Source organism: Choloepus didactylus, chromosome 1 (genome assembly GCF_015220235.1).
Source record: "Choloepus didactylus isolate mChoDid1 chromosome 1, mChoDid1.pri, whole genome shotgun sequence".
In the NCBI taxonomy this organism is placed as follows: Eukaryota; Metazoa; Chordata; class Mammalia; order Pilosa; family Megalonychidae; genus Choloepus; species Choloepus didactylus.
In genome coordinates this window covers 78,975,987-79,443,324 of record NC_051307.1, presented here as the reverse complement: position 1 = coordinate 79,443,324, position 467,338 = coordinate 78,975,987, and the positions used below count along the sequence as shown (strand labels likewise).

The 467,338-nt window shown below is 37.6% G+C and overlaps 6 protein-coding genes across 16 annotated transcripts; 4 read left to right on the top strand and 2 right to left on the bottom strand.

The window, feature by feature from the left end:
- The first annotated feature begins 24,773 nt into the window (after positions 1 to 24,773).
- LOC119536518 (actin-related protein 2/3 complex subunit 5) lies at positions 24,774 to 26,586 on the top strand. Its single transcript, XM_037839397.1, has one exon. It carries the CDS (start codon positions 24,828 to 24,830, stop codon positions 25,281 to 25,283), a length of 456 nt encoding a protein of 151 aa, XP_037695325.1. The 5' UTR covers positions 24,774 to 24,827; the 3' UTR covers positions 25,284 to 26,586.
- A 10,271-nt stretch (positions 26,587 to 36,857) lies between these two features.
- On the bottom strand, positions 36,858 to 101,513 carry ATP6V1A (ATPase H+ transporting V1 subunit A). Of its 3 annotated transcripts, none has more exons than XM_037835604.1 (15): positions 101,429 to 101,513; positions 81,816 to 81,910; positions 78,606 to 78,734; positions 77,588 to 77,802; positions 77,196 to 77,333; positions 75,670 to 75,821; positions 71,958 to 72,120; positions 71,354 to 71,462; positions 70,513 to 70,635; positions 70,305 to 70,419; positions 69,665 to 69,728; positions 67,994 to 68,197; positions 48,692 to 48,786; positions 40,273 to 40,444; positions 36,858 to 39,225 (listed from the first exon to the last, which is right to left on the bottom strand). In XM_037835604.1, the coding sequence occupies exons 2-15, from the start codon at positions 81,898 to 81,900 to the stop codon at positions 39,133 to 39,135; spliced, it is 1,857 nt and encodes a 618-aa protein (XP_037691532.1). In that variant the 5' UTR covers positions 81,901 to 81,910; positions 101,429 to 101,513; the 3' UTR covers positions 36,858 to 39,132. The 3 variants fall into 3 exon arrangements, with proteins under 3 accessions (XP_037691532.1, XP_037691551.1, XP_037691543.1); XM_037835623.1 differs by having other exon boundaries at positions 101,447 to 101,510; XM_037835615.1 differs by having other exon boundaries at positions 101,443 to 101,505.
- A 788-nt stretch (positions 101,514 to 102,301) lies between these two features.
- NAA50 (N-alpha-acetyltransferase 50, NatE catalytic subunit) lies at positions 102,302 to 136,357 on the top strand. 2 transcript variants are annotated; one of them, XM_037835594.1, is made up of 5 exons: positions 102,302 to 102,614; positions 126,949 to 127,082; positions 127,533 to 127,652; positions 128,108 to 128,174; positions 129,265 to 136,357. In XM_037835594.1, the coding sequence occupies exons 1-5, from the start codon at positions 102,607 to 102,609 to the stop codon at positions 129,440 to 129,442; spliced, it is 507 nt and encodes a 168-aa protein (XP_037691522.1). In that variant the 5' UTR covers positions 102,302 to 102,606; the 3' UTR covers positions 129,443 to 136,357. The 2 variants fall into 2 exon arrangements, with proteins under 2 accessions (XP_037691522.1, XP_037691513.1); XM_037835585.1 differs by having other exon boundaries at positions 126,946 to 127,082.
- Positions 136,358 to 148,841: 12,484 nt separating this feature from the next.
- On the top strand, positions 148,842 to 197,086 carry USF3 (upstream transcription factor family member 3). Of its 4 annotated transcripts, XM_037835579.1 has the most exons (8): positions 148,842 to 149,103; positions 150,553 to 150,633; positions 174,992 to 175,107; positions 177,325 to 177,389; positions 178,457 to 178,485; positions 181,024 to 181,106; positions 185,962 to 186,058; positions 188,859 to 197,086. In XM_037835579.1, exons 4-8 carry the CDS (start codon positions 177,343 to 177,345, stop codon positions 195,308 to 195,310), a joined length of 6,708 nt encoding a protein of 2,235 aa, XP_037691507.1. In that variant the 5' UTR covers positions 148,842 to 149,103; positions 150,553 to 150,633; positions 174,992 to 175,107; positions 177,325 to 177,342; the 3' UTR covers positions 195,311 to 197,086. The 4 variants fall into 4 exon arrangements, with proteins under 4 accessions (XP_037691507.1, XP_037691505.1, XP_037691506.1 ...); XM_037835577.1 differs by lacking the exon at positions 150,553 to 150,633; XM_037835578.1 differs by lacking the exon at positions 150,553 to 150,633 and having other exon boundaries at positions 174,992 to 175,116.
- Positions 197,087 to 211,780: 14,694 nt separating this feature from the next.
- On the bottom strand, positions 211,781 to 346,567 carry SIDT1 (SID1 transmembrane family member 1). 2 transcript variants are annotated; one of them, XM_037839207.1, is made up of 26 exons: positions 345,658 to 346,567; positions 294,975 to 295,096; positions 294,276 to 294,446; positions 265,972 to 266,017; positions 262,436 to 262,537; positions 260,682 to 260,759; positions 259,008 to 259,113; positions 257,774 to 257,845; positions 257,264 to 257,357; positions 249,534 to 249,577; positions 242,478 to 242,549; positions 241,054 to 241,199; positions 240,254 to 240,327; positions 238,299 to 238,365; positions 236,796 to 236,869; positions 235,680 to 235,803; positions 235,356 to 235,473; positions 226,955 to 227,091; positions 225,750 to 225,858; positions 223,126 to 223,140; positions 222,015 to 222,091; positions 220,276 to 220,322; positions 217,740 to 217,845; positions 217,539 to 217,649; positions 215,253 to 215,366; positions 211,781 to 213,905 (listed from the first exon to the last, which is right to left on the bottom strand). In XM_037839207.1, the coding sequence occupies exons 1-26, from the start codon at positions 345,877 to 345,879 to the stop codon at positions 213,843 to 213,845; spliced, it is 2,511 nt and encodes an 836-aa protein (XP_037695135.1). In that variant the 5' UTR covers positions 345,880 to 346,567; the 3' UTR covers positions 211,781 to 213,842. The 2 variants fall into 2 exon arrangements, with proteins under 2 accessions (XP_037695135.1, XP_037695209.1); XM_037839281.1 differs by lacking the exon at positions 223,126 to 223,140.
- Positions 346,568 to 364,813: 18,246 nt separating this feature from the next.
- On the top strand, positions 364,814 to 466,159 carry SPICE1 (spindle and centriole associated protein 1). 4 transcript variants are annotated; one of them, XM_037835574.1, is made up of 18 exons: positions 364,814 to 364,912; positions 369,173 to 369,271; positions 376,685 to 376,732; positions 379,507 to 379,650; positions 383,451 to 383,553; positions 418,774 to 418,880; positions 421,881 to 421,996; positions 430,256 to 430,398; positions 430,597 to 430,734; positions 431,099 to 431,361; positions 433,783 to 433,914; positions 446,081 to 446,231; positions 447,592 to 447,816; positions 457,864 to 458,342; positions 460,468 to 460,651; positions 462,934 to 463,036; positions 464,230 to 464,317; positions 465,432 to 466,159. In XM_037835574.1, the coding sequence occupies exons 2-18, from the start codon at positions 369,173 to 369,175 to the stop codon at positions 465,483 to 465,485; spliced, it is 2,577 nt and encodes an 858-aa protein (XP_037691502.1). In that variant the 5' UTR covers positions 364,814 to 364,912; the 3' UTR covers positions 465,486 to 466,159. The 4 variants fall into 4 exon arrangements, with proteins under 4 accessions (XP_037691502.1, XP_037691503.1, XP_037691501.1 ...); XM_037835575.1 differs by having other exon boundaries at positions 364,856 to 364,968; XM_037835573.1 differs by lacking the exon at positions 364,814 to 364,912 and adding an exon at positions 364,945 to 365,122.
- The last annotated feature ends 1,179 nt before the right edge of the window (positions 466,160 to 467,338 follow it).

Below are 467,338 nucleotides of genomic sequence, written 5' to 3'. Positions count from 1 at the left end.
TATATAAAACAGTTGGCACATCCTCTAGCACAGAGACACTTTTCAGTATATATCTGGTTCGTTCTGTATGGTAATGAAAGAAATGCGTATTTTAAATGAGAACATTTTTGTATCTCAATTGTGTGGGAATATAAATTGTAACTTGATAAATCCTTTTCTGGGAATCTATCCTAAAGAAAGAATCCTTTATTCACCAAGATGTTCTCTGCAACATTTTTTATACTTCCAAAAACAATGAAAATGGTATTAAGTAAACTATGGCATATTTTCTCAGTGGAAACTTATGAGGCCATTGTGTGTTTATGATAGATTTCTGAAAAGCCTACTATCTGTAAGACACAATACTTAGTTTGGGCAGAATTAATAACTTAAACTTCTGAAACGTAAAATAGAGACATGGAGATAGGCAAGCATATAGAATATGGAACTGCAATTATTATAGGGATAAGCTTGAATGCATGATAATGTATTTCTTTTGAATCAGGTAAAAAAGTGGAACAATATAACCTGCAACATGACTTACTTTTTGTCCCTACCACCACTGTACAGAAACAAAAAGATTAATTCATTAAATATACATTGGTCCCCTCCTCTGGGCCCAGCACTGTTATGATAGCTGAGGATTCATAAATAAATACAATAGATAAAGTTCCCAGCCCCCATGGCATTTGTATTCTAAAGTGAGGAGCTAGAGAATAGGTTAAATATACATAAGGTGGTAATGGCTGTGAAGACAAATTAGGGAAGGAAAAAAAAAAAGATTTTAAATAAGGTCTTGGAAAGCTTGACTGAGAAGATGAATTTGAATAAAAGCAAGAAGAAGGAAGGGAATAAGTCACAGGTATATCTGGACAAGAGTGTTCAAGACAGAGGGATGAGTGAGCCCAAGGCCTCTGTGGTCAGGGAGGCACAGCAAGGGAGGCTGATGTGGGCAGAAGCAAGTAAGCAAGGGGAAGAGCAGAGAAGATAAGGTGAGAGAGGCAAGGCAGATGGGGATAGGTCAGAGCCCACTGGGTCTTTTATGTATTGTCAAGATTCTGACCTTTCTTCTGAGTGAGATGGGAGTCATCGGAGGGTTCTGAGAAGAGTGATATTGTCTGACTTAACTTTATAAAAGAATCACTCTAACTGCTATAACCTCCTGACTGGTCTCCTTATTTCTGTCCTTGCCCCTTAATGACCTTACATCCAGAGAAGAGGGGCTCCTGCCTTGAACCTTACTTTAGAAGGCTCTACTCTGGCTCTTCCCCAGCCACATTCCTCCCTTTGAAGACCACACACCAAGTAGCTAGAACCCAGTAATTCCCTGTCCAAACTGCCCCAAGTTCACTTCCAGGGACCCCAAAGCCCTCCTCCGTGGGTTTGTTATTCCAAGAGTGCTTGACATCACTGATGTACACATAGGTCTGAGGGGTTACCAAGAGGTGGCTGTTTATAATAGGTGTACATGTAGCGTGGACATGTAGAGTGAGTGTCCATATGCATGCACACAAAGCCCCTTGCAGTGTGTTAGGGTGCCAGAGATGTAAAGAGAAGAAGGCAGTTTGCAGGCCAGTGGCCAGGGGTTAACTATCTCCATATCACTCCTTTCCTGGCATGGAAATCTAAGGAGTCCAAGAATTCCAAGAATTCTAACTTCAAACTGACCTTTCAGGTATTTGTAGAGATAGGAAAGTAGAAGATATTTAAATTATTAGTGATTCATAATTTTAAAAAATTTACACAAATATTAGCATCCATTTGTTCTCTTGTCCTAAGCCCCACAAATATTAGGGGCAGGGTTGTTAAGAGGCAAGGGCAGAAGCACAGAGACCAATTAGAAAGCTACTTCGATAACTCAGGTGAGAGATTATGACTACTTGGACAAGGGCAGCAGTGATAACAGTGGTAAGAAATGGTCAGGTCCTGGATATGTAGTATTTTGAAGGAAGAATCAAATGGATTTTCTGATAGATTGGTTGTGGAGTACGAGAGAGAAAAGTTAAGGATGACTTTAAAGTTATTGACCTGAATAATTGAAAGGATGAAGTAGCTATTTACTAAGATAAGAAAAGCTAAGAGAACCTGTTTGGGGAGCTAGATAAGGAGTTTGGTTTTAAACATGCTAAGTTTGAAAAACCAATTAGATATCCAAGTGGAAATGTGGGGTAGGAAATCATACATGTAAGCCTGAAGTTCGGGGAATATAAATTTTGGGAATATCAGAATATCAGTGGTTTTTAGAGCCCTGAAATTGGATGAGATCACCACATGAGTGAGCGTAGATTGTGAAAACATCTATGACTTGTCATTGTAACACTATAAGGTTTAGAGTTTGGGAAGATGAAAAGGAAGCTTTAAGGACACTGAAAAGGAAAGGTCAATGAGGTAGAAGGCTTCAACCTTGAAGCCAAATAAAGTATTTTAAGAAGGATGGAATAATCAAAGGAGTCAAAATTATTAAGAGATCAAGTAAGATAGGAACTGAGAACAGAGTTCTGTATTGATCTTGACGAAAGCATTGTTGGTGGAGGAATGGATTTGAGAGAGAAGGGAAAGAAAAGAGCATGTATTAAGCAACTATTTGGAAGAGTGTTGCCTTAAATGGGGAAGTGAAATAGGATGGTAGTTAGAGGGAATTGTAGGGACAAGAGAGGGTTTTTGTTTTCATTGTTTTTGCTTGCTTGCTTTTAATTTAAGAACAACAGCATGTGTGAATACAGATGGGAATGAGCCAATAGAGAGGTAAAATTACTGAAGTGGGAGCCATAGGGAGAACTGCTGTAGGGAAGTCCTTGAATGGGTAAAGGGGTAGAATCTAGTGTGCAAATGAATGGGCTGGCCATGGATAGTAACATGGACTGTTCATCCTTAGTATCAGGAAAGAAGGCAGAATAGATCTGCATGGATGCAGGTAAGTGAATAGGTGTGGTGAGGAGAGTTTGTAGAAGATTTCTTCTGGTTGCTTCCACTATCTTAGAGAAAAGCAGCCCTGGACAGCCAAGAGCTGGCCTGGCACTATAGGTGAGGCTTCAGTATTGCTGGGAACTGGCCTGGCACTCACAGGCTACTGTGTTCTTCTGTTGAACATAAACAATTTCACAGAACACCAATATCAGACAAGGGTACTTTGTGACCGTAATGGAGCAAGACAAAACAAAACCATTCCATAATCATCTCTGAACACAGACAAAAATGTGGACATGGCTCAAAGTACAAAAATGACCAAATATCCCCCATCCATATCCTAATATTAGTGACTACTGCTTCTTCCCCAATCACAGCCTTAGCTTCACTTCATTCCTCCCACTTTTTACATATAATGTGTTCATACCCAATCACAGAATTACTGGACTTTCTTGACAACATCTAATCCAGAACAAAGCCTCTTGAATCTTCATTTCTTGAATCTTCCACAAAATCACCTAACACAATACTGAATCCTACAGTTAGTCCTTTCTAACATCCTTTTACTGAGATGCCCCCAGGGTTCCCGATGGTGCATTTTTACCCTCATTGCAACAAGTCAAAATAACCAACATTTTTCAACTACAGGTGTGTTTGCTGGTGATCTTTGGCTGAAGGGTATGGATATTTTTCCATGAAATAGGACATAAGGCTGAAAGTGAATATGGAGGACAAGTTGTTGGACATTTGAAGAAGGAGGAGAAATTATGAAATACTTACTTAGAAGCACAGGAAAATGAAGTAATCTATTAGGAAAACAGTAGGATTACTGGACACACTAGAGCCTAATTGAAATGAATGGTCATGTATTTAAAGTGAAATCTCACTAATATACAAAGGGATCCTAGAAATCAGTATGGAAAAGCACACAGTTCAAGTAAAAAATATTTATTTCTGACACGTACAAGTAAAAAAGTATGTGTCAGAAAGTTCACAGAAAAAGAAAATATGAAAAGATGCTTGATTTCACTCAAAATAAAATAGAAATTAAAACCACACTGAAATACCATTTTTTTACCTATTTGATTGCAAACTTTGATAACACATTCTGTTGACAGGATTGGGGGGGATACAGGCACTCTCGTGGTGGGAGTATAAATTGATACAGCACTTTCACAATAGGTATCAAAATTACAAAATGTACATACTCTTGGAGCAATTCCACTTCTGGGATTTTTCCTACAGATTTAATTGCACATGTGCAAAATAATGTGCGAAGTTATTCATTTAAGAATTGTTTTTATTAGCAAAAATTGCAAAGAATTTAAGTGTTCACCAATGGAAAACTAGTTAAACAAATTAAGTTTCTCCATACATTAGAATTCTATGCAGTATTTTAAAAGAACGAGGAACAGTGATGTCAGTGAAAATGGCAGAGTAGGGAGCTCTAAAAGTTCATCTCTCCACAAAAGCAATGAATAACCTGATAAACTCTGTCAGAATCAACTTATTCAGAATTCTGGAATCCAATCAAAAGCTTACAATAACCCTAACAACATTTAATCAAGGATAAAGCTGCTGAGTCTCAGTAAGAGAGCTTTGTGTGATTTTAACTTACCCCAGTACCATCCTTCCCACTCCTCATTGGCAGTCTGAAGATAATAGCCCACATTCCTAGAGGTAATTGTGCCAGAGGGAGCAGTACAGCCATTAATCTTAAAGAATTGTAGTTGTTTGTTTTGACCTGTGTGGTGGATCCCGGGACTTCCCTTAATTTCTCCTAACTCAGAACTCTTCCAGGGCTCAGCTGCCTTCCCAGAGGGCATTTCTCAGAAACATATGAAGGCAAGTGTATTACGACTGCCAAATGAGGTAAAGAATAAACAATTGGAATAAACAATACAAAAACTGAAAAGTGAGAGGAAAGGCTAGGGGTGAGATGCTTTGGGGAGTAAGATCTTTGAAAATCTCCTACATGTTCTTGAGAATCTAGGTGGCCACATGCATACCCAGGGCTGGAAGTATGTTCAGAAAATACCTGAAAATACCTCTGGCTGACCTTGAGTGTCTGTGCAAGTGGAAGTGAAGGTCAAGGCAAAGTTGTAAACTGCTATTGAGTGTTGAAGGTGTGCCACAATACTTTCAATGCATTGCAGACCCAATTTTCAAAGAGTAAGAGGGGTGTGTATGTGTGTGTGTGTGTGTGTATTTCCAGCAATTTAAAAAAATCTCTGCCAAATCACTAGCTGACCCCCAGGCTAACGACACAGGGACTTCAGTGGCCACACTGAAAAAAAAAATAAACTTGAAGTGACATCATCAATATGGTGATACAAGACATCCCCTGAAAAAGCCTCCTCAGAGATTCAATGAATAAAAGGACAAATCTCAATTGCTTAGAACTCTGGAGGAGAGTTGAGATTGGAGAAGCACTCCACAAATGGAAAAGAAAAGTATCAGGTAGGAAATTTCCATCCCAGACCCGCCAGTTCGTTCTCCTCCACCTCACCTCACAGCTTGGGAGTACACAGAAGCTGTTGCCTGGGTCCCACCACAGACTATAGAGTCACTCACAGCAGTGAGTTAGAACCCCACTCATATCCAGTTCCAGGGACACAAGTCCACAGAGACTCAGGGCAGAACACAAGCAGCTGAGAAGTATTGCATGCTGCATACAAAAGGGTCCCCAGGGGAGAAATAAAGAGACCCTGGTAGAACTGTTGGCAAAAGGTGTGCTCATTCAATCCAGTTTCTGTTGATTGGACCACCTAAATGCAAAACAGACATTTCTGGAGGGACCCACCTTTCTGGACTGACCCCAACTGGCTCCCTTGGGCAGGATACCTTCATGGGGAAGAAACCAGAGGCAGAGAAGTCTCACAGAAAAAAAAGGGGGATGTGTTAAACTGAACTATGGTAAACAGGATGGTTCCCAGAACTGAAAAGTATATGGAAAGGGAGGCACAGAGTGAAGGAGAGAATTTAAACAAATCATAGGAGCTGGGGAGAAAATTCTGAACAGAAACAAACAACAGATAAAGATTCTCAGAGAAAGAACAGATGAAAGGAAGCTTTCTCCTGGAAAAAGTACAACCCTGAAAATTGTGCTGCATATCCAGGGCAAAAATCAGATAAATAAGACCCAAGAAAATCTGAACAATTAGACACGGACTATTCTAAAGATCTAGAATAAGTTGGACCAAGCATCAAAAAGAGCTTTAATACAAAGTCAATGAGAAATAAAACCCTAGACAAGAGGAAGAAGCTGACCTTCAGAGCTAACTCACGATAATTAGATGCTAACACATCAGGAAAAAATTACAAGCCATACTAAGAAACAGGAAGATATAGCTCAATCAAGAGAACAAGTTAAAATTTCAGAGGAGACACAGAATTTGAAACAACTAATCAAAGAAATTCAAACAGAAGCAGGGAGGGTGACATCAACATGGCAATGTAAATAGCTGCTGAAAACTTCTCCCCAGAGATTCAATGTAAAAAAGGACAATTCTGAATTGTTTGAAACTCTGGGGGAGGACATAGACTGGAAAAGGATCCTGCAAATGCTGAATTGAAGAAAGAGAAGAAATATCAGGTAGGAAAGTTCTGTACTGGACCAGCTGGTCCTCTCCCTGAACCCTCGCTCAGTCTCAGTGTGGGAAAGGCATAGAATTAGCAGACAGGACCCCTCCCACAAGGGACACAGACTATAAAATCTCTCACAACAGTGAGACATACCCCCACTGTTTGAAGACATAGGGAACAGGGGAAGACATTTCAAGGCCCAGATCACTGAGGGACAAAGAGACTGAGAAAATGTGGACAGAGACTGTGTTTCCAGCTATGGATCTGAAGGGAAAAGGGGCAGAAAGAATAATAGAGGAAATAATCAATGAAAATTTTGCAACTCTTATGAAAGACACAAAACTACAAGTCCAAGAAGTACAGCATACCCCAAACAGAATTGATCCAAATAAACCTACTCCAAGACACTTAATAATCAGATTTTCAAATGTCAAGACAAAGAGAATTCTGAAAGCAGCAAGAGAAAAGCAATTCATCACATACAAGGGAAGCTTGATATGACAAAATGTGCCAGTTTGAATGTATTATGTCCCCCAGAAAAAGCCATATTCTTTGATGCAGTCTTGTGGGGCAGACATAATAGTGGGGATTAAGTTGGAATGTTTGGATTGGGTTGTTTGCATGGAGATGCACCCCACCCAACTGTGGACGATAACTGATGGGATATTTCCGTGGAGGCATGGCCCCACCCATTGAGGGTGGGCCTTGATCAGTGGAGCCATATAAACGTGCTGACTCAGAGATGGAACTCAGTGCAGCTGTGAGTGACGTTTTGAAGAGGAGCAAGCTTGCTAGAGAGGAATGTCCTGGGAGAAAGCCATTTTGAAACCAGAATTTTGGAGCAGATGCCAGCCACGTGCCTTCCCAGCTAACAGAGGTTTCCCAGACGCCATTTGCCATCCTCCAGTGAAGGTACCTGATTGCTGAGGTGTTACCTTGGATGCTTTGTGGCCTTAAGACTGTAACTGTGTAGCGAAATAAACCCCTGTTTTATAAAAGCCTAACAATCTCTGGTGTTTTGCATTCTGCAGCATTAGCAAACTAGAACACAAAGTGTGGATCTCTCAGCAGAAACCATGGAGGCAAGAAGGAAGTGGTATGATATTTCAAGATACTAAAAGAGAAAAATGGCCAACCAAGAATCCTATATCCAGCGAAACTGTCCTTCAAAAATGAGGGAGAGTTTAAAATATTTACAGATAAACAGACACTGAGAGAGTTCATGAACAGGAGACCTCCTTTACAAGAAATACTAAAGGAAGTGCTACAGACAGATAGGAAAAGACAGGAGAGAGAGGCTTGGAGAAAAGTGTAGAAATGAAGATATCAGGAGATAAAAAGAGGGTAGAGATCAGGCATTGTTACTGAAGGGGTATAGAATGTTCAAGAGTATTGATTGTATAGACCCAGAAATGGATAGCACAGTACTGTGAGATTGTAGCACAGTATTGTAAGTACACTGAACAAAGATGAGTGTCAGTCCAGTTGAAAGAGGAAGGTTAAGAGTATTTATGACACAAGAAGGAAAAACAGAAGATAGAGACTGGGACTGTATAACTTAGTGAAATCTAGAGTGGTCAATGATTGTGATTAAATGTACAAATATAAGAATGTTTTTACATGAGGGAGCACAAATGAAAGTCAACTTTGCAAAATGTTGAAAATGGGATAGTATTGGGGAAAAAATAATCAATGCAAACTAGAGTCTATAGTTAACAGTAACATTGTAATATATGCTTCCATTAATTGTAACAAAGACAATATACTAAAGCTAAATGTCTATAAGAGGGTGATACAAAGGAGGACTATGGAATTCTTGGTATTTGTGGTATTGTCTGACATTATTATTGGATTTTATCTTACTTTCATTTTATTTTATTATTTTTTGTCATCATTTTTTTTCTTGTTTTCTTTTTTCTCCTCTTTCTCTTTCTTTCAGAATAAATGAAAATGTCCTCATATAGATTGTGGTAGTGAATGCATAACTATGTGATTATACTGGGTACCATTGATTGTTTACTTAGGAGGGAATGTATGGTGTGTGAATAAAAGTGTTTCAAAAATAAACAGAAATATACAAGTGCTGGAAAAAATGTGGAGAGAGGGATGTACCCATTCATTGTTGGTGGGGAAGAAGAATGGTGCAGCCCATTGGGATGGCAGTGTGGTGGTTCCACAGGAAGCTAACTATAGGGTTACTATATGGTCCTGCATCCCTGTTATTGGGTATATACTTGGAAGAACTGAGAACAGGCACATGAATGGACATTTGCACAGTGGGGTTTATGGTGTCATTATTCACCATTTGCAGTAGATGGAGGTGACCTAAAGGTACATTGACCAATGAACAGAATGGCAAACTGTGGTGTATACATACAGTGGAATACTGAGCAGTTACAAGAAGGTATGAGATTGTAAGGTATGCAAACAGGTGAATGGAACTTGAGGACAGTATGTCCAGTGAAATAAACCAGAAATGAAAAGACAAACATTATAATGCCTTCTAATATGGATTAAACCAGAAATGAAAAGACAAACATTATAATGCCTTCTAATATGGATTAACTATAATGTGCACACTCTGAGAGTTGAATCTGAGAAGCATAGCTTATCACAGGAAGGCTTATGGTAAAGATTCCTAGATTGTAAGCTCTTATAGCAGTTACATCTATTCCTGAGTTGTAATGGCTATTTCTAAATTTTGAGATGCTGAGCTGTTTGTGTATAACCTGGTCAGTCCCTGAAACTTTGGGTATCTGGGTGATGTGATACCTGAGACTCAGAGCCAGAGTTTGACAGTTATGAATGTCAGCATTACCCCATACAGCAAATGTTAAAGAAGCTGAAAAAGAGATAAGATTTCAATTAGAGATATGAACAAAATGGACTTGGCTAGGACTAAGGCAAATCAGACTAAGGGGTAAAGGATGGCATTGAGGGTATTTCAAAACCTCAACTTCTCTGTGAGAGCAAAGGAAGAGATGTTTATTCAGTGCAAAATCTATGTTTTCTGTAGCATACTATATAATTAAACTTGTATAGACAGTTTACTCAAGCACCATAATTACATGGAACTTTGAATAGGCAGTGAGATCTGGTTGGTTTGTACATGTTAGTGTGAAGCCCCAATATATCCCAGAGTAATTTGGGCAGAGAATAAAAATGTATTTGAAAAGCACCCTTGAGGGATTCAAAAAATGTGGAAATATTAAACTTCCCCACCTGGGGAATTACTGATATTCTCACAAGCATTGGGACTACCAATTTTGAAGGCTGAGCCTTTGATCTTGGGACTTGCCCTTATGAAGCTTGTTACTGCAAAGGAGATGCTAAGCCTGCTTATAATTGTGCCCGAGTTACCCTCAGTGAAACTCTTTTGTTGCTGAGATGTGGCCTCTCTATCTAAGCCAACTCTGCAGGTAAACTCACTGATCTCCCCTTACATGAGACATGAGTACCAGAGGAGTAAATCTCCCTTACAATGCAGGATATGACTCCTCAGGATGAACCTGGACCCAGCATTGTGGGATTGAGAAAGCCTTCTTAACCAAAAGGGTAAAGAGAAATGAAACAAAACAAAGTTTCAGTGGCTGAGAGATTTCAAATGGCATCGAGAGGACAATGGAAGTTATTCTTATGCATACAATAGATACCTCTTTTTAGTTTTTAGTATACTGGAGTAGCTAGAAGTAAATACCTGAAACTGTTGAACTCCAACCCAGTAGCCTTGATTCTTGAAGGACGATTGTACAACTATATAGCTTACACTGTGTGACCATGTGATTGTGAAAACCTTGTGGCTCCCACTCCCTGTGTATGGACAGAAGAGTAGAAAAACAGGGAGTAAATGAATAATAGGGAGGGATGGGGATGGGATGTTGTGGGTGTTCTTTTTTACTGTAATTCTTATTCTTATCTTTGTGGTAATGCAAATGTTCAAAAATTGTGGTGATGAATGCACAAGTATATAATGGTATTGTGAACAATTATACACTTTGGATGATTGTATGGTATGTGAATAGCTCAATAAAATTAAATTTTTAAAAAAGGAAAAAAAATGTTCAAACAAATCTAAATCAATTCAAGGCAAAGATGGAAAATATAGATAAAGAACTAAAGGACATTAAGCAGACAGCATGTAAGCATAAAGAATTTGAAAGTTAAAAAGAAACATAACAGAATTTATGGGGATGAAAAACACAATAGTGGAAATTGAAAGTACAATATAGGCATACTACAGCAGATTTGAACAGAAGATTTTTTCACATAAGAAAGAATCAGTGAACTAGAAGACATGACAGTCAAAATCAGTCAGTGAGAAGAATAGATGAAGAATATAATAGAAAACAATTAAGCAGTATCTCAGGGATTTGAATGACAGTGCAAAGCACGCAAACATATATATCATGGCTGTCCCAGGAGAAGAGAAGGGAAAAGGGGTAGAAAGAATACTTGAGGAAATAATGACTGAAAATTTCCCAACTCTTATGAAAAACATAAATATACATGTCCAAGAAGTGCAAAGTACTCAAACAGAATAAACCCTAATAGATCTAGTCCAAAACACACACTAATCAGAATGCCAAATGACAAAGATAAAGAGAGAATTCTGAAAGCAGCAAGAGAAAAGTGATTTACCACATACAAGAGATCCTCAATAAGACTAGTGCCTAATTATGCAAAAACATAAAGTGGTAAAGTGGGACAGAAACAACATAAAGGGGGAAACAGGTATATGTGAGCAGAGAACATGTATGCTATTGAAGCTATGTTGATGTCTTTTCAAATTAGTAGGTTATAGATTCAGGTTATGCAATATTAATCCCAGGGTGACCACAAAGAAAGTATTTTTAAAATATATAGAAAGAGAAATGAGAAAGGGACAAGTCAGATACATTACAAAAGATGAACTATACAGGAAAGGAGGCTGCAATAAAGGAAAAGAGGAACAACAAGGGAAAGATACGACATATAAAAACCAAACCAAAGAAAAAAATGGCTGAAATAAGTAATGCCTTTAGAGTAATAATACCAAATATAACTATATGTTGTTTCCAAGAGACTCAACTTAAACCCAAAGACCCAAATAAGTTGAAAGTGAAAGACTGGAAAAAGATATTCCATGCAAATAGTAACCAAAAAAGATCTGAGGTAGTTATAGACAAAATAGACTTTAAATGCAAAGCTGTTTTAAGAAACAAAGAAAGACACTCTATATTAATAGAAGGATATAACAATCATAAATACTTATGCACTTAACCACAGTGCCCCAAATGCATGAGGAAAACACTGGTAAAACTGGAGGGAGAAATAGACATCTCTACAATAATTGTTGGATACTTCAGTACACCACTCTCATCAATAGATAGAACCTCTAGACAGAAGATGAATAAGGAAACAGAAAACTTGAATAATATGATAGATGAGCTAAACCTAACAGACGTATGCAGAACATTCCATCCCCAAACAGCAGGATATACATTCTTCTCAAGAGCACATGGATCATTTTCCAGGATAGACCACATGTTAAGTCACAAAACAAGTCTCAATAAATTTTAAGAGTGAAATTATACAAACCATCTTCTATGACCTTAATGGACTGAAACTGGAAATCAATCACAAGCAGAGAACTGGAAAATTCACAAATACATCAAAGCTAAATATGACACTAAAAAACAATCAGTGGTTCAAAGAAGAAATTGCAAAGGAAATCAGTAAATATCTTGAATGAAAGTGAGAACAGAACATATCAATACTTCTGGGATGCAGCAAAGACAGTGCTGTGTGGGGAATTTATAGCTGTAAATACCTGTATTAAAAAGAAGAAAGAGGTCTGGGGCAGCTGCTAGATAGCCAGGAACTCTGTGGAATGGATGCAGCAGAGGAATAGGAGATTGGACACACAGCACACAACAGTCTCCAGCATGTGAACCAGCTGAAATCAGCAAAATCTGTAAGTTCTCATGGCCAGGGTGCCCGCAACCCTCCCTGCCAGGCACAACAGACTGTTTTGCGTCTAGTCACCCAGGGAAGGAGGGGCTGTTGGTGCTGGGAACAGGAGAGAGAGGTTTGGAGAAGAGTGTAGAAATGAAGATTATCAGGAAGGTTAAAAAGAGAGTGAGGAAAAAATAAGACATGACATATAAAATCCAAAAGACAAAATGGTAGAAGAAAGTACTACCCTTACAGTAATAACACTAAATGTTGAAGGATTAAACTCTCCAATAAAAAGAAACAGAGTTGCAGAATGGATTAAAAAAACAGGACCCATCTATATGCTGTCTACAAGAAACTCATTTTAGACACAAGGACAAAAATAGGCTGAAAGTGAAAGGTTGGAAAAAGATATTTCATGCAAACAGCAACCAGAAAAAAGTAAGAGTAGCTATATTAATATCAGACAAATTAGACTCAAAGGTAAAACAATTAAAAGAGACAAAGAAGGACACTATATATTAATAAAAGGGTCAATTAATCAAGAAAACATAACAATCATGAATATTTATGCACCAAGCCAGAGTGCCCCAAAATTCATGATGCAAACACTGAGAATACTGAAAGGAGACGTAGATAACTCTACAATAATAGTTGGAGAGTTCAATACACCACTCTCATCAATGGATAGAACATCTAGACAGACGATCAATAAGGAAATGAAGATGTTGAATTGTATGATAAATGAACTAGACTTGACAGACATTTGTAGAACACTACATCCAACAGCAGCAGGATATACTTTTTTCTCAAGTGCTCATGGAACATTCTATAGGATAGACCACATGTTGGGTCATAAAGCAAGTCTCAACAAATTTAAAAATATTGATATTATAAAAAACACTTTCTCAGATCATAATGGAATGAAATTGGATATAAATAACAGGTAGAAGACTGTAAAATTCAAAAATATATGGAGAGTAAATAACATTCTCTTAGAAAATCAGTAGGTAAAGGAAGAAATTACAACAGAAATTAGTAAATACTTTGAGGCAAATAACAGTGAAAACACAACATATCAAAACTTATGGGATGCAGCAAAGGTGGTGCTGAGAGGGAAATTTATTGCCCTAAATGCCTGTATTAACAGAGAAGAGAGAGTAAAAATTGAGGAATTAACTGGTCATCTGGCAGAACTAGAGAAAGAACAGCAAACAAACCCCAAAGCAAACAGAAGGAAAGAAATAAAATTAGAGCAGAAATAAATGAAATTGAGAATAGGAAAACAAAACAAGAAGTTGGTTCTTTGAGAAAATCAACAAAATTGATGGATCCCTAGCTAGGCTAACAAACAAACAAAAAAGAGACAGTGAGAGAGAGAGAGAGAGAGAGAGAGAGAGAGAGAGAGAGAGAGAGAGAGAGAGAGGATACAAATAAATTCAATCAGAAATGGGAAAGGAAACAGCTACTAACCCTGCAGAAATAAAGGAGATAATGAAAAGATACTATGAGCAACTATATGCAAATAAATTAGATAACTTAGATGAAATGGAAAACTTTCTAGAAAAGCATAAACAACCAACATTGACCCAGAAAGAAATAGATGACCTCAACAAACCAATCACAAGTAAAGAAATTGAGGAAGTTATCAAAAAGCTCCCAAAAAGAAAAGCCCAGGACCAGATGGCTTCACATGTGAATTCTACCAAGCTTTCAAGAAAGAATTAGTACCAATCCGCTCAAACTCTCCAAAAAAAGTTGAAGAGGAGGGAAAACTACCCAACTCATTCGATGAAGCCAACATCACCCTAATACCAAAATCAGACAAAGACACTACAGAGAAAGAAAATTATAGATCAATCTTTTTAATGAATATAGACGCAAAAATCCTCAACAAAAATACTCACAAATTGAACCCAGCAGCACATTAAAATAATTAAATACCACAGACAGGTGAGGTTTATTCCTGGTATGCAAGGCTGGTTCAACACAAGAAAATCAATAAAGGTAATACACCACATCAATAAGTCAAAGCAGAGAACCACATGATCATCTCAACTGATGCAGAAAAGGCATGTGACAAAATTCAACATCCTTTCTTGATGAAAACACGTCAAAGTATAGGAATAGAAGGGAATTTTCTCAATATAATAACAGCAATATAAGAAACACCCACAACTAACATCATACTCTATGGAGAGAGACTGAAAGCTTTCCCTCTAAGATCAGGAACAAGACAGGGATGCCCACTGTCACCATTGTTATTCAACATTGTGCTGGAAGTTCTAGTTAGAGCAATTAGGGAAGAAAAAGAAATAAAAGGCATCCAAATTGAGAGGAAGAAGTAAAATTTTCACTCTTTGCAGATGACATGATGCTATATGTAGAAAATCCAGAAAAATCTACAGGAAAGCTATTAGAACTAATCAATGAATACAGCAAAGTGGCAGGTTATAAGATCAACATGCAAAAATCTGTAGTGTTCTTATACACAAATAATGTGCAACAACAGGAGGAAATCAAGAAAAAAAATTCCATTTACAATAGCAACCAAAAGAATCGAGTGTTTAAGAATAAACTTAACGAAGGCCACAAAGGACCTATGCAAAGAAAGTTGCAAGAAACTGCTAAAAGAAATTGAGCAGGAGCTAAAAAAATGAAAGAACATAATGTGTTCATGGATTGGAAGACTAAATATAATTAAGATGTCAATTCTACCTAGACTAATTTATAGATTCAATGCAATACCAATTAAAATCCTAACAACTTACTTTGCAAAAATAGAAAAACCAATAACCGAATTCATTTGGAAAGGGAAGGTGCCCCAAATAGCCAAAAATATCTTGAGAAAGAGGAACAAAGTAGGAGGTCTCACACTACCAGACTTTGAAGCGTATTACAAAGCTACAGGGGTCAAAAGAGCATGGTACTAAACTCCAATGCAGTAGCCTTGACTCTTGAAGATGATTGGATAACAATGTAGATTACAAGGGGTGACAGTGTGATTGTGAAAACCTTGTGGATCACACTCCACTTATCTAGTATATGGATGGATGAGTAGAAAAATGGGGACAAAAACTAAATGAAAAATAGGGTGGATTGGGGGATGATTTGGGTGTTCTTTTTAACTTTCATTTTTTATTCTTATTCTGATTCTTTCTGGTGTAAGGAAAATGTTCAAAAATAGATTAGGGTGATGAATGCATGACTATATGATGTTACTGTGAACAGTTGATTGTACACCATGGATAATTGTATGGTATGTGAATATACTTCAATAAAATGGAATTTTTTTTAAAAAAGAGCATGTTACTGGCAAAAGAATAGATATACTGGACAATGGAATCGAGTTGAGTGTTCAGAATAGACTTGTGCATCTACAGACAATTGATCTTTGACAAGGCAGTCAAGCCAAAGCAACTGGGACAGAGCAGCCTCTTCAATAAATTGTGTTTGAAGAACTGGATATCCATTTCCAAAAGAATGAAAGAAGACCCCTATCTCACACCTTATACAAAAATTAACTTGAAATGGATCAAAGTCCTAAACATTACTACTAAGACCATAAGACTCTTAGAAGAAAATGTAGGGAAATTTCTTAAAGATCTTGTGATAGGAGGTGGTTTCCTAGCCCTTACACCCCAAGTGCGAGCAACCAAAGAACAGAGATAAATGGGATCTCCTCAAAATTAAACACTTTTGTACATCAAAGAACTTTGTCAGAAAGGTAAAAAGGCAACCTACACAATGCAAAACAATATTTGGAAACCACATGTCAGATAAAGGTTTAATATCCTGAATATATAAAGCGATCCTACAACTCAACAACAGAAAGACAAACAACCCAATTGAAAAATGGGCAAAAGACATGGACAGACACTTATCTGAAGAGGAAATACAAATGACTCAAAAACATGTGAAAAAATGCTCAACTTCACTGGCTATTAGGGAAATGCAAATCAAAACCACAATGAGATATCATCTCACACCTACCAGAATGGCCATTATTCAAAAAACAGAAAATTACAAGTGCTGGAGAGGATGTGGAGAAAGAGGCACACTTATTCACTGTTGGAGGGAATGTAGAATGATGCAGCCACTCTGGAAGACAGTGTGGCAGTTCCTCAGGAAGGTAACTATAGATTTTCTGCATGACCCAGCTATCCCATTATTAGGTGTATACTCAGAGAAACTGAAAGTTAAGACATGAACAGACGTTTGTAAACCGATGTTTATCGCAGCATTATTCACAATAGCCAAGAGATGGAAACAGCCCAAATGTCCATCAACGGACGAGTGGATAAACAAATTGTGGTATATACACATGATGGAATATTATGCAGCTGTAAGACAGAACAAACACGTGGATCATTTAATAACATGTATGAACCTTGAGGACATCACGTTGAGCAAAGTTAGCCAGAACCAAAAAGACAAATACTGTATGGTTTCACTAATATGAACTAACATTAACAAGCAAACTTGAAGAGTTAAATGCTGATAACGTAGGATACCAGGAGATAGAGGGTTGAGATCAGGCATTTGATGCTGAAGGACTACAGAATGTTCAGCAGGCTTGACTGTAGAGATCCAGAAATAGATAGCATAATATGTTGTGATGGTAGCACAATATTGTAACTACACTGAACAGAGATGTCAGTGAGTAAAGCTGAAAGAGGTGGGCTAGGGGCATGAATGACACCTGAGGTACAGATAGAAGATAAAGATTGGGATTGTTAAACTTAGCAAAAACTGGAGTGGTTAAGGATTGTGACTAAATGTACAAATATAAAACTGTTCTTGCATGTGGGAGAACAAATGAATGTTAACCATGCAGAGTGTTGGAAAGGGATGGTATTGTGTAAAAATAAAATAAAATCAAACTGGGGTCTATGGTCAACAGTAACACTGTAATATGCTTCCATTAAATGTAACAAAGGCAATATACCAAAGTTAAATATCTATGAGAGGGGATATAACGGAGGGATATGGGATTCTTGCTAGTGGTATTGTCTGACCCTACTATTGTATTGTATGATATTTTATTTTATTTTCATTATCTTTTTTATTATTCATTAAAAAAACTTTTTTTCATAGTAATCATTATGGTCAAGTGCTGACTGTGGTGATAAATGCACAACTCTGTGATGATACCATCAACAACTGATGGTACATAGTGGATAATTATATGGTTTGTGAATATAGCTCTATAACATTGTATGGAAAATAAATTCAGGAATAAAAGTGCTGGAGAAAACATGAAGAGAAGGATGTACATATTTACTGTCAGTTAGAAGGTACAATGGTATAGCCTTTCTGGAGGACAGTGGGGTGGTTCCACACAAAACTAAGGAGGTGGGTGCCATAAAGTCCTGCAACCACAGTAGGAGACATTTACTTGGAGGATCTGAGAGCAGGGACATGAATGAACATTTGCACACTAGTGTTTATGGAGAGAGTATGCATGGTCTGCAATGGCTGGAGGTGGCCTAAGAGTACACTGACTGAGGAACAGAATGGTGAACTGTTGTGTTTGCATACAATGGAATACTGAGCAATTGCAAGAAGGAGTGAAGCTGTGAGACATGCAACAAGGTGCATGGAACCTGTAGGCAGCATTTTGAGTGAAGTACGCCAGAAACAACGTCAAACACTATAATGCCTCACCAATATGGACTAACTACAATGTGTAAACTCAAAATTGAATCTTAGAGCACAGCCTAACAGGATAATGATAATTGTATTGGTCCCTAGATTGTAAGCTCTTACAGCAGTCAAATCTATTCCTGAATTATAATGGCTATTACCAAACTCTGAGATGCTGATCCCTTTGTGTATAAACTGATTGGTCCCTAGAACATGGGGTATCTGTGTGACACTTGAAACTCAGAGCTAGAACTTGGCAGATATGAATGTCAGTATTAGCGCATACAGCAACTGTTAAAAAAGCTGGAAAAGAGTCCAGACTTCAACTAGAGATATGAATGAAGCAGAAGTAGTTAGGACTAGGGCAAATTGGGCCAAACGGTAAAGCACAATACTGACTGTGTTTTAAAACCTCAAATTCCATTTTCATAATTTCTAACTCTTTATTGATATTCTCTATTTGGTGAGACATTGTTCTCAGAGTTTCCTTTAATTATTTGTCTATGGTTTCCTTTAGCTCTTTCAGCATATTTTAAATAGTTTATTTAAGATCTTTGTCTATAAGTCCAACATCTTGGCTTCCTCAGGGATAGTTTCCATTTAATGTTTTTCTCAGTATGTGGGCTACAATTTCTTGTTTCTTTGCATGCCACATATTTTTTTTTGTTGAAGATTAGACATTTTGAATTCCATAATGTGTCAACTCTAGAAATCAGAATCTTCCTCCACCCCAGGATTTGATGTTGCTGCTTTGTAGTTATTATTATCTGTTTAGTGAATTTTTCTCAGTTAATTTTGTAAAGTGTATATTTAAAATTTTTTTCAATTAGAGAAGTTGTAAGTTTACAGAAAAATCATGTAAAAATACAGCATTCCCTACGCTCCCTTATTGTTGACACTTTGCATTAGTGTAGTACCTTTGTTACAACCGATGAAAGAATATTGAAATAGTACTATTACTAGTCCCATAGTTTACATTATGTGTATTTTTCCCATATACCACCCTATTATTAACACCTTGTATTAGTGCCCTACATTTGGTATAATATATGAAAGAACATTCTTATGCTTGTACTATTAGCCATAGTCCATTGACTACAATAGGGCTCACCTTGTTATACGGTCTTATTTTTTATCTTTTAATTTTTATTCCTGTAGCTTATATATGACCTAAACTTTCCCCCTTTAACCACATTCACAAATGTAATTCAGTGCTGTTAATTACACTCAAAATGTGCTACCATCACCACTATCCATTTCCAAATCTTTACAATCAATCTAAGAAACTCTGTAAAAATTAAGCATCAACTCCACATTCTATACCTTTAATCTATCCCCCTGGTAACCTATATTCTAGATTCTAACTCTATGAGTTTGCTTATTATAATTCCTTCATATCAGTGAGATCATAAAATATTTGTCCTTTTGTGTCTGACTCATTTTACTTAGCATAATTTCCTCAAGGTTCGTCCATATTACTGCATGCAACAGGACTATATTCCTTTTTGTGGCTGAACAATATTTTTTTTGTGTGTGTATACATATGTATATGTGATATATATATATATTTATATATATGTATATGTTATATATATATATATCACATTTTGCTTTCCATTCATCAGTTGATGGACACTTGTGTTGCTTCCATCTTTTGGCAATTGTGAATAATGCCACTATGAACATCAGTGTGTAAATATCTGTACTTAATTAGCATATATACTTAGCAAATACCACTCTAAATCCTTATCTTTTTTTTTCTAGTCCTGCTCTCCCATAAATATTTGTTCATGTATCTAATCTTGTTCCTTCCTGAAATCTCCCAAAACATACAGTAAGGGAAGTGGTGGATAGATAAGGAGAACAGGAAAGGAGGCAAGAGAACAGAAAGTTTGTGAACTTGAAAGCAGCCAAAAAGTGGTAACTTATCTATAAAATTGAGAAAGTCAACTCTAAACTGACAATGTGAAGAAACTTATACCACCGAATCTTCAATAGGCAAAGAAATTGACAGCACCAAATACCTCTGACATTGGTCATGAATGAGGGGTGGAGGCAGTAGAATCAGTAACAAAGAGAAGGAAGACTAGGGTCAAAGCTGAGAAACAAATAGATCCTCAAATCATTTCTTCAACTGCAGGCTGCTAGGCAACTTCTCCCCCCTCCCCACCCCAGAAAGGAATGTGGATAGTTGTTCTCTATTAAGGTAAAACACAGGTCTGGATTAGGGGCCAACCATGCATAATTGAATGCAGAGATTCCCATCCCTCTTCCTCCACGCTATTCCCAGAACACCAGCAGACAGAACTTAACCCTTCAGGCAGAAATCAAGAAATTTGACCAAGCTCAGTAAACAACTACCCATATCATTATAAAGTGAAACCTAAAACTGACCAATCTACCAATCAGTTTTTTTGCACACACAGTTTTTTTTAAGATTCGGTTTTAATGAGATATATTCACATACCATCAATCATCCATGGTGTACAATCAGCTGTTCACAGTACCATCATATAGTTGTGCATTCATCACCCCAATCTATTTTTGAACATTTTCCTTATACCAGAAATAAAAATAGGAATAAAAAATAAAAGTAAAAAGGAACACCCAAATCATCCCCCCAATCCTACCCTATTTTTCATCTAGTTTTTGTCCCCATTGTTCTACTCATCCATCCATACACTGGATAAAGGGAGTATGGTCCACAAGGTTTTCATAATCACACTGTCACCTCATGTAAGCTACATAGTTATATAATCGTTGCAGTTTGATAGTTTCAGGAATTTACTTCTAGCTATTCCAATACACTAAAACCTAAAAAGGGATATCTACATAGTGTATAAGAATGCTGATCCGAGTGACCTCTTGACTCTTTGAAATTCTCTCAGCCACTGAAACTTTATTCATTTGATTAATTTGATTCATTTCACTTCCCTCTTTTGGTCAAGAAGATGTTCTCAATCCCATGATACCGGGTCCAGGCTCATCCCCGGGAGTCATATCCCACGTTGCCAGGGAGATTTACACCCCTGGGAGTCAGGTCCCATGTAGGGGGAGGGCAGTGAGTTCACCTGCTGAGTTGGCTTAGCTATAAAGAGAGGGCCACATCTGAGAACAAATTGGCACTCAGGGGGAGACTCTTAGGCAGAATTATAAGCAGGTTTAGCCTCTCCTTTGCACTTACAAGCTTTATAAGGGCAAGCCCCAAGATAGAGGGCTCAGCATACCCAACCACCAGTCCTCAGTGTTTGTGAGAACATCAGCAACAATCCAGGTGAGGAAGTCCAACACTTCCGTGTTTCCCCCAGCTCCTCAGGGGGGCCCTGCACATATATTTTTTCTCTGCCCGAATTACTTTGGGATGTATCACTGTTCCACACTAATCTGTACAAACCTATCAGATCTCACTTCTTATTCAAAGTTCCATGTAATTATGGTGTTTGAATAAACTGACCATACAGTTAAATTATTTAGTGTACTACAGAAAATATGGATCCTGAACCAAATAAACATCTCTTACCTTGGTCTCACACAGAAGTTGAAGTTTTAAAACACAGTCCTTTACCCTTTGGCCTGATTTGCCTTAGTCCTAACCAGATTGGCTTCATTCATATCTGTAATTGAAGTCTAGACTCTTTTCCAGCTTTTTTAACAGTTGCTATATGTGCTAATACTGACATTCATATCTGCCAAGCTCTAGCTCTGAGTTTCAGGTGTCACACAGATACCCAAAGTTCCTGAGACTGACCAGGTTATATACAAAGGGATCAGCATCTCAGAATTTGGAGCTAGCCATTACAGTTCAGGAACAGATGTGATTGCTGTAAGAGCTTATAATTTTTGGACAATTACAATAAGCATTTCCCTGATAAGCTGTGCTCTAAGATTCAATTCTGGGTTTACACATTGTAATTAGTCCATATTGGTGAGGCATTATAATGTTTATCATTTTGTTTCTGGAGTACTTCACTCAAAGTGCTGTCTATAGTATCCATTCACCTCAGTTGCATGTCTCACAGCTTCACTCCTGGCAGTTGCTCAGTATTCCCTTGTGTGCATACACCACAGTTCACTCCTCTGTTCATCAGTTGATGTACCCTTAGGCCACCTCCACTCATTGCAAATCATGAATACTGCCTCCATAAACACCAGTGTGCAAATGTCCATTGATGTCTCTGCTCTCAGATCTTCCAAGTATATACCCCATGATGGGGTTGCAGGACTTTATGGCACCCACATACTTAGTGTCTTGTAGCATACCCACTCTTAATCTCAAGCAGTCAACCCGGATTAGTAGATGCTGAGGAAAAAATATAACATGAAAGAAAGAGAATAAAACAAGCAAACAGAAGCAACTTAGAAGAAACATATATAAGAGAACTTTTTAAAAAAATTAATATTCTGAGATGATGAGCCAATATTGCATTTATGAAACAAAAAAAATGCTATGAAAAAGGAATATTTGGAGAATCAAATAAAGTTCTTAGAAATTGAAAGCTAACAGTAAAAATAAAAATGCAATAGAAAGGTTGAAAGATAGAGTTGAGGAAATATTCCAGAATGTGAAATAAAAGAACAAGATTTGGGAAATAAGGGAGAAAAGATAAAAACATTAGGGAAGGAGTCCAGGAGACCTGATGTCCAAATAATAGGAATTTCAGAAAGACAGAAGAGAGAAACTGGAAGGAAGGAAATTACTGATGAATTAATTTAAGGAAATTTCCCAAAAGTAAAGGAAATTAGTTCCAAATTCAAAGGGCCCATTAAATGCCTAGTACAGTGGAAGAAAATAGATCCACACCAAGGTTTATCATTATAATTTCAGAACACTGGGATAATCACACTGAAGATGTTATAAACTTCCAGATAGGAAAGAAGGAAAAAAAAGGGCAAAAAAAGGTATCAATAATCAGAGTAGCTTTGGACTTCTCAGCAAAAACACTAGAAGCTGAACATAAATGAAGTGCCTTCAAAATTCTGAAAGAAAATTATTTCCAGAATGAAAATCTATACCCAGCCTGAAAATCAAGTTTGGGGACAAATAAAAAGATTTTGAGGCCTACAACATCTCAAAAATGTACCACCCTATCTGAGAAAAAAGCCACTGGAGAAACTGCTCATTGAGAAACCACTAAAGACAAAAAAGGAGGACATGAGACAGGAAATGTAACCAGGAGAGAGATGAAGGGAATCCCCAAAAGGATGCTAAAGGTAGAGCACAGAAAAACAGATATGGACTAGACATAGAAAGCAAATAGTCCAGACTGGAGCAGTGCTACTCAAGAAACTCAAAACACATTGAGGATTGTCATCTCTAAGATCCCTGTTGTAAAATTACCCTCCTTTTCACTGAGGATTCCAGCACACAAGAATTCCCCCATGGGCCCTGCTCAGATTCTTTTCTGTACTCAGCTTATGAAATTCTTATTTCTCCTGCATGCCCCAGAGTTTTCTGTTTTGGCCTATTCCTGAGAGCTGGAGGTAGCCAGGTTGGTTTAGAAACAGAAAACACAGAGCAGTTCACTCTTTTCAACCATATTGCTTCCAAACATCCAGTAACTGGTCCAGGTGCCCTAACTATAGTGGCCCTATGTCTGCTAGAACTCCACCAGGACCTTGCCCACTGACTTTTCTGAAAGAGATGCTGGTGAACTCTTGTGGAATCTGAAGCCAGATCATGACCCATGCACTCTGTTCAATTATTTTCTCCTGGAAACTTTTATCTGACAGTGGCAGTGTCACTTTTTCCTTACACAGGAAAATTTGTGCTTGTTACTCTGTTTGTTTGTTTGCTTAACTAAGGCATACATTTAGAGACACATAGATGGCCGGTAAATCTATACATTAAAACGAGGGACTGAGAAATACAAAGTCGGCATGGTGCTTATCTTTGTGGGGAGGAAGAGGGATTCAATTGGAGGGGGACACACAGAGGGCTTCTAAGTTCCTCAAATATTTTATTTCTTAATTTGAGTGGTGGGTACATATGTATTCTTTAAACTATCCACATAAATACTATTTTGTATGGATGATATGTTTTACAATATTTTTAAGTTAAAAAAAAATCAGACAATTAACAAAGCAATTTTTTAATTTAAATGTTCATTGAATGTTGGATTGATGAAAAGACTTTGGGTTTTGGCTTTAACAGTTTTTATAAGATGAAAGTGGCTGGGAAATATTTATAACCTGAGAGGAAAAATCCAATATAGAAAAAAAAAAAAAAGATTTAAAATAGGCTGAATAAAGAAAGGGGTAAAATTTCCTAGGAGAGTAGAATGAAAGCCACTGAACAGAATGAACTTCAGAGACTGGTAAAAAGCTAAGGGTATGTGTAAAGTAGAAGCTAGCAGTGCAGTGAAAAGAGAAGTGCAAGCTGATAGAGTTCCTAGGTCATTTACTAAGGGTATTGAATTTCTAGATTCACATTTCATTAAACTGTGAATCATTTAAGTCTTTCTTGAGTCAATTTCTGATATGGGATACTGTATATTACCTAATGTAGCACTAGAACATATGATGTTAAATAAATAAACATACCTGAATTTGACTGCCATCCCTCTTACTCCACTCCTATATCTGTGGCTCAATGATATTCATTAACCTCATAATTTTAACATTGTCATTTAAAGTACAAATGTTCTGCCTTTACAAAGATATAAGTAGAGAGCGGAAGAGGGAAGTGAAGGCGCCAGGCTGAGGGTTCCTGCTGAGTTGGGGTTGCTGAGGTAGCGGTCGTAGTAAGAGGAGGCCTTTGCCATCGGTCCGGATCAGGGATGTCGAAGAATACGGTGTCGTCAGCCCGGTTCCGGAAGGTGGACGTGGATGAGTACGACGAGAACAAGTTCGTGGACGAGGAAGACGGAGGCGACGGCCAGGCCGGGCCTGATGAGGGCGAGGTGGACTCCTGCCTGCGGCAAGGAAACATGACAGCTGCTCTACAAGCAGCTCTGAAAAATCCTCCTATCAACACCAAGAGTCAGGCGGTGAAGGATCGGGCAGGCAGCATTGTCCTGAAGGTGCTTATCTCTTTTAAAGCTAACGATATTGAGAAGGCAGTTCAATCTCTGGACAAGAATAGTGTGGATCTCCTAATGAAGTATATTTATAAAGGCTTTGAAAGCCCCTCTGACAATAGCAGTGCTGTGTTACTGCAATGGCATGAAAAGGCCCTTGCAGCTGGAGGAGTAGGGTCCATCGTTCGAGTCTTGACTGCAAGGAAAACAGTGTAGTCCAGCAGGAACTGGATATCTGCCATGGGAATGGGAGTTGCTGGTACAAAGACCAAAACAACCAAATGCTACCGCTGCCTTTTGAGTAGCATCTGTTTTTCTCAGCTTTGCCTTCTTGCTTCCTTTTTCATATCTGTAAAAAAGAAAATTATATATCAGCTTTTCTTTTAATGAAAATTGGGATAATAGAGAGGAAATTTTGTTTCAACAGGAGTATTTCATGCTCTCAAAAGCTATTTCAGTGATGTGAATACCCGTCTGTAAATAGTGTAGTTTACAGTCAGGTTTAATTGTGCAATTTTTAATCCCTATTAGCTGGGTTTTGTTTTGTTTTGTTTTGACTAATACTGAGAGATATGTTAAAAATTTGAGGCCAGTTTCCTAACTCATTGCTAGCCAAGCAGTGATCTGTATAAAAAATATGTTTGAGAGACTGGCAGCTATTAACATTGCAAAACTGGACCATACTTCCCCTATTTAAGCAAATGTGTTTCTGGAACTTGTGGTGGATGAACACCACTACAAAGTTACAGCTTTGTTTCTGCTAGCCTCCAGATTATCTATCCTGTGAGTTTTTAAGTATGCTTTCTTCCTTTCAACATCCAGTAATCATGGCTTCTCAATTTCTTTGTGGTTACCCAGGGTCCAGAGCAAGGAGTCTTGCTCTATATAAATGTATCTATAAAATATCAGAGCCTGTTTGGCATGAGCATAAAACTTTTGTCCCCAAAATCTAATAATATGGCCCTATTTGGGGAAACTGTAATCCAAATCAGAAAGGATATGGACACTGTGATGTAGTTCATTCCCTGGGCAGTCTCTGAATGAAATGCTATTTTCTATAGAAATACAGAAGCTGCCTTAGACATTATGAGATGTGCAATTAGTATTTAATATGCCCTATAAATGTCTTCAGTATTCTTCAGGGTAATTGGGATCTCAAAAGATTTGGTTCAGATCCAAACAAATATACATTCCATATTTTATCTCAGTGTTTTTTAAAAAAGAAAATGCCACACAGCAAAAAGTGTTTACTTTGTTGGACAAACCAAATCAGTTCTTAAGAAAATGACTGGTGCTTATAAAAAGCTATTCTTTAGTAGCTCCAAAACAAATACCCAAAAGCATTTGACCAGAAAGGAAATCAGCCTGTGTTTAGTATTTACATTGGATACCAGTTTCATAATCATTGACTTATGTGAAAACTGGTACAGAAATTGTATACTCTTTGCTGTTTTTGATAACTGCTGTTTTGTTTTGTAAAAATGATAAAGTTCAGAAAATAAAATGTCAGTGTTGAATATTTAAAAAAAAAAAAAAAAAAAAACAAAGATATAAGTAAATGTTTTCTAATAGACTGTTGATAGAGAAATTAAATTCAGAGATCACTAAACATGTTGAGACAATGTGTTTCTTTATACAGTACTCTTCCTGGAAATTAGACCTTTTTAGAAACTACAGTATCTTTTTCATTCATGGTAGGAATATCATTTAGTATAAAACTCTAGGGAGATCATTAGCACTCCAGCAGTTCCAACTCATGGGTGTGAATTCTTTCTACTGAAGGTAAGATTAGAAATTGTGTTCTTGCAATGATTAAAAATACATAAAATGTGTACCATTTTTTGTGTAGAGGATATGAATATCAATGAGCATTTTACCTTAGTAAATAAGTACAAAAGTACAAAATAAGTACAGCCACTGAAAAACAGCATCTATATATGATTCGGATTCCAGGACACAATAATGACATTGAGTCAGAAGATGTGGTCTTGAATTCTCAATTCTTTCAAAACAAAGACTGCAACTTGAAGAAACTTTCTAGAAAATGAAACAAACATGCTCAAAATGGATAGGTGTCTTTATGAGGAAAATACTACACTCTTGATACTTCATTTGAAGTCCTTTCAGTGAGAACTCCTCAGAACAAGATGCTTCTCTGCCCATTTCAACATGACTGGAAAAATCAGTCTTATTTCTGCTCAGTGAGTATTTCTGTTAAAGGAAAAATGGCACAGAGGGAGGAAATAAAAGGGTGAATTGTCTTTAGTTGCGTTCACTAGAAGCAGGGCCTGAGAAAGGGCTACCTATGAAAATGATTTATTGAGGGAGCACTGCTCAGGTGAAACTTATAAGGGAGTGAGGGAAGCAAGAAAGGAGAGAAGTAGACATGGAGGTGAGTGCAGCCAAAGTTTATCTTCAGCCTGGGGAGCTTGGGAGCATGAATATCATCATAGATTTCTCTGAACTTGAGGCAAGAGGAATGGTCTTTGATACCCTCATATTGGCTTAGGGTCATTGGAGAGGGGGTGTGCTGGTTTGGATGTATTACGTCCCCCAAAATGCCATTATCTTTGATGCAGTCTTGTGTGCGCAGGAAATGTATTGGTGTCAATTGAGTTGGAGACTTTTGATTGGATGTTTCCGTGGAGATGTGATCATTCAACTGTCGGTAAGATCTTTCATTGGATAATTTCCATGGAGGTGTGGCCCCGCCCATTCAGTATGGGCCTTGATTAGTTTACTGGAGCACTATATAAGTTCAGACAGAAGGAGTGAGCTTGCTACAGCCAAGAGGGATACTTTGAAGAATGCACAGGAGCTGAGAGAGGAGCTGCAGATGAGAGACAGTTTGAAGATGACCACTGAAAGCAGACTTTTGCTCCGGAGAAGCAAAGGGAGGACAGATGCCCCAAGAGCAACTAAGAGTGACATTTTTGAGGAACTGCAGCCTAGAGAGGAACATCCTGGAGAAAGTCATTTTGAAACCAGAACTCTGGAGCAACCACCAGCCACGTGCCTTCCCAGCTAACAGAGGTTTTCCGGACACCATTGGCCATCCTGCAGTGAAGGTATCTGATTGTTGATGACTTACCTTGGACACTTTATGGCCTTAAGACTGTAACTTTGTAATCAAATAAACCCCCTTTATAAAAGCCAATCCATTTCTGGTGTTTTGCATTCTGGCAGTATTAGCAAACTAGAACAGGGAGTTACAGAAGGCTTAAGCTTCCAGGCATTGCCTGATGTGGCAGCTCCTGTTGGTCAAGGGCAAGTCCTGCTGTGAGTTCTTAGCAGCCAAAACTCAGTTCACTAAAATATTATAAAAGGTAAAATATTTTTTATTTGTGCTCTTTTTTCTTTTATCCTAACCCCTCTCCATTTACTTTAGTTGCATGTTTTGACTCCAGAACATTTTTGGTTGTAGCCATTAACATGTTAAAAAGAAAACTGTATTTTAATATTTAGACACCTTTTTTTAAGCATCTAGGTTCCTTGTTACTGACACTAAAATAAATAAATAAAAGGTTCGATTGCTTTTCAGAAAAGTCACAGATAGCCTTCAATCTAAGTAAGTCATATAGTTGGGTGGTTAAGAGAAAAGACTGGGTAAAATAGCTGTGAATTTAAAATAGGCTCTGTTGGTCAGGTGAGACCCCTAGAGATGTCAACCCACTGCAATACATGTGTCAGTGTTGCTAGCAAAAGCACAACTCACACATACTCCGGTGGGAAGACGTTTTACTCACATAGAGAAGAGACAGAGCAAGGTCAGCTGCTCTAATGGACGTCGGCTCTCCATAGAATTACGTCAGTCTCAAACCGTAGCTGAAGCAGGGAAATGTTTAGGCATAGCACCCCTCTCTTGTGTTTGTCTGCTGTAGTGGAGGAACCCCATAGCCTCCCCACCAGGGACAGATATAGCACTGGGTGTGAGCTGGATATCATAAAACATGCCCACCAGAGTCAGACTGTCTCCAGTGAATGTTTACATATGCTCAGGACAATAGGGGAAGGAATGGACCAGCAGTCTGCTTATCGACCAGGGGTTGTGTTTTATCCTGACAGGCTGACAAAGCAGGTCCTGAGCACAGGATGCATTTGTGGGTCCCAGGGAACTGTGGCAGGCACGCTAGGGCTGTCCCCTACCACAGGCTTCAGTGTTCACTAGCTGTGTGATTTGGGGCAAGTTACTCCTATGGGCCTCATCTGCTTTCTCACCTGGAAATTAAAAAAGGAATAATAACCCCTTCTTAAAATTGTTTTGGGGATTAACGAATACATGACAGAGTTCCATTTCTAGTTCTGGTGGGCCACATAATTGGACCAATCTTCCCACTAAAAATGTTGTCTAATGATCTACTTGTAGATCTGGTTGTTAGTTACACATAGGTATTTATTCTGTGGAAATTCAAGCTGTATACAAATGATTTGTACACTTTTCTGTTTGAATGTTATCTTTCAATATAATTTTATTTAAAAAGATACCATTTTAGTTTTATGGGCTGTTCAAACAAATACCATGACATGGGTTGGGTTAAACAATGGGAATTTAATGGGTCATAGTTCTGAGGTGGAGAGAAAGCCCAAATTAAGGCATCAACAGTGTGATGCTTTCTCCCTTAAGGCTGTGGTGCTCTGGGGCTGGAGGCCAGTGAGCCCTAGCTTGTCACATGACCAGGCACATGGCCACATCTGGGTTCTAGTCTCTGCCTTTTTTTCGGGATTCTGTTCAAGTTCAACTCCTGGCTGCTCCCTCTGTGGCTTTTTCTCTCTTTGTCTGAATTTCATTCTCTTATAAAGGACTCCAGTAATAAGATTAAGACCCCCTCCTGACAGAGTTGGGCCACACCCTAACTGAGATAACCTCATCAAGAAAGCCTACTTACAATGGGTTCACACCCACAGGAATGGATTAAGATTAAAAACATGTTTTTCTCAGGTACATACAGCTCCAAACCATCACAGAAACCAAATAAACTAACATGCAGAGTATGAAGTGGATGAAGGAAGAAATTAAACCAAATTATTAACAGCCAATTAGATAAAGAATATGGAATTTGCTTTAAGACAAACAACAAGTTTCTTTAACAAATCAATGACATGGGAAAAGGGAGGTCTACTCTGGATTCAAAGAAATGTAAGAGACATAATAATCAAATTAACATCTAGATCTTGTTTGGATTATGATTTGAATTTTTAAATTTAAGAATTTAAGGACAATGCAAAAAATATGAACACCATTTGTGTATTAAATGATATTAAGCAATTATGTTTGTTAGGTATGACAATAGTTTTGTAGTTATGTAAAAAAAAAAGTCCTTAGTTTTGCAGATGGATTTTGAAATATTTAGTGGAGAAATATCAGATGTATATGTTTTATTTTAAAATAGCTCAACAAAAATAATTAAATATGACTTGTTAAATCTAGTTAACTAGCATATTGGGTTTCATTATACTCTTATCTGTACTTTGAAATTTTTCATGATAAAATTTTTAAAAGATTAAGTGCTGTGGTTACAAGGTATTTGAAATGGGGTTAGGGATAAAGGGATTTTAAGAGAGAGGTGGGGATGGTTACAAAAGCTATCATTGTGGTGATGGAACTGTTCTGCCTCTTGACTGTGGTGGTGGATACTTGAATATGTATCACATTGCACAGAACTAAACACACACACCTACACACACAAGTACAAGTAAACCAGGGGAAATTGGTGGATTGTATCAATGTCATTATCCTAGTTGTGATACTATTGTTTTGCAAGATATTACTATTGGGAGAAACTGAATAAAAGATATACATGTTATCTCTGTATTATTTCTTACAACTACATGTGAATCTACAACTATCTCAAAGTTTAATTAAAAAATTAAAATGGAATAGTAAAAATAAAATAAATTATGACATAGTCAGAAAATGTAACATTAAATGCCAATTTACAGAATGAATATAGAAGTTTTTGTAGTCAAATGGTTAAGTCTCCACCATATATTGTGGAGTGAAAAAGAAACCAGATATAGAATAATATGTATGCTATGCTTCTGAGTGGTTTAAAATATACATTTATGTGTATGGGAAAACTTCAAGAAGTATATACAAAGAAAATAATTGTGGTCACCTTTTATGAAGAATACCTTATGCTTGTCTTTAAAAAGCATTTAAAAATAATTAAATGAATACATGTATAGCACTAAAATTAAGTACTTAAAATATATCTAACAAGGGTTGGACCAGATCTCTTTTAAAAATTTTATAAATCAATATCAAGAGATTTTAATGACAATTAAGATGAAGAGGTAAACCAAGTTCACAGGCTGTAATACTCAATATTTTAAAAATTTCCCTAAAATTTCCATTATATGTATATACCACATTTTGTTTATCTGTTCATTAGTTGATGGATATATTAGGCAATTGTGGATAATGCCACTATGAACATTGATGTGCAAATATCTGTTTGAGTCCTTGTTTTTAATTCTTTGGACAGACAACTAGAAGTGGGATTGCCGGGTCACATAGTAATTCTAAAATATTATTTAACTTTCTGATGAACCACCAAACTGTCTTTCACAGCAGCTGCACTGTTTTACATTCCTACCAACAATGAACTAGTGTTCCACTTTCTTTACATCCTCTCCAGTTTTTTTCCTTTTTTAAAAATTTAATAGTTGTCATTCTAGCGGGTGTGGTTTTGATTGCATTTCCTTAATGTAACAACTTATCAAAGATGTTAAAAAACATGTAAATAAATTCAAGAAGATAAAGAAAAATATGGCTAAAGAGATAGAGATAAAGGATATTAGGAAGACATTGTGTGAGCACAAAGAATATTTTGAAAGTTTAAATAGAAAAATAACAGAAATGGGGATGAAAGGCACAATAGAAGAGATGTAAAATACAATAGAGGCATATACAGAATTGGACAGGCAGAAGAAAGAATCAGTGAGCTAAAAGACAGGACAATAGAAATCTCAGAAGAACAGATGAGACAAAAAAATAGAAAAAATTGAGCAGTGTCTCAGAGATTTGAGTAACAGCACAAAGCGCGCAAACATAGACATCATAAATGTCCCAGAAGAACAGAAGGAAAAAGGGGCATAAAGAATATTTCAGGAAATAATAGTAAAAAAATTTCCCAATTCTTATGAAAGACATAAATGTACATGTAGTATGAAGTAAGGATAACTAAAAGGGTAAAAAATGAGCCAAAAAAAAAGATTTGACATACAGAAACCAAAGGATAAAAAGCCTGAAGTTAAGTACTGCCTTTGTAGTACTTAAACTCCCCAATCAAAAGACCCAGATTGGCAGAATGGATTCTAAAAAAGCATGATCCAACTATATGTTGTTTATAAGAGACTCATCTTATACCCAAAGACAAAAACAGGTTGAAAGCGAAAGGATGAAAATAGATATCTATGCAAATACTAACAAAAAAAGAACTAGGTTAGCAATACTAATATAGGACAAAAAAGACTTTAAGTCAAAAGATGTTATAAGACTGAAAGGACACTATATATTAATAAAAGGGGAAATCCAACAAAAAGAAATAACAATCATAAATACTTATGCACTTAACCACAGTGCCCCAAAATACATGAGACCAACACTGGTAAAACTGAAGAGAGCAATAGACATCTCTACAATAATAGTTGGAGACTTCAATACACCACTCACATCAGTAGGATAGAACATCTAGACAGAGGCTCAATAAGCAAACATATAACTTGAATAATATGATCAGTGAATGAGACCTAACAGATATATACAGAACCCTTCACCCTCAAACAGCAGGACATACATTGTTCTCAAATGCTCATGGATCATTCTCCAGGATAGACCACATGTTGGTTCACAAAACAAGTCTCAGTAAATTTTAAAATAGTGAAATTATACAAAGCATTTTCCCTAACAATAAAAGAATGAAGCTGGAAATCAATAATAGGTGGAGAACTGGAAAATTCACAAATATGGAAGTTAAATAATACACTTAAATAATCAGTGGGCCAAAGAAGAAAATGCAGGGGAAATCAGGAAATATCTTGAGACAAATGAAAATGAGAACACAATATTTCAAAACTTATGGGATACAGTGAAGACAGTGCTGCAAGGGAAGTTTATAGTACTAAAAGCCTACATTAAAAAAGAAGAAGGAACTAAAAGACCTAACTGCACACCTGGAGTAATTAGAAAAAGAACAGCAAACTTATCCCAAAACAAGCAGAAGGAAAGAAATAATAAAGATTAGAGCAAAAATAAACAAAATGGAGAACCAAAAATAAACAGTAGAATTAACAAAACCAAAAGTTGCTTCTTTGAGAAGATCAACAAAATTGACAAACCCTTAGGTAGACTAAGAAAAAAAGAAGATGGAAATGAAATCAGAAATGAGAAGGGGGACATTACTATGGACACTACAGAAATAAAAAGGATCATAAAAGAATACTATGAACAACTGTATGCCAAAAAATTAGACAACCTAGAAGAAATAGACAAATTCCTAGAGACACATGAAAAACTACATCAACCTAGAAGAAATAGAAGTCCTCAACAAACCAAACACAAGTAGAGACTGAATCAGTCATCACAAACCTCCCAACAAAGAAAATCCCAGGACCTGGCTTCACAGGTGAATTTTACCCATCATTCCAAGAATTAATACCAATCCTGCTCAAACTCTTCTAAAAAACTGAAGAGGAGGGAACACTAACTAACTCATTCTTCATATGAAGCTAAAATCACTCTAATACCAAAGCCAGATAAAGATACTACAAGAAAAGAAAATTATGGACCAATTTCTCTAACAAATATAGATGCAAAAATCCTCAACAAAATACTAGCAAAATGAATCCAAGAGCACATTAAAAGAATTATACATCATGATCAAGTGGGTGTTGGAAGAAATGAATATCCATATGCAAAAAAAGAAAGAGGACCCCTATCTCACACCATATACAAAAGTTAACTGAAAATGGATCAGAGATCTAAATATAAGAACCAGGACTCCTAGAAGAAAACACAGGGAAGCATCTTCAAGACTTTCTGTTGGGTAATGGCTTTTTAGACTCTGCACCAAAAGAATGAGAAACAAAAGAAAAAAATAGATAAATGGGACTTCATCAAAATTAAAAGCTTTTCTGTATCAAAGGACTTCATCATTAAAGTAAAAAGACAAGTTACAGAATGAGAGAAAATATTTGGAAACCATATATCTGATAAGGGTTCTATACGCGGTATATAAAAAGAAATCCTACAACTCAACAATGAAAGGGAAAAACCCAATTTAAAAATGGGCCAAAAACTTGAAGAGACATTTCTCCAAAGAGGAAATACAAATAGCTAAAAAGCATATGAAAAGATGCTCAACATCATTAAGTGTAGGGAAATGCCAATTAAAACCACAAAGAGATATCATTGCATACCTCCTGGAATGGTCACTACTGAAAAAAAACAGAAAACTACAAGTGTTGGAGAAGTTTTGGAGAAACAGGAATAGTCATTCTTTTCCAGTGAGAATGTAAAAAGTTACAGACACTGGGGAAGACAGTTTGGCAGTTCCTCAGGAAACTAAGTACAGAATTATCATATGATCCGACAATCATTATAATAAGCAAACTCTAGAATATACAATCTAGACTATGAGTTATGAGGAGACAGAATGGAGTTGCTGCTTAACTTGTATAGAATTTCTGTTTAGGTTGATGATAAAAGGTTTGGAAATGGATGGTGCTGATGATAGCACATTATTGTGACTGTAATCAACAGCACTGAGCCACAGAAATGAATGTGATTAAAAGGGAAACTTTAGGATGTATATATTACTAGAATAAAAATTAAAAGAAAAAACACAGGACTGTACAACACAGTGAGCCCTATTGTAGATGAACTATAGTTAATAGTACAAGAATAAGAATGTTTTTTCATGAATTATAACAAATGCATGATACAAATACAAGGTGTTAATAATAGGGTCATATATGGGAAGAAATACACCTAATTAAATTATGGATGATAATAGTGTGATTTTAATAATCTTTCATCAATTATAACAAAGGCAACTGCTGTTAAAAAAAAAAGTACAATTATAATAAAAAAGTGTTGTCATCAATTGTAACAAATGTTCCACAGCAATGTAAGGTGTTGCTGGTGGGATGGTGTATGGGAATCCTATATTTTATGCATGACTGCTTTTATGCAGAATGATATAGTGAAAAGGGACACCAGAAATTACCAGGGGTGAATTCTGGTATTATGTAGCATGCGGCATTAGGCAAACTTAATTTCTCTGAACTTCAAATTCTTCTGTATAATGAGGGAAATGGTATAAATGATTACAATTCCTATTAGTCTAAGAATCTGCTTTACTTTCAGGAGCATCAAACCCCACATCTGCCTACTTATAATCATAATTGATGCGTGTACTCTGCTCTTGAAAAGACATCTTTGCTTCTAAACAGAGCCCCCTGATCCTTTTACATGGTATTTCCTTATTTTGCAGAACAATAGCATTTCAACTACTGATTGGATGATCTTCTTTCCTTAGTAACTAAGAAGTCTGAAGCGGTTGCTAGTAGTGCCCCACCTATCATCTCCTTGGACATGACTACCATTTTCAGTCCACAAGAGTCCAATTTCAGTGCTGGCACCTATTTCTGTCTGCAGAGGCTTTTTCTGCTGCTAGTACCTTGTCTGCCTGCATGGACCTGCTGGGCATTAAATCTCCCAGCCCCAAGAGGGAGCAGTCTTCAACTGGTGATTGATAGGTGCTGGCTGTCAATCAATGACTGATGGAAATACCCTAGTTCCCTTGCCCACCAGAAAGAGCAACTGAGATAGAGGTGTTTACTTGGTTTCAGAATTCCCCAGTAAGATTGTGCACCATAGTTCAAAGTTTTAACTTGCTTGATATTGCATTCTTTATTGGAGTCCTTCCATTCTCTGTCTCAATTGTCTACTCCCTTATTGGTGTTTCCTGGAATCATCTCCCAAATAAATTATTTGCATTCAAATACTTGTCTCAGAGTCAACCACTGGGGGAACCTAAATAAGACAAAGCCTTTAGAATAGCTTTAGTGGCATTTTGTCACATCCCACTTGGGAAAATTGGCCTCCTTCTTCATGCTCCTATGTTGTAGCAATACATTAAAACTAATTTCCTGAAGATATTATCAACAGACTAAAAATTACCCAAACATTTATAATGAATAAGCCTCCTCATGAAATAAATATTTCTCCACAAAAACTTGACATTCAACAAGTAAAGCAATACAATAGATAGAGTTTTTCACTCAATAGTACTTCTCTACTCCTTTGGAAATTTTTAAAAATGCAACATTTTAAGGAAATAAAATATGCCCCATGTAACATGTTGCTAAATTTGATCTTAAATTAATTGGCTTGCAAAATCAAGGCTCTAGTTTTTGTTTGTTTGTTTGTTTTGCCTAAAACTGAACTAAGTACCAGTAGATTTCCTTTAATTTTTAAGTGTATTTTTAGAAACCATCCACTTTTTCAATTTAAAATAATGTTCAGAATGGTATACAGAATGCTGAGACTTGGGGAGGGGAGATTCTGTGTGTGATATTTCCAAATCACAGTGGAATATGATCATAGAACATTTTTTAGGCTATAGCATATAGGGCTCCAATTCAATTTCTTGATCTCAGGTAAAAAAAAAACTATAAAGAAAGACAGAAATAAAACATTAAAAATTCATGCTGAAAACAATGAGAAGTCTAAATACAATAAGGCGGGATATTTTCCAGCAGATTTTATCACCAAAAAAAAAAAAGTTAATTTAAATTCACTTTTTATTCTTTCATAGATTTTAACAATTATACACAACTTTTAACATAAAGATAGTGAAATCTCAAGGATAAGGTAGCAATATATGAACTCTCTCATTCATTATTCAGGATGGAAGGAAATTTCCAAAGGGTACAATGTGTGAGATTTAACACTGGAAAAATACATATGAAACTTGTTTAACTGGCTCCACTTAGGACCAGGCACAGCACAATAAATATAGAACTGCATCATCTTTTTAAAAGATTGTTGTAATTTTAACACATTCTTACTAAAGAAATATGATTAGTGCCCTAATCTGAAATTCAACAACACACAGGTGGTGAAGGGACACTTAAAATGGATATATGAGCATAGTTTCTCTAGCATCTTCACATTGTTTCTCTAGCATCTTCACACTCATATCAACATTCTTAAAAGGATACATTGCAAATTTAGTACAACAAAAAAAAAACTTGTCAAACTTTCTTCATCATATCATCCATTCCAATCACAATCCTAGTTTGCTGGTAAGTATAAGGTATGAATAGAAAGTTTCTGAAATCCTTTTAATTTCCATTGGTCTCAGGGCCTCTGATAGGAGGCAACATTGGAAGCAAACTGATTAAACAGCACCATTAAGTCTACATGTCAACAAATTGTTGCATAATTTTTATCTGCCAATATTCTGAAAGATTAAAAAAAATTCATGGAAAAATACCTTTCCTGATTTGCAGGCAACTGTAAGAACATGCAATCTGCAAGGATTTATACAAAACTATAGCCAATTCTCTGTTGACTGCATCTTTCCTTAAAAGACTGACAGAAATGCATTACCTAAAAACTTAAATAATAATATATTGAGGCATTAAGTAAATACTTTATGCTATTACATTTGGGTATTTGAGTTTGTTAGACATGTTCACACACCCTCTCCTCTTCCCATCAAGGAAACAATGGGGTCCCCAGTACTTTTGGTCAGAAAGAGTTAAGGGGAAATTGTTTCTCCCACAGCTGCTCTGCAGTGTACCTTATTATACAAAAACCAAAAATCATTATTTTAAAAATATACTTAAAAGACAGGATGAAATTATCTTTTTTCTACACAACACAGATTCTGTTATCAGCAGATATAAGAATTAATTTCATACTGATCAAACAGAATGGAAACTGTTATGCTGCAATGGCTATAGATGTTTTGAGAAACTTTTGAGTGAATCAAAAACTACATGAAAGAAAATACTTCTACAACTAGTAAGCTGGTTGTTTAGAAATGCAATTTGCAAACAAACATGCAAACATGTGACACACGTCATTACTTTGTGAAAACATAATGCCACTGTGGCCCCAAGAAATACTACAGCCCAGCTGGTCCTTAAAGATGCAAACAGATTTCAATCACTACTAAAAATCTTCTCTGTGGCATTTTACTGCTGCTCACACTGCTACATGGTTTTAAGAAACTTTGGCTTCTAAGATGTCTGAGGAAAACAAAGAGGGTGTGATGTGGATCAAGTTTTCAGTGATTGTTTTAAATGTAATTTAAAAAAGATTTTCCTAGTAATGCAGTATAATAGTCCTTGATACTGAATTTTTCCTAGTGAAATAAAATATGCTCTAATAAGATGATGCTAATCTAAGTTCGATTGCTTAGTTCCATTTTAACTATTTTGGAGGGTACTGACTCATATATTATGCTGAACCCCACAATTAATTATTTTGAAAACAGTATAACTCCCAACAGTTTCCTCCAAATATTCCTGATTTATACTGGGGAAACAATGCATAATCATTCATGTTTAAAAAAAGGAAATATTTCCTGCAAAGCAGTTACTTAGCAAAATGCTAAGCTGCAAATAACCTTGACACATAGCTATTATTTCGCAGAGAAGCTGTCAAAAGGTATAGAAATCGGGCTTTCCATTCCAAATCCATTCCAAATAGAGTACATGCAGTAGTCCTGTTTATAATTTAATGGTGAAGAGGAAAGGACAAACCTAGGACAAGAGACGTCATCCTACATACAAGTTTACAGTAATGTAGCCTTTGTATATCATGTTAATACATTCACCACCAGAGATAAAGAATCAGGGAGGCCCTTCAAACACTGGAACAAAGGAATGTTTGTTTTATGTAAGACCTACCAAAAAACAGGGAAACAAATTACACATATAGGCACTAGTCTCAAAGCTGCACAAGAAAGAAGCAAAGGGTTTGAGATGAGAAATTCAGGAAAATTCACATATGAGTTTGCTGAGAAAAAGGAGGAAAGAAATCATAGTTCTAATCTTCAAGGCTACGGAATGCATTCTGCATATCTTCAAGAAGTTGTGTATAGTCTGCCTTGATCTTTGCCTCACCATCTTTCACTGGATCCTGGAAAGAGACATTACAGATTTCAACTTACTTTTAGGAAAACAATTTTCAGAACATGTAGTAAGTTACTCATATTGAATATATTTTGAGCACTAGGTTAAGTGAAGAGCACAGGTAAATCACAGTCAGGGGTCAAAATTAGCCTTAGATTCCCTTTTATTTCTTTAAGATTAGAAATGTATAAATGGAGTAATATTCCAAGCAAACAGAAAGAAAACAAAATTTCAAATTTTACGTTGTCAGCTATTAAACAACAATGTGGACAATATTGGGAAACTATTCAGTGTCACATATTAGATGCATACCACCCACTTGCATATGATACCTGGGATTTAATTTAGTCAAAAGTTCACTACTCAAGGTCTGCTGGTATCACATGGACCCAAAGGGTGTGAATATTTTAAAATTATTAATACAGCCAGTGTCTATTTATACAGGTTTATTTTCAATCTATAGTATAAACACCATATATATGTATATACACATAACATTACATACACACCTAGAATATCACTCATATCATTGTCAGTTGGAAATTAGCATATATGTCTGGATGTCAGGATTCAGAAATAATTAAATACAATTTAACTGATCAAACATGTTAAAAAGAATCTTATATGTTCAAGTTCCTACTGATGATTTCATCTATCTATTTATTATGTCTTACCTACTTCCAAAAAAGTGTGGCTACTTAAAAGCTAAAAAAACAATGTATAATAGGATAATTAAAAGAGGTAAACAGTACAGACATCATTTTAGTAGGGGTTGAGGGACAGATACTAATAGGCATTTGAGGTAAGGTAATTGGTGCTCAGGAATGAATTTAGCTCTAGATTTTCTGGCAACTATGACCAAAGGGAAAACATATCAACATTTACTTTAGATACGACATACTAGAATTTTTATCTTCTAGAGCATGGCTTTGAGGCTTGATCTGGTTTTACAGAACTTGAGCAGGTGTGCAAATGATACATGCAAGTTGTATACACTCTGTTGGAGACTCAAATAGTTGGAAAAATTAAAAGTTATAGAAGAAACAAAACATACCTTGAATTTCATGGAGGAAAGTTTATAGAGGATCTCCCCCATATGCTCACGGATAATGGACCATGTAATTTTATTGTCACTTTGGGCAGTGGTTTCAACAGCTCTACGGGCCATATCATAAAATGCAATCATGTTGGACAGCATGCCTACTGTCTTGTAGAATGGGCAGAACCTAGGTTAAATGAAGGTCAAAATAATTAACAAAAACAAAATCCAATGCAGGTTCACACTCTATATAAAACTATAAAATACCAGATGACTATTTTCTTTAGTTGAATATGTAGACCACCTAAATTTAGAAAAAAAAAAAAAATAGTGGAAAGGACTAATAACTACTAAGCTAGCGTTTTTAGACAGAGAAGTCTCATGATTTGGGATGGACGGATGGAGATACATATTCTTTTATTTACGGTAATGTGATGTTTATTTTTCTTTGTTCAAATCATTAAACAGAAGAAACAATAAAATAATATTGCTACAATCTAGCAACTAAGGTTTTGTTTTGGTACAATGCAGTTAAAGGAGTAACCCAAATGGTAAAATAAATGAGTTATGAAAACTCTTCTGATAGTGGATTATAATTTAATGAGTAACAAGGAATGAAACTGTAATCTCCTAAAGTTAACAGTAGCTCCTTTCCCCATTGTTTCCATTTTCATTTATCCATACTTTTTAATAAGACACACAGTGTGCTGGTTTGGATGTATTATGCCCCCCAAAGCGCCATGTTCTTTGATGCAATCTTGTGGGGGCAGATGTATTAGTGTTGATTAGGTTGGAATCTTTGGATTAGGTTGTTTCCATGGAGATGTGATCCACACAACTATAGGTAATATCTTTGATTAGATTATTTCCATGGAGGTATGGCCCCACCCATTCAATGTGGGTCTTGATTTAATTACTAGAGTACTTTAAAAAGAGCCACACAGGCCCAGACACTTGCTGCAGCTGAGAGACATTTTGAAGATAGCCGTTGAAAGCTGATATTTTGGAGAATTCCATTTTGAAACAACCTGGGAGCAAGCAGACACCAGCCACGTGCCTTCCCAGCTAAAAGAGGTTTTCTGGATACCAATGACTTTTCTCCAGTGAAGGTACCCTAATGCTGATGCCTTACCTTGGACACTTTATGGACTTAAGACAGTAACTTTATAACCAAATAAATCCCCTTTATAAAAGCCAATCCATTTCTGGTATTTTGTATTCCAACAGCATTAGCAAACCGGAACACACAGCATATATTCAACTTGGGTCAGACACATTCTTATTCACTTTCTGACACATTTAAACATCTTTGTAATTTCATGCATACTCCCTATCACACCCTTTCCAAAGAGTTTTCCTGTTATTTTTATGTGGGTGGTTCCTAGAGCTTCTTAAGCTCTTGACATAGTACATTTTTGAGTTTCTGTGGATATATTGTCACATTTTATGATTGTCTTAACGTTTCGGCAATCCTTCTGTTTATTCAGTCCCCTCTTCATTCTTAAATGCGGAAAAATATGATTTTAGGGAGAAAAGCTACTATATGACGAAAGGTTCAAAATCTGAAAGTGTAAAAGAAATGGGAACTTTAAACCAGCCACCACAGTAGTAAAGACAGAAATGAAAAACAAGCATCAGGCCTGAGTAGCAGGAGCTAGCTGAGATAGCTAAAAAGCACTTTGGTAGAAAGAGAAACAAGACTCTTGGGAAATGAGGAAGATCATGATTATTTAGCAAAGAGTCAAAGAGACATGGGTGGTGGTAAGAGATAGTGAGGAAAGCTTCTGAAGGAGGCCATGATCCCCAGGTTCTGGCACAATGTAAGCCACAATTTAATCTGATTATAGATGGTTGTACAAGTGGTACTCAGTAGTTGTCATTAATCGGTTCCAGGAGGCGCAACGACTACCAAAAATAATGAGTACCAAACAAATTTTTCCCATAAGGAATAATGTAAATAAATTTAATGTGTTCCCAAACCAAAGACAATGCACAATTTAAAGGCACTATGTAAAAAGATATGGTTGTATATCATTACTTTACATGATAAATAAACCTAAAAATAACTACTTAGATTGAATAAAATAAAAACTTCACTTGACCTGTCCTGAGAAGAGTCCATGGCCTAATGCGATGGTGGGAGGAGAGCAGTGAGGAGGAGAGGTCAGATGGAGTGTTGCTTGGAAGGAGAGTCCTTCTATAAAAGAATATCAGGCACTTGCACTTCAGGTGTTCTCTCTCTTTTCTGCCTTTTTTCAACTTGTCCCACAGGCTCTGACAAACTCTTTGTCACCTTCACTAAAAACTTATCGAGGGAGGAACCTAAGATGGCGGCTAGGTGAGACAGAGAAAAAAACACCTCCGTGGAAAACACTAGATAAAAAACCAGAAAGGACCCAGAACACCACTTCCAGAGTAGCAACAGCCGGACAAGTTCTGCTAAAGCCACAGGGAATGTGCGTTTGGTGAAACCAGGAGTCTGCATTCTGAAACAAGCGAGTGAAACGGCTGAGTCCCTCGGCCATGCTGCGGTGTGGGGAAACGGTGGGTTGGCATTTAAAAAAAAAAAAGGAAAAAGAAGCCCAGGAACAGCTGCAGATAAGACGGGAGCAGTCTGGACTAACGCCTCGGTGTCTGGGGTGGAGGATACCCCTTCCCACACTCACTGCTGATTGTCTCGGGTCCAGGGGAGCAAAGGGGAGACGCACAACTTGCAGCCATCTCCCCAGTGGGTGGGGCTACTCCTGCCCGGGGCCAAACACACAGCACAGAGCTGAGCCAAGAAACCCAGCCTGACAGGGAGTCTTTCCCGCAGCACCGCTCACACAACACAATATCGGCCGTGGACAGTGGCCTTGAATACACCCACGGCTGATTGTCCCGGAGCTGGGACACCGGAGCTGTGCGGAAAGGGGGAAGTTAATGTGTCCCATTCAACTATCTTTGAAGTGGGCTGGGAACGCCCCTACACAGCCCGGCGGCACAGGGCTTCCCTGGAGGCCGGCGCTCACTTGTGACGTGGCACGGCCCTCCCCTCCCCAGCAGAGGTCCTGGAAAAGCACAGCAGGGAGGGGGGAACCGCTCAGAAATCCCAGAGAACCTACGCTAATACCAAGGACTTTTGTGTCAGCGGCAGAGAACAGCCTTAAATCTCCGGGAACACCTGGGAGGTTTGATTATTAAACCTGCCCTTCCTCCCTAACCGCTCAGGCACATGCCCCTCATTGAGGGTAGACAGCAGTGACAACACACCCAAATTAAGTGCACCAATTGGACCCCAAAAGAATCAGATCCCCACACACCACAAAAGTTGGGGAGAACTGACTTGAGGGGAATAAGTGACTCACAGATGCCATGTGCCGGTTAGTTAGAGAAAGTGTATGTCACCAAGCTGCAATTCTAACAAATTAAAGATCAAGTAAAGCAAATGCCAAGAGGCCAGAAACAACAGAAAATCTTAAAGCATATGATAAAACCAGACGGCATGGCGAACCCAAACCCAAACATTCAAATCAAAAGATCCGAAGACACACAGTTCCTGGAAGAATTAATCAAAGAACTACAGACAGGCAATGAGAGCATGGCACAGGATATAAAAGACTTGACAAAGAGCATGGCACAGAATATAAAAGACATAAAGAAGACCCTAGAAGAGCATAAAGAAATATTGCAAGAGTAAATAAAAAAAATAGAAGATCTTATGGAAATTAAAGAAACTGTAGGCCAAATTAAAAAGACTCTGGATACTCACAGTACAAGATCAGAGGAAGCTGAACAACAACTCAGCCTCCTCGAGGAGCACAGAACAGAAAATGAAAGAACAAAAGAAAGAATGGGGAAAAAATTTGAAAAAATTGAAATGGATCTCAGGGATATGATAGATAAAATAAAATGTCCAAATTTAAGGCTCATTGGTGTCCCAGAAGGGGAAGAGAAGGGTAAAGGTCTAGAAAGAGTATTCAAAGAAATTGTTGGGGAAAACTTCCCAAACCTTCTACACAATATAAATACACAAAGCATAAATGCCCAGCGAACTCCAAATAGAATAAATTCAAACAAACCCACTCCAAGACATATTCTGATCAGACTGTCAAATACTGAAGAGAAGGAGCAAGTTCTGAAAGCAGCAAGAGAAAAGCAATTCACCACATACAAAGGAAACAACATAAGACTAAGTAATGACTACTCAGAGGCCACCATGGAGGCAAGAAGGCAGTGGCATGACATATTTAAAATTCTGAGAGAGAAAAATTTCCAACCAAGAATACTTTATCCAGCAAAACTCTCCTTCAAATTTGAGGGAGAGCTTAAATTTTTCACAGACAAACAAATGCTGAGAGTTTGCTAATTAAAGACCTGCCCTGCTTCAGATACTAAAGCAAGCCCTACTGACAGAGAAACAAAGAAATGAGAGAAAGATATAGAGACTTCTAACAGACATATATAGAATATTACATCCCAGGTCACGGGGACACACGTTCTTCACTAATGATCACGGATCTTTCTCCAGAATGGACTGTATGCGGGGACATAAAAACAAGCCTCAATAAAATAAAAAATAAAAAAATGAATTTGTTCAAAGCACATTCTCTGACCACAATGGAATACAAATAGAAGTCAATAACCATCAGAGACTTGGAGAATTCACAAACACCTGAAGGATAAAAATGAGGGGGAGACGAAAACATTCCCGGATAATCAAAAGCTGAGGGACTTTATCACCAGTAGATCAGTCCTAAGCAGGCTGAAAGGAAGGGACACTAAACAATTGACTGAAACCACATGAAGAAATAAAGATTTCCAGTAAAGATCACATGGTAAATATAAAGACCAATACTACTATATTGTTGGTTTATAACTCCACTATTTACTTCCTACAGGATCTAAAATACATAAGCTGTAATGATAAATCGGTGGTTTTGGACTCAATGTAAAATATGTAATTTTTGACAAGAACTACATAAAGGTGGGGAATGGAGGAGTATAGGAACACAGTTTACGTGTCCTATTGAAGTTAAGTTGGTATCAAAGAAAAACAAGATTGTTATAGATTTAAGATGTTAAATTTAAGCCCCATGGTAAACACAAAGAAAGTATCAAAGAATATGACCAAAGAGATGAAAAATAGAGTAGGGGTTCCAAGAAGTGGGGGAAGGGGCAATGGGGCGTTAAGAAATGAGAGTAGGGTTTTTGTTTGGGGTGAAGGGAAACTTTTAGAAATGGATGGTCGGAAGGTGATAGCATTGCAACATTCTAAATGTGATTAATCCCACTAATGGAATGCTAGGGAGGGGTGGAATAGGAAGATTTAGACTATATATATCTTTCCACAATTGAAAAAAAAGACAGTCTAAATAGATGACAATTAAATGCCAAGGATGATCCTCAATGGGATCTGAGGCCGGAGGAGAGGAGGCTCAAAGGGACACAGATGGGACACAAGAAAAAAAAAAAAAAAGGAAATATAGAATGTAAGCTTTATATCAATGTTGAATTTCTTGAACTTCCTAGCTGCGCTTAATGAGATTGCATAAAATAATGTTCTTGTCCATGGAAAAGGTATATGTGAATTATATTGTTTGTTCAAAGATATGTGCAGCTTGCTCTCATATGTTCAGAGGACAGAGCAATAGATGATGGATGTGAGGGAGGGAGGGAGGGAGGGAGAGAGGGAGGGAAAGAAAGAGACGGTGGTGTGACAGGATCTTAAAGGTGATGGATCAGGGTATCGGGGGAGGGGGGTCAGGGTATGATGGAGTTCTATGTATGGGGTTTGTACTGTTTTTGCAACTGTTCCTGTAAGATTGAACTTATTTCAAAATAAAATTTATTATTAAAAAAAAAACAAAAAAAAACCTTACCCAATGAGGACTGCTTCTGTCTTCTTTTAAAAATTTCTTGAAAATGTGAAATTGTTTGATCATTTAATAAATTCACATTTCTGCTTGTCAGAACTTTGTCTGGATGGTACTTCTCCACAAAGTTTTGAACTTCTGCCCATTTTGTACACATTTCTTTTATCAAGGAACTGGGGACATCCTCCCTTATCTCCTCCTCACCTGAAGAAATCTCTTCAGCCACCTCTTGTTGCTGCTCCTTCTGTAATTCCTGCAGCTCCTCAGTGCTGAGCTTTTCACGATGTTCTTCCATTAACTCCTCAACATCAGCAGCATCGACCTCCAGACCCATGGATCAGCCCAAAGACACAGTATCCTGCACAACTGTACCCTCTGTACCTGCAGGCCTAGGGTCAGCCTCAAACCCTTCGAAGTCCTCTGAGTCACAGCTTCTGGCCTCAAATTCTTCCATGCCAAACTCATTGTCCTGTAAGAGACCTCGTTCCAGGCCTTATCAATAAGGTTAAGGCAGTGCAGGATATTGAAATGTCCCTTCCAGAATTCTGTGTCAACTGGGTGTCAGAGGTGATATCAAAGCACCTCTGGAAAAGTGCCTTGGTGTACAACTTCTTGAGATTTGAAATGACCTGCTGGTCAATGAGGTGGATGAGAGGAGTAGTGTTGGAGGGGCAGGAACTTTACAGTGATGAAGCTGAGCTCCTCCAGTAAGTCATCCTCCAAGCGTGGAGGGTGGTCAGGTGCATTGTCCAAAAGTAGGAGAGCCTTCAGAGGCAAATCTTTCTCCAGCAAATATTTTTTCACTGAAAAAACACTTCATTTATCTACTCAGTGAAAAATTGCCTCGTGATCCAAGCTTTGCTGTTTGCCTCCCACATCACATGGAGTTTGCTTTTTATGACATTATGCTTCTTGAAAACTCATGGGTTTTTTTCTATGGTAGACTAATAGAGTCTTGAGCTTTAAGTCCCCACTAGCATTCATGTACCACAATAGAGTAAGCCTGTCCTTCATTGGTTTGTGGTCTGGTGTACCGATTTGTATATATTATGTCCCTCAGAAAAAGCCATGTCCTTTGATGCAATCTTATGGGGGCAGACATATTAGTGGGGGTTAAGTTGGAACATTTGGATTAGGTTGTTTCCATGGAAATGTGCCCCACAGGGTAATAACTCTGACTGGAAAATTTCCAAGGAGGTGTGGCCCTGCCCATTCAGCATGGACCTTGATTAGTTCACTGGAGCACTATATAAGCTCAGACAGAAGGAGAAAGCTTGCTACAGCCAAGAGGGACACTTTGAAGAATGCACAGAAGCTGAGAGAGTAGCTGCAGATGAGAGGCAGTTTGAAGATGGCCGTTGAAAGCAGACTCTTGATCCAGAGAAGCTGAGAGAGGAGAAACACCCCAAGAGCAGCTAAGAGTGACATTTTTGAGGAAGTGCAGCCTAGAGAGGAACATCCTGGGAGAAAGCCATTTTGAAACCAGAACTTTGGAGCAGACACCAGCCAGGTGCCATCCCAGCTAACAGAGACTTTCTGGACACCATTGGCCATCCTCCAGGGAAGGTACCCTTTGTTGACGGACACTTTATGGCCTTAAGACTGTAATTTTGTAATCAAATAAACCCCCTTTTATAAAAGCCAATCCATTTCTGGTGTTTTGCATTCTGGCAGCATTATCAAACTAGAACACCTGGTAATGCCTTCTCCTCTTTTGTGGTGTAGGTTCTACTTGGCATTTTTTTTTCCCAAAAAAGTCCAGTCTCATCACAGTTAAAAACTTGGTGGGGAACAAAATCCTCAGCCTCTATGTAGTCTTGAAATTCACCGACGAATTCATTGGCAGCCTTTTTATTAGCACTCGCTGTCTCGCCATGTCTCACAACACTATGGATGCTGGTCCTCTTTTTAAAATTATCAAACAAGCTGTGGCTGGCCTTAAAAACGTCAACACTTTCATCACTTAGTCCCGGTTTGTTTTTCCAAAGAGAGGCATGCAACACTTTTGCTTTTTCAACTTCCTTGAGTGTTTGGGAGCACTGCTTTGTTACTGCTTTAACTCCTTACGCAGTATCAGCCATTTTTATTGTTTTTTTATTCTTAATGATGGTGGAGTCCATTTTTCTAGGCATACCATATCCCCTAGCAAGATCAGTAATGCAAATACCGCCCTCATATTTGCTCAATTCAATGGGGCAAAGTAATTTTCTTTTCTGCTCAGCACTACCACTGCTCATTTTCTTAGGATCCATGATGAGAAAAAAGGTGCAACAATACACAAAATGACCACAGAAGCTAAGATAAGATAGCAAGGTGATGTGCATATGGCAAGAGCTATGGTGTGACTAATGCATGACCTTCGTTTCTGTCATAACTAGACAAATAAGCAAACCAATACAAAGGATGTACGTAAGTAGATGTCCACTATGAATACACAACATATTTTAATACACTGGGCCATAATATGTCTTTGTGAGAAAAAAAGGGAGGTGGTGGTTTAATTGTGTAGATAGTGCCTTCCTGCAAAACACCACAGAAAATCCTCAATTAAAAAAAGAAAGGAAATCAGTATATCATACCTGTCATAAGGAGTATACCCATTTTGTTGTAGGAAGTCATCTTTGATAAGTTTTGCTACCTCCAGAGTGATTTTATCTGTTTCTGCTAAAGAAGCCTAGAAGAGAAAAATACATATTTTTAGAAATTTAGTTCACAATGTAGAACTGATGGTTATAGTCTCTTCATAAGCAGAGACTATTTAATCAACACACAATCAACTTTCTTAATAAATTTACCTCATAACTGCTTTGTAATTGATGGTCTATTTTGAAACAGTCTTCACATCCTGGCTTGCTAGCTTTATTTGAATTCTTAGTCTTTGTTTCACAGAAGTCTCAATAGCCCGTACACAGTTAAAAATTTTTAACATTATGTGTTTCTTAGAATTATGTAAATGCAAAGTATAGTAAGTATGTACGTATCTATGTCTGAGTGCCAATTTATTGGTATAGCTAAATTTACAGAGTTTTACCTTTAAATATCACTGCCTCAAAAGCTTTAACTTTTGCAATCAACCTACTGGCCACGAGAGACACCCTTGTTGTTAGGATCACCAACAAGTAAAGATTTCAGTTTTTCAGGAGTTGTGAGAAAGGGACAGGTACAGTGAGTTAACTGCAGTTTTGTATTCTCTATCCATGCTAAAGGTAAGGATGAGAAGCTCTGTTCTTTCTTCTGGTTTTAATCCCTTTATCCCTATTCCCCTCTCCAACCACATGAAAATATTCAAATGTGCTTTCTGTATCTCTTTGTTTGTACAAATTCATGTGAAATGCGTATTTTATTTCGTACAAGTATTTTTCATTATGCAAAAATATTCTTGTGTTTTTGGCACTGTGTTTTTAAGATCCCTCCAAGTTGCTATGTGTCATGTAGATTGCAGCTTCCAGATCTTATATAGTTTATTCTCCAGGATGTGCATCTGCCATATCATAACCCCCAAAAAGGGCACTCAGATTTCCTTTAACTCCCTGTCACCAAAAACATGTCCCTGAAGGACCTGTTTAAAAATTTCTTTTGCAATATACATCTGGAAGAACTGCTACATCACATGGTATGCAAGCAAGTACTGTCAGGCTGCTGTCCACAATGGCAACACCAAATGACATCACCAAGGAGCACCACAGTTCTCTATTCTTTTTTTAATCATATTTTTTATTGTAGAATATAACATATATAGATAAAAGTGATAACTTTCCAAGTGCAATTTAACAAGTAGTTAGCAAATTTTGAAGATATTATAGGTTACAATTCCACAGTTTCAGTTATTTCCTTATTTTGAAATATAACATATATACAAAAAGGTAATACCTTTCAAAGTATGAGTTAACAAGTAGATACATAGGAAATTTCCAAAGTTATTATGAGTTATAGTACCAGAGTTTCAGTCATTTCCTTATTGTGAAATCTAAAATATATGCATAAACATAAGCTTTCAAATTACAATTTAACAAGTAGCTATAGAACAAATTTCAAAGGATGCTATGGGTTACAGTTCCACCATTTCAATTCTTTCCTTCTAAACATTCTAATAACCTAGCAACTAAGAAAAAGAAAATTATATAAAGATTCAGTATTCATAATCCTTTGTTAAATTCCATCTTGTCTATTGCTATCCCTTTGTCTAGTTTATTCACTTTCCCAATCTTCAGGGATGTCTAGGCAGTGACCATCCTAACCTGTTCATGTTGAAAAGGGGTGTCAACTTTATGAGCAATGGGGACACATCTAGTTGCTGGTCTTGAAGAGGCTATTCCCTCTGGGTTTCGGGACTTAGCTGGCATGGGGCACTCTGAAGGATTTAAGTTTCTGACAAATAAACTTAGTGAGTAAACTTTTATGGAATATGGTATTCCTATTAATTATACTAGTATGTAATGTGTCGATTTTTCCCATGTACCCTTCTGTTGTCAACTCTCTGTGCTTGTGTCATACCTTAGAAGTATATCATGCAAGCACCTATCTGTATTTGTGGTGCTGCCTTCAATACAGCTCTGAACCTTATAATCCCACTAACAAACAATCGTCACCCCTATCCATTACCACACCTTCGAATTTACCATCATTAACATATCGGAACATATTAGATTATCATTCTACCTCACTAGCTACTGTGTATCACTAGGTCCCCAATATTCTTACATTATAAGACACTGATTTTACATTGTTCAGACAGTTCACAGAAGTGGTAACATACAATATCTCTCCTTTTGCGTCGAGTTATTTCATTCAGAACTCTATCTTCAAGGTTCATCCATGCTGCCGTATGTTTCAGGACCTTGTTGCTTCTTACTGCTGCATAGCATTCCACATAGTACATACCACATTTTGTTTATCCACTTGTCTGTTGAAGGACACTTGGACTGTGCCCATTTCTTGGCAACTGTGAACAATGCTGCTATCAACAATGGCGTACAAATGTCTGTTTGTGTCACTGCTTTCAAACCTTCAGGGTATATACTGAGAAGTGGAACTGCCGGATCATAGGGTAAATTCAGTATCTAGTTTTCTGAGAAACCGCCAAACTCTTCCAGAGTGGCTGTACCATTACACAGTACCACCAGCAATGAATAAGAGTTCCAACTCCTCCACATCCTCTCCAGCATTTGTCGCTTGTTTGCTGGATGGCAGCCATTCTTATTGATGTGAGATGATATCTCATTGTGGTCTTTATTTGCATCTCCCTAATAGCTAGTGAAGACGAACATTGTTTCATGTGTTTTTTAGCCATTTGTATGTCCTCTTTGGAGAAATATCTTTTCATATCTTTTGCCCATTTTATAATTGGGCTGTTTGTACTATTCTCATTGAGTTATAGGATTTCTTTACATATGCAAGACATTGGTCTCTTATCAGATACATAGTTTCCAAATATTATCTCCCACTGACTTGGCTGCCTCTTCACTTTTTTGACAAATTCCTTTAAGGTACAGAAGCTTTTGGTTTTGAGGAGTTCTTATTTATCTATTTTTTTCTTCCATTGCTTATGCTTTGGGTATAAGGTCTAAGATGTGACCTCCTAATACTAGGTCTTGAAGATGTTTCCCTACATTATCTTCTAGGAGTTTTATGGTACTGTCTCTTATTTTGAGGTCTTTGATCCACTTTGAGTTAATTTTTGTATAGGGTGTGAAGTAGGGGGTCCTCTTCCACTTTTTTTATTATGGCTATCCAGTTCTCCCACCCCATTTGTTGAGGAGGCTATTCTATCAAAGTTTAGTAGATTTGGGGGCCTTATCAAAAAATCAATCGACCATATATCCGGGGGTCTATTCCCAAACTCTCAATTCAATTCCACTGATCAGTATGTCTGTCTTTATGTCAATACCATGCTGTTTTGACCACTGTAGCTTCATAGTAGGCTTCAAAGTCCAGAAGCGTAAGTCCTCCAACTTTGTTGTTCATTTTTAGGATGTTTTCGTCAATTTGAGGCCCCTTTCCCTTCCAAATAAATTTGATAACTAGCTTTTCCAAGTCTGCAAAATAGGTTGTTGGAATTTGGTTTGGGATTGTGTTGAATCTGTAGATCAGTTCAGGTAGAAATGAAATCTTAACAATATTTAGTCTTCCTATCCATGAGCATGGAATATTTTTCCACCCATTTAGGTCCTTTTTTACTTCTTTTAGTAAAATTTTGTAATTTTCTGTGTAGAGGTCTTTTATGTCCTTGGCTAAGTTTATTCCTAGGTACTTGATTTTTTTAGTTGCGATTCTGAACGGAATGTTTTTTTTTTTTTGATAGCCTCTTCAGTTAGGTCATTATTAGTGTATAGGAATATTACCAACTTACGTGCATTAATCTTATATCCCGCCACTCTGCTGAATTTGTTTATTAGTTCAAGTAGCTTTGTGGTTGAATTCACAGGATTTTTCAAATATAAGATCATATCACCTGCAAATAATGACAGTTTTATTTCTACCTTTCCAATTTGGATACTTTTTACTTCTTTATCTTGGCAAATCGCTCTGGCTAGAATTTGTAGCACAATGTTGAATAATAGAGGTGACAGTGGGCATCCTTGTCATGTTCCCGATCTTGATTTTTGTATGTTGAGCCACGCTTGCATACCAGGAATGAACTCCACTGGCTCGTGGTGTATAATTCTTTTAATGTGCCTTTGGTTCAATCTGGAAGTATTTTGTTTATGATTTTTCTGTCTATATTCATTAGGGAGATTGGCCTATAGTTTTTCTTCTTTGTAGTGACTTTATTCCTTTGTAGTTTTTAGTGTATTGGAATAGCTAGAAGGAAATACCTGAAACTGTTGAACTGCAACCCAGTAGTCTTGATTCTTGAAGGCGACTCTATAAATATGTAGCTTACATGGTGTGATGGTGTGATTGTGAAAACCTTGTAGCTCACACTTCCTTTATCTAGTATATGAATGGATGAGTAGAAAATGGGGATAAAAACTAAATGAAAAATAGGGTGGGATGGGGGCAACAAAATGATTTGGGTGTTCTTTTTTACTTTTGTTTTTTATTCTTATTTTTATTATTTTTGGTGTAAGGACAATGTTCAAAAATTGATTGGCAGATTGAGCTGAAGATGGCAGTATAGAGAGGAGTGAAAGTTTGTTAGCCCCCCTGGAACAACTAGTAAACAGCTAGGGACAACTAGAAAATAATCTGGAATAACTGCGGGGGGACAAACATGACCATCTACTCATCATATCAACCTGAATTGGGAGGAATGCCTGAGATCGCAGCACAAAATCTGTAAGTAAAAACTGTAGACCTGAGCCGGGAACCTCCTCCCGCCATGGTATGAACTGCAAAGCCTCATGGTGCCTGAGAGCAGCATTCTCCCAAACTGCAAAGCCTCGCTGTACTAGAGAGCAGCACTCTCTGAGCAAGCAAATAGAGCTCAGCTGAGCTCCAACTGGGGTTTTAATTAACAAATATTAACTGCTCAATAAAAGCTATGAATCTCCAAAAAGCAGACAGAGGCTTTTGGTGACGTCTGACCCTGGAGAGCTGGAGGACCTCTCTGGGAGGGAGGGGGAGCCCAGAGGACCAGGTTCTGTCTTTAGCCAATGGGTAAAACTGAGGGGAGCCACAGACTGACCCTGAAGGGGGATCTTTCTGTCCCTTTTTTGGCTCAGTGGAGAAGGCTTCAGCCATTTTCAATTCCCAGCACTCAGACCCAAACAATGGTGGAGATAGCAGAGTCAGAGACAATTCAAATGCAAATGACCTCTCGCCAGGGGGTATATCTTCCCTAAGAGGAAAGAGGGTGTGCCAAACTCTACTACCCGCTTTCCATTCAGAACCAGACTCCAGAGCCTGGGAGAAAACACCCACAGGCCACACCTCCTTACACCATTATGGAGCTACAGGCTGACAGGCACCACCTGCTGGGTAGAAAAGCACAGTGACTTGAGGCCTCACAGGGTACATCAATCATCTAAGACATCCTCAGGGAGACCTGAAACTACTGCCTTCTTCCAAAACCTGAGCCCATTTTGGTCTAAGAAAACCTGATCGGGGTAACCAAGGAGGCCAGATGCCTAGACAACAGAAAACTACAACCTACACTGGGAGGGGTGAAGTTATGGCCCAAAGGAACAAACTTACACTTCAACTGAAATACAGGAATTTAAACAACTAGTGCTGGATCAATTCAGAAAGTTTAGGGAAGATATGGCAAAAAAGATGAAGCGTATAATGAAAACACTGGGCGTACATAAGGTAGAAATCGAAAGTTCGAAAAAACAACTGACAGAATCTATGGAAATGAAAGGCACAACACACGAGATGAAGGACACAATGGAGACACAGAACAGCAGATCTCAAGAGACAGAGGAAAACACTCAGGAACTGGAGAACAAGGCACCTGAAAGCCTACACACAAAAGAACAGATAGAGAAAAGAATGGAAAAATATGAGCAACATCTCCAGGGACTTAAGGACAAAACAAAATGCAGGAATATACATGTCATTGGTATCCCAGAGGAGAAGAGAAGGGAAAAGCGGCAGAAGCAATAATAGAGGAAGTAATCAATGAAAATTTCCCATCTCTTATGAAAGACATAAAATTATGATCCAAGAAGTGCAGTGTACCCCAAACAGAATAGATCTGAATAGGCCTATGCCAAGACACTTAATTATCAGGTTATCAAATGTCAAAGACAAAAAGAGAATCCTGAAAGCAGCAAGAGAAAAGCGATCCATCACATACAAAGGAAGCTTGATAAGACTATGTGTGGATTTCTCAATAGAAACCATGGAGGCAAGAAGGAAGTGGGGTGATATATTTAAGATACTGAAAGAGAAAAACCACCAACCAAGAATTCTATATCCGGCAAAACTGTCCTTCAAATATGAGGGAGAGCTTAAAATATTCTCTGACAAACAGACAATGACAGAGTTTGTGAACAAGATACCTGCTCTACAGGAAATGCTAAAGAGAACACTACAGACAGAAAGGAAAAGACAGAAGTAAGAGGTTTGGAACACAATTTTGGGAGATAGTAGCACAGCAATATAAGTACACTGAACAAAGATGACTATGAGTATGGTTGAAAGAGGAAGGTTAGGACCATGTGGGACACCAGAAGGAAAGAGGAAAGATAAAGACTGGGACTGTATAACTCAGTGAAACCTAGAGTGCTCAACGACTGTGATAAAGGTACAGATATGTTTTTGCATGAGGTAGAACAAGTGAATGCAACACTGCAAGATGCTAAAAATGGGGTGGGATTGGGGGAAAAATACAATCAATGCAAACTAGGGACTACAGTTAACAGAAACATTGTATTATGGTTCCTTTAATATAACAAAGGCAATATACCAAAGCTAAATGCATATGGGGGTGGATATAGGGGAAGGGTATGGGACACTTGGCATTGGTGATGTTGTCTGACTCTTTATTTACTTTAGTTTAATGCTATCTTTCTTTTTGTTGCTCCTAGCTATCATGGTTTGCTTTGTTTTGTTTTCTTTTTTTCTTTTTCTCCTGTCTCTCTACCTTCTTTGACTCCTGTCTCTCTACCTTCTTTGACTCTTCCTCTTTGTGGAAGAAATGGAGATGTCCTTATACAGTGGTGAATACATAAATACGTGACTATACAGGGTACTATCGATTGTTTACTTAGGACAGAATGTATGGTGTATGAACAAAACCATCTTTAAAAAAATGGGTTGATGAAGAAAACTTGAGGCACTATATTGAGTGAAATAAGACAGACACATAAGGACAAATATTGCAGGGTGTCACTGATATGAACTAATTGTAATATGTAAACTCATAGACATGAAATGTAAGTTATCAGGATATATGAGCAGAATGTTCAACTAGGGTGAACTTAAATATTAGGAAATGGACAGAGGTGATGGTAGCACATTGTAAGAATAACTAACAGTGCTGAATGGTGTGTGAATGTGGTGGCAAGGGCAAGCTCAGAGTCACATATGTCACCAGAAGGAAAGTTGCAGGTTAAAACACCAGAAGGAAAGTTGCAGGTTAAAAGATGGGAATGTATAAAACAGTGAATCTTGTGGTGGACAATGTCCGTGATTAACTGCAGAAATACTAGAAATCTCTCTCACGACCTACAACAAATGTATGACATTACAACTAGAAGTTAATAATAGAGGGACATATAGGAAAAAAAATCTACCTATTGCAAACTATATACTACAGTTAGTAATATTTTAACATTCTTTCATCAACAGTAACAAATGTACTATAGCAATGCTATGAATCAGTAACGGAGGGGGAGTGGTTAGGGGTATGGGAGGATTTGAGTCTCCTTTTTTTGTGTGTCTTTATTTCTTTTCTGGAGTAATGAACATGTTCTAAAAATTGGAAAAAAAAATTAACTGTGGTGATGGATGCACAGCTGTATGATGGCACCATGGGCAAGTGACTGCACCCTTTGGATCTCTGGATAATTGTATGGTATGTGAAAAATCTCAGTAAAAAAAAAAAATGGAAAAAAATTGATTGGGGTGATGAATGTACAACCAAATGATGTTACTGTGAACAGCTGATTGGGCATTATGGATGACTATATGGGATGTGAATATATCTCAATAAAACTGAATTTTAAAAAAAAGAGAGGCGGGGTAGCTAAACTAGTATCAGGCAAAACAGACCTTAAGGCAAAAACTGTTACAAGTGAGAAAGAGGGTCCCTATAAAGGGGTCAATTCAAGAAGACATAACAAATATAAATATATATATGCACCCAACAGTCAAGCTCCAAAATATATGAATCAAATATGGACAGATCTAAAAGGAGAAAGAGATGGTTCTACATTATTAATGCAAGTTTAATACCCCATTTTCAATAATGCATAGAACATCTAGATAGAAGATCAAAAAAGAAATAGAATATTTGGACAATACTCTAAACCAGATAAACCCAACAGACATATACAGAACATGTCATCCAACAGCAGCAGACTACACATTCTTCTCAGGTGCACAGAGCTCATTCTCCAGGATAGACCATATGTTAGGCCACAAAACAAGTCAATAAATTAAAAAACACTGAAATCATACAATGTATTTTCTCTGACCACAACGGAATGAAGTCCGAAATCAAATAACAAAGGGAGAAATGGAAAATCCACAAATACATGGAAATTAAACAATGTACTCTTAAACAACCAATGGGTCACAGAAGAAATTACAAGGGAAATTAGGAAATATCTTGAGGCGAATGAAAATGAAATGAGAATACACCAAAACTTATGGGATGCAGCAAAGGTAGTGCTGAGAGGGAAATTTATAGCCCTAAATGCTTACATTAAAAAAGAAGTATAGGAGGCGGGGCAAGATGGCGGACTGGTGAGCTGTATGTTTTAGTTACTCCTCCAGGAAAGTAGGTAGAAAGCCAGGAACTGCGTGGACTGGACACCACAGAGCAATCTGACTTTGGGCATACTTCATACAACACTCATGAAAACGTGGAACTGCTGAGATCAGCAAAATCTGTAAGTTTTTGCGGCCAGGGGACCCGCGCCCCTCCCTGCCAGGCTCAGTCCCGTGGGAGGAGGGGCTGTCAGCTCCGGGAAGGAGAAGGGAGAACTGCAGTGACACCCCTTATCAGAAACTCATTCTAGTGATCCAAACTCCAACCATAGATAGACTGAGACCAGACACCAGAGAATCTGAGAACAGCCAGCCCAGCAGAGAGGAGACAGGCATAGAAAAAAAACAACACGAAAAACTCCAAAATAAAAGCGGAGGATTTTAGGAGTTCTGGTGAACACAGAAAGGGGAAGGGCAGAGCTCAGGCCCTGAGGCGCATATGCAAATCCCGAAGAAAAGCTGATCTCTCTGCCCTGTGGATCTTTCCTTAATGGCCCTGGTTGCTTTGTCTCTTAGCATTTCAATAACCCATTAGATCTCTGAGGAGGGCCCTTTTTTTTTTTTAATTCTTTTTTCTTTTTCTAAAACAATTACTCTAAGAAGCCCAATACAGAAAGCGTCAAAGACTTGCAATTTGGGCAGGTCAAGTCAAGAGCAGAACTAAGAGAGCTCTGAGACAAAAGGCAATAATCCAGTGGCTGAGAAAACGCACTAAACACCACAACTTCCCAAGAAAAGGGGGGTGTCCGCTCATAGCCACCATCTTGGTGGACAGGAAACACTCCTGCCCATCGCCAGCCCCATAGCCCAGAGCTGCCCCAGACAACCCAGTGTGACGGAAGTGCTTCAAATAACAGGCACACACCACAAAACTGGGCGTTGACATTAGCCTTCCCTGCAACCTCAGCTGATTGTCCCAGAGTTGGGAAGGTGGAGCAGTGTGAATTAACAAAGCCCCATTCAGCCATCATTTCAGCAGACTGGGAGCCTCCCTACACAGCCCAGCAGCCCAGAACTGCCCTAGGGGGATGGCACTAACCTGTGACATAGCACAGTCATCCCTCAACAGAGGACCCGGGGTGCACAGCCTGGAAGAGGGGCCCACTTGCAAGTCTCAGGAGCCATACGCCAATACCAAGGACTTGTGGGTCAGTGGCAGAGACAAACTGTGGCAGGACTGAACTGAAGGATTAGACTATTGCAGCAGCTTTAAAACTCTAGGATCACCAGGGAGATTTGATTGTTAGGGCCACGCCCCCTCCCTGACTCCCCAGAAACACGCCCCATATACAGGGCAGGAAACACCAACTACACACGCAAGCTTGGTACACCAATTCGACCCCACAAGACTCACTCCCCCACTCACCAAAAAGGCTAAGCAGGGGAGAACTGGCTTGTGGAGAACAGGTGGCTCGTGGATGCCACCTGCTGGTTAGTTAGAGAAAGTGTACTCCACGAAGCTGTAGATCTGAGAAATTAGAGATAAGGACTTCAATTGGTCTACAAATCCTAAAAGAACCCTATCAAGTTCAGCAAATGCCACGAGGCCAAAAACAACAGAAAATTATAAAGCATATGAAAAAACCAGAAGATATGGATAACCCAAGCCCAAGCACCCAAATCAAAAGACCAGAAGAGACACAGCACCTAGAGCAGCTACTCAAAGAACTAAAGAGGAACAATGAGACCATAGTACGGGATACAAAGGAAATCAAGAAGACCCTAGAAGAGCATAAAGAAGACACTGCAAGACTAAATAAAAAAATGGATGATCTTATGGAAATTAAAGAAACCATTGACCAAATTAAAAAGATTCTGGAAACTCATAGTACAAGACTAGAGGAAGCTGAACAACGAATCAGTGACCTGGAAGATGACAGAATGGAAAGTGAAAGCATAAAAGAAAGAATGGGGAAAAAAATTGAAAAAATCAAAATGGACCTCAGGGATATGATAGATAATATGAAACGTCCGAATATAAGACTCATTGGTGTTCCAGAAGGGGAAGAAAAGGGTAAAGGTCTAGGAAGAGTATTCAAAGAAATTGTTGGGGAAAACTTCCCAAATCTTCTAAACAACATAAATACACAAACCATAAATGCTCAGCGAACTCCAAATAGAATAAATCCAAATAAACCCACTCCGAGACATATACTGATCACACTGTCAAACACAGAAGAGAAGGAGCAAGTTCTGAAAGCAGCAAGAGAAAAAACAATTCACCACATACAAAGGAAACAGCATAAGACTAAGTAGTGACTACTCAGCAGCCACCATGGAGGCGAGAAGGCAGTGGCACGATATATTTAAAATTCTGAGTGAGAAAAACTTCCAGCCAAGAATACTTTATCCAGCAAAGCTCTCCTTCAAATTTGAGGGAGAGCTTAAATTTTTCACAGACAAAGAAATGCTGAGAGAATTTGCTAACAAGAGACCTGCCCTACTGGAGATACTCAAGTGAGCCCTACAGACAGAGAAAGAAAGAAAGGACAGAGAGACTTGGAGAAAGGTTCAGTACTAAAGAGATTCGGTATGGGTACAATAAAGGATATTAATAGACAGAGGGAAAAATACATATGACAAACATAAACCAAAGGATAAGATGGCTGATTCAAGAAATACCTTCACGGTTATAACGTTGAATGTAAATGGATTAAACTCCCCAATTAAAAGATATAGATTCGCAGAATGGATCAAAAAAAATGAACCATCAATATGTTGCATACAAGAGACTCATCTTAGACACAGGAACACAAAGAAACTGAAAGTGAAAGGATGGAAAAAAATATTTCATGTAAGCTACAGCCAAAACAAAGCAGGTGTAGCAATATTAATCTCAGATAAAATAGACTTCAAATGCAGGGATGTTTTGAGAGACAAAGAAGGCCACTACATACTAATAAAAGGGGCAATTCAACAAGAAGAAATAACAATCGCAAATGTCTATGCACCCAATCAAGGTGCCACAAAATACATGAGAGAAACACTGGCAAAACTAAAGGAAGCAATTGATGTTTCCACAATAATTGTGGGAGACTTCAACACATCACTCTCTCCTATAGATAGATCAACCAGACAGAAGACCAATAAGGATATTGAAAACCTAAACAATCTGATAAATGAATTAGATTTAACAGACATATACAGGACATTACATCCCAAATCACCAGGATACACATACTTTTCTAGTGCTCACGGAACTTTCTCCAGAATAGATCATATGCTGGGACATAAAATAAGCCTCAATAAATTTAAAAAGATTGAAATTATTCAAAGCACATTCTCTGACCACAATGGAATACAATTAGAACTCAATAACCATCAGAGACTTAGAAAATTCACAAATACCTGGAGGTTAAACAACACACTCCTAAACAATCAGTGGGTTAAAGAAGAAATAGCAAGAGAAATTGCTAAATATATAGAGACGAATGAAAATGAGAACACAACATACCAAAACCTATGGGATGCAGCAAAAGCAGTGCTAAGGGGGAAATTTATACCACTAAACGCATATATTAAAAAGGAAGAAAGAGCCAAAATCAAAGAACTAATGGATCAACTGAAGAAGGTAGAAAATGAACAGCAAACCAATCCTAAACCAAGCAGAAGAAAAGAAATAACAAGGATTAAAGCAGAAATAAATGACATAGAGAACAAAAAAACAATAGAGAGGATAAATATCACCAAAAGTCGGTTCTTTGAGAAGATCAACAAGATTGACAAGCCCCTAGCTACACTGACAAAATCAAAAAGAGAGAAGACCCATATAAACAAAATAATGAATGAAAAAGGTGACATAACGGCAGATCCTGAAGAAATTAAAAAAATTATAAGAGGATATTATGAACAACTGTATGGCAACAAACTGGATAATGTAGAAGAAATGGACAATTTCCTGGAAACATATGAACAACCTAGACTGACCAGAGAAGAAATAGAAGACCTCAACCAACCCATCACAAGCAAAGAGATCCAATCAGTCATCAAAAATCTTCCCACAAATAAATGCCCAGGGCCAGATGGCTTCACAGGGGAATTCTACCAAACTTTCCAGAAAGAACTGACACCAATCTTACTCAAACTCTTTCAAAACACTGAAGAAAATGGAACACTACCTAACTCATTTTATGAAGCTAACATCAATCTAATACCAAAACCAGGCAAAGATGCTACAAAAAAGGAAAACTACCGGCCAATCTCCCTAATGAATATAGATGCAAAAATCCTCAACAAAATACTTGCAAATCGAATCCAAAGACACATTAAAAAAATCATACACCATGACCAAGTGGGGTTCATTGCAGGCATGCAAGGAGGGTTCAACATAAGAAAATCAATCAATGTATTACAACACATTAACAAGTCAAAAGGGAAAAATCAATTGATCATCTCAATAGATGCTGAAAAAGCATTTGACAAAATCCAACATCCCTTTTTGATAAAAACACTTCAAAAGGTAGGAATTGAAGGAAACTTCCTCAACATGATAAAGAGCATATATGAAAAACCCACAGCCAGCATAGTACCCAATGGTGAGAGACTGAAAGCCTTCCCTCTAAGATCAGGAACAAGACAAGGATGCCCGCTGTCACCACTGTTATTCAACATTGTGCTGGAAGTGCTAGCCAGGGCAATCCGGAAAGACAAAGAAATAAAAGGCATCCAAACTGGAAAAGAAGAAGTAAAACTCTCATTGTTTGCAGATGATATGATCTTATATCTAGAAAACCCTGAGAAATCGACGATACAGCTACTAGAGCTAATAAACAAATTTAGCAAAGTAGCGGAATACAAGATTAATGCACATAAGTCAGCAATGTCTCTATATGCTAGAAATGAACAAACTGAAGAGACACTCAAGAAAAAGATACCATTTTCAATAGCAACTAAAAAAATCAAGTACCTAGGAATAAATTTAACCAAAGATGTAAAAGACCTATACAAAGAAAACTACATCACTCTACTAAAAGAAATAGAAGGGGACCTTAAAAGATGGAAAAATATTCCATGTTCATGGATAGGAAGGCTAAATGTCATTAAGATGTCAATTCTACCCAAACTCATCTACAGATTCAATGCAATCCCAATCAAAATTCCAACAACCTACTTTGCAGACTTGGAAAAGCTAGTTATCAAATTTATTTGGAAAGGGAAGATGCCTCGAATTGCTAAAGACACTCTAAAAAAGAAAAACGAAGTGGGAGGACCTACACTTCCTGACTCTGAAGCTTATTATAAAGCCACAGTTGCCAAAACAGCATGGTACTGGCACAAAGATAGACATATAGATCAATGGAATCGAATTGAGAATTCAGAGATAGACCCTCAGATCTATGGCCGACTCATCTTTGATAAGGCCCCCAAAGTCACTGAACTGAGCCATAATGGTCTTTTCAACAAATGGGGCTGGGAGAGTTGGATATCCATATCCAAAAGAATGAAAGAGGACCCCTACCTCACCCCCTACACAAAAATTAACTCAAAATGGACCAAAGATCTCAATATAAAAGAAAGTACCATAAAACTCCTAGAAGATAATGTAGGAAAACATCTTCAAGATCTTGTATTAGGCGGCCACTTCCTAGACTTTACACCCAAAGCACAAGCAACAAAAGAGAAAATAGATAAATGGGAACTCCTCAAGCTTAGAAGTTTCTGCACCTCAAAGGAATTTCTCAAAAAGGTAAAGAGGCAGCCAACTCAATGGGAAAAAATTTTTGGAAACCATGTATCTGACAAAAGACTGATATCTTGCATATATAAAGAAATCCTACAACTCAATGACAACAGTACAGACAGCCCAATTATAAAATGGGCAAAAGATATGAAAAGACAGTTCTCTAAAGAGGAAATACAAATGGCCAAGAAACACATGAAAAAATGTTCAGCTTCACTAGCTATTAGAGAGATGCAAACTAAGACCACAATGAGATACCATCTAACACCGGTTAGAATGGCTGCCATCAAACAAACAGGAAACTACAAATGCTGGAGGGGATGTGGAGAAATTGGAACTCTTATTCATTGTTGGTGGGACTGTATAATGGTTCAGCCACTCTGGAAGTCAGTCTGGCAGTTCCTTAGAAAACTAGATATAGAGTTACCATTCGATCCAGTGATTGCACTTCTCGGTATATACCCGGAAGGTCGGAAAGCAGTGACACGAACAGATATCTGCACGCCAATGTTCATAGCAGCATTATTCACAATTGCCAAGAGATGGAAACAACCCAAATGTCCTTCAACAGATGAGTGGATAAATAAAATGTGGTATATACACACGATGGAATACTACGCGTCAGTAAGAAGGAACGATCTGGTGAAACATATGACAACATGGATGAACCTTGAAGACATAATGCTGAGCGAAATAAGCCAGGCACAAAAAGAGAAATATTATATGCTACCACTAATGTGAACTTTGAAAAATGTAAAACAAATGCTTTATAATGTAGAATGTAGGGGAACTAGCAATAGAGAGCAATTAAGGAAGGGGGAACAATAATCCAAGAAGAACAGATAAGCTATTTAACGTTCTGGGGATGCCCAGGAATGACTATGGTCTGTTAATTTCTGATGGATATAGTAGGAACAAGTTCACAGAAATGTTGGTATAATAGGTAACTTTCTTGGGGTAAAGTAGGAACATGTTGGAAGTTAAGCAGTTATCTTAGGTTAGTTGTCTTTTTCTTACTCCCTTGTTATGGTCTCTTTGAAATGTTGTTTATTGTATGTTTGTTTTCTTTTTAACTTTTTTTTCATACAGTTGATTTAAAAAAGAAGGGAAAGTTAAAAAAAAAAAAAAAAAGAAAAACAAGGAAAAAAAAAGATGTAGTGCCCCCTTCAGGAGCCTGTGGAGAATGCAGGGGTATTCGCCTACCCCACCTCGATGGTTGCTAACATGACCACAGACATAGGGAACTGGTGGTTTGATGGGTTTAGCCCTCTACCATAAGTTTTACCCTTGGGAAGACGGTTGCTGCAAAGGAGAGGCTAGGCCTCCCTATGGTTGTGCCTAAGAGCCTCCTCCCGAATGCCTCTTTGTTGCTCAGATGTGGCCCTCTCTCTCTGGCTAAGCCAACTTGAAAGGTGAAATCACTGCCCTCCCCCCTACGTGGGATCAGACACCTAGGGGAGTGAATCTCCCTGGCAACGTGGAATATGACTCCCAGGGAGGAATGTAGACCCGGCATCGTGGGACGGAGAACATCTTCTTGACCAAAAGGGGGATGTGAAAGGAAATGAAATAAGCTTCAGTGGCAGAGAGATTCCAAAAGGAGCCGAGAGGTCACTCTGGTGGGCACTCTTACGCACACTTTAGACAACCGTTTTTAGGTTCCAAAGAATTGGGGTAGCTGGTGGTGGATACCTGAAACTATCAAACTACAACCCAGAACCCATGAATCTCGAAGACAGTTGTATAAAAATGTAGCTTATGAGGGGTGACAACGGGATTGGGAAAGCCATAAGGACCACACTCCACTTTGTCTAGTTTATGGATGGATGAGTAGAAAAATAGGGGAAGGAAACAAACAGACAAAGGTGCCCAGTGTTCTTTTTTACTTCAATTGCTCTTTTTCACTCTAATTATTATTCTCGTTATTTTTGTGTGTGTGCTAATGAAGGTGTCAGGGATTGATTTAGGTGATGAATGTACAACTATGTAATGGCACTGTAAACAATCGAAAGTACGATTTGTTTTGTATGACTGCGTGGTATGTGAATATATCTCAATAAAATGAAGATTAAAAAAAAAAAAGAAAAAGAAGTATAGAATTATCATATAACCTGGCAATCCTACTTCAAGGTATACACCCAATAAATTTGAAAGCAGGAACTCAATCAGATATCTGCACACCAATGCTCATAGCAGCATTATTCCCAATTCCCAAAAGATGGAAGCAACTCAAATGTCCATTAACAGCCAAGGGGATAAACAAAATGTGGCATATACATGCAATGGAATATTATTCAGCCACAAATATATGAAGTTCTGATACATATGACAACATGGATGAACCCTGAAGGCAACATGATAAAATGGCAAATATTGTAGGACCTCACTGATGTGAAATAATCAGAATAAGCAAATCCATGAGTCAGAATCTATAATATAGGTTATCAGCGGACAAGGGCAGGGTAGAGAATCGGCAGTTAAGACTGAAATTATACAGAGTTTCTATTAGGGTTGATCATAAAGTTTTGGTTATGGACAGTGGCAATGGTAGCATAACAATGTGAACGTAATTAACAGCACTGAATTAAGTATTTGAATGTGGTTTAAAGGGGAAAATTTAGGATGCATATATGTTAATAGCATAAAAATTGAGAAAAAAACACATAGGACTGTTCAACACAGTGAACCCTATTGTAAAGTAAGTATTATACTTAGTACCATTATAAAAATGTTTTTTTATTTATTGTAACAAATGTACCACAGTAAGGCAGGACATTAATAATGGTGTTATACATGAACTCTGTATTTTATGCATGATTTCTCTGTTAACCTATAGCTTCTCTAATAAAAAAATCATAAGTATTGATTTTCAAATGATTTTTCTGTATTGATTGAGATTTCCTTTTTCCATTGCATTAATTACATTGGAGAATTACATTAACAGATTTTCCAGGTTGAATCATCTCTGTATTCCTCAGAGAAACTCTACTTGCTCATGATGTATTATTTGATTTTTTGAAAATACCCTTCTGGATATAATAAGCTTATATTTATTTAGAATTGTTATACCTATATTCATAAACAAAATGATCCTATAATTTTCTCTTCTTGTATTGTTTTTGTCTGATTTGGAAGCGTTTTATTTCTTGCTCCTCTTATAGGACCACAGTCCTCTATACGTAATCAGTATTTATTAGCTATCTAATAATCTTATCCTTTGTTGGAAAAAAAATAGGAGGTGACATTATAAGAAATAATAAAAAGAGGAGAACCAGAAGGGAACTCAAGAATTCTGACTAGTACTGCACACTAATTGAGAATTGAATTTGGCTAAATTTAATTACCCCATCCTTCTTTGAAACATCAAAATACAGACACAAGAATGTAACTCACTAGCTTAAGGTCACATAACTATTTGGGGGAACTAAAGGTAGAATCCAGTTCTTCTGATTCCTAGCCTTAGTGCTCCTACAAAAATGAATGCTAAAAGATTTGAATTCTACCACCTCTAATTTGCTGAGTGATGGATAGATTTCCATTTCCAGAAATAAAAATAAATCAAGTGTTTTCTCTTACCTACAATATACCCAGCACTCTGCTAAGTGCCATAAAGGATTTAAAAAAAGAAGTAGAAGAAGAAGATAAAGCCCTAACAATTTACTCATTTTAACTGACAATTCTCAAGCATAATTCCTTCCTCTGTCCATTTCTACTTTATCTCTTTTTTAACAGTAGGAGCCCTAAGCTGCCATGTGAAGACACTGCATGAAGAGAGAAATGCCCAGCCAACCCCCATCTGTTCTAGGCATCTAAGCCCATGTGAATGAAGAAACTTTCAGATGACTGCAGTCTCAACCATCACACGAATGACTGCAACTATATGAGGCCTCAAGCAAGAATCACCTAACTGAGCCATTATCCCCAGAACTGGGAACAATAAAAATTGCTTTAAGCCACTCAGTTTTGGAGTAGTTTGATTCAGCAACAGATAACCCAAACAATAATCAACAGATAACCCAAACAATAATCAAATATCTGCTGTATGGTCGAATATGACTCCCGGGGAGGAATCTAGACCCGGCATCGTGGGATGGAGAACATCTTCTTGACCAAAAGGGGGAAATGAAAGGAAATGAAATAAGCTTCAGTGGCAGAGAGATTCCAAAACAAGCCAAGAGGTCACTCTGGTGGGCACTCTTACGCACAATATAGACCATCCTTTTTAGGTTCTAATGAATTGGGGTAGCTGGTGGTAGATACCTGAAACTATCAAACTACAACCCAGAACCCATGAATCTTGAAGACGATTGTATAAAAATGTAGCTTATGAGGGGTGACAATGGCATTGGGAAAGCCATAAGTACCACCCTCCCCTTTGTCTAGTTTATGGATGGATGAGTAGAAAAATGGGGGAAGGAAACAAACAAACAAACAGACAAAGGCACCCAGTGTTCTTTTTTACTTCAACTGCTCTTTTTCACTTTAATTATTATTCTTGTTATTTTTGTGTGTGTGGTAATGAAGGTGTCAGGGATTGACTTTGGTGATGAATGTACAACTATGTAATGGTAGTGTGAACAATCAAATGTACGATTTGTTTTGTATGACTGTGTGGTATGTGAATATCTCAATAAAATGAATATAAAAAAATTAAGCTCAAAAAAAAGAAATATCTGCTATATGAATAGTCTAAAATTTACTTAGTTTTAAAAATATTTAATGAATACTTACTCATTTTGTTAGGCAAGAATCTGTTCTACCTGTCCTTATTTTACTCCAATGTAACCCATGGATCTATCCTTCATGGGATTTAAAAACTCACCTTTCCCACAAGTTGCACAATTTCTGCCAGGTCTTCTTCTTCCTGCAGAATCTCCTTAGCTTTGGTCCTCAGAGGAACAAACTCTGTGAAGTGTTTGTCATAGTACTCATCTAAGGCACGCATGTACTTGCTGTAGCTGATCAGCCAATTGACAGAGGGGAAATGCTTACGTTGTGCTAGCTTCTTATCTAAGCCCCAGAACACCTGATTAAATAAATAAATAAACAAAAAGACCACAATGAAATTTCCTTAGAAAAACAAAAACCCAGCTTATTTGTCTAAATATGCAATTCTATAATTTATTGGTCAAATTATAAACCTTTTTACAATTTATCCTGTGTAACCAAAATAAAATAAAACTCACAGAAAATGTCAATTAAAAAATTGTATACCATTCAGTTTCAGGTTGAGACAGTACCTATAGATCAAATTCAAAGTTTATCTCAATTTCCTTAACAGTGTGTCCAATCTGATAGCAAAAAGAAAACTAATTGACTCCTTTGCAGATTATTATGGCACAATATAAATAGATTAACCAGAAAATGCCTATTTAGCTAAAATAGACACTTCACTTTGATTAAAAACCTCTGAATGTTCTGATTCAATTCTACTTCGTATCATTAAGGGCTAGCCCAATAAGATCTGGCAGTCATTTTTCTGACGCCAAACATGCACATATATTTTATGCATTCCCAATTTTACCTTAACAATTAACAACTCAAAATGTTGGCATTAAATACTGCAAGTGCTTCATGCCCAGTTTTTTGCTTATACCCCAAGTAAGCAAGAAAGAAAAACAATATGCTAGATTTATTTTATATCTTGAGAGTTGTGAATCTAGCCATTTCCTTTTATCTAATATTGAAAGATACACAGGCAACAGTAACATATTTACTTATGAATATATCAGCATTCTTTGGTTTACTGCAGCTCTGAATTGAATACATTTTTTATTTACATTTCTTTTAATGGCCAAGCTGGCTAGCTGTTCACTAAAATTCATGCCTTGTTTCTGGGAAGCAGCTGCCTAGGCAGAAACTACATTTTCCAGCCTTGTTTTCATTAGGGTGTGACCAATGGAATGAGTGCAGTGATTGTGCCACTTTTGACCCCAAGATTCAAAAAGTAGATTGTGCCCTCTTCACACTGTTTCCCCTTCTGCCAGGCAGATGCAAATGATTTCCAGGCTAGGTGATAGTGGAGCTAGAAGATGAAAGGAGCCTTGGTCTCTGAATTCCTTACTGAGTGGAAAAGAGCCAGTCTCTGACAAGATCATCTGCCATGGATTGTATTGTGAGGAGAAATAAATTTCTAAGGGGTTTTGCCATTATACACTTTTGGGCATATTTGTTTCTATAACTAGGGTTACTGAACAGTATTATAATGCAGTAACACTCTAACACTAATAAAATGTTGCTCCCCTGAATGTAATTTGTCCCTTTTCCACTAACAGATACTAAGTTTATTATAAACCTCGTGTAAAGAGCTAAGAAAGAACAGTCAGTATTAAAGGCTCTTAGTGAGAAGAATGTGCCTAAAACAGACTTTTACCATTATGGACAGTCACTCTTTAGTGATTAAATTAAATACTTCAGGATGTTTTGAATAACATTAGAACAGCTGAGAGTAGGGGGAAGGCTCAGATATTGACTATTCCAAGGAAAGACATACCTGAACAATACCAAGAGTAGCAGATGTAACTGGATCAGAAAAATCACCACCAGGTGGAGAAACTCTGTATTTAAAAAAATGAAAACAAAAAATCATTAGAAATACTTATGAAAAATAACTCATATATGAAAGTCAATTTTTTAAAAAGTCAATATCTGATGAGGAACACATAAATAAATTTTAAAATGAGCTTTGGAAAGAAAAATTTATGTAAAAATCTTGAATAATCAGTATTAAATTGCAAATAGGAATGATAGCTATTGAAGTCCTTCTGGTATGAGAAATGAGACAATTATAATCAGCTTCATTATTCTAATCATACCGAAGAAATAGAAGGAAAATATCGAAAAAAAGTATGGGGCTTTATGTACTGATTATGAATCTTCACTTTGCTTTTACTATGATGCAATCTCTCTTTCACATGTCTATAATTTTCTAAGTTATTCCTAAAATATTGAGACTTGAATTTAATAAATCAATCAAGTCAATCCTGTGGAATCAGAACATGCAGAGATGATCTAAATACATGCATTTTCAAACAGTCCTTTCGGTGACTTTGGAGTCCAGTCTTGATTAAGAACCACTGCCTTAGAGGAACCTAAATATTCACTATTTAAAAGTAAACTATTTAGGTGCTTACGCTCCTACAATGCTGACACTCCCTTCTCTTTCAGGATTTCCAAGACATTTTACCCTGCCTGCTCGCTCATAGAAGGAGGCCAGACGGGCACCAAGATATGCAGGATATCCACTATCTGAAAAATGAAAAGAAATTTTAAGAGAAGTTCAAAGCCAGTCCCTCAAATCACATCAATCTTGCTTACATAATAAACAATACAATGACCTACCTGCCGGCATTTCAGCTAAACGACCGGAGATTTCTCTAAGGGCCTCAGCCCATCTGGAGGTCGAGTCAGCCATCATACTGACGTGATAGCCCATGTCTCGGAAATATTCTGACAGTGTAATTCCTAAATTGGGAAGAATATTACAAGTTATAATCCTACACAGTGCATAATCCCACTCTGATCTTTTCACCCTTAAGTTTAAGAAAACTTTAAAGTGACAAGCACATGAGGCAGACTGTTAGATATTCACTAAATTCTGTTCTCTCTCTTCTTCTGGGCACACAGGTAAACTGTTGCCTAGTCTTCTTTGCATTTTTGTATTTAAATATAGCCACATAACTGACCTCTAGCTAATGGAAAGTGAGTCAAAGTAATGTGTTCCATCATCAGGCAGAGCCACACACCCCTCCATACTCTATCTCCCTTCTGACCTACTAGGATGGAGAGAACTACCAGGAACCCTGGAGGCCACATGTTAAAAATGGCAGAGCTCTGGTCAGCCTGGGTCCCAGCCCAGAATGAGAGTAAAAAGAGCCTGCTGACCATCTGAAACAGCCCCAGATTGTTAAATGAGCAAGAAATTCACATCTATTATGTTGAGCAAGTATATGTCTGGGTTTATTTGTCGCCCTCGCCTAGCCTACCGTACGTAATATAATACACCTTTTAAATAGCAGGGAAAAACTTTTACCACCATTCTTTAACTAAGTCTGAAATTAATTTCAATTGTAGCTTTTGCCTTTATATCACATATCTATTCTTAAAAACAAGCTAATCAGCTGAGTGTTAGCTTTAAACTTAAGAACAGATGATAACTGCTTTTATTCCAATTTATACTCACCAGTATAAATAGAGGCTTCTCTAGCAGCAACAGGCATGTTGGAGGTATTGGCTACCAAAGCTGTTCTCTTCATAATCGACTCTACCTTACCATCAACTTCCATCGTGAGCTAGAAGCAAACATTATATTCAGTGATCCTCTATCTCTAAATGTAACATTTCTGTCCTTCTTATAACTTGTTCATCTTCAATTTCTTATAATCAGTTTTCCCAAAGAAATATTCCAAATCAATCCAACCTCTTCTCTTTGCCCCACAGTGCTATGAAATCTATTATTGAATGGAAAAAGAAATATTACTATAGTAACCTACTAAATCATAAAAAGTCTATGTAAAGCTCACATCTACAAATGTTTTATCTTTCTCCCAATAACTGAAAACCACCAGACCAGAAAAAGAAACTTTCTATTGTTTGACTTCAACAATTTGAATTCCTTTCCTTGAACATACAATTTAATCACAAATATAAGTAGAAAATTCCTTAAAAGATGATTTATAGCTGAAAACATTGCTTTAGACTACAGCACAAAGCTTTAGTAATTGCCAATGAAAGTTAATTAGTGGTATTTTCTCCAGAATATTATTTGAAACCTTATCTATACCAACCTCTGGGAAATCCCGGAGAACTTCAGACATCTCATTTCCTCTTTCACCACATCCCACATAGATGATGACATCACTGTTGGAATACTTGGATAGAGACTGTGATATCACTGTCTTTCCACAGCCAAAAGCCCCAGGGATAGCAGTAGTTCCTCCCTGTACACATCTAAACAGACACAACATAGCCTGGTTTACTCTAATTGCTAGTAAATACGTTAGATAAGTGACACAGAAATAAAAGTTAAAGAAAGAGAGCACTTTGAAATATTTTTACTTGTGACTATGTATACACACACACAGGCACACATACAAAGATAGATATACTGATATAGATATAATTGCTCTTCTAATTTGTACCTATAAATAGTATATGTTTTTTATTATCATTAATTATCTCTGTTATATTTAATAACTAAAAAGTAAAAGTATTCCATCAAGTACCTGGGGAAGAAGGATATGAAAGAAGACCAAATAATAAGTAAAACAGATTTCACTAATGATATTTTGAACACTTCTATAAACTACTTCATGAGAAGGCAAAGCAGGTAATTAAAGCTAAAATAAAAATATAAACAACTTTTGAACTTTTGAAAGTTGTCTCCCAAGGCAATGACTAAGTAGAAGTCCTCAAAAATTTCTATCTTGCTATAAAGGTTAATTTAAAAAGCTTTTCTAAGGCATTAAGTAGTCTCCTTTTATCCATTCAATAACTATTTACTGGGTACTTACTAGGTACTAAAAACTATGCTAGGATATGTTGGAGACACGACACTACATAAGATAACCATATTCTTTGTACTTGCAGAGCCAACATTCCAGTGGGGGAAGCTGGGGAGGATGCTGGTGACTACAGTACAAACTAGCAGTCACCTTCAAACTTTCCCTAAAAAGTGGCAATGGAGAGCGACACAACCCTAAGGACAGAGAAAAGTGAATGTCACTGCATGTGTATGGGATGGGGAGAGGGAGGGAGGAAAGATCTGGGTGGGAGAAATGGGATGCAATGCTAAGGGAAATTTCTTTGTAATATCGTGTTTAATCATAAAAATCCACAGAAACATTGCACCCTTAATAATAATAAAAGAGTTTTCATCAATATAAAACCAATATGCATTTAAAAATGTTCTCTTCTAAATCTCAGAGTGAGTTTGGTAAACTGTAAGATATATCACATTCAGCCTATGGCTCTGTAGACCTCTGACAAATCACTTGTAATATGGGATGGGGGGCACACGGTAGGGATAGTTGTGCCCCGGTTTGGAAGTTCAACAATCCAGTGAGAAAAATGCTATCATACAGAATATCCAGGGTGCTGTGGGAGAACACAGGAGGGGATGCAAAGTCTGACACTAGACTGGAACAGGATTAGAAAATGTTCCTTAAATAATTTAAGATGTGAAAGAATAGAAATTAGCCAGATAAAGGGCAAAAGCAGGGAAATAACATTCCAAGCAGAGGGAACAGCATCCCAAGGGTCCAGAGGCAAGGAAGGGTATTACTTGAGGAATTAAATGTCCTTCAGCATGCCTGAAAGCTGGAGTATAAGGAAGCAGCTGGCAGTCAAGTAGTTGGGACAATACTGGAAAGATAAGCAAAGGCGAGCTCATGGATGGCTTTGTAAGGAGTTAAGGAATATGTAACTGTTCTAAGAGCAATGAAGAGCACTTAAGAGTTTCAGGCAAAACAATATAGGATCAAAATTGTGTTTTAGATGGCTTACTCTATGGTGCGGACAGCCACTTAGAATGACATCAAAACTGAAGGCAGGAAGTCTGATTAAATATGGTTATTACAGAAAGTAGGGTGAGAGCCTTCATTAGGGTCATGGAGTAGGGATGAAAGACGTTGCTGAAAAATATTTACGGAACAGAATAAAAGCACTTGTTGAATAATTAGACATAGAAGAGTAAGAAAGATCCTTGAGAGAAGTCATGGATCCTAGATTAGGCATCCACTCAACAGATGATAGTGGCATCTGTAAAGTGTAATCTGTAAAGAAAGATGAGGAGATTTCAAGAAGTGGTGACCAAGATGATCTCAGTTTTGGAATACTGACTTTGCATCACCTGTAGGACATTTAAAAAGCTGAGGTATACTAAGAGGTAGATATGTGCTTATGGATCTCAGGAGTCATCAAAAGCAGCCGGATATTTAAGCCCTAAGAGCAGAGGAGGTCATCCACAGAGAGGGTAAGATAGAGAATGAGGAGAGAAGAGGCCCTAGAAGAGAGAGAAACCTAAAAAATACCAAAATTTAAGGGAAGTTGACCTGCAAAGGAGACTTAAAACTTGTGGACACAAAGCTAAGAGAAAGAACAAAGAAAGAGGGTGATTCAAGAAGGAAGAAGTTGAAAACAATATCCAAAGCTGTAGGGACTAAGAAAATCCTAAAAAATATTTATTGAATTTATCAGTATGGAATTGACTGATGATGTTAGTGAGAACAGTTTCGAGGAAGTGTGAAACCAAGGACAGGAGAACAGTGAATTAGTGGAGACAACTAATTTTATTCTTTTAAAAGATTTAGTTATGAAGATGAGGAGAGAAATAGTGGTAGGTAGAAAGGGAAGAAAAGCAGAGGGTAGATTTTCTTCTTTAGATGGGAGAGACAGAAGGGAGATAACTGATCAGGAAGGGACCTTGAGGAGACTGGAAGTGGGATAAACCACAGAGAGGAAAGGAAGGAAGGAATGCAAATGCATCTAAAGTAAGTCTGGTGACAGGAAAGCTGAAGGAATTTCAAATCTTATGGGCTCTAATTTCCCTGTGAAGGATCTAGCATAATCATGTTGAGAATGAGGGAGAAGCAAGCATTTGCTTCTGAAGATCTGAGGTGAGTGGAGAAGGTTTGAAATAGCTGCTATGGAGAACAGTAGAGAATAATAATTAGGGAAATGCAGAAGAATTGCTATACCGAGTGAGTCAGATACCAATTTGCACTGATTACTTGATTTTTCAGCAGCCCAGTATAGCCTTGGGAAAAGGTGATAGCTGGACTGATTCACAACTGGGATTTTTCCAGAAGGCTATGACAGAAGACAAAAGAACAAGAAAGATAAGCATACTGTCAAACGTTCTTAGAAGCTGGATAGAGAAGGATGTAGAAACAGGAGGCATCAACTGATGACAAGATAGAAGAGTCAAAGGATTGGAGCTCTTGGTGAGAGAGCTATAGTAAGAACAATTTCAGAAGCAAGTTTGAAGGGTAAAAGGTGGTGTTAAGAGTGAGATGTATATGGGTTTGGTGGTCAGGGGTTGAGGGAGTACCTGTCTCCTGGCTTTATTGTGAATTTGTGGAAAGTAAACAAGATATGGTGATTTAAAAAGAAAGGAGAAGGGTTTTAGGCAGGTGATGAAGAAAATAAAAAAAGTGAAAACAAAGAATTAAGAGATGTTAGAAATCAATTTATAGTGGTATCAATTTACTAATTCAAGAACTTTAGAAAGTTTATATTATGTGGCATAGATTTTCTTCTGGAAATTTAATTTTTTCAGATAGCTTTATAAATAATCTTTCCTTTTGCAACTTTGAAAAACTAAATTTTCTTCAATGGTCTGACTCCATAGTAAACAGTAGATAAATATATTTAATCATTGATTTCCCTAGATAAAATTCATTATAGGATAAAATATAAAACCTTTATCTGTAAAGAAATGAAAAGATAAGCACCTATAATAACGATGAGGGAAAACCATGGGACACAGCTCAAACTTACGGGAAAAGGGCATCAAGGACTCTCTGTCCAGTCAACAATGGATGATTGGCTGGCAGTTTCTCAGTGACAGGTCGAACTTGACGTACAGGCCATACTTGGACCATGGTGAATTTCTCCTTTACGCCTTCAAATTCAAGCTCCAACACAACATCCTATAAAAATATAGCAAGATTTTAAGTACAGTCAAATTTGTGAGCATTTCTTCTCTAAAATTAAGGCAACACCATTCCTATTAAAAGATTCCACTTCAGGGGTAGTACATGAATGTGAGGAGGGGGATTTTTAGTTTTTATTGTATATCTTTATATACAGTCCTAGTTTTCTTAACTAGGTGCACTTATTACTGTTTTAATGACTAAAAAAAATGTTAAAAAGTTTTTTAAAAAGGGGTGTTGCAAGCAATAGATAAAGTGTTAAACAATTTATATGAATATGCAAAGGGAAAAGTCATGAAGGATTCACAATAAGCTTTTCCTGGGATTGGTGGAGGGAAGAAGTGAAAATTTTCATAATTTACTTTCAATTCTTTGTTTATTCTAATGATCTTGTATTGCACTAATATATATATATATATATATATCTTTTAAGAATCCCAACATATTGTAAACAGCTACATATTTTGAAATATTTAAAATAAATAATTTTTTAAAGCAAAAAAGTAATGAATAGCACTCTAACATTTGTCAACACCAAGACGATTTAAACTAGCTACAAACAATCCCAAAGTCCATAACCCTATAGAAATCTATAATTTTGATAATGCATGAATCTGAATTATCTACTTCAAGAGTGGTTCCTCCAACTAACAGTAAGTTTCTAAGCTAGTAAGTAAATCTAGCTGACTGTCTAGAAGCCCAATCATAACTCCACTCTTTTATTCTCTTTCTGTTATAAAGCAAAGATGTATTCTTGTGAAATAATTCCAAAATTGTGATCATCTATCACATTTTTCTCCCTCAGATTTGTTTAATAGCAGATACATCTATCACATTTTATTGGTGAAAATTTGCTACAATGGCCTTCTTAACGAAAGATCTTTATACTCATAAGGACCATTATATATCTATTGTGTTTGATATGAGGTGACTATAAATAACATTAAAGAGCTAAATTCTAGATGGTTCATCCAAAGTAAAAATTCACAAAATCCATTTTACAATTGGTTATGTGCATACAAATTGACAAGTAAAATCAAAGTCTACTCTATGCCTAAAGAATGGGGACTTTAAATAAACGTAGCACAAATTAAGAAGGTAGGATAATGTTAAACTAGATCTCTCTCTCTCTCTCTCTCTCTCTGTCTGCTAGAAAGGAAATAATATGTACTGGCATTTTATTCTCCCAAGCCCAAGCAAAAACAATAACAACAATAAAAAGTAACTTGATTAAAAAAAAAAAAAATGATGGGAGTACTTAAAAACTACACATTAAAATTCAATTACGTAACTCATTAAAGCACTAAAACCTGGGCAAATACCAAATATAAATCGGGCCACTATGCTGGATGAAGTTGAAATAATACTTACAGAGGTATCATAGTTCCCAGGTGGAGCAATGTAAGTTACTGTTCCTCTATTTCGTGGTGGTAACATGATTTTATGTCTGATGAGCGAATTTTCATTGACAATTCCATAAATATCTCCACCAGTGATATGACTACCAACCTAGGGAACAAATGCATTTGCTGTTTAATGTTCAAATACATGTCCAGTAGACTCACCCCTTATTGCTATAATTTAAATTATTTTTCTCCCTTATCAATAAAGTGTATTGGTTCTATAATCCTGGACATAGAGAAAAATTTAAACTATGCTTCTGCAGTCTATTTTTATTAGGACTAAGAGTACAAAATAATTCACTAAACAGTTATTTCACATTCTCTCACCAACTTTAGAAATTCTTGGTTACACAGACATACCCGTAGGTTTTTGCAAGGTGTAAAATCCCATTTGATATCTCTGCTCAGAGCAGACACATTTACTCCTCTGGGGATGTAGATGCTTTGAGTCTGACTGCTGATATCTGACAAAGGTCTCTGAATACCATCAAAAATGGCTCCCATAATGCCAGGACCAAGCTCAACCGAGAGAGGTTTACCAGTGCGGAGGACAGGATCTCCAACAGACACACCAGCTAGACACAGCTGGTTGAGGAAAACTCACTGTGAAAATTTAAAGATACTTCAAAAAGGACATACCACAGAAAATGACACAAGTTAAAAACAAAGGTTTCCAAAGGTTCTCGGTTCACAGCCTTCTTAGTATTTTAGTAATTTTTTCACAGTGCCTTAGGCCCAAAGATATAGCTAACAATCCCATTAATTAAATAGTTAGGTTCAAGTAACTTAATAAGCATTTATGTCTCAACAACTGAGTCGATATTTGAAAGAATATACACAGATTGAATGAAAAATATTTTAATTTCATTCTTAAATAGTTAAACTCTTAGGAATACGATATATTTGCCTGTTGGGAACATTACAATTTTTCGTATCTCAGAATCACATTGTTCTACATTGATTTTTGAGATCTGCTTTTCAGCTTAAGAACCACCAAAAATTCAGCTTCATAAAGATATGACATCATCGACAAGAATGTAGTGCAATCTACATATGAATCAATGTTGTTACTCTGTTTATGTTTTCTTCTATAATATATCTCCCTCTAAAGAAAAATTCCAACCAAAGTTTGTGGACTACTGAAACATTAAGAGCAATGAAAGGTGAAAAGATAATACTAATTTCTTAAAAGAAGAATACTAACTTCTAGCACCTTTCTCCCTTTCTTCAATATACTCCAGTATAAATCAGAAGGTTCCTTTATGACATCCCTATTTCATGCTCCTGATATCCTTGGTTGTTGCTGCTTCTACCTTTGGCTTAAATCCCTAAATTTTGACATGTAGAAAGTGGCACAAAATCGAACCAAAAAGGATACAAGTTTCTTCATACACCTGGATAGTAGCCATGTCACCCTCCAGTCGAATAATCTCTCCAACCAACTCGCTGTGGCCCACTCTCACCAGTTCATACATGGCTGCACCTGCCATGTTACAGGCCGTAACCACTGACAAGAACAAGAGATTTTTAATGACCTAAGACTCTAGTGCTCTATGAATAATAACAAATAATTAAACATCCAATTAATCCAATAACACACCTCTCTCATATATTCATAAGAAAATAAAACACCCACTATGGAACATACATACAGCTTTGCATAAAGATTCATTTTAGTATAGGAAATACCAGATATTTCTTAGGCTCAAGATTAGTCTTTGGCACATCCTATTCAAACCACATTGCTATAATACAAAGAGTAGTGGTTTTTGGAACAATAAAAACACTAAAATTGTAACATGAGCTTGAGCTAGTGACAAAATAGTAACTAGCCACACAATTACCAGTTTGCTGATAATTAAAGTAAAGGAAGTAAAGAAAGCAAAGCAAAGCAACATCTTTATACCAATGGTTCTTAAAATTCTGCTGGGACATGGACACTTTTGATAAACAAATGATAGCTCTGCCTACAAAAACACATGAATGCTTCCACAAGATTTTTTACATAGACCATAAGGATGTTTATAATTGGTCACCACCCCTTGATGAACTCCAGATTAACATCCCCTATCTTATAAATATTGAAACAGAATTTGAACTTACTATTTGGACCATATTGTCTAGTGGGCAAAATTACTTCTATGGCAGGAAGGAAAAGTTGTCAAATTTTCAGATATGTGTAGGACTAGATCCATTTTTAGTATTTAGCCTTCTGATAAACTTGATTAGAACTACGATAGCTAATACACAAGTAGAAACTATATCATACTAATATTTAACTTGTGTTAGAACCATGAATATTCATTCCATAATTATTTACAATGAACCTACTATATAAGAATAATTAAGATGCACTGAAATACCAGATATAACTATTTTGTAAATCATATTTCATAAACCAAAAGGAATACTACTTCTCTATTATCTTATTAAGTACTAAAGAACTATATATAGGTTCTAGGAGCAGTTTACTACAAGTTTCAGAAGAATATTTCTACTTAAACTCTTTTGATAGTGTTCCTTTACCTATTCCCTAAAAGTTCTTGTATGTCTGTGCTAAAGACCCATAAGATCATTAAGGGGAAAATCATTTCTCTGATTTCTTTTTCTGGTCTTCTCAGATATTATTCATGTGATTTACAGCCATGTAGCCATGGCAAATGAGATGGAAAACAATGAAATATATAACTTTCTTATTTTCTGCCAGTGAGTTTAACTAGAATGTCAAGTTCCTAGTGGTAGAAGTTTCTGGGGGATAAATGATTAAAAAAAAAAAAAAAAAAAAAAAAAAGCAGTGGTTCCTACTATTACAAATACTACCTCTCATTTCCTAAGTCTTACTACTTTCCATCTGGAAGTCTGAGATTTAGAGGGCAAAAAGGCCCTCCCTGGACAAATTATTTAGACTGCTTTATTATTAATATTAATACAGATAATCTCTTTGTCTGGATAAATGGAAAATTAAGGCAAATATATTAAGGGGAAAAGATATATATGTAAATATGCCTTAGAGTTTCCTAAAAAGAATGTATTTTATTAATGGTTGCTTTAATGTGTATCACTATTCAATTAGCCTTAATCTAATTTCATAGTCTCCTTTAAGAGATACATACTTAAAACTTCAATCTGTACTGGTTTGCTAAATTTAGAACAGTAAAAATTTTCAATTTATGTCCCAATTACTTGCCATATAATATAAGTTTAGATATTGTTTCCTAACATCTATAGATTTTTAAAAGGCATTTGTAAATCAGTAATGTAAATAAGATGGCAGGAAAAATGTTTAATTAGAAAACTAATTTTAAAAATTACTTTGGGCAGTTTTCCATTTAAATCAAATACTAACTACAAATTATAAAACAAACTATTCATCTGGCCTCACTTTGGAGTTAACATGTTTTTAGTAGCGTTTTAGTTTAAAGGCTTTTTGGTTTTTTGCTTTTAAATTGAACTTAAACTATTTATATGACTTCCTTATCCAATATCACGTACTTTTAGAATTTCAAAAGTATTCCAATAAAAAGAAACTTGATGACTAAATTTATCAATGTGTCACTGACACATGTATAATCAAGCAAAGAGAAAGAGAACCTAGAAAGTTTTAGTTTTCTTATCCTGGTGAGCTACAGCAGCATCCTCATTAATATTAACATCTGCCAAAAAAATATTTGGTTTTATTATCCTCTCCAGAATCTAGTCATTTTTCCAGGTCTGAGTTAATCACAGCAGTAAAATTAAATATAAAATTGATGGTAGTTTAGATCATAACCTCAAAAAATTTTCTTTGACCAAGCTACCGGAGCCATCTTTCTCAGATTTTGCAGCATTGCTATATATCTCACAATAAAATATTTTCACAGAGCCACTTTCAGCTAAGTCTGCCTTGAAACAGCACATTTTGTACTTCTGGGGTGTACTCTTGGATGAAGATAAAGCAAACTGAGAAGAGTAGAAGAGCTTAAAGACCAGGGGTAAGCAAACTATGACCCACAGGCCAAATTCAGCCAGCAACTATTTTTGTAAATAAAGTTTTATTGGAACACAGCCTTACTCAATAAGTTACATATTGCCTATGGCTGCTATCACAACCTTTCAGGCTATAACTGCAGAATGGAGTAGCTGCAACAGAAACCATCTGTCCTGCAAAGACCAAAATATTTACCATTTGGTTTTTAATAATAGAAGTTTGCCAACCCCTGCTTAAGACCAAAGATGCAGAATGTGACTGCTGAGGCATGGTTAGAGACTAAAATTATTTAGAAAATGAAATAAGAGGCGTAGTCACTGACAATCTTCATTTGTATTAACACAAACTAAGGTCACAACTTTCACTGTGTTGAAAACAAGGAAAAGACTATAGCATGAGGTTTATAAAAAAACATTAGAAAAAGTGAATTTCGTGACACTACGGTTATAAACAATGGGCAGGTGTTACTCAGGGAAACTGTGAAACACATTTTGCAGTGGAAGTGTGGAATTTATATCGGTGAATAGAAACTTGTGTATTTCTAACTCCAACATGTTGAAAAGACATCCAGGTCATCAGCTGAACTTTGGAATCCTTACTATCAAGATTACTATTACTTACCAGGTCCTGAGACCCCATGCACATAACCAAATGTGCTCTCTTTGTCTTCATCAAGTATTTTGGGTAGCTTAGAGAAATCCATCATTTGGATCTACCTATGAAAAAATTTAAAAAAATAAGTAAACTTAAGTTATAACTACAAAACCCAAAACATGTCTTGGTATATTCTTGAGTCATTTTCTCCAAAGTAAAATATAATGTAATATTCCTAGTACTTGGTTTAAAATACTTCTTTCCTGGATGCTCTACAGTTATTAAAATTCAGAATTATATGTCACCATGAAATGTATTCTAGATGGAATACCAAGGACTGCTAGCAAACTATGTGAAGTCTTTCATCTGACTTGTCTAGCCCTGCAACATCTGGCCCCCCATTATCTTTCTGAACTCCTCTCCAACTATTCTCACCCTTAATCATTCTGCTTCTACACGTTGGACTTTTGCTACTTCTCAAAATACAGGTACATTCTGCCTCAGGGCCTTTGTAGCTGCTGTTTCCTATGTCTGGAATGCTCTTTTACCAGGTATCTATTCCCATACCTCCTCCCATCTTTTCTCATATGTCACTTTCTCATTGAGGCTTTTCTGCCCATTTATAATTGCAACGTAACCCATATACCTACCCCATTCCCCTGCTTTATTTGTCACCAAAACACTTTTCACCATCTAACAACTATACATTTTTCACTTTTAGAGATATATTTGTTATCCATAACCACTTATTAGAATAATAAGTTCAAGAAGGCAGGATTGTATTTCTGTTCCCACTTATCCCCAATGCCTATAACACTGTCTAATCTTCTCCCTGAAAAATTCTCAATTCTTATAGTTTGAGGAGATCTAAGAAATTCACCAAGGTGAATATTTCACAAATAACTGCAAGGCATTAAATAAAACTGGGTTTGGGGAACAGGGTCAAATAAATTTGGGAATTATTCTGAACTAGAATTTTCTATTAAAAATTTGCAATAGTAACACACCAAAGGCTCCAAAAAGTCATGCATTCAAGCAAGCTGTTTAGCTTGGTTTAACTATGTGATTGTAGAGCTTTCAAAGGAACTTTTCTCCTTTTTTTTCTTTTCTTAGTGCAACATCCTTTAACATCTCATAATGAATCACAAAACAGTTTAAGAAACTCTTTTATTAGATGTGCAATCTGAAAAACCCAAAGAATGAACTCTCCAAGTCCAAACAGAAAATTGGTAGCAGGTCCCAAAATGAAATACGCATTTTTAACTGCTGGTGCAACTTAAGTATGGATTTAATTAGGGAGATGAAATACATGTACATATGAAAGTTTAAATAATGTCCTAAAACAACCATTAAGAAAGAGTTCTAGATCAATAAGATTGAAGTACCAAATAAGATACACTTATTTACCACAAGTTCAAAGATTAGAATGTTTAGGGAAGACATCTTGAAGGCCAGGTAAAATTTGCATAAACTATGAAAAGAAAGAGCACAAGCATTCCAGGTGGGGGAAATAACAAGAACAAAAGAATGGAGATGCAGTTTTCAAGAACAGTGAACAGACTGGTCTGACTGGAATAAAAAAGTTTATATTAGGGGCAGCAGTAAGAAGTAAGGATGCAAAGGCAGATAGACTAATTTGTGGGTCTTAAACTGAATGCCAAGCTATAAGTAGTAGACAAAAGGGAATCACTGAATATTGGGGGAGAACTGTCATGAGAAGAATGGTATTTTAGGGCAATTACTTTAACAGAATAAAGGGGGAGAAAAATGCAGGCAGGTTGAGAAGTTGAAAAACTGGAAATAGTTACCATTTGAGTGTAAATGGAATTTGATTCATTAAATATTTATTGAGCTCCTACAAAGAGGAAGGCCCTGTGAATAAGGGCTGTGAATAAAACAGAGCTTTAACTACCTGTAAAAAACGACATTATAAGGCAGAATGACTTAAGTGCTAAACTGAATGCAAACAACACTTTGGGAGGAGAGGAGAACCTGATTCTGTCGTGGGAGGAGGACAAGTCTAGGCTAATTTGTAATTTGGATGAAGTATAGGGCATCGGTAGCTGGAATATAAGTTTGGGGGGTTGTTCATGAAGTTATAGAGCTAACAGCTGAGTCCAAATAGAAAGAACCCAGAAAGAGAAGAAAACCAAGCACTGAATTTTGGAGATTAATTTGGGTAGGTTTGAGCGGAGTTCTCCAGTCTTTTTAGGGCCATTGAAGGATCTCTATGGAACCATCCTACTCTATGGAACATGATTTGTAAATTCACTAGTCAAGATATCAATGAATTGGGGAGGGGGGTGATGTAACACTGAAGTAATTAAGAATGGAGTTCTGTATTGATACATTTAATGCTATCAGAAGGGGGATGGTGGACAGAGCTAAAAGTGACTTTAAAACTGTCAAGAGTGGAAAAGATTAAAAACATACGGAGATATGGAAGACTTACAAATGAAGAGAATGTGATAAGAGGAGCAAGAAAAGTATCAAGAACATAGAGATAGTATCAGTGATGAGGTCAAGACTATCATCAGGTTTGTAGTTTGCTGATAAAGATGAAGGTGGGAGAGGGGGAAAATTGTGCCATCAAGGTGTCATCTGGTATAAGTAACTGAAAATAATTGAATTGGAATTATTAAAAAGGAAAAAATAAACTAGACACTGCAGAAATCAGTGTCGCAATAGGGGACACAAGGATTTTGGGGTCCTCAGGAAGAAAATCCAATTGGAAGAAAGGCAGTTGAGGGAAAGGTAAAGAAAAGGCTAATAATAAAGGGAAATTGGTTTTACTGCAACGTTCAGATTCCTGAAGAAGCAACAGGGGCCACCGAGTAAGAACAGGTCTGGGACTGCATGAGACTGGAATAGAAGGAAACAACAAACTTTTCTATAATCTACTTAGATAATAGCAGGCAAAAAAGGAAACAAAGTTTAAAGATATATTAGCTGGAAAATGAGTTGGGCAAAGTCTTGAAAGAAGAGATGAACAAGCATTGAGGTCCAGTTTCAATCTTCAGAAAATCAAAGGTTTTCAATGACAGAAGAGAACTAGACAATCATACAGTCTAACTTCCTTCCCAAGCATGAATAGTTCCTCCATAGCATTCATGATACATGGTCATCTGACTATTAAAGTGGAAATAGCATGAGATCACAAGTCAAAAGACTTGGACTCACATTCAAATGACATGCTGAAGGAAATCGTGGACAAATCAGAATCTCTTAATATTTTCATTTGAAAAAATAGGAATAATGCTACCACCTACTGTACAGGGTTGTTGTGATTAAATTACAAATTTATTAAACCATTCCTTGTGAAATGTACAGTGCTTGCAAAAAATTTTATTAGTAATACTACTATTTAAACAGGGCCTCAATTTGGGGGGAAAAAAAACAAAAACCATTCTTTTTCAGAAATCTTCTCTTACAGCGTGTTCATATAGAATCCAAATCTACTTTTACCCTCTGACCCTGTTTCTTCCAACCACTGTATCCACAGTTTTAAGTATGTTCCCTATCCAAACAAATTGTTTCTCAAAGGAGAAAAAGCTTATCCTTTTCTCCTTCACTCCAAGTGAATTCTTCACCCCCGAGGCTACCCTCCTCTGGAAATATTTTGCAATATCAATGTTTCTTTTAAAACACAGCAAACAAAATAAAAAAAAAATAATATTCTAGATGATTAAATTCTAAAGGGTATTATTTCACCTGTTCTGGATGCTTCTTTTTATTTAGAGACAGAGACTGAGGCTTTGAGTCACAGACTGTGTTTGAATTTATGAGTTATGTCCTTGGGCAAATAAAATTCTTTAACACTTTCAAGCCTTAGTTTCATCTGTTCAAATCAATGAGGCTGTTGTGAAGTAGCTAACACTATGCCTAGAAGAAAAGTAATGTCACTGATGACTACTAATTTTACTGTTAATGCAAGCTAAGACTAATTTCTTAGAAATTGCTAAAGTATTCTTATCTTCTTGTCACTTGAACCAAATCTAGTCACTGGCTAGGTTTTTTTCCTAGCTATTATGTTTACTTTACCATAACTATTTTCTAAAACTAAGAAGATTTTTTTAAAGCACTGTACCAGGTGCTGTATGATGGGTTAAAAATATAATTGAGAAAGTCACAATCTCTCCCCGAAAAAGCTTCCAGTCTGGTGTGATAAAAAAGACAAACGCACAGTTAAAATAGGGTGATATACGTGCTCTCACTGGAGTAGTAGAAGGTGATTTAGAAGAGTGTAAAGCAGAGACCCCTAACCTAGATTTGGGCAGGAGAGGAGCGACTTAAGAAGAGGGTAAGCTGAGACTTGAAAGATGAATGAGGAATTAGGGTATAAAGTCAGGCTTCCCCACAAGGGATTCATATCTCCTGGGTTTCGTGAAACTCTTCAAAGTGGTCTGGAGACACGAAAATGGTGTCTGTTCTGGTTTTAAATGTAAGTATTTACCAGACTTTCCTTTTATAATTGAACAATGAAAGCCTCCAAATATGTAATGTGTGAGCAATGATTAGTAGAATGAGTTTGTTCATGTTTCAGCCACCTTGTGGGTTTAACTCTCAGCTGAAGAATCCTAGCCAACCATGGGAATTTTGACCATTATAGAGTTTTAAACTTTTTAATTTGTGGGCATTTAATGTTAAGTTTATGCCCAAAACAGCAAGCCTTAGAAACACTGATACCAAAACGGTAAGAGAAGCATGAACCTAAGTGATAATTCTACAAATTTACCTAGAGATGATTTTTACCAGATCCTTAAATGTGCATTTATCTGATTAATATCATTATATAGCAAAGCAAGACACTTTTTCATAGAGAAAAGCTCTTTCATTAGGAAAATAAATTGCCGTTTGACTTTTCTTAAAGTTCTTGTATGCTAACGATTGATATGACAAACAAGAAAAAAAAAAAAAAGAGTATCAGCAGCAAAACCAAACTGTAAACAATGAAGCAAAGAAACTTCAAGGAGATGGGCTTAGTGGGGCTGTCAGTGTTGTACTAAAGACTATCTTTTTTATTTTTTTTTTAAATTAGAGAAGTTGTGGGTTTACAGACAATCATGCATAAAATACAGGGCTCCCATATACCACCCTATTATTGACACCTTGCATTGGTGTGGTACATTTCTCACAATTGATGAAATCAATATGTATAACTGTACTATTAACTATAGCCCATGGTTTAACTTAGGGTTCACTGTTTGTGTCATGCAGTTCCATGGATGTTTTTAAATTATCTTTATTCTAGCAACATACATGCAACCTAAAATTTCCTTTTAACCACATTCAAATATATAATTCACTGCTTGTGAATTACATTCACAGTGTTGTACTACCACTACCACCACCATCCATTACTAAAACTTTTCCATTGTCCCAAATAGAAACTCTGAACATTTTAAGCCTTAATTCCCTATTCTCTACCCCACATCGGCCCTGGTAACCTATATTCTAGATTCTGTCTCTATGAGTTGCTTATACTAATTCTTTCAAATCATTGAGATCATACAATATTTTTCCTTTTGGGGTCTGACTCATTTCACTCCACATGACATCTTCAAAGTTCATCCATTTTGTTGCATGTATCAGAACTTCCATTCCTTTTTTAATGGCAAAATAACACTGAATAATATTCCACTGGATGTATATACCATATTTTGTTTACCTGTTCATCGGGTGATGGATACTTGTGTTGTTTCCAAATTTTGGCAATTGTGAATAATGCCCTGCTTTTTAAAAGCCAATATTAGTAGGAGAAAAATATGATTTTGAATAATTTAGCTTCTGTACTCCATTGTGTTATAGGAGAGAAGTGGTTGTAAATACATTCCAAAACCTCCTCTTACCTCATCTTTCAGAATAAAATAAGAAAATTATAAAAATACCAGTTTTTAGAGGGTACAGTACAGGCATTCAAAACATTTATTGTCCATTTTTTATGCTTTATCGGTTTAAATTTTTATATTGGCTCCAGCAACATGGGCCTTTATACTTTCTGTTCTCCTGCCTGGAATGTTCTTTCCTCAGATCTTTCAATGGTCACTTCTTCATATCTTTCATTCTCTGCTCCTATGTCCCCATTCCAAAAAGCTCTCCCATAAAATAAAGAATATAATTTTTGATATACTTATTTATTGCCTATATCGTTCCCTAGAATGTAAGCTTCATGAGGGCAAACAAATTAGTGTCTGGCACATGATAAGCTTTCAGTGACTAGTCTTGAATGAATGAATCCTATGAAGTACATGCTAATACCATCTCTAATTTTAAAATGGGGAAATGGAGGTATGGAGAGTTTAAGTAACTCTGCCCAAGATCACAAAGTTAGTAAGGTGAGATTTGAACTTAGGCAGACTGACTCAAAAGCCTATGCTCTTCAAACACTATATTGCTTTCTAAATTAAGTAGTGTGATTTCTATTGTTTGCATCTAAATAATCTTATTAGATATAGAGGATAATATGATATTTTCTGCTTCAAGATAACAGTTGTACCAGATGATCTTAGGATCCCTCATTCCTCAAATCTGTAATTCTGTGAAGTCTCTTTCTCTACCAAATCTTTTTGTCAAAACAATTTTTTTAAGCTAGGCAAGTTAGCAAATTTGTTATGTCTTCTGCATAATCCTTCAGTCTTTCTATAGGAAACATTAAAGAAAGAAATAGTCAAAAGGGTAAGATGCCAAAGGAAAATGACCCGAAATCCTTGTGGCAGACAAGGAGATGCACCCAGATTCCCCTTCATGAAAAGAATGTTGGATGATGGGGAGTGTGGTCAGTGGCCAGTCACCAGCTGCCAGCTCCCTTCAGGGTCTGCCTCGGATGCAGGGAGCTGCCTTGCCCACATTCACACCCATCCTAGGGCAGTCTATATCTGGTGACTTAGCAAAGAGGGGTGTACAAGTCCAGCCATTTCAGTCCCATGTGGGATATTCTCACAAGCAATACTCACTTAAGATCTCCCCACCCTGGACTGACTGAGACTTTGTCAGGTTTACACCTGCACAACTCTGCTTCTGCCCCTGACTTCACCCCCACCCCCCCCACCTCCTTCCACAGCTGTTGATCCCTACTAACCATCTTCTAAACCAAACTCTTTCTCAACATCTGCTTTCAGAGAACCCAAATTGTGATACTCAAATAATGCATAAACTGAATAACCAGTATCTTGGATAACCTTAAGTGAAGACTCACAACTGAATCACAACGATTTTTGGCCTGTTTTCTATCTCAGCTACTAGGTAACTAACTGTTTTGTAAAAGGGGACAGGGGAACCCAGAATACAAAAGTGGGTTTAGAAAGCAGGCTATATAGAGAATAGGGCAATTTCCAGGCTAAGTCAAACAACTATGACATACAGATTAGATCACCCTATAACCAAAGCCTTATTTTCTATCAAGAACTTGCTCCACATGTTTCAACATAAACCTTAGATGGAAATCATCAACAGTAGTTACTGGAAAAGGGAGTACCAATTCATTGAAATCCATTTAATTTCTGAAGTACTATTTTTTCTGACAGAAGTGGAAAACGTTTCCCTAGATGCAGAAGTTTCAGGCTCCAGCCTCTTAACAGTTGAAAACTACAATAAATTTCCACAGATTGGTAAAAGGTAACAGGCCCTCTGAAGCATCACAATATGCAATTTCCACAATTCTGATACACAGGTTCCTATTGTGCTTCTCAAACTTTTTCAACAAAGTACCCCAAATGCAGAAAAATAAACACTGGAGTGAATCGATAATTCTTTCCTCACCTCTCCCCAGGAATCTGGGCAGCGAATAGTATGTTATTTTCAGCAGTCTACTGTAAGCAGGAAAATTTCTTTGTATGTTCTTGGGTATATTCTTAAACCCAAACAAATTTTGCACTCTACTCCACCACATGCAATATCTGTTTTATAAGGAAAATATAAAAGTGCTTCCCTCCCACAAATAAAAATAATTTGTCAGACAGACATATTATATTGATGTGGCCACTGAATAGGGCCAAGCATACAGGAATTTGATAAGTATGATCATACATCCATAAATTGTGCAGCTGAGAACCCATCTGACGTGGATAAGGATTCACATATGTGTTTAACAGTACAATAGCAAAAAATCAGAAATATCTTTAAAATACATTAAGAAAATGAAGTATTGATTTGAAATCCTACAGTCTTCTCTCCCCCAAAGTATATTTACTAATAATGAAATTTCTTATGTTAAACAGTCTGCAACCCCAGGTCCACAGTGTCAAGGTTTGTTCTCAGCAGGTTCTTTTCTGGGAGGATTCTCAACTTTCCTGGCTTCTAAACATTGCAATGGCTTTTGGATAGGCTTTTATCTAGCTTCTCATATAAACTGCTGTGAAGCTGACTTTACCAATTAAAAAAAAAATGCTGGTAATCATTCATGAGACTTATCCCCTTCAAAAGTGGCCAACCTGGAAGTTGTACAACTACTTAATTTTAAAAAATAAAAAGCTGTTGCTCAAAATATTTAGAAACTTCTCTTGAAACTGCCCTTTTTCATATCACCCTTTGAAAACTTAATTAGTAAGAAAATATTCTTCATTGCTTTGCCAAGAAAAATCAGGAGCAGCTAAAGTGGTCAAATATAAGTAGCGCCTATATCAGAGGCTGCTGTACATATAGTGAACATAAAAAAGTCAGTGCTAACAGCATTACAGTAAAAATACTATTGTTTTTATTATAAAATGACTTCTAAACATTCCAATATATCTGTCCTGTGTCATTTATTGCATGGATGGTATAGACAAGAACGAAGGTTCACAAAGTGGGCAAAGGCATATGAACCCAATTAAAGGAAAGCATCACCATAAATAGGTTCACCTCCAACTTGGGCATTAAAATCTCTGCAATCAAAATCTGACTTAAAAACATAAAGATAGGAAAAAGAGGAAAAAAATGCGCCTAACAAAGGTGAAAAAACACCTCAGAATCTAGATTTAAAGACTACTAATGACTATAATTAAAACTCCATAGAAATTTTCAATTCAAAGGGCAAGAAATCAGCATTTCTGCTAATCTAGTATTCTATGATTAATAATAACAACCAGGGTTTTCAAAACTGAAACTGACTATGCAGAAGCGAGACGGACTTATCACGATGGAGGTTTTTAATAGGATGATTTGCTAGGGAATTAACTTCCAGTTCCCCATGGCATGTTCTCATAATCTTCCACATTGCTCTTTAGCAGCACTTACCACTACGTAATTAAAAATCTGTGAAAGGAGTTGTTCAATGTCTCTCTCCACTGCCAGACTGCAAATGCCAGGAAATCAGGGATTACTTCTGTTTTGTTCATTGTGTGCCCCAACTGTACAGTAAAGTACCTTGACAAATATTAAGCAATTACTAAATATTACTCAGTGACATACTAGCAAGGGTATGGGGAAAGAGGCATTAGAAGTACATTGAACATGCATTTTGGCAAATGGCCAAGTTTTTAAAATTAGTATTTTTCTGAGGCCAAAACTGAAACCAAATGGTACTTTCATAGAATAATCTGAGATAAAAGAATAAAAATTTTGTTTTAAAATTTAAAATGCTATAATTGTATTAATAATTTTAGTGGTTATTTTGTTTAATATTATAAATGCTAGAACACCAAATAATTCTACAAAGCATGGGTAAAATCTAATAATTATGCTACGAAAGAAGCTGGTGAAAAAAAGATTATATACTATAGGATTCCATTTACATAAAATTCTAGATAATGAGAACAAATCTATAGTGATAGAAAACAGATCAATGGTTGCTTGGAGCTATGAGACAGGGAGAAATGGGAGGAAAGGATTACAACGAGGCAAGAGGATACTTTTGGGGATGATGGATATGTTCACTCTCTAGGTTGTAGTCACGGTTAACAGTTACATATACACATCAAAACTTAACCAAACTGTACACTTAAATATGCGCCATTTATTATCTTAATTATATCTCAATAAGACTTTTTTTTTAAAAAGCACAAGGTATTGGCAGTATGATTCCTGGAAGTAGTTAATTCTTAAACATACTACATCATATTCACTTTTACATTTGATCTTAGCCAAAAGGTCGAGAAGTGATCATCATATTTACTTTTATTTTTATTTGTCAACTAATAAAGGACTACATGGCCTATGAGGTTGATAAAAGAACCTTAACCCTGAGAGCATAGTAGGGGGAACAGTTGAAAAGCTTAAGCAATCAGGTTTTTGTTTGTTTAGAATGAATGTATGTGGCTTCTGATAAGGTTATGTGGGTACCCTCTCATCAAGTTTAGTGAATCCTGGGAATTTTTTTCTAGGCTCTTAACAGCTTGGGAGTATAGAAGTCAGATATGCTTCTGAAATACTTATTCATCTATATTTTCAGAATAGGGTCTAATGGCATCAACTTGTAATATATAGGGTAAGAATTCAGGAAAATCTTAGCCCTATCTTGAATAAACTTTTGAGCCATGAGGCAGAGAAGGGTTTCGTCTTCCAAGACTCAAGCTAAACTCTCAATATTTTTGTCATCAATGTTGTTGTCGTTCAATTGTCCTGACTGGAGCATGGAGGTGGGAAGAAGAGTTATTTTCTGTTGTTTTATATTGCTCTAATTTGAAGTAGAATTAGTTCACAGTAAGAAATAGTTATCGCTGCCTGTTTATCACTGCCTATTTACAGCTATCTTCCCCACCCTCCCTTTCACCAATAAAGTATCACTGGATGAGGATGAGATCATATATAAAACACACACCCACACACCCCACTGAACAATAGCAGGTACTATAAATCTGCATTCCACCACTTCAGATATACTAAACTGAGACCTGGGCAGATTCTGTATTTTGAGTGTCTGCTTTGGAGCACATTGAAGAGTTTGGTGTTAGTCTGTTTTCTATATTTGTGGAATATATTTTTTTCTTTCTTGAAACAAATGAAAGTGGACACCAAACAGAAACAATTTGTGAATTTTCTAACTCATCCTAATAAAGCCCCTCATGGGGCTTTATCTAAGTCTGCAGTATCTAGAAGTTATGGATTACAGAAGTCTTACTTTTCACCAAAAAAGGATATAGTTATACTTACAGTTGTCTAGGTAGCACACTCTCAATGTTCATGTTAATTGGTACTCTGATTCCCTATTTAACAATTTGAAAGCTTTTTCATAGTTTAGGTACATGAAAACAACAGCTCTCACAATTATTAACAATTTGTAACATTTTACTCTTTAAACAATATACAAACTTCAACTGATAGGATTTCAATGCATAAACTGCATAAGGAACATATCAAGTTATTTCTAGAATGCTTACTCCTTTATTTGAAAGTAGAAAAAGTCTGATGTCATCCCTTGTTCTTATACTGACATAGTTAAATGATTCGATAGAATGGTAACCTATGCTATCACATGATGGAGGATTGCACACATTGAGGGAAGCCAAAAATTTTAAAGGCATTCAACTAAAAGGCTCAAGCTAAACAACAGATTTTGGACAAACATTGAGGACAAAGCTGAACTTTGGTGCATCCCTAAACTGGGAAGCAATTTGGTAATACCTATCAAAATTCAAAACATACATCTTCTTTGATTCAGCTATCCCATTTCTAGGAATATACTGTACACGCATAAAATGTTCTATTAACAAGACATTTATTACAGTAAATGATTCATTACAGCAAACAATTGGAATGCCCATTAGTATACAGGCTAGTTAAATAAATTGTGGTAGTATGAGAGGCTTCTATGCTTAGTAATATCAAGATAGCAACATCTGGAAGGAGACTCCCTGGGTTCATATATTGAGTCCTACAAGTTACTGGCTATGTGACATTGTTTGGTATTTAACCAGCCCATGACTGGTCAATTAACCACTCCATACCTAATTTCCCTCTTTTGTTAAACGGGGTTAAAAAAAAGTATCTATCTCAAAAGGTTGTTATGAGGCTTCTCTAAGTTAAAACATTTAAAATGTTAAGAGAAGTGCTTGGATCAAGAGTAAGCTGTCAGTAAACATTAAGTATGACAATGATGGTATATCTAAACAATTGAATATTAGATTTTATTAAAAACAATGAGGCAGCTTTAACAGTATCAGCGTGGAAAGATCTTCAAGATATATTGTTAAGTGAAAAATGCAAGGTCCAGAATAATGTTAAGAAGTGCTACCTTTGTGGACAAATACATGAAAAAAATAAATAAGGATAGGGGGTGGGGGAAACACATACACACATAACTATATAAATTTTTCCCTGCATTTGTACATGTATTGCCCATTCAACTTAGTTAACAATATTGTTGAATGATTCAGTGAAAGTTAAAACAATTGGACCAAACAACTATACAATATCTCTAACTGATCAAGAGGTATGGCTAAATGAAAATGCCAAATATTTATATAGCTATTATTTATCAATTATTCTTTAGTTGTATTATTCGTTTAATCCTTTTAACACTCAGTGCAGTAGTTTTCTTATTTGAAGCTTTCTTAAAGTATGTTAATCTTGTAATCCAGCTTTTATATTCGTCAAAACCCCAAAATGAACCTTTCCTTATAAAGACCGTAAGATAATTAAGTCAGGTGACATGACATATTTGTGAAATATACCCTACGTCTATAAGGCAGAAACCACTTGTGGGGGACTTAATAATCCAAACTAAAAATAAAATATCAGCTTATAACTACCCCTCTGATAATGACTATTATTTCCCCATACATATTTAATGACAATTTTTTATTGTGTGACCAAGGATTATCACAAATATAAAATTAAGAAGTGAATCTATGGAATTATCTAGATAATTTATATGCTTTCCCCACAGATACTCAAGTAATTAAGACAAAAAGAAATTTTTCCCAGTAATTGTCACATTTGGCCATTTCAATTTATTTTTCCTTTTTCCCCCCATTCTATTTCTTTTTTTCAAAATAGAAATACTTTTGTTTTTTTTATACTTAAACACCACAAATTCGTTGTAAAAGTAAAAACATGTAATACAGAAAAGAATAAGCAAAGAAATAAAAATCACTTGAAATGCCCATCCAATTACTCCAAGACAACCACTAAACATCTGTGACTATCCAACTCATCTTGCACATATACATGCAAAAACATGTAGTTTTACAAGCATACTTTCCTGTGGTAAAGGACCCTCTTCAATGTTCACAGCCACATAAGCATATAGAAAACTCATGTGTTTTTAAATTGTTTTACAAAAATGGCATCACAGGATAAACATTTTTCTATACTTTGCTTTCTCACTTAAGATGAATCATGGAAGTCCCTTCAGGATGTATTTGGAAATCCTTTCACAGAAAGATTTGCCTCCTAGTTTTTAATGACTTCAGAACATTCCACTAAATAGCTACGCTATGATTTACATTAATAATACCCCTATTGCCAGGTATTCTCTTTGGTCCCAGGTGTTTGCTCTACAAACATTGCTGCAATCAACATTTATGTAAACACCTGTCTACCTGCTAGGGCCTTTATTTTTAAGAGATTACATGCAATGGAATTGCTTGGATGGAAGAAAATATGTATTTTCAATATTAACAGAAATTGCCTGATTGCTTACTAAAAAACCTGTAATAATTCACATCTTCACTAGCGTCTCAGGAGAAAATCTTTTTCCACACATCCCTGCTAGCAGTTGTTTACCATTTAATTTTTGCTAGTTAGAGAACTAATATTTCATTGTTAGTATACTGGTAACTAATGAGGTGACACACTTTTTCATGTTTTTGAATGTTTGAATTTTTCTTCTGTGAACTTCTAGTCATATGCTTTACCCATGTTTCTACTGGGTGGACTTTTCCTTAATTTGTAGAAGTTATTACAAATGTTAACTCTATCTGTTATATACATTTCAAACGCCCCCCCCCGATCTATTTTTTGCCCTTTATTTACTCTTGTATTGAAGAATTCTTCATTTCAATATAGTCCAATATGTCTATCTTTATCTTTACTTTTATGACTTATAGGCTTCCCATCTTGGTTTACAAGATCACGTCTATCACTTTTATATATGTATGTTATATTCTACAATAAAAAAAAAAATTCAAAAAAAAGAAAAAAACATGTTTGTACCTTTTATCACAGGAAAAAAAAAAAAGATCACCTCTATACCTAGATTGCATGTATAAAGAAAATTTAGGAGATTAATATTTTAAATATTTTAATGTTTACATTTAAGATTTGAATCCTTCTGAAATTAATTTTTGCATATGCTGCAAAATAGTGATTTAGTTTTATTTTCTTCCAGATGGACAGCTTGTATCAGTTATATTTATGAGATATATATGTCTTTTTTCCACTGAATTGAAATATTACTTGGTCATGTATTAAAATTCCTTATATACAGAAATTGCTTCTACATTTAAAATTCAGCTATACTTACATATTTGAGATTAAAAAATTTCACTACCTTTAAATAATATATGCAGTTATCTGAATAATTCAGAACATTTTAATTTGAGATATCCAGGTAATTAAGAATAACTATTTAAATGGCTTAATTCTCCACACTACATTAAAAAAAAATCTTGCTGCCCAAAGGAATGTCTGTTGATATATAAAGTATATTAAAGAATTTAAAAACATTTAAATTCCTAATGTAAAGAAAATTATTCTGATGTATTTCCTTTCAACTTTTTCCATACGTATACATAATTGCTTACACACATAGCTTTTTTATCATGCCCTGTATTCAATTTTCCAATTTCCAATTTAGTCTTTTATATTTGACTTTAATAAACACTTTTAAAAAAAATTAACCTAAGAAATAACTAGAACAAAATGTAAAATGCCTAGTTGTTTTCATTCCTCAAGCACCCCTTGAGCTATTCTGCATATGATGTACCACCCATTTTATTTTCAACAAAATGTTTAATTATTTTTTAGAAAAGAAACAAAATGTTATAAACTTTAAGTATAATTTTAAAAAATGTTTTCCACCAAAGAAACAATAGTTTCTAAAGACAGCATTAAAATTTGAATCTTGAAATGTTATTGTAGTTAGTCATAATATTCATACAAAATATAACAGTGACAAAAAATCACAGTATACAAGAATTAAAGTGCTTAAATTTAAATCTGAACACTTATGATATACCATCACTTTTTGTAAGCGGCTTATCACTTAGGCTAAACAGAGCTAACTACAAACAAATATACAGAAAGCGGTCATACAAATTAAAATAATCATTAGATAATTTTATTTATAGTAGTAACTAATTTTAAAGACAGTCGTAATAATTGTAGGTAACCACTACAAAGATATAATATATATAATATACATATAGATGAGTACACTTATATATATCAGTCTCATTTCAAAACAGGAATAAAGAAAATAGCAAAACTTTTAAAGTCTCTGCAGAAAAAGAAGTTAAATGGGAAACATTCTTATTAACCACAATTTATTCTATTATAATAGAGAACTTGACATTAAAGAGAATAGTCAATACTCTTAATAAAATCTTTACTTACAACAAATTTGTAATAATTTTTTTCAGGATTAAGGTGAAACATAAACTCATGAGAGCTATACTTCAATTATTGTTTGATTTACTGATATTTTCCAATAAATACTAATCCACGAGTCATCACTTTAAAGAGGGAAAAATTTTGTTCTAGTTCATGTTTCTATTATGTTCTGTATACTCCTAGTCTATCTCAGATGGAGATAAAAATAAGATTGGAAAAGGTTTAAATTCAAAGAAAAGGCAAAGTTTTTAGACTTTTAACACAAGCATTAACTCAAAAATGTACACACCTTTACAAAATGTGATATATTTCTATAATCCACTGTAGGGATAAAAATTTAGGAGTAGAAGAACTGCTTCCTTAAATAGTTTCTACGTATTAATTATCACCATTAGTACTGGAAAATATTTATAAAGAAATACTTTTATTTTTATTACTGCAGTTGCTAAAATATTGATCATTATGTTGATATTTTTCAGTTCCTACCAACAGATCTGTTTTAGAGTCTTTGCTAGAAGTATATCTTTTTCTTGTTCTCCCTTTTTTGAATAGCCTCATTTTAAATTTTACTCCCACCTTCATGCCCCAAACCTGATGCTCAAAAAGAGGCACTACTCATTTTTTTAGACTGTCTTGTCTTCTTAAGAAATTCAGTATTAAAAAAATAGAAGTAGTATCAGTAAAGTTAATAATAAAAAATATTAACAAAATGTGTACTAGGCACCCTATATTCACAATCTCATTTAATAGCACCTATAGAGATTTTACACAGTAGAAAACTTAACCTTAGGTTAAGTAAACTGTCCAAGGTCATACAGCTGGTAAGTGGTCAGGGCCAGAACTTGAACCCACGTCTATGAGATTGGAAAATCTATTCTTGTAAAAGTCTGCACTATATTGCTTTACTCTACACACCACCTTGTTTTAAAAATATTTTCACATAGATTACCTAGGGCTTATCTCACTTGAATTCACAATACCCTTGAGAGGTAGGTTCCTAACTATCACGCCTTAGGTCTCCAACCCCAACTTTGCTTAAAAGGGCATATAACTAAAGTGGCATGAATGAAGATTGTATGATTTTTAGTGTAATGCTGTTATACCATTTGTAGCACATTCAGAAACATTTTTTTCATTTAGTACAATTTACTCCCCTTCCCTTCCCTCCCATATTTAGATGATAACCAAACCTATTAGTAAACATATATGTTGTAAAAATAAGTACATTTGGTCACTGCATTAATAAGAAGTCCATTTGTAGCTTCTGTCTATTCTACTGACAAAGATTTGGATGCTTATTATTAGCAATTTATATTTGAAAGCTGGCACCTAGCACACAACCTTAGGAGGCACTATGATCTGCAAGAGCTAAAGTGATTTAATCTCCTAGTCTAATTGTCAGATACTCTATAGTCAATACACAATTTACTCAGTACCTATCAGGTACTTCAGCACTCTGGGCTAAAACAAAACAGTAGTAAAGACACCGTACGTGAACTCCTAGGAACTTCATGGTTTAGTGAGGAACAGCCCAGCAAACAGTAATTAAATATAATTTATTTGAAGTTAAAATAGAGAAATTGAAAATATTGCATAATAGCCTATAGTAGTGAGTGACTAGCTTTGCCCATGAGGGAAGGAAAAGCATTCTCAGTAGTGGCAGCAATTTGTAAAGGCAGTGAAATACAGGAAAAACCTCAGAGGAAGGGCAGAAGAGTTTTAGGGATCTTAACTCAAAAACCCTTAGGTGTCACTTAATACTGGATTGTGGCACAACTTAATTCCCTAATGAACATTAAAATTTCTAGATGTGACACTCTAACTGATAAAGCTAGTCTCAGAAATGCCTTCCAAGCTTTAAATCACTTTGTGTGTGTGTGTGTATGTGTGCACGCGTGTGCATGCATGCGTGTGTGTGTGTGTGTGTGTGAGAGAGAGAGAGAGAGAGAAAGAGAGAGAGAGAGAGAGAGAGAGAGAGAGAGAAGTCTGTCAAAGCTCTTTTCACCACTCATCCATAGCAGAAATTTAGTTACCAATCCTTGCTGCTAATCTCAGATATTTCATATTTTCATATTTCATCAGTGGTCTAAATTATTGCTTTCATAAATCCCCCAAAATCTGAGGAATTGTGGAATAAAACTGCAGACTCATTCAACCCCTTTGGTATTGATATTTTTTCCTTTAGTACTCTAAGCTTTAGCTGGCTTATTCTTTCCCATTTTGCTCTCACCCAGACAGGACTGGTTTGGACCTTCCAGAGCACTTAAGGAATTCTCATTTGGCTGAACGGCACCTGGGCAATGAAGCAACACTGCTTTTTTTTTTTTTTTTTTTTTTTTCTGTCCTATGGAGAACAGGGAGGCCTCACCCTGGAGCAAATTAATTGATAGAATTATATTTATATCTGCAGCAGGCATGGCCACATAAATTACCAATAGATTAATGAAACTGTCCAGTGTAGTTTATAAGTTACAAAATGCTAAACGTGTAAATCCACAAGGGACAAGGCTGGTCTTCTTCATTACTGGAGCAAAACAAGTAAAAAAGATCTTTAAGGTGATGTTTTCTGTAAGAAGCATCAATAGGCCAGTTTTTCTAGGATGAACTTAGTATAAAAATATTTTTAAAATTGTTTTTATTTCAAACTTTTAGTTAACTTTTTGTTCTCCTTAACAAAGTAAAACCAGTTAATTGTACAAAATTTGGAAGATACAGGAAAACAAAATTGAATAATTTGGTCTCATCCCAATGTTCATTCCATCCTCATTTGTCAGCTGTCTTTTGAATGGACTATTCATTTACATTGGTTTAACCAGATTTAACAGAGATCATGATTTTTCAGATTATGAAAAAGTGCAATTTAAATTAAAAATTTTAATTTATACTATCTGTGGGGCTTTTGATTTAAAAAAACTAAAGAACTTTCTCCATTTCAAGTACAAACTGAAAAACACTCTTCCCTTAAGCATAGTGTTGGGGGCAAAACATTAGCTATCGAATTTCATATGAAAAGACAGTACACTGGGTTGGGCAAAACCTTGGCAAAACAATTTCTGTATTTTCACATAACATTATTCAAAATGGGAAGAGGTCACCTGGAATTTCACAAATGGAGAAAGATAAGGAAGGAGGCAAGGGCTACTTAACTAAATTTACCACAAACTGTTCAAGAATTTGACTGGGAGTAGCATTTAGGTAGAATTTTACAGAGGAATAGCTTTATGTGACGAATGGCTATAGATAAGGAAGTCAAAAAAGCAGACAATATGAAGTCAGTAATATCCCAACTTAACCTTCGTACCTTAAATTTACGGTCAAATAAGAATCATTTAATCATATTCAGCCTGATCAGTTTCTGTAGAACTACTCTCTTTCAGGGAAATCTAGTCACTTTTCCATAGGCTAGCCTGAGCCTCTTAAACAGTCCACGACATTGCAACACAATCTTTCAACGCCTCCTCATTCAATCGGCACTGTCGCATTACCATCACCTCTGTTTTGAAGCTCGTAAATCTCGATTATTTTAACTGTCCTCCCTCCCTTTCTGCACCATAAAATCAGGTAAGAAAGGTTAAAGCCTGTTTTCAAAAACCTTTCCAGAACCACCCAAAGCATGTGAACTCTTATAGAACCCCTCCCGCGGGGATGACAAATAAAACCCTCAGAATTATTGAGAAAGCACGTTCGCAAGTCAGCTCTTCAGTGACTCCGCAGAGAGGGCCATATCAGTGACATTCCCTCCCAAGCCTATCTCACCAGAGACGTCTCTTCCTCCAGGGTTTTTTCCTACCTCCTCGCTCCCTAGCCCCGAGCTGAGGGTAAACGCGGCGCAGATTTTCTGCCAAAGAATGGGCTTTGGGTAATGAGACCCGGCGGCTGTTGCAGACCCCGGGGAGTGGCTGAAGAAATCCCACTAGCCGAAGTCCCAAGGACTCCAAGTAGGAAACCAGAATGGCCGCACCTACCCCCAACCCTGGAAAAGGTGGGCATCTCACCCCCAGGTAGTGGGGGCGGCCAAAGTAGGGAGAAGGGATCAGTAGAACTAGAGAAATAAGCGCCTTGCTGGCGTAGAGTGACAATGGAGAAAAAGACCCGGGCAGCGAAGGCCGCCAATCACACTTCCCAACCTTGCCCTCGCATCCCTTCTACAATCCCCACCAGTAGCCGGTTACCGGTCGTGTTTCACCTGCCGTGGCGCGAGGCACAGAGACCAGTTAAGACCACGGACCCAGAGGCGCTGTCACTGCGGGAGGGGAAGTCTTCAGCTGCAGAGGGGGGCGGGTCTAGGCGTCACGTGACGTAAAGCCCCGCCCTACCACCCCCATCCGCGTACGCTGCATCCCGGAGGCCTGCATTTTTTATGACTCATTGCACATTAAATTTTTTGTTTGTGATTAAAGAAAAAAAGCATAAACATTTTCACAAAGTTTGTGTCACGAACTGCAGCCTAGGAAGCACGGGTGGCAAGGGTTAAGACAGATTGCTAAGGAAGTGACGTTTATGCTGTGATCTGAGGACCGGAAATGGCGATGGAGTTCCAGCCCTATGGGGCCCACCAGCAAAATCCCAGGCCGCAAGGTTTGGACCAATACACGTTAAAGTTGAAAGCGTGTGGAGGAAAGCCAAGTTAATCGGCAGATTGATTAATTACCTTTATTTGCGTCAAAACCACCTTATTTAACTTTTTCACAGACTTATTTACATTTTAAAAGAAGCGGCTTTATAAAATCCCATTAGGGAACAGGAGCATTTGAAGGTCACTCTGGAGACTACCAACTAGGAAGAAAAGGGTCGGGGACGATTGATCTTGTTGATGTGGGAGAGAACAGGGATGGGTGGAAAAAACTGGATTTTACCGCCAGTGTCTATTACGCAAACCCCATAAGTAGTGTCGTCAGAAGTGGGGGAAAGAGAATGCTAGAAAGTACAGCCCATCAAGAAAATGGAAGTCCCAGACTGGAGGTGGAAGGGTCCGCGAAAGCGAGCAGTGCGGCTGCGCGCGCGAAGCGGCGGTCGCGCCGGCGCACAGAAGGGGTGGGGTGAAAGGTCACGGCGCCGCGGCGGGTCTGGTTGGCGGCGGCGGCGGTGGCGAGCTGGAGCGGAGCGCCCCGTGTGCACGTGTGGAGAAGCGGCGGCACCAGCACGGTGGCGGGAGACATCCCCGCCCCCTCCGGAGACACAGGGCCGCGCTTGACTCTCGCGGCCTCCGTCACCCGCTCAGCTCCCTGCCCCAGGCTAGGAGACTGGCTTGTAGGGTAGAGTGGCCCGAGCTGAGGGCGCGAAGAGCACAGGGCGGCGGCGGCGACGGCGTTGATATCGGTGGTAACGACGGCCTCAGCAGACGGGGAAGATGAAAGGGTGAGGAAGGGTAACTGGGCAGGGCCGGGCTGGCGGGGAAGAGAAGCCCGAAGCCGTGTAGAGGGAGAGAGGCTGCGAAAGAGGGGAGAGACTCCGGGAGAAGACCAGGCGGGCGCAGAGTGCCGGGCGGAGGGAGATTTCTGGGTTTCTCTGGTCACTCCGCTCACGGAGGGGGCGGAGGCGGGGTTCGGGCTGTTGGCGGGCTGAAGGGCCAGCAGAGATATGACTCGGGAAATCCCAGGGTTTGGGCCCGAAGGATGAATGTAGGTTGAACGGACAGTAGTGGCTGAGTGGGGCAGCAGGGAAAAGCTATTGGGAGGCGCCTGGGGCCTCCTACCCGGGAGTGGACGGCCTGAACCACCAGATCAGTGACCGCCCGCCACTCCAGTAGAGAAGTCTGGTTGTCTTCTTCTCCAGAGCCAGGCTTAACACTGGAAACTGCAGTCTTTGACAGTATGCAGCTTTATTCACATTTGGGAACCGTGCAGAACCTTGTGGAGGGGGAAGGAATTGGAATAAAGAGCATGGGTATGAGTATTAAGGGCTAGTGACTCAACTAGATTTGGGTTGGGTCAGAGCAGGTGGGGGAGGGAAGAAGGCGCGAGCACTGTGAGACTTGGGGTGCCAAAACGCTTAAGGAAGTGTTGTTGATCAGTAGATGGAGCTATTGCTTCAGTAGTTTACTGTTGCCCCTCAGTGCAGTGAGTGGGGTCCTTGATTGTTATTCTGATGGTTTTTTCTGGCGATTGGCAAAGTTTTTTAGTTTCCCTCATAGATAAAATTAGGGACTACTTTGATTCCACTGTTTCCAGTTGGATAAAATGTTTCCTTACTCTTAAATATAACTTAAAATAGTAATTACATAACGCTATGTTTGAAATCATTGCCTGAATTGGCAATTTTGGAGCTTGTCTTCTCTACTTTCCTTAGAGAAAGAAATGAAAGTTTATAAATATGAAAGGTTTTTTTCCTCCTATAGCAAGTCAGTTAAACAATTGTAACTGTTTTGAGTTAGTGAAGCCTTTCAAACAGCCCTTTTGAGGATGATGTGGAAGTCTTCTCAGTAATCTCAGACTGCCTAAAGCCAGGTTGTGTGTGTGTGTGTGTGTGTGTGTGTGTGTGTGTGTGTGAGATAAAAGAGGTTCCAAGAAAGTTTTTTGGTTTTAGATCTGTAACGTGTTTTCTTTCAGTGATTTTGCTTTAAATATTGGACATTATTTCCAATGTTCAATTGTACGTTTTGTTTTAAAAATCCTTAAAGTGTAGGAATTATGAAGAAATTTTCACAGTCCCTGCATCGTATCCTACTAAGTCAGTAAGGAAACAAATGGAGGGGCATAAGAAGTGTTTGCTGCGGTTGAATCATGAGCTGGGAAGTTTAGCTATATTGCATATGATCCAACATAATTTGGGGAGTTTTGTTTTGTTTTAATCTTAGTAGACTGCATTCCTTGAGTATGGTTGCCAGCTCTTAACTTGTTTCTGTATTCTCATTGCGAGGCACCCAATACGAACTTGTCTTGTTCTGTTAAAGTAATAAAAATGAGACTGAGGAGTTCCCAGTGTGAGACTGCCACAGATTTATAAAAGGAGGACTCCAAGAAATTATTCTGGGTGTTTCCAAATTCTGTGGTCTACATAACTCTAGTTTGGATATAACATTCTTTTTGATACCTAACTTGGTGATAGAGATGGGGCCACATAGTGATATTATTCAGATACTACCTTCATTTAGTAAATCTGTGAAGCAACTGTCTTTTTATTTAAAATAGATACTTACGTATAAGAGCTAGTACTAGCCTGATGGGCCAGATCCCCAGAAATGAGTAATTAGCCAAATTTAGAGAAAACCTAAGGAAACTCAGGTATTGAATCTGTACTTCATGCCAGCAACTATCTCTGAAACGAGGAGTCCTTAAAGTCTAGTTTCTATCACTTCTTACGATTGGGAGCTTAGAATTGTGTTCTTAACTGTAAATTTTTAAGATGATTTTGCAGAAACAGTTGCTTTAACTTCCCAGATGAACAAAATCACAGGTAAGATGGGACTTTTTAAAATTGTTTTGCTTCTAAGTCTGTATTTAAGGCTTGAACAAATGAAGACAATAGACTTTATGATTTCAACATCATTGAATTCAAACACTTGAATCACCAAGCACAAAGCAGTCAGTGTTATAGTCCTGTCTCTTGATTTGTGGTCAATTACTATGTGGATTTTGTGTGAAATTTTATTTGCTAAGTTTTTTATTGTCTAATGAGCTCACAGAACAATAAGTTGGATAGAAATACCTAAAATCAGAAACGATGCAGAACACTCAATTCTAAAGATATATACCTTTAGAATATTTTACGTTGTTGCCTACATTGCATATCTATCATTTGAGACTTTTTAACTTATTATTTTATTTTGTTTTCCTTCATATTTCTAACTAGTTTTCATTAATACTAGCAGTAGACTACTTCATTGTGTTAACGTACGTATTTGCCTTTTCTCCAAATTAGAGAATTTTCCCTTAATAATTACAGCATGTATTTAAAGGTCCAGTGTTTGAGATATATTACATGAATGTGGTTCCTTTGTACTGAGGTTGCTTGTTTTTATGAACAAGGGATATTGTAGCTTGAATTTGTGGATGGTAAGCTGATTATTCTTATCTGTTGCTCCTTTCTAGGGAAGGGGAAACTCAAGCAAGAAGGTATGCCATAGACAGCCATGACTGAGGTGGCAATGTAACTTGTCAATAAATAGAAAGCAGAAAAGAATCCATTTATCCTTCAATTGTAGTAAGAAGGTATAAATTAGATGAAAAGAAATATGTGACCAAGGTAAAGATGGAAAAGTAGACAGAAGACAGCAATAATATGTAGTATGTGGAACAGTGTAGTTTACTAATTAAAATATTAAAAGGGGTCATTTTGACCAAATGCTACTAGAAAATAAAATTAAAGTATAAGCTTCTTGATCAGAAATTATGTTGAATTCAGAATAACGATTATCTCTGGCAGTGTATGAACTGGGAGTGGACACAAGGGAGTGTTCTGAGATGCTTAGAAATATTCTGTGTGTTTATCTGGATGTTACACAGGGGTGTACATGTTTAAAAAAAGCTGTTGAGTTGTACACAAGATTTGTACCCTTTATTATATAACTTATACTTTCATAAAACAGTTCTTTTTTTTCTAAATGCTGTATTGCTGTTTTTGTCAGCAGAGCAAATTTTTTTTTAAAGTCAGTGAGACTAAAGTAGGAGTCAGCCACTTTTTGTAAACCTGTGATTCATGATTCTTGCTTCTATGAAACCAGTACCATGTGAGATGGTGATTTTAACAAATACTCTGTGGTGTTCCCTTTTCCTGTGTTGAGATGATTTCATATACAATACAACCTACCTGCACCACAAGTTTTTTAAGAAAATCAATGTAATGCCCTGTAATATAACAATAATATAAAGGAGAAATAAAAGGAAAGTGAATTTAATAAAATATTTCAGTAAGTAAATGATCAGCTACATAAAGCATAAGATCAGATGTTTATATTTTTCTGTAAATAGAATCATTTTATAGCTGAGAAAGTATATCAGATACCAATACAAGTGTATGCATTGGTGGCTCAAGCTGTGTTGCCAGTGGTGGCGTGAATTTTTTCCTTCCTTCACTTGCAGTCAACCCTTGGTAAAGTTCTGCACAAAACAAAGAATAATCAATATTTTCTGGGTTGGAAGAGATTTTTTTTAAAGATCTTCCAGTAGCCCAAGCATTCTTCTATCACTTCTAGATACTATTCCCTGTTTATCGAGCTTTCAAACATCCTGGCTGCTGTTATGTGAATGTTGCTCCACATGTAATTAGTAGAGTGAGAAAGTGGAACTGTTACCATCATTGTTCTAAATAATGTATTCCTGTTACTGCAATTTATGGTCAAATTAATTTTACAGTATTGCACATTAACTGTATTTTCAACTAAAGTCCCTTCCTAAGTCTTAAGCCATTATCTTTTAGAACGTGCTTTTGCCAGACCAACTAATATCTATATTAAATTTCATTTTGCTACGTCATCTGTTCTGGACTGTAGAAGTCTTTTGACTCCTAGTTTTTTCTTCCAAGTATTAACTAGGGCTTCCAATTTTGTGCCATCTGAAGAGACAGGCTTAATCAGTTATTCAAGTGATTGTCCTTAAACTTTTTTTTTTAAATACAGCCTCACAGTAACCAATACCAGTAGAAACTTCCTTTCCATTATGGAATTGGGAATTGTTGGATTATAGCTTAACAGCTACAAAATTATGTTATTGTGCTATCACCTGACCCGGCTTTCTCTTTATCTTTCCTCCTCCATCATCTCCTATTTACATTCAGTACCTAACTTATTGGCAGTGTTAGGCCTGTACTGTCCAGTGACTAGTTACAAGTGGCTATCGAGCAAGTGAATTGTGACTTGCACGACTGAGGAATTGAATTTTAAATTTTAAGAATTAAAATTTTTAAAAATTGTTTGTTAATGGAATTTTAAGTATCAGAGCTGTATTGAATAGGATAGAAAAGGCTTGTTTAAAGGCATGTTTCCCCCAGATCAGCACCACAAATACAGATAGGTACTTGCATGATATACTTCTAAAGTATGACATCAGCACAGAGAGTTGAAAACAGAAGGGTATATGGAAAAAAATCTACCTGTTGCATAGTAGGGACTATAATTAATAGAATACCTTACTAGTACCTCACAAATACTAGGGACAAATAATTTTAAAATTTAATTTTTAAAGATGCTTACTGGAAAGGATGTCGTTGAGAACCACTGTTGATTCTGATCTTGTGGCCGTGAAGGCTGTAGGAAGAAGATGATTGCCACCCCTGTCCTGGGGGGAGAGAGAAAAAGTGGGTGCCAAAGTCTCATCATTACTTCAGCTAACAAAAAAAAAAAATTTTAATGGATAGTCAAAAGTCAGTTATTGGACAGTTTTTAAGTATGGAACAACTCGGATATCTGAATCTTAACTTTTCCAACTATACATTTTATGAAATGTAAATACAGAACAAAATATTTCTGAAGAAAATGATCATCTGAATTGAGATGTGCTGTAAGTGTAATACGTACTAAATCTTGAAGACGTATGAAAAGTAAAATATTCATTAATAATTTTTATTTTGATTGCATATTCAGATTATTTCGTCTGTTCTTTTTACCTTGTTAATGTGGCTACTAGAAAATTTTGAATTACGGATGTGACTAAAATTATATTTCTCTTAAGTGGTCCTGTGCTGGACCCTGAAAAAGTGAAGTTGTGTGAAACATGATTTCTTTACAGGATCTAGTTCCCAGATGGTAAATGTTTCCAAATGTTTCAACTTGCAGGCTGACAGATAGTGAATTTATGGCTGTTTATGCCTGTTTGGGGAAGGATTCTGAGACCACTTCTGGGTTTAGGTTAAAGTGTTGTCATTCAGTCACTATCTGTAATGGATAGGGGAGGGAGAATGGAAGTATGTATTTTGCTGGGCTAATGTAACCTGTATCCTGCCTCCATCATTGCTAAAGCTGTTCTTAAGGGAATACTTCATTTCTCAAGTCCAGTGGGTTCTCATCTAATTCCCCTATGGTGCTATAGTGAAGGTTGGTTCGTAAAAATACTTGACACACATCTTTAGTTATTTCTTTTGTATAATTCCCTAGAAGTCAGTTTTTGGTTTAACTTTTGAACCAAAAGTTCAAAAACCAAAACATTTTGAAAACTCTGATGTTTGTTGCCAGTTATCCTCCAGAAGGACAGTAGCAATTTATACCACCCTGTGCATATGAGAATACCTCAGAACATTTTAAACATTTATTTCTCAGTCCAGAAAATGTACATATAAGGTGCATTTAAAGGTATGTTTGAATGTTTTTTCTCTTCTAGTTTGTATAGCTTATTATTTGTAGTGTAATTTACCTTAATAAAGGAGTATTATAATGCAGAGTAATGAACTAAAGCAACCAAGTTTTAGTTCAGTGTGCCTCTAATGATTCTTAGCAGTGGGGTCACTAATAAGTTTCTTGACCTCTGGGCTTTAGTTTATTTATCTTCTAAGAGGATGGCTTGAACCTGAACAGAAAAGGCCATAGATTCTAACTCATATCCCAGTTCTGATTCCTTGATAAAGTGTCTGCGTACCGTCTTTGATGAGTTCTCAGACAGGAAAGGAAAAAAAAGTGCCGTGATCTAATATTGGTATTTACCAGGACTGCTGTAGCATGTGTGTTATGTGTTTGCCATTCCTGGTCTCTGTCAGCTAGCACTTTCTGTGACACTAAGAAACAAGGAAAAAACTTAGGAGTCATGTTTGAATTTTTCTCTTTTAAACTGTTTTCTTCATTGTTCTTCTGACTGCCTATTGAGACCTGCTTTCCCCCACCCCTACCCCCCACAAGGCACTCTTGTTTTTTTTTTATACCTACCTAATATGTGCCCTCTACTGTTACTAGGTTGGTCTCCTTACTGTTCCCACAAAAATACTGTGCTCATTCTTGCCTATTTGCCTATATTTCTTTTTACTTGGAATACTTCTTTAAATACCATTGGTTTTTGAGGCCCACCTCATCTTTCACCCTCTGAAAATTTCCCTGATAATTTCTGTAATTATTTCTACAGAATTTGTAATATGTATTTTAGTCTTCTTACCAACCAGACTTTTAAGTACTTGAAGATCCATGTACTCTGCCATTTTAGTGTGTCTGTACACTCCTTAAGACAGTACTTAATATGTAGTAACAATAGCTAATATTTTAAGTACTTATCAAGTACCAGGAAATAGAGTCTCATTTAATCCTTGTAATAACTCTGTAAGTAAGGTATGGTATCTCTGTTCTATTAAGGAAAACAGGTTCACAGGTGAGCCAAGGAAGAAAGAGAGCTTGGTGGGCTTGGGGATTTTGAGTAGTTCTGTATGGCCAAAAAAACCCAGTGGGTTGGGAAGGGAGGAGAAAAGACTAGACTGGTGGCCATGGATAGGTGATAAATGACTTTATATACAGTGCTAGGCATTTGAATTTCATCTGGTGGGTTATGTGCATCTATTAAAAGATTTTAAGCAGTGAAACTGATCAGATTTGTGTTTTAGAAAGATTATGCTGACTCCACTGTGATGAATTTCTCTCCTTGGCCCTAGTCTTATTACCCTTTATTAGACTATTATAATTAGACTGCTAAAACCATAGGTCTAAGAACATTTTTAAAAAAGATAATTGGTGCAATAACATTTTTTTAACTATATCAAAAAATTTAAAAAATAGATAGTTGGGAAACAATTAAGAGGGAATAAAATGGGACATGAGGGAAGATCTAAAAGTAGATTTTAAATTCCATATTGGGTAAATGATGGTACTGTTCATAAAGATAGATAATATAGGTGGATGTGCTAATTTCCTATGGAAAATGATAAGTTCAGTTTTGGACATACTGAATCTGAGATTCCTGTGGTGATCACCAGTAAGCAGTTGGAAATACATGTTTGGATTCAGAGATCTGGAAGTGAAAACATTAACATATAGGTGGTAGTAAAAGAAAGGCTGTACCTGAGAAGGAGCTCTCCTAATTGGATATGTGTATTGCCATAGAAAAAAATCTCAAAGAATAATTTGATTCTTTTAGATTGTGTCTGTGTGTGTATTTAGAAGTTCTAGTACTGAACCACATAACTGCTGATATTTTTGCACCTTGGAAGCTGCGAATTTAGGTGATCCACCCTACTACTGCTTTTTTGTACGTCTGCTAACCCTCTAAAACAGTGACTTCAAATCAGGGGCAAAATCTGCATCCAGTCTGGAACATTGGGGAATGTCTGGAGACAGTTTTGGTTGTCGTGGTCTTGTGTGTGTTGGGGGGTGGGGGTGGGGTGGTTACTGGCATCTAGTGTGTAGAGGTGAGGGACGTTGCTCCTGCAATGCACATGACAGCCCCTCACAACACAGAATTATCCAGCCCAAATTGTCAGTGGTATCAAGATTGAGAAACTCCATTCTAGAATCTGGATGAGCTGAGAGTGCCTGTCAATTATACTAAGGGCCTGGAGAATCCTGGACTTACAGAAAGTAAATTATCAATTTCTTGAAATATTTGAGGTCCTACCCACTAAGTCTTTCAGTTCAGTATAGGAGGTAAGGTGTGTAAAGAAATGCTTATAGCAATACAGGGATGCTGTGCCTTGTAAGGGTACAAATAATATAGTTCAAATGTGAAAGAAATCTCAGTGGGATGATAGGTTAAGGCCTCAAGAGCGGTTAGTATTTAAGCTATACTTTGATAAATTATAAGTGGGCTTTGTTTTAAGTTGAAAGAATATACACTTTAAAGGGTCACCTTTCATATAATTTACTTCAGTGTAAGAATTTAGAACCAGATGACTGCTAGCTAAGAAAAAAATACCTACCTCTTAGGTCCCTTGAAATTTTTATTAAAGGACCATGGACTTGCTTTAATCCTTGCTCAAAGATTGAGTTTTATACAAATGTACCTTTATCAGTACACATCATGTAAGTGTTCCTGGTCAGGTATCTCTCTTAAAAAAATGTTTTAGCAACTTTGAGGAATAAAGATGACTCCTTTGAGGGATGTGGTATGACTAATTTAGCAGTGTAACGGGAATTTGAAGACATAGGCCAGAATATGGCTTTATCAGTAAATGGCTAATCTCTCATCATCTGTAAATTGAAAGGGAATAGACCCAGTGGTTTGTAAGGTCCCTTTCAGATCAAACACTGTGCCAGGGTGCACTTAATACCCATCTCTAAAGTGCTTTAGCTATACTGCATTTTCACTTGTAGAGAGTTATGCTTTACAAAGAAAGACCCACTTTTGTGGAGTCACATCTCCATCTTGTGGCCTTTCAGAATATTGCCACTAAATTTTGTTTTGACAATTACAGCATAATTGTATTACCTTTAATAGCTAGCATGTGAGTGCTTGCTGTGTGATGTTACTGTGTTAAATGCTTAATGTGCATTTTGTTTATTCACATTGCTTGCTTTATAAACCAAGGGTAAAGACCCTACTACCATATTCTAATCTCAAAGATTTTATGAGATTTGACAGAATAACAGACTAATTTTATGGTGCTGGCACAAATTTATAACTAATGGGCTCTATAGAGAAGCAGGCAAGTAGCTGTGTTTTCCAGGTCTAAGGATTTAGTATGCATTTCTGTGGACACATTTGGAATTGTTTCCTATTTATATCACAGTCTGTCTTCCATTTACATCCTTAGTCTTTAAAACTTTGATTTGAAGGTCCCTTGAGGTTTGATTGTTATGGGTTTGAAAACATGAAAAAATTGCATATCACATGAATTTTCTTGCGCTAAGAGAATAACTTAGTTTCTTTAATAACTGCTGTCTTCAGTTTTTTAAAGATAGGATTGTAAACTAGTGTCAACAGGGACCAAGCAGGTAAGAAAAATGAATAAAGCAAGAGAAGCTGACAATTTTGGCTTTATGTAAATTTAAATTATTAAATTTAAATAGTAGTGATTAACTTAATTAAAAAAACAAGCAAGCAACTATGGGTCAAATAGATGTGACCAAATGACTATTACTTTTAGGCCAGCAATTTGAGGCTTATCAGTAGAGGTCTTAAGCCACTGAAAAGATAGTTGACATTGTTAAATTATATTAAAATATTATCTGAAATTAAGCAAATAATTAGTGTAATGGTTAAAAACCCAGGTTTCTGAGTCAGACAAGAGTTGAGTTTGAGTCACAGCTCCTTTGTAGTAGCTACATCACACATACATTAAAGCTATAGTGTGATAAACTACTACTCATGGGGGGAATGATTGACATTTTACGTGACTTCTACTTGATCATATAGCATAGTTTTTTCAATGACTTATTCTTCTTCTCTGTGTCCATCTTCAGCCTCTCTTCCTCAACAGATTTCTCAGATTTAGAAATTTACACAAATGCAGTGGGAAGTTATTAATTAGGTGGCTTTAAAATGTAGATGGTTTACATAACAAGCTTAATTACAAAAGTAAAGATCCAAGGTGGGAACTGGTTATCTGGATTTTTAACTGGTAAGGCGATTCTCATTTATAGTAAGGTTTGGAATCCGGTCTTGGATTTCATAACACTGCTTTTGCAGATTTTTTCCCTGTTTTATTGATAAATCTTTCTCAGGCACATTTATGAGCTGCTACTCTTTTACCCTTAAAATTCAAGCATTCCTTACCAGTAGTTCTTTTCTTAGACCTGCTCACTACACACATTCTTGGCAATCTAATCCACTCCCGTTTTGGATTAAAGTTATGTTCCAGGAAACAACTCTGAAAGTGAATTCTTATGAATTAAATTATGTTAAAAAAAGTTTACTATCCATTTTTTCTTTTAATCTCTTCAGAGTTATCATTATCTTAAAAGTGTTTGAAACTAGTTTTGATGAAAAAATTATCTGGACGTGCTCAACATTTACACCAGAGGCAAAGACTGAAAGACGTATCCTGTGACTACTGAATTTGGGAGTGTGGCCTGGACTAGAGTGGAAGGCTCATTCTCATTCAACTTCTATTCTACCAACTGAAGTCTTGGTACAGCTGACGATTAAGTCAGTTTGTTAAAGATCTAAAGATCTTGCCTCTTTTTACTTGTTCTTTCAAACAGTAAAGAATAGATCAGGCATTAACTGCTTTCTACTATGAGTTTTAATGTAAAAAAACAACACGTTTAGAATATTTACAGATTGTGCAACCATCACCTCAATTCAGGTTTAGAACATTCCCATCAATCTCCAAAACTCTCATGTGCATCTGCAGTTAACACCTTTTCCCACCCCTCAGCCAAGCAACAAATCTGCTTTCTCTTTCTACAGATTTGCATTTTCTGGACATTATATAAATGAAATTATACAATAAATGCGATCCTTCATTAGGATTCTTTCATGTAGCATCATGTTTTTGAGGTTCATCAGTGTTATAATACATGTCATTAGTTTGATCTTTTCATTGCTGAATAGTAATTCCTTTGTATAAATGTACATTTTGTTTATTCCTTTACTAGTCTTTGGACATTGGAATTGTATTTACTTTTTTGGCTATTATAAATAATGCTGTGAATATTTGCATACATGTTTGTGCATGGACATATGCTTTACTTAAAAAAAAATTTTTTTTTAACCTGAAAGTGGGATGCTGGGTTGCATGGCAAGTATGTTTACCTTTTTAGAAACTGCAGGTGATAGACAAAATAGTGTCCTCCCCCATTAGTGCCCCCCCCCCAAGATGCCCACATTCTAATCCCCAGAACTATGATTATGTTACCTTCAATGGCAAAAGGGACTTTGCAGATTTGATGAAGACCTTGAGACAGGAAAATTACCCAGGGTTATCCAGGTAGGTCCACTGAGATCACAGGGGTCCTGAAGAGTCAGAGTGTGATAACTGAAGTGGAAACAGAAATTTGAAGTTGCTGTGCTGCTGGTTTTGAAGGTGGTGGAAAGGCCACAAAGCCAGGGAATGCAGGCAGCCTGTAGAAGCTGCAAAAGGCAAAGGAAACAGATTATCTCCTAGTCACTCTAAAACACAATCTGCTAACACCTTGATTTTACCTCTGGGAAACCTGTTTCAGGCTTATGACCTCCAGAAATATAAGATCATAAATTTGTGTTGTCTTAAGCCATAAAGTTTGTAGAAATTTGTTACAGCAGCTACGGGAAACTAATAAACTGCCAAACTGTTTACCAAAGTGACTGTGCCGTTTACATTCCCACCAGCAATATATTAGGGTTCCAGTTTCTCGACATCCCTCGTAACAGTTTATTGCCTGTCTTTCTGTTTATAGCCATTCCAGTGGTGTGAGGTGATTGTGCAGTGAGTCCACATTTCTCTAGTGACTAATGATGCTAAGCATCTTTTCACATGCTTGATAGTCATTTGTACATCATCATTGGTGAAATGTCAAATCTTTTGCCCATGGTCTGGGACTGTGGCTGTACCTAGACATTTTAAATTTAAAGATTCTTGTGTTTAGACTGGACTGCTTACCTTATTGAATTATAAGAGTTCTCTGTACATTTTGGACACAAGTCCTTTATCAGATAAATGGTTTGCAAGTATTTTCTCCCCATCTGTTGCTTGTCTTTTCATTTTCTAAAGTGTACCAAACTAATGTAAGAGGAGAAACTGGGTTTGGGTACACAGGAACTCTGTATTATCTTTGCACTTTTTCTGTAAATTGAAACTATCCTAAAATAACCTAGATGCCCTTCAATGAGTGGATAAACCATGGTACATGATGGAACACTATTAGTAATAAAAAGGAATGAACTATTGATACAAAAATCTTAATGATCTCAAAGGCATTATGCTGAATGAAAGAATTTAGATTCAAATGACTGTTATTCATTCCGTGTATGTGACATTCTTGAAAATGCGAAACTTGTAGGGTTCAGAAAATATTAGTGGTTTGCTGGCATGTTAGTAAGGTCAAACCACAAAAGGTCATAAAGGAGGTTTTGGGGGTGATGGAACCATTTCATATCTTGATAATGGTGGTGGTTACATAATTATACATGTTTGTCAAAACTCAGAGCTCTACATCAGAAATAGTAAGTTTTATTTTATGTAAACTTTAAGTAAAGTTAAAACCAAGAAGAGAGAAAATTGATCCCCTCAAAAGGCTGGAAAATAAAGGAATAATAATAGTTGGGACAAACAGAAAATAGCAAGCTGTTGGACTTGAATCAGCTAAATCAATAATTACATTAAATGTGAATGGTCTCTAAACTCCAATTGTCATATTAAAAGAAACAAAACTGAAGTATAGGCCATTGAGAGACACACTATAAATACAAGGACACAGGGAAATAAAAGGAAAAAGATACACCAGGCAACACAGATCAGAAGAAAGCTATATGTCTATTTTGATGAACAAAGTAGATTTTAAGACAAAGATAATACCAGAAATAAAAGGGACATTTTAAAATTGTAGAACAGTTAATTCATCAACAATTCTTGACAGTCCTGAATGTATTTATGTTCCTAATACAGTAACTTGAAAATACATGACGCAAACATTGACAGAACTAAAGAACAAGAAAGAACACTTCCAAAGTTGCTTAGGCCAGTGTAATCTTCATACAAAAACCTATCAAGAATATTACAAGGAAAGGTATCATTTGAGTGAAGACTTAAAAGAAGGTAAGGGTGATGTGCAGCTCTCAATAGAGGGGTCATCAACCGAGATGGGGAAAGCTGAAAGTGAAGCAGATTTTGTGGGGAAAATCAGAAACTTAGTTTTGGGTATGTTTAGTATGAAGTGTATACTAGGAATGCAGGTGAAGATAATAGTTAAGGCGTTGGATATAGGGATTTGGAGTTCAGGAGCGAGCTCTGGCTGGGGATGGAAATTTCGAAGTTGGCAGCATTTTAAAACCATGAGACTAAAGACTGAATGAGATCAGTAAGAGAATAAGTGTAGATAGAGAAGAAAGCTAAATATCAAGTCTTTCTGTGCAAAGCCCTCATGATAAAGGTCTTCCTACTTCCTGTCTACCCTGAACTCCCACATGTACACAAAAGCACACTTTATGTTTTAAGCCATCTCAAACTACCTGTAGTTCTGGGAAGTAGGCAATTCTATTATGTTTATAAGAACTCTAAAAAAATTTAGAGTCAGGATTCTTAAACCTCTGTTCTTAAATTAATTTTGTAGTAGGGACTTTGGAATTTGTTTTAAACTTTTAGTTTAGGAGTTCTAATTGAAAAGCTTTTTGGCTGTTTACAGTAAAGTGATATTCTCATTTTCTTGTCATTTTTACTTATTTCTCCATGTTTGTGGCTTTACTATAACTTGTTCTTTGATAAATTATAAGTTGATATTTGAATATATTCAGAATATCCACATCTTAAAATAATTTGTAGCTAAGTTATCAGAATTACAGAAGTGTTCCATTTCAATCAGACTTGTTAATGAGGGAAACTATTTGAAGGGAAATTTGCTGACAAAGTTACATTTAAGGGATAACTTTAAAATTCTGTTTCTAGTATATTCTGACAGGCTAATAACCAAACTGAATTAATTTCTTTGTTCTCAAACAGCTACCAAACAACATTTATAGTATCTTATTTCTCTTATAGATATATGTATATGTTACCAGACCAAGGTGGTGGGTTCTTTTGCCCAGTGTTCACAAATGACCAATTCCTGAGACACCAGGGTTTCAAAGAGAGAAAGAGTTTTATTGCTAGGCACAAAGCAAAAGATGGCTGTCTCCCCGAACTGCAGTAATTCTGGTAGGCTTATAGTGTCAAAAGATGGGCAGGTTTTAGGATAATGAGTACCATGGCTCCAGATGATGTAATTAGAAGTGATCTAATTATTGAGCCTGTGCAGATTGATTACATGCTTAGTCACAGAAAGTATGTAAGAAAATGGCAGCTTTAATATGATGGTGGGTGTGACTTTTAGTAGTATTATGAGGTATAGGTGACTTATAGGTTAAAGTCTAAGCTACTGCACATGTCAAGCAGGCCCATTTTGGTTAGATCCAGTTTCTGTTATTAAGATATCTTTGGACTTGGGGTGAGTGAGTTCTGGGCTGACCCAAGACCCTTCATTAATACATTAATAACACTAGGGACTGTCTTTAGTGATCATAAGACTTTGAAGTCGAAAAACTGGATAAATGGGTACAAGTGAAGGTTAGTCACAAGGTTTTTAAAACCACAGGGGCACAAAATAAAGGCTATAGAATCATTATCAGAGATCAGGGCAGCTGGATTACAATTCAGGTTTCAGATATTTCGTTCTGTCTGCTCTGATATACCAGAAAGTAAACAGGAATATCTGTATAATGATTCAGTAATCATAACATTTATTGTATTTTGTTTCTCTTATAAATATATGTGTGTGTATATATATGTATGTATATATGGATAGGAAAAATTGAAAGACTGTATATCAAACTTATTTCTGGTCATGATTTTACAGAATATTTTCACTTTCTAAGTCATTTCTATGGTGTTAGACTTTTTTAAAAAAAAGCAAGAGACATTAATTTTTAAGTAGGTGGGGGAAGTATTAAGCTACCTATTCCCTAGTGATTCAATATTGTGTCCTATATGTAGCATGATTTCCCCATCCTATTGGAAGCTTTTTTTAGTAGTTTAACTGTTAGCAGGCCCAGTGTAGCACTCTGCACTATAACTATCTTTCCTCCTGTAAGAAGTCAGAAAAAACCTAGTTATTATACGTCTTTGAAAAATTGTGGTTATACTTGGAGCCTTGTAATTACTTAGAAATCATTCTTAAAATTTAAAAAGTCCCATGTTCTTTCACTTATAACTTTGAAGCTTGACTTCTTGATTATTGTTATTTTTTTATTTACAACAGAACTTGATAATGTAATTTCTCAATCACTTTTAAAATATGGAAACTGGATTTCTTAAAAGTGAAATGGTTAATTTTTAAATGCTGTGCTCTAAATATAATTAATACAGGCTGTATTACATTGAAAACAAATGACTACACACAGTTTATGTCACGATATTAAGTTTAAAAAGTATAATTATAATTGAGTAGACAACAGTTAAAGCATGTCCCTATATTTTAGAGGCTAACAATATCTGCAGATAAATATATGTAAATAATAGACAGTGGGAAGTGAGCCCAGTAGATTTTAATCAGAAAAAGGTTTGGGGCAGAATGTCATTTTACATCACCCTTAAAGAAGAGAAAGCCACGGTGTGCTTTAATGAAGAGGGGAGTTGTTCTGTGAATGAGATGTAACCTAGTTAAAGAAGATATGAATGTCACACAGGAAATTTATTATAGTTGTCACATTCTTGGGAGAAGGCTGTATGTATTCAGTTTTGGAAATGAAGACCTCATGGCTAGAAATTGGAAGGGATTATAGGAAATCTGTATTTTTTAGTAAGATGTTTGCATCTTTAGAAAATCTGTGTAACTGCTCAGAAACTTAGTGTGCTCCAATTTTAAGAAGGCAACAATTTTAAGCAGTTCAAGAGTGGTGGGTCACAATAAGTAATACAAAACATGTATCAAATAAAATAATTGAGGCAAGAAGGCTAAACTACCAAATGAGTGAAGCCTTTTAAAACTGTTAAGTGTGGCAGGAAGAACACCTTATAATGTCTTTTTCACTCTTGATACAAAGTGCTTAAATAGAAGGTAGTGTTTCCACCCTTTGATTTTTGCTTCACATTTACTTAGGGAGATTGGTCTGCAAACTGGACATTATATATAGTGCTACATCTTAGAGAATTGTAGCACAAAATAAAATGTCATCATACTCACCTCTGTTCAAATACATATTGACTTCTAAAATTTCCTATTTTTTTCTTTTTCTCTGGGTCATTCTGTTTTAATGGTATATAATCAGGGTTTTGTTTTGTTATTGTTTTGTTTTTAAGAATCAGAATACATTCTATTTTCTGATTATCTAAATTTTAAAATGTCAGAGAATACTCTTTAAAATTACCTACAATTTCTGCCACATGTTTGTTGAATATCCTTTCAAACATTTTTCTGTTTTTGCAAATGTTGGGTCATTCTCTATATATACATAGTTAGAATGTACTTTTTCTACAAAACAATATATCACGACATCTTTTTGTGCTAAGAGGTATATAACGTTGAGCTTAAAGATTGTTTAATATTCAATGGTATATCATAGGTTAATTAGGGTATACTGTTTGTATTTCACTGCTATTGACTAATGCAGTTTTGATCTGAAAGTAACACCAAGTAGGACCTACATCATTTAGCTAGCTAGCTGGCATCAAGTTATTTTAAACTCTGCTGCTTTTTATTTTAATTTGGTGTTCTTTATGTTTTTATCACTCACTGTTTAAAAAAAAAAGTGAATAATATGACAACCCCTCTACTAATGGCACTAATGATGATAATAGGGAAAAAATTATAGATGCTCCTGAGATTTCTTGTCATATTTGATGAACCTTTAGTTTATGGTAGCAAAGTTGACTTGAGCTGTGAAAAATTCCTTTTATTGATAGCTCTACAGAAAAAACAACTTCGTTACTATGAGTCTGAAACATTCTAGCTTTGATCTCTTTAACCATGGAACCAATAGTTTTGATTATGGTGTGGTTTCTTAGAAATTCTACTATTGCATTCTTTGTTGTTGTTCATAATTGAGATTACATTGGTTGTTTTGAGGATCAGCACACAGACGTTATGAACAGTTTGTACACAATTCTTAATATAGGTACCGAAAATCTAAAAAGCCTTGTGGTTGTAATTTCTTATCTAAAGTTATTCCAGTGACTTCCCAGCTTAAAGTTCGGAGGCAAGTTTTTCTTAACAGGGTATCAAGTACCAGTATCTTCAAATGTTGATAAACTTAAATCGTAAGTCCCTGTAATTCATGATTTAATATCATACACACCACACGCTCACATTTCCCTTCTTTCACATTATATAACAAAGTTATTAGGAAAACTGGATGACCACAACAAAAGATGTTGCAGAGTACACACAGTTATGACAGGGAGAGCCAAGGATTAGGGCACGGTTTTAAGAAACAGTTCTACTTAAAAAAAGGGGGGGGGGGCATAGAAGTAATTTAAAGTGTTGAACACATAGTAAATGCATGCTTGTGACTCCAAATCATTTAGTATGCATTGTATTATAGGATATAAAAACTGCTGCCACCCCCCCCCACCCTATGGAATGTTACGTTGACATCCAAAACTGTCAGAGCATCCTGTAATTCAATATCCCACTATTTACTCGTTGTTCAAAAAAAAAAATCAGCAAATGATTTCCCTCTTAAAAAAAAAAAAGCATTTACACATTAAAAATGGATTGACAGAGGGACGTCATCAATATGATGACGTAAACAGCTACTGAAAAATTTTCTCCAGAGAGTCATCAAGAGAAAGGACAATTCTGAATTGTTTAAAACCCTGGAGGAGGACCCTGCAAATGCTGAATAGAAGAAAGAGAAGAAATATCAGGTAGGACTCTTCCCTCTTGGACCATCTGGTCCTCTCCCCTCCCCATCACTTGGTCTCAGTGTGGGAAAAGCACAGAATCAGAAGACAGGACCCCTTCCACCAGGGACACAGACGATAAAATCTATCACAGCAGTGAGACATACCCCACCATTTGAAAGACCGAAGGGACAGGGGAGAACATTTCAAAGCCCAGGACAGTGAGGGACAAAGAGACAGGGACTGTGTTTCCAGCTCTGGGTCCAAAATCCTTACCCCACCCTGGAGGGAAGCAGCAGTCAGCAGCTGGTTCCTTGCCTTGAGGATGGCTGGAGTACTGAGTCAGCTTAGGGAGTACTTTGCCACAGGTGGAGACCTGCATTGAGCCAGATTTTGGCTGGTAAAGTGAGGGCATAGGAATCAGGCAGTGATTCACATCAGATTCACATCTGATTTTGGGTAGCAGATGGGGGAGGGGCATCAAGAAAATCAGCTGCCTAAACAGCAAAAAATCATGAGCCACACCAGGAAACAGGAAGATATGGCCCAGTCAAAGGAACAAACTAACACCCCAACAAGATTCAGGAATTGAAACAACTAATTAAAGTTGTTCAAACAAATCTTCTAAATCAAATCAGCAAGTTGAAAGAAAATGTGACAAAAGAGATGAAGGATATAAAGAAGACACTGGGAGACCAAACAGAAGAACTCAAAAGCTTGGAAAAGTAAATGACAGAACTTATGGGAATTAAAGACACAATAGAAGAGATGAAAAACACAATAGAGACACACAACAGTAGACTTGGAGAGGCAGAAGAAAGGATTCATGAACTAGAGGACAGGACATCTGAAATCCTACACATAAAACAACAGATAGGGAGAAGAATGGAAAAATATGAGCAGGGACTCAGGAAATTGAATGACAACATGAAGCACATGAATATATGTGTTATAGGTGTCCCAGGAGGAGAAGAGACGGGAAAAGGTGCAGAAAGAATAATAGAGGAAATAATCAATTAAAATTTCCAACTGTTATGAAAGACAAAATTACAATTTCAAGAAGTGCAGTGTACCGCAAACAGAATTGATTGATCCAAACAGACCTACTCCAAGACACTTACTGATCACATTTTCAAATGTCAAAGATAATTCAGAAAGCAGCAAGAGAAAAGCAATCCATTACATTACAATTAGACTAAGTGTGGATCTCTCAGCAGAAACAATGGAGGCAGTGGTGTAATGTATTCAAAATACTGAAAGAGAAAACCAGCCAACCAAGAGTCTTATATCCGGCAAACTGTCCTTCAAAAATGAGGGAGAGTTTAAAGTATTTAGAGATAAACAGATGCTGAGAGAGTTCATGAGCAGGAGACCTCCTCTACAAGAAATACTAAAGGGAGTGCTACAGATAGATAGGAAAAGACAGGAGAGAGAGGTTTGGAGAAGAGTGTAGAAATGAAGATACCAGGAGACAGAAAGAAGGTACAGAGTGGGCATTTGATGCTGAAGTACAGAATGTTCAACAGAATTAATTGTATAGATCCAGAAATGGATAGCACAATACTGTGTGATGGTAACACAATATTATAAGTATACTGAGCAAAGATGACTGTGACTACGGTTGAAAGAGGAAGGTTAGAGGCATGTATGACACCAGAAGGAAAAATAGAATATAGAGACTGTGACCGTGTAACTTAGTGAAACCTAGCGTGGTCAATGATTGTGATTAAATGTACAAATATAAGAATGCTTTTACATGAGGGAGAACAAATGAAGGTCAACATTGCAAGGTGTTGAAAATGGGATGGTAGTGGGGAATAAAATACGACCATTGCAAACCAAAGCATATAGTTAACAGCATTGTAATACGCGTCCATTAATTGTAACAAAGGCAGTATATCAAAGCTAAATACCCGTAAGAGGGGGCTGTAAGGGAGGGATATGGGATTCTTGGCGTTGTATTGTTGCCTGACATTTTTATTGTATTCTTTTTCTTTTATTTTTTCATTGCCCCCCCCCTTCCTCCTCCTTTGCAGAAGAAATGGAAATGTCCTCATATAGATCATGGTGGTGAATGCATAACTGTGTGGTTATACCGGAAACCACTGATTGTTTCCTTAGGAGGGAATATGTGATGTGTGAATAAAAGTGCTTCAAAACTAGAGGGATACAAGTGCTGGAGAAGATATGGAGAGAGAGATATACCTATTCAGTGTTGGTGGGGACATAGAATGGTGCAGCCCATCTGGAGGGCAGTGTGGTGTTTCCACAGGAAGCTAAGTATGGGGTTGCCATATGGTCCTGGAACCGCATAATGGGTATATATACATGGAAGAACTGAGAACAGGGACAGGGACATGAATGGACATTTGCACGGTGGTGTTCATGGTGGCAGTATTCACGATTCGCAGTGGATGGAGGTGACCTAAGGGTACATTGACTGATGAACGGAATCGCGAACTGTGGTGTATATGTACAATGGAATATTGAGCAACTGCAAGAAGGAAGTTGTGAGGTATGCAACTAGGTGAATGAACCTTGAGAACAGTATGTTAAGTGAAATAAACCAGAAATGAAAAGACAAACATTGTAACGCCTCACTAATATGTACTAACCGTAATGTGCAAACTCTGAGAATTGAATCTGAGAGTATAGGTTATCAGGGAATGTCTTATGGTAAAGGTTTCTAGTGTGTAAGCCCTTACAGCAGTCACATCTATTCCTGAGTTGTTACAGTTACTTCTAAATTCTGAGATGTTTGTATCTGTTTGTATAACCTGGTCAGACCCTGGAACTTTGGGTATCTGTGTGACACCTGAGACTCAGAGCCAGAGTTTGGCAGCTATGAATGTCAGCATTACCCCATACAGCAAATGTTAAAGAGGCTGAAAAAGAGACCAGACTTCAGTTAAGAGATATGAACAAAATGGACTTGGTTAAGACTAAGGTAAATTCAACTAAAGGGTGAAGGACAATGTTGAGGGTGTTTTAAAACTTCCAACTTCTGTGTGAGACCAAAAGAAGAGATGTTATTCAGTGGAAAAATCTATGTTTTCTGTAGTGCACTATATAATTTAACTTGTATGGTCAGGTTATGTAAACACCATAATTACATAGAACTTTGAATAGGGAGTGTTATCTGGTTGGTTTGTAACAATTTGAAGCCCCAGTACACCCAGAGCAATTTGGGCAGAGAATAAAAATGTATTTGCAAAACTCCCTTGAGAGACTGGGGGAAAATGTGGAAATATTAAACTTCCCCACCTAGGGAATCACTGATATTCCCACAAGCATTGGGGACTACCGATTTAGAAGGCCAAGCCCTCAATCTCGGGGCTTGCCCTTATGAAGCTTGTTACTGCAAAGGAGAGGCTAAGCCTACTTATAATTGTACCTAAGAGTCACCCCCAGAGAACCTCTTTTGTTGCTCAGATGTGGTCTCTCTCTAAGTCAATTCTGCAGGTAAAACTTACTGCCCTCGCCCCTAGGTGGGACATGACTCCCAGGGGTGTAAATCTCCCTGGCAACATGGGACATGACTCCTGGGGATAAGTCTGAACACGGCATTGTGGGATTGAGAAAGCCTTCTGGACCAAAAGGGGGAAGACAAATGAAACAAGACGAAGTTTTTCAGTGGCTGAGAGATTTCAAATGGAGTCAATAGGACGTTCTGAAGGTTATTATTATGTGTTATATAGATATCCCTCTTTAGTTTTTACTGCATTGGAATAGTTAGAAGGAAATACCTGAAACTGTTGAACTGCAATCCAGTAGCCTTGATTCTTGAAGATGATAATATAACTATATAGCTTACACAGTGTGACCATGTGATTGTGAAAACCTTGTGGCTAACACTCCCTTTATCCAGTGTATTGACAGAGGAGTAGAAAAACGGGGACAAAAACTAAATGAATAATAGGGAGGGATGGGGGGGTGCGATATTTGGGTGTTCTTCTTTAATTTTTATTCTTATTTTTATTGGGGGAATAGTAATGGAAATGTTTAAAAATGGATTGTGGTGATGAATCCGCAGCTATATAATAGAAACACGAACAATTGATTGTACAGTTTGGATGACTATGGTATGTGAATGTATCTCAATAAAATTGAATTTTAAAAAAAGACCCCCCCAAAAAATGGGTTGAGGTGGGATTTCAGTCTCCTAAAAATGTTTCTTCTAGCGCTACCAAAAAACTTGGATTTACAAAATGATTGATAAAAATATTCCTCTGGATTATATAACTAGGAAGAACCAGGGACCACTGATAAGATATGGTATATGAGATTAATCAGACTTGGCTTCTTTCTCTCTCACTTCACCAGAGGCTGTACTCTCCTCATTTTTAGTTTCTCCAAGCCACTTACCTTGTTTTCCCTTTGCTCCCCTTTTCCCTTTTGGTTGCACTTTTTTGTCTGAAGACTTTTTTGGTTTCTTTCCTGCTGCCTTTTTTTGGCTTTCTTTCCACTTCTGCAGTAGTGGGTTTGGCTGACAGCCTAACCTCCCATACCTCCTCTTGGGCTCCTCCTTCCCCATCCCTTAGTCCAAGGTGCTCGCTCTTTTGGGCATCTTTGCAGCAGAGTGGGTGCGGGCCAGTGCTTCGGAGCGTTCATGAAGGTGGGCTGCTGGCTCCCAGCGCTGCTTGAGCTTCTGAGACATACTATTGCATTCTGATAGGTACTTTTCAAACTGGTGTGCTTGTTCAAAATGTGGATTTTCTGGCTCCATTCCCAGAGGTTCTGGTTCTAAAAGTCTGGGGTAGGGTCCAGGAATGTGAATTTTGAATACTGCCCCATGGGACTCTGATATGGGTAGTTCCTGGACCATTTTTCTCGGTGAATAGAATGTGTGTGTTTTTGCTTACTTGGATTATTTCCTTAGAGGACATTCTTGGACATATGATTACTTTGATAATGAGAGTATACTTTTTAGGCTTTTCAATACATAGTGCTAGTGTGTCCTTCAGAGATAACTATCTTTGTCTACATTCCTACCAGTATGGAATCCCATTTGCCTCTTTTTGTTTTTTTTTTTTTTTTAATTTATTTATTTATTTTTTTAATTCAGTTTTATTGAAATATATTCACAAACCATACAGTCATCCATGGTATACAATCAACTGTTCACAGTATGATCATATAGTTATGCGTTCATCACCACAATCTATTTCTGAACATTTTCCTTACATCAGAAAGAATCAGAATAAGAATAAAAAATAAAAGTGAAAAGAGAATACCCAAACCATCCCCCCATCCCACCCTATTTGTCATTTAGTTTTTACTCCCATTTTTCTACTGATTTTTTTTCAATTTTTTAACTTTGTTTATCAAAAAATTAAAAACAAACAGGCAAACAACAACCAAAAAAAACCCACAACATTTCAAACAAAGCAATGGATTAAGGAAAACAAATAACCTAAAATAACTACTTTGCTTCCAATATGTTCCTACCATACCCCAAGAAAATTAATAAACCATGTCCAAACAGAGGAGTAAGAAAAACAAATAATCTAAAATAACTACATTGCTTCCAACATGTTCCTACCATACCCCAAGAAAATTAACAACCCCTAAGAGAACAATGGAATAAGAGAAAAAAAAAACCTAAAATAACTCTGTTGCTTCCAACATGATCTTACTATATCCAAGAAAGTTTACAAACCATAATCATTCCTGAGCATTCCCATAACATTGAGATTACCCTCCATAGTTTATCTGTTCTTATTAGATTATCATTCCCCCTCCACTAATTGGTATCTCTAGGTCCCCTACATTCTACAGTATAAAACATTGTACATTTTTCACAGAATTCACATTAGTGGTAACATACAATATCTCTCTTTTTGTGCCTGGCTTATTTTGCTCAGCATTATGTCTTTTTTTTTTTTTTTTTTTTTTTAATATTCATTTTATTGAGATATATTCATATACCACGCAGTCATACAAAACAAATCGTACTTTCGATTGTTCACAGTACCATTACATAGTTGTACATTCATCACCCAAATCAATCCCTGACACCTTCATTAGCACACACACAAGAACAACAAGAATAATAATTAGAGTGAAAAGGATCATTTGCCTCTTTTTGATTATTAAAGATGTCTTTAAATTTTTCTGAACTGCAAACTAAGTGGAAAATAATATATTTATTGTAGAGTATTCTAAGATACTTAGTAATTGTTGTATACTGTATTTGTCTCTAAATGTGTACAATTATATGAAAACTGAGTAGACTTGATCAAATGGCTGACAAAATTTACATATAGATGGTAAGTTCTGAATGTTGGTTGATTTTTGTGATTATGTAAAGAAAATTAGGTTTTTTAATATGTTCGTGTTAAAATGTAATTAGCTTCATTTGTTGAGTTATTGAGTACATTTTGGTTTGTTCCAGTAGCCGGATCGAGCTAGGAGATGTGACACCACACAATATTAAACAGTTGAAGAGATTAAACCAAGTCATCTTTCCAGTCAGCTACAATGACAAATTCTACAAGGATGTACTGGAGGTTGGCGAGCTGGCGAAACTTGGTATTATATTGCTTTTTTTCTTGTCTTCATTTGCCTATTCATGTTCTTGACTCCTATTTTTTAGTATTGTAGAAGAAAAAGGTAACTAATTTAGTCTCCTTATTTTACAAGTGAGGAAATGGGGATCCAGGTTCTGAGAAAAATCTGAGAGAAATCAAGAGAAAATATTTGAATTTAAAAAGGATCTACTAAATGCTTTGTCTTACTATTTAGCATGTGCCTGTGTGTGTTTTCATTTTTTAGCTTTATTCTGAAAGGAAGCATAAACTTCCCAAGACACTGTAAGAGGTTTTGGGGACCATTATTTCCAAAAGAGGCTATCATTATTCAGAGTAGCTGATAAAATTTAATGCTGATAGCACAAGTTCTTATTTAAGGGGGAAGGTAAAGATTAAATAAAATGTGTTATTCTGTCTATTGGACTTTAAATCTTTATATTTTCCATGGCAGCCTATTTCAATGATATTGCAGTAGGTGCGGTATGCTGTAGGGTGGATCATTCACAGAATCAGAAGAGACTTTACATCATGACACTAGGATGTCTGGCACCTTACCGAAGGCTAGGAATAGGTAAAAATATTTTATTTATTTAATACTTCTTCAATGAAGCATAAATACATTGTTTGTTACTGTTCCTGACCAAATAAGTAAAACCATTTCTTTTGGGAATACTGGGAGAGGATTACTTACATTGGTTAAGGTAAAAAAAAATAACTAGTGTTTATTTCCTAACATAATTCAGTTGGAAGCCCTATATACATTTGTAATTTTTATGTCCTTTTTGCATTTTCTGGCTTTCTTCTACCTAGAAGGGCTTGTATATAAAGGTTGCTCTTCTGTTAGCAGTTTAAACATGTGTAGGTATTGGAGAGAGAGAACAGAATTTTGGAAAATAACAGTGTTTAGTGTGTACCTTATCAATTATATTAGGTACAGTAAGTACATGTATTAAGATGGCACACAGATAGAGGTATAATTTAAAGGTTGATTTTTATGAGGTTCCTTACTGTTTGTTTTATTGATAGGAACTAAAATGTTAAATCATGTCTTAAACATCTGTGAAAAAGATGGCACTTTTGACAACATCTATCTGTAAGTAAAATAATTTTTAATGTTCTTACCTAAAGCATTTAATACATTGGCAGTAGAAGTCTTGACTAGAAACTTTAAACTGTGGTCACTTATTTCATTGGGTCTTTGGAAACACCGTGGAAGTTGTTGTTTTAAGAGCTTTTTTGTTTTGTTTTGTTTTATTAATAGGTAAAGAAACTTAGATAAAACATAATTGTTTTGCTTTTTTTATGTTGTGGTGGGGGCTCCAAAGTCACAGGGATGGTACCAGGATTAAAATTCAGGTCTTCAGAATTCAAGACCATTAATATTATTTCTCTCAGACCATGCTGTTTATACTCTCTGTAATTTGTTCAAGGCTCTCAGTGACATGCTCTTTTATTTTAATAATCAAAATCAGAGCATATCTAGCTGAAAGTATATATGGATCTTGAGAAGACTCAGATTAAGAGCCAGGGCTAAGACCATAACCATAGATTGTTTTAAATACAGATATTTAAGATTATTCTCATTTTCAATTTGTTGGTGGGAGAAATTAGATTATGTAATGCTAGTCTTGGAAGTAATTGAGAAAGTTCAAATTATTTATTTTCAAAATATAGTGTTTTTTTTTTAATCAATTAGAACATATTCAGACATTCAAGACCCTAGCTTTTTATTTTTCTTCTTTACTGAATTTATTAATATGGCCTTTGAATTGTCCCTGTGGTTATTTAACCTGTTTTTAATGGTAAGAATCTCTTCTCTCCTTCCAATAAAAAATAATAGTATAAATAAGGTACTTTACCCTTTGCTGATTGCGGGAATAAACACTATTGTTGAGCTTCCTTATCTCAGCCAGCTATCTTGCTAATTTAAGGGTTAGGTTAAAAGTGTAAATTTGTCATCGAAACCTTTTCTGAAATGAGTACTTAATCTTTGTAGATTACTAGTAATACTGTGTGTGAAAAATTACAAATTTTATTTTGTAAAGAGAATCTAAGGAATATCGGCAGTATTCCAGCCAGTTTTACTAGCTGGGGGTTTCAGATTTGAGGGTATCTGTGGAGAACACTTAAAAGGAGATGAAATCATAATTTTACTTGTTTTTTCTGATACCTTTACATTTCAGGCATGTCCAGATCAGCAATGAGTCAGCAATTGACTTCTACAGGAAGTTTGGCTTTGAGATTATTGAGACAAAGAAGAACTATTATAAGAGGATAGAGCCTGCAGATGCTCATGTGTTGCAGAAAAACCTCAAAGTCCCTTCTGGCCAGAATGCAGATGTGCATAAAACAGATAACTGAACAAATTACAGATGAACTTTCTTGCACTTGCTTGTCGCCAAATAAAAGAGAGGCCCACTGATTTTTTTCCCCTTCTTTCTTTTAACGCTTCCCCCCTCTTTATTCTTGTTTCTCTTTCTTTCTTTTTTCTATCTTTCCTTCCTTTTCTCTAAAAGTTTTAATACTTTCAAGGACATTAATCATGTTTGGATTGTTTGAGTTTTCTGACTTTCGTGAGGTGGTTTCATTGAGGGAGGGAGAAGGTGTAGGTATGTTTAGTTTCACAGTTAAAGTATATGGTTCCAAAAATTGGGGTGTTAAATAATTTCAAATTTTTTAGCTAATTTTTTAAAATGTCCTGCTTTCACATTGAAGGGCAGAGCCTACAAAATATTGTATATTTCAAAAGACAAAAAGAAGCAGCAGCAATATCTTGTTCTCTAATTCATAGACAAGTTAGTGTGTTTGTGGTACTTTGGGTTTTTTAAAGACTATTTGTGGGATACTAATCCCTAAACATTGCCTTCACTCCACTGTTAGTCCTTCTGAGCACCATCTCAGGAGTTGGACCATTATTATCCTTGTAAGAAATACTTAAGCTTTGGTTGTTGTTGTTTTTGTTTTTTGTTTTTTTAATGCAGTTGTTTCCTTTCTTCTTTGCTGGTGGTTGAGGTAGATGGGGCAGTTTGGTTAGGTAGTGTTTATACTTTGGTCTCAGTATTTGAGTTAAACTGCTTTTTGCTAATGAGTGGGCTAGTTGTTAGCAGGTTTGTTTTTCCTGCTGTTGATTGTTACCAGTGGAATTAACTTTTAGAGTGTGAGCTGGTGAGATTAATTTATTTTAATATCCCAGCTAGAGATATGCCTTTAACTGACCTAAAGAGGTTTGTTGTGATTTACCTTTTTTTTTCTCCTGCCCTTTTTCTTCAGTGAACCCAATAGTAGTTTTAGTCAACATTGTTAAAAATGGAGTTTATGTCCTTATTGGTCAAGACCCCTAATTAAACCTGAAGCAGGTGTTTTCTCTTGGACATATTAAAAAGTACTTAAAAGGAAGTTTAGCTGTATTTGTGGCACAAAAAATGCATTTAATGTCAGCTAATGCAGGCTGCTAAACCTGTGGCCTCTGAGTGTTTGATTTAATAGGGAAGAATATCTAGGCAGTATTTTTGAGAACATAGCTGCGCCTTTGCTTACCTGTTGGAGAACATCCCAGATTTGATTACACTCTGTGCCTACAGTGTTGAGTTTAAGGATTTGGGGAAGAGTGGAATTGTTGAACGTATTGCTTCTATTCTTGGAAAAGTAGAAGTCTATAAGTGTTAATAATGCACATGTCACTGTGACCTCCTCTACTGACAGAACTGACTTATGCCAGAATATTTTCTGGCACGTAGACAAGTGGCTTTGATATTGATCAGTTTTTTTTTGAAAGATGGGAAACATCTGAAATTTTTGTCTTTTCCTCCCGTAGTCCCATCTTCAATATTTAAAATTTTTTAGATTGTCAATACTGATGACCTTTTACAATGTCCCATTAGATTTTAAAACTACACAAGGATTGAGTTTTCTCTTGCTTGACTTTGAAAGGAAGGTTGGTTCATAACGTTTATCCTCTTATGTAAAATTCTGGTATGAAAGTGTCATCTCTCCAGATATGCTATTTACAAAATATTTATGCACATTTTATAATCCTAAGTTCTTATTTGAGAATGTGAAAGTGTAATAGACTTAAACAGTCTTATTGAGTGCCAAGAATAATACAGAAAAGGAAGGTAGTTGATGAATGAACATATAGGGCTCCAGTCTTAAGATAGTAAAAATCTACAAAGACCACGCTGTTTCTTGAGCATCAGTTTTTTAAGCAGTCTGAATCTAGGCTTAGAAGAAAGGTTTCATGTTAAGCACCTTTAACCTTCGTGGATAAACTTCAGCTTGCTCTTGCCAAGAGAAGAGTGCTTGAGTTACAGAAGGCATTAGTTTGAAGAATTCACTCTTTTTGTAAGCTTCAGGTTATCAAAATAGATTTTGATATGTAAATGAATTTTCTGAGATGACACTGCCTCTATTTCTATAACCATTTTGCCTGGACTATCTAAACAGTCCTATGAATGTATCCCTAAATGTGGTTATTGAAAACAGAATAGCTGCCTCATGACAATTAAGTAAATGTTATTTAAGGAGGGAAAAAATTTAAATTTTGAATTGATTGTGCAGGCTCCCTGTCATTATAGTTTTCTTTTTTCCACACTTTTCAATAACTTAACCTAAATCGTAAATGTTTGTAAAGGGTTAATCGTCCTGCATCAATTCCATCCACTTAAGGAGAGAGAAAAGCTGGGCACTGATTCATATGCCTGTGAATCAGTAAAGACTGAATTGCGTGTCCCATGTTGAGTTGGTAATTTTGACATATAATAAAAATTCTCTTGTTGGAGGTATTACAATAAATAATTCTATTAACTGGAAGATCACAGAATGTGTCCATCATATTTTTCAGGATAGATAGTTTTTACTGTGTGATGAATAGGTAAAAATTATACTATATGATAATTGATTTCTGTTCTAAAGAAGAGAATCTGTAGATATATCTATGCAATATATAATTTGTCCAGATTAGTTTTCATTTGGTAAGAAAGTTCTGAAATATCCCCCAAAGCAGTTTACTTATCAATTGAAAGTCCTCCAAAAATAGAACTATTGGGAAATCTTTGTGTGTGGTGGTGGAAAAGAAAAGCTCCCTCAGTTTTTTGGAGGGAATAACTTTAAAAATACTTAAATGGCTAAGTTTACCTGGTGTGGTTAAGAATTAAACTTGTCAATTTTAACATTGCTGTTACATCTGAAATAAACTTGTGATGTTCTGCTAGTAATCTGTGATGTCTGGTAAATATCATTGTACTGACGTCTGTATTCTGGGATCAGCAGCTATATGTAGTTACTGATACTGTTAACCATACTGTTTCATTTACTTTCACATTTCTTTAAGATCTAACTCAAAACTCATTAAGATAGGCCAAGTGTAATCAAGGCCCCTTAATTCAGACCTTTTGGAATACTGCCCAATTTAGAAAAAGTTTTGATTTTCAAGTCTTTTAAAGTTAGGGAAGAGGATTTTATTTCTTTTAAATAACTTTAATTGTATGCCAGGTGTTTATTTTTATGAGACTACCCGCAGATGTTGCATTGTAAAACTTAGTACAGATATTAACTACAAATATGATCATCTAAGTTGCCTGTAAAATTTTTGTTTCATCTTGATTTTTTCTTTTGTAATATGAGGGGTAAAATAAGTATTACCTACCTCAGATTTGTTAAGATTAAATAAAACTGTACATGTAAAATAAATTCTGAAACACAGAGGATGGTACCTAGTAAGAACCCTAATGTTAAACTTTAATATCTGCAGTTCAATCCCAAAGATGGGGGAAAAAGTCCAAGAAGCTATCCTAATGCTTCTGTATTTTGAATGTAACTGTTAAAAACATCTAACAGGTTAAGTTTCTCCTGAATATTAAACAAACATGAATTTAAAATTTTGTTTTTAACAAGATTAGCTCACTAATATCTTAGTCAAAACTTTTGTAATTAGAATTTTGTTTATTCCTTTCAAGAAACATTGAGTGGTCTTTGCACTATGTCTTAAAAAAAGGGCTTAGTTGGGAAAGTTCAGGACTAGTGTGTCTCAAGTAATTTGGATTTAAAATGAATAGAGAATTTGCAGCTTTTTTAAAGCAGTGCTATACTGTATTTTGAAATTTTCTTATTTCTGGGCAGACCTGCCAGGTGACATTTAATGGATTTTATTTGTGGGCATTTTGTATTTCACAATGAAAGACAGGACTGAAGTTAGAGAAGTTTCAAGTAATTTGAAACTGGAAACAGTTTTCAATGGTATTTCATTTGGTAGTGAGGTGGAGTCAGAGCATTTCTGAGGAGTATGTCTAATCACCTAAAGGGTTTTTTCGAACAATATATTCATTTTCCTGTTTTTCCCTTTCCAGGTTACATTTAGTATGAGGATTAACATATACCAAAATAAAGTAATGACTGAGTTGATTTGGTGATTTTAGAACCTAAGAGTTTCAAAGCAATACAAATACATTTTCGCACTGAACCACTGGCGAATTTTTTGCCAGGTCTGAGTTATCACTATGTAGTACAGCACCCTAAAATTTAGCAGCTCAAAACAATAGCCATTTACTCTGTCCCACAGTTTCTAAAAGTCAGGAAACCCAAAGTTGCTGAATTGTGTGGTTCTGGCTCAGGATCTCATGACAGGCTGCAGTCAAGCTGTCAGCTAGAGTTGCATCTTCCAAAGGGTTGACCAGGGCTGGTAAAGCCACTTCCAAGATGGCTCACTTACATGGCTATTGTTGGGCCTCAGTTCCTTGCTATGTAGGTGTGTCCACAGGCTGTCTGAGTGGCACCTTGGCATCTGGCTTCCCCCAGAGCTAATAATACAAGACTGAGCAGAAACCATACTCCTGCAACTTAACTGTAGAAGTAACCTACTACTATTGCTAACATATATTGGTCCCACAGGTTAATCTGGTACAATGTGGGGAGGGCTACACAAGGTTATGAATACCAAGAGGGTGGGGGTCATTGGCAGCCATCTAGGAGACTGGCTACCATATTGCATGAAGAAAATGCTGGGTTTTGTTGACAAGGCAGGGTGCTTCATAAGATCCTGTTACATTACTCTCTAAAGAGATTAGTTTCCTAAACAAGGGTTAGAGAGCTCTGCAGTTTACAATTTGGAATGCACAAGAAATAGGAAGTGGGCCCAAAAGTTTTCCTCTTGTGGTTTGGTTTTAGGGTTGGGGCACTAATCTATCTTCCAGATTGGTGATTTTCTAGCTAGGTGATTTGGACATTCCTGGAAAGTTGGGTACTGGCATTCATAAGTAGGAACAGTAAGCCAATGGGAATATTTTAGGGAATGACTATTTCACATGACAGAGGGTCCTGAATTGGACCTTGCTTGCAGGACTGTGCCACAGGAACTTAATCTTAGTTTATAATACAGCCAAGTAACAGCATATGGGAAAAGGGCTTGACTCAAATTTTTAAAATATGTTGATGGAACATTGAGAAATGTGAAATCAGGAAGCAGTCTGTTACTGGGGTAGAAGTTCTTTTCAATTTTCTAAATTAAAATATTTGAGTTTCTTTAGGTAAGAATTTATCTAGAATCAAAGTCTGCTCTAGAAGTAGTTGGGAGCATAAAGTTAATATGAAGCAGTCATTATTTACAGCCTAAATTCTAAATCTTGAAGAATTGCGGCCCATTTTATGTTACTATATGATGAAAGCTTACATCTAACATTTGGGAAGATACCCATTTGATGGAGTATTTTGTCATTTGTGTACTTCGAGTTAGACATTCCTGATTTATTTGCCACAGCTGAATTTCATCCCAGTTTTACTCTTTATTACTATCCTCAAAAAACTAGAGCTTATCTTAGCTTGCAAAGGATTTAAGCAGTATAAATTAAAGCACATGTTAGATGGCTCTATCTTTGCAGGGTATCTGAATATGTTTTCCCTTTTTTTCTTTGTTTTTTTGTATCAGACTTCTCGATCTCATCTAGTTCATCTTTTAGAAACAGCATTGAGGATATCAAAGTTCTCTATAAAGATTTGAACACTTGTCACTGGCAGTTTCCTACCTTAAAGTACAATAAAACTGGCAGATAACACATCTAACGGCTTATACAGGTGAATTTGAATATACAACTTGAAAAAATTAGTATATACGTAATATCGGGTGCTTTTAGTAAGATGAGGGTTTTATTAATAGTTTTTTGAAAGCAGTTTTGTGACATTCTTTGTCCTTGCTACCTTTTTATGTAAGGTTATCTGCCTTTAGTAAATATAAAGTTACAAATTGTTCCTACTGTGTTGAGCACCAACTATTCTCAGCTCTAGACATATGACAGTGAGCAAGGTATAAAAGGTCCATGGCCTCTTTAAAGGTAAATCAACTTATCTTTAAGTTGAGTAAAATTCATGTCTAGGTGAAGGCCTACCTCTTTAATAAAGACTAGAGCCCACAAGGATCTTGACTTTAAACTTTGGAAGAGGAATATCTCCTCCACTGACTTGCTTTCACTTAAAGCCTTAATTCCTAAAGAAAGTGGAGACTATAAGAATGAAAGGACTCACACTCTGCCTCTTTGCTCCTGAGGAAATGGATGTGCAACCACCCAAGTCAGTGCTGTTTGTATCTTTGGGTAGTATTAGTTGATCACCCATTGCAGAAGCAGTTTTCAGAAAATTTGTAACTGATCAAAATATTTCAGATAATTGGATGATAGTGCCACAACATCCACTCATGGGAGATAGGAAACCCTGCTGATCCATCGAGGGCAAAATTGCATGAAGCAGCATGATATTCCTATGAATCATGTTGCTTGGCAGGTTCCCAAGATTTGGCCACATTTGATGAAAGCAATCAGAGATTTGAATACAAAATGTAGTGAAGTTAAAAACTGCAAAGCAAGAGTTGAACTACTTGGGAGCTATGATCTACAAAAACAGTTTATTGAAGATTCCTATTTTGGGAATGACTCCAACTTTGAGACTATACCAGCAGTGTATTAGGTACTGCAAAGTCACAGTAAAGCTGCATCCATTCGTTGCTGAAGGCCAATAATGATTAACCTCCATAGTGATGTTCTAGATTTTCTTAGTCAACAAGTGTGTTCAAAGTGTATGTTTGCTAGCTCAAGGCCACAACTTTTTCAATTGACCTATTGTTTTTTATCTTAAAAACTAATTGTAGATGGAAATCAATGTTGTGTTTGGCAGAAGAATTAATAAAAATCTTTGATCCAGACAGTTTATGGGATACCTTAAACAAATTGTATCACTTATCTTGCCCCAATTACAAAAATAGTGGAACAAATAAAATAGTACAACCATGAAATACGTTTTGTGTGTGTTGTATAACAATCATTTCTTTCCAATGTTTATCCTTAAGGCACTAATCCAATGATAGCTAGTATTCTAATATTCTTAATTATGATCTTAATAAGTAATTGAAACAGCACTTTCAGGCCCAAGTTAATATCTGAGTCCATTGAGACTGTCAAATAATCTGTCTCTTTATCCCTGGGCCTTTTTTGTTTTGTTTTTAAATTCCATTTTATTGAGATATGTTCACATATTACAAATCATCCGTGATGTACAATCAGTTGCCCACAGTACCATCATATAGTTGTGCATTCATCACCCCAATCTACTTTTTTGAACATTTTCCTTACACCAGGAAAATAAAAATAATAAAAAATAAAAAAGACCACCCAAATCATCCATCCCACCCTATTTTTCATTTAGTTTTTGTCCCCATTTTTCTACTCATCCAAACATAACACTGGATAAAGGGAGTGTGATCCACAAGGCTTTCACAATCACAGTCACCCATTATAAGCTACGTTGTTACACAATCATCTTTAAGAGGCAAGGGTTGCAGTTGGATAATTCCAGGTATTTACTTCTAGCTATTCCATTACATTAAAACCTAAAAAGGGTTATCTATGTAGTGTTTAATAAGAGTGCCCACCCAAGTGACCTCTTGACTCCATTTGAAATCTCAGCCACTGAAACTTTATTTTGTTTCATTTCGCATCCCCCTTTTGGTCAAGAATATGTTCTCAATCCCACAATGCTGGGTCCAGATTCATCCACGGGAGTCATATCCTGCGTTGCCAGGGAGATTTACACCCCTGGGAGTCAGGTCCCACATAGGGAGGAGGGCAGTGAGTTCACCTGCTGAGTTGGGTTAGCTAGAGAGAGGGGCCCACATCTGAGCAACAAAGAGGTACTTCGGGAGACCCTTAGGCACAATGCTAAGTAGATTTAGCCTCTCCTTTGCAGTAGCGAGCTTCATAAGGGCAAGCCCCAAGATAGAGGGCTTGGCATACCAACGGTTGTGAGAACATCAGCAACAATCCAGGTGAGGAAGTCCAACACCTCTTCATTTTCCCCCAGCTCCTCAGGATGGCCCTGCATATGTATTTCTAGTCTCTGCCCAAATTACTTTGGTATGTGTCACTGTTTCACATTAACCTATGCAAACCTGCCAGGTCTCACTTCCTATTCTAAGTTCCATGTAATTACGGTGTTTGGACAAACTGTATGAGTTAAATTGTTTAAGGAATATAACTTCTGCACCAAATAAACATCTCTTCCCTTGGTCTCACATGGATGTTGAAATTGTAAAACGTGGTTAGTATCATCCTTTACCCTTTGACCTGATTTGCCCTAGTCCTAACCAGATCTGCTTCATTTGTATCCTAACTGAAGTCCGGACTCATTCAACTTTTTTAACAGTTGCTGTATGCACTTACACTGACATAGCTGCAGAGCTTTAGCTCTTCAGTTGTCACACAGATACCCAAAGTTCAGGGACCGATCAGGTTATACACAAAGGGATCAGCTTCTCAGAGTTTGGAGACAGTACCTGGGCCTTTGGTTGAATTAGGTATCCCTAGTCATAGGAGTTCACAATCTTGATTGGAAGTATTTTGATTCACACATACCCAGAATGCACACTTGTATGTTACAAGGCTAGGAAAGAGAATGACTTATGGAATAAATCTTTAGCATTATTCTTAATTTTGTTTATCTAGTTTATTTCATGAGGAAGTCAGTTTTTTGCTCCCATTTGGACCACCTTGCCTCTGAAAATTCATATCCAAAAAGGACACTATGCTGTTTCATCTTCTGCTTACTTTGACAAATGTGCCTGTTTTATATGCACATATAACCCAAATGTCAAATGCATATATTGGCTTAGATGGGGAAAAAAAAGTAGTTTAAAAAGCTGAAAAGAGAATTCTGTTATGTTGAAGTCCTTAAATAATATATTGTGTTCTTTTATCACTGTTTCATTTATAGGATAATTAGATAATTTCTGGGTATTTTTAGGTAACTAATTTCAAATTCATTTGGATATATATCACTTTGAGGTAAGTAATTTCAAATTCATTTGGATGTATATCAGAAAAGGTTTTCAAAATAATCTCAGGAGTGTAAAAATACAATTGAGTTTTTTTTTAAAAAAGGATGAAAGGAAGTACAAAGGGGATAAAGTTCAGAATTTAAGCAATAGTCTAGCTTACACTTTAGAGATTTTGATTCCATCTTAGCTTGTGCCCCTAGACTCTTACAGTTTATCCCATTCTAATCTGCCTTGACTAGTACACTTCATTGCATTAGATTTGGTCGTGAGTACCCACAAGGGAGCAGGCACTGAGTATACGACAATGAAAAGGATGGGCTTAACCCTGACTTGATGCTTAACAGGGCACAGACAGAACATTTCCAATTGCCATGAAGTTCTACGTTAGGATGGGAGGGGCATAATTTACTGAATTTTGAAAAAACTATATATAAGTGAATTTGGAGTTTGATCCTCTTAAATATAGCAAAATGGATGATTGTTTAATATGGTCATTTTTACATCTAAGAATGAAAAGAAAGGAACTGCAGTGGAATTAAAAAACTCAAAGATGTTTTGGCAATATTTCAGTACAGAACCGATTGAGTTTAGTAAAAGCTAGAGACAAGGATCAGGAGTATTCTGTCAATATTCACCAGCTAGAAAACAGAAAACTAACCCATTAACAATGATAACAAACTGAGTAATTTAGCAAAGAGTTTATACAAGGTACCAAGTTCCTTTGGAACTTATAAAGGAAAATTTATTGACTGAATTAATGGAATAGGTAAATAGAGGGGTAATATACCACATTCATGGATATAAAGAATATATAGAATGTATAAAATCTGCAAAGCAGTGAAGTTAAAATTGTAACCAACAAGCCCATGAGCAAAGCTATGGTAATTAAAATTAGATCACAGCTCATACAAGTTATCTCAATCCACACAACAATCCAGTGTGGTAGGAATTTTTAGCTCCATTTTACAATTTCAGAAATAGGCTTAGAGAAGTAACTTGCAAAGTTCAGTAAGTTAAGGGGCTGAGCTGGGATTGATATACATGTCCATAAAATTTTAATTCTGTGGTATGTGAATTATATCTCAAAGCTGTTACCCATCCACCCCCAAAAGTCAAACCAAAAAAATAGATAACCTGAATAACCTTATATGTTTTAAGAAATTGAATCCATAGCTAAAATCCCCCACAAAGAAAATTCCAAGCCTAGATGGCTTCTTCAGTGAATTCTATCAAATATTTAAGGAAGAAATAATACCAATTCTACACATTCTCTTCAAGAAAATAGATGAAAGAATATTTCTTAACTCATGTTACAAGAACATAATAGTGATACCAAAACCAGACAAAGACATGACAAGAAAATTACAGACCAGTAGCCCTCAAGAATTTAGGAAAATCCTTAACAGAATATTAGCAAATCAAATCCAGCAATATATTAAAAGGCTATAAGAGCATCAATAAGATTAGTCCCAGGAGTGAAAAGTTGATCTAAAAATTGAAAAGCAATCTGTGTAATTCATCATATTTACAAATTTAAAAGAAAAAACAAGTTTATCTCAATAGAAGCAGAAAAAGTGTTTGAGGAAATACCATGTCCAATGGATAAAAACTTTGAACAATTTAGAACTGAAGGGAACAGCTGAGAAGGGCATCCATAAAAAGCCTACTGCTCCTATTGCATTTAATAGTGAAAAACTAAATGCCTTACCTCTAAGACTGGCAACAGGACAAGAATGGCTGTTTCAGCACTTCTTTTAGTTTCCCAGGCTACTCCACCAAATACCATGAAATAGGTTGGCTTAAACAATGGGAGTTTAGTTTACAGTTTTGAGGACAGGAAAACGTCCCAATCAAGGTATCAAGGCAATGCTTTCTTTCTGAAGACCAGCTGCCAGTGATCCTCGGGTTCTCTGCCACCTGACAAGGCACATGGCAGCGTTTGCTGTCCGTTCCCTTCTCTTCCTGGTTTCATTGATTTCATCTTGCTTCCATGGCTTTCTCTCTCTTTGTCTATTAATTTCATTCTCTTATAAATGACTCCAGTAAGAGGATTAAGACCTTCCAGTTTGAGGTGGGTCACACCTTAACTTAAGTAGCTTCATCAAAATGTCCTACTTATAATGGGCCCACACCCACAGGAATGGATTAAATTTATGAACATGCTTTTCTGGGGTACACACAGCTTCAAACCACCATACCACTTCTATACAATATTGTACCACAGGCCCTAGCAAGTCCAATGAGAAAAACAAAAAGTATGCAGATTATAAAGAAGTGAAATGGTTTTTATTCACCAATGACATGATCATCCAAGGAAAAAACCCTAAGATATCTGGGGAGGAAAAAAAAAAAAAAAAAGCTATTAGAACTGAAAAGTGAATGTAGCAAGGTAACAAAAAATAAACATTAATTATATTTCAGCAATAAAAATTAGAAATCTTAAATTAAAAAAATGACATTCAATAGCATCAAAAACATGAAATATTTAGAGGCAAATTTTACAAAATAAATGAATGCCTGCACACATAAAGCTATAAAATACTGCTGAAAGAAATTTTAGAAGACCCAAATAAATTATGAAGTTATAACATTTCCATGGAGCTGAAGTCCTGATAAGACGTCAGGTCTCCCCAGATCAGATTACAGAACCTGGACAAAATTCTGGCAGGCTTTTTATTGTAGAAATTGGCAAGCTAATTCTAAATCTTTATGGAAATGCAAAGGACCTACAGTAGTTAAAACAATTTTTAAAATAACAAAACTGGAGTATTCAAACAATTTTAAGAGTTACTATAAAGCTACAGTGACCAAGACATTGTCGTGTTGGAGTCAAGAGAGACAAATACATCAATGGAACAGAATAGCAATAGGAATACATCCACAACATATGTGGTCAGTTGAATTCTGTCCAAGGTACAAAGACAATTCAGTGGAAGTAGGATAGTCTTTTCAAGAAATAGTGCTGGAAAAATTGGATTTCCCTATGAAAAGCTATGAACTTCAACCCATTCTGCTACCATAAACAAAAATTAATTCAAAATGCACTATGGATCTAAATATAAAACATAAAACTTCTAGAAGAAAACAGGAGAAAAATCTGTGTAACCTTGTGTTAGGCAAAGATTTCTTAGATATGGCATCATAAGCACAATTAAAGAAATAATTGATAAATTGGACTTAATCAAAATTAAGAACTGCTCTTCAAAAGACGCTTAAGAGAATTAAAAAAAAAAAGGAACTGGGAGAAAATATTTACAAACCACATACCTGATAAAAGATTTGTATCTATAATAGATAAAGAACTCCCAAAAACGGAATAAAAATAAATAACCAAATAAAAACGGGCAGAAGATTTGAACAGACACTTCATCAAAGATTTACAAGTGGTACATGAAAAAATACTAATAAGTTATAAGTGATGTGCTAATTAAAATCACAATGAGATATCACTGTATACCTATTACGGTGTCTAAAATTTAAAAGACTGGTTTTATCGAGTGTTGACAGAGATATAAAACAATTGAAACTCTCATACACTGATGGTGAGAATATAAAATGGCATAACAACTTTGAAAAACAGTCTGGCAATTTTTTAAACAACTAAATACATACCTACCAAATGACTCAGTCATTCCAATGGGTATCCCAAGCATTTACAGGCATACTTCATTTTATTGTACTTCACAGATACTGCAATTTTTACAAATTGAAGATTTCTGGCAACCTTTCATTGAACATGTCTATCAGCACCATTTTTCTAACAACATGTGCTTACTTTGTGTCTGTATCACATTTTGGTAATTCTCACAATATTTCAAACTTTTTCATTATTATTATATCTGTTGTGATCTGTGATCAATAATTTTTTTTTTGCTTTTTTTTTATTAAATTCAGTTTTATTGAAATACATTCACACACCATACAATCATCCATGATATACAATCCACTGTCCACAGTATGATAACATAATTATGCGTTCATCACCACAATCTATCTCTGAACATTTTCCTTACATCAGAAAGAACCAGAACAAGAATAAAAAATAAAAGTGAAAAAAGAACACCCAAATCATCCCCCCATCCCACCCCATTTGTCCTTTAGTTTTTATCCCCATTCCTCCATTCATCCATACACTAGATAAAGGGGGTGTGATCCACAAGGTCTTCACAATCACACTGTCACCGCCTGTAATCTACATTATTATATAATTGTCTTCAGGAGTCCAGACTGCTGGGTTGGAGTTTGGTAGTTTCAGGTATTTACTTCTAGCTATTCCAATACATGTGATCAATAATTTTTGATGTTACTATTATAATTGTTCTGGGGTACAACAAACCATGTCCATATAAGATGATGAACTTGATAAATGCGTGTTTTCTGACTGCTCCAACAACTGGCCTTTCCCCATCTCTCTCTCTCTTCTCAGACCTCTATATTCCCTGAGACAAAAAAAAAATTGATATTAGGCCAATTAATAACCCTACAATGGCCTCTACAATGTTCATGTGAGTCACACATCTCTCACTTTAAATAAAAAACTAGAAATGATTAAGTATAATAAGGAAGGCATGCCAAAGCCTAGACAGGCCAAAAGCTAGGCCTCTTGTACCAAACAGTTTCACCAAGCTGTGAATGCAAAGGAGGAGTTTATTCTTGAAGGAAATTGAAAGTGCTACTCCAGTGAACACATGAATGATAAGAAAGCAAAACAGCTCATTGCTGATACGGAAAGAATTTTAGTGGTCTGGATAAAAACACCAAACCAACCACAACATTCCCTTAAGCCAAACCCTAATACGGAGCAAGGCCTTACCTCTCTTCAAGTCTATGAAGGCTGATAGAGTGAGGAAGCTGCAGAAAGAGTTTGAAACTAGCAGAGGTTGGTTTGTGAGGTTTAAGGAAAGCCGTCTCCATAACATAAAAGTGCAAGGTGAAGCATTAAGTGTTAATGTAGAAGAGTGCAGCAAGTTATCTGGAAGATGAAGTGTTTTAGTTTCCTGGGCTGCTCAAGCAAATACTATGCAATAATTCTGCTTAAAAAATGAGAATTTATTTGCTCACAGTTTTGAGGCTAAGTGAAACTCAGAATCAAGGCATCATCAAGGCAATGCTTTCTACCAAAGACTGTGGCATTCTGTGGCTGGTTGCTGGTGATCCTTGATCCTAAGCTTGTCACATGGCAAGGCATACAGCAGCCTCTCCTGGTCTCTCCCTTTTCTCCTGGGTTCCTTTGCATTTCAGCTTTTGGCTGCTCCCTGTGGCTTTCTCTCTGTGTTTCTGAATTTCATTCTACTTATAAGGGGCTCCAGTAATAGGAGTAAGACCAATCCTCATTGAGGTGGCCCATACCTTAACTGAAGTAACCTCATCAAAAGTTCTCACTTACAATGGGTTCATACCCACAGGCATGGATTAAGTTTAATAACATGTTTTTTGAGGTAAGTACAGCTCCAAACCACCACATCTAGCTAAGATAATTGATGGAGACAACTACAGTAAACAACAGATTTTCAGTGTATATGAAATGGTCTTCTATTGGAAAAAGATGCCATCTAGGACTTTTACAGCTTGAGAGAAGTCGGTGCCTGGTTTCAAAGCTTCAAAAGACAGGCTGATTCTTGTTAGAGGATGATGCAAATGACTTTAAGTTGAAGCCAATGCTTATTTATCATTCCAAAATCCTGGGGCCCTTAAGAATGATGCTAAATCTACTCTGCCTGTGCTCCATAAATGGAACAGCAAATCTGATGACACCATATCTATTTACAACACAGTTTCCTGAGTATTTTAAGCCCCCTGTTGTTGCTCATTGACGATGCACCTGGTCACCTAAAAGCTCTGATGGAGATACAGAATGAGATTAATTTTGTTTTCATGACTGCTAACACAACATCCATTCTATAGCTCACGGATCAAGAAGTTCTTTTGACTTTCAAGTCTCATTATTTAAGAAACACATTTTGTAAGGTATAGCTGCCACAGATAGTGATTCCTCTGATGGATCTGGGCAAAGTAAATTGAAAATCTTCTGGAAAAGATTCAGCATTCTAGGTGCCATTAAGAACATTCATGATTCATGGGAAGAAGTCAAAATATCAACATTAACAGGAGTTTGGAAGAAGTTGATTCCAACCTTCATGGATAACTTTGAGGGGTTCAAGACTTCTGTGGAGGAAGTAACTGCAGATGTGATGGAACCAGCAAGAGAACTAGAATTAGAAGTGGAGCCTGAAGAGATGACTGGATTGCTGCAATCTCATGATAAAACTTCAATGGATGAAGAGTTGCTTCTTATGGATGAGCAAAGGAAAGTGGTTTCTTAAGATGAAATGTACTCCTGGTGAAGATGCTGTGAACATTGTTGAAATGACAACAAAGGATTTAGAATATTACATAAACTTAGTTGATAAAGCAGCAGCAGTGTTTGAGAAGACTGACTTCAATTGTGAAAGAAGTTCTACTGTGGGTAAAATGCTATCAAACAGTATCTCATGCTACACAGAAAAATCTTTTGTGAAAGGAAGAGGGAATTGATGTGGCAAATTTTATTATTGTTTTACATTAAGAAATTGTCACAGCCACCCCAACCATCAGCAACCACCACCCTGATCAGTCAGCAGCCATCAACACTGAGACAAGACCCTCCACCAGCAAGAGGATTATGACTCTAAAAAAAAAAAATTAATGCTTGCTGAAGGCTCAGATGATAACAAGCTTGTTTTTTTTTGGTTTTTTTTTTTTTTTTACCCAACAAAGTAGTATTTTTAAATTAAGGGCTATAAATTATTTTTGGGGGGCATAATGCTATTGCAAACTTAATACAGTATAGTGTAAATATATAAACATAACTTTTATATGCACTGAGAAACCAAAAAGTTCATGTGACTCACTTTATTATGATACTTGCTTTACTGCTGTGGTCTGCAACCGAAGCTGCAATATCTCTGAGGTATTATGCCTGTACTTGAGAAATGAATGCAATTTCTCATACAAAGATTTGTACACTAATGTTCATAGCATCTTTATTTGTGATAAATAAAAACTAGAAACAATCCAAATGTCCAACAGAAGGTGAATGGACAACTTACGATATATTCATACAATGGAATACTCCTCAGCAACAAAAAAGAATGAATTATGATACACTCAACAACAGGAATGAATCTCAAAGGATTTTGCTAGGTGAAAGAAGTTAAGACAAAGAAAGTATATATTGTATGAGTCTATTTATATAAAATTCTTAACAATGTAAACTAATGTATAGTGACAAAAAGCAGATTAGTGGTTGCCTGGGGAACAGGAGGAGGAGGGAGAAACTAATACAGAGCATGAGGAAATTGAGAGGGCAGGATGGATATGTTCATTGGTTGATTGTGGTGATGATTTCCAAGATGGTTGCATATGTCAAAACTTATCATACTGTGTACACAATATATTCTTAAGTTTACTGTAGGTCAATCAACCTTCATAAAGCTACTTTTTTTTTTCTTTAAAGACACTTTTAAGAAAATGAAAAGGCAAGTCACAGATTATGTGAAAATATTTGGAGAAAATATATCTGAGAAAGGGTTTTTATCCAGAACATTACAACTCAATAATAATACAAGCATCCTGATTTAAAAATGGACTAAGACTTTGAACAAACACTTCACCAAAGAAGATATACAAAGGCCAATAAACATATAAAAATATGCTCAACATCACTAGTCATTTGCACTACAAAGTGCAAATTAAAACCACATTGAGACACCACTTCACACCCCCTAGCTACTAGAATGGCTAGAATTAAAAAGACTGACAATACCAGGTGTTGGCGATAATCTGGAGTATCTGAAACTGGCATATATTGCTGTTGAGAATGCAAAATGTTACAACCATTTTGGAAAAAGAGTTGCGCAGTTTCTTGATAGAAATATAGATCTAGATTTCAAGGGTCGGCCATTTGCTTGTACCGCTCCTCCTCAGAAAGGTACATTTCTAAAAACAGAACGCAAGCTTATCTTTCCGACATATGGGTTTGAGTTACAAAGCAAGTCGCAGAAGTCTGACGAGTGGGGCAAATGGAAAATCAGATGGCAAGGAAAAAGAGGAGGTGAAGACAGGAAAAGGAGAAGGAAGCGGGCAAAAGCAGCTCTTTAATTACCCAAGGCAGATCTTAAGCACCCAGGGCAGCGTGGAGCCTCTCCCTCCCCACGCGCACCTAGGGCGCAGGGGTGCAGTGCGAGCCCCTCACACACCAGACAACAAGGGGCGCCGGGAGCCGCGAGCAGAGCTTCCCCGGAAGGAGGCGCAGCCCTTGCCTCTGGGAGCGGACGAGGGGATGGAGCAGAGCCCAGAGCCGCCCCTGCATCCCAGGTCCCCTCCTCCTGCCCGGCTGTCCGCGAATCTCTGGCAGTCACTCACCGCCAAGAATAGGAAAAAGAGAGATGTCACTAAACGAAACTGGGGATGCCAAGAAGTGACTTGTAGGTCGTGCAAATAGTCTTTTAGAGCCATTTAGGGGTTTTAAGTATGTGGGTGAAAATCAGATTCACTCTGCCAGTGTGTAGAATGGACTTGGACCCAAGGCAGTTTCACTTGACCACCAAACTTGTTCTCCAGATCAGGCACTGTAAGCGTTTGCAAGGCTAGCCCGAAAATTGGACTGGGTTATCTGAGGTCTCCTCTCATACCTAGTTCAGTAAACCAGTTTTGAATGAGCAAAGCCAATTAAAGGATCCCTGGTTGGGATTTGGACTTCAGTCAGAAAATGAGGATTAAATTTAAAAGCTAATATTCTGGACTTTAATCAAACAGAAATTTCCCTTATTTTTCATTTCTAAATTTTGCTATAAAGATATTAATGTGTATTTTTAAAGGAGGGGCAAAGAAACTCTTAAATTCTGTTTTCTGAATCATCAAAACTATGTGTGGTTTTACTTTAGTAACCATGCATTGTAGTTTTTGAAAAATTATACATATGCCAGATATGGCACTTATGAGCTCTAAAATATTTTTTTTTTTTTTAACAAGAATACCTTATTTTCTGACTACATGGAAACTATTTCCTATAGATGTACTTACTAACACTATGCAATTTCATGTTTGTGTCCTTACATGACTGTTACGGCTCTGAATCCTAGGGTCTTTCTTCACTGCAGCTTTGATTTGGGTGTGTTAAGGCCATTCAAGGGCTAATTAGCTCTTCTTATGCCAAGATGTGAGTTAAAGAAAATTTCCAGATGGTTTAGTAGCGCCATAGTTTACACGGAACCTTAACTGTACCTTCCGTTTCGAGTTCTGTCAAACATAAGGTGCAGATACTGTTTAGCTTTATCGGGTAACTTTTTCTTATTGCAGGGTCTGCTTCCTCTGTACGCAGTAATTATCATCGAGCAAGTCACTGTGTGCACATTCTCCAAGTTACCGGGTCTAGCCCATAGCCATCTAAGATCTGGGACGTTTTCCAAACCTGGCTGTGGAAGCGCTGGGAAATCTTTCGTCACCACTAGGTGGAGGACTCCTGTTTCAGAAGGGGAGCGGTTATGAAATGTGGGGTGAAATCAGGAAAAGGGAGGTGTGAACACGGTTGCAAGGCCTCCCAAACGGACTTGGGGTTGGGGTACCCACACCTCCTTAGTCCAGGTCTCTAGAAATCCAAGCTTGGGGTTGTAAACCCCATCCCCCAATGCTACAAACTCCCTCCACCCACCTAACCCGCCCCCCGCTGGAAGGCCCCCAGGGCATTTTTGAACATGGTCATCTTTAGTTTTCAGGAATCTATGCGTTGTTGCAAACGAAGACAACCACAGCCTTTGAATTCCAGCGGTCAGGTAGTCAACGATCTTCCAGTGAAAAGGCAGTCCGAGATATCTCCATTTGCTCCTTTTCTTCCCCACCTCTTCTTCCAGAGGCATCAGGTATCCTGCTCTCTGAGCGAAGAAGAGAGAGCTAATTATTCCCCAAATTCTTCCATGCCCTCTTCCTCTTCAGTTTTTCCACTTCCAAACTCCTATGAAAGATGTGGATAGCAGAACAGAGAAGAAGATACAAAGAAGTTTCTTAAAACACCTTTTCCAGGATCCCCCTTAAAGGCGTCCCCTTTAAGGAATCAGGCCTACCTCTCTCCCATTCATCTACTGGCTTTCCTTCCTGCCCATCACTCTACCCTTAAGAATATTTCCTGTTACTTCAACCCAACTTGCACACCTCCGCCCCCCGGCCCTCCTCATTGGGGCGCCCGAGGCCCGTTGAGTCCTCTGTTTTCCCTCCACCTCCTCCCGCCCTCTAGTCTAGCGCAACAGCGTCCGGGATTTTGATAGGCTATCACGGCAGCCTCCCCGGAGTCGGATTGGTAGCATGAATGGCAGGGGCGGGAGGGCTGCGCACCCAGGGTAGGCTGTTCGCGTGCCGAGCAGCGGCCGCGGGAGGGGTGGGGAGGGGCGGGGGGAGGGGGGCTGGGAAAGTTGAGGCCGCGCTGCCGCCGGGTCTCCGGCCTTGAGGGCTCGGGCTCGCAGCGGCGGCTGTGGCCGCAAGAAGAGGCGGCGGGGGCGGGGGGAGAGGAGGGCCCGGGCCCGCGCTCCCCCAGCCCCGGAGGAGCAGACGGCGGCCGCGGAGGGAGAGATTCGCCTGGGCGGCCGGACACTCCTGGCATCCCCGCCTGGGATCATGACCCAGGCGGGGGTTGCTGCCGCCGCCGCGTCCGCCGCGGCCGAGACTGCGCAGCCCGCGGGTGAGTGACTACGGGAGGGGGCCGCTGACAGCCGGGGCGGGGGGCGGGGGCCGGGGCTGCGGGGGAGGCTCAGGGGGCGGCTCCGGGCTCTGCTCCACCCACCCCCTCCTTGCTCCCGGAGGCGAGAGCTGCGCAAAGTGTGCCGCCTTCTTGCGGGTGCCGGCGCGCCCACCCCCTCCTTCCCGACCTCCCGGCGCCCCGCGCTCCCTGGTGCCAGGCCCGTGGGGGGCTTGCGCTGCGCCCCGAACCCCAAGATGCGCGCCTGGCGGGAGAGGCCCCACGTTGCCCTGGGTGTATAAAGAACTGGGCAGCCAGGTTCACACCGGATGGCCTTTGCCCGCCCCCTTCACCTTTTCCTGTCTCCTTCATCCCGCTGTTCTATCGGTGCCCTCTGAATTTCCTTCGGTCCCCCTCGTTAGACTCGTGCGACTTGCTTTTTAACTCTCACCTTCTGTCGGAGAGTCGGCTTGAGTTCAGAAGCTTATCTTTCTGAAGAGCAGCGGAATGAGCGAATGGCCAAGTCTTGAAATCTAGTTCCATATTTCCTGAAGAAATGTGATTTCTAGACTCTTACTTACGTTTAACGTTTTGATTGTTCGGTTCTTCGCTAGTCATTCCCCAACCCCCACGGTTACACTGGGTTATGGTCTATGATGTTTATTAACTTTATCTGCTTAAACCTACGTGCGGAATCCAGCTATTGGCTTCCAACTCGTGGCCTCACATTTTTGCTATTAAGCATTGAGTGACCTAACACCACACAAGACAGTTGTGGCTAATTTCGGGTTGCTGGTAAAGAAAACAGTTGTTTACATATAAAGAAAGTAAGTTTTCTGGAATAAGCCCTTTGGTGAGTAAGATGGATCTTGAAGCATGTTCGCACGTTTGGTTTCTCTTAAACAAAAAACCCACTAAACCAGCTTTTGGAAGAATCAACAGGCTGTCAAATCTCCAGTCACCTTTATAACTTTTCCTTCTTCACAGGACACTTATTTAATGTAGTACAGAGTTGTTGTATAGGATACATTTGTTGTTTCCTTTTATTTGTGAAGTACTTTGAAAGTGTATGCTACAAAGTAAATAAAAATACCTTGTAATATTGCACTTCTGAAACCAGGATTAGTTTAATGCATTCAGTCACTACAGGAATGAGTTAATCGTACATTTTGCTTTAATCTAAGCAGTATGACTTTTGTATACATGGCTATTAGATTCCCTCTACATTTAAAAGAGAAGTTTTGTAAAATCTGGACATGTATGCAGCTTAGAATGTTCCTGAATATAAAAGCATTTAATTGCAGGTATTATAAGGGCAGTGTAGGTTTGAAATAATTATTTTCTGTGTTAGTTGTCTATGGGGCATCATGGAAATATAATTTGAACTTTGCAGACTGCAGTCAGTGTACCAGTCTTGTATGAGAAATTGATGGGTTATTTTTCTATTTTCAGAGCTTAGCACTGTCAACAAGGGAAAAGAAAAGCTAAGAAAACTGAGAATGTTTACTCAGGTTAGAAGATAAGCTTCAACAGGTAATCAGCTCAAAATTGTTGCTTTTAAACAGGGTCTGAAATAGAGTTTGGGTCTTAACCTGTTCTCAATTCAGACTGTACATTAGAATCACCTTGTGTGCTTTCAAATTTTAATGCCTAAGCCACTCCCCTCAGAGATTCTCTAACTTTTGATCTGGGGTAAGTTTCTGCTATAAGAAGATTTAAAAGCTCTTCAGGTGATTCTATTGAGATTTAAAAGCTCTTCAGGTGATTCTATTGAGCAACCATGTTTGAGAGCTGTGAGTCTAGAACAATTTCCATTCCACGGTTTTCTAAAAATCAGGTCTTAACTCATGTGTCCAACTTTTTGACCACTACTTTCCAACCTGAACCTTGGACCTCTGATGGCCCCGCAGATAATGAAGTTCACATCCCTGCTATTGCTAAAGACATTTCCCTTTCTCAAAATATGAACACTCCTCCTTGTGTTCCCTCTTTCCACCAATAATAGTTCTAATTCTCCTTTTATGAAGGTTTTTCTTATAGCTCACTTCAGCTGTTAGTGATTGCCTCCCTTTGAACTTTTATGCCACATATTGTTTGAAAGATGCACGTCACACTTGCATGATGTGGCTGTTTAACTTATTTTGTATTTCATTATTCTCAAACTTAAGAGCAAGAAATGTCTTATTTTTTGGCTTCTCTACAGTAGTTTCCTTTAAATTGGATTGGTTTGCTTTGTAATCCTCCTGACTCTGCCTACTACCGTAATTTCAGAGTTGAATCCATCCCAGCTGTTTATGCCTTGGGTCGTTTTCTCATAGCTTAGCTAGCATTGAATTCAAATGTGGACATCAATTTCTTCAATATCTTTTTCTGATCTATTCAGTAGGTTATTTCCTCCTGTGTAGTCCTATGTCTTACTATTTTTGTGTTAACACTTATCACACTGACACATGTCTGTGTTTATTCACCTTTCCCATCAGACTGCTAACCCCAGGGCTCCATGTTGGGCAACTCTAGGGTTTAGTATTCACGTTGTATTCTTAAATACATGGTAGAGCTAGAACCACACCAAAATACAAACAGTATTCTCTTCCTCTTTGTATTCCTAGGACCTATAATAGCATTTACCATTAGTAGGCACTTAATAAATGCTTATTGAATGAATGAATCACTGCTATCCTATATATTATGCAAAGATAACCATGTATATCCTAGCATAGGTTGTTTTGGTATTAACTGACTGCTATTAATTATCCTTATGTCCTGTACTCCTATTATGGATTTGTTAGGTGTTAGTGGAATCTAAGTAATTATGGTTGTGACAGTTCCCTTAAAATATGTAATCTTCCTTCCAATATGTACGGATATATATATATATATACCTTAAGTCTTTTACTCTGAGCTCTAAAGGTTGACTCTTGTTGTCCATGAAGTATTTGTGGATCTCTCGCTAAGAGAAAAGCTGTTAACTGTCCAATTCAATAATTTTTCTTTTTTCTCATTAAATTTTCCACATGAATACAATTGCACTACTTCAGAAGGCCAAATCTTTTAATTAGATCGGTACTGCGTGATAAGTTGCTTCTATTAAATGTGCTAATACTCTGTTTTTAATTCAGCTCATCAAGTATTTATTGAGTGCTTACCGTTTGCCTAACACTGTTAGGTGCTAAAGATAATACAGAAGTAGTAAATGGTATGAACTCTGCTCTTAAGATATTTATAGGCATTGGGAAGGTGGGAGAACACCCATATTAATGCAGTATTCATTAGATGCTAAATTAAATGTAAGCACCCAAAATCTATGACTCAGTGATCAATACCATAAACAATTAGGAAAGACCAGATATTCATTCTTTCAACATTTATTACTTCCTTATTGAGTACTATTTGTTAGGGATACAAATATGAAAGATGTGGTCATTACCATTTAGAAGCTTACAGTCTAGTGGGAAAAGTCAGTAAAATTATATAATGTATTTTGTGTTGAATACATGAAATATGTGGGATGTTATATCAGGATGTTTGGGACTAAGAAGGATTATCTAGTCTAACCTCTAGGGATCAGTGGAAGTTTCAAGGAGGATACATGGGAGATCCCAGTTGGAAAGTTAATATGAGCATTCCAGACAAGATGACAGGTATGAAGGCATGGCAATGAATGAGCGAAGGAGGCATTCCTTGATTAGGGAGTTGCAAGTAGATTGCCATCAGCAGACAGGAGTATTGTTCAAGAGTATGGTCTTTGGAGTTAGATGGATATGGTTTGCAAACTTTTATTCCTGAGAGGTCTGAGCTTTTGCTGATCTTGCCTCTATAGGGTAGCAGTAGTCTACTGGTAATTTCACTCCTAGTCTTAGTACCAAAGGTGCTCCAGGATTCCCCTAATTTTCATCTGTACTCCCCATAACTTCTCTTTTTTCTATTGTCTGGTGACATGAGGAGCCCCAAATGATGAAACCTTTAAGGGCTCCCCTGGTGAAAGCATTCTCTCCCTACTGTGATTTCTTAAACATTAGAAGCCATAGTGAAGGGGACAAAAAGAAGAAATTTGTAGTGTAATCATGAGAGGTGCCACTTCTACCTCTACTTGTAGAACTAATTTCTGTTTGGTTATAAGCATCAGAAATTGAATTTGGCTAACTTAAGCAGAAAAGGGGAATTTATGGATAGATTTTTGTAAGCCCACAGAAGTGAAGAAAAATAGAATAATGAAGCCTTGGGAAGGCCGGGCAACAGACTAACTCCCAGGATGACATGGGTCCTAATTCAGCCCCAGCCAGCTTTCCTTCTGCGAGGGAGTCTTACTTGTCAGGCCTGTCTCCATCTCAGCGGTAAGCCCGTGCTTGATGGTCCCATCAGACTTTAGGAATAGGGCAGAAAATCTCCCAAAAGGAAAAGCAGAGTATTGTTGCCAGAAAACCCAAACAATAGATATCTGCTACTGTGTTTATTGGATTTGGTAGTGCGGAGGTCTTTCAGTGAATTTGGTGTGAACTGTTTTAGAAATAAAAGCCAGGTCACAGTTGGTTGAAGAAACAATGGGAGTAGAGGAAGTAGAGACATTGAGTATAAATTACTCTTTCAAGAAATCTGATGGTTAAGGGTGGGGGTAGTGGGGGAGAGGGAGAAAGAATGAGATTACCCAGAGGCAGTTGCAAGGTCAGAAAATTATTATTTTTGCCTTATAAATGGAAAAAAATAAATGAGGATATATTATAATGGGAAACCATGAGTAGGGAAGGAGAGATTAATAACATAGGACAGAGAAGATATATAATAAAGTTACTACAAAGTGGGAGTGAAGGAATCCGGAGTAGGGTAGAGGATTTGGTGTTAGCTATAACTATTAGGGAAGGTTTCAGGGAGGAGGACAGACTTGGATTGGTCTTCACAGAGTAGGCAGGACTTGGATAAGCAGACAAAAATGGGAAGGTCATTTCAGTGGGAAAATAGTGTGGATTTAGGTAAAATCACTGATAAGGAACCCAAGGAAGAACCTGTCTGAATTGGAGAGGAGGGAAGAGTAGATGACCTGATTACCTAGATAATCCTGCACCTATGTGTTTTCTTCTATGTGGAGGGTGGAGGGTAGATGGGAGAGAACTAGCCAGTGAAGAAGGTGGTTGGTAGAGTCATGAAAGCCAGGACCCAGGAGTTACGCTTTGGTACAACAGACAGTGGACTAGAATACGTCAATTCGAGGGCAGGAGAGTAACTTGATGAAATATGGTGACTTGGAAAGATTAGTGAGACATTGGAGTATAAAATTCGTTGGAGACAAGAGAAAAGGCTGGTAACAAAAAAGACTTGTAAAAGCCAGATGTGAATAAAACAGGACCTAGACTAAGATGATAGTAACAAGAAGGAAGAGCTAAAAATTGTGAAAAGAATTTGGTGAGGAGGACAATTGAAGATTATTTTGGGTTTAGAGCCAGGTTAAAGTTTTGGTGTCATTGACAAAACGGAGAAATTTGTAATAGGTCTCTTAAGAGGCAAGACAATTTCAGAAGTTCCAAGCATACTTGTTCAGGTTTTGAAATGAAATGCTCTGAAGAGAACTTTGTCTAACCAAAAATTTGGAGAGAGAGTGAGTTGAAAGGCAGCTTTATTATAAAAAATATAATGGCTTTTACATAGACACAATTTGAAACTTTGAAGGGGAAAAAAAAAACAGCAAAGAGAGCATTGAGCTTTGGGTTTTACACAGAATGAAAGACAAGGAGTCATATTAGAAAAAGAGGATCCATAATTGAAAAAGAGGAAGAAAACCTGGGAGGAGAGAATTTCAAGAAAAGGGAGATATCAGTGGGTTCAAATCCTTCAGAGAGTAGAATGACAGAGAAAAGTCCTTTGATTTAGTGACAAATAGTCTTTGACCCTGAAGAAAGCAGTTTTGGTGACCATAGCGATCAGAAGGCATATTGCCATGGGTTTAGGAGAGATTGACCAATGAAGGAGAGGTGAGAAATTCTTTCACAGGGATAGTAAGAAGCAAATATAGAATCAGAGTCCCTCTTCACAGATGGAAAAGTTAGCTTTAGGAAGTTCTGGACCATTGAAAGGATAGATGTATAGGCAGAGACCTGTTTTGGGAAATGTAAGATCCATTTAAGGAACTTGCACCAGAAGACCTCCATCTTCTCAGTGAATCAGTGGGGAAATGGAAGAAAAGGAACTAACATGTATTAAGTTCCTGCTATGTAGCAGGCACTTAGTTAGATCCATTAAATGTATTATCATGTAAACTCATAACAGTCCTCTGAGGGATGGGTGATAATCTTCCAGTTTTAAACATGAGGATGCTGAGACTCCCAGTACTTATTTCAAAACCATATAGCTAGTAAATGTCAGGTTTGAGATTTGACCCTAGGTCTGATACCAAAGGCTATTCCCATCCTGCTGTGCCATTCATTCACTAATGTGAGGTGAATGATACCGAGAGGATCTGTATTAGTGAGGATAGTGGTTGCATCTCGGAATCACTTCAGAAGCCTAAAAAAATTCCTACTCCTCACCCTAGGCATTCATTCTTTAATTCAGCAAATATTTATTGATTATTCTCTACATGTCTGGCATGGTTCTAGGCACTTAGAATACATAGTGAATGAAACGGACTCAGATGCTTGCCTTCAAGGGTGCTACATCCAGACCTACAGAACCAGTGGATCCTGGTGATTCTGATGATTATTCAGGTTTTGGAACCATTGCTCTGGGAGTAATTGAGGACAGATGGACTGGAATTGCTGAGTTTGAATTTGTAATGGGCCCACTCTGCACAGGATTTAGTGGCACTTAGTAACAGGAGAAAATATTACTAGAAGTTGATCCTGTTCCAAGAGACTAACATAAGACAAAGGAATTGAGTTTTGAGTTAGCTGACCTTGTAGTCAGCTAATAGGAAGTTTATTAATTATAATAATAATCCTTTACACTTGTATAGTTTTATTTACATTAGTTGCAAAGGCCCACTCTTCATTCAACAAACGTTTGAGTAACACATTGTTCATACACTGTGTTAGGCCCTGGGGTTACAGGGAAAAAGTAGTCTCTGCCCTCAAGGACCTTGGACATATGCGATGTCGATTGACCTCTAAGAGAACCCTGGGAGGAGTGTGAGCTAGCCCTGTGGAGCAACTTTACATGGATATGAGGGTTGAACAAAGCAGGAGAAATAGTTGTAGATAATGGGAGCCAGGTTTCTCATTGTCAGAGAAGGAAATTACAAATGAGGAAGGGGGAAGGCTAGATTGAGCACTGTGGTGCTGAATTAGTCAAAGAGATAGGTATGAATCATGTTTTTTTTGTTCGTTTGTTTGTTTTTGTAATGTGAATACAGATAGATACAGAAATGGATATAGATGTGTGTATACATGGGTTACTAGACATACATTTATTCTCTAGCTCTGTCCACTGAGAGGACCTAGAAGCAGTGACACTCTAATAGCAATAAGCACATCCAGCATCCAGATTTGGTTTGTAAATACTATTCTCCAGTAGAAGGAGCAAGGGCTCTGCCTTAGTTTCCTAGGGCTGCCAAAACAAAGTAACACAAACTAGGTGGCTTGAAACGACAGAAATGTATTCTCTCTCAGTTCTAGAGGCTAGAAGTCCAAAGTCAAGGTGTTAGCAGTGCCACACTCCCTCTGAAACTTGTAGGGGAGAATCCTTCCTTGCCCTTTTTTAGCTTTTGGTGTTTGTCAGCAATCCTAGTCATTCTTTGGCTTGTAGATGCATCACTCCAATTTCTGCCTTTTTCTTTACATGGCCTCTTCTCCCTGCCTCTCTCCTCTTCTCCTAAAGACACTGGCCATTCTGTATTAGGATCAATTCTAATTCAGTATGATCTCATCTAAATTTGAATGCATTTGCAAAGACCCTATTTCCAGTAAGTTCACATTCACAGGTACCATGGTTTAGGACTTCAACATTTTGTTTTGGGGCACACAATTTAAACCATCACAGGCTTCTTGAAGAAATGGCTGATTCTAGGGCTGAGGCAGGTAAAACCTGAGATGAGCCATGAGCATCTTGTATAGTGCCAGAAAGTAAGGAAATGTAAAAAAAAAAAAAAAAAAAAAGCGGGGGTGGGTGGTATATAGAAAGGATACAGGAACAAACTTGAAAGAACTGCCAATGGCCAAAGCTTGAACAACCTGAACAACAAAATAAATGTCCATGAGTCCAAACTGACATAAATAACTGACTGAATAAATAAATAAATGGGGGAGGAGAGACATGTCTTCCTTACAGAAGAATTTAAAAAATTAGATACTTTCTGCTCCAAGAGATGCACATTAATTCCCTTCTCCTTCAGTGTGGGTTAAAGTTAGTACTTGCTTTCAAAGAATAGAGTATAGAAAGGAAAACAAATAAACAAACAAACCCTAATAGTCTCACAGCAGTAGTTATATAAGTACATTAACAGGAAACAAGGATGAAAATTGGTGGGAAAAGTACTGCTTTTTAAAACTCAAATCCTTTAGTATGATTTGAATTGTTTAATGTAAGCATGTTTGATTTCTATAGTGAAAAAATGTAGTTGAGTAACAAATAAAAAGAATAAGAAAATAGGGGGGAAGGATACATCCTTAGTAGTGTCATATGCAGAACAGAAACATTGAGGAAGAGTGTCATGTGCAGACAGAAACATTGAGGAATTTATGAACAACACAAAACACATGGCATCAGATTGGTGGTAAACCTTTACAGTGTGGAAAAACTGCAACCCAGTATAGGCTTAAAGGGGAACCACTAGAAAAGTGACTTTCCCAGTCACAATTCTGGTAAACCCCAAAGCTCAGAGTTTTTGAGAAGTAGGAGTGGGCTAACGGTGGTCGAAAGGTAGTAATTACCAGACATTGGTACAGCTGTATGAGGACTCCTCTAGAATAGCTAATAATAGTATTTATTCCCAGGCTGAGATATTGGAACATATCTATATAAATTGGTGGTATCTCCAACATGGGCTATAGGGCCAGAGAAATAATGAGGGTAATGCCTTAGAGAACTTGTAGTTGCCACCATGAATGTGGAGCTCCTTCATTCGGAAGGCGCTCTGCTAGTTGCTCACCTCCACCCAGTGGGTAATACTCTTGATAGCTAGAACTCCTATAATCATCATGCACATTCATGATAGGTAGAAGAGTGATTTTCATATGACTAAAGAAGTGGTTCTTAGTGGTAGATGTACGTTTAAATCACCTGGAGACACCTAGAGCGTTTTGTGTTTTGTTTTTTTTTTTTTAATTTTTATTGAAAAGGTGATTTCTACAGTGAGGCCAGAGTTGAGAAACACTATGCTAGGGAAAACAACTTTAGCCACCAATTCATTTAACCAAGAATCACTAAGTATTTAAGGAAAAGCAATACAGTGAAAGAGGACACCAACCTGAACAAACAGAGAAATCGATCTTTGAGGAAAACTAATTTAAAGTTTAGACAAAGGATAATATTTTTTATTAAAAAATGTCCTCAAAGATTCAAGAGAATCTCATTTCCATAAAATAGCAATTGAGTGCTATGAACAAGGAACAAAGAACAAGAAAGATTTTGGAAATTGAAAACATGTTTGCTGAAATAAAATCTTCAATAGCAGGCTGAATAGTAGCATAGTTGTAATAGATGAGTAAATTAATGAACTAGATGAACAAGCCAAAGAATTCTTCCAAAATGTGGTTCAAAAGGACAAAGAAGAAAATTATAAGAAGTTGAGCCATGGAATATAGATCTAGGAGAACTAACATCTTGAAATAAAATTCCAGACTATTTCAATAAATTCCTGGCAGAGATGGATGGTGGGCAGTTGGACAGAAAGAAACAAGAGTATGTTAAAGCTTTTGTAGTGGGAGAGGATGAGATTATTGATACTGTTTTTAATAGGAGGAAAATATTTACATTTTTTGAAATTAATTTTTTTTTATTAGAGAAGTTTTCGGTTTACAGAAAAATCATGCATAAAATACAGAGTTCCCCTATACCACCTATATTAATACCTTGGTGTGGTATATTTGATATAACTGATGAAAGCACATTTTCATAAGTGTACTATTAACTATAGTCCACAGTTTAACTTAGGGTCATTGTTTGTGTTGTACAATTACATAGATTTTTTAAAAATATATTATTCTAGTAACATGTATACAACCTAAAATTTCTCTTTAACCACATTTAAATGTATGATTCAGTGCTATGAATTATATTCACAGTGTTGTGCTACCATCACCGGTATCCATTACCAAAACTTTCCCATCATTACAACTAGAAACTGTACATTTTAAGCATTAACTTCCTATTCCCTACCCTTACCCTGTCCCCTGGTAACCTATATTCTAGATTCTGACTCTGTGATTTTGCATATTCTGATTATTTCAAATCAGTGAGATCATATGATATTTCTCCTTTTGTGTCTGATTTATTTCACTCAAAGTGATGTCTTCAAGGTTCATCCATGTTGTCACATGTATCAGAACTTCATTCCTTTTTATGGTTAAATAATATTTCAATGTATATGCCACATTTTGTTTATCCATTCATCTGTTGATGGACACTTGGGTTGCTTCCGTCTTTTGTCAATTGTGAATAATGCCGCTATGAACATTGATGTGCAAATATCTGTTCTAGTTCCCTGATTTCAATTCTTTTGGGTAGATACCTAGAAGTGGGATTGCCAGATCATTTGGTAATTTTATACTTAACTTTCCGAAGAACTGCCAAACTATCCTCCACAGCAGATGCAAGATTTTACATTCCAACCAACAATGAATTAGTGTTCATATTTCTCTGCATCATGTCCTACACTGGTAATTTTCAGTTTTTTAAAGAGTAGGCATTCCAGTGGGGGTGAAATGAAATTTCATTGTGGTTTTGATTTTCATTTCCCTAATGTTAAGCATCTTTCCATGTGCTTTGTGACCATTTGTGTATCCCCTTTTGAGATATGTCTTTTCAAGTCTTTAGTTCATTTTTTAATCGAGTTGTTTGTGTTTTTTTTGTTGTTGTTTTTGAGTTGTAGGAGTTCATTATATATTCTGAATATTAAACCCTTACTGGATATCTGGATATGTGGTTTCCAAATATTTTTTCCCATTGTATAGGTTTTTTTTTGTTGTTGTTGTTTTGTTTTTTTTTTACTTTCATGATAAAGTCCTTTGAGGCTCAAAAGTTTTTTGATGAGGTCCCATTTGTCTATTTTTTTTTGCTTTTGTTGCTTGTGCTTTTGGTGTAAAGTCTAAGAAATCATTGCCTAACTCCAGGCCATGAGGATTTATCCCTACATTGTCTTCTTGTGCTCTGATAGTTCTGGCTCTTATATTTAGATCTTTGATCCATTTTGAGTTGATTTTGTATTTGGTGCAAGGTAGGGGTCCACCTTCATTTTTTTTGCATATGGACATCCAGTTTTCCCAGAACCATTTTTAAATGCAATTTTGTAGAGATATGTTCACATACCATACAGTCCATCCAAATTATACAATCAGTGGCTCATAGTATCATCACATAGTTGCCAGTGCCATTTTTTAGAGACTCCTTTCCCAGTGCTCTTGACAGTTTGCCAAAATCTGTTGGCCACAAACATGATGGATGATTTCTGAACTCTCAATTCGATTCCATTTCCCTATATGTCTGTCTGTCCTTGTGACAGTACCATGCTGTTTTGTTTTACTGTGGCTTTGTAATAAGTTTTAAGATTGGGAAGTGTGAGTTTTCCAACTTCATTCTTCTTTTTCAATATGGCTTTGGACATTTGGGGCCCCTTAGACTTGCATATAAAATTTTTAAAATTCAATTTTAGTGAGATTGTTTGTATACTATACAGTCATCCAAAGTGCTCAATCAGTTGCCCACGGTACCATCACACAGCTGTGCATCCATCACAATTAATTTTTTTTCAAATTTTTAGAACATTTTCATTACTCCAGAAAAGAAATAAAAACAGAAAACTCAAATCCTCCTATACCCTTAACCCCCCTCCATTATTGACTCATAGTGTTGGTATAGTATATTTGTTACTGTATATGAAAGAATGTTAAAATACTACTAACAGTAGTATATAGTTTGCAATATGTACATATTTTTTTCCCTATATGCCCCTCTATTAGTAACTTCTAGTTATGGTATCATACATTTGTTCTACTTCATAAAAGAGATTTCTAATATTTGTACAGTTAATCACGGACATTGCCTACCACAGGATTCACTGTTTTATACATTCCCATCTTTTAACCTCCACCTTTCCTTCTGGTGACATATGTGACTCTAAGCTTCCTCTTTCCACCACATTCATACACCATTCAGCACTGTTAGTTATTCTCACCATAACATGCTACCGTCACCTCTATCCATTTCCAAACACTTCAGTTCAACTTAAACATTCTGCTCATAATAAGCAATGGCGAGGCGGGGCAAGATGGCAGACTGGTGAGCTGTAAGTTTTAGTTACTCCTCCAGGAAAGTAGGTAAAAAGCCAGGAACTGCGTGGACTGGACACCACAGAGCAATCTGTCTTTGGGCATACTTCATACAACACTCATGAAAACGTGGAACTGCTGAGATCAGCGAAATCTGTAAGTTTTTGCGGCCAGGGGACCCGCGCCCCTCCCTGCCAGGCTCAGTCCCGGGGGAGGAGGGGCTGTCAGCTCCGGGAAGGAGAAGGGAGAACTGCAGTGGCTGCTCTTATCGGAAACTCATTCTACTGATTCAAACTCCAACCATAGATAGACTGAGACCAGACACCAGAGACTCTGAGAGCAGCCAGCCCAGCAGAGAGGAGACAGGCATAGAAAAAAAACAACATGAAACACTCCAAAATAAAAGCAGAGGATTTTTGGAGTTCTGGTGAACACAGAAAGGGGAAGGGCGGAGCTCAGGCCTTGAGGCGCATATGCATATCCCGAAGCAAAGCTGATCTCTCTGCCCTGTGCACCTTTCCTTAATGGCCCTGGTTGCTTTGTCTATTAGCATTTCAATAACCCATTAGATCTCTGAGGAGGGCCGTTTTTTTTTTTTTTTTTTTTTTTTTTTAAATCCTTTTTGCTTTTTCTAAAACAATTACTCTAAGAAGCTCAATACAGAAAGCTTCAAAGAATTGCAATTTGGGCACGTCAAGTCAAGAGCAGAACTAAGAGAGCTCTGAGACAAAAGGCAATAATCCAGTGGCTGAGAAAATTCACTAAACACCACAACTTCCCAAGAAAAGGGGGGTGTCCGCTCACAGCCACCATCCTGGTGGACAGGAAACACTCCTGCCCATCGCCAGCCCCATAGCCCAGAGCTGCCCCAGACAACCCAGTGTGACGGAAGTGCTTCAAATAACAGGCACACACCACAAAACTGGGCATGGACATTAGCCTTCCCTGCAACCTCAGCTGAATGTCCCAGAGCTGGGAAGGTGGAGCAGTGTGAATTAACAAAGCCCCATTCAGCCATCATTTGAGCAGACTGGGAGCCTCCCTACACAGCCCAGCAGCCCAGAACTGCCCTGGGGGGACGGCACTCACCTGTGACATAGCACAGTCATCCCTCAACAGAGGACCCGGGGTGCACAGCCTGGAAGAGGGGCCCACTTGCAAGTCTCAGGAGCCATACGCCAATACCAAAGACTTGTGGGTCAGTGGCAGAGACAAACTGTGGCAGGACTGAACTGAAGGATTAGACTATTGCAGCAGCTTTAAAACTCTAGGATCATCAGAGAGATTTGATTGTTAGGGCCACCCCCCCTCCCCGACTACCCAGAAACACGCCCCACATACAGGGCAGGCAACACCAACTACACATGCAAGCTTGGTACACCAATTGGGCCCCACAAGACTCACTCCCCCACTCACCAAAAAGGCTAAGCAGGGGAGATCTGGCTTGTGGAGAACAGGTAGCTCGTGGACGCCACCTGCTGGTTAGTTAGAGAAAGTGTACTCCACGAAGCTGTAGATCTGATAAATTAGAGATAAGGACTTCAATAGGTCTACAAACCCTAAAAGAACCCTATCAAGTTCAGCAAATGCCACGAGGCCAAAAACAACAGAAAATTATAAAGCATATGAAAAAAACAGACGATATGGATAACCCAAGCCCAAGCACCCAAATCAAAAGACCAGAAGAGACACAGCACCTAGAGCAGCTACTCAAAGAACTAAAGATGAACAATGAGACCATAGTACGGGATATGAAGGAAATCAAGAAGACCCTAGAAGAGCATAAAGAAGACATTGCAAGACTAAATAAAAAAATGGATGATCTTATGGAAATTAAACTGTTGACCAAATTAAAAAGATTCTGGACACTCATAGTACAAGACTAGAGGAAGTTGAACAACGAATCAGTGACCTGGAAGATGACAGAATGGAAAATGAAAGCATAAAAGAAAGAATGGGGAAAAAAATTGAAAAACTCGAAATGGACCTCAGGGATATGATAGATAATATGAAACGTCTGAATATAAGACTCATTGGTGTCCCAGAAGGGGAAGAAAAGGGTAAAGGTCTAGGAAGAGTATTCAAAGAAATTGTTGGGGAAAACTTCCCAAATCTTCTAAACAACATAAATACACAAATCATAAATGCTCAGCGAACGCCAAATACAATAAATCCAAAAAAACCCACTCCGAGACATATACTGATCACACTGTCAAACATAGAAGAGAAGGAGCAAGTTCTGAAAGCAGGAAGAGAAAAGCAATTCACCACATACAAAGGAAACAGCATAAGACTAAGTAGTGACTACTCAGCAGCCACCATGGAGGCAAGAAGGCAGTGGCACGATATATTTAAAATTCTGAGTGAGAGGAATTTCCAGCCAAGAATACTTTATCCAGCAAAGCTCTCCTTCAAATTTGAGGGAGAGCTTAAATTTTTCACAGACAAAGAAATGCTGAGAGAATTTGCTAACAAGAGACCTGCCCTACTGGAGATACTAAAGGGAGCCCTACAGACAGAGAAACAAAGACAGGACAGAGAGACTTGGAGAAAGGTTCAGTACTAAAGAGATTCGGTATGGGTACAATAAAGGATATTAATAGAGAGAGGGAAAAATATGGCAAACATAATCCAAAGGATAAGATGGCCGATTCAAGAAATGCCTTCACGGTTTTAACGTTGAATGTAAATGGATTAAACTCCCCAATTAAAAGATATAGATTCGCAGAATGGATCAAAAAAAATGAACCATCAATATGTTGCATACAAGAGATTCATCTTAGACACAGGGACACAAAGAAACTGAAAGTGAAAGGATGGAAAAAAATATTTCATGCAAGCTACAGCCAAAAGAAAGCAGGTGTAGCAATATTAATCTCAGATAAAATAGACTTCAAATGCAGGGATGTTTTGAGAGACAAAGAAGGCCACTACATACTAATAAAAGGGGCAATTGAGCAAGAAGAAATAACAATCGTAAATGTCTATGCACCCAATCAAGGTGCCACAAAATACATGAGAGAAACACTGGCAAAACTAAAGGAAGCAATTGATGTTTCCACAATAATTGTGGGAGACTTCAACACATCACTCTCTCCTATAGATAGATCAACCAGACAGAAGACCAATAAGGAAATTGAAAACCTAAACAATCTGATAAATGAATTAGATTTAACAGACATCTACAGGACATTACATCCCAAATCACCAGGATACACATACTTTTCTAGTGCTCACGGAACTTTCTCCAGAATAGATCATATGCTGGGACATAAAACAAGCCTCAATAAATTTAAAAAGATTGAAATTATTCAAAGCACATTCTCTGACCACAATGGAATACAATTAGAAGTCAATAACCATCAGAGACTTAGAAAATTCACAAATACCTGGAGGTTAAACAACACACTCCTAAACAATCAGTGGGTTAAAGAAGAAATAGCAAGAGAAATTGCTAAATATATAGAGACGAATGAAAATGAGAACACAACATACCAAAACCTATGGGATGCAGCAAAAGCAGTGCTAAGGGGGAAATTTATAGCACTAAACGCATATATTAAAAAGGAAGAAAGAGCCAAAATCAAAGAACTAATGGATCAACTGAAGAAGCTAAAAAATGAACAGCAAACCAATCCTAAACCAAGTACAAGAAAAGAAATAACAAGGATTAAAGCAGAAATAAATGACATAGAGAACAAAAAAACAATAGAGAGGATAAATATCACCAAAAGTTGGTTCTTTGAGAAGATCAACAAGATTGACAAGCCCCTAGCTAGACTGACAAAATCAAAAAGAGAGAAGACCCATATAAACAAAATAATGAATGAAAAAGGTGACATAACTGCAGATCCTGAAGAAATTAAAAAAATTATAAGAGGATATTATGAACAACTGTATGGCAACAAACTGGATACTGTAGAAGAAATGGACAATTTCCTGGAAACATATGAACAACCTAGACTGACCAGAGAAGAAATAGAAGACCTCAACCAACCCATCACAAGCAAAGAGATCCAATCAGTCATCAAAAATCTTCCCACAAATAAATGCCCAGGGCCAGATGGCTTCACAGGGGAATTCTACCAAACTTTCCAGAAAGAACTGACACCAATCTTACTGAAACTCTTTCAAAACATTGAAAAAAATGGAACACTACCTAACTCATTTTATGAAGCTAACATCAATCTAATACCAAAACCAGGCAAAGATGCTACAAAAAAGGAAAACTACCGGCCAATCTCCCTAATGAATATAGATGCAAAAATCCTCAACAAAATACTTGCAAATCGAATCCAAAGACACATTAAAAAAATCATACACCATGACCAAGTGGGGTTCATTCCAGACATGCAAGGATGGTTCAACATAAGAAAAACAATCAATGTATTACAACACATTAAAAACTCGAAAGGGAAAAATCAATTGATCATCTCAATAGATGCTGAAAAAGCATTTGACAAAATCCAACATCCCTTTTTGATAAAAACACTTCAAAAGGTAGGAATTGAAGGAAACTTCCTCAAGATGATAAAGAGCATATATGAAAAACCCACAGCCAGCATAGTGCTCAATGGTGAGAGACTGAAAGCCTTCCCTCTAAGATCAGGAACAAGACAAGGATGCCCGCTGTCACCACTGTTATTCAACATTGTGCTGGAAGTGCTAGCCAGGGCAATCCGGCAAGACAAAGAAATAAAAGGCATCCAAATTGGAAAAGAAGAAGTAAAACTGTCATTGTTTGCAGATGATATGATCTTATATCTAGAAAACCCTGAGAAATCGACGATACAGCTACTAGAGCTAATAAACAAATTTAGCAAAGTAGCGGGATACAAGATTAATGCATATAAGTCAGTAATGTTTCTATATGCTAGAAATGAACAAACTGAAGAGACACTCAAGAAAAAGATACCATTTTCAATAGCAACTAAAAAAATCAAGTACCTAGGAATAAACTTAACCAAAGATGTAAAAGACCTATACAAAGAAAACTACATAACTCTACTAAAAGAAATAGAAGGGGACCTTAAAAGATGGAAAAATATTCCATGTTCATGGATAGGAAGGCTAAATGTCATTACGATGTCAATTCCACCCAAACTCATCTACAGATTCAATGCAATCCCAATCAAAATTCCAACAACCTACTTTGCAGACTTGGAAAAGCTAGTTATCAAATTTATTTGGAAAGGGAAGATGCCTCGAATTGCTAAAGACACTCTAAAAAAGAAAAACGAAGTGGGAGGACTTACACTCCCTGACTTTGAAGCTTATTATAAAGCCACAGTTGCCAAAACGGCATGGTACTGGCACAAAGATAGACATATAGATCAATGGAATCGAATTGAGAATTCAGAGATAGACCCTCAGATCTATGGCCGACTGATCTTTGATAAGGCCCCCAAAGTCACCGAACTGAGCCATAATGGTCTTTTCAACAAATGGGGCTGGGAGAGCTGGATATCCATATCCAAAAGAATGAAAGAGGACCCCTACCTCACCCCCTACACAAAAATTAACTCAAAATGGACCAAAGATCTCAATATAAAAGAAAGTACCATAAAACTCCTAGAAGATAATGTAGGAAAACATCTTCAAGACCTTGTATTAGGAGGCCACTTCCTAGACTTTACACCCAAAGCACAAGCAACAAAAGAGAAAATAGATAAATGGGAACTCCTCAAGCTTAGAAGTTTCTGCACCTCAAAGGAATTTCTCAAAAAGGTAAAGAGGCAGCCAACTCAATGGGAAAAAATTTTTGGAAACCATGTATCTGACAAAAGACTGATATCTTGCATATACAAAGAAATCCTACAACTCAATGACAATAGTACAGACAGCCCAATTATAAAATGGGCAAAAGATATGAAAAGACAGTTCTCTGAAGAGGAAATACAAATGGCCAAGAAACACATGAAAAAATGTTCAGCTTCACTAGCTATTAGAGAAATGCAAATTAAGACCACAATGAGATACCATCTAACACCGGTTAGAATGGCTGCCATTAAACAAACAGGAAACTACAAATGCTGGAGGGGATGTGGAGAAATTGGAACTCTTATTCATTGTTGGTGGGACTGTATAATGGTTCAGCCACTCTGGAAGTCAGTCTGGCAGTTCCTTAGAAAACTAGATATAGAGCTACCATTCGATCCAGCGATTGCAGTTCTCGGTATATACCCGGAAGATCGGAAAGCAGTGACACGAACAGATATCTGCACGCCAATGTTCATAGCAGCATTATTCACAATTGCCAAGAGATGGAAACAACCCAAATGTCCTTCAACAGATGAGTGGATAAATAAAATGTGGTATATACACACGATGGAATACTACGCGGCAGTAAGAAGGAACGATCTGGTGAAACATATGACAACATGGATGAACCTTGAAGACATAATGCTGAGCGAAATAAGCCAGGCACAAAAAGAGAAATATTATATGCTACCACTAATGTGAACTTTGAAAAATGTAAAACAAATGGTTTATAATGTAGAATGTAGGGGAACTAGCAGTAGAGAGCAATTAAGGAAGGGGGAACAATAATCCAAGAAGAACAGATAAGCTATTTAACGTTCTGGGGATGCCCAGAAATGACTATGGTCTGTTAATTTCTGATGGATGTAGTAGGAAGAAGTTCACTGAAATGTTGCTATATTATGTAACTTTCTTGGGGTAAAGTAGGAACATGTTGGAAGTTAAGCAGTTATCTTAGGTTAGTTGTCTTTTTCTTACTCCCTTGTTATGGTCTCTTTGAAATGTTCTTTTATTGTATGTTTGTTTTCTTTTTAACTTTTTTTTTCATACAGTTGATTTAAAAAAGAAGGGAAAGTTAAAAAAAAAAAAAAAGAAAAACAAGGAAAAAAAAAGATGTAGTGCCCCCTTGAGGAGCCTGTGGAGAATGTAGGGGTATTCGCCTACCCCACCTCCATGGTTGCTAACATGACCACAGACATAGGGGACTGGTGGTTTGATGGGTTGAGCCCTCTACCATAAGTTTTACCCTTGGGAAGACGGTTGCTGCAAAGGAGAGGCTAGGCCTCCCTGTATTTGTGCCTAAGTCTCCTCCTGAATGCCTCTTTGTTGCTCAGATGTGGCCCTCTCTCTCTGGCTAAGCCAACTTGAAAGGTGAAATCACTGCCCTCCCCCCTACGTGGGATCAGACACCCAGGGAAGTGAATCTCCCTGGCAACTTGGAATATGACTCCCGGGGAGGAATGTAGACCCGGCATCATGGGATGGAGAACATCTTCTTGACCAAAAGGGGGATGTGAAAGGAAATGAAATAAGCTTCAGTGGCAGAGAGATTCCAAAACGAGCCGAGAGATCACTCTGGTGGGCACTCTTACGCACACTTTAGACAACCTTTTTTAGGTTCTAAAGAATTGGGGTAGCTGGTGGTGGATACCTAAAACTATTAAACTACAACCCAGAACCCATGAATCTCGAAGACAGTTGTATAAAAATGTAGCTTATGAGGGGTGACAGTGGGATTGGGAATGCCATAAGGACCAGACTCCACTTTGTCTAGTTTATGGATGGATGTGTAGAAAAGTAGGGGAAGGAAACAAACAGAGAAAGGTACCCAGTGTTCTTTTTTACTTCAATTGCTCTTTTTCACTCTAATTATTATTCTTGTTATTTTTGTGTGTGTGCTAATGAAGGTGTCAGGGATTGATTTAGGTGATGAATGTACAACTATGTAATGGTACTGTAAACAATCGAAAGTACAATTTGTTTTGTATGACTGCATGGTATGTGAATATATCTCAATAAAATGATGATTAAAAAAAAAAAAAAAAAAAAAGAAAGGATGTGGGGATGGCACTACTGGAGGCTTTACAGTAGTCCAGATAAGTGATTGTGGTGATGTAGACAAGAGAGTAGAGGTCACAGGTGAGGTGACTGAAGAGTGTGCCCTGGTGCTAGGCTGTCTTGGTTGAAATTCTGGTTCTGCCAATTACTTGCTTTGTGACACTGGACAAGTTACTTAACCTCTCTGTGCCTTGATTTGCTCATACTTTAAATGACCAGAGGAATTGATGCATGTAATTTAGAACAGTCCCTGACATATGATAAACACCAAGTATATATTGGTAAATTATTATTATATGTATTATAAATACAATTAGTTATTAATTTGGTTGCTGTGGAGATATGAAGGATCATGTAGAATTGAGAGATCTTCAGAAAATAGAATTGATTACACTTGGTAATTGACCGGATTTGGGAGTTGAGGGGGAAGGGGAAATCAAGAGGGGGATGAGTTTTGGGTTTCTGGCTTGAGCATCAGCATGAATAGGGTGGCATTTACTGAGGTAAGGAAAGTTGGGGGAGCAGCAAGGTTGGCAGGGAAGATGAGTGCATTTTTGGACATGCCAGCTTTGGGATGCCTGTGTGGTACTAAATAAATTTATAAGTAAATTTATATAAATACTAATACTAAGTAAATTTGTATAAATGGGTTTGGAGCTCAGAAGAGAGATGTGGGTTGAAGACACTCATTTAAAACTAATCCACATATAAAAGTTATTGAAACCATGTGCATGGATGAGATCATTTAGGGCAGTGTGCTTGCGAGACCTGGGATCTCCTGACCCTAAGGGGTCATTGGGTGAATTACAGATGATCCATGAATTTGGATGGGGAATAACTATGTATTTATTTCCATTAATCTCTAATTAAAATTTAGTATTTCCTTCAATTGTGAATCTATTTGAACAGTAGTATTAACTGTACCCATGACTTTCATATTACATTACAGAGATTGCAGGTAACTCTGAATATCATTTATGCTTATTACTACTTTGAAATTATAGCAGTTATTGGATAAGTCACTAGATCTTAATTTTAATGCATTAATAAAAAAGCATATCTATCATCACAACTAAACTATATTTAGTTAACTGCAAAAAAAAAAAAAAAAAATAAGCAATGGCTCCCCATTCTTTAGCCTCATTCTATATCCTTGTAACCTATATTTCATGTCTATGAATTTACATATTAAATTAGTTCGTATCAGTGAGACCATACTATATTTGCCCTTTTGTGTCTGACTTATTTCACTCAATATAGTGCCCTCAAGATTTCTTCATCAACCCGTTTTTTAAATACAGTTTTGTTCACACACCATACATTCTATCCTAAGTGAACAATCAATAGTCCCTGTATAATCACATATTTATGCATTTACCACCATCACCACTATCTATATAAGGACATCTCCATTTCTTCCGCAAAGAAGGAGGAAGAGTCAAATAAGGTAGAGAGATAAAAGAAAAAGAAAAGGAAAGGAAGAAAACAGACAGCTAAAAAACAGCAAAAGGAAAGCTAGAATTAAAGTAAAATACAATAAAAGAGTCAGACAACATCACCAATGCCAACAGTCCCATACCCCTTCCTTACATCCCACTCTTAAAGGCATTTAGCTTTGGTATATTGCCTTTGTTACATTAAAGGGGAGTATAATACAATGTTTCTGTTAACTGTAGTCTCTAGTTTGCATTGATTGTATTTTTTCTCCCAATACCACCCCATTTTTAACACCTTGCAAGGTTGACATTCATTTGTTCTCCCTCATGTGAAAACATTTGTATGTTTTATCACAGTTGTTGAGCACTCTAGGTTTCACTGAGTTACACAGTCCCAGTCTTTATTTTCCTTCTTTCCTTCTGGTCTCCCACATGCCCTTAACCTTCCTCTTTCAACCATACTCACAGCCATCTTTGTTCAGTGTACTTACATTATTATGCTACCATCACCCAAAATTGTGTTCCAGACCTCTCACTCCTGTCTTTTCCTATCTGTCTGTAGTGCTCCCTTTCATATTTCCTGTAGAGCAGGTATCTTGTTCACAGACTCTCTCATTATCTGTTTGTCAGAGAATATTTTAAACTCTCCCTCATATTTGAGGGACAGTTTTGCCGGATATAGGATTCTTGGTTGGTGGTTTTTCTCTTTCAGTATCTTAAATATATCACCCCACTTCCTTTTTGCCTCCATGGTTTCTATTGAGAAATCTGCACATAGTTTTATCAAGCTTCCCTTGTATGTGATGGATCGCTTTTCTCTTGCTGCTTTCAGGATTCTCTCTTTGTCTTTGACATTTGATAATCTGATTATTAAGTGTCTTGGTGTAGGTCTATTCAGCTAGATTCTGTTTGGGATACGCTGTGCTTCTTGGATCTGTAATTTTATGAATTTTATGTCTTTCGTAAGAGATGGGAAATTTTCATTGATTATTTCCCCTACTATTGCTTCTGCCTCTTTTCCCTTCTCTTCTCCTTCTGGGACACCCATGACATGTACATTCATGCGCTTCATGTTGTCATTCAGTTCCCTGAGACGTTGTTCATATTTTTCCATTCTTTTCCCTATCTGTTCTTTTGTGTGTAGAATTTCAGGTGTCTTGTTCTCCAGTTCCTGAAAGTTTTTGTCTGCGTCTTGAGATCTGCTGTTTTATTTGTCCATTGTGTTTTTCGTCTCTTGTGTTGTACCTTTTATTTCCATAGATTCTGCCAGCTGTTTTTTCAAACTTTCAATTTCTTCTTGTTCACCCAGTGTTTTCCTTATATCCTTCATCTCTTTTGCCATATCTTCCCTGAACTTGTTGATTTTCTTTTTGAATTGATTTACATTTTTCTTTGAAAATCTTTAATTGATTGTTTCATTAAACTGAAACAATATCTCAACTGTATTTTAATTGAGGTATAAGTTTGTTCCTTTGGCTGTGCCATATCTTCATTTTTCTGAGTAATTTGTAGTTTTCTGTTGTCTAGGCATCTGGTTTCCTTGGTTACTCCAATCAGATTTTCCCAGAACGAGAATGGGGTCAGGTCTCAGATGGGGTTATATTCAGTTTCAGGTTTCCCTGAGAGTGTATCTTAGAAAAATGACAGACTTTCCTGTGAGTCCTCTAGCTTTTCCTAACCTCCCCAGCAGGTGTCACCTGTCAGCCTGATGCTCCTGAGTGGTGTAAGGAAGTGTGGGCCTCTTAGTTCTCAGCTTAGGTTGTTTCTCGTTTGATTGTTTACCCTCGGGCCCTGGGGTCTGAGTTCTGAAGGGAAGGCCAGTACTAGAGCTAGGCTCCACCTCCTTCCTCTTAGGGAAGATACACTCCCTAGGGAGTTATGTTCTGCATTTGAATTGCTCCTTTGTCTCTCTGACTCTGTTATCTCCACTCCTGTCTGGGTCAAAGCTCTGTGAACTGAAAATGGATGAGGCGCTCTCCACTGAGCCACTCAGGTTGAGAGAGAGAGATAAATGGAAAGAAAGCCCTCTTTCAGAGCCAGTCCACTGTCCCCGAGTTTCGCCTGTCGGTCAGGGAGAGCACCTGGTCTTCTGGGCTCCCTTTCCCAGGACACAGACGTTTTTCTGGCTCTTTAAGGTCAGTCGTCACTAAAAGCCTCTGTCTGCTTGTTAGGGGTTTGTTTATGTTTGTAGCTTGTATTCAGTGGTCCACATTTGTTAATTAAAACCCCAGTTGGAGCTGGGCTGAGCTATATTCGCTTGTCCCGGAACTGATGCTTTCTCTCCCAGTGAGGTCTTGCAGCTCAGCCTGCTCTGGGGGAAGGGGATTCCCAGCACGGTTGCGCAGTTTTTGCTTACAGATTTTATGCTGTGATCTCAGCCATCCCACCCAATCCAGTTTGGTGTACAATGTGTGGACAGTCACAGTTGTGCCCCAGTAGTTGTTCCAGATTATTTACTAGTTGTTCCTGGTTGTTTATTAGTGGCTCCAGGGGACTAACTAAATTCCAGTCCTCTCTCTGCTGCCATCCTGCCCCTCCCCCAATAAAGATGTGATTTTGATACAGGAGATCAGGGGACAACACTTTGAGAACCACTGGGTTCCAAAATAATTCTTTCTCACTATAAAAAAAAAATTTCTAGATTATTAATATAATATTTTGTAATTTTTCTATACGTAGTACCTTTTAAATATGTTCAAGTGAATATTTGTATTTAGATATATAAATATGGTATTAAAGGTGCCATTTCTCTATTAGTAGATTAACTAGTAAGTGGGCAAGGATTTGTGAAAATACTGTATAGTTCTTTATTCCAATAGTTCTTTTTTTATCTTCATTTTATTGAGATATATTCACATACTACACAGTCATACAAAACAAATCGTACATTCGATTGTTCACAGTACCATTACATAGTTGTACATTCATCACCTAAATCAATCCCTGACACCTTCCGTTAGTTCTTTTATTAATGTCAGGGAGGCAATTTAGTATCTGGAGGAATTGGACATGGAAGTAATTTTACATTGAATTGTATGTAATTGAAATGGTTAAAATGTGGTGTAAGATAGATATTCAAAGTGGCATTTCATAAACTGGATGATTTTGATTGACAGGTGCATTCCTCCGTCATTGCACCTGGGTGCCATGAGTGTGTTTACTTATGCTATAGGCCCCTAGTGCCATTCATTTTAAGGTTCTAGAGGTTTAGAAAATTCGAACATTTTCTTCTTGGATCTGAATTGTAACATTACATATCAGCACATTTTCAAAAATACCGGAGGAAAAAGACTGGAACTGCCATACTAAATATCATTGTGGATTGAGGGCTAGTCTGATCTTCCTGGTATACAGATAAAATAATAATCGAATGACATGCTGCATCCCAAATAATCTCTCCTGTAATGAAGTATTGGTCAGATATCTGGAATTTCACAAATGAGAGATTCCTGCCTGCTTCCAAATTTTCCTGATAAGAGTCACCTGAGGTCACTCATTAAATTTTAGTCTCATATGTTAGATACTGACTTAATGGGTCTGGGATGAGCTGAAAGTCTGTATTTTTAATAAGTACCTCTGGGTAATTCTTATCATCAGGAATATTTGGGAAACATCCTAAAAATCTAAAGCTAAGTTTCTCAAACTTTTGTACACATCCCCACCCCCACCAAATACAAATACATCACCCAAAGAGCTTGTTGAAATGCAGATTCCCAGGCCTTACCCAGGGCTGCTCATTTGTCAAGTCTGGGATGAGGTCCCTAAATCTACATTTTCAAGAACACATACAGTGCACAAGTCTAATAGCCGTGTTCTTAGTGTCACTCCTTAGTGGAAGGTCTCTAAGTTTTTTAGTCATCTCACAAGGGAGAAGGCAGGGAGGAGATTGAAGGAGAGAGAAATTTGGAACTGAGGACAGATCTTACTGTAAAACCCAGGTTGAGGGCTTCAGTTTACTTAAGGAATAACGAAAGTGCTTAAGAAAAAGGAGAGTTACCTCCTTGGAACAATCCAGGCTGTAGGAATGCCATCTTTGTGGAGACGGGGCCTGGGAAACCCATTGGAAAGTGACGTTTGAAAACAACTGCACTCATTCGCTTTCAAGTGGTGGGTGGAATTCAGGGGTCAGGGGTCAGTAAAAATCTGCTGGCATGCCATAGGTGCCAGCCCCTGTCCCAAGTGCTGCTAATAGAAACCTAGTGACTCACTGATTTTTCTCTTATGTAGTAAGAAGAAAACATAACATATAGACCACCTTCCAGCAGAAGATGATAGATTTGGATCAGAAACGGGAGGCGCTGGAAGCCAGGAATCAAAAGTGAAGAAATTCTGCAAACCCTTGGGTGAGAAAGGTGACAGTGATTTTAAAAATTGATTACATGCTCTACATTAGCATTATGTGGTTATCTACTGTGAGTACATTGTTTTCAGTCTGATTGCTGCCTTCATCAGTGTTAGGTAAGCTGTGGGAAATGGGTCTTCGTCATGTTGCCTGCATGCACTTCTGGAAGCCAGAACCCTGAAATCAGGGTGTCAGCTGGGTCATGGTCTCTCTGTAGGCTCTATGGAAGAATCTTTTTTTCCTCTTCCTAGCTCCTGGTGGCTCCTGACCATCCTTAGTATTCCCTGGTTTGAAGCTACACCACTCCAATCTCTGCCTCTGTCTTTACATAGACTTCTTCCCTCTGAGTGTATCTCTGTCTCTTTTGTGTCCTCACCTCTTCTTTTTTTTTTAAATGCAATTTTATTGCGATATATTCACATACCATACAAACCATCTGAAGTATACAATCACTGGCTCACAGTATCATCACATAATTGTGCATACAACCTCATGATCAAGTTTAGGACATTTTCATTACTTTGGAAAAGAAATAAAAAGAAAAAAGAAAACCCAAATCCTCACATTCCCCTTATCCCCCCCTATTGTTGACCTCTAGTATTGGTGTGGTACATTTGTTACTGTTGATGAAAGTGTTAAAATGTTACTGTTAACTGAAGTCCATAGTTTGAAGTAGGTATATTTCCCCCCATATTCTCCTCTATTATTAATTCCTCGTAGTAGTGTCGTACATCTGCTCTAGTTCATGAAAGAACTTTTTTATATTTGTACAGTTAATATGGACATTGTTCACCACAAGATTCACTGTTAAACAATTCCCCTGTTTTAACCTCCACCTTTCCTTCTGGTGACATCCCTGCATGCACTTCTTATTTCTCAGAACCCTTCTGCTCTTTTCCAGTGCTAAACCCTTAAGCTGAAATACTTCATTAATTTCATAGCTACCATTTATTGAATCCTTATCACATGCTAGATACTGTGCTGTTGCTGTGCCTGTATGATTCCATGCCCTTCTTGCAATAGCTCAACGATTGAGAAACTGCTATCATGACCCATTGTGTAGATGAAGTATCTGAGGTTCTGAGATATTATGTAACTTTCCCAAGATCTTACAGCTATTAAGTGGCAGAGGCAGATTTTCAACTCATGCTGACTTCAGACTCTGCTTGCTGCCTTCTTCCTGTCTCAGAGAAAACCTAGGAAACCTTACTTGTACTCCCTCTAGTATGCCAGAACAGGCACTCCCAACTTGGCATACTGTTTTTGAAAGGTTGTTAACCCCTGGAACGTAAAAAACAATAAAGTTTTTGTTATGAAATTTATGAAAATAAGAAAAAGAAATCGCCTATTATTGCTGGCCTAGCATAACTACGATTGATATTTTAATGTATTTGCTTCCAGAGTTTTTCCCTGTATATGTGTATTTCCCTCTAGTGTTTATATTCTTTAGTATCCTGATATTCAAATATAAATAGAATTTTTATGCCCAGGTTTTAATGATTCTCAAATGACAATTTGCAACTTCTAGCAGTTTGAAATTAAAGAAGCACAGCAAATGGGTGAGTGGATGAATGAATGAATGAATGAATGCTTCCATGTATGGAACATTGCATGTTTGTATACTTGTCACTTTTGTTTTTTCTGTGTTCAGACAAGGGAATCATTGTTCCAGTTTAAACTTTGTATAACACTTCAAACAGTGTATGAACATAGAACAAACTCGCCCAACTCGTTTGTTCAGTTTGTTATTTTAGAAGTTAATTTCCATTATCCTATAAATAATAGCTTCCTTTCCCAAAGGTAAAGAACCTTGGGATAACTTTATCTTTGGAAAGAAAGGTTGTACGTTGGTGGGAGATTGCTTTACCCCAGAATGAGGAGTTTACTACCTTTGAAGCCCCAATTATTGCTCAAATCTACTTCCCTTTGAAGCTTTCCTTGACTTCCAAGTCACAGTGATCTTTCTCTCCAATCTTCTCAAGCATTTTCTAGCTATACCTCACATTTGACATTCACCATGTTTTGTATCTGCTAGTTATACATTTTTGTCCTGTTTTCTTTTACCTCTTTCTCTGCTCGTAGCACCTTGTTCAGTCCTTTTTCAGTGACGTCAGTTTTAGTTTTTAGCATTTTGGCATTCAAATCAGATTATTATTGATCAATTTTTCTAAGATTGTAGAATGACTTTAAACTTCCTGGGTCTTTTCATGCTTTGTAGGTTCCTATCACTGTAACCATGCCAGAAATGACAGAGAATGAGACTCCTACAAAAAAGCAGCACCGGTATGTGTCCACAGTCCAGACATAATATAGTTTGGGAAGAAAAGTGGCAGACTTAGTCCCTCCTTTGCTAAGTAGGTAGTCCTTAGGGAACTTTCACTTCCATGCCTAGAAATTTATTACTCTACAAAAATATATGTGGAAAAATATAAAAATATTTACAGAAGGGGCACATAGTTAAAATTTACCTGAACTATTATTCTGCTAGCAGTGTTTCAAGTAGTTAAAATTACTATACTACCAAACTTATTTTCAGCAGATATTTTTGCTTGCATATAGTGTTAGTTTTTGTGGACCCTAAGCTCATGAGGTGTACTCAGTTTGTGACATTACAACCCCTTAATGCTAATATGCATGTGAGCACAATATTATTTCTGATTCTTTGTATAACTCCTCTTCTGAATTTTTAGCATTTTAGTCAATGTTTCTGCTTAGAATTGCATGGCCAAAGCTTCTAGTAATATTTAAATCACTATTCTGTTTCTTCACCAAATAGCTATTGGAGTATCGGGTGATTGTATATAAAAGGGAAAATCACTGTTTTTGTAGATTGGTTGTTTAAAAATTCTAAGAATTCAAACAACCTAAGATACACAGATGGGCTGGTGGCTGCCATGTTTTCCTCCTTGGGGATCACAAGGCTACTCTCTACTGTTTCTTATCTCTCCTACCCACCTAACCCCACCCTGCCCAGTAGGGTACCAGAAGAAATATCTGAATTGATCTACTTGGCACATCACTTTGAGAGTTTATGAGCCCCTAAATTACATTTTTCAAGTAATTGTGGTTTTCAATGGTTGATTGACTTCCCAACCTATGATTCTGGGTATATAAGAATAGAGAATTAAAGTTATTTCCAGAAATTGTGATTCCTAAACTTACACTGATGTGTCTTCAGTTAGATTTTCAGATCATAATATGTATTAAGAAAAATTTTCTTCTGATAGTCTCTTACTGATATAACAAATAAAAATTCATAAAATTTGTTTTTATGGTTCTCAAAATGTACAAATGCTAAAAATGCTCTCCCATTATTTTCATGTTCCTTATATCTACACTTTTCGTTTCAGAAAGAAAAACCGTGAGACACACAATGCAGGTAGACACACAATTTAAATTTTGTTAGCATTTTTTTGCACTCAAAATGACATTGTACTGTAGTTGATTATTGTTTTTATATTATAAGCACAGAATCATTAGCATTATTTTTAGGAAAGTGTTCCTTATCATTTTTAATTGACAGAAGCATCCCTGAGTCTCTTGAAGATGGCTTGCTTATGTTCTGATTCATAGTCTATTTAGATAACTTAAATCCAGAGATTAATATATTCATGGAGCTACGGTTTTAGGTGATTTCATCAGGTATATCTCTCATAAACAGAAGGAAGAGTATGTATCTTTGCAGTAGTTCCAGAAGGGCTGGCAGTCCAGAGAAGCAGGAAAGAGATGGCAGTAGACCATAGATTTTCAGGGTACTTGCAAATGTGAACAGTCTTAAATTGAGCTGTAGATTCCTCATTTATAGGAAGAAATGTAGAAAATAAACATTTGACTTTATTTCAAACATCAAAATTATAGACCAAAGCCAGATATATATAGGATTAATTGTGTATGTATGTACAATTTGGAACATTATATAACATTTATTTTCTATTAGGTACTACAGTTAAGCTAGAAAAATTATTTTAGAAGTTAATTTCCATTATCCTATAAATAATAGCTTCCTTTCCCAAAGGTAAAGAACCTTGGGATAACTTTATCTTTGGAAAGAAAGGTTGTACGTTGGTGGGAGATTGCTGTACCCCAGAATGAGGAGTTTACTGCCTTTGAAGCCCCATTTATTGCTATGGGTAAAGAGTCTACATGAACAAAATCTGTTCTTAGATATCTTTTATGCATCTGTTATTTGAGAATTCACAGGAAAGTTAAGCTATACATTATTGCTTTTGGTTTTTGGCCATATAAACTAAATATAATCTTTTTTGGCCGTATAAACTGAATCTTTTTATTGGAATTAACTGTCAGGTGGTGTCATAAATATGTCCTGCCAGCAACTTATTAATAGAGAAAATTGGACATCATTGGAAAGGATGCCCTTACTTCTAGATCATGAGGCAAAATATATGTTTTACAAAACAAGCCCTACTTATGCTACAGTCTGAGAGATCATCTTCTTAGAAGCATTGAAATCCTTTGTTAGAAAAGAAGGTTTTAGGAAATTTTCTAACAGAAAAGAGCCAATACTGAGGTTTACTATTTACAGTGTCTTATATAATAAGAAAATCTTTTGTACCCTTTTCCTTCTTCCAGTTTTTTAAAAATGCAATTTGATTGAGATATATTCACACATCATATAATCAATCCAAAGTATACAGTCAGGGGATTACAATATCATCATATAGTTGTGCATTCATCACCACAATCAATTTTAGAACATTTTCATTACTCCAAAATAAAGAAAAATATACAAATAAAAATAGAAAAGAACACCCGAAACATCCTATTCTCTTTATCCCCCCCACCCATTATATTTATTTGTCTTTATTACTCATCTGTTCATACATTGGATAAAGGGAGTTCAGTCACAAGGTTTTCACAATCACACAGTTACACAATAAAAGCTATATAGTTATACAGTCATCATCAAGAATCAAGTCTACTGGGTTACAATTCAACAGATTCAGGTATTTCCTTCTAGCTATTCTAATAAACTAGAAACTAAAAGGGAATAAGGAATATCTATATAATGCATAAGAATAGCCTCTAGAATGACCTCTCAACTCTATTTGTAATCTCTTAGCCACTGACTTTATTTTGGTCAAGAAGGCTTTCTCAGTCCCACGATGCCAGAGCCAAGCTCATCCCCACACGTCATGTCCCACATTGCCAGGGAGATTTACACCCCTGGGGGTCATGTCCCATGTAGGGGGGAAGATAGTGAGTTTATTTGCAGAATTGGCTGAGAGAGAAGGGCCTCACTTACAGACAAATTTTAAAGTCATAGCTCATAAGTTTGGAACATTTCTCAGTTAATTGGTAAGTTTTCAGTTGCCCAGTTTCTTATATGGAAATGGTCCTGTATAGCCAAAGTAGGCAGCCTAAACTCCGTAGAGAAAACCAAACTAATGCCTTCTCTTATCTATTTTAACTCATACTCAATAGCTGTTTCTATACAAAAAGGTCCTCTAGTCTTCCTAAAAGATGTATTATGGTTTATAAATCTACCTAGAAAGGTCTGATTTGACTATGTGCCATAAAGAGGCAGCTTTCTAACAGCTTGTTTGTAGGCTCTTGAGACTTAGATATTAAAACCTCTAGTAATTACATGAAATATAGTATAATAATGGCCTAATAGTAATAGAATATTACAGTTTGTTTATAATTTGAACTTAATAATAGGTCCCATTCTTTAAAATGATAATTTAAGAACAGCTTATGTAGATTTCTATAATACAAGACTTAAAATATGACTTTCTTAGAAACCTTATTTCCTTATTATAATTATCTGTCTTCAGTACATACTGTATGATAAGTTTCTTAGGAATTTCTTTACCTAAAATTTCTTTACCCAAGGAGAATGAGGCACTTTGACAGTAGTAGTATAAGATTTGATAAGTGTATTTTTTTCTTTATCTAGTGGAGAGGCATAGAAAGAAGAAAATCAATGCTGGGATAAACAGAATAGGAGAGCTGATCCCATGTTCCCCTGCCCTGAAACAGGTAAGCAGCACACCCATATTTGCATTCATTACTTGTGAACAGATAATCCCCTAGGTTGTTTCTATGCTTAGAGTAATTGTTTTTGCTTCCTATCATTTATAGACCCCTTAAGTCATGTTTTCTCTTGAATTACTAAGCCAGTCCCACAATTGTATATATGTTTGTGCCACTGTATTCATCAAATGCTTCTTTTATTTTTCTGCCAGCACATGTTCTTTATTACCTTTAAATTCTAGATAGTAAATTTTGGACTATTTTGAGGATCTTTATTTTATTCCCCAATCCCCACTAGTACTTAAATTCTGAGCTAGAGCATGACAGTTTTTCCCCAGTGAAGCTTTTTGTTTCTTCTGATAATGAGGATAAAATGTGCTTATTGAAAACCCAAAAAATCAAACAAACAGAAACAAAACAAAGCAAAAAAACATTAAACAAAATTGAAATGATCTGGAAAGTATAAAAAAGTTTAAAAAATACATGTGTATTCTCTCCCATTTTCCTTAGTTAATAACCACTATTTAAATGTTGGTACAGGCATTGCTTTATGACTATATCTATACATATACAGCCAGTGCCTTTTTTTTTTTTTTTTGACAAGACCAACATTTATTGAAAACTAATTCTATGCCAGGCACCTTGAATGCATTTAAGGCTAGTGGCAAGCCTATGAGGAGGGGCGAGTCTGGTCTCCCGCCCCTCCCTCTTCCCACCCCCTGCAAATTTTATTGAGATATATTCACATACTCTATAGTCCATCTGGAGTATACAAGTAGTGTCTCATAGTGTCCTCCCCTGGTTGTGAAATCATTATCACATTCTGTTTTAAACCATTTTCATTGCATAAAAAGAAAAATAACAGACATAAAAAAAAAAAAAGCCCCAAACACTCCTTACCCCTTATCCCTCCCTATTACTGACCCCTAGTATTGGTGTGGTACACTTGTTACTGTTGATGGAAAGGTATTAAGATATTACTGTTAACTATAGTCCATACCTTGCAATAGGTACTTTTTCCCCATATACCAATCTATTATTATCTCTTTGTACAGGTGTTGTACATTTGTGCTAGTTCATGAAAGAACGTATTTATATTTGTAGTGTTAATCTTAACGTCCACCTCAAGGTTCACTGTGTTATACGATCCCATATTCAAACCTCTAGCTTTCCTTCTGGTGACATACATGACTCTAAACAACCCCTTTCAACCAAATTCACTTACCGTTCAGCACTGTTACTTATAATCCCAGTAACGAGCTACTGTCACCTCTATCCATTCCCAGACATTTCATTTTAACGTCATTAAAAATTCTGTGCTTAATAGGCAACCGCTCCCCATTCTCTAGCTTCAATCTATCTCTTGGTAACCTGTATTCTACGTTTTATGACTATGGGTTTATATGTTCTGGTTAGTTCATATTAGTGTAATCATATAATATCTGTCCTTTTGTGTCTGACTTATTTCACTCAGCATTATGTCCTCAAGGTTCACCCATGTTGTTGCGTGCTTCAGGGCTTCATTCCTTCTTACTGCTGAGTTATATTCCATCATATGTATATTCCACATTTTGTTTATCCGTTCATCGGTTGAGGGACACTTGGATTGTTTCCTTCTTTTGGCAATTGTGAATAATGCTGCTATGAACATCAGTGTGCAAATGTCTGTTTGTGTCCCTGCTTTCAGATCTTCTAGGTTTATACTGAGTAGTGGGATTGCCGGGTCATAGGTCAATTCAATATTTAGCTTTCTGAGGAATTGCCAAACTGTCTTCCACAGCCAGCCAGTGCTTTTTTGAAATCTACTTTGGGAATTTTCACTCATGGTTAATAGTGGACTTTTTTTGATTATAGTCATCTTTCCTCATGTGGCTCTCTTTCCTTTCTATAGTTGTTAGATAGTCTTAATGATAGTTAAGAAGTATTCCATTAAAAGGGTATACTGTTATTTTTGGTAGCCTTTTCTTTTTAAATTAAACTTTAATCAAAATAATATATGCAAAAATTAACATATACTTAGCAAATAGCCTTAAAAAACTTAAAACAACAAAATTAGTCTCTACTTGCCTGCTTCCCAATCTCCCTTTATACACCTCCTCAGAGGCAGCCGTGCTCAACTGTTTCTTCTGTATTTCCAAATGATATACTTAAATTGGTATATCTTGATTTAACCATTTTAGGTATTATCTTTTGTCTTACTATTATACTTTCCCCCTGGCTCCCCTCTCTCTGATCCTCCCAATATAATCCTATCACAACTTTTGGTTAAATCAGCATTCATTTTTTATGTTATTAAAACTTTGTAAGTAGTGTTCACTGTTGAGCCAAATGGTGTACTCCTTTTATGTTTCATTTCATGTACAACATTTTGGTTTTCTGGAGTTAATAATTGCCTCAATGCTTTTCATTTGCTCAATTTTCTCTGTACCTGTCTTTAATTCTTCACATTTTTCCAATGATCCCTTGGTATTTTTTTTTTTTTTTTTTTTTTTACATTATGCAGGTCAAACGTACTGCATAATTTCCATTTTCCCTTTTTCCTTGAGACTTTCCTTCTGGAATTCTCTGTCCTCCTTTTTCAATCTCAACTAGTTACTCTCTTCCAACTCTTCTGCTTTCTTCTTTCAGTCTTCATAGTTTAAATTCCCAAGAGTCTTTATTTTTAATTTCTATTTTTTTCATAGTATACATTTGTTCCATGGATATAATATTGTCTCATTTCTGAAAAGTGTTACGTAGCTTTTTTTTGAAGGTTTTCTTGGCTTTTCTATGTTGTCTTGGTTTCTTCTGAGTTCTTCCCCCCACCCTCCTTTGTTTTAATTGTTTGTCTTTCTTGTTGGAGGCTTTTCTTAAGTTTGGTGCTACCTAGCTGTTTATTGATATTTGAGGCATTAAGAAGCCAGTTAGGTAGGCTTGTCTTTTGGTGGCTTTCATTGTTTAGTGAATAGCTGGTGAGCTAGTTTATTTTATTGGGGGACTCTGAAATATCAGTATTTGTAGTTTTTTTTTCCTTTTGGGGTAGAGAAGCCCAACCCCTCACCCCCAAGAGTTCTTTAGCCTCCTACCTGGGAGGGGGATGGTGGGAAGAAGAGTTCAAGCCCAGTTGTCACTCATCTAGGAGCTGGGTCAGGGAAGAGAGTGCTGGAGAGTCTCATGCATTAGTAGGTAGAGTTTTACTTTACCTCCCAGTTTATACTTTTGGAGCCTCATCTTGTCCTCTTCTGTGCTAAATATCCCCGAGACTGAAATTCCTGATTCAGATTTCACAGAAAATAAACTTTCCTCTTGATGCTGGGACAGGAGAAGGAAGTCATCCAGCTGCATAGGATGGGATGGGGATCTAGGTGCTTATTACTTCTTAATAGGAGTCTTTCAACCAGTCCCCTCAGTTTTACCCATACCTCATTCCACCTTCCGTGGTAGCTGATGCTCTGGTCCTGAACCTTTCCAGTATTTCAGAAGGCCGAATTCCCTGACTTCTCAACACTGTCTCCCCTCAGCAAGGATTTATACTTCACTTTCTTTTTACCTTCCCCTGCAGAGTGATACTTAGACTTGAATAAATGTATTCTTTAGTCTTTTTTAAAATGTACTTTATTTTTTCTTAATACAGTGGCAAATTTAAGGCTGGCACTATGTCTTCTGATATGTTTTTCTTTTCCACATCTCAGTGTGTAGTAGCTGCTCAGTAAATATTGGTGACTGCCCAGTAAAATCTTATTTTCCTATTAATGACTTTCATTCCTATGAGTTCCTCAGAAGAAAGGAAACCATAACCATTTCACTTCCTTGGTGTCCTAGTATTTGCAATGAAAGTCAGTAGTTGCTACATGTCCTTCTCTCTGTTTGGAGTAGAGAAGCAGCTGAGTAAGTAATATCAAAGGTTCTGCTTCTCTTCAGACTCTTGTTTTAAGAAACAACAATATCAATTTTCTTTTTCTACAAGATTTCTGGAAGGATACACAAATAACTTAATAGTGGTTGCCTCTGCAAAGGAGTCTGAAAATCTAAAGCAAAAAGGAATGTTACTTTTCATTATAGCCCTTTCTAAAATTTCCAATTTTTTTTTTACTCGATGCACATATTATATTTTCAGTTTTTAAAATTTTTGTAAAGAATAAAGGAACACTTTGACCTAACATACAATATTTTTGTAAAAGCCTAAGAATAACATTTAATCGAGTGACATTTCTTTCTTAACCTGTTGTTTAGAATAATTTGGAGTGGTGGTCAAAAGAGTAAAGTATAAGCTTAAAATCCAAAATCTTTACATGATTTTGAAGGCCTTTTCTGACCTTTTCTCCTCCTACTCTGCCCCGCTCACCTACTTGCTATTTCTCAAACATGTCATACTCAGGCCTGCCTCAGGGCCTTTGCCCCTGCTGATCTGCTACCTGGACCCTTTTCCAGAGAGCATGGTTCTTTTTATTTCCTTCAGGTTTTTGCTCAAGTGTCACCTTATCAAGGAGTTCTTCCCTGACCTCCCTGTACAAAAATAGATTATAGCAGAGTAACTTCCATCATCACTCTAGCTCCCATACCCCCCCCGCTTTATTTTTCTTCATAGCACTTACCACCGCTTGAAATATATCAAGAGCAGAGACTTTGTTTTGCTTACTTTTGTATCCTCAATGCCTAGAAAAGAGCCTAACACATTTTAGACTTTAAATAAATATTTAGAAAAGAAAAATGAGCAATAAAAGCTTTTGAATATAGCACCTATTTTAAATTTTGAAAAGATACATCTTGTATATATGTGATAAAACCAAAGCAAATGCAGGCAAGCCCCTCTGACTCCTTTTATTTAAGTCTCTCTGGCAAGTCTTACTCTTCAGTAAAACCTTTAAATTTTCTTTGGCAGAGCAAGAATATGATCTTGGACCAAGCCTTTAAATATATAACAGAATTGAAAAGGCAAAATGATGAACTCCTGCTTAATGGAGGAAACAATGAACAAGGTAAAGATTTTAAGACTTTGTGTTGTTTTTTACTTTTTAAGGCCTTTGTGTCATAGTGCAACTTACATTAGGATATGGAAGGTGGTTTTTTTTTTTAACTTTTTATTTTGAAATATTTTCAAACTTACAGGGGTAAGTTGCAAACATAATACAAAAATTATACAGAGAACTCCAATATACTCCCTACCCAGATACCTAGATTTACCAATTTTATTTTCTTTCCTTCCTTTCTTCCATCTTAACTACCTACTAAACCTTTGAGAGTATGTTGCATACATCATGCTCCTTTACCGTTTCATACTTCCATGTGCATTTCTTAAGAATAGTGCTTTTTCATCCAAGAACATTACTAAGACCCTGCACTCAATGGATATAGGAAGACAGTGTTGAAAATAAATACATTTTAGTTTAACTCTTTCCCCCCACCTCTTTCAGCAACTCTAATCTTGCTGGCATTCATACTTTTGATTTTAGATTCTTCTGTGTAATTCACATTTGCCTAATTCATGATGCTAATAAAACCAAATTTCCACTCTTCCAGTAGGATCTTCTAGCCATAGAAATCCCATAAGAGGATGTAGGGAAGAGTTCTGTTCAGTGTAGCTCAAAAGCAAGATTAACTATATGCCTGCACCGTGACTTGACTCTGAATTAAGTCAAAGGGCCAAAATATTGCATTCATAACTTTTTATATTGCATGTAATATGTGCATCAGTCTACCTGATCATTTAGTGATCTTTGATTTTTAGATGAAGTGACATTTTATTCTGTCAAAAGATCAAAAGAGTTCTCTCTCTCTCTTTTTTTTTTTTTAAACCAGCTTTGGAGATAAGGTTTGCTTGTAACAGTTGAAAAGCTGAAAAGAAAATTATCCCCAGCAAGTCAAGGTGGTAGCCAGTTTGAATTATCCTTTATTTGTGCCTCTAACAAGAGCAGACACTTTCCTGTGACAGTGCAGTAGGCCACCTTAAAAGGAGAGAAACAAGAACAGAATTTGCTGAGGTAGGGGTGAGATGCCTGTGTTTATTGCAGTGGGTTGGAAGGATATTGGAAAGCATGTACAGGGGTCAGTGTTCAGAATTCTTGTTTACTTTTAGTTAGGTAACATCTTGTCCTCTCACTTAGCTCAGCTGTCTTTTATGGACTGGGCCCCTTTTTTGTGATGCTGTCAGATATATAATATATCTAACCAGTTTGAGGCACCCCACAAAAGGGATGTTAAGGCAAGAATAATGTGCATACTTTTCTAATGAGGGCTCCTTTGGTTTCAGAGCACTGAGGCCCAGGCAATCAAGTTACCTTAGGGAAAAGGGAAACTATTTTAAAAGATATAAGTTGCATGGGGCTCTAGAGAAGCTGAACAGCCAGGCCAGGGATTGGGGGCAGCACCCGAGGCAGCTTAAATCTAGCTGTGTTGTCATCTCTGTCATTATCATTGTTTCTCTGGTTCTTTTTTGTGCATCTGTTCCATTTTCTTTCTCTCAGTGGCTTCCTCTGCAGCTCATCATGCACATGACAGTAGCATTAAAGCAATGGCCTTTGGATTCAGCTCTACCTGGATTTGAGTCTCAACTTCACTTACTCAGTAGCCTTTGACCAGTTATTTAACCTCTCCAAGTCTCCATTTCCCTATCTTAACTTGTAGATAATTATAGTATCTCATTGGTTGACTTTAGGAAAAATATATAATTACTCTGAGCCTGTTTCTTATCTCTGAAAATGGTGATGATGATGGGTAGTCCCCAACATCATGGCCTTTATGACAATCAAAAGAGATAATGCATATAAATGTTTCAGACTAAAAGCCTGGCACATAGTAAATGCTTGACAAATGTTAGCTGCTTTCATTATCATTATTATCACTATTAAATGAGTGAAAAGTGCTGGGCGTATGGTAAGTATGCAGTAAGTAGAAGTGATGATCATTATTGTTTAGTCCATAATGGTTGCCCATTAATTTCTAATAGCAATAGCACACCGGCATCTTTCTTCTGTGTCTCTTAATTTAATTACCTGTGAAAAATAACCTGCTAGTCTCAGGCTCATCCTTGTTTAAATGGAACTTTCATTTCAGGCTACCTCAGGGCATTAGCGTTGAGGGGTTGCTGCCTTTGGTGATGGGAGGTCAGGGGACTATGTGCCTACCAGTTATGGAAAAGCAGGTGGCGATGGATGGGACCACAGGGCATAAAATACCTCCTCCATCCTAGGCTGCCTCATTGGTAGCATCCGTGGGTAAAATAGTAGGGTGGTGATGGACACCTTTAGTGACTCTCCCAAGGAAAATGCAGTTTCCAACATTATTGCTTTCTTTAGTCTTCTACCACTTTACTTCTTATACAATCTCATTTCTTTCCATTTTTGTTTTTCCAAAGGGTAAAATAGAAATTATTTAAAAATCATTTATAGAAGAACGTATTATCACCACAAGTAATGTGAGCCGTTGCAGCATTTAAATGATATCATATTGATGTTCAGTGTTATTTTCTAAGCATGTTAACCATAATATTGATATGTCTTCCCTTGCTTCACTTTTGTGAAATTTTTTTGAATTAAGAATTTTGAGATTTCTACATTTTGAATAATTTTTCAGTTGTTAAGCTTTTGAGTTACATACTTTAAATAGGATGGGATGGGGTTTGAGATACCATTCTGACAAAAGAAGGGAGCTGAATATTCTCAGTTGAGGGATTTAGAATGCTGGAATTAGAATTCAGTGGTATAGAACACAGTTATTTCTCAAGTTATTGTATATTAATACAGATATTCACAGGTTCTATGTTTGTTTTTATTGTTATAGCTGAAGAAATTAAAAAGCTACGGAAACAACTGGAAGAAATACAAAAAGAAAATGGCCGATACATTGAATTACTGAAAGCAAATGACATATGCTTATATGATGACCCCACAATCCACTGGAAGGGAAATCTTAAAAATTCGAAGGTCTCTGTTGTTATTCCTACTGACCAGGTTCAAAAAAATATCATTGTTTATTCAAACGGGAGTCAGCCTGGTGGAAACAGCCAGGGAACAGCTGTTCAGGGGATAACCTTCAATGTCGGTCATAATTTACAAAAGCAGACCGCCAATGTGGTGCCAGTACAGAGGACTTGCAATCTTGTGACTCCTGTATCTATTTCTGGAGTTTACCCTTCTGAAAACAAGCCATGGCATCAGACCACAGTTTCTGCACTGGCTGCCAACCAGCCTGTTCCTCTTTGTCTTCCTGCTGCCATTTCTACTCAAAACATTCTTGAGCTTTCCACCTCAGAAAGCGAATCAAGTGTGCTTGGTGCCACCAGTGGCTCACTGATTGCTGTTCCATTTGGGCCTGAATCTCAACAACATCGTTCCTTTCACACATCTCTAAATGATCAAAATCCTTCTGAAAATATGAATGGGCAAGAGAGCCCCAAATTATTGCAGAAAACAGTCTCTTGTGCTACGAGCATCCCCTCCAGCTCCTCAGCAACTGCCACTAAAGTGCAGCATGGAAGCAAGCCCTGTCGGAGTAAACAGGACTGCAGAAGTGATTTGCAAAGCACTTTTGTTGTTTCAGTTGCCACCACAGTCTGCTCTCAACGTCCCAGATCTGTAGGTAATTCTTTTCCGGTGAACATTAACAAGGGTACAGACTCGACAAGTAGTTCCACAGTGGTGTCACCATCAGCCCCTGACCTAGGGAAGACTGTCACTCCTGTAAGCAGTGTTTCTGCAAATCCTTTGGACAGTGGTTGGACTCTTTCTTGTTCTTTGCCTTCTTCGAGTATTAGTGCTTCAGATTTGAAAAATATTAGTAGCCTTATCCGAATTTCCTCAGCTGGAAATACACAGACAACGTGGACTACTTTGCAATTGGCGGGAAACACCATTCAGCCCTTAAGCCAGACACCATCTACCATTGTGACCCCAGAATTAAATGAATCTGGTACCAGCCCCACTGCAACCAACCACAGTAGACATGTGGCTACAGGAATCAACTTGAATAATTCCTTTCCAGCAGATGGGCAGCCAGTTGAGCAAGTTGTTGTAACCTTGCCTTCATGTCCATCTATACCTATGCAGCCACTAATTGCCCAGCCACAAGTTAAATCTCAGCCTTCAAAAAATATCCTTCCATTGAATTCAGCAATGCAAGTGATTCAGATGGCTCAGCCGGTTGGGTCGGCTGTTAATGCAGCTTCAGCTAATCCAAATGTTATCATTCTTCAGCCACCCAGCACCACCCCATGCCCAACAGTGGTGAGAGCAGAGGTTCCCAGCCAAACAGTAGGTCAACAGATAGTGATCATACAGGCAGCTAATCAGAATCCTTTGCCACTCCTCTCTGCTCCACCTCCTGGTTCTGTGAGACTCCCTGTCAATGGAGCCAGTGCTATAATAGGGTCTAATAATTCAGTGCAAAATGTTTCAACCCCACAAACTTTTGGAGTAAAGCATCTTGTCCACATTTTACCAAGACCTTCCTCTTCATCAACATCTAATTCAACACAAACTTTTTCTGTTGCCGTGTCAAGCCAACAAGAATCTCAAACCATTTCTTTAAACGGACAGCTCTTTGCTTTGCAGCCTGTGATATCTTCATCAGGAACTACAAATCAAACCCCTATGCAAATTATTCAGCCCACCACCAGCGAAGATCCAAATACCAATGTTGCCCTGAATACATTTGGTGCTTTGGCCAGCCTCAATCAAAGCATATCACAGATGGCTGGGCAAAGCTGTGTACAATTGTCTATTAGCCAGTCTGCCAATCCTCAAACTGCTGCAAATAGTCAAATCACCACAGCTAACTGTGTTTCATTAACAACTACTGTAGCGCCTCCCGTGACAATGGATAATTCAGCCACACTACCCAGTACTTATAATCTAGTGACTACTCCCTCAGTGAACACTGTAGCTTGTTTGCCATCTAATGCGAGGTCAAAAAGGATGAGTAAGAAGCCAGGTGCCAAGAAACACTTAGTAGCTATCAAGTCAGCAGGTCCCCTGAGTCCAGCCAGAGATGTGGGGAAGTTAGACTGCCCCTGCACTGAAGGCTCAACAGAGCCATCATGTAACGATGAACTGCTGGAAAACCTCCCTGTTGTGTTACCATCTGTTGCTATGTCCCAGGCAAATAGTGTAAGTGTTTCTGGTTCACATTCTTTGGAAGTTGTGAATTCTGAATCAGTGATATCTGAGTCTGTATCCAAATCTAAGTCAGCAGAAGAGTCTAGCTCATCCTCCCAAGAGGCTGTGACAAGCAAACATTTTGCAGTTGTCCCAGCAAAATCCAAAGATTCTTCCCCCATTTTGCATCAAGAGACATCTCAGGATAAGCCACCAACTGGTTTGGCATTGTCAGATGCTGCCACATCCTGCACTTCAGCCAACGTGTTGATTCCATCTCCAAACGATCCCCACATTTTGGTTTCTCAGGTTTCCGAGTTGTCCTCTACCACACGTACTACAAATACTGACTGTGTTTCTGAGGTAGAAATCATTGCTGAACCTTGCAAGGCTGAGCAAGATTCATCAAATACAACGCAAACCACAGGTCTCTTAAAGGGGCCAAGTTTAACTGCCTTGCTATCTGATCTTGCTAAAGAGAAAGACCCTCAGAAAACATCTCTTTCAGTCCAGGTGGATGATCCTGACTTCTCTTCTGAAAAGTCTAAAATGGTTGATTCAAGTGTGCATTTGCATTCCAAACAGGAACTGTTGCTGATGAACAGCGATGGTGGAGATCCCCCACAGCATCATTCCTGCCTCCCTGATCAGGAGGTTATTAATGGTTCTTTGCTCACTAGTAGACAGGCTGACTCTCCCATGTCAACCAGCTCTGGCAGTAGCCGTAGTTTCTCAGTTGCATCCATGCTTCCTGAAACAACTAGAGAGGATGTGACCAGCAGTACAGCAACCAATACGTGTGACAGCTGTACCTTTGTAGAACAAACTGATATAGTAGCTCTTGCAGCAAGAGCTATTTTTGACCATGAGAACCTGGAGAAGGGAAGAGTTGGCATCCAGGCCGATATAAGGGAAGCTTCTTCCAAGCCTTCTGAGACATCATCTTTAGAGGGTGGCCAGCCTTTCAAAACACAGATACCTAAAGAGAATGGCACAGGACAGGCAGAAGCAATGCCGAATGAATTCAATTCTCAGGATTCAATTGAAGCAACTGTGGATAGGCCCCTGGAAAAACCTAGTTGTTCTGTAGGAATTAAAACATCGAATTCCTCTTTACAGGTTTCATCTTCTCAGCCACCAACCATCACCAGTTTAAGTGTGAATAATCTTATCCATCAGAGCAACATCAGCCATCCTCTAGTCAGCTGTGCAGGTTTATCCCAAACTTCAGAGCAAACGACTGTTCCTGCAACTGTTAATCTGACGGTTTCATCCAGCTCCTATGGCAGTCAGCCTCCTGGACCACCTTTGATGACTGAATATTCTCAAGAACAGCTAAATCCTATGACTAGTACCATACCAAATTCGCAGATTCAAGAGCCACTCTTAAAGCCAAGTCATGAAAGCCGTAAAGATTCTGCTAAGCGTGCTGTTCAAGATGATCTTTTACTTTCTTCAGCTAAACGTCAAAAGCATTGTCAGCCAGCCCCACACAGGCTTGAAAATATATCCTTGATGAGCCGAACACCAGACAGCATTTCGGATCAAACTCAAATGATGGTTGGTCAGATCCCTCCCAACTCTTCAAACTCGGTTGTGCCTGTTAGCAACCCAGCACATGGAGATGGCCTTACACGGTTATTTCCACCTACTAACAACTTTGTGGCCCCTGTACTGAGGCAGAATGAAGTTCAGTGCACTTCCCAGCCTTCAGTTGCTGAGCAGCAGCAAACCCAGGCAAGTCAGCACCTACAGGCCCTGCAACAGCATGTTTCAACTCAAGGGGTGTCTCACCTTCATAGTAACCATCTCTACTTAAAGCAGCAGCAGCAACAGCAAGCAGGGCAGTTAAGAGAGCGGCATCACCTGTATCAACTGCAGCATCATGTACCTCATGCAGAGAGCTCTGTCCACTCTCAGCCCCATAATGTCCACCAACAGAGAACTCTACAACAGGAAGTTCAGATGCAGAAAAAGAGGAATCTCATTCAGGGCGCTCAGGCCTCTCAGCTCTCCTTACAACCGAAGCACCATGGATCTGATCAATCCCGACCTAAGAGTGGTCAGCCACATCCCCACCATCAACAGCTGCAGCAACAGATGCAACAACACTTCGGAAGCTCCCAGCCAGAGAAGAGCTGTGATAACCCTTCAACAAGCCGGAACCACCATGGCCATCCTCAGAACCATCTTAACCAAGACATTATGCACCAGCAGCAGGATGTTGGAAGCAGACAGCAAGGTTCAGGGGTTTCTTCTGAGCATATATCTGGGCATAATACAATGCAGAGACTTTTGACATCAAGAGGATTAGAGCAGCAAATGGTGTCCCAACCGAGTATTGTGACCAGACCTTCAGACATGACCTGTACTCCACACAGGCCAGAGAGAAATAGAGTTTCAAGTTATTCTGCCGAGGCACTCATTGGAAAGACATCTTCCAATTCAGAGCAGAGAATGGGTATATCAATTCAGGGTTCAAGAGTTTCAGATCAGCTTGAAATGAGGAGTTATCTTGATGTTCCTAGAAATAAGAGCTTGGCCATTCATAATATGCAGGGTCGTGTGGACCATACCATTGCCTCAGATATCCGCCTTTCTGATTGTCAGACATTTAAGCCAGGTGGAGCCAGTCAGCAGCCCCAGAGTAATTTTGAAGTACAATCTTCAAGAAATAATGAAATAGGTAACCCTGTATCATCATTGAGGAGTATGCAGTCCCAGGCTTTTCGAGTTAGTCAAAACACTGGTCCACCAATTGACCGTCAAAAGAGATTACCGTATCCACCAGTTCAGAGCATTCCTACGGGAAATGCGATTCCACCAAGGGATGGTGAAAATACATGCCACCAAAGTTTCATGCAGAGTTTACTTGCCCCTCACCTCAGTGATCAAGTCATTGGGAGCCAGAGATCACTCTCAGAACTTCAGAGGAACACACAGTGTGGTCCATCCTCTACAATTGAATATAATTGTCCCCCAACTCATGAAAGCATCCATATTAGAAGAGAGAGTGAGAGTCAGAATAGAGAAAGTTGTGACATGTCCTTAGGTACAATTAATGCCAGGAACAGCACCTTGAATATTCCTTTTTCAAGTTCTTCTTCCTCAGGAGATATTCAGGGTCGAAACACAAGTCCCAATGTGTCTGTACAGAAGTCTAATCCCATGAGGATCACTGACAGTCATGGGACCAAGGGCCCCATGAATCCTCCAGTCACAACCAACATGCATGCAACTGCAAGGCCAGCCTTGCCGCATCCATCTGTGTCTCACGGAAATGCTGAGCAAGGGCCTCCTGCACGTCAGGCAAATTCTTTGGTTCCCCAGCGATCAAGGCATCCTCTGCAAGACAGCAGTGGTCCCAAAATTCGTCAACCTGAAAGGAATCGTTCTGGAAACCAAAGACACAGTAATGTCTTTGATCCAAGTCTTCCCCATCTTCCTCTGTCTACTAGTGGCAGTATGATTCTTGGACGCCAACAACCCACTACAGAGAAGAGAGGAAGTATTGTTCGTTTTATGCCTGATAGCCCACAAGTACCTAATGATAATTCAGCTCCTGACCAGCATACGCTATCACAAAATTTTGGATTTCCTTTTATTCCTGAAGGTGGCATGAATCCACCTATAAATGCTAATACTTCTTTCATTCCACAGGTTACTCAGCCCAGTGCCACTCGAACTCCAGCCCTCATCCCAGTAGATCCCCAAAATACTCTGCCCTCCTTCTATCCCCCATACTCTCCTGCTCATCCGACACTGTCCAATGATATTTCGATCCCCTATTTTTCTAATCAAATGTTCTCAAATCCTAGCACTGAGAAAGTAAACAGTGGAAGTTTAAATAACCGATTTGGATCAATTTTATCTCCTCCCAGACCTGTTGGTTTTGCTCAACCAAGTTTTCCTCTTCTCCCTGATATGCCACCGATGCACATGACCAACTCTCACTTGTCCAATTTTAATATGACATCTTTGTTTCCAGAAATAGCTACAGCTCTTCCTGATGGCTCAGCAATGTCACCCTTGCTTACAATAGCAAACTCCTCTGCCTCTGACTCTTCCAAGCAGTCCTCGAACAGACCTGCCCACAACATAAGCCATATTTTAGGTCATGATTGCAGTTCAGCTGTTTAAATACTGGTAGATTAAATGTAAATGTAATGAGTGAAACTAAAGTGTATTTGTGTGCGCATGCACACATACTTGTACCTGAAGAATGAGATTGTGGGTGTATGTCTTCGTGCTTGTATAATCAATTTTCAGTTTTATTCTGAATGTAGGGAAGCCACTTCACTGATGATGCAGATTGTCAAAAACAAAATTTTTTTAAAACTGCATGGTGTGCTTTCTTATTTCCCAAACAGACTTACATTTACAAGTTTGATTTATCTTTTATTCCTTAAATACAAATCACTTGAAAGTTTGGGGAGATCATCTTGGCATGTGCTGCATATGTAGGAAGGAACCTAGATTTTAAACTTGATTGTTGGTAATTTGTAAATTATATAGTTGAGTTGCTATCCAAAAATATAGACAAAGTGATATAACACAATGACTTATAACCAAATGCTGGTGAGTGTCGGCATCTAGAGCAGTTTCTTAAACGTGGCAGGCACTGAAGTAATGTTGAATTATATGTCCATGGTTATAGTCAGGCAGTTAGCATATAAATGAATTATGTATAATCAGCCTTTATCCCCAAGGTTTTATTCAAGTTGAGGCTCCTTTTTTGATTATAATAATTCATAACTTATTTGAATTTCGTGTCTTGTTCTTCAAATTGGGGAGCCATGTTATTCTTTAATGTGCCAAGATCCTTTAAAGCAAAGGTCTTCCTTAGACAATTAGCCTTAAAAATGAAAGCTAAAAAGTAAAGTACATGAATTTTCTCCATTTTGTACTTTCATTTTGCATCAGGCCCTAAGGATAAAAGCAGTAATACGAAGTTTTGCATGTGTTCTTTTAATGATTGTTGTTTCATCAGTTGAGTTTTGTTTTAGTATTCTGTCTTCATTCTATTTATTGAATCTTGAAATAAATTGTTTTGCATTCATTAATCATTAGGACTAATCATCAGCGAGTAGTTGTGTTTGGATGCTGCACATTCATTTGAGCCTTATTTTTAAGATATGTCTGAGCAGAGTCTTAATCTCTGTCAGTATTTTCATTTATTGATATTTATATTTAAAATATGGCATTGTACATTGCATTATTAGCCTTCATAATAGAATTATAATGAGATGAATTTTTCATTATTTTTTCTGATGGTAGAGGTGCTTTGGAAAAAGTCTTTTATACATATCCGTGTGTGTGTGTGTGTACAGAAATAGATTTTAAAGTATAAACTGGTTCTTTAAAAATAGGCCTGCCCTCTGTAAATGGAAAATTGAGAACTGAGATCTGCTGAAATATAGAAAAACTTGATGTAGGGGTTTAAAAAACTCCCACTGAAATTAATAATTAATTTAAAACCCATGCACACTCAGAGAGACACACACATGCATACTCATTGAATTTTGAAAACTTAGCAACAAAAAACTAAGAAAACAACCTCTACACTCATATTCTTAAACCCATTGCTTTTTGTTGTTGCTGTATTCTGCCAAAAATGGGATGGGGTGGGGCAGAGGAAGGGAAACATGCATGTAAATTGTTTGCTCTGTTAAATTAAACCCAAGGACCAGCATTTTTTTCTTCCTATAAAAATCTTCCTAAGTCTTGGTCAGAGCAGTTAATTCCTGTGAATACCTCTTCTAAAGACTCAGCAAAAGGGTCATCTGTGCCTCTTCAACTGTTCTAACCAAACTTTCCTATCTATCTATTCCTGCTGCCGATGAAAGCAGCCTCCTGGGGACAAAAAAAAAAAAAAAAAAAAATTGTTGTGAACAAGGAAAACTTCTGTTTTTCTCCCTTCAAAATGGCCATAGGGAGGGAAGGTAGAGCTTCGTGAATAAGTCAGTTAAAACAGCAGGTAAACAGAGTAGGTAAAACTTCTGAGGAAAAAGTGAGATTATGACTTGCTCTTTATTTCTCTTAACTGAATTTTTAAGCTTTAACATTCAAGTTTTTCTTTATACTTGAAAGGTCTGATCTGCCAATTTCAAGAAGGGCAGTTTTCAGTTTGTTTGGCTATTCATTTTCTCTCTCAAGCACACGCATATGACTGCACGGTGGCTATTGAGTTCTGAAGAACTGGAGACCCTTAGATATAATTGGATTTAAGGAGAAGCTCAATCAGCTGCCTTTTAAATTTGAATTGTTGCAATGCAAAGGCCCCAAAGCCTGATAATTTCAGATATTTTTGTTACATTAATTGTTTTTTTCTTTTCCTTTTTCTGCTCAGTTCTGTTCAGGGATAGCATGTGCATTTCTCAGAGCTTTCGTTCCAAGAATATAACACTTTGATCCTGAATGAGTCTCTACACTCAAGTAAGGCTTACCTGATCATCTGAAGGGAGGTGTGACCATCTGCAAACGATTGGGCTTCTGTTTACCTGTAGCTCTAATTATCTGATATATATGCATATATATGTCAGAGATCATTTCAAATATGGACTCGATTCTAAAAGTGTTCAGAACATAGTGCTCCTATTTGGATTTAAAAGCACAAGTAATAATATTTACCAACAGTGTTAGCTGTTTGAGAATTACAGCTACATGATTTTGGGGGAGGCAATTTTATTTTATAACATACCATGGTATCTGGATATAATTTTTGGCAAAGCAATGGCAGAAAATGTCAATTTTGGTTATAGTAACATACTTTTGGCTTGCTAATGTATGATTCTAGAAAGTAAAACCATTTCCACAAATAATTTTGTAATTTCTGGAAGTGCATAAACTTATCTCTGACTCATAAGTGAGAGTCGTTGATTAAATAATTTCTTTTAACATATTTATCACACAGAATCAGTTACAGAAGATTAATTCCTTTGAATATTTAATAGGTACCTTCTAATGAGGTGAACTTTTTCAGATTTCTGTTCATGTATAAAATTTTAATGTGTCAATCATAGATAATAGAGTTTGATGTCATTTCTTTTTTGGGTACATACAGGTTGCTTTGGGATATCTTATATATTTTGTACTATTTCAGGAAATTTATTTTTGTTTTTATTGTATGACTTTTGGGGGTACCAGAGATGGCACCCTTTTTCTAAGTAAGGTGTGAGAATTCCACAGTAATCATGCTTTATAAAATTTAACATATCAGAACTGTGAAAAGAGAAGAACAGAGAGGGGAATGTTCTTTTGTATCAGTTTCCAGTCACATATCAGAGTTATGTTGAACTGGAATGAAAATCAACTTTAAAAAATTAGCCTTCTTAGAAATACAAAATTATTTAAGTATTTAGAGATAATTTATTTGCCTTGCTCTTGCCTTCTAGCATTAGCCATTTCATAGAGAGACTAAAACATGTATTCCAAAAAATGTGGAAACACATTTTAATTGGAGTGAAGCATAGAACATATGAGAAATATGCATCTTCCTAGCTTTATCCTTTCTTGGCACGTGGTTACACAGGCTCTTACTTTCTTCTCGCTCCATGTCAGGCAGGAAGTGGGAAACCTGGTCATTTCCTTAGCAGGATGATAACTCCTTTGCCTCGAAATATTTGGGCCCACCATCCACTGGATCAGTGTGTAGAATAGTGAAACATACTCCTCAATCAGTGATTCCCAATTCCCGGCTTTGTGGATCACTGTTTCCTAGTCTCTTAAGAGGTGACACAAATTTCTTGAAACAAAATTAGTTCATAATTGATTTAACATTTCAATGTGCCATACAGCTCTGTTCCTTGTTTTGGTGGGTGTGTTTTTTTCCCATGGAGGAATAAAGAAAGGGCAAAGTCAAATGGCATTGGGTTGAAATCATTTGGAGCCTGGAAGTCACTGTTGTAATACTGTCGTTGTCTGTATATATCCTGCCCTTGCCCAGAGAGAACGCACCTATGGCTGTGTACACTCAGAGGGTAACAGTAGTAGCTAATGACCAGAAAGACTAGTGTGAAGTTAAACTGTGAGTGATGATTTTATGATACCTTTATGCAAATTAAAGGCAGAAGTTAGTTTCTTCTTGAGATGCCATTTTGGCCGAATGCTACCATTTTTCTTTCCCCGGAGTTAGACAGGAAAGAGTCCTTTTTTTTTTTACTTAACCATATTCTCTCTGCATTCTACATTTCCAGTGTGAACCTAAGAGTGATTCTACTAGAGACTGCAGGGGGACACCAAGCTTGAGATTGAGGCAGTCCAGTTATATTGGTAAGAAGCGTTGAAGACTTTCTTGGACACAGAGCTTCTAGCTCTGTCCACATGCCTCTACCCTGGTACTGCACTTTACCTGAAACTGTGCCTCTGGTCCTTAGACCAGTCATTGGAACATATCATCCACCCACTCCTCTGTTATAGCAAAGGACCAGCTGGGATGGTACATACTGTGTAATCAAACACCTCCTAGAAGACAAGTACAGCCGATGTTTCTCACTGTTGCCTTATCATTCTCTGAGCCATCTTTGATGCCAATCTTGACAAACACCAGTTAACAGGAAAACTCCTTTTAAACTCAGAACTTGTATATGATGGTCATTAAACATCCTTATTTCTAGATTTGCACAAATCCTATCTACCATAACCTTTTTTTCTTTTTCTGGCACATGGGTGTGATCAGATGCTTCATAAACATACGCCAACTTGGGTTAAAAATATTGGGCATATTATGCAAGTTGGTGTTAGTTTGGATGACTGCATAAATGGAAGATAATTTCATTTGTAATTTGACTTTTTTTTTTAACAGGTGATATTAAAATTTTTTTTCTCTCCTTCATTGTGTATACAGATATGTACCATACTATCTCATAGGAACTTAAAGTTTACTTCATCTAAATCCCTTCTTCACTTTTCTTGGTCTCTGTCCCCTCTATAACCCAAGTCTTAAAACTATTTTTCATCTGTGAGGTCACTGAGGCACTGGACTTGACTATAGTGGTAACCTTAAAGGGGAGTTGGATCGTTGATCTTCCAAGAAGAATGGGACCAGACAGTGTTGCTTAAGATGCTGCAGTTGTGTTACTGTGAAGAAAAGATTCGCTTCCACTTTCAGCAGACCGTATATATTTTCATTTTGGTAAATAAGGTGAAAAATTCTGAGGCGAACATAATTACCTTCACAAATTATTTATAGATACACTAGGTGAGAAGCTTACTGTAGGGCAGTCACCAGGAAAAAACTAATTGTAGCGCTTTCAATAGTGTAATATTTGTATCTATTGTGCCAGCAGTGTCTGCTGTGCAGTGTGTCCTATTACTGTAAATCCCCTGGTTTATAATTCTAATGGAAATTAATTTGTTTTGTAATGGAATCCAGAGCAGATATGTATAATATCAGGATTGTCCTACAGTTGTAAATAAGAATAGGTCCTGTTTATTTTGACATCTTTTTACAAATGCATTGTATTAGGGTGTGAATATTCTAAACCATGCTCTTGTTCAAAGTTTTGAAATTTTTATTGTTAAATGTAACATTTTAATGGTTGTAATAATTATTTGTATAGATCTGAATATAGTATTTTATTTAAGAAAATAAACTTTGCATTTTTGCATTGTGAATTCTGTCTTTTCTCGTCATTGCGTACACCACCTCAGACCTGATATTAACTTATCTTGCTTACCGAAGTTTTATATTCAAGTAGTCTTTCAGTTTTGCCAAAATTTCTGTAAATGATATCATGATACATTTCCCATAGGGATTGTGTTCATGATCAAAGAATCAACCTCAAATAAATCATAATCATGACCAACACTCTATTGTTAGAGCAAATTATATACCTCTACTCACTGTAAAAAACAAACCTAGAATTTAAGATCTAGGAAAGTATATAGAAATGATTTCATTTCAACTCCCCTCCCTGTGAATTTTATTTGAGTAAATGGAAGCACAGAACTTTGGGGACAAGAATTAGGGTTTTCATTATAGCTACCCACATCAGCTTGGTCAAATCTCACAAACATAAAGTTTGTGAGGGGAAAAACAAGTTGCAGAGGACCATGTACATTTTTAAATTGTTTACATAAAGTTTAAATGCTTGTAAACAAAATAGTGTATATTTGTTGTGGTAAAAAATTATAAATTAGGGAAAGGATAAACCCAAAGTTCAGGAGAATGGATATTTCTTAGGAAAGGGGGGAAGGGAATGTTATCAAGGAGGGGTACTTCAAAATCCTTGGAAAGTTCTATTAAACAGAATGAAGGATACCTAGGTGTTTATCTCATTTACATTTAAAGTTATTGTCTTATCAATATATGAAATATATCCTAATGTTAAAAAAAGTAAAATGAAGGACATTAGAGATCATTTTACCCCACACATTCCAGTATGTTAAAGCACACATACATCATTGCCCTTGTCCTAACTTGTTACAGAGTTCAGATTAAAACAGTATTCTGTCAAGTGTTTAGTGTTCTTTCTGTTTCTTTCACTTTCTACTTCCCATTCATAGCTCATGCAAGGAGTCCCACTGTACCATAAAGGGTATGCAACTCTTAAAAATGCAACTAATATGCAAAAATTCAATCCCCTTAAAATGAATTTGCAAGCTATAAAAGCTATAAACTTTATAATTTTGTTAGCCTTCCAGTTTGGTTAGGTGCTGGAGGGGAAAATGATTTTAACGACATATCTCTTTGAAAAGCTATCTGGGTGAATTTCAGTTTTGGTAGGATATAGTAGCTAATGGCAGGTCATAGGTCCCACTATGACAACTAGAATAAAAACATAAATTAGGAAAAATGCCTTGATTTGGACATTTCTGAGCCTCAAAACTGTAAGCTAATAAATGTCCATTGTTCAAGCTGAACCATTTCATGATGTCTTCTTTTTTTTTTAATATTCATTTTATTGAGATATATTCACATACCACGCAGTCATACAAAACAAATCGTACATTCGATTGTTCACAGTACCATTACATAGTTTTGTACATTCATCACCAGAATGAATCCCTGACACCCTCATTACCACACACACAAAAATAACCAGTATAATAATTAAAGTGAAAAAGAGCAACTAAAGTAAAAAAGAACACTGGGCGCCCTTGTCTGTTTGTTTGTTTGTTTGTTTCCTTCCCCCATCTTTCCACTCATCCATCCACAAACTAGACAAAGGGGAGTGTGATCCCCATGGCCTCCCCAATCCCACTGTCCCCCCTCATAAGCCACATTTTTATACAATTGTCTTCAAGATTCATGGGTTCTGGGTTGTAGTTTGATAGTTTCAGGTATCCACCACCAGCTACCCCAATTCATTAGAACCTAAAAAGGGTTGTCTATATTGTGTGTAAGAGTGCCCACCAGAGTGACCTCTCGGCTCCTTTTGGAATCTCTCTGCCACTGAAGCTTATTTCATTTCCTTTCACATCCCCCTTTTGGTCAAGAAGATGTTCTCCATCCCACAATGCCAGGTCTACATTTCTCCCTGGGAGTCACATTCCATGTTGCCAGGGAGATTCACTACCCTGGGTGTATGAGCCCACGTAGCGGGGAGGGCAGTGATTTCACCTTTCAATTGGCTTAGCTAAAGAGAGAGGGCCACATCATAATGTCTTCTTTAAGCCATCTAGAAAACAAAAACAGATTTTGGTGTTGGGAGTGGGGTTCTGCTATTGTAAATACCAAAAATGTGGAAATGGCTTTGGAACAGGGTAACTGGTAGAAGTTGGAAGAACTGTGAGGTGGTTGATAGAAAAGGCCAAGATTGCTTTGAAGAGACTGTTGGTAGAAGTATGGATGCTAAAGTTACTTCTGATGAGAGAGTGAGAGAGAGGACTTAGAAATGAGGACTGTGTTATTGGAAAGTGTTTTGAAGTGGCAGAGAACTTGGTGAAATTGAGCTCTGATGTCAGATGGAAGGCAGAATTTGAAAGAGATGAGCTTGGATATTTAGCTGAAGAGATTTCCAAGCTAAATGTAGAAAGTGCAGCCTGGTTTCTCCTTGCCGCTTATAGTAATGTGCAAGAGGAAAGGGATAAGCAGAGAACTGAACTCCTGGGCACAAATCAACCAGACACTGGTTTGGAAAATTCTGAGTTTCAGGAAAGCAAGTTCCCAGAGAATAGTGCTCCATGTGGAGGTTCAACTGAACATGGGAGCAGTCAGCAATTTCAGTGCAAGTCAGGATTGGAGGTGCAGCTATCCAGGAAGGAGATGTGGAAAGTCCTGCTGTCTGATGGTTTGGACCCTAGTGTACTATATGTGAATCTGACAAGTTTTTTTGAGAGATCTGTAAGAACGAAACCACTGCCAGCCTGGACTAAAAGGGATGGCTTGAAGGAAAAACTTCAAGGGCAGAAACAGGGAAGCTGAGGTCTGCCTTGAAGACATCTTCTCAGACCAAGAGAGCAGACCCACCTATGAGTTTGGAAAGGGTGAGTATGGCTGGCACTTGGAGGGGGCAAGCCTTCTGCCCCATTGTTCAGGAGGAGTGCTGCCACCCAGTCTTCAGAGAGGGTGAAGTATTTTCCCAAGGGATTGTGCAGAGTCTGGCCACAACTGCACTCTTATAAGAGGGTTGAACCTGTGCTCCAGGGATTGTGGAGAGTCTGGCCATCCCCCCGATGCTTGAAGAAGGTGGAGCCTTCATCCCAGTGTTTGGGGAGAGCCTGACTGCTGTGCAAATACTTGGAAAGGGTGGGTCTGCTGCTATTCCCTAGATAACCCTCAGAACTTGAAATCTAAGGGAATAAGCCCTGTGGGATTCAGAATTGTTTCGGACCTGGGACCCCTGTTTTCCTTTTAATTTCTCCCTATGGGAATGGGAATGTTTATCCTATGACTGTCCCTCCATGGTATATTGGAAGCAGAGAACTTGTTCTCTAGGTTTTACAAGTCCACAGATGGAGGGGAATTGGGCCTCATAACAGGCCACATCTATAATCAATTTTGATGAGAGACTTCGTACTTAGTATTGTTATTGAAATGACTTAAGACATTTGGGATATTGTAATGGAATGAATATTTTGCATATAGAAGGAACATGTTTTGGGGGGGGCCCAGAGGGTGGAGTGTGGTGGCTTGAAGCTGTATATACCCAGAAAAGCATGTTCTTAAAGTTAATGAATTCCTGTGAGTATGGACCCTTTGTAAGTAGGATCTTTTGTTAGGCTACTTCAATTAAGGTATGACCCACCTCATTCAAGAAGGGTCTTAATCCTCTTACTGGAGTGCTTTATAAAAGGAATGAATATAGAGAAAGAGAAAGCCATGGCAGCAAGAAGCTGAAGAAACCTGGAGAGACCAGCAGATGCCACCATGTGCCTTGCCATGTGGCAGAGGAGCCCAGGATCGCCAGCAGCTGGTCTTCAGGAAAAAAAATCACCTTGATTTGGACATTTTCTTGCCCTCAAAACTATAAGCTAAAAAATTCTCATTGTTCAAGCCAAACCACTTCATGGATTCTGCTTTAAGAAGCCTAGGAAACTACAACTGTATAGAAATGGAGAATTGCAATGGAGAATTGCAATTTATATACAAAAAATCAAATGGGAACAGAAAACAGATCAGTGGTTTCCACGGTGGATATGTGTATATGACAAGGATGACCAGTATCTCCAGTCTATTTGATGTTTTCTTGGTGTTCCCAGACAGTACATTACCAAGGAATAAGGTTATCCACTGAAATTAAATTAAATTAAATGAGACCCAAATAAATGCAGAGGTATACCATATTTACAGATTGTAAGGGTAAAAGGATCCATTCCAAGTGTAAGATAGAACAATGAATTTTAATTTAACAGCAAATGAAGAGTTCACTGAGCGGGTTTCAAATTCTGTATTGCAATAATCTTCAGGAAACTACCATTTGTTGAGTTTCAGTATAGTGACAAAAAAGAATATTCACAATTATCTGAAAAAGCTACAAAAATGCTCCTTCGTTTTCTGACTATGTATCTCTTTGAGGCTAGATTTTCTTCATATGCTGCAAGCAAAATACAAACTGCAAACAGATTGAAAGCAGAACAGATATGAGAATCCAGCTGTCTTCTATTGTGCTAAACATTAAATAGATTTGCAAACTGTAAAATAAATCCACTCTTCTCACAATTTTTTTCATTTTAAGAAATGTAATTATTTTCTTAAAATATGTTATTTGTGTTATATGAGTTTGTTATTTTTAGATGAATTAATAAATATTTTAAAGTTTTCTATTTTTATTTCTTTGTCATTGTATTCTTCATTCTTCATTTCTAATATGTTAAATATTAATAGATATAAACCACATAAATAAAAATTCTTCAGGGACCGCAATAATTTTTAAAAGTACAAAGGAGTCCTGAGAGCAAAAAATTTGAGAACCGCTATTGTAGAAGAAATAGTAGGAAATATGTCTGATCATAACCATCAAAGAAAAAATCGTTAGATTGGACCCGAAGTCACAGACTGGATATTATATATATTGGCCAACGTCAACAGGTATTTTGGCTTTTTTCTCTTCCAGTTAGAAATTAAGGAGATGATGCTAATTTTTTGCCTCAATAAGCTCAGAAGTCAGATAGGTTAGTTAATCAACTCATCTCAGTGTGCTACTTTATTTTTCACACAATAAAGTTAGCTACAGATTTTTTTGAAGATTTGAAAATCCAGCTTGTAACTAAGTTTGTGCTGTGCAGGTCTGGTTAGTGGTGGTTTCTTACATGCTTAATCACATTCAGATCTGTGGTTTGGATAGAGGCTTAAGTCACTGTGTTCGTGGAGAACTTGGTGCTTCAGTGAAATTTTCTGGAAATTTGTGATTCAGTTAGGTTAGATCCCACTTTGTGAATGCTGCTGTGTGGCGAATATGCAGATTCACAGTAATTTTTTTAAGCCCACCGGATGGCTTAGTACAGGAGAAGAAAATTGGTTAGTATTTCAGTGTTTCATATAAGTTGAATTGCTTTTATTGTCTTACTTCTGAGAACTTTAGAAACATTTATCACCCATTACCATTGTGCCCCAAATGAAGAATTATGATTTCCTAGTTCAGTGCAGGCTAGTTCATTTGTCTAAATCTGACTGGGATGAAACCACTGCCTTACTGTGGGGCAGAGGGACTGGATCCAGGACCTGAAAACTGGGACGGTTCTGCCAATGATGGGAGACAAAGATCTTGCCTGATCTTTGGGGCTGGCACAGATTAGTCTCATAGCAGCTCTGGAGGAGGTAAATACTTGAAAATAATCTGGATCCTAACAATTTTTTGAGTCTATGAATGTTTTGGGGGGAAAGAAAAAAAGCAAGCACCACATTCTTGCACTTTCTCTCCATTATTAATTTTGGTTTCGTTCAGACTGGCTCCCAGTGGAAACCTGATACTTTATGCTACATATATTTTAATTTAAAATGAATCTTTTGCTCTGCATCCCTTTGCCAAGTACAATAACTGAATTTATGAAAAGGACTTTGGTTCTTAACTTTGCAAGCTTAGAATTTGAAGCAACAGTTCTCATATGAATCCAGCTGTTCCATCTTAGGGAGCCAAAACTATCCAAAGCTGAGGTTGTATTGATTGGCTTTCTAAAGGCACAGTAGATTTCATTGTTACTTGGGGCTTATAAAACAGATGCATATCTTCTTAATTTTAAGGGGAAAAAAAAACCCTTTTTGTTAATAAGTTCAGGAGTTACATAATTGTAGGTGGTATGATTTGCAGATAGGTAACAGGTACAAATAAAAGTTGAATCTACTTTGCAACACTATCTTTCCTTTCAATCTTGTTACTTGAACTACTCATTTCTGAATACTAGTCCATGATTCTGCACTACTCACTTCACCTGTGAGCAGTAGCTTCTCTAAGTTTCATTTACTTTACCTGAGAAATGGGGATAATAATAACAGTACCTACTTCATGGGGGTGTTTTCAGGAGTCAATATGGTTGCATACATAGAACCCTTGGTAACAGTGAATGATAATAAATATTTGCTATTTTAATGATCAGTTTGGCCAGTTTTAATGTTCTAGCATCAGAGATGGGTACTGTGGCAATAGTTTTCAGTAGTAAGATCTCACTTAAAGGTCTGAGTGAGAACCTCTGTCTTTGGCTTGTCCTCTAGTAGGGAGAGGTGGTGGCGATTCCTAAGAGCCAGGGAGATGGAGCCTTTTTTGTTTCTTGAAGGATGAATTCAGATGATCCCCGCCCCAATTATCCCTCTTTCTACATCTCTGATCTCCTCTGGGATGAAAATGGGGACTTCGATTTTTCTTTGAAGAACTTGATGCTATCAGTTCAATCTCTTTTCTTTTTCTGTCTTCTCCATTTTCTTCTGGGAAGGACATGGTTATTCTCTTCCTTGGGCATGAAGGGGCAGATGGTTAGATTCCAGCAGGTTTTAAGCTTCCCTGTTAGTCCAAAGATGATATTGTCCAGCTCTATAGTTTCAGGTCAGTCGACCTCAGGGTTCTACTTTTGTTTTCAGTTTTCCTGAAAACAAACAAACAAAAGCAAACCAACAAACCCACATCAAAATTTCGCTACTCCCCTTCTGTTCCAGGCCCTCTTTCCCACCCTTTTTACAGTTCTCACTTAAATACCACTTAATTCAGATGCCCCGTGCCTTTCCTGAAGTTGAACAATTTTCTTTTCCCTCTAGCTTATTCCTTAACTTCCATTACTCAAAGAAGCAGCTATCTTCCCCTTCATGCTTCCATAAAGTCTCAGTTTACCTTTTTGTTTAAAGCCACCTTTCACATTTATAGCTTTTAGGGATGGTTCAGGCTGAAATCCCAACTGTTCCCTCCCGCTTAAACTCTCAGGAAACGGTATAGCTTAGACCTAACCTCTCACTGAGTTTCAACTTGGTCTTGCAGGTACAGTTATTACTCTTGCCTCCTGTCTGTTTTCCTTCTCCTCAATGCTTTATCCGAGTACTTATATTGTTCTAACGCCCAGAAGTCAATCTGAAATTTTCAGACATATTTGGAGTAATCTTAGTGATAAGCCTATTGCTTCAAAGTTTATACCTCCCTGAGAGCTAGCACTCATTTGCCCCCTCCTCTCCAGTACTAGAGTCTGAGCAAGATCCCCTCCAGTTATTTTACTTTCTTTGTTTGATTCTGTAGTAGAACTGGGAAGCATAAATGGAGAAAGCCTGCACCTTTCTGAAGAGGTCTCTTATGGAGACCTACAGGGCCAAATAAGTATTCTTTCTAGGAATTTGATTGTGAGAGGGATGCTGTAATGTAGCAGCAATTTAGGGCTTCACATCTGGGAATAAAAATTATTCCCAGGACTTTTTCTGTTCACACCTACTAAATGATAAAACTCTCTTTTTGATAATGATCAATCATAACTAATGATAAGATTCTCTTTTTGTAGCTCTTTGACCACTTATGAGTAGCCACTTAAAATTAACCAGTTACAATTATTGGTTTCACATCCATTGTCCCCATTGGACTATAGACCCCGAGATGGAAGAGGCTGCGTTTTGCTCATTGCTGTGCCCAGTTCTCCCCAGTGACTAGTGACTGAAGCTGTATTTCTGACTCCACTTAAGTAGAACAGAGAAGTGCTGAAGGAGAGAAGAAAGGGTAAATAAGCCCCCTAAAAAGCAGGCTGCTTTAAAAGGTGTCACATTGAGACAGATGCAGAGCAAATCTCGGGCTGAATTTGTTCTCTTCCTGGAAGGGGCCTGCCTAGTATGGGAGTTCCTTGTGAAAGGCTCAGATAAGCAATGTAATAAAAATCATAAAATGCAAATCAACTTCTTTCTCTGATGGCAATGGTATAGAACCCTTAGAGAGCTTTTGAATTACTTTGGATAATCTGCTGTTCAAAGAAATTAGTTCTAATTCAAGACTTGAAGTAAAGACGGTGGGATCATCTGTTGGGTTTCTTTTGTCCTGACTTGAAGATCTTTCACTGTTTAAATCTGTTGCTTTCTAAATCACATCTGTAGCTCTGAAACAAGAGATGGGATAACAAGACTGGATTTTGCACTTGACTGGAATGTGATATGTTAAAAGCATGGTGAACAGCTATTGTTCATCTCCATTGAAATGGTTAAGCCTTAGATGACAGGGACTTCAAAGTAACAAAGGATGTAGGTTAGAGCCAGGGAATTTTCAAAAAGTGGAGAGTTCAGAGAAAATTATGAAATCTCCTAATATAGAGAGATTTAAGAGGGCAAAGCTCCATTTTTCTAAGATTTATGGAGGAGGGTAATTCTGTATTCCACTTATTCTTCTTTGTATCCAAAAGGAAGAGCAAGAAAACCAAACGATGTAAAAAGTTTCCTTTTGGAGTTCTTAGGGTAGGCATCTCTTTTTACAGAGGAACCTCTGCAGAGCTAAAACTCCACTCCTATGGTGTTTTAGGAACTCATATGTGATGGTTGATCTTTGACTCTTCCCAAGCTTATTTGAATTCATATGTGTTAAGGCTTAAGATTTATCAGGTATTTAACTTTATTGATACTAATGCCTTAATGTTCAGGCACTAAAACTTAGCCTCACAAACATATCTTGTCTGTCCCAAACAGGGTTAAAAAAATCATGGTATGCAAAAGGACAAATATTGCACGATCTCACTGATATGAAATAATCCAAATAAGCAAATTCATAGACTCAGAAACTAGAACACAGGTTACCTGGGGCCAGGGTGGGGGTAAGGATTGGAGAGTTAATGTTTAATTGGTTTGGGGTGATGGAAAAGTTTGGTAATTGATGGTGATGAGGGTAGCACAACATTGTGAATGTTAAGTAGCAGCACTGAATTATAAATTTGAATGTGTTTAAAAGGGGGAAATTTTAGGTTGTATATATGTTACCAGAATAATAATGTTAAAAGAAAAAAAATATATATATATCTATGAGACACAAAAACTGAACTCTAATGTAAACCATGGAGTATAATTAATAGTACAATTGTAATAATATTCTTTCACCAATTGTAACAAAAGTAACACACTAATGAAAGGAGGGTTATATGGTAACTATTTTCTGAATGATTTTTCTGTAAATCCACAACTTCTCTAATAAAAAAAAAATTTTAATAAAAAAAAATCATGGTATTTAAGAGTTTTACATTGTTTTAGAAAGAGACAAATAGTATCTTTACTCATGGCACTTTTCCTTAGTTTCTCCAGAGGACATTAAAGCCACTGGCTGTTATTTCAAAACCTAACTGATCCTCCTGTCCTCCTTTGGATTTATTTTATCAACTGCAGGCTGAAACCCCTTCCTCACACAAGCTGACTATCCAGGCTCTTCCTATTTAGTGATAAGGGCAGGGAGGAAACATTTGCAAATGGCATTCTCTGAAACTTGGGAGTAAAAACTACTCCAAAGGAGGAATTGGAGGTTTTCTTTCCTTTGAGATGCCCAGGGCGGAGGCGGCAGTAACAGGGTGTGACATTCTACACAACCAGCCTTTCCGCCGGGCCCTGGCTTTGGGAGCGTGCGCCCTCTGAGTTAGAGTCACAGAGTTCAAGCCGGAGGCGGTGGAGAGCGGCAGTGAGGGGCCCGGGATGGGGTGCTGGGTCTGGGGGCTTTGGCAACTTCAAAACAGCATCTCTGACGGTGAAGACGCCTCCCCTCACCTGCGGGGCCGCCTGGAGCTGAAGGAAACGGAACACGGCGGCCCCGTGCGATTCAAAAGCTGCCGCGGGTTCCTGGTCCGGCGCCGCGCCCAGGGCTTCACGCAACCCAAGCTGTGTCCTCCCCGTGCAGCGTCACGGAGACGCGGGAGCCGGGAGCGCAGCGGGGTCACGCCGGGAATAAGTGAGCTCGTTTGGTTGCAATCTGACTCCAGAATCTTTCTCGGAGTCTGTTTCCTCTATGAAGAATGCTTACCTTTGTTCCGACCCGCCTTCCCCACGCCCTCCAAGTTTTAGGCAGAGAGAGTATATCTTAGATGAGAAACCTTTGGGTGTTATTTGATTTACCAACACATGCATTTTGCCGCCCCACAGAGCCTTCCCGTGGGTGCTCGGAATTAAGGAAGCAGCTGCCACTTTCTTTGCCTCAAGTTGCTGGCTCGGTTGATCTCCTTCGGTCATGGAAAGTCCCTTCCCCAGATAGACTAGCTTTCGACAGGCTTCTGCTGCTGCTAAAATAAAACCCTGCTAATCCCGCAACCACGCAGAGTGAACAGGTGGGGCTGCCCTTCCACATGAGTCAGAGGTGGGAAGAGGCCGTGTTTTTAAGTGCACAGTTCTGCCCCTCTGGCTACCGCGTCTCGATCCTGCTCCGGCTGAACTGCTCTTGTTACTTCTGGGCTGCTCTGCCAAGAGCCTCTTCACAGCGGCTCGGTTTTCCTTCAGCTACCCTCCAGCTGAACTCGGTTTTGAGAGTTACCCTTCCCAGCTCTTTTAAAGAGAGAAGTCTGTGAACACAGGCAAAAATAAGCACAGGCATTGTCCTACATATGAGCACTTTTTGGTTACGCCATTAAAAGATCTGGCTGCCCCCTCCCCCCCAGCACTCCTGTGAATATCACAGATGCCCTCCCCCCCAGCACTCCTGTGAATATCACAGATGCCGGTGAACACCACTCTCCAGGCCCCCAGTCATTCGATGGGCATTGTAGAAAGAATTAACAAGTACATTTAAAATTGATATTTATAAGAGCAGACTTGGTCGAGGCTTTTAGTTGTGCTGCAGAGAACAAAACTGACCGCAATGTGTTTATAACACAAGACAGACAGACATTGGAAAATGGTTAAGGGTACAGCAGCACAACCCATCCATATCTACAGCCCCATCGCCATTCATTGGCTGATTTCCCAAATAAGTTACCAAACAGGTCATTCATCTTGCAAGGTATCTACTTCAGGCCATTGGACTAGTTGGATGAACTTTGTTGTTTATGTTTGCTTAGTGTGTCTTTTTTGGACTTGGAACCACTAGTGCATTAAAATCCAAAGCATGAGGTCAAACCAGCCATAGTTAAACAGGCTCGAAATATGTTTTTTTAGATGTTAGATTAACCCAAACATGTAATGGTTGGCCTCCATATGACTCAGTGGTAGTCAACAACTTTTAAGGAATAAGATAAGACCAATTACAAATTTGGGGGCATTTTAGAAAAACAATATTGCAAAATAGTTCATTGAAAAAAAATCTTTGTGTTTTGAAAATCAGGAAAAGCTTGCCTGCCAAAATATATTTTTGAACATTAGGGAAATATTTTAGAGAAAGAATACTAATTATTTTTAAAAAGAATGCCCGATCCATCTCTTTGGTGAATTATAGGAATGTGGAGGTGAGAGGTAACTTCAGTTTCACAAGAAAATGTGTATGTGTATGTAAATATGTGTGCATGTTTTATGATTGCATCATACTCCAAGGAACATGGGTTTGGTAAAAATGGGATTTCTTAAAGGCAGTTGCTGCCAGACAGTGTGAGAATGAAACTGGGATGCTGAGCTTTTCAACACCTTACAAGGGAGAGAAGGAGTATTAGGTGCAACCAAGAGATATTACTAAAGCAGGTGCACTCTTTGCAACTAGAAAGGAAAGTAGCATGTGTTCACCTTGAGAGTTACTTGTGAATTTCAGGGACAAAAGTCTGGACCCCCTGATCTGCATCAAGTGGCAGATGAGGGGCACAGTCCTAGGGGGTCTAGAGCCATTGTTGCTCCTGGTGAGAACACGTACTTCGTCCCTGAAAGTGATGTGGGCACAGAATTGAGCTGTATGAAATGGAAGGCTGAGTAAGCACTTTTTCCTTTGCTGCATTTGTCCAAGAATCCCAGGTTCTTAAGGTGAGGCCTGTTTGCTTCATGCTTTTTACCAATCTCTTGGCACTGGTGGTCATGTCTCTTAATCTTCCAGAAAGTTTTATTTATTTATTTGCCATTTTCCCTTCCATCTTGGAGCTAACCAGAAGTCTGTGGAGTAACAGGGCCTTCCCAAGAAGGTAGAGCCTAAGTTATGGGGTCAACACACAGCAGAGAGAGGAAGAGACAAAAGACTAGGTAAGCACCCAAGCCTTTGGTCCCAATGACAGTTACCTGGTAAGAGGTATGGGTGACAAAGCCCAATCCTGAGTCCTTCTAATGGGGTCAGTAGAGTGGGTGAAACATACAGTTTTCCTTCTGAGGAGGCGACTAGCTGGTGATGCCAGAGCATCTATTGCAGTTGGGTGGGGCTGTGGGGCCACTTCTCTACACGCTGAGGAATCACGCCCTCCCTGGCCCTTGCAGAAATGAGCTTCTGCTTTGGGATGTCTGGAGTAGCAGGTGTGCAAAGCGGCCAAGTCAAGGTTTCTCAGTGGAAATCTGAGATGCTGGCCTTTTGGGGCGTGGAGGCAGCTGTAGGAAAGAGAGCAGCAGGGTTCTGCCAGACCTGGCAAATCTGAGGTGAGGGCGGGAGGGGTCCCAAGATAGTGAGTTGACTTCGATGCAACTTTTGTCCATGCCTGACTCAGAGTTGCAAACAGAAGGGACTGGGGTTTCACGGCTCTTCAGGGTTTGCCTCCGGCCATGCCATGGCTTTCCTTCTGCCTGCTTTCTTGCTGGTTTGAATCCCCCCATCCCACCCCAGCTCCTCTTCTTCCTGTGTGAATGCAAACAGATTCAGCTCTACAGAGGGTGAGTGGAGCATGTGGCAGTGTTTACTTTGCTGCAGTCATGGAATTTTTCATGTAACAGCACCAAGATGGATTGCACCCTCTCCACTTCTGAGCTGGAGGCTCAGAAGACAGGGATCTGGTCTCTCCGAACGACATCCAGGTCATCATCCAGAGTTAACAAAACCTGAAATGAGAGGGGCGGAGAAATGAAAGGAATGTACAGTCACTGTAAGTCCCAACTTTTTCTCTAAGATTCACAGGCTGAAAACTACAAGTTCCCTTACTCGTTTTCATGTCTTCTGCAGACCTCTGCAAATGCCTTGCTCTTAACAGGTACTTTTTACATTATTCATGTATTAATTAATTCAATAATATATTGAGGGTCTGTTATGTGCTGTTCTATGTGCTGGAGATACAGCTTGGAACAAAAGAAACAAAAATCCTGACCCTCATGGAGCTTACATTCGAAAAAGGCTGCAGACATGATCCAAATATATGGGTAAAATATATGGTATGGTAGATAGTAATCTGTGCTAGGGGTAAAAATTAAACTCGAGAGAGAAGATAAGCATGGGAGGGGTTTAAGTCAACATTTTTGATAGGGTGCCTAAAGAAGTCATTACTTAGAAGGGGACATTTGGGTCAAGACCCAAAGGAAATGGATTCTTGTTATGTTAGAAATTGCTATATATGAAATGTACTCTCCTCCTTCCTTTCCAGTTCCCTCCACCACCACTCTCTCCACATGGAAGCCTCAGCTCCACTTTTATTCTTTGTCTCTCTAATGAAGATGATTATCAAAAATAAAAGCCACAGGGTAATGTATAGAGTGGTTAAACTTCCCAAACTGGCCACTAGGAGGTTGTATTGCTCCACGTTTGAGGTATTTTGGCCTGTCCAGAAAGTTGGGAGCTCAGGTCTAGTAATATTGTCAATGAACCTGTGTACAGGTGCCACGGAATTTTACTATGAAGAAGTCAAAATTAGGATGCAAGAATGCTGGGAGTTAAGATTAAGGGATGTTATGAATATGCACGGCTTCTGGGAAGGTGTTTGGGAAAAGGTGGAGGTACCCATAGGGGAGATTTGGAACAGACTGGTTAGAAGGCAGCAGGGGTCTGACTGCTATCCTGAGCCACTCCAGGAATTCATAAGATATCCAGTGAAAAAGTGGGGAGGAATGTGAATACAGAATGAGAATGAATTTTAGTGAATGCCAAAAATGGTTCCTGTGGGAATTATGAGAATGTGAGTTCTAATACCAATTCAGTCCAAATGCTCTGGGCAACTTAGAGAAAATCATTTTGACACTCTGCATCTTAAAATATTGAAGGGTAAAAGGAAAGTGAAAACAAAGATCTAATCAAAGGATCCAATATAAAAAAGAAGTAAGATGCCTGCATATTGAATTACAATGAAGAATTGGACAGGGAAATTAGGCATATAGAAGAGGATGTAAGGAAGAGGAGGGAAAAAAAAAATACAGGATGTAAAGAGAGAAGAAATTAACAGAGAGATATTATAAACTCACCAAGAATGAGAAAAACAGGGCAGTAGCAGAAAGGAAGTGCCAAATGTCATGGTCGTCAAAGAAATCCAGCAGGATACACTCTCGGTTTTTCTCCCGGGATTCAGCTGGGGTTCCCTGGAGGAAGGTGAGGCAAGATGTGGGAAAGCAGGCCCACAAGTTAACTGTTAACAAGGTTGAGCATCCAAAAAGCTACAAAAATGCTATTACATGCCTGGCTCAAAAAAGTTAGCTTCCATGAAAACATAACGTCCACACAAAAACCTGTACACAAATGTTCATAGCAGCATTATTCATAATAGCCCAAAGTGGAAACAATCCAAATGTCCATCAAATGATGAATGGGTAACTAAAATCTACTATATCCATATAATGGAATATTATTCAGCAGTAAAAAAAATTAAGTACTGCTAAGATGCTACAACATGGATGAACCTAGAAAACAAATGCTAAGTGAAAGAAGTGAGACTCAAAAGAACAACTATTGTATGAGTCCACTGATATGAAATTTCCAGAAAAGGTAAATCTATAGAGACAAAAAGTAGATTAGTGGTTGGAGGGAAATGGGGAGTGACTGCTAATGCATATGGGCTTTCTTTTTGGATTGATGAAAATGTTTTAAAATTGATTATGGTGATGGTTGCACGATTCTGTGAATACAGTAAAAACTATTAAATTGTACCTTTTAAATGAGTGAATTGTGTGGTATATGAATGATAGCTCAATCAAGCTTTTATTTTAAAAAGTCTGCTCCCAGATGTGGCTCCTAAGAATACAAATAGGATGTTGTAGAGCAGGATGATGCCTTCTTCACTGTTCTCTGTGATTTTATGTCTAGTATGATGGGAGGGCTGGGGCTTTGAGTGATTAGGGAGAGAAAGACAGATGAACAGACAGAAAATGGCCTCAGTAACTCAGCAGAATGTTCACAGTGGCATTATTCACAATTGACAAAAGATGGAAGCAACCCAGGTGTCCATCAACCAATGAACAGATAAACAAAATGTGTTATATACATGCAATGGAAGATTATTCAGCTGTAAAAAGCAATTAAGTCCTGATGCATGTGACAAAATGGATGAACCTTGAAGAAATCATATTGAGTGAAATAAGCCAGACACAAAAGTACAAATGTTGTCTGATCTCACTGATTTGAAATAAATAGAATATGCAAAATCATAGAGTCAGAATCTAGAATATAGGTTACCAGGGGACGAGGTAGAGATAAGGAATGGGAAGTTAAAGCTTAAAAAGTACAGGGTTCCTATTTGGAATGACGAAACATTAAGATAATGGATGGGGGCCTGCAATTAACAGCATGTGCATATAATTAACAGCACTGAGATATGTTTCTGAATGTGGGTAAATGGGGGAAATATTAGATTGTATATGTGGTAACAGAATAAAAATTAAAAATAAAATCTGTGGGATTGCACAGTGAACCCTAAGTTAAACCACTGACTATTAAGTACTAATAAGCACAGTTATAAAAATGTGCTTTCATCAGTCATAAGAAACGTTCCACACCAATGCAAGGTACTGATAATATAGTGATATCTGGGAATCCTGTATTTTATGCATGATTGTTCTGTAAACCCACAACTTCTCTAATAAAAAAAAGTACATAAAAAAAAGATGTAGGCAAATAGGAAATGGAACAGAGCATGTCTTTTTCTTATAATAGAAATAACTTGTTTACTAAAAATTCAGGTTTTGCTTTTGTATTAAATATTAGTAATGAATAGAAACATGATTTCTGGATTAAAAACTTGAATTGTAAAATAAAAATAACTGAGCAATACCAGGGAAGTCCAGGGAAGTGTGATTATGAGTCAGGAGAGCTGAGTCTTCTTCCCACATCGTTAATATCCTAGGCTTCAGCTTTCCTATCTATAAACAGCATTATAGACAGCTGTCTCTCAGTATTTGTTTATGGATGGAATTATGATGAGAAAGGTGAAGAAGATATGTGAATCAGGGGTTTTGCACACATTAAACATCCATTGAAAACTAAGATCACAATACAACACACAATGAGGATCAAATTTACAGGGTCCATAGGTGGGGCTTACAAATTCATGAACTGCTGTCCCAGAGATGATGACAATATGCCATTTATTGAGCATTTACATGTGGACATTAAAACCATCCCTTTTAGAGAAAGCTTTCAATTTAGAAAACATAGAAAAGACAATCGACAGCAAGCACACTAAGAGAGGGAGGAAGGTAGAAAGGCCAAAAGGGCAAGATGCAGAGGGAACATCTTGGAAAAGCAAACTGTCTTCTTACCTCCCAGCTGCTGAGATTCTGGAAGAAAAAATACAGAGCAGCAGACCACACCACAGCGGTGGCAATGATGCAGAAGAGTGGGACTGGGAGGACCTTCTCTGAGCTGCGGAGCTGCAGGGTGAGAATTGGACACGGGGCAAAGCTGAATCCATGGCCTGCTGAAGGGCCAAGGCCCTGCCCAGTTCTCCTTGCCCACCCTACCTTCATGATGATGTAGAAGGCCAAGTACAGCAGCAGGTTACAGATGAAGATGCCCAGCATGTAGGAAGCAAAGTCCCTGGGTCGGCACATCAGTCCAAAGAGGGCGCTTGAGGACATTAGAGGGAATTTGTAACTTACAGCCGTGAAGGTCAATTTGTAACATAGGCTTTTTCATCGTTCTCCCTCTCCCACTTTTTTCCCATTGAAAAACCCACTTTAACATATTATAACTAACTTTTCCTTTATTACACCTTCTTCAGAATATTCATTTCTGATGACTATATAGAAGTCCCTCAAGTGGACGTACCCGAAAAATAATTATCTTTCCTTTCCAGTTGAATGAAGGGCTTTCCTTCACTCTTCAGTTATTCACTATTAAAAAGTACGCTGCAGTGAATGAATGCTTTCAGACATATTGTAATATATTTTTTGTATTTAAGATTCATTCCTCAGAATAGATTACAAGAAGAATTCTCTCAACAACTGGCTTGACACACATTACTAAATTTTTGCTAGCTATTCATGGTTTTTAACCTTTATTTTCTTCCAAATTTTTATTAATGTCTAACAAAACTACTTTATTATACAGTCCTTCCTTATTTCCTTGTATTGAGAAGCTTGTTTTTAATAAATACACATCTATACACATAAAATAATACAGCTGGATTTTGGTCCTCTCTGTTTTGATTCACTTGATCTTAGTTTCTAATTTCCAAATTGGGATTCGTACCTTGCTGTTTTGTTATTGTTTTATAATATGTCAGATTATCTGGTTAAGTTAGTTTGTACTATCCAGTATGGAAGCCACATGTGGCTGTTTAAATTTAAATTAATTAAGATTAATGAAATTTAAAATTCATCATGGCTCATTATCAACAGGCTGGTCCCTTTTTTTGTACCAGCACCCTGTCTTACAGGGTCACCTGGGTTGTCGGGTCTGCCCATAAAAGGGGGCCAGGAAAGAGTGCTGTGGTTGACCACTGCCCCAGAAACATCTCATCTTGACTTGTCCCCCCTGAAACAGAGGGAGGACTTTAAAAGCTATGGTCTTTACCCTAAGGTAATTGCTGGGTAACACCATTATGGGAAGCTTTTTCCAAAAGCGTATGACTCCCAAATGAGGTTAAGTTCTCATGATGTGATTCTGGGTTCCCCTGAAGACATGCTCCTGTCTTCATTCCTGTGTATGCATGCCCTAATGTAGCACAGGAGGAGGGAGTCATTTTCCTATCAAAGTGGAGCCCATTGACTGACAGCTGCAAATAAAAGCAGCTGAGCTGTGCTGGTTTGAATCTACCATGTACCCCAGAAAAACCATGTTCTTTCAATCCAATCTTGTGGGAGCAGACCTATTGTGGGTGGGACCTTTTAATTAGGGTGTTTCCATGGAGATGTGACCCCACCTGTTCAAGGTGGGTCCTTAATCCTTTGCTGGAGTCCTTTAAGAGAGCTCACAGAGAGAGAGAGAGAGAGAGAGAGAGAGAGAGAGAGAGAAAGAGAGAGAGAGCTTAGAGAAACTATGATGTGTAATCCAGAGTTTGCCCCTGGGAGAAGAAAGGAGGACACACAGTATTTAAGAGAAGCTAAGACAGAAGCCCAGAGACATTTTGGAGAAAGCCATGGAAACCAGAAGCTAAACCCGGGAGAGGTCCCGCAGATTCCAGCCACGTACCTTCCCATGTGACAGAGGAACCCCAGATACATGGGCCTTTCTTCAGAAGGTATCGTCCTGTTGATGCCTTAACTGGGACATTTTCATGGCCTTAGAACTGTCAATTTGTGAACTAATAAACCCGCATCATAAAAGCCAATCCATTTCTGGTATATTGCTTTTCGCCAGCTTTAGCAAACTGAAACAGGAACTTATTTACTTTTTTAAAAAGTGATCAATAAAACATTCCTCTCATTCAAATTTTTAAATTGACAATAGGTGCATAAAATAATTACAACTAGGAAAAATATACGTCTGTTATATAGTTCTGTTCTGAGGCCGTTTAAGGAAAAAAGGCCAAGGGGATGAGGAGAGAGAAGAGGAAGAAGGATGATAAAAGTGGAGTAGGAAAGAAAGAAATAGGAAAGCGACTGCTCACATACACAGACAAATACATTTAGTGAGAAAGAAATTTCTATGGAAAGAAATGCCTATAGAAGAGTCTTTTTGGAAAGTTGTACAAAAGAGTTTAAAACCATGTTGCATTTTGCAACTGTTGGCATGATCTATATGTATGTCTATAGCTAAGTATCTATATCTAAATCTATATCTATCCAAATAGATACAACAAGCTTTGTGGTTGTCTTGTTGAGCAAATGAACTCAGTGGATCAATACTTTAAGACAGGCCATTATTGGAAAAAGAGCTTCCTAGTGCTTTCTTTGCAGGAGAAAATGCACCTTTCATTCAATTCTCTAGGACAAGCACAGTCCTACCCTCTCCTTAATTTCAGATTTCTTTGTAAAAATGACAGCCAAGGAAAGCTAAAACACAGTGATAGAGATATTAATAAAGAGAAAAACCAGTTATTGTAAGACTACTTACAAGGACCAGTTAACCAGATTCCCAACGATAAGCAACACCATTCTATCCTGGGAAGGAGGAAAGAAACGTCCAATGAGAGGCTGCACATGCTGCTTTTTTTCACCTACCATAGGGGAAAACAATTGCCCTTGGTGAAAAAAATTTTCTATGGTTCTAAGACAGCTGTGCCTACTACGATGTGAACCTAATCCTCTAAAAGGACCAAATGGCAAGGCTTCTGGTGGCAAAAGGCAAGACCTCATCCCTGCAGAAGAAAACATGTCAGCAAAGCAGGACTCTGGCTGTTTTTTGCCCATGTTTAGGGGACTCGAGCAACTGGGACCTATTTCTCATGAGGAGGTTGGGGGTGGGTGCTAATTAGTTAGTAATTAAAAGAATTCTGCCCCAGGTTATATAACAGGAGGACTAGTTCCCTGGGATGTGTTACTTGGGTGGGCTCTATTGCAGCTCTCAGCACTTAATTCCTATTTCTATGGCTCCAAGAAGGCCTGGCAACAGCTGGGGCTCCTTTTGTCTCTGTAATGCTGTCTTAGCATTAAAGTCATGAGTGGTGAAGAAACTCTAGAGGAAAGCTTTATTTTTATGGGCAATTACTCTGATACAGACTTATTCACAGTTCATTCTTACTTTTTTGCATAACTACTTAAAACTTTTAGGTGCTGCCTGTCTATATTTTAATTTGCTGGGTCACTCATCTACAACTTAAAAGTTGAAATTCTCTTCGTGGATAATCTATCCGATTTGGAGAAAGTATCTTCATTTTTAAAAATGTTAATTGTCCATCATGTTTCACAGTGAGGATTGTGTTTTAACTTTCTAAATACAACTCCTAACAAGAGTTTTGATTTTCACTTGAATAAATCCCTCCAGCCTCAATTCTCTGAAATGTTAGCACTTATAGTGCCTGCCGGAGCTCTAGAGGGCTAAAAAAAATCCCACAGTACCTTTTGTGCAACCTTTCTGATTATAAACTATTAACAGGCACTTCTTGAAGTCCTGTGTGCCAGGCCCAAATAGTCTTACTAATTCTACAGACAGCGCTGTGCCATGGTTGGGGCAGTTTCAGGGGAGATGAGGAGCCTTTCCAAGGTCTCCGGCCAGCGAGCAAAGACAGACCTGGGAATAGGGCCCCCGTTCCTCTGCTCAATGTGTACCATGCTGAAAAGTATGAGGGGAAACTTTTAAAAGTGTATCTCAACCATAAGCCATAACTACAATTTAAAAAAAAAAATTCTTGCTCATTGTAAAAGTCAAACAATAGAAAAACGTACAATGTGGGAAGTGAAGCCAATGAGAGTTATCAGACGAGGTCAGGTCCTGGTTTGCCGGGACAGTCCTCCTGGTTTATGCCTGCTGACCAGGCATAATTTTTAATAGTGTCCCCTTTCACTTTCAAAAGTGTACCCGTTAGGGGAAAAAAATGCATACCTGTTTGGATGATTATTTATAGGGATGCCTGGTCTTGATCCTCTCCCACAATTGCCACTATCTGTTTTGTACATATTCATTTTTACCTCTTTACATACTAGCAAGTATTTCATTTACAAAAATGAGACTGTCTTAGTTTGTCTTTTATGAGGAAGAAGAAGGAAAAGCGGCATGCCTGCCCCCTGCTAACTGAACCGAGCCCCCTGGCCCTCTTGATTTGGGGAGCCTGGAGAGTCAGCCCCGAGCCCACTCCTCCTGCTGGTACTCTCCTTTCTGCGAGAAGGCCAAGGAACACAGGAGCATCCACCTACCATATACAGAGGCCGGCTGCACTGCTGCACACAGTCCGTGTAGAACACCATAGCGGCCCGCCGGAAAATTCCAAAATCTGCCAATGACACGATCACACAGTAAGAAGGCTTAGTCACAGACAGTACAAAATACTCTGATGCATCCCAAGCTTTGGTGGCGGCAGGAATGATAAAGTCTTCACCTCTTAAAATGGAGCTTTACTCCTAATAGGTAAGCAATACATATTTGTTTTAAAGCATAATGCCCACAGCTACCTGTCCTGTCATGGAAAGTGTGCCATATCCATGCATTACACGGCAGAAAGGCAAGCAAGGTGGACGCTAACATCAAGCACTCACAAAAATTATGGGTGGCTGGAAGACCCTTAGACTATCTCCCCTTTGTTTGCAGTTTACTCCGGTGGTGTTTCCTTTGTAGCAGAGATATTATGGGTCCCCCAACTCCACCTTAAAACATCTGCTGTCCCTAGAGGCTTGGAAATCTTAGCTTGCAAAAGTTCTAATCCATATTTCTCCATGTGGTTATACATTAGTAAGAACTGAACCAAGGAATACTGAGCTCTACCAAGTTTATTCAGAAAGCTTCAACCCATACTGAAACAATAATCAAAGGAGTGTAAGTTAAGACGGGGAAGAGAAAGACTGGGGAGATTTTTTTAAATGCATGGGGAGAATAATCTCAAATCCCTCAAAAGGATTTTGTGAAAAGTAGCAAGTGGATGTGTTACAATTGTTGTATGAACAGGGTCAGGGTCAAAGTGGGGCTGTCTTCCTGAGAGCATCCACACTGTAGACATCAGATGCAAGGCCAGGCTGCCCAAGGCAAGCATTTCAGCCAGTGGGAATCCCAGCTCTGTTGGGAATGAAAGCTGGGGAGAGAGGGAGGGGCAGCTAACGGGATGTTCTGTCCACACCCTGGCCTGGAAGAGGCACGCTGCAGACTGAGTTGGATGCACCCATGCTCTGAGCTTCTCTCTGTCCCCTTCCCACTGAGCCTGTCCAACCTGAAGGGAGAGGGGAGAAGTTCAGGGAGCTGGGCAGGCAGGACAACTGGGCAAGTCATTTGTTGAAAAAACAATCGATAGCCCTGGGAAGAGCAGCTGAACATTACCTGTGTCAGATACATCTGAATCAGTGGGAAGCAGAGTGAGAAAAAAAAAAAAAGAAAAGGTTTGTAAGAAGGTAGCCAAATGAGTAAACTGAAGAGTCATTTTATTTTTTCTTAAAGTAGATAATTTTAATTTTGTTTCCTGAGTATGAAAATAATGTTTGCTCATCAGAATACAGGATCCTTTCGGCTGTCTCAGAACATTCAGAAGTCTACTATTCTTTGAAGAATGAATCAAGACTTCTCTCTCACTGTCTACTTTTGCTTGGCACGTGCAACTCATAATCCACCGTTTCTCCTGGGTGATTCCTGCAGTCCTTTCCCAGGGCTCTGGTGGCGAGGGGAGAGGCTCGGCAGTGATCTGGGCAAGGAGTTCAGTGGTTTTCTGCCTCACTTGTGAGATGGGCCACCTTCACATGTCCACCTTTGCTTTCATGTGTAGCCTGAGGGCTGTTAGCCAAGAAAGCAAAGGCACTTATGCAATGGGCAGGGAGGTTAGCATGGCCTGAACCACTCCCCACAAATCCCACTTTCTGCCTTTGGTCTACATTTAGATACAGTCATTGTTATAATGAAATAGCAAGTTTTCTTTTGGACTCTGCTAAATCTGTAACCCCCTGGGCAGACTCCCTGAGTGCAGAAATTTAAAATATTCAGTTAAGCTATAGGCTGGCTGTCTTCAATTTGCCTCTCCAGATCCACTTGCCATGTTTCTCAATGCCACACCATGCCTGGGAGCTCACCTGTATGGACGTACTCTCCTTTCCCCTTGGATTTGGACAATGGGGAATTCAAGCAGGAGACTGAGGGATAGAGGAAGGAGAGTGAGCTCACAGTATTTATTTCCCTGGCACCCCTCCTGTGAGGTTGCTTCTGGCTGGCACTGTCTGTGAATGAAAGGTTTTTCCTTCTTTCAGGGTAACTTCCTCTTCATGACACTCCCTTTTTAAGTTTTGGTAACCACGTCTTCCCTGTCCTTTGGGCTTATGGATGCTTAAAGCTTCACTGTTTACTAACCCTGGGTTACTGCACTACTTCTTTGGTTCCTCTCTACCCTGCCCATACCTTTATAAATAGTCCCTTTGTAAATATGTCCTAAATCCTCCTTAATCTTTGCATGTGGCATTTCTTTTTCCTGTTGGGACCATGCAAAGCTATTACATGGTCATAATGCAGTATGTTAAATTCCTTTTTTTCAAAAGGTAAACTAATCTAGTATTGCAAAATTGCGTGGGGTAAAGGTGGTATAAATATATTAAAAACTATGTATTAGTTGTCATCACTATTACATATATCTGTATTCAAGTTGACTTTTCCAACTCTCAGAGAATCCAGAACAACAGTGGTACTGGTTACTTTCCTTTGAAAGCTGAGTTTGTATGATCTCACTCACCTTCAAGCCTGGAGAGTGGGGCTGGCCTAAGCGCCATACCAAATGTTTACAGAACTGGCTAATGTCGTTTCCACGGGGGCATGTGGGATTCACTGGCTACGTTAATGCTAAGGATAAGTAAACCTACTGGAGGGCCAAAATGGAAAAGTAAACAGCCAAAATGAGAACTTGTCTTATTCGGTCTAGTCTTAGAGTTTGTTTATGTAGAATCATCCTTAGACCTGGTCAGGAGGGGCCTCATATTTTAGGGGGTCTTCATACCCCACTGAGTGAGGCCATGTTCTGGAGTATTCTTCTGAGGAACTGAGAATTCTAAATTTGAACCTGGCCTTCTAAATTGTAATGAAAGTATATTATATGCACCAGGATGTTGGTTTTTAAAAAAGTAATTAATGTAATTAATAATTTTTAGTCTGCTTTAGAACTTTTAAATTTTTAGTCATATGGTATGTGGGCCTCCATTTGTACCCTTGCCTTGGGCACTGCAAAACTTAGGGGTGGACCTGTGTTTGTATACAATGATTTGTCTTAAAATATAAAAGGCTATTTACATCTGCATTCCCAGAACTTAAAATGGTTTGTGAAATTTCAATGTTCTAAAATCCTTGAACTGCTCCCATCTATGATGTCTGACCAGCAGCAAATGACAAGCTGATTTCTATAGGACGCTCAGTGCTCTCTGATAAGCTCACTGTAAGAGGGACTTCAGCAGTCGTCCTGCCTCTAATATTGGCAAGTTGATCTCACAAAGTTCCAGTCCTAGAATTTGGAAATAATATATAATTCATTCTTGATGACCATTTAGCATGGTTAGAGAAATGCTTCTTTTAAAGGCAAACTGAAAAAAACGTCTCTAGATGAATTAGTGGCATAATGATCATACCATTCTCCAAATGCACTTTCAAAAATTAGTGGATTGTCCAGTGTTTGGGACTGGGAGCTGGGAGTATGCCTCAGCTCTGGGGTGTGGCAAGTTTAGTTTTTCAGTTGAAAGTGGAACTAGTGGTAATAGCTTATTGCAAACCTGTAAGGGAGAGGAAGCTCTTAGAAAGAATATATGCTGTAAACATATTCAGTTAAGCACAGAATTCAGAGCATGTGTTCATGATGATCAGGAACATTTTCATTTAGGGTAAGTGAAGATGATGTCAGCTTTCTCAGGCAAAAAAAAAAAAAAAAAAAAAAAAAAAATCAGTGTATTTAATAGAATTTAGTAGAGAATAATAGGACTCACCTATCTTGAAACGACCCATGTAGTAGATTTGAGTACTGAGGGCCAGAGAAGCTAGAATATGGACTGCAGAGAAGATGACCCAGAACCACAAGTCATTTTTTCCAAACACCTGGGGATAAAGATGGAAGTTATTTTCACTTAGGGTGTTTCCCAGAGAACTCACTAAAATAGGCCTGTTTCTCATGTGTGCATAGAGAGTCGAAAACTGAGCTGTGTTGAGGCTTTGATTTTTCCCCTCCTCTAAACTCACAGTGATCTGGCTACACTGGGGCAGACAAAAGAATGATGACCTTCCTGAGGACTTTTGGTCAAAGTAAAATGGAAAAGGAGAGAAATAGGGGTGGCAGCCCAACAACAATGTCTCAAATTGGGGCTAATGCTTTTCAAATAACTGTGGACCACTGACATTTGTTGCCTATTCACATTTAGAAAGTTGCTTCTGTTCTTTGAAGCCAATCTCTCCAATCATCTCTATTCTAATCTCCCGAGAGTTGGGTCCTAGCTTTATATTAAAGGAGAGGGGAGTAGTTTTACAGAGACCTATTGCTTCATAGCATTATTCACAATGTGCAAAAGGTGGAAACAAGCCAAGTGTCCATAAACAGATGGAGAAACAAAATGTGGTATATATATATGATGAACTATTATTCAGCTGTAAAAAGGAATGGAGTTCTAATATGTGCTACAACATTGATGAATCTTGAAATCATTGAGTGAAATAAGACACACAAAAGGACAAATACATGATTCTACTTAAATAAAATATCTAAAATAAGCCAATTCATAGAGACAGAAAGTAGATTAGAGGTTACAGGGGCCACAGGGAGAGGGCCATGGGGAGTTATTGGTTAACAGGTACAGGGTTTCTGTTTGACGTGATAAAAATGTCTTGGTATAATGGATGGTGGCGATGGTAGCCTTATATTGTGAATGTAATTAATACCACTGAAGTGTACACTTAACAGTGATTAAAATGGGAAATTGTGAGTTATATATATATTACCAAAATAATTTTAAAATAAACTAGCTAAATAACTCAGTAAAAGTGTACCACGAATGGACCTATGGCGAGAGTGTGTCATGAACCAAGGACTGTGATGAATCCAAACTGTTCACTTGAGGTCCCAAAGACAAACAAACCCAAGAAAACCTCCCAAGGGGGCACTTTTCAGCAATGGGGCTGAAGGCCGCAGAGAGGGACGCACCACTCCGAGGACGGTGAGCGTGATGACCACAGCGAAGGAGGCGTAGGCGGAGTAGGCGCTGGCGTTGATGTCTGGGTGGCGCGTCTGGTAGAGCTTCAGCATGCAGAGGCCAGCAATCATGTACATGAAGGAGGTGTCTGGGGAGGCAGAGGGGGAGCCAAGGCAATCAGGAGTCAGGAGCAGGCCGAGGGAACGACACTTTCCAGATGTGTCTTCAGCCTCAGAGTATCCCTCCCTCATCTGCAGAGTTTTTGCTGCCCTCAGATTGCCATACCGACCTCTCACATGTCAGGCTCCCCAGGCACAGTCTCTAGGTAGACCCCACATACTCCACTTCTCATCTCCCCCAAGACAGATCTTAGTTCATGGGAGAAAATTATCTGATATGATAAATAACTGATAATCCCGGCTTGCAGGAGTCTTTGTATTTAAAAGCTTATGAACAACAACAACAGCAACAAGAAAACAATTCCTAATAGTGAAAGTTCAGTCAGTGGGATAATAAAAAGAGTCCTAGGTGGGTGTCCTCCCCATGCCCTAAGATAGAACTACACGGATTATTGCACATTTATAGCTTTATAAACTAGGGATGGGAAACAGCTAGAAATGAAATGCGGCAGAACTGCATTAAAATTATGGAAATGCAAATGAACAAACAAGACAGTAGCCCACAGTACTCAAATGTAGCCAAAAATTTTAACATTTACAAAAAAAAGTTAGTGATGATGTGGGAAATGAAAATTCTCACACAGCCAGTGGAAGTGGGAATTAACATGGTTACTAATAAAAGCAATTTGGTAGTGTTGGTAAAATCAGAAGATGCACAGACTAGGGTACTAAACTCTACTTCTAAGTATCCCATGTGTATTAATCAGCGTTCTCCAGAGAAGCAGAACCAAAAGGATACATATATCCATATAGACATATAGAGTTTATTTATTATTTATTTATTCTAGGAATTGACTTGTGACTGCATAGACTGGCAAGTCTGAATTCCGAATTCCGTAGGATAGGCTGCAAGTTGGGAACTCCGATGAAGATTTCAATGAGTTCCCCAGAAGAAGCTGGCTGGCTGAGGTGGAGATAGAAATTATACTTTCTGACTGTTGAAAGCATCAGTTCACCCTTTAAGGCCTTCATCTGATTGGATGAGACTTCTCTCACTGCTGAAGGTGAACTCCTCTGTTGATTGCAGATGTAATGAGCATGGATGCAATCAACTGACCAATGATTTAAATTTACAATATACTTTCACAGTAACAATCATGCCAGAGCTTGCTTGACAAAATAATTGAACCATAACTTTGCCAAGTTGACACATAAACTTAATTAACAATCATAGTCTGCCTATTGCCTACTTGGCACCCATATACATCTCCTTAAACCATATTTAATATCTAAATAAAAACAGTAATGGTTGTATTTTTGCCTAACATAATTCAACTGCCTTGCATACAACCAGAAATGCACTAACACTTTCCCCAGAAGAGGATGCAAGTCTTTGGCTAATATTGACTCTCAAACTTGATACCCTGTAACTAAAATGCTATTACATAAAGTTAATACAACTTATGTTACATGATAAGGGGATAAGATAGGGAAGAAAAATATATTTGCTTTATGTGTATATAGAAACATATCAATAATAAAACAAGGAAGGAATACTCATAACCATTATTGTCCTTGTTGCTGCAACTGGTCACGTGGTCCTATTTTGTATTTATAGCTACTTTCTTCCACTACCCATTCTATATTCCCTTTACCCTCAGGAAGCACCTCAGCTGGCTATGGTTCCCCTGGTGGGGTGACCCAAAACTTCATTCCTAAAGGGTCTTGGTCATTGATAGTCCTGCTTGGATTGGGTTTTCATTGACTTAATCATAGGGCATGGTAGTACTATGAGAAACTCTAAGGGATCTGCTGCATTCCATACAAACCCTTCTTTACCGCCATTGTGTAACTGCAGTACCATTTCCCCTTCACAGTCAGGATTAATCACTCCAGCCAGTACACTAATTCCCTTCTTTGCCTATTGGTGCAATATGAGGAACCCAAAGTGGCCAGGTGGCAGTCTTAACTTCCAGTTCAAAGGAATCATTGCTGTGTCTCCTGGTGGAAGTACTCCTCCTTTTGAAATTGAGGCTGTAGACCAGCAGAGCTTAAAGTTGCAGGGACAGGAAACAAAATTTTTTCTAGTGGGTCACTAGGGGTAATAGTGAGTGGTGCCACTCCTATTTTCACCCCATGATTCCTGAACCCATGAATCCTGGCTATGGGAGAAATAACATCATAGAGTGAATGTTGATTTAGAGAAATATGGCCTCCTGGAGAATGCTGTCCTAGCCCTGAAAGGTATTGCCACCCAAATGGCACCAAAATTGAGTCTTCCACAAGCCATTCCACTGTCCTATCAGTCAGCTGCTTCAGGATGAATGGGAAGATGGTAAGTCCAGTGAATTCCATGAGCATGTGTCCATTCCTGCACTTCATTTCCTGTGAAGTGGGTTCCTTAATCAGAAGAATGATGTGTGGAATGCCATGATGGTGGATAAGGCATTCTGTAAGTTAATGTTGGCAGAAGTACTGTGCATGGGGAAGGCAACTCTGTTTTCAAAGTATGTGTCTATTCCAAAAATAGCAAAAGTGCCCTTTCCATGATGGAAGTGATCCAGTGTCATCAACATGCTACAAGGTAGAAGGCAGATCACCTTGAGGAATAGTGCCATATTGAGGATTGAGCATATTGGGCACTCAGCAGTGACTGTAGCCAGTTTGGCCTTGCTGAGTGGAAGTCCATGTTGCTGAGCCCACGCATAACCTCCATCCCTACCACCATGGCCACTTTGTTTATGAGCCCACTGGACAGTGACAGGAGTGGCTGGGAAAAGAGACCAATTGGTATCCACAAAATGGGCCATCCTATCCAACTGATTATTAAAATCCTCCTCTGCTGAAGTCACACTCTGTTGATCATTTACATGGGATGCAAATACCTTCATGTTTAATGTTCACTCAGAAAGGTCTATCCACATTTCTCTCCACCAGGCCTCTTTATCACCAGTTTTCTAATCATGTTCCTTCAAGTCCCTGACTGTCCAGCCAAATCATTGTTCACAGCCCATGAATCAGTATACAAACACACCTCTGGCTATTTCTCCTTCCAAGAACAAAGAACTACCAGGTGCACTACTCAAAGTTCTGCCCACTGGGATGATTTCTCATCACTGCTGTTCTTCAGGGATTTTCCAGGAAGGGGCTGTAGTGCTGCAGTGGTTCATTTATAGATGATACCTGTATATCATGCAGAACCATCTGTAAATCAGGCTCAATTTTTCTCTTCTTCATTGTAGGGAACTCCCTAAGAGGCCAAAGCTGCAGGCTGGGAAAGGGAAGGTATTGTGGCAGGAACAGAGTCCATGGGCATTTGGGCCACTTCCTGTGTACTTTACTGTGCTTTGAGGGCCTGCTTGAGTCTGATCTACTTCCATTTAATGATGGAATGCAGCGGTGCATGATCCAACATTATGGTTTGGTGGGCCAGTCAGACAACACCCAGTTCACGATGGCTAACTCAGGTATCATAGTAACTTGATAGTCCATCATTAAGCATTCTGTCTCTACTGAGGCCCAGTAGCAGTCCAAAAGCTGTTTCTCAAAAAGAGAGACATTATCTGCAGAGTATGGCAGGGCTTTGCTCCAAATTCCAAGGGTCTATGCTATGATTCTCCTATGGAGGCCTGCCAAAGGACCCAAAGAGCATCTCTATTTGCCACTTAAACTTCCAGCACCATTGGATCTGCTGGCTCATATGGCCCAAGTGGCAGAACAGCTTACACAGAGACTGGACCCACTGCAGAGCCTCCTCTTTTCTGGTCCCCGCTCAAAACTGGCAGTGTTTTGGGCCACTTGGTAAATGAGCCAGAGCAGCATACCTAAATGAGGAATATGTTGCCTCCAAAATCCAAAGTGGCCTATTAGGTATTGTGCCTCTTTTTTGGCTGTAGGAGGAGTCAGATGCAACTGCTTATCCTTCACCTTAGAAGGGATATATTGACATACCATACACCACTGGAATACATACACCTAGAATTTCACTGAGGTGGCAGGGCTCTGAAATTTTGTTGGATTTATTTCCCACCCTCAGACGTGCAAGTAGTTGCTACTTCTTGCTCACCAGGTCCAAATGTTATAATGTCATCAGTATAACAAATCAGTATAATTTCTTGTGGAAGGGAAATGTGATCAAGGTCCCTGAGGACTATATTATGACATTGGGCTGGAGAGTTGATACACCGCTGAAGTATGACAGTGAAGGTGTATTGCTGGCCTTCTCAGCTGAAAGAAAACTGTTTGTTTGTGATGGTCTTTACTAACAGGTTTTGAGATAAAAGCATTTGTGAGCACCATAGTTGCATACCAGGTACCAAGGGATGTGCTGATTTGCTCAAGTAATGATACCACATCTAGAACAGCAGCTGTGATTGGAGTCACCATCTGGTTAAGCTTATGATAATCCACTGTCATCCTTCAAGATCCACTTTTTTTTTCCTGCACAGGCCATATAGTAGAGTTGAATGGGAATGTTGTGGGAATCACCACCTCTGCATCCTTGAAGTCCTTGATGATGGCACTAATTTCTGCAATCCCTCTAGGAAGGAGTATTACTTTTGGTTTATTGTTTTTGCTAGGTAGAGGCAGTTCTAGTGGCTTCCACTCAGCCCTTCCTACTATAATAGCCCTCACTGTACAAGTCAGGAAACCAATATGGGGTTTCTCACAGTCTCTGAATATGTCTGTAGCAGTTAGACATTCTGAAACTGGGGAAACAATCACAGAATGGGTTCAGGGACCCCCTGACCCACTGTGAGATGGACCTGAGCTAAAATTCCACTGATGGCTTGACCTCCATAAACCCCTACTCTGACAGGTGGATCACAGTGGAATTTTGGGTCTCCTGGAATTAACGTCAGTACACATATTCCCCTGATTTCTGCCTATACAAATTGGGAAAATCATGCAGTTCTATTGGAGTATAGTGTACCTCTTCATGAGTCATACTTGGTACCTCACCTTTTAGGGCCTGTTGGGACTTCAGTCTAGTTGTAGGTCTGGGAAGAAAAGAGGGGTGGTGGGTGTGGGTCATTAGAGGAACTGGCAATGTTTTGCAAACCAGTTACCTCAGGGAATTCCATTACAGTTTCATCTGGTGCAACATAGTTAATCTCTTCAGATTGAGGTGTGAGGGCTGTTTCCTCAGGAGAGGCAGTTACAGGTTTATCAGCACAGCAGGATTAATCTCTTCAGGTGTTCCTCAGGGCAGACTGGAGGTTAGGTGACTGAGTCCTCAGGGCAGACTGTTATGGGTTATCTGGAAAAGAAGACTCAGCCCATATGTCTCCATTCAATATTCAGGATTCTGTTTCATCCCAATCAATGCTCTTGCTTTAAAAGCAGACTCCTTGCTAGGATGGGAATTCAATTTACATTGTAATTCAGCCACTCATACAATGAAACTCTGGGTCTGGTTTTCAAATCTCAAATCTGCAGCTTTAAGAAATGAGTTTCTTTCAGTGCACAAATAGAAACTTTTGTGTCCTTTTTGCAGTAATGAGCATTTGGAATTTGAAGCCTTGAGCTCATCCCGGTCTTTAACAACTGTATCCAGCATATTTAGGAACAACTAGCCAACATCCTTATATTCTTTTAACTCCACAAACTCTGTTAAGGTTTGAGATACAGTATTGCTCAGAGCCTTGCCTTTAATTATCAGTAGCCAATGATGATATTTTGCATGTCTATTGCCAGTTCATGCCAGGGACTAGCAATGCCATCTTGGTCAGTGCCTTTTTATCTAATCAGGTTAGAGCACTAATTCCAAGAACCCCCAAACCAACTCAGAAATCTCATCCCTAAGATTCTGTTTCTCAAGAACCATTCCTGGTACCAAAATCTGTGTCAGTAAGATTTCTCCAGAGTAATGGAACCGACAGTATGAGATTTATTATAGGAATTGGCTCATGTTACCACAGGAATTGGCAAATCCAAATTCCTTAGTGTAGGTCCCAAGGTGGAAACTTTGATGAAGGTTTTGATGAATTCCCCAGGAGAAGCTGGCTGGCTGAGGTAGAGATAGAAATTCTTCTGACTGCTGAAACCATCAGTTTTCTCTTTAAGGCCTTCAACTGATTGGATAGACTTCTCTTATTGCTATAGGCAAGCTCCTTTGTTGACTGAAGATGTAATGAGCCATAGATGCAATCAACTGATTAATGATTTAAATCCATGAAGTGTCCTCACAGTAACAGGCCAGAGCTTGCTTGACCAAACAACCGGACACCATAACCTAGCAAAGTTGACATATGAACTTAACCATCACACCATGGAACCTCTCTTACATGTGCATAAAGAGATATAGACAAGATATTTTTTGCAGCATTGTGTGTAAATAGCAAACAATTGGCAACATCTAAATGTTGTTCGGTAGAGGAATTGATAAATGTGGCACATTTTTATTATAGGATATGGCAGTCTTTAAAAATGAATGATCAAGTTTAAATACTTAAGTATATCTTGATTCAACATTGATAATTTTTGAACACATTGTGGAATGAAGAAAGCATGTTGTAGAACATAGTGTGATGATTAATACTAATTGACTACATATGTAGTAAAAATATAAAGACAGACTAGAAGGATAAATAGCAAATGAATCATAGTTGTTGCTTCTGGGGAAAGAGGAAGAGAAATAAGTTTGGGAAACAGTTCAAAATAGGATGTCAACTTGACCACAGTGTTTTATTTCTTAAAAGGTAAGGCACATGTAAAAAAATGTTTGTTCATTCTGGGGATGAGATTATATCGTCATCTGTACTTTTCTCTGTTAAAAGTGTCTTCTAATTTAAAAAAATTAAATGTAACCAAGAATTTCTGTGATGTTCTGGGTTAATAGAGCACAGACATAGACATGACCATTAAAAAAAAAAAAAATCCTTATCCTTAGTACCTGAAATTGTTGAAGTTAACCAAGTAGACTTGATCTTTGATGACTGTATAATTATATGGCTTTTATCTTGTGATCATGTGATTGTAGAAACCTTGTGACTGATACCCTCTTTAACCCGTGTATGGTTCAATGACTAATAAAATAAAGGCATGCATGGGAAAAAAATTAACAATAAAATTAATTGAAACATATATAAAAAAGTGAACCTTACAAACATAATACTTTACAGACAAAACAATTCCCAAAGTTGATTCCATTTATATAATGTTCAAAAATAGGCAAAGCTAAACTACTGTGTATCATTTAGGGATGCATACCTTTGTAGAGCAAAAGGAGGTTGGGACCAGAAATAGATACAAAGGAGGCTTCTAGGGTGTCAGCAATGTTGTATCCTTGACAGGTGTTTGCTCTGTAACTATTTGTTAAATTATACTTTGCAAATTGCTCTATACTTATCCTTATCCTTGGGTGTGCAGGACATTGGTAATTGCCTACCCTCATCAGTTCTTCCCTTCCTCCTTTTTAATAGCATCTCCATGTTAATTCGTCTACCCCCCACCTCCCTCTCGTAAAGGCACACCCAGCCCATTTGCTTCAGGAAAGCTAACTCCATCCCTGGCTCCAGGGATGGGTCTCTTTGGTCTAAAGGTAATCCTTTGCTACCATGATTGCTCTATGATGCAGGCCTGCGTTAGCAAGCACATTGGGAATATTTCAGGAAAGGGCTTGTGACTGTTTAGTTACATGGGGGTTTCTGGGAAAGAATTTTCCTTGTTCTTAAAAAAGGGATCCTGGAAGCTAGCTTTCCTCCTTCTCTGGATATTGTGGGGTGCAGATATGAAGCCAACACCTGCTACAACTACTTTTGCCACCAAGAGGAAAGATAGGATGAGAATAAAACCAACATACAGGGTGGCACAACCAAAAGGACTACAGAGAAATGGAACCAGGGCCACGAGATTAAGCCAGCTGCAAGTCCTGTCTCCTCCTGGACTTTCAGATGGCGTGCTAATAAATGTCATTATTATTTAATACAATCTCAGTTGGGTTTTCCATTCACTTCCTCCCAGAGCAATCTATTTGCTAAATTAAGCCAAGTTACACCAAGGGACCTTTCGAGATGTCTGTTGGTGCATTCTGTCTGACGTGCTGCCCCACATTTAGCTCACTACCAGTAATGAGATCTAGCTTTGGAGTCAACATCCTAATCCAAAAGGTGTTCACAGAGGAAAGTGTTACATCATGTGGAAATGATGGTCTATGGAGAGTTGCCCTCAATTACTTCACCACACACGAAAAGCTATTTAATTCTTGTAAGCATGACTGGCATGTTTGGGAAGGTCCCAGGGTATTACTGCTATAACTCAAATCTGTATCGCTGACATACATTCTAATTACCAAATTGGAAGTTGGAGTAATTAGGGCAGACGTGGTAACAAGCACTGAGCACGCCTTCCATCATCAACGCAATGCCCATAGCATAGAAGAGACCAAAGTGTTTGGGAATCCCGTACTCCTGAAAAGGGAGAAAGGCTGGTCAGCAGAAGGATACTCATTGGTGACATATTCAGAGCATCTGGAAGCTTTTGGCCTCATGGGGTTCATTACACCCCAATATATCATCAGAGCATCAAGCCAGATGACCCTCCCCTTTGCAGACCCTGTTTGGAACCATAATCCTTCCCAGCTTCCTACCTCCAATTTACCCTGCCCTCTCCTCACCATAGCAAAGATGTCTTTGGCTTCCAGGGCCCTTCGATGGAGGATGTCCCGCCGCAAAACTATCAGCAGGAAGAGGAAGCCTAGAAGCACGTGTCCCACGTTACTAAGAATGTTGTTGAAGGCACTATAGGAATGATGGAGAAACCACGAGGGAGATAAGACAATCAAAAGGGATTCAGAAGAGGAATGAATGCACAAGTGAGCAAGTGAATGAATGAATTCAGCTTTCAGTGTTTTCCATCTTTTCGTAAGATTTCAGGACTGGAAAATCAGAAATCATCTTGAATCCAATCCCTTTATTTAAGGATGCTTAGCTTGGGATAGAATGTCTGTTTTCCTCAGGGATGCCTGCTTAGTTTTCCTAACACCCACCCCAATCCTCTCTTGTCCCCTTGGTACTGGTATGGTATGAATACAAAGATGGGCTGCTTGGCCAAGTGTTTCAGCTACCCTGTGAGGGTGAATTCTGATGGATAGGACCCATGTTATGGGTCAGTATTCAGTTCTATAGCAGAGATTTCAGGATATGTGTAAGCGAATCACCGCCAGTAGCTTTATTTTGGGAAACTGAGGCAGATTCAGTTTTGGAGTTAGATGCAAGGCTCCCACTCCTGGGCTAATGCTCATTTTACTCCTCCCTGACAAGGCCGTGTTCTAGAGGGTAGGGACTGGCCTCGGAGGAAGCACTAGCAGCTGAGGGGCCTTACCTTTCTAAGCCCAAGCATCTTTATCTAAAAATGGGGTAATAATAATAATGTCAATCCCATGAGTTTGCTTAACGGATTGAATGAGACAGTGTACTGCCAGTTCATGCCCATAGACGGGTGGCATCCCAGCTAGGGAACTGACATTTTCCTAAAAACATCACTTGTCATCTTCTGAGCAGGTTAATCTTAGCAATGTTTCCTGAGGCCCTGTTACAGAACGGAGAGAAGCATGTCCGGTCTCATCTTCTTGATTTAATTCCACTCTACTCTTCACTGGGTTAGTTTCACATAGGGTTTTTTGTTTGTTTGTTTGTTTTTGTTTTTTAGTATTTTTAAAACACTGAAATCACAGCATTAAACAGAAAGGAACATCTAAATGCCTCATGGGCAACCACAGGACCGGGCTTACCTCAGGACACCCAAGGGGCGAGCACAGAGAAAGTTGTAGTAGCAGATGTCCTGGTTTCCAGTGACATTTACCACCTGCAAAATCAAGAGTGGGAAGGGAAATGCTGAGTTTCTAAGTGCTCCGAGCCCAGTCTGAGATCATAAAGAGCAGACCCTATTTGCAGTGATGTGCTGGTGGTGATTACTGTGTAACCAGCACTCCTTCTCAGCAGGGGCTGGACCATTATCTATCTGCCACCTTTACAAAGTATAGGCACATTTACCATCTTTGAACTGAAATATTCTATGTGCCCTTCCATTATGTGGCCTCAAGGTGGAATTGAACCAAGTGTGCTTCCTTTATTATAATAAAGGGAGTACAAAAGGAGGCTAACATTGGAATTGCCTTTTAAGACTATCATGCTGTGTCCTATTTCCTAGGTTAATGCTGGGGAATATGAAGCTGTCCCATCCTCTGGGTTGAAATGTGAATGACAGGGAGGTAGCAACAAGGATATCTGTGTTCAGTTTTCCATATTTATCATCATCTCCATCATTAAGAACCTTCTCAGACCACAGCACAACTTAAGCAGCTGTATCTTCCGATATGGCCCCAAAGTATTCAGAGAATATTTAAATTATAAGCAGTAGTGCTCAAACCTTATAAAGTCCTTGACCTAATCATTTAAAAAGTATGAAATTGGCTAAATATTTTTAAGCCAGTGTTTCTCAAAATTGGCTGCACATTAGAAACAATCAGGCATTTTAAAAAATACTAATGCCTGAGTCCACTCCCAGAGCCTCTGATTTAATTGGTATGGGGAGCTGGAATTTTTAAAAGTTCTCCAGGTGATTTTAATGAGAAACAAAGTTTGCGAGTCACTGCATTAGAAATGGCTTCAGCCTCATCGTTTTCTAACTGGGCTTTCTCATGTATAACAAATTCTAAAGAAAGCCAATTAAGTGACCTGGACCCTCGGGTTCTGTAAAGGACCAAAGGGGATTCTCAAGCTGTTATTATTATTATTTGTGTGTGTTTGTTTTCTTTATCTTTGTTTTAATTTTATATTTTCTTTTTATTTTAATATTTTGTTAGTTTTGTGAAACTTTTTAATCTTACAAAAAATATTTACCTTCAATGAGATGGCACAGGCTAAATTAAATTTCAGGTTTCTTTGTTTGGTCTGGAACTCTATTAACTCAATCATTATCCCATGATGACCAGAAGCTCAGACTGGTAATAACAGATGCAGCTGATTGATACTATGACTAAATAAGTGCAAGGTAATCATTTCAGATCGGTAGACAAAACAATATAAGAGTTCCCAGGATCCTTTGTGATAAGACAATTGGGAAGTAGATTTAAATGTCAGTCAAAGATGAAGCAATGGAAAAATCTACTTGGAACCCAAATAAGAAATACATTTTTGAAATGATCCCAAATGATGCCTTTCTCTGTTAGTCACAGCAAAGCTCTTTCCCTGCAGTATGGAAGCTGGAATTCTGGGGTTTGGGCAGCACATACGGTCTGGTAGGTGATGACCAGCTGGATCACAGGCAGTGCATAAAACACAGCGATGGTGATGATGTTCCTGTGCAAGCAGAAAGAACTGGAAATAGTTACTTCCAAACTGACAATTGAAATTTTGCTCAATTTTCTTCAAAGACTGCTTCTATACTTCAACTCCACAGTTAACCCACAAAAGTAATTAGGAACTGATTATGCAGTTTCTGTTTATCCTGCCTTCTCCCCCTCTCTCACATTTGGGCATTTTGTAAATATACCAATACCTTGTCTAGAGGGAGGATAGGGAAGTAAAGAAAAAGTCCCTTTGGTTACTATTAGTTTGGTTGCAAAGGAGAACACTGAAACACTGATTGAGATGATGTCTTTAAAGGTCAATGATTGGCACCCAACAAATATTCTTTTCTTTTCTCATCATACAACCATCTGTAAAACGAGGTAAATAATACCTGCCCTGGTTTAACCAAATTATTACTGAAGGCCCATCTCTTTAGCATGCTGTTATTTAAAAATGAGCAGAGTACTAGTAATGGGTGGATAGATGATGGGGCAGGGTGCGGATCTCTTATGTATTTCTTAGTTTCAAAATTACAGTCCCACTATGAAGTTCCATGTGGTCCCCATTGTCCCTTGTTTCCCTCTAATATCCGTAGCCAAGTCAAAGGGCATCCTTTAAGAGACAAGAATGAAAGGAACTGTCAAAAGAGGATACCACTCAGCTGGGAGTTTCTGAGAGGAGGAAGGGATCCTTGCCATATAGCCCATCCTTTGGCTTGCAGGGAGGAGGCTGTGTCCATGTGTCTGATCATCACAGGTCTATTTGTCATTGGCTGGGAGCATCATCTTCTCTCAGGGTAGTTCTCAGCTACCCTGAGATGCTCCAGCCACCCAGTCCTTGAAATCGCTTGGGCCTCCCAAGAGCAAAGCCTGGGTAAGAAGGGAAATGGCCCCAGTTTACTGTGACTCATGGAAGGTAGTACTATACAATATCTTTGGGTATTGATGTTATTATTACATCACCATTCTTAGAGACGATTTATTGTGCTCCCTAAGCAGATGGGATTCTAACACTATTCTTACTTTTTACTCTGTATTTTTAAATTTTAGGGCTGGTTCCTTTTTTTTTAATATTCATTTTATTGAGATATATTCACAAACCATGCAGTCATACAAAACAAATCATACATTCGATTGTTCACAGTATCATTACATAGTTGTGCATTCATCACCAAAGTGAATCCCTGACACCTTTATTACCACATGCACAAAAATAATAATAATTAAAGTGAAAAAGAGCAATTAAAGTAAAAAAGAACACTGGGTGCCTTTGTTTGTTTATTCATTTTCCTTCCCCCATTTTTCTACTCATCCATCCATAAACTAGACAAAGGGGAGTGTGGTCCTTATGGCTTTCCCAATCCCATTGTCACCCCTCATAAGCTACATTTTTATACAATCGTCTTCAAGATTCATGGGTTCTGGGTTGCAGTTTGATAGTTTCAGGTATCTACCACCAGCTACCCCAATTCATTAGAACCTAAAAAGGGTTGTCTAAAGTGTGCATAAGAGTGCCCACCAGAGTGACCTCTCGGCTCCTTTTGGAATCTCTCTGCCACTGAAGCTTATTTCGTATCCTTTCATTTCCTCCTTTTGGTCAAGAAAATGTTCTCCATCCCACAATGCCGGCTCTACATTTCTCCCCAGGAGTCATATTCCACGTTGCCAGGGAGATTCACTCCCCTGGGTGTCTGATCCCACGTAGAGGGGAGGGGCTGGTTGCTTTTTAAGTTTGTCTTGTTTGTCCTATGGAATGTGGCCTGGATCCTCGAAACACCTGTGCTTATGCTCATTAAACACTGAAAACTTGTGACATAGGTGTGTGCCTTTTACAAAGGAAACTTTAATTTTACTTAGGGATTCACCAGTCCTTAAGGTTCTACCAGTGACGTACTCACCAAAAATAAATCTTGTATTTTTTGCTGACAATTCTTCGGTCTTTTCTGGACAGGTCTGATAGGTAGAGGAACATCTGGGATGCCAAAGAGAAAGGGAATATAAAACTGTACTCTCTTTTGCACAAGATACAAAGGAGAGCTTTACACATTTCAATTTAATCCTAGTCTAAGGATTAAAATTATTTAATGAGACTTTTCTTTTAGTTTTGCTTTTTCTCAGGATATGTTAATAAAGCCTAGTGTTTTCCTTGGCATATTAAGGATTAGCCAATATGGAAGACCTATTGGGTATCCTGAATACTTCCTACATCTCAAGAATTGATTTCCCAGTTTCAAAGCTGTCCATTATATTGTTTTTGAATGACATAGAGTTGAGCTGTGCAATTCATCTTCATATCCCTTATAGGATACACCATAATACAATAAATATATGCAGAAAGAAATGAGCTTTACTCCTGAAGGATGATATGTACAGAAACAGAGAGCTTTGCCAGATATTCCCCTCAAATTAATCTCTTCTTCCATCTGGTTAGATCTTTTACCCCTCATTGTCCACAGTAAGACTCTGAGACTGTTCTAATGCTCAGTTCTTTTCATGCTCTCATTTTCTTCATCTTTCTGACCTCCAGAGAGAAGTGTTAATTAAAAAGTTATGCAATAGTCTGTAGTTATGCTTTTTCTAAGCCTTCTGGGAAATTTAACTTCCCCTGAAGGAAAGAAAAAGAAAGGAAACTTTGCCGAAATTGTATTCTACTGCCAAACTGTTGCCCTCTCAAAGAGTTTGGGCCTGGCAGAGGTACCTTAGTTCGGATGATGTTTTTATCACTCTCAATATCTGGCATGGTGTCAAAATCGCTCTCCTCCACCGAGCTGTCGGTATCTGACTGGCATGGCTGCCCGCCGTCTGAGGAAGACATCTGCCTGCCAGGACTGGAGCCTGACTCATCTGAAATAGAGAGAGCTCACCTGCCTTCAAAAGCCAAGAGGAGCCTGTGGAACCCATTCCTCTGCAAAAAGCACAGTGTTGATCTGTTCTTGAAAATATTGTGTGGGTCAAAACTAACTTCTTATTCATGAGACTTGCTCGCTCTTTCAATTCCTCCTCAATGGACTTTTAATTTTCCTCTTTTCCTATTTTTATTTTTAACTTGCCTATCTCTAGAGCTGAATATAGGAGCATCTGTTACCTATTTCAATGCAAAAATGATATTGTGCTTATATTTGATGTTTCATATTTTAAATATGAACATAAATACATAAATGTACACATGCACATAGTTATGTATAGCGTCTACCACATATATGTGTAAGCTCACACATATACAACAGCTATACATTTCTCATGGATAACGTATTTGTACACAGAAATCCCCACATGCCGTGTCTACAATTATATAATGAAAACAACATTCTCAGGAAGAAGAATCCTTCTGTTCCCATGAATGTTTCCCAGGCAGATGGGACTTTGTGCAGTGTGATGAGCTTCCCTTCTGCTTTATTTCTTCTGTTCAGATGGTTTTTAAAAAATCCTGTTCCTACAGAGCCAGAAATAACTAGCCTGCCCTAAGCCCACATGCTTCTCAAAGTATTGGAATAATAGGGCAGGAATACAGGATTCCCAGTTCCTTTATACTGATATTCTAAGGAGCACCATTCTTAGGTGCATAAGCGCCATGAATGCACTCCTACCCTAATAAGGCAGGGATAGGGATTCTGTTTCTTTCAGGTCACTAATGAGCCCTGGGGGTTGCTGTGTGAATGGCAGGTTCAATTATGAAGTTAGCCAAAATGAAGGATTGTGGGCTATAGCCATGGTCACCTGCAGCACGGCCTTAGTCTTCTGATCACCCTTACTCCACTGAAACCTGGGAATGAAATAATTGATCAATAGACTCCCTGACATCAGACTCGCACATCTTTCATGCCCTAAATTCAGGCTGTGTATGAGGAAGTTCCCACTGGGGCCCTGGCAGTTGATGGCCACTATTGTAGAGAACACTGCTCAAGGGTGGGTAGCAGCCCCAAGAAACAGAACAATAGAACCAGAGAAAGTTAGAGCTGGAAAGAAGCATCAAGATCATCCAGCCAACTCATAAATAAAAACAATCTCATATGATGGCTGCTTTGCCCACAATCACAGTTATTAGTGGCTGGAGAGCCCCTTGTTTCCTATTCTCTGGAGAACTAGGCAATTCTTCCATGAATGACTCATAATAAGAAATACCTATTGCCCCATAATTGCTCCCTTCTGGTGTGCTGGCTGCAATGGGATGTGACACCGTCATATTTCCAGAGCCTGTTAAAAAAAAACAAAGAGGCAAACACTGTACATCCAGTTGCTAAAACGAAACAACACTAAAGTAAGCAACTTGAATCACCAGGCCACAATATTATAAGTTTATTTTTCTTTTTACTCTCATACAGGAGTCATAAAACCAGGGTATGCAGGACCAATGCAGCCTGCCACGTAGTTTTGTACAGCCCTTGAACAAAGAATGCTTGTTACACTTTGAAATAGTTGGAAAAAATCAAAGGAAGAAAAATTGTTCATGACAGGAGAAAACTGTATGAAATTCAAACTTCTGAATCCATATGTGAAGTTTTATTGGAACATAAATGTGGTCTATGGCTGCTTTCGTGCTACGATGGAAGAGTTGAGTAGTTGTGACAGACACTGGGTGGCAAAACCTATAATATTTACCATCTGGCCTTTTACAGAAAATATTTGCTGATTCCTGCTTCCAGCATTGCAGAATCATGAGACTGTAGGAAGCAGGTCCCTGAATCTGAATCGCTGTGACAAAGGCCACTGCTGAGCAGAAACATCAGAAATAAACTTCTATTATATGAAGCCAAGGTAATTTGGAGGCTGGTTTGTTACAGCATTTAGCAGTACTCTAAGTACAGGCATGAAGCCCAGACAGGAAGAAAGTTACTGTACTAACTGGAGCAATAAATGATGACAATGTAAACTAAGAGTGTGGAAGAAAGTGGATTATTTTGAGGGATATTTAGGAGGTAGAATCTGTTGTCAACTGGCTGTTGGCAGTAAGAGAAAAATAAACTCTAGGATAATGCTTCTCAAATTTTTCTAATGAAGTCCTCCTAATCCGTAGGGTAACAATCCGGGGGTGTCATCTGGAGCCACCCCACCTGAAGCATCAGGGGCAAAGATTTCCCAGTCTTCTCACTGGTTACTAGGCAGGATGATATCCCATCAAGTCTATCTTTTCCTGAAAATCCAAAAGAACTGAACAAAGAGCAGAAATAGCACAATAAGCCCATCTCTAGGTTATTTCTCTGACTCTTAGTGCCACCATATTTCTAGAAACCACATTCATCTGTGGAAATGCATTAGGACATTTTTTTCCCTTGAGCTTTATCAAGAATCTGGTATACTTCCAGGCTGGTGAGAATTTCAATAAAGGACCTTTCTCCTGAGAGATGAGATTGCTTGTATCACAACAGACAAAAAAAAGAGTCTGTGAATTAAGTGGTCAGTGTCTTAAGACTGCAGGGAAATCTAATTTCAGTGAAGAAAAACAATTGAGGATATTTTATAATGTTCTCACTATAGATATATAATTCAGTTTCTTCATTGAAAATAGAGTTTGTTATAGTTTACATTAATGCTACGTTGGGTATCACATGGAGAACTAAAAGCATAATTCATAGTTTGTCACGTAATTCATAGTTTGTCACAGTCCACTCTCTTCATCCAGCTCTCAAACTTCATTTTCATTGGCGGTGAGCAGTAAAAACATTCATAGCTTTATGAGCCCACTTTGTAGGCTTTATCATGTTTTTACCATACCCATTCATTTCCTCCATGAAGAAAAATCATTAAATCCTAAATGCAAAACATCTAACTAGATTACAAGAGAATGATTTGGATGGCTTTGGACTCAATTTCCTTCTTTCTTTTAGCAGCCTAGCTATGTGTTGGCTTGGCAGGCAGCAAGGCCTTTGCTGATGCAACATTCCTGGCAGGCAGGGCTATTCCCAGGGCCCTCGGAATACAGATCTTAGACCTTGGAATTCAGACCTTGGAGCCTGGGATGGAGACCTCACCCTTGGAATGCACACTCCCTCACTTTGTTCTTGGACTTGGAGATCTCTTGACATATTTCTTAGTATTTGGGACAATTAGGTGTCTCCTGGTCTTTCTTAGTCTAATCCACAAACACAAAACATGGCATCATTAACATCATACTTTTTTATCCAACACCAAAGCAAAGGAACAGGTTAACTGCCGACCCTTCAGTAGGTCTTTTGAGCACAATAACAGTGTCATTTGAGGATGCTGTGTACAATTTGCCTGCCTCTTCTGGACACGGGACAGATTTGACCACAGTTTTAGCAGAGTGCTTTGGTGCTGCTTCTGCTGCTGCTACTGTGACTACAACCTCAACTAGTATTACCACTACCGCTAGTACTGCTACTACTATTACTGTATTGTGATTACTACCGCTGCTGTTACTACTATTACTGCTGCTGCTACTATCTTTATTACTATTACTACTATTACTATTTTACTATTACTATACTATTATCATTACTACTACTTCAACTACTACCGGCTAACATTTGTTGAAAGCTTCCTGTGTGCCAGACATAATTCTGAGTATTTTATAAGAACTTACTTTTAATTTTTAAGCAACCCTATGAGATGGGTTCTATTATTATCATTTTAAAGATAACAAAACTGAGAAGTTGAGAAATCAAATAAATTGCTTAGAGTCACTTACAGAGTGGATGGAGCAGCTAGGATGAGAGCCTTGGCCTGTTGAGTTTTCCTTGCAAGACAATTCTGAATCTAACCAGAAAGGAAGATCTGAGTCCTCTTTTTATTTGCTTACAAAGTGGGCTCATAGAACTTTGACTGTTTTTACTGCCCACCACCAGGGATTTTCCTTTAAAATATGAATAATTGGCAGCAAGCATGATACTTTCATGCAGTGCTGAAGGTTGAGGCTTCTCTACATCTCCACTAAATGAACTCATATTTCAAAAAAGTATTTCAGTCACAACCTTTGCTTTTAGGTTGGCTGCTGCTGTTTACCACTAACTCCCTATTGGGGTTAGGGTCACACCAGCATCTTCTTTCTGCTTAGCTTATGGTGAGGAGTCTTATAGGAGCCTCTGTGTCAGTCCCAACCCTCACAACCATAGGTGATGTCAGACTTTCAGATTTCCTCCCTTGTCTTTGACGTTTTTCTTTTTCCAAACTTAAGCTCCCTATTTTTAACCATTAACTTAAGCCCCTTGCTTAAAATGTAATTAAAAATTATTAGATTTTCAGACAGTAAGTGAAGAATGACACTAAAATCATAAAGCCCAGAACTTTTGGCATTTTGGTATCACCGGGAGCGCTCTGAAATGGGAAGTGAAAGTGTGCATAGATAAGTGCTTGAGTTCAATTGTAACAGGAGGTTGAAATGATGTGTTGGAGCCAATGTTTTGTGTGTGTGTGTAATCAAAAGAAAAGAGGAACAAAAATGAAAACTAAAACAAAGATCACTGTTTGTTAGATGACAACTTCATTTAAAATAAAAAGCCAGCTTTACAAGTCTGTTAAGATTTCGAGAAATCACTGATTTCTGCACTCTGTTCTGGCCGGTAATTGAGCAAGATCTGGTTTTGATGTAGTCATTGGTCCTTTTCAATCTGAGGCAACTGCAATGCCCCTGGGTTTTAGGATGAACAAGAGCACCAAGATTTTCATGGGCAATACAATTTCCAGCACATAAAAATGTTTTAACTCTGTGGAATTTTATAGGACAATTTAATAGGAGATTGGTCAATGTGAGATAACAACACTCCATCCTTTTTGTGCATTAAGCCTTCTAAGAATGCAAGAATCAAAACATTCCTCCTGTCCCGCAAACTTCAAGTATGATCGATGGCCCCAAAAGATGAGCCACATTTATACACTTTTCAGAGCCCCCCGTCACATCATGGTAGACCTTTAGGAGTCCTCTTACTCTGCTCTGGGTAATTCTCAGATTTCTGGATACACACTGCACCCATCACAGAGGGTTCTGGACGGAGAAATCCATATGGCCACCATCAGTTGTGATGAAGGGGTCTGCTCTGACTCGTGTGGTGAGGCTGTCCTTGCCTATATCCACATGCACCCCGATCACTAGAGAATTTAGACCAGTGGGTCAGTGCTCCTTGGGTGGGTGTATTACACATGGTCATAATTCCTATCAGCTCCCCATTGACAGTATAGTATTTAGAGAGCATAATTAATTTAGACAGGATAAAAATAGTTTATAGAAAGCACCAAGATGTTCAGCCTGGGAATAAGCAAACATGTAAGTTTGTGAATGATTCCATCCTAATGAGAAAACCTGTGCTGGAACGTTTTTCACTGAGCATGTTGCCCATTGCTGGCTGTCTACTTTACCAACATAGAATAGAATATACTTTTTTTTTTTATGTTAAATGCCCTATGTGAGGAGAAAAATTTCATTTCATTTTGGGCATGTTTGGATTTTTGGGGGATTTCATATTTATAGTTGTCATGTCCCTTCTGTCTCCACAGATTCAAGAGGTTGGCGGCTGAAGAGGAAGTAAAAAATGATGTATGAACTAGCTATAATGAAGTTTCATTTTTATGCCCATTGGCAACCCATCCCAACTAATTTTATGTTCTGTTTCAAAAACTGAGGAGAAAATGAAGAAAACCATTAATCTTAGGGAGGCATGTAAAAAAAAAAAAAAAAAAAACAGAGTTGAATAAAAAGGTAAACATTACATATCCTGGAAGGGAAGATTAAATATGGAGAATGTGTCAACTTTTCCCAAATCATTTTAGGAGCTTAATATAATTCATATAAAAATATCACTTGGATTTTTGGGGAACTTTATTCTAAAATTCATCTAGAAGAAAAGCTAGGCAAGAATAGCAGAGGAAATTTAGAGAAGAAGAGTAGAGAGCCAGGGCTAAAGTTTGAGGCCCAGTGCCTTCCATCCTGATGATGGTTCATGCTTCTGGTCTCCTCCAACCTTCACGTTCGGAATGTCTCACATTAGCTTTCAGATACAGTTCTCACTTGTCTCCCTTGCTCCTGGATGGTTTATCAATGCTCTGTTCAATATACCTAAAAGAGTCTGGTTGCTAAGGCTGGTTCTTCCCGTGGGCAGAATTTCTCTTCTTCTGCTCTTGTTTGTCTCATTTCACTTCTGGCCACGTGACACTGGAGACGATGCCATTTTCCCCTAGTCTCTTGGTATCACAGTCCTTGTTTCCCCCTGTATTTCAAAACCACTGAGTGAACATTTCTATTCCTTTCTCCCTAATTAAGCTAGGGTTTTGTCCAGGTGTCCACACCTATTCCTGGCAGCTCATATGCCTAGGGTAGTGGTTCTCAACTGGGATGATTTTGCCATCCAGGGGCCATTTGGCAATGCTGGAAGATATTTTCAGTTGTCACAAGGAGGGGATGTGCTACTGATATCTAGTGGGTAGAGGGCAGGGATGCTGCTACACATCTACAATGCATAAGACCGGCCACAACAAAGAATAATCTGGCCCTAAAATGTCAACAATGTTGAGTTCGATAAACCTGGCCTTGGAAAAAGCTGACCTTACCCCCAATTCTAGAAGTAGGCCTGACTGATCTGTAGGTAAATCTATTCTCTTGCAGTGTCTGGTTTAAGAATAGGCAGGAGATTCACTGTAGGCCAATAAATCATGAGGAGAAGTTGCTGGGGGCTTCTAAAAATATCCTTCTGTCTGCACATTGTCAGGTGAGGGCGAGAGATGGAAACCATCTCACGAACAGCGCTGGGAGTAAAACAGAGATAAGAGAAGGGCAGGGAAACGGACCAGAGTAACTGGACTTGGTCAGTCCTTATGCATCCCCTTCTGGTTAAGTTCTAGGGACAGCAGCCTCTTTATTGTTTAAGCGTATTTGAGATATGTGGTGTTGTTATTGCCGTTGTTATTACTTGCAGCTACAGGAATGCCAACCAATTCTCTTTTTTGGCTACTTATTCGTTTCTGCTTGCCATCTGAGGGATCTCTCTAGTTCTTAGCTAACATTCAGAGTCTTTCTGACCTTGGATAGTCGTTTGGCTCAGGTACCAGCTCTGACCACATATGCTTCAATGTTCAGGAGGACCCGTCTGAGTATGGAATCCCTTTAGTTATTACTTCAACAGTAAAATCACTCATACAATAAAAATCACAGAGCACCCAATTGGGTCCAATCAGTTGGGCTTCCTAAGTTCAACTAGGCCTAAAATAATAGCAAAACCTGGGGAACACTGGAGGAAAAAGGATGCACTCCAGAGACAAGATAAATTCATTTGAATATTTCATGAATAAAAGGGAAAGCAGCACTTAGCATTTAAAGCTGGTAGAGTAGATGTTCTTTTAACGTCTTCTATATTGGTAGTTGAATGTTTATTAAAACAAAGTGCTTGGGTGGCTGGGAACTTAGATACATTGACATTAAGGAAGACAAAAGTCAAAGGAAGATGGGAAAAGTGAGCCCTCCAGCAAAGGGAGAAGTTTCCCTGGTGGGTCAGGGTGGAGGATGTGTTTTCTCTTTCTAAGATTCTGTGGACTCTTTTAGCTGTAGAAAACACAGCACTAAACATCTGCTACACGTGACTTAAAAATCAAGTCTTGCCTTATCATTGCTTTCCGAAATTATCACTCGATGCCAAATAGTTTATGAACACTGAGTAACTTATGGCTGATTCAGGCTTTTTAAAAATGAGGACATTGACAATTCTTTTAGGTTTTGATATAAAGACCAGGCAATTGAATTCCTTTGTTTAAACTCTCAGGGTAGAGAAAAGGGCATATTACAATGGTTGGATATTTAATTCCTCTGGATTACCCAAAGTTATTATATTCGTTATTATACTTGCTAGTCTTGAGTATTTCAATTTTCTAGATAAAACTCTATTAGAATTGACAAGTCAAATTCCTGTATTGTTCATAAATCAGCTTTCGAATAAGATAGCAATGAACAGTTATATCTTAGCAAAGATGTATCTTCAAAAAAAAGATGAATGGATGACAAATGAGCTGTGCGTAATTGCAAGGGTCACTCCAAGCAAAGATTTTTAGCATGTAGCCCAAATCTAAATAATCATAAAATTAAAATTGGTTCTGTAGAAAGTCCACTATCAGACTGTGGGATAGGAATCAAGGTAGGGTTTGGAAATTGCAAAAGGCAGAGAGACAAAAGATGTACTAAATGGGATGTTGCCACACTCTTCAACATTATTCTAAATTGAAATCAAAGGTTGTTCTTACCATCATTGGAACCAAAGCTTCCATCGGTGGATTTTCTCTGAAACCTGCAAGCAAGCATATACGACATGCTCCTAAGAGAGAGAAACTGTAGCATTTTACATCTGTTCCCTATAAACTTTGTTGCAACTTTATTTTCCAGGATCTTTTAAAAATGGGCCTTTGAATGAGGGGAAATCAGAATGCTTTACATTGCTGGTGGGAAGGTAAAATGTTCCAGCCACTTTGGAAAACAGTTTGGCAGTTCTTCAAAAAAGTTAAATATAAAATTTCCACTCCTAGGTATATGCTTTAAGTAATCAGTTAATCATCAGATATAATTCTCACACCACAAAATTCATCCTCCTAAAGTGCACCATTCAGTGGGTTTTGGTGTATTCATAAAGTTGTACAGTTATCACTGTTCTCTAATCCCAGAACATTTTCATCATCCCCCAAAGAAATCCCAAAGCCATTAGTAGTCACTCTCCATTCACCACTGCTCCCAGCTTGTGGCAACCAGTAATTTACTTTTTGTTTCTACAGATTTGCCTATTCTGGACATTTCATATAAATGGAATCATACAATACACAGTCTTTTTTGATTGGCTTCTTTCACTTAGCACAATGTTTTTAAGGTTCATCCACATCTTAGCATGCATCAGTACTTCAGTTCTTTTATGATAGTGATACTCCCTTGTAGGGATATATCACATTTTCTTTATCCATTTGTCATCTGTGAACATTTTGATTGTTTCCACTTTTTGTCTAATATGAATAGTGTTGCTATAAACATACATCTACAAATTTTTTGCACGGACATACATTTCAATTCTATTGGATATATTTCTGGGTCGTGTGGTTTCTTTGTTTAGCATTCTTCCAACTTGTTTCCATGGTGGCTGCACCATTTTACATTCTACCAGCAACATTTGAAGGTTCCAATTTCTCCACGTCCTCACCAACATTTGTTATTTTATGTTTTTTTTTTTTAAATTCTAGTCATCCTAAAGGCTGAGAAATGGTATCTCATTATGGTTTTTATTTGCATTTCCCTAATAGCTAATGAAGTCGAGCATCTTATCATTTGCTTATTGTCTACTTGCATATCTTGTTTGGAGAAACACTTATTTAAATTATTTTCCCAGTTTTTAAATGGGGTTACTTATCTTTTTATTGTTGGGTTGTAAGAATTCTTTATATGGTCTGGATACTAGACTCTTATCAGATATATGATTTGTAACTATTGTCTCCCATTTTTATTTGTATTTTCATTTTCTTGATAGTGTCCTTTCAAGCAAAAAAGTTTTAAATTTTTATGAAGTCCAATTTGTCTATTTTTTCTTTTGTTACATGTGCTTTTGGTGTCCTATTTAAGAAAGCACTGTGTAACTTAAGGTTATAAAGATTTATACTTAAGTTTTTTTTCTAAGAGTTTTATAGTTCTAGCTCTTGTATTTAGGTCTTTGACCCATTTTCAATTAATTTTTGCATATGGTATGAGATAGGTGTCCAACATCATCCTTTTTTAATGTCAAAGTTGTCTCAGCATCAGTTGCTGAAAAGAACATTCTTTCTTCATTGAATTCTTTGTACTCTTGTTGGAAAGCAATGGATCATAAATGAAAGGGTTTATTTCTGGACTTTCAATTCTGTTCTATTGATATATATGTCTTCCCTTATGCCAGTATCACATAGTCTCAATTACTGTAGCTTTGTAGTAAGTTTTGAAGTTGGGAAGTGTAGATCCACTAATTTTGTTCTATTTTTTCAATGTTGTTTTGGCTATTGTGGGTCAGTTGAATTTGCATATGAATTTTACAATCAGCTTGTCAATTTCTGCAAAAAAAGCCAGCTGGGATTTTGATAAGATTGCTTTGAATCTGTGGATCAATTTAGGGAGTACTGCCATCTGTATTAGTTTCTTATTACTGCTGTAATAAATTACCACAAAATTAGTGGCTTAAAATAATCAAGATATCAGCAGGGCTGTGTTCTTTCTGGAGGCTGTAGGGGAGAATCTTATTCCTTGCTTTTTCTAGCTTCCAGAGACTGCCTGCCTTCCTTGATTTGTGGTCCCTTTCTCCGTCTTCAGAGCAATTCACTCCAACCTCTGCTTCCATAGTCACATCTCCTTCTTCTGCCTTTGACTCTCTTGCCCCCCTCTTATAAGGAAACTTTTGATTACATTAGTCTCACTCAGAGCCTAATGTAACCTTTTGGTTACAATAGGCTTATCTCAAAATCCTTAACTTAATCACATCTGCAATGTTGCTTTTGCTATCTTAGGTAACATATTCACAGGTTTTGGGGATTAAGACAGGACATCTTTAGGCAGCCATAATTCTGTCTACCACATCATCTTTTTTTTTTTTTTCTAATGCAATTTTATTGAGATAAAGTCACATACCATACAATCATCCGAAGTGTACAATTGTTCACAGTATCATCATATAGTTGTGCATTCATCACCACAATTTTTGAACATTTTCATTACTCCAAAAAATAAAAATAAAAGCAAAAAAGAACAACCAAAACATCTCATACCCCTCTTCTCCCCCTATTATTTATTTACTTTTTGTCCCCATTTTTCTACTCATTGTCCATACACTGGATAAAGGGAGTACCATACCATCTTAATATTAAGTCTTCTAAGCCGTGAACACAGGATGCCTTTCTATTTATTTCAGTCTTCTCTAATTTCTTTCAGTGCTGTTTTGTAGTATTCAATGTAGAAGTCTTGCACTTCGTTTGTGGAATTCATTCCCAAGTATTTTATACTCTTTTATGCTATTGTAAATGGAATTTTCTTAATTTTATTTTCAGATTGTTCATTGCTAGTATATAGATACACAATTGATTTTTGTGTATTTATTTTGTATCCTGCAACCATGCAGAACTTGGAGTTTTGTTTTGGAGTGATGAAAATATTCTGATATTAGATGGTGGTGATGGTTGTGCAACTCTATGACTATACTAAAAACCACTGACTTGTATACTTTAAAAGAATAAATTTATGGTTGTGAATTTTATCACAATAAAGCTGTCATTTTAAAAACAGGTATACCATTTGATCTTATCCACAAAAAATTGAAATGTGCACTACCCTCTTCTCCCAAAATGGGCTTCCCTTTTAGACGTGAGGTTAGGACAGGTGAGAGAGGATAGGTGGGGGCCATATGTGCTAGTGCTTTTTGGTACATGCTCTTATTTACCTCAGACAGGGTGTCTAGAAGCTGCACACCCCTGACCTCAGTACATTTGGTGGAAGAACTTCTCTTCATACCTCTTTTTTTTCCTACACATGCCAAACTCACCCCTGCCTCAGGGCCTCTGCCAGGGTCACTCTGTTCTCAGATCCTTACATTGTGGCTCCTTTTGGCTATTCAGGTCTTGGTTCTGACCACATTTGCTGACCAAATCTAAAGCAACTTCACCAACTCAGTTGTTATCATATCACTGTGTTTATTCTCTTTATGTCAGTAGCTGAAATCATTTTGTTTATTAATTGCTTGTACATATCTCTCCTCTAGAATATAAGCTCCACAACTACAGGGATCGAGACAGTCTTGTTCACCACTGTATCTTCAGCTCCCAGGACAGAGTCTGGCACATAGGACATGACAAGTAAGTATTGAATGAACAAGGCATATTGTGAAGGAGACTGTATACATTCTTAGTTTTTCCCATATCCTTAATCACCTGAGAAGTTAGTATTTGTCTTGACTGTGCTAAGTGGCAAATTGAGCTCTAGTGAAGTTCTAGTGTAGTTCCTTTACAATAGTTCTAGTGACATTGACTGGTAGGAAATTATATGGGTTCATAAAAGATCATGTGTTTGTATTATGTGTTTGTATTAACAGATTGCACCCATGTCTGCCCTAGGTTTTGAGGCTGACAAAATTCTTCATTAGAGGAAATAAGCAATTATAAAACTAGGGTGAGGTGGCAATATCATAAACAAAGGAAAAAATAGTAAATAAGAATTGTGTTAGATTGATTGCAAAATGACTGCACCCATCTTGTATCCAGCTCCTCCAACCAAAAGGGGGAGTCTAAATTTCGTCTATTGAATCTGGACTGGATTTGTGATTTATTTTGGCCAGTAGAATGAGGGAGAAGTGACATTGTGCCACTTCTGAACCTTCACCTTAAGGAGGCCTTGCACTCTTCCGATCTCTCTCTTGGAGATACAGTAAGCCCAAGCTAGCCTGTTGGAAGGTGAGAGACTAAGTGGAGCTGAGGCCTTGCTAGAATAGCCAGCTCCTAGCTAACTAACCCCCAGCTGACTGTATTCTATGACCGCATCCAGCTGAGATCTGCTGAGCCCAGCTCAGTTTGGCAGAATCATCCAGCTGATTCATCAATTTGTGAGCCAACTTGAATATGTATTGCTGTATGTCGCTCAGGTTTCTGTGGTTGTTTCTGAATGTAGCATGATCATGGCAATGGATAACTAACAAGAATCAAAGGGAAAGATGAGTACTCAGGATTGGGCAGTTTGAACTCAGTATCTGGCTAGGTGGTTGAAAAGAACAACAATAAGAACCTGTATGCAGTGCTTGGCCCAGGGCCAGCACATTCACTCAATAAAAACTTGTTGAATTGACTGGGCCTGAGGGATGGGAGGGGAATGGCATCTAGGTTCAGGCCAATAGTTCATAAAGATGCTTTGATTTCTTATCTCTCTGAGGGCAGGGGGCATGTCTCTTATCAGTGTTTTTCATAGGGATCTCATAACAGGTACTACAAACCCCAAATGTATTAATTATAAGATACAGAGGATTCATTGAGCATACAGTATTATGCTGAGAGGACTGACTTCATACAGTTTTGTAGGAAACTTTGTGTTACTTCTGTTTAGTTCAATGAAGGAAGAATTCTCCTGTTAGCATTCTCTCTCAGTCTATTCTCCTATTTAGAATGCCAAATAGTTCTTATGTCTCCAGATTTCTATTTTCAGTTTCTTTATATTTGGAAAGAATCTATGCTGTGCATTTGGCTGTAGCAGAACAATCTGGCAGCTAGAAGTTTCAATGGAGCCTTATACCACAATTTTTAAAAACTGTGCTCACTTCAGTAGGCTGAATAACTTAAGGGAGATTGATATTCTGCTATTAACTTATTTTTTGTCTCTTTGTATGTTAATTATGCATACTAGTCAAATAAGGAGGTAAAATTCTGTTTTCTGAAATCTAAAATATCAGGAGTACAGACAATATCCTTCTCAGGAGAGAGGCACAAAAGAGGAACTTCTTTCTCCATGACGTTGGACTTCATCTCAGGCAAAATGGAGAGTTTCCTGGACCATTTTCCAGTTGAATCTTTGCTGGGGCACCAGGCTCTTGGTTTGGCCTTCTTGATCAGGACTACCCTCCCTCACCTGCTTTGACAACTCTAAACCCATCTTGACCAGCCTGCTTGAAACCAGGCTGCCTGGGTTTGAACCCCATCTCCTTCATTTACCAACTGTGAATACTTGGCCAAATTGCTTAACCTCTTATCTGTCAGTCAAATGGTGGTAACAGGGCTCGTTGTGGAGGACTAGATGTGGTACAGGGCTCAGCACAGTGCCTGGCTCAGAACAGGCGCTTGTAAATGCTAGTGCTTATTACAATCTGATTAATTATTTGAGCTGATAACTGGTTTATGTATACATAACCTTCCAGTTAGTGTATGTACAATTTTATACAGAACTTTTGTTTTTAACTTTTTATTTGAAAATAATTTCAGGGTAGTTGCAAAAATAAGAACATAATATAGAACATATATGTCTTTTATTTAAATTCACTTATTGTTAGCACATTATCCCTATTTGCTTTATTGCTTTCTCTCTATTTCTCATAGGAACATAGATAGATAGATAGATAGATATAGATATTTTTCTGAACCATTTTGAGAGTAAGTTGCATACATCACGGACTTTAATCTCTAAATAGTTAAAAAATAATATAGTCTCTTATGTAACCATAGTACAGTTATCAAATTTAGTAAATTTAACATTGATATGATACTCATTTAATTTACTGTCCCATATTCTAATTTTGTCAACTGACCCAATAATGTCCTTTATAGCATATTTTCCTCCAGTACAAGATCCAGTCTGAGATCAGGTATTGCCTTTAGTTGCCATAGCTCTTGAGTCTCCTTTAATCTGGAACATTTCCAAAGCCTTTCTTTGTCTTTTATGACATTTAAAAAGACAACATTCCTCATTTTGGGTTTGTATAACTTTCCCTCATGATTAGGTTCAATATATGCACTTCCAACTGGGATACTACATAAGTGATATTGTGTCCTTCTCAGGGTATCTGGAAGCACATGATGTCTATCTGTCCCTCATTGGTGATTTTAATTTTCACACCCAGTGATGTGTTGTCTGATTTCTCCGCTGCATACTTTTTCCTTTGCAATTACTAAACAATTTGTGGGGATACACTTTAAGGCCATGCAAAATATTTTGATCTTCATCAGAAATTGCCCCTAAATTTAGCATCCAATGATGAGTCTTAACTTGATCCTGTCTTACTGTGATGTTTGTAAAATGATTATTTTCTGACTCCAGCATTCCCTCTACATTTACCAGCCAGCCTTCAGTGTCCACTGCAGGCGAGAGTCCTCCTTCCTACTGCGGGAATTTGCTAATAGCCCCTTCCCCTAATGTGTGACTCTTAGTGACTATTGAATTTACTGAATGCATGTCTGGGGCATTTAGGTCCTTCCTTCCTTTCTTTGTTGATATTAACTCATGCATTTCTACTTTTTTCAAAGCCTTATAATTCTGATTTTCCTTAATTATTTTGGAACTCAAATTGTCCCAGATTTGGCCAGGGGTAGCTCCAGGTTTTTTGAAGGCAGTATCTCAACTCAAAAGCATCCCAAAAGGACATGAAAGGAGTTATTTTTTGAGTCAGAGATAGGTCTGTATCATTGAGATGATTGTATTATTGAGGCAGCCATGAGATCTTTCTACAGATGGGATTAATCTTGCCCGATAGTCTCAAAACTCTATGCTGGTTTTATTTTCTTTACAAGTTCAAGAGGAGAAAAAAACATTTTATTTCATTTTAAACCACCTGCCATTTTGTAGTTGTTTCACAGAGAGCGCAACAAAGAATGGAATTCTTGAGGTTCACGCCTGCTGAGAGAGGTGAGGAAAGGCTACGGGGCTCCAAACTTTAGGGAAGAGAACTTTCCTTGATCAACTTACAGAATGATCATCTCCTTTCTTTTTTGTTTCACAGGAAAATTGATGTTGCAACAGTAGGAAAGTGCTGGTATGGTAATATCTAAGCATATTACTCCTGTTATTTATTGTACCTACAGATTTATTTTAGGCATTGACTTTATGTTTTTACGACATGTTTAAAGCTGTTTCTAAATCTCCATGTAATGAAGAACTAATTATTTTCCACAATCGATAATATTGGCAGTGAGTATTTTCCGATCTAAAATACTCACAAGCTGCCTTTTTGTTGAGGTTTAATGGACTATGAAAATAAGTAACACTCCATCAGCACTTACTATGCACAGGGCATTCATGTAAATGCTACAGTTATACTATTCCCTGTTGTAAATTATCTCATTTTACAGCTGAGGAAACTGAAGCACAGAGAGGTTAAGTAACTTGCTCAAATTCACACAGTCAGTGGCTGAGGTATATTTGAACCCAGTCAATATGGCTCTAAATCTGTGCTCTAATCAGTATTTAGAGACAGGCAAAGAGGATTAGTGTTTCTTGAAAGTCAACCTACCTGACATAATGAACACATGCAACAAGCAGGTATCCCAAGTAGAAGGAGAAGAAGATGAAGAGACTGAAAAGAATGGATTTCACATAAATGGATTCTGAGGGAAGAGAAATAATTTTGGTTAGATTGTCCTCAGGAGAAAAGAGGACCGTGCTTGGGACCAGATAGCTTCAAGGGCCCCGCCTCCATCACATTTACTCCTAAGTCCCAAGAAATTTCCTCTAAGAGCAGTAAAGCTATTGGACGCCACCCAGACATTGTCTGCAAATGGCTGCCTTCACAGAGATGACTCCCCAGTGGAAGCTGGGAAGGGACGGCCTGTACACAACTTCATAATTGAGTTCCCTTTCTTTTTGGGAGTAATTTAGCAAAATGCTCTGACTCCCTCTTCTATCACTATTGTAATTTAATTTTCTTGCAGTCATTCACTCTGGAAGGATGACGTTAGCATTGAATTTATGATAGACTTTCTGACAGAGGAATTTCTCCACTGCTTCCTAGGGTAATACTGACCTGTAATCGAAGGAACAATGGTCACTTTAAGGTTCTTTGTTCGTTGTAGATTCCATGTCTGATTCTCCTTTTCTGGTACAAAAGAACAAGACATAAGGGGTCAGATACTAGGTTCCTGGCCTCTTATGTGAACAGTTGTTCAAAAAAATGCCCAGAATTTTATTTTAGCAAGAACTGGAGGCAAAATCTAACCTCCAAACATTCGAACCATCGAATACCCTTTTGGCTAAAAATTTTGAGTTGGTCTTTGCTTGGGTGCATTTTAGTGGCATTAATTGATTCAAATAGAACCGTAGCCTCCCTTATTGGAGAGATGGCTTGTGGACTCTTCTGATATTCATGTGATTCAGTGTGCCACAGACATCTGAAGAAAACAGTTACAAAAATAGAAAGCTATATCTTCTTTTGGTGTGCATTATCTAGCCAGTGAGATTATTTTTTTCTTATAAAGTCATCAAAGGGCTTTTAGTATACCAAGGAAAACTGTACATTGATAAACTCTACAGCTACATAATTAAGAGATTAAAGAACATAGGAGCAGAAATTCCACATAACATTAAAGGAACCTTGTCACACTCAATAGTCAACACTCTCCATGTGCATCATATATGGCTCATCAGCTGCAGGAGATCTGTGTTTTCAATCAGCAGCCTATCCCATGACAAGGTAGTTACTGGGTTAGTTACCCTTGACTGTTTGTATTGTGCTTAAGAGCTCCCACAACTCCTGTCACTGCTATGCTATGCTATGCTTTCTTACTACATTGCAAACCACAAGGTTGACAACCTGAATTGAGAACTCTGAATTTCCCTTTTCTATAATTGTGGAAATGATGACTGTTGATAAATATAAGGGCTTCCATTACTTGTATCTACCAAACCAATCTTGGAAAAGGACTTGGATTCTTGATCCACTGCATAAGATCATCACTTGAATAGTAGCAAGTATATGTTGAGGAAAAGGCCAACTGAGTGAACAAATCTTGTGTGGTCTGAGGGAGTACAAGACTTTGAAAAGATGCAATATATAAATGACAGATTGTAGTATCAATAATAATCTTCAGATCTACTGTTTTCTTCCCCTTATTTTTTCTCATACTGTCTTGCCAAGGCTCATGGGCTCTCATTCAGTGAGAACTAGACATGGCTATAAGAGGCCAATGTGAACTTTGGTTTCCTTCCCATTCCCCTCCATCAGATTTTTCTAGAGTAGCGTATCCTCCACACTTTCTTACCCTGGATGAAGAAAGATCCTCCACAGGCATAATCTTCAGGTTTTATCACAAACACCACAAAGAACTGCTCACCAGGGAAATCCTTCTTCTGCGTAGACATAACAACCTTATGAGAGGCAAGCAAGAAAGAGCTAAAAGAAGGAAGAAAGTCCATTTGGATGTGGGGAGCAAAAAGAGGAAAAAGAAGAAAAGTAAAAGTTCACTCCTGCACCCTAACTCTTAGAAAGTACTTTCACATACCCATGATCCATTCCAATGATCCATAATAAGGTAAGTGTTAGATCCATCCAGGAAATTAAGTAAATAGATACACTGGTATCACTTTAGTCTATCTTGTGTCTACTTGAATGCTTAGAACTTAATAGGCACCATTTAAATAATAGGCCAACAACCTATGTTTAATAATTAATACTTGCATTTTGTTTTTATTATTTTAAAATCTAAAGATAAATGAACTTCTTAAAAGTCATACTGTCAGCAGTTAAATAATTTCGTTTAGGAGGCAAAGACTCAAGTCAGGAGACCCAAGCTAAGTCTTGGCTTTGAACTTGTCTGCGTGTGCTTCTCTCTGTTCTCCAGTTTCCATATCTATGAATGAAGGCATGGTTGACAAGATGATCTTTAAGGTCCATTACAGTTCTACAACTATGTCTTTTTTTATTTCTCTATCATTCCCCAAGGTTCTGGTATCATTTTTAGCTCACCAAAAAAATGGCCCAAGACTGAATCATGGGACCAAAAGAAAAGTAACAATTCATGTGAAACCCATCCATGGTAGAGAGTACTGACATGTTTCATGTTTCATTAATTTAGTGTCCTGGATGATGTAAATCTGAGGTGCCCTAGTAGGATTATTTTCTGTCCATTTTTATTTTGACATTGCCTAATGGTGGGATGCTGTGGAAGAAATAAATACTAAAAAGAAGGGCAGATTTGGGGATATAATATCTGAGGTCCTAGAAAATTAAAGCCTGATAGAACTTTTTAGGTCTGATACCTTAATTATAATTAACCTCTCTTCATTCTTTGCTGGCTGTTTCAGTAAATTGGTGTCCATCTTACCAGAAAGAACAGGTCAAGTCTCAGGTACATCAGACTTGAGTAACCCACCCCAAGGCAGGAACAGGATCTCTTTTAAATATGCTGACATGATACATGTACATTTCTTGTTATAAAATTACCCACTGAAATAATAATTGAATTACAAATACCAAAAGGGAAAATTGCTGCACAAATGTGGTCCACATGCCTTTGAACCTGTCCATTTTGTCAATTCTGAGGTCCTTTTTGGTTAGTTACTGGTACAAATTATCAGAATATGTTTAATTGTCTTAAATGGTTCAGATAAACTTCACCCCACAACTGGCACCTCCCAATGGTAGCCCTGGGGCCTTACCTGTCTTAGAAATGCCAGAGAGATGTCCTGTGGCACCATGGTTTCCCAATATTCCCCAAGGGGATGGGACATCTAGCAAAGGAGCTTTGTCCCCTATCACCCGGGCTTTGATTTCAGGCTTAGCAATCCTAGTTTTAAAACCAATCAGAAAGAAAAGAGATACAAGGCACATGGTGGATGGCGATCCCTTTTGGGAGGCTGGTCAGTAGGTTAACCTGACTATAGATCATGAATTGTCACTGACAATAATGACCACCTAAAGATGTCTCACCTGTAGCTGTGATGGCAGCTTTCTTGGTCATGGACTGGTAGACACCATTAAATTCCACATTGTGGTCAAGATCATACACTGGGCACTGTAATGTACATGGATAAGAAGGAAAAGATCACTAATGTTAAATAATATCATCCGACACCAGGCATTGTCAGGGCCTTCTGCCCTGGATCACAAGGTGAGGAGTTCCTTACTGACTAAGAAGCCATGAAAAGTTTTCCCCCAGAGGCAGTCATGGAATAGTCCCCTTAAAATTTGGTGTCTTAAGATTTTAATTTTCTCTTTCTATCACTTCAGAAGCTGTGGTGTTGGGTTGGGTGTTTGATAAGATGATTTCAGGTGGGTTTCATATTCTGGATTTGAGATTTTGTTAACTAATATGCGAAGACTTTGGTGATTGCTTTCCAAGTATTTACTAAGGACTTGAGTTTGAGAATCTGTTGGCATATATTGTCTTTTCAAAATAATATTTAATATTTCATAGCCTAATTAAGTGTAATGGAAATCCCTATTTTAAGACTAGGAAATAAAGTATCATGTATCTAAAAGATGAATAATTTTAAACAAGTTGATAAGGTTTTCTTTGTTAACTAATTTTCTTTGGAATGTTTTATATACTTGTTTATTCTCTTTAAGTTTTATTTTAACTTGTATTTGTGGTTTACTTTTATCTTATTTATGAACATTCATAACAACAACAAAAATAACAAAAATATGGTGCATTGCCCTCTAAGGTCAAGGTCACATTCTGTGCTGGTTTGGATCTGTTATGTACCCCAGTAAAGACTATGTTCTTTTAATCCAATTTTGTGGTGGCAGACCTATTGTGGGTGGGACCTTTTGATTAGGTTGTTTCTATGGAGATGTGACCTCATCCATTCATAGTGGGTCTTAATCCCCTTGCTGGAGCCCCCAATGAGAGGATAAAAGGCAGAGACATTTGGAGAGAGCTGAGAGAAGCTAAGAGATGTAATCCAGCATTTGCACATGGGAGAGGTAAGAAGGACTCACAGGAGTTGAGAGAGCCATTTTTGAAACCGGAAGCTGGGAGCTCAGCAGACATCTCAATGTGTCTTCCTATGTGACAGAGGGATCTCAAATGCCAGCTGCCTTTCCTCAGAGAAGGTATCTACCTTTTGATGCCTTAACTGGGACATTTCATGGCCTTAGAACTATAAATTTGTGACCTAATGAACCCCCACTGTAAAAGCCAATCAATTCTGGTATATTGCGTTCTGGCAGCTTAGCGAACCAAAACAATTTCCATCAAAGAGAACTATGAGAAGACTGCCTTAAAGTACATAACACTTTCTCCATCCTTTATTAACGCCTTATGAGACAGAAATGGACTAATGTTAGAATGAAATTTTTAAAATATAGAACAAATGATAGGTTTCTGTGTTATTTCTCTTGTATAGCCCATGACTGGGTCTTCCTATTCTTTGTCATAATTCTTCCTTTTTCTTTCTCTCTTCTCCCTTTCCTTCCTTCCTTCTAGCTTCCTTTTTTCCTTTCTTCCCTCTATGTGTGTGTGTATGTATGTATAGTGAGGAATCAGTTATTCTTTATGTTCCCAAATCAATGTCTGCAAACATACTCTGCCCACTTGTGTGTACAGATACAGTTGTTATTATTTAGCAGTTATGGGGAAGATACATAGTAAGAGAATGATGTGGTCCCCACCCTTCTCCTTCATTTATTTATTCTGAGACAATACAATGCTCCATATTGGAAGGTTGACAAGTTATCAGGACTCACCATGATATTCTGGACTGAGACAACAGAACATGGATAAGCCATTTCAGATGCCACTTTAATAATAACTGAGTCTACATCTTTGGGAAATTTGTATAGAAAATACTAAGAATAAGAAAAAGAAAGAGAGGATATATTAATATTAATAAATGTTTTCAATCATGAACTCAAACTATTTTCACATGTATAGGGTAGGTTCCTCTAATAGTAGGCACAAAGTTCAGAGGCAAATCTCAGTAAATCTCCATTAATTCCTCCAATCATTTATCTCATTGAGCAACTGCTTTCTGCTGGGCTCTGGGCCTGGTGTTAGGAATACAGCAGTGAATAAGACAAAGCAGCCATTTCATGACAATGTTGCCTTTTCATTTCTTTCTTAATTAAAGTTTGCTACATTTTATGCCAGTTCCTACACAAGAAGAATCACCTCCCACCCCCCACCCCCAGCCAATTCCACCCTTTGAATTAGGGATATGCCAGATTTAACATGAGCCAGGATTTACTTCTCTGTGGTTATTTTGAAATATGAGCTCCACCTTGAAAAGTAGATATACCTGTTCTTCAAGAACTTTTAAGAGCCTTCTCAGAGGCCAGAATTGCACTGGACGCACCCTTCCCCTAAATCTTTGCTAAAGAATCTATTTCCTGGTTGGACTACAGGAAAAAGATATTCAGATTCCAAAACCAACTCCCATGTCTAGCCTCCTGAAATATGTTCACAATTTGGGCAGGCTGAGATATCTTTAAAAATATTTCTCAGATATGACCAGAATCATAAGAAAATTTCTACTAGAAGGAGGTCATACTATTTGACTATTTAGATTATGAATCCAGTGGAATAATTTATTAACTCTAATTTTAAACATGTTGCTAATGATGAAAAAAAGGGGATTTTGTCCAATAATTAGAAATAGGGCAGCTGTTTGAGAAGCTTGACATGAAATATATGATTAAGATTTTGAGAAAATTAACCCAAGCAAGCCCCATATGCAAGGACTCTAATAAATCTAGCACTTTAAAAGAGAGGCAAAGCATATTAAAACTTAATTTTGCATTCCAGCATCCTCTTTCTTAACCTGACTTTGAGAACCAGAGCAATAAAAATAGAATAATTTTCAATAAATCCCAAACATTCTGATGGGGGAGAAAACAATCTCAAGATTAAGGAGTGTTGCTAAGGTTGCTGTTTAGAAGTCTGTTCATGCCTTGTAACAGATGGCAAGAACCCACTTCATTTGATCTAATTTTGAAGCTTGATTCAAATACGTGGAATACAGGGTGCTTCCGAAGGTGAGTACTTTAGAATTCTCCAGGAGTGTCTTTTTTTTTTGAAAGCCGTTTCATTGAGATATATTCACATACCATACAATCCACCCAAAGTGCACATTCAATGGCTTTTAATATATTCAGAGTTGTGCGTTCATCACCACAATCAATTTTAGAATATTTTCATTATTTCCAAAAGAAAAACTCCATACCCCTTAGCAGTTGCCTCTCAATCCCTTTATCCTTCTTTAGCCCTACATAACCACCACTGATGTATTTCTGTCAAAGCAAACACTTTTTCTTTCTCAAGGTGCGTTTTTGGATCTTAAGGGCACCATACTTTGTAAGTTGAGAGCATTGCTAAGATTACTGTTAGCAATAATGAGAATCATATGTGATCCTATGTATTATAGTAGCTGATTTGTGCATGTAGTTCCTATCTACTTGCCAAAGTATTATCCATCTCATCTCTGAATTACCATAAGCCCCAAGTAATAACTGTTTTGAGCCCTGCCCTGATAAATCTACTTTTAGCAGAAAGACGCAAATGACAAGCACCCAAAACAAACAGGTGGAATTTAGGCTAAAAATCCACTTTTGGGATCCTGGTTACCTGCCAGCTTCTGCAACTTGTTTCTATTTATAGAAATGGAGGCAGACAGCAATGACACAGATTTTCTGAGAATGTACAATAGTTTGGACGAGTTTATAGGAACAGAAAACCTTTTCCTACAATTGAAGAGGCTCTAACAGATCCAAAATAGGAAATGTTTACTCGAGTATAGTAAGACTTTCATAAATGTCACAGAATTTCTATCGTTTTACTGATTTGTTCTAAGGTACATTTTACTCTAGTTTGAGGTTTATATACAAATAATTTAGGTTTTAATGTTAGATACCTTTTTAAAATAAAAAGAAGCCAGAATATATAATCATCACTGATTTTCAGCTTACAAGCATTCTACTAGAGTGCATACCACATTCTGCATATTGTATTTGTTATAACTCTGTATAGGAGCCTTAGACTCCACTCTTACTGTAGATGCGATGCAAGTTAATCCTCTACCCCCACCCCCCATTATACCTAGTAACTAATGCTTTCTAATATTTCTTGAATGATGTGGTCAATAAATGTTGAGGATGAGGGACCATGGGCCTGTGATGCACTCCTGCCACTGGGTGGCAGTATACAGGTACTGCAGAGGCTCTAACTGAAAGGGGAGATGTAACCCTTAACCGGTGCGCTGGAGCTATCACACACAGGCTTGAGAGACCTGATTGTGCGCATCTTTTCCCAATTCTGTGTTCAATGACGTTAAGTTGGCAGCCTGACACTGGCCATGATGGAGGTATTTACAACACAGACATGGGCAAACACTACAAATTGGAGAACTAGTTGTTGAATATTTACCGACACACTAGTGGTTGTAATAGCTTTACAAAAGTGTCCATATAATAAGGTAACCCCAGTTTTAGTATTTCCCAAAGCAAAAATTAAGTAGCCATTTATGACCAAAGCTCTATTAGAGCCTGCAGAAGATTTACAATAAATATTGGGACATTAACTAAGTCTGTTTTAAACTTGCTAATGGGTTGACTTTAATCTTTGCTTCAGAAGCTATGGAAAAAAAAAAAAAAAAAAAGGTAGCTAGTTAGAAAATGTCACCAGAAAAGCAACCTTAATTAGTCAGTATTTTCATGCATTTATTCTGTTTCTGATTATGGTTTAATGGAGTACACAAAAATATCTATTTTTTTCTAGTAATTTTTGTCACCATTTCTGCTCTTTCTTTATGACAGGGGAAACTTCTTTATTCTACCCATAACATTTGGCAATTAAAAGCTGTTTTATTTTTATTATATTTTCAGGTCAAATAATTATTTCCCATCTATTTAATGTTGCCCCCCATTCCAACTATAAGCTCCATGAGGGCAGAAATTGTGTCTGCTCTTCTTCATCCCTGTATCCCAGCATGTAGTACAATTTAACACTGTTTGGCACATAGTAGGCCCATGAATTTGTTGGATAAACTTCAAACCAAGAAACATCTGCAAACAAATATCAGGTCTCCCATTTCAAACCAGTTAAGGTGATAAGATTAAATGTTGTGTCCAAAATTCCAGGGCATAAGTAACATTCCCAAAATACAAATATACCTCAAGTTGGTGAAAGATTAAGAAAAACCCCACACGCTGACTCTGCCTGTCACCGTGGTTTCTTTGGGCAACACCAATGGCTAGAATGATAACAACTCTTGGAACCTGTGACTTACCTGAGGTTGAGAGGGGCTGGCTGTGAAGTGAAAGGCAGCATTTGTCCTGAGAAGGGAGGGCAGGGGGTGAGAGACAAGCTTAAGTTAGTAAGCCAAAAAAATTATTTAAAAGAAAGCCATCTTAAACTAGAAGCAAGGAAAGCCTCATCCTTTGTGAAGGGAATTCTGGTCCCATCAAACTGACAAAGTAAACTGCAAAGGGATCTGGTTGTTTCAACTCTCAAGAGTGATCAAACTGGGCAAGGGGGTTGATTTTATATCTTTATATATGCATGAAGTTGTACCTATATAAGTAAGTGCTTTTTAAACTTTTGTTTTGCCTTTGGACTCTCCTAATGTTTTGCAATTAAGCACAGGGTTTAGGCATCAGAAATGGGCTATAAGAGAGAGGAAAAGTAGGCTTGAGGTACCCTTGAATAATGTAGATAACACTTCAAAATAATCTTGATGTACCTAAGGCAAAAGATCATTTAAAAAAAAAACATGGTGAAGAGACAATCACAGTGGGATGGTTCCTAGGGATGGGACCATGCTCCTCTTGCCCCCAAATACCTCCTGAACTGCCTGCCACACTGTCTGAATGAAATTCCTCTCCAAGATTTAGCCCTTTTCAGGTAGGCATTGCCTTCCAAGGCTCTCCTTTAAAAGGCAAATACCACTCAAAGAAGAATATAATGAAGTTATTTTCTCTCCACCTAATAATTTACTTTGAATTATTTTTTTTCATTTTTATTTTCATTCCTCTGTGAGAGACAACTTTGATTCAGGCACTGAGGAAAAGAGAATTTTAGGAGTATACAGGAAGAGTACATTTTCTTGCACTCTAGAGTATGCACATGTGAAACAGCTCAAGAGGCCAGAAAACACAGACAAACTAAGCTTCCTTTATAGTTTTGCAAAGGCTCTTTTGGGGTTTTTGCTTTTTCTGGCTCTTGCCTCACCTCTGGCTGTGAAAACCATGCATGCAAGGCTGCTGTGCTCTCAGTACCTGGGCTGAGGAAAATCCCATCTCTCCAATCTGTCCTTCACTTCTGGGAAAATGAACCTGAACTACTTCTGGGATCCCTTACTGGCTGTGTTCCCTGCAGAGAGCTCTCTGCACTGTCTTTTTCTCCACTCCTAATTTCCCTTTTATGAAAATTAAACTGTTTTTATTAAAGATTACTTTAGATAGAGCATGTCAAGATCTTTAGGCAAGAAGTTTATAATTGGAGGTGCTGTTGAGATGAAAGAAAATTGAACACTATTTCTAAAGCTAATGATCAACAATTTAGGCTGTTGGCAAAACTGGGCTCAGAAATTTAGCTCACAGCAGTGTTGCAATTTTTATTAAGTTCACTTTCAGCAGAAATCATCAGCCATGTTGAGGATTAGTTCTGCTGAAGGGCAGTTGAAAACTTGAAGTCACCTAAAGAAACCAAAGTCAGTGTCAAACCCAGCTATGCATCTGCTCTAGAGACTCCATGGCCAGAATCTAGAGCCCGTGGGGCTGTGCCCGGGCCTGGGCAGTGCCCTTTCAGCTGAGTTTCCTGGGTGGGGAATGTCCTCTGCTGGTCCCAAGGCAATTCGGAGTTTTAATTCTCCTTGTTGTCAGGTCAGAGGAATGAAGCAGACACTGATTTTTCTTGGCTAACAAGAGACAATATGATACTTCCAGGAGCAGACAGTTTCTTTGGCCAGAAATTTGTTTTTATTCCCCCTACCATTTGAATGCAATGGACATGGTATGAAATTTCTGTTTTTTTTCTTGTTCTTCATGATTTTTTTTGCAAGTACAATACACACAAATTTTGAAAACATTGTTTTCTTTAAGATGATCACATTTAAGTCTTCTCCTTTTCATGGTAACAGTATGTGCAAGGTAAGCAATGTGCCTGATGCAGATGAAACCACATATCTCCTGCTTCCTTCTCCAGAGCCCCTAACAGAGGCGGGGAAGGTTTATTTTATCAAGGTCATAAACCAACAGAATAAAACTATCTGAGACTCATATATACCTTTGGTTTTAAAGGAAGAAATATACAAATTTCAACTTTTTAGTTTTAAGTTAAACACAGGAAACCAATATTTATTCAATAAATATAAGACAAAAACCTGATTTTGTTTCCTTGTTTGGACAAGTCTGAGGGGGAGGTGAAGGAAAGGAAGCAGATGGAGTCCAGAGAGATGGGAGGGTGCAGATACGGGAAACAGGGAGAAGGTGGTTAGGAGGCAGAGAGGAATCATGGGAAAGGTAGATAAAGGGAGAAGTCATATATACCCGGGAGGAGATAGACAAAACAGATTAGAAAAACGGGAAGTGGGGATGGAAAGAGTGGGTAAATAGAAAGAGAGGCAGGGACAAAAGCACAGATAGTTTCTGAGGTAAGTGTCAGAGGAACTGTGAGGTTCACAGCACCATATTCATCTTAATGACAATAAGCTTCTAGTAGACTTCACAGTGGGTGTTCAAAATCCCCACTTTGTTTGTTGAAGAAAATTATACCCTATTATTTACTTGAACTATGGACTTCAGGATATAATTCCCTGCTATTTCCTTACTGCCACCTGTCATGAACTCCCTTACCTATACCACTGTTCCAGTTTGCTAATGCTGCTGTTATGCAAAATACCAGAAATGGACTGGCTTTTATAAATGGGATTTATTAGGTTATAAATTTACAGTTTTAAGGCCATTAAAGTGTCCAAACTAAGGCATCAACACAAGGATACCTTAGCTAAAGAATGGCCAATGGCCTCTGAAACACCTGTGTTAGCTGGGAAGGCACGTGGCTGGCGTCTGTTGGTCCTCTGCTCCTGGGTTGTGTTTCAGAATGACTTTCTCCAAAATGTCTCTGGGCTTCTGTCTTCACTTCTCTCTCTCATCTCCTGTGCATCCTTGCTTCTTTCTCCCAGGATGTTTCTCTCTAAGAGTCTAGGGGTCCTCTCAGCTTCTCTGGAGTAAACTCTGAGCTTCAACTCTTAGCTTAGCATCTCCAGACAGTCATTCTGTCTGCATCCCCAAGTGTCATGTTTGTGTCAGCTCTTGAGCTCTCTTAAGTTCTACAGCGAACTAGTTAAGACCTACCTAGAAGGGGCGGGGTCCACACCTCCATGGAAATGATCTAATCAAGGGTCTCACCCATAGTTGGTTGAGTCACATCTCCACGGAAAGCCTCAATCAAAAGGTTCCATTCAAAAAGATTGGATTAAAAGATCATGGCTGTGGATCAAAGACCTCAATATAAAAGACAGTACCATAAAACTCCTAGAAGATAATGTAGGCAAACATCTTCAAGACCTTGTATTAGGCAGCCACTTCCTAGACCTTACACCCAAAGCACACGCAACGAAAGAAAAAATAGATAAATGGGAACTCCTCAAGCTTAGAAGTTTCTGTACCTCAAAGGAATTTGTCAAAAAGGTGAAGAGGCAGCCAACTCAATGGGAAAAAATTTTTGGAAACCATGCATCTGACAGAAGACTGATATCTTGCATATATAAAGAAATCCAACAACTCAATGACAATAGTACAGATAGCCCAATTATAAAATGGGCAAAAGATACAAAAAGACAGTTCTTTGAAGAGGAAATACAAATGGCCAAGAAACACATGAAAAAATGTTCAGCTTCACTAGCTATTAGAGAGAAGCAAGTTAAGACCACAACGAGATACCATCATACCAATTAGAATGTCTGTCATTAAACAAACAGGAGACTACAAATGCTGGAGAGGATATGGAGAAATTGGAACCCTTATTCATTGTTGGTGGGACTGTATAATGTTTCAGCCACTCTGGAAGACAGTCTGGCAGTTCCTTAGAAAATGAGATATAGAGTTACCCTTCAATCCAGCAATTGCACTTCTTGGTATATACCTGGAAGATCTGAAAGCAGTGACACGAACAGATATCTGCATGCCAATGTTCATAACAGCATTATTCACAATTGCCAAGACATGGAAACAACACAAATGTCCTTCAACAGATGAGTGGATAAATAAAATGTGGTATATACACGACGTAATACTATGAGGCAGTAATAAGGAACGATATCGTGAAACGTACAACAACATGGATGAGACTTGAAGACATAATGCTGAGCGAAATAAGCCAGGCACAAAAAGAGAAATATTATATGCTACCATGAACATTGAAATATTATATGCTACTATGAACATTGAAAAATATAAAATAAATGGTTTATAATGTAGAATGTAGGGGAACTAATGATTGAGAGCAATTAATGAAGGGGGAATGATAACCCAATAAGAACAGATAAGCTATCGTGGGTAAATTTAATGTTCTGGAAATGCCCAGGAATGACTATGGTTTGTTAATTTCTGATGGGTTTGGTAAGAACAAGTTCACAGAAATTTTGCTATATTTGATTATTTTCTTGGGGTAGAGTAGGAACATGCCAGAAGTAAAGTAGTTATTTTAGGTTAGTTGTCTTTTTCTTACTCCCTTCTTATGGTTTGTTTGAAATGTTTTTTTACTGTATGTTTTTTTTTCAAATTTTTTGATATAGTTAATAATTAAAAAAAAAGTTAATTAAAAAAATGAAAAAAATATGCAGAGACCCCCTGAAGAGCTAGTGGAGAATGCAGGGGTGTTGGGCTTCCCCACCTTGATGGTTGCTAACATGACCACAGACATAGGGGACTGGTGGTTTGATGGGCTGAGCCCTTTACCACAGGACTTGCCCTTGGGAAGACTGTTGCTGCAAAGGAGAGGCTAGGCCTGCCTCTAACTGTGCCAAAGAGCCTCCTCCTGAATGCTTCTTTGTTGCTCAGATGTGGCCCTCTCTCTCTACCTAAGCCAACTTGGCAGGTGAAATCACTGTCCTTCCCCCTATGTGGGATCTGACAATGTGGAATATGACTCCCGGGGAGGAATCTAGACCTGGCATCGTGGGATGGAGAACATCTTCTTGACCAAAAGGGGGATGTGAAAGGAAATGAAATAAGCTTCAGTGGCAGAGAGATTCCAAAAGGAGCCGAGAGGTCACTCTGGTGGGCTCTCTTACGCACAATATAGACAATCCTTTTTAGGTTCTAACGAATTGGAATAGCTAGCAGTAAATACCTGAAACTATCAAACTACAACACAGAACCCTTGAATCTTGAAGACAATTGTATAAAAATATAGCTTATGAGGGGGAACAATGTGATTGGGAGAACCATATGGACCACACTCCCCTTTGTCCAGTGTATGGATGGATGAGTAGAACAATGGGGGCAAAAAAAAAAAAAAAAAAAAAAAAAAGGCACCCAGTGTTCTTTTTTACTTTAATTGTTCTTTTTCACTATAATTTTTATTCTTATTATTCTTGTGTGTGTGGTAATGAAAATGTTCAAAAATTAATTTTGGTGATGAATGCACAACTATATAATGGTACTGTGAACAACTGAATATACTCTTTGTATTGACTGCATGGTATGTGAATGTATCTCAATAAATGTGAATTAAAAAAAAAAGATCATGGCTTTTCTGGGATCCATAACAGTTTCAAACCGGCATACCCAATGACCCCTTCCTCCAAACCTTCCACTCCTTTCCCTCCTTTGTGCTCACACACTAATCCTATCCTTTCTTCCCTTCTCTTGGACTTTACTCTTAAAAAGTCTCCTACAAATTTAATCTGCCTAATTTCCCCTTAATTTAGAAATACACTCTAGTTTCAACCATCTTCAAAAACTATAACAAAAACATCCCAACAAAATTCCTCCCTCTTTTAATATCATCCTATATCCTCCACAAACCAGCTTCTTAAAAGGATAGTCTACTCTCGTCTATCATCCATTCTTTCCTCTACCCACTGCTATCAGGATTCTTTGCCATGATCCCCCTGAAATTGCCTTTGCTAAGGTGACAGGAGCCTTCTAATGGCTAAATCCAGTGATTTAATCTGCAACATTCTTTACCTGTCTGTGTCATTTGACACTGACAACCCCTCCCTCCTTCTTGAAGCCTCTTCTCTCTTGACCTGACACCTGCTTTCCTGAATCTTCTCCTACATGCCTCCCTCTGCCTACTCAGCCTCTTTGATGGTGCCTGTTTCTCAGCCCATCCCTTAAATGAGAATGTTACCCACAGTCCTGTTCTTGATTTTCTCATTTTCCTTTGCCTCATACATTCTCATACATATGTTTGGTTGCAATGAAAACCATAGAAATGGGCAGTGAATGCAGGTCTCTGTGTCCAGCTCAATGCTCTCTCCTGAGCCCCAGTCAGTGACTGGGATAGTCATTGTTTACTGTGATTCTGTGCTTGACTATCCCTCAAGCACTGCAAACCCCACATGATCAAAATGGAATGTACCATCTCTTGCCTGATTCTCACCTGCCTCTCCGTCACTGAACACGACCAGACTTTTGACATCACTATATGAATCATCTTAGATTCCTCTGTATCTATGAGCTTCCACATTTGATTGATCACCAAGTCCTACTGATTCCATTAGTGTAGAAGTAACCTGATACATCTGGGCCAACCTGCCCACACCTGAAGCACCACCTTCGTACAACCTAAAGCATCTGATAAGAAAGAAAATTGAAAAGTAATTTAAATCTTTCCTATAGTCTCCCCCAAGATACCAATTGGCAATTACATAGTGTCTTAGTTTCCTAGGGCTGCCGTAACAAAGTATCACACACTTGGTGTAAAACAACAGTTCTGGAGACTAGAAGTCTGAAATCCAGGTGTGTGCAGGGCATGTTCCCTCTGAAGTCTGCAGAGGAGAATCCTTCCCTTTTCTAGCTTCTGATGTTTGCCGGCAATCCTTGGCCTTTCCTGACTTGCAGCTGCACTACTTTAAACTCTGCATCCTTTGTCACTTATAAGGACACCAGTCATATTGGATTAGATGTCTGCTCTATTCTAGTAGGATCTCATCTTAATGTAACTAATTCTAACTTCAGTGACCCTATTTCTAAATAAGGTCACACTCTCAGGTACTGGGGATATCAACAAATCTTTTTGAGGGACACAATTCAACCCATAACACATAGTATGTGTGCCAGTTTGGATATATTGTGTAGCCCAGAAAAGCCATGTTCTTTAATGCAATCTTGTTGGGGCAGATTTAGTCTTTTGATAGGGGTGGACATTTTTGACTAAATTATTTCCATGGAGGTGTGGACCCCACCAACTCTTAATGGGTCTTGATTAGGTCACTGGAGCACATAAGAGAGCTAAAGAGCCAATACAGATGCTTGCTGATGCTTGGAGATGCAGGCAGAAGGATGTTTGGAGATGCTAAGCTAAGAGATGAAGCCCAGAGTTTGCTCTGGAGTGGCTAAGAGAGGACCCCCGGATGCTTCGAGAGAAATACCCTGGGAGAAAGAAGCAAGGATGTACAGGAGCTGAGAGAGAGGAGCCCAGAGACATTTTGGAGAAAGCCATTTTGAAACCCAACACAGGAGCAAAGGACCAGCAGATGCCAGCCACCTGCCTTCCCAGCTGACAGAGGTGTTCCAGACGCCATGGGCCGTTCTTCAGTGAAGGTATCGTCTTGTTGATGCCTTAGTCTGGACACTTTAATGGCCTTAGAAATGTAAACTTGTAATCTTATAAATCCCCTTTTTAAAAGCCAATCCATTTCTGGTATTTTGCATAATGGCAGCATTATGTCACATTGTAAGTTGTGGAAAGGGAAAACAATGTGAGAGAATAGATCTGCAGTTTCACCGGCATGCAAATCATTCAGTAACACTCACAGGAGTTGTCACCTTATGACTTCAGTTTCACAGAATTCAGCTCTCCAAAGAATCTAATTAACCTTACAGAAAATTGGCCCTACAATTTAAGTACATTGCCACTAGGTGACAGTGACAGGTCAAAGCCACACAGTCCAACTAATAAGGGGAAGGCAAACTGCCCTCTCTTCAAGTAATGTGCTGCACCCCCTCAGATATATACCTATCAATTCCCATATTTTTTAATGGCATAAATAGATTTTTTAAATTATTTAAACAATTTGACTTAAGCACCATTGTTTAAAAATTGCTTAAGAGTGATGGTTCTTGACTCTCCTTCTTGACATTAGAATATGTAACAATACCCAGAACTCACCCCTAGAGACTGATTTAACTGATCTGGGCAGATCTTGTGTACCAGAGAATGTTTTTCTGCATTTTTGTGGATTTCTTTTTAGTTTCTTTGCTCTTCAAATTCCCATTTCACCTTTCTCAAGGCCAGAATTAATGGATAGAATTTGGAAAAAAATATTGCAACTACTTCTCCTTCATTTTGACTATTCATTCACCCAATCTGTCCATCTATCGCTATTAGAACAGCACTATGTTAAGGGGTGTGGAAGAGACCAAGATAAATATGTGATCCTATTAGCAACTCCACTGGCTACAGACATCTTTATAAATGGCTTTTGAAAATTTAAAGAAAGCTTTATAGTAGAAGAGAACATTCTGATCAGAAAAATAAGTGCAAAAAAGTAGTTTATACAATTTTAAAATATTCTTATTTTTAAAATTACATTTTATTGAAATATATAACAAACATATAGAAAAGTGGATAAATCATATGTCTGAATGAATTCTAACAAAGTAATTTACCATGTATTCCCTCATTTCTCCCCAAAGTTACTATTGTCCTGGTTTCTAACATCATAGAATAGTTTAATTATTTTTAAACTTTATATAAACAATATCAAACAGTATCTATTCTTTTTGTCTGACTTCTTTGGTTCAACATTGTGTTTGTGAGACTTATTCATGTTGTTAAGTGCAGTGGTAGTTGGTTCAATTTTATTGTTGCATAGGATTCCACTGAAAGAATATACCATGATTATATATCTAGGAGTTGGGTATAAAACTAGGAGTGGAATTGCATTGTTGGTCTTTTCAAATTTTAGCAGTTTTAGCAATTGTATTGGGATCTCATTATGGTTTTGCTTTGCATTTCTGATGGTTAATGAGATTGTGTTTCTCAGCCATTTGGATATCCTCTTAGGTGAAGTTCTGTTTTTCCAATGGGCTTGCCTGGCTTTTTAATTTAAAAAAAAAAAGGTATAAAAATAATACTAACATTTTCAAAGAATTGACTTGTAGTTTGGTTGATTTTGTCCATTGTCAATTTGTTTCTATTTAATTGATTTCTGCTATTTTATTATTTCCTTTTTATTTTATTTTTTTTTTTTTATTATTTTTTTTTTTTTTGCTTTCCATTTTTTTTTTAATCATCATTTTATTGAGATATATTCACATACCACGCAGTCATACAAAGCAAATTGTACTTTCGATTGTTTACAGTACCATTACATAGTTGTACATTCATCAACTAAATCAATCCCTGACACCTTCATTAGCACACACACAAAAATAACAAGAATAATAATTAGAGTGAAAAAGAGCAATTGAAGTAAAAAAGAACACTAGGTACCTTTGTCTGTTTGTTTGCTTCCCCTACTTTTCTACACATCGATCCATAAACTAGACAAAGTGGAGTTTGGTCCTTATGGCATTCCCAATCCCACTGTCACCCCTCATAAGCTACATTTTTATACAACTGTCTTCGAGATTCATGGGTTCTGGGTTGTAGTTTAATAGTTTCAGGTATCCACCACCAGCTACCCCAATTCTTTAGAACCTAAAAAAGGTTGTCTAAAGTGTGCGTAAGAGTGCCCACCAGAGTGATCTCTCGGCTCGTTTTGGAATCTCTCTGCCACTGAAGCTTATTTCATTTCCTTTCACATCCCCCTTTTGGTCAAGAAGATGTTCTCCATCCCACGATGCCGGGTCTACATTCCTCCCCGGGAGTCATATTCCACGTTGCCAGGGAGATTCACTTCCCTGGGTGTCTGATCCCACGTAGGGGGGAGGGCAGTGATTTCACCTTTCAAGTTGGCTTAGCCAGAGAGAGAGGGCCACATCTGAGCAACAAAGAGGCATTCAGGAGGAGACTCTTAGGCACAAATACAGGGAGGCCTAGCCTCTCCTTTGCAGCAACCGTCTTCCCAAGGGTAAAACTTATGGTAGAGGGCTCAAGCCATCAAACCACCAGTCCCCTATGTCTGTGGTCATGTTAGCAACCATGGAGGTGGGGTAGGCGAATACCCCTGCATTCTCCACAGGCTCCTCAAGGGGGCACTACATCGTTTTTTTTTTTTTTTTTTTTTTTTCCTTGTTTGTCTTTTTTCTTTTTTCTTTTTTTTTTTTAACTTTCCCTTCTTTTTTCAAATCAACTATATGAAAAAAAAAGTTAAAAGGAAAACAAACATACAATAAAAGAACATTTCAAAGAGACCATAGCAAGGGAGTAAGAAAAAGACAACTAACCTAAGATAACTGCTTAACTTCCAACATGTTCCTACTTTACCCCAAGAAAGTTACATACTATAGCAACATTTCAGTGAACTTGTTCCTACTACATCCATCAGAAATTAACAGACCATAGTCATTTCTGGGCATCCCCAGAACGTTAAATAGCTTATCTGTTCTTCTTGGATTATTGTTCCCCCTTCCTTAATTGCTCTCTACTGCTAGTTCCCCTACATTCTACATTATAAACCATTTGTTTTACATTTTTCAAAGTTCACATTAGTGGTAGCATATAATATTTCTCTTTTTGTGCCTGGCTTATTTCGCTCAGCATTATGTCTTCAAGGTTCATCCATGTTGTCATATGTTTCACCAGATCGTTCCTTCTTACTGCCGCGTAGTATTCCATCGTGTGTATATACCACATTTTATTTATCCACTCATCTGTTGAAGGACATTTGGGTTGTTTCCATCTCTTGGCAATTGTGAATAATGCTGCTATGAACATTGGCGTGCAGATATCTGTTCGTGTCACTGCTTTCCGATCTTCCGGGTATATCCCGAGAAGTGCAATCGCTGGATCGAATGGTAGCTCTATCTCTAGTTTTCTAAGGAACTGCCAGACTGACTTCCAGAGTGGCTGAACCATTATACAGTCCCACCAACAATGAATAAGAGTTCCAATTTCTCCACATCCCCTCCAGCATTTGTAGTTTCTTGTTTGTTTAATGGCAGCCATTCTAACCGGTGTTAGATGGTATCTCATTGTGGTCTTAATTTGCATCTCTCTAATAGCTAGTGAAGCTGAACATTTTTTCATGTGTTTCTTGGCCATTTGTATTTCCTCTTCAGAGAACTGTCTTTTCATATCTTTTGCCCATTTTATAATTGGGCTGTCTGTACTATTGTCATTGAGTTGTAGGATTTCTTTGTATATGCAAGATATCAGTCTTTTGTCAGATACATGGTTTCCAAAAATTTTTTCCCATTGAGTTGGCTGCCTCTTTACCTTTTTGAGAAATTCCTTTGAGGTGCAGAAACTTCTAAGCTTGAGGAGTTCCCATTTATCTATTTTCACTTTTGTTGCTTGTGCTTTGGGTGTAAAGTCTAGGAAGTGGCCTCCTAATACAAGGTCTTGAAGATGTTTTCCTACATTATCTTCTAGGAGTTTAATGGTACTTTCTTTTATATTGAGATCTTTGGTCCATTTTGAGTTAATTTTTGTGTAGGGGGTGAGGTAGGGGTCCTCTTTCATTCTTTTGGATATGGATATCCAACTCTCCCAGCCCCATTTGTTGAAAAGACCATTATGGCTCAGTTCGGTGACTTTGGGGGCCTTATCAAAGATCAGTCGGCCATAGATCTGAGGGTCTATCTCTGAATTCTCAATTCGATTCCATTGATCTATATATCTATCTTTGTGCCAGTACCATGCTGTTTTGGCAACTGTGGCTTTATAATAAGCTTCAAAGTCAGGGAGTGTAAGTCCTCCCACTTCGTTTTTCTTTTTTAAAGTGTCTTTAGCAATTTGAGGCATCTTCCCTTTCCAAATAAATTTGATAACTAGCTTTTCCAAGTCTGCAAAGTAGGTTGTTGGAATTTTGATTGGGATTGCATTGAATCTGTAGATGAGTTTGGGTAGAATTGACATCTTAATGACATTTAGCCTTCCTATCCATGAACATGGAATATTTTTCCATCTTTTAAGGTCCCCTTCTATTTCTTTTAGTAGAGTTATGTAGTTTTCTTTGTATAGGTCTTTTACATCTTTGGTTAAGTTTATTCCTAGGTACTTGATTTTTTTAGTTGCTATTGAAAATGGTATCTTTTTCTTGAGTGTCTCTTCAGTTTGTTCATTTCTAGCATATAGAAACATTACTGACTTATGTGCATTAATCTTGTATCCCGCTACTTTGCTAAATTTGTTTATTAGCTCTAGTAGGTGTATCGTTGATTTCTCAGGGTTTTCTAGATATAAGATCATATCATCTGCAAACAATGACAGTTTTACTTCTTCTTTTCCAATTTGGATGCCTTTTATTTCTTTGTCTTGCCGGATTGCCCTGGCTAGCACTTCCAGCACAATGTTGAATAACAGTGGTGACAGCGGGCATCCTTGTCTTGTTCCTGATCTTAGAGGGAAGGCTTTCAGTCTCTCACCATTGAGTACTATGCTGGCTGTGGGTTTTTCATATATGCTCTTTATCATGTTGAGGAAGTTTCCTTCAATTCCTACCTTTTGAAGTGTTTTTATCAAAAACGGATGTTGGATTTTGTCAAATGCTTTTTCAGCATCTATTGAGATGATCAATTGATTTTTCCCTTTCGAGTTTTTAATGTGTTGTAATACATTGATTGTTTTTCTTATGTTGAACCATCCTTGCATGCCTGGAATGAACCCCACTTGGTCATGGTGTATGATTTTTTTAATGTGTCTTTGGATTCGATTTGCAAGTATTTTGTTGAGGATTTTTGCATCTATATTCATTAGGGAGATTGGCCGGTAGTTTTCCTTTTTTGTAGCATCTTTGCCTGGTTTTGGTATTAGATTGATGTTAGCTTCATAAAATGAATTAGGTAGTGTTCCATTTTTTTCAATGTTTTGAAAGAGTTTGAGTAAGATTGGTGTCAGTTCTTTCTGGAAAGTTTGGTAGAATTCCCCTGTGAAGCCATCTGGCCCTGGGCATTTATTTGTGGGAAGATTTTTGATGACTGATTGGATCTCTTTGCTTGTGATGGGTTGGTTGAGGTCTTCTATTTCTTCTCTGGTCAGTCTAGGTTGTTCATATGTTTCCAGGAAATTGTCCATTTCTTCTACATTGTCCAGTTTGTTGCCATACAGTTGTTCATAATATCCTCTTATAATTTTTTTAATTTCTTCAGGATCTGCAGTTATGTCACCTTTTTCATTCATTATTTTGTTTATATGGGTCTTCTCTCTTTTTGATTTTGTCAGTCTAGCTAGGGGCTTGTCAATCTTGTTGATCTTCTCAAAGAACCAACTTTTGGTGATATTTATCCTTTCTATTGTTTTTTTGTTCTCTATGTCATTTATTTCTGCTTTAATCCTTGTTATTTCTTTTCTTGTACTTGGTTTAGGATTGGTTTGCTGTTCATTTTCTAGCTTCTGCAGTTGATCCATTAGTTCTTTGATTTTGGCTCTTTCTTCCTTTTTAATATATGCGTTTAGTGCTATAAATTTCCCCCTTAGCACTGCTTTTGCTGCATCCCATAGGTTTTGGTATGTTGTGTTCTCATTTTCATTCGTCTCTATATATTTAGCAATTTCTCTTGCTATTTCTTCTTTAACCCACTGATTGTTTAGGAGTGTGTTGTTTAACCTCCAGGTATTTGTGAATTTTCTAAGTCTCTGATGGTTATTGACTTCTAATTGTATTCCATTGTGGTCAGAGAATGTGCTTTGAATAATTTCAATCTTTTTAAATTTATTGAGGCTTGTTTTATGTCCCAGCATATGATCTATTCTGGAGAAAGTTCCGTGAGCACTAGAAAAGTATGTGTATCCTGGTGATTTGGGATGTAATGTCCTGTAGATGTCTGTTAAATCTAATTCATTTATCAGATTGTTTAGGTTTTCAATTTCCTTATTGGTCTTCTGTCTGGTTGATCTATCTATAGGAGAGAGTGATGTGTTGAAGTCTCCCACAATTATTGTGGAAACATCAATTGCTTCCTTTAGTTTTGCCAATGTTTCTCTCATGTATTTTGTGGCACCTTGATTGGGTGCATAGACATTTACGATTGTTATTTCTTCTTGCTGAATTGCCCCTTTTATTAGTATGTAGTGGCCTTCTTTGTCTCTCAAAACATCCCTGCATTTGAAGTCTATTTTATCTGAGATTAATATTGCTACACCTGCTTTCTTTTGGCTGTAGCTTGCATGAAATATTTTTTTCCATCCTTTCACTTTCAGTTTCTTTGTGTCCCTGTGTCTAAGATGAGTCTCTTGTATGCAACATATTGATGGTTCATTTTTTTTGATCCATTCTGCGAATCTGTATCTTTTAATTGGGGAGTTTAATCCATTTACATTCAACGTTAAAACCGTGAAGGCATTTCTTGAATCGGCCATCTTATCCTTTGGATTATGTTTGCCATATTTTTCCCTCTCTCTATTAATATCCTTTATTGTACCTATACCGAATCTCTTTAGTACTGAACCTTTCTCCAAGTCTCTCTGTCCTGTCTTTGTTTCTCTGTCTGTAGGGCTCCCTTTAGTATCTCCAGTAGGGCAGGTCTCTTGTTAGCAAATTCTCTCAGCATTTCTTTGTCTGTGAAAAATTTAAGCTCTCCCTCAAATTTGAAGGAGAGCTTTGCTGGATAAAGTATTCTTGGCTGGAAATTCCTCTCACTCAGAATTTTAAATATATCGTGCCACTGCCTTCTCGCCTCCATGGTGGCTGCTGAGTAGTCACTACTTAGTCTTATGCTGTTTCCTTTGTATGTGGTGAATTGCTTTTCTCTTGCTGCTTTCAGAACTTGCTCCTTCTCTTCTATGTTTGACAGTGTGATCAGTATATGTCTCGGAGTGGGTTTTTTTGGATTTATTCTATTTGGAGTTCGCTGAGCATTTATGATTTGTGTATTTATGTTGTTTAGAAGATTTGGGAAGTTTTCCCCAACAATTTCTTTGAATACTCTTCCTAGACCTTTACCCTTTTCTTCCCCTTCTGGGACACCAATGAGTCTTATATTCGGACGTTTCATATTATCTATCATATCCCTGAGGTCCATTTCGAGTTTTTCAATTTTTTTCCCCATTCTTTCTTTTATGTTTTCATTTTCCATTCTGTCATCTTCCAGGTCACTGATTCGTTGTTCAACTTCCTCTAGTCTTGTACTATGAGTGTCCAGAATCTTTTTAATTTGGTCAACAGTTTCTTTAATTTCCATAAGATCATCCATTTTTTTATTTAGTCTTGCAATGTCTTCTTTATGCTCTTCTAGGGTCTTCTTGATTTCCTTCATATCCCGTACTAGGGTCTCATTGTTCATCTTTAGTTCTTTGAGTAGCTGCTCTAGGTGTGTCTCTTCTGGTCTTTTGATTTGGGTGCTTGGGCTTGGGTTATCCATATCGTCTGGTTTTTTCATATGCTTTATAATTTTCTGTTGTTTTTGGCCTCGTGGCATTTGCTGACCTTGATAGGGTTCTTTTAGGGTTTGTAGACCAGTTGAAGTCCTTATCTCTAATTTATCAGATCTACAGCTTCGTGGAGTACACTTTCTCTAACTAACCAGCAGGTGGCGTCCACGAGCCACCTGTTCTCCACAAGCCAGATCTCCCCTGCTTAGCCTTTTTGGTGAGTGGGGGAGTGAGTCTTGTGGGGCCCAATTGGTGTCCCAAGCTTGCGTGTGTAGTTGGTGTTGCCTGCCCTGTATGTGGGGCGTGTTTCTGGGCAGTCGGGGAGGGGGGGTGGCCCTAACAATCAAATCTCCCTGATGATCCTAGAGTTTTAAAGCTACTGCAATAGTCTAATCCTTCAGTTCAGTCCTGCCACAGTTTGTCTCTGCCACTGACCCACAAGTCTTTGGTATTGGCGTATGGCTCCTGAGACTTGCAAGTGGGCCCCTCTTCCAGGCTGTGCACCCCGGGTCCTCTGTTGAGGGATGACTGTGCTATGTCACAGGTGAGTGCCGTCCCCCCAGGGCAGTTCTGGGCTGCTGGGCTGTGTTGGGAGGCTCCCAGTCTGCTCAAATGATGGCTGAATGGGGCTCTGTTAATTCACACTGCTCCCCCTTCCCAGCTCTGGGACATTCAGCTGAGGTTGCAGGGAAGGCTAATGTCCACGCCCAGTTTTGTGGTGTGTGCCTGTTATTTGAAGCACTTCCGTCACACTGGGTTGTCTGGGGCAGCTCTGGGCTATGGGGCTGGCGATGGGCAGGAGTGTTTCCTGTCCACCAGGATGGTGGCTGTGAGCGGACACCCCCCTTTTCTTGGGAAGTTGTGTTGTTTAGTGAATTTTCTCAGCCACTGGATTATTGCCTTTTGTCTCAGAGCTCTCTTAGTTCTGCTCTTGACTTGACGTGCCCAAATTTCAATTCTTTGAAGCTTTCTGTATTGAGCTTCTTAGAGTAATTGTTTTAGAAAAAGCAAAAAGGATTTAAAAAAAAAAAAAAAAAAAAAAACGGCCCTCCTCAGAGATCTAATGGGTTATTGAAATGCTAATAGACAAAGCAACCAGGGCCATTAAGGAAAAGTGCCCAGGGCAGAGAGATCAGCCTTGCTTCGGGATTTGCATATGCGCCTCAAGGCCTGATCTCCGCCCTTCCCCTTTCTGTGTTCACCAGAACTCCAAAAATCCTCTGCTTTTATTTTGGAGTTTTTTGTGTTGTTTTTTTTCTATGCCTGTCTCCTCTCTGCTGGGCTGGCTGCTCTCAGAGTCTCTGGTGTCTGGCCTCAGTCTATCTATGGTTGGAGTTTGAATCAGTAGAATGAGTTTCCGGTAAGAGCAGCCACTGCAATTCTCCCTTCTCCTTCCTGGAGCTGACAGCCCCTCCTCCCCCGGGACTGAGCCTGGCAGGGAGGGGCGCAGGTCCCCTGGCCGCAAAAACTTACAGATTTCGCTGATCTCAGCAGTTCCACGTTTTCATGAGTGTTGTATGAAGTATGCCCAAAGACAGATTGCTCTGTGGTGTCCAGTCCACGCAGTTCCTGGCTTTTTACCTACTTTCCTGGAGGAGTAACTAAAACATACAGCTCACCAGTCTGCCATCTTGCCCCGCCTCCCCTTTTTATTTTCTTTGGGCTTAATTTTCAGTTCTTTTTCTAATGCTTTCAAATGGATACTTAATGCACTGATTTTTAGTCTTTCTTCTGTTCTAACATACATTTGAAGCTATATATTTTCTTCTACTCAGCACTTTAGTTGCATTCCCAAAGTTTGTACATCATTTTTTTCTTGTCATGTGCCCCAAATATTTTTTAGTTTTCATTGTGATTTCTTCTTTGACCTACATATAATTTAGAAGTAGATTACTTAACTTCCAAACATTTTGGGGATTTTCTAGTTATCATTTTTGTAGTTGATTTATGCATACTCTGATTTCAGTCCTTTGAAATTTATTGAGATATGTATTAGAGCTCAGCAATTTTGGTGAATGTTCACGTGCACTTAAAAGGACAGGCATTCTGTCATTTTGAGATACAATTTTCTAATACATTAATTAAGCCAAGTTTGTTCATCATGTTGTTCCGATCTTCTATGTCATAGCTTGGCAAACTTTTTCCTAAAGGGTCATTGGTGAAAACTTCAGGCTTGCAGGCTATATAGTTGTACCCCTAACTGCTCCACTTTACCATTGTAGCATGAAAGCATCCATAGATGATATGAAAATGAATAGGTATAATTGTGTTCCAATCAAACTTTATTTGCAATAACAGATGACCTACCTGTGGGTCATAGCTTGCTGATTCCTTTTCTAATATAGATACTAAAATTTTTGGTCTGCTTATTCTATCAGCTATTAAGATGTCTCCCACAAAGATTCTGAATTTTTCAATTCTCCTTTCAGCAATTTTTGCTTTATATATTTTGAACTTCTGTTGCATAAAAATTTAGAATGTTTAAGTCTTTTTGCTGAGTAACCCTTTTATAAATTTGGGTCCACTAATATTTAATACAATTGCTGATATGTGGGTATTTGTATATGTATATATCTTACTAAGTTTTTAATATTATCTGCTTATTTTAACTTCCTTTCTCTTTCCTCTCTTGTCTTATTTTGGATTATCTTTTAAAAAAATATTCAGAGAAAGAAGATGGTGGCATAGAGAGGAATGGAAGTTAGTTAGTCCCCCTGGAACAACTAATAAACAATGAGGAACAACTAGTACATAATCTGGAATAATTGCTGGGGGACAAACGTGACTGTCCACACATCATACACCAACCTGGATTGGGAGGAATGCCCAAGATCGCAGCATAAAATCTGTAAGTAAAGACAGCAGACTCAAGCTGAGATCCCCTCCCCCACAGCAGCCCAAACTGCAAAACCTTGCTGTGATAGAGAGCAGCACTCTCTGAACAAGCAAATATACCTCAGTCCAGCCCCAACTGGGGTTCTGATTAACAAATGTGGAGGGCCCAATACAAGCTATGAATCCCCAACAAGCAGACAGAGGCTTTTAGTGATGACTGACCTTAAAGAGCAGGTGGACTTCTCTGTGCTGACAGGGGGAGCCCAGAAGACTGGGTGCTATCTCTGGCCAGTGGGTGAAGCTGGGGCACTGTAGACTGGCCCTCAAGGGGAGCTTTCTATCCCTTTTTCTCTCTCTCAACCTGGGCAGCTCAGTGGAGAAAGCCACAGTCATTTTCAGTTTGTAGTCTCTGACCCAGACAAGGGAGAGCAGAGTCAGAGAGACAAAGAGCCTATTTAAATGCAAATTAAAACACCCTAGGGGGTGTATCCTCCCTAAGAGGAAGAAGGTGGTGCCCAGCCCTACTACTGGCCTCCCATTCAGAACCAGACCTCAGAGCCTGGGGGAAAACAGCCAAAACAGAAACTAAGGACTAAGGGGGCCACACCTCCTTACACCAGTCAGGAGCTACAGGTTGACAGGTGCCACCTGCTGGGCAGGTTAGGAAAAGCACAGCGGCTTAAGGCCTCACAGGGTGTGTCAATCTTCTAAGACAAACCCTCAGGGAGACCTGATGCTGAATTTTGCCCCCTTCTAAGATCTGGTATTCTGGTCTGGGAATAGCTGATTGGGGTAACCAAGGAAACCAGATGCCTAGAAAACAGAAAACTACAACCTACACTAAGAAAAACAAAGTTATGGTCAAAGGAACAAACTTACACTTCAACTGAAATACAGGAATTGAAACAACTAATGCTAAATCAATTCAAAAAGTTTAGGGAAGATATGGCAAAAGAGATGAAGTGTATAATGAAAACACTGGATGAATATAAGGTAGAAATCAAAAGTTCAAAAAAACAACTGGTGGGCTTGGGCAAGATGGTGGCATAGAGAGGAGTGGAAGCTAAGTAGTCCCCCTGGAACAACTGAAAAAAACCAGAAACAACTAGTAAATAATTCAGAATAACTGTGGGGGGACAAATGAGACCATCCACTCATCATACACCAACCTGAATTGGGAGGAATGCCCAAGATTACAGCATAAAATCTGTAAGTAAAACCTGTGGATCCAAGTTGCAAGACCCCCTCCCCCACAGCCTGAGCTGCAAAGCCTCGTGGTGCCAGAGAGAAGCTCTCTCCCAGCAAGCGAATATAGCTCAGCTGAGTTCCAACTGGGGTTTTAAGTAGCGAGTGTGAACTGCTCACTACAGGTACGCAGCCCCCAAAAACAGACAGAGGCTTTGGGTGACGACTGACCTTGGAGAGCCGGAGGGTCACCTTGGACTAGGTCTGAAGGGGACTATCTGTTTCTTTTTCAGCTCAGTGGAGAAAGCCCCAGTCATTTTCAGTTTCCAGGGCTGTGACTCAGAGAGGGGTGGCGACAGCACAAACAGAGAGAGAGACCATTGAAATGCTAATGACCTCCACCTGAGGGGTCTGTCTTCTCTAGGAGGAAAGGGGTGGGGCCCTTTCCATTCAGAACCAGACCCCAGAGCCTTGGGGAACACAGCCATACCTCCTCACACCAGGCAAGAATTATAGGCTAACAGGCATCACCTGCTGGGCAGAAAAGCACAGTGACCTGAGGCATTACAGGGTGGAGCAATTTTCTAAGACACACCCTCAGGGAAACCAGATACTGAATATCTCTTCCCTCTGGAATCTGAGCCTGTTCTGGTCTGGGAAAACCTGATTTGGATAATCAAGGAAACCATACCTAGACAACAGAAAATTACAGCCTACACTAAGAAAAACAAAGTTATGGCCCAGTCAAAGGAACAAATGTACACTTCAACTGAGATACAGGAATTTAAACAACTAATGCTAAATCAATTCAAAAAGTTTAGAGAAGATATTGCAAAAGAGATAGAGGCTGTAAAGAAAACACTGGGCATACATAAGGCAGAAATCGGAAGTTCAAAAACACAACTAGTAGAATCTATGGAAATGAAAGGCACAACACAAGAGATGAAAGACACAATGGAAACATACAACAGCAGATCTCAAGAGGCAGAAGAAAACACTCAGGAACTGGAGAACAAAACACCTGAAAGCCTACATGCAAAGGAGCAGATGGAGAAAAGAATGAAAAAATATGAGCAACATCTCCGGGAACTCAAGGATGAAACAAAGTACAGTAATGTATGTATCATTGGTGTCCCAGAAGAAGAAGAGAAGGAAAAAGGGGCAGAAGCAATAATAGAGGAAATAATTAATGAAAATTTCCCATCTCTTATGAAAGACATAAAATTACAGATCCAAGAAGCGCAGCGTACTCCAAACAGAAGAGATCTGAATAGGCCTATGCCAAGACACTTAATCAGATTATCAAATGTCAAAGACAAAGAGAGAATCCTGCAAGCAGCAAGAGAAAAGCGATCCATTACATACAAAGGAAGCTTAATAAGGCTATGCGCGGATCTCTCAGGAGAAACCATAGAAGCAAGAAGGAAGTGGTGTGATATATTTAAGATACTGAAAGAGAAAAACCGCCAACCAAGAATCCTATGTCCAGCAAAGCTGTCCTTCAAATATGAGGGAGAGGTCAAAGTATTTTCTGACAAACAGACAATGAGAGACTTTGTGAACAAGACACCCGCCCTACAGGAAATACTAAAGGGAGCACTACAGAGTGATAGAAGATAGGAGTCCGTGGTTTGGAACACAATTTTGGGAGATGGTAGCACAACAATGTAAGTACACTGAACAAAGATAACTATGAATACAGTTGAGAGAGGAAGGTTGGGAGCATGTGAGACATCAGAAGAAAGGAGGAAAGATAAAGACTGGGACTGTATAACTTGGTGAAATCTAGAGTGTTCAACAATTGTGATAAAATGTACAAATATGTTCTTTTATGAGGGAGAACAAGCAAATGTCAATCTTGCAAGGTGTTAAAAATGGGGAGGCATTGGGGGAGTGATGCAATCAACATAAACTACAGACTGTAACTAATAGAATCATTGTATTATGCTTCCTTTAATGTAACAAAGGTGATATACCAAGGTAAATGCAGATAAGAGGGGGGGATAGGGGAGGCATGTTAGACACTTGACATTGGTGGTGTTGTCTGACTCCTTACTCCACTTTGATTTAAGGTTATTTTTCCTTTTGCTGCTTCCTAGCTGTCACTTTTTTTCCCTCTTTCTTTTGCCTCTCTACCTTCTTTGACTTTCCCTCCTGCCTTGTGGAAGAAATGTAGATGCCCTTATATAGATAGTGGTGAAGGTGGTGAGCACATAAATATATGACCATACAGAGAACCATTGATTATTTACTTAGGATGGAATGTATGGAGAGTGAACAAAACCATATTAAAAAAAAATGGGTTGATGACAAAACCTCGAGGGCAATATACTGAGTGAAATAAGCCAGACACATAAGGATAATTATTGCAGGGTCTCACTGATAGGAATTAATTATAATATGTAAACTCAAAGACATGAAATATAAGGTACCAAGAAACAGGACAAGGCTTAAGAGTGGGGAGCGGTTGCTTAGTATGAGCAGAATGTTCAACTAGGATGAACTTAAATGTTTGGAAATGAACAGACATGTTGGTAGCAAGATGTGAGAATAATTAACAGTGCTGAATGGTGTGTGAATTAGGTGGAGAGGGGAAGCTCAGTCATAGATGACACTAGAAGGAAAGTTGGGGGTCAAAAGATGGGAATGTATAAAACTGAATCCAATGGTGGGCAATGTCCATGATCAACTGTACAAATACTAGAAATTGCTTCCACGAACCAGAACAAATGTATGACAATACAATTAGAAGTTAATAATAGAGGGGCATATAGGGAAGAAATATATACCTATTGAAAACTATATACTACAGTTAGTAGTGTTTCAACATTTTTTCATAAACAGTAACAAATGTACTATACCAACATTACGAGTCAACAATTGAGGGGGGGGGTGGTTAGAGATAGGGGAGGATTAGAGTTTCCTTTTCTTTTTTTCTTTTTTCATCTTTCACTTTATTTCTTGTCTGGAGTAATGAAAAGTTTCTAAAAATTGAACAAAAATTAAGTGTGGTGATGGATGCACAGCTGTATGAGGGTACCCAGGGGCAAGTGATTGTACACTTTGGATCTTTGGATAATTGTATGGTATCTGAACAATCCCAATAAAAATTAAAAAGGAAAAATAGATAAATAAATAAACAACCAAATGAAATATGTGGGGGAAAAAAAAAAAAAACCAACTGGCAGAATCTATGGAAATGAAAGGCACAACACCAGAGATGAAAGACACAATGGAGACATACAACAGCAGATAAGAAGCAGGAGAGAACACTCAGGAGCTGTAGAACAAGATGCCTGAAAGCCTACACACAAAAGAACAGACAGGGAAAAGGATGAAAAAATATGAGCAACATCTCAGGGATTGAATGACAACATGAAATACAGGAATGTACGTGTCATTGGTGTCCCAGAAGGAGAAGAGAAGGCAAAAGGGGCAAAGCAATAATAGAGGAAATATCAATGAAAATTTCCCATCTCTTATGAAAGACATAAAATTACAGATCCAAGAAGCACAGCATACCCCAAACAGAATAGATCTGAATAGGCCTACGCCAAGACACTTAATAATCAGATTATCAAATGTCAAAGACAAAGAGAGAATCCTGAAAGCAGCAAGAGAAAAGCAATCCATCACATAGAAAGGAAGGTCAATAAGACTAAGTGCAGATTTCTCAGTAGAAACGATAGGGAAGAAGGAAGTGGTGTGATATATTTATGATACTGAAAGAGAAAAACTGCCAACCAAGAATCCTATATCTGGCAAAACTGTCTTTCAAATATGAGGGAGAGCTTAAAATGTTCTCTGACAAACAGACAGTGACAGAGTTTGTGAATAAAATACCTGCTCTACAGGAAACACTAAAAGGAGCACTATGGATAGAAAGGAAAAGACGGGAGTGAGAGGTTTGGAACACAATTTTGGGAGATAGTAGCATAGCAATGTGGCTACACTAAACAAAGTTGACTTTGAGTATGGTTGAAGGAGGAAGGTTAGGAGCATGTGGGGCACCAGAAGGAAAGATGAAAGATAAAAGACTGGAACTGTGTAACTCAAGGAAACCTAGGGTGCTCCATGATTGTGATAAAAGGTACAAATATGTTTTACATGAAGTAGAACAAATGAATGTCAAAATTGTGAGGTGTTAAAAATGGGGTGGTATTGGAGGAAAAATACAATCAGTGCAAACTAGAGAGTATAATTAACAGAAACATTGCATTATGCTTCCTTTAACGTAACAAGGGCAATATACCAAAGCTACATGCATACAAGAGAAGGACATAAGGGAGGGGTATGGGGCTCTTCGCATTGGTGATGTTATCTATTTATCTTACTTTAGTGTAATGCTATCTTTCCTTTTGTTGCTTCCTAGCTGTCATGTTTTGTTTTGTTTTGTTTTTTTCTCTTCATTTTTTCTTTTTCTTTTGTCTCTCTACCTTGTTTGACTCTTCCTCCTTATTTGTGGAAGAAATGGAGATGTCCTTATATAGACAGTGGTGAGGGTGGTGAATACATAAATGAGTGACTATACAGGGAACCTACGATTGTTTACTTAGGATGGAATGTATGGGGTGTGAACAAAACCATCTTTAAAACATGGGTTGATGAAGAAACCTTGAGGACACTATATTGAGTGAAATAAGTCAGAACATAAGGACAAATATTGCAGGGTCTCACTGATATGAACTAATTGTAATATGTAAACTCATAGACATGAAATACAAGTTACCAGGATATAGAATGAGGCTAAAGAATGGGGAGTGATTGCTTATTATGAGCAGAATGTTCAGCTAGGTTGAACTTAAGTGTTTGAAAATGGACAGAGGTGATGATAGCACGTTGTGAGAATAACTAACAGTGCTGAATGGTTTGTGAATGTGGTGGAAAGGGAAGCTCAGAGTCACGTATGTCACCAGAAGGAGTCAGAGGTTAAAAGATGGGAATGTATAAAACAGTGAATCCTGTGGTGGACAATGTCCATGATTAACTGTACAAATACTAGAAATCTCTTTCATACAACAAATGTATGACACTATAGCTAATAGTTAATAATAGAGGGGCATATAGGGAGAAAAGTATACTTATTGCAAACTGTATACTACAGTTAGTAGTATTTTAACATTCTTTCATCAACAGTAACAAATGTACTATAGCAATACTATGAGTCAATAATAGAGGGGGGCTGGTTAGGGGTATGGGAGGATTTATGTTTCCTTTTTTTTGGTCTTTATTTCTTTTCTGGAGTAATGAAAATGTTCTAAAAATTAAAAAAAATTAATTGTGGTGATGGATGCACAGCTGCATGATGATACCATGGGCAATTGATTGTGCACTTTGGATCTTTGGATAATTGTATGGAATGTGAACAATCTAAATAAAAAAAAATAGATTCAACTTTCTCCTATATTGGCTTGTTAGTTTTATGTTCTTTTACTACTCTTTCAGTGAGTACCCTATATATTTCAACATGTATTTTTGACATAATATAATGTAGTATAAATTAGCACTTTAACCACTTCCTACCAATTTTAGGGTTTAAAATACTTTATCTCCTCCTGAGTTTTGTGTTAGTATCGTCATACATATATATGAATATATATGTATGACATATATGTGTATGTATGTATGACACGTGTGTGTGTATATATATACACAAATATATATATATACACAAGTATATATACATTTTTTAAAACTCCACAATGCAGTAGTGATACTGATCAAACAAGATTCTTTGCCCAATGCACATAACAGCCAAGCCATAAATCCTGGGGTTTCAAAGGGAGAAAGAATTTTTTGCATGCTTGCTACTGGAAGCAAGGAGAACAGATGGCCTTTGGCCTAAAATCTGTCTCCCCAGACTGCAGTAATTCTGATAGTTTTATAGTATCAAAAGTGGGTGGGTTTTAGGATAACGAGTATAATGGCTCTAGATGAAAAAGTTAGAGATGATCTAATTATTAGCATGTGCAGACTGATTACATTCTTAGTCACAGAACATATGTAAAAAAATGGTGACCTTAATATGATGATGAATGTGATTTTTAGTATTATAATAAGGTATAGGTCTCATAAATTAACTTTTAAGCTACTGTGAATGTCAGGCAGGCCAATTTTGGTTAGATCTAGCTCGTCTAGTAAGATAACTTAGGAACTGGGGAGGGTTAGTTCTGGGCTGACTTAAGTTCCTTCACTAATAAACAATAGGGACTGTTTTTTGTGGTCATAAGATTCTACAGTTGTAAAACAGGATAACGAGCTAGAAGTAGATCCAGTCCTGAGGTTTTTAAAATCACAAGATAAAGGTCATATAGTTATACAATCATTATCAGAGATCAAGGCATCCGGGTTACGGTTCAGCGGGTTTCAGTAATTTCAGGTATTTTCTTTTCTACGACATACTAGAAAGTAAGCAAAAGGCATCTATATAATGATTCAGTCATCTTAATTATTTGTTAATTCTTAATTTCTCCATTAGTATTATTTTTTCATACAATCAATACTAATTTATGTTTACCTATGTATTTACTCTCTCTCGTTCTTTATTTCTGTTGTTTTTTGTTTCTTCTTTTCTACATTTATGACTTTTGAGTTTTTCTTCTTCCAGAGAATGTCCTTTGGTATTTCTTTCAGTGTGGGTCTGCTGAAGATAAATTTTCTCAGTTTGTTTTCATCTGAAAATATTTCCTTCACCTTCACTTATGAGGGACATATTTTCTGGATATAAAATTTTAAGTTGACAGGTAATTTCTTTCAGTTCCTTAATAATGTTATTCCATTGTCTTTGGCTTCTTTTAAAAAGTTACAAACTTACCTGTTCATTTTATTTGCCTATTGAATGTAATCTGTCATTTTTCTCTGGCTGCTTTTAAGATTTTTTTCTGTATCTTATATTTTGGTGGTTTTATAGTGCTGTTCCCAAGAATGGTTTTCTTTGTTTTTGTCCTTTTGGGGGTTTCTAGTGCTTTCTGAATGTGTAGCTTGATTTTTTTTGTTGTTGTTGTTAGATGTGGGAAATTTCTCAGCTACTGTCTCTTCATGTATTGTTTCTATTCCATTCTCTTCTTTTGCTAGGATAGAGCCTTACTCTTCCTGTTTTTGTTTTTGTTTTTTCCTCTGTTCTTGAAAAAGTGTAGAGGAGTATCCATTTTTGATGCTGGAACCATCCTGTTGAGATTAGATGTGTACGTTTTTTTCATTGAGTGAATATAAAAATTGATTCTCCTTCTGAAACTCTTCTGTTCCAAAGATCTAGTAAGAGGTTCAGGACACAGGATTGTTTCCTCAAGTGCAGTTTCTGCTCCTGACATTCCTCATTTCACCTCAAAAATAACATTTTGCTGTAGTGAAGCTGAGACTGGACCAGTAGGGACCCAGACTCACACCCACCTGGGTGCCAGCCCCCATCCTGAGCAGGGTCCAGACTCATGGGCTCCAGGGTTCTCCCCCACAGGAGGTCAGAGCCGCTGAAGAATGGGTGGCAAATGAGGACAGCAGCCAGGAGCTTGCCTGTCTTTTCTTGTTTATTTCTTCTTGATTTGTAGGAGTTTTTTACATATCTTGCAAATGACCTCTTTGTCAGTTACGTGTTTTGCAAATATATTTCCCTAGTCTATGGCCTGTCTTTTTACTCTCTTAATGATGCCTTTTGATGAGTAGAAATTCTAATTTTAAAACAACCAATTTTGTGATATTTTCTTTTAAAATTTATTTAAAACATTCAGATGGGAGAAAATGGTTTGCACTCTGCAAAGCCTTGAGCTAGGGAAGACAAGTCTCTGAAGTTTGTGGCCTTATTAAGGAATAACCTCAGCCTTTCTGTTTAAATTTTCACACAGATTTATAAAATAATTTAGCCTAACCTCTGGGAGAGAACAGATCTTTTGGAGACAATGCCCCCATTTAGTTTCCTGGACTGCTCAAGCAAATATCATGGGTTGGGTTAAATAACTGGAATTTATTTGCTCATAGCTTTGAGGCTAAAAGAAAGTCCAAACCAAGGCATCATCAAAGCCATGCTTTCTTCCTGAAGACTGGCGTTCTGGGGCTGGTTGCCTGCTATCATTGGTCCTTAGCTTGTCACATGGCAGTGTTCATGGAGGCGTCCCCTGAGCTCTCCCTTCTCTTCTGGGTTCCATTGAAGCTCAGCTTAGTACTTCCTGTGGCTTCTCTCTTGCTGTCTAAATCTCCTTCTCTTTTAAAGGATTCCAACAATAGGATTAAGACCCATCCTGATTGAGGTGGGTCACACCTTAACTGAAGTAACCTCATCAAAAGATCTTACTTACAATGGGTTCACACCCATAGGAATGGATTAGGTTTAAGAACATGTTTTTCTGGGGTACCTACAGCTTCAAAGCACCACAGCTCCCAACTGGATTAACTATACCCCACCTATAATATGAGCAATTTGAGATGCTGTATCCCATCTGATTTGGTTTCAAAGGATGGAGGTGGTGAAGAGAAGGAAGAAATAGTCATTAGTTTTTGCACAAAGGACAAAGCCATATATTATTTTCTACTTCAAACATTCCTAAGCTGGAAGAAGAAAAGTAGAATAGCAATAAGGATAAGAAAAATAGCTTAAGATCTTCCTTAAAATATAAATACATTTTTTTCTTTCAGGAGAGTGGCACTAGTTAGTAATACAAAAGCATTCAGTCATCAGTGACTCTTGCCTGGACCACAGAAAGGGCAAGGCCCTCAGACAGACCTCATGAGGTCAACTGCTCTTATTATTGTTTAGGTTAGGATTTTGCTGCTCAACTATGGGAAGAAGAATTCAGGAGGTTAAATAATATGCAAAGTGGATAATTTTCTTCTAGAGTTCTAATCTGTAAAGATGAAAACTGGATTGAGCATCCATAAGCACGGGAAGAGCAGACAAGTAAAGAGGGAAAGGCCACAATGAGTCTTGCTTACTGGAGCTGGAAGTGCTTGATCTTGGTAACCAGCAGCTTGTACTGGGCACCCAGTGGTGCCATGGATGCTACATCAACAAATATCAGTTGCTGCAAAGGTCCTGTTTCATTGGTTGCTTCTGAGGGACATAAAGTGCGGCTCACTTCCTGGTAATTGTAGCTCCTCTGGTATCTGTAGCAGCCAAGGGAGGGAAAAATAGCAAGAACAAGAAAGAGACTCAGTGACCAAGCAGGGAGAAACCCCATCTCATTCACTTCTTCCCTCATTTGTTTTTGAGTCATGTTTTAAATTTCAGAATGGATCTACTGATAGAGCAACTTAGTGATGCTCAATAAATATTATTTTATGAAAAATGAACACTCCATAGGCATTTTTTTCAGAATGGGCCTAGCTCTGTCCTTGGTGGATGAATCATTATCTCACCAGAACTACAGAACATTCTGGATAGAATTTAAAGGGGGAAAGATCTTCCAGGTGCTGCAAGTCTAGGCAGAGTGATTATCCGAAATTCAAAGAGGATGGAAGTTGAGCAGAGCTAAGCAGATGGGGGTACGCCCCATGGTCACTGCACTCAGCTTTCATAAAATCTGAACATTCCACATGTTCGATTTCTGCTTTCACTAGGGAAGAGATCAGTTAAGGTCTTAGACATGGAAGGAAACCAACGTTGTGAAGTTGTCTGGGAAAAGACCCACTTACAGTCCTTGGAAGAGCAGAGGAACCTGCCAAGACAGCACTGCTTTCTGCTGGCGAACCACGACGAGGACTGGGTACTCGAGGTTCTCAGAGGAACTGTTCACGTACACCCGCACAGCGCTGACCTGGGAGAGAGGGCACAGAAAGGGGTAATGAAAATCTCTCTCTCTCTCTCTCTGCTATACTAAAAACTAATTTATGCCATTTGTTTCTCACAATACATAATCCAAATGCCTCCCCCCCCTTCCTTATTCATGTTATTATCCATAATGGGTCTCAACCTTAACTACATCTTGAGATTTAAAAAATACTGAGGCCTGGGTCCAGCCATCTGAGATGTTGATTTAATTGGTGTTGGGTGAAGCCAAATTATGGAGGATTCAAATGGGAGGCTGATGAGTTTGAACTGTGCATTCAATATAAGATTTTGAGAATGAGCCCAGAGTAGAAAGAAGAGATTTATATGTTTCTGATATTAATTGAATCTAAATGCTGGAGATATAAATATATTTTAAAAAGACCTAAAGATACTTAATAGGGAACAAACTTTAATTTTGGTTTCGTAAATCATTCTTTGCTTCAAACCAAAATGTTGTTGCAACATTTTGTTAAAGCCTAACAGATGGCCTGATGCTTCTACCAACAACAAACCATGATGCTCCCACAGAACAGATAACCACAAGTGCTGATTATTTTTCTCTTTGCTCTGCTTCAAGGGTAAATCAATTCCTGACACAAAATGCTTTTTTATATCAGTAGCTCCACGGTTTCTTCTGAATACACATCAACCGAAGGATTTAACCCTATCATGGCTATTCTTTAAAGAGAGGAAATTGAACTGTGGCTCTGGATCTAGATGGTTTTGGTGTATTCCTTCAATTTTTAATATATCATAGGCAACATAGAAGAGAACAAAATGGAATAAAGGCAGGGTTAAGAAGAAAAAGTGAAATCTGATGTTCCGTATGAAAATTTTGTTCTAATGAATTAAAGCCTTAGCGTTGTCTTGAAAATCCTTTATTACGGGAAACAAAATAAAACAAGAAAATCCAGTAGTTAACCTCCGAAGACCTTTCATACATTCAAAATGAAAATCGTGAGGAAACAGACCAGCATGGATGTCATACACTACAATTTGGTTTTCTTCTGTCATTCTCCTTGATCAAGCCACTACTTTGGTTTTTTAATGTTAAAACAGTCCAAGAGTAGTTTATTAATTCAATAAGAAAAGTTCTATCTCATGAAGAGAGTGTCTTTCTTTTGTGCCTACATTCTAGATGTTTCCATGGAAATTATGCTGCAGCTGATAATTGCTGATGCCTTTTCTCATGGACAGACCTCTTTTCTAAGCTCTAGATGTTCCACAATTACCTCAAATTCACAGGTACTCCTATCTGAAATTGATGCTATCACTCACTTCACCTCTAACTTTAATTTCTTCTGAAGTCCCTTACTTGGTGAATGGCCCCACCATATAGCCATTTATTCAAGCCTGAGAGTCAGCCTTGATTCCCACTTATTTAGCTCCCTCACTCAATAGGTTACCTCCTTTATAATGTCCATACCCAGACCTTCTCCTTCATCCCCAGTTACACTCTCAGAGCTCAGTCCTTTATCACTGTGACCCCCCTTGACTGTCCCCTATCTAATCTTCCTATCTCAGGGACTGCATCCCATAAAATGCCAATTTCATCTTGTCATTCCCCTGGTTTTCAGTGACTTGGTAATTCCATATTTATTCCAAAGTAAAGAGAATAGTATAATGAATCCTCATTGTATTAGTCAGAGTTCTCCAGGAAAACAGAATCTACAGGATACATATAAATATTATGAGATTTATTATAGGAATTGTCTTTATAAATTATAAATTTTTATAAAAATTTATTCCTATAAATATTGTAGGAATTGGAAATTTATATAAATATAAATTGGAATTTATTACAGAAATTTGGCAAGTCCAAATTCTGTAGAGCAGGCTGCAAGCCGGGAATTCCAATGAAGGTTTTGATGAGTTCCCAGGAGAAGATGGCTGGCTGAGGTAAAGACAGAAATTCTTCTTTCTGATTGCTGAAATCATCGGTTCTCCCTTTAAGGTCTTCAACTGATTAGATGCGACTTCTCTCATTGCTAAAGGCAGTTTCCTTTGTTGATTATAGATGAAATCAGCCACAGATGCAATCAACTGACTGATGATTTAAATCCATGAAATATCCTCACAGTAACAATCAGGCCAGTGCTTGCTTGACCAAACAACCAGGCACCATAACCCAGTCAAGCTGACACATTAACTTATCCATCACAATCATGCAGTTATCATCAAGCTTTAATAATTATTAACCAACATATCGTTTTAGTTCATTTATGCCCTCTATTTCCCACACACACTTCCACTGGATTGTTATAAGTAAATACCAAAGATCATGTCATTTCATCTGTTCAATCTATAACTCTAAGAGATAAGGCCTCTTCTTTTTAACGTAAAAAATACCATTATCTGATCTAACTAAATAAATAATAATGCCTTAAAATCATGTAATATTCGGGAGTTATCTGAATTTCAATTGTTTCAAAATTTGCTGTTTTCAGTTTTTAAAAGAATTTGGGTACAACTAATATCTACAAATTGCATTTGGTTGATGTCTTTTGATTTTCTTTTAATCTAAAGCTATTAGTCCCTCTTTTCTTTCTTTTTTGGGGGGAGAGGAGGTGGTGCCATTAATTTATTAAAGAGACCACTCATTTGTGCTTTAGAATTACCCACATTCCAGATTTTCCTGATTGCACCCTGTGATGTCATTTATGTTTCCTTTATCTCTTGTATTTCCTGTAAACTAATAGAACTAGAGGCTTGATTAGATTCAAATTCCCTTTTTTGGGGTGGATGGGGGCGGCAGGAATGGTCATAGGAAATAATGACTATTTCTTACTATATCCCTTAGGAAGTACATACTGACTGGTTGATACTTTGCTGTTCTGTCATGTTAAGATGGATTAGTGGGTTTAAGTGTTCTTAGCCTGATCCCTTTATTATAAAGTTCCCTATTAGCCTTGATTTCAGCAGCCATAGATGATCATTGTCTAGTGTAGCAGTTACCTTTTGCTTCACAACAAATTACTCCAAAAACATAATAGGTGTTCCAACACAGCTTAGCCCTAAGACTGAAGAACACACAAGGCACGGAAGTGGACATAGGTTTAATTGGGACTTACTGACAGGAGATGATGGTCTCACCGTTGCGGCAGGCGGTGGAAAGTGAACCGCACAAAAAAGAGAGAGGAGTGCCAAGGGGTGGCTTACAAAGACTTAGGTCTATAGGGTGTTGCAATGGAGTTTTAAAAGGCTCTGGTGATGTTAACAGCACAGTCACAACACGTAAGCTACATAGTTACACAATCATCTTCAAGAATCAAGGCTACTGGGTTGCAGTTCAACAGTTTCAGGTATTTCCTTCTAGCTATTTCAATACACTAAAAACTAAAGAGGGATATCTATATAACACATAAGAATAACCTTCAGAATGACGTCTCGATTCTATTTGAAATCTCAGCCACTGAAACTTTATTTTGTTTCATTTCTCTTCCCCCTTTATTTTGTTTCATTTCTCTTCTCCATTTTGGTCAAGAAGTTAAACTCCATGTTTAACCTTTTGAGGAACTGCCAAAATGTTTTCCAAAGAGACTGAACTATTTTTTATTTCAGAAACTTATATTACCAGCAATGAACAAGGGTCAAATTTCTTCACATCCTCATCAACACTTGTTACTGTCCATATTTTTTATTATAGTCATCCTAGTGGGTGTGAAATGGTATCTCACTGTGGACCACACTGAATTTTATTGTTTAGAGAGATAGTTGTAGTTTTACTGAAAAATCATGCAGAAAATACAGCGTTCTTATATACCCTCCCTATTATTAACATCTTGCAATAGATGAAACAATTAATGAAAGGGTATTAATATAATTCTACTATTAACTATAGTCCATGGTTTACATAAGGGTTCCCTGTTTGTGTTGTACAGACCACATTGAATTTTAATTGTTAATTTTTCTGCCTGTCTCTTCTAGGAAGCTGCTAATTCCATCTTTGGCATCCCCAGTGTCTGGCAGAATGAATTAAGTTAGAAGTAGCATCAGTTTTGATGTTTTAAACACAAATATTCATTAGCATACACAGTTCATGCTTTTAGAACACATTTTAGTCTGGCTTAAATATGAAGTAGTTAGAACTGAAGTAAAACTTAAGGAAAGCTGTGAAATAGGCAAGCTCCATCTTTAATTTGTCTGCTTTCCTTTTCATTACCAGGATGCCATCCTCTCCACGCTTAGTGTCAAAGGGGATTTAATTTCTTTTCACACTTTGCACAACAGCAGCGATTCTCAAATTTCAGTGGTTTTTTTTTAAACAATTCAAATTCTTCTAGTCCACTCCCATCATTTCTGGGGATCAGGAACAGAACATTTCAGCAATCAGGAACAGAACTTAGACATATTTTTTGCTGGATGATTCTGGTATACATGGTTTGGGTCCACACTATGGGAAGTACTATTTCAAAGAAGCTATCTATGGATTTCTCCATAGATGACCCCTTTTGCCAGCAACTTCCCAACTGCCGATTATTATGAGATGAGCAACTGTGAAATCAGCAATGTTACTAGCACATCTGAAAGGTGGTGTCTGGCAGGGCTGATGTTGGGCAGACAGAAAGGAGGTCTGCTAGGAGAAGACCAGAGCAGATTATGACAGATGTATTTATTCCCATGCCACTCTTCATCTCTATGCCCTAATTTTATCCATGGTCTGGTTTTGTAATCTACTTTCTTTTTTATTATTGAATTACTAGTTATAATAAAAACAAACTCAGAGATACTGACATAATAAATTGCAAAAATATATATTAGAGTAGAGGATAGAAGACACTGGGCGGTTTTTCAAGCTGAACAGATAATGGATTATCCCCAGGAAAGGATAAAGAGCCCTGTTCAAAATGTGCTTTGCCTTTCCAGAGGCTAACATGCAGCTAAGAAAATTGAATTACTTTTACAACAATGGAGCAAGCTGTGTAAAGGCAAAGTTAAATGAAGGACATGCATAATGGAGTCTCACACCTTGTAACAGACTGTTCTTAAGAGCCAGGATTTCCCTGCCTGTTGCTTTTTCCAGTTGTCATGACAACAAGAGCAATTTCATTGTATAGATAATTTTTTCTTTCAGTTTACAGCAAGCAGGGAATTGCATTACAGATAAAAGAGAAAAATTATTTAAGTACTTCCATCTTTGATATTATATAGCTCACCATTTTGAAAGGCCTTAAAACTTAGAGTCACCCTTTTTAATCTTTTAGAATGTGCCAGTAGGGAAAAGTTCAAAATTATAAGTAGTATACCTCGGTTGCATAAAAATGATGAAAATTAGTTTAATTCAAAGTCTAGTTTATTATTGCTCAAATAATGAGTTGGTAGATTCTATTAGTTGGAACAGCAGATTAAGAATAAGAAATCACTGGTTACCATTATTAAGAATTCCACTGTTTTCCTGTATGATCATGAAAAACTAACTCTTCTGTAACACAGAAAAAATAGTATTGGTGGGTGGTTCCTTTCCCTCATGTGTAAGTGTTTAGTAACTCTGTTGTGTTCATTGGTATATTAGAATTCTCCAGAGAAAGTTTCCAGAGAAACAAAACTGACAGAAGACAGGATATACAGGATATATATTTTTATATATTAAGAGATTTATTCTAGGAATTGGCTCACACGACTGTGGGGTCTGGAAAGTCTGAATTCTGTGGGGCAGGCTGGCAAGTTGGAATCTCATGACGGTGAGTTGAATTCCCCAGGAGAAGCTGTCTGGCTGAAGTAGAAGCAGAAATTCTTCTTTCTGACTTCTGAGATCCTCAGTTCTGGCTCCAATTTCTGATTGGATGAGGAAACTCCCCACATTGCTGAGGGCAATCTCCTTTGTTGATTATAGATGCAATCAGCCATAGATGCAATCAACTATCTATACATGCAAATCCACCTATTAAAAATAAAACCCTCACAGTAACAACCAGGCTAAAGCTTGCTTGCCCAAAGAACTTCCCCCTCCTTCTACCTCCATCATTCATCAAACATTCACTGAGGATCTACCCTGAGTCAGGAGCTATCATTGATGCTGGGGATAAACTAAAGGAAACCTTGTCTTTGAAGTGCTCACAATTTAGTCAGAGGCATAAATTGAAACACCTTCCCCCACCAATAAGAGCATAATGTGATGAATGTTATGGTAGAAATGGGAGCAAGTACTAACGGGCTTAAAGGGAGAAAGTGGTTACTCAGGTGGGGATGGCAGAGAAAGTAACAGAGGCCAGACAGTTACTTCCTAAATTATGGAAAAGTTAGGCTCTTCCACTTAGGTCCTGCTGTTGCCTGCTTGGCACATATGACCTTGACTTATAGCATTAGAGAACATTACATCTAGGAAAGTACTCACTGAGATCTTTAGTCCAACTCTCCCATTTATAGACCAGGAGCCTGAACCATAGAGGTGATGTGACTTTCCCACAGATACTCAGCTATAGAAGAATCATGACTAGAGCCCAACCTTCCTGAGTCCCAGTCTCCATACAATGCTTGGTCAGAATCTGCTATCATCATTTTGAATCCCTGCCTCCACCATGGGTAGAGGCTTCTCCTATTTGTCTACCATAGACTCAAAAAGCTATACTAACACCAGAAATGAAGGGAAAAAACAAGCCACAGATGAAGAGATATTATTTGTATATGAGTAATAGTTAAAACATTAGTATTTTGAATATGTAAAGAATCCTTAAAATTCATAAGAAAAACACAAAAACCCGATAGAAAAATGAAATGGGCAAAGGATATCAAAACCAACCAAAGAGGAGGAAAAAAAATTACCAAAGTACATATGTAAAGATGTTCATTGTTTTACATCCAACAGAAAGGTAAAACCTTAAATGTGTGACAATACAATGTTTGCAAGGATGTGGAGAAACAGGAATCTTGTATACTGCTTGTGAAATGTCATTTGGTACAATCACTTTAGAGAGCAATTTGGCAATATATACTAAGTTGAAAATGAGCTCACATTACATTCCAGCATGTCCACTCCTACTTTTGTACCCTCCCCCCACACACAAAAAACTCTTGCATATGCACAAGGAATCATAAACAAGGGTGTTCATTGTAAGCATTGGTTGCAATAATAAAATTTGGGAAACAACCTTAATGGCCACATAAATTATCAAAATAACAGGAGTATGAATAAATAAATTGCAGTCATACAATGGAATGCTATACAGTATTTTAAATGAATGAATTAGAAAATGGATTGGTATGGATAAATCTCAAGAAGATAATCTGTGAGAAAGAACAAGTGGCTGAAGGATGCATACTACATCCCCTTTCACATAAATCTTGTAAACAAGCAAAATAATACTGTATTATTGGAAATATACATCTTTAGCAAAATATAGATACATACATGGAAATGATCAACATCAAATTTAAGATAACGGTTTTCAAGAACCTTGGAGAATCTGAGATTTTACCCTATTTGCTAGTTTCATGGATGCTGGTAGAAGACACAAGACTCCTGGGTCAGAGACAAAGCACTTTATTACTCACATCAGAGCAAGCAGCACTAGCCTCGGCATATTGCCCTCAAGTACCAGGAATGTGATGCAAGTGGACCCAGATTGATGCCTACACATACGGAGAGCTGCATTACAAGGGAGGAACCCTGAGCTTAAGGAACCCAAATCTTTTATGATAGATTTGTCTCTATATTCATAACAGATTTGTCTCTATTTTCCAAAGCTGTTCTCTATACAAGCATCCTTGAAATGATAGTCGAGGACAACTCAGCAGGATTTGCAGAAACACAAGAGGCCCATCAAGAACTGTCTCCCATCTTCAGTTACTTTTGGGAATAGAAGTAAAAAAAAGAATTAGGGTAGGAGTAAACAAGGAACTAGTCTTCTTAAGTCTACTGGTGGGTACATAGGTGCTTGTTCCATTGCTTTATATACTGGCTTATATATAAAAAATATTTCATAATAACAATAAAAATAGCCATGATGTTCTGTCTTTTTTGTCTGCCAATTCTGGGAGACAACTCTCATCTTATATACTCTTTGTTATTCAGGGATGTGGCAAACATACAATCATCAAAACACTCTCTTATTGCTCTCCTAGCTCATTTTACCATTCTCTATCCTTACTCTAATTCATGACCTTCTTAATCTAACTTCATTGATTGCAGTCTCCTTTTACAGAGACACACACAGACACACACACATGGGAACTATATTTCAGGACATGATGGTGAAGAAAAACCAGCTACTGGCTGCCTCTCTTTTTGTCTCAGCCATCTGTGGTACAGAACCGTGCATTGTCTTTGGCCTTGTAAACAAGGACTATTCTCCATTGCTCTAATCTGGTAAAGAAAATGGTGATTCATATGGTCAGGGGACCCAGAGGAAGCTAGTACTACATTGAACACTAATGAGCTAGCCTAGATTCTGTTATTAAGTTTGTAGGATTTCTAAGCAATAAAATCACCTTCGAAGAATCTGTACCTTTCCCATATTGTCAGCTTATCTCCAGCTTGTACCCTTTGTGTGTGCGTTTGTTTCACAGCCAGGCTGAGTGAAGGCAGGTCTCCTGGGAGAGTCCATTATGTGACTGTTGTATGAAAACAGCCGCCCCCAAGCAAAGCAGCCTTACAATTCTGAATCCCTTTCCTTTTAGAGGCTAGAAAGTCCTATTAAGTAAAACATTTCACCCCAAGCTTTTCACAACTATTGCAGGGAACTGAGCTGCTTCAATCACAGGTTATACTTTTATTTTTAGATAAGCATTAAAATAATTCCTGTAGTTACTGATATGGCTGTTTAAAATTCCTTAGTGTTATTGACCTTGGAAACCTATCTTCTGTAAATTTATACAGTAATGGAGAAAGATACAGAGACCCGGATTTGATTTCTGGCACTAACATCTGTTAGCTGGGCTGTTTTTTTTTGTTGTTGCTGTTGTTTCGTTTTTTTAAGTCATATTTTTGACTGTAGAGTATAACATATATACATAAAAGTGATAACTTTCCAAGTGCAATTTAACAAGTAGTTAGCAAGTTTCAAAGAATGTTATAGGTTACAGTTCCACAGTGTCAATTATTTCATTATGAAATATAACATATATACAAAAAGGATATATCTTTTGAAGTATGATTTAACAAGCAGATACATGGGAAATTTGCAAAGTTGTTATAGTACCATAGATTCAGTTATTTCCTTATTGTGAAATACAACATATATACAAAAAAATTGCAATTTAAGTAGCTATAGAACAAATTTCAAAGGATGCTATGTTACAGTTTTACCACTTCAATTCTTTCCTTCTAGCTGTTATAATACTCTAGCTAAGAAAAAGAAAATTATGTAAAGATTCAGTATTCATAATCCTTTGTTAAATTCCATGTTGTCACTTTCCCAATCTTCAGGAATGTCTAGGCAGTGACCACCATAACCTCTTCATGTTGAAAACGGGTGTCAACTTTATGAGCAAAGGGGACAAATCTAGTTGATGTTCTTGAAGAGGCTATTGCCTCTGGGCTTTAGGACTTAGCTGGCAGAGAAGCACTCTAAAGAATGTAAGTTTCTGAGGAATAAACTTAGTGAGTGAAACTTTTATAGAGTCTCAAATAGGGATCCAGGTGTTCTTTAAGGTTTTCAGGACCACTGTTGACTTGGGCTTATCATATTGTGGTCATTTGGCATATCTAGATGAAACTTGCCTAGGAATAACCTCCAGGACAGCCTCTTGACTCTATTTGAATTCTCTTAGCCACTACAATCTTATTTTGTTGCCTTTCTTTTCCCCCTTTTGGTCAAAAAGGCATTCTCAATCCCTCAATGCCAGGGTCAGGCTCATTCCTAGAATCCATGTCCCACATCACCAGGAAGACTCATTCATCTTGGGGGTCCTGTCCCACAATAGGGGGAGAGTGATGAAATTATTTGCAGAGATAATCATAGAGAGAGAAAGTCCACGTTTGAGCCACAAAAGAGGTTCTCTGGAGGTGATTCCTAGGCATAATTATAGGTGGGCTGAGCCTCTCCTTTACAACTATAAGTTTCACCCGAGCAAGCTTCAATATCAAGCGCTTGACTTATAAATTAGGGGGTTCCTAAGTTCACATAGCATATGTTATGTCCACAATAATCCATCCATATCTCACATTATCATCACTTAGTTGTACAATACTCATCACTCTCCATTTTAAACAATTCTCATGACCCAAAACATCTCGTAGCCCTCGTCAGCTCTTATAGCTGGGCCGTTCTTGACAAATCATAATCTCACTGTTCTTCAGTTTCCTCAACTGAACAGTAGCACCCAGACTACCCACCTCTCTCGTTGGTATGTCAATCAGACGTTAAACTGTGGATGACTGTATCTTGTGATCTGCAGAGCACCAGGCAGAGCAGAAGGCAGAGCTGCCCCCTGTGCCTTGGGTAGGGGCAGTGCTTTTCCTCTCCCACATATTCATCAATCAGTCAGTTACTGACTGCCTGTTCCTGTGTGGAGATGCACTTTTAAGCCCAGTTGCTCCTGGCAAAGGAAAAGGTTATATAGTCCATCTTGTGTAGGATGATATTAATGTCCTTTCACAGCTTGACTTCCCACTTGCCTGTAACAGCCAATTCATCTCATTGAAAAGAGCAGTTTACCCCTTGGGACTTATTCATTTCCAATATGTTTAGTTTCTTAGCATTTTGTATTCACAGAGCACTTTTCTAAAAGAGAGATTCGCAGAGCTCATCTCACCAATTGTATTATGCCAACAATAACCTAAACACAAATGCATGTATATCAACCTTCATTTTTTGGTTTATGATCTAAATTTTATATTAAAAATTTCAATTCCAGGAAAAACATGGGAGAGAATTAAAGAGAAGGATAATAATTGGCAGGCCAGGAATACACAGCAAGGCTGTTTAGTTTCTTGCTATTTTATGATGAACTACATTATTTCATTTAATAAATATTTATTTTCTCCTTATCCTGTGGCAGGGGTTGCCCTTGGCAAATGAGATACATTAGAAAGCAGTGTAGACGTAGTTGCTCTCCTCACTGAGATCAGCTTTGTGCATAAGCTGCCAATTAAGCAAACAACAACATTAATGTCAAGTTCCTGTGGAAATGCTTGACATAGACTTTCTGGAGGGAATATTTCCCTAAACAAGTAGGAATCAATGAGAAAAATGGGAGGTGGGTGGCAAGGGAAATGACCAAACAAGGAGAATAGTATAGTAGACACAGGGAAGGAAGGAGAGCAGAAGGGAAAGAGGATAAGAGAAAAAGGGGAAGAAGGAGAGGAGAGGGAGGGAGAGAAGCACATTTGAAGAACTAAGAGAAAATTAGTTTGGCTGGAGCAAGAAGTGTGTGAAGGACACTAGTCCTGAAGAGTCTTATAAGCCATTTAGGGAGATTGGGGCTCTACCCTAAGGAATACAGAAAGCATTTGAAAGGTTTTAAGTGGAGGAGTTTTAAGAGGTCTCTCTGGGTTCAACGTGAGGAAGGGACTGCAGGGCCTACAGAGCAGTGCAGAGGATGTAACAGCGTCCAAATAAAGATGATTGTTAGCCAGACCAGGATGGTGGCAAAGGGTGGTTGACACATGGAGGACTGAAAGTAGAGAACACCTTTCAGATTTGAGGTACAGAACAGCCAAGTGGAAATGTGCAGAAGGCAGGATCCAAAGCTCAGGAGAAAGATCTGGCCTGGAGACAGATTTGAGCGTCAGCAGTAAAGCAATACTAACTCACCACAGGCCTGGACTGAATCACCAGGGAAGCACTGTAGAGTGAATGGGGAAGACAGCAGGAGATAAATTCCTGAGGAAAGATATAATTGAAGAAATATAATGTGGGGAAATATTCAAAGGAGACAGAAAGTGTGAACAGAGAAAAATAGCGACAATCAGCAGGTGTGGCATCAGAGATGCCAAAGAAAAAGAGGATTTCAACAAGGAAGGAACTGGAAAGGGCTGCAGCTCCTGGAAACACCCCCCATTCACTGAAAACATTGGCACCAACTTGGCTTGCAATATTGTCTCTTCCAATAGCCCTGTGATCATAGCAGGAGGCATCAATATCTACATGGACGATCCATTAAATATTTTAACTTATTTATCTCCAATGGACTTACCTAATCCATTTTAGCTGCCTGGTTCCATGCCACTGGACATTTTTGTTCCACTTCTAAAGTCATAAATTCATATTCTACTCTCCTATTCTAGAAATACTCACTCAGTTATGATCATTACACATTACACTTGTCCTTTTATTTTATTGGTATTTCCTGCCCAGTGATTGATGTACTTTCTCCCTGCCCATCATTTTCCTCATTGCCAGAGAGAACTAGCCAGAAATAGGTGTCTGATAGGAATTACTTCATATCTCAGGACCAAATCTACTAAACTATATACATCTACACCATCTCTTTTGTTTCGGTTTGCTAAAGCTGCCGGATGCAATATACCAGAAATGGATTGGCTTTTACAATAGGGATTTATCAGCTTAAAATTCATAGCTCTAAGGCCTTGAAAATGTCCCAGTTAAGGCATCAACAGGATGATATGACTCTGAAGACAGGCTGCTGGCATCTGGGGTTCCTTTGTTAGATAGCAAGGCACATGGCTGGTGACTGCTGCACCTTCATTCCTGGGTCTGGTTGTTTTCAGCTTCTGGCTCCAGGGGCCTCCTCTCTGAGCTTCGGTGGGTCCTTGCTTGCTTCTCCGGGGACACCTCTCCAAACTCTCTCAAGGTGTTTCTCTCTCAGAGCACTCTGTTTTTATCTGTCTTTTATTCTTAAAAAGGACTCCAGTAAAGGATCAAGACCCATTCCAAATTGGGTGGGTCACATCTCAATTGAAATAACCCAATCAAAAGATCCCACCTACAAGAGGCCTGCCCCCACAGGAATGGATTAAAAGAACATGGTATTTTTCCCCATTTCAATAAATAGAAAATGTATTGAAAAGAAAAAAAAGAACATGGCCTTTTTTGGGGTACTCAAGAGCCTCAAACCAGCACACCTTCCCCCCACCCCCTACTGCAATACAAGAGGTTTCTCTCCTCCAACATAAAGCCAATCTCTCACTGGTTCCCCTTGAAAACAATCCCTTTAACTTTTTCAGGAACTTCTATGACTATGAATTACCTTTTTCTACTGTATCTTCAATTTATCCCTTTCTGTTAGCTCAGTTTATTTAGTATATATTTAAACACACTATTCTTTCCAATCTTAATAAAACCCTCTCTCCATTCAAAATTCTCCTCTAACTATAGATCTATTGTTCTTTCTTTCACAGCTAAGCTTCCTGAAAAAGCAGTCTCTATTTTTTTTTTTTTTTTTTTTTTTTTAGTTTTCATTCCTCAGCCCTGTTTACAATCCCTCTGGAAAAGAGTTTGAGTTTCATACAAAGTTAAACGTACGCTTACCATGTGATTCAGCAATTCCACTCCCAGGTATTTACTCTAGAGCACAGGTTCTCAATGAGGTGATTTTAGCCTCCCGGGAGACATCTGGCAATGTCTAGAGACATTTTTGGTTTTCACTACCTGGGGACAAGAGGGGGTGTTGATACTGACATCTAGTGGGTAGAGGTTAGGGATGCTGATAAACAACTCACAATGCCCACTGCAATACAAGAGGTTTCTCTCCTCGAGCATAAAGCCAGTCTCTCACTGGTTCCCCAGGATCACGCCCCATGACAAAAAAGTTATCCGGACTGGAAAGTGTGGGGTGGAAATAAAACAATAAGAAGAAGAAAAAATGAAATAATCTGGTCCCAAAATTGTCAACAGTACTGACGACTGAAAACTTACATTCACACAAAAACCTATCCACAAATGTTTATAGATACATATAAACAAAGCTGTTTATAGCAGCTTTGTTCATATTTGCCAAAAACTGGAAATCGCTCACCTGTCCTTCACTGAGTTAATGGGTAAACAGTACTGTGAAACATACGTACATTTTATTGCTACCCAGCAAAAAAAGGGAAGGTACTATTGATACACAGCAACGTGGATGAATCTCAAAGACATTATGTTGTGTGAAAGAAGCCAGTCTCAAAAAGTTACATATTCTATACTTGTATTTATATGATGTCTCGGAAAAGGCAAAATTATGGCACAGAAAGCACATCTGTGGTTGCCAGGGGATAGGTGTAGGGGGAGGGTCTGACTAGAAAGGGCTGTATTTTGAAGTGACATGATGGTTCTGTATCCTCATTGTGACGACAGTTACCTGAGCCTATACAGATCTTAAAACTGTATAACAACAACCAAAAAATCCTCCAAACCCTATACAGATAGATACAGACGTGTGTGTGTGTGTCTTTATCATGTTGGTGCTTGTATGGGTGTATACATTTGTCTGAAGTCACTGAACTCTTAAAGTGGGTGAATTAATTTATGCACATTATACTCAATAAAGCTGGCTTTTAAAAAATATGAATATATGATGAACTTCACAAGAGATTAGAGAAATGCAAACTAATGCAAGGAGAAACAATGAGCTACCACTTTCTATCTACCAGAGGTTAGAAAGAATAGTATAATACCAAGTTTTGGTTTTAATAATCCCCACACAGAATGTGGCCATTCTGGAGAAAAATCTGGCAGTGTGAAACCTATGACCCAGCAATACCAACCCTGGGACTATACTCCAGAGAAACTCTTGTATGGGTCCATTACAGCACATGTTCACAATTGTCTGGAGGCGATAGGGATATGGGTTATTAGAGAAATGGTTAGAGAGGATTTTTTAAATTAAATGTTTTTATATTAAAATTTTAAATTAAAAATTTAATTACAAATTTTAAAAATTTATTAGAGAGGTTGTACATTTACAGAAATATGCAGAAAATACAGAGTTCCTATATACCTCCTGTTCTAGTTGGCTAATGCTGCCGGAATGCAAAACACCAGAGGTGGATTGGCTTTTATAAAAGGGGGTTTATTTGGTTACACAGTTACAGTCTTAAGGCCATAAAGTGTCCAAGGTAACACATGAGAAATCGGGTACCTTCACTGGAGGATGGCCAATGGTGTCCGGAAAATCTCTGTTAGCTGAGAAGGCATGTGGCTGGCATCTGCTCCAAAGTTCTGGTTTCAAAATGGCTTTCTCCCAAATACTTTGGATATCTGTCCTCTCTCAGCTTCTCTGGAGCACAAGTCTGCTTTCAAAGGCTGTCTTCAAACTCTCTCTTATCTGCAGATCCTGTGCTTTCTTCCAAGTGTCCCTCTTGCTCCTTCTATCTAATCTTATATAGTGCTCCAGTAATTTAATTCAGACCCATCCAATGGGTGGGCCAACACCTCCATTCAAATTATCCAATCAGAGTCATCACCCACAGCTGGGTGGGGCACATCTCCACAGAAACACTCAAAGAATTTCAATCTAATCAACACTGAAAGGTCCGCCCACACAAGATTATATCAAAGATAATGGTGTTTGGAGGACATAATACATTCACACCGGCACACCCCCTATTATTAACACCTTGCCTTAGTGTGGTACATTTGTTACAATTGATGAAGGAATAGTATTGTAATTGTACAATTAGCCATACATAGTCCATGGTTTATATTAGGGTTTGCTGTTTGTGTGGTAGAGTCCTATGGCATGTCTCTTTTTAGTCACATTCAAATATATAATTCAGTGCTTTTAATCATATTCACAATGTCGTGCTCCCATCACCAACCATCCATAACCAAAACTTCATGATCAATCAACCCAAACAGAAACTCTGTAAAATTTAACCATTGACTCCCCACTCCCTGGTAACCTGCATTCTAGTGACTAGAAGGTTTTGAGTGGAAGAGTTTTAAGAGATCTCTCTGGTATCAATGAAAGGAATGGACTGGAGAGCCAGAAGAGGAGTGGGGAGGATGTTCATGCTCAGGAAAAGGCATATATAAAACAATGAGGCAAGACGGTGGTGTAGGGAGGTGCGGAATTTAAGTTAGTTCTTTGGAACAACTAGCATATAGCCAGGAACAGCTAGTATATAGTCCGAAACAACTGTTGGGGGACATCTGTGACTGGACAAACATCATACACCAGTCTGGTTAAGTTTACTCCTAGGTACTTGACTTTTTTAGTGCTATTGTGAATGGAATTTTTTTGATTTCCTCTTCAGTTAGGTCATTACTAGTGTATAAGTACATTACTGACTTATATCTCACCACTCTGCTGAATTTGTTCTATTAGCTCAAATAGTTTTGTGGTTGCCTTCTCAGGATTTTTCAAATATAAGATCATATAATCTGCAAATAGTGACAGTTTTACTTCTTCCTTTACAATTTGGGTGCCTTTTATATCTTTGTCTTGGTGAATTGCTCTGGCTAAAACTTTTAGCACAATGTTGAATAATAGAGGTTACACTGGGTGTTCTAGTTTGCTAATGCTGCCACAATGCAAAACACCAGAGATGGATAGGCCTTTATAAAAGGGGGTTTATTTGGTTACACAGTTACAATCGTAAGGCCAGAAAGTGTCCAAGGTAACACATCAACAATCAGGTACCTTCCCTGGAGGATGACCAATGGCATCTGGAAAACCTCTGTTAGCTGGGAAGGCACATGGCTGGCGTCCGCTCCAAGTTCTGGTTTCAAAATGGCTTTCTCCCAGGATGTCCCTCTCTAGGCTTCAGCTCCTCAAAAATGTCACTCTTAGTTGCTTTTGGGGCATTTGTCCTCTCTTAGCTTCTCTGGAGCAAAAGTCTGCTTTCAAAGGCCATCTCCAAAATGTCTCTGTAAACTGCAGTTCCTCTCTCAGCGCTTGTGCATTCTTCAAAGTGTCCTTCCTGGCTGTAGCTCCTCTTCAAAATGTCACTCTCAGCTGCACTGAGTTCCTTCTATTTGTCAGCTCATTTATATGGCACCAGTGATTTAATTTAGATCCACCCTGAATGGGTGGGGTAACACTTCCATGGAAATTATGCAGTCAGAGTCATCATCCATAGTTGGGTGGGGCGCAGATCCATGGAAACACTCAAAAAGAATTACATCTAATCAGTATATGTCTGCCCACACAAGATTACATCAAAGAACATGGCCTCTTCTGGGGGACATAATACATTCAAACCAGCACATGGGGCATCCTTGTCTCATTCCCAATCTTAGTGGGAAGGCTTTCGCTTTCAGCCTCTTACCGTTGAGTACTATGCTGGTTGTGGGTTTTTCATATATGCCCTTTATCATATTGGGGAAGTTTCCTTCAATTACTAATTTTGAAGTGTTTTTAGCAAAAAAGGATGCTGATTTTTTTCAAATGCTTTTTCGGCATCTATTGAGATGATCATGTGATTTTTCCCTTTTGATTTGTTAATGTGTTGTAATACATTGATTGATTTTCTCATGTTGAACCACCCTTGCATGCCTGGAATGAACGCCACTTGGTATGATTTTTTTTTAATGTGTCTTTGGGTTCGATTTGCAAGTATTTTGTTGAGAATTTTTGCATCTATATTCATTAGGGAGATTGGCCTGTAGTTTTCCTTTCTTGTAGCATCTTTATCTGCTTTTGGTATTAGAGTGATGTTAGCTTCATAAAATGAGTTAGGTAGTGTTCGATTTTCTTTAATGTTTTGAAAGAGTTTGAGTAAGATTGGTGTCAGTTCTTTTTGGAAAGTTTGGTAGAATTCCCCTGTGAAGCCATCTGGCCCTGGGCTTTTATTTGTAGGCAGCTGTTTGATGACTGATTGAATCTCTTTGATTATGATTGGTTTGTTGAGGTCTTCTATTTCTTCTCTGGTCAATCTAGGTTGTTCATGTGTTTCCAGAAAATTATCCATTTCCTGTAAATTACCTAGTTTGTTGATGTACAGTTGTTCATAGTATCCTCTTATGATTTTTTTTAAAATTTCTTCAGGATCTGCAGTAATGTCCCCCCTCTCATTCATTATTTTGTTTATTTGGGTATTCTCTCTTTCTGACTTTGACAGTCTAGCTAAGGGTTTGTCAACCTTGTTGAACTGCTCAAAGAACCAACTTTTGGTTTTATTCTCTTTATTGTTTTTTCGTTCTGCTTATCATTTATTTCTGCTTTAATCCTTGTTATTGCTTTTCTTCTGCTTGCTTTAAGATTAGTTTGCTGATTATTTTCTAGATTAAGTTGTTCCATTAGTTTTTTGATTTTAGCTCTTTCTCCCTTTTTAATGTATTCCTTTAGAGCTATAAATTTCCCTCTCAGCACTGCCTTCACTGCATCCCACAGGTTTTGATAAGTTGTGTTCTCATTTTCATTCATCTCTAGATATTTACCAATTTCTCCTGCAATTTCTTCTTTGACTCACTGGTTGTTTAACCTTCATATATTTCTGAAAGATCTGGTTTTTTGGTGGTTGTTGATTTCTAGTTGCATTCCACTGTGGTCAGAGAATGTGCTTTGAATAATTTCAGTCTTTTTAAATTTACTAAGACTTGTTTTGTGCCCCAGCATATGATCTATCCTGGAAAACATTCCATGGGCACTAGAGAAGAACGTATGTCCTGGTACTTTGGGATGTAATGATCTATATATGTCTGTTAAGTCTGATTCATTTATCATATTATTTAGGTTTTCAATTTCCTTATTGGTCCTCTGTCTAGTTGTTCTATCTATAGAAGAGAGTAGTGTATTGAAGTCTCCCACTATTATTGTAGATGTGTCTATTGTTTCCTTCAGTTTAGACAATGTTTGTTTCGTGTATTTTGGAGCTCCTTGATTGGGTACATAACAATTTATAATTGTTATTTCTTCTTGGTGAATTATCCCTTTTATTAATATATACTATCCTTCTTTGTCTCTTAAGACATCTCTGCATTTAAAGTCTATTTTGTCTGATATTAGTGTAGCTACCCCAGCTTTCTTCTGATTGCAGCTTGTGTAGAATAATTTTTTCCATGCTTTCATTTTCAGTCTCTTTGTGTCACAGGGTCTAAGATGAGTCTTTTGTAAACAGCGTATGGCTGGGTCATATTTTTAAATCCACTCTACCAGCCTGTATCTTTTAACTGGAAAGTTTAATCCATTCACATTCAAAGTTGTTACTGTGAAGGGAGTTCTTGAACCAGCCATCTTATCCTTTGGTTTTTAGTTGTAAGAGCTTGTGCTGGTTTGTACACATTATGTCCCCCAGAAAAAGCCATATTCTTCAATGCAATCTTTTGGGGGCAAGATGTATTAGTGTTGTTTAGGTTGGAACCTTCTGATTGAGTGTTTCCATGGAGATGTGACCCACCCAACTGTGAGTGACACCTTTGATTAGGGTGTGACCTCTTGATTGAATGTTTCCATGGAAATGTGGCTCCACTCATTCAGGGTCTTGATTAGTTCACTGAAGTCCTATAAAAAGAGCTCACAAACAGAGGGACCTCAGAGCAACTGAGAGTGACATTTTGAAGAGGAGCTGCAGCTATGAGAGGACAAAATGCCCCACGAGCAACATTTTGGAGAATGCCATTTTGAAATGCAACCTGGGAGCAAGCGGATGCCAACCACTTGACTTCCAAGCTAACAGAGGTTTTCTGGATGCCAATGGCCACCCTTCAGTGAAGGTACCCAACTGTTGATGTCTTACCTTGGACACTTTATGGCCTTCAGACTGTGACTTTGTAACGAAATAAACCCCCTTTATAAAAGCCAATCCATTTCTGGTATTTTGCTTAACAGCAGCACTAAAAAACTGGAACAGAGTTATTTTTTTCCCTGGCTCTTTTTTCCTTTAAGCTATCCTTATTAATAACTCTTCAGTTCCATGCCTTTCTCAAGACCTCTCTCTCTCTGTTTTCTTTTTTTCTCAGCTGGTAGAGCTCTCTTTAGTATTTCTTACAGGGCAGGTCTCTTGTTAACAAATTCTTTCAACATGTTTCTCTATGAAAATTTTAAATTCTCCTTCAATTTTGAAGGAGAGCTTTGCTGGATAAAGAATTCTTGGTTAGCAATTTTTCTCTTTCAGAATTTTAAATATGTCATACCACTGTCTTCTCACCTCCATGGTGCCCACTGAGTAGTCAATACTTAGTCTTACATTGTGTCCCTTGTATGTAGTGAATCACTTCTCTCTTGCTGCTTTCAGAAGTTTCTCCTCTTCAGCATTTGATAATCTAATCAGTATATGTCTCAGAGTAAGTTTATCTGGATTTATTCTATTTGGAGTTTGTTGGGCATCTTTGATTTGCATATTTATATCATTTAGAAGGTTTGGGAAGTTTTCCTCAACTATATCTTGAAACAATCTTCCTAACCCTTACCCTTCTCTTCTCCTTCCAGGACACCAATGATTCTTATATTTATTTGCTTCATGTTGTCCATCATGTCTCTGAGATCCATTTGAAATTATTCAATTTTTTCCCCCATTTTTTCTTTTGTGTGCTCACATTCAATTACTCTGTCCTCAAGTTCACTTATCTTTTCTTCTGCCCCTTCAAATCTGCTATTGTGCTTTTCTAGTATATTTTTAATTTGAGCCACAGTGTCTTTTATTTCCATAAGGTCTGCTTTTTTTTTTTTTTACTCTTTCTTATTGAAGTTGTTTTGGAGATTTGTTTATACTTCTTTAATTAATTGCTCCAAATTTTGTGTCTCTTGTGGCTTTTTAATTTGTTCATTTGGCTTGTCCATATCTTCTAGATCCTTCAAGTGCTTTGTAATTTTCTTTTGGCTTCAAGGCATTTGCTTGTCTTCATAGGGTAATATTGAGAAGTGCAGAGTTATTTGAGCATTTATATATAATTTGATTTGCTAGAGTGCAGTTTCCCAATTCTATGAGCAGGTGGCACACTTGAGGCATGGCTTGCTGGAGTGCAGTTTTCTTAACCTACCAGCAGGTGGCACTCTCAAGTAGATCTTCCCTAAACTTTTCCTGTGCAGTGGGTGGAGCCCAAACCAGGTGGGGAGCCAGTCAGTGCACCAGATCCCTGTGTGCACTGGGGAATGCCTGTCCCGGGGCTGCGATGTGAGCCCTGAGAAGGTAGGCAGGGCATCTTATCAAGGGCACCCCACAGATGGAATGTGGGCCCTGCCTGCTGGTTCTCTGCCTGCATCGTGCCTGTGTGTCTCTCTGTGTGGGAGGGGCTTCTGAATGCTGGTATAGCACCTCTTCCTTCCCCACTATTCTTTGTTGCACTCCTCCTTCAAAATCCATGGAGGGGAGAGCAAACACTGCCTGCCAGTTTTCCTCAGGGGAGCTCCCTGCTGTCTAACTGTGGAGGATCACCCTCCAGCAAACTGTCAAGGTAGGTGGATTGGAGTGGAGAGTTGCTGCTCACTCCCTTGACCAGAGGCGGTTGTGCTTCTGCCAGCCTGGTTGGGTGTGGTGGTGATCTGGATGGGAAACAAACTCACTTCATCCCACCAGCCACTGTCTCTCCTCTATCTTTTGTTGGTGTCCCCTCCACATTCTATGGGGGACCCTCTATGTCCAGCCATGTCCCAAAACTGCAATCCCTGGTGTCCTCCAGCTTCTTTCTATTTAATTTCACAGAGAAGGAGAAGTCCATTCCACCTCACCTACTCTGCTATTTTCCTGGAAGTCCTCCCTAATTGCAGTTTTAATTAATGAATTTGGGCTACTAAATATGACCTACAAGCACAGATAAATTGGAGCAAACAGGAAAGGAACCCAGAGGTTCCTCCCAGCAGAGAGGAGGTGGGGCTGATGGAAAACAAAATACATAAATAAAAACAGAGGCTTTTGGAATTCACTGAGCTCAGAGTACTGGAAAAGGACTGTGTTCCAAGAAAAGGGGCACACAGAACTGGGGACCAACTCCAGTTCTTGACTGGTAACTGAGGTGGAGGGGCTGGAGACTGGCTCTGAAAAGGGGATTTATTTCTTTTTTCCTTTTTTTCTCTCAGTCTAAGTAGCTCAATAGAGAAAGGCATTTTCAATTGTCAGTGTTGATGCAGGCAAAGGTGGAGTTAAGATGTCAGTGAATCAAAGGAAGAAATCAAGTGTAGGAGATAAATCCCTAAATGGCTTATCTTCCTTAAAAAAAGGAGGAGGTGGGGCCCAGTTCAAGTGGCTGCCCTCCCTCAGGGAACTCAGACCATAGGGTCTGGGGAGGAAAAAAACAGAAACAGCTTAAGCTTGGCTTCTGACACTCTCAGCCCCTGGCAGGGACAGGGTCTACTGAGTATTAAAGGCAATGCACCTTTTTGCATTGGTGGGGAGCAGCAGGCTGACAAATGTACCTGATGGATGGGATAGAAAAAGTACAGCATCTAGAGGCCTTGCAGGAAAGTCTGACAACCTTCCCAGTCTCATATTCAGTGAAACCTGATACTGATTACACCCTCTTCCTGAGACCTGGGCCTACCTGCTCTGGGAAAATATGATTAGGGTAATCAAGGAAACCAGATGCCTAGACAACAAAAAATTACAAATCACACTAGAAAAATGAAAATATGGCCCAGTCAAAGGAACAAACTTACACTTCAAATGAGATACAGGAGTTGAAACAACTAATTAAAGATCTTCGAACAGATATGCTAAATCAATTCAAAAATCAAATCAATGAGTTGAGGGAAGATATGGAAAAGAGATGAAGGTTATAAAGAAGACATTGGGCAAACATAAGGAAGAACTTGAAAGTTTTAAAAAACAATTTATGAAACTTACGGGAATGAGAGGCTCAATAGAAGAGATTGAAAAAAAAACACAGTAGAGACACAACAGCAGATTTGAAGTGGCAGAAGAAAGGATTCAGGAACTAGAGGACAGGATATCTGAAATTCTACACAAAAAAGAACAGATAGGGAAAAGAATGGAAAAATATGAGCAGTGTCTCAGGGAATTGAATGACAACATGAAGCACATGAATATATGTGTCACAGATGTCCCAGAAGGAGAAGAGAAGGGAAAAGGGGCAGAGAGAATAATGGAGGAAATAATCACTGAAAATTTCCCATCTTTTATAAAAGACATAAAATTGCAGATCCAAGAAGGGCAGCATACCCCAAACAGAATAGATCTGAATAGACCTACTCCAAGACACATAATAATCAGATTATTAAATGTCAAAGACAAAGAGAGAATTCTGAAAGCAGCGAGAGAAGCAATCCATCACATACAAAGGAAGCTCAATAAGACTATGTGTGGATTTCTCAGTAGAAACCATGGAAGTAAGAAGGCAGTGGCATGGTATATTTAAGTTACTGAAAGAGAAAACCTGCCAATCAAGAAATGTATATCCAGCAAAACTGTCTTTCAAAAATGAGGAAGAGTTTAAAATATTTTCAGACAAACAGACACCAAGAGAATTTGTGAACAAGACATCTGCTCTACAAGAAATACTAAATGGAAAACTACAGGGAGATAGGAAAAGACAGGAGAGAGAGGTTTGGAGAAGAGAGTAGAAATGAAGACTATCAGTAAGAGTAAAAAGAGAAGGAGAAAAAAACAAGATATGACATATAAAATAAAAAAGACAAAATGGCAGACAGTAGACATTATGGTGAGTGAAATTAGCCAGAAACAAAAGGACGGATACTCTATGAACTCACTAATATGAACTCACATTGATGAGTAAGATTTGAGAGTTAAAGTTGAGCACAGAGGTTGTCAGGAGATAGAAAGAAGTTAGAAAATGGACATTTGATGCTGAAGGAGTACATAAGGTTCAACAAGATTGACTGTATAGATCCAGAAATGGATAGCATAATACTGTGTGATGGTAGCATAATATTATAAGCACACTGAACAAAGATGAGTGAGTATGGTTGAAAGAGGAAGGCTAGGGGTATGTATGACACCAGAAGGGAAGATAGAAGATAAAGACGGATTGTATAACTTAGCAAAACCTAGAGTGGCCAATGATGTGATTAAATGTACAAATATAAGAATGTTTTTAAAAGAGGGAGGACAAATGAATGTCAACATTGCAAGGTGCTAAAAATTGGGTGGTGTTCCAGTTTGCTAATGCTGCCATTATGCAAAATACCAGAAATGGATGGGCTTTTATAAAGGGGTTTATTTGGTTACAAATTTACAGTCTTAAGGCCATAGAAATTTCCAAATTGAGGCATCAACACAAGTATACCTTCACCGAAGGAAGGCCAATGGTGTCTGGGAAACCTCTGTTAGCTGGGAAGGCATGTGGCTGGCATGTGCTGATCCAGGTTGTGTTCCCGCTCCTCTCTCAGCTCCTGTGCTTTCTTCAAAATGTTGCCCTTGGGAAATTTTGTCCTCTCTTAGCTTCTCTGGAGCAAACACTGGGCTAGCATCCCAAAGTGTCAGCAAAAGTCTGTTTTCAGCAGCCATCTCCAAAATGTCTCTCTGAGCTGCTCTGAGGTCTGTCTGTCTGTGAGATCTTTTATAGGGCTCCAGTGATTAAATCAAGACCTATGCTGAATGGGCGGGGCCACACCTCCATGGAATAATCCAATCAAAGGTATTACCCACAGTTGGGTGGGTCACATCTCCATGGAAACAACCCAATCCAAAGATTCCAACCTAATCAATACATCTGCCCCCACACAATTGCACCAAAAAATATGGCATTTTGGGGGACATAATACATCCAAACCAGCACAGTTGGTATAGGGGAAAAAATACAATCAATGCAAACTAGAGTCTATAGTTAACAGTAACATTGTAATATATACTTCCATTAATTGTAACAAAGGGACTATAACAAAGCTAAATATCTATAAGAAGGGGAAAGAAGGGAGTGATATGGGATTCTTGGTAGTGTTTTTGTTGTCTTGACCTTTTCTTTGTATTTTAATTCTTCTTTTATTTTTCTTCCATCTTTTATATTCTTATTCTTCATTTTTTTCTTCTTTTCCTCTTTCTTTGTAGAATAAATGGAAATGTCCTCGTATAGATTGTGGTGGTGAATATATAATTATGTGCTTATACCAGGAATCATTGATTGTTTACTTAGAATGGATTGTATGGTAAGTGAATAAAATTTAAAAAATAAACAGAGGGATAAAGTGCTGGAAGAAAATGTGGAGAAAGGGCTGTACCTATTCCCTGTTGGTAGGGAAGTAGAATGGTGCAGCCCATCTGGAGGACAGTGTGGTGGTTCCACAGGAAGCTAATTAGGGGGTTGCTGTATGGTCCTGCAAACCCCATTATCGGGTACATACTTGGAAGAACTGAGAGCAGGACACACAGGTATTTATGGTGGCAGTATTCATGACACAATGGATGGAGGTGACCTAAGGGTACATCGACCTATAAACTGACTGGTGAACTCTGGTGTATACCTACAATAGAATATTGAGTGGGGGCAAGAAAAAATGAAGTCATGAGGTATGCAACTAGGTGAATGGACCTTGATGACAGTATATTGAGTGAAATAAGCCAGAATCAAAAAGACAAACATTAGAATGTCTCACTAATATGGACTAACTATAATGTGCAAACTCTAAAGAATTGAGTCTGAAAGCATAGGTTATTAGGGGAAGGCTTACGGTAAAGTTCCCTGGACTGTAAGCTCTTACAGCAGTCACATCTATTCATGAGTTGTAGTGGTTATTTCTAAATTCTGAGATTATGAGCTGTTTGTATATAACCTGGTTGGTCCCTGGAACTTCGGGTATCTGTGTGACACCTGAGACTCAGAGCCAGAGTTAGGTAGCTATGAATGTCAACATTACTCCATACAGCAAATGTTAAAGAAACTGAAAAACAGGTCAGACTCTAATTAGAGAAATGAACAAAATGGACTTGATTAGGACTAAGGTAAACCAGACTAAAGGGAAAAGGATGATATTGACTGTGTTTCAAAACTTTGATTTCTGTGTGAGACCAAAGGAAGAGATGTTTATTTGGTGGAAAATCTATATTTTCTGTAACATGCTATATAATGTAACTTGTATGGTCAGTTTAATCAGACACCATAATTACATGGAACCTTGAAGAGTGGATGAGAGCTGGTTGGTTAGAACAGGTTAGCATGACACCCTAATATATCCCAGAGTAATTTGGGCAGAGAATAAAAAGTATTTGCAAAGCCCCTTGAGGGACGGGGGAAAAATCAGAAATATTAAACTTCCCCACTTGGAGAATTCCTGATATTCTCACAAGCATTGGAGACTACCATTATAGTAGGCCTCGATCTTGGGGCTTGCCCTTATTAAGGTTGTTACTGCAAAGGAGAGGCTAAGCCTACTTATAATTGTGCCTGAGAGCTACCCTCAGAGAACCTCTTTCGTTGCTCAGATGTGGCCTCTCTCTCTAAGCCAACACTGCAGGTAAACCCACTGCCCTCCCCTTTACATGGGACATGACTCCCAGGGGAGTATATCTCCCTGACAATGTGGGACATGACTCTTGGGGATGACCCTGGACCTGGCATCATGGGATTGAGAAAGCCTTCTTGACCCAAAGGGGGAAGAGAAATGAAACAAAAATGGAGTTTCAGTGGCTGAAAGATTTCAAATAGATGTGAGAGGTCATTCTGGAAGTTATTCTTTTGCATTATATAGATATTCCTTTTTATTTTTTAGTGTATTAGAACAGCTAGAAGGAAACACCTGGAACCGTTGAACTGCAATCCAGTAGCCTTGATTCTTGAAGACAATTGTATAACTATATGGCTTATATGGTGTAACCGTGTGATTGTGAAAACCTTGTGGCTCACACTCCCTTTATCCCATGTATGGACAGATGAGTAGAAAAAAGGGGAACAAAAAGTAAATGAATAATGGGGGGGGGGAGTATGAGATGTTTTGGGTCTTCTTTTTTTACTTTTATTTTCATTCTTATTTTTATTTCTTGGAGTAATAAAAATGTTCAAAAACTTGATTGTAGTGATGAATGCACAACTGTATAATACTGTGAACAACTGATTATACACTTTGGATGATTTTATGGTATGTAACTATGTCTCAATAAAATTGCATAAAGAAATGAGGTATCTTATAGGGTAATACATAGCAGTTGGAACTAATTAACTTGATGTGCATATAGCAACATGAATATTAAAAATATACTATTAAGTCCAAAATTGCTGGCGAGGCTGAGAAACTATGCTTGGAACAAAGGGAGCCCCAAGGGAGGCTGGGCAGCAGCTATTGCTACAGCAAACCCAGCCCCCAGGACCAGCCTATTGAGATAGGCTTTCCCTTGTCTCCTCTGGCTCCAACTTCAGGTTACTGATACCCTCTGATACCTCTGTGAGGATATTTCTCACCTTTAAGATTTTATTCCATCTGGACAGCATGTTTACCCTACCACTGCCACCAGCACTGGATACTAGACATTGCTACCACCCCACTTCCACTGCTATCCCTGGAAACCCAACGCTGCCTCTATTATTGCTAAGCAGCCACTTCTTTGCATCACTGGCTCCTAAGTCATCCCTGCATCACTGGTTCCCAAGTCAAAGTCTGGGGACAGCAAATCTGATTGGCAGCACCTAGGCCACACACCCAAGCCTGACCTTCGTAAAGGGGGTGAGGGGAGGCCAAGATAGCAGGTACCTAATGTTCACTTCTGTAGCAGAAGAGGCTCTACCTCTATCCGAGACTCACAATCTTCCCCAAACACACTGGAATGGAGTTCAGTTGCAGGGTAGTCAAAAAAAAAAAAAAGGCCAAAAGGCCAGGTTCTACAATATTGGAAATCACCACCCTTTTAAGTGATAATACTGTGAACAACTGATTATACACTTTGGATGATTTTATGGTATGTGAATATATCTCAATAAAATTGCATAAAGAAATGAGGTATCTTATAGGGTAATACGTAGCAGTAGTCACCTACCATACAATCCATCCAAAGTGCACAACCAGTGGCTTTTACTATAATCACAGAGTTGTGCATTCATCACCACAATCAATTTTAGAACATTTTCATTACTCCAAAAAGAAAAACCCCATAGCCCTTAGCAGTCACCTCTGAATCTCTCTATCCTTCCCCAGCCTTACATAACCACTAATCTATTTCTGTCTCTGTAGATTTATTTATATTTACATTTTATATAAATGGAATAACACAATATGTAGTATGTTGAGTCTGGTTCCTTTTGCTTAGCATAATGTTTTTTGGAACCCTTTTATATGCAACAACTATGACTATCACAGAACAAGTGTTCCATAGAACACACTTTGGAAAATGCTGCCCTAGATATTTTTCATGTGGACTGCTGCCAAAACAGGTATATCCTAAAAGGACCCAAACTGACACTGATATCTCCACTTTAGAACTTATAAAACTTATGTACTGCACTACCCAGCTTAGCACTCAATTGCATTCTATTTTCATGTTTTGTAATGTTTGCTAATTGTTCTATGTATTTGTTCTGTCTCTGAGGATTTTTATCTTTGATGTATTTGGAGCTAGGCATATACATGATACTTAGTATATACACTACAAATATTTACTGTTTCCATGTGACTGAAGGGAGTACAGTTTGACGTTGTAAGTTTAAACAGGTTCTAAAAAATATCCCAGAATATCAGGGAAGTGACTGTTCTTAATTCTTCAGCATTATTTCCACAAATAATTCTTTCTCTCCATTTGTTTACTCCTTGGGTCACCTGTTATACAGATGATGATGCTTCTCCTTCTGCCTTCCCTATTTTCTTTATTTTTCTTTTTTATGTTCTATATTTCTTAAGAGAGATTCTTAATCTGTTTCTTAAGTCAAACTGCCAGTTCTTTAATTCATTCTTCATTCTAACATCCAATCTACTCCTGTGGTCCTTATGTAAATAGTATTGCTTTTAAAACCTGGTATTTTCAGTCAGTTCATCTTTATAACTGCTTGTCCCAGCTTCATTTTATCAACGTCCTCCTATTCATTTCCCTTTGAGGATATTCAGTTTACTTATTCTAAAGTCCTATTCTTTCTGATTCAGCTACATCTGGTAAAAGTTGTTGTCTGATATCTCTCATATAATTTCCTTCCACTGATGCACTGTTATTTTCTCCTGTGAGCTCTTAATTCCCGGAGGTATCAGCTGCCTAAGGTAGCCCGGAGAGCCTCAGAGGAGGGGCAAAGAGCAAGGAGAGAACCGGAGAACAGGAGGGGGGTATAGGAGGGGAAACCACATCCCCTCCCCACCCCTCAGTCATGTAGTGTGTCCCCACCACTGCTACCATCCTCCCCACGGCGACCTAATTGTACCTCTGTCCTAGCACTGTCCCTATCTTGGTTGTGGCTGTAATTTCCTTTGTCAAGGGAATACTGAAGGGTCGTGGGGACCTGCACCCTGGTTATGCTTCCCCACTCCAGCAGATCTCCCAGGACATTTTCCCACCACACTCAGCCAGCACCGCGTTGATGCTGCTCACAATGGTGATGACACGGGGCTGGCAACCATCCACCCCCTCCAAACTGAGGGAAAAAAAAGCACTATGGAAAAGCTCTCCTCTGACTAATTCTTCTCCATGGCCTCTTAAATCCTGGGTTGACATTTGCCTCTCACTCCAGGAGCTCACCATCTTCTGTCTCCCTAGGATTTCTCAGCTTTTGCATTAGTTTCTCAGTCCCACTGATGTCTCTCCAGGCTTGGGCTCCTGGACCAGTGCCAACAGCCCTTTCCAGGTCACCATCCAAACAGGGATCTGCAAGACTGCTCACCCCTGTCGTTAATCCTTTTCTCTTTATTTTCCCTGTATTGTCATTTCTATCCCTATTCCCTCTCTTTTGATTGTGAGAGGTTTGAAGAGAGAAAAGGAATTACTTTATGGATTGAGGCAGAGCTCCAGGATCCACTCCCTGAGTTTTATTTATATGCTGAGCGATTGCACTGCAGGCAAGTTTTTTGTAGTGCTGTTCTGAGGCCTACTTAATTAATGCTCTGAAGATGGAAAAGCACTAGAAAATTATTGTTATGATTGTTAGAGTTAAGATCTAGTGCATATCAGCTATTTATTTCCGCTGTAGAATTTATTGCCAGGCTGGTGCCATTTATAATTATAAATAAGTATTTGTCAGGATATAAGTATCACCTAAAAGGAACTGCTTTCTAAATGAGGCAAAACTGATCATCTGCAAACATCTTGGTCTTCAAAGTCTTCAGAGAAAATTTCTTGAGACAAGGAAGAGGGGCCCTGGGAAGGTCTTGGTTAAGAGAGAAAACCATTTCTAATCATGGAGTGAATATTGTTGCAGGGATGACATATACTTCTTGAATTCTCTGACCTTCAAATTAGCTGTCCTCTTTAAATGGGCATAGGCAGAAAGTATCACCCCAGTCTTCCTCCTGCCATCTCATGTCTGGGTCCACATAGTTGTCTTCCAACAAATGCCCTAGCTTGAGCACATCCTGATGAAGACTTTTGGTGGGGTTGATTTGGGGCTATCCAGCATCCAAATCCCTTTGTGTTTTGGAGGAGCCCCCCATGACTCACTGTCAAGTTTTGTGGGGTCAAGGCTGCTTATGGGTCCGAAGGGGCCAGATACATGACCCAAGTTCAGTAGCTGGATGCTCCCACTTGGTACTTTCAATCTTGAGTAAATGACATAAACATGAAGGGAGAGTTCAGAATTCACTGGGGATGGTGATACCAGTGGGGTTCATGGCAGCAGTGTCCAGTGGCAACCATATCCAGCGGCAGAGGACGTGGTGCTGCCAGGGCTAGCATCCCAATGAATCCATTCCTGTTGCATGATTGTTGCTCTGTTTTCTGCAGCTTAGTCTCCCTTGGTCCCCAAATGTATTTTAAGCCTGGTAACTCGGACTTGTAAGCTAGCTACCCAATATCCTTCTAATAAATTCTTTTTCTACTTAATGTTAGCTAGCTGATTTCTATTCTTTACAGACAAAAACTTTGACTGACCCCCACATCCTCTTTCCTTTTCCTGTGCACTTCACTCACACCCACAATTATTTTATAGCCTCACTGTCTGCAGACCTCCCCAAACCCTCTCTGCATACCTAGACTTCACGACTTTTTGTCTCTCTCCTCATCCTCTGCTTTTCCTCCCTTTGTTAACTAGGTAAACATTGCCTTTCTCTCAAAAGGGTATGTAATTATTGGGGAAGGTGGCATGGGGAGAGAGGGAAGACATTTATAGGATTCTTTTTAGCAAGTATGGGAGAGTGATAAAATAAAATTGAGGACATTCCTGTTTTAATTTTTTGGCCCATGATATATGCTCCTGGTTAGGTTAATTAAAATATTTATGAGTCACTTTGTCCACTAAAGGATACTTTAAATCTGGAAGTACAGAAAAGTTCAATGAGTACTGTTTGTATGGCTTATCTTCACGGCTGTTTAGTAGCACTCCAGAAATACCAGTTTTCAGGATTAATAACATTCTGGAGAGACAGATAACCTAACTGCTAGGGTCCTAAAGCAAACATTACTGAAGGGTTAGGCCAAGTCTAGGCCTGGCCATTAATATAGTCATCTTGGCTCTAGAACATTGGAAACATCAGGAAGGCTCCCCTATGCAAAATTATCTCTAATACAATTCTGTTATTAGAATATTAGTTCTGCAAAGTTGAGGCTGGTGTGTTCTGGGATGGGGTGGGCTCTAAGCTGCCTTGTGCCTGGTGCAAAGAAGGAGGAACCCGGGGCTGATGAAAACAAGGCAACTAAAAGGATGAAGATTGGCCCTCTGGGGTCTACAGAGAGTCAGAATAAGATAATTGTTTATTCTAAAGCATTGAAGAAAATCTTCCAAATTTGCAGTTTTACTTAGGTGTCAACCCTGTTCGACTGACTTACACAGGGAAATGGAAACCTGGATGTTGGGAACTGGGTCATGTCCCCCAACAGACATGTTCAAGTCCTAAACCCTGGTCTCCTGGGTGTGAACTCATTTATAAATGGGATCTTTGAAGATCCTGTAAAGATAAGGACAAATTGAATCAGAGTGGGCCTTAATCCAATATGACTGGAGTGCTAGTAAGCAGTGGAAATTCGGACATAGAAGGAGAAGGAACAGGAGGGGACAAAGGGAGGCATTGCCTTGTGATGGAGGCAGAGACTGATTGCCAGCAAGCCACCACCAGAAAGCTATGGACTTTGGAGAAAACATAGCTATGGATACCTTGATTTTGAACTTCTAGCCTCTAAAACTATGATTCAATAAATTCCTGTTTAAGCCAACCAGTTTGTGGTATTTGTTAAAGCAACCCTGGAAAACTAAGATACTGGACAATTAATGGGGGAAAAACAATAACAAAAACCTTGTTTCAATTTTTAGCAACTGTAAGGGAGTCAGACATGAGGCTCTTAAATTGCATGATCAAAAGACCTGACTGTGAAAGTATAACTATGGTATTTAAAAATTATTCTTGTTAATAAGTATAATAGATGTGCTCTTGTGGGAGAGAGAGTATCCTCAGGAAATCTGAGTTACATTCCTGGCTTTGCTTCAAACTAATTACATAATTTTAGATAAGTAATTTAGTTTGCTGGCTCTCAGTGTTTTCTCCTGTTAAATAAGAAAAGTTTGCGTGATTTAAAAAGTCCTTTTAACTGTTAAGATTTAATGCTTTAAGGGATATTGTAAGTTTCTTTCAGTGATGGAAAAGAGAACAGAACGAAGCCTCAAATGCAAGTCTGATTGCATTTCTGTAGCTATGCAGACTTGATAAAGATAACCTTGTTAATTTGAATAAAGGAAATGATGACAAATGAGATCAACACAAATATATACTGATTACCCAAATAATGTATATTCTTCATCCTCCATGGTACACAACATTGTGAATGTAATCGATAGCACTGAATTATATATTTGAATATGGTTAAAAGGGGAAATTTTAGGTTGTATATATATTATTAGAATAAAAAAATTTTAAAATAACAACAATAACAATAATGAAACTAAATGTATGGGTCCCGAACTACATGATAGGTCCTGCTCTAAGTGTTTCACATGCATTAATTAATTTAATCCTAATAATTCAATGGGGTAATGTGCTAAGTTAATATAGCTAATATTCATAGTTAGCCAAATAGATGGCTTAGGCTTAATGTAAATTCAAAGTGGGGTTATTAAAGATTTTATATGAACTGCACAATTTATGTTTGAATCAAAGCAGCAATTAAAATGGCATGATACAGTACTGCTCTGATGTCTTCTTTTATGAGATCAATTTCTAAAATGTAATCTTGGGATCAAAAACTCATTCTCTAGTTTTGTTTCAATCTGTACAATTTTTCAAAAGTATTGCATTGCTTCTAATCTTTGCTCTATAATCTTAAAAGGCCCTTGGGCCAAAAGCAATAAATATTTTATTTAATTCCCCAAAAAGAAAAAACAAAATGAAAAACAACATTCTATGGCAAAACCTTGATGATCGAAAGACCAGCCCTCTAGTATCTGAAATTGTTTATCATGGCCCTGCATCAGGAAGTAAGGAGCAAAACACGTCTTCTGGAATGAAGGAGAAAGGATGTCATTGTTTGAGTAAAGCCTCAAATAATCAGACCAACCAGAGAATGGGGAGAGCATTGATGGGTTGATCATGTTCAACAATGTTTGAAAGACAAAAAGGATGAGAGAATAAAAAAGACACAAGATGCACAGGAAAAAGGAGGGACAAGAGAAAAGACAGAGGTCAGAGGGTGGTGGCAGTGGAAGGGAAGGTTGGTAACGGTGACAAGCAGTGAGCCCCAGGTATTCTGACTGAATTTCTTCAAACCCTTTTGACCAAGGCAGGCTATAAATGCATAAACATATATACAACACTCTAATAATAGAAATATAGGGAGACAATGCGGAAGTGAACAAAGTTGGAAAACTTTTCCATCCTGCGTTAGGCTGAGGGAAGGGCAAATCTTTATCTACACTCTTAAAAGTCTAAGGAATCAACCGCTAGAATCCCAGGTAGCCAGAAAATGCTTTTACTCAGGACAACACATTACTTGATGATGCTAAATAAACTTTAATTCTGCTGGCATTTTCAAATATTAAAACATACCTAACCAAAACATAGGTAATCTTTACCTTTAAATTAACTAATAGTGTATACTAATACTCTTGAAGTGCTTTTCTCAGACTGAATTTGGACTTACATTAGGTGACAATAAATATTTCACAACATTGCCCTGCTTGGCAGGCATGCATTCAGTTCTATCAGGCAGCAGCAACTCTGCACTTATTTGAATATTGTTATTGCATTTTGCTTATTCTTTTATAAAAACAAGTGCAAAATGGAAAAAAATAATGTGCTGATGCTGGTGAGACAAAGGTGAGAATGTCTAAGTGAGCACAGAGCAGGGTAGATCTCAGTCAGATGCCTGGACTTAACACTGGCCAGCCTTGGGATCAACAGAAGACTAGGTCCAAAAGGAAGTTCTTTAACTTTAAGTACTGAGAATTAGCTCCTAAAAAGTTTTTCAATGGTTATATAGGGAGAAAATTTCCCAGTTCTAAGGAGCTGTGACAGGGATGTGAATTGCTATAGCTTTCTTATTAAGAAAGAAGGCTTGTGTTTAACTTTATCTGGATGTATTTTTCAATATATGAAATCTTCAAACTGGTTTCATTCTTGTTCAATCCACTGCAAAATCTTCTGTTCAATCTTGTACAAAATCAATGTCTGCATGACCTTCCTAAAAGCAAAACCAGTTTCTTTGTCTATTATATCTTATGTCTTGTCACTTCAAATAAACTGAGGAAATGAGAATTTGGAATAATAAACTACATTAGCAAATTAATTTTAATTTATTTTATTATCAATAACATTTAATAAATATTTTATATTCACAGTATAACATTCAGCCCTGTTTTTCTCTCTCTTGGAACAGAATACTATCTTTTGACATGTAAATCAACTGCTTGCTGTAGTACAATTTTTACACATTCTTAGAAAATTATTATATATGAAAACCAAAAGATAGATTAAAGACTTAATAGAATGCAATGTTGTTCTCAGTTTTTAAGCAAAATACAGGCCTTCAGTTTTTGTGTGTGTGTTTTTTTGGCTAGGATGGCCAACCAGTATACCAAAAAACCTCTGTTTCCCTTCTCCAAAATAAACAAGAAAATAAAAAAAGCAATGTTTATAAATGTATTTTTAAAGTAAAATAGAAAAGACTATGATTGTATTGTCCGGCAGACCCATGATATGTTTGATATGTTCCTTAGCAATAAGCAGAAAGGACGTTGAGGCCCCAATTCAAATAGCTCATTAGATGTAACTTTAACTCACCCAAACACCAGCTTGGTGTGTTGACATGGAACTTCTGTTAGCTCCAGAGTTAAACAATGTAGGAAGACCTGGCTAACATATTCTGGGGTGCTGCATGGCAACCTCTAATGGCATCAACACAGTATGGTTTCTCATTGAAAAGAAGAAATCAATGCTGGCATCTTCCCAGCAGCAAAGAAGCTTCAAGGTCTCATAAGTATCAAGTATCTTGATCTTTAAATTCAAGTCCACAGTTAGAAATGACATAGTAAATAGTTCAAGTAAGAAGTTAAAACCTAAGCAGGAAAAGGAGGAAGGCTGAAAATCACTACATATTGTATCAGATACTTAAAATACCCTCTCAGAAGGAACCATCACAGCAGTAAACACAGAACAAAAAGGCAAAACAAAACAAAACAAAACAAAAAAAACAAATACTACACTACAGCAAGCCTATTGACATGGCGCTCAGCAGGAATGCCAGCAAGAGACAAAAAGGAATTGGAATACAAGCTCAGCACATGTGGCAAGCATGGAGGGGAAAAAACAAAACAAAGCAAAACCACATTTCCAAGCAGTGAGCTGCTCTATGGGAAGCTTCTCGAAAGGGGAGATAATGAATAGTTTTTAGGAAACAGTAATTTAAGTCTTTCATTTGCTTGCTTTTATAAGACAGAATTAGAAATGATCTTTCTGGCAAGATCCTACTCATCTCTGGTCAAGAAAAAAATTACCATCTGACATGTGGTGGATAAATATCAGAGCGCTGAAGCTTACTGCCTGAATAAGGATCAAAAATGCAATCCTCTTGTCTTATCATGGGGGAAAATAAAGCTCAGAGAGGGAATAGGATGTGATGAAGGTCTGCAAGTAAAAGATTGAAATGCAGGTCTCCTGGTACCCCACCCAGTGCTCTTCCCAATACACCTCTTCTTCTTAGTTGTTTATTGTCCTTTCCTTAGGTAAAAGTAAAAGATATTCATTGTGAAATATTTAGAAAATACAGAAAAGTACTGGGAAGATAAATTCCCCTTAATCTCACCACCCAGACATAATGCAAAGTTTATCACATTTCAGAAACCACTAATGAAAACCCACGTTACAAAATATTCTGAGAACTCCATAATCTAGGACTTGAAATGGATAAAATTATGCCAGAAATCAGACACTAAGGAATTCTAGCTTCAGCTATCACTAATACATCACTTCACTATTCTAACTTGCAGTTTCTTACAAATAAAGAAAGACCTATATACTTATACCTTTAACTGTACAATCAAAACTGAGTATTACTATACATGTTAAATGGCAAGGGGAGACCTGCTTGGGAGTCAGCAAATGACCTGGACGCTAACTGATGATCACTAACTTCCCTTGCGATTCCTTAAAAGCCTTTGAAATACAATTATTTTGCAGGTTTTGGGGAGGAGAGAAAACTCCTTCTTTCTAGGTTAGAGCACAAGAGAGATCCTTACTATACCCACTATAGACATGGAGTATGGCTGATTTGAGGGGGAAAAACTTGTAATACTAGGAATGGTAGGTTATTTATAACAAGATTTTAATTCATGGGTCATTGGATTAAATAAGAATCTGAGTCTGTACTGATATAAATAAACAAAAATAAAGGAATGAATAAATAAATGGGAGAGAACAAAAAGCTCATTTTATAGTAGAATGTCAACTAATACATGTAGAAGAAACTATGAATAAGGAAATCACTAGTTGGCAACCATGATAGTAATATCTGATTCAGGCATGAATAATCAATGGATGCTAATTCTAGTGGTTGGAAGTCTGATGAGGCATAGGATATTTGCATAGTTGTAAGGAATTGCTCCACAAATTACTTTTTAATTACAAAGAGAAAATAGTAACTTTACAGTGGAGAAACCTGGTAGAGAGCAGCTAATCAAGCGACCAAAGTTAACTATACCGGTAATGGGAAAGCTCAACACCATCTGCATCATATGAAGCACTAAGGATATAACATCACTCCTGTGTTGCTCCTGCTGAAAATTTAAACCCAGAATCTACTCATGAGGAAATCTCAGAGAAGACCAAATTGAGGGACATTCTACAAAATAACTGTCTGTACTCTGCAAAAATTTTGAGGTCCTCAAAGACAAAGAAAGCATGAAGAATTGTTTCAGAGTTGGTCTAAACATTCATGAGAACTAAAAGCCACTTGTGTTCTTAGATTGAACCCCAAGGGAAAAACATTTTTATTGCTATTAAATACATTATTGGGAAATTAGTGAAGTTTGAATAAGGTCTATAGCTAAAATTGTTCTAAGGTTATATAAGAAGATGTCCTTGTCTTGGGAAATATACAGAAGTGTTTAGGGACAAAGGAGCACTCCTTACAAAGGAGTAAGTCTCTAACTTACTCTTGAGTGCTTCAGAAAAAAAGTGTTCATATAGATAGAAAGTGATAAAGCAAACGTGGCAAAAATGGTAACAATTGGGAAATCTAGGGAGGAGCATATTGGAGTTCTTTGTACTCTTTTTCTATCCTTTTTGTAAGTTTGAAATTATTTTTTTTTCATTTGTTGTTGACTTCCAGTTTAATTCTATTTTTTTTGCATTTTTAATTGAGATTGTTCACATACCATACAATTATCCAAAGATCCAAAGTGTACAATCAATTGCCCATGGTACCATCATACAGCTGTGCATCCATCACAACGTTTTTTCAATTTTTAGAACATTTTCATTACTCCAGAAAAGAAATAGAGACAAAAAAGGAAACTCAAATCTTCCCATATCCCTAACCCCCCTCCCTCCATTGTTGATAAATAGTATTGGTGTAGTACATTTGTTATTGTGGATGAAAGAATGTTAAAATACTACTAACTGTAGTACATAGTTTGCGATAGGTATATATTTTTTCTATATGCCCCTCTCTCAGTAACTTCTAGTTATAGTGTCACACATTTGTTCTAGTTCATGAGAGAGATTTATAATATTTGTACTGTTAATCACAGACATTGTCCATCACAAGATTCACTGTTTTATACATTCCCATCTTTTAACCTCCAACTTTCCTTCTGGTGACATACATGCCTCTGAGCTTACCCTTTCCACCATATTCACACATCATTCAGCACTGTTAGTTATTCTCACAATGTGCTACCATCACCTATGTCCATTTCCAAACATTTAAGTTCACCCTAGTTGAACATTCTGCTCATAATAAGAACCACTCCCCATACTTCAGCCTCATTCTATATCCTGGTAACTTATATTTCATGTCTATGAGTTTACATATTATAATTAGTTCATATCAGTGAGACCCTGAAATATTTGTCCTTATGAGTCTGTCTTATTTCACTCAATATAGTGTTCTCAAGGTTTCTTCATTAACCCATTTTTTTTTAATACAGTTTTGTTCACACACCATATATTTGGTCCTAAGTAAACAATCGATGGTTCCCTGTATAGTCATGTATTTATGTATTCGCCACCATTGCCTCTATCTATATAAGGACATCTCCATTTCTTCCACAAAGAAGGAGGAAGAGTCAAAGAAGGCAGAGAGACAAAAGAGAAAGAAAAAAGAGAGAGAGAGAGAGAGAGAAAAGAAAACGTAACAGCTAGGAAGCAACAAAAGGAAAGATAGCATTAAACTAAAGTAGAATAAAGAGTCACACAACATCATCAATGCCAAGAGTCCCATACCCTTCCCCCATGCCTCCCTCCCATATGCATTTAGCTTTGGTATATTGCCTTTGTTATATTAAAGGAAGCATAATACAATGTTTCTGTTAATTATAGTCTCTTGTTTGCATTGATTGTATTTTTCCCCCAATCCCACCCTATTTTTAACACCTTGCAATGTTGACATTCATTTGTTCTACCTCATGTAAAAACATATTTGTACCTTTTATCACAATTGTTGAGCACTCTAGGTTTCACTGAGTTATACAGTCCCAGTCTTTATCTTTCCTCTTTCCTTCTGGTGTCCCACATGCTCCTAACCTTCGTCTTTCAACCAGACTCACAGTCATCTTTGTTTAGTGTACCCACATTACTGTGCTACTATCTCCCAAAACTGTGTTCCAAACCTCTCACTCCTGTCTTTTCCTTTCTATTTTAGTTTGCTAACGCTGCCAGGATGCAAAACACCAAAGATGGATTGGCTTTTATAAAAGGGGGTTTATTTGGTTACACAGTTACAGTCTTAAGGCCATAAAGTGTCCAAGGTAACACATCAGCAATCGGGTACCTTCACTGGAGGATGGCCAATGGTGTCTGGAAAACCTCTGTTAGCTGGGAAGGCACATGGCTGGCATCTGCTCCAAAGTTCTGGTTTCAAAATGGTTTTCTCCCAGGACGTTCTTCTCTAGGTTGCAGTTCCTCAAAAATGTCACTCTTAGTTGCACTTGGGATATTTGTCCTCTCTCAGCTTCTCTGGATCAAGAGTCTGCTTTCAACTGCCATCTTCAAACTGTCTCTCATCTGCAGCTCCTGTGCTTTCTTCACAGTGTCCCTCTCGGCTGTAGCAGCTTGCTCCTTCTGTCTGATCTTATGTAGTGCTCCAGTAATTTAATTCAGACCCACCCTGAATGGGTGGGGTAACACCTCCATGGAAATTATCCAATCAGAGTCATCACCCACAGTTGGGTGGGGTGCATCTCCATGGAAACACTCAAAGAATTACAGTCTAATTAACACTGATAGGTCCACCCACACAAGATTACATCAAAGATAATGGCGTTTGGGGGGACATAATACATTCAAACTGGCACACTTTCCATCTGTAGTGCTCCCTTTAGTGTTTCCTGTAAAGCAGGTATTTTCTTCTAAAACTCTGTCATTGTCTGTTTGTCAGAGAATATTTTAAGCTCTCCCTCATATTTGAAGGACTGTTTTGCTGGATATAGGATTCTTGGTTGGTGGTTTTTTTCTTTCAGTATCTTAAATATATCACCCCTCTTCCTTCTTGCCTCCATGGTTTCTATTGAGAAATCCACACATAGTCTTATCAAGCTTCCTTTGTATGTGATGGATCACTTTCTCTTGCTGCTTTCAGGACTCTCTCTTTATCTTTGATGTTTGATAATCTGATTATTAAATGTTTTTGCATAGGCCTATTCAGATCTGTTCTGTTTGGGTTATGCTGCATTTCTTGGATCTGTAATTTTATGTCTTTCATGAGAGATGGGAAATTTTCATTGATTATTTCCTCTATTATTGCTTCTGCCCCTTTTCCCTTCTATTCTCCTTTTGGGACATCCAAGACATGTACATACCTGCATTTCGTGTAGTCATTCATTTCCTGGAGATGTTGCTCATATTTTTCCATTCTTTTCTCTATCTGTTCTTTTGTGTATAGGCTTTCAGTTGTCTTGTTCTCCAGTTCCTGAGTGTTTTCTTCTGCCTTTTGAGGTCTGCTGTTGTATGTCTCCATTGTGTCTTTCAGCTCGTTTGTGCCTTTCATTTCCATAGATTCTACCAGTTGTTTTTTCAAACTTTCTATTTGCGTCTTATGTTCACCCACTGTTTTCATTATATGCTTCGTCTCTTTTGCCATATCTTCCCTAAACTTTTTGACTTGATTTAGTACTAGTTGTTTATATTCCTGTATGTCAATTGAAGTGTAAGTTTGTTCCTTTGACTGGGCCATAACTTTGTTTTTCTTAGTGTAAGTTGTAGTTTTCTGTGGTCTAGGCATCTGTTTTCCTTGGTTACCCCAATCAGGTTCTCCCAGACCAGAACAGGCTCAGATCTAGAAGGAGGTAATAGTATCCAGTTTCCCTGAGGGTGTCTTAGATTGATACACCCTGTGACGCCTCAAGTCTCTGTGCTTTCCTTCCTGGTAGTGGCACCTGTCCTCCTGTAGCTCCAGACTGGTGTAAGGAGGTGTGGCCCATGGCTGTTTTCCCCTAGGATCTGGGGTGGTTCTGAATGGAAGGTGGGTAGTAGAGCTTGGCACCACCTTTTACCTCTTAGGGAAGATATACCCCCTGGGGAGAGGTCATTTACATTCCAATAGTCTCTCTGCCTGTGCTATCTCCACCCTTGTCTGGGTCAGAGTGCTGGGAACTGAAAATGGCCGAGGCTTTCTCCACTGAGCTGAAAAAGGGACAGAAACCCCCCCTTCAGGGCCAAGTCCATGGCCACCCTCAGTTTCACCCATTGGCCAGAGACAGCACCCTGTCCTCTGTGCTCCCCCTCCCTCCCAGAGAGGTCCTCTGGCTCTCCAGTGCCAGTCATCACCAAAAGTCTGTGTGCTTGTTGGGGATTCATAGCTTGTATTGAGCAGTCCATGCTTGGTAATTAAAACCCCAGTAGGAGCTCAGCTGAGCTATATTCACTTGCTCAGAGAGTACTGCTCTCTATCACAGCAAAGGCTTTGCAGTTTGCCATGGGGGAGGGGGCTCTCAGCTCACATCCACAGATTTTACTTACAGATTTATGCTGTGATCTCGGGCATTCCTCCCAATTCAGGTTGCTGTATGATGAGTGGACAGTCATGTTTGTCCCCCTGTAGTTATCCAGATTATTTACTAGTTGTTCCTGGTTGTTTATTAGTTGTTCCAGGGGGACTAACTAGCTTCCACTCCTCTCCATGCTGCTATCTTAGCTCCTCCCTGAAATTATTTTAAAATTAAAAGTTACAGGGAAAAAGCAATGAGCAGAGGATTATGGGAAGATATTGTTATTAGCAGCAGGTATTTTGAATCTCTCTGAATACTCTATGAAAACAGAACAACTAGGTTAGCAGAACTAAAATTCCATGGACAACATCTACAAAAAAACTCAGTGAAAATGTATCCTCACAAACCCTAAAATATAAGTGGATGGTAACAAAAGACCTGTTTGGTGTCAGTAACTGTGCAGAGAGAAGGCATGAGGCTTTGAGACCCATCTTTGAGAACCATCTTCTTCAAAAGATACTAACTGAAAGTACTGGAGCGCTAATCTGATCACAGTGGTCAAAACTAGGAGGAAGTTTTGTAGGTGCTAATTTATAAGTGACTGTAGAGATACTTCAGGAAGTCCACAGAGTTTGGCATAGTATGGACCCCATGAATTCTCAAAACTAGCTAACCAAAATGCCCTTACTAGACAAAGCCCTAAGGAAAAACTGGGAACAGACTTAAATTGAGTAGGATAAAGACTATTGGAGCAAAGGAAAGAGAAAGTCCTGTTTTATGGAGGGAGCCATGGTGGCAGATCTCAGAAAGAAAACTACATTTTGATCACTTCATAAACACAACAGAAGAAAGCTAGGAAAGCTATTCAGAAATCTTTCCCTCCTAAAAGTAAGAAAAACTCATTTAAATACGAGCAATAGACAAGGATTGCAGTTAAATCCCATACAAAGTTACTGTAAGAAAGAGAATAAGGAACAGAATAAAATTATTATGGACAGTGAACATAAGCCAGAAATCTGTGCCCTGAAAATAGATGAATAGTATAACCTAATATTTTGAAATGAGTTAAAAAATCATGAAAATGATACAAGCCATGAAATAACAGTGTAAATAAGAATTAGTAAAGTTCAGAAACGAGATGAATTGGAGAAAATGACTGTTTGAAAAAAGAGGTGATAAAATTCAGGAAAAAATTAGAAATTAAATTAAAAATCATTTTATAAATGGATATTATACTTGGAAGAAGCACAAACATAATAAACACCTAGATAATGTCTTAGAAAAATGGAAGGGGGAAAGGATGAAAAAATTTAAATGAGGAAGGAAACAAAGAAAGAGATAGAAAGTTTCCATTGATATAAAAAACAACAAAGAAGGACCAACATAAGAGTAAATGGAATTTCTGAAGAAGATAATCAAGCATTAGAGCAAAATAATACTAAAAACTCTAACTGAAGAAAAATTTTCTGAAAAAAAAAAAAATCCTTGAAGTTTCATAATAAAAGGTTGTATCATATACCTTTGAAAAATTGACCTACTAGATATAGTCTGTGAAACCATTGGATTTTATAGAAAAAAGGAGGAGGGTGGAGTCTTTCATGCATACAGGTAGAAAAATAAAGATACTTACATGGGAAAGAAAATCAGTTTGTCATCAGAATTTTGCCAGAGCCCAAAGGAGTATTTGAAATATTCAAGGAAAAAAGGAGTGAGCCAAGAATTTTATATCCATCCAAACTCATCTTCCCATACAAAGGCTTAGAAAAACTTTCACAAACAAGATAGAACTTTGGGAATATTGTTCCCATGAGTCCTTCCTGAGTTATCTCCTAGAGAATTATTTATACACAACCAAAATGACTAGAAGACATTAACATAAGGACTGATGGTAAACTTTAAATATATATGTGCCTGTAGAACGAAGACTAAATGTTGATTATAAGGGAAACAGTATAGTTTGTAATGGCTATATGCTCAGACAATATAGGTAATGTACAACTAACCAAAAATGGGGGGGGGGTAGAGAGAACATATGAAAAGTAGAATAAGTTCATTATTTGCCTTATAGACATTAACTAGATTTGGAGGTTGAAGGAAGGGAGGGAGAAAAAAAATGATATCAGCTAATTTCAATATTGCTCTTCCTAAGGAATTAGTAGACAACAGGCAAAAAAGTGAGGACTAAGGGCATTTTATAAAGTATTAGTAAAAAGAAACCACTGGAACAAAAATCCAAACTTTTTTTAAAAAATTTACTTTCCAGATCATAAAAATTTTTTTAAATGCTTATCTACAGAGAAAGAGAAGGACTGAAGTACAGAGGCCAGGAACAGAAGTTAGACTTCTTTGAATATACTATGCTTTGCATTTGTTAAGTTTTAATTTCTTATTTTTGATTTTCAAATAAAATTTAATAACGATCTCTAAAATTTAAAAGCAAAATGAAACAAATGAACCTAACAAGTTGATGGCATAACCACACTGAAAGGAACTATACCAAATAACTTTAAAACACAATAATTTGACTCAGCATACTTAATAGGATACCCTCTAAGGAGATACCATTTCATAACCATTAGAATGGCTGCTATTAAGAAACTGAAAAATTCCAAGTGTTGGAGAGGATGCTGAGAATCAGGAATGCTCATTTGTTGCTGGTGACAGCATAAAATGGTGCAGCTGCTGTGGAAGATAGTTTAGTGGTTCCTCAGAAAGTTGAGTATAGAATTATGATATGACCTGGTAATCCCACTACTCGGTATATGCCCAAAAGTGTTGAAAGCAGGGACACGAACAGATATTTCACACTGATATTCATTGCAGCATTATTCACAATTGCAAAAAGATGGAAACAACCCAAGTGTCCAACAACTGATGAATGTATAAATAAAATGTAGTATATACACACAATGAAATATTATTCAGCAATTAAAAGGAATGAAGTCCTGAAGCATGCAACAACATGGATGAAACTTGAAGACATCATGTTGAGTGAAATAAGCCGGGCACAAAAGGACAAATATTGCATGAGTTCACTAACAGGAAATAATTAGAATCAGCAAACTAACAGAGTCAGAATCTAGAATCAGGTTACCAGGGGATGGGGTAGGGATAGGGAATGGGAAGTTAAGGCTTAAAGTGTGTAGGATTCCTGTTTGGAAGGATGGAAATGTTTTGGTAATGGATGGTGGTGATGGTAGCACAACATTGTAAATGCAATTAACAGCATTGAAATATATATCTGAATGTGGTTAAAAGGAGAAATGTTAGGTTGTATATATGGTAATAGAATAAAAAATTTTTAAAATCCACGGAACTACGCTACCTGAACAGTGAACCATAAGTTAAACCATGGACTATAGTTAGCAGTACAATTATAAAAATGTGCTTTCATCAACTGCAACAAATGTTCCACACCAATGCAAGGTGTTAATAATAGGGTGGTATATGGGAACCCTATATTTTATGCACGATTGTTCTGTAAACCCACAACATCTCTAATAAAGAAAAATCATCAATCAATCAATCTTAAACTATTTCCAGTAATCTTATGGTTGGTGGTAATGTTAGTATTGTTATCTAAAACTGTTGTGTGTATATTGTGGAATAAAGAAAATGAGTGACTAAGTTGATGTCTGTGAACAAGGTTTTTTGGCACAGGAAAAAGGAGATACAGACATAAGATAATGAGGTTAAGTAAAATCCTGTATTTCTGAATTTGTATTGAAAATAGCAGTATGAACTCATGATATGAGGTATTCCTTAGCTTTGTCCACTGAATAGGCCTAGAAAAAAGTGACCACCCTGTTACCAACAAGGGACCCTAGTTTCCAAACTAGGGTCTCTAAAAATTATTTTTCACTAAAAGGGACCTGAGCTTCTTGGAGAAATGACTGATTCTTGGTTGGGAACAGGAATTGAACTTGAAATATCTTTTTATGCCAGAAAGCAAGGGAAAGCCACAAAGATGTCAGAGACCACTTGTGTTCTACCAAATGAATTCAGGAGCCAACTCAAATTGCCTGTCACTGGCCAGGGATGAACACTTTGATCTTTAATAAGAATAATAACTGGAATAGATTGAAACATACCACATATGTCTAAATTCATGAGCTCATGATTATGGTAAATAAAATCTCATTGATCATTTTACATTAGGAGACTGGCACATTATTTTGAAAACAGGTAAATAAAGGAAAATAATGAAGCATTTATGCCATGTTTCTTTTATGAACAGTAGCTTAAGGTAAACAAATGTTGATGAGGACAGTTTTTCTTTTTAAAAATTTTTCTTTTTTATTTCTTTTTTCTTTTTTTTTTGGAGAGAGAGTTTTCTTATCATAGAAGTATTCTAGCTAATAAATGAAAAGCGGATGATAGAATTAAAATATCACTATTTTGCTGCTCCTAATGAACTGAAGGAACTAGGCAATGATCATCAATGGTGGCTATCATCACAAAAAGAGACAACCAGACATTATGTGCCTTCTGATGGAAATATATAATGCCATCTCTGCTGTAGTCTTGCCACAAAAAACAAATCGGATATATATTTCCATATCTGAAATGCCTTTCCCCTTATATAGATTCTTATCTATTATGACTCTTTCAAGACTCGTTTCTTCCAACAAAGTCATCTGTAGCACATATGAACAGCTCTCTTCTCTAAAGTTTTGTGGTACATGGAGCAGTGCTGTCCAATTAAAATATAATATGAGTCACATATGTGTTTTTAACTTTTCTAGTAGCTACATTTAAAAAATAAAAAGAAACAGGTGAAATTAATTTTATTAATATATTTTACTCAACCTAATGTACCCCAAAATAAACATGTAATCAATATAAAAATTGTTAATAACATTTTACATTTTTTCATACTAAATCATCAAAATCTGATATGTATTCTATCTACAATTACAGCACATCTCAATTTGGACTAGTCACATTTCAAAAGCTTGAAAGCCACATGTGGCTAGTGGCTACCATATTGGACAGCATCCATTACACATTCAACACATGATTAGCAGGTCTGGGCAGGTAGACAGCAAGTCCTTCACAATATCAGGCCCATGACTGATGTAATGGCGGCCCCTAGACACCATTCCCATAGACTGAGGCTCTGCTGCCACAGCTACGGACAAAAATGTGGGAGGTGCCCAATCACCCAGGTAATGTGATAATGTGATGATCTCACCTTAAACAACCACTAGTCCAGTTCAGTAAAAGGATGTGAACGACAGGAGAGGAAGTCTCCTTGGTCTCAATGTATAAAGAGTAAGGCATTCCCTATATGAAATGGGGAGAACTGGAGCTATCAAATCAGTTTTCAATTCTTCTATGCAAGCAGTAATGCAATATATATAGCTAGAAGTTACCACTGGAGTGTCTAGATATGTATTTCGGATAGGCTCCTTGAAACTGAATCCAAGACGCTGGTATAACTGGTTCTAGGTATACAACTACTAGTTGGTGTTAATAAAGTCAAGGATTGTTCCTTGGTCATTGAAAAGTATCATATATATATATATATATAATTAAAATTTAACAAACAAAATAAAAGAAATATTTCCAGGGAAACATTTCAAATTCAAGAATCTATGCCAAACAATGAATTCTGTTACTGAAAACCTCAGAAAAGACACCCTGTTGTGCAGTGGGTAGGCTTTTAATTAAAAGGCTTCTTATCACCATCTAGCTCAAATATAAATACCTGACTGGTGCCGCCCCTGTCTCTACAAGAAAAGTCTCATTTCCCAATAAGCCTGCATTTACACCCTCTGTCCTAATCAAACATACTCCCTGGTGACTTTACCAACAAAGTGACTTCCTCCTAGTTTGGCTCCCATCTCATAGTTACAGAAAAACCTGTTTGCCACAGAGTAACCCTACTCTCCTTAAAGGGAGTCTCCAGACACTTCTCCAGAGAACTTTACCATGATCCTGCCCAACTTGCACCTTCAATCACTATTTTCATTGTTCTTCCTTAAACCAATCACTCCATTCTTTCAGGGAGGTTTTTTGTTTCGTTTTGTTTTTAATGGCAACTTCATATTTACATTACTCTGAGCCTGAAAGACATATGAGCCTTTTCCTGGTGCTGAATTTAGTTCTCTGGGGCAGTGTTTGGTGCGGGAGATGTAGTGGCTGACAGGAAAGATTAGGAGCCACAGCTCCCACAACCGCTTCCTCCCTTCCCCAAAGCTTAAACTTAGAGTAGGAGGAGATGGCTTCCTTCTCCAAACTGAAGGAACAATAATGGCAAATGCAACAATGGCTTGAAGGGGAAAGGAAAACATGATTTAAAATCGAAAGTTAGACCTGTTTTGTTTTTCTAAACTGGATGTTTTGTTGCACTGAAGAGGGGTGGGTAGGGAAGGACCTCTGCAGGTAGGAATCCCTCACCAGGACTTTGCTTAGATTAAAGAAAAAACAGCAATGTCTAAGCTTCTGCTCTGGAAATCACAGATCTGGGGAACAGATGGTCATTTGTTTAGCAGAGCTTCTCTTGGAGTAGTGGGTGGAGGCCTAAATTTCTCGGTATGAGAGAATAACAAAAATCTGGACAATTGGAAGCCAGCATTTGGGAAAGGTTTGGCCAAGAAGATGCTGATAAGTCAGGGCTCTAAAGACAGCACCATTAGCTAGAAATTCCCTGGTGGGGGAGAGCTGGTAAATTGTTAGGATGGTGTTGTCTAAATTTATGATTTAACCTACCACCTACCCTATGCTGTGCTGTAATTCCCCCATGCTATTCTAAACCTTTAGTAAAATCCTGCTATATGCAACAGCCTTGTGTTTATAGTATCGGGAGTGAAACTGTAGGTATCCAACATGAGGCAAAGGGAACCAACAAGAGAAGAGGATATCAATCAAAACTGGGAGTAATGGTTTGGACAGACTGATCAGGAAAATGCCATCTCTGGAGAAATCACAGGAATACTGGCCAGACAGAGAGGTGGGCAATTTCCAATAATAAGTGGGTTGAGGGGTCCACTATCTTATTTACATAGTAAAGAGGGGTCCCAGAAAGCTGTAAGGCTTGAGGACATGTGATTTATATTAATGCAGACTAGTATTAAAATAATCAAAATACTTGAGGCACCTGCTGGTTCCATGATTCCCAACTTTGTATTTCTCAGACTGGTAAAATTTTAATGGAACTTCTGGGGACTGCTTGGGGTTGTCAACTTTTTATTGTATTATGAAAACATACATTAAAAACTAATTATCACCATTGCTTCATAAAATAAAGGGCATTTAAACACACATACAGGCAAAATAGAAAGGGCATAATTGAAAACAATTTTTAAAACTTTTGTTTTTATGAAAAACTAAAATAACTTCACATTTTCCCAATCTATTAAATTGAAAACAATATATATTTTATCATATTTAGCTTCAACTTAAAGATTCTTTAATCTTTTCTTCACTTATTTATTCATTTTTTCCAAAAAGTTTAAACCTCTTATGTGCCAGCTATGTACTGGGGTACAGAACATGACTGTGCCCTGCCCTCAATGTCTTGCAATTTATTAGAAAATTCAAGCAAGTGACCCCAACTGCCAACAGTAGAACCTGTGGTATAGTAGAAGAATAAACTGAATTCTAATGGGAAAAGGCCAAATCAACAATCAAAAAGCAGTCAGTCTCCCTCTCTAAGCACAAATGCAAGAAATACCAAAACCTGATGTCAGGACAAACTTTGAATTTCCTTATCAATGATTTAGGAGGAGACTGACAGTACAGCCCAGAGATCATGGTGTTTTCCAGACTTTTATCTGTTTTGAGCCAACTTCAGGGTCAGAAACACACCTCATGGATGAAGTGTACTGGGGTCAGCCATTTGTTCTGTCATTCCCCTACTTTAGATAAGGAAAGTCAGTTACATGGGACGGGGAATAAGAACTGTATCCCGCCCCCAACTCCCCCATCCCTAACCTTACCACTTGTCTGCAGTGGAATGGTTCTGCACATAGTCACTGCTCACTGCAGGGCACACAACCTGAAGTTTAGGGAAGGACAGGGAGAGAGCTGTATTGCCATGGTGATAGCATCTTAGTGCAAGATTGAAGAAGGGTAATCTTCTGGTCACTTCAATACCACACAGCTGGGAGATGACTGGCAGTGGTGATGGGCACGCTGGTCTCTGGCTCAATTCATGCCTCCCTCACTACCCGAAGCTATAAGGTTTCCAAGTTCTGACCATGAGTGAGAGTCAGAGAGAGAGGCATATCATGGTATAGTAATCACCTGGTTCTAGAATTCCCTGAGGGAGTAGCAAATGTTGGCATAGTGAGGAACATGTATGTGTTTCTGTGTGTATTTATATGGGAAGATGATCCAGAGGCTGGTACACTGGAGAGTTTTCTCTTTTTCCTGTGCCCCAGAGAGTTCCCTATTAGAAGGAAAAAGCTAAATATATTCATTTTCTTACATTATGTAATCAGAATATATATTCAAAGGGATAGCTACTGAAACAGTCATTTTCCCTCTTGTCTCATCTCAACTCTTTTCAGAAATAATTCTCAAACTTTCAGACAATTTATTCACCCTGTTTCACATTGAAACCTCGAGATCAAAGGATGGCTGCTGTTCCTGTATCTTTGGCCATGTCTTCTGGCTTCTCTGAAGCACGTATGTGTGACAGTGGTACCGAAACACAGGAAGTGACTATTGAATACACAGAGGCTCTGCAGCGTGCGTCCATTCTCACCCGATTCCCATTTTAGATTCTAAGCAGCTCGCCCTCCCCATACGCTATGAAATAGAAGGTTCTGGCTGAATCGATCCAGATGAAATGAGGTTTCTTTTCCGCCAGGGATTAGGAACAGAGGTGCGTTCCTTCCCCTCGGCAACCCCAGGAATCGCGACTTTCCTGGAGAAGGGCACAGCAGAGGGGCCAGGACCTGCAGACCATGTAGGGAAGCTGCGCTGTAGCTGGAACCCAGCGCCTCTGCATAACCCAGAAATAACAGCTGCCAGGCTGAGGAAGGCGCGAGGTTAAGCAGAGTTGTCCCCGGGGCGGGTTGCGGAGGGTGCGGCAACTCGGATAGGGTAGTTATTGCTTCGGAGGAGAAACGGGAGCGTGCCCCGGGTTTCTGATGTCTCCCAAGGTCGGTTCCCAGGAGAACCCAAGACAGCGACAGGCAAGTTCCTGGGAGTCGAGTGAGGGGAGCGAGCGTCTTACCTGGCCAGGATGGCTGGTGTAGTTGAAGGAATAGATGTTCTCGGTGCTGAGACTCACCACCCCACTGTAGACGTGATCGAAATCGGCGCCCCTGGCGGTATCCCCCGGGGCGCGGCGGGGCGCGGGAGGCTGCGCTGGGGTTTGTACCCGGCTCCCAGAAGCCGCGGCTCTCAGGAGCCAGGACAGCGCGCAGAGGAGCGCGAGCCGCCGGCAGCCGCTCATGGTGGGTGCCGCGCCCGGGCCTCGGAGCTGAGCAGCCTGAGAAGGAGGCGAGGGCAGAGCGGGTCCTTCCAAAGCCCCCTGCGAGTCTGGGTGCCGGCTTCAGCGCAGCGCAGGAGATGCCTGGTGTGCCCCTCCGGCGAGTGCTGGCAAAGCGCAGGCGAACGGGCAGTCAAACATTGAGGCAGCCGCCTGGGGTCTCCACCGACGGTCACTGGCTGAGGTTAAGGGAGGTGGAAGGATAAGGGGGCAGGGGGCTACTGCTTTCCTCTCCGGCTTCTGAATCCTCTTCCTTCTGCTTTTCTCATGGCCGAGAATCCCCCACTTATCCGGCCAGAATTTCGACCCAGCTCTTCCCCTTTAGCCTCAAAACCAAAAACCAAAAACAAACAAACCAAAAAACCCGGCAATGAAGACACGAAAAAGCAATATCCACGCGTCCCAGGGTCTACTCGGCCAGCATCGGGCAAGAAATTCGGTCCGTTTCAAGTAAATGTGCCACCCTTGCCTGCAGACAGAATGCAAATAGGTTGCACGAATTCAGGTTTCCAGGCTGCTACCTGCAGAGAACTGACCTTCTGAATAATGGTACTCAATTCTCCTTTCTCCAATAGAACCTCTTTCCAGACACCTGTTTTTCCTTATCACTTTCCATTCTTCAAGCAGAGGCTCACGTCATCGCTTTCTCTCACCCTTGCCGTATGCGCACGTATGTAAATATGTACAGTCATTAAACAGAAAAGATATGGTAAAGATGACAATTTCGAACATCGCCTCAAGTCTGTCCCGGAAGTTGCCAAAGACTGTTGAGTAACTGGATTTATGCAGAAGGCATTCATCTTGGCAGTAACCTTTTGCCTCCTTTACTCCTGCAGTTTCTTCCCAGATTTTGGAGAATCCCCAAGGTTCTGTATTGTTTTTAAAAAGACAGCAACCACAGCTCGTTATTAAAAGGAATGCTCTTTTGGCCAAAACCAGGGGATTAGATTTAAACGCTTAAAGAGACAGATAAGGTGTGGGGTGGGAAGAAGTTCAAACCGAACTCCTGGGAGAACATCAAATAATTACAATTTCAGTGTAGAAGAGAACCTGCTGTTTTATTTCAGCTTCAGGTTATTTGTAAATCAGAAAAGAATATAATTGCTTTCAACCTGAAGGAACATTAAAAAGAAGTCACAAAGAAGAAAAAGATCTTGTTCAAAGATTTAAGATTACAGATTAAAATCTTAGTTATTTACCACTTAAAGGGAGTTTTTTTCCTTTTTTGCTATGATTCAATCAATTGGATTCCCACAATTTATTAAAACATCAAAAATGAGTGCAATACATTTGGTGTAAAGGTTTATAACTATGCAATCAGAAAACAATGTGGATGGAAAACTGGGTTAGACAGGTTTTATTTTGTTTTGTTTTGTTTTAATGTTATTGAAAATGTTTGGGCATAAGGGTGAAAAGTTCCAAGAATATTAGTTAACAGACGAGTCCTGGGGTAAAGTTTAAAATAGTGCCCACCATTTTTTTAAAAATTCATTTTTATTGAGATATAGTCACATAGCATACAATCATCCAAAGTGTACAATCAGTTGTTCACAGTACCGTCATATAGTTGTGCATTCATCACCCCAATCTATTTTTTTGAATATTTTCCTTCTACCAGAAAAAGTGAAAAAAAGAATAAAAAGGAAAAGTAAAAAAGAACACCCAAATCATCCCTGCCCTACCCTATTTTTCATTTAGTTTTTTGTCGCCATTTTTCTACTCATCCATCCATACACTGGATAAAAGGACTGCAAACCACAAGGCTTTCACAATCACACAATCACAATGCACCTTGTAAGCTGCATTGCTATACAATCATCTTCAAGAGTCAAGGCTACTGGGTTGTAGTTTGATAGTTTCAGGTATTTATTTCTAGCTATTTCACTGCACTAAAATCTAAAAAAGGTTATCTATATAGTGCATAAGTGTGCCCACCAGAGTGACCTCTTGACTCCATTTGGAATCTCTCAGCCACTGAAACTTTGTTTCGTTTCATTTCGCATCCCTCTTTCGGTCAAGAAGATGTTCTCCATCCCATGATGCTGGGTCTAGATTCATCCCTGGGAGTCATATCCCACGTTGCAGGGAGATTTACACCCCTGGGAGTCAGGTCCCATGTAGGGGAGAGGGCAGTGAGAGCTCACTATTTTTGAGAAACATAATACAATAATTTCATCAGAATTTGAATGATTTTAAACTATCATATTTTAAATGTCTATGCCTCTTTTAAATTTAACACAATTTCGTAAACTTGGAGTTTAAGAAGCCCTTAGAAGTTAGCTGGCCTGGCCAGTACAAGAACTCTCTAGATGTGTAGTTTGCTTAAAAACAGCTAGAGATGAGGAACGGACTCTTTTATAAGGCAGCACATTCTTCTGAGGGCAAGTGTCTCATTATTAGAAAGGTATTTCACATTCTAACTTGAAATCTGCCTCTTACACTCCCTGGGGTGGGATTTGTCCTCTGAAGCTATAGGAATAAACCTAATCCTTTTTCCACATGATAGCCTTGTAGGTATTTGAAGGGAGCCATGATCCTTGCTTTAAGCTTTTATCCTAACTTTCAAGTAATGAAATTAGAAGCAAGTTGAACAGAACTTTTATCATAGTATGGAACCAAAATACTTTATTTTAAAGCCACTATAGGTGATGTCTATACCAGACAATGAATGAAATATTACAAATCAACCTGTACTACGATCTAATATTGGTTTTTAGCCTGGATCTGTTATGTGACCTTAAGTAATTAACCTCTCAGGATCACAGGGTTGTTGTTAGGCTAAATTGGAGCAGAATGTACTTGAAAGTGTGCTAAAAATGTTAGTCTAGTACAAACATTGTTATTTTATGACTCTTATTTCAACAGTTAAACAGGTGAAATATGTTCCATCAGCCAGGTGTTTTTTAACATCTACCATGCCAAACTTCCACTGTGAGAGCTGAATATACAAATGGACAATAGCCAGACTACATATGACAATAGCACTCTGACCCACAACCTCTTCAGCAACCAGCATAGGAAGACAAACCATAACCTCTGCAAAAATTGTCCACTAATAGTCAGGAATTGGTCAATTACTGTGAATTTCCCTATTACTTGCCCTCCCTTCCAACTCAGGACCACCTGGAGAAAGCCAAATATGTTCTGCAAACCATAAAATATCCCACTTCTAGTTAACCTGTCCTCTCTTCCAGAAAGCTTTCTCCTGCTAACAGAGAACCCAATAGAGAGAGTACCTGAAGCTTTTCCTTTTTTACTATAAAGCTCTTTCACTCTCATCTGTCATTGAGTTTCTGCCAGACACAAGTGATGGTGGCTGACTGCCTTATTAAAGTATACTGAATAAATAGCCTATGTTTGTTTTAATTTGGGTTGTCTTTGTTTATTTCAATAGTTTTTCTGGAGGTTCCATGGAGATACTGTCTTCACTGCCTGTTGGTGTGGACCTCAGCCTTCGACCATGTGTGATACCCAAAAGGCCTGGCTGCTTGCAGCCTGTCAAGGATGCATCAACACAGTAAGTCAGCACTGGATCTGAATTTTGCTTTCTTTGCTTCTGAGTTCTTTGGCAATCAATTCTCTGTCTAGTACCCAGGTTTTGTTACTGGGTCCGTTTTGTTTGGCATTCTTGGTGAAACCAGGCCTTTTCATTCATTTTTACTCTTTCTTGTGCTTCTGTTTTGTACTGTGCTTTCTGAAAGTGTTGTTTGTAACAGGGTAGAACACAGGCATAGGCTCTACAAGCCTGTTGTTTGAACAGGCCTCACAGACTAGTTCAGTTCTCACAGGACTAACAACCATTTGGACAAACTTTGCTGTGTGTTACTGTCCTGTTTCCCAGCTGCCATGGCAAATATCACACAGTGGGTTGGTATAACAACAGGAATTTATTGGCTCATGGTTTCAGAGGCTAGAAGGCATGCTTCCTCTTGGAGTCAGTAGCATTCTGGTTCCTTTGCTTTCCTGTCACACTGCAGTACTATAAATTTCTGCTTCATGGATTTTGAAGCTCTGTTTTAGGTATTTACATGTTTAGGATTGTTATGTACTTTTGATTAAATGATTCTTTTACTATTATGAAATGACCTTTTTAAATTCCTGGTAATATTCTTTGCTTTGAAATTTATTTTTCCTGACATTCATATCACCATTCCAGCTGTCTTATGACTAGTGTTAGCATGATATATCTTTTTCCATCTTTAAACTTCCTTCTGCTTTATTTAATGTTACTTCTTAAAGGCTGCAACATCTTAAAAATCCAACCTGACAATTTCTGCCTTTTATTTGGAGTGTTTAGACTATTTACATTTAATGTAACTGTTGAGATCAGTCTACCATCTAGCTATTTGTCTTCTATTTCTCCCATATATCTTTGTTTCCATTTTCCTCTTTTTCTGCTGAGTTTTAGATTGAGTATTTAAAAATTATCTAATTTTGTCTCCTTTGTAGGCTTTTAACTGTAACTCATTTATTATTTTAGTGGCAGCTTTAGAGTTTAGAGGATACCTTTTAAATTTATTGCAGTCTATCTTCAAGTGATATACCACATCATGAATAGCATAAAAACTTTAAAATACTAATCTCTATATCTCCCTTTTGGCTCTATGTTATTGTTTCCATGCATTTTACTTTTCATAGATTATAAACCTCACAATACATTCTTATTATATTTGTTTAGTCAATTATTTTATAATATATTTAAATGATAAGAACAATAATCTTATATATTTACCCTGGTGGTTAGCATTTCTGGTGCTCTTCACTCCTTTGTGTAAAAATGGATTTCCATCTGGTATCATTTTCCTTTTGCCTAAAGGACTTCCTTTAACATTTCTTATGGTTAAGATCTGTTGGTGATAAATTGTTTTAGTTTATGATGTGTGAAAACATTTATTTTGCCCTCGTTTTTAAAAGATATTTTTGCTAAGTAGAGTTAGGTTGATAGGTTTTTTACTGCAATACATTGAAAATGTTGTTCTACTGTCTTCTTGATTGCATTGTTTCTAATGAGAAATCTGATACTATCCTTATTTTTGTTCCTCTGTACATGTCTTTTTTCTATGGCTGTTTTAAAGACTATTTTCTTTACCACTGGTTTTGAGCAATTTGATCATGATGTATTCTGATGCAGTTTTCTTCATGTCTCTTGTCTTAGGTTTAGTTTAGTTTCTTGGATCTGCAGGGCCATAATTTTTTAGTTTTTGTTTGTTTGTTTTTTTAAATCAAACTTGGGCAAAAACAAAGCTTTCAGCCATTATTGTTTCAATTTTTTCTCCTCCTCCCCACCCTTACTTCAGGGTATCCAAGTATATGTATACTAGGCTGCTTGACACTGTCCCACAGCTCAAGGATGCTCTTTTTCTTTTTCTTTTCCTTTCCTGTTTCTCTTTGTGTTTCATTTTGGATCTTTCTATTGGTATGCCTTCAATTTCTCTCATCTTTTCCTTTCAATGTCCGATTTGTCTTTACTCTCATCTAGTGTATTTTTCATCTCAAACATTGTAATTTTCATACCTAGAAGTCTGATACGGGTCCTTCTTTGTCTTCTACTTAACATTTTGATCATATGGAATACAATTATAATACCTATTTTAACATCCTTCTCTGATGATTCTACTGTCTTTGCCTGTTCTAGTTCAGTTTTGAGCTATTATTCTTTTCATTATGGTTCATGTTTTGCTACCTTTTTGCATGCCTAATCTTTAATTGCATGCCAGATATTGTGAATTTATCAGGTGTGGAGTATTTTGTAATCCTATAAATCTCCTTGAGTTTTGTTCTGGGATGCATTTGAATTGTTGGAATTTGTTTGATTATTTGGGGTTTTGCTTTTAAGACTTGTTAGGCAGGTCTGGAGAAGAGCTCAGTATAGGGTTAATTATTCCTCACTATTGAGGCAAGATATTCTTGAGTACTCTACCCAATGCACTGTAAATTAAGAGCTTTTCCAATCTGGCTGATGGTAACAGGCACGTGTTTTGAGCTTTGCGTTAGCACCAGGCACAGTTCCCTCTAATCCTTGGGGTTGTATTTTTCCTCCAGTTTTGGGTAGTTTTATCACGTACATACACTGATTAGTTCTCTCCTTAATACTTGAGGGGAAACTTCAAGTCTCTAGTGTTCTGTACATACACAGCTCTTTTGTCTCTGATACTCTGCCCTATGAACTCTAGCGTCTCTGGTTTTCCTGAACCTTCAGTTCTGTTTCCTCAACTTAGGGAGTGTGCCAAGCTCCAGTTCAGTTCTTCCTGTGCTATGGCCTGGAAACCGTCTCAAGGCAGTAAGCTGGGGCAATTAGAGGGCTCACCTCATCTGCTTTTCCTCTCTCAGTGACCACTGTCTTTTGTTGCCAGATGCCCAATGTCTTGAAAACTGTTTTGTTTTCCATGTACTTTATCTTGTTTCTGTTATTGTTACAGATGAGAGGGCAAATACGGTCCCTTTTTTACCATCTTGGCTGAATGAATCCATCATTTCTATTGAAAATCAGCTGTCAGTATTATTGTTCTTTGGACATTTAATGTTAAACATGTCTGTGAGACATCAAGATGAAGAGCTACAGAAGGCATATGGGAATTTATAGATTTAGAGCTCAGTAACTGGGTATGGACTAGATCTCAAGATTTAAAAATCATCTGCATCTTGATGGTAAATGAAGCTGCAGTGCATAACATTTCCTAGTAAAAACGTGTGAAGAGAAAGGAAGAAGTTGTCTATAAAGTATTCTTGAGGACTAGTAACATTAAAGGACAAATACAAAGAAGAGGGACTGTTAAAGGAGACTCAGAAGTAGTAGCTAGAGAGAGAACAAGGAAATTTCAGATGGAACAAAGATTTCACTGAGAAAAATAAATACAAAAACGAAAGTTTCATGAATATAATGATGAGGGAAACCAAACTCACACATACATACTGTATTATTCCTTTTCTTAAAGTTCAAAAACGGGTAATACTAAAGGGCATTATAAGTCAGGATAGTGGTTACCCTTTAGAAAGAGCAGCGACTAGAAGGTGACAGAGTAAGGGGAGCTTCTGGGATGCTGGTAATGTTCTGTTTTTGTTTTTGCTTTCATCTGTGTGCTGGTTTCTTGGCTTATGTTAACTTTGCAAAAAATCATTGAGTTGTGAACTAATGATGTATACACATTTCTGTATGCATTTTATGTTTTGGTAAATAGGTAAAATAATACATAAAAAGTACTAGGATAAAATGTAGTACAGATGAATATTTTTATAACTTTGAAATAGGAAAAGATTTTCTAGGAATGATTTGAAAAAAAGACACATTAAAATTTTGATTGATTTGACTACATAAAAATTCTAACTTTCCTACTACTAAAGATACCATCAACAGAATGAAGAGAAATAACAAACTGAGAGAAATTTTTGTAAGAGCTATAGCAGACAGAAACTTGATATCCTTAAAAAACAGGGAATTATTACAAATAAAGAACATAAAAACACTCATAGTAGATACTGTTACTTGCTTAGTCATCATTCATTTCTTCCTTCTTTCTTTCTGAAGCATCCTGATGCATGTATCCTCCATACAACCATGTGCTTCAGGAAAAGTGACCCCATTCTCAGGTCAGGAGTGGATCCTCATCATTCTAAGTCAATGATCACATGATGTTTTTTTAGGAAACTGTTCGTGGTCCAGGAGTGGGCATGTAACCTAATCAGATTGCAAGAAATTACCTGCATTCAAAATTTGGGGAGAGGTTTCTTAACTTTTCCCTGCTGGAAGTGAAAAAAGGAAGATGGTTCCATGTTGCCACTGAAGTCATCTTGCAACTCGGGGAGAATAGTGTTAAGATGAAAAGTTTAAAAGAGATATAGAGATAATATCCAAACACAATGTGGTTTACACTTATTTGGATCCTGCTTCAAACCAGCCAAGCATAAAAAGACACTTTTGGCAGTGGAGGAAAATTGAGTCTGAACTAGAAATTATTTTTAATTTTGTTAGGGGTGTTAAAGGCATTGTGATTACATAAAAAGTCCATATTGAAATATGTAGGGATGAAATGACATGTCTAAGATTTGGCTGCAGATATGGTTGTGGCAGAAAATAACTGGCACCATCAAATGGGGTAATGGTAATTGAGGTGAGTGTAATACATGGACTATTTTCAATTGTGTGGGCAGAGCTAAGGGAAACCAAAAAAATATGGTGAAACACCATGGAGCTAGCAATAGGAGACCTTGATATTCATAGGCTTGAAAGAGTGAGGGGCTGGAGGGATTATCTGAAACTGGAGATAGAAACTATAGCTATTGGAGAGGACACAATAGTAGTTGTGATCTTTGGTAGAGGATTGCAGCAAACTCAGGCTAACCCAGCAGTGAGGAAACTGGAGGAATAAATAACCTGATATCAATCTCCTTCCACCCTCCAAATGCCAGCTGGTGCTTCTCATTGGCTGAACCCAACCAGAAGCCAGAGGACACAGGAACCTGCTGATGGAATCCATAAAGGTCAGTCTCCCGTGGCTCAGAGCAGGGTAGATAAGAGTGGGGATTGGATCTAGACGGACAAATAGGAAAAATCAAGCCCAAACACTTCAGAACAAAAAAGTGAGAAAGCAAACGAAAGGAATGAATGAAGCAAGTATGGTAAAATCTTGATAATTGTTGAATCTATGAAATGGGTATATGTAAGGTCATTAGACTATTGTCTCTACTTTTGTATGTTTTTAAAGTCTTTCATAATAATAAAAGAAAAAAAGAAATCAAGGCTATGGATGATTGAAACTCAGAAAGAACCTGAGGTTAAATCTAGAGGTTGGCCTACATCTGAAATTCATAATGTAAGAAGTACATCTTCTTATTTTTATGCCAAATTCATTGTTTTCTTTTAAAGCAGTTTTATTGAGATATATTCACATACCATACAATCCACCCAAAGTGTACAACCAATGGCTTTTAGTATAATCACAGAGTTGTGCATCCATCACCACAATCAATTTTAAAACATTTTCATTTCTCCCAAAAGAAAAACCTCATACCCCTTAGCAGTCACCTCTCAATCTCTCTGTCCTTCCCCAGCCCTACATAACCACTAATCTATTTCTGTTGCTATAGCTTTTATATTTATATTTTATATAAATGGAATCATACAATATGTAGGACTTTGAGTGTGGTTTCTTTCACTTAGCATAGTTTTTAAAAAATTATTATTATGGTTTTTTAATTAGAAAGTTGTAGGTTTACAGAAAAGCCATGTAAAAAATACAACTTTCCTATATACCCCATTGTTGACACTTTGCATTAGTGTGGTACCTTTATTACAATTGATGAAAGGATATTGAAATCGTATTATTAACTATAGTCCATAGTTAACACTAGGTATATTTTCTCCTATATGTCACCCTATTGTTAATGCCTTGTAATAGTGCTACATGTTATCATTCATGAAAGAACATTCTTATGATTGTACTATTAATCCCATTCCATTGTGCTCAAAAGGGTTCACTGTGTTATACAGTCCATGTTTCATCTAACTTTCATTATAGTAGCATATATGACCCAAAACTTTCCCTTTAAACCAGATACACATACATAGATCAGCACCGATAACTACACTGACAATAGCATGCTACCCTCACCATCATCCGTTTTCAAACCTTCTTAATCAACCTAAATAGAAATTCTGTACAATTTAAGCATCAACTCCCCATTCTCTACCCCAATATATTCCCTGGTAACCTATATTCTAGGTTCTAACTCTTTGAGTTTGCTTATTATAATTAGTTCATACAATGAGATCATACACTATTTGTCCTTTTGTGCCTGGCATATTTCACTCAGCATAGTATCCTCAAGGTTCATCCATGTTGTTGCATGCATCAGGGATTCATTTATTCTTACAGCTGAATAATATTTGATTGTATGTATATACCATGTTTTGTTTATCCATTAATTGGTTGACGGGCACTTGGGTTGCCTCCATCTTTTGGCAATAGTAAATGATGCCACTATAAACACTGGTGTGTAAATCTATGCTTGTGCCCCTGCTTTCAATTCTTTGGAGTATATACATGTCATGGGATTGCCAGGTCACATGGCAGTTTTATATGTAGCTTCCTGAGGAACTGAAAAACTGTCTTTCACAGGTTGCACCATTTTACAATCCCACCAGCAATGAATAAGTGTTCCTATTTCTCTATATTCTCTCCAACATTCGTAATTTTTTTGTTTTTTTAAAAATCATAACCATTCTAATGGTTGTGATATGATATCTCGTGGTTTTGATTTACATTTTCCTAATAGCTAGTGATGTTGAGCATCATTTCATGTGCCTTATAGCCATTTGTATATCCTCTTTGGAGAAATGTCTATTGAAGTCTTTTGCCCAATTTTTAATTGGGTGTTTGTCTTTTTACTGTTGACTTGTAGGATTTCTTGATATATCTAGATATTAAATCCTTATCAGATACATGGTTTCCAAATATGTTCTCCCATTGAGTAGGTTTTTTTCTTCAGTTTCATGACAAAGTCCTTTGACACACACAAGTTTTTAATTTTGAGGAGGTCCCATTTATCTATTTTTTTCTTTTATTGTTCTTGCTTTGGGTGTAAAGTCTAAGAAACCATTGCCTAACACAAGATCCTGAAGAAGCTTCCCTACATTTTCTTCTAGAAGTTTTACAGTTTTGGCTTTTATATTAAAGTCTTTGATTCATTTTGAGTTAATTTTTATGTATGCATGAGATAGGGGGCCCCTTTCATTCTTTTGAATATGGATATCCAGTCCTACCAGAACCATTTGTTGAAGAGGCTATTTCTTCCCAATTGTTTGGTCTTGGCATCCTTGTCAAATATCAGTTAGTCATAGATGTGAGGGTCTATTTTTGAGCTCTGAATTCAATTCCATTGGATAATATAGCTCTCCTTGTGCCCGCACCATGCTGTTTTGATCACTGTAGCTTTGTAATATACTTCAAGTCAGGAAGTGTGAGTCCTCCAACTTCATTTTTCTTTTCCAAGATGTTTTTTTGGCTATTTAGGGCTCCTTACTCCTCCAAATAAAATTGATAACTGTCTTTTCCATTTCTGCAAAGTAGGCTGTTGTAATTTTTATTGGTATTGGGTTGAATTTGTAAATCAATTTGGGTAGAATTGACATCTTAACAATATTTAGACTTTCAATCCATGAATGTCCTCCCATTTATTTAAGTCTTCTTTGATATATAGACTTCTAATCCAGAATGTCCTTCCATTTATTTAATTCCTCTTTGATCTTTTTTTTTTTTTTTAGCAATGTTTTTGCTTCTGGTGTACAAGTCCTTTACATTCTTGGTTAAATTTATTCCTAGATATTTGATTCTTTTAGTTGCTATTGTAATGGAATTTTTTCTTGATTTCCTCCTCACCTTGCTCATTACTAGTGTATAGAAACACTACTGATGTGTGGGTGCTGATCTTGTAACCTGTCACTTTGCTGAATTCATTTAGTAACTCTAGTAGCTTTGTTGTTGATTATCTGGAACTTTCTGTATTAGATCATGTTACCTGCTGTGCCAGTTTCAATGTATTATGTCCCCCCAAATGCCATTATCTTTGATGCAATCTTGTGTGGGCAGACATATTAGTGTTGATTAGATTGTAATTCTTTGAGTGTTTCCACGGAGATGCAACTCTGATTAGATAATTTCCATGGAGGTGTGGCCTGCCCATTCAGTGTGGGCCTTGATTAGTTTACTAGAGCACTATATATGCTCAGACAGAAGGAGTGAGCTTGCTACAGCCAAGAGGGACACTTTGAAGAACACACAGGAGCTGAGAGAAAAGCTTCAGCTTACAGAGACATTTTGGTGACAGCCTTTGAAAGAGACTTTTGCTCCAGAGAAGCTAAGAGAGGACCAATGCCCCAAGAGCAACTAAGAGTGACATTTTTGAGGAGCTGCAGCCTAGAGAGGAACGTTGTGGGCGAAAGCCATTTTGAAACCAGAACTCCAGAGCAGTTGCCAGTCACGTGCCTTCCCAGCTGACAGGTTTTCTGGATGTCAATGGCCTTTCTCCAGTGAAGGTACCCTTTGTTGACAGCTTACCTTGGACACTTTATGGCCTTAAGACTGGAACTTTGTAACCAAATCAACCCCCTTTATAAAAACCAATCCATTTCTGGTGTTTTGCAAAAGAGCAGCATTAGCAAACTGGAACATCTGCAAATACTGAAAGTTTTACTTCTTCACTTTCAATTTGGATGCCTTTTATTTCTTATTATTATCTAATTGCTCATTAGAACTTCCAGTTGTATGTTGAATAACAGTGGTGAAGGTTGGGTATCCTTGTCTTGTTCCAGACTTTGGATGGAAAGCCTTCAATCTTTCACCAGAGTATGATGTTAGTTGTTGTGTTTTTCATATATGCCCTTTATCATGTTAAGGACATTTTCTTGTAATCCTGTGTTTTAAAGTTTTTATCAAGAAAGGATGCTGAATTTTGTCAAATGCTTTTTCTATGTCAATTGAGATGATCATGTGGTTTTTCCCCTTCATTTTGTTGATGTGATGTTTTAAATTAATTGATTTTCTTATGTTGAACCACCCTCACATACCTGGGATAAAGCCCACTTGGTTATGATGTATAATTCTTTTGATGTGCAACTGGATTCAATTTGTTGAGGATTTTTGCATTTATACTCATAAGAGAAACTGGATTGTAATTTTCTTTTCTTGTAATATCTTTATTTGGCTTTGGTCTCATAAAATGAGTTAGGTAGTGTTCCCTCCTCTTCAATTTTTTGGAAGAGTTTGAGCAGGATTGGTATTAATTCTCCTTGGAAAGATTGGTAGAATTCACCTGTGAAGCCATTTGGTCCTGGTCTTTTCTTTGTTGGGATTTATTCTGTTTAGAGTATGTTGCACTTCTTGGACATGTATATTTATATCTTTCATAAGAGTAGGGATGTTTCGGGCCATTATTTTCTCAAATATTCTTTCTGTCCCTTTTCCCTTCTATTCTTCTGGGACACCCATGACACATATGCTTGTGTGCTCTGTGCTGTCACTCAACCCCCTGAGACACAGCTCAGTTTTTTCTATTCTTGTCTCTATCTGTTCTTCTGACTATATGAGTTTGATTGTCCTGGCTTTTAGCTTGCTGATTCTTCCTTTGGTCTGTTCAAATCTGTTGTTATGTGCCTCTAGTGTATTTTAAAACTCTACTGTTCTGCCTTTCATCCCCATAATTTATGTTTCTTTTTATACTTTCAAATTCTTCTTTATGCTCACACATTGTCTTCTTAATATCCTTATGTCTTTATGTGTATTTTCCTTCATCTCCTTGAATTGATTTAGGATATCTGTTTGAACATTTTGGATCAGTTTTTCCAACTTCTGAGTCTCTTCTAAATTATAATTTGTTCCCTTTTCTGAGTCATATTTTTCTGTTTCTTAGCATGGCTTGTGATTTTTTGCTGATGTCTACGCATCTGATTCTCTTGATGGGTTAACACTGAAGGTATTTCTCCCCTTAGCTATAGTTTTATTGTTGACTGGTTTTGAGTTAAGGCTCTTCTTTGATGCTTGGTCTAACTTACTCTAGACTTTTAGAATAGCCCGTGTTTAACTATTCAGATTTTCTCTGTTTTTCTTCATCTGATTCTTGCCCTGGATATGCAGTGCAATTTTTAAGATTGTACTTTTTGTGCAATTGTTTCACCTCCAGGAGAGAGCTTCCTTTTCTCTGTCTCTTCTACAGGAATTTTGATCTGTTCTGTTTGTTTTTGTGTAGACATTTTTCTCCAGCTCCTATGATTTGCTTAAATTCTCTTCCTCACTGAGGGCCCATTTTATTTAGACTTTTCAGTTCTGGGGCCCTTTCCTATCTAACAGCAGTTCAATTAACTACCCCCCCCCCCCCTTTTCCTCTGTGAGGCTTTCCCACCTCTGGTTTCTTTCCCATTAGGGTATTTTGCCTGGGGGAGCAGATGGGGTCAATCCAGAAAGGTGAGTTACTTTAGACAAGTCCATTTTGCCTTTAGATGATCCAGGTGACTGAAGCTAGACTCGTCACAACCGTTCTTCCCAGCCTTTCTGTGGTAGTTGCTCTCTCTCTCTTTTTTCCCTGAGAGCCCTTTTGTATGCAGCACTCCTCAGCAGCTCATGTTCCACCAAGGATGTCGGTGGACTTAGGTCCCTGTGCCTGGATACGTGCGGAGTTCTAACTCATTCCTGTTATCAGGTCTATAGTCTCTGTCTATGGTAAGAGGGATCTGGGGCAGTGCTGCCTCTGTGTAGCTCCTGAGCTAGGTGGGACCAAGTGAGGGGGAAGGGAAACGGGAACTGACTGGTGGTCTGTCAGTCTCCTACCTGACATTTTTCTGTTTCTTTGATTCAGCACACGTGGAGTTGTTCTCTAGTCTCTTGTGTTCTCCATCATTCAAAGCAAGTGGAATTTGTCCCTTTTTTCACTAAATCTCTGGGGAGGCTTTTTCCCAATTTCATTCTGTGTCTGTTACTTGCAGACAAAAGGAACTTAATTGTTAGAATATTCTAAAAGAAAAGTGGGCAAAGTTTAAGAATAGGTGATTCATAAAAAGGAATTACAAAGGTCCAGTAGCATGAAAAAAATGGTCAACCTTCCCATTAATTAAAAAAATCAAAGATCCCCAAAACAAAACTTTTTCATTTATCATATTGGCAAATAGCAGAGAGATTGAAAATATACAGTGTTGGTCAATATGTGGGAAACCAGGTACTCTCATGCTTTGCTCATGGGAACATAAACTTTCAGGAAAGCATTTTGTATATCAAAAGCTCTAGAAATCTGTAGTCCCACTTCTTGGAACCTATTTTAAACAAATAAATAGAATAGATTGAAGAGGAGCAGGGGTGAAAGAGAGGTCATGTAGGAGGTCAATGCAGTAATCCAGATGAAAAGTCATGGTGGCTTGGTCCAGGGAGTTAGTAATAAATGTGATGAAAATATGCAGATTAATACATGATTTTTTAATATAACAATCATGCAGAAAGTACACAAATAAGTTTATAGCTCAATGAATTTTCATAAAGTGAACATATTTGTGTAATCTGCATCCAGATAAAAAATAGAACATAATAAGAATCCCAGAAGCCCCCCTCTCTTGCTTTCTTAGATTTTGGGTGTATTTTAATGGCAGAGTCCATAGGATATGCTGAAGGATTGGATGTGAGATGGTATCATGAGAAAAGAATCAATGATGATGGCAAGGGTTCACAATGATCAAGAAGAATAGAGTTGCTCACTCACTGGAATGTGGAAGACTGTGGGGAGGGCAGGTATTGTTAGGTAAGGTCAGGAATTCAATTTTGAACCTGTTAAGACCAAGAGGACTATAGACATTATATAGAGATATCAAATAGGTAGCTGGATATGTAAGTTTGGACTTTAGGAGAGGTCTTGGCATATACATTTGAGATTTGTCAGAGTATGGATGGTATTTAAAGCCTTGAGACTGAAAATGATTGCAAAAGAACTAAGTATATACAGTGATGAGGCCTAAAGACTGAACCCTGGAATACTCCAGTATAAAGAAGTGAGAAGAGGCAGAAAAGAAGATGGAGAAGGAACAGAGAGAGAAGACAGGATCAAAGTCATAAGAGTAATGTTACTTGGAAAGTGAATACAGTGTTTTAGGGAGGAGGGAGTGATCAACAGTGCCAAATGCTGCTGGTGGGCAAAGCAAGATAAAGAGTGAGACTTGACCATTGGATTTAGGAATCCAGAGGGCATTGATCTCCTAGACAAAATGCAGTGTAGGTGGAGTAGGGGGAGGGGCAAAAGTTTAATTGAAGAAGCTTTAAGTGCGAATGGGAGGGGAGGAGGTGGAGACAGAATATAGACAGCTCTTTTAAGGGGTTTATTATAAAGGGAAACAAAGAAATGGTACGTAAGATAGAGGGGGGAATGGAGAGAAGGCATTTTGCTTTTTTTGTTTTAAGATGAAGGAAACAATGTCATGTTTGTCTGTTGTGTTGGTTTGAAACTGTTATGTACCCCAGGAAAGACTATGTTCTTTAATGCAGTCTTGAGGGGGCAGACTTATTATGGGTGGGATCTTTTGATTAGGTTGTTTCCACGGAGATGGAGCTTATGCCCTGGCAATGGCAGAGTCTGGGTGCCACCCACATGCTTGAGGAGGGTGGGGCTGAGAACAAGGTGGTCTCTCCAGTACTTGGAACTGTTGGAGCAATCACCCCAGCGTTTGGAGAGAACAGAGCTGCTGTGTAAACCTTTGGAAAGGGCGGGACTCCTCCCACTCTTGCAAACCCCAAGGATAAAACATCTTTCTATGAATGACTCTCAGACTTTGAAATCTAACGGAGTTTGCCCTGTGGGTTTTAGCAGCTGTTTTGATCCAGTAACCCATGTTTTTCTTTTAATTTCTCCCTATGGCAATGGGAATGTTTATTTCATGACAATCCCTCCTTTTTATATTGGAAGCAGATAACTTGTTCTAAATTTCACAGGTTCCCAGCCAGAGGGGAATTTTGCCTTAGGACAAATCACACCTGTAACTCATTTTGATAAGAGTTTGTACTTATCTATTGTTACTGAAATGATTTAAGCTTTTTTGATATTGTGATGGAATGAATGTATTTTGCATTTGGAAAGAACATGTCTTTCTTCGGTCCAGAGGGTGGAATTTGCCAGTTTGAAACTGTTATGTACCCCAGGAAAGACTATGTTCTTTAATGCAATTTTGAAGGGGCAGACTTATTGTGGGTGGGATCTTTTGATTAGGTTGTTTCCATGGAGATGGGACCCATCCAGCTGTGGGTGAGACCTTTTTAGATAATTTCCATGGAGATGTGGCCCCACCCATTCAAGGTGGCTCTTGATTTAGTTTACTTGAGTCCTTTAAGAGGGCTCACAGAGACAGTGATCCCAGAGAAGCTGAGAGAGACATTTAGGAGAGTAGCTAAGATATGTAATCCAGAGTTTGCCACTGGGGAGAAGCTAAGAGCCTACACATACCAAGACGCTTGAAGACGTATACAAAAAGATGTTTGGAGATGCTAAGCTAGGAGATGAAGCCCAGAGTTTGCCCTGTAGAAGGTAACAGAGGACCCCCAGATGCTTAGAGAGAAAAACCCTGGGAGAACAAGCAAGGATGCACAGGAGCTGAGAGAGAGAAGTTAAAAGAGACAGAAGCCAAGAGACATTTTGGAGAAAGCCATTTTGAAACCAGAACCCAGAGCAAAGGACTAGCAGACACCAGCCCTGAGCCTTCCCAGCTGACAGAGGTGTTCTGGATGCCTTCAGCCTTTCTTTTATTGATGCCTTAGTTTGGACACTTTTATGGTCTTAGAACTGTAAATTTGTAACCTAATAAATCCCCTTTGTAAAAGCCCATCGATATCTGGTATTTTGTATAATGGCAGCTTTGCAAATTGGAACATATGTTGATGGAAATAATTCATTAGAGAGGTAACAAACTGATGATGCAGAAGAGGAAGATGAGGTAAGGCAATAGGATCTAGTGCACAAGTGGAAGCAATTAGAAAGATGGTAATATCAGTTCAGCTTAAGTCAGCAGACATTTCCTCAGGAAGCCAATTATATATCAAGCACTAGTTGGGGGCAGCTGGATGATGAACTATATTTTGACTATAATGCTTCAGTAAGGAACATGTACCATTTATCTATAGTAACTGGAAGGAAGGCAGAGTCTGCGGGTAAAGATGCTGATAGGAGGGTCCAAGTAGTGATAAGAGTTTATGGACATTCTCTTCTGAATGCTTCTATGTTGTTAATGAAGTAGGAAGTGAGGCTAAGATTGAGAATGGAGGAAGAAATGTTGAATATGAGAGCTTTAAAATTGTCATCTAGGAGGGTAGGAGAATCAATAGAGAAGGAAATAGTAATATGACTGTCAGGTAACTTTGAGGGCCCACTTGAGATTATTGATCATGCAGTTTTTATCAGCATGGCTGGGTATTTTCTCCTGCTAGATTTAGCTGCAAGAGTGAAGGCTTTACAATGGGAGATGTGGGTTGGCCAGGGTTGTGGTTCTGCCAAGTAATAACAGCAACCTCAGAAAAGTGCAGACAGTTGAGGATGTATCTAAGGCAACAATTATATTGTCTGATCATTGAATATATCTATTATCAAACTTCCTCAGTCAGAGTGGATACTATTAGCAGTTCCTTGCATCTAGAAGACATTGATTGTGTATTTGTTTTTCCATGTATGAGTGTGTTTTAACAGTAGAAAAGGAGGGGCTAAAGGTAGGTTGTTTTATCAGAGCAAATTAACCCTGATTTCCAACAAAGAGTTTGTAAACTCCTTAATATGGCCTAAACAGCTTTGTTTGTCATGGCTTCAACGGATCACTAATTTCCCTCTTCTCTCTCAACTCTCCACACAATGCACTTCTAGTGTCTTGCACTTGCCAAGAGATGGGGCTTACTCTGAAGGAATGGTCTCCCTTCCCTGGGTGGCTTGGTCATACTTGCTTCTCAGTTTCCCTGAGTAATTCGAATATCCTATAGGCTTAGTATCTTGTTGTGCCTCTTTCTTAGCACTTCTCATGGTTTTAATTTTACGTTTGTGTCTTTAATAACTGTCTGCTCTTAGGCTGTAAGCTTCGTGAGGGCAGGGATTCTGTCTGTTTTTAGTCCCCATTGAATCTAGCATAGTCTTTGGCACGTTGGTAGGTGCTAATAATGAAGGCTGATAAGTCGGATATGTAAACACTGCTGTGGAGAACAACATCTTACAGCGCATTTTCAAGAACACTTGTAAATACTACATGTCTACCTTCCATTGCTTTGTCCTGAAACCGGCAGGTGGGTACAAAACGCAGAAGCAAACAACGCCAAAACTTTGCTAGTCCAACAGCGTTCGCGTACTGGGTTCACCGGATATGCGTAAGGGAGCGGGGCAGGGCTCTGGTAACCCAGGCAACGTCCCGGAAACGGCGGGCTGCATTATCCTGTGGCGGGCCAGGAGGTTCTGGATCCTGAAGTTTTAGCCGCGGTGGAGGCAGCAATCAGGAAACTACAAGGCAGGTTGCGATGGTGGCGCGGAAGCCTGCAGCCTGCAGCTCCAGCGATCCTCAGGGTCCGAATCTACGGAGCTGGGAGGACGGTGGTGGCTCCTTCTTTTCTGTTCCCACAGGATCCAGTCCCTGGGGTCGGGGATCCTTGTCACAGAAAGCGCATCTGCGACTCCGTGTGTTTCGCGAGTGTATATGAGTGTCAGGATGTGTGTCTGGGTATGTGTGTCCCTCTCGCTTTCTCCAGAAGCACTATAATTATGCGCGTGCGCACTGCTTGCGGGAGCTTTTATACTGAGAAGACGCGATTAGGGATTCCAAGGAGTTTACAGTTTGGCAAGAGGGACAAATACCCGGGGTAGGGTGCTTAGAGACAGGAGGGGTCATTTAAATCGGTCATGAAAGGGTTTCTCACGGGGAACCGCTAGAATGAGTTTTGAGGAGTGAATGGGAGTTAACTGTGTTGAACTATGTGAAGGTGAGCTTGGGTTTAGGGTGTGTGGGAGATGTGATAAGAGGAGAAAGAAAGGTCAGCCGGGCTACATGGGGGAGAGGGTCTGAATAGCAAGCTGGGTTGGATTCCGTTCTGCTTTCAGTGGGCAGCCATTAAAATCTTTTGAGGAAGGAAATGAAGGGTTGTGATCTATACATGTATCTGATTGAAAGGACGTTGTCTGTAAGGAGGACGTGTTTCCCTTTGATCTGTCTTCCACACTAGCCAGAGTGGATTTGCTAAATTCGGTCATATCTCTCACTGCTTAAAATTCTCCAGTGGTTTCCCATGGTCTTTAGATAGTGTTCAAATTCCTGTAGTTTATAGGCCATTATCTGACCCTTCAAATTTTTTTCATCTTCTCCCTAGTCTCCATGGTACACTGAATTTACTATACATGTTATACTTTTGTTGTAGTTATTTGTTTAATGCTGTTATTCTGATAGACTCTAAGCCCTGTGAGGGCATAGACTAATTTAGTTTCATACTGTATCCAGTGCCTGTCTCTTTGCAGGTGCTCTCAAAATATTTGTTGGATGAATAGATGATTAAAGGAGTGAGTGAATGAGTGAAAATGATACTAATTAGGAGAAAATGAGAGACTGAGTGAAACTTTGTGGTAGAGATGGTGAAGAGGGGGGCAGATGGGAGAGATGTTTTAGGGAAATAATTAGATTTTCTTATTTGATTGACTATAGGACAAGAAGGAACAGAAGGTGATGCTAGGGTTTTAAATCAGGGCAATTACAAGGAGGGTAATGCTGTCAGTTCAGCTTAATTCAGTAGACATTTCCTTAGCAAGCCAAGTAAATATCAAGATTTAGTGGAGGGCACCTGGATGACTATACTGTATTTGAGGCAGTTGGATGTTGGAAAAGAGAGTTTGATGCTTTGAGGAAAGGTAAGAATCATGGATTTGGGACTTATTTTCACAGAGTATGTTTGTGCACTCAAAAAATTCATACCTTTGCTCTCGGGAGTAGATGTGATCACTAAGGGAGTATGTGAACTCCCCATTGGTGATCTAGGAAGTCAGTTCCATGAGAGCTGGCACCACATTAGACTTATTTACTACTGTGTCACCAATGCCCAGCCAGTACCTGCATGTTGTAGACTCTCAGAAACGATTGTTGGATGAAGGGAGAGGGCGTCCAATGGAAAACATAAGAGGACTGAAAATAGCACTAAGTGAAAATTCTTGATTAAACGGTATGTGAGGAGGGGCCAATGGAGCCTGAGAAGAAATAAGAGAAAATAGCAACTAGAAAGCTAATAGTATTTCAGGTTTTCTCTAACAAGCCTGGATTTTCTGACTGATTGATTAGCTGATTTATGTAAACCATGAGATTATCCCTACAGTCTCACAGTTCAGCAATTGATGATGGTTCACTGATGGTCTCTGGCCTCCATAAGTGGCATACAATTCCTTTATTAGACCACAAAGTCTGATTCTTTGTTAAGAAAGATATGGTCATCATTATTGTTGATGTTCAAGAGAATAATGTTTAGTGCAAAAGTGCAATCAGAATTCCCATGTTCCAAAAGTTTGAGGTGTAACTGGGTGTTAGTAAATAGAAGTGTTAAAATAGGCCTTGTCTTCAAGAAGTTTGGTGGTGAAGAGGCTAGAGATGGGAGAGTGGCTTAGTTACACCTCTATAATCTTATCATATACATGTGACAAATTTGGAGTTTAGTGTGTTATACTGTGTAACATGTTATCACAAACTAAGTGAGAGATGTGCGACTTTTCCTTTCACTTGAACACTTAGAGGCCATTGTAGGGTTATTAATTAGCCCAATTTCAATATTGTATATCCCAGGGGATAGGGAAGCCCAAACATCACCAGCCTGCTGGGTCCCACAAGCCCAGAGATGTGGTTTTTATTTACATTTCCCCAGTGGTTGATAATGTTGAGCATCTTTTCATGTTCTTATTGGTCATTTGAATATCTTGAAGAAACATCTGTCAGATCTTTTGCCCATTTTTAAATTGAGTTATTTGTCTTTTGTTGAGCTGCAAGAACTCTTTATGTGTTCTGGATACAAGTCCCTTATCAGATAGATGATTTGCAAATATTTTCTCCTATTCTGCAAGTTGTCTTTTCACTCACTTGATGATATCCTTTGAAGCACAAAAGTTTTAAATTTTGATGAAAGTCCAATTTACTTAATTTTCCTTTGGTTGCTTCTGCTTTTGGTTTCTTATGTAAGAAACCATTGTTTAACCCACGGTTACAAAGATTTACTCTAAATTTTATTGTAAGAGTTTGTAGTTTTACCTCTTACATTTTTATCTATGATACATTTCGTTAATTTTTGCATATGGTTGAGGTTGGGTCCAACTTCATTCTTTTTCATGTGGATATCCAGTTGTTTTGTTCCAGCACCATTTGTTGGAAAGACTGTTCTTTCTCCATTGAATTGCCTTGGCACCCTGGTCAAAAATCATGATCATAAATGTAGCTGTTTAATCCATTCCCTATCTTTTTTTTTTTTTTTGTGGTGTTTATGGCTCCTCCACTTACTAACTGTGTGACTTTCGCAGTTGGTTAATTCTTGGTCCCTTTGCTTTTTTATCTGGAAAATGGGCAGTAAATATAAGTACCTCCTAGGGTTATGGTGAGGACTAAAAGAGATAATACATGTGAAGAACCTAAGGCAGTACCTGGCATGTAGTTAGCACTCAATATGTGTTAGTTGATGCCATCATCTCCATCTTCATCATCATCATTACCACCACCACCATCATAAAACTTAAATGTTATTCTCTAACTTGTAGGTGATATAACTCCTTTGCTGGAGTGAAAACTCCTTGAAATTCAATACTATGTCTAAAGAGTACATGTGATTGATGAGAGAGGAGGAGAGAGAGAATATGGAGAGCAAAGAGGATTGTGGGCAAGCTTTTGGGAAATACATTTAAACATCTTTATTACAGTAGATGAAATGAGTTTTTTAAAAGTGCTTAAGGAAAATATTAGAGTCAGCTGAAAAGTTCTGCAATTATTTAGATGTGTAAAGCGGTTCCAAAATATGAGTCTTGTATATGTGTTGGCTTTTTTTTTTTTTTTGGTCAAATATATAAATACATATTGTAAAATCCTAGTGTTCAGGGACTGTGGGCCTTTTTCTAATTTTGTATCGAATTTAGTCCAGTGTTCTTAGCATTGCTATTTTAAGAATGCCAAGCAAATGTTTGCAATTTATAAATTCTAGTGTAAAATTAATAACCATTCCCATTTAGTATTAAGTATTCTAGAAATGGTATCATACCTTATTCTCTAAAGTTTAACTACCTTTATTTTAAGGTAAGCAGATATGTATCTGGTAATGATTTAGAGTGTTAGAATGTTTAAGAAAGAACTCCAAATCTCTTTTGCCATCCCTTCCCCATATCTTGCATTCATTTTGTTAGCATGTGACTGACATTTTCTCTGTTATTTGTAAATGTGTACCTGTAACTAATGGCAAGCTTGACTACTGTCCTAGCTCTCTGCTTTAGGTTATAATTTCTGCATTCCTAGAATTCTTTATTAAACAAATACGTTTAAGTTACTGACTTGAGACCTCTTCTATTAAATTATCAGTATCAACTTTCTATTAATAATGAAGTGAGAGAATAAAATATTTTGGTAGTCTTTTCTCTAAATATGCTTGAGACTTTCTTCTGACATTTTATGATTTATTTTATTTTTCCTAGATGTCTTTTCCCCCTCTTGTGATACTTTGTTACTTTTTCTTTTATTTTAAAAATTTCATATGATTATTACTCCTAGATGTCATTTGTCAGAGTGAACCGTTACAGTCCCAGGGGAGGAGGAAGAAAAGCACTGAAAGTGAAGAAGAAGAAATCTTCAGTGAAGCAAGAATGGGATGTAAGTCTACATGGGATAATAAACAATATACTCTTATTCTGGAGGAATAGATGTGATGACTTGGCACTAGTCATTGAAGATGGTGCTCTGAATGGGGTTTCCATTTAAAGATTGGGGGGTGGGGTAGGGAATGAGTTTCTGGGCATACCTTATATCCTAGGGCATGGAGTGAAGAGCAGAATCTTTTGAGCAACTTTTATAGAATACACATGTTCAGGCTGTAACCCCTACCACCCTTGAAGAACTGGAGTCTTAAGGGAGTGGGAGTGTGCCTTTTCATCTCCCTCCCCAACTTTGAGATCACTGCTTTAAAGGAACTTTAGCTAACCTGTGTCACTGAAGTCTGTGAATTTTCTGATACCTTTTTTATGTCTGCCCATAGCAACCAGTAATACCATTATCGTGTGTTGGCATTTTTGGCTGACGAAGTGGGTGGGCCTTATTTTCTTACCCCTTGAATTGTTTGTTGCTCACCTCCACAGGCTGGTCAGTTTCAGTACAAATGTTCTTAAAATAGAGGACAAGTTTCAAGTGCCTTTGGACATATTGCTTTGTGCCCTGAATACTCCCTGGTATTACCAAGGGGGTTTATATCTTTTGCAGCTTGGTACTTTGGTTTGGACCATGAGACTTTAGGTCCCTTTACTTTTGTTGTGGCAAGTAACTAGTCTGGAACTAGTTTGGGTTTTAAGGATTCTTCTGGATTTGGAATGCAGCCAACTGTCTTAGGTATATATTTTGGGCAAACGGATAGACTTTGAAAGTGGGGCAGGGGGACTTCTCTTTCTTTAGATTGCTTGGTTGCTATCTAATTGGTTACAAAATACCATAAGGGTATGACTCGAAGGTAATGAAACTGGTTAAAAGGAAAAAAAAAAAGCACACAACATAAGCATGATCCCCTTAGAGTGGTCACTTTGGGAAATTCAGTATTTATTCCGGTATGCTGTTATGTGCTCAAATCATAATTGAAACCCATTATTCAAAATTGCATTCAGAACCTTATTCATTTACTTTTTTAATATCTCCAGTACTGGAAACAGTCTTTGTTATTTGAAGGTAGATTGACCTTGGGAAGTAGTTAGAAATCCTTTGTAGTCAAGTCTGGTAAATGAAGGAGAGATCAGGCTGACTAATAATATGATTTTGTTTTGTTTTGATTTTTAAATGATATGTTCAAAAGGTCATTTATTTTTATTTCAGTAGCTTTTAAAACATTGTTTTTTATTATTAGAGAAGTTGTAGGTTTACGGAAAAATCATGCATAAATTAGAGTTCCTATATAACTCCACTCACACGCAGTTTTTTCTGTTGTTAGCACTTAGCATTAGTGCGGTACCATTGTTACAATTGATGCAATATTATTATAATTATACTATTAAGTATAATCTATAGTTTACATTAGGGTTCATTGTTTTGTACAGTCAGCCCTATGTTGTTTTTTTTTAAATTTTATTGAAATATTATATATGCAACCTAAAATTTCCTCTTCCACCACATTCAAATGTATAATTCAGTGGTGTTAACTACATTCACAGTGATGTTCTATCATCACAACCGTCCATTACCAAAATTTTCCATCACTCCAAATAGAAACTGTACTATAAGCATTAACTTTCCATTACTTACCCTTACAATGGCCCCTGGTAACCTTTAATCTAGTTTCTGACTTGATAAATTTGCTTATTTTAATTATTTCCTATCAGTAAGACCATAAAATATTTGTCCTTTTTTGTCTTGCTTATTTCACTCAACATGATGTTTTCAAGATTCATAAGTGTCATTGCATGTATCAGAACTTCATTCCTTTTTACTGCTGAATAATATTCTACTGTATCTGTACACCACATTTTGTTTATCCATTATCTGCTAATGTACACTTGGGTTGATTCCATCTTTTGACAATTGTGAATAATGCTGCTATGAATATTGGTATACAAATATCTGTTTGAGTCCCTACTTTCAGTTACTTTGGGTATATACCTAGAAGTGGGATTGCTGAATCATATGGTAATTCTGTATTTAACTTTCTGAGGAACCTCCAAACTGTATTTCACAGTGGATGCACCGTTTCACATTTCTACCAACAATGAATGAGTGTTCCTATTTCTCCACATCGTCTCCAACACTGTTATTTTCTGTTTTTATAATAGTAGCATTCTTATGGGTGTGAAATGGTATTTCGTAGTGGTTTTTATTTGCAATTTCATAATGGCTAATGATGTTGAGCATCTTTTCATGTGCTTATTGGCCATTTATATATCTTCTTTGGAGAATGTCTACTCAAGTCTTTTTCCCATTTTAAAATTGGTTTGTTTCTCTTTTTATTGTTGAGTTACAGGATTTCTTTATATATTCTGGATATTAAACCCTTGTTGTATATGCAGCGTCCAAGTATTTTCTCCCATGCTGTAGGTTGTTGTTTTACTTACATGATGAAGTCCTTTGATGTACAAAATATTTTAATTTTGAGGAGGTTTCATTTATCTGTTTTTTCCTTTGCTGCTCATTCTTTTGGTGTAAAGTCTAAGAAATCGTTGCTAAACAGAAGGTCCTGAAGATTCTTCCCTATGATTTTTTCCAAGAGTTTTATGGTTTTGGTTCTTATATATAGGAATTTGATACATTTTAAATTAGTTTTTGTATATGGTGTGAGTCAGGGGTTTGCTTTTGTTCTTGCATATGGATATCCAGTATTCCCAGCACCATTTGCTAAAGAAACTCTTCTTTCTCTATTGAGTGGACTTGGCACTCTTGTCAAAAATCAGTTGGCCACAGATGTGAGGGTTTATTTCTGAACTCTCAATTAGATTCCATTGTTCTGTTTGTCTGTCCTTGTGCAGCACCATGCTGCTTTGAGTACTGTGGCTTTGTAAGAAGTTTTAAAATTGCTAAGTATGAATCCTCAAACTTCGTACTATTTTTTCAAGACGTTTTTGACTATTCAGGGCTCTTTATCCTTCATTATAAACTTAATAATTGGCTTTTCTATTTCTGCAGAAAAGGTTGTTGGAACTTTTGGATTGCATTGAATCTGTAAAACACTTTGGGTAGAATTGACATCTTAACACTGTTTAGACTTCCAGTCCATGAACATGGAATGTCTTCCATTTATTTGGGTCTTCTTTGAGTTCTTACAGCAATGTTTTTAGTTTTCCATGAACATGTGCTTTACATCCTTAGTTAAATTTGATCCTAAGTATTTGATTCTTTTAGTTGATCTTTTAAATGGAAATTTTTCCTTGATTTCCTCTTAAGATTGTTTATAATTAGCAAATAGAAACACTACTGATTTTTTTTTATTTTTTACTTTAATAAAAATGTTTATTTTGTATCATAGGGTTATTCTTCTAACTGATGATAAATTTTATGTGGGCATACAGTTTTGTCCCTCCAGTTGTGAAATTTTTAACAATTCCTTTTCATCCAAATAGTAAGGACAAAATGAGATTTTTATTATCAGGGATTCTGTCCCTATTATTCTTGTTCTTTATCAAGAAACACTACTGATTTTTGCATGTTGATCTTGTACCCTTCCACTTTGCTGAATTTAATTATTAGCTCTTGTAGTTTTGTTGTGGATTTTTCAGGATTTTCTATACATAGAATTATGTAGTATGCATATAGGGAAAGTTTTACTTCTTCCTTTCCAATTCGGATGCTTTTTATTTCTTTTTCTTGCCTAATTGCTCTGGCTAGAAATTCCAGTATAAATTATATCTTTTTACATTTTACATCTAAAATCATAGCTTTATCATTACTGTAGTAGTTTGAAGCTGTTATGTAAAGGCCAGAAAAGGCCATATTCTTTTAATCCATTCCTGTGGGTGCAGAATTATTGTAGGTGGGACCTTTTGATTAGGTTATTTTAATTGAAATGTGACTTACCTCATTCAACGTGGGTCTTAATCCCCTTACTGGAATCCTTTATAAGAGACGAAATTAAGAGAAAGTCATAAAGAAAAGCCCCAGAGAAGCTAAGAGAGAACTCACAGAGGCTTCTGAGAAAAAGCCACAGATGGAGAAGCCAAAAGCTGAGGCAACGAAACCCAGGAGAGAAGGACCAACAGACATTGTCATATGCCTGGCTATCTGACAGAGGAGTGCAAGCTTGTTGGTAACCGGTCTTCAGAGAAGGTATCGTCCTGTTGATACCTTAATTGGGAATTTCTATGGCCTTAGAACTATAAATTTGTAAGCTAATAAATCTCAATTATAAAGCTAAGCCGTTTCTGATGTATTGCATTTTGTTAGCTTTTCTGATGTATTGCATTTTGTTAGCTTTACCAAACCAAAACAATTACTTTATATGCATTTTCATTTTAGAACCTATAAGAAGGAAAATATGAAGTTACTACCAAAAAATATAATGAAATAGTACCATCATTTATAATAACCCATATGATTACCTTTACCAGAAGTCTTTATTTCTTTATGCTGCTTTAATCCATCGTCTGGTATTTTTTCCTTTCAGTCTGAAGAACTCTCTATAGCATTGCTTGTCGGGCAGGTCAAGTGGTGATGAACTCCTTCAGCTTTTGTTTATCTGGGAATGTTTAATCTCTGCCTCATTTTTGAAAGACAGTTTCACCATATACAACATTCTTGGTTGCCATTTTTTTTTTTTTCCAGAACTTTAAATATTTTGTCCCTTGCTCTTCTTGCTTCCATGGTTTCTGATGAGAAATTGGCACTTTATCCTACTTGGACTTCCTTGTACGTAACACATTGCTTTTCTCTTGCAGCTTTCAGAACTCTGCCCTTGCCCTTGGCTTTCAGCAGTTTGACTAGTGTGTGTCTGGGCATGGTTCTCTTTGGGTTTGTTCTTTTTTTGGGTGCCTTAGGCTTGTTGAATGTGCTTATTCTTGTCTTTTGTTAAATTTGGGAGGTTTTTCACTATTTTTTCTTTGAATTTTTTTTTCTGCCCCTTATTTTCTTCTCCTTCTGGCATTCCCATAATGCATATATTAGTGTGCTTGATGGTGTCCTACTGGTCTCTTAGGCTCTGTTCATGGTTTTTTTTTTCTTTCTTTTTTCTTTCTGCCCCTTGTTCTGAATCATTTCAGTTGACTTGTCTTTGAGTTCTTGATTCTTCTGCTAGCTCCAAACTGCTGTTGATACCTTGTAGGGAATTTTTCATTTTAGTTATTGTAGTCTTCAACTCCAGTATTTCTATTTGGTTCCTTTTAAAAAATTCTATATCTTTATTGAGATTCTCTTATTGTTCATTCATCATTTTCCTGGTATCTTTTAATTCTTACTCTATTTTCCTTTATCTCCTTTAGCAAATTGAAAATTATTTTTTTAAAAGCCTTTGGTATGTCCAAAGTCTGTTCTTCTTTCTTAATGGTTTCTGAATATTTATGTTGATCCTTTGGATGACCATCATTTCCTGTTTATTTTTTTTGTCTTGTAAATTTTTTTGGTACATTGTACCTTTTAATATTTTAAAGTGTTAACTCTGAGATTTTGTCCTTTAAGCTGTCTGTTCCTTAAGTTTGTATCCAGATAATGATATGACAGAAATTCTCTTGAGTGCCAGAAGCTTAGAAAAACAAACAAAAATCCAAAAACCTTTCACACTCTTTGCAAATTGGCTCTGTATTGGCTGGTGCTGTCCTTTAGAGTTTAACTCTCCTATCAAGAAGATCAGCTCCAGGCCATTGTGAAGTAAGGGGTCCTCTCCATCTTTTCTGAGCCTTTGTTGTCCTCATGTTGTGCTTGATTGAGGCCTTAGGAATTCCCTTTTTTTACAGCAATTAGAATGCACTGTCTTCTCTTATGAAATAGACTTTTCTTCCCCTTCTGGATGCTCTATTACGTGTTAAGGCAGGTAATCCTTTGCCCCAGGCCACTTTGACTTGTTTGTAACACTGCTGTAGCTGTCTGTAAATTTACCTGCAGGGCAAGTCCTAGGAGTGCGAGCTAGAGAAGAGTTTCCTTGTTTAGTCTTTCAGGGTGCCACCTGATAAACTGTCACCTACTTACAGGCACCACAGTATAGGAGTTCCTCTCCTCCCTCTGGAGCATGACCAGGAAAGCGCAATGGAGGACAGGCCGTCTTCATACCATGCTTGGGAGGGGATGGAGGAGGTCCAGCAAGGGCGCCATGAGCTTCTTGTATCATTTTTAAAGCTGCGTTTTCCTGATTTGGTACTCACCCAGTTACTGCAACCCTTTAACCATGTTTTTAACTGTGTTCTGGAATTTTGAGGATGATGGCTTTGCCAGTTTTTGCTAGTTGTTCATAGATTTTGTTGGTTCATGGCAATTTGGAGCATCTTAAGCCATTACCTTAGTCCCCTGGAAGCCACTGAATCTGACTAATACTATTTTGATATAAAAGAAGGTTAGACATTCTGAATTTAATATATATATAAAAAAAAAAGGTTAGACATTTTCTTTAATGGCTTGTAAATTAGATTTAAAGGCAATTCCAAAACAAATAGTTTTAAACAATATTAATGAAATTTTACATTTTTCCCATGAGAACTAATTCCAAACATGTCATTTATTTACATGCCTGAATTTTTTATGATTATTAAAAACATAATTATATTGTGCTCTTTTCTGAATCAAAGTGAAAGGAATAACTGTTATAGTATACTAAAGCTTGAGTTAGATATAAACTATGGCCAAGAAGTTTGGTGTTTGAATATAGCAGAAGCTATTTCACTAGACTTAACTCTCTTTGTATTTGTTATCACTTAGAAGTAAAACTCGAACTTTTTAATTTTTTGCCTTACCAAATCTGGGTAGCAAAATGATTGAAGTCATTGTGGAACTGGCCAAGTTGCAGAGCTACTACTTAGAGTGGTACAGGCTGTACACTGCACAACTCCAGGGGGTACTATTTACCAGGTATTTATGTACTTCCTGGAGTTGTACAATGTGGTAACCCTGCTGTGTTGCTTTAGTGCCTTTTAATTTGGGACTACTTTCAAAATTATACATTGCCTTAGAACCTCATCTATCATTGTGATCCTACGTTTAAGGTGTTTCACAGGCAAAAATTGTACCTCTCTCTAATGACCACTTTCTTTTAGAAATCTTTAGACCTTCCTACCGAAATCCTGTGATTTCATGAAATTCAATTTGGAAACAACAATTTTAATTAAACTTAGTCATTTAAAATTATATACTACCTGTTTTATTGTTTTAATATAGTTTATGCTTAGTGAATTTAGTGCTTATTTTCTGTAAGACACTAAAAATAGTCTATTTTCTGAGACACCCAAAAGCAATGTGTTTATATTTAAATTGAGAATACTGGTACCCAGAAAGAAGGACTTTTTGGTACCAGCATTTTGAATCCACTTTCAGTTAGTAAAATCCAGTATGTGCTAATATTTTATAAGAAGACTATTTTTTAAAAAGTAAGACCTTTTTAAATATTTATTTATTTATTTGCAGAATACTGTTAATGATCTAACAGTCCATCGGGCAACTCCTGAAGATCTGGTAAGTTTTATAACAAAAGTTATGTCATTTGTTCACTATTTTTTTGATACTTCATTTCTAACCTTCAGAATAGAAACCATAGGCAGTTCCTGGAAATAGTTCAATTATATTTAATCTTGTTTATGTATGTATAAAATTTTCAAAAGCATATCTTCTCAACTCCCTGATTTTAGCTAGGTTTATTGTACTAATCAGTGTTCTCCAGAGAAATAGAATGGGAGATATACATCTATCTGTCTGTCTATCTGTCTATATCTATCTATCTGTCTATATGTAAATATTAAGACATTTATTATAGAAATTGGCTAATGCGACATAGGGTTGGTAAGTCTGAATTCTGTAGGGCAGGCTGCAAGTTGAGAACTCAGTGGTGGTGCTGAATTCCCCAGGAGAAGCCACAAGTTGAGAACTGTGATGAAGGTAACAATGAATTCTCCAGGAGAAGGTGGCTGGCTGAAGTAGAGATAGAAATTCTTTCTGACTGCTGAAATTCTTAGGTCTCCTTTTAAGGCCTTTAGCTGTTTGGATGAGGAGATTCCTCTCACTGCTGAAGGCAGTCTCCTTGTTAATTTTAGATTTAATCAGCCATAGATGCAATCAACTAACTAATGGTTTAAATCCTTGAAATACCCTCACTGTAACAGTGTTTGCTTAACCAAACAACTGAATACCAAAATCTAGCCTAGTTGACAGGTGAAATTAATCATCACATATATCAAATAAGCATGTAATAGAATTTCATAAGATAGATTGGGTTTACAGTTTGAGTCTTTCTTGTTCAGTATTGCCTTATACGTATATAGCCATCTTTCCCTATCATCTATGTATCTATTGGCTATCATCTCTCTCTCTTTCTATCTCTATCTCTACCTCTATCTCTATCTCTGTCTCTGACTCTGTCTGTATCTTGTGTCTGTTTCTTTTATCATCTATCATCTTTGTCTCTTTCATTATTATTTCCCTCTACAAACACACTGGTCCAGTCAATATAGTAATTTATTACTTGCATATGCTATACATAGTCCCATCATTGAGCCCCTATTCATGCTATTTTCATTCTACTTTCCCTACTTGCAATGGTTTCCCTACCTTTGCCCTTACTTATCTATATATTACCTTGCTTCCTTATCCCAATTCAACTCCCACTTTAATTTTTAGTTTCTGCTAAAGGTTTTTTTAAATAACATTTTATTGAGATATAATTGACATACCACAAAACACATCCTTTTCAAGTGTATAGTATAGTGGTTTTTAGTATTTTCACAGAGTTGTACAACCATCACTGCTATCTAATTCTAGAACATTTTCATGACCCCAAAGAGAAACCCCATATCCATTCTTAGCAGTCACTGTCCATTCTCACCTACCCCCAGCCCCTGGCAACCACTAATCTACTTTCTGTCTCTATGGATTTGACTGTTTTGGACTTCCGTGTGAGTGGGGTCGTATAATATGTGGCCTTTTGTGTCTGGCTTCTTTAATGTAGCATAATGTTTTCAAGTTTTATTCATGCTGTAGCGCAGTTTAGTACTTTATTACTTTTTATTGCCAAGTAAGATTTCCATTTGTGGATATACCATATTTTGTTTATCTGTTCACCATTTGAGGAGCATTTGGTTTGTTTCTGCTTTTTTGCTATTATGAATAATGTTGCTTTGACATTTGTATACAAGGTTTTTAATGCACTTATGTTTCATTTCTCTTGGGTATATACCTTGGAGTAGAATTGCTGGGTCATAAGATAACTCTATGTTCAAGATTTTGAGGAACTGCTAAACTATTTTCCAAGGTGCCTGCACCATTTTACAATTTCACCAGCCGTGGAGTAGGATTCCAATTTTTCCACATCCTTGGCAACACTTATTATTGTCTGTGATTTTGGTTTTAGTCATCCTAGCATATGTAAAGTTGTTTCTCATGGTTTTGATTTGCATTTCCTTGATTACTAATGATATTGAGTATCTTCTTGTGCTTATTGGCCATTTGTATACCTTTTTTGGAGAAATATCTATTCAAATCCTTTGCCCATTTAAAAAAAATGGGTTGTCTTTTTATTATTGAGTTGTAAGAGATTATATATTCTGGATACAGGTCCCTTATCAGATACATAATTTGCAATTATCTTCTCTCATCTGTGGGCCTTCTTTCCACTTTTTTGGTAGTATCCTTTGAAGCACAAAAGTTTTTTATTTTGATTACATCCAGTTTTTCTTTGGTTGCTTGTGCTTTTCATGCTGTATCTAAGAAACTCTTGGCTAACCCAAGGTCATGAAAATTTGCTCTTATGTTTTCATCCAAGACTCTTGTAGTTTTAGCTCTTACATTTAAATCTATGATTTATTCTGAGTTGATTTTTATAAATGGTGTGAGGTAGAGATCCAACTTCATTCATTTTCATGTAGCTATCTAGGAGTCCCAGCACCATTTGCTAAAGACAGTTCTTTCCCTATTGAATTGTTTTGACACTTTTGTTGAAGCCCAATTGATGATAAATGTAAGGGTTTATTTCTATTTCATTAATCTATTTGTCTATCCTTATGTCAGTACCACTTCCTTGATTACTGTAACTTTGTAGTAAGTTTCACGTCCACTTTTAAAACTGTCCATCAGTTGGTATTTCCTCTGAACTGTTACATTTACTAACCACATGAGGTGTTGAAGATTTGGCATCTAATTCTTGGATGAACTTCACCAGATGGTGGCCTCCCACCATCTGAATAGGGAACTTCTTTTTCCTGAAATATTACTTTATAATATTTTTTTCTCCTATATAGGTACGTCGTCATGAAATACACAAATCAAAGAATAGAGCATTGGTACATTGGGAACTTCAAGAAAAAGCTTTGAAGAAAAAATGGAGGAAACAGAAACCAGAAGCTTCTAATCTTGAGAAAAAGAGATTGGCTCTCATGAAGGAGGTAATGCTAAACTGCATTATCTCTAAAGTTAGAAAGAGAAAAATAGGTTTCTCTCTCTTTTTCCCCCCACATTTGGTTCACATTGGAGAGACTCTAATAATTACTGTTGACTTCCAAAAAAAAAAAAAAACAGCAGAGTGACAATCAAGAGTCTAGAGTGATGATTTGAATTCCTACTGCCCAACTTACTAGCTATGTGTTATTAACTTAAGATATTTAACTTTTTGCCTTCAATTTTCTCATCTTTCAGATAAGAATAACACTACTTGCCTGATTGTGTTGTTATAAGATTTAGAGATACAATATTTGTGAGGGATTAGTACAGTCTGTGTCAATAGTCGATGCCTTTCATATATAAGTTGTTGGAATTATTTTTCTCATTTCGACAGCAGTGCTTTCAGATCACTTTGAAAAAAATGTTTCATGTTTATCCAATTAGTTAGTAAGCCACTTGTATTTGGCTCATCCTTTTGCCAGATGTAGAACATTTGGATAAGATCAGATGTTGTGTAGCAGTGAACAGTATGGGAAATAAGAGTAAACTACAACAAAGTGACTTTCTTTATTTGAGCTGAAATCATGAGAGAAGGAACCTGCTGAATCTGCAGCATTGCACCTTATTCAGCATTGAAGTTTATGGTTCTTGGTTGTGTGGGTGACCTTTCTTTGCAGTTTTAAATCATAATCTTTCTTTCTTTTGAGAAATTCATTAGGTTTCTTAGTGAAATAAGGGCACAGTTGTATAATCATCAAGAAAAATTATATTTCCAAAATAAATGTTCACATGTTCTTCACTGTTAAAAATATTTTGATGATTTTGGGTAAGTCATATACATATAAATGTTAGGTGGTAATTCTCAGTGAAAGGCCTAAGAACACATATCCATCCAAGAAGAAAGGTAGCTCCCAGAGTTCATCAGACCATGGGCTTTTGTTTTGCCTTCCTGGTGGTTCCTGCTAGTGCCCTGAATTTCTTAAACGAGTTATATATGTGATAAAAGTAGGGGATTGAAAGGAGAGTGGTAACAGAGGATGAGCGAAGTTCCTGTTTTCTTTCTGTGGTGCTGCTTACTCAGGCTATAGTGAAGTGGTTTTTAATGCCGATTATACTTTAGAATCAGTCAGGGTTGAAATCCTCTTTTAAAAAACTAGTATACCTTAGCTCTGGCTTCCTTACCTGTATCCCAGCCAGAAGGAAGCAGGAAAATAGTGCATACTATACCTTTTTACTTATCCAAAGTTCTGACTCATATCTGATTGGCCATAACTTCATCACATGGCCATTCCCACTTGCAAGGGTGGTTGGGAAATCTAGCTATGCTTTTGGCTAAAACTTGGGGCATTCTACTATTAAAGGAAGAAAGGGAAGAAAGAATATTGGTGGACATTTAGTCATGTCTGCCAACCACAGATTGTTTCCTCTCTTATCACACCAATCATGTAACAGATATCCTTGAATATGTTTTTGGGTACATTTATAAGTACATTTTTAGGATAAATTCTTAGAAGTAGAATTACTGAATCAATGGGTATGTGTGTATCTATTAATTCAGTGTTGCTGTATTTGTAATGTCTTTATTTAAGGCCATGTGATGAGACCAAAGGAAGAAGCCCTCTTAGGCAAATAGGCTTAATTTGTGTATATTAGAGCTACAGGACACATACCCCTAAAGCTGGGGGTCCTGGGGTCCTAGGTTAATGTAAATTAAATTAAATTAAAATAAATTGAGAGAAAGACTCTGGCCAGCAGAATCTTAGATTTCACTGGCTGTGTGATGCACTCAAGCATCAGAGAGAGGCTTTCACAAAGATTTTATAAATTCCAAAATTATAATAATTTCCCAGATGTCTTTATAATCTCCTAATACCTCCTGGTTTTTATTATCATGAAACAAAAGGGCTAGGATCAGAGTTTCCGATAATGTTTTTGCAGGGACCTTGACTGATCTTTTGATAATCCAAGATGTACATTGCCACTCATAAGTTTGGCTTTGTGCTTTGTAGACCCATCTGGGGAAGTTATACATTCAGATGGGTTTACAGATATGGGTTTACCTATTAGGAGGATGAGTCTTATCAAAGAGAAGTGCTAAAGAAATCTAGAGAGAACAAGGAAAGCCAGAGTACACTGATCTCTGGCTTCTCAAACCATCTGCCACAAGGAGCCTGGAAGACTGGGATTCTAGGCCCAGTCAGGAGACACCAAGAAAAATCTAACCTCTTCAAGCTCAGTTTCCTGATGAGACTACCAGAGGGCAGCAGGGTAATGGTTGTAACTGAGACTTCATTATAATTGCTATCAGGTCTTGATATGATTAGTAAAATTATTTCTCCACAATATGCTTCTGTCATTTATATCTCATTGTTTTGATAAAAGGATAATGTTTGTTTTTGTAGATAGTCACTCTTAAAACTGCCATTAGGAAATATACTTTATGTAAATTTTCTAGTGTAATGATAGTTGAGTCCATCCATTCATGTTCTTTCCTAAGCTTTGCTTGTATCTGCGAGATGGGTAACCAGGGATGGAAATTCAGTTCGTGGAATAATGTAAGTTGTAGTAACATTCTGAAGCATCTATATAGTGCTATATGGTTATTCAGTACGCGCACATCCTCATAATACCCCTGTAGTTTGGGGTATTTACACATCAGGAAACTGAGCTTGAAGAGGTTAGATTTTTCTTGGTGTCTCCTGACTGGGCCTAGAATCCCAGTCTTCTGGCCGCAAGTGTGCATTTTGCCTTACAGCATTCCAAAGTTAACTTCAAAACACTCAAGGGACAAATTGAGGATTTATTCTTACCAACTGAGCCAACCTGCTTGGCCATTGGGGAAAGGAAGAAAGAATGTGACTCCTGTTATTTTTCTTCGTGTCCTAAAACAATAACGAAATTGTATAAATATCCTTGTTTCAAGGGTATTGAGAACTTCTGGTAAGTGTATTTGTTACCAGATGTTTTACTGAGTTGATTCAGTGTTGGAAACTGGGTAGTTTGCAATTTTGAGAAGCCTTTCAATTTAAGAATGCCATCTAGTGGTAGTGGTAGAGTTGACTTGATTTTATTCTGATTTGTGACCAGGCTTGTAACAATGAGGTGTTCCTAAATTAAAAGTACATAAGCAGAGGCACCACCATAATTCTATTTTTGGAGTTCCCAATTCTCCAGGATAAAAAAATGACTTGTTAATAAGTACAAAAGCATCACTTTTTTTGTTTAATACCCCAAAATTCATATCTTACATTATGTTTTTGAAGTTGTAGGTCATGAAATCATATGGGTTATGAAATCACTTTAGAAGTTGAAACACCTCTGAGTTTATGGCTCAAATATTCGTATATTTAATCATTGTTTTTCAAACTGTATATCACAACTTGTTAATGGATTATGAAATCAAGTTAGTGGATTGTAACTTTTATTTAAAAAAATGAAATAGAAGTTAAAAAAATTTTGAAGTAGTTCTCCTGGAATGAGGTTAAATTTCTGTGAAAGTTTTATTTTTTTTTATATATGTGTATATATATATTCCTGTATGTGTGTATATATGCATGTGCTGGGTCACAATTTAATATATATTTCTTTCTGTGGATTCCAGGCAAACATTTGAAAGCCACTAATTGTTGTAATATCCCCACCTACTGGTACTTAAAGAGATTGCAACTGAAGGATTTTAGGGAGGTAGTAGTCTATGGTTATTTTTATGATTCATGCCTTTGTTTGGACATTTCCTTTGTAATTTGAAAAGTATATTGTTTTTTTTCTTCCTTGATAATAATATTTATCATTAACACATGTCTAGATTCTTTCTGATCAATACCAGACGCAGGATGTATTGGAAAGATCTGATCATTTGATGGCTGCGGCAAAAGGTCCATTTGTTGATTTTCCTCGTAGGCGCACAGGTAAATTATTCAATTTAAACAAAAGCTTCTTTTTCTTATTAACTGTAGCCCACAACTGACTATTTAGAAAACTTTAACATCCTTTATCAGGCATAAAATTTTTTATATTACAAGTATTCTAGGGTGGATAGTATACAAGAGTTTTTAGGCTTAGGTTCATTATAATTTGTTTGCTTTCCACTAAGAATATTCATTATTACCACTTACTCAGCCATGGAAAGGTACATAGTTATTATCTACTAAAATATTTTATGGTGCAATAATAGCATTTCATAATTTAAAAATGTGACTTAATTTTCTGTTCATTAATATTAAATTACCATATATTTAAAGTATTTATGTTTTGTATATAATTTGAAAACTAAACCAATTTCAGTGTCTGTCTAAAAGGAATTTTACTTTTGTTAGTTACCCAGGATTACTTATTTTAGTGTGTGTATGATACATTGTTGATTTTAGTTCCTTAAAAACAGATTATTAGTTTTTAGTTTAAGGTTTCAATCCAAGCATGGCTACTAATTAGCATGACTTTGAGCAAATTGTTTATCTCTGAGTTTCAGTTTGCTTATCTGTAAAATAATGTAGTAAGTATTTCATAGGGTTTTGTGAGGAAAAAAATGAGTTTATTTATGTAAAAGTATTTAGAACGGTGTCTAGCATACAATAAGCATTATGTAGGTGTGAGGTACTATTGTTATTAAGATTTCCATGTGTGATAGACTTGGAAAAAGATTCTTAGATATGACACCAATAGCATGAGCAACAACAACAAAAATAGATTAATTGGACTTCATCAAAATTAAAAAAGTTTGTGCTTCAAAGGGCACTGTAAAGGAAGTAAAAAAACAGCCCACAGAATGGAAGAAAATATTTGCAAATCAAATATCTTACAAGGGACTGTTATCTGGAATATATAAAGAACTTTCACAACTCAATGATAAAAAGACAACACAATTGAAAAATAGGCAAAGCATAACCAAAGTTGAATTTATAGGTTCAACTCAATCCCAGTTGAAATTTGAACAGCCTTCCTTGTAGAAATGGAAAAGCCAATCATTAAATTTGTGTGGAAGGTAATTACATGGAACTTTGAATAGGAAGTGAGATCTGGTAGGTTTGTACAGGTTAGTATGAAATCCTGATAATCCCAAAGTAATTTAGGCAGAGAATAAAAATGTATTTTCAGGGCCCCCCTGAGGCACTGGGGGAAAATGTGGCAATGTTAGACTTCCCCACCTGGGATATCACTGATATTTTTACAAACACAAAATTTAGTAGACCAAGCCCTTGATCTTGGGGCTTGCCCTTATGAAGTTTGTTACTGCAAAGGAAAGGCTAAGCCTATTATAATTGTGCCTAAGAGTCTCCCCCAGAGAACCTCTTTCTTGCTCAGATGTGGCCTCTCTCTCTGTAAGCCCACTCGGCAGGTGAACTCACTGCCCTCCCCCCTGTGTGGGACATGACTCCAGGGGTGCAAATCTCCCTGGCAATGTGGGACACCTGACTCCCTGGGATGAGCCTGGACCCGGCATCATGGGATTGAGAAAATCTTCTTGACCAAAAGGGGGAAGCGAAATGAAACAAAATACAGTTTCAGTGGCTGAGAGATTTCACATGGACTGGGGAGGTCACTCTGGAGGGCATTCTTATGCACTATATAGATATCCCTTTTTAGTTTTTAGTGTATTGGAATAGCTAGAAGGAAATACCTGAAACTGTCAAACTGCAGCCAGTAGCCTTGATTCTTGAAGACGATTGTGTAATTATGTAGCTTACATGGTGTGACTGTGTGATTGTGAAAACCTTGTGGCTCACAGTCCCTTTATCCAGTGTATAGACAGATGAGTAGAAAAATGGGGACAAAAATTAAATGATAAATAGGGTGGGATGGGGGTGTGTGTGGAATGCTTTGGGTGTTACTTTTATTTTTATTCTTATTTTTATCTTTTTAGAGTAAGGAAAATGTTCAAAAATTATGGTGATGAATGCACAACTATGTAATGGTACTGTGAACAATTGTACACCATGGATGATTGTATGTTATATGAATATATTGCAAGAAAACTGAATTTAAAAAAGTTTATATGGAAGGGTAAGGGGCCCTGAATAGCCAAAATCATCTTGAGAAAGAACAAAGTTGGAAGACTCACACTTCCCAATACTAACACTTAGTCACAAAGCTACAGTAATCAAAACAGTATGGTACTGGCACAAGGACAGACATAGACTAATGGAATAGAATTCTTCAGAAAGAAACCCTCACATATATGGCCAACTGATTTAAAAAAAAAATTTATAGATACCCCTTTATTTTATTTTTTTAAACAGACTTTATATTTTTAGAGCATTTTTAGCTTTACAGAAAACTTGCACAGGGAGTAGAGTACCCATAGACCACCCTACCCTGCATTTTCCTCTGTTAACGTCTTAACACATTTTGGCACATTTGTTAAAATTGAGGAACCAATATTGATAACATTACTAGTAACTAAAGTCCACATTTTATTAGGGTTCGCTTTGTGTTGTGCAGTTCCATGGATTTTGACAAATGCATAATGTCATGTATCCACTGTTACAGTATACAGAATAGCTCCACTGCCCCCAAAATGACCTGTGCTCCACCTGTTCATACCTACCCCTGCAACCCCTGACAACCACTGCCTTTTCCAGAATGTCATACAGTTAAAATCATGAGTATGTAGCCTTTACAGACTGGCTTCTTTCACTTAACACTGTGCATTGAAAATTCCTTCATGTCTTTTGTGGCTTGTTAGCTCATTTATTGTTAGTATTGAATAATATTTCATCATATGGATACACTACAGTTTGATTTTCCCATATTTTGAATGGAAAATAAAGGGGTATCTATAAATTTTTTTTTTAAATCAGTTGGCCATATATGTGAGGGTTTCTTTCTTGATTGCTCCCAGTTTTTGGCAATTATGAATAAAGCTGCTGTAAATATGTCCAGGTTTTTGCATGCACATCAGTTTTCATGTGAGTAAATACCCAGGAGCATGATTGCTGGATCATATTATAAGCCTTTGTTTAGCTTATTAAGGAACTGCAAGACTATCTTCCAAAGTGACCATTTTGTATTCCTAGAGACCTTTATTCTATTTTTAAAAAATTTAGTTTTTATTAGAGAAGTTGTAGGTTTCCAGAAAAATCCTGCAGAAAATACAGAGTTCCCATTTACTTCATCCCCCTTACATGCACAGTTTTCACTATTATTAACACTCTGTGTTAGTGTGGTACCTTTGTTACAACTGATTAACCATTTTTTTAAATAATTATACTGTAGTTTACATCAGGATTCACTTTTTGTGTTGACAGTCCTATGTTGTTTTTTTAAAATTTTTATTCTAGTAATATACACAACTGAAAATTTCCCCTTTTAGCCACTTCAATTTAACCACCTCAAATGTATAATTCTGTGGTGTTCATTACATTTCGCAATGTTGTTTAACTTATTACCACCATACATTACCAAATTTTCCATCATCCCAATCAGAAGCTCTGTGCCAATTAAGTATTACCTCCAGATTCTTCCCCCCCAACAGTCCCTGGTAACATGTATTCTAGTTTCTGACTCTAAGAGTTTGCTTATTCAGATTATTTCCTTCAGTGAGATCATACATTACTGTCCTTTTGTGTCTGGCATATTTTGCTAAACATGAAATCTTCAAGGTTCATACATGTTGTCGCATGTATCAGAAGTTAATTGCTGTTTATGTCTGAGTAATATTCATTTGTATGTATATACCACATTTTATTTATCCATTCATTGGTTGATGGACACTTGGATTGCCTCTATCTTTTGACAGTTGTGAACACTGCCTCAGTGAATATTGGTGTGCAAATATCTGTTTGAGTCCCTGCTTTCAATTCTTTTGGTTATGTATCTAGAAGTGGGATTGCCAGGTCATATAGTAAATCTATACTTTACGTTTTGAGGAACTGCCAAGCTATTTTCAACAACAGCCATGCCATCTTACATTCCCAATGACAATAAACAAGTGTTCCTATATCTCCACATCCTCTCCAACATTTGCTATTTTCTATTTTTTAAATAGTAGCTGTTCTAGTGGGTTTGAAATGGTACCTCATTGTGGTTTTTATTTGTATTTCCTAAGTGGCAAATTACGGATGCTATTGAGCATCTATTCATGTGCTTATTTACCATTTGTATATTGTTTTGATTTGCTAAAGCTACTGGAATGCAATATAACAGAAATGGCTTGGCTTTTAACTATGCGGATTTATTAAGTTATAATTTACAATTTTAAGGCCGTGAAAATGTCCAAATCAAGGCATAACTAGAGGATACATCCTCTGAGGAAAGGCTACTGGCATCAGGGGTTCCTCTGTCACATGGGAAGGCACATGGCAACATCTTCTGGTCCTTCTCTCCTGGCTTCTGTTCAAAATGGCACTCTCTCCAAATGTCTTAGGGTGTTTCTCTCTTAGGTTCTCTGAGCTCTCTCCAAAATATCTCTGCTTTTTATTCTCTCATAGAGGACTCCAGCAAGGGGATTAAGACCACCTTGAATGGGCGGGATCAGATCTCCATGGAAGCAACCTTATCAAAAGGTCTCACCCACACTAAGTCTACCCCCAGAAGATTGGATTAAAAGAACATGGGCTTTTCTGGGGTATATAACAGATTCAAACCAGCACATATATCTTCTTTGGACAAATGTCTATTCAAGCCTTTTCCCCATGTTTAAATTGGGTTGTTTGACTTTTTGCTGTGAACTTGTAAGATTTCTTGGTATTTTTGGGATATAAACCCTTTTCATATATGTGGTTTCCAAATATTTTCTCCCATTCTGTAGGTTGTCTTTTTATTTTTATGATAAAGTCCACTGACACACAAAATTTTTTTTTTCACACAAAAGTTTTTAATTTTGAAGAAGTTGCATTTATCTATTTTCTTTTGTTGCTCATGCTTTTGGCGTAAAATATAAGAAGCCATGGCCTAACACAAGGTCCAAAAGATGCTTCCCTATGTTTTCTTCCAAGAGTTTTATGCTTTTGGTTTTTATATTTAGGTCTTTGACCCACTTTTAGTTAAATGTTGTGTATGGTATGAACTAGGGATCCACCTTCATTCTTTTAGATATGGATATCCACTTTTCCCAGCAACGTACATTGAAAAGACTTGTCTTTTTGTAATGTGTGTGTATCTGTCCTTGTGCCAGTATTTTGATTACTGTAGCTTTGTAATAAGTTTTAAAATATGGAAGTGTAAGTTCTCCAACTTTGTTCTTTTTTTTCAAGCTGTTTTTTGGTTATTTGGGGTTCCTTACCCTTCCATATAAATTTGATTACTGGCTTTTCCATTCCTGCAGGGAGGCTATTTGACTTTTGATTGGGATTACACTGAGTCTATACATTGCTTTGGGTAGAATTAATATCTTAATGATATTTAGTCTTTCAATACATGAACATGGAATGCCTTTTCATATATTTAGATCTTCTTTCTTTTAGCAATGTTTTGTAGTTTTCTGTGAATAAGTCTTTTACATACTTGGTTAGATCTATCTGTAAATATTTGATTCTTTTATTTGCTATTGTAAATGAAATTTGTTTTCTTGATTTCTTCTTCAAATTGATCAGGACTAGTGTATAGAAATACTACTGATTTTTGTGTGTTGATCTTCTACCCTGCCACTTTGCTGAATTATTTTATTATCTTTAGTAGCTTTGTTTTGGAGTTTTCAGGATTTTCTATATGTAGGAGCATATCATCTGCAAATAGAGAAAGATTTATTTCTATTTTTCTAATTTGGATTTCTTTTCTTACCTAATTGCTATGGCTAGAACTTCCAGTACAATGTTGAATAACTGTGGTGACAGTGGGTATCCTTGTCTTGTTCCTGTTCTTAGAGGGAAAGCTTCCAGTCTTTCACCATTGAGTATAATGTTAGCTGTGGGTTTTTCATATATATCCTTTACTGTGATGTAGATGTTTCCTTCTATTCCTAATTTTCTGAGTGTTTTTATCAAGAAGTTTTACTGGAGTTTTGTCAAATGCCTTTTCTGCTTCAGTTGAGGTGATCATACTGTTTTTTCATTCTGTTAACGTGGTGTATTACATTAATTGCTTTTCTTATGTTAAACCACCCTTGCATAACTGGAATAAATCACACTCGATCATGGTTTATTATTCTTTTAATGTAGTGTTGGATTTTGTTGAGAATAGTTCTTCTTGGAATGTTTAGTAAATTTTACCAGTAAAGCCCTCTGGCATTTTCTTTGTTGGAAGGAGTTTTTTTTTTTTTTTTTTTTTTAATGTTAAGAATCTATTTATTACACACTTTAAAATATATTTCTGTGATTCTTAAAACCATGATGGGAGCCAGCATCAGCTGAGTGCAGAAAAGGCCCGATGTCTGTGGAGTTGTGGGACTCAGCAGGAGGGGGTGATTTGCTCTAAACTGAATCAAATATTGAAACTGCTTAAAAAATATTAAGTTGAGATCAATTCTTCTTTCATATTATTCTAATAATTTCCAAATAATTTGTTGATTTTTAGAACTTTTTGGGGTCTTTTTTTAATCTGTAAATTTTATTGAGATACAGTCACATACCCTGTAATCCACCCAAAGTATACAATCACTTTCTCAACAGTGTTATCACCTAGTTGTGCAGTCATCATCACACTCAATTTTAGACCATTTTCATTATTCCAAAAAGAAAAATAACAAATAGACATCGAAAGAGAAAACCCAAAATACCCCACTCCTTATTCTGCCCTATTATTGACCCCTAGTATTGGTGTGGAACATTTGTTACTGTTGATGAAAGAATATTAAGATACTACTGTTAACTATAGTCTGTAGTTTGCTAAATATTTTTTTTTCCATATTCCCCTCTATTATTAACTCTTTGTACAAGTGTCATACATTTGTACTAGTTCTTGAAAGAACTTATTTATATTTATAGTGTTAAAATCATAAACAGGGCAGACTGGTGAGCTGTATGTTTTAGTTACTCCTCCAGGAAAGTAGGTAAAAAGCCAGGAACTGCGTGGACTGGACACCACAGAGCAATCTGTCTTTGGGCATACTTCATACAACACTCATGAAAACGTGGAACTGCTGAGATCAGCGAAATCTGTAAGTTTTTGCGGCCAGGGGACCCGCGCCCCTCCCTGCCAGGCTCAGTCCCGGGGGAGGAGGGGCTGTCAGCTCCAGGAAGGAGAAGGGAGAATTGCAGTGGCTGCTCTTATCGGAAACTCATTCTACTGATTCAAACTCCAACCATAGATAGACTGAGGCCAGACACCAGAGACTCTGAGAGCAGCCAGCCCAGCAGAGAGGAGACGGGCATAGAAGGAAAACAACACGAGAAGCTCCAAAGTAAAAGCAGAGGATTTTTGGAGTTCTGGTGAACACAGAAAGGGGAAGGGCGGAGATCAGGCCTTGAGGCGCATATGCAAATCCCGAAGCAAGGCTGATCTCTCTGCCCTGGGCACCTTTCCTTAATGGCCCTGGTTGCTTTGTCTATTAGCATTTCAATAACCCATTAGATCTCTTAGGAGGGCCGTTTTTTTTTTTTTTTTTTTTTTTTTTTTAAATCCTTTTTGCTTTTTCTAAAACAATTACTCTAAGAAGCTCAATACAGAAAGCTTCAAAGAATTGCTATTTGGGCACATCAAGTCAAGAGCAGAACTAAGAGAGCTCTGAGACAAAAGGCAATAATCCAGTGGCTGAGAAAATTCACTAAACAACACAACTTCCCAAGAAAAGGGGGGTGTCCGCTCACAGCCACCATCCTGGTGGACAGGAAACACTCCTGCCCATCGCCAGCCCCATAGCCCAGAGCTGCCCCAGACAACCCAGTGTGACGGAAGTGCTTCAAATAACAGGCACACACCACAAAACTGGGCGTGGACATTAGCCTTCCCTGCAACCTCAGCTGAATGTCCCAGAGCTGGGAAGGGGGAGCAGTGTGAATTAACAGAGCCCCATTCAGCCATCATTTGAGCAGACTGGGAGCCTCCCAACACAGCCCAGCAGCCCAGAACTGCCCTGGGGGGACGGCACTCACCTGTGACATAGCACAGTCATCCCTCAACAGAGGACCCGGGGTGCACAGCCTGGAAGAGGGGCCCACTTGCAACTCTCAGGAGCCATACGCCAATACCAAAGACTTGTGGGTCAGTGGCAGAGACAAACTGTGGCAGGACTGAACTGAAGGATTAGACTATTGCAGTAGCTTTAAAACTCTAGGATCATCAGGGAGATTTGATTGTTAGGGCCACCCCCCCTCCCCGACTGCCCAGAAACACGCCCCACATACAGGGCAGGCAACACCAACTACACACGCAAGCTTGGGACACCAATTGGGCCCCACAAGACTCACTCCCCCACTCACCAAAAAGGCTAAGCAGGGGAGATCTGGCTTGTGGAGAACAGGTGGCTCGTGGACGCCACCTGCTGGTTAGTTAGAGAAAGTGTACTCCACGAAGCTGTAGATCTGATAAATTAGAGATAAGGACTTCAACTGGTCTACAAACCCTAAAAGAACCCTATCAAGGTCAGCAAATGCCACGAGGCCAAAAACAACAGAAAATTATAAAGCATATGAAAAAACCAGACGATATGGATAACCCAAGCCCAAGCACCCAAATCAAAAGACCAGAAGAGACACACCTAGAGCAGCTACTCAAAGAACTAAAGATGAACAATGAGACCCTAGTACGGGATATGAAGGAAATCAAGAAGACTCTAGAAGAGCATAAAGAAGACATTGCAAGACTAAATAAAAAAATGGATGATCTTATGGAAATTAAAGAAACTGTTGACCAAATTAAAAAGATTCTGGACACTCATAGTACAAGACTAGAGGAAGTTGAACAACGAATCAGTGACCTGGAAGATGACAGAATGGAAAATGAAAGCATAAAAGAAAGAATGGGGAAAAAAATTGAAAAACTCGAAATGGACCTCAGGGATATGATAGATAATATGAAACGTCCGAATATAAGACTCATTGGTGTCCCAGAAGGGGAAGAAAAGGGTAAAGGTCTAGGAAGAGTATTCAAAGAAATTGTTGGGGAAAACTTCCCAAATCTTCTAAACAACATAAATACACAAATCATAAATGCTCAGCGAACTCCAAATAGAATAAATCCAAAAAAAACCACTCCGAGACATATACTGATCACACTGTCAAACATAGAAGAGAAGGAGCAAGTTCTGAAAGCAGCAAGAGAAAAGCAATTCACCACATACAAAGGAAACAGCATAAGACTAAGTAGTGACTACTCAGCAGCCACCATGGAGGCGAGAAGGCAGTGGCACGATATATTTAAAATTCTGAGAGAGAGGAATTTCCAGCCAAGAATACTTTATCCAGCAAAGCTCTCCTTCAAATTTGAGGGAGAGCTTAAATTTTTCACAGACAAAGAAATGCTGAGAGAATTTGCTAACAAGAGACCTGCCCTACTGGAGATACTAAAGGGAGCCCTACAGACAGAGAAACAAAGACAGGACAGAGAGACTTGGAGAAAGGTTCAGTACTAAAGAGATTCGGTATGGGTACAATAAAGGATATTAATAGAGAGAGGGAAAAATATGGCAAACATAATCCAAAGGATAAGATGGCCGATTCAAGAAATGCCTTCATGGTTTTAACGTTGAATGTAAATGGATTAAACTCCCCAATTAAAAGATATAGACTCGCAGAATGGATCAAAAAAAATGAACCATCAATATGTTGCATACAAGAGACTCATCTTAGACACAGGGACACAAAGAAATTGAAAGTGAAAGGATGGAAAAAAATATTTCATGCAAGCTACAGCCAAAAGAAAGCAGGTGTAGCAATATTAATCTCAGATAAAATAGACTTCAAATGCAGGGATGTTTTGAGAGACAAAGAAGGCCACTACATACTAATAAAAGGGGCAATTCAGCAAGAAGAAATAACAATCGTAAATGTCTATGCACCCAATCAAGGTGCCACAAAATACATGAGAGAAACATTGGCAAAACTAAAGGAAGCAATTGATGTTTCCACAATAATTGTGGGAGACTTCAACACATCACTCTCTCCTATAGATAGATCAACCAGACAGAAGACCAATAAGGAAATTGAAAACCTAAACAATCTGATAAATGAATTAGATTTAACAGACATCTACAGGACATTACATCCCAAATCACCAGGATACACATACTTTTCTAGTGCTCACGGAACTTTCTCCAGAATAGATCATATGCTGGGACATAAAACAAGCCTCAATAAATTTAAAAAGATTGAAATTATTCAAAGCACATTCTCTGACCACAATGGAATACAATTAGAAGTCAATAACCATCAGAGACTTAGAAAATTCACAAATACCTGGAGGTTAAACAACACACTCCTAAACAATCAGTGGGTTAAAGAAGAAATAGCAAGAGAAATTGCTAAATATATAGAGACGAATGAAAATGAGAACACAACATACCAAAACCTATGGGATGCAGCAAAAGCAGTGCTAAGGGGGAAATTTATAGCACTAAACGCATATATTAAAAAGGAAGAAAGAGCCAAAATCAAAGAACTAATGGATCAACTGAAGAAGCTAGAAAATGAACAGCAAACCAATCCTAAACCAAGTAGAAGAAAAGAAATCACAAGGATTAAAGCAGAAATAAATGACATAGAGAACAAAAAAACAATAGAAAGGATAAATATCACCAAAAGTTGGTTCTTTGAGAAGATCAACAAGATTGACAAGCCCCTAGCTAGACTGACAAAATCAAAAAGAGAGAAGACCCATATAAACAAAATAATGAATGAAAAAGGTGACATAACTGCAGATCCTGAAGAAATTAAAAAAATTATAAGAGGATATTATGAACAACTGTATGGCAACAAACTGGATAATGTAGAAGAAATGGACAATTTCCTGGAAACATATGAACAACCTAGACTGACCAGAGAAGAAATAGAGGACCTCAACCAACCCATCACAAGCAAAGAGATCCAATCAGTCATCAAAAATCTTCCCACAAATAAATGCCCAGGGCCAGATGGCTTCACAGGGGAATTCTACCAAACTTTCCAGAAAGAACTGACACCAATCTTACTCAAACTCTTTCAAAACATTGAAGAAAATGGAACACTACCTAACTCATTTTATGAAGCTAACATCAATCTAATACCAAAACCAGGCAAAGATGCTACAAAAAAGGAAAACTACCGGCCAATCTCCCTAATGAATATAGATGCAAAAATCCTCAACAAAATACTTGCAAATCGAATCCAAAGACACATTAAAAAAATCATACACCATGACCAAGTGGGGTTCATTCCAGGCATGCAAGGATGGTTCAACATCAGAAAAACAATCAATGTATTACAACACATTAAAAACTCGAAAGGGAAAAATCAATTGATCATCTCAATAGATGCTGAAAAAGCATTTGACAAAATCCAACATCCGTTTTTGATAAAAACACTTCAAAAGGTAGGAATTGAAGGAAACTTCCTCAACATGATAAAGAGCATATATGAAAAACCCACAGCCAGCATAGTACTCAATGGTGAGAGACTGAAAGCCTTCCCTCTAAGATCAGGAACAAGACAAGGATGCCCGCTGTCACCACTGTTATTCAACATTGTGCTGGAAGTGCTAGCCAGGGCAATCCGGCAAGACAAAGAAATAAAAGGCATCCAAATTGGAAAAGAAGAAGTAAAACTGTCATTGTTTGCAGATGATATGATCTTATATCTAGAAAACCCTGAGAAATCAACGATACACCTACTAGAGCTAATAAACAAATTTAGCAAAGTAGCGGGATACAAGATTAATGCACATAAGTCAGTAATGTTTCTATATGCTAGAAATGAACAAACTGAAGAGACACTCAAGAAAAAGATACCATTTTCAATAGCAACTAAAAAAATCAAGTACCTAGGAATCAACTTAACCAAAGATGTAAAAGACCTATACAAAGAAAACTACATAACTCTACTAAAAGAAATAGAAGGGGACCTTAAAAGATGGAAAAATATTCCATGTTCATGGATAGGAAGGCTAAATGTCATTAAGATGTCAATTCTACCCAAACTCATCTACAGATTCAATGCAATCCCAATCAAAATTCCAACAACCTACTTTGCAGACTTGGAAAAGCTAGTTATCAAATTTATTTGGAAAGGGAAGATGCCTCGAATTGCTAAAGACACTCTAAAAAAGAAAAACGAAGTGGGAGGACTTACACTCCCTGACTTTGAAGCTTATTATAAAGCCACAGTTGCCAAAACAGCATGGTACTGGCACAAAGATAGACATATAGATCAATGGAATCGAATTGAGAATTCAGAGATAGACCCTCAGATCTATGGCCGACTGATCTTTGATAAGGCCCCCAAAGTCACCGAACTGAGCCATAATGGTCTTTTCAACAAATGGGGCTGGGAGAGTTGGATATCCATATCCAAAAGAATGAAAGAGGACCCCTACCTCACCCCCTACACAAAAATTAACTCAAAATGGACCAAAGATCTCAATATAAAAGAAAGTACCATAAAACTCCTAGAAGATAATGTAGGAAAACATCTTCAAGACCTTGTATTAGGAGGCCACTTCCTAGACTTGACACCCAAAGCACAAGCAACAAAAGAGAAAATAGATAAATGGGAACTCCTCAAGCTTAGAAGTTTCTGCACCTCAAAGGAATTTCTCAAAAAGGTAAAGAGGCAGCCAACTCAATGGGAAAAAATTTTTGGAAACCATGTATCTGACAAAAGACTGATATCTTGCATATACAAAGAAATCCTACAACTCAATGACAATAGTACAGACAGCCCAATTATAAAATGGGCAAAAGATATGAAAAGACAGTTCTCTGAAGAGGAAATACAAATGGCCAAGAAACACATGAAAAAATGTTCAGCTTCACTAGCTATTAGAGAGATGCAAATTAAGACCACAATGAGATACCATCTAACACCGGTTAGAATGGCTGCCATTAAACAAACAGGAAACTACAAATGCTGGAGGGGATGTGGAGAAATTGGAACTCTTATTCATTGTTGGTGGGACTGTATAATGGTTCAGCCACTCTGGAAGTCAGTCTGGCAGTTCCTTAGAAAACTAGATATAGAGCTACCATTCGATCCAGCGATTGCACTCCTCGGTATATACCCGGAAGATCGGAAAGCAGTGACACGAACAGATATCTGCACGCCAATGTTCATAGCAGCATTATTCACAATTGCCAAGAGATGGAAACAACCCAAATGTCCTTCAACAGATGAGTGGATAAATAAAATGTGGTATATACACACGATGGAATACTACGCGGCAGTAAGAAGGAACGATCTGGTGAAACATATGACAACATGGATGAACCTTGAAGACATAATGCTGAGCGAAATAAGCCAGGCACAAAAAGAGAAATATTATATGCTACCACTAATGTGAACTTTGAAAAATGTAAAACAAATGGTTTATAATGTAGAATGTAGGGGAACTAGCAGTAGAGAGCAATTAAGGAAGGGGGAACAATAATCCAAGAAGAACAGATAAGCTATTTAACGTTCTGGGGATGCCCAGAAATGACTATGGTCTGTTAATTTCTGATGGTTGTAGTAGGAACAAGTTCACTGAAATGTTGCTATATTATGTAACTTTCTTGGGGTAAAGTAGGAACATGTTGGAAGTTAAGCAGTTATCTTAGGTTAGTTGTCTTTTTCTTACTCCCTTGCTATGGTCTCTTTGAAATGCTCTTTTATTGTATGTTTGTTTTCTTTTTAACTTTTTTTTTCATACAGGTGATTTGAAAAAAGAAGGGAAAGTTAAAAAAAAAAAAAAAAAAAAAAGAAAAAAGACAAACAAGGGAAAAAAAAAAAAAAAGATGTAGTGCCCCCTTGAGGAGCCTGTGGAGAATGCAGGGGTATTCGCCTACCCCACCTCCATGGTTGCTAACATGACCACAGACATAGGGGACTGGTGGTTTGATGGGTTGAGCCCTCTACCATAAGTTTTACCCTTGGGAAGACAGTTGCTGCAAAGGAGAGGCTAGGCCTCCCTGTATTTGTGCCTAAGAGCCTCCTCCCGAATGCCTCTTTGTTGCTCAGATGTGGCCCTGTCTCTCTAGCTAAGCCAACTTGAAAGGTGAAATCACTGCCCTCCCCCTACGTGGGATCGGACACCCAGGGGAGTGAATCTCCCTGGCAACGTGGAATATGACTCCCGGGGAGGAATGTAGACCCGGCATCGTGGGACGGAGAACATCTTCTTGACCAAAAGGGGGATGTGAAAGGAAATGAAATAAGCTTCAGTGGCAGAGAGATTCCAAAAGGAGCCGAGAGGTCACTCTGGTGGGCACTCTTACGCACACTTTAGACAACCCTTTTTAGGTTCTAAAGAATTGGGGTAGCTGGTGGTGGATACCTGAAACTATCAAACTACAACCCAGAACCCATGAATCTCGAAGACAGTTGTATAAAAATGTAGCTTATGAGGGGTGACAATGGGATTGGGAAAGCCATAAGGACCAAACACCACTTTGTCTAGTTTATGGATGGATGTGTAGAAAAGTAGGGGAAGGAAACAAACAGACAAAGGTACCCAGTGTTCTTTTTTACTTCAATTGCTCTTTTTCACTCTAATTATTATTCTTGTTATTTTTGTGTGTGTGCTAATGAAGGTGTCAGGGATTGATTTAGGTGATGAATGTACAACTATGTAATGGTACTGTAAACAATCGAAAGTACAATTTGTTTTGTATGACTGCGTGGTATGTGAATATATCTCAATAAAATGATGATTAAAAAAAAAAAATCATAAACAATGTCCACAAGATTCACTGTATTGTACCATCCTCTGGTATTCCTGCTGGTGACATACATGATTCTAAACAACCCCTTTCAACCAAATTCACCTACAATTCAGCACTATTACTTATAATCCCAATAATGAGCTACCCTCAGCTCTATCCAGTTCCAAACATTTAAGCTCAACTTTGTTAAAAAATTCTGTACATATTAGGCAACTGCTCCCCATTCTCTAGCTTCATTCTATCTTTTGGTAACCTGTATTCTGTTTTATGACCATGAGTTTACATAGTCTGGTTAGTTCATATTAGTGAAATCATACAATATTTTTCCTTTTGTGTCTGACTTATTTCATTCAGCATTATGTCCTCTAGGTTCATCCATGTTGTCGGGTGCTTCGGGGCTTCAGTCCTTACTGCTGAGTAATATTCCATTGTATGTATATACCACATTTTGTTTATCCATTCTTCGGTTGATGGACACTTATATTGTTTGCATCTTTTGGCAATTGTGAATAATGCTGCTATGAACATCAGTGTACAAATGTCTGTTCGTGTTCCTGCTTTCAGATCATCTGGGTATATACCGAGTAGCGGAATTGCTGGGTCATACATAGGGCAACTCAATGTTTAGTTTTCTGAGGAAGCACCATATTGTCTTCCACAGTAGCTATACCATTTTATATTCCCAGCAGCAGTGAATAAGTGTTCCAGTTTCTCCACATCCTCTGCAACACTTGTAGTTTCCTGTTTGTTTTTTTTTTTTTTTTAATCATCATTTTATTGAGATTTATTCACATACCACACAGTCATACAAAACAAATTGTACTTTCGATTGTTTACAGTACCATTACATAGTTGTACATTCATCACCTAAATCAATCCCTGACACCTTCATTAGCACACACACAAAAATAACAAGAATAATAATTAGAGTGAAAAAGAGCAATTGAAGTAAAAAAGAACACTAGGTACCTTTGTCTGTTTGTTTGCTTCCCCTACTTTTCTACACATCCATCCATAAACTAGACAAAGTGGAGTTTGGTCCTTATGGCATTCCCAATCCCACTGTCACCCCTCATAAGCTACATTTTTATACAACTGTCTTCGAGATTCATGGGTTCTGGGTTGTAGTTTAATAGTTTCAGGTACTGTTTGTTTTTAATAGGGCCATTGTAATAGTTCTGAAATGATATCTTCTTGTGGTTTTGATTTGCATTTCCCTAATAGCTAATGAATATGAACATCTTTTCATGTTTTTTTTTTTACCATTTGCATTTCCTCTTTGAAGAAATGTCTATTCATGTATTTTGCCCATTTTATAATTGAATTGTCTTTTTATTGAGTTGTGGAATTTCTTTATAAATTAGAATTTCTTTATAAATACTAGATATCAAACCCTTATCAGATATGTGATTACCAAAAATATTTTCTCCCATTGAGTTGGTTGCCTTTTCACCCTTTTGAGAAAAAGTACAGATGTATTCAGTTTTGAGGAGGTCCCATTTATCTATTTTTTTCTTTTGTTGCTTGTGCTTTGGGTATAAGGTCTAAGAAGCTACTTCCTATCACTAGGTCTTCAAGCTGTTTCCCTATATTTTCTGCTAGGATTTTTATGGTAATGGCTCTTATGTTTAGGCCTTTGATCCAGTCAGAGCTAATTTTTGTATAGGGTGTGAAAGTGGGATTCTCTTTCATTCCTTTAGATATGGATCCAGTTCTCCCAACACCATTTATTAAAGAGACTATTCCATCCCAGTTCAGTAGATTTGGGGGCCTTGTCAAAAATCAGTTGACCACAGGCTGAGGGTCTATTTCTGAACTCTCAATTCAATTCCATTGAGCAATATGTGTATCTTTATGCCAATACCATGCTGTTTTGACCACTATGGCTTTATAACAAGCTTTAAGGAAGTGTGAGTCCTCCCACTTCATTCTTCTTTTTCAGGATGTTTTTTTGGCTGTTTGAGACCCCTTTCCCTTCCAAATAAATTTTGATAACTAACTTTTCCAATTCTGGAAAGTAGATTCTTGGAATTTTGATTGGTATTGCATTGAATCTATAGATCAGTTTGGGTAGAATTGACATCTTAATGATATTTAGCCTTCCTATCCATGAACACCGAATGTCTTTCCATCTATTTAAGTCTTCTTTGATTTCTTTTAGCAATGTTTTTTAGTTTTCTGTGTATAAATACTTTACATTTTGGTTAAGTTTATTTCTAGATACTTCATTCTTTTAGTTGCTATTGTAATGGGTTTTTTTTCTTAATTACCTCCTGGGGTAGCTCATTAACAGTGTATAGAAGCATTATTGATTTTGACGTGTTGACCTTGAATCCCACCCCTTTGCTGAATTTGTCCATTAGCTAAAGTAGTTGTGTTGTAGTTTTGGCAGGATTTTCCAAATATAGAATCATGTCATCTGCAAATAGTGAGAGTTTCACTTCTTCCTTTCCAATTTGGATGCCTTTTATTTCTTTTTCTTGCCTAATTGCTCTAGTTAGAACTTCTAGCACAATGTTGAGTAATAGTGGTGACTGTGGGTATCCTTGTCTTGTTACTAATCTTAGAGGGAAGGCTTTCAGTCTCTCACTGTTGAGTATGATGTTAGCTGTGGGTTTTTCATATATGCCTTTCATTGTGTTATGGAAGTTTCATTTGATTCCTACCTTTTGAAGTGTTTTTATCAAGAAAGTATGCTGAATTTTGTCGAATGCCTTTTCGGCATCAATTGAGATGGTCATGTGATTTTTCCCTTTTGGTTTATTAATGTGTTGTATTACATTAATTAATTTTCTTATGTTGAACCACCCTTACATACCTGGGATATAAAACACACTTTGTCATGGTGTTTACTTCTTGTAATGTGTTGTTGGATTTGATTTGTAAGTATTTTGTTGAGAATTTTTGCATCTATATTCATTAGGGAGATTGGTCTGTAGTTTTCCTTTCTTGTGGTATCTTTATCAGGCTTTGGTATTAGGGTGATCTTGGCTTCAGAGAATTACTTAGGTAGTGTTCCCTTTTCTTCAAATTTCTGGAAGTGTTTGAGTAGGAATGGTGTTAATTCTTGTTGGAAGGTTTTTGATTACTGATTCAGTCTCTGCTTGTTTTTAGCTGTTGAGATCTTTTCTTGAGTCAGTGCAGGTAATTTGTGTGTTTCTAGGAATTTGTCCATTTCATCTAGGTTATTTTATCTAGTATCCTGTTAAAATCCTTTTTATTTCTGTGGGGTTGGTAGCAATGTCCCCTTTTTCATTTCTGATTTTAGTTATTTGCATCTTTCTCTCTGTCTCTCTGTCTCTGTCTTCACCTCACCCTGCCCTAGTCATTGTAGCTAAAGGTTTGTAATTTTACTGAGTTTTTTCAAAGAACCAACTTTTGGTTTTGTTGATTCTCTCTTTGTTCTTTTATTTTTCATTTCTTTTATCTCCATTCTAGTCCTCATTGTTCCCTTCCTTTTGCTCGCTTTGAGTTTAGTTTGATCATCTTTGTTTAGATCCTCCAATTATGAATCTGGGTCTCTGATTTGAGATCTTTCTCTTTTTTTGATGTAAGCATTTAGAACTATAAATTTCCCTCCTCAACACTGCCTTACAGCATTCCATGAGTTTTGGTATCTTGTGTTTTCATTTTTATTTGCCTCAAGGTATTTCCTGTTTTCTTTTGTGATTTCTTCTTTGACCCATTAGTTTAATTTCCACATATTTATTAATTTTCCAGTTCTGCTACTGTTATTGATTTCTCGCTTCATTCCATGTGGTTGGAGAAGATCCATTGTATGATTTCAATATTTTTGAATTTATTGAGGTTTGTTTTGTGTCCTAACATATTCTCTAACCTGGAGAATGATACATGTACATGTGAGAAGGATGTGTATTCTGGTGTTGTTGGATAAAGTGGTCTATGTATGTTTGTTAGGTCTAGTTGGTTTATAGTATTGTTCAAGTTCTTCCTTTTCCTTATTGATCTGTGTAGATGTTCTATTTATTATTGAAAGTGATATATTAAAGTCTCCTACTATTAATGTAGAATGATATATTTCTCCTTTCGAATCTGTCAATATCTGCTTCATATATTTTGAGGCTCTGCTATTAGGTGCATATATATTTATAATTATTATATCTTTCTGTTGGATTAACCCCTTTATCAGAATATAGTAACTTCTTGCACCTCAAAATGGTTTTTGGCTTAGATTCTATTTTATATGATATTAGTATAGCTAATCTAGCTTTCTTTTATTATTTGCATGGCATATATTTTCCATCCTTTCACTTTCAGCCTACTTCTGTCTTTGAATTTATGGTGAGTTTTTTGTAGTCAGCGTATAGTTGGGTCAAACTTTTATGTGATTCTGCCAACCTGTTTTTTGTTTTTTTTTTTACAATTGTGTCTTTGTTTATTTGTGCTGAAGAGATCACTTTAATAATCAGTTATTAGCTTGCTTTAAAGGTTGCATCCATGCACTGTGAGGTATTTGCAAATATATCCATTACATTATCAGAAGCCCCAAAATCTTTGAAACTGCAGAGACAAACCATTTAAATGCTTATAATGGATTATTGTTATTATTATTTATATATTGGAACATTTTGATATCATGTAATTATGGAAGTTAATAACTTGTTAAGGAAGTTAACCAAACCTTCAACAATCACAATTTTGTGTTTTTCTGATGAATCTTTCTCTCAATAGCATGTTAAGGGCCAAAGCACCTATTTAAGAAAAGAAGGGTGAGCCTTAACTAGGAAATTCATAACAACAAAAAAATTCTTTTCTTTCAGCACTTTAAAAAGAAAAGAGCTTTTAGTTACTGGGTTTTCTGTCTAAATTCTCTAATTCCTGTTGATTAGTGTAGTCCACTTTTTTTTTTTTCTTTTTAAATTCATTTTACTGAGATATATTCACATACCATGCAGTCATATAGAACAAATCGTACATTCGATTGTTCACAGTACCATTACATAGTTGTGCATCTATCCCCCAAATCAATCCCTGACACCTTCATTACCACACGCACAAAAATAACAAGAATAATAATTAAAGTGAAAAAGGGCAATTAAAGTAAAAAAGGACACTGGGTGCCTTTGTTTGTTTGTTTGTTTGTTTGTTTCCTTTCCCCATTTTTCTACTAATTCATCCATAAACTAGACAAAGGGGAGTGTGGTCCATATGGCTTTCCCAATCACATTGTCACCCCTGATAAGCTACATTTTTATATAATCGTCTTCAAGATTCATGGGTTCTGGGTTGTAGTTTGATAGTTTCAGGTATTTACTGCTAGCTACTCCAATTCATTAGAACCTAAAAAGGGTTGTCTATATTGTGCATAAGAGTGCCCACCAGAGTGACCTCTCAGCTCCTTTTGGAATCTCGCTGCCACTGAAGCTTATTTCATTTCCTTTCACTTCCCCCTTTTGGTCAAGTAGATGTTCTCCATCCCACGATGCCAGGTCTACATTCCTCGCTGGGAGTTATATTGCACGTTGTCAGGGAGATTCACTCCCCTGGGTGTCTGATCCCACGTAAGGGGGAGGGCAGTGATTTCACCTGCCAAATTGGCTTAGCTAGAGAGAGAGGGCCACATCTGAGCAACAAAGAGGCATTCAGGAGGAGGCTCTTAGGCACAATTATAGGCAGGCCTAGCCTCTCCTTTGCAGCAACAGTCTTCCCAAGGGCAAGTCCTGTGATAGAGGGCTCAATCCATCAAACCACCAGTCCCCAATGTCTGTGAGCACATCAGCAACCATCGAGGTGGGAAAGCCCAATACCCCTGCATTCTCCACCAGCTCCTCAAGGGGGGCTCTGCATATTATTTTCCTTGTTTTTTTTTTTAATTAACTTTTTTTTTATTAACTGTATAAAAAATTAAAAAAATTTAGAAAAACATGCACTAAAAGAACATTTCAAAGAGACCATAACAAGGGAGTAAGAAAAAGACAACTAACCTAACTACTTTACTTCCAACATGTTCCTACTCTACCCCAAGAAAGTAACCTAATATAGCAGCATTTCTGGGAACTTGTTCCTACTATACCCATCAGAAATTAACAGATCATAGTCGTTCCTGGGCATTCCCAGAACGTTAAATTTACCCACGATAGCTTATCTGTTCTTATTGGATTATCGCTCCCCCTTCCTTAATTTTTCTCTATCACTAGTTCCCCTACATTCTACATTATAAACCATTCGTTTTACATTTTTCAATGTTGACATTAGTGGTAGCATATAATATTTCTCATTTTGTGCATGGCTTATTTTGCTCAGCATTATGTCTTTAAGGTTCATCCATGTTGTCATATGTTTCACGACATCATTCCTTCTTACTGCCACGTAGTATTCCATCATGTGTATATACAGAATTTTTTTATCCACTCATCTGTTGAAGGACATTTGGGTTGTTTCTATCTTGGCAATTATGAATAATGCTGCTATGGACATTGGCATGCAGATACCTGTTTGTGTCACTGCTTTCAGATCTTCTGGGTATATACCGAGAAGTGCAATCGCTGGATCAAAGGGTAACTCTATATCTAGTTTTTTAAGGAATTGCCAGACTGAGTTCCAGAGTGGCTGAACCATTATACAGTCCCACCAACAATGAATAAGAGTCCCAATTTCTCCACATCTTCTCCAGCATTTGTAGTTTCCTGTTTGTTTAATGGAAGCCATTTTAATTGGTGTGAGATGGTATCTCATTGTGGTCTTAATTTGCATCTCTCTAATAGCTAGTGAAGCTGAACATTTTTTCATGTGTTTCTTGGCCATTTGTATTTCCCTTCAGAGAACTGTCTTTTCATATCTTTTGCCCATTTTATAATTGGGCTGTCTGTACTATCGTCATTGAGTTGTAGGATTTCTTTATAGATGCAAGATATAAGTCTTCTGTCAGATACATGGTTTCCAAAATTTTTTTCCCATTGAGTTGGCTGCCTCTTTACCTTTTTGACAAATTCCTTTGAGGTACCGAAACTTTTAAGCTTGAGGAGTTCCTGTTTATCTATTTTTCTTTTGTTGCTTGTGCTTTAGGTGGAAAGTCTAGGAAGTGGCCACCTAATACAAGGTCTTGAAGATGTTTTCCTACATTATCTTCTAGGAGTTTTATGGTACTTTCTTTTATATTGCGATCTTTCATCCATTTTGAGTTAATTTTTGTGTAGATTGTGAGGTAGGGGTCCTCTTTCATTCTTTTGGATATGGATATCCAACTTTCCCAGCCCCATTTGTTGAAAAGACTGTAATTTCCCAGTTCAGTGACTATGGGGGCCTTATCAAAGATCAGTCGGCCATAGATCTGGGGATCTATATCAATTCAATTCCATTGATCAGTATGTCTATCTTTGTGCCAGTACCATGCCGTTTTGACAGCTGTGGCTTTATAATAAGCTTCAAAGTCAGGGAGTGTAAGTCATCCCACTTTGGTTTTTTTTTCTTAGAGTGTCTTTAGCAATTTGAGGCACCTTCCCTTTCTGAATAAATTTGATTACTGGCTTTTCCAAGTCTGCAAAGTAGGTTGTTGGAATTTTGATTGGGATTGTATTGAATCTGTAGATGAGTTTGGGTGGAATTAACATCTTAATGACATTTAGCCTTCCTATCCATGAACATGGAATACTTTTCCATCTTTTATGGTCCCCTTCTATTTCTTTTAGTAGAGTTAGATAGTTTTCTTTGTATAGGTCTTTTACATCTTTGGTGAAGTTTATTCCTAGGTACTTGATTTTTTTAGTTGCTATTGAAAATGGTATCTTTTTCTTGAGTGTCTCTTCAGTTTGTTCATTTCTAGCATATAGAAACATTACTGACTTATGTGCATTAATCTTGTATCCCGCTACTTTGCTAAATTTGTTTATTAGCTCTAGTAGCTATATCATCAATTTCTCGGGGTTTTCCAGATATAAGATCATATCACCTGCAAACCAGGACAGTTTTACTTCTTCCTTTCCAATTTGGATGCCTTTTGTTTCTTTGTCTTGCCAGATTTCCCTGGCTAGCACTTTCAGCACAATGTTGAATAACAGTGGTGATAGCGGAAATCCTTGTCTTGTTCCTGATCTTAGAGGGAAGGCTTTCAGTCTCTCCATTGAGTACTATGCTGGCTGTGGATTTTTCATATAAACTCTTTATCATATTGAGGAAGTTTCCTTCAATTCCTACCTTTTGAAGTGTTTTTATCAAAAAGGGATGTTGGATTTTGTCGAATGCTTTTTCAGCATCTGTTGAGATGATCATTTGATTGTTCTCTTTTGATTTGTTAATGTGTTGTAATACATTGATTGATTTTCTTATGTTGAACCATCCTTGCATGCCAGGAATGAACCCCACTTGGTCAAGGTGTATGATTTTTTTAATGTGTCTTTGGATTCGATTTTCACTGCCAACCTGTTTTTGACTGGAGAGTTAAATACATTTCTATTTAAATAAGCTCGATGGTGCAGTGCTTTCTTGCTGTTTAGTCTTTGTAGGTCTTATGCCTTTTCTGTCTCTCAGTTTTTCTGTTAATTCCTGATTTCATATTCATTTGATTTTTGGTAATGTATCATTTTGAGACTTTCTCATTTCCCTCTGTGTGTATTTCTCATATATTTTCTTTGTGGCAACAATGGAGCTTAAATTTAACATCTGAAATCTGTAACAATCATGTTTATTTTGATACCAAATTAACTTCAGTAGCATACATAAACACTGTTCCTATACCTTCCATCCCCTACCTATTTGAACAAATATCACTCTATTGTATGTCTAAAAGTATAGATTTATCATTACTTTTTATGCATTTCTGTTTTAGAACCCGTAAAAAGTAAAAAGTGGAATACATACCAAAAAATATTAATACATATTTATGATATTTATAGTTACCAACATAGATTTCCTTTACCAGAGGTCTTTATTTCTTTTTGCTGCTTCAATCCATGTTTAGTGTCCTATTCTTTCAGTCTGAAGAACTACCGTGAGGCACTGTTTGTAGGGTAAGTCTAATTGTGAGGAATTCCCTCAGCTTTTGTTTATCTGGGAATATCTTAATCTTTTCCTCTTTTTTGAAAGACAGTGTTGCAGGCTATAAAATTGTTGGTTGGCATTTTTTTTCTTTCAGTATTTTAAATATTTTGTCCGCAGTTGTCGTGTTTCCATGTTTTCTGATGAGAAATTGGCACTTAATCTTATTGGGATTATTTCCCTTGCAGTTTTCATAACCGTTTCCATGTCCATGTTGTTGGATAGTTTGGTTACTGTGTGTCTGAGCATGGTTCGCTTTTTGTTTTTATTGTTTGGGATTCGTTGGGTATCTTGACTGTGCATATTCATGTCTTCAATTAAATTTGGGAAAAGTTTTCTGCCACTATTTCTGTAAATCTTCATTCTGCCCTTTTTGCTTTTCTTCTCCTTCTGGCACTCCCATAATGCATATATTGGTATGCTTAATGCTGTCCAACAGATCTCTTAGGCCTGTTCATTTTTATTTCAGTGTTTTTTTTCTTGCTGCTTCTCAACCTGAATCATTTTAAATGTCTTGTCTTTGTATTCACTTATTCTTTCTTTGGCCAACTCCAGCTTTTGAAACTCTATAGGAATATTTCATTTCAGTTATTGTGTTCTTCAACTGCAATATTTATGTTTTTTTTTTCTTTTTAATTTTGGTTTCTTTATTGAGATTCTCGTATCGTTCACTCATCATTTACTTGATATCTTTTAGCTCTTTATCTGTGTTTTCCTTTATCTCCTTGAGCATATTGGGAATCATTTTTTTTTTAAGTCTTCATCCAGTTTGTCCAAAGTCTGGTCTTCATCCTTGATGCTTACTTAATTTTTATCTAGTTCTTTTGAATGGGCCATTATTTCTTCTTTCTTTGCTTGCTTTATATTCTTTTGTTGCACACTGTATATTTTTAATACTTTAATATGTTAATTCTGGGGTTTAGTCCCTGAGCTGTCTGTTCCTTATATTTGTATCCAGCTAGTTATTTGACAGAGATTTCTTTGAGTGCCAGGAAGTTAAAAAAAACAAACCAATACAAAAAACACCTTTTACAGTCTTTGCAAATTGACTCTTCATTTGCTGCTCCTCAGAGTTAGCCCTCCTATCAAGAGATCAGCCGAGGGACTGAAGTGGCCAACTGATTTTTGATAAGAGTTGGTGAGTCTACTCAATGGGGAAAGAATAGTCTCTTCAACGAATAGTACTGGGAATACGGAATATCCATATGCAAAATTCACACCATATAAAAAATTGACTCAAATTGGGTCAAAGACCTAAATATAAGAACTGTAGCTGTAAAACATCCTCAAGACCTTGTGTTAGGCAATGGTTTCTTAGACTTTACACCAAAAGCATGAGCAACAAAAGAAAAAATGGATTAATATAACTTCTTCAAAATTAAAAACTTTTGCATATAAATGGTCTTTGTCCTGAAAATAAAAAGACATCCTGCAGAATGGGTACAACTATTTGGAAACCACATATGGTTTAATATGCAGAATATATAAAGAAATTCCACAAGTGAATAACAAAAGGACAAACAACTCAGTAAAAAAATGGGCAAAAGACTTGAGTACACATTTCTCCAATGAAGATATACAAATTGCCCATAAGCACATAAAAATGATGCTCAACATCATTAGCCATTATGGAAATGCAAATCAAAACCACAATGAGATATGATTTCACACCCACTAGAATGGCTACTATTAAAATAAACGGAAAATAATGTGTTTGAGAGGAAGTGGGAAATTGGAACACTTGTCTTTTTTTTTTTTTTAATCTTCATTTTATTGAAATATATTCACATACCACGCAGTCATACAAAACAAATCGTACATTTGATTGTTCACAGTACCATTACATAGTTGTACATTCATCACCTAAATCAATCCCTGACACCTTCATTAGCACACACACAAAAATAACAAGAATAATAATTAAAGTGAAAAAGAGCAATTGAAGTGAAAAAGAACACTGAGTACCTTTGACTGTTTGTTTGTTTGTTTCCTTCCCCTATTTTTCTACTCATCCATCCATAAACTAGACAAAGTGGAGTGTGGTCCTTATGCTTTTCCCAATCCCATTGTCACCCCTCATAAGCTACATTTTTATACAATTGTCTTCGAGATTCATGGGTTCTGGGTTGTAGTTTGATAGTTTCAGGTATCCACCAGCTACCCCAATTCTTTAGAACCTAAAGAGGGTTGTCTAAATTATGCGTAAGAGTGCCCACCAGAGTGACCTCTCGGCTCCTTTTGGAATGTCTCTGCTACTGAAGCTTATTTCATTTCCTTTCACATCCCCTTTTTGGTCAAGAAGATGTTCTCTGTCCCACGATGCCAGGTCTACATTCCTCCCCGGGAGTCATATTCTACGTTGCCAGGGAGATTTACTCCCCTGGGTGTCTGATCCCACATAGCGGGGAGGGCAGTGATTTCACCTTTCAAGTTGGCTTAGCTAGAGAGAGAGGGCCACATCTGAGCAACAAAGAGGCATTCGGGAGGAGGCTCTTAGGCACAATTATAGGGAGGCCTAGCCTCTCCTTTGCAGCAACCGTCTTCCCAAGGGTAAAACCTACGGTAGAGGGCTCAACCCATCAAACCACCAGTTCCCTATGTCTGTGGTCATGTTAGCAACCATTGAGGTGGGGTAGGCCAATACCCCTGCATTCTCCACAGGCTCCTCAAGGGGGCACTACATATTTTTTCCCTTGTTTTTTCCTTTTTTTTTTTTTTTAACCTTTTTTTCCTTTTTAAATCAACAGTATGGAAAAAAAAAATTTAAAAAAAAAAAAAACAAAAACATACAATAAAAGAACATTTCAAAGAGACCGTAACAAGGGAGTAAGAAAAAGACAACTAACCTAAGATAACTGCTTTACTTCCAACCTGTTCCTACTTTACCCCAAGAAAGTTACATAATATAGCAGCATTTCTGTGAACTTGCTCCTACTATATCCATCAGAAATTAACAGACCATAGTCATTCCTGGGCATCCCCAGAACGTTAAATAGCATATCTGTTCTTCTTGGATTACTGTTCCCCCTTCCTTAATTGCTCTCTATTGCTAGTTCCCCTACATTCGACATTATAAACCATTCGTTTTACATTTTTCAAAGTTCACATTAGTGGTAGCATATAATATTTCTCTTTCCATGCCTGGCTTATTTCACTCAGCATTATGTCTTCAAGGTTCATCCATGTTGTCATATGTTTCACGAGGTCGTTCCTTCTTACTGCCGTGTAGTATTCCATCGTGTGTATATACCACATTTTATTTATCCACTCATCTCTTGAAGGACATTTGGGTTGTTTCCATCTCTTGGCAATTGTGAATAATGCTGCTATGAACATTGGCGTGCAGATATCTGTTCGTGTCACTGCTTTCCGATCTTCCGGGTATATACCGAGAAGTGCAATCACTGGATCGAATGGTAATTCTATTTCTAGTTTTCTAAGGAACTGCCAGACTGACTTCCAGAGTGGCTGAACCATTATACAGTCCCACCAACAATGAATAAGAGTTCCAATTTCTCCATATCCCCTCCAGCATTTGTAGTTTCCTGTTTGTTTAATGGCAGCCACTCTAATAGGTGTTAGATGGTATCTCATTGTGGTCTTAATTTGCATCTCTCTAATAGCTAGTGAAGCTGAACATTTTTTCATGTGTTTCTTGGCCATTTGTATTTCCTCTTCAGAGAACTGTCTTTTCATATCTTTTGCCCATTTTATAATTGGGCTGTCTGTACTATTGTCATTGAGTTGTAGGATTTCTTTATATATGCAAGATATCAGTCTTTTGTCAGATACATGGTTTCCAAAAATTTTTTCCCAATGAGTTGGCTGCCTCTTTACCTTTTTGAGAAATTCCTTTGAGGTGCAGAAACTTCTAAGCTTGAGGAGTTCCCATTTATCTATTTTCTCTTTTGTTGCTTGTGCTTTGGGTGTAAAGTCTAGGAAGTGGCCGCCTAATACAAGGTCTTGAAGATGTTTTCCTACATTATCTTCTAGGAGTTTTATGGTACTTTCTTTTATATTCAGATCTTTTGTCCATTTTGAGTTAATTTTTGTGTAGGGTGTGAGGTAGGGGTCCTCTTTCATTCTTTTGGATATGGATATCCAACTCTCCCAGCCCCATTTGTTGAATAGACCATTATGACTCAGTTCAGTGACTTTGGGGGCCTTATCAAAGATCAGTGAGCCATAGATCTGATGGTCTGTCTCTGAATTCTCAATTCGATTCCATTGATCTGTATGTCTATCTTTGTGCCAGTACCATGCTGTTTTGACAACTGTGGCTTTATAATAAGCTTCAGAGTCAGGAAGTGTAAGTCCTCCCACTTCGTTTTTCTTTTTTAGAGTGTCTTTAGCAATTCGAGGCATCTTCCCTTTCCAAATAAATTTGATAACTAGCTTTTCCTAGTCTGCAAAGTAGGTTGTTGGAATTTTGATTGGGATTGCATTGAATCTGTAGATGAGTTTGGGTAGAATTGACATCTTAATGACATTTAGCCTTCCTATCCATGAACATGGAATATTTTTCCATCTTTTAAGGTCCCCTTCTATTTCTTTTAGTAGAGTTATGTAGTTTTCTTTGTATAGGTCTTTTACATCTTTGGTGAAGTTGATTCCTAGGTACTTGATTTTTTTAGTTGCTATTGAAAATGGTATCTTTTTCTTGAGTGTCTCTTCAGTTTGTTCATTTCTAGTGTATAGAAACATTACTGACTTATGTGCATTAATCTTGTATCCCGCTACTTTGCTAAATTTGTTTATTAGCTCTAGTAGCTGTATCGTCGATTTCTCAGGGTATTCTAGATATAAGATCATATCATCTGCAAACAATGACAGTTTTACTTCTTCTTTTCCAATTTGGATGCCTTTTATTTCTTTGTCTTGCCGGATTGCCCTGGCTAGCACTTCCAGCACAATGTTGAATAACAGTGGTGACAGCGGGCATCCTTGTCTTGTTCCTGATCTTAGAGGGAAGGCTTTCAGTCTCTCACCATTGAGTACTATGCTGGCTGTGGGTTTTTCATATATGCTCTTCATCATATTGAGGAAGTTTCCTTCAATTCCTACCTTTTGAAGTGTTATCAAAAATGGATGTTGGATTTTGTCAAATGCTTTTTCAGCATCTATTGAGATGATCATTTGATTTTTCCCTTTTGAATTTTCAATGTGTTGTAATACATTGATTGATTTTCTTATGTTGAACCATCCTTGCATGCCTGGAATGAACCCCACTTGGTCATGGTGTATGATTTTTTTAATGTGTCTTTGGATTCGATTTGCAAGTATTTTGTTGAGGATTTTTGCATCTATATTCATTAGGGAGATTGGCCGGTAGTTTTCCTTTTTTGTAGCATCTTTGCCTGGTTTTGGTATTAGATTGATGTTAGCTTCATAAAATGAGTTAGGTAGTGTTCCATTTTCTTCAGTGTTTTGAAAGAGTTTGAGTAAGATTGGTGTCAGTTCTTTCTGGAAAGTTTGGTAGAATTCCCCTGTGAAGCCATCTGGCCCTGGGCATTTGTTTGTGGGAAGATTTTTGATGACTGATTGGATCTCTTTGCTTGTGATGGATTGATTGAGGTCTTCTGTTTCTTGTCTGGTCAGTCTAGGTTGTTCATATGTTTCCAGGAAATTGTCCATTTCCTCTACATTATCCAGTTTGTTGTACAGTTGTTCATAGTATCCTCTTATAATTTTTTTAATTTCTTCAGGATCTGCAGTTATGTCACCTTTTTCATTCATTATTTTGTTTATATGGGTCTTCTGTCTTTTTGATTTTGTCAGTCTAGCTAGGGGCTTGTCAATCTTGTTGATCTTCTCAAAGAACCAACTTTTGGTGATAGTTATCCTCTCTATTGTTTTTTTGTTACCTATGTCATTTATTTCTGCTTTAATCCTTGTTATTTCTTTTGTACTTGGTTTAGGATTGGTTTGCTGTTCATTTTCTAGCTTCTTCAGCTGATCCATTAGTTCTTTGATTTTGGCTCTTTCTTCCTTTTTAGCATATGCATTTAGTGCTATAAATTTCACCCTCAGCACTGCTTTTGCTGCATCCCATAGGTTTTGGTATGTTGTGTTCTCATTTTCATTTGTCTCTATATATTTAGCAATTTCTCTTGCTATTTCTTCTTTAACCCACTGATTGTTTAGGAGTGTGTTGTTTAACCTCCAGGTATTTGTGAATTTTTTAAGTCTCTGATGGTTATTGACCTCTAATTGTATTCCATTGTGGTCAGAGAATGTGCTTTGAATAATTTCAATCTTTTTAAATTTATTGAGGCTTGTTTTATGTCCCAGCATATGATCTATTCTGGAGAAAGTTCCGTGAGCACTAGAAAAGTATGTGTATCCTGGTGATTTGGGATGTAATGTCCTGTATATGTCTGTTAAATCTAATTCATTTATCAGATTGTTTAGGTTTTCAGTTTCCTTATAGGTCTTCTGTCTGGTTGATCTATCTATAGGAGAGAGTGATGTGTTGAAGTCTCCCACAATTATTGTGGAAACATCAATTGCTTCCTTTAGTTTTGCCAGTGTTTCTCTCATGTATTTTGTGGCACCTTGATTGGGTGCATAGACATTTATGATTGTTATTTCTTCTTGTTGAATTGCCCCTTTTATTAGTATGTAGTGGCCTTCTTTGTCTCTCAAAACATCCCTGCATTTAAAGTGTATTTTATCTGAGATTAATATTGCTACACCTGCTTTCTTTTGGCTGTAGCTTGCATGAAATATTTTTTTCCATCCTTTCACTTTCAATTTCTTTGTGTCCCTGTGTCTAAGATGAGTCTCTTGTATGCAACATATTGATGGTTCATTTTTTTTGATCCATTCTGCGAATCTATATCTTTTAATTGGGGAGTTTAATCCATTTACATTCAACGTTATAACCGTGAAGGCATTTCTTGAATCAGCCATCTTATCCTTTGGTTTATGTTTGTCATATATATTTTTCCCCTCTCTCTATTAATATCCTTTATTGTACCCATACCGAATCTCTTTAGTACTGAACCTTTCTCCACGTCTCTCTGTCCTTTCTTTGTTTCTCTTTCTGTGGGGCTCCCTTTAGTATCTCCAGCAGGGCAGGTCTCTTGTTAGCAAATTCTCTCAGCATTTGTTTGTCTGTGAAAAATTTAAGCTCTCCCTCAAATTTGAAGGAGAGCTTTGCTGGATAAAGTATTCTTGGCTGGAAATTTTTCTCACTCAGAATTTTAAATATATCGTGCCACTGCCTTCTTGCCTCCATGGTGGCTGCTGAGTAGTCACTACTTAGTCTTATGCTGTTTCCTTTGTATGTGGTGAATTGCTTTTCTCTTGCTGCTTTCAGAACTTCCTCCTTCTCTTCCGTGTTTGACAGTGTGATCAGAATATGTCTCGGAGTGGGTTTATTTGGATTTATTCTATTTGGAGTTCGCTGGGCATTTATGATTTGTGTATTTATGTTGTTTAGAAGATTTGGGAAGTTTTCCCCAACAATTTCTTTGAATACTCTTCTTAGACCTTTACCCTTTTCTTCCCCTTCTGGAACACCAGTGAGTCTTATATTAGGACGTTTTATATTATCTATCATATCCCTGAGGTCCATTTCGATTGTTTCAATTTTTTCCCCATTCTTTCTTTTATGCTTTCATTTTCCATTCTATCATCTTCGAGGTCACTGATTCGTTGTTCAACTTCCTCTAGTCTTGTACTATGAGTATCCAGAATCTTTTTAATTTGGTCAACCGTTTCTTTAATTTCCATAAGATCTTCTATTTTTTTATTTAGTCTTGCAATGTCTTCTTTATGCTCTTCTAGGGTTTTCTTGATATCCTTTGTATTCTGTACTATGGTCTCATTGTTCATCTTTAGTTCTTTGAGTAGCTGCTCTAGGTGCTGTGTCTCTTCTGATCTTTTGATTTGGGTGCTTGGGCTTGGGTTATCCATATCATCTGGTTTTTTCATATGCTTTATAATTTTCTGTTGTTTTTGGCCTCTTGGCATTTGCTGAACTTGATAGGGTTGTTTTAGGATTTGTAGACCAATTGAAGTCCTTATCTCTAATTTATCAGATCTACAGCTTCGTGGAGTACACTTTCTCTAACTAACCAGCAGGTGGCATCCATGAGCCACCTGTTCTCCACAAGCCAGTTCTCCCCTGCTGTGCCTTTGTGGTGAGTGTGGGAGTGAATCTTGTGGGGTCCAATTGGTGTACCAAGCTTGTGTGTGTAGTTGGTGTTGCCTGCCCTGTATATGGGGCGTGTTTCTGGGCAGTCAGGGAGGGGGGGTGGCCCTAACAATCAAATGTCCCTGGTGATCCTGGAGTTTTAAAGCTGCTGCAATAGTCTAATCCTTCAGTTCAGTCCTGCCACAGTTTTTCTCTGCCACTGACCCACAAGTCCTTGGTATTGGCGTATGGCTCCTGAGACTTGCAAGTGGGTCCCTCTTCCAGGCCGTCCACCCCCTGGTCCTCTGTTGAGGGATGTCTGTGCTATGTCACAGGTGAGTGCCGTCCCCCCAGGGCGGTTCTGGGCTGCTGGGCTGTGTAGGGAGGCTCCCAGTCTGCTGAAATGATGGCTGAATGGGGCTTTCTTAATTCACACTGCTCCACCTTCCCAACTCTGGGACAATCAGCTGAGGTTGCTGGGAAGGCTAATGTCCACGCCCAGTTTTGTGGAGTGTGCCTGTTATTTGAAGCACTTCCGTCACACTGGGTTGTGTGGGGCAGCTCTGGGCTATGGGGCTGGCGATGGGCAGGAGTGTTTCCTGTCCACCAGGATGATGGCTGTGAGCAGACACCCCCCTTTTCTTGGGAAGTTGTGGTGTTTAGTGAATTTTTTCAGGCACTGGATTATTGCCTTTTGTCTCAGAGCTCTCTTAGTTCTGCTCTTGTCTTGACCTGCCCAAATTGCAAGTCTTTGAAGCTTTCTGTATTGGGCTTCTTAGAGTAATTGTTTTAGAAGAAGAAAAAAGGATTTAAAAAAAAAAAAAAAAGAAAGAAAAAAAAAGGGACCTCCTCACAGATCTAATGGGTTATTGAAATGCTAAGAGACAAAGCAATTAGGGCCATTAAGGAAAGGTCCACAGGGCAGAGAGATCAGCTTTTCTTCGGGATTTGCATATGAGCCTGAGGGCCTGAGCTCTGCCCTTCCCCTTTCTATGTTCACCAGAACTCCAAAAATCCTCTGCTTTTATTTTGGAGTTTTTCATGCTGTTTTTTTCTATGTCTGTCTCCTCTCTGCTGGGCTGGCTGCTCTCAGATTCTCTGGTGTCTGGTCTCAGTCTGTCTATGGTTGGAGTTTGGATCAGTAGAATGAGTTTCCGATAAGGTCTGCCACTGCAGTTCTCACTTCTCCTTCCCGGAGCTGACAGCCCCTCCTCCCACGGGACTGAGCCTGGCAGGGAGGGGTGCGGGTCCCCTGGCCGCAAAAACTTACAGATTTCGCTGATCTCAGCAGTTCCACATTTTCATGAGTGTTGTATGAAGTATGCCCAAAGTCAGATTGCTCTGTGGTGTCCAGTCCACGCAGTTCCTGGCTTTCTACCTACTTTCCTGGAGGAGTAACTAAAACATACAGCTCACCAGTCCGCCATCTTGCCCCGCCTCCGGAACACTTGTTCTTTGTTGGTGAGAGTGTTAAATGGTGCAGCTTCTGTGGTGAACAATTTGGTGGTCCTCAGAAAGTTAAGTATAGAATTACCATATGACCCGCAGTCCCACTTCTAGGAATATACCCAAAAGAATGGAAAGCAGAAACTTGAACAGATACATTCACAATGATGTACACAGCACAAAATGTGGAAGCAACCCTAGTGCCCATCAGCAGATGAATGGATAAACCAAATGTGGTATATACATGCCATGGAATATTCTTAAGGCATAAAAAGGAATGAAGTTCTGATACATGCTACAACTTGGATGAACCTTGAAGACTTCATGTTGAATGAACTAAGCCATATACGAAAGGACAAATATTGTATGGTCTCAGTTATATGAAATAATTAGAATATACAAATTCTTAAAGTCAGAAACTAAAATGCAGGTTACCTGGGGCCCAGGTGGAGGGGTATGGAATGGGGAGTTAATGCTTAAATGGTGTAAAGTTTCTGTTTGGAAAGGTGATGTAAAAGTTTTGGTAATGGATGGTGGTGATGTTAGCACAGCACTGTGAATGTAATTAACACCACTGAATTATATACTTGCAAGTAGTTAAAATGGGAAATTTTGTGTTGTATGTATGTTACCAGAGTTAAAATTTAAAATACCATAGAACTGTACAATACGAATAATGAATTCTATTGTATACTATGGGATAGTTAATAGTATAATTATAATAATATTGTTTCATCAGTTATAATGAAAAGTACTGCACTAATGCAACATATTAATAACAGGGAAGGCTGTGTGTGTGTGATGGTGTGTATATGGGAACTTTGTACTTCTTGCATGATTTTTCTGTAAACTTACAGCTTTTCTAATTAAAAAAAAAAAAAGAAAAATAGTCAGAGGACCTGATAGGCATTTGTCCAAGAGATACATACAAGTTGCCAATAAGTGCATGAAAGGATGCTCAACATCGGTAGACATTAGGTAAATGCAAATAAAACAAACTTGAGATAATTACTTCATACCATCTAGGATGACTAGAACAAAAAGTCATGTAATACAAAGTGTTGGTGAGGATGTGGAGAAGTGGGAACTCTGATATACTGCTGATGTTTGTGTAAAACGGTATTGCCAGTCTGGCAATTCCTCAAACAATTGAACCTAGAGTTACCATATGACCCAGCAGTTCTACTCCTAATTATCTACCCATGAGAAATGAAAACCTATGTCCACACAAAAACTTGTACATGAATGTTCATAGCAGCATTACTCATAATAGTCAAAAGGTGGAAACAACTCAGATAGTCACCAACAAATGAATGCATAAACAAAATGTGGTATTTCCATGCAATGGGATATTATTCAGCCATATAGAGTAATGAAGTATTGATATATGCTGCAACTTAGATGAACCTTGAAAACATTATGCAAGGTGAAATAAGCCAGTCACTAAAGTCCACATATTATGAGAGTCTATTTATATGAAAGTCCAGAATAGGGAAATCTATAGAGTCAGAAAGTAGATCCATGGTTGTTTAGGGCTGGGAGGGGAATGGGAGAATGGGGGGGTGGGGTGGGGTACAGCTGAAAGGTATTGAGTTTCTTTGTGAGGTGATCAAAATGTCCTGAAATTGACTATGGTGATTGTTGTACCTATCTCTGAATATGCTAAAATCCATTGAATTGTATTATTTAAGTAGATGAATTGTATGCTATGTCAGTTATATCTTAATAAAACTTCTTGAAAAAAAAAGATTTCCATGTGATGATGCAACTTGATGGATATTGTATAGCTCATGTGAAGTCAACTTAATCAAATTAAACAACATAATTATGACTTATTTCCTTCTGCAGGGTTTCCAAATGTAACAGTAGCTCCTGATTCCTCTCAGGGTCCCATTGTGGCAAATCAAGACCCTGTCACCCAGTCCATCCTTTGTGAATCTGCTGTAGACCCTCAGGTAATGTGCTCATGGTAAAATTAAGTTTGAGTTGATGTAGGCATTGTTGTAAACATCTTAAAAGCTTAAATATCAACAAATGCAAAGTTGTGGCTGCTAGAATTCCTCTTACTTAAGCATATTGCACTTTCTGTGAGTAACATTTGTAATAAATTAGATAAAACTGGATAATAACAGCTGATATTTGTTGAGTGCTTACCTAGGAGGTTTATACTCTTATCCTCATTTAATAGATGGAGAAACTGAGGCTCAGAAAAATTAAGTGACTTGTAGAAGAACACATAACTAATTAGCATCAGAGATGGATTTCAAGCCTAGGCTGTCTGGAGTTGATATCTGAAGGTTTTTGAGTTGGCACTAAGTGTATTTTTTGGTTTTTGGTTTTTGGTTGTTAAATGGGAATAGAATATATACCTGATATGGTTATAGCAAGAGTCAGCTGAGATAGGTTAATTAGGAACATTGTTCTTAAATGTTAGTCCCTTCTGATTTATTAGTATATTTAAAAAGAAGCTGCCCAGGGAGACTTGGAATTTATTGACCAGTTACATGGAAATACATATTACAGTAATAAAACATGAATTAGCTATATCCTAACGTAATTGAAACTCTTAATTGATCAAAATATTTAGAGTTTCAAGATAAACATTTTTAAAAAGCCTATGAAGAATTTAAAACTAAAATAAAACAACTTCTAAGAAATGACTAGGGCTCTTTAGCTGTTTAGCGCAATTTTCTGAATTATTTGGATCCACTATGACCAAAATAAAGGAGAGTCATCAACAATTAGCATGATGATCCCGGGAAATTACAAGGTCTAGAATCATCAAACATATATTAAGTATATTGTCTTTTACTTAGAAAGTCAATTAAATAGAATATTACACATATTTTAGATAGCCAAAACCCACTAGCCATGACCATAGCCAAAAACAATTTGTGTTTTGGCCCTTATTGAAAAGCTAGCTTTCAGATAATCATAAATAGAATTAAGCTAGAACATTTTATTGCTATATATAAGCTTAACTCAAGACTTAACATTTATTTAAATAAATTATATAGCATAGCGCCATATTTGTTTGACAATCAAACTTGAAGTACTGTCAATCATCCGGAACATGGAAACAAGTGCAAATGCATCCCAGAATGCTGGAATAAAGCAGTCATATCTTATGCTTTTTAAAAGAGATGAGTTTCTCCTCAGATGTGAGTCTATTAGGTTAATAGTAGAATTTCAAATTAAGGTTACTGATATAAGTAATTTAGCTAGCTGGTTTCAGTTCTAACTCAATTTACAGCTGATAACAGTTTAAAACAACAAGGTAAGCTTCTCAAAGTAAACCCAGAGATAGCAGAGAGAAATGACAGTGAAGGAGGGGAGAGAAGACAACTTAAACAGAGGACCATTATACATCAGGAAAGAAATTGATGTTATAGATAACTTTGAGTTATGAAGAAAAGATGAAATGAAATGTAGCTGCATTACATAAGTTCTCTGGGCCCTCCTTTCTTCATCTGTAATATGAGTGAGTGAGAATAAATTTATTCACTGATTCTTCATGCATTTTATATACTGCAATATTTCAGGCCTTACATTAGATGCTGGGATACTGGATTAATAAGGCATGGTCTCTGTGATGTTGGTGGGGAAGTGGCAAGAGCTGAAGTTAGACAGGTAGAAGTTAGGTCAGAATGGGCTAAGGAACCTGAAATCAAGAGTATTGCCACTAAAGGATTTTAAGAAGAGTGGAGTCATGAGATTGGGTTTAGTATGGAAGATGAATTGGGGAGGGAAAGACTGGAAATTGTGTCTGCTTAGAAGATTTAGGTTGAAATTTTAATGTGAAATGGTAAGATGGCCTGACTCAAAGCAGTGCAGTAGGGAAGGAGGTAGAGGGGTAGAAAGATAGACTAGAGTGAGATTAAAAAGAGTTAGACTTGACAGGATTGGGTGATTGATTAGATGTGAGGGATTAGAAAGAAGGATGACTCCTTATTTGCTGACTTGAACATCTGAGTAGATGATTCTGGATTTGTGGTCATAATGGTAAGGACAAGGTTTCTTGAAGAATATATAGAGAGGCTTAGGAAGATGTTCAGTTTTGGACATGTTGAATGTTTGTGGGATGTTCTACTAGCATTATTTTTAGGACAGTTGGATATGAATGTCCAGAGCTCAAGAGACATCTAGGTAGAGACAGAGACTGGGAAATGAATAGCATTTGGCTTGTAGTTGCAACTCTGGACTCAAATCAGATCACTCAGAAAGTGGGTCAGATGAGAGGAGGAAAGGTTCAAAGAGGTGTAGAAAAGGAAGAACCAATAAAGGAAACTGGGAAGGAATGATCAGAAGGATAGAAGAAACTCCAAGAAAATATGGTATCATGTAAATGAAAGGGAGAATTTATCAAGAAGATTTTAAAGGAAAGAAATGAGTGGTGATTAATGTCTTATGAGTCAGAGAAGTGAGGAAAGGTAAAGACTGAAAAATATTCATTCGATTGAGGAACAATGTGTTCATGTTGACTTTGAGGGGAACACTTAGAGTGGAGTGGTAGAGTAGAAGCCAAGTTTCAGGGCATGGATGGTAAATGAGAAGTGGGGATACATTTCAAGAAGTTTGGTGGTGAAGAAAAGAAGATAGATAGTTTGAGAAGATAATTTGAGGGAGTATGGCTTCAGGGTAAGATGGGAGATGGGTTGCCATATTTAAATGTTGATGAGGTGAAGTCAATACAGAGAGAGAGGTTGATGATACAAAAGAGAGAGGAGACACTTGATGAAGTGAAAGGAGGTGAGAGGATTTGGGTTCCAAACCACCTGTGAAGAGATTAGCCTTGGGGCAAGGGGCCTCTCTTCTGTTACCACAGGAAGAAAGAATGAAAGAGGTGGGGGTGGGGTGGGGTGGGGAGCGGGGAAGGGGAGAGAGAGGGACAGAGGGAGGGGAGAGAGTAAGTATAACCAATTTGTGATGTTATTTTTATTGTTGTGTTGACATAGGCTCTCAATGAAGTAGAAGATGAAGGAGAAGAAGGAACTGTTGACAGCCAGTCAGAAGAAAGTGAAAATGAGTTGGATAGCTCTCTAAACTCGCAGTTGAATACAAACACAGAAAGGTATGTATATGTGGTATAAATATCTAGAACTCTCCCCTTTTTTTCAAATTCATTTCAAATGTTTGTTTATTGCATCATCTTTTTATTAATTGGGATTATATTTTTAAAGTATTTATTTTTAGATAATTTCAAACATACAAAAAAGTTGTAAAAATAATACAGAAAATGCATGTATACGCTTCACCCAGATTCAGTTCTCTCTCTCTGTACACACACACACACATACAGTCTCGCACATATATTTTCAAAGAATCATTTGAGAATAACCTAGATACTTCATATTCCTATATCCCTAAATACTTAAGTGTGTATTTCCCAAGAAAAAGAACATTCACTTACACAATCACAGTAAAATTACTAAAATCAGGAACTTAAATTGATTCAGTACTATTATCTAATCCACAGACCTTATTCACATTTCTCCAGGTATCCCAATAGTATTCTTTATGGTCATTATGCTAAATTGTTTTCTAAGTCTTAGACCTCTGTCTGGTTCTTTTGTTTATTGCATGGCTAAAATAATGGGCATCCTTGCCTTTTTCCTGATCTTATGAAAATCACTCCATTTTTGCCCTCTTTAGTAAAATGTTGGCTTTAGTACTGATGTCTATATGCTTTACCATGTTAAGGATTTCTGTTTTCCTGAGTGTTTTTATCAGAAATGAGTGTTGAATTTTGTCAAAGACTTCTTCAACATTTATAGTTTTATCATACGAGTTTCTGCCTTAGGTCTATTAATATGGTATATTATATTATGGGTATCCTAATATTGAACTCTTCTTGCAAAATTCTTGAAATAAATTTTCCTTGGCCTTGGTTTATTCTTTTCCTTAATGTGGTGTTGGATGTTGTTTGAAATATGATGTTTAGTATTCTTGCATTAATATTTATAAATGATATTGGTCATTTATTTTTTGTGTGTGTTCAGTCTTTACCAGGTTGAGGTAACAATAATATGCTTGATCTTGTAAGAAGAATCTGGAAATTTTTCCATTGTTTTAGATTCTGGAAAATTTACATATCTTTGAGACTATTATTCTTTGAAGGTTTGGTAGAATTTCCCTGTTGCTTTCTTTCTTTTTCAGCGATTGGATGATTTAAGCTTTTCATTTTTACTCAGGTAAATTTTTGTAAATAATATTTTCTTAGGAAATTATCATTTCATCTAGGTTTTCTCGTATCTTTCCATAGAGATGTGCAAATAATCTCTATACTTAAAAAAAAAAAATTCTTCAGTGTTGGTACTTACTTCCCCTTGTCATTTCTTGTTTTGTTTATTTGGGTTCTGATCTCTTTTTAAAAGTTGTCAGTAAGTGGCTTTTTTGTTTTGTTAATTTTTCAAAGAACCAGGATTTTGATTTATTAATTGAACTACTGTTTTTGTGTTTTCTGCCTCATTCATTTTTGTTTTTATCTTTATTTCCTTCCTTGTGCTTTCTTTTTGTTTACTTTGTTACTCTCTCTGTAGCTTTTTGAGTTGGGAATTTAACATATGTATTTTCATTCTTTTATTATTGATTGATAAACATGCTTAAGGCTCTGAAGTTTTCTCAGATCATCATTTTAAATGTATACCATACATTCTGATATGTAGTATTTTTGTAATTTTAGAAATTCAGAAGTTTCGATATGTATTTTCCCTTTCACCTAAGCATTGTTTAATAGAAGTTTTTTAAAAAAATTACAGTTGGGAGAGCCTCTTTGTTTTTTTATTTCTACTTTTATTACATTACATTCAGGGTGTGGGTTTTATTATTTCTATTTGTGGAACTTAATGATGTTTTCTTTGTGACCTAATATATGATCAAATTTTTGGAAATGTTCCATGTGTGTGCTTGAGAAGAAGGTATATTCTCTATTGACCAGGTATACTCATAAGATATAAGATATAAGATATATATATTCTGTGTCCCTACTTATTTTTGCCACTGGCTTATACTGAGAGTGGTATATTAAAGTCTCCTATTGTTAGGGTTAACCCTAACCCTAACCCTAACCCTAATAAAGTCTATTATTAGGGTGTTTCTATCTGTTTCTCTTTGCATTCTTGTTTAAGTGTCTTAAATTGTTTGGGGTTAAATACCTTCCTCTTCATAAAGTTGAGTGCTCTTTATTATTTATTTATTTATTTATTTTTGGTATTAGATATCTATAAGTGCTATTTCTTCATTGTGAATTATGGCTTTAGCATTATAGAGGGTCCTTCTTTTAATGCTTTTTTGGCTTTAGTTTTCCTTTGTCTTATATTGGCAATGAAACCTCTGCTTTCTTCTTGTTTCCAATCACCTGCTTTATCTTTGCTGGTCCTTTCATTTTTAGCTTTTCTGAATGATTTATATTAGGTGCATCTCTTGTATTCATCATAAAGCTGAACGATTTGAAAATCATTTTCTTTTAATTGGCTGGAAATGTAAGCCTGTAGCATTACTTGATATGGCTGATATCAAAATTTGATTTCAACTTTGTCATATTATTTTATAGGTTGCTATGTGTTAATGTATATTATATTATGATTAACTTTTTCACACAGATATGCTTTCTCTGTTCTTGTTAAAATTTCTTTGGGTATTCAGGAAATTTGCTATTTTGTTCTTATTCTATACCTTTATGTATGGACCTTTTTGTTCTTAATACAGTTTTTTGGAGATATATTCACATACCCTATAATCATCCACAGTGTACTATGAGTTATTCACAGTACCATCAAATAGTTGTGCATTCATCACCACAATCAATTTTTGAACATTTTCCTTACTCCAAAAAAATAAAAATAAAAGTTAAAAAGAACACCTGAAACTTTCCACCCCCCCCCCATCCCACAGTATTTTTCATTTATTTCTTGTCCCCATTTTTCTTCTTAACTGCCCATACACTGGATAAAGGGACTATGAGCCACAAGGTTTTCACAGTCACACAGTTTTCACAATCACACAAGTCACACCACATAAGCTACATAGTTTGCAATCATCTTCAAGAATCAAGGCTACTGGGTTGCAGTTTGACAGTTTCAGTTATTTCTTTCTAGCTATTCCAATACACTAAAAACTAAAAAGGGATATCTATATAGCACATAAGAATGCCCTCCAGAGTGGTCTCTTGAGTCCATTTGAAATCTCTCAGCCACTGAAATTTTATTTTGAGTCATTTCACCTCCCCCTTTTGGTCAAGAAGATTTTCTCAATCCCATGATGCTGGGTCCAGGCTCATCCCTGGGAGTCAGGTCCCATATTGCCAGGGAGATTTGCACCCCTGGGAGTCATGTCCCACACAGTGGGGAGGGCAGTGAGTTCACCTGCTGCATGGACTGGGGGGGTGGGGAGCACATCTAAGCAACAAAGAAGTTCTCTGGGGGAGACCCTTAGGCACAATTATAAGTAGGCCCAGCCTCTCCTTTGCAGCAGCAAGCTTCACAAGGGCGAGCCCCAAGATTTAGGGTTTCTCCTACCAAATTGTTAGTCCTCAGTGTTTATGAGAATACCAGCAATAACCCAGGTGGGGAAGTCCAACATTTCTGCATTCCTCAGGGGGGGCATGCAAATATATTTTTATTCTCTGCCCAGATTACTTTGGGATGTATCGGGATTTCACACTAACCTTAGTATATGTACTTTTTATAGAACCTGTAGAGACACGGAGGCTTTCCTGGCTTAGCAAGTTATTTAGGGAGGCCTCCTCTTAAAAGGCTGAGGCAGGAGGATCGCTTGAGTCCAGGAGTTCTAGGCTGCAGTGCGCTATGCCCATCGGGTGTCTGCACTAAGTTTGGCATCAATGTGGTGACCTCCCTGGAGCGGGGCATTACCAGGTTGCCTAAGGAGGGGTGAACCGACCCAGGTCGGAAACGGAGCAGGTCAAAACTCCTGTGCTGATCAGTAGTGGGATGGCGCTTGTGAATAGTCACTGCACACACTGCCTTGGCCTTCTCTTAACCTTTTAAGAGGAGGCCTCCCTAAATAACTTGCTAAGCCAGGGAAGCCTCGGTGTCTCTACAAGAACCGCTAGTCCCTTAATTACTTACTTAACCTTCTCTGTCAGGTATGTCGGGTTTAAGTGCTATTTTTTACTTCTACCTATTTCTTATGCAATAAGTTAGTTATTCTACTTTGCTTTTTATTCCCTTCCTCATTTTTTTGTTGCATTTTTTTTTTTTACTTTAACAGAACATAAAACATTTACATAGTATTCTTCCATATTTATCCCCACTTTTATCTTAGTATTAGAGCTACAATTAAATGTATTGAATGTTCATTATCAGTCCTTTTATGATGTTTCCCCAGTTATCTGTCGGTTGGATGAAGCTCATACTATAGTAGATTCCTTAAGAAGGGCTTCTGAATATAATATTCTCTGAGTTCTTGCACGTTTAAAACCTTTTCTTTACTCCTGATATTTGAAGAACTTGGCTGTATAGAAACTCTTCAGTTCATATTTGTTTACTTAACTTTCTTGAAAATGTTGCTTAATTCTTGTTTTGCATTATATGTTTCATTTGAGAAGTTTGGTGTGAGGATAATTTTCTTGCACTTGTAAATAACTTGGTGTTTTTGCCTAGTGACTTGGGGAATTTTTCTTTTATCTCTAAAATTTCAGTATTGTTAAGGTATGTCTTGAAGTTTACATTTCTAAGTCAGTTTTCCCAAGAACACAGTTGGCTCTCTCATGATGTAGATTCAGTCCTTTTTTTATTTCTGGAAAATTTTCTTGGATTGTAGTTTTAAATATTAGTTCTATCTCAGTGTTTTGTTTTTATTCTTTAGGGGACCCAATAATATTTATGAAAGATGTTTTTCTCCTGTCTTCCATATCAAGCACTTTCTCTCTGACTTTTTTGTTCTCCTTAATCTTATTTTTATTCTCTTGGTTATTTTCCTGTAATTCTTCATTGTTCCTTATTAAATTTTTCTTTAATAATTCTCCCTTCAGCACCTTGTAATTTAATTTTTATTCCTGAGATATTTTCGTCTTTCTCTTTGATTTCTTTCATGAGTTCAATCTATTCTTATTTTGTTTCTTCCTGTTTTTTTTTGTCCATTTCTGTTCCTAGTTTTGGAATTTCTGGTTCAAGATTTCTGCTTTTGAAAACCTCTGCAAATGTCAGCTGTTTGGCATGAGGTATTGGACTATGCATTAGACTTGGAATCTGGAGATTAAACCTTTTGTTATTTACTAGTTAGATAATCTGTGCATCCTTATTTCCTCAGTTGTAAAATATAAGGGGTAGAATATATGATTTCTTAAGGTATTGTCTTAGTTTTTCTAGGCTGTGATCACAAACACCATAAATTGGTTTTGACTTAAACAATAGGAATTTATTGGCTCTTGGTTTCAGAAGCTGGAAGGCTGGCTTCCTCCCACAGTCAGTAGCATTCTGACTGACTGGAAGTCTTTGGGTTCCTTGGCTTTCCCATCACATGGCAATGCCCTTCCCTTTCTCTTCTGGTTCCACTGACTTCCAGCTTTTGGTTTCCCCCTGTGTCTTTGTTTCTTTACTTCTGAATTTCTTCTGCTTATAAGGAACTCTACTAATCTGGTTTAAGACCCAACCTCATTTGGTTGGGCCACAATTTAACTAAAATAACTTCTTTGAGAGAACTTATTTGCAAAAAAATTTTTTTTTGTTTGTTTTACAATGACTTCACACTCAGAAATGAAGATTAAGATCAAGTAAATGTCTAAATTGGGGTACATAATTAACCTACCACAGGTGCCTTCTGGTTTGAAAATTTCTATGCATATATGCTCTTGTGAACACTAAACAAGTGATCGTTAAATTTTTAACCCAAGCTGCAGAAGCCTCTACTGGGTCATTTGATGTTTCTGAGGGTCAGTACATTCAGAGTGAGGGATCAGTGATTGCAAATATTTCCCCCGCTTTTTCCTTTGCCACTGTCTTATGCTGCAGACCATTGTGTTGGGAGAAGTAAGGCTGGGTTGAGGAGGGAAGGGTGATGTTAAAGGCAGCTATGACAAGAAGGGAGGAAGTCCCAAGTGGTAACAACTAGATAAGAAGTAAAGTTGCTGTTTCCAGTAGACTTAGGCATCTTCCTTTGGGTAGGGATTTGTATGTTGAGGATATAAAATAGAGATTCTAATATTGCTAAGTTATCTATGAAATGTCCTTACAATCTTATTGTAGTTGATTCTGCCATAAAATAGAATTGGTGCTGATAAGTGGTCATCATTGAAAAGGAGCTTGGAAGGAGCTTGGATTTGGATCAAAGAATTGTCCAAAGTAAATAAAATCGAATAACAGAGTTCTGGTCTGGATGCAAGGGAGTTTATTGTCTTAAAATGGAGATAAATACTTTAAAGTAATTTCCATACACGTGCGCGCATGCACACACACACATATGTATATTCTCACACACAGATATATATATATATATTTGTATTTGAGCTTTTTAAGTGAAAGTTGCCAAATTAAAGGTGGTTTATTAGTTTCCTGGGTTTGCTATAACAAATCACCACAAACTTGGTGGCTTAAAAACAACGGAAATTTATTCTCACATTTCTAGAAGCCCAAAATCCAAAATCAGTATCCGTTTGTGGAAATTAAGGTGTTGGCAGGGCCACACTTCCTCCGGAGTCTCTAGGAGCTTCTGGTGACTGATGGCATTCTTCAGCTTGGGACCACCTCTCTCCAATCTCTGCCTCCTTTTTTACATTGGCTTCTCTGTATGTCTGTCAAAATCTTCCTATGTCTCCCTCTTATAGGGACATGTGTGATTGTATTTAGTGCCCACCCAGATAATCCTGGATAACCTCCCCATCTCAAAATCCTTAACTTAATCACATATGAAGAGACCTTATTTGTCATATAAAGTAACATTTACAGGTTTCTGGGATTAGGTCATGGATATATTTTGGAGGCCTATTTTTAAGCCTACCACAGGTAGTATTGTGATATTGTATTACTTTTCTTGTTATTGTTGTTACTATGTTTCAAATAACCTGACTCTTAAAAGTAATGCTCATAGTAATGTGAGATGTGAGTTTTAGACTGATTTTAGTGTGTGTGTTCCCCCAATTTAAAAAGAAACTTCATTACAACATTCTACTTTGGAATTATCCTGAAGGATAGCATTAGAACTAATACTGTCTTACAAAGGGATGCTTTCATTACTAACCCTTTTTGAATGGACCACATCACGGTCCTTTTGCTAAATATATTTTATCTCAACTATAATTCCAGTGTACTGTCCATGGGTTGCTTGGAAGCAACTCTTGAAACTTGAGGTTTGTGGAACCACTAAAAAAGATTCCTCCCTTTTGTGCTTTTTTTTTTTTTTTTTTGAACAGTTTCATTGAGGTATAATTCATATAACTATACAATTCACCCATTTAAAGTGTAATATTCAGTAATTTTTAGCAACCATCACTATAATCAATTTTAGAATATTTCATCATCCCAAAAGAAACCCTATACTCTTTAGCAGTCATCCCCTTCCCCATTTTTTCCCAACTCCCTTCCTCCCAGCTCTAGGCAACCACTAATCTGCACACTGTCTGTATTGATTTGCCTGTTCTGGACATTTTATACATAGAGAATTATGCAATATGTGGCCTTTTGTGACTGGCTTCTTTCACTTAGCATAATGTTTTCAATGTTCATTCATGTTGAAGCTCGTATCAGAACTTCATTCCTTTTTATGGCTGCATAATTGAGAAAGATACAAATGAATCAAACAGTTGAAGATTAAAATATCAACTTTATCTATGATAAAGCTGATTGTAGCATAGGATTTAGCTCTGCAACCAAAGGGCTTACAAATACCCTCTAAACTGCAGCTCCTCTTTCCTCTTCTGTCCCCACATCCCCCACTGCCCACCCACCCCATAGAAGCAGAGTCTGTTCCAGCAAATTCACTTCAGTGATGGACAGAGACTGTCTGGGCTCTGAGGACAGGCTCCTTTGTAGGAGAGAGACAACAGAAGAGTTTGAGCCATGTATGCTTAGTTCCTTTTTTCTAGAAAAAGAGAGAGGAGGATGGAAAAGGTGCCACAGTTCTTCAGAAAGGGCAAAAAGTCTACTTTAGGGACCAGTGTAGATAGAAACTGTGAGAGAGATGGCATGATTCTTTCTAACACTAAGATGATAGGCATTTTGATCATCCGTCTTATCAATTAAAGAGAAAAGTATTTTTTCTTTCATTATGGATTATTAAAAGCTCCTTCAAAGCAAATGTGTAAGCATTAAGCAGTTGAACAAATTAAATGATAGCACCTATTAATTCTAATAGCTTATTGTTATATAATTTATAGGTTTCTCCAGCAACTAAAGGAAGAGAATTCTGAGTTAATTAATAAACTGTGGATTGATGTTCAGCAAAAAATAGCAACACAGTCACAAACAGCAACCCCTCCAGGAAGTCCATCATGTACCACTCCATTAGGGGAACAAAAAGGTTTGTTATCCTATTGCATGATTTATCATAGAATAGTAGTCTGCTTTATTGTCTTCTTTTTTGAACACAGTAATTTTTAGAGTAATGTATTTGAATTTAACTGTCTTACCCTAATAGTGAAATACTTGATGAAGTTAATTATCAATTAAACTATTTACATTGTTTTTCTTTACACTTAAGAAATGTTCTTCTTTTTAGCTGCTTTGAATGCTACTAATGCTGTCAAGGGAATCTACGCCAAGCTTCAGCCTGAAGAATCTAATGAGACTCTAGACTCAAGCTATGTTGTGGGACAAGTGCTGAACTCAAGGAAACAAAAACAGCTGTTAAGTAAAGGTTCAGTCCCTTAATTTACAAAGATGAATTATTAAACATGTTATTTGATATAGCTATCTTAATCTCTTAGTAAATATTTTTTGCCCTTAAGCTCGAGTTGGAGCCAATTAAGTAAAATTTGTTGAATATTAGCTAAGAAATGCCTCCTTCCATCCCAATTAACTCTGTAGAAAGACAGTTCTAGTACACTCGTTATAAATAGTATAGACCTGATTTGAACTGTATAAATTTTTATGAGAAAAATGGTATAACTCCTATAAAACCTTTTATAAACTGTGAATAAGAGTCTAAAATATTTTTCTAGCAGTTTTTTAGTTATAATTTTTCCTGGCCTTCAAAATAAAATGATTTCTGTCATTATCAGTGAAAAGAAAACCAGATTTGTGTGCTCCTTCCAAGCAGAAGAAAACCATGTTATCAGCTAGCACAACCTCTGCAGACTTACAAAGCAATAATTCCAGTCTGGATGTCCTCAAACACATGATACACGAAGTGGAACACGAGATGGAAGAATATGAGCGGTGGACAGGACGGGAGGTCATAGGGCTGCAGAACAGTCAGGGGCTCACAGGCTTCACTTTGTCCCTGGTGAGCAGCCTTTGTCGCCTGGTTCGCTACCTTAAAGAGGTAAGAGCATGAGGTAATGAGAGACCTATTTAAGGACTTGACAGAATTGTGTGGGAGTTTTTCCTCCACTTAATTTACTGCAACCTCTAAATAAAGGACAATCATGTTTGAATAGCTTTGTTTAAAATACTGTAGTTTTAGGTTATCTGCTGTGAAAGTTTATCTTCTTGATTTCCCTCTACCATTGATTGGTATGTGCTTAGATAGTTGATGCTGATTTTAATGTGGGCTTTAATAAAATATACTCAGTAAGGTAAATCTGCTATAAATAAAATTATATGTGCTAATACTAAATACTAGTAATCGCTTAGTCATCTATTGATAACTATTTGAGTTATAGATTAACTATCACTACTGCATGTGTCTTCATTTTGCTGCTTTTCTTTGCATCCTCCTACTACTTTAGTTTAGTTTGGAGAGTGACATGCTTGCAATCTTAATAAAGTCTTAAGCCTTTTGTAAAGACTTAATACTCTTCTACCCTAAGTCAGGAATCCCCAGGAGTATACTTTTGGTACTCTTAAAGTATTACAGGCTCAGAAACGTACTTTTTTTTAGTTAATCATTTGCTTTACAAAGCAAAACCATTTAGACTTGTCTTATTTTTTAACAGCTTTATTGAGATATAATCCACATACCATAATTTACTTACTGAAAGTATACAATTCAATGGCTTGTAGTGTATTTACAGAGTTGTGTAACCATTGCTACAAGCAATATTAGAACATCTTCATAACCCCATATAGAAACCTGTACCCATTTGTAATCGCTCCCCATTGCCCCTCAAGCCCCCTCTTCCCCCTGCCTCAACCCTAGGCAACCAATAATCCACTTTCTGTGTCTATTGATTTGTCTGTTCTGGACCTTTTGTGTAAATGGAATCATACAATATGAGGTCTTTTGTGATTATCTTCTTTCGCTTAGTGTAATGTTTTCAAGTTTCATTCATGTTTACTACTTTTCTTTTTTAATGGCTAAATAATATTCTATTGTATGGATGTATCACATTTTATTTTATATGTCATTTATCAGATGGTAGACATTTGGGTTGTTTCCACTCTTTGGCATTTATGAATACTGCTTAAGCATGTTTTTTCCTTTGTTGCCATATCTAAGAAACCGTTGCCTAATTCAAGGTCATAGAGATTTACACCTGTTTTTTTTTTCTAAGAATTTTATAGTTTTAGCTCTTACGTTTAAGTCTTTGATCCATTTTGAGGTGATTATTGTGTGCAGCTTCATTCTTTTGCAGATGGATATCCAGTTGTTCCAGGAGAATTTGTTGAAAAGTCTATTCTCCTTCCATTTAATTACCTTGGTAGATTTGTTAAAAATCAGTTAACTGTGAATGTGAGGGTTTATTTCTGGATTCTGAACTCTTCATGCATTGACCTATATATATATATGTCTGTTTTTAAGCCAGTACTACACTGTCTTGATTACTGTTGCTTTGTAGTGAGTTTTTTTTTTTTTTTAAATTAGAGACATTGTAGATTTACAGAAAACTCATAATGAAATACAGAGTTTCCATATACCTCCCTATTACTAACACCTTGCTTTAGTGTGGTATAATTGTCACAATTCATGAAAGAACATTTTTATAGTTGTACTATTAACTGTAGTCCCTGGTTTACCTTAGGGTTCACTGTTTTTGTTGTACAGTCCTGTGTTTTTTTTGTCTTTTGTTTTTAATTTTTATTCTGGTAGCATATATACAACCTAAAATTTCCCCTTTTTACTACATTCAAATATACGATTCAGTGATGTTAATTACATTCACAATGTTGTGCTATCACTACCATCCATTACCAAAACTTCTTCATCAACCCAAATAGAAACAATTTAAGCATTAAATTTTAAAATTTTATAGACTTAGAAGCATGTGCTTTTTAGCTAATCATTTGCTTTATAAAGCAAAACCATTTAAACCTGTTGTCATTTATTTTAAATTATATTTTAAAAGCTTTCTTTTTGAATAGGTGATACATTCACATGGTATGAAATTCAGACATACAGAAGTGTGTGCAATGAAAAATCTAATTCCCACCCTTGACTTCCAGCTAATCTCTTTGCTTCCTTGTGGCCGACTGCCATTACCATTTTCTTGTATATCCTTTTAGAGATTGTCTATGTAGATTCAAGCAACTTTTTATATGTTCTTACCTCCACTATCTTTTACAAAAATTGTAGTTATTTAATTTTAAATACCATTGTATTCACTGCGTTTTATTTAAATAAGGGAAGAGGATAAAGTAGCTTATTTTATTTAATGAAATATAACCCTTTTAATAAAAATTTTAATTTTCATCATTGTCATGCATATTTCTTTGTAAACATTATGTTCTTTGACAGTTTTGAATAGAAACTTAATTTTCAACATGTGATGGTATTGATGGAAATTTGATTTTTTTTTTTTTGTAGAGTGAGCTGCAACTGCGTAAAGAAGTAGAGACAAGGCAGCAATTGGAACAAGTATTAGGTGATCATCGAGAGCTTATTGATGCTCTGACAGCTGAAATTATTCTTCTTAGGGAAGAAAATACTACTATACAGGTACTGAGATGAGATCCCAAACTTTTCTGTCTTTAGTAGTATAAAGCATCTTTAAGAATGTAAAGACTTCTGTAGTTTCCTTTGTTTTAGTTTTGCTGATGTGAATACTCACCTCTTTATTATCACTGGTGGTAACTTAACAAGCATTCATTATATGGGTGGTACTATGGTAGAATCTTGGTCTACAGATAGAAATATAGAGTAATTCTATTTAGTGGGGAAGACAGGATCTGCGTTTAAACAATAATTACCACTGTTACAGTAGGTTATGCAAAATGTGAAATGAATGTTGTGATGGCTCCTTTTAATTTCAGAACAGCAGAGTACAGCCTATGAGGAAGCCTCTTGTAATCACATCCAATGCTATTGGTTGTTTACAGTATCTTTGTATTAGTTAAATAAGTCCCCTTGGCCATTTGTATGGCTAACTGTTACTCTTTCCTTCCTCCCTGCCTCCCTCCCTCCCTTCCTTTCTTTCAGCACTATCTCTTCTGAAAAACCTTATTGCCTCCAAGCCTCTTAAGGATTCCTTCTTTGTGCACTTTTAGTGCTCTCTGGATGTTGCTGTCATTGCATTTGTTAAATTGTGTTATACTTGTTTGTATGCCTGTGACTGAGACTGTGTGCTGCTTGAGAACAGAAACTTTTATTTATGATTTTGGTCTTAAGTGATGGTTATTATTATTACTTTTATTTATCAACCAAATGAGACTAGAAAATCAGTTAGTAGATGGTCTGGTTTGCTAATGCTGCCAGAATGCAAAAATACCAGAAATGGATTGGCTTCTATAAAGGGGGTTTATTTGGTTACAAAGTTACAGTCTTAAGACCATAAAGTGTCCAACATAAGGCATGTACAATAGGGTAACTTCACTGGAGAAAGGCCATTGGCATCTGGAAAACCTCTGTTAGCTGGGAAGGCACGTGGCTGGTGTCTGCTTGCTCCCAAGTTTGGTTTCAAACTGGCATTCGCCAAAATGTCTGCATCAGCTTCCAATGGCCATCTTCAAAATGTCTGTCTCAGCTGCAGCTCTTCTTAAAAAATATCACTCTCAGTTGCTCTGTTACATGGTTCCAGTGATTTAATTAAGACCCACCCTGAATGGGTGGGGTGACACCTCCATGGAAACTATCCAATCAAAGGTCCTGCCCACAGTTGATTGAGTCACATCTCCATGGAAACACTCAATCAATAGGTTTCAACCTAATCAACACTAATATATCTGCCCCCACAAAATTGCACCAAAGATAATGGCATTTTGGGGGACATAATACATCCAAACCAGCACAGTAGATAAAATATGTTTGTGTTCATGAGATGTGTGATTTTAAAAATTGAGATTTAATTCAAATATCATAAAATTGAGATTTAATTCAAATATCATAAAATTCACCCTTTTAAAGTACACATTTCAGTGGTTTTTAGTATATTCACAAGGTTGTGCAACCATCACCACTAATTCCAGGACATTTTCATCACTCCAAAAGGAAATCCCACACACATTTGGCAGTCACTTCCAGTTCCCCTCTCCCCCTATTCCCTCACAACCACTAATCTACTTTATGTCTCTCTGGATTTTCCTATTGTAGACATTTCATGTAAATGGAATTGTACCATATGTGGTCTTTTGTGTCTGGCTTCTTTCACTTAGTATATTTTCAAGGTTCATCCACGTTGTGGCATGGAACACTGCATCATTTTTATGACCAAAGAATATTCCATTGTATGGATATAGTGCATTTTATTTATCCATTCATTATTTGATGGACATTTGAATTGTTTCCACTTTTTGGCTGTTATACTAATGCTGCTAGGAACATTCCTGTACAGGTTTTTGTGAAAATATACATTTTTAATTCTCATGGGAGGATATGCAATTTCAAAATGAACTAATTCATTCAACAAATTTTTATTGAACACCTTCTGTGGGCCTGGCACTGTTCTAGGTCCAGGAAATATAATAGTTAACAATACATGAAAATTTTTGCCCTTGTGGAGCTTACTTTCTAAATAAATTCTTAAACAAAAAGGTGATGTATGTAGTTAAATGGTGATGTGTGCTATGAAGAAAAATAAGGCAGGGAAAAGGTGTAGAGAGTGCCTAGGGAAGGGGGATGCATTGATAAACATGGTGGGCACGTGGCTGGCGTTTGCTGATCCCACGTTGCATTCCAGCTCCACTCTCAGTTCCTGTGCATTCTTCAAAGTGTCTCTCTTGGCTGCAGCTGTGAGCTCCTTCTGTCTGGGCGCTTATAGGGCTCCAGTGATTTAATTAAGACCCACACTGAATGGGCAGAGCCACACCTCCATGGAAATAATCTAATCAAAGATATTACCCACAGTTGCATGGGTCACCTCTCTATGGAAACAAACTAATCCAAAGATTCCAACCTAATCACTAACACATCTGCCCCCACAAGATTGCATCAAAGAATATGGCGTTTTGGGGGACATAATACATCCAAACCGGCACAAGTGTAATAAACACAATAATAGCATAATAAACATAGAAATTTTACCTTGATATAGAAGTTGTTAACATTTTACTATTTGTTCTTCTGTTTATCTATGTACTTCTTTTTTTCCTGAACTATTTAAGAGTTATTCATAGGCATCATGACACATAATCACCAAATAATTCATTAGTTACCACTCCTTAAGAGCAAGGGCATTCTTGTACTTGATCATAATACAATCACTATGCTCGGGAAATTGATATAATATTACTGATGGTATTGATGCAATACTGTTAACTAATATATGGTGCATGTTCAAATTTTTCCGCTTGTTCCAATAATGTTCTTTATAGCTATTTTACAAAAATTTTTGGTCCAGGAGCCAAAGAAGGATCACACGTTGCTTTTAGTCAGGATGTCTCTAGTTTTTGTTTTTTTTTTTAATTAGAGAAGTCATAGATTTACAGAAAAATCCTGAATAAAATAACAGTTCTCATATACCACTCTATTACTAACACCTTGCAATGTTGTTGTACATTTGTTACAATTGAGAGAGCATTTTTATAATTGTACTATTAACTGTGGTCCATGGTTTACTCTAGTGTTCATTGTGTTCTACAGTCCTATTTTTTTTTAGAAAAAATTTATTTTAGTAACATACATACAACCTAAATTTTCTCCTTGTAAAATCACATTCAGATACATAAGTCAGTGCTGTTAATTTCATTCACAATGTTGTGCTACCATCACCACCATGCATATTAAAAATTTTCATCAACTCGCAGAGAAATTCTGTACAATATAAGCATTAACTCCCCATTCTCTACCCCACCCTGCCCTGGTAACCTGTATTCTAGTTTCTGATTCTGTGAATTTGCTTATTCGAATTATTTTATATCAGTGAGATCATCCAGTAATTATTCTTCTGTGTCTGGCTTATTTCACTCGACATGTTGCCTTCAAGCTTCGTCAATGTTGTTGCATGTATCAGAACTTCATTCTTTTTTACTGCTGAATAATATTCCGTTGTATCTATATACCACATTTCATTCATCCATTCATCTGTTGATGGACGCTTGGGTTGCTTCCATCTAACAATTGTGAATAATGCTGCTATGAACATCAGTGTGCAAATATCTGTTTGAGTCCCTGCTTTCAATACTTTTGGGTATATACCTAGAAGTGGGATTTCTGGGTCATATGGCAATTTTCTACTTAACTTTGTGAGAAACCCACCAAACTGTCTTCTACAGGGGCTGCACTGTTTTACATTCCCACCCACAATGAATGAGTGTTCCCATTTCTCCACATCCTCTCCAACACTTATTTTCTGTTTTTTTTTAAATAGTAGCCATTATAGTGGGTGAGAAAAGGTATCTCATTGTGGTATTGATTTGTATTTCTAAATGATGTAGAGTATCTTTTCATGTGCTTATTGGCCATTTGTATGTCTTCTTTGCAGAAATGTCTATTCAGGTCTTTTGCTCATTTTTAAATTGGGTTATTGGTCTTTTTGTTGTTGAGACGTAGGATTTTTTTAATATATTCTGGATATAAACTCTTATGAGATATATGGTTTCCAACTTTAGGTTGTCTTTTTTTCTTTCATGATAAAGTCTTTTGATGCACAAAAGTTTTAAATTTTGATGAGGTCTCATTTATCTATTTTTTTTCTTTTGCTGCTTGTGATTTGTGTTTAAAATCCAAGAAACCATTGCCTAACAGAAGGTCTTGAAGATGCCTCCTTATGTTTTTTTCCCAGGAGTTTTATGTTGGTTCTTATATTCAGGTCTTTGACCCATTTTAAGTTAATTTTTGTATATGGTATGAGGTAGGAGTCCATCTTCATTCTTTTGTGTATGGATATCCAGTTTTCCCAGAATCATTTGATAAAGAAACTATTCTTTCCCTATTATGTGGATGTGGCACCCTTGTCAAAAATCAATTGGCCACAGATGTGAGGTTTTATTTCTGAACTCTGAATTTGATTCATTGGTCAGTATATCTATCTTTATAACAGTACCATGCTGTTTTGACCACTATAGCTTTGTAATATGCTTTAAAGTTAGTAAGTGTGAGTTCTCCAACTTCAAATATCATCTTCAAATAGGGAAAGTTTCACCTTTTTCTTTCCAATTTGGATGCCCTTTTTCTTTCTCTTGCCTAATTGCTCTAGTTGGAACTTCCAGTACAATGCTGAATAACAGTGGTAACAGTGGGCATCCTTGTCTTGTTCCTAATCTTAGAGGTAAAGCTTCAGTTTTTCACCACTGAGTATGATGTTAGCCCAGCACTGCCTTCGCTTCATCCAGTAAGTTTTGGGACATTGTGTTTTCATTCTCATTTGCTTCAAGATATTTCCTATTCTCCCTTGTGATTTCTTCTTTAACCCATTCATTGTTTAAGGATGTTTTATTTGCACATATTTGTGAATTTTCCTGTTCTTCTGATATTAATTTCTAGCTTCATTCCATTGTGATTGGTGAAGTACATGGTATAATTTCAATATTTTTTTAATTTATTGAGACTTGTTTTGTGACCTAATGTATGGTCTATCCTGGAGAATGATCTATGTGTATTAAAGAAGAATGTGTATTCTTCTGCTCTTGGGTGAAGTGGTCCATATATGTCTGTGCTAGCTGGTTTAGAAGATCATTGAAATTTTGTATTTCTTTATTAATCTTCTGTCTGGATGTTCCATCCAGTTTTGAAAGTGATGTGTTCAAATCTCTTACTATTGATGTAGAACTGTCTGTTTCTCCCTTCAAATCTGTCGATATTTGCTTCATATATTTTGGATCTCTGCTGTTAGGTGCATATTTATTTATAATTTTATGTCTTGTTGAATTGAACCATTTATCAGTATATAAATGACCGTCTTAGTCCTCTGTAATAGTTTTTTTTTTTAATACTTAATGGGTTTTACAGGGTAGTACAATTTCATGTATGTTTATGCTTTTCAACAAAGGCAATATTTTAATTGTAGTTATTTTTTTTTTACATTTTTAAAATTGTGATTGTTCCCATACCATACAATTATCCAAAGATCCAAAGTGTAAAATCAGTTGCTCCTGGTACCATCAAACAGGTGTGTATCCATCACCACAATTAATTTTTTTTCAATTTTTAGAACATTTTCATTACGCCAGAAAAGAAATAAAGAAAAAAAGGAAACGCAAATCCTCCCATATCCCTAACCACCCCCTCCATTGTTGAAAGTATTGGTATAGTACATTTGTTAAAGTTGATGAAAGAATGTTAAAATACTACTAACTGTAGTATGTAGTTTGCAATAGGTATATTTTTTTCCTATATGCCCCTCTATTATTAACTTCTAGTTATAATGTCATACATTTGTTCTGGTTCATGAAAGAGATTTCTGATATTTGTACAGTTAATCATGGACATTGCCCATCACAAAATTCACTTTTTTATACATTCCCATCTTTTATTGTCCAACTTTCCTTCTGGTGACATACGTAACTCTGAGCTTCCCCTTTCCACCCCATTCATGCACCATTCCACACTGTTAGTTATTGTCACATCTTGCTACCATTACCTCTGTTCATTTCCAAACATTTAAGTTCAACCTAGTTGAACTTTCTGCTCCTAATAAGCAACCTCTCCCCATTCTTTAGCCTCGTTCTATATCCTGGTAACTTGCATTTCATGTCTATGAGTTTACATATTATAATTAATTCATATCAGTGAGACCCTGCAATATTTGTCCTTATGTGTCTGACCTATTTCACTCAATATAGTGCCCTCAAGGTTTCTTCATCAACCCACTTTTTTTTTAAAGATGGTTTTGTTCACACACCATACATTCTGTCCTAAGTAAACAATCAATAGGTCCCTGTATAGTCACATATTTATGTATTCACCACCCTCACCACTATCTATATAAGGACATCTCCATTTCTTCCACAAAGCAGGAGGAAGAGTCAAAGAAAGTAGAGAGGCAAAAGAAAAACAAGAAAGAAAGAGAAAAAAAAGTGGCAGCTAGGAATCAATAAAAGGAAAGACAGCATTAAACTAAAGTAGAATAAAGAGTCAGACAACATTACCAATGCCGAGAGTCCCATACCCCTCCCTTATGCCCCCCTCTTATATGCATTTAGCCTTGGTATATTGCTTTTGTTACATGAAAGGAAGCATAATACAATGCTTCTGTTAATTATAGTCTCTAGTTTACATTGATTGTATTTTTCCCCCAATACCTCCCTATTTTTAACACCTTGCAAGGTTGACATTGATTTGTTCTCCCTCATAAAAAAACATATTTGTACATTTTATCCCAATTGTTGAACATTCTAGGTTTCGCTGAGTTATACAGTCCCAGTCTTTATCTTTCCTCTTTCCTTCTGGTGTCCCACATGCTCCTAACCTTCCTCTTTCAACCATATTCATAGTTATCTTGGTTCAGTGTACTTACATTGCTGTGCTACCATCACCCAAAATTGTGTTCCAAACCTCTCTCTCCTGTCTTTTCCAATCTGTCTGTAGTGCTCCCTTTAGTATTTCCTGTAGAGGAGGTATCTTGTTCACAAACTCTGTCATTGTCTGTTTGTCAGAGAATATTTTGAACTCTCCCTCTTATTTGAAGGACAGTTTTGCCAGATATAGGATTCTTGGTTGGCGGTTTTTCTCTTTCAGTATGTTAAATATATCACACCACTTCTTTCTTGCCTTCATGGTTTCTGCTGAGAAATCCACACATAGTCTTATTAAGCTTCCTTTGTATGTGATGGATTGCTTTTCTCTTGCTGCTTTCAGGATTCTCTGTCTTTGCCATTTGATAATCTGATTATTAAGTGTCTTGGCATAGGCCTATTGGATCTATTCTGTTTGGAGTACGCTGCACTTCTTGGATCTGTAATATTATGTCTTTCATAAGGGATTGGAAATTTTCATTGATTATTTCCTCTATCAGTGCTTCTGCCCCTTTTCCCTTCTCTTCTCCTTCTGGGACACCCATGACATGGACATAAACTAGAGACTATAATTAACAGAAGCATTGTATTATGCTTCCTTTCATGTAACAAAAGCAATATACCAAGGCTAAATGCATATAAGAGGGGGGCATAAGGGAGGGGTATGGGTGTTTCATGTTGTCATTCAATTCCTTGAGACGTTGCTCATATTTTTCCATTCTTTTCTCTGTCTGTTCTTTTGTGTGTAGGCTTTCATTTGTCCTGTTCTCCAGTTCCTGAGTGTTTTCTTCTGCCTTTTGAGATCTCTGTTGTGTGTCTCCATTGTGTCTTTCATCTCTGGTGTTGTGCCTTTCATTTCCATAGATTCTGCCAGTTGTTTTTTCGAACTTTTGATTTCTACCTTATGTACACCCAATTTTTTTTATAGCCTTCATCTCTTTTGCCATATCTTCCCTAAACTTTTTGAATTGATTTAGCATTAGTTGTTTCAATTCCTGTATCTCAGTTGAAGTATAAGTTTGTTCCTTTGACTGGGCCATAACTTTGTTTTTCTTAGTGTAGGTTGTAGTTTTCTGTTGTCTAGTCATCTGGTGTCCTTGATTACCCCAATCAGGTTTTGCCAGACCAGAACAGGCTCATGTCCCAGAAGGAAGAAATATTCAGTATCCAGTTTCCCTGAGGGTGTGTCTTAGAGGATTGACACACCCTGTGAGGCCACTGTGCTTTTCCTAGCCTGCTCATCAAGTGGTGCCTGTCAGTCTGTAACTCCCAACTGGTGTAAGGAGGTGTGGCCCATGGCTATTTTCCCACAGGCTCTGGAGTCTGGTTCTGGATGGAAGGTAGGTAGTAGATCTGGGCACCACCTCTTTCCCCTTAGGGAAGATACGCCCCTTAGGGAGTTTTTATTTGCATATAAATAGGTTCTTTGTCTCTCTGACTCTGCTATCGCCACCCTTGTCTGAGTCAGAGGGCTGTGAGCTGAAAATGGCTGAGACTTTCTCTACTGCAGAGCACTGCGAGCTGAAAATGGCTGAGGTTTTCTCCACTGAGCCACTCAAGTTGCAAAAGAGAAAAAGGGACAGAAAGCCTCCTTTCAGGGTCAGTCGACGGCCCCCAGTTTCACCTGTCAGCTAGAGATAGCACTCAGTCCTCTGGGCTCCCCCTTCTGAGACAGAGAAGTTCCCTGGCTCTTCAAGGTGAGTCATCACTAAAAGCCTCTGTCTGCTTGTTGGAGATTTGCAGCTTGCCTTGAACAGTCCACATTTTGCCAATTAAAACCCCAGTTGGAGCTGGACTGAGATATATTCGCTTGTTCAGTGAGTACTACTCTCAATCACAGTGAGGCTTTGCCATTTGGGCTGCCGTGGAGGAGGGGCTGCCAGCTTGGATCCGCAGTTTCTACTCACTGATTCCACACTGCCGTCTCAGGCATTCCTCCCAAACTAGGTTGGTACATGATGTGTGGACAGTCACGCTTGTCCCCCAGCAGTTATTCCAGATCATTTAGTAGTTGTTCCTGGTTGTTTATTAGTTCCTCCGGGGAGACTAACTAACTTCCACTCCTCTCTATGCCACCATCTTCTTCCGTCTCTGCTCTGTAATAGTTTTTTACTTAAAGTCTATTTTATCTGATATAATATATCTACCCCAGCTCTCTTTTGGTTATTACTTGCATGGTATATTTTGTCTATCCTTTCACTTTCAACCTACTTATGTAAGTTGAATCTCTTATAAACAGCATATGGTTGGATCATGTTTTTTTATCCATTCTGTCAATCTCTGCCTTTTGACTGTGGAGTTTATCCATTCACATTTAAAATAACTGCTGATAATGCACAACTTTCTTCTTCCATTTTGCTGTTTGGTCTTTGTAAGTCTTATACCTTTGTTGAACCTCAGTTCTTCCATTAATGTCTACTTTTATATTAATTTAATTTTTTGTATTGTATCATTTTGAGTCCCTTTTCATTTCTTTCTGAATATATTTTTCATGTGTTTTCCTTGTGGTTACTATGGGGTTAAAATTTCACATCCTAAATCTATGATAATCATATTTGATTTGATTTCAACATTATCAATAGCATACAGTTACACTATTCCTATACTCATCTTCCTCCATCTTTTTTTGTCCTTATTACAAATTATATCTTTGGATATTATATGTCCAAAGTCATAGATTTATCATTACTTTTTATGCATTTGCATTTTAGAATCTTTAGGAATTAAGAAATGGAGTTATATACCAAAAATTACAATACAATAGTATTGTTATTTATAATGATCTATATGGTTACCTTTGCTGGGGATCTTTATTATTTTTTTTTTTATGCTGCTTTGATTCACTGTCTAGTAGTGTCTTTTCCTTTCAATCTGAAGAACTTCCTTTAGCATTGCTTGTAAGGCAGGTCTAGTGGTAATAAATTCACTTAGCTTTTGCTTATCTGGGAATATCTTTATCTCTCCCTCAGTTTTGAAAGAAAATCTTACTGGATTAAAAATTCTTGTTTGGCAGTTTTTTTCTTTCAGGATTTTAAATATTTCATGCCACTGTTTTCTTGCCTCTGGTTTCTGATGAGAAATTGGCATTTAATCTTATTGGGATTCCTTTGCACACAGCTAGTTGCTTTTCTCTTGCAGCTTTCGAAACTTTCTCCTTGTCCTTGGCATTGGATAATTTGCTTGCTATATGTCTGGGTGTGATTCTCTTTGAGTTTATCCTTTTTGGGGTTCATTGGGCTCTTTGAATGTGCATACTCATGTCCTTTGTTAAATTTGGGAAGTTTTCTGCCATTATTTTTTTTAAATATTCCTCCTCCCCCTTCTCTCTTCTCATTCTGGGACTCCCATAATATGTGTATTGGTATGCTTGATGATCTCTTAGGATCTGTTGGTTCTTTCTTACTCTTTTTTCTTTCTGCTACTCAACTTGAATCTTTTTAATTATCTTAACATCAAGATCATGGATTCTTTTGCAACCTCCAGTCTACTATTGAAACTGTGTAGAAATTTTCCTTTCTGTTACTGTGTTCTTCAACTCTAGCATTTCTGTTTGGTTCCTATTGATAGTCTCGAAGAGATTCCCATATTGTTCGTTCATTATTATTCTCTTATCCATTAAGTTCTTTCTCTGTGTGTTTCCTTTTTATTCTTGAGCCTATTGAGAATCTTTTTTTTTTTTTTTAGTCCTATAATTCCAAAGTCTTATACTTTTTGTTTTGATGGTTTCTGGATTTTTTTGTTGCACACTGTACATTTTAATATTTTAAAGTGTTAACTCTGGGATTTAGTCTCTGGGATGTCTATTCCTTAAGTTTGTATCCAGCTAGTGATATGACAGAGATTTTCTTGAATGCCAGGAGCTAATCAATTTAAACAAACCAAAGCAAAAAGCATCTTCCATTGTCTTTGCAAATTGGCTCTTCTTTTCTCTGACTGGTGGTCTCCTTCAGAGCTTAGCACTCTTATCAAGAAGATGAGCCCAAGGCAAATGCAAAGTAAAGGGTCCTTTCCATCTTATCTCCACTTTCCTAGAGCCACAGAGCCTTCTTTTCCTGGGTTTGTGCTTGCTGGAGGCATTAGAAATTCCACCTTTACTGTTTACAGGAGTTAAGAGTGAATGCCACCTCTAGTCCTTTTGTAATAGACTTTCATCCACTCCTGGGTGCTCCCTTGAGTGCCTTAATGCAGGTAGTCCTTTATCCCAGGCTGCTTCAAGTTAATTGTTTCTCCCACTGTAGCAACTGTCTGCAAGCAGCTTCTTTGCCCGGGAAGCCAAACTCCAGGCAAATTCCTCAGCTAAGTCTCTCAGGTTTTCACTGATAGATCGGCACTGGCTTATATGTACCCAGTATGCACACAGGGGTCTCTCCACTCCCTCTGGAAAAGGGACAGGGACCCGCAATGGGACTGCAAGGTAACTCTACACTGTGTGGTGGAGGGAGTGAGGGAGGGGACAGCAGGGTTGCCAGGAGCTTTTTCCATGGCTCTTGAAGCTGCATTTTCTTGATTCAGCACTTGCCCAATCAATGCAGCTCTTTAATCGTTTCCGTAGTTTTGAGGAAGGTTACTGCCTTTAAAGCTTCCTCTGTTGCCTTTGCGGAAGAGGATTGGAACAATGGCTGCCCTCAGAGCTGATCCCCAGGGATCTGAAGTAGCTGATCAAATGCAGTGATCAGGGATCAGAATATACATCCCTTGAGTTTGGAAGGCTTTGTCCCTCCCTGGAACCAGGAAGCTGTGCCAGGAGCCTGAGGTTCAATCCTCACTGCTGCTGGCCTCCAGGCAGGGAGAAGGGGGATGTAGCACTGGAGGGAGGGTGAAAACCTGTTTTTTAATCACAAATTACCTTCTCTTCCTCTCACTCCTCCCTGGTTACTGCATAGTGTTCCAATAAACTCGAGAGTTTCAAAATAGTTGATTCAGACAGTTCCTGTCAGTTCAGTACTTGTTTTGATGGAGAGCTTGATTCCTGGAGCTTCCCTACTCTGCCATTTTCCCACAATCCTCTGTATCTGCTTCTTGGATTTGCCGTGAGAGTCAGTTGAAATTATCTGTATGGAAGAATTTTGGAAACTGCAAGCTGTATAAAAAAGCTTAATTTTTATTCTTGTAGCAGTGTTCTGTGGGTTACTTAACTGGTCTTCTATCATGAGACTTTTGATTATTTCTAATTGTTTACTGTTATGAATATCACTGTTCCAGAATTTGAATGAAAGCCTGAAATTCCTAGAGTATTTAAAAATACTTGATGTTATTTCATTTCTTTTCTTCTCTAGGCAAGACTTCAGCAGTACATGGTCACAACAGATGAACAACTTATATCACTCACACATGCCATTAAGAATTGTCCTGTGATAAATAACAACAGAGAAGAAAGTCAGGCATTGGAAAGGGGAGTCACAAGTAGAAGAATTATGGACAATCCAGGTGAGTGTGGCCTTATTATCTCAGTCTGGCCTTAAAATAAGCAAACCCTAAACTTATATGGAGTTATTGTCTGTTTATGCACGTACAATATTATAAATCTATAATTGGCCGCTACTCTTGCAGCTTTTATTTGACACTTGCTCTATGCCAGGCATGGTTTAAGTGTTTTCAACATATTACCTCATTTAATTCTCATAATAATCTTATGAGGTAGGTACTATTGTCATCCCCATCTTTTAGATGAGAAACTGAGGCTTAGAGAGGTTTGCTAACTTAGCAGAGTCATACAGATAGAAAGCAGCACAACTGGCTACCACGCCCAGTGTGACTTTAGTGCCAGCACTGTTAATCATGGTGCCCCATGGAGAAGAGATGGTTTTAGAAAGAAAAAAAATTCCTGGATTTTAGAAATTCATAACTTTTGGTCATTTTTTTTGTGATGTCGTTTTGAAATCCTCCATTTTTCTCTTCTGCCGTCATGTGCCTTAGGCTGAATTGGATATTTAGACTTTTTCATGTTTAACACTTTGATGAATGTCTTTGTGTAGAAAGGTTTTGTGTATTTGGGAGGTTTTCTTAGGATGGATTCTAAAAAGTGGCTGACCAAAATTTAACTTGTATGAGATAAACTCATGACTGGGGCAGATTTCTGTCTTCTCCTGGAGGAATCTTGTTATAATGTAATATCTCAGTGGAGGAGTATATTGGTGCTTTAGTCTTGTCTGAATTAAGCTTCACTACTGAGAAAGTCTTAGTTGTCCTTTAGAGGAGAAGGGCTGGGAGTTTTAAGGTTATTGTTAATGACTATTATTGCCTATGGAAAGAATCAGAAAGATGTACATCGACGAACCCTGCTTAGCATGTTTCAGAGTCTCAGCTCTTGTAATCTTTTAAAAATAATATGGAATGTGACTATACAGTGATGATGCATGGCTTGTGAAATTATCTTGTCTTGTAATGAGGCTTAAATATGGAGGTCAATGGGTTAGTATGTCCCTTTTTTTTTTTTTTTTTTTTACCATTTTGTTATTTGTCGTGACTGTTAGAGAGCTGTCTATAAAAAATATAATGAAAAATTCTAGAGTTCTGGATAAGATTTCTTAGGAGTCCCAGTAGCTTTTCAGAGTCCTTCATTTTTATGGCTTTGGGGCCTCATGCATTTCTAAAAAATAGCAGCTTTTTTCCATTCATGAGCATTGAATGTGAGCTATTGACAAAGGTAGATATAGCATGGGAAGTGAAGTCTCCCGAGGGCTTGTGGATTTTGCACTTTACTGAAATGCATTTAAGTATAACAGCCTGAAATGTGCCCATAATTCCTTTTGTTTCTTAAGTACTAATAGCTTCTCATCTTCTTCAGAGGGTCCAGTTGTAAATGCTAATGTCTCCGTGCCATTGATGTTCAGAGGGGAAGAAGTGGTTGATTTTCCACGGGAAGAGTTGCCTGTTAAACTGTCTCAGGTGCCAACCCCCCCAGATAGTGTGAATGTGGCCAACACCTTTCCCGCACATATATTTGAGCCTGCTGTGTTGTTAACACCACCCAGGCAGAAGAGCAAATCGGAATTCTCTCCTCTGCAGGATGGTAAGCAGGCTTCATCTAAAGTCATGTGGAAGTAGTTGTTTTATGCTACATATATATAGTTTATTGTGTTCTTGTTGCTTGATAAACAGAATTGTAAAAGACGTTGATTAACCTCACCTAACCTTTAAGCTGAGGGAGGAATTTTCAGGATGGTTTATATCATGCATGTTATACCTATGTTGAAGTCTGGCATTGAATTTCATTGTATATCCCATTAGACATTGTAAATATTAAATGCAGACCAAAAGTTCAAGGTCTTTAGCATCAAGATGCAGAGCAAGGGGAATCCCCTTTGTCCCTTTGGTCTAGGAGCATAGGAAGGAGTAAGGAACAAGAGGAGATTATACTCCAGAGGGTAATGAAAGTTTGACCAAGGAAAAGTGAGAACTGTGACCTTAAGGAATTTTTAAGTCAGACGTGGTCATCATATTAACCTCTTTCTCATCAGAAGTTTTCAGTTCAGGTCAGTTGAGAGAGTTTTATAATGAAAGATGATAGACAATTAAAAATAACTTTAGAGCAAGTTTTGCAACACATGTTGAGTTTTTGAAAAAAATTAAAAATTTATTGTTAATCCTTAGATCATGGATAGTCTTCGGAAGATCCATGGACCACTTCATTGTTTAGAAAATTATATTTATTTGTCTGCATGTGCATTTTTCTGGAGTTTTATTAGCTTCCATTTGATTTTCAAAAGAGTTATGAAAGTTAAGAACCACTGTTCTAGACTCTCCTCCAAAATTTTAGAAAAATATTATTCAGCCTTGATTTGCCTGAAATCTTATTTCTTCAAAAATATTGTTGGATTCTCTTATATAGGGGAACAGAAAAATAACTTTTTTCATCACTGGGACATACAAATTTTGTCAGATTTTCTGTACTTGGTTGTATATTTTCAATAGGAGACATTAAGAGGCCATATAGGTTTAAAGAAAATAACAAATGCTTGCTATTATAAAATTGATTTTTTAATTTGTTATGCAAATGTGGAGTGTGTCACATCAGTGTGATATAGTAGAGACAGTTCCAGGCTGAAGATCAGAAGTGCTGGTATCTTGTCCAGCCCGTCCATGGACTAGGTCTAAGGCCTGGGGCTAAGATACGTACCTTTTCTGAGCCTCAGTTTCCTTATCTCTAAAATTGGAGGGTTTTGTTTATCTTTACTGTCCTTTCCAGTTCTACAGTTCTGTGATTCAGTATTTTTCTCTTTAGAGGGCTAGAGAGTTTTATTAACCCTGGCAAGATTTAGGAGGTATGATTTCAGTTCTAATTTCTGTTTGATTAGGTTTTAATTGCTTAAAGTAATTTTTCAAATGTTTGGGTGTTATTGATAGGTTTCTTCCTAGATATTGTAAATTATTTTTCATGGGTGACAGTAAAATAGCTTAAGGTTCTTTTAAAGAAAGAATTACCATAAATATTTTTACTCTGATCACAAATATTAAATATTCATTAAAGCAAATTATTTAAGGACTACTATGATAAAATTTTGTTAGCATCCTTGGCAGGTTCTGCTTGAGAATAATAACATTGTGCATTTTTTTTACAATATGCAGTTAGACCTGACTCAATATGTGTTTTGACTTAGTGAAGATTTATCACATTTTTCAAGCATTTTGTTTGGAATACGTATGTGTAAATAATTGATCAGTTAAACTAAACATGCAGATAAGATGGGAGATACATATGGCCTTTCATGAGTATTCATTTATGCTGTAGAACTGTACTTCCAATAGAACTTTTCTGTGATGGTGAAAATATTCTATATCTGTGCCATCCAATGTGGTAGCCATTAGCCACGTGTGGCTATTGAGCATCTGCAAGGTAGCTAGTATGATGGAGGAACTGAATTTTTAATTTTATTTAATTTAAATTTATTTAAATTTGAATAGCCACATGTGACTAGAAGCTACAATATTGGACAGTGCCACTCCAGATTTTCCCATCAGAAATATTTTCTTCTAGCTATTACTTTATTTCTATTTCCCTCACAGCCACCCTTCTTAAAAGAGTAGTGTATACATGCTGCTTTCATTTTCTTATCTTCCATTCATTTTTAGTCTTACTTCTAATTCATATTTGCATGTGGTTAAAAGAATTCATTTAAGTATCTCCTCTCCTACCTCTAGGCCTACCCTAGAAGCAAGCATTTTTATCCCAATTTGATTTTTGTTTTTCTATTGGTCATTTCCGTAATTAATATACAGTTATCCCTTCCACATCATGACTTTCCCCATCATAGTTTCAGAATATCATGGGTTGGCATAAGAAATTAAATGGGAACTTTTGGGGAGTTTCGCAGAAGCTGCAGAAGGCATGCAAAGGCCAGCAGATGACACACAAAGGCTAGAAATGTGCAGGATTGTTATTAAAAAGACATTCAGGTAGACTCTGCATCATACAAGTAAAGGCTAAGGCCTTATATGGTTCCCTAAGGGAAAATGAAGGTGAAGGGTCTATCCCTACAGATTTTCAGGCCAGCAAAGGCTGGTTTGAAATTTAAAAAACAAACAAACAAACAAAAAAACGTTTAGCTTGTGCAATGTAAAAGTAATGGGAGAGGCAGCATCTGCTGAACAAAAGGCAGCTAGGAAGTTTCCTGAAACCCTGAAAAAAAAATTTTTTTTACATGGATTTTCCAGATCACAGGGGCAGCATGTCCCTAACCCCCACAATGTGGAACGGATAACTGCAAAATGTTTTTGCTTCTATGTTCTTGAGATATCAATTATCATACTCTCAATTATACTCTCCCATGTAAAAGAAGAGGGCTTAATTCACATGAACCCATCTCCTTTCTCTCTTTAATTTGGATTATTATATTATTTTTAATTCTTTTATTGCATAAGTTTGTAACTTTAAAAACATTCTGTATCTTCTTTAACTTTAGGTAATATCTCTCAACTTTCCACTTTGTAAGATGAGAATATAAGCTCCCCTTCCCTCCCTTCTACCTCTCCTCTGTTTTCACCTCCTACATTTCAATTTACATTATTAACTTTCATAACATTTACATTCTGTTCCATTATCACAGTTATGTCATCTGTGTCTTGTCTATAGCTGGATATTAAAAGTTGCAAACAACAATTACATTTTCTTTTGGGATCTTTTGCCATGCAAAGGAGAGATTTCTTATTATGAAGACCAAGGTGAATTCTCCATATTTCATTACACCAGTTGCTCAGAATCTGTTTGCTCTGTATTTATACTGTGACTTTCTTGTTCGGTTTTTATTTTGCCCGAAGTTTCAAGGCATCTTCCCCACTTATGGACAAAAGATTAATGTGCGTTTGCCCTACCTGCAAAATTATCTAGGCTTTACATCATACTACCTATTGCATGGAACACCTTTTCATCCCATAGACACCTTCCCGAAACCCTTTAGTACCCTCTGCTCCAGTCCCAACTGAGTGCTCTCTGAGCCTGCTGCACAGCTGTCATCCTGGGACATGCTGTCATTGAACCCTTGAGTGGAGCAGCTGTTTCCTGGATGCCATTTCTCCCTCAGTTTTCTGAAAAATCATAAGAAAGGGAGTGCAGAAATTAAACTTCAAGTTCTTGAGAGCCTAAATATGTTTTTATTTCTCTTTAATACTAGCTTGATAATTTGGCTAGATAGAGAATTCTAGGTTCATTGTACATTTTCCCCAGAGCTCAGAATGCATTGTTCCCTTGATTTCTAGAATACAGTGTTGCTGTTAAGATGTCTGATGTCGTATCTAACATATTTCTTTGTATGAGACCTGCTTTTTCTTTGTGGAAGATTTAGGATCCCTTCATTTTTATTCTGAAATTGAGCAAGTTATGCCTAACATGGGTCTTTTCTCATTGGCTCTGGAGTCACTTAGTAGGACATTTCAATCTGAAGACACATGGCTCTTCAGTTTTGAGAAATTTGATGTTGACCCTCCCAAATTAGTTTCTCATATATTTGGCTTTGTATCTTCCTCTCTATATTCTTGGAGATTTCTTCCACTTTATATTCAAGCCTGTCTTTTAGCTTTGGTTTTTTCTTTTTTGCCAATTATATTTTTAATTTCCAAGCAAGAGCTCTTTTTTGTCTGTCCCTTTTTCATCGATGCTTGTTATGAATGCAGAATCTCTCTGAGATTACCAGTTAGGATTTTGTTGTTTTCTTTTGTACCTGAATATTCTTTCTTTTTCTTTATGGTCTGTTGTTCTCTTTGCCTCACTTGGCTTTTCTCTTTTATGCTGCTGATTTTCCTTATATGTCTATTGATCCTTTATTATCCATTCATATTTAGAACAAATACCTATGAAAATTATAGGTAGCTGGCATAAGTTTTTTTTCTGGTGTAATATAGATGGTTCTAGGTCTGTTTTCCTAACAGGCTTTCCCCTAAATTACTTTGTGTGTGTGGAAATATGTTAGCTGTAGGCTTCTTTTTAGATTGTGCAAGTAGGATCTAGCTATTAGATCAAGGCTTTCATACTTTGCTCTCCTCAACTCTGTTCTTCTGCTTTTGGGTAGGAGGGAGAAGTAGTGAGCAGCAGCTTGACTAGCATAACAGTACTGTACACAAACTTTCAAATAATTCTCAGTTTTCAGTCTTTAATTCTTATCCTCACCTTCTGTACCTGTGAGCTTTGAGCCTGAGGTCTTCTCAGGGTTTCCCTGGAAAGATTGCTTTTATTTGTAGCTTCCTTGTAATATATACATTTTCTAGGCTGTGGCTTCTGTTCAGTTTCATTCTTTCACACTCTTGCCATCCACTCTCAGTCTTCCATAAATTTGTTGACATATCTCATTTGCTAATGACTCTCTAATTAGACCATTTTCTTTACTGATATAGATGTATTTTTTTTTCCCTCTTTGTTAGAGAAGTTATGGGTTTACAAAACAATCATACGTGAAATACAGGATTCCCATATACAAGCCCACCACCAAAACCTTGCATTGGTATGGAACATTTGTTACAATTCATGATAGCATATTTTTATAATTGTACTATTAAAGTCCATGGTTTAACTTAGGGTTCACTTTGTGTAGTGTAGTTCATGGATTTAAAAAAATTCTGTTAACAGAATTTTTAATCATATTCATATATATATTTCATTGCTGTTAATTGTGTTCACAATGTTGTGCTGCCGTTACAACCATCCACTACCAAAACATTTCCATTATTCCAAATAGGAACCCTGTAAATTTTAAGCCTTAACTTCCCATTCCCTATCCCCCCAGTCCTTCACCTCCCAGTCCCCTGGTATTCTGACTCTTGAGTTTGTTTATTCTAATTGTTTCAAACCAGTGAGTTCATACAATATTTGTCCTTTTGTGTCTGGCTTATTTCACTTAACATGATATCTTCCAGGTTCATCCATGTTGTTGCATGTATCAGGACTTCGTTCCTTTTTATGGCTGAATAATCTATTGTGTGTATATACCACATTTTATTTATCCATTCATCGGTTGATGGACATTTGGGTTGCTTCTATCTTTTGGTAATTGTGAACAGTGCTGCTCTGGACATTGGTTTGCAAATATCTGTTCAAGCCCCTGCTTTCAATTCTTTTGAACATATACCTAGTAGTGGGATTGCTGGGTCATATGGTAGTTCTATACTTAGTTTTCTAAGGAACCACCGGACTTTCCTTCACAGCAGCTACACCATTTTACATTGCCATGAGCAATGAATGAGTGTTCTACTTCTCTGCATCTTCTCCAACATGTTATTTTCTGTTGTTTTTTTTTTTTTTTTTGATAGCCGCATTCTAATGGGTGTGAAATGGTATCTCATTGTGGGTTTGATTTGCATTTCCTTGATGGCTAATGATGTTGAGTATCTTTTCATGTGCTTTCTGGACATTTGTATATCTTCTTTGGAAAGATGTCTGTTCTGGTCTTTGCTCATTTTTTGCCTTTTTGTTGTTAAGTTGAAAGATTTCTTTATATATACTAGATATTAATCCTTTATTGGATTTGTGGTTTCCAGATATTTTCTCCCATGTGTAGGTTGTCTTTTTACTTTCCCGGTAAAGTCCTTTGAGGAACAAAGTTTTTTTTATTTTGAAGAGGTCCCATTTATCTATTTTTTTCTTTTGCTGCTTGTGCTTTGGGTGTAAAGTCTAAGAAACCATTGCCTAACACAAGGTCTTGAAGATGCTTCCCTATGTTTTCTTCTAGAAGTTTGATAGTCCAAGCTCTTATATTTAGGTATTTGATCCATTTGGAGTTGCTTTTTGTATACAGTGGAAGGTAAGGTTCCTCCTTCTTTTTGCAAATGGAGATCCAGTTTTTCCAGCACCATTTGTTGAAGAGACTGTTCTTCCCCAAATGAGTAGTCTTTGCCATCTTGTCAAAAATCAGTTGGCCATAAATGTGAGGGTTGATTTCTGAGTTCTCAATTTTATTCCATATGTCTGTCTTTGGACCAGTACCATGTTGTTTTGATAGTGGTTTTGTAATATGTTTCAAGATCAGGAAGTATGAGTCCTCCAACTTCATTCTTCTTTTTCAAGATGGCTTTAGTTATTCGGGGTCCCTTACCCTTTCATATAAATTTGATGGTTGGCTTTTCCATTTGTAAAAAGAAGGTTGTTGGAATTTTGATTGGGATTGCATTGGATCTATAAATTGCTTGGACGGTATTGTCATCTTAATGATATGTAGTCTTCTGGTCTATGAACACAGAATATTCTTCCATTTATTTGGGTCTTTTTTTGTTTCTTTTGGCAATGTTTGGTAGTTTTCTGTGTATAAGTCTTTTATAACCTTGGTTAGATTTATTCCTAGATATCTGATTCTTTTACCTGCTATTGTGAATATGATTTTTTTTCTTGATTTCTTTTTCTGATTGTTCATTGCTTGTGTATAGAAACACTACTGATTTGGGAGTGTTGATCTTGTACCCCATCACTTTGCTGAATTTATTTATTAGCTCTTGGAGCTTTATTGTGGATTTTCAAGGATTTTCTGTATATAGGATCATATCATCTGCAAATAGGGGGAGTTTTGCTTCTTCCTGTCCAACATGGAAGTCTTTAATTTCTTTTTCTTGCCTAATTTCTCTGGCAACTTTCAATACAATGTGGAATAACAGTGATGACAGTGGGCATCCTTATCTTTTCCCAACCTTAGAGGGAAAGCTTTCAGTCTTTAACTATTAAATAGGATGTTAGCTGTGGGTTTTTCATATATGCCCTATATCATGTTGAGGAAGTTTCCTTCTATCCATAGTGTTTTACATGTTTTTATCAAGAAAGAGTGCTATATTTTGTCAAAGCCTTTTCTGCATTGATTGAGATGATCATTTTTTTTTTCCTTCATTCTGTTAATGTGGTTTACTACATTAATTGATTTTCTTATGTTGGCTCAACATAAGAACCAACCTTGCATACCAGGGATAAATTCCTCTTCATCATGGTGTATGATTCTTTTAATGTGCTGTTGTATTTGGTTTGCTAGTATTTTGTTGAGGATTTTTGCATATATATTCATGAGAGGTATTGGTCTGTGATTTTCTTTTCTCATGGTATCTTTATCTGGCTTTGGTTTGAGGGTGATGTTGGCCTCATAGAATGAATTAGGGAGTGTTCTCTCCTCTTCAGTTTTTTTTTTTTTTTTTTTTTTTGAAGAATTTAATCAGAATTGGAGTCATCTTCTTGGAGTGTTTAGTAGAATTCTTCTGTGAAGCCATCTGGTCCTGGGCTTTTCTTTGTTGGGAGATTTTTGATTACTGATTCAATCTCTTTACTAGTAATTGGTTTGTTGAGATCTTCTGTTTCTTCTTGGGTCAGTGTAGCTAGTTTGTGTGTTTCTAAAAATGTTTCCATTTCATCTAGGTTATCCAATTTATTGGCATACTGTTAGTCAAGTATCCACTTATAGTACTTTTTATTTCAGCAGGGTCGGTAGTAATGTCCCCCTTTTCATTTCTGATTTTCATTATTTGTATCCTCTCTGTTTTTTGTTTGTCAGTTGAGCTAAAGGTTTATCGATTTTGTTGATTATTTCAAAACTTTTGTTTTTTTCTGATTCTCTTTCCTGGCCTGCCCAGCAAATGTAGCCCTTCTGCAAAGTGTTCCCTGCAGCCTGGGGGATGTGCTGCATCTTTACATCTCCACTGCTTCTGCCCCTGTCTTGGGAGGGTTGAAATGATGCTGCCACTGCCTTTGTCTGGGGCATGTTGAAACACTGGGTGCCTCAGAGCTGGAACCCAGTAATCCGAATTCACTAGTTAAAAGCCATGATCACTGACCGGCAGTGCACATCTCTGTTCTTGGGGAAGAGGATTTTTATGTTCCTTTTGGTTAGTAGTAGCTAGTCAGGAGCTGGTCCCTGCATTGACCTGCTGTGAGAGTGGGAGATGGATGCTAGTGGCTTCTGCATCCTTAGAGCAGTTTATAGTTCTTCACCATAATTTATCAGCCTCTTCCTCCCGCTCTTCCCTGGATGCTTTACAGTGTTCTTCTGGCCTCTGGAGTTACAAAATTGTTGTTTCAAACAATTCCTGCCTGTTTAATAGTTGTTTTGCTGGGGGGACTGAGTCCCGTAGCTTCCTGCTTTGCTGTCTTCCCCAGAAGTTCCCTTAGCTTGGATATATTTACTTTTATACATCCTTTCTGTCATTTTATTAGAAGGAGGCAAGGAAAGTGGGTGCTCAGCCTATCTTGAATTAGAAACACTCCCCTTCTCAATTCATCTTTATCATTCTACTTAAACCATTCTTACTAAGGGCTCCAGTGTTCTCCATGTTACTAAATCCAGTGCATCTTTTTCTGTCCTTACCTTGTTACATCTTATATTAGTGTTATACACAGTTGACCATTCCCTTTTTTGTGTGAAATAGTCTTTTTTCTTTGTTTACTCTGATTCCCCATTCTTGTAATATTTCTCTTATCTCACTGGCTACTTATTTCAGTATGCTCTGCTAGCTTCCTTTACCTGACCCTTTATGAAGAGTTTCTTGTGTCCTTGTACTCATTTCTTTTCTCACTGTACTCTTTCTCTCTAGATAATTTCATTTTATGGGTTCCAGTAGTTTCTATATGCAAGTGACTTCCTGGCCAGTATCTTTTCCAAAATTTCTCTTTGGAGTTTCTGACTCAAATATCCATCTGCTTGGATACATGGATGAATCATAAAACGTCTTAAACATAGCATGTTCAAAGCTGAATTTGTAATAACCTCTCTGCCCCAAATCTGTTCTTCTTGTCTTCTCAGTAAATGGCATCACTGTCCTCTCAGTTGTTTATGTCATCTTGATTTGTGTGTTTCCCATACCCCTCTCTACTAGTTCAACATTCCCAGTTCTTTTGCCAAAATATTTCTCAAATCTATGTATTTCTCTCCATCTCTATTGCCAGCTTAGTCAAAGCTACCATCATCTTTATTCTAGACCATTGCAAAGGTCTACTGGTCTACCTATGTCCATTTCTGCTACCTTCCAGTTATCCACTACTGGAGTGATTCTTCTTGAAATGTAAATTGAATTATTTCCAAACCTTCTTTAGGTTTCCATTGCTGTTACATTAAATTATAAAATTCCGAACGTGGCTTATAAACTCTGTAAGAAATGGCCCATGCACACCTCTCCAATCTCAAAATTTTCCAGTTCTTCCTGCTGCTATGCTACAGCTAGACCTTTCTTTGCTTTTTAGGGTCTTCACAAATGTGGGTGTCTGCCTGTAATGGCCTTTGCTATATTTTCTGCCAGATACTTAATCATTTTCAAATTTTACTTCCTCAGAGAGGCCTTTCCTCATCACCTTCATTTTAAATTAGTTATCTGCACCCCCACTTGAATATTGCCAAATATGAGTTAATACTTGTGTTGAAATGTGAACTTGGCAAATGCTTTTCACAAAGATACTGAAAAGTGTTTTAAGAAATATAGGGTTTATGCACTTGATTGTTAAGGGTGGCCTATCTGATATATTCCCTGCTGAAAATAAATTAGGCATTTGGAAACTAAAATTTTCTGTTCAAATACTTTGCTAACGTTATAGTCATGAGTTAATGAGACAAGTGTAGTGCCATTCTATAGCAAAAAATACATGCTTATTTTTTTTAATTCTTATCTACAGTATTGAGGAGGACTGTTCAGACGCGTCCTGCGCCACGCATTCCTCCAACTGTGGAAATAATTGAAAAAGAACAAAATTGGGAAAAGAAGACTTTACCCACTGGTACAGACAACCAGAATTCAAGCGAAGAGAGTCGTCTCTTCACTCAGAGGTGGAGGGTTTCCCACATGGGAGAAGATTTGGAGAACAATAGTTCTTTGGTTAACCTATCACAGCCCCTCTGCAATTCTCTTTCAAATACTCAGCAATTGAGAAACCCCATGTTCTCAGAAGAGCCTCCAGTACTGGGAGATGGGCAACAGCTTAAAACAAATGAGACATTAATACAAAGAAAAGATATCTTGGCACAAATTGCTGAGTTGACACTGCAGAATTCCGCTATTAAGGCACATCTGAACGATATTATTGGCTCAGCGGGAGAGCAAGGGGATGGACCTCGGGAATTAAACAAACAGGAAAGTGCAAGCAACATGACTGCTGTAAGTATCAGTTACAGATTGCTTGGGAATATACAGGAATATAATTATGTCACTTGGGCATTTAAGGGACTTCTTTCCAGAAATGATCCTGGATATTTTCGAGGCTGCCACTAGATGGTTTATGCTTTGTTATGGGCTCATCACAAAACAGGTACAAGTTATTTACCAGTTGTACTTGATTTAATAAATCAAGATAAAAAATAAGTGAATGAGGAAAATAGGATAAAGAAACAATGTGTAGGAAAGCTAAGATTAAGCTAGGAATGAAGTTTTAAATATAAAATGTAGAATTAACATTACTTGAAAGTTTGCCACACAACTACATTTTAATGGAAGCATTTTTACTCTTAAAAGTGGCTCAGAAAAGTGAGTTACATACAGTGGCCCTCAACTCATGAACAGTTAATTTTTTAGGACACAATGCATTTTCCCATAGAACTGATGTTTTAAAGGATTATTGAAGTCAATCTTTAATGTGCATATGAAGCATCTGGGGATCTTGCTGAAATGCAATTTCTGATTGAGTAGGTCTGATGTAGGACCTATGCATTTCTGGGTTCACAATTGATGCCAGTGTTGCTGGACTGAGGACCACACTTTGATTAGCAAAGGTCTTCATATTTTGTGAGTTTAATGAACTATATGGACTAAACTGATAACTCAAACCTTATTTAATTTGTTTGTGGGAGAAAAGGGATTTTGATTTCTAACTGGGGGATGTTTATAACACACCTCCTCATGCTAGTCTCAGTGATAAACTCCATTTTACCCCTTTGTGAGTCAGAATGGCTCGTGTCAAGGTTCTGATAGGAAACAGTGTTTTAGCAGGGGGAAGGAGTTGGGCAGCTTCATGGATTACATGGGCTCCTGAGGTGTGACTGCTTCCGTAAGAGCTTATCACTGGATCTAGGGCTTCAGTGAGGAAGGTTGGGGGGAGGTGGAAGGAGTAAGGACCACCTCTGTTAGCACTGACTCATGGAGAATAAGGACAGTCTGGGTACTGAGTCAGAAATAGTAATCGGAAGGTCTGGCAGAAGAGGAGACAAGAAGTAGTATTAGGAATAAGCAGCAGCCATTGGTACAGTTGTACGTTTAAGTAAGACCTGTCTCAGTTTTGAGTCTTGGAAGACATTTCTTTGTTTACGGAGTTTTGAAGATGACTTTAAACAGGCAACTCTTGGTTTTAAAAAGGCTGCAGAGTTAAATATTAAGTTTGCCTCTTTTCTAATTTGTATATGGATCAGGCTAGAGTGAATAATCTAACATTGTTGCCATTGCCACCTTTTTTGTTATAATTGGAAATACAAGATGTCATTTAATTCATTCTGTTTTCCTGATCTTTTTTTTTTTTTTTTTACTATGGGCATAAGCTACAAATTAGTGGTTTCTATTAGAAATTTTTTTTAATCCCAAGGGGATTTAATATTTAGCTAAATGAAAAAATTAGGAATGGCATAATTAGAGTTCTACTAGGAATTTTTAAATTAAACTTATATTCCTTGGGTGGCTATTTTTTACTCTACTTCTCATCTCCTTTCTAACTTAGGCCAAAAGTGGCATGGGATGCGATGCTGACACATGGTCAGAAGGAGTGATAAGACTACCAATAATCTTTGCCAAATAATTCGTGGTGCATTTTTGAAGATCATAGAAGCATTTGTTTCAACTACAGTAGAGCCTCTTTTGTTTTATATATTGAAATTTGAACCCCGATCTGTCATTAATAGATATGTGGCCTAGTCACCAGAAGGAATCTTTTTGCCTCTGTGATATTTTGTGTAGCTCAGCAAACACTGAGATGCAGAAAAGCTTTGTCCCACAGACTATGTCCATAATCAAAGGGCTTATATGGCACCAGAAGTAGGACTAGTATCCCTTTACATTAGCCTTAATTTTTCAATTAATGATTTGTAACTTCTATTATTTACCCACTATTCAAATCTGCATATAGCAAGGGCTGTGAATACCAGCTTGATGATACTTAATGCAAGTTTATTTTTACAAAATGTCAAAATTGTTTGGGTTTTCCCCCCAATATTGAATTTATGCATCGTTTCTTTTTCTTTTTTTCTTTTTCTTTTTCTTTTTCTTTTCTTTCTTTCTTTCTTTCTTTTTTTTTTCCCAGACTTTTTCGGCATCGCAACCTCTAGCACCAAGTAGCATGGAGGAACGGATCGCAGAATTGAATCGACAGAGCATGGAGGCTCGTGGAAAACTACTGCAGTTGATAGAGCAGCAGAAACTTGCCTGTTTGAATCCTTCCTCTCCACCAGTATCACCTATTCAGTCACCTCTCAGAGCATGGACTGGTTGGTCACAAAGACGTGATTTAAAACCTAGAAATATGAAAGCTTTCACTTTCTTGATTTTGTGAGTTCTTCTTGAGCTGAAAGAAATCTCAGAGGATGTTTATTCAAATTCCCTTAATTTTGCATAGAACAAAACATACTTAAGTCTCAGAATTTGTGACAGATATAGTAATAGAAGGCAGGTTTCCTGATTTGTGTGATAGTCTGTCTATCCTGTGGTGCCTGCAGTTAAGCTTTGGTGTCTGAGTTCCTAATTTGCTTTACATGGGATCCATAACAATGTACAATTCACTTAGGACGTATGCTACAGCTAATGTATAAAATATAAGCATAAAAATGACAATTAAGAATTTCATGACCAACAAATTAGAAGTTAATGCTTTTCTAAAAACATTATAAAATTGATACCTGCAACTCAGCAACATTTTCATTTATTAATTTATAAAGCTTTATATTTTATTGTTACATTTAGGAATGTGAAAATAGAGGGTATTCTAAATAATAGATAGTAACTGAAAATTTACTTGTCTTACTATTCATATTCAAAAAGGTACTTTGAAATGTACTATATCTCAAGTTGCTTTTTAGCCAAGATTGAATTAAGATGCTGAAGGGCTAGAGATACTTGAAGTCTTTAGAAAGACTGATTGTGGCCCAGTGTTAGAGAGGGTTTTAATTGTTAGGGATAAAAAGGTCTGCTTCAGTAAGTGGTGTATTTCCTGAGGTGTTCAAGCATAGGGAACACTTGGTGCTTTAGGGGGATTTGCCGGTCCTGTGGCTGGCTGAAGTAGATTACCTTTAAGGTATCTGTAAATAAGACTTTTTCCCTCAGTTAGAAGTTTTTACATTTTGAAATTACAGACCCAGAAAGCAGTCTCTTGAAAATTACTGGAAAATGATGGGTAATGCCTTTCCCAGAGCCCTTCTTTGTTTATTCTTAGCTTCTTCAAATGATGGCTTGTTTACAGTTCTTCATAGTCATGAAGTCTAGTGGCAACTTCAGTCTTAGAATGAATAAATTAACTTACTCAAATATTTATGAACATGCACTATGTGCCTGGTATGTTGTGGGTGCTGGGGATACAGCATCAAATAGGACAGGTCCCTGCCCAGCTTGAATGCTCCAGCATTCAAGTTGAAGATCAGGCAGTGAATGAATGAATGAATGAATGAATGAATAAGTAAATAAATAAATAAATGTATAATATAATGTCAGTTAATGCTAAGTGCAGTGAAGAAAAATAAAGCAGATCACTCTCAAGAAGAACTTTGTAATTATAAGTGATATCTTCTGTTTCGGCTCTTTAAGGTTAAAAAGATGTTTTCTGTTTATTTCATTTAATCCTCACCACACCCTGAGAGTAGACAGGGCTGAAATTATACCTATTTGATAAGTAAACTGAGGTACAAAGAAGTGATTTGTCTGAAATTGCAAAGCAAATTGGTGGATTTGCAACTGGGACCCAGGTCTCCTAACTCCTAGTTCTGTATTTTTTTTCCTTTCCAGTGCTTATCTCTCTGATATTCTTTTCTTAGGTAAAATTCTTGGTTTCACAGGAACCCTGTGGGCCTTAGTGATAAAAATAGAAATGTCATATTCCATGTAAATCCTCTTTGATTTTCTAGAATAACTGAGGAATAAAGTTATAATATTAAGTGGATTTCATCAACTCTAAAAGCCTGGAAATTACTGCCTTTAGCAGTGATTCACAGGAGGTTTTAAGTCTGGATGGACATAAAGTCTTTCATTAGTAGATAATTAGTAAATATTTGTTGATTACCTATTTCTAAAGTATTGGCAATATATTTAATACACTTGTCATTGTCTTTTCAGTGAACTTTCTCCTTCTTTATTGTCTTTAGTAACACTGATAATGTAATAGATTTAAAACTTTTCTACATCACTTCAGAAATCTTGTTTCTTTTTCCTTTTTTCACCCTGAAAACTTTAAATCAGCTGCTTTTGACAAAGATCTCCAGTTCTTCAGGATTAGCTCTTAATTTCCACTCTTCACTTTTAGATCTGACATACCACTTGTCTGAAGATTCTGGCTTTCTATTAACTGGCATGCTACTGAATTGACACTAATAGCTGAAGTCTAATGTCTCACAGTTTCTTTAAAAAAAAAAAATTCTTCAAGTGTGTCAGTGGGCCATAATGATGAAAATATAGAGAAAAACCCCACGTTTATAATGTGCTATTTACAGTAAGACAGAAATCAAGCTGAATTTTAATTTTTCAATGAAAAATAATGAAACTAATATTTATTTTTATGTTTTAGAAGGAGGAAAGAGGACAATTGAGGTATCTATTCCGGGTGCAGAAATCCCAGAAAACTCAAAATGCAGCACTGTTTCTCCTACTAGTCGGATAAATACAAGAAGGTAGGATTATATTGGAAATAGTTACTTTTAAGAAAATGAAGATTTTAGTATGTGTTTCATTCTTCTTGTGTAAAAAGGAAGTACATAATATCTGACTTAGGTTCAGACAGACTCACTCCTATAGAGAAAAGAAAGTAATTGAAGAGGAGAATTTTGGGAGGAAAAAAAGAAGAGGAAGTGAGGAACAAATCTTAATTAAGTAGAAAAGCATGGGTTGGCTACTGAAAACAAAAGTGGAATAATAACACAAATGTAGAGTGCTTTATGGGTTATAAAATTAGGAGGTAATGTATGAGAGGATGGGTAAATTGAGCAGTAATATTTTCCTCTTTTACAGTAAATGAAACAGAGGCTCATAGAGCTAATTGGGTGGTGTCTGGTTTGCTAACCCCGCTGAAATGCAACATACCCAAAATGGACTGGCTTTTAACAATGGGGATTTATTAGCTTACAAATTTACAGTTCTAAGGCTGTGAAAATGTCCCAATTAAGACATCAGCAGGATACTACCTTCTCTGAAGACTGCTTACCTGTGAACCTGGGCTCCTCTGTCAAATAGCAAGGTGCATGGCAACATCTGCTGGTCTTTTTATCCCAGGTTTCATTGCTGTCAGCTCTGGCTGTTCCATCTCTCAGCTTCTCTGGGTGCCTCACTGAATTTCATCTCTTAGATTCTGTATGTGTTTTATCCTCTTAAGGACCCCAGTAAGAGGATTAAGACCCACCTTGAATGATGTGGGTCACATCTCAATTGAAATAACCCAATCAAGAGGTCCCACCCACAATAGGTCTACACCCATAGGAGTGAATTAAAAGAACGTGACCTTTTCTGGGGTACATACAATTCAAACTACCACAGGTGGTGTGCCTACATAGGTCACATGTTTGGTAAATGGCAACACTAGGACATAACTGGCCCTTCTGTCTCTGTCCTGTGTGCTGTGACTGTAGGGTCCTACTCCAAGTCTCATTTCTCTTCTACTGCTTTGGCCTTCTCCACCATCCCTCCACATCCATTTTTCCCTGTTAATGTTAAAACTAATAGATTGGTGAAAATATGCTACAAATAATTTCCTCATTTGGACCTGAGTCAACCATTCTTTGCCAGTATTGAGAATTGTCAGTGTTGTACATAATTTTTGAAGGTTAATAATGACAGCTCACTCTCTCACTCTTTTATTTCTCAAAAATAGATCTTCAGGGGCTGCTAGTAATTCCTGTTCTCCATTAAACACCACCTCAGGAAGTGGACAGTTTATGCCTCTTAATCAAAGAGCAAAGGTACCTGATAAAATGTAATTGGTGAAATGTGTGTATGGGGTGGGAGAGTGAAGGTGGTAGGTAGCTGATTTAGTGATTTTCATTCCTAATTATTATTCCTCAGTTTTCCTAATGATACAAAATCCTCAGAAGATAAGACATACTAATTTACCTTCACTAGAAAAACAAATAAGCCATATACCTCTTTTATTTTCTAGGGTGACCAAGAAATAAGATAAAATTCAGTGGGATTTCACCCCTCTGGGAATTCCCACCGCTGGGAATTACTGGCAGAGCTTTTCAGATTGTGTGGCAGGACACACAGCTGTGTGCGTTGAATGTGTTGTAGGTGTGCTGAGATATTGGTCATCTTAGTCCTCGGTAATCTTCGTGTATTTTGATTTGCTATAGGAATGTATAGAAGCTAAGCATCTTATCCAAAACTTTTGCAAAAGACATTTTTCGGTGTTGGAAATACAGTAAAATATCATTTGACTGTTTGGCCGTAATAAATTTTAAGAGTATCTTTAAAATCATAAAAATTAAATTTGCAGACTTGCGCCAACAACTGTCTGATATGGAGGGATCTTGTTATTCTTATTACTGACTTCGGTAATTAGACCAAATAGTGGTTACTTCAATAGACATTGAGTATTTACAGCCCAAATGAATTAATAGGCTAAGATATCCCAGTTTCCCAGTACTAGAAGATTTGCCCTTTGCTATTTCATATATTCAAAAAAAACTTTAAAGTAAACTATTTTATATAATTTACCTTTGATTCCTGGAAATTAATAACAAATCTAATTTTCTAGTATCAAATAACTTTCTTTTTGACATTTTTAAAGTTGTGCCTATGATACATATTAAACACTGTTTTCATCCCTTTTTGTTTTTGTTTTTAAGTTAGGACTCCTAAATCAATAAGAAGTTCTTGGGAATTGGTTAGTTGGGAGCGTGTCTTTTAGAGAATAAAAATGTCAGTAGCAATTTAGTTTGCAATACAATTCAAAGGCATAGGATAACTTTTTCTTGTATGGACTTTGTCTAAATGACGATAAAGCTTGATCCTCATGTATTTATAAGTTATAAGTCTGGTTACCTTCTAAGTCCTTTCTGCATCTCTCCTCAACAGATCGAGAAGCAGAAAGAAGAAGGCTGGTTTGCCCTTTCTACCCACGTATCATAAGTGAACTTGTGTTTTATAGTTTGTTCTCAATAATTTTTTCTTGAGCTTCTACTCTGCTTTCCCTGCTTCTACTTTCAAGTTATGTCCTTCTGTCGATAAAACCTATGAAGATCCTGTAAATTAGTATTAATAGAACAAAGAAATAAAGCACTTATTTTAATTATTGACCTTTACAAATAGGTTTCCAACAAATAACCAATGCATACCCACTGTAAATAAAATTTGACTGTAGAGAAATTAAAGTTTTACACTCAAATAATTTCATGGATTATTTTAATTTTTCCCAGCAATACATTTTTACTTTTATCATCTTTATTCAGGATTTCAAAAAATCTGTATATTGTATCTTAAATGTTGACCTGTTTCATTTTTGTTTCACTTTGTTTTCTGAAGAACTGTGTTACTTTGCATATAAAATAACAAAATGCCTCTGGGTGAGTAGAGTGTGACTTTCAGGAAGACTTAACACCCTCTTTTGGTTTCTTTTTTGGTGGACAGTAACTGCTATCTATTACTTTTTCCATCAAGTGGAAAGTACAGCTTTAGAAAATGAGCATGGGGGTGTTTGTATGTATTTGCTTAAACAGGTAAATGTATATATTATAAAATTCTTATAGGTTTTTAAATATTAAAATATCGTCAGTGATGGTAATGGGCATCAAATAAATAATGATTGTAGAGCTCATGTGTCTAAATGTAGTAGCACTGATTTAATGGTATATTTAGTGTTTGAAATAGAATTGAATACAAGAAGTTGCTATTGGTTTTCCCAACTCTGAGTCAAAGCAGAGTCATTCAGAGCAAGGTCTTTCTTCAAGATACCTGTCTGGCTCTCAGAAACTGGTTTCTACTCTAAATCTTCTTTTTGAATGATCCCCTCCCCTTGGCCCTATGATAGAAATTCTCAAATAGATGTGGGGTGGGAACTTTTTTAAACAATGCCTTTCTTCCCCTTATAGCTGTAAATCACTGTTCTAAAGGAGGTGTCCTTTGCAACTTTCTCTTGGTCCTTTTCATTGAAGTGGTGGCAAAAATGAAAATTATTTTATTCTAGTACCACCAATTTTATTTATGTGAAATCATTTGTAATCATTTTCATTCTTGCAGATTCTTCCATTGGTATTGTACTTTTTGAAACTTAGCATTTAGTAAATAATACCCCATCTGGGAGAAAAACCATTTTAGTGTTACCCCTTTTCTTAATAGTACTGAAATGTCAGTGTATCTGTTTGATTTGTAAATGCATAGTTTTGACATGCATTTTCCTTAATGTTCTCCAAATAGTTGAGTCTGTATTTTTTGCCACCTCTGTTCCTTTGGACTTCAAAAGCTATGATTCTCAACTTGGGGAGCATTTAAAAAACATCAGACAATCTGAGGTATAAGCCCTTGGCATGGTATTTTAAAAGGCTGTTCAAGGCAATTCTAATGTGCAGCCAGGGTTGAGAACCAGTGCCAAAAACTTTTACCACTAGCTCACTGACAACCTATGGGACTGATGTTTAATTATCTATTCTGTTAATATTTATTTTTGTATATAAAATGCAAAAATAGAATGAAAACTCCAAGAACGATAGGTGAGGAGAAGAGAACTTTTTCTTTCCTAAGCCTACTAAGACAGTGCTTCTCAATCATTTAGAATCACCTGGGACCTTTTAAAATCTCCAATGCCCAGGTCTCACCCCAGACCAATTAAATTAGAACCTCTGCACATGAACACCAGTGTTTTATTGTTTTGTTTTTTTTTTGTTTGTTTTATTTTGTTTTAACTCCTCAGATGATTTCAGAGTGCAGCCAAAATTGGGAAGCATTGTGCTAAAGGTATTTATTGCCCCCAAATCATAAATTGGTAT

Bases quoted from the DNA above. Each gene is read 5' to 3' on its own strand.
- NAA50 (XM_037835585.1), top strand. The intron at 127,083-127,532 runs GTATTATATTGC...TTTCCATGGCAG, and splicing joins TGGCGAGCTGGCGAAACTTG to CCTATTTCAATGATATTGCA. The intron at 127,653-128,107 runs GTAAAAATATTT...TTTTATTGATAG, and splicing joins TTACCGAAGGCTAGGAATAG to GAACTAAAATGTTAAATCAT.
- LOC119536518 (XM_037839397.1), top strand. From the start codon at position 24,828: ATGTCGAAGAATACGGTGTCGTCAGCCCGGTTCCGGAAGGTGGACGTG.
- USF3 (XM_037835577.1), top strand. From the start codon at position 177,343: ATGCCAGAAATGACAGAGAATGAGACTCCTACAAAAAAGCAGCACCG. The intron at 181,107-185,961 runs GTAAGCAGCACA...TTTCTTTGGCAG, and splicing joins GTTCCCCTGCCCTGAAACAG to AGCAAGAATATGATCTTGGA. The intron at 186,059-188,858 runs GTAAAGATTTTA...TTATTGTTATAG, and splicing joins TGGAGGAAACAATGAACAAG to CTGAAGAAATTAAAAAGCTA.
- SIDT1 (XM_037839207.1), bottom strand. From the start codon at position 345,879: ATGAGCGGCTGCCGGCGGCTCGCGCTCCTCTGCGCGCTGTCCTGGCTC. The intron at 249,578-257,263 runs GTAGGTTGACTT...GCTTGCTTGCAG, and splicing joins GCATGTGTTCATTATGTCAG to GTTTCAGAGAAAATCCACCG. The intron at 217,650-217,739 runs GTAGGGTGGGCA...CTCACCCTGCAG, and splicing joins CCTTCTACATCATCATGAAG to CTCCGCAGCTCAGAGAAGGT.
- ATP6V1A (XM_037835604.1), bottom strand. From the start codon at position 81,900: ATGATGGATTTCTCTAAGCTACCCAAAATACTTGATGAAGACAAAGAG. The intron at 70,420-70,512 runs GTAGGTCATTGT...TTCATTTTTCAG, and splicing joins TTTAGCTGAAATGCCGGCAG to ATAGTGGATATCCTGCATAT. The intron at 40,445-48,691 runs GTATGATATACT...CATTTAACCTAG, and splicing joins GGGTATACTCCTTATGACAG to GTTCTGCCCATTCTACAAGA.
- SPICE1 (XM_037835573.1), top strand. From the start codon at position 365,099: ATGAGTGTCAGGATGTGTGTCTGG. The intron at 460,652-462,933 runs GTTGGTCACAAA...TTTATGTTTTAG, and splicing joins ACCTCTCAGAGCATGGACTG to AAGGAGGAAAGAGGACAATT. The intron at 464,318-465,431 runs GTACCTGATAAA...TCTCCTCAACAG, and splicing joins CTCTTAATCAAAGAGCAAAG to ATCGAGAAGCAGAAAGAAGA.